This window comes from Pan paniscus, chromosome 6, assembly GCF_029289425.2.
Source record: "Pan paniscus chromosome 6, NHGRI_mPanPan1-v2.0_pri, whole genome shotgun sequence".
NCBI lineage: Eukaryota > Metazoa > Chordata > Mammalia > Primates > Hominidae > Pan > Pan paniscus.
Window position 1 is genome coordinate 44,875,639 of NC_073255.2, and position 576,716 is coordinate 45,452,354.

Sequence of the window (576,716 nt, forward strand, 5' to 3'; positions counted from 1 at the left end):
CCACCCAACTTGGGGTTCTTTGTTCTGGCAGCCCTAGCAAACTTGCACAGAGGGGCCGTGGGAACCAGCAGCCCACATCCTTCTATGGTGACTGCACACTGACCTTGGATTCCTGGCATCCAGTTGTACTCTTTCAGGTTCCATCTCTTCTGCATACCTCATGCTCCTGGCACATTTTTGAATGGTTATGCCAGGTCCAGAGCCCAGGACCCCACAGGATATTTTGTGATAAGGCGGTAGCCTTCAAGGTAAAACTCAGTGGCCTTGACATCAACTATTCTGTTCTCAGATCTCCAAGGTAAACCTGTTGGACAAAAGTGTCTAAGCCTATTCCTAGCCATAAAAGCGATATGTAATTCCTGCAGCACTGATAAAGGTTAGCCTGATCCTCCATAACTCCCTTCACTTATTCTGTTAGAGAGCCATCCTCTATAAACACATCTAAACCATGTCTGGAGTACAAGCTATGTGTGTCACTTTTCCCTTTACAGTATATAATTAATGAGCTGTCAGCACATTAATTGGAAAAGTATGGCCATAGAAATCAGGAGACCTGGCCGAGTGCGGTGTCTCAACCTGTAACCCCAGCACTTTGGGAAGCCAAGGCAGGTGGATCACTCGAGGCCAGGAGTTTGAGACCAGCCTGACCAACATGGTGAAACCCCATCTCTACTAAAAATACAAAAATTAGCTGGGCATGGTGGTGCACACCTGTAATTCCAGATACTTGGGAGGCTGAGACAGGAGAATTGCTTGAAACCGGGAAGTGGAGGCTGCAGTGAGCCGAGATCACGCCATTGCACTCTGGCCTGGGCAACAACAGTGAAACTCAGTCTCAAAATAAATAAATAAATAAAAATAAAAAAGAAATCAGGAGACCTGAAGTCCAATCTTGATTTCAGAGTAAGATTAAAGCAGAATACTATAATCTATGCCTCACTATAAATGATGATCTAGTCCAGATTTTCTCTTTATGCCTTAGATGAAAAGTGATTTTCAGTTAGAATAAATCTGAAGTCAGCCCAGCACGTGTGGAAAAATGCAATATTGGCCGGGCATGGTGGCTCATGTCTGTAATTCCAGTACTTTGGGAGGCCAAGGTGGGTGGATCACCTAAGGTCGGGAGTTCGAGACTAGCCTGACCAACATAGAGAAAACCTGTCTCTACTAAAAATACAAAATTAGCCGAGCATGGTGGCGCATGCCTGTAATCCCAGCTACTCGGGAGGCTGAGGCAGGAAAATTGCTTGAACCCGGGAGGCAGAGGTTGCAGTCAGCCAAGATTGCACCATTGCACTCCAGCCTGGCCAACAAGAGCAAAGCTCTGTCTCAAAATAATAATAATAATAATAAAAGAAAAATGCCATATCAAGATGACTCTCTGTCTCCAAATCAGTCCGTCAGGTTTTTCCTTCTCCCAGTCCTCCCCACACTTTTTTCTAATAATAGAATATTTTCTCTTTAAAGAATAAATCAGCTTCCAACCACCCAGTAAGAGCCACATGGTTTGTCTTTTAGAGGCTTGGAAGGAGATCATGCTGTTTCCATCTTGAGAGTTTGTGATACGAGCCATAGGACACAATATGTTTGCCTAGTGGTGACCCTTGTCCTGGGATGACACTGGGTGTTAGGCAGTAGCCTGAAGCTTTCATAGAAGCATCTCCATAGCTAGGAATTTATATAAACCAGTGCACAACTGGTTTACATAAAGGGCACTAAAAAAAATGCTGCCCGTGTGGTTTGTGTAGGGTTCTTACAGCCATACACAAGGAACTTGTTACAAAAGCTCTCCTCTCTATTCATGGATATGTGAGCACATATTATGCTTTTTTGGGACTTTAAAAAAATCATAGCAGCTGGTAACCTTCTGTGTTGTTTTATTGCTTACATCCAGCGAGAGAGTAAGGCAGGATACAGATTGTTATGTGTTGTCCTAGACTTCCGTTTGCAATAAGGAGCATACACAATGCCATACCAAAGTGAGTTTATTGACATTCCTTGAAGATGGTGTGATGGAAGAGAAAGCGCGGCCTGAGTATCACGTGACATTTCTCTTGCTGATGTAAGCAAAATCAGCCCAATAACGTGGACTTCTCCTGCTATTGACTAGAACAGACTTTTGAACAAAATTGTTGTAGACATTTCCTTGGATAAATTGGAAGCTGCAGGAAGTAGGCTAAAGGAACAATATTTACTCTATATACTACCTCTAGGCACCTTTTTTTCTACTAGAACAAAGGGACTACATGTCACTAACAGGAAAATAACACTTTCTCTTTTGGACCTTATGATGGCTGGAACATCCATCCCAGATTTTTATGATATAGTATTGCAGTAGTTTTAATAATGAACACTGAAGTACGTAATAATAATAATAATAAAGCACCACATTTGTTATGTAAAGTTCTAACTACTTTCATTTGGAAGTGTTTCATCTTGACTGGGAAAATATTTGTGGCAACTGAGAAATTTCCGAACCCAAATTTTGGACACATGGTTTGACACATGGACTGACAATATGATGGATGTAATATTAAAACTACCCTGGAAAACTCAGCCATTGGCTTGCCACACAAATATACTTACTGTCCAAGGACATATGGTCATGTATTAAAAGAAAATTTAGATCTTGCATGTTTAACGCCTGCTCCCCCAAATCATATGTCTCTTTTTCTTAATTTTTTCACCACTCTCTCGGCATCTTCACAACCTCCACTCATTTATATACATAGGAAATTACAAAGAGTTCAGTAGATTTAGAATACATCTCCTGACCTCACAGAGTCAATTTCCATTTTTAGGATTATCATCTTCACACTGTAGAATAAAACATTTGTGATAGCCATGAAATTATTATAACACTTTATAGAATTTTAAAAGCATTTTTCAAAGTTGTAACATAAATCTTCTCTTATTTATTGTTCTTGTTTGTCCCCTGATTAAAGGCGTTACACTCCTACTAAAATCAATTGTTTTAGGGAGATTGTGGCTTATAAATTTATAAGTGATTAATTTTGCAATTTGCCTCCACGGAGAAAACTCATGCTTAAAAAAAAATTACAGGTGGTAACAAATAGATCTGTCTTTCTGCCGAACTATATAATTTAAGGTGGTTTACACCTCCACCTAAGTGAAATTTAGTTCTATAGCTATTTCATTTCATATACATATTGAATGAAAAATTATATATAATTTAAAAATCAGCCTTATGAATAAGGTAAACATGAATTTCCATAACTTGTTTCTGTGTTCCTCTTCTCTTTGTTTTTCTTCCTTAAGGATTCTATGCAAGGTTGCAATAAATATTACAAGCTTCATCTTCTTTCAGGTGACCGTGACATCAGCATTTCACAAAATTTTGCACTTTTGTGAAAGAATGTTCCTGTTATGCTTTGTGGGATAGACCTATAGCTGTGACATCAGTAGTGCTGGTGGATAAGGAAACAGTAGTTGAAAAATCATGTATGCCAAAGTTACCTATCTATATATAATTTCTGAGATACTGCATTCCTTTTGTATATGGGTAGATTAGATATTAATTAATCTAATTAATAGATTAATTAGTAATTTATATAAATTGCAAAGCTCTCCAGGAGCTGGTCCATCTTGTAAACAGCGTTCTCCCTTTCCAATGCCTGACAAATAATGTGAGTACTAGAAAGAGAGTGCTTGAATTAATGAGTATTTACATATATATAACACCAAGTTCTAAAGATAAAAGATGCCCCTATATTAGAGATGCTGTTGCAAGAGTTAGAATAAGGTTATGGTTCAATGATTTGCATAGTCCTTATGCTCTGATTTCATAAATAAAACAATAGCTCCATTGGAATCCATTATTTTTCAGATGCTGAACGTGTACTGAATTTTACATGTCCCTCAAATTCTACATCATATAAGTTACAGATTCCATCCTGTCTCAGTAAATATTCTTTTTAGACAATAAAAGTCTAAATTTCTATAATGTATACTCCTTGATTGACAACGGACACATCGCTGCAAGGGGTGCTGGGCATTGTAGATAATTCCTACTAAAAAAATGCTTTTATTTTTATTTATTTTTTTTTAGATGGTGTCTCCCTCGATCATCCAGGCTGGAGTGCAGTGGCACAGTCTTGGCTCACTGCAACCTCTGCTTCTCAGGTTTGAGCGATTCTCCTTCCTCAGCCTCCCAAGTAGCTGGGACTACCGGCATGTGCCATCACGCCCGGCTAATTTTTTGTATTTTTAGTAGAGATGGGGTTTCACCATGTTGGCCAGGCTTGTCTTGAACTCCTGACCTCAAGCGATCTCCCCACCTCGGCCTCCCAAAGTGCTGGGATTACAGGCATGAGCCACCGCTCCTGGCCGGAATGCTTTAGAGTGTAGGAACACAAATAACACACTGTCCAGACACAAACTGGTATAATGAGCCATTGGCTTCATATGAAATTCACTTCGTCTTACATTTCTCCCTTGTTTTAATATGGAAAACAATAAAATGACATTTAAATAGTGGGGTCTCTTGAGCTCTTCTTTTTCCCAGTGAAGAAAAACACTTTCATTTATGACCTATTTCAGGCAACATGGATAACAACGTTAGAAAAATAGCAAATGACCATTATGGTTGGGTTTATTTCAAATGTAGTTGAGAGGTTAGGCTGTCTTTGGAGCCTGCAGCTGTTTTTCTGACAACATGAAGTTTTCTGAGATATGTTTTCACTGAATGCTAAAAGAAACTGGATATTTATTTTGACACAAATCAACGTGCCTTTGGGGTGTTATGTTTCTGCCCCAGGAGGATTACTATGGGTGAAGGAGAAGTACTATGTTGCCCTTGATCCCTAACAAGCACCATCACTCTCTGCAGCTTCCTAGTGTGGTCCCGATGGACAATCGAATGCAAAGGAACTTGAACTCCATGATTAAGAAAGGAAAAGGAAAAAAAAAAACGTGAAAAAAAAACAATATCAAAGTTTAAAAAAAAGGGTTTGTCTGTCAAGCAAACAAAAGTCATGGCTTTAACAAAAGTCATGGTATCATCTACACATTTTTTTTTTCCTTTGTGAAGAACTGTGGCTAGACTAAACAAAACAGAACAGTACAGAACTCAGGGATTCAAACCAAGGTAATATGTCCTTCTTCCCTTTCTCCAGTTGGCATTGCCACATTCTACATAAGACAATGGGGGCTGAAGCCTCATCCTTCATGCTACATCAATCAAGAAGCTTTCTTTCTTGGACATGTGCACAAGTTTGTCCTTCTTGTGGTGTGAGTATTCACTAGGGATGCTCCCCCTCCTAAACTTCTCTTGAGTTGAGCCCACAATCCCCACAACCATTGGGATGCATTGCATTGCATCAGCAGCAGGTGTTTTCTTGCTGTTGTTAATCGTTAGAAGTGTCATATTTGCACCGTATGTCTAGGCTAGTTCCGGCTGATGGGACAGATGCCACATGTGAATCATGAGTTGAATGTATAAAAATTTCAGCTTTGCCACTGTTGTCCTTTGGATGGATATTATGCACAGGGAAAAGTAGATGGAGAGGAAAACAAAGAGTTGATCAGCTCCTAGTTCTGGAGTTGGTTATTAGAAATTATAAAAAATGGTGGCTCTGCTCAGAAGACATGGGCATATGAAAGCCTGGAGTGCTTAATGCTCACATTTTCCCTTCAATGATAGAAATGGAAGTAAACATTTATTACCATTTGGTCAAGTGTAGCTTAACTTGCATTCATATTTCATTGTTAGTAATGGAGGTATGTGGAGATATACACAGACCTTGAGACAGCTGTTTTTTAATATTGCATACAGGCTAGCAGTTCATTGAAAACAGAGGAGAGAAGCCTGAAGGTTAGATCTTAGAAGAAGGCAGTTCTTCATGCACAGCTTTTGTCAATCCTGATTTGGTTTGAAAATAAAAATCATGGAATACCAAAATCAAAGGAGAGTTGATTAAGGGAAAGGGAAAAGGGGATTATCCCAGGAAGGGTGATGTCACTGGCCAGGAAAATGTCAGGCGAGGTTCCATGTCCTCACTCAAGTCCAAAGGTGCTGGTTTCCTCTACTGCTGTTAACAGCTTTTCATACAACATGGAGTACGAGGGATACGGTGGAAGATCCAGTCGGTTGAAGCATGTGTGTGCCCTGAATGGGGAGAAGAGATTGGTGAGAGTGTTTGTTTCAATGATACAACTGGTTCTGGATCTGTGACTGTCTGAAGTTGTGATTCAAAAAGGAATCAAAAGTGAGCAGGACCATGATTTAGGACCACCATAAAACATTGCACACTAAAGAGCCACATTCCTCTAGAATGAATAGATTGGTGGAAGGAATGGAATAACTAAAAATGGGTTGTTTGCATTTGCAAGCAAACCAACTACACTAGAATGACACTAGCAAACTGATTATAAACTCTATGGTATCAGCCTGATTTGCAAATGAGTTACAAATTTTGATGTGGTCAATGAAGGAGGCAGAAATATAATTAGTATTGAAGGACTATATTCCTAAGTCTTCTTGCCCAGCTCTGATTTCTGAGCCTCTGTGAACCACATGCATCTATTTAGAGGAACCTGAGATGGCCTGGAATTCTGAGATCCAGTTCTCCATTCAAGTCAAGTGTGCTCTGGAGACAAGTCTGACTCCTCTACCCCAGTTGAACCCACAGAACCTAATGTCGAAGTGCTGCATTTCCAAGAAAAGCTGCCCGTGTGAGCCAGTCCTCTCTGGATGCCTGGAGTGTCCTGGCGCCCGGGGTTCTAGCTTGCTTCATGTGCTTCCTCCTGCATGGCCAGTGTCTGCCTTAGACAAGGAATGTCTTCCTCACCAGAGGCTAACACCTGGACCTGGAAGACTCATGTGGGTCTCCAGCAGTGGGTACAAGAAGCCCAGCACACATAGATTCCCTGCTGTGGAGCCTTGAATCACCTGACTAGCTGCTCCCTGCCAGAAGTTCTTTGTTTTTACAGAAACTTTGGCTGATGCCGAGTCCTGTACCGTAGTAGAGAGAAAGGTGGATGGGTGCAGGTGAAAGTTCATTTCCTGTCTTTTCCTCCCTAAGAGTGGTGTGTTGAAATGGTGTTTTCAGACACCAACCAGCACAGAAAAGGGCACTCTAAAATCAAACCAAATCAAATAAAATCAAATCACAAAACAAACATACAAAGAAACAAACAAAACTAAACTCTTCATTAGAGTTTTATTTGGGATATTAAACTCTTCTTTTCATTACAAGATCCCTAGGGGACTTGTGTATTATTTACACCTTTGTTTTAAAGTATATAAATCAGAGTATCAGATCACTGCCCAGGCTGATGCAGCACTCAGGTTATGGAGGGAGATTATTTTGGGAATAAGGAAGATGGGAAGAGGAAAGAGGGAAGGCGGGGTTTCCTGCCCATCGAGAATCTAGGGAGGATGCTGGTGTTTTCATCTGCCCAGCACCCATTCCTCCTCCTGGCAGTCCTTGGGGAACTATCCCTAACCCCTACCTCCCTCCTCCCTGTCCCTTTCCCCGCTCAAGCTCCAAAGGCAGGCACAGGGCAGTAGAGTGTCTGGTCTTAGGCCTTAAAGACATAACTGGGAAGAAACATATGAATACAGATTGGCAGAATTCTTAAATTATTATCTAAGATTCAAACAGGCCTTCCTTTACTTTAAAAGAAAATAATTGAAATACTTTACCTAGATGTAAATATTTGAGTGAAAGGGAACTCAGTAAATTGAGTAGGATGGTTACAGTGATTTCTCTCTATGTTAAAAAGATTGCAATGAAAGTAGAACATACATTGGGCTATGGCTAAACAGGCGAAGTGGGGTGAAAAATCCCAAGCATGCTTTTGAAACTAGCTGAATTAGCCAGGGGCGAGATAGGAGCAGGCATCATCTTCATAGTTTTCTTCCTCTGGTCATTTTAACTGGCACTCGTGAGTGGAAATATTACAGGAAAAAAATCACCTTTACAAATTAGTTGGAACCAAATTAATTCTGTAAAAGATCATTTCTGGGAGTAAACAGAAAGCATTGATGAATAGCACCTAGTCTGAACACTCATGGTTTACTTACTAGTTGCTTTTATTGCATTTATTTAGAGCCTTGGTGAACTCCCTTAGTTTGTCATCTAGAATGAATGAACACAATCAAATCATGATCCAATTCAGCATTCCTAAGAGCTTACCACCCTCCAGGTGTGGTTCTGACAGCACCGAGTGCCTGCTTACCTCATTCCCGTGCACCAAACCAAGCATTGCCCGGTGGTGTGGGGCAGTGGACAGCAAGAAACCAGGGCTTGGAAGACCTCTATGCTGACCCCGGTCTAGTCACTTACCAGCTTTATGACACTGGAAAAGTCAATTAATCTTCCTGAGCCTCAGTTTTCTCACTTGTAAAGTGGGGATAATAATATATGCTGCATGCACCTCAAAGGGTTATGGGGAGGATCAACGCTAGAACACAAGTAAATGCGTTTTGTAACCTGTGAATCATCATTTAAACATAAGATTCTCTTAATAATGCAACCATGATTGTGATAATGATTTGGGGAACTGTGTCATACTTGTGGCAACTGAAGCCTCTGGGGTTTTGCACGTGACCTACTGGCAGGTGACTCACTCTCTTCTCACACTTGGTGCGATGGATGTTTTGGAGATCTGCACGGGTCTTTAAGTTGTGTCGAATTCCATGCCATTGGTGTCAAGCTAGGGTTCCAGCATTTTGAGATAATTTTGGATTGGGTTGTGCCAATCCCTGTATTGTTTATCCTTCTAACTGTGTCATCTACACAGTTGATCTCCCTGTCTCCTCTATTTTTCCAAGTTATAGATTGAAATGTTAACCAACACAGGGCCAAAGAAAGTCTTGCTCCTCTCTACTAGAGACCACTTTAAGGTTGTCTAGAAACACACAAAAGTGGCAGCAGTCACTCCTCTTTGCTGCCAATTGTTCAGCCGGTTATGTAAGTTGTGTCTTCCCTTCATGCCAATCTTCTTCCACTGCCTAACTACAGCCTTGTTCTCTTCAGATAGGCCTTGCTCTCTTCCCTTCTAAATTTACTCTTTTTCAAGTTTGCCAATAACCTCTTGATCCCTAAATCCAGAAGCCCATACTGCTCCACCTGCTCCAGCTCTTTAAAAGCATTTGACAGCTCTTCCTCTGGAACATCTCCCTCCTTGGCTTCTCCTTCGTTTCTCAATGGCTGCCATTTTCTCTGCTGAGCTCCCTGATGGCACCCTCAGGCCTCCTTTGTAGGTCCTCTTCTGGCCTTAGGTACTAGAGAGCAGCATTTCTCAGCTTGACACGATTCACTTTTCAAACTTGATAACTCTTTGTTGTGGGAGCTGTTTTGTGCATTGTGAGATGTTTAGCAGCATCCTTGGCTTCTACTCAATAGACACCAGTAGCACCCCTTCCCCTCAACCAAAAATGTCTCCAGACATTGTCAACTGCCTCCTGTGGGGGAAGAGGGGCAAAGTCGCCTTCCCCAGCCCCACTTTGAGAATCACTGCTACAGAGTAAACCAACTACTAACTTAACCGGGCCTCCAACTCCACCCTGGGTCTGGGCTTAGTTTACATCTGCAGTGAAACATGTTCATATTAGAATTTCATTTGCAACTTTTAGGCCAGTTAATTGCTCATGACTCATAGCTTTGATATCCCTGGTCCCTGCCCCAAAGGTAAACCCAAAGATTCTCCCCTCTCCTTTATTCTATCTCCACACTGCCCAGTGCTACTTCGACTCTGACCTAGCTTCTGCGCTTCTCTTTCCTTCCGAGCCTTTCCTCTGTCCTCCTTTGAGCTCTTGTTCAAAGTAAAGAAACTTTGCCACCTCCTTAAGCTCTTTCCAGATGCTGCCTCTGGGTCCTAGTGTCCCATCTCCAGTTCTCATGGGTGGAAATTGCTCACTGCCCCACACGCTGTGACGTGGATGGACATTCTTCACACTCCCTGCTGTCAATTCCATGTCATGACTTTTGCAATCCTTGATCAGTTTCCATTCCTTTGAATCTCATGTCATTTAGATAATTTATTTTTAAAACCATAGGTTTTGGCTGGCATTTCATTTTAATGAAATAGAATAGAGCAGAAAATAGATTTTATTGCAGATAATAAGGGTAAAGTGCTGTTTTGAGGAACTTGAGTTTCAGATATACACACACATACGTGCAAATGAGTACATGTGCATGTCCTGAGTTTTGATATAAAAGGCATTTCTTTCTGTGGACTATGGTTTAAGAAGCTTGAAAATCAGTGCTCCAGATAGATCTTTGGTTCCTTCTGACCCTCTGAACTTCTAACTTATTATGACTATTATCTGGCACTTTGCTGAAGTCTTCTTTTCCACTTCAAGTCCTCCTACCAGATTGTGTGGCAACTAAGTCCACATGGCTGACAGGGTGAACACCCAAGCCCCCAGTTCCTTGACCTCAACTCCAGTGACAGTCCTGCCTCTCATCTACTTCAACTATGAAATTATATCCCAGAAGCCTCTACCCTCAAAGTCCTTTCTCCTGGCCCTCACACATCTTTTAGCAGGCAGGGGCTTGGATTGACACAAAGGTTTTATGTAGCCTGGGCTATGACCGGGTTTTGCTGTGGCAGTGTCTGGCGCTCTCATCTGGGAAGCCAGTTGCCTTTCCTTTCTGCAGAGGAAGGACCTGAGGAAAGAGCTGAAGGCCGCCTCTCCCAGAGTGCAGGCCACATGCACTGTGGCTCACAGTACCTGGGAAGCCCATGCCACCCTGGGTCTGCTTTGCTTCCTGCCTGCTCAGGGCTGCCTGTCACCTGCCATAGTTAGGCCAGGTCTTCCCGAACGACAGTTTCTGGAATTCAGAGGTTCTTTCTTTCTATCCACACATAGATGACATTTTTTTAGGTTCTTGGATCTTCAGACATTGTCCAAAGGAGATTGGACAGGGGTCACTATTCAGGGAGTGATTTTCAGTGTCCTCTTAGAGCCATTTGCTTCTTGTCCCAAGAAGAGGTCCCTACTTCCCCAAGAAACCATCTCGGGGGCTTGTGGTGCAGCAGCCCTCTTAGGGGTGCCTTGGTTCAGATATAAAGAACGTGTTCATAAGCCCAATGTCTGCCTGCCTTAGAAGCTCTCTGTGTGGGTTAATAATATTAATGTGTATTTCAAAGCTTCCAAAGCAAATATGGAAATTACATTCAATCTGTGACCCCAGATAACAGAAGCAATGACTCTCATTTCCTAAAGAATAGAGACTCCTCAGCACGGTCTTTTCTTTTTTCTTTCTTTTTTTTTTTTTTAATTTAATTTGAGACAAGGTCTCACTCTGTTGCCCAGCCTGGAGTGTGGTGGTGCAATCACAGTTCACTGCAGCCTCGGCCTCCTGGGCTCAAGTCATCCTCCTGCCTCAGCTTCCCAAATAGCTGGGACTACCGGTGCATGCCACCATGCCCAGCTAATTTTTTAAATTTTTTGTAGAGACGAGGTCTTGTCCTGTTGCCCAGGTTGGTCTTGAACTCTTGGGCGCAAGCTATCCGCCTGCCTTAGCCTCCCACAGTGCTAGGATTACAGGCGTGAGCCACTGCGCCCAGCCAGCAGGGTCTTTTGTTTGTGGCTCACCAAACTCTTTCTCAACTGCATCCCCTGTGATGTTGCTCCGGGCATCTTACCCTCTGCACTGGCCGGCCGCACCTTCCTGAACACGTGCTGCCATTCCCTGCTCTCAGCCCTTGCTTGTGTTATTGCTTCAGCCTGGAAGCCCCCTTCTCCCTATTCCTTGCCTCCCAATCCTCCCCTAAATGCCAGTTTTTTAGTGGCATGTTCTCTAGGCAACTTGATTAGGAGGCTCTGTTTCACACTCTCGCAGCACGCTGCTCTTACCCCCTGTGCTCCTCTGATTCTACCTTGTGCTGTGATTAGTTACTATCAGGCCGTGTTCTCCCTAGATTGCAGGTTCCCACGGGCAGGTGTGTGGTTGTAGCTCAGCTCCTCCTCAAGCTGCATGCTAACATCAGTGATGACTCAAGCTGCATTTCTCTAAAATAAAAGCAAGATGTTTCCAAATAACTATATTCTTGAAATCTATCATTCAACTTAACAAATGGAAATTCTGCCTTTTTAGTCTTCTTTTCTTGCCAGACTTACATTCACTAGGTTTAGCTATTGGTAGAGCCATGCAAACAACAAAGACCCTTGGAGCTGAGGGTCTGCTGAACTGAGTGAGTGAAGCCAGGGCTGAAGCCTGCACCAGGGTGTTCAGCTGTGGTTAACCAGCTGGGCATGCCCATGAATGCTGACCGACACCAGGTGAATTGTCCTCAGGGAAAATCTGGGAAACCTAGGTGAAAGCTATAGTCCAGTAAATCCTTCTGCAATAAGGATTTAGCAAAGGTATTTGGGTGGCCATGTAGAAATAGAGCTGAGTTAAATGCAAAGCTTCTTTATAATTAGAACGTATCCTATTAGCAAAAGATAATAGGGGTCAATCTTTTCTTCTGTCTGTTGCAGCAGCGTTTCTCACTATAGTGCCTATGCACAACTGTCTCTTCAGTGCTTCCTGATCAGGAATGCACTACCCAGAGTGGCATAGAAAGGATTCAGGAAGTGCTGGGATTAAAACTCACAGTGCAGGGAATTTCTTCTGTAAAACTGCCTGGAGCCCCAGCGTCTCCTTTTCCACATTTATCCCACAATAGATGTGCTTTCTAAATAGAAGTCACCATAGAGACCCAGAGATACATGTATCCCCACATGTTCTAAAACTTGATAGGAAAAATCCGACACACCACAAATATATAATGATCCTATGAAGTATCAAGTGATACGCTGCAGAAGTACAGATAACGATGCTCAAGAGGTTACTTCCAGGTTCCAGCATTTTTATATTAATGTCCTTGCCTCTGCCCTCTCCTGTGTCAGACATTCATCTTTAAATTAAGTTGGGCTATGACAGCATCCCACAACTGACACATGGACCAAGATATTACAGCTCAAATACCATCAGTCATCAAAACCTCCCTAAGAATAATATAGTTTCAATGCAAGTCTCACAGCCACCTCACCTTCACCTTTCCCTAATAACTCCAATGACAATACTTTGGGTGACAGGAAAGAATTCCATCCCAAAGGATGGTCACTCAAAATCAAATAGCAAAGTATACTTTGCCCTCTTCAGCAGGTTTCCCCGAAGGCTGGCAGGAGCTCTGTACCTGGGGAGAGAAGTAATTTTCCCCCATTTCTCTATGCAGAAGCGCCGAAGCCCATTGCTCCCACGGAGGGCTGCGAAGCCTTCGTAGGGCACGCTGGATGTTCCCGTGACAAACTGCAGTAATCTCAGCCTCTGCTCATTATTGAAGCGCTCCACCGCAGCCCAGAACCAGCGGATCACAAGATGCCCATCGTGGTAACCTGCACGAGGCAAAGGGAGGGAGGAAGACAGGATGTGGAGAAAAGAGGAAGGGGTGAGGAGGGAGAGAGAGATCAAACACATCAGGTATGATAGGAATGGAACCGCTGCTTTTGATCTGATTTCTCTTGTGATGGCCTTTAGAGAGGTCTAAAACAATTTGTGCAACCAGGTCAAGTTTTAGAACAAGAGCAGATTTAGAAAATAGTCATTTTATAAAAGGACTTTATGTTCTGTGATGTTCTCAGAGATGTCTGCTTTCTATTTAAACAACTGAGACTCCACTTAAAATGTTCCTGCCTCATATAGGTGTAGATAAGGAGTAGAAGGGCCTGGTAGAGACCAAAGGGCCTATGAATATAATATTGCATCATATTTCCTTTGTTTTGCTGTCTTAGCTCTTGGCAACCACATACCACGGGAGAGTCTAGGACTTACCAGTCTAGGCTGGAGGCGAACAGCCAGTTTCGTGAACAGGAGATCCCAGGCTCTCCCCTTGAGCAGCTGCTCTCAGGCCAGCCCTGGATGGATACATGCTGGGCCCATGGATTAAGTACTGGGTCCCTCTCACAGTAAGCTGGGGAGACCATGCTTGGATATATCAATTAAACGATTTGCCATTGACTGCAAATGCAAGAGGCATTCAGAGAGGGGAGAAATCTATGTGTGCCAAGGTAGAAGCAAGGAAAACTTCAGAAAGGAAGTGAAGCTACGAGCAGCGTGCAAAGGGCTTGTGCAAGTGGAGGGAAGAAGGAGGACATTCCTGGCAGGAAAAATAAAGAATAACAAGAAAGAGGAGGAAATATGCAGGCAACAGTAAGCCACTAGAGTAGAGGTGTGTCTGGTGAAGGCAGGAAGGAATATTTCCAGGGGTGTTATGGGCCTTAACAGCCAGGCAGAGACTTTTTTTTTTGAGACAGAATCTCGCTCTGTTGCCCAGGCTGGAGTGCAGTGGCATGATCTTGGCTCACTGCAACCTCTGCCTCCTGAGTTCAAGGGATCCTTCTATCTCAGCCTTTTGAGTAGCTGGGACTACAGGCATGTGCCACCACACCTGGCTAATTTTTGTATTTTTTTTAGAGGCGGGGTTTCACCAGGCTGGTCTTGAACTTATGAGTTCAAGCAATCTGTCTGCCTTGGTCTTCCAAAGTGCTGGGATTACAGGCATGAGTCACCATGCCCAGCTAGGCAGACAGCGGTTTTCATTCTATACCGATTTTATACTATAAGAGGCTTTGTGGGGCTGAGTGTACTGGGGACATGAGGGAGGCTGAGGCGATGCCCCCAGCTCACTCTCTACTGTATTGATGGGATTTCTCTGTGATATTGTAAATGAAGAGTTTTGAGGCTAACAAAACCCTTCAAATCTATAAGTAATAAGGAACTTGTTTTGTGGGTAGGGAAGTGGCCTGATGAAAACAATGTTTCAGGAAGACAGGTCTGGCAGTGTGCAAGGTGAGTATTTAGGAGGGGTTAGACATTAGCTTTGGTGAGGGCCACGGTTAGAACCGTGTTGTGGCAAACCAGGATTGAGGCAGAGAGGGCTCCAATTCTGTAGTAAATGAGACACCCTTCCCTGGGGCCATGTACACTGCTCAGGAGCTGGGTCCTGGATGGAATGTTCTCTGCAAGCCTCTACATCGAGTTAGGCCAGAGACTCGACCAATATGAGGACGATGTCACCTGAAGGAAAGTTCAGGTTGGGAGTTGGAGAAAGGCATGTACAAGCTCCTGCTTTGTACTGAAGTAAGGCCAAGCTTTTTGTAGTCTTCAAAAAGTGATGAGTTATATATACATGCAATGGAATGTTATTTGGCTATAAAAAGGAATAAAATACTGAAACATGCTACATACAACATGGATGAACCTCAAAACAGTAGGCTAAGTCAAAGAAGCCAGACACGAAAGACTACATTTTGTATGATTCTATTTATATGGCATATCCAGAATAGGCAAATCCATTGAGACAGAAGGCAGATTGATGGTTGCCAGGGGTTGGGGGAAAGGGGCGTGAGAGTGAGAGCAACTGCTTCATGGGTACAGGGTTTCCTTTTGGGGTGATGAAAATATTCTGGAAGTAGCTAGAGGCAATGGTTGCACAAAACTGTGAATGTACTAAATGCCACTGACTTGTTCGCTTTAGTCAGTTTTATTTTACATCAATTTCACCTCAACAAAACAATCTTTTGGAAAGTGCTGAGTTCTATTTGTGATCATTGCATCATCACAGCTCCTGCCCACTCACCTCCCCGGTACTCGGTGTTATTCCGCCAGTCATTTAGGTCGATTTCCGCGGTGCCAGCTATCACCAGCTCCAGCTCCCTGGCATCAAACACGGACACCAGCCTCGAGTCTACAACCTGAAATGCAGGTTAGGCTTCAGCATCCAGGTCCAAACACATGGAAAAGCTATGTTCATTATTATATTTATGTGGGTTAAACTGGGAAATTGACCATCACTGGCAATACTTTTTTTGAGTCTGTAATCATTTTTAACTTGAAAATTATTGCTATGATCTGAATGTTTATATCCTTTTCCTTCCCCAAATTCATATGTTGAAATCTTCACCCCTGAGGGGATTGTATTAGGAAGTGGGGCCTTTGGGGGGTGATTAGATATGAGAGCTTCATGCTTTTATTAAACACGCCCAAGACAGACCCCATGTCCCTTCCTCCACATGAAGACACAGGGAGAAGGTACCATCTATGAACCAGAAGGTGGCCCCTTACCAGACACCAAATCTGCTAGTACCTTGATCTTGGACTTCCCAGCCTCCAAAACTGTGAGAAAAAAATGTCTGTTGCTGCAAGCCACCCATCTCACAGTATTTTGTTATAGCAGCTTGAACGATGATCATTGACTTAAATATTTTAGAACACAAGCCTTCATGAGCGGGGAACAGAAAAAAGAATCGCATGCTCCACTCCTAATGCTCCCTCTCAGAATGATTTCGTAAACAAATCTGACTCGACTTTCTTAAGTCACATTGAAGTTTTCAAATAATATTGGATTTTAAAGGCCAAGAGTCCACATCACTTTGATGGACTTATTTAATAGCTATTAGTATTACTATTTCACTTAAAATGTAACCTTTCACATGCAATTATGACTTATTTCCTAAAATTGAGCATTTGTATTAAAACGACTGTATTTTCCATCCCTTCTCAAACCATGACCCTAAGATTAAAAGCCTCATGCTCACTGGACTGAGCTAGCTGGGTGGAAATTTGTCTTTTCCTTCTCTTCTTCTCTCACTTCCTTCCTCCCTCCTTAGAGATCTGGGAAGACTTGTTTTGTTAGCGTTCTGCATTCTGACTTTGCATCTTGTGCCAAGTGTACCCAGGCACAACTGAGGTCCTGTGGTGGTACCTCCTTTAATCAAACCAGTGGTGGACAAGACCATGGCCAGTGCACTTCTCCATTCTGGCAGGGAAGGAGAGCCTTCCACGACCCAAGACCTGAGAAAACGTTTATAGCCTCTGGTTTTTAAACTGGAGTTCAAGGACATCATAGGATGTCTAGCGGCCCTCCCTGTCTTCCTCATTTACCACTCAGCATAGATTACGTGGCACAACATGATGCTATAACAAAATAAAATTCTAGTGACAGTGGACAATACCCCCCAGTGTCTTCACTTCACTTATTTTTGTTTCATTGACTGAAAGGAAACACCAGCTGCATATATTGTGACAAGAGATGCTAGATGTTTTCACATCTGGCACGCCAGGGTCACATGCCAGTTGCTTGAAAGCATTTTTCACCCATAAGAGTTGAGTTTCCCAGAGAACTCTGACCCCTCAGCCCTCCACCACAAGAAGATCCTCAGTACTCCCTGGTGAGGAGCACTCGCTGAGCCCACTGCCCACCTTGGCTCTCCCTCTCTGTTCTCACCACCTGAGCTGCTGCTCCCTCAGGGAGCCTGGAGGACGAGGCCCCGTGAAGCAGCACCCTGGCCACAGCTTGCCTTCCCCAGGCCACCGGGCCTCACCTCGTAGAAGCCGCGCACCAGCGCCTCGGTCTGCTGTACCACGCCGCGCTCCACCCGCCACTTCACCATGCGCTCGATGTACTCCTTCTTGTTCTTCTCTGTCACCTGTGTGTTGGCTCCTCCAGACTTCAACTCCCTTTCCGTGACCTTGTAGGAAAACAGAAATATTGCGATGCTTGTCAGTTCAGCTTATCTCTCAGGGAGGCACACTGATTTTAGGGGGATGACTGTATGCCAAAAATCCTCTACAGGGCATTATTCAGCATTATTATCCCTGGAGTCTTTTTTCCTTGCTAAAGGTCACTAAAAAAGCTCTGGCTGTTCTAAGCAGATTGGAGCACAGTGGTGCAATCATAGCTTATTGCAGCCCTGCATTTCTGGGGGCAAATGACCCTCCTGCCTCAGCCTCCTGAGTAGCTGGGACCCCAGACAAGCCCCACTCCGCCTGGTTAATTTTTTTTCTTTCTTCTTCTTCTTCTTTTTTTTTGGTAGAATGTGGTCTATGTTGCCCAGGCTAGTCTTGAACTCCTGGCCTTAACTGATCCTCCCAACTCCAAAGTATTGGGAGCCACTGCACCCGACCTCTAAGCAGATTGCTAAGCACCTTGGAAAGGCTACAGTTTTTGTTTTATACAGAGGAAACAAGTTTCCTATACTCAAAAGGCATAATGGAAATAAAAGGAAAATGTCCTAGGTTGTCCCTAATGGTGAAGCTGAATGTCTCAACACTACAATCACATACTTGATGCCCCCAAATCTCAATGACAGCAAATTCTTAACAGCCATCAGCTTCCACTCCCACAGCTGGCCAGAAGACAGTGGTCTTCTGGCAGAGGGTGGGGTATAATATTACACAGCCAGGGCAGCCTGACCCTGGGAAGGGAACCAGAAGCATGTAGGCACACACAGCAAATGGCGCTGCCACTTGTGTGATGATGGCTGTTTGTTAGGACATGCTTGAGTCATCAGGGAAGGCTATTATCTGTGTGTCATCTTTTCACAGGCAAGAAGGTAGATAACATGCTAGACATTTTTTAAAAAATCAAAATATGTTCATGTATGAAGGGGGTAATCTTCAGTCATCTTAAATTCACTTAAGGGCTCACTGCAATGCTCAATGCTGCAAGACAAATGAGGCATCACTGGACTTAGTTACTAGTTTAAAGAAAAAAATACATATATGTTTGGCACTTGTGGACACAGGTACCTAAACAAAGCAGTCCATAAGTAGTCTGATGGTGACTTTTTCTTTTATCACTTAGGTGATTAGTGCCAATTATAAAATATTGGCTAATGATAAAATACTTGTTACCACCCAGCATCCATATTCTTTGGAATGTCTGATTTTTAGCGGCCCAGTTAAAGACTTTATTTTCCAACCTCTCTCACAGCTAGGTGTGGCATGTAAGTAAATTCTGTCCAATGGGATGTAAGCAGAAGTGTATGGCACTGTCAGGAGGCCTCCTTGAAGGGATGGGCTGTGTGTTCCTTTGTCTGGCTGCACTGAACACAGTTGTGATGGTTGGGATGCTGTACGCATCTGGGCTAAGAGTGCAGGGGGCCTACCCTAGCGATAGCAGTGGGGAGACCTGGAAGGAGCTTGATCCCTGAGGATTTTATCAAACAGAGCTTTTTTTGTTTTTGTTTTGAGACAGGGTCTCACTCTGTCACCCAGGCTGGAGTGCAGTGGTACAATCTCAGCTCTCTGCAACCTCTCTCTCCCAGGCTCAAGCGATTCTCCCACCTCAGCCTCCCAAGTAACTGGGACTATAGGTGCATGCCACCACACCTGACTAATTTTTTTTTTATTTTTAGTACAGACAGGGTTTCGCCATGTTGGCCAGGCTGGTCTTGAGCTCCTGGCCTCAAGCGATCCACCCGCCTTGGCCTCCTGAAGTGCTAGGATTATAGGCATGGACCACCACACTCAGCCTCAACAGGGCTTTTATATGAGAAAAAAAAAGCTTCTATTAATTTCAACAGGGTCATTTTTGGCTTCTTCACTAGTAGCTGAATCTAATCCTAAAGCCTATGGTGTCTTTCACCTGCATCCCTCTGCTCTCCACTGTCTAACAACTAGACAAAAGAAGGGCTGCAATTCAATCTTCTAAAACCACTCATTGTTCTTGGTGACCTCCTTTTGAAGAGAAATGAGATAAACTTTAAACAGGTATACAGGTTGACCCTTGAGCAGCATGGGTTTGGACTGCATGGGTCCACTCGTACATGGATTTTTTTCAATAAATATATTGGAAATTTTTTTGGAGACTTACAACAATTTGAAAAAACTCGCAGATGACCTGCATACCTAGAAAATTAATAGAAGCTTTTTTAAAATGAAAAAAAAAGTTAGAAATGTAATGAGTCCATAAAATATATGTAGATACTAGTCTATTTTATCATTTACTAACGTAAAATGTACACAAATCTATTATTAAAAAGTTAAAATTTATGAAAATGTACACACACAAACACTTAGAGCCTGTACATGGTGCCACTGGCAGTTGAGACAAATACAAACATCAAAATGCGGTATTAAATCATAACTGCATAAAATTAACTGTAGTACATACTGTACTATTGTAATAATTTTGTAGTCACCTCCTGCTGTTTTTTGCGATGAGCGCAAGTGTTGGTGATGAATAGCCTCTCTCCAGTAAATTGTGTATCACAGTAAAAAGTGATCTTTCTTGTTTACTGCATATTTTCCACTGCGTTTAAGTGCAATATTGTAAACTTTGAATAACATTGTGGGACCCACACGAAGGGCCACTAATGATGCTGGAAATACTCCCAAGAAGCAGAGAAAAATCATGATATTACAAGGGAAAATTGAATTACTTGATAGGCACCATAGATTGAGGTCTGCAGATGTGGTTGCCCATCTTTTCAAAATAAATGAATCCAGCATAGGGACCATTGTAAAAAAAGAAAAGGAAATTCATGAAGCCATCACTGCAGCTATGCCAGCAGGTGTGAAAACCTGGCACTTTTTGTGGGATATCTTTTTATGTCATATTGAAAACACAGCTTTTTTTTTTTTTTCTTTGAGCCAGAGTCTCACTCTGTCGCCAGGCTGGAGTGCAGTGGCGCAATCCTGGCTTGCTGCAATCTCTGCCTCCTGAGTTCAAGCAACTCTCTTGCCTCAGCCTCCCGAGTAGCTGAGATTACAGGCACGTGCCACCACACCTGGTTAATTTTTGTATTTTTAGTAGAGATGGGGTTTCACTATGTTGGCCAGGATGGTCTCGATCTCTCGACCTTGTGATCTGCCCACCTTGGCCTCCCAAAGTGCTGGGATTACAGGCATGAGCCACCATGCCTGGCTGAAAACACAGCTTTTATGTGAGTGCAGTATTGCTAGAACAATGGATACAGACCTGTAGACTCTAATATGATTCTAGATAAAGCAAAGTCATTATATGATAACTCAAAGCAAAAGGAAGGTGAAGGATCTAAAGTTGGAAAATTTAATGCCAGCAAAGGACGGTTTGATAATTTTAGAAACAGGTTTGGCTGAAAAAAATGTCAAGATAAGAAGAGAAGCAGCTCGTACTGACCAAGAGGCAGCAGACGAATTCCCAGACACCATTAAGAAAATCACTGAGGAGAAAGGATATTGGCCTGTACAGGTTTTTAATGCAGGCGAAAGTGCCCTGTTTTGGAAAAAAAGCACCACAAAGGTCCCTTATTAGTAAGGAAGATAAGTGAGCACCAGGATTTAGGGCAGGAAGTGATAGGCTAACTCTGCTGTTTTGTGCAAACACATTTGGATTTATGATCAGGATTGCCCTTATCCATTAAAGCTTTAACCCCCGAGCCTTGAAGAGAAAAGATAACACCAGCTGCCAACAAGAAAGCCTGGATAATGAGAACCTCTTTTCTGGATTGGTTCTGTCAGTGCTTTGTTCCCGAAGTTAGGAAGTACCTTGCCAGAAAGGGACTACCTTTTAAAGTTTTTTTTTCTTTTTGATATTGGACAATGCCCTTGGCCACCCAGAACCCCCTGAGTTCAACACCAAGGCATCAAAGTGGTCTACTTGCCCCCCAAAACAACATCTCTAATTCAGCCTTTAGATCAGGAGTCATAGGAACTTTATGTCTCATTACACATGACACTCTATGGAAAGGATGTCAACACTATGGATGACTTCAATAGAGAGAACATTGTGAAATTCTGGAAAAGTTATGCCACTGAAGATGTTATAGAAAAAGCCATGAAAGTCATCAAGCCCCAAACAATAAATTTCTGCTGGAGAGAACTGTGTCCAAATGTTGTGCATAACCTCCCAGGATTTATGACAGAGCCAATCAAGGAAATCATGAAAGAGACTGTGGATATGGCAAAAAAAAAAAAAAAAAAAAAAAAAAAAAGGTTGGGGGTAAAGGGTTTCAAGATATGGATCTTGGAGAAATTCAAGAGCTGACAGACACCACGCCAGAGGAACTAACAGAAGATGACTTGATGGAGATGAGTGCTTCTGAACCAGTGCCAGATGACGAGGAAGAAGATCTAGAAGAAGCAGTGCCAGAAAACAAATCGATGTTAGACAATCTGGCAGAACGGTTCTGATTGTTTGACTGCTTTTGACTTCTTTTATGATAATGAACCTTTCTAGATATGGGCACTGAAACTAAAGCAAAGGATTGGTACTATATAGACACATTTTTAGAGAAAGGAAAAAGCAAAAACGACAGAAATTATGATGTATTTCCATAAAGTTACACCAAGTGTGCCTGCCTCTCCTGCCCCCTCTTCCACCTCCTCCACCCCTGAGACAGCAAGACCAAACCTTCCTTTCCTGCTCCTCTTCAGCCTATTCAAAGTAAAGACAACCTTTATGATGATCCACTTCCACTCAATGAATAGAAAATATATTTTCTCTTCCTTATGATGTTCTTAATAAGGTTCTCTTTACCCTAGCTTTCCTTATTGTAAGCATACAGTTTATAATACCTATAACCTACAAAATATTTGTTAATTGACCATTTTTGTTATTAAAAAGACTTCTAGTCAACAGCAGGCTACCAGTAGTTAAGTTTTTGGAAAATCAAAAGTTATGCATGAATTTTCAACTGTACAGGACTCAGCGCCCTAACCTTTGCATTTTGAAGGGTCAACTGTACATTATTATAGATCTACAACACATTCTTATTTTTAGCACTGGGAACATTTAAGCTTTTTTTCTAAGTTGTCGAATTCCTACACTTTACACTAGAGGATTGTTCTTCTGTATCTTCAACTTTATTTTTTCCTCTAATTTTATGCATTCAGTTATTTGTAGTTGACTTCATTTTCTTGAATAGATAGTATATGGCCATGGAATAAAATTCAAGTGGTGTAGAAGGCCATAAAATGAAAAGTCAGTTTTTCTCCCACCTAACCTCCCAGCCATGCAATCTCCCTTTCTGGAGACAGTCATCTCTACTTCCCTTCAAGGGAGACTCTATGCATATGCTGGGGAATGTATATATATCATCTTTAAAAATTTTTAGAGATGGGGTCTTGCTATGTTGCCCAGGCTGGTCTTGAACTCCTGGCTTCAAGAGATCCTTCCACCTCTGCCTCCCACAGTGCTGGGATTACAGGCATGAGCCACTGTGCCTGATCAACATAAACTCTTTTTCCCTGTAAACAGTAGTGTGTTTTACACACTGTTCTTCACTATCTTTTTTCTCTTAAAACTATATCTTAGACATTTTTCATGCCAATTTAGACCTGTGTTTTTCTTTCTTTATTGTTGTTAGTGTACCCTGTTTATTGCTCATGATTATATGTGAATTGAGGGGTTGGGGTGTCCTCATTCTTTTTAATAACCCCACATGATTTCACTACTTCATTTAGTAAATGTATCATTTATTTAACCAGTGCTCTACTGCTGGACATTTAGACTGTTACAGATATTTTTCAACTATCAACAAGGCTGTGATGAAGATCCTAATATATTAGTAATTTTAATTAGGTGTTAATGTATCGGTAGGACAAATTTCTAGACATGTGTGCTGAGTCAAAGGCATGTGATTTAAAATATGAACCGATATCACCAAAGTGCCTTTCATAGAGAGTGAATCACACTTCCACCTACAATGGACAAGAAGGTCTGTTTCTCTACACCATCCCAAAATACTGGTAAATTTTCTGATTCTTGACATTCTAATGAGGGAAAATGGTATCTCACTATAGTGTTAATTTATTTTAAAAAATTGTAAATGAGATTATCTCCTTGTCTTTCCTTTTCTGGGAACTATCTATTTATATTCTTTGTGACTTTTCTATTAGGTTGTTGACTGATAATTTCTTATTGATCTGTGGGATCTCTTCTGATATTGAAAGAAATGGTCTTTATGTTATGTATTAAACATTATGTTGCTTTCAGTTTGTTTATAGTATAGTTTGTCATGCAGAAATTTAAAAATAATATTTGACTATGTCAGATGACTTCTATGACTTTGAGAATTTGTGCCATATCTGTATCAGCATTCTTTAGTGCAAGATTAAAAATAAAAATTATCTCTTTTTTCCTTTTTTAAAAATTTTTACATTCAGGTTTCTGATCCAGCTGGAATTTATTTAGTGTCATGAGTTAGGTTAGGGATCTAACTTAAAACTTTTACAGATGGCTACCCAGTTGTCTTAATACAATTTGTTAAGTAATTGTGTATATTTTACAAACTTACCCTCTACAATAGGGCATATGTGAAAGATGGGCTAAAAGTAGTCCTGCACAGAGAACAGTGTATTTTGCCTGTTCAGTGAGTACATGGCAGGAAAGTTAAATGAGTAGTTTTCTTTTCTTTTCTTTTTTTTTTTTTTTTTTTTTTTTGTGAGATGGAGTTTTGCTCTTGTCGCCCAGGCTGGAGTGCAATGACGTGATCTTGGCTCACTGTAACTGCTGCCTCCTAGGTTCAAGCGATTCTCCTGTCTCAGCCTCCCGAGTAGCTGGGATTACAGGTGTCTGCCATCATCCCCAGCTAATTTTTGTATTTTTAGTAAAGACGGGGTTTCACCATGTTGGTCAGGCTGGTCTCGAACTCCTGACCTCAGGTGATCTGCCCACCTCAGCCTTCCAAAGTGCTGGGATTACAGGCGTGAGCCACTGTGCCCAGCCATGAGTAGCATATTCTTGAACATATTTAAATGTGCTCTCCAGAGTTGTAGGAAGAAATATTTTTTTCTCAAATACATAAGACAGCATTCTTCAGAGGCATGTTTTTACAGAAGAAATACAACAGAATGTTGACGTTTTCCAGGACCTAACCAAGATTCTTGACTGGGATGTGGTGCTTGGTGGCCTGCAGCATTCATTCATTCTCATGCAGCGACCCCGTGCACTGTCCACACTGATGTGAGGCACCTCTAAAGCATTCTGATTTAACTATCACAACAACCGCTGTTATGAATTACCTTATGTCACAGACTTTAGGTCTAGAAAATGAGGTTCCCCAAACCTTGTTTGTTAAATCTACTTAGGCTATGGTTATTTTCTGTTAAAATTGTAACCCATTTGATCCGAAGATTTGATGTTATATAAATGCTAGTAGAAAACAAATGGGAAACTTTATCTTATTATTTAGTGTTGAGATATATGTATTTTGGAGGAGTAGCTATCTGGATGTGATAAAAAGAATCATTTCTGTAATGGCACAGATAGCAGAAATCCCTGACATATGTATGGCGTACTTCACAAAAATGCTTTCTGATCCATTATCATATCTGATTTTCAAAAAACTCCATAAAGTAGATCCAGGTCATAACAAGAAAAAGAAGAAAGAGGACACGGGCAGATTTATTAAAGGAAGTGGTTCCCAAGGAATTGGTTTGAATGAATGAGATCCCTTATTCGCTAATTTAAAAACAAAATCCCATTACCACATGATCTAGCAATCTCACTTCTGTGTATATATCCAAAAGAATTGATCTATACAGCAGGGACTTGAACAGATATGTGTACACTCATGTTCATAGCAGCATGATTCACAATAGCCAAAAGGTGGAAAAAACCCAGGTGTTCATCAACAGACAAATGGGTGAATGGATAAACAAAATATGGCATATATGTATATATATTTGTTTATATAATATACACATAATGAAATATTTTTCAGCTTTAAAAAGGAAGGAATATTTTATATACATATAAAGGAAGAATACTATATATATTTGTATATATATGTGCGTATACATATATATCTACATAATGAAATATTATTTAGTCTTAAAAGGGAAGTAAATTCAGACACATGCTACAACATGGATGAGCCTTGAGGACATTATGCTAAGTGAAATAAGTCAGCCACAAAAAAACAAATATTGTATAATTCCACTTATATGAAGTATCTAGAGTAGTCAAATTCATAAAAACAGAAAATAGAATGGTAGTTGCCAGGAGTTGTGGGTGGGAGAAATGGAAAGTTATTGTTTAATGGGTACAGTTTCTGTTTTGCAAGATGAAAAAGTTCTGGAGATTGGATGGCCAACAATGTGGATATACTGAAGCACTGAAGTCTACACTTAAAAATGATTAAGATGATAACTTTATGTTATGTGCATTTTCCATAGTAAAAAACAAAATCCCTTTTCCAAACCCCATGTCACACAAACCTGTCCAAAAACCTCTTCATTAACAGTGAAAGTGAGGTCTAAGATGTCTGTGATGTTGTTGTCCTTCATCCACTGCAAACTCTGGTGGAATTCCTCATCCAAATATTCCAGGTCACTCAAATCACAGGGCCTGGGTGAATTCAGTGAGAAAGGCAAACAGAATTATCAAACAAATGGCTGCCCAGACCTCACTTCAAAATGTGGTTATATCATTCCTGGCTAAAACATCACTGACTTATCCTAACAATTGGATACTTTTGAATCCACTGATGAATCAGATCATTCAGTCATTTTAGTTCATTCAATGATTTTCCTTTGAAAAGGAAATGTGAAATTGTTTACAATAACAAACATGAAATAATTATTGACTCAGGGACTCTGCATGAAAATTGGAGAAAACTATCATTTTAAAACAATTATGCTATAAACAGATCAGTTCTACTTAACAGTTTAATGCAATGTTTGTAATATTATTATAATTTTATATAAAATGATTCATCTCCATGATATGAGATTTTGATAATAGAATCTTCCCTTACAACAACAACAAAATCCCCAAATACCTTTTTATTGTGCTAAAAAATGTATGTGATATCTAAGCACTCAGAACAGGAAGCCACCACAACCCTAACAGGAATGGTTAGGGCAAAATAGTGACAAAAGGGTCAGTGGCACCAGAGAGGTCGGTGTCCTTGCCCTGCAGACAGGGCTGGGTTGGAAGCATGGTCTGCAAAGCACTTACAGTCTCAGGAGTGCCTTGTAGAAGGGCCTCGTGAAGAAAGCGTCAAGAAGGTACTGATGGATCAGAGCCAGGCCCAGGATGCGACCGCTAAACCTGAACCTGGAACACAGACAAGGCAGAGAAATGGGCAAGTGGAAATTTACATTGTTAAATATTTTAGTTTGCACTTTTATTTGATGTGTTTGAGCATTCATCTTAAGCTGCTTAAGGAATCTTCTCATTGATGACACAAGGGAGGCGCCTGTTCTCGTCCTTTTGCTTTACCATGAACAATCCCTGTGTGCTTGTTAGGGACTAAAGGAAGCCTCCTCTTCCAGCCATGTAGCAGACTCGAGTCATTTTTCCAGAACCTTTTTCAGACCGTGGAGAATGAGGACCCAAGAAGAGAAAAGCACTGGGAAGGGGAATTCAGAAATCTCAGATAAAAAGCCCACACTGAACTGGAAGAGGACCCAGATCCAGTGACACAGAGGGCTTTCTGGATGTGCGTCCTTTCCCATTCAAGCATTTTATCTACATTACCTAAGGTCCATGCTGGCAGGTGGAGGGTTTGAGTATGGAGCCCATATGGCAGTTGTGCTTGCAGACAGTGGGGAAGAGTTACATAGAATCACAATATGGTAAGAGATAAGCTAAATGAGCATCACTCTTTAAAATTGCCAGCCACATAAAAGACAGAACGAGGTCACTGCTAGGAAGAACTGGCCATACAGATCTGGCCACCTCCAGATGTAAGTGCCTTTACTGATTTAAATGCTTGTCGGAGCATTGACTTCCTGAGCATTTTGCAAGTAACCTGCTTAGCAAAATGCTGAGGCTACCTGGGCTTGGTTCCATTGTTTCCTGCTCCTAAACCGGCTTCTTGCCTGCCTGGTCTAGCATCCTATGCTTTCCCCACCATGTGGGCCTTGCCTATCTCTGGCACCTACTTTCATAACTGGAGTCTTCCTGGTGTCCACTCTAAGTAGGTTTTCACCTAATCGGAGATTTAATGGTGAATTTTCTCAGATCCTCCCTGGTGGAATTTCCAACTAATCTATCTCCAATGCCTTTTATGTGGCTCTTTTTAGACTCAGAGGGTTTCCTACTCTATAGCTGCTATAAAGATGTTAAAATGAATAGATTATCTGATTCCATAGAATAAATATATTTATAAAAACACTTCAAATTGGTATGTTTGAAGTAGTTGATTCTTTTTCCATGAAATAACATGCTAGTGTTATTGACTCTGAAGAGACTAGAGTCAAACAAAACCTCAGTGAAAGTGCTATGGGGCACTATGGATAGGGGGCTTCTGGGACAATGGGTCCTTGGGCCTGGGTACCCCACCAGTGCTTCATTCCTGGGTGCCCTTTCCCGACCACCCCATAACTGACCAGTCTCCAAGACAGTAACCACAACCTGTGTATAAAAACAGTTATCTTCTACTCCAATAGAAGATTGGCTCACCTACTCTAAATAGACTCTAGGGCATTGTAACCAATGCTTCTAACATGATAGTAGGGTTGTGGCCATCTAGGTCGAGATGACCGAGATGATCCAAACCAGGAAAAGACTAAAGGTCAGCACAGAGGTGATGGGCCCGTGGCTTCCGCACTTAGAGGTGGCCCTTGAGGGTCCAGTAAAGAGAGCTGGGAATCAAAGCAGGTAGTAAATATATGCAGATATGAAATAAATGATAACATTAAATGAGATTACTATTTTCAGCTTAGTGCTAAAAAATTAAATATCTCAATGAATTACAAATTTTCTAGCAAAATAAAAATTATTCAAATTTATTCAGGAAGATGTAGAAAACTTAAATAGACCGATAACCACAGTGCCAAGTAGGAAACTTTGAGGAGAAAGGACTATCTCCAAAATTGATACTGGGACTGGATATACATATTTTTAAAGACATGTTCTTTCAAAAACTCAAGGACAGAAAACCTTTCTGCTATTTCAACAGTTCCAGAAATCAGAAAAGGGTGGAAAACTTCTTAATTCATCATTGTGAGCTACCATAAACACAAAGTGGAACCTGGAAAAGATACAACAAGAAAGAAAACTAGAGAAATTGCACTTGTACATAAATCCTAAATTAACACAAGAGAATTGAACCTACTAGTTCATTCCCAGAACAATGCAAAATGATTAAGGATGTTCAATTAGATAAGGATAGTTCAATATTAAAAATTCTATTACTAAAATCAAGTATAAGGTCAAAAGACAAAAATCATACCACTTTTTTTTGGTTACAAACTGGAAAGCTACTTGAAAATATCCGTCACCAATTTCTGGAGAAAAAAAAATCTTTGTAGTAAACCAGCAATAGAACAATGCTTCCTTAACAAAAAATAAAGCACATCTATCTCAGCAATATATTTAACAGTAAAAATACTGATGCTTGTTACTACCACTCTTCACAATATTCTGTCAGTTCTAGTCACCGCGGTTAATTATAAATGAAAAATTGGAAACAGATTAGAAGTAACTTTTATCAAATGCCTACTGGGTAAAGGCACGTTATTTACAATATCTCATTGACCCTTGCAACAATTCTATTTTATGGTTTTGGTCATCTCCATTTTGCAGATTAAGAAACCGAGGGTCAATAATTAGCCCCAGGCAAGTGGTTCAGCGAGGAAACTGACCCACATCTGCCTGACACCAGACCAGGCCTTTTCCTCTGTGTCTATTTTGAGATGTGAGCGATGGAGAGGTTGCTACTCTGGGTTCTGGGGCCAGGCTGCCTGGTGTGTGATCTTGTGCAAGCATTTAACCTCCCTCTTCTCAGTTTCTTCTTCTGGAAAACTTCACTATTTAATTGTTACCTATTTTTGCTATTAGTTTTTTATGTTGGCTACCAACATCTCTTGTGCTAATTAGATATATTTTGGTTCAGGTAATCTTCAACCAGCTTAAGCCCTCTAAGGCCACAGTGGTGTCTCAAGGAATCCAGGGTCAGGAATGCAGTTGGGCCTCAGGAACTCCAGGGACATGAGTGATATCGCCCTCCCTCATCCACTTTCTCCCTTTGGCTCCTCTAAGCTCATTTCTCCTCTCTCACTGCCAACACCTCCTGTGGTTTACATACCAGAGTTCAAGCACAAGAGAGACCAACTTGACTCCCTCTGACCTAGGTCTAAATTTTCAGCATGATTCTCTGACTGTTCTAACTCAGGTTGGATGCCCACCGGATCAATCATGAGCAACCAGGGAAGAAATCTGAGTCTCGAGTACTTTGCAGCAAGGACCACTTTGCAGCAAGGACCACTCTCAACCAGGGGGTGGGATCACTGTTGCATGCCTCTCAACCAGGGGGTGTGGCGACGGGGTTTCCTAGCCCAGGGGACTGCAGCGCAGACTGCCAACAGAGAACTGTATATTTGCTTTGAATTGGGAAGACCATAAGGTGGAATTTCCAAAGTCAGAATTACACTGGTTTCTCGGACTGACATGGGCAACAAACAAGCCATAGCTTTTTTAAAAAAAATAACTGTGCAACAAAGCTATGATAACGTGGTTTGGCTTTACATAACCACAGACGGGACGACTCTAAGCCAGTCCCATATATACCATAAAATATATTCCAGAGCCATGAACTATGATCTGGGACATATTTGTATAAAGCAAAATACAGCAACTGCACAATTCAAATCTAAAACAATAGCTGAAGGAAAATAAAACAATAGCTGATGAATTGCTGTGTGTGCAATTCCATGAATGAGAAAATACCTTCTAGTAATGGTGCACCTCCTTTATTTATCTTGTATATTTATCTCCCCTAAACTAAACAATTGCCTGTGGGGAAGTTGATTACATTAGCTGTTAACACAGGTCACAAACGAGGAGGAAGTATGAGACAGAAAGAAAATACTTTTCCTTAGTCTCTGGATCTAAGATAGTGTGTCTAGGTATGAAGAAACTATTCCAATAATTTAAGCAAAATTAAATGCTGAGGTTTCGAGCTAAGTTACTTGGCATAAATAGAGTTCAGAGGATAAAGTAAAATAAGACCCTACAGGAGTAGCGGAGCCGCTCCCCCTGCCTGTGGGTGTGAGTCTGTTACTTAAATACCGGGCCCCAGGGCCCCGTTCGAGAGCCTGTGTGTGTGAGCTTGCAGGGCTTTGCTCACTCCTTTCTCTCCATGGATCTCAGGAGTCTCGACCGATGTTGCAGGCCACCCCTGCTCCTGGGGTGTAGCACTGCTCCCCGCTTTTTCTGCGCTGACATTCTGGCGGCCATGCTTGAACGCAGCTTCTACCGTCTCAGCCTCTGCAACTCAGCACATCACAGACGTGTGGTTCATGCGCTGCCTGTGCTGGTGCCGCCGCTGCCTGCCCAGGCTGCAGCCCCGCATCTGTGCTTTTTCCTGGCCTGTGCTCAGTTTTACTTTGCCAGGAGGGAGTGGCTCCTCCGTGTTGTCCTGCTGTCTTAGAGGGGCCTCGCAGAGGAGTTGCCTGGGCCCTAAGAGTTTACAGGGACTGCTTTTGAAGTTTGCTCACCGTCCTTTAATCCCTAGGGCAGCCAGGGCCTGGTGGGTGGAGGGAACAGCTACCATGTTCACCTCTACCCCTCAGGCCGTGTTGGGCACCCTGGCTCCCTAGGCCATTCTTCTGCTTCTCATGGGGGCCATTGTATCTGAAGGGCCCCCAGGTCCCTGCTCAGAATCTGCTTTCTGCTGTTTCCCATGTGTGTCTAAGTTCCAACGATGGGTGCCCTTCAACTCCTCTTCACAAGAGAGACCTCAGCCCCCAGGTACCCAGCAGGTGCACATGCACACGTGGCTGAGGAGAGGAGGCAAGGCGGGTCAGCCCATGTAACCTCCCAGCAGCAGGTGGTGGGTCCCAGCCTTTTCCCCATTCTAGCCACACCCGGATGGGTCAGGAATGGAGCCTCCCCTGGGCAGTGGAGGGGGAAGAGTCTCTCTCTCTGGCAATGTTTTTGGTGTAATTTGAAACCTCCCAGGAGATTCTGACATGCCATCACCGTAAGACATATTCCTGACTTTTAAGAAACACATAAAGCATATTTTTCTATTTATTTATCAATTAGAGATGTGTTTCCACCCATTTAGACCTGAGACCACAGAAAGATTAGCAATATAGCAAAATACCAAGAACCCACATTTAACAACAACAACCAAATCCTTTCTATTGAGGATCAATGAAGTCCAAGTCTCCTTGGTATGGAAAGCATGCTCTGTTTTCCTTCAGATGAAGAGCACAGACAGTTCATGGTTAGATTCCTCAATCCAAACCACAACCCCGTGGTTTGTGGGAACATTCCTGGACTCTGATATAAATTATTTTCATATCCTTGGTTTTAGTATGTTGCAAGTTTTTGTTTTTGGTATCATCAACCCCTTCCCTCCTGCCAAAGAAAAATAACAGAATTGGTATTTTTTAGTGTAAAGTAAAATACAAGTGATATATAAAATATTTTTTAAAAAGTGAGTCAACTCTGTCACCCAAGGTGACATTTATGACCCTGAGATGACTCTTCCCCTGATTACCAGTTGGTGAGAGCAGGGGCATACATACGTAGATGGGACCTCTGTGCCATCATGTTCCCACCACGGTACAGTACGGACACCCTCGATACATGCAAATAGTGGTTTTCATTATCCTTTAATACACTGCAAAATATTTCTTTTTAGGAATGCTCTATGCTTGGTTCAGCCGTTTCCCCTCTGATGGAAACATATATGTTTTTCATCCTTATCCTTCTGCTCATAGATCCTGAGGGGAAGCCTGGACCCAGTGTGCACTGGGTCACTCTTGGTGCGCGCACATCAGCACCTCCCCAGATGTCTGGGAGATGAACTTGACCTACGCTGAAGAAAACTACAGCCACTCTGACCTTTCAAAAATACATGGAGGGCTCTTACGGCAGGAGATCTGAAGGGAGCTAATGTTATTGGCAAGGATTTCTCATAGTTCCGTCTGGGTTTTGCACATTTTAGTGAGAGTTCAAAAGGTAATGGAGTTTCACACATTTCCAGCCCATCTTCCCAAGTGGCTTAAAGGCCCCAAAAAGACTCAACCCTCCCCTTGAGCGCATTGCTGGTTGTTGACTTGACTCCTCTTCGGGCCATTTGCCAACAATTCAAGGAAGGCAATGTGCTGTGGAGGATGATATCACAAGGTCTGATGTTAGGCTGCCTTGGTTTGGATCTTGTGACCTGTGTGACTTTGGGACACCTGTTTAATATCAGTTAACTTGCCTGCAAAATGGGAATCATATTGGCACCTACTGTATAGGACAGCTGCTAAGATGCTAAAAGTCCTTTGTACAAGGACTAGTGGAGGTCAGTCCACCTGAGAGTCTAATGAATTCCTATCCATAGACTGGCATGTCTAGTTTCTTACACCACACTCAGAACCCTAGGCCTAAAAACCCTTTCTGAATTGAAGAGTGAAAACATGGATTGGGCTGACAGTGGCTAGCCTGAAATTTCCTGCTGCAAACTTCTGCTCCGCTTACAAACAGCATTAATTAATCATCTCAATTAAGATTTATTGAATGGAATTAAACTGAAAATTATCATCTGGTTTTATCCCAGTGGAGCGCAACTATACAAACCCACAGAAAATGTCTGAAATGTCTTATACAATTTGAACCCTGTTTGACTAGGTTAATTGCTCAAATTTCCAATAGCTGCAGTAGGTCTCTACCCAGGAAGATGGACAGAAAGCACAAACTGCAGAGGAGAATTTAGGGGCTGAGTCAATGTATGGAAAGATGTGGCAAATGTTTTACATCAAGGGGCTGAAATAGCAGGTCTCCCTCTCCCTTCTCTCCCTCTTCAGTTTCTCTAGTGAACTACTGTCAGGGAACATGTTTTAGCAGGAATTAGTATGTAATGATTTCAGTGTATTTTTCAACAGATTATTTAAACGAAAGCAGTTTTTGTAATGACAAAAAAATGCAGTTGGGAAGTCTGCAAGAGGAATCTCTTATTTACAGGCCACGATTTATGGAAGGGGAAGCAGGATAGTTCGCCAAGCCAAGAAAATAAAAGACCTAATGATACTCTGGAAGGACATTTTGGATAGTGAAAGAAAAGACTTTAAAAGCCTTCTAGTTAATCCTTTTATACGAAAGTGATATAAAAATTGAGCGAAACCCTCAGTGCAGCACCCAGGCAATATGCCAAGTCTGAAAAGGCTGTGTAGGGCATTTCTGGCAGTTTGATTTCCCGGCATTAAACTTGGGCTGCTAAGGATTGATTCAAGGGGTCTCCTGCTTTGGGTGACCTTCTTAGTCTCTTCTTCTTGATCTGTTGCCCCAACAGATCAGGCTACTCATCTCCTTCTGCTTAATTCTTGGCTTCTGCATCTTTTGATGCATCACAGCTCAGCATGAAAAATATTCCCTGATAAGCTTCAGACTTGGGAGACCCAAAGCTGGGTCTTCCTGCCTGGAGAGCTGATCACATGGTGTACTGAGCACTGTAAAGAGGCTGGGCATTTGGTGATAATGTGCTTGGCTCTTGTGCCTTTGGTGAGGAGGTGGGGGCTGAGGCAGATGCAGGAACATGTGGCAGGACACTGAGGTCTGTTAAAAACCCTGCACGCAGTCGTTAGTCTATAAAGGCCTCCTCTAACCACTATGGCATCTTCTGGAGCACAAACGTCTGTCAAAACAAGCACTGTACTGGCAAATTTTGGGGGTTCACACATTTTGTTGGGTCAGTGAATGAGGCCAGAGGGTTGCTATAACTGCATCCATGCCTGGATGCCTCCAGGACACCATTGTAATGTCCTGTTTCCCAAGCCATGACTCTGGGGACTGCATTCACCTATGCATTGCCTACCACCTGTAGGTTGACAGCCAGGTGGTTTGTGTCAGCTGAGTTCTAGAAGATTCTTTCTGTAGCAGTCATGTTTTCTATCTCTGATACTTCCTGGATCTTTCCCAGACACTGCTTCCCTGGTAATGGACCAGGACTTGCATGGGTTAAGTTCCTTTAAGGAGTCTTTTGCAGTTCTCAAAAGAATAGAGTTGGTTCCTCAGCCTCAGCACTGTTGATGTTTGCTTTCTGGTGTATTATAGGATGTTTAACAGCATCTCTGACTCCTACCTACTAGATGCCCAGTAGTACCAGCCTCCCAAGCTGGGACAACCCAAACTACCTCCTGACATTGCCAGTGTCCACTGGCGGTGGAGAGTGATGGTGCAAAATCAACCTCTCTTGAGAACCACTGGAATAGAGCACAGGGTGTGGGAAAATATATCTAAACAGGTGATGATATACTCCTTTCTAACTTGCCTTTCTTGAAAACTTGAAAAAGGCTGACTGGGCCCTCTGAGGCAATGCAGGTCTTACCCCTAAGGCTTTGTGCTCCACTCTGCACATTTGAGCAGCTTTTCATCATTCTCTGAATCTGTAAGAGTACTTCCTACCCCACCAAATATCATCTTAAACTCCCACCAATAATTTGGGCTCCAGGTTTCTTTTGGGGAAGTGATGAGGGGGGAGAATAATTCCTTCTGAATGCGCCAGGGAGCGTCAACATTGCTGAGGGGATGATGCAGGACCTGAGTAAAGAAAAAGAGTGAGCTCCTGGAGAATGAGCATCACAAGCTGGGGGACAGCTTAGGGGATCTAAGGTGGGAAGGTGTGTGGTTTGCTTGAGCAATGCAAAGAGGCCAGTGGGGGTGGACCCCAGAGAGAGAAGGGGGAAATGGCAGAACATGAGTTTGGAGAGGCACCCAGTGGATAGATCATGCCGGACTTGGCAGGCCATGGGAAGGACTTTAGATTTCATTCTAAGTATGATGGCAATCCATTGGAAGTTTCGTGTAGGGTCTTTGGAATGAACCGATGTGTTAAAATAATCCCTCTGGATGATGCATGGAGAGAGGTGAGTCTGGCAAGAGTGAAGGCAGAGGCCTGTCTGGAGGCTTCTGCATCCAGATGGGAGGTGATGGTGGCTTATACTGGGCGTGGTAGTGGAGGTGAGGAGGTCAGAGTCTGGATGTATTCTCAAGATACAGCCAAGGGAATTTACTGATGCATTTAAGGGGAGAGATGAGAAAAAGAGAGGCACCAGGAACAGTCCACGGCCTTGGGCCAGAGCAACTGGGTGCCATTTACTGAGATGGGAAACACCAGAACAGGGCTTGGAGGAGGAAATGGAGAGTTCTCTTTCAGACATATTACGTTTGTGCTGCCTATTTATATCTGAGTGGAGCTGTGGAGCAGGCAGTTGTACTGAGGAGTCAGTACCTCCGGGCACAGGGCCGCACTACAGATGTCACTGTGGGGCCGTCAGGATGCAGATGGCATTTGAAGCCAGGCATCTGGACAAGATCATGGAGGAAGTTTGTGCAGATGGAGAGGCGGACCCAGGGCTGAATGTTAATTGATGCAGCATTCAGGGATCTGGAAGATGAGAGGCAACAATAAAGTACATGAGAAACAGGTGGCGAGGCTGGAGGAACAGGGATGTGGAGCGCATGGTGCAGGAAGGAGGCAGAGGCCGACTGTGTCAAATGCCTCTGAGATCAGGTAGTAAGCAGTCTGAGAGGTCACCAGATGGTTTTGGCAATCTTCATTAAGGGTGCAGGGGAGGAAGCTGGCTGGAGAGAATGGGAGGAGAGGCAGTGGAGAAAGCCAGCACAGATAACTCTTTCTAGGAATGCACCTCTAAAGGGGAGCAGTGGAGTGGTCAGTGGAGGAGGGCATGACATGGAGGTTTGGGTTGTTGTTTTTTCAATGTGAGGGAAATTGCAGTGTGTTCATACGTTTCCAATTTCAACAAACTTATCAAGTGCCTACTATGTGCCAGGTGCATAGGAAGACCCTAAGGTACTCATTCATTTTGAGTTTACAAGCTAGGAAGGGAGATAGACACAGCAATGCAGCATCTCATCACCACGGAGCAAGTGGTGAAGAGAAGTGCACAGGGTGCTGTGAAAACTCAGGGGAGGAAGCATAGCTTGGCTCTGGCGGGGTTAAATCCAGGCAGGCCTCCTGAAGGAGGTGACAAGTGAGGTAGGCCTAAGAAATAGCCTGGAAGAATGAATAGAAATTAGTTTGCTTAAGAGGACAGGGAAAGGCTTTCCAAGAAAATAAAATCACATCGGAAAAGAGTCAGGAAAGATAATGGTATGTGTTTAGAACAGCGTGCAATTCATGATTACTAGAGCATACAGAATGAGGAAGGACAAGATGTGAGATAAGGTTGTGGAGAGAGATAGCAGGAGGTCCTGGAAGGTCTTATTTTCCACGCCAACAAGTTCACCCTTTAAACTGTAGACGATGAGAACCCACTGACAGGTTTACACAGGGGAGTGACATGCTTGTTTTGGCATTTTTAGAGAAATCACTTTGCACCCATATGAAGGATATAGATTTTAGGAGGGGGCAGATTTGGAGGTTATTACAATATGTCAAGGGCATCATGCCGAACAATTTGGAGGTAAATCAGCAGGACAGTGAGCAGCAGCAGAAGAGAAGGATGACAGGAAGAAGTGGCTTGGTGGGAGAGATTAATTATTAACTTGGAGGAGGATCAAAGTGGAGATGTCTAGTAGGTATTTTGATAATAAAGTTTGAAGCTCAACAGAAAGGTCAGAGCTGAAAATGTAAATTTAGAATTCATATGTTAGTATGGAGAGAAGTTTATAAAGCAGTAAACTTTGATTACATTGCTATATTTTATATAAAATTATATCTGTCTTTCCATCCATCCATCCATCCATCCATAAAAGATATGGAAAAACTTAGGTCAGAAGAATAATGGCATTTATTTCTGTATGGAGATATTTTCTTATGTATATTAAATTTTTTCATAATGAGCATACCTTACTGATGTGATAAAACTATGTTTATTTACTTATAATAAAGATATAATAAAAACTAGGTGACAATGGCATGTCAGAATCTAAGATGGTAGAGTTTCAAATAGGAGTTTGTATCTACTGCAGTAAAGTGTCGATTAAAGTAAAGCATGAGCCAGGCATGGTGGCTCATGCCTGTAATCCCAGTGCTTTGGAAGGCTGAGGTGGGTGGATCACCTGAGGTCAGGAGTTTGAAACCAGCCTGGCCAATGTGGTGAAACCCTATCTCTACTAACAAAAAAAAAAAAAAAAAAAAAAAAAAAAAAAATTAGCCAAGCATGGTGGCACAGGCCTGTAATCCCAGCTACTTGAGAGGCTGAGGTGGGAGAATCGCTTGAACCTGGGAGGCGGAGGTTGCAGTGAGCCGAGATTGCACCACTGCACTCCAGCATGGGTGACAGAGCGAAACTCTGTCTCAAAAAAAATAAATAAATAAAAATAAAAAAAGTAAAAAGTGGTAAGAGTTCACTGGCTCTGTTGATTAGATGGTCTCTGCTGCTCATGGAAAGGGCAGTGCTGGTGACGATTACTGAAATCAGACTTCAGTAGGTGAGGAAGTGAGTGAGGGAGAGGAGCAGAGCAGGGGGAGAGCATGAAGTGTAAAGATCCATGAGAAAGGGATGACTGCTGGAGAGGCATGGAGATGGGGAATGGTGGGCCTAGAGCCTGAGTGGGCAGGTCCAACTTGAGTGGAGGAATGGACTCCAGCGAGGGTGTTAAGGTTGGGTAGCATTTTTATTTGGGGTGAGAAATTGAAGTGGTCACCTCAGTGTTTCCATTTCAGTAGGGTCTGAAGTCATCTCACAGTGGACGTGATTTTGGTTGATGGAGGCTTTTGGGACAGTCAAATGGAAGATGTCCCTGTAACAGGACTGGTGAGCTTTGCTGTGGCACTTTCTGAGGTCAGAGAGTGTGATTTAGAATTGTACCCTTTCTTGGAATTATTTCATTTTCTCCAGGGCTAGAGCTATAGAAAACTACCCTGGCATGGAATGGGGAAGAGTGAGTTACAATACTAATCCACAGTGGCGTTTTGTCCTTCAGATGGGGTGCAAGCATGGAGCAGGGAGGGAATTGGGTGTGCAGGGAATGAAGGCACTCAGGAGGCCTGGGATGAAGGAGGCCATGCCAGACTATGAGGAGACAGAGAATCCAAGGTGAGAACGAGCTTGGCAAGGAGCGATGGTAGGGGGAGGAGGTGGGAATGCCGGCTGTAGAATGATTGACAGTGGGATTTTAGAGTTTTCAGTTTCTGACATGGCACAGTTCTGGGTGATAATGAGGTTGAGAGGGCCACTGTGGGAGCAGGTGGCTGGAGTGGAATGTAGGTCACTGCCACGGGGGTTAGGTAGGTTTGGTCTATTCTCTACACCCACCTTTATTCAGATACTGTTTTGGGGAATGTGTAAAGAATCTCCTCCCCAATGCCCCATAAAAATTGTTTAAATATTGCAGATGCAAGTCATGATTTATATTTGGTTTTCATAGCTTCCCTTTATGTGGAAATGATTTTACAAATTAGCTGAGAAAACTTGAAGTTTTCTTCATCTGCCATGAAAGAGACTCTGCCAACACAGGATAATGACAGGATATTATCTTCGGATTGCTAATTAGCAACTGAAATGAATGTCTAGCCCTGGTGCCGCCAAGTCCCCTCCATTAATATCTGCCCTGCAGTGGGGCAGAGGAGTGAGACCAGAGCTGCTTCCCCTCAATGTGGTGGGCCAAGTGTGCGGTGTGCCTCTCTTTTAGAGAAAGCACTTCTAAAAGTACCTTATGCAGACTCTTAACAAACCCTCTGACTATATAGAGATGGCAAATAACATACTTAGTATTGCTCTTCAATTCAATGAAAAACCAGTTGTGGTAAAATTGATCATTTGAAAGTGTGATATATTTTGACCCATCATTCTGGTTAGCTTGTGTTAATACTGAATGTATCAATCACATTTTCCCAGATTATAAGGATTAAATTAGGTTAATGTGGAAAGGAGTTAAGGAACAAAGATCCAGGAAAATAAACCTTCCCATAAATATAGAGAACATTACCCCACCTTTGATTTCCTCCTGTATCTAGATGTGTCCAGGTATGTTACCACTCTGGCCCTCAAAGATGCTTTCATTGACCTCTAAAGCATGATTTCTCCTTAGCTTCCAAATATTCTTTACTGGGAGAGTTGAAATATTTTGTTTTGCGATATCATGGATGCTCATGACTGAGATTATGTCTACAAGTCGCAAAAACAATGTGCATTTAGTTATCCAGGCAAGCAGCCTTTCATGGTCAAACGACTGAACAATTCACTGTACAAAATTAATCAAAGTAGTTAATTAATGGACCAAAATAGCTTAGCTCTCAGTTTAGCTATTAACATTAGCTAATAGCTCAGTTTTTAGTTATTTAACTTTCTAGCTATTTTACCGTTGTCTGAGCCTCAGTCATTAGTTCTCCAGGTTGACTTTTTTGTGAATTTGCTTTATGAGCTCAGGCAAACAGTTGAAATTTTTTTCACTGGTTTCTCTGTTTACCTTGGGAGAATACTACCAATTTCTTCTCAGAGGCTTTTGGGGGCTGTTGGAAAGATTGGTGAATTTTCTATCAAAATCTGGTGTATTCTTTAGAAACAGACACTCCAAAGGTTCAGAGTGAAACATAATACTGCATTATTAAACTTGGTGGTTTCCATGATGGGAGGTATCTGAATGGGTTGAATATTGGCTCCCACAAGATATGCCCATATCCTAAACCCTGGAACCTGTGAACGTGATGTTATTTGGAGAAGGAGTCTTTGAAGATATAATTAAGTAAAGGACCTCAAGATAAGATGATCTTGGATTATCCAGGTGGGCCCTAATCCATCGACAAGCGTTCTTATAAGAGATAGAGAGGAGAGGACACAGGAACCGATGAGAAGGCCATGTGAGACAGAGGCAGAGACTGGAGTGATGCAGCCACAAGCCAAGGAGCCGTTGAAATCCCAGAAGCTGAAAGAGGTAAAAAAAGGGTCTCCCCTGGAGCCTTCAGAGGGAATGTGGCCTTGCTGACACCTTGATTTTGGCCTTCTGGCTTCCAGAACTGAGAATGGCCAGTTTGTGGTAATTTGCTACGGCAGCCTTAGGAAAGTGAGGGAGCGCCCACCTGCAGCATAGCCCTCCTCCTTGCTTGTCTGGAACACCTTTCACTCAGCATAGGATCTTGTAATTTGTAAGTTGTTCCACTAAAGTAATATATTTAATTTCATGCAAGAAGGGAATTTATCTAGTTTTAGAATGAGATACAGTGTCTAGTTCCAAGCCCAGAATTATATAGAAAATTTGACCATAAAAGGCTGCTTGCTTGGATAACTAAAGTGCTCTGAAACCTACTATAGCCTCAACAATTTTTTTTTTTGAGACAGAGTCTCACTCTGTTGCCCAGGCTGAATGCAGTGATGCGATCTCGGCTCACTGCAGCTTTGACCTCCTGGGTTAAGTGATCCTCTCGCCTTAGTCTCCTGAGTAGCAGGGACCACAGTTGCACACCACCATGCCTGGCTAATTTATTTTTTGTAGAGACAGGTCTTGCTATGTTGCCCAGGGTAGTCTCAAACTCCTGGACTCAAGCAATCTTCCTGCCTTGGCCTCCCAAAGTGTTGGGATTACAGGCGTGAGCCACTGCACCTGGCCCTGCTATATCTTCATCTAACTGGATAATACAGGAAGGTGAAGGTTTAGAAGTCTTAATTATTTGAGCTGCACAGACCAGAGAATACAGGAATGGCAATGCCATTGGGTTCCGGGCAGAACCCAGAGTGCCTTATTGACCCTTTAAATGTTATTATCTCTTTCTTACCTGTGATGCCTTAACCAATGCACAATATTTCCATAAATCTGAGTCAGGTTAAAAAAAATCAACTTGGGCTAAACCAAACAATGTTTAGAATTTCCACTCATTCATTCATTCATTCAATCTTTCTACGAATCATAAGTTATCTATCATCTGCAAGGCACTGTGCTAACTGCTGGAATACTTAGTGAACATAATAGACAAGGCCCTCATGCTCCCATGGAGTGTACAATCTAGGGACACTACGCTTCAGGAAGATGTTAGAATTATTTAAATATGACCTAAGTCTAAACTGAGGTAGCATTCTGTAATTTTCACATGAATGGCAAAATAATAATGGCTCTGACAACATCAAGTTGCCATGCCACACAAGATCTATGTACTGATACAATCAGGATACCAGAAATACCTGAAGCGATTTAAGTAATTGGTTCTGAATTAATTGCATAGATAGAGGGAAAATATGGAATGCATAAGCCAAATAAAATACTAAATCAGTATAATATTGAGGCTTGTGACTATGTTCTATGATTCTTTATTGTTTTGAAGATTTACCTACTGATGATATTTTTCTTTAGATAATAGAATTTATTGATACTCTTTAAAATTAGACTATAAAGAGAAAGTCCCTAGAAGTCTGGATAGTAGGGACAGCCAGTGTAGGATAGTAGGGACAGCCAGTGTAGCCTCTGTTTTCTATTCATCATCTGAAAGTAGGAAGCCTCCCCTCTCCTCTGTACCCCTAAAGTTCCCAAGGCTGATCTGCTCTCAGCCTAGGCTGGAGGATCCATTTCCTGGATTACATCACACACTTCCCTAGAGGTCTATAGTGATTCCCATTTATCGTTCACAATGATATTCCTGATCATTAGTTTTATACATCTCCACCAACATCCCCCTTCTCCGATCCTGAGATCACTGAGCTACCTTGGTTCTGTTCTCAATTTGATTAGGATTGTACTTCTGTCCCTGGTCCACCTCTGCTAATGCCATTTGCAGTACTTTTTTCAGCTGTGCTATTTTTAATTGAGAATAACCGATGCTAGGTGGTTTACAATGGGCCCACCCCTCCTGTCATTCCAGTTTCTGTTGTTGTCAAACTCTTTACCCTCCACCCCGCTGAATGTATCCCTCCTCTCATGAAACTGGGCTGAACAGAAAGACGTCTTTATACTTTCATATAATTTGCTTTTTAAACCTCTCCCAACAGACAAAAAGACTTTTGAATGCAATATATTGATTCTGTCCATTCTATTTAGCATTTAAATATTCAGGAAATGAACTGATTTCATGGAAATTACATTTTCAGTAATTTAAATAATAGTTCCAATTTTGTTAATTTTCATACTTAGAGTCAAGCCTAAAAATTTCTCAGCCATGATGCTGACCACATGTTCCGACCGATTATTGGGCTTGATATTGTTACTAGAGTGCTTTACTTTCCTTTGTCCTTGAAGCAAATTTCTAAGGTAGGCAGCATCAATGTTCATTTGTGTAATCATGCCATAATACATTCATAAAAAAGAGTTTTGAATCAACAAATAAAGCATAATTTTAAATCCCTATTTTACATTAGGATGCTGAAATAAGATAATGTAAAGAGTCTGCTCAAGTTAATTAACTCTGATTCTCGTGAAAACCTCCTCAGTTTAAATCCTGATATACCAGGGAAATTTGGAGACTTGTAAATAGCATTTCATGCCCCTCTACAGGACACAGGAGCTCCTTCCACCTCCCACTAATGCTTGCTTACATAATTTTGCAGTAACTTCTTTTCCAAATATTACAAGCACACGAGAGAGCTAGAGGTGAAACAATAGCCCCAAACCTGGATCTCCACAGTCTCTAGTAGGAACTTGTGAAAAAAGAATTCTTTCAATTTTAGCTCTGCATGGGCATGTCAAAGCCTCTCCACTCCTCTCTTCCCATCTACAAATAAGGGATAATAATGTTAGTATTTGCTTACTTACCTCACAGGAGAATGAAAAGAAAGAGTAATTTAATGTTAATAGGTTCTTTGAAGATGAAAAGTACTTCATAATTGCTAAGTTCTATTACATTTTTAAAAACCCATCTCAAAGATACCCCTCTTTCCTTATCCTTCTAACTTTGTTTAATTAAAAATAATTATCCTTTCTCAACCTCATTATTTAAGTACATAAGACTTCATGACGTTCCCACACAATGTATGTTTCCATGCTTTACCCAGTGTTACTGCCTTCAGGTTTGGTCTTCTCATATTTTCTAACTTCTTATATATTAGAAAATCTAGTGAAAACCTGTTGTGTCTGCCTGGGGTAGATTTCATTTCAGAGTGTGAAAACTGCATGAACAGCCAGCTTTTTTTCTCACACTCTTTGAAAGACTCTTGACACTGCTAACATCTAAGGCAAAATTTCTCAAAGGTGGTGGTGACCCTTCCATTGGTATCTGAATCCCTGGGGTGTTTGTTAAGATCTAGGTACCTGGAGATCAGACTCTATGGGGTGGGTTATGGAAATCTGCATTTAAAATAAATTCTGCAGTTGCCGACTAAAATTTGAGAACCACCCATTCCAAGTCCCTCATCTTTTTTTTTAAGATGAAAAACATAGTCTGAAAGTCAAAAGTGAAGTTTTTTGCCTTAGGCATCACTCATTGCATTTCCTCATGGATACTGGAAGAAGGGATGGAGGACAGAGGCTTTTCTAGAAGCTGAGAGTATGAATGGCTCCACTTGGCCCCCTCTCACACCACCGCCTGCAGGCACATGCATCCTTGCCTCCTCACACCCCACTAATTGGGGGGGTCTTCTTTTTATCTAATCCCCCTCATATCACCAGGCTCTCCCTCCCTCTGGTTCTTGCTTTCGGCGCCTCTCTCATTAGTAAGTACATCTGCAATCTACACTTGCCATTTATTTCCCTCGATCTCAAGGAAAAAGGGGCTGACTCTTTTCTTTTTTTCGAGATGGCGTTTCCCTCTTGTTGCTCAGGCTGGAGTGCAATGGCGAGATCTCTGCTCACTGCAACCTCCACCTCCCGGGTTCAAGCAATTCTCCTGCTGGGACTGACTCTCTTTCAAAGCTAATGTCTTCACTTGGGCTATCTACCGTCTTTCCCTGCCTCCTCTGGGCTCTTCTTCCATCCACTTTTTGCTCTCTCTTATAATTCAAGATTTCTCTCTCTTCTGACATTGTCTCCTCAAAGGCCTTGCATCCTTCTAGCAGCCCCACAAAGCCAAGCTCCTAGAAAGAGCAGTTTTCAGGGCTGTTTGATGCTGGTATTTAAAAATACGAGCAAGGCCAGGCATGGCGGCTCATGACTATAATCCCAGCACTTTGGGAGGCCGAGGCAGGTGAATCACCTGAGGTCAGGAGTTCGAGACCCCCCCTGGCCAACATGGAGAAACCCCTTCTGTACTAAAAACACAAAAATTAGCCGGGCCAGGTGGCACACACCTGTAATCCCAGCTACTTGAGAGGCTGAGGCAGGAGAATTGCTTGAACCTGGGAGGAGGAGGTTGCAGTGAGCCAAGATCGCACCACTGCACTCTAGCCTGGGGGACAAGAGCGAAATTCCATCTCAAAACAAACAAACAAACAAGCAGAACTACCTTTGGAAAGAGAACACATAGTACAAAGAGTAGGCGGAAGTGCTAGCAATAACATCCCCACCACGGAGCTGTTTTTGGAATAAATATTAGGGAAGCGGAGTTTTGATTCTCTGCAGCTCCCTGTCCTCCTGGCACAATCAAATTTCCCTGCTCCTGGCTTTTATACCAAGGCCAGCATTGCTGTCATTCCCTGTGCTCCGTGCACATTCTTGTGGGCTGAGTGCAGGGTTTGGCCACAGGCTAGTCTCCTGTCTCCACAGCTAATAGGGGGTTTGGTGTAGGCCCTGGCATCCCCACCAGTGGTTTGCTTTGTAATTTTTCCCTCTTGGCCTGTGGGAGGACTGAGGCATGGTGTCTGGAACTCCTGCGCAGCTGCAGGCCTGCTTGGAGGGTGAGGTGGCTGTTGTGGGGCAGGTGAGAGCACGCCAGGGCCATAGCTAACCTCCAGCCTTCATGAAGAGCCCATGGCAACTCTGTGGGAATCCTTCCAGCAGCCCGCTTATGGCTGGAGACAGAGGTGTGGCTTCTATCTAAGCTTTTCCCTCTGACTCAGTCCAGGAGGCAACTGTCTTGGGAAGCAAATGGTAACAGCATCTGGGAGATTCTCTTCTGGATGGACTAGCAGGGAATCAGGACATGAACTCAGTGGACTAACTGCACCGAGACTCACCTGGTCATTACTTGAAGGTCATTACTTAAAGTAAGTTCTTCAGTTGCCAACATTTGAAAACTAAAGTGTGTGGTTCAGTTATGCTGGTCCAATAATCAGAGAGGTCTAATATATGAGTGTCTTAGTTCATTCCTGTGGCTATAACAAAATACCATGGCTTGAGTAATTTATAAATAATAGAAATTTATTTCTCACAGCTCTGAAGGCTGAGAAATCCAAGATCAAGGTGCCAAAAGATTCAGGGTCTGGTAAGGCCTTGTTCTCTGCCTCTAAGATGGACACCTTGCGGTATCCTCAAATGGCAGAATGGGAAGAGCAAAAGGGACTAGGCCACTCCCTTCAACCTCTTTTATAGGGGGACTGATCCCATTCACAAAGGTGGAGCCCTCATGACTTAATCACTTTCCCAAACGCCTCACTTCTTTTTCTGTTGTTGTTTATTTTTGAGACGGAGTTTTGCTTTTGTTGCTCAGGCTGGAGTGCAATGCAATTAGGCTCACTGCAACCTCTGCCTCCCAGGTTCAAGCGATTCTCCTGCCTTAGCCTTCCTGAGAAGCTGGAATTACAGTCATGTGCCACCACGCCTGGCTAATTTTTGTATTTTTAGTAGAGATGGGGTTTCACCATGTTGTCAGACTGGTCTTGAACTCCTGACTTCAGGTGATCCACCCGCCTTGGCCTCCCAAAGTGCTGGGATTACAGGCATGACTTTCCTTGCCCAGCCAAGGTCTGACTTCTTAATACCATCACCTTGGGGGTTAAGTTTCAACCTATGAATTTTGGAAAAACACATATATTCAACCCGCAGCCATGACGTATTCCAAGGCTGAAAATGTTTTCCTAAAACTCTAGGCCTACAGAAATACTTTTAATCCTGCAAAAATTTTGCTTAACCTTTTCTTTTTCCAGTCTTCCATCACGAAAACAGTGGTTCTCAACAGAGTGATTTTGCCTCCTAGGAGAATTGTGGCAATGTCTGGGAACATTTTTGGTTGTGACAGCTGGGGGTGGTCGTGGTGGTGCCACTGTACCTAGTGGGCAAACTCACTCTCTCAAGGCCTTTTATAAGGGCCTTACTCCCATTCATGACTCTGCCCTCATCGTTTAATCACTTCTTAAAGGCCCCACCTCTTAATATCATCACATTGGTGATTAAGTTTCAACATATGAATTCTGAGAGACGCATCCGTCAAACCACATCAGGCACTCTTATGTCCTTTTGGTGAACTAGGAGGCTGAGACTCAGATAGGTTAAGAAAGCTGCCCAGGTTCTACTGAGAGTTGGAGCAGGCATGAAACCTGGGTTTGCCTTTTGCTGTGTGGCACCTGCCTCAGGACCTGAAGGGTGCTGCCTCCATGCCAGAAACCACGCTGGCTGCAGAGGGCAAACCTGAACAATAAGATGTTGCCCTGATCCAGTTTAAAAGCTAACACAAAGTGGCCAGGGAGGGATGGAAGGAGAGACGCAGACAGTAGATTAGAGCAGTGCTTTCTCAAGCTATTTTGCACAGAAGCATAGAGATGGGGAGGAGGAAGAGCCTGAGGGGCTCAGTGGACCAGGCACCCCTCCTTGCCAGAGGCAAGGCTTCACTTTCGTCTGTTCTAGATTGGAGAACAAGGTTCCAGCTAAAAGGGTTTGGAAACCTTTGTGTTTTTTTAAAAAAAAAACTTAAAGTAGAATAATAATAATAAAAAAAAGAATTCAAGAGAAGATGAACATATTTGTCTTGAGAAGGTGCAGGAAATCATGAAGAAATCATGAAGGAACTACACAGTATTTTAAGTGGATTTTCAGGGTAGGAAATTTGCGCCCATGTAAATGAGAGAAGAAGAACAGAAGAAACAATCGTGCACATATGGGCAGCAGAGCAAAGCCTAAGGAAGCATGGGGAGGGCAGAGGAGGAGCTGCCCGGGAGAGGCAGATGGTGTCTCAAGGCAGGTGGTCTTCATGCTTTGGCTGTCCTGAGAATCCGAGGAGTCCAGACTCCATTTCGTAGACAGTAGGGAATTAGTAAAGAGGTCTGTGCTGAGTAAAGGAGGGATAAATGGCAAAAAGAGATAAAGAAGGGAAGAGACCCAGGGTAGGGTGAGCATAGTTGTACCATATACATGAGGCATTCACAATATGCCAGGAGCTCATGTGTAGAACAGTTTGTAGAACCCAGCATCAAGTCCTTAGGTGATAAGAATAGTGCATTGACGAATGCATATCTAAGACATTTGTTTACCACTAATAATTAAGCTAAGACATTTTTACCAAATGGCATCTTGGCTGTAAGAGATTTATTTATTTTTTACCCACAGATGTAATTTTTATATAGATTTTGGCTTCTCCTGGCATGGCTGGCTCCTGTTACCTCGGCTCATCTCCTGTGACACATATTGGTAATCTAAAATGTGCCCTTCCATATTTTTTATCTGAATCATATAATCACATACTAATATATTTATATTTACATATCTCTAGCTACATACACACAGGCTTGGGGTTACTATTTTTCAGTTTTTGAATTGCATTTTTCATGCTTTTCTGCTTTTCTTCTCTCAACAATATCTTGAGGAAATCTTTCTCTATCACCTGGTAAGGTTCTAATTCAGTCTTTTTTATGCCTCATATGACTGTGCAATGTGGATCTGCTGTAATACATTTAACCATTCCCCTGCTGATGGACATTTGCATTGCTTCTAGGTTTGTGTCTTTACAAACAATGCTGAAATAAACACACCTGGGTGTTTTGTGCGGCAGTCTAGCATAGCTTTTAAAAGTCTGCATTAGGCCAGGCGCGGTGGCTCACGCCTGTAATTCCAGCACTTTGGGAGGCCGAGGCGGGCCAATCATGAAGTCAGGAGTTTGAGACCAGCCTGGCCAAAATAGTGAAACCCCGTCTCTACTAAAAATACAAAAATTAGCCGGGTGTGGTAGTGGGCGCCTGTAGTCCCAGCTACTCAGGAGGCTGAGGCAGGAGAATCGCTTGAACCAGGAAGGTGGAGGTTGCAGTGAGCCAAGATCGTGCCATTGCACTCCAGCCTGGTGACAGAGCAAGACTCTGTCTAAAAAAAAAAAAGTCTGCACTCTAGAGTCAGACTGCATGTGATTGCTCCCTACCTCTGTCACTTATTAGCTCTTGTATTGGGCAAGTTTAAACCTCTATGGGTATGAGTTTCCTCATTTGTAAAATAGAGGATTATACTAGGTTATGTAATTCATGTTGAGCCTTTGCAAAAATACCTGGCCCATAATAAGGGCTCAATAAATATTACCTGTTATTATAAAAGTACTGAATATTAGTGCTTTTGTTTCTATGAGATAACTTTATGGGCTAAAGGGTATAGGGGTTTAAAAAATTTTAGTTTATATTGTGGATTGCATGCCCCCCTGAAAGGCTATAAAATTGCTTTCATGCATGTTTCTACCAACAATGCATGAAAGCATCCTTTTACTTATGTCCCCTCCAAAAATAAATAACTCTTTAATTTTTGGCAATTTGATCGTTATAAGGTGATATATCATTGTTACCTTAGTTTTCATTTCCTTCACCATTGGAAAAGTTGACATTTTTTAATGGGTTTATCAATCATTTGGATTTGTTCTTCTCTGACCAACTTTTTCATATTCTTTGCTAGTTTTCCCAGGGTTGTATCTCCTCTTTTTTTCAAGTTGCAAGAGCTCTTTGAAATTTGTATTACAGATTTTCAACCTCTGATTTTCTTGAGTTGCAAAGATTAATTTTCAAGATCAAAGCTTGTCTTTTGACCTTGTTTATGGTATTTTTGTCATGAAAGTATTTTAACTTTTATATATTCAAATACATTTTTTTTTTTGAGATGGTGTCTCACTCTGTTGCCCAGGCTGGAGGGCAGTGGTGCAATCCAGGCCCACTGCAACCTTTGCTACCCGGGTTCAAGCAATTCTCCTGCCTCAGCCTCCTGAGTAGCTGGGATTACAGGCATGTGCCACTAGGCCTGGTTAATTTTTGTATTTTTTAGTAGAGATGGGGTTTCACCATGTTGGCCAGGATGGTCTCAAACTCCTGACCTCAAGTGATCCACCCGCCTTGGCCTCCTAAAGTGTTGGGATTACAGGTGTGAGCCACTGTGCCCGGCCTTTCTTTTCTTTTATAGATTCTAGTTGTTGATTAAAAAGATTGTCTCTAAAAAGATCTCTACCACTCAAGGTTTCTTGAGTTCATTTTATGTTCTCAATAATTTTTATGTTCTAGCATATGCATAAATTCACCTAGATTTTCCTGAAGAAATTTCATTCCTTTTTTTCACGTATTTTCAAAGTAGAGAGGAATCTAACACAATTTTCTTTTGGTTGCATACCCAGTTACAGTACTGGCATCATTAACTAAATAGTTAATTCTTTTCCTACTGGAAGTTTCTCACACATGCTGAAGAAAGCTGGGTTCTAGAAATAGGACAGGCAGAATCCCAACCAATCCCGCACATTCTATGGTGACTTCTCATCTAACTTTTGCTCCACATCTTCTTTGAGAATTGATACGGAGGCTACTGAGATTCAGCCAGAGATGGGGTCAGCAAAGCTCTTGTAGGTGTTCATGAAAGAACCCAGGGGCTGTTGTTAGGGGTAGGGCTGGGGCTGGGGCTTACCTGATCTTAAACTCAGATCAAAAGTCCACACTGAGCTCTTTTGTGAGGAGGGCTCTGGGAGGTTGAAGGGCCATGAGACACCCAGTGGGATCTCATAATGTTGTGGTTTCTACCTACTAATTCACGACTCTGCAGATGTAGCAAGGGATATTTAAAATGTGTTATCCAGGACTTCTTAAGTTCCATAAAACTCTACAATTACACTTAATACCCACTTACCCACTTGGCCAAACTCTAAACATGCACAAAAGAGCTTCCCTCCTCCCCCACTTCCCCTTGCTAAAGACCTGAAAACAGAAGATTTTTACCACCCAGGTAGTATCTGCTTGGGAAGGGAGAGAGGTCAGGGCTGGGGCAGAAGGGGGCAGGGGAGTCTGTTTATTTTGCAGTTAGCAAAGGGCCTTGGGATCCTCTTGGAAATTTTGGTTTGAGAGGTGGTAAAATGTCTGATTGTGACAACTGTAAGGTTAGATTCGTCACCACCACAGACATAAATGAGCACACAGACATTTTGGTGGCTGCAGAGAAACTGATTAACAGCATCAAATCTGAAATCTGGCTCTGAAAATCCTTCTCACACTGACAATTATGTAAAGAGTGACTCATAACGTAGTCGTTTCTGAAAATGATACATGTTAGCACAAGCATAGGCCACATAACCACATTTCAGTTAATGACAGACCACATATACAACGGCGGTCTCAAAAGATTATAACGGAGCTGCCCTATACAGGTGTACCATTTCTTATCTTCTATACAATAATTTTACTGTACTTTTTCTATGTTTAGCTATGTTGAGATACACAAATACTTGCTATTGTGTTACAGTTGCCTAAGGTATTCAGTACAGTAACATGTTGTGCAGGTTTGTTGCCCAGGAGCAAGAGGCTATAGCATAGAGCATAGGTGTGAGGTAGGCTCTGCCATCTAGGTTTGTGTAATTCCACTCTATGATGTTCACGCAATGATAAAATTGCTTAGTGATGCATTTCTCAGAAGTATCCCTGTCGTTAACTGACACATGACTGTACTTAAGACAAAGAAAATGTGTCTGAGGCGCTGGTATTCTTCCTAGGAATAGAGAAGGAACTCACCTATTTCAATTGTTCAGACTTTTAGGGCATCTCAGATTTGCTCCAGGAAAAGTGACATTCAGAATGATTGGGACAAAAAGAATTTCCAGTGGTGATTTCAGAGAGAATAGTTGGTAGGAGCTTAAATGACACTCAACAATGAGTGAGAGGCTCCAAATTTATTTATTTATTTTTACTGTTTTTATTTATTTTATTTTAGTTTAAATATTCTGAACTAAAAATTGAAATGAGATAAAAATTCTCATTAACCAAGAAGTTTTACCTGAGAAGTATTCCATCCGTCCATCCATCCTTCCACTCAATCATCCGTCTATCTGTCCAGCCTGTCTTCTTCCCTCCCTCCTTTCTTTTTTTCCTTCCTTCCTTCCACACATATTTGCTGAGCGCCAAGTATGTGACTAGGAAAGCTACAGCCAAGACTCTGGTCTCACTGGGCTTACATTTTTGGGAAGAAATGACAACGAATTATAAACATATTAATACTTTATATAGTGATAAATTCAGTCAATATATTAAAGTAAGATGTTAAGTTGGAAAATTATAAATGGATGCACTATTTTAAATTGAGTGCTCAGGAAAGACCCTTAGAGAAGGGAATGTTTGAACTTAAATGTGAATCTTTCCTATATAAACATAATAGTTTGAAACTATATGCATTTGCAATATTCATGCATTGTATTAGACATAAAAATAAATTTGGACCTTTCACAATTCATTTATAGTTTTGTTTTTTATGCCTCCATTCAAAATATGTGAGCATTTTAACTTGGTAGTTTCTTATATATAATTTTGCAGCAAGTAAGTGAAGAGTTTCCAATGACACAAAGTTTTGGTAAATATTAAAAATGTTGAAATAACATATCTCACAGCATCTGGGAGTGTGCTACTATAATCTGGCTAATTCAGATTATAAAGAAGTATCATTTAAAATAGAGGGTACTACATAAAGAAGGAATGGTAGGTTGATTTTTAAAAAGGTGTCTTTGCACTGATAAGTATTTGGTAGAATTTTAGGTGCTCACCAGTGTCATTTCAAGCTATTTAGCCTGTCATATACTTAACTTCCCACCATTTATAATCTATCACCAAGTTTTGTTCATTCATTTGTTCATGCTCCTTCTGAAAAATCTTTCCATTTCTACTGCTTCTGCCCTATTTTGATTCTTTAATATCTCTTCCTACAACTATTTCACTAGCCTCTTAAATGACACCTCTATTGCCCACTCCAGTTCATCTTCCACTTGTAACCAGAGTTGACTTTCTGAGTTTAATAAAGATCTGATCAGGCTCTTCCTTTACTAATGAAATGCCTGGCTCCCTGTCATTGTCATCTTCATGACAAAACCCAAACGCCTGGGAATGCCATCAAATGCTTTTCCCTACCCGACACCAGGATGCCTTTCCAGCCTCTTTCTCTCTTCTGAGACCACACCAAACTGACATCTGCTGTGAATGCTGGGCCCTCCATCTAGAATTCCCCACTCCTATTCTCTGCCAGCCAATTATTCTCATTCATTTTTCCAAAGTTCCTTGTACCTCATTATTACAATACAATGTGATAAGCACTATAATAGAGGTATGCACAGCGTTGGTCACATTGTATTTTAATTTGACCAATTATATATCTGACTTTGCCTTTGAATGGGGGCTAGATCCTGATGATAGAGCCACGATACCTGGGTTCCTATTCCTACCTGGTCCTCGACTATCTCTGTGGCTTTGTTTATGTCTGCACCTCATTTTCCTCAACTGTAAAAGTAGGATAACTCAGTATGTGGGTTATAATGTTGTAATAATAACATTATATCTGGGTTATAATGTTGTTAGACAGTGCCTGGTATATTTAGCATGTTCTCAATGGATCCTTCATTATTTAGCTTAATTATTAAATTCTGTATCCCTAAAGATAGAAAATCAGGATACAATAAATATGAAAAGGATAAAAAAGTAGCATATGAGTGCCTCATCAATATGCAAATGACATCATCATAATCAAAGAATGAAGATATGAAATGTGGAATAGGCTGGGCACGTTGGCTCACGCCTGTAATCCCAGCACTTTGGGAGGCCAAGGAGGATGGATCACCTGAGGTCAGGAGTTTGAGACCAGCCTGTCCAACATGGTGAAACCCCGTCTCTACTAAAAATACAAAAATTAGCTGGGCGTAGTGGCATGTGCCTGTAATCCCAGCTACTTGGGAGGCTGAGGCAGGAGACTCGCTTGAACCAGGAGGTGGAGGTTGCAGTGAGCAAAGATTGCACTCAGCCTGGGGGACAAGAGCGAAATTCCATCTCAAAAAAAAAAAAAAAAAGAAAAGAAAAAAGAAATTTGGAATAGTATTCCAAGACTTCTGTCATCAAAGACACAACAGACACACACTGTTCTGTAAATTATAAGATTTCTGGTGGATGGGTTGAATGTCCTGAAATGTAGAGGCTCTTGTGGTAATTTTCCATTCCCTGCTCTTCTGTCCTCCACTAATTTCCCATCTTTTTCTGTCCTGCTCTGTGACTTAGGGACTGGCCACTGTGGGTTGCAGTATCTGGAGAGCCTCTGTCCTCTGGTTTATGGTTGGGTTTGGCCATTGGGACTGGAGGGTGGAAGAAGAGTGTTGATTGAGAGTGTTATTTCCCTGCTTTGCCCTGCTGTGGCCAGGTCTCGCAGGGGCTGTGTCCTTGAGTGACCACAGTGTCCATGGGTGGTCCCTTATAGGCTCCAGCTTTGAAAGAGCTCTTTTGACTCTATCTCCTCTCTCTCCTTGGCCTGAATATTATCACTGCTGACTTTGACATGGTCCTTTCAGTTTGGAAGTCAGTCGTACAAATAAGTAATGAAACAGCAATTGCAGAAAGTCTCTTTAGGCCAAAGGCAACAAAACAAAACAAAAATCAAAAATCCTGACCAAAAGCAAAAAACAAAAAAAACCCAAAACCCACAAACAGTTTTTTTTCCAGCTTACTTAACGTGTGTAACACAGAATTTTCACTATATTTATTCATATTCGTATGTCTCAACACTGCACGAGAAAGAAAGGAAGTGGGTGGAATCATGATGCCCTGCTAGGGCTTTTGATTAAGCTGGCTCTATTCCAATGGATACAAAGCCCACACACAGGGAGCAGGAAGCCCAGAATGTCAAGTACCCACTCTCAAAGGGGAGCTTTCAGAGGAAGGACACAGTGTCAGGGGTTTCTCCATTGATGTCTTTGGGCAGTGCCTTGCCTGGAAGTGGCTGCTGCAGGACCACGTGCAGTGTGAGAAGAAGGAGGAGGCCTTCCTTCAGTAACAAGCAGCATTCACGCGTCGTGGAGAGCAGAGTCCCAGAGTGTAAAGCTCTTAAGGGACATGTGCATTTATCACTGACTTTGCAAGGGCTTTAAAACCACAGATAATACAGAAAAGTGTGAAATTTGAGCAATTAATTGCACATGGCAGGAGGGAGCACTTTATTAATCTTAACCCTGGTAGAAGGAAGAGACTGGTATGACTTGTGGAATAATACTCATTTATGCACCCAGTGGTCGGGGAGATGTTCTGAACACCTGAAAGTGCCAGGTGTTGTGCTAGAGTGAAATAAGACAAAAGTGTCTCTGCTCCAATAGAGCTTATTTTTTAGAGGGAACTCAGAAAATGTGTAAGAGGATGGGACGCAGAAGAAGGTCAGTGAAGGATAAAGAAGCAGAATAACAACAACAAAAAAAGATAAAATTGACCACTGCAAAGATGCTGCCTCCAGCCACAGCTGAGTACCGTGTCAATCCTGAGTGATGTTTAATCCTTTGAAGCCTTATAATGGATTTTTGCTAGGCATTAAAAAAATATAATCATGTAAGAGCAGCTGTGTTGAAACATTCATATAAACTCTACTCAGTGCATTTGGTTTCTCAGTTATTCCTCCATAGCAAACCAATCGGTATTAAATGTGTGTATGTTAAGCAGTAATAATTCTTCCAGTTAAAGGAAAACTCTAGTCCTTTCACTATTTCACTAGCCTACAAGCAACTGACTTTTAAATTCATCTAATTTTTATTAATGATTATGATAACATATAAAATTATGCTCAGCAGTACAAAATATATCCATTTAGCTCATCAGCGTTTTACACATTTATAAATTTTATAAAATATGAATACCAATTTCACAGCATTTTCTGATAATGCCTCACTAGAGAATAAAATTTCTATTTTTGGAAAAAACCAACAACAACTTTTGAAGCTGACCTGGTTTGCCATGTTTATTTCGGGTCTGTGGTTATGCTTATCTCTGATTCCAGAGTGAAGGGAGGTGGGCAGGGCGTGGGTGTCCATTAAGGCACCTCTGTCCTTCCTGCAGGCCAAATCCTGCCCTGGCTTGTCCTGTGTCAAGGGACAATGTCCTGCTTTACAAAGTCAAGGCTGTGCCCATAGAAAGCCTTGTAATCTTTTGGTTTCTCCGTTTCCTTATCAGTGATGCACAGGCTCTGATGATTGTCATCCTCTTCACAGCCTCCTATGAACTCCTTCAGAAGGTGGAAGGAGCACCTGACACCGACCCGAGATCAGCAGCAGCCATGCCCACACTGTGGGCAGTTAAGAGGCAGCCAGTGGTACCAGTCATGAGCGATCAGATTTGAGGACTCAGGATTCTGGTTTCCTGAGTGTCATGGACCTGCGGGCTGCAGGAATGACAGCAACAGGTCTTCAGGCAGGTGCCACAGCACCCACACACTGCCAGCATTTTGTGCAAAATACCCAAAACCACATCACCAGATCTGAGCTCTCCTAGCTTCCCTTTGCTAAAATGCTGGCCAAAGAGCTTAACGAGCCACTCAGGGGCACAAGATAGGTGAAACCTGCATGTTTTGTTTGTTAAACTATTTGCCACATGGCACAAGAAAATAACAAAAAATAAACAAAAGGAATAACTGCAGCATCATGGTTTTGTTAAGATGTCCCAAAGCTGATCAGGGCTTCCTGTTAAAATCTAAATGAGACTCTCCTAGGTGGCTTACGTTCAGTCAGCTGTGGCTCTGTGCAAAGAAAACCAGTTTCCCTTGCTCAGAAATTTGGAGCCACTGATAATAGAAGAAAAGTGTGATTCCACATGGAGGGTCATGATACAATCTGATCTCTGACCCCGTGGAGGTGAAGGGGCTTGTTCTGCATGCCAGGCTGAGGACTCTCGGGACTGAGGCATTCGGAGTTGCAGCTTTAAATCATAAGGGTTCCCTGCCCATTTCATCACAAGTCAGCAGCATCCAAAGAGTGGCGTTGAAGAAAATCTCATCACCGTGGGCTCAGTTTAGATTGCTAGTCGGCTCAGAAAGCTACCTGCAATTGCGTTTCCAGGATGCATCACAAATACTCTCCACATGAGTGAGAACATCAGTGGATGAAACTCAGCATGCTTAGTGCGGGGCCAAGTCCTCTAACAAAGGACACAGCGGTTAACCTGCATTTCGAGGACAGGCACTGTCAAGCCCTCATCAGGGATCCATCCAGAGAACTTTGGTAATTCTTGCAAAATCCCTGTATCACACAATTTCCTTCCTTAATGTGATGAAGTGTAACGGACACATCTATAAAGCTTCTTCAGTCCTGCAATGCATAGATGAGCAGAAGGCCACAAAGCCAGGTTGGTTGCAGGGACGGGGCAGCAGGCAAGGCATGGTCACTGTGGAAAGCGACGGAGGCCACTTTTAACAGGTAGTCCAGCCAAGTGTGGGCCACAGTATCTTCTGTGCTTCCCATCAGGCCTTCACCTGTGGCCTTATTTTGTGGCTGCACTGAAACATGCTTGACACCAAGGTTTTCTTCAAACATCAGCTTCCATTCATCCCACCGTGGTACTTGTCCCTGTTGTCCTATGCCACCATCTCCTCTTTTTGAAAGATTCACAGACTCCACTCCCCACTCCCTGACCCCCTAACTTGGACAGAGTGCGATATTTTTCCCTTGTGATTGAATACAATTCTCAGGCTTATCTATGTATCTCAGGCAAACATATGCCCACATATGTATATGTGCGTATAAGTGAGCATTTAAGCTATTGTATTGTAATTGTTGGTTGGCTCATGTGTTCCTCATACTAGTCTCTTTGAGGCATGAGACCTTGCTCATTTTATGTTTGTATCCTCCCAGCACATACTATGTGCTTAATTTATAATTGTTAAATTAGCGAAGGTATTCCTGATGCTACCCAGCATAGTCTTATATGGTAAGATATTTGATGAAAATATTTCTGTGTTGATTGCTGATTCCAATTCATGATCTCTAAGACACCATCTTAAATTTCATGCTCACAAACTAAGAGCTAGTTGAGGGATTGTATTAGGTATAATCTGTGTATGTGTATATTCCTGTGTTACAGGTCATAGCACTCTCTACCATCAGAATGGAGCCTGCCTGAATGTGAGCTCAGTGAGAGGCAGATTCCATTTTCGGGCCCGTCCACGGTGACTTGTCTGCTCTGCTCCATCATCCACTTATTCACAAGTTCTGGGGCGACAAAGGGCACATTTTGTTTCATCTTGTGCCAAACCCTCGATGTGTACTCACTCACTCTACCTCATCTCAAGAACTTCAGGGCTGGGAGTGCATTTGGAGAGAAGGCATGTGCAATATCTGGAAGCCTTAGCACAGGTGGGTTATACTGATGCTCTATAGCCAAACTATAGGAACTTGGGTTCTAAGGCCAGCAGGCCCAGGTGTCACCCCAATGGCTCCCTTCAACAGCAGCATAAATAAGTCATGTCAGAAGAACTCACATTAGCCATCTCCAGGACTCATTTCCCTCTCAACAGCAGGAGCTCCTGCAGTCAGAACGGCAGTAATTTTCAAATCAGGCATGTGGTGATGCAGCAGGAAAGTGCCTGCATCCCAGGTGTCCCAGCAGCTTTCTGGAGACCTCTAATACCCACATCTGCACCACAAAACTGCACAGCATTGACTGATACCAATCTTCTTATACATATCGGTAAGTGGTAATAGAATGCCTCAACAGCAGACCACCCAGGAACCAAAAACATACTGGATTTTCAAGTCAGAAGAATGCTTAGAGATCATCTGACCCAATAGCCGTATTTTACAGTAAGATGCGGAAGCCAGTGTCCACAGTGCTAAAGCCACTGGTCCAAGGTGAAAGAATTTCAAACCCATAAATACCTCCAAGAAGCCTCCACTGGGACCCTATGATTTTAGTAAAACTATCAACATTCATGACCTATGTCTACTGATCTTAGCGTCTTCTCAGTAGGCAATTATTCTTTCTCACATCAATTTGCAGTTGCTATATTATCAGCATCCTTGGTAAATCCATCTTGTGTTCTGGGTGAAGACTAACAGATTCTTCCTTCTTGGGCTCTGTCATTCACTCTCATCCCTCATAACATCTGGCCACTGCTCTAAACACAGTGGCCTTTGAGAAATGCTGCTGAATTCTGACTAAGAAAGGGGAGAACTTTCAAATACAAGAAAGTGAACATTATAGAGCTTACCACTCAAGATGGTTTTCTACAAATGCAGACATGGGGCTGATCTGCACCGTGTAAGTATCATTTGCCGAGTACTCAAAGAGTCCATAGTAAGGGTTGAAGAGCTCCTGAGACAGAAGGAAGAAGAATTCCCGCGAGGGGCCACTGTAGTCCAGGCTGCAAAGAAAGCAGAGGTCCAGGAAGCTCATTCTGTGCCCGGAGGTGGGGGGACCTGTTCGCACCCAGATTCTAGTGTGCCCTTTCAGAGTTGGGTGCTGGGGAAAGCAGAGAGCAGCCTCTGCTCTTTGGAGTGAGTACTAATGGAAGCATCAATTTGCTGTAGAAAATGAGGATGCAGTAATTGGTTTGGAGATGTTTCTTAACCAGATGTCCATGAATAAACTCTTATGGCAGCTTTCCTTAGTGTTTTCTTTTGATCATCTAACACCTCTGAGCTAAAACACACAGCTGGCCCATTGAATACAAGGCCTTTGTTGTGGGACACATAAAAGAATTTCCTGCAACAGCGAATGTGTGCATGCATGTGTGTGTGTGTATGTGTATGTGGGTGGACTGAAAAGGCTTCCAAATTCATTTTGATACGCCTTCCTACATGGGCTTGCCCTTCATGGTTGAGGTGGTTTCCCATGAAATCACTGAAATGATATGAAAAGTTTGGCATGAAGTTGTATACATGCACTTTAAGAGAAAGAGTTTTTTAAATTAGATACTCAGAAGGGTACACCACCTAAAAAGGAAAGATTCAGTGCCCTGGGACTGTATTGTTGGCATATCCTCTTGTGCATGTCGATAATCTTAGGTTTTTGAAGATCATGGCATTTTTTAAAGCTTGGCAATACCTGAAAAGAAGGACCTCCTGGGAGAATGTGATCAGAATCGCATTGGGGTGAAGGCTGACAGCTACTCTGCTCCTTCTTGAGAAAAATCACCCCTGACCCTGAGGCTCTGGCCCACCCTTGCTTAGGTGTCTGCATAAAACTCCTGGTGCCTCACCCCTCCTCTCCAACAAAGGTGACGTAGAGCTTGTTTCGCTGGAGCTCTTTCCGCGAATAGGCCATCACCTGATTGAAGGTTCCCTCCAACAAATGATCCCGGCGAATAATGAGCCTGAGAAGGAGAAGGGGTGGTGAGCAGTGGCCCTGAAGTCAGGATGCTAGACAGGGTTCTAAGTGAGTTGTGAGTGTCTGGGTTTAGGTTCTCACTCCCCAGCCTCTCCAACGAGAGAGGAAAGAGCAGGACCCAGGTTCCGTTAGTTCATCGAGGGATTATCTGAACACACTTTTCAAAACATCAGGAGCACAAGGAAAATGTGTACACTTCTCGTGCATTCCATCATATGGAACTACTTTTAAGATAATTCATTTTGATCAACTCATAGGATATTGCTTAAGATTCCTGAGTTTGGGTTCAGCTTTTTGAGATGAAAATAATAAACCCAGAAGGGAAAATATAAACAACATTTTACTTAGACTTCAATTACAAAGTTACCAAGAATTTAAATTTGACCAATGAGTTAAATTTTTTTCCCAAGAATAAGTGAAGGGAAATATGAGATTTTTTATTTAGTTCAAGATTTCTTGTTTTCTGGAAAGGTCTACCCTGTGATTTTCGACATGCCTTTGTCTAAAATCTTCTGTTCTTTCTCATTCTCTTTCCCTCTCTTACCTTCTCTTCCTGCTTCCCTTCCAATTTCTTAATGTCCTTTCCTCTTTCCTTCCAGCTTCCCAACTTTCTTCTTCCCCCGCTTCAGACCATAACCACTACCACACCAGAGTAGCCAATCTCAAAAACAATATTACAAGGGTGTAGGGGAGAAAGGGATTGAAAAATCTACTGTCTGAATTCAGTGCCAAGCACTGGAGCACTCACTTAATTTTCCCCGGACCCTGACCAAATCCTTTGGCTTCCAGTTTTCTGTAGAAATTGCGGAGCTTGGCCTCAAAGTCTCTCCGGTAGGGGGAAGGGGCTCTTGCACTGGCTCTCTGTAAACCTGCAGAGAGAAGCACACAGAGGTCATCACTTTCTTTCTTCTTCTTCTTCTTTTTTTTCTTTTTTGAGAAGGAGTCTCGCTCTGTTGCCCAGGCTGGAGTGAAGTGGTGTGCTCTTGGGTTACCACAACTTCCACCTCCTGGGTTCAAGCGATTCTCCTACTTCAGCCTCCCGAGTAGCTGGGATCATAGGTGTGTGCCACCATACCTGGCTGATTTTTTTTTGTATTTTTAGTACAGATGGGGTTTCACCATGTTGACCAGGCTGGTCTCAAACTCCTGACTTCAGGTGATTCACCCGCCTTGGCCTCCCAAAGTGCTGGGATTACAGGCGTGCACTACCACGCCCAGATAATTTTTGTTAATTTTTGTATTTTTAGTAGAGATGAGCTTTCACTACATTGGCCAGGCTGGTCTGGAACTCCTGACCTCAAGTAATCCGCCCGCCTAGGCCTCCCAAAGTGCTGGAATTACAGGCATGAGGTCATCACTTTCTGTGGAAGAACAAATACGCAAAGTGACAGTGGAGCAAGAGCTCAACAGAGGCACATTCTGGCATCTCCATATTTTTCTTCTCCAACAAGCCCTTCATTTCCATCACTCTCTCAGTGACTTTTATAATAAATAGAAATAATATACTAAAGTATAAAAATAATATACTACATTCATTTATGAGTTCTAATGAGAATAAATATTTATGTCTTCCTCTCTAATTCTTTCAAGTTGTATTTCTCTTAAAAGGACATGGATGAGCATTTTTCTTAGCTTTAATTGTACTTGCATAATCTAAAATAATTAACATAAGCTGAACCAGACTAAACTTTTCTTGTAAGTTGCTACAAGAAGTGATTGAAACTATAATGAGGTAAGTAGGACTTTAGTACATGTGTCCATCATGTTCCCGTATTGATATTGATGCTCAAATAAACATACCTGTACACAAAGGCTCAGCGCATTTAGGAGTTTATATTAGATTAGAGTTTATATTAGATGACTTTGCATCATAAGAGTAAAGTTTACAATAATAATAATTCACTAACTCTACATAGAGGGGAACTTTTGTCTCATTTAGAGTGCTTTGTAAATACTTTACTATATATACCTTTTAATTTAAAAAAGGATGGAAAATTAACATTCTTACCCAAGTTTTAAAGGTGGTCAGAATCAAGGCTTGCCCATTCAATAACCATTTATTAGTTACTTACTATATTCCAGGTACTAAGCTTACAATTTAGAGAAGACTGATGCTGGTAAACTCTCAGAAATGAGTATATAATACAAGTTACAATGAGTGCTATCCATGAAGGAAAGAAAACCAGTTCTTTGAGATCACAGAATCTGCTGGCTAAGTCTGGGAAGGCTTCTCTGGGGACAATCTAAAGAATAAATAGGCACAAATTAGATTGCATGGGTCAAGAAAAGCTTTGCTTTAACTAAGAGAGGAGATGAGCTGGGAGAAGAAGAGCATTCCAGGTGGAAGATCAGCATGTGCAAAGGTCCTGTGGCAGAATGGAAAGCGGTACTTCAGTTTGTCTGGAGCACAGAGTCCAAGGACCAAAGTGGTACAAAAACGAGGCCTGAGAGGTGGGCAGGAGCTGCATGAAACAGGACAAGGTACATTGTTAAGCAATTTTGTTTTATGCTAAGTGTAGTAGGAAGCCCTTGCATAGTGGCTGGCATGATGTCACTTGAATCATAAAAACATTAATCTTCCTGCAGAAAAGAACAAAACCCCAGAGGACCAAGGGGGATTCAAAGAGCTCAAATGGGACTAGGCTGGCGTCAGTGGAGATGAAGTGAAGTGGGCAGACAGGAGATGTATTTAAGAGGCAATGAACTGGATACAGGTAGTGAAGGAGAGGTGGGTTTCAGATTTTGTAACTGAACACCCTGCAGTGACATTCACTGAGACGGGGAGGAGTAGAAAAAGAACACATTTGTGGGGGAAGAGCATGAACTTGGTCTTTGATGATAGTCCCTTTGTCTGGAGAGATACACAGTTTGAGTGGAGAAAAAAGCCTGGGTTTGAGACTTAAGGATGATAGAAGGGGAGGATGAGGCTGCGGGAATGGCCAGGGAAGTAGATGAGATGTCTGGAGTGGTGTCCCAGAAGGAAACTGAAGAGGGGATGTTGGGGGACAGCAGTTGGTCATGTTACACGCTGCCGGAGATTAGGAAGGCTGAGAACTGCCCGCTGGATTGGGTGGCCAGAGTTCATGGCGACCTTAGCGAGGACACCTCCTTTCGTGACCTCCAGAGATGACAGAGAAGATGTGTGCAGGTTTGCTAGCCTTGTGGGCAGGCCTTTGAAGAAGTTTCTGCTGGATGGCTTCAACTTCTCAGTGAGGTAAAACAGGACGTCATTTGCTAGGAGAGAGGAGGGGTGCTGAGGGTTGGAGGCTTTAGGGGAAATGTTTGAAATAATAGTAGAGGAGATCGAAAAAATGTGCTAGAATTTTCCTTTGGGTGTTCAAGGTTCATGTGAGATGAGAGATGACTAATTTAGAATTAATAATCTGCCTTGTGAGGTGAATTTACCCAAGAGTGCCTGATTGCAGAAGTGGGGGAAGCAGACAGGAAGGTTCATCTAGGGGTGAAACTCTGCCAGAGGGTACAAACAAAACGGAGAGGGCCAGGGGAGTTCAGGGCATTGGCAAGGGTGCTATTGAAATGATGAACCGCAGAATCTACGCTGCATCAGGGAAAGACGTTAGAAAGGAAAGGAGAAAAGTCCGTGAACCAGAGGCCTTGATGAGGCCAAAGGGTGGTAGTAGGAAGGGTAGTGGATCAAGCACATTGGAAGAGAAGAGGAGGTTTGAATTAGCGATTGTGGAGAGGATCACAAGGTCAGGAATGTGATTTTGGGAGTAAGTGGTTGAGGCAGGGGAGGAGAAAGTCTTTGCAGACAAAGTCTAGAGACTGGGAAGCCAGGGAACGGAATGAGGGTCCCTGTCGATGTTGAAGTCATCCAGGAGGACGGAAGGAGCTGCTTGGGAAGGAGAGGAAGACTACAAGGCAGGGGCCACAGGCCTTGAGAATGAGAAAAAGGTTGGTAGATGACAGTAACTGGGAGAAAGGGAGGGGAGGGATATGGCTGAGTGATAAAAGCAAGGAAGCGTTGGGGCCCCGCCTACCTGGGCCCCAAACACCTGGGCCTGAGGGAACCAATGGCCACCACTTGAAAAGAAGTGGTCTTGGTGGAATACCAGGTTTTGGGATATACACAGAACTAGAATACAGGTCTGTAAGTGCAAGTATAATTTTCTGTCCAGCACATTTCAGTATATTTTATTAATTATGATTTTCACTACCGCTGGTACTATCACCTGTCCCCATGATGACTGCTGTGCATTTTTCAAATAATTTCTGCTTTACAGAGTACTTTGGCATAAACTTCATGATTCACCATCTCTGTAGCACCTGGGTAGATTTCATACCGGTCTGAGAGAATGGGGATTGTAAAGTTTAAAATCAACGTATTTGGATTACATATTCTAGGACCCTGTGGTCAATGCTAGAGAATAAAGAAGTACTTTGACAAAATGAATTGGATGATTACTTAGATTCACGGCATCAGTCATATCTCTATCAGGAAAGTTTATTCCTTTTAGAATATCCAAATTATTCTCATATAGGAAATAACTCTTCATTTACTCTTATTTTTCTATTTGCAATATGATATCTCTCCTATATAATGATGTTAACATCATAGTCTAGTATCAAAGTCTGTAGACCAAAGCATAGGCACATTATCAGGCTGGGACAATCTCTACAACATGGCAGACCATCATGCAGTCCTACAACTTCTCCAAACTTTTCCCCCCAAACCCCTTACTTTTGTCTTCGCTCCCCAAAAGTAGGTCATCCTATGAGTGCTAAAAGTGTGTGACTGTACTGATGTCGGCTCCAGCAAAGCTCCTGGTCTTTTTAGGCAATGGGATTTAATTATGTTGTGCGTCAGAGGTAGCAAGCATTGCACATTTCCTTAACAATGCTGTTGGTACACTTGTTTGGAGGAAGTGACAACAGGGAGATACTATCTTGAAAACATATTTTAACGACGAGCACAACTACCTCTAAGAGAGACTTCTGAATGCTACAACTTGGAGGAACCAGACTAAAAGATACTCTAGTCTGGAGACCTACGGCAGTACTGAATGATACTAACTCTGAGTGCGACATCCCTTCTCAGAGACAAAGCTTATTACCAAGTTCTGTTTCTCTTGGGAATTTTACCACTGGCTTCAAAAACCACGCTCCAACCCTGGCCCTAGAGCTTCTGAGATAGGATGTTCCTACATGTTTCAAACTGATCTCTTTTACTTTAAATGAAACCTACAACAATGTGATAATGCAAGTCAAATACGAATGGAAAAATCCTCCAATATCTGGATCCAGTCTGGAGGTATGGATTTGACCTAAGCTCTTTATCTTGATGAATCCAGAAAATATCTTTTTTTTCGTTTGTTTGTTTTTTGAGACAGGGTCTTGCTCTGTTGCCTAGTGCTTGGAGTGCAGTGGCACAATCTCGGTTCACTGCAACCTCTGTCTCCTGGGTTCAAGAGATCCTGCCTTAGCCTCCTGAATAGCTGATACTAAAGGCGTGCACCACCACACCTGGCTAATTAAAAAAGTTTTTTTTTGGTAGAGATGAGGTCTCACTATATGGCCCAGGCTGGTCTCGAACTCTTGGGCTCAAGTGATCCGCCCACCTCAGCTTCCCAAAGTACTGGGATTATGCGGGTTAGCCATTGTGTCTGGCGAAAATATCTTTTATTCACTAAACAGTTCAACATATGTATTCCCTCACTTGGAATGGAAAATACCTGCAAAGAATTTTTGTACCACAAGTTCATTCTCATACATAAAGAAAACAGGAGGAATAATTTTGAAATGTGTAAGAAAATTCTTTGGAATCTTTGTGGAGATATAACAATGGTTCCTAGTAGCTGTATCACCAAAAGTGGTGTGCAATCGATTCAGAGTCACAAGGCAGAATGTTTTAGAAAGGGCTCTTTCCTTTGAAATGCTCGGAGAGTGACTTTGGAATGCAATAATTTAGAGCAGGGACAGTAACCTTTTTCTGCAAAGGACCAGAGAGTAAATATTTGAGGCTTTGCAAACCATGTGGTTTCTGTTGCTATTACTCAAGTCTGGTGTGAAAGCTAGCATAGAACAGGCATGGCTGGGGTCCAATTATACTTTATTTATGGACACTGCAATTTAAATTTCATATAGTTTTCACGTGTCATAAAATACTGTCTTAATTTTTTTCTTTTCTTTCTTTCTTTCTTTTTTTTTTTTTTTTTTAGATAGGGACTCTCTTTGTTGTATGGGCAGGAGGGCAGTGGTGAAATCATAGCTCACTGCAGCCTCAACCTGCTGGGCTCAAGGAACCCTCCTGCTTCAGCCTCCCTAGTAGCTGGGACTACAGGCACATGCTACCTCACTTGGCTTAGTTTTAATTTTTTTGTAGAGAAGGGGAGCTCACTATGTTGCCCAGGCTGGTCTTGAACTCGTGGACTCAAGTGATCCTTCTGGCTTGGCCTCCCAAAGCCCTGGGATTATAAGCATGAGCCACCTGCCCAGCAAAACATTTTTTTCCCAACCATTTCAAACTGTAAGCCCCATTCTAGCTTGGGGGGCATTACAAAAAACAGACAGCCATTTGTCAAAACCTGATAGAGTGCGTTTTCAATTAGGGAATTGGGAAGGCCAAGAGAAAGAACACACACATACAGTTGCCTTTCATTCACCTTCACTGGAGGAAACACACGTGGCCACTTAACAGGAGCTATTAGGCCAGATTCCTGTTACCTGGGGAGTTCTGAGGTGAAGAACAGGGTGAACAGCGGGGAGAGAAGCTATACCCAGGGTGGAAGGCAGCCTGCAGGGGGACGTAGGACATAATCTCTTCTTCAAAGAGACTGCATATGAAAAAAAAAAAAAAGAAGAAAGAAAAGGAAAAGTCAGTTTTACATCCCTGAGAAAGTGTTCACGAATTGGGGTAGCAGCACTTACACTTCTCACAAAGCAACAAAAGCAATTAGATTTAAATGTAGTACAGAAAGATAGGTACATGCTGCTTGCAAATTCTCAGTGTTGTTTTAAACCTTGATTAATCCTACAACAAAGTCTCCATCAAGTACTTTACGCAGCTCTTGCTAGCTCAATTGCAAATCTAAGGACTGTGATGGACACAGGTACAAGGGTGGGGTCCCACTTGTGTTGCAGTTACTAGAATCCTCTAGAACAAGCGGTGAGTTTTTCAGTCTAGGCCATTTTCAGGGTGGCCGTGATGGAGGAGAGCTGCCCAGGGAAGCTTTTCCAGAAGGATTTCAGGCCTAGCCCCTTACCTCAGCAAAATGACCAGATCCGCATCACAGGACAACTTCTCAAGCCCGTGATTACCCTCAGTCCGAATGTAATGGATTTTCTCCCTGAATCATGTGAGAAAGAAGAGGAAAATTAGACGCCAACACATAAACTCAGAAATACATTTTCTTCTGATCTCTTATTTCCTCTTCCGATACTGCTGAATAGCAATGTCCTAACGTCCTATGTATTTTGCAGAATTCTAAGTTTGTATCACAGGCTCTCAGGATGCTCTATGAGGGATGGTTTTTCTACAGACTTGCACAGGTACAGAAGCTGAGGAACACAGCAAAGTTAGGTCCTCAGGTAGCTAAGACAGTCAGGAGTGGAGCTGGGTAAGAGATTGCTCCTGAAAGACTGTTCTGGGGCGGGGCACAGTGGCTCACACTTGTAATCCCAGCACTTTGGGAGGCTGAGGCGGGCAGATCACGAGGTCAGGAGTTCAAGACCAGCCTGAGGAATATGGTGAAACCTTGTCTCTACTAACAATACAAAAATTAGCCAGGTGTGGTGTTGCCTGCCTGTAATCCCAGCTATTCAGGATGCTGAGGCAGGAGAATCGCTTGAACCGGGAGGCGGAAGTTGCAGTGAACTGAGATCGTGCCACTGCACTCCAACCTGGGCGACAGAGGAAGACTTCATCTCAAAAAAAAAAAAAAAAAAGACTGTTCTTGGCTCATGTCGTGTTGGAAGCCATGGGAGGAAAGAGTGAGTTGCGGGGTGAGTGTCTCTTGAGAAATCTTGTGCCTGATGGAAAATTTATGATGCCACATTGGGCACAGAGGGGGCCGGGCACCAAGAACCAAGAACAGTCTCCCAGGTCAGTCAAGGCACAGGCATCAATTTTGTCTCTGTCAGCTACAACTCGTCTATTCTGATCCTTTTAGACAACCTCCAACTCCAACTCGGCAAATTATTTCAAGTAAGTCTATGGATAAGTAGGATTTTTTTGGATCAAATTAACTTTTTAATTTGCTTCCCTGATGTTATTCAAATATTACAAACACCATATCCAAGAATCTTTCTATCGTATGCATGCTTCAAAGGAGTTAATATTTTTTGCCTTTTTTGAAGAGATGCAGCAGAAATAGGGAAAATTAAGGATCTGTTTTTTTTTAATCTTTAACTTTTTTCTTTTCTTGTTTAATTTTTACACTTTGAGGTAATTTTAGAGTCATGTGTAATTATAAGAAATAAACAGACAGATCCTGTATACCCCTCACTCAGTTTCTCCCAGTGGTAAAAGATGGATGATTTTCTTTTCTTTTGTTTTCTTTCTTTCTTTCTTTCTTTTTTTGAGACAGAGTCTTGCTCTGTTGCCCAGGCTGGAGGGCAGTGGTAAAATCTCAGCTCACTGCAACCTCTGCCTCCTGCGTTCAAACGATTCTTGTGCCTCAGCCTCCTGAGTAGCTGGGATTATAGGCGTGCACCACCACACTCAGCTAGGTTTTTGTATTTTCTTTAAAAAAATTTTTATTTTTTTGAGACAGGGTCTCACTCTGTTGCTCACTCTGCAGTGCAGTGACCTGATCACAGCTCACTGAAGCCCCAACCTCCCAAAGCTCCAGTGATCCTCCTGCCTCAGCCCCCCCATGTAGCTGGGACTACAAACGCACACCACCAGGCTTGGCTAATTTTTGTATTTTTAGTAGAGACAGGGTTTCACCATGTTGCGCAGGCTGGTCTTGAACTCTTGGGCTCAAGAGATTCGCCTGCCTCAGCCTCCCAAAGTGCTGGGATTACAGGCTTTAGCCACTGAGCCTGGCCCAAAAGATGAATGAAAAAAAAAATCTATTTTTCAAAATACTGCAGGTACAACTTTTTCCTCTCTTTGATTATATTAATATAAATCCAAATCTTCATCATAACTTAGAGATTTTCAGGCAAAAAATATAATCAATTTGACCTTTTGGTATGGAGATCTTTTTTTTTAAGGCAAGGGAAGATTTTGAGCCTCTACAAAGATAGACAGAATGGGATTAAACAGGGAAATGCACTCTGATCCAACTTCAGTGCGGGTGAAGCACCGTTGCAGGAAATGGCATCACCAGAACCTGGGGGGTGTTCACAGTGGCTTCTTTGACTGGGTTGAAAAAGGGAGCAGCAGTGTCCACATGTCATTTAGCAGGGAACATGTGAAAGCCCAGCAAAGAGAACAGAACATCCCCATCTCTCTCATCACCTTCTTCTCCCTCTGCCTATGTCCTTAACCCCAGCCCTGGGCTTTCTCCTCCAAATCCTGACACCACCTCACAACCCCGTTATTTGGAAGATGCTCTTGAATCTTCTCTAATTTAATGATTTTGGCCTTATGAATGACCTCAAATCTATATGCTCTCCCAATGATAATGTACCCTTGGGCAGGTTATCCTCCTGCCCCAAGGGATCAACATCTGGTTAAGCCACTGGCCTCCCTGCTGGGGGAAAAAGAAGCCCAGAGAGGGCCATCTCCACTAGGGCAGCAAAGTGCAGTCCCCAGTTTAGAAAGTGCCACCCAGCACAGTGGTTCTATCGTGGCACCACCATATGGACCACATCCAGGTGTCTGAATGCTAAGCACGATTTTCTGAGAGTTTTGGTGGCTCTCCACCAGACATTATATCCTCTGTCATGTCTGGCAACATGTCATGCATAGCCAGTGGTGTGAGGGACCTCCAGCTGCCCCTGGGACTCCATCCCAAAGTGCACTGAGAACTGAGGAAGCCATCTAAGGGCAAGAATACCAGCTGTCTCTCCTACATATCTCCCTTGACCATCGGGAGAACTCCAGAGCACACTTTCCCTAGAGTTCAGGACAGGACAGGCGACTGCCTCCTTGACATCTTGACATTTGAAGCCGCTTGTGGCTTCAAAGACCTCAAAACTCAATATCCAAAATAAAATCCTTGACATTCTTCCTCTCCTCAAGCCAGTTCCTCCTCCACTCTTTCCCATCTCAGTAAACGATGCCATTATCCATTCACCTGCACAAGCCCCACACTTGGCTGTCATTCTTAATTACTCTCTTCTCCTCACCCACCATGTTCAAGCTGTCATCAGCTCCTGTTGTTTTTGCATCCACAGTATCACCCCAAACTGCTCCCTTCTCTTCATCCATATTTTCCCATTATCCACACGACCATCATCATGGATGAATATAATAGTCTCCTGCATAGCCCCTGTTCCATCTTATGCCCCTCCCCAGCCTATCTTTTCCCCACAGAGCTGCCCAAACATTGCATCTGTGTTTTTAACGACCACAGCTGCAATCATATTTCATTGGTGGTCATGAAAAACAGATGAAATATGATTGCATCTGTGGTCACTAAAGACACAGATGCAATCATATTTCTTTCCAGCTGAAAACTTCTCAATCACTTCTCAAATAGAAGTGCAATTCAAATAAAATGTTTCCGGTTGGTGATAGGGCCTCCCTCTCCAACTTCACCATGGTAGGTCTCACCTACCCTCCCAATCTACTCCTGGGCCACACTAGCTTTCTTTCATTTTTCACCTACATCTAAGCTTTTCCTGCCTCAGGGCCATTGCATACTCTCTCCCTGATCTCTACTTTGCATCTCAAGGGACAATGCCTTCTCATCCTTCAGGTTTCAGCTTAAGCATCACCTACTTGGAAAAGCCTTCCCTGTGTTCTGTTTAGGATGTAAGTCCTCTTCCTCTGCACCAGCATATTATCCACTATTGCTGAATTCTAATCATGTTCTTCATGGCACTTAACATATTATGCAGCTGTATATGGCTTAAAAAAACAAACCCCAAGCTTGTCTATTATCTGTCTCCCTCAGTAGATTGTAAATTCATTGAGAATTTACAGGTCTGTTTTGCTTGCTACTGCATACATAGCCCTGGGACAATCCTGATTCAGATGAGTGACACAATCAAAGCACTAGTTGAAGGACCACCTCCATGCCCCTTGAAGATAACAGATGCCATTAACCTCTGGGTTTTCTGGCTCCATCCCCTTCTCTACATGTGGCTTCCTGCTTTTCACCGCAAGTCACTGCTGTCAACTGGACAGTTTTCTACATACTCAAACCCAGCAACTGGCTTTGCAGACCCAAGACAGAGACTCCATGACTCCCTGAGAATAGCAATGGCTGAACAGGGGTCACCATCTGCTCTTGGGGACCACAGAGGAAGCCATGAGTTCTTCTGGGTGGGGTCCTGAGGAGAGTGGTATTCTCTTCAACTCCTGAACCTTCAAAGTGGATCTGACTCACCCTGACATGGCACTCAGGGGCAGGTGGACGCCTCATCATGGAAAGCAGGGCCTGGCTTCCTGCATCTGTTAAGCTTGACCTCCTGAAGAACAAGTTCTTGCTCTTTGCTTTCTGCTGTTTTAGTTCTATCGTCACATAGTCCAGTTTCTGATAGTCATTGTGAGCCTTCTGTTTTTGATGAAATATTTGGGTTCTCAACCTGGGTCCACAGTTTCTTTAGGGTCCATTAACTATTTGAAATTATATTCAGAGGTTTATATTTATATGTGGAGGAGAGTCCATAAGTGCTTCCATCAGCATCTCAAAGGAGTCCATAACCTTAAAATAGGTTATTAGTTTCCATACTAGATAATTTCCAAGTTTTTTTCCAATTCCAACGTGGCCTGATTTCAAGTTCCCCCAGCTCTGCAAAATCATAATTGTACAATCCCATATTGCAACAAAACATTTAAAGTTTCTTGGATTGTTGTAATGTGATATATAATAGGGATGAAAACAGTCTACTGCCTTTTGGAAATACATTCCACTCACTTATATAGGGAATTACTTAAAAAAAAAACCGTTTCTAATGATTAAAATGAGACTTTTGTGTCTTTGGTGAGTTGAAATTCTTCCACAAAGCAAGCAGTGAACTCACTACTTAATGGTAGAATCAGTAACGTAAAGAATGTTCAAGAACAACCATGCGTCAAAAACCCTTAAGATAATACAACATCCCTGGAAATCCCTTGAAAATTCCCTTGGGTTGTTAGGTGAGTCAAAGAGCAGCCCATGAATGAATGACCCAGGTGGCTGAATATGACTCTGCCTTCTGCAGCAGTGCAGTAATGAAACCAGGGGAGAGAATTCTTAAGAGTTGAACATAAATGAAAGTGGCCATTCATCATGCTAAAGATCACTTGTTCATGCTAAAGATCTTTCATTCACTCTAAAAGTAATTGGTGTTTCCTATTTTCAAAGTAGAGGACCAGGTTGTAAGGGGCAGAGTGGGCACAAAGAAAAGGAAGAGAAAGGCCTTGCTCTAAAGAGCTTAGAGTGCTGTAGGGAGACACAAGTAAATGACAGAATACGAGAGATCTAAAAATATCTTCGAGGCACAAAAAGCATACTATCAAAGCAAGACAAAAGAAATACTAGGAAACCATCATTCTCAGCAAACTAACATAAGAACAGAAAACCAAACACTACATGTTCTCACTCATAAGTGGGAACTGAACAACGAGAACACATGGACACAGGGAGCGGAACATCACACACTGGGGCCTGTTGGGGAATGGGGGCTAGGGGAGGGATAGCATTAGGAGAAATACCTAATGTAGATGACGGGTTGATGGGTACAGCAAACCACCATGGTGCATGTATACCTGTGTAACAATCCTGCACTTTCTGCACATTTATCCCAGAACTTAGAAGTATAATAAAAAAAATTAAAAACAAACAAACAAACAAAAAAACAAATGCCATGGTAACATCAGGAAGTTCCCACCCCCTCAAAGAAAAAGAAATACTAAAGCTTGCCCAGATCACTGAATTTTTGCTTTTGATCTGAGCCTTTAAAATGGGATGAGATGTCCTTAATAGGGAAGTCATTCCCGGAAAGACAAAGGCAGGAGAGTACGCAGCCTGTGTGGTGGAGGTGGAATACCCTGGAAGGAAAAGCTTAGTGCAGGATGGAGAGTTAGGTTAGGGCCAGACTTTGAGACCATGGACATTATGCTTAGAAATCTTGACTTTAGGCTGGGTGAGGTGGCTAACACCTGTAAGCCCAGTACTTTGGGAGGCTGAGATGGGTGGATCCCTTGAGGTCAGGAGTTTGAGACCAGCCTGACCAACATGGTGAAACTCCACCTCTAATAAATGCATAAAAATTAGCAAAATTTTGCTGGGTGTGGTGGCACATGCCTGTAGTCCCAGTTACTCGTGAGGTTGAGGCTCAGGAATTGCTTGAACCTGGGAGGCAGATGTTGCAGTGAGCTGAGATTGTACCATCTCACTTCAGCCCAGGCAACAGAGCAAGACTCTGTCTCAAAAAAAAAAAAAAAAAAAAAATCTTGACTTTATTTCATATGTGATGGAAACCATGAAAGCTTTTTTGAAGGGTAGGGAGGTCATGATTTAATCTATGCTTTACGTAGGTAACTCTGGTTATGATAGGGTGATAGGGAATATTTTAGGAGAAACCCCTGTATGGTCCAGAAGAGAGATGATGAGCACCTAAACTTGAACCATGGCAGGGAGAAGAGAAAATGAGGATGGAGGAGAGAGTATGAGGAGGTGAATGTTTAGGTGTGGAGGTGGAGGAAGAGGGAGGAGAGGAGATCAGGGACGGCTGGGAGGGTAGTGGCTCTAATTTACAGAGTGAAAATACAGGGAAAAGAGGTGTCAATGAGGGGGTGTTGGAGGGGAAAGAATAGTGAATGATCCATTCTGGCGGGAGTGGCAAGGGTTGAAAAGCAGAGACTACTTGAAGCTGTCAGTGATTCCCCGAGGAAGTTGGAGTATGGTATTGCAGGTATCAGCCCCATTCACAAGACTGCACCACATGGGCAGGGAATAATGAAATGCAGCCGTTGATGGGATTCTAGCTTGCCCTGCCTTAACCTTTACACATCCTCAAGTAAGTATTGCAACCATGCCCACTTTGTGACCCCCATTTGGGAGACTAAGGGCAGAGAGTTGAATAACACGCCTCCATCAATAGTCCCTACCTGTTGGAGTGAAAATTCAAACGTCAAAGAGATGTACTCTTAACCCCCATGCCTCTCCAGCTTTTGGAACGTTGGAGAGTAAACCAAAGGAAAAAGATGTTTGAATATTTTGGTGAGAAAGCAGGATTTAAGTTCAGGGAATATTTTCTCTTTTTATCATTTCAGATCGCTATCCCTTCCACATGTGATTCAGAGTTTCAGGGGCACTTGTTCAAAAATGACCCTAATGAAGCATAAGATGTAAGTAGTTAGAACACACAAGAAACTTTTTGTTTGCTTTTTTATTTTCGAACATGGCCGCTCAATATTTGGTTTACCATTCAACAATTATATTTCAAAACTAAAAGTAATTTATACAGTGCTGTACATAAATAATTTTTTAATGGAAGCTATTTTGTTTCCTTTCTGTCCTTCCCCCCCCACATCAATGGAAATCATTTCAGTACCATATAAATGATATGTAATCTGATAATATGACCATCTCTGATTATGCCATTTCCCAGAATACAGGAACCCCGAACCCTTCATCTTGAAGATTCAAGTTCTCATTTAAATGCACAAATACAATGTATAATAAGCTTCTGCTCTGTCTCCACAGAGGTGTTTTCCCACCAGGAAAAATGGCTGGAAAGACCTAGAGTTCCAGGGAGTGAGGGGCGAGGCTTACCTGAGTGTGTGGTTTCTTGCTAAGCTTGGCTGACGCTCTTGCAGCATTTCAAAAATGTTTGGCTGGCGAAGAAATGCCACAATCTTGTCATTATATGCTGAAACAGACAAAAGCACAGAGTTGTGGTTGAGTCTGCAGCCCAGAGATAATCACTCTGATGATTGGAAAATGGCTGCTTGATACCAGGATTAATGAAGGAGTTTGAAGGGCAGGCAGCATACTCATCAAAAAAATGCAAGCTCTTGAGAGTTTTTAAAATGTGACATAATAACATTATAATTTTTTAAGGGATCAAACTAAAAGTGAACCAGATCTCTGTTAATCATCCTTAACGTTTCAGGATCTTTACTGGGTATTAATGCATCTCTGCATGAACAGGTAAAGAACAAAATAGCTCTCCCATAAGAGGAGTTCTCCTCTCTTCCTTCTAACTTTTCTTGGTCATTTTGCTGTAGTTATGGAAAAGATTCTTTATGAGTGCAAAGTAATCCATGTGTCGATTTCCCAGTAGTGATAATGGAAATACCATTTAGATGCTCTCATTTCATTTTCCTTGATACAAGTGGCATATGTTTTGGAAAGAGGTGGCTGAAGTTAGGAATGGACACTGCAAACTTTATGCCATACATACATGGAAAGAGAGGTATACATTAAAAACTGTCTAAAAACAGTAAAATTCACCTCATTTAAACCTTGCTCTTGTGCACGGGATTAACAAATCACTGAATAGAATAAGGAAGAAAGGACCTGAGAGTTTGGGAAAGAACAGAAAAGACAGGGAGGGGAACAGATAGGTGAGGAGGAAGGGAGAGGGGAAAAGGACAGAGGGGTGGATGGTAGCAGGGGTCGGGGTGTGCACTATATCCTAAAAGAGGAGAAAGGAAAGACAGAATGTTGAATAGTAAAGGGTTCATGACAAAAACCAGAAAAACAAACAAAAAAATCAAGGCTAGGTGTTGCTATTCTTTGAGCCAGGGGCTCAAACAAGCATGATACATACCCAGTGGCAATGACTCATGTTGATGTTGGCTTCGAATAGCAGCTACTAAGCTGTGTCCTGGCCTGGCCAGTAAAGAGGCTCCTCTGTTTCTAGAAACTTCTGAGGCCTAATTTTAGAATAAAAGCATAAGCATTAGAAATTTGTATCAATTTCAGATGTCTCTTGATACCAGTTTTTCAACCTAGGGGGTGAAAGATTTTGAAGTCACCTAAGTTGAAAAAGTAATAAAGTGATGGAAAAGAAAGCTTACAAAAGTGTCTAAGTAGAGTTGATGATGTGCTATAGTATGGTTAAGAAAGCCATCTGGCTCACACCTGTAATCCTAGCACTTGGGGAGGCTGAGACCTTGATAGCAAGGTCAGGAGTTTGAGACCAGCCTGGCCAACATAGTGAAACCCCATCTCCACTAAAAATACAAAACTTAGCCAGATGTGGTGGCAGGTGCCTGTCATCCCACCTACTTGGGAAGCTGAGGCAGAAGAATCACTTGAACCTGGGAGGTAGGGGTTGCTGTGAGCCAAAATCACTCTGTCCTGGGCAACAGAGGAAGGCTCTGTTTCAAAAAAAAAGAAGTGATCATGTCAAAGTCATGAATATTAATCAAATTAATACACTGAATAGCCCAAGAAACATTTCTCATCATAAATTTGTTAAAGAGAGATAAATCCTAGATAAATATCATTGGTAAGGTACGCCTATAACTTTCCAAGGTAGCATTGAACTTTAGTACCAAATGTATAATGGATTTCTTGTTTAAATAGTATTGATTACATTCATTCTTTGTTGAATGCCTGTTATTGCATTCACTGTGCTGGCTTCTGTTCACATAGCATCTTATATATCCTAACAAATTCTGCAAGGTAAGCATTATTAACCAAAATTTACAAATAGGGAATCTGAGGATCCAGGAAAAGTAAGGTTACCCCAGATTTACAACCGTAAGACAGGGGGATAACCAGGATTCTAATACTTGACTGCAAAGCACTTGTTTACTCCTTCCACACTGCCTGCCTGCTTCCAATATCTTGGTTCAGCTTAGGCATTTTGACAAAACTTCAGAGATAAATAACTTGCTTAGCCTAAAGTTGATACTTGTGATGATTAACTTTAAACTAAATTAGCTCAATTTTGCCAGTGCGGTGGCTCACACCTGTAATCCCAGCACTTTGGGAGGCTGAGGCAGGTGGATCACTTGAGGATAGGAGTTTGAGATTGGCCACCAGGGTGAAACCCCGTTTCCACTAAAAATCTAAAAATAAGCCAGGCATGGTGGCGCATGCCTGTAATCCTAGCTACTCGGAAGGCTGAGGCATGAGAATCCCTTGAACCCAGGAGGCATAGGTTGCAGTGAACCAAGATTGCACCATTGCACTCCAGCCTGGGCGACACAGCAAGACTCTATCTCAAAAACAAAACAAAACAAAACAAAAAAACTAACTTAGCTCAATTTTAAATTTTGTAAATTAAAAAAAATCACTTTTGTAAAAGGTGAAAGAAAACTTTGCTGATCAATAAACTATGCAGTTCTAGAGCATGATAATGGACATTCTCACTGTGATTCTACATACATTTTGTTTTTTAAGACCCTTGCAGAGTAAGATGTTAAAATCTATAGAGGCATTAAGATTTTCCACATTGCAGTACATTCACCAGATATATGGGATTTAATGTAGAGTGTAACTCATCCTATGATATTTGGCAAAGTATGCTAAAATAGGCTTTAAAATAGTTAAGAATTTTGAAGTGTTAAAGACTTTAGACAAAGTAAACTTACAAAGTTTAATTGATCAAAGAATGGTGTGAGAATGGGGTGGTCCTCACTCAGAACCAGAACCAGAAAGGGAGGAGAGAGCTCCATTCTGCAACCATGGGCAGGCAGCATTTATGGTTGGGGAATGGGAGCATGGTACGGGAGCAGCTCAGTGTTTGCCTTATTTGAACATGGTCTGATCAGTTAGCCACCTGCAATTGACTGAAGCTTGGCTGTTGTGATTGGCTGAGACTCAACCCTTTGTTGCCAAAGTATACTCCCAAATTAGGCTTTCAGTTAATTCATGTCCCAAGTGAGGTGGCAATCCATTACGTAATGACTCAAAAGTATGAAGGCATCCTCAAGCCAAGTTTAATTTAATGTAACAGATGATAATTTTGTAAGACACTTAGAAAGAGTTCAAACATCCAGATTTTAAAAAAAGGAAAGACATTTCTCCCTCTGAGACCAGCATAAAACTCACTCACACAGAATTCAGGAAGGTGACGAGGACCAGTGCTACAAAGTCTAGACAAGTCAGTTCCAAACGGCCACTTAAGAATAGGCCATGTGTGATATTGCAGATTGTAATGTAGGGCAAATTACTTAACGATCCCTAATAACAAACACAGGCATTGCTGATTTTCCTTTGGTTCCCACTTCCATACTCCACACCCAAGGATAACATCCTTTGTATGCAGACAGGGGCCACCAGTTCACTCTCTGTATGTGGTAGTCTTTGCTGCTTTTCTGGAAGTTGGGTAGAGATGCAGATGCATCTGTTTTCTCTCCTGGTCCTTCTTATTGCCCATGGCCTACTTGAAGGACAAGGGAATAGATTTTGTGCCACTTTGGTGGACTTCTCACTTTGATGTCATTAGATCTCAGCTCTGCTCAGCTGGCAAAGCCAGACACCAGGGTTTAGAAGCTGGTATTTCTGCAGCAGCACATTCCAGTCTCAAATGTTTACAAAGCAAAAGATGAAAGAAAAGTTTGCTGATCAATAAACTATGCAGTATTGAATCCTCATACTTCTCTTTTTTCTCCATGAATAAATAAATAAATAAATATGTAAAGGCTTTCTGGGATTGAAATTATAAGTCTCTTTTTCTTGGAGGGAATCATGTCAGTTTGCCTTAACGTGTATTTAAAATATTATTGATCTTGTAAAGACAGGATTCTCAGAGACCCACCAGCTGAAGGTTATCTAAGTGATAAATTACAGAGGGAAACTGGGGAAACAGCCAGATCTGCTGGCTGAGCTCGGGAAGGCTTGGCTGTGCACTGGACTCAGGAAACATTTGTTGTTTCGCCCTGAGTGAAAGTGTCTAACTGTCAGGGCATCACCCAGAAATGAATAAGGCTTTGAAACAGAAAGAGGCTCACTTCTATTCCTGGCCTTCACAGGAAATTCATTAGTGGTGCCTACTTCTGAGGTCACCCACTCACGGGTAAAGCTGAGCCAGATTGAAAAACTTCAGAAACCAGCTGAAGTCCAGTTAGCCCAAAGGCAGATGACTGACTGACAAACATTCTTCAGGCCTAATATGAGTGTGATAGAGGAAATAACACAGGGGGAGATACGGCTTGTTGCGTCCCTGAGCCACAGAAATGTCTGCAAAGGGTTGGTTGGTATTGGATAGCTCAAAGACCAGAGCCTGGAGAACAGGAGGATTGGATAGAAATGCCCTTCTCCAACAAGGGGCCCAGGAATGGACAGCGATGAAGACAGTTTCAGGCAGGGCTGGAGGAAATTCCGAGGGTCTGTTTGAACTAGGATTTAGTATGTGCTAGGATCCTTGAAGCCCTGTACTGGTACTAAACAATCCATCCCGAGGGACGTCTGACAGCAACTGAGTGACTGATTTGAATCTCACTGCAAACATGATGCCAACATGGCTTGCTTTTTCTTTCTTTCTTTCTTTCTTTCTTTCTTTCTTTCTTTCTTTCTTTCTTTCTTTCTTTCTTTCTTTCTTTTCTTTCTTTCTTTCCTTCCTTCCTTCCTTCTTTCTTTCTCTCTCTTTCTTTCGTTTCTTTCCTTCCTTCCTTCCTTCCTTCCTCTTTCTTTCTTTCTTTTTTGAGATGGAGTCTCGCTCTGGTGCCTAGGCTGGAGTGCAGTGGCGCGATCTTGGCTCACTGCAACCTCTGCCTCCCGGGTTCAAGAGATTCTCATGCCTTAGCCTCCCGAGTAGTTGGGATTACAGGCATGCACCACCATGCCTGGTTAATTTTTCTATTTTTAGTAGAGATGGGGTTTTGCCATGTTGGCCAGGCTGGTTTTGAACTCCTGACCTCAGGTGATCTGCCTGCCTCGGTCTCCCAAAGTGCTGGGATTATAGGCTTTAGCCACTGTGACTGCCTGCCTGGCTGGCTGGCTGGCTGGCTTTCTTTCTTTCTTTTTTCTTTCTCTCTCTCTCTCTCTCTCTTCCTTTTTTTTTGAGACAGTCTCTGTTATCCAGGCTGGAGTGTAGTGGTGCAATTATAGCTCACTACAAGCTCAAACTCCTGGGCCCAAGCAATCTTCCTGCCTCAGCCTCCTGAATAGCAGGGACTATACGCACACATCACTGTGCCCAGCTAATTTTAAAAATGTTTTTGTAGAGATGGGTTCTTGCTATGTTGCCTAGGCTGGTCTTGAACTCCTGGCTTCAAGAGATCCTCCTGCCCTGCCTCCCAAAGTGCTGGGATTACAGGTGTGAGCCACCATCCCCGGCCTGCTTTGTTTTCCTAAGGTCAGAAAATGACTACAGGACTGATTTTCCATTTAAAACCAAAATGACATGACTCTAATTTCCTGGCATTTGACCCCTTTGGTCTTATTAAGTTTCTCAGGGGTGTACGTGCGTGTGTGGGCACATGTGGTAAGGGGTGAGCGAGGGGAGAGAGAGCCCCTGGTGGCCTGCCTTTCCCCAGACATGCTGCAACAACTCTTCCATAATTGGGTAAAACCCAGTTTGTAGTAGGGACTACTTTTAGGATTTCTTTTTCTTTTGATATCGATCGCTTTCATCATAATTGTAAATGTGAAAACTTCAAACATTTAGCTCTCCAGACAAAACAAAATAGATATCCTCAGAAAATAGTTTTCAGCAACTGGTAAACAAGCTGCTCTTCAGCGTTGCAATTTGGGAATGTACACTTGTGGGTTTCCTTAAAGCTGTGATTGAAAATTGCATGTTTTAGACTGAATTTGGGTTAATAATCAGCTAACCCTCTCTCTGCAAACACTGGAGACTTGATGATAAAAAAAAATGTAGCAAGTTCACAGGAAGGGCTCAAAGGACGAATTTACATTCATCTCTAGATTCCTTCTGTGTTCTGAAAATAGATCATTAACAAAGTTGTCAGAATTATCTTAAGGAAACAAAAGAGAGATATTTGAGTTGTTCAATATTTTTATAATAAGAAGCGGGCAATAAACATCATGTTCAAGAAAGGCTTGTGTTAAATGATGGTAGATCCATGTGATTAAATATAGAAAAATGTTAATGGTGTGGAAACTATCTATGAGGCACTAGGATATAGAACCATAGACAACACAATCTAATGTCTTTATTTTTATGTGTACCTGTGTCTCCAGATGGGGAATTATGCTTTTCCATCTGTGTCTGTATTCTGCATTCATTACATATTGTTCATACAGTGATGTGCCACATAGCGATGTTTCAGTCAACAATGGATGCACAGGCAATAGTGTTCCCATAAGCTTATAATAGAGCTGAAAAAGTCCTATCACTGGTCATGTCATAGCTGTCACAATGTCAGGTGTAATTGCTTTAAAAAAATAAAATTAGGCCAGGCACGGTGGCTCACGCCTGTAATCCCAGCACTTTGGGAGGCCGAGGCAGGTGGATCATGAGGTCAGGAGTTTGAGACCAGCCTGGCCAACACGGTGAAACCCCGTCTCTACTAAAGATACAAAAAATTAGCCGGGTGTAGGGGTGCGTGCCTGTAGCCTCAGCTACTCAGGAGGCTGAGGCAGAAGAATCACTTGAACCCAGGAGGAGGAGTTTGCAGTGAGCCGAGATCGTGCCATTGCCTCTAGCCTGGGAGACAGGGTGAGACTCCATCTCAAAAAAAAAAAATCGAACCAACCCAAATGCCCATCAATGATAGACTGGATAAAGAAAATGTGGCACATATACACCATGGAATACTATGCAGCCATAATAAAGGATGAGTTCGTGTCCTTGGCAGGGACATGGATGAAATGGATGAAACTGGAAACCATCATTCTCAGCAAAGTAACACAAGCAGAGAAAATCAAACACCTCATGTTCTCACTCATAAGTGGGAGTTGAACAATGAGAACACATGGACACAGGGAGGGGAACATGACACACAGGGGCCTGTAGTGGGGTTGGGGGCTGGGGGAGGAAGAGCATTAGGAGAAATACCTAATGTAAATGATGAGTTAATGGGTGCAGCAAACCCACATGGCACATGTATGCAAATGTAACAAACCTGCGCATTGTAAACATGTACCCCAGAACTTAAAGTATAATAATAAAAAAAATTTAGTGTAGCCTAAGTGTGCAGTGTTTATATTCTACATTAGTGTACAGTAATGTCCTAGGCCTCACAGTCACTCACTCACTGACTCACCCAGAGCCACTTCCGTCCTTCAAGCTCCATTCACTGTAAGTATCCTATACAGGTGTACTATTTTTTAAATCTTTTATATTGTATTTTTACTTTACCTTTTCTATGTTTAGATATGTTTAGAGGCACAAATACCATTGTGTTACAACTGCCTACAGGATTCTGTACAGTTAATATGCTGTACAGGTTTGCAGCCTGGGAGCCATAGCCATACTGTACAGCCTAGGTGTGTGGTAGGCTATACCATCTAGGTTTGTGTAAGCACACTCTAGGATGTCCACAGTGACAAGATTGCCTAACAACAACATTTTCAGAATGTATCCCTGCTGTTAAGTGATGTATGACTGTAATTAAACAGTTTATTTTCAAAGGTGTCTGAATTTTACAAACTTCCAGCCAAACCTGTGATCAAGTGCAGGTTACATTGAGCCAAGAGGAAAATGACCAATTTTAAGAAGCAATGCAGCAATTACTCTCCCCAAAAGCAAGCTTCCTGAATGAAGATTCCTTCATGTCACCAGAGCCCATGAAATTACTTCTGCCATCAAAGAAGCTCACTGCAAAGAATGACTAAGAGTGACTTCTGCTTCTAAAGTGAGAAGCAAGCTTCTCTTCCCTGTCAGACTCTTGCCCTTTCCTGAGGCAGTCACTGTCAAGCTTTTTTTTCGGTGTGTACCTTCCAGAAATTTTCTATGACTAACGATTTTCTAACCTGACCAAGATAAGATGGCAAAAGAAATGAAAATTATGTGCTCTGCTTATCCTTCCTTATTGGTGTCAACTTATATTAGGAATTGCAGTGTAAACAAGGCAAATGTGTTACCCTTTCGTGATTTCCTTGCTAAGATGGGATCCAGTATTCATAGCACTCCACTTATCTGTGACCTATTCTGGTCACACATTCTGAGGAGAGATAAGGCCTACTTTGCTGGTGCTTGAATATATTGCAGACAGATGTGCCTCCGCCTTAAAATGCAAGTGAAAGTGTCAAATAACGATCTTTTTATGTATAAATCCTATATTCGTAATAACTGCTTTCAGGAATCTGTCTGAAAATTTTCCAGGTGAGGTAAAGGACAATCCAAAATATTTTTAACAATGTTTCTATTAATAATCTGCCATTGGGGTTTGAAGAAAAACATTTTACCATTTAGGATCCTTAATATAGAAACCCATTTTAATTCTGTCCTTACATGCAATTTATAAAAAAATCAACTGCTGAATAACACTCAAGAGAATGGCTTATGTAGGTGAACAGAAAATACCCACACTTGTAAGTTGTAGTCTAAGAAATATCTATAGTTAATTCCCTACTGCCTGTGATACGGGACACAGAAAAATAATGGATTATGGAAATAACCCATCGATGATTGCTGAGTCTCATATTTCCATCTGTTTAACTGTCATATCTAATCAGATATCCTGCTATTTTCACACACATTATCAACTTGCCTAAAGACAAACCTGCCATCCTTCCGTCCTGCCTTTCCTGCTCCTCTTAGCTCTATGTTGTTAATGGGACTCTTAGTTATGCGGTCCTGAAGACGTGGAATCAAGCCCCACAGACTCTGAGAATCACACAGCTGGAACACACGTTAGTGGTCACCCATTTGCAGAGGAAGCTGGGGTCCCTGGCAGGGGAGGAATGAACAATGATTGATACTCAGCTCCTCTGTGGACATGCCGGAGCCGAACGCCTGTCTGCAGACTGAAGTCCCAGTGACTTTTTCCTCCACACCCCCCGACTTCCTTGAGGCTTCTCCCCATGGGCTGCCCTTTGTTTTCTCTTTGTCACCTCAACTCGGCCTCATCCCCTTCCATCTGATTGTGGCAGTGGTCTCCAGCAGGCCTCTCTCGAATAGCTCTTTGCCACAGCCCTTCCTCTTCTTGGCTTTCATGGTCTTCTTTTAAAAATATAAGTTTGTGGCTGGGCGTGGTGGCTCACGTCTGTAATCCCAGCACTTTGGGAGGCCGAGGCAGGCAGATCACTTGAGGTCAAGAGTTCGAGACCAGTCTGGCCAACATGGTGAAACCCCGTCTCTACTGAAAATACAAAAATTAAACAGGTGTGGTGGTGCACGTCTGTAATCCCAACTACTTGGGAGGCTGAGGCAGGAGAATCGCTTGAACCCAGGAGGCAGAGGTTGCAGTGAGCCGAGATTGCACCACTGCACTCCAGCCTGGGTGACAGAGCGAGACTCTAGCTCAAAAAAAAAAAAAAAAAGAGTTTGCATGGATGACTGTTAGGAAACCTGAGCTGTGGTCCTGAACTCCCTATGTGAAGTGAGCTCTTGGTATTTCAGTTTACTGGACTGTAAAATAATGGTTCTTCACTGGGGTAATGCTACCATCTATGGGTGTGTGGAAATGCTGGGGTGCTGTTCTGTTTTGTTTTGTCATAATGACTTGGGGAAGTGGGGGCACTCCTGACATTTAATGGATGGGGTCAGGAAAAAAAGTCCTGCAATGTAATAGGACGATTCCACACATCAGAGAATTGTCCTGCCCCAAATGCCAAGAGTCTTTCCCCATCTCTCAAATGTGTTTTAGAGATGACTTCACCCTGAAACAATGGATGAATCAATTACTTTCCTCAAATTCATTCAGTGGTCCCTTAAAAAAGTTCCAACTCTTCCATGCAGCACTAAAGTTTTCTGAAAACCAAGGCACAGCAAGTGGGAACCTGCTGCTCGGCTCAGACTGAACTAGTCACTGTCTCTCTGTGAGCCTTTCTCAATCCGACCTCTGCACCTTTGCTTAGGCTGTGCTCTGTAAGGCTTCCCTTCCCCATCCTTTGTACCTATTCTACCAGTTTTCAAGTTCTAGTCAGGTACCTTATTTTATTTTATTATTTGTTTTGTTTTGTTGAGACAGAGTCTTGCACTGTTGCCTAGGCTGGAGTGCAGTGGTGTGAACACATTTAGCTTCAGCCTCTACCTCCCAGGCTCAAGCCATCCTCCCACTTCAGCCTCCCGAGAAGCTGGGAGCACAGGTGCACGCCACCACATCTGACTAATTTTTAAATTTTTGTAGAGAAAAGGTCCCGCCATGCTGCCCAGACTGGTTGCAAACTCCTAGGCTCAAGTGATGCTCCCATCTCAGCTTCCCAAAGTGTTTTCATTACAGGCATGAGTCACTGCGCCTGGCCAGGCACCTTATTTTAAAAGATACTTTTCCTTGGCTTCTTTTGAACTTTTGTGGCACTTATCCTAACATCTCTCTTGCCACTCAACCATATTCTGATTTCTCTCGTTACTTAACTCTGTATGTATTTTTGGCCTGCCTTCAAAAGTGGAATACAAACTTCTCTAAGGCAGGGATTGTCTCATATTTTGCATTCCACAGTGCTCATAGCAAGCCATGCATGGAATCAATTTTTGCTGAGCAAAATCACATCACAGCAAATGCAGTCAACATTTCCTACCACCCACTCCCCTCTATTTTGATACCAGAGTCCCTCTGTCTCCTTATCCCTAGGCTGAGGGCTCTTGCAGTGGGAGGAACCACATATTTATTTTCTTAGAGGCCGAGTCTTTGTTTTCTCTGGTGCACTGCCTCTGGATCAGATACCCTCTGCCTCTTGGCTTCTCTCTCTGTTGCTTTTCTTGGTGTCCTCTTCTGTCAGCCAAAAGCTACCACAAGAGAGAGGATGGGCATAGGGATGGGTGAGGTTTGGAAATGTGACGAACAGTCAGGGTGGATGCATTAGGAAGCAGACAGATGGCTGGTACACAGCAACGCCCTTTCATCATATGTGTTAGAGTCTTCCAGCTAGTTCTTTTTTTTTTTTTTTTTTTTTTTGAGATGGAGTCTCGCTGTGTCGTTCAGGCTGGAGTGCAGTGGCGCCATCTCGGCTCACTGCAAGCTCTGCCTCCCGGGTTCACGCCATTCTCCTGCCTCAGCCTCCCGAGTAGCTGGGACTACAGGCACCCGCCACCATGCCTGGCTAATTTTTTGTATTATTTTAGTAGAGATGGGGTTTCACCGTGTTAGCCAGGATGGTCTTGATCTCCTGACCTCGTGATCTGCCCGCCTCGACCTCCCAAAGTGCTGGGATTACAGGTGTGAGCCATCACACCTGGCCCCAGCTAGTTCTTAACTGATACAGATGGCACTTTGCCATACATGTTATGGCAAATGATATTAATGATTTAAATCATATTAAATTAACTCTATTTGGGCTATTCAATCACATGAAACACATGTTTTAAAACAGGTAATGCAAGTGGTGTCCGTGGTTTCAGTCTTGTTCTTTCAGTTAGAAAGGTTTTAAATATTTACATTTCAGACTAATTTCTTGTAATTGTAAGAGATCTGTATTTTAGGGACTTAATCTTGCACAACTGAAGTTTTTTCCATGAAAAAACATTCATTTTATCACACTGGCATTAAGCCATGAGTGCCACTGGTTGGAAATAGTTATGTTTCTCAGAGTATACACAGGACTCCTTCTGAAAAAGTGGTAAATAACTGGTGCCGATACATCAACAATAGGCTCTTCCCTTGAGACTTATGTTTGCTATCTGGAGGAGGTGGCTGCAGGGTGAATTGTTATCTTCCCAGTTTCTCTGGAGAGAAACTCCCTGGCTCTCCCTGGAATGACTCACTGTGGCATATGTGTGTGTGTATGTGTATATATATATATATATATATATATATATGCATATATATGTGTGTGTATATATATACAAACACACACATATGTACACACACATGCACACACACACAAACTCACTCACCTACATACACATATATTCCTTTCCTTCCTACTCCATATTTTTGATTTTTTAACCTTATTATAATCCAATTCTAAAAGCTGTTTTATGGGAAGTAGTTCTCAGAAGCCACATCTCTTGAGGTCCTGGTGGTTTCCACAAAAAGAAGGCACAGATACTTGGGAAATGTCAATTAGGACATAAAAAGAAATTTGCTCATGATATTGTCAGGAACTGATCAGGAGCAAAAAAAGAGCTATGTTTTGGGTTTTGGCTCGAGAAAGAAGGGCAGGAAGAGTATGGGATATAGATACTAATTCAGAAAGGCAATGAAGTGATCCTTAGCCTTTCGTGGTAGCCACAAAGTGCTGCCAAGGAAAGAGCACATTGTAGAGCGCGAATAGAGTGGGAAGAGAGCACCACTTCCTGTGGCCTGGTTAATTCCCCCTAGTTTCTAGTCCATGGATACATTATTGCAGTATTTTCTAGGATGTTTTGGAGAGGTAGAAGTTTAAAGTTAGTCAGACATACCATGGCAGTTCCATGTATTCACACATGACAGGCCTCAGGAGGCACAGCTCCAGCCATAAGTGTAGGGATCTCCTGACAGTGCATTTTCAGTTTCCTTTCAACTAGACAGGTTTTTAGTAGTGGTGATTGTGTGGGACAAAAGGCAAGGCAGAAAAGGTAACTGAAGACAGGTCTGGGGTGTTAAGTGGGTGTCCCGGTCATCATTCTTCTACAAAGCAGGGTGCATATGGCTTAATCTCTTCCAGCGCAGGCAACCCTAGATCCTAGCCACTGAAGAACTGTTCTGCTCCCATGGAAGAGGCAGAGACTGTGACCGGTGAACAGTAGGGCGGGGTGTAGGGAGGGTTACCTCTCCAGCGCTGTAACTTCGGAGCCTCTGGAGGTGCTGTCGGTGAGTTAGATGATTGGGAAGACGACCGTTCTGAAGAGGGATTCGGGGGTCAATGAAAGTGGTAGCTCGACTGTTGTGGTCCACGAAAAAAGACTGCGAACAGACCAGTGAAAAAAGCACCGTGTGTGAGAATAGGCCAAAATGGAGTCAGTAATATACAGGAGTGCTACAGGGCCCAGGCCTCAGGTTTATTTCTGCCCAGCCTCCCCTACCCCTACTTCCTTTTTTAATCTACTCAAAACTCATCTATCTAGTTCAGGTTAAAAACTTGGCTGCACAGCAGGAGGTGAGCCACGGGCGAGTGAGCATTACCACTTGAGCTCCACCTCCTGTCAGATCAGTGGTGCCATTGGATTCTCATAGGAGAACAAACCCCATTGTGAACTGTGCATGTGTGGGATCTGGGTTGCACACTCCTTATGAGAATCTAATGCCTGATGATCTGTCACCGTCTCTCATTACCCCCAGATGGCAGCATCTAATCACAGAAAACCAGCTCAGGGCTCCCACTGATTGTACATCACAGTGAGCTATAGGATTATTTCATTATATAATACAATGTAATAATAATACAAATAAAGTGCATAATAAATGTAATGTGCTTGTCTTCCTAAAACTATCCCCTACCCTCCCATCTGTGGAAAAATTGCCTTCCATAAAACTGGTCCCTGGTGTCAGAAAGGTTGGAGACCACTGATCTAAATGGGGAACAGGACACTGTGCCTGTTTGCTCAGTAGCTGAATGAAGCAGTATCAGTCATAGATAAAACATGGAGTTTCTAAGTAGTGACTATAATACTTTATTCAACACAGAAAGTAAGAGCAATAGAGCCTTTACTGGGTTAAGATAATACTAGTAATTAATAATTTGTAGAGTATTTTATTTATATTTAAGATAAATGCTCTTTTTTATTATAGAATGTGTATATTTTCACTGAGAAAAAACTTTAAAAAGATAAAAAAGTAGAAAGAAGATAATAAAAATCACCCCAAATCAAAAAAAATTTTGATTTTTTCCTCCTTAGTTTTTTCTTTTCTATACATTCAAATATATACATATTTTCTTCACATCAAGATCTATAATTTTATGAGGTTTTTCACTTGTTATTTTATAAGTATTTCCCTAAATTATTAAATATTCTTTTAATGGAGAATTTTAATGACTACATGATATTGTTTGATGGAAGTATAACAATTAATTTTAGTACCCTTAATTGTTAGACATTTGACTTTTTTACTGTTTTAAAATAATGCTTCAATGAACACTTTTTTTTTTGAGACGGAGTTTCACTCTCATTGCCTGTCACCCAGGCTGGAGTGCAGTGGCGCGATCTCAGCTCACTGCAACTTCTGCCTCCTGGGTTCAAGTGATTCTCCTGCCTCAGCCTCCTGAGTAGCTGGGATTACAGGTGCACACCCCCACACACAGCTAATTTTGTATTTTTAGTACAGATGGGGTTTCTCCATGTTGGTCAGGCTGATCTCGAGCTCCTGACCTCAGGTGATCTGCCCACCTCGCCCTCCCAAAGTGCTGGGGTTACAGGCGTGAGCCACCAAGCCTGGCCGAACACTCTCGAATATAAATCCTTGTGCCATGTCTGAGTACCATATATATTCCAATATGTGGCAACATTGTTCTTTAAATTTAAAATTATCTCTCATAAAAGAGAAAGTTATTACCTTTTTTTTTCAACAAAACCCTTTGTACCATAAGACAACTTTTTAATTACTCTCTTTTCAACCAACAGTAACATTTGGTGAAGTCATATCAGCTTTAAATGACCTCAATCAATGCTAGTTTTAGGTATTTTTAGGTTTACCTGACAAAAGTAGTTAAAAGAAATTTTATACAGATTTAGAAATTATTCTTGGAAGGTATGAGCTTATAATTTCAAGTATTTGATGTCACTGTAAACAAGCAGTTTAAAGAGCTTTATAAAAACTCATACAGGAAGTGGTTTCATAATTGAGATAAAAATACACCCCCCAGGAAAAAGGTAAATAACAACACTACTAATATCATGCGAATCAATATTTGTGACTTGCAGTAATATTCCCCAAGATAGCATGCCACACAGATTGAAAAAGGGCTGTATGTTCAATTGGAACTGAAGATGATATACCCTTGAAAAATTGGTAGAGGACTCAAAAAATGACGCTAGTGATGTCAAAAATACAAGGAAATGGAATGAGACTTAAATGGGAATGGGAAAAAACAAAATGCATCAACATGCTTTTTAAACACACAAGTGTAAGCTAACCTAACAAATATTAAAAATAGACTTTTCATTATTCAAATACATGCTGAGATGTTTAGAAATTAAATTAAATAGGTTCCTTATATTTGTGTATCTGTGGCAATTGTTTAGTATGCATTTCTAAAAGCTGAATTAATTACTTGGTTAAAGTTAGAAAAATATTTATGATTATTGATCCATACCAATAAACTATCTTCACAACAGTTGTCCAGATCTATCATGTTACCATTAGTTCATGAATCTTCCTCTTTATAATGCTCTCACAAATACTAGTTTTGAAAGAACTCTTAGAAATGTTAAATGGTAAATAATGATGAATTACAATTTCCCAGGGAATTTACAAAAGAAAAACATTTTCTCATGGGCTAATTAGTCATTCCTTCCTTAGTGTGTTGCCTGCGATGTCTGTTCCCTTTTTTGCTATTGTTGTCGGGATGTTAAAGTTTTCTTATTTATTATCCAAGTGCTAAGTTATACATCTGCTTTCAAATTTGCTTTTGATTTTTGTTTGCTTTATTTTCTAATACACTGAATTTTTAATATTCCTATGTATTCAAATCTCTCAAACATTCCTCTCCAGGGGTCAGTTAAGTGTTTAACTATATTTTTCTAGCTTTAGTTTAGGTGAGTTAATCATTAACACTAAATCTTTACCTTTCTGAAACTTATTTTGGTATAATATTAAGTTGTAGTTTGACAGTTTTCTCAGAGAGCTCACTTTTCCAAATCATTCATTTCCTATTGTTTTATTATAAATAAATTTCTTATAAATACTACTGTGTTTCAGGATATTTTATTTGCTCCAGTGGCCTGAGGCTTTTCACTGGTACCGCACTATTCCAATTATTAACATCTGTAGGGCAAGTTTCCTGTTTCTTTTCCAATATTTTCTTACATATTCTTGTCTGTTTTCATTTTTCCAGAGGAACTAATATTAATTTTATTAAGTTCCAAAAATAGTTCTATTGGGATTTTGTTTAGAATCACTTTGAGACTGCAAATGATTTCGGAGAGAATTCTTTCCTTAAGATAGTTGGTGTAACCATTTCCCATTTCTGAACATGTCTATTAAAGAATTTTTTTCTTAGTACAGTTTTGTAGTTGTTTTACTGAAAGACACATATTTCTGGTTAAGATAATTTATAGGTATTTAATATTATCTGTTGCTCTTCTGAGTGTATCTTTTCCTATAATGTTTTATAACCCTTTATTGCTGGTACTCAGGAAAGTTATTATTTGTGTATTTACTTTTTGTCTGCTCATCATATTAAATGCTTCCACCAAATAAATGACTCTTTTAAGTATATCCTCTTGGATTTTTAATTGCAAATCATGTTAATTTTGTCTCCTTCTTTAGGAGGGCTCTTCTATTTTTACCTCCTTTTTTGTAATATTGGTGAGTACTTCTAGAACAACATTAAATAAGAAGTGGTGGTTGAAATCTTTTCTTATTCTTGATTTTTAAGGGAAAACTACTAGACCTGATTGTACAATAAGATGTCTACTGTTTTAAAGGAGGCTTTATTAGGTCACGAAAACATATTTACATTCTTAGTTTACCAAGAGTATTTGTTTTTAAAATATAAACGTGTATTCATCACACCTGTAATCCCAGCACTTTGGGAGGCCAAAGTAGGTGGATCTCTTGAGCTTGGGAGTTTGAGACTAGCCTGGGCAACATGGCAAAAACCTGTCTCTACCAAAAAAATACAAAAATATACCAAAAAAGCTAGGCGTAGTGGTTTTGCATCTGTGGTCCCAGCTACTCAGGAGACTGAGGTGGGAAGATTGCTGGAGCACAGGAAGTCGAGGCTGCAGTGAGCTGTGATCATGCCACTGCATTTCAGCCTAGGACACAGAGCGAGACCCAGTCTCACTAAATAAATAAATATTTAATTTTTATCAAGTAATTTTTAAAAAACACTTCTTAATCAACTGAAATTCCCTAATGCTACTAAGTCTTTGAGTATATCCTTTCTATATTTTATTAAGTATTGTTCACATGTATTTTCAACAATTTCTCAATGGTTTCTAAGTCTTTATTTTATTTTAAACCCAAGAGTCATCTAGAACATTGCTTTTACTTTCCAGCTGCCAAAGATTTTGTTTTTATGATTGTGCTTAAATTTACTTACAATTCAGTTTTATTGCTATATGGCCATAGGATGTGACCTGGCTATATTCTGCTTTTTTGTTTTCTTTGCAGTGTAGACTATCACCACTTACAAAAATAATCATGAAAAGTTGTCAACTTCATTTTTGGGGCCCTTTTTCTTTTTTGTTGTTGTGGCAAAATATACGTAAAACAATAACAATTTTTAAGTGTACAGTTCAGTGGCATTAAGTATAATAAATTCTCACGGTTGTGCAACCATCGCCACTCTCCTTCCCCAGCACTTTTTCACCTTCCCAAATTGAAACACTGTATCCACAAAACAATAACTCCTCATTTTCTACTCCTTGAAGCCCCTGGGAACCTCTGATCTACTTTCTATCTCTATAAATCTATTCTAGGTTCCTCATATGAGTGGAATCATAATTCTTGTCCTTCTGTGTCTTGCTTATTTCACTTAGCACAATGTCTTCAAGGTTCATTCATGTTGTAGCATGTGTCAGAATTTCATTTCTTTGTAAGGACAAACATTTCATTGCAGGTATATACCACATTTTGTTTATCCATTCACGTAAACTCTATTTCTAATAAAAGAATTAATATGTTTCATTCACATAAAGTTATATTATTTAAATCTCAAATTATTTTGTCTATTTAATCTGTCAAACTGATGGATATAAAACACATTTTCCTACTACGACTGTATGTCTTTCATCTCCTTTCATTTCTCCTTGATTTTTCTTTATTTAATATAATGTTATTATTTGGCTCATAAGGTACATGATTATTATATCTTTATTTTGCCATTGATTAACATAAAATATTTCTTTGACCCCCATTTAAGGATTTTTATTTATTTATTTATTTATTTATTTTTTGAGACAGAGTCTCGCTCTGTCGCTCAGGCTGGAGTGCAGTGGCGCCATCTCGGCTCACTGCAAGCTCTGCCTCCCAGGTTCACGCCATTCTCCTGCCTCAGCCTCCCGAGTAGCTGGGACTACAGGCACCCGCCACCATGCCCGGCTAATTTTTTGTATTTTTAGTAGAGACGGGGTTTCACCATGTTAGCTAGGGTGGTCTCGATCTGATGACCTCGTGATCCACCCGCCTCAGCCTCCCAAAGAGCTGGGATTACAGGCGTGAGCCACCGCGCCTGGCCCATTTAAGGATTATGATTGAAACTCCCCTTTGTATTATATTAATACATCACCACTGGTTTTTCTGTTATTGTCTTCACACTATATTAATATTTATTCTTTTATTTCTAAACTTTCTAAATCACCTCTTAGGTATGTCTTTTTGTAAACTGGATCTGTTTGTTACCAAAGCTGAGAGTGTTTTCCTTTTGGTACCTAAGTTTATCATGTTTCCACCTATTGCCATAACTGTTATGCTTGGCTTTACTTTTTTACTTTACTTACTTACTTGTTATCTTACTTTTATTATTTCCATCTTCTTTGCAATTTTTTGTGTGCTTTGTCATACAAACTCTATTTTGTTTGATTTTATCTTTTGAAGGATTTTGGAAGAGAAAAATTCTATTTTAAATGGTACAAACAGTTGCCTTTTAAGCTTGTCAGATTACCATATTTAACCTTTGTTTTTTAAATGATCCCGTTTTACTCCCCTTGAGCCCAACTAGCATAACTTTCCTTCCCCTGCTCATCTTCCCTATTCTCACTTCCTTACTTTTTTTTTTTATTCCAGTCTGGTGATGTTGATCCAGACTGTTATTATACAACTATTCCATTTGTATTATACAACTTTTCCCATATTGTATTTAGACTTTTCCAATATGTTTTAAAGCATTTTAACAACAATTACTTTTATTTATACTTAGGTATTTGATTGATTTAAATACTCACCACTAGTCCTTTTTATACTATCATTTTCTCACTATTAATGTCGTGCTTTGATTAGTTAGTGATCCATCTGGAGAATGGCTTTTGGTGTTTCATCAGTGTCTTAGTGTGTTTGTGTTGCTATACAGGAATACCTGAAACCAGGAAATTTCTAAAGAAAAAAGGTTTATTTGGCTCATGATCCTGCTGATTGGAAGACTGGGTGTCTGGTGAAAGCCCCAGGCTGCTTCCTTCCACTCACGGTGGAGGGTGAAGGGGAGCATGTGCAGAGATTTCATGGTAAGAGATGAAGCCAGACAGAGTGGGGGTAGGGGGTGGGTGCCAGGCTGTTTTTAACAACCAGCTCTAGAGGGAACTAATAAGGTGAGAACTCACTCATTGCTGCAAGGGTGGCACCAGTTCTTCCTGAGGGATCTGTCCCTGTGACCCAAACACCTTCCACTAGGCCCCACCTCCAACACTGCCACAGTGGGGATTAAATTCCAGTGTGAGATTTGAAGGGGTCAAACAAATCATATCCAAACTATCAAACTGTAACAATCAGGATGGGTAAAAGAGTAGGGTAAACTCTGATTTTGCACGAGGTTGTTTTTCTGTCTGTGGATTTCTCTAGTTTCATTTTTAGGATAGGAAATTTGAAGCTTGTCTGATTTTTAATCTTTTGTAGGTAACTTTTATATTATCATGGCTGCATATTGATAAGATTTTTAAAGAATTTCTATTTAAAGACATTCCAGAACATGTGTAGATATATAATGTATTTTAACTACCTTTACTGTAATTTAGTGAGCCCAATTAATCTGCTCACCTTAATAATTTGTTTTAAATCAGCAACACTTTAATTTTAATATTTAATTAATATTTATTTAATATAATTAACATTAATACTTAATTATTCCTGCTATACCTAGTATTCTGGTTTCTTCCCTCAGGTAACTCTATAAGTCATTGGTGCAACAGAGATTTATTGAATGCCAACTATATACTAGGCACGATTCTTGGCCCTTGATGTTTTATCAATGAGCAAAACAAAGATTTCTGTTCTTAAAAAGCTTAAAATCCTGCCACAAGAAACAGACAATAAGCAATAAACCTAATAAATGTGTAAGTGACATGGGGGAGCACATGGCCTAGGGGTCAGGGAAGGTCGTGGTATTAACTTGGATGGTTAGGACAGGCATAGAGAAGATAAGTTTTTTCTTTTTTCAGTTTTTGCATTTCTTTTTTTTTACTGTCTCCTCCACTGATTGAAATCTGGTTCCTTCCTTCTGCTTTAGAGGCTGTTTCCATGTTCATACGCCATATCAGTGATGAGATTTCACATAGCATCAGTGCTGCTCTGTTTTATCCCTATGCTATTATTACCTTTTGCTTTTCCCTGCAATCTTAAAACAGCTATTTTCAGACTACTTATGTCTGTTTCCTCTCAGCTTGTTTTCTGTTTGCGGCTTTTTCCTCTTAGTTAATAACAGAAGTCATGTGCTCCTATACCATTTCATGGATGATGAATAGATGTCTTTTAAATAGTTCTATTTTCCAAAGAAAATTATACTTTCTGGGAAAAAAATATACTTTCTGAAAAAAAGACATGCTTTTTGTCAGACCAAGATTCTGTTTGCTTCTTGCAGTAGTGTCTCTTCCTAGGCCCCTTCTCATTTTATTTATTCATTCCTTAGCAGAGGCTGCCTTGGTCTCATGTCTGCCACAAGATAGGACCCATGGGGCCCATCACCCTACCTCTCTGATGGTGACTGCCTCCCTCAGCTTAGACTTGGAATGAGGTTTGAGGCACACATGCAATCTCTATAAAATTGGGCAGAAGGCTCTGTCCTCCTTTCTCAGACTCTGAAGATAGCAGATGAGTCAGATGCCAGCGTGTTCTTTGCCCCGGTCCTCCTGAAGCAGCAGAGCTCTGAGCTGCTTACCTCTGTCCCCTTTGTAGAGATGACCATGCATTCAAAGACACCAAACAGCTCTGCCCATCCCTTCTACTTCCTACCATGGTGGATAATAAAAGCAAATGTTGCCATCTTTGAATGTGTAGATAAAGCAAGAAGCAGATTGTCCAGGGTGAGGGGCAAGGACCTGCTCTGGCCAGCTATGAAGGTGGCTTTTGCCTAGTGAGCTATGGCCACCCCACTGTTTAGTGAGTTGTATTCCTAACTCTCAGCCTCCTGTGCAGCATATCCTTTCCAAGTTAGAGGGTGAAACCTGTAAGACACGGTCCAAACATATTTTTCTCAATCTATTCCCCTTATCAATGGGCTTTGGCAATGAGATATTCTTTTATTTCCCCCACTTCACAATCTTGATCTTGGATTATTTTTGGGGACATTAAGAGAAAGTGGTAGATACTACTAATCTGTCATGATATTAATAATCATTCCTTCATTAACTTATTAACTTATTTATCTGGTTGTAAAATCATGAAGGCAACATAGGCATTACTGTTGCTATCTTAAGGCTCAGAAATGTGGAGTGACTTGCACAGGGTCATGTATTTAGACTGAGATGGACTGGTCCATGTATTTTTCCCACTATCCTCCTTTGTTCCTCTCTGACCACCCTATGGACTGTGGTAATACATTGCAAGTCTAAGGCTACTTTCCCCAGCAATTCACTACATGGTATGCCTCTTAGACATTCTGTAACTATGAGTGTGTGTATGTGTGTGTGTTCAATTAATAAGAAATTGCTGACACCATTTGTGTGTGTGTGTGTGAGCATGTGTGTGTAGGCACACAGCTAGTTTGTGTCATAACTGAAAGTCTTCTCATTTCAAATTCAGATTTTTTCTTTCTCATGTATGATATCTTCTTGCTAAAGAGAATTAGGGGGAAGAGGTCTTGTCAGAAATTCCCTCATATGCATTCCCAAATGGAACAAAACTCTCACAGTGCATCTCTGTGCTTCCCTGCTGGTGTGATGACCAGGAGATGTCACATCATCTGCATCTGTGCCATGGAGAACTAGGGCTTATTGCATTGGGAAGCCTCCTTGTCATTCCACTGTGCTCCCTGTCATCCTTATCTTGGTGCAAAAGCTGCAGTCATGGAAATCCAAGGCTCGGCAAACTGTTCACATTGGTGTGTGCTGTTTGCATGATGAACATGGTGGTGTCATCTTGGCATCCTGGTTAAGCAATAAATGTAAACGTGGCTACCCGAAACCGAGCTCTGATAAGCCACTCCTTCACTTTCTGTTCTGGCTCAGGCTTCATTTTCCCACCCTAATACATATCACCAAGTCCCCACATACAAATCATTGTCACTCTCCCAACAGAGGCCACGTCCAGTCAATGAGAAGGTCCCAGGGAGCAGATCCTGGCTACAGTGGCTTTTCTACTACACATGTCCTTTCCCCTCCCCTAATTCATCCCTGGTTACAGAGGAGCTGGTCCTGGAGATTCATTTTATGAATGGACTTGTAATGAGTCCCCCATTCTTTCCCTATACACTCCAGAGAGTCCAGGTTCTGAGGCATACTAAGGGGTTTATAGGAGAGAGACTCATGGCTTCGAGGGGACATTGATGCCCCATCAGCTCCCTTTGGGGAACGTGGCTTTGCAGGCTCACGTTCACAGAGGAAAGGACACGTCACAGACATGACTGCAGGCAAAGCTTCTGGTTCCTTGGACCATAAAGAGGGAGGGATTCTCTCTGGTAAAGTTCATAGAAGGTTACACAGGTTCAGTTCTAGTACTTGGCCTGTCCTTTGAATACATCGAGATGGCTGATGAAGATTAGGAAAAATCCTTCTTGTTTTCAGACTCAGCTGGTCTTCTAAAGCATGGCCAGGAAGACCCGGTTTGGGTTAAGGTTATACAGAAGCAAAATGCAAGCCAGGAAGATCACATGGGCCTAGCACACCCCACCCTGCTTGTTAGGCTGTTTTACAGAAAACTTTAGGTGTATTAGAGAAATCACAACAAATAATCTAACAATGTCACTGCATTTAACCAATGAGTTCATCCCCTGAGAGTTAGCTGTCTAAGGAGGCAAACAACCGAAAGGTCATTGGACAGAATTGAGTTCCACATTCCAAACCTAAATTAAAAAAAAATGTAGACAGTGGTTCTTAATTACAGGGAACACATAGCAATGTCACAACAGTTGGCATCTAGCGGCGTGAGGGCTAGGAGTGCTGCTAATGTCCCGTAAGGCACAGGGTATTCCCCAGAGTAGTGCTGAGGTTGAGAAACCCAGATGTGGGTGGTTATCAGCCCCTTTACTGCTGGCGGCCGATAGCACATCTCTCAGACATAACTCCTCCCCACACTCTCCTCCTCACGTCCTTGCTAGCTTCACCCTGGGGAAGGAGCCTGTTTGATGAAAGCCCCGCACGTGGGTCACACTCACCTTTCCCTGCTGGTCCGTTTTGATCTCCCAGCCCCGGGGCAGTTCCAGCCGAGTGTCTGCGAACATGTTGATGAAATTCACCAAGTCCCGGTTGTGCTGGTAGCGTTCAAAATTGCGAGCATCCCGTCGGACTTTCAGAATCATGTGCTTTAAGCAGGTGCTACTGGTGAAGACTCGGTAGGCACTCTGAGACGGGTCAGGGCGGACGGGGTAAGGAGTGGGGAATTAGGAAAAACATAGAGCAAGCACACTGTGAGCACCCTAACACTGCTAAGTGTGATTGTGACACAGCAGTTTATTGTGAGTGTGAGGTAGAGGCCTCAGAAAATGAGCTCTTGCTCAAGAAGTAAACACCCAGGAATTCGAGACCAGCCTGGGCTACATAGCGAGACCCTGTCTCTACAAAAAATTTAAAAAATTAGCTGGGCATGGTGGCACGTGCTTGTGATCCCAGCTACTTGGGAGGCTGAGGTGGGAGGATCACCTGAGTCTGAGAATAGAGGCTGCAGTGAGCTATGATTGTGCCATTGCACTCCAGCCTGGACAACAGAGCAAGGCCTCGTCTCCAAAAAAAAAAAAAAGTGAATGTGCATTGAATCATGCCCCCTTGGCCCACATGGACTATCTGTGATATCCGTTCCACCTGAGTGCTGTGCAGCTTGGGACACGGCCCACCTCTCTGTGCGACTCCACATGGTTTTCTCGCTGTCTCAGCCATGCCTGGCTCTCCTTGGCCTCCCTCCACCTGCCTGAGCCTCACTCCTCTCTCTCCTCCATGGTCCCTTCTCTGACTATTGAGGTGTGCCTTTGGTCCTCCTACTTGTCTAAAATGGGGAGCATTAATTTAGGGCCTCTGGGGATTGAAGGCTGGACATGAGAGGTCTGTCATTCCTTTGAACCCTATGTAAAAACTTGTGTGTGTGTATGTGTAGGGGGGTTGGAGGATGGGAAGAGATGAAGAAAGAAATGACAATGTGACGGTACACAGGGTTGGTGTGTGTGTGTGTGGTGGGGGCGGGTGGTGAAAGGACAGACCACGTGTAGACGGGGGGTTGGGCCAGTGGCACCTACTGGCCCAGTGCCACCTGCACCCAGGGCTGGGGCATGGCCATGTGCCATGCGCCTTCTTCCTGTGGCCCCCACAACACCTCTGGGGAGCTGCTTGGAATTGAGCCCAGGGCATCCGACAGGCTTCTCAGAAATAACCTGCTAAAAACTGATCCCCCCCTCTGCAGCCACGCCCTCCATCACCCAGTCAAACTCCAGCTCCAGCTTAGTGCGGTCACTGCCTCACCCAGGCGCCCAAAGCAGAAACTACACTGTCTTTTTTGAGTTCTCATCTTGCACCCACTCGTGATGACGGTGGACCTAAGTGCTGCTGAGTCCACGAGAAATGTCCCTGAATGGAGCCATTCCTTGCCATGCTCCCACCCCTTCCTTAGGTCAGAGCCAGATCATCTCTCACTCAGCAGTTGAATCAGCCTGTGTCTTAACCCCCTCAGCTCAGTCTCTCCCCGACACTCTGCCAGAGAAAATGCATCATCAACCCCCCTGGTCAGGCAGCCCAAGTGCTACTCTTGGTTCCTGTGGCCTGCTGCAGTAGATCCAGGCTCCTTTGCATGAGTTACCAGGTGTTCTGCTGCCCAATCTCCAGCCCCTCCTCCCCTCTCCCTCCTGCCAGCCACCCACACTCACCACCCTGGACTTATCCCCCAGGCCTCCTCACGGGTGCATCCTTTCTACAGATGTCCCTCTGCCTGGACTTCTTCTAGTCCACTTTCGACCTTCAGGACTCAATTCAGCTGCCTCCCCAAGAATGCTCCCTGGCACCCCCAGAGCACTCTGTCCTCCCTCAGTTCGGCCTGGTCCTGTCACACTGGGCTGATGTTTTTCACGTCATTGCTCCTCAAAATGGGAACTCCTACTGTTTAGGTGTCACCTTAATCTGTCTTTGTGACTCCAGCACCTAGATCTGAGCCTAAACCGCAGAAAATGTTTGTTGAATGGAAAAATTAATGAATATAGTGATATCATGCCATTGCTTTCTTGAAAATACCAAAAAAAGCAATGAAAAAACTACATATGTAAAATCATATGAAATTTAACTTCAGCACGATATTCGAAAAGACCATATCAAAAAGAAACCTAGTTATTTACCTAGAAGAACTCTTCTTTGAAATTGTATCAGTGAAAATGATTTTATAAAATGATTAGGCTGAAGGGAATCTGGCCAATTCATAATCTTGCTCCTTTAAAATTTTAATAATAATAAAAACAGGTTTGTTTCCAAAGCACTTTCACTGACATTAACACATTTCAGCCTTAAAAAAACCCAAAGAGGCAACAGTATTTCCAAATCCAGCCTTTTTCCTTTTTGGGAGACTCACGGATAATCAAAAGAGTGGACTGAGCTGTTTTCTTTGGTTTTTCTTGCTTATGTTAAAATTCTACCCTTTTAGATCTATCAGATGATTTTACAAAGCTGTGTTTTGGGTCTTGCCGAGCCAGGCTGCCCCCTCTGCATTTTAGGGCACTCACATAATTGGCGTGCAGCACAGTGAAGAACTCGGGGTTGGTGATGAACTTGACCGCTGGGGACTGCAGCAGCAAGGTGATTTTTTGTGAGTTCACTGGAGAAAGTGACCCTTCTCTCCTTAGATCTGAAAAAAAGTGAAGCAAAGCAACAGAATGCATTGGGAAAAAGGCATTTCAACCTCTGTACTTCACTCCTGACGGCGGCAGCACACAAGCCTTCACCCACACAGCAGACTGTTGGATTTAGGCCAAGTGTCATTACTTTATGTATGTCAGTTAAGAATCATCATTTCCTTAGTAGTGTTTCGCATAACTTCACTAAGGCTCAAGTCCTCCAACATCTCTTCCCTTTTATCACAATGATTTTCTTTCTTTTCTTTTCCCTCCCTTCCTTCCTTCCTTCCTTCTTTCCTTCCTTCCTTCTTTCTCTCTCTCTTTCCCTTTCTTTTTCTTTCTTTCATCTTTCTTTCCTTCTTTCTCTTTCTTCTCTCTCCTTCCTTCCTTCCCTCCCTCCCTCCTTCCCCCTTCCTTCCTTCCCTCCCTCCCTTTCTTTCTTTCTTTCTTTCTTTCTTTCTTTCTCTTTCTTTCTTTTCTTTCTTTTCTTCCTTTCTTCTTTCTTTCCTCTCTCTCTCTCTCTCTCTTTGTCTTTCTTGAGACAGCGTCTCGCTCTGTCATCCAGGCTGGAGTGCAGCCGCGCAATCGCAGCTCACCACAGCCTTTAATTCCTGGGGTCAAGCCATCCTCCCAGATACTCAGCCTGCTGAGTAGCTGCGACTACAGGCATGCAGCACCATGCCTGGCTATTTTTTTCTTATTTCCTTCACAAGTCGCTAACCACAGCTGTGATAGATTGTTTGCAGAAAGGACCACAATTCCTCTCCTCCTTGTATCCACACCCAGTTGTATTGGGACTTCGCTGCTCTTCCCCTTGCTGAATTGGGGCTGGCCTTGTGCCTTATTTCAACCAATAGAACATGTCAGAAGTGACAACGGGTCAGTTCTGCATCAGGGTTTCAAGAGACCTGTGTGTCTCCACTCTCTGGTAACCCTGCCACTGCCATGAGAACGAGCTTGGGCAAGCCTGCTGCAAGATGAGAGGCCACAAGGCCACGGGAGCAGGAACAAGCCACCCTAGTGGCAGCCGTCTCAGGTCAGCCTGTGGCCGACTCCGCAGCTGACCCACGATGGACAGGCGAGCCCAGCAGCATCCTGAGGAGCCACCCAGCTGAGCTCAGCTCAAATTGCCAACCTGTAGAACTGTGGGGTAGATGCACGGCTGTGAGTTTCAGCCACTAATTGTGGGATTTTTTTCTATACAGTAAATGCCAACTTATTTAATATCAAACTCAGAAATAAACTTTCTGCTGCTTTTTCCCCATGTTTCTAGTTACTTGGCTATTGTACCATGTCTCTCTCAGAAGTTTGAACAAAGAAATTAATAACAGGCCAGGTGTGATGTCTCGTGCCTGTAATCCTAGCACTTCGGGAGGCTGAGGCGGGAGGATCACTTGAGGCCAGGAATTTGAGACCAGCCTGGGCAACATAGCAAGACTCTGTCTCTACAAAAAATGAAAAAATTAGCCAGGCATGGTGGTGCATGCCTGAGGTCCCAGCTACTCAGGAGGCTGTGTTGGGAGGACTGTTTGAGCCCAGGAGTTTGAGGCTGCAGTGAGCTATGATCGCACCATGCACTCCAGCCTGGGTGAAAAAGAGAGACTCTGTCTCCAATAATAATAATAATAACAGAAAAACCCAAACTAGTCAGTTTAGTTAGCATATCTGGTAAAATGAATAGAAAGGGGGAAATTAAAATTGGTGGTGGAACTGTGGATGTGCATTTTGAAAAATCACATGAAAATGTCCAATATTCTGCATTGCTGTAGACGGCTAAGACCTGGCAGGATTGGAATCCCAGTGCTGCCTGCCCAGATTGTTCTCTAAGCCTTCTTTTGGCAAATAAATCTGCCATCATTTGCCCAACTTAAAAAGAAAGTGGATTATTAGGATGTCACTGTGATAATCTTATCTCATTACAGGTTAAAAAAAAAAAAAAAGTGGAAGCCAGTCTCATGCCTTTTGATTATCCTTGTCTGAGTTCCACTTGGGCAAATTCAAAGAAATGAAAACCGTGAAAACCAGGCCCCAGGTGAATGCCTACTGTAGTGGGAAAAAAATTCCCTCCTGTGGCATGCTGGAAAACCTCTTCACTCCCAGGTTCCTCTCTTGGGGGAATTGAATTTTATTCTACAAACAAGTGATTATTCCTAGTGTTGTCACATGGCTCCTTTGCAATATACTGTGAATTTTTATTGCATGTTTTATTTATAAGTGAAAAAATCCTTAGAACGCCAACAAATACAATAAATTTACTTAACAATAACTTATAAATAAATAAAACATTTACTTAACAATAAATGATTGAGCCACTGACAAAGTTGCCTTGCTCCACAAGCACTGTAGCAAACTCAGCTCCATCCCCAGAATTCATCTGCTTTCCTGTCTCCAGATCCCCATGCCAGGGTGGTGGTGTTTCCTTTACTGTGATCACTTCTCCTAAGTTTCCTGGTGGGAAGCTCATTCTGTCTGCTTTCCCTTGCGGGCACCAGGCATGCCTCTGTCCTCCACCCTGGCCTTCCACTCTCTTCACCCTGGGGCACATTGCTCCCCATGAGGCAGGGTGGGAGGCTTGTAGCCCTCTGTCACACAGCCCCTGGAAGCCATCACAGGTTGTGGGGACCCCTCCTCCAATACCTAAGCTGGACTGGGAAGATTCGGCTTCTGAGTCACTCCCTCCACCTCCGCCTCCTCCTGCTGGGGCTTGCTCGCAGCTTTGGCTGCCAGAATCTTCTTCGGACCTCTCTGTTGCAATGGTTCGCTGAATGTTTTGATACCTTTGCATTAGAAAATGGAAAGACAGGAGTTAACTTTGGTTTGCTCCTTGGGGGCCAAAACTCTGAATCAGATAATTGGAGAAATCTGTAAAGAATTGTCTTGAATGTCAGGAAAGAAATGCTTAAAATTCCCACAAGATAGCCAGAACAATTAGCAAGACAAGTATCTCTAAGACGATTCAAGTTCTTTTTGTTTTGCAAGCTATGATGAGTTTCAAGTATGGTGACTTTTAAAAAATCAACACAAATAATAACTAATCATGCAAAACAGCCTGTGCCCTGCATTGAACAAAATCAGGCTAAGTCTAAAATAAGAGTGTGGGAAGTAAATTAAAATGCTACAACTAAGATATCAAATTACCTCAACATTATTGTAATAAGTGTACAAACTGGGCTAGCAGTTCTACTCAGTTTTATTTGTCGAGTAATTGATATAATTGGGCAGAGGTCATGGAAATATTACATCTGATAGCATGCTGGCAAATAAATAAATGTTTTCTGCTTATTCAAAGGCTCATTTTGTTTTTCTTCCCAAGTTGGGGATTTAGTCATTTGGCCTGCCAGCTGGCCACCTTGCCAAATACTAAATATTTCCTAACCCTTCCAATGTGTGCAGGCTCTGTGCTGGACTTTCAGATGGAAGAGAGGATTAGAATATGACACTGCCCTTTAGACACACACAGTCGAGATGTAACAAAAGGGAAATGGGACGGAAGCCATAACTCCAGCCAGGTGAAAGGCTGTCACAGACAGGCAAGAGGTATGTGGGACACAGATGAGGAGACTCCCAAGGTTTGTAAATTGTGAAGCTGGAGTATGAATTTGTTGGGGAGCTTGTTGGGAAAGGGCATTTCGGAAGAGAAACAACATGTACAAAAGCAGGCCACCCTTGGGGAGCTCTGAGATGCCTGGCAGCGGCATCAGGATGTGTGGGCACCTGGCAGGGCCAAGAGACCAGTGGAGAGGGAAGAGGGAGCCCCAGAGGGTGCCCTGCAGTAGGATGGGTGTTATTCTCTAGGCCACAGGTTCCCCAACCTGAGCCACGCAGAATCACCCGCAGGACTTAAAACACAGACTGTCGGCCCCACTCCCTGAGTCTCCGATTCAGTAGGTTTGGTGTAGGGCCCAAGAATGTGCATTTCTTTTTTCTTTTTTCTTTTTTTTTTTTCAGAATGTGCATTTCTGATGAGTTCCCAGGTGATCCTGATGCTGCTGGCCCAGGGATCAGTCTTGAGAATGAACCATTGCTCTTGGTGATGGGTGGCTGCTAAAAAAAAACCAGGCAGGGCCAGATGTACACGGAGATGGATCATCCAGTGTCGGAGTGGAGAATGCACTGGAGGAGAGGAGCCGGGAGCTGTGGAGAGCAGCTGGGGGTTCCTGCAACAGCCTAGGCTGGAGACTTTCCTGGAGACTTTTTGTCTCCAGGAAAGCAATGAAGGGGTGGAGGGAGGGGGTGAAGAGGAGGAGGAGGATGAGAGACAAGGTAGCAGGGAATAGCCTGTCTCCAAGTGCAGTCCCAGGTGGGAAAGCACGGGGATGCTCGCTGCACAGATGAGGCTCCACTATGGCAGGATTTCTGCAGACCAGTGCCCCGCTCTTTCCTTGACCTTACAGAGGAAAGCTTTCTTACTGTAGTCTCCAGCCATTTGCAAGAGCATCATCTGAGTGATTGTTAAAGTTACAGAAATTGAAGCAAAATAAAAATCTGCATTTCTAACGAGTTCTTTAGGAAGTATTATTTATATCTAGGTTTGAGAACTATTGGTCTAAGGGCTTTCTTTCAGTTTTATTTTATCTGGAGAGACTCCCACTCACTTCTGACACCTTTCAGAAGCCACCTTTGCCTGTAGTGGTTACTGCAAGGCATTTCCTGAGCCGGCCTCTTAGAACAAAATGTGGAAGGGGGCAATGAGCTGAGTGGTGGCGGAATTACAGAGAGAAACATTTGTTGTAATTCACCACCCCGTACATTTGTGGTGGGAGGTTAGAAGAGTGATGGATGGTGAAGGATGGCACTCTGTGATCTTCTGTCTGCTGGGGACTCAGGGAACGTAGCCATGGCAGGAAAGCAGGGGGTGCCAGCAAGAAGCTGCCCAAGTGTGTGACCTTGACCAAGGCAGGGAACGGGGCCTGCCAAAGACTAAGGCAGCTGCTACTGGGAGGATTCCCTAAATGCTTTATGGCAGACTGCATTTCTCAAAATGGTTCAACGATATTTTTAGACCCACATGCTCTTCCAGAACTGTATCTCTCCTTTTAAAAGGTAGAATCCATGTCCCCTTCAACTACCTTGACTAATAGAGTTTGTAACAGTTCGTGATGGAATTTAGCAGCCATCCTCTGAGGCGGCCCAGGCCTCATGGAAAGTCTCTGTGCAGGTGTCCTGGCTGAGAGGCCCAGCCCACAGCCAGCATCAACCTCCTAATATGTGAGTCTCCAGCCCCGGCCACCCTCTGACTGCAACCAGGAGATATTCTGGGAGAGAACTGCCTAGCTGTGCTCAGTTAAACCAGAACCATGAGAAATAATGGTAAGAAGAAATGTTTGTGGTTGTTTTATGCCACTACGTTTGGTGTAGTTTTACTCAGCAGCAGATGCCTGGAATAGGGCTTAGACAAATGCAAGTTGTAGCCTCTCCTTTCCTTCCCAATGTGCAGTAAACACAGCAGAGCATTATGAGTAAATATGATCTTATTTGATGAGGATAATGTCAGCAGTGTCACAATCTACTTCACATGTCCTCAGCTGGACCTTGGTTATTGCAGGCCTTACTGAGTCAACAGCCTCAAATCCTGCATTTGAACCTATGTCTGACCTCTGCCGAAGCACAGAGGCAGTTTGGGGAAGCAGGTCATGCAGTGGCTTGAGGAGGGTCTCTCAGTCTTTCAGGGCAGGACTCCTGAGCTTTAAACAGGAGAGGGAGGCAGCTCTCTTCTATTTCATTAGGAATTATCCATCAATATCCTCCTCCATTTTTTTGTAGCAAAAGGTTAAATATTTATAATAGATAGAGGGCTAATAAAAATTAGCTAGAAAGTCAGCTGAAATACATAATTTGTAAATGGACACACACACACACGCACACACGCACACACACGCACGCGCACACACACACGTACAAAGCCAAACAAGAAGGAAAAAAAGCCCTCCAAAACCAAGCCAAACCAATCAGCCAACTACACAACCTCCCCCCTTTAAAAAAGCCCAAGAACAGACAATTCACATGGGAGAAACTGCTCCTTATTAAAGAAAAGCTTATGGAAAACAAGTTGACCCTTGCTCCAACAAGTGAAATGTAAGTGGCATCAAAATACGAGGAGCACCTCTTATATCAACAAAAACAAATCAAAAGATAAGATGGAAGTGAAGCTGTAGCTGTTGGTAGAGTAAACCCCTAGAACCGCAATGTCTAATGTAGAAAGCTGTCAGGCATGATACCAAATGCCAAATCCACATTTATCTCCCTTGGCCTAATCTTTTGGGAATAGAACCCTAAGGAAACCCTCCACTATAAGGCAATCTTAATATTTAGCAGGCCCTTGTGACAAAAAACAGTGACAAAAGCAATAAGCAAAACATTCAACAATATGAAATTAGGTTAACTAAACTTCAGCCATTCAGTGGAATACTATACAAGCAATTACACGTTAACCTGAAGACTATGCGGCAATATTAAATGCTTACAGTGTAGTAAGTGAAAAAAGAATATGAAACTAACTACATATCACCATCATAACCATGTAAGAATTGTGCATGCATATGGAAATTGAAGATGGATACATGTTTTTAAAAAGCTGAATTGGCTGGGCCCAGTGGCTCATGTCTGTAATTCCAGCACTTTGGGAGGCCAAGACGTGGGGATGACCTGAGGCCAGGGGTTCGAGACAAGCCTGGCCAACATGGTGAGACCTTCTCTCTACTAAAAATGCAAAAATTAGCTGAGTGCAGTGGTGCATGCCTGTAGTCCCAGCTACTCGGGAGGCTGAGGCAGGAGAATCGCTTGAACCCGGGAGGCGGAGGTTGCAGTGAGCTGAGATCATGCCACTGCACTCCAGCCTGGGCGACAGAGTGAGACTCCATCTCAAAAAAAAAAAAAACTAAATCATCCTTGGGGTAGAGTGTAGATCACTTTTTTCTATTTAAAACTTCTATTTCCCTTAAATTATCATAATTTTATACAAATAATTAAAAAATAAAACTTCAGTTGATTATTTAAAATAAGAATACATATTTATATTTTCTGCTTTTCAGTAAATATTTGTGAAAGTAGAATTAATTAATTCTGGATATTCTGAAAGCATGGGAATTAACTCAGAAAACGATCTTGTACTGAGTAGTATTAAACTTCTGGTACCACACTAGGTGCTGGGAGCAGAAAAGGGTAGAAAGAAGAGTAAGGCAAAAAGGTAAGAACAGGCACAGAGGCAGGCACATTCCAGAAGCTATAGGGGAGGAAGTCACTGGCTCTGTGTGAGGGATTCTGGGACGGCTTCCTGGGGCACGTGACATTGAGTCAGGTCTGTAGGACGAGATGTGTTTCAGGTGGGAGGCAGGTGGGAGGCATTTTCCTGCAGTGGGAGCATGTGGCCAAGCCATAAAGGCCTGGAAGAGTGTGCCGCATCTGGGGAATGGCTGAGTTGGAACATGGTCACTGCGACCTACCACACAAGCTTACACATTGATTGCTATTGTGTACTCTGTACTTCCTAGTTTTATGTCTCCTTGCACAAACACATCTGATTTTCACAATCATCTGGTTCGGCTCAAGGGAATCTCCTTGCAACACTGAATAATACTTCCACATGGCTGTGAGCCAGTAATCATTGTAAATTTCTCTGGATAACTGTGGGTTATCAAAAAAACGACCTTCTGTGTGGTCGCATGTGAGATGGATAGAAGACTGGAAATGTACTTTCTTGGGCTGCCTGTTATCATGCCAAATACAAAAAATTTTAAATGCTTCAAAGCAATAGGTTAAGATAAGTATGGAAAAGTCTGGATACTTATCTGAAGGTTATCTGATCTTCCCTAGGTATGCTTTTTCACAAGAAATAAGTACCTTCTCAAAGTGCTAAATTCCTTTTCTTTTTATCTGTCCAGATGGATGTAGCAAATGCAACTTCCTATTCAGCAAGGTCCAGCTGCCTCTCCCAGCATGTTCATCTCCACTGGAGGGCACAGGAATTTGTATATCAAAGGCTATAAAACTTATTTGGAGACCTGATTCAGGATGGATTTGGCCTAATTTTTATATTATGCAAGCAGATCACCCCGATAAACTTTCATGGGTTTATGCCATAGGTCAAGGTGCTTCCTTCTGCTTCAGATTCATTGTCTTGCTTTGGTTAGTGTTCAAAACAGTACCTCTTATGAATACAGCCTGACGATACCTTCCCCTGTTTCTCTGCTAAACAATTGGAGCTTATCATTTTTGGCAAGACAGACCTAGGGGCTAACTTCTGCCTATGGAATCAACAGGGTCTCTATGTAAGATGAGCTTACTGTGTCTTCTACATTTTTAGTTACACGAATCTTGTTGCAATCACCATGAAAGGACTCTCCCATGGATTTTTGGTCCATTCATGTCTAGTAAAACTGGGTTATCAGGACTTCCTCTCTGTAACACGCTTTGTTGGGGTGAGAATGATTGTAAAGTGTGCTGCCAATGCAAGTCTTTTATGGTTTTTGTTAATGACTTAAACACTCAGCTGCTGATGGGGAAAAGTGGAAAGCAAATGTCTTCCAAACGCTCAGGCAATGAAAAAATGTTCTGGTGATTTTCACCTAAAGCATGCTCCTCTATGTACAACAGTAAACAGAAGTTCATTTTTATTTTTTTGTTTCCATGTTTTTTGTTTGTTTTTTTTTTGAGATGGAGTCTTACTCTGTCTCCTAGGCTGAAGTGCAGTAGTGTGATGTCAGCTCACTGCAACCTCTGCCTCCCGGGTTCAAGCGATTCTCCTGCCTCAGCCTCCTGAGTAGCTGAGATTACAGGACTCTGCCACCACGCTTGGCTAACTTTTTTGCATTCTTAGTAGAGACAGAGTTTTACCATGTTGGCCAGGCTGGTCTCGAACTCCTGACTTCAAATGATCCACCCGCCTCAGCCTCCCAAAGTGCTGGGATTACAGGCGTGAGCCACTGCACCCTGCCCCATGTGTTTTTAATAGGACTAAATGGTTTCTCCTCCTTTTCTTTCTGGCAGATAACAGTTAAGTCTCAAAGGCATTTGCTATCAGTAGGTGTGTTCCACAAACCCAGTTCTTCATTCTTTTTCATCTTTCTCAACTTTTCCTTCACCTTCATACTTTTCATACTTGACATGAAAGCAAGACAGCATATGGGTGCAATTTCAACTGAAGGAAGCCTCAGTTTGCATTCCTGGTAATTAAAAGTATCCTGAAGCTGCCACTCCAGTCTTAAAAAGCAAGATGTCAGAGACAATGCTTTATACTAGCTTACTGCATCATCTCTGACATGAATGGACCACTGTTTAAGCCTGATACTGTTTAAGGCTTTGTTTGCAGGTTAAAAACAAAATGACATCTTTACAATTTCAATAGAGAGGGCCTAGTTTTTCAACAAAATAATTCTCAAAAAATGCTTGTAAACATTTCTTTTTCTAAGATGCAGGCTTTTCAAGAATTATTATTGATGGGCATATATCAATTATGGAATCAGGGTAGGAATGCATACAGTGATTTATGAGACAGTTTATTCTCCAAGCAGCTTTTAGTTTTCTTATGGAACCTATCCTTGGAATGTGTTTAACTGAGGTCTGTATCCTTTTGAGAACTGTATGATGGGTGTGGACCAGTCTGCCAGAAAAATGTGTATCTATGTATAATTTGGGTACAGTGCCTGGAAAGCTCAAGGAACACTGACATCCTTGGTGAACATCCCAGGAGAGGGGCATACACTGGCCCTTGGTTAAAAACTCCTGTTTTTGAGCCTAGGCTATTAAGAAGTTTAGACGATTTCCCATCCTTAAATGACACTCAAGCTTAACTTGTCTCTCGCCTCCAAATTCTAAATCTAGCTTTCCAAATACCTACTAGGAACAGGTTTCTTAAGATACTTAATTACTTTCCAGTCTCCTCATACAGTCTGAGCAGAAAAGTGTAAGGGGAGCGTCTCTAGTTGCCATTCTCCTTTCACTGTGGTTTAGGGGAGCTCATTGCATACTGATCACCAACCGCCTGTTGAGTTGCTCCATCTGCTGGATGGACCCCGATCTCCGCATGCCATCCGGGGTGGCTGCTGCCGTCGGACGCTGCCAGGTGGTTGTGCGGTTCACGTGGTCCACATAAAAGACCCGCCCGTGGCTGTCAATTCGAGCTTCCCAGTCTAGTGTTTAATAAAAAGGCAAAAAGAAAAATCAAGGACAAACTACTGACCCATGTGAAACACATACAACTTCCAGGTCTTCTGCAGGTAGAACTCACCATTGGTTCATGGCTGCAGGCCAGACCCTGCCCACAGCACCTGCCACGACTTCTGGGGCACTGGCATGAACTCGGGAGCTCAGAAAACAATTTAATGAACTTAGACTCTCTGCTGGGCCATATTAAACAGTAATTGTGGTTCCTTGATCGACACCTATGTTAAAATTCTAATACTTTCTTTTTTTTTTCTTTTTGAGACAGAGTCTTGCTCTGTCACCCAGGCTGGAGTGCAGTGGTGCCATCTTGGCTCACTGCAACCTCCACCTCCTGGGTTCGAGCAATTCTCCTGACTCAGCCTTCCAAGTAGCTGGGATTACAGGTGCCTGCCACCAGGTCCGGCTAATTTTGGTATTTTTTAGTAGAGACAGGGTTTCACCATGTTGGCCATGGTTGGCCAGGCTGGTCTCAAACTCCTGACCTCAGGTGATCTTCCCACCTCAGCCTTCCAAAGTGCTGAGATTACAGGCACGAGTCATCACACCCGTGATGGTGTGATGGTGTGACAAATATAAAAATTCTAATAATTTATAAAGAGAAAATCTACTGTTCAATGAATTTATTTCTTTAGAAATGTCCATCACCACTGTCACTCTTGTTGGCTACTCAAACGACAGCTGTGGAAGATTGGGGTATCCTCCAGTGCGAGCTGACACTGTGATGCTGGAGAACGCTTTCTTTGCTAAGTCTAACAGAGGGCGATTAGGTTCAGTGGAGAGAAGAATGGCCCTCAGATTAAAGCCAGTTTTAACTACTGTTCTAAAATCTTGGATGTGCGAATTTAGATGACCTCTGTCTTATACTTAGCAAACTTAATAGATTGCCTTTCCTTTTGAGTGGGTGAATGGAAGGAAATGATTGTTAGGGTTTCAAAACAGCCTTTTGATAAGTTGTTAATTAACAGTGTATATTCGACACGCAGCTGTCAAATATCTCTGGCCACCAAACCAAACCAGTAACTAGGAAGTACCCTTTTGTTGATAAATAACCATCACAAACAGTAGAGGGAGCCCGAGATAAAGAAAAGTTCCCTTGCTTCCCAAATTAAAAACAGAAGAAAACAAACAAAAAAAGAAAACAAAAAGGTGGAAGCATGGATGATTCACTACATAATACAGGCAGGGGCTGAGCTGGGGTGAGGTGGGTGGAAAAGAGCTGGAAGCAATGTGTTCACATCTGAGCGAAACAGAGAAGATCAATGCCTGCTGTACAGAGATGGGCAAAGCTTTTAGAGTCCACATATCACATTGTGGAAACAGCAGCAGTGTGATAAAGTTATGCTGAAAATGCACAAGACTAAAGAAGAAGAAGGAAAAGCAAAAGTGACTGCAAAAGGAGGAAAACCATCCAGCCTTTTCAGTGAGAAAAGCCATAGCTTTCAGGAGTAGGTCAGATACTAACAGTTTCATTGAAAACTTATCATTCAGGTAATGACATAGCAACTCTCATTTTTTTAAGGGAAAAAATATATTTGGCATATTTATGGTTTTATATGTACATAGTATATCTGTTTGTGGCATGATGGCTTATGCCTGACCTGATGGATTGTCAAATAATGCCCAGTAAAAACCAAAGTATCCCCAAACACCAAACTTAATTTATGAGAGAAATTGAAGGAAAAATGTAGGCAGATTGTATAAATATGTCCTAGGAGATTTTGATTAAAATAGATCTAATGATTATCTAATGATAATCCAGCTGTCAAGTGTTAGGTGTAAATGGTAATTAGCTCATGGATGAAATTGTATATCCATATGATTACTAGGTAATTAATCTTGATCTAGAAACTTAAAAATTTTAATGGATCCCAAACCAATATTAGTAAAAGCAATAGGACAACTGTTTTTCTTGAATCCAACATGACTGTCATCCAACAAAAAATGAGCATTAGTCTTTGAAGAGCATTGTGGAATTTAATTTGACTGAACAAACTGTGTAGCACTCACTCTGAACTAGAGACTGTGCCAGGTCCTGAGGACACAGAGCTGAGTGACACATGACCCTGCCCTCCAGGAACCTACAGTAAAGAAAGGGGTCCTTCGCAGACAAAGGTTGGCTTTTATAAATTAAGGGAAAAAGCTAGAAAATGAAGCTGCAATAATGATAATTTATCACGACATGTTTCAATTCCTCATGGAAAAGTGTAGTAAGCCAAACAGCTGGGCTCTTTTGTCAATACATTAAATATCTGGAATGTATTGTGCCAACTATATACTCATACATATTCAGAAAATAATAGCTAAGTGTAATCAGAAATTATGAACATGTTTTCTGGGTTGCTTTGTAAAGAATTTACTTTCACATATTTTATAACCAAAGGAAATAAATTCGAAATGGAACTTCAGGCATCAGCATGACTTGAAGGGCTCAGCACTGTGATGCCATGGGTTTGTCTAAAGAGCCACCTGAAAACAGTACCTTCACGATTCTGGGGCAAGTTATAGCAGTGCAGGTCAGGTCAATTCATTTGTGACCAAAGGATCTATTGCACACTAAATTATATGTTCTCCACAAAGTCCAAGAACAATATAGAACCTGATAATGTATCATATTTAGTTATTATATTAACAAAAACCTATATAACTGTGTATTTTGAACAATTTTAACAAATGCAATATTATTGCATAGTCTAGACCTTTCTCTTGAACTTCAGAGTCACACATTCAATTTCCTTCTTGACATTACTACCTGGATGACATCTCAAACATAAGATGATCGAAACCAAGTGTCGGATCCTTCCCATCAAAACCTGCTCTGCCTGCAGCCTTTCCTACCCAACTCAGTTGACGACAACTCCATCTTTGTAGGTTGAAACTCTTAGGTCATTTTTGATACCTATCTTTCTCTCACATCCATATCCAATCTGTCATCAAATCTGCCTTTAAAATATATGTCCAGAATCAGACCACTCCTCACCACCTCCACTGCTCCCACCCTGGCCCAAGCTACTATTGTTTGTCACCTGGGTTCCTGCATAAAGACATAATCTTATGTTGAATCTCATGCTTCTATCCTTCCTCTTCTCAATTTATTCCCTACACAGCAACTTGGGCAAACTTTTCAAAACCTGAGGCAGACAATGTCACTTCTCTGCTGAAAACTCTACAATGTCCTCCTTTCGTTCAGAGTAAAAGCCCTTAAGTGATTTACAAAGCCCTTAAATGGTTTACAAGGCCCTGCGTGATCTGGGCCTTGCTAGTTCGCTAACCACATCACCTGCTGCCTTCTCCCTTCCTCAGTTTGCTCCAGATGAACTGGTCTCCTGTTCCTTAAACCCAGCAGGGTGTTTCCAACTGGCAGTGGCCATTCCCTGTGCCTGCAAAGCTCTTCCTGCCCAACACTTGCAGGGATAACTCTCTTAACCCTCAGGTGTTGTCTTCTCAATGAAGCCTATTCTCACCACTTGTTTTAAAATTGCAAACCAGCCACCACCACACGAACTCAGAGATCCCTCACCCTGGTCTATTTTTGCTTTTCCATAGCATCTCCTATGCTAGGCCAGTCCCTGTTTAATTATTTTATTGTTTGCTAATCTGTCTTCCAGACTAGACTGTAAGCTCCATGAGGGCAGGAATCTTTGTTTGTTTTGCTTACTCACAATAGTACCTAGCACAGGGTAAACATTCAATAAATATTTGTTGAATGAATGAATATCAGCAATAAGGTAATTCTTGTACTATTTGAGATTATTTAACAATATTCAGTTGGTAGGATTCATTACCAATTTTTCTAAGGTCTTTCACTGTCATATGGATAGAAAATTGAAAGCTGTCTGGAGAAATTTGTTCTCATTATTGAAAGTGGCTTATATAAAGCAATTATTTTACAATGGATTTATGTACAATCATTTATAATAGTTGCATGTATAACTAGTCATCTGTAGTGCACAGATTCGAAGTAGATTCATGCATTGAAAGGTTATTTGTTGTGGGGAAAGCATCCCTTTCCTGGAGATAACATGTTATACATATTTTTCAAATAAATGTTACCTAGGAAGTATTTGTAGTGATGCTAAAATGTTACTATTCATTTATAGAATGTCCATAAATCAGTGTATAAAGAAAGAAAGAAATCAGGCATCAAAAGTTCAAGGACATGATGTTTGGCTTTGCCCTTGAAAAACAAATATTGTGTTTCTTTAAATTAGTCCACATATAAAAGATGTTCTTTGATTTCTCACCAATAAATTACAGTTGAATAGGGAGAGGAGTGGTGTTCCTGTAAAGTACAGCACATTACCAAGAACAGATGAACTAAGAAATAAGCACTTCTCCTTTTGAAAACTGTAACTGCTTCATGTAAGCACAGGCAAAAGAATGTAAAGAAACACTGGTTCCTTGCATTCTGGAAAGATTTCGTAGTTGTAAAATCTATCAAATCTTAAATATTATCTTTGCTTGAAAAATAAGCAAAACCAAAACAGAGACGTTCTAGAATTCATGAACATATGTGATGCCAAGTGAATATATAATGTCTGGGGTATCAATTTCTTCCTATAAATTTATTAAATGGAGTATTATGAAGTTAAAGCTAGAATGGTATCTAGAGACTATCTAGGTCAAATCTTTCATTGAGCAGATGAAGACATTTAAACTTTATTTTTTAAATTTTACAAATGAGAAAACTAAGTCCCTGAGAGATTAAATGAATTTCCCAAGTTCAGATGACTAGTTAGATAATTATTAATTACATACTACAGTTACCAGGAGAAACTGACATTGAATTCTATCTTAAAGATGATATTTTGCCTGGCAACCCCTAAGAACTGCAGAAGAAATCTGAAGCTATTCCCTATGGATGCAAGTTATAGTAAGGAAAGTACAAGTTCATGTGCCCAGATGGGTTGAAGTTGTTTTAACATATGGAGATGCTTGTGACGTAACAGATCCAATGGAGAACAATAGGATTATTCTATCTTGAACTGCAAATTTTAAATATAAAATGTAAAATTTGGGACTTAAAGGTCATGAACAGTTTGCAAAGACTAGTCAAGTCTAACAGAGAAATGTTCTCCATTTCAGAAGTTGAGAGGCACTGAAAACACTGTGTTATCTCTTCAAGATCACATGGTGAAACTACTAGTCAAAAAAACAAACTAAAAACCCCCAAAAAACCACCAGTTTTTAGAGCAGGTGTCATATTGGTCTTTGTTAACACTGTAAGGCACGGAGTTGGGAAAGACTTTAGATGTTTACACACAAATTCATACTGACCTGCTTAGACTTGATAGGAAGAGTTAAGACACAGATTTTAAAAACTAAAGCTTACTTGGTGGAAGAGGCTCATCGATTGTTGGGTAGTGATGATGTTCAGGCCTCAGGGAAGGAAGCTGGCTTACTGGCTGGGAATTATGGAGTATAGGACATTCACCTACGGACAAGATAGTCAATACATTCAGATTCATTCACTGCCGTGGCAACATCATCAAAAAAGCATGACTGTAAAACTAAGCACTATAAGAAACAACCCCAAAGAGTGGGAAATCCATTTGTGTGTGTGTGTCAGTTTGCTACATTCACAGTCATTCGTGAGGGGGGAAATATTTTTTTAAAAAAGAAGAAAATCAAAACACTTCATAACTAATGATCTGCGCCACACAGTCCAATATGTAGGATTTGAGTCTGATTCTGTAATGACCCGAATTTCCTGAATCAGAAAGTGGCACCAGAAAGGAACACAAGAGAAAATTAGCAGAGCCTGATTTTAGCCCAGTGGAGGAAATAGGCCTGTTTGAGGGAAATGCAGCGTTTTATAAGGTTCCACAAAAGTTCCTTGGGCTTGTGCAAAATGACACCTCCTCACTTGGATAGGTTTCATCACAGGGCTGCCGAAAGGCTGTTTTTCAGATTCTTGAGGGGAATGAACTCTTAGATGGTACCAAGACAGGTCAAGGAGCCGGCGAGCCAAGAAAGTAAATTCTTGTAGTAGAAAAGCTGGAGGCTGGGGGGTTGGGGAGGGGAGCCAAGGGGCTGAGGGATCTCAGGACTGTCCAGATTATTTTGAGGAGAAATCAGACAAGCCAGGGTGCTCCGGAAAGAGGAAAGGACAAGAGACAAAGGAAGTAGATAAAAAGCAGAAAGACGGTGACAGGAAAGCTCAAAACACAGAAATGGGAAAGAAGGAGGAAGAAAGACAGACATGGAGAAAGTTTAGAAATAAACATTATATCCACAGGATGCATGCCTCAGATTATTAAAAGGAAACCTACAACAGACATAGCTTATACTGTTCTCAGTTCGGACTTATAATGAACTGAACGATGTTCTGAAGTGGTGTCCTCAGGCATGTAGAGCAGCCATGCAGAAGGCAGGCCTGCAGCACCAGCTGCTTGGGTCACATAATCAGAGGCCAGTGCTCTTGATCTTTGCAGAGTGAGAAGGGCCCAGGACAAAGGATGGCCCTTTTTCAGATGGTTCCTCCTGCCTCACACCGTGCTGGTTTTCTTGCAAAAGCCTTTAAGGGCCAGAGGGCAAAGGTCAGGCCTTTTCCTTCTTCTGTCCTCTGCTGATGCAAATAGCAAGTGTTCCATTATCCCTTGGGTCAAAAAGGAGAGAGACTGAAAAATGGTGGTCAAATGGTTGTAGGATCTCAAATGCTGAATATTTCCTAGAATATCCACACATGGAAAGGATGGTTATTTCTTCTCACTCTAGTTCTATGGAACTGATCAAAAATAAAAATAAATTAATTAGGAAGAAAGGTGGGTTTAATTTTGTGATTTAATTCCTAGAGCTCACTGGCAAACAGAAGTAGAGATATATTCAGGAACAAAGGGTCCTTTTAAATGTTAAATATAGAACATTATTTGTTGAGCAAATTCTGCTATGTTACTCAAATCCTCTGGGTCCTTGGAGATGCTAATGGAAAACAAGCAAGGTTCCCCTCATGCCGGCACCCAGTTCATTGTGGACAGACTGCTGTTCCAAAGATGGGTTCTGTGTTTAAGTGGATACCACACTCATGTTTGTTTGTATACATGTTTAGTGTCAGAAGTTAAACAAAACCATGGTATAGTTGTTATGTCATCAGCTGCTGCATTTTTAACTTAGTTTCTTTAAAATCAACAATAGACTTACCTCTTGAAATTAATGCAACCAATCAGGTTAATTACTCCTCCAAGCTAGTGGAAATACAATATTGTTGACTGCCTGGGGTTAATGCAGCTGATCCCACCTGCTTGTGAACCCCAAGCAAATGCAATGATGTGACCGACATGTCTCAGCCGACTGAATGGATGGAGGCACTGACGAAGCAAGCAGTTCTATTCTGCACAAGGACAGGGCTCCACATCATCACCCTTGCCTCAAACACAAAGCAAGTGTTGAAACCCGCCAGAACCTCCCAGAAGGAGATCTATTCCTCAGCTAAAAGCAAGCAACGTCCTTTTAAATTCCCTTCTATTTATAAATAATATAACCTAATTGTAGAGAAAGATAGGTTGCCTTGCATATTATTTGAAGCAAAGTGATTTATACCTAATAATGTGAAAATTTCCCTTGAATTATAAAGTACAGGAAATGCAAATTCAAAGGATTGTTTTAGATGCTTTATACAACATGATATAAACAGTTACCCTCACTGCTTGTCTGCCTGGAAGAACCCTCACTTGGTGGGAAGCAGAGTGCTTTTGTAGTATCATCTCATTAAATTTTCCCAACAACACTTTGAGGGAGATTCTGTAATTATACCCATTTTGCACATGAGGAAACTGAGGCACAGAACAGCTAGGTAACTTGGTGAGGAAGTGGGAGGAGTGAATATAAATCCAGGAGGCCTGACTCCAGGGCCTGAGCTCAAAACAATGACATTATGTTACTCTTTTCATTTATCTGCAGAAGGTCTTTCAAGAACTATTTTAAATTAAACTTTTAAAAAGGAGGTATTTATAGAGGGAAATAAAGCAAAAAGTATGAAAAGAATACTAGCCTGTATAGTTGTCAGTTCAGACTTAGAACAGTGTTCCTCTATAAATTGTTGCAGCCTCATCTACGTGGGCACGTGGACAACAAATCCACCTGGGTTAATCTAATGCAGTTTTTTTTTCTCTCTCTCTCTTTTTTTGAGACAGAGTTCTGCTCTTGTTGCCCAGTCGGGAGTGCAATGGCACGATCTCAGCTCACTGCAACCTCTGCCTCCTGGGTTCAAGTGATTCTCCTGCCTCAGCCTCCCAAGTAGCTGAGATTACAGGTGCCCGCCACCGTGCCCAGCTAATATTTTGTATTTTTTTTTTTTTAGTAGAGACAGGGTTTCACCCTGTTGGCCAGGCTGGTCTTGAACTCCTGACCTCAGGCAATCCACCCACCTCGGCCTCCCAAAGTGCTGGGATTACAGGCGTGAGCCCACACACCCAGCCGTCTAAAGCAGTTTCTACAGTAAAGGAATTTGCAATCTTAGAAGTCAAGGCAAAGGAGCAATAGGGATGTTTATGGAAGCAGACGTCACCCACACAATCACGTATCAGGCAGGTCATGTTAAAGCCCTGCTTTCTTGAAGCATCTGCTGTTGTGAAGCCTGGTGGCAAGTGAAGGACAGTCCCACAGTGCAGACACGGTTAGCCTGGGGACTCACTGCTGAGGTGGGGAAGGCTGGCTGGGAAGAAGTCACATGCCAGTGTGTGCATGGCCTTCAGCAGATCAAGAGACCCCTCGGGAATCTTTGTATTTCCCCTTGTGATCGCCATAGTGAAGCATGTAGGTGCTTCTTAACCTTTTCTGAGTTTACACTCTGCAGAGTTCAGGAACCTAGATATTTCTTTAGAAACTGCCAGTGCCAATTCAGAGATGTCCACTGTGACCCTGAAACACTCCCTAATCTTCCACCTGCTAGACTGTTGGCCTCTAAAGGGCAAGGATGTGACTTTTTTGTTTGTAAAACATGATCTTATATAAATTTACACTGAGCCAAGTTTCAATTGACCATGTGTAGATTATCTCTCAACATGGCGGCCAAAAAACTGTGCACTAAAACAGGGTTGTATGGCTCTGAGCTAACAAAAGTGTCAGTACACTTTTTAATACTAAAAAAAAAAAAAAAAGCTTTTTAGTGAGAACAGTTATTTAGCTTTTTACCTCTTGACCCACAAAGCCTAAAGTATTTACTATCTGGCTCTTCACAGGAAAAATCTGCAGACCTCTGTAACCCAACATCCCTGCCAGCTCCTATGTGTGCCTTTTATGTGGGAATCCCCCAGTCTCCTTTTGTTGTATTATTTTAATTATGCTGTAATTATCGGGTAATGTCCATACATCACCTGATGCCACTCCATCTTCCTGCGCCCAGCGCATTACATCTGGCCTAGAATAAAGGAAGTCCTCGAAACATCCTTGTGAAAGAAAGGCATTTCCCATTCCCTTCTCCTCACAGGAGGGATTTTCCATCCCTCTCCTTGTGGGTGCCTTTCCATGCTGTCTGTTTTACCTTTCTGCCTGTGTTTCTTTTTCTCTACCAATTTCCTTGCGTTTCTCATTATCGCATGTGCCACTTTCTCTCACTCTTTTTCTGAAATGTAGAAGCCGGCATTATTGAATACTTAAAATTATTTTTTTTAATGCTCACTTTAGCTCCTGTTAAAAAAAAATTTGTAGGCACCAGGGGTTTGTTTAGGTGCTAAGAATTCAAACATAAAGAAACACAACTCTGGCCCTTGATGAGCTTACAATCTAGAGAAAATATCCCCGCCTTTTGTTGGAGGCTAATTTCAACAGCAGAACAGCAAAATAGCAGAGGCTATGTTTTTCTCTTTTAAAACAACTGAATTATTTCATATTATTATGTGACTTTTCAATTTTTTTTTCCCAGTCATACCACTGTCACTTGACTGGAAGACAGTTTCCACTCCTGGATAAGGAAATGCAAATTAATTTCACATATAATTCCACAGGCATGACTAAGAAAGAACATCTTTGGTTAAAACACAGAATACGTTTTAAAACTAATGGTGGCAGCTTTTGGATTTGATTCTTATTGGAAACAAAGTCATTTATACACAATCATGTTATTTTTCCCTTCCACTAGCCAAAATAGCCAACAACAACAACAACAACAACAACAACAAAACAAAACCAACAGTAATAACAAGAATTGAGTGGACATAAATAATGACAAATATATGTAGGCTAGACATATCTATATGTACGTACATGGGCTAGTTGAATTCTAAAACAGAGGTAAAATCTGTTCTTCAACTAATATTAACATCTATTGCTAATCTTCCATGTGCTTTGAAAGTCAGCAGATATTTACACATTATCCATTTAATGTAGATAGATTATTTCCCATGTATATCATTTGATACTAGTCTTGGGGCTCTGGCTGCTGTCAAGACTAGGATAACATGTACACTAACCAGTTCTGGTGATTAGTTAAAACAAACATAGAAGCACACATACAAGTGCACGCTCACATCCAACCAGTCGTAATTCCTGGTGTGTATCTGAGACATTGTGGGGTGTCAGCTACTCACAGTCATCTATGCTCATACACAGATACACATGCACACATGTATATACAAGACAGGCATACATTGCCCCAGCAACCCCGTTTGACACCGATCCCCCGCCCCTCTTGTTTTTAAACTGTTGGTGACACCTTTGTCCCCCTGATGGTCCTATTCTCACTCTGATCAGGTTTGAGGTCTAACCTTCTCTCCGATTGCTTGGACCTGCCACGGGGGATTCCAGACCTTCCGGGCTTCTTTCCACGTGCCCGCTAGGGGCGGCCAGCTCGTCTTGCCACGGCCCAGCGCCGTTCGTGGACTCCGGGTCCAGCTCAGGGCTCTGCATGGAGTCGGGTACCGACTCGAACGCGCTGTTCTCCTCCTCCTCGTCGTCTTGCGAGGAGAAGACCGTGCTCTCGGAGATCTTGGCGCTGTCCACGGAGGAGAAGCGCGTGTGGCTGGCGAACCTGTTGCCGTTGTAGCAGGAGGGGCTGTAGCACGAGGCGCTGTAGCACGAGCTGCTGTAGCAGGACGTGCTGTAGCACGAGGAGCTGTAGCACGAGGGGCTGCAGCAGGACGCGTCACAGCCCTCGCAACTGTGGTCCCCGCCTTGCCTGGGGCTGGAGTCGCTCTCGCTCCCGGTGCTGGGGTGCGTGTCGCCATCCTGGGCCGCGCCATTGGCCAGGCTGGGGAAGTGGCCAGGGTGCGCCGTGCCTGGAGTAGCCCCCTCGGGCTCTTCTCTGTCCTCTTCCAGGGCAGACGGGTCAGCGGCCACCGTGTCCACCTCGCTGAGCCCATCCTTCTCCGAGGAGTCCTTGAGGGTGGACTCCTCCTCCGCGCCGTCCTCCTCCTCTGCCGCGCTGCCGCCCTGGGCGGAGGGCATGCTGTGCAGCAGGGTGTGGATGCGGATGTAGTGTGTCCGCGGGGTCTCGGGGTCCCCGCAGGCTGACGCGATCACCGTCTCCAGCTCGGACACAGGCAAGGAGCAGGGCCTGCTTTTTCTCTTCACCGAGGCCCGCAGCTGCAGCCTGCCCTCTCCCTGCTCCAGGGTAGACACATCTCCCTCCTCCTCCTGCTCCTTCTCCTCTTCTTCCCTTCCAGCCCGGCTCTGGGTCGTTGCTTCCTCCTCCAAGGGCTCCTCCTTGGTGCTGGCTGGGGCTTCACCGTCTTCCAGCAGCAGTGCTGACGCCTCCTCACCCAGGTCCAGCTGCTCGGCCAGCTCTTCTGCACTGGGGGCAGGCTGGATGTCCTTTTGCACCTGGGCCAGGAGCTCCCCAGCCCCTTCAGGTCCCACAGAGACCATGCCCTGGTCTCCTGCCTCCATGATGACTGCTGCTTCCTCAGCTGGTCTGGAAAGCTCCATGCTTTGGTTCCCTGGACCATCGGGGACACTGCCCTCACCCAGCTGCTCTGGCTTCCAGCTCTCAGAGGACTCTGGTGCCTCAGACCGAGGTTCCCCACTGCCGCTTTCCATCAGGTTGTTCATGGGGCTGTCCTGAATTTGGGCTGACTCAGGCTCGGTACTCAGGGAAATCTCCTCATCATCTGCTGGTAAGAAGAAAAATATGTCATTTCTCCCAGAAAAGAGCATTGTGGTGTTAGGATACCCCGTGGGACATGTGAGCCATCACTAAGGGATTTCTACATTAGGATATTGAATGTAGGTTGATGAGGGTTTCTCACTGGCCAGAGCTCTAGTGAAAAATTCTGTAAGAATGAGTTCTTGCTATGTTAACAACAACTTGCAGTCATGGATATATTTCCGAAATACGTTTCAAAAAGGGAATTCATCTTTTGGTTAAAATGCCCAAAGCCTAGCACTAACCCAGTTCTGGGCACATAGTAGGTGCTCAACAGTGTTTGCCACATGGAATGACTTCCAGGGATGAGGGTAGTAGTGGTGTTATTTATAGCTCCTTGATGATTATATTTAGTTAATTGCATTTGCTCAGAATGTTTCCTATGCTTAGGTCCTGCAGGGTGGCATAAGGGGTAAGCAGGATTCTCAGGCAACCAGATTCTTCAAAGGCTGGATGAAGAATAGGAACAATCACAGTCATTCAATATCTCAGGCTGGAAGGTTCCCAACATTTAGAGTTTATTCCAATTTAAAAAAAACAAGATCTTCACCTCAAGCAGCCATTCACGAGGTAGCAGCCAGCCAGTGTTTAACTCTACCTTCCTGCAGCTGTTCTACTGGATTCCTGACAGATGTGAAATTCCCCATTTCAAATGCATTAGTGCAAGTCACTAAAGAAAATCAGTCCCTCTGGTGAGCTGTAAAGCTGTCCCTATGGCTACACCAAAGGAAGAGTCAGTTGTATTCTCAGAATATAGAAATAGACTGAATTTGAAAAGACAAAATAGTCAAGGTGTTTTCTTACAATCTAAGTTGTATATTGGCATAGGAAAGTACACCTGGAGTTTAATGAGTGGGTAGTGATAAACTCCAAGCTCTAAGTTCTCAAGAGCTTCATTAGACTTAACAGCAACTTGTAAATGGTCCAGGAGGTCCTAACAGTTCTCAGTGTGATTATATTGAGATGTATGGGGGCTGCAGAAGAAGAGCAAAAATAGAATTATGAGGCATCTTATCATTCGTATTTTGAAATCTGTTTTAGCATTAAATGGAACACTGGATGATTCTGGAGTTTTCTGTCCTATTTATACTTTTCTTGTTTTTCTGTGATATTATAAAAATTCATTGTACAATTATAGTTCTTCAACATGACATTCTTCAGCAACTGGCTAGTCTATATCTAGTTACTAGGTAGAAAGATGTTTCACGTTCATTCATTCATTCATTCATTCATGTATGTGATGATTAAACACCTATGTGGGTGCTGGGGGTAGGATGATAAATAAGACAGAGCTCCCTATCCATGTCGGCCTCATTGTTAACCTTCAGTCCACTGTCTACTCTCTACCTTTGGGTCACTAGAATGAAGAGGAGCTTCTCTATCAGGGGGACAGCAACCTGGCTTCCAGAATAGATCACTGGCTTCTGGACCTCAAATGGAGAAGATAACCACAAAACCTAGGATATGTCTGGAGAGAACCATGGTTATTGTATTTTAGAAAAAGGAACCACACTTATGACACTAGCCTAGGACAAGACATGAAGTTCATGCTGAAAATACCTGGGTGGATGGAGGAAGTGATCTCAAATCGGAATTGCAGCTGTCCACTCACATGATCTGTTGGAAGCCTGCGGCCAAGTGTGTAGCTGACCACCCTATCCCTAGAAGGAAATAAGCACCATCACAGTTCTGCTCAATACCTCTCTTCCTAATGACCATGCAGTGTGCTTTCTATACCAGTGGGTAAGGCAGGCAAGCCCAGGGAAGTCCTGATGTGCTCAATAGCAATACAAAACTGTAAGGAAGTCCTTATCAAATACAGATGCCCCTTGAACTACCATGTATTATGACCCAATAAACTCATCAAAAGTTGAAAATACTGGCAATTCAAAAATGCATTTAATACATTTAGCCTACCAAACATCATAGCTTAGCCTAGCCTACCTTAAAAGTGCTTGGAACACTTACATTAGCCTACAAGTATGCAAAATCATGTAACACAAAAACAAAACTATTTTATAATAAAGTATTGGATATCTCATGTAATTTATTGAATACAGTCTACTGTAGAGTACAGTATCACTTGTTTACCCTGTGATCACATGGCTGACTGGGAGCTATGGCTTGCCGCTGCTGCCAGCTTCACGAAAGTATCATGTTGTGTATCGCTAGCCAAGGAAAAGATCAAAATTCAAAATTCAAAATTCGATGTATGGTTTCTGCTGAATTCATTGTAAAGCAAAAAATGGTTAAGTTGAACAGACTGTCTGTATTCTAAAGCAGGGGTAGGGTAGGCAAACTACAGCCTGTGGGCTAAATGTGGCCCACCACCTGTTTTTGTGTGGTTGTGAGCTTTTTACATTTTAAATTGTTGGAAAAAGAAACAAAAGAAGAGTAACATTTTGTAGCATGTGAAAATTATATGAAATTCAAATTTCAGTGTCCATAAATAAAGTTTTATTGGAGCACGGCCATGCTTGTTAGCTTACGTATTATCTGTGGCAACTTTCATGCTATAATGGTAGAGTTGAGTAATTTAGACAGGGACTGTGGGCCTTGCAAAGCCTAAAATATTTACTACCTGGCCCTGTACAAAAAAGTTTGCCAACCTGTGTTCTAAAACAGAGAGAGAGAATAAAAAAAGACACGGATGTCCTTGGCCTGCTTTTCCTGTGCAGATTGCCATTTTCCAAATATGTCCTCAACGATGGACAGTGCCAACAGATGCATATCTTGTGGTATATATGTAATGTCTAAGAAAGGATGCTGTCATGGTTACTGGAGAGTCTGTGGGCGCTACAGAATGGCACCTGCTCCAGGATGGAGCAGAGCAAGACTCGTGGGCTGAATTCTTTGGCTTGTGAGTTCCACTTAACACCAATTGCAGGGCTCCACATGTAGGGACCCCAAGTCCCCACCCTGGACTTTCATGCCATCCCCTCCACCCCCTCAAAGCAATTTCTTAATTATAAAAAGAAAACTTTCTAGAGGCAATCAACCTGAAACTTTGCTATTATATTTTCATTAACAATACAACTTCAGCAGAGTAAATTGCCCCTTACCTGGGCCTAAATAGGAAGAGTGACCACCTTTGGATATTCAGGAGTTAACAAACCCAGGGTACCCAGTAATAACAAACACATAGCCCCAAACCAGTTGTTACTCAGATGACTCTGTATTTATTCCATTTATTAGTTTGTGACATGAAAATAAAAAGATAAATCACTGGCTGATAGTGTTTTAATGTTTCTTTCTAGAAAACACTGGCATTATGAGACAACCTACATCCCAACAAGCCCCTGACTTAAAAATTGTTCTTTGATAAGCCATGATTTAGTGTTTGGAGTTCCTCAGAAGTCCATTAAGTAAAGCATTATGTGCAGAAAAAAATAGGATGAGCTTCAGTATTTTGTCTATTTAGAAAGAGCCTTTGGTCAATATTATGAAGTAGGTCTATTATGACCATAACAAAGACATCCCGAACCCAAAACTTAATTGAAATCAGGGGAGGCCTAAAGACAATCAGACAGTGGCACAAAAATTACATTTATTATGCTTTGCATTTACTTTCAGGGCTTTTCTTTTTTTTGCTTTTCACCCACTTAACAAATATTTTTTGAGCCCCTGCCATGTGAAAGGTGCTGCAGTTGATACAAAGCATGTCATACATCGCCCCTGCCTTTAAATAGCTTATGTCCAGCTGGGGGCATAAGGTAGGACCACTAAATAATGGTTCAAGACAGCCAGTGACACTTCAATGCGAAGGTGAGATGGTTAGAGTTACAGGCAGACAGCCAACAGAAGCTTGGGATTTTACAGGCCAAGGAATCGAGGGAGGATTGGAAATGAGAGTGCATGTGTGCCCAGGGGGGAAAGGTGCAAATATCTCAGGGCAGGGAGGCAGCCAGTACAGGTGGAGCCAAACGTTTCAGAAACCACGGATGCAGGGGGCTTTATGGGGAGAGCATGTGCTGAGGGCAGAGGGAAGCTGCGGTGCAAAGTGGATTCACTTTTGTTGTGGGTGCACTCTGGGGTTCTGCCATGGCTCAGGCTGCATGGCCACTGCTTCCATGGCCATCACCCCAACACTCTGCTCCTAACCACGGTGGGACACCTCCGGAGGAGGCAGCACTGCAGAAGTGGCCCCCAGGGGCTGCGGAAGCAGAAGGCTTTGGAGGAGGAGCTGCTCTGCGCCGCCACCAGGGGGCAGTCTATCATCCCATCAAAGAGGGTGGGAGGAAAAACGCCTCCATGGCTTGCTGTTGTTGCCTCTTGGAGAGATGTAAGCTCAATCATACTCGATCTGTGCTCTCCATTTCCCTGGGTGGCAAGAACACTGGGAAAATCATAGCTAACCTTCTTCTGGTCGGGGACACCCTTTTCCACCTCAGGTACTTGCTTTCAGCTGGGGATGTGCCTTTCCACAGTGGGAGGCTTGGAGAGCGGGACAGTGCTAAGAAGATAGGAGCCGGCAGCTTGGACTTAGGAGAGAACTGAGCATGGGAGGGCAGAGGGGCTCTGCGGCTGCAGCGAGCTGGAGAGAGAAGTTCTGTTCCATACGTACGAACTGGTATCTATCTAATGCATGCTGGGCGGCGGTGCACTGGGTGCTGGGGTAGAAAGAATCCCACACAGCCCCTGTTTTTGTTCTCCAGCCCACCCCTGGCAGAGGTGCTAACAGCTGTGAGAGCAGCCAGTAGGGCAGAGAAGGAGAGAAATGAAAAGCGTGGCCCACAATAAACTACAGAATCAGTCCTAGGAACCCTGAGAGAAGCCTGTTGTGCGGGGATGGCCCTCGGATTTTGCAGAGACACAGGTGTGAGTCTGAATTCCGGCCGGATCTCTGCCACCCACAAGCCTTGGGTTTACATAATTATTGATCCTTTTGAAGCCTTGTTTCCTCGTGCAGGAATGGTGATAATGCTGTCACAGAAGCATTATGAGGACTAAATGAAATAAAAAAGATCACAAGGAATACCATTTTCTTTTGTGTTCCTACTACGTGCCAGTGGCCGTGCTAGGTTCTTTATGTACAGTTTTTGTCTGTTTAATCCTCACAACCATGAATGGCAAGTGCAAACACTGCATGTGACACGTGACTGCAGCTCCATAAACTCAGCTCCCTTTGGCTGGAGAGTTAGTGGCAGGTCTCTGTGCACCCTGCTGCCTACACACCATAAGGTTCCAATTAATAATAAATGTCTTTATGATAATTATCCGTGATTCCAAAGTCCTTCTGATAATCCAAAGAACTTTAAATTAAGACACTTGGAAATCCTGCATATTTTTTCTCATTCTTTTGCTATCTTTGTAAGGGTTACATTGTATATAAGTATATGTTTATCAATAGAAAGCTTTATTTAGTGTTTTCAAATGTAGTCCCTGTTACCTAAAGAAATACATATTATACATAGGGCTGTTATCTGGTCATAGTCCACTTTAATGAGAACCATGAGTGGACATGAATGTAAAAGAGACAAAACAGAAACCCATTCTCATATACAATTGAATTCTGTGAGCATCTTAACTGCTGTCATTCCATGAGAATCATGCTTTCAAATTCTTATCCATGTTATCTAGCATCTGCAGATACTAGTGTCTTCTAAGTAAGAAACTCTACAGTAGTTACCCAGTATTTCATCTTGTTATGGAAATGTCACATATGATTAAATCTTACATACCAGACCGGCATATGAATGAAATAATATTCTTCATAGTAAAACAAACTTTAGTTTCTACCTGTACAGAAAAATGCCCCATTGAGGGCTTCTTCTAATACTGTTTAATATTTTTAATAGGATTTTTTACTTTCTTGGGTAAGTAACCAGTGTTACACATCAAGTGAAAAGGGATGGGTTTGTTTAATCTAACAAACACTTATGTTGGCTCAGGCAACATAATTAGTAGGAAAAACAAAGGAAATATAATGATAACATTTTGACTCTCTGTGAGACTATACTATTGCAGCCTACAGGCCACCTTTGGGCACGACCTGTTGGTGGGAACCTAGTGATAGTAAGATCTCAGTCACAGGTTTACCCTATGGCGTGTCTCTCCAGGAGTCTTTGAACGGGCATCGACAGCTTTCCCAAGAAGCGCTTGATGATGGGGCGGCTCTTGGCAAACTTGTCCTTCACCTCAATTTCCAGCACGTCAGTGGGCAAGGACACAAAACTGAATTGCTGCAATGAAAGAATATGTCACATCAATTAACTGAGAGGTTGAAGGGCTGGTCAATTCCCAGTCCATCTGCCTTGATGCTGTCACTGTAAAACATCCTAGCTATAATATACCTATATATAAAGGGTCTCAGAAATGTTGTGAACCTGTTTATTCAGTAAATGAGGGGCAGCGACAAGATGCTTCTGCAGGGCTTAAAAATAGGCTTATTCTTTGAGATTCAAGCAGTAAAATCAGCATGCTTTAAAGAGAAAGAATGCCACCAAAGCCTCATCATACTTGATTGAAGGTATTATCACACTTTAAGAAAGAACAAGCACAAACTCACCTGTAATTAAGAAAATGTCCTTTAAATAAACAATGCAATATAGTTTTTCATGATTATGATGGAAGAGATTTCTAGAAGTTTGGTAATACCCTGGATCCTTGAGAGGGGGAAGAGACAAGAATTCTCACACTGTTTTGGTGGGAATGCAAATTGATTTGACCTTTGGGAAAGGAACTGGCAATATTTACTGGCATTTAAACTGCAAATTCCTTCAACCTAGAATTATATTTTTAGAGATTTTCCTTCTGGATTAATTTGCGCAAATGTGCAAAAGATACATTTAACAGGGATGTTTATTGGAGCATTACTAATAGTAAAAGACTGGGGAAAAACCCAAAACTGTTTACAAAGAGGAAACTAGTTAAGTGAAGGCTGATAAATCTTTGAAACTGAGAACTCTGCCTTCGTTAAAAAGAAAGGGGTGAATCAACATGCACAGACATGAAAAGACACCCGAGAAACTAGGTGAAAAAGCAAAGCACAGAAGAATACGAAGAGTAGGATTTCATTTGTACTTTGAACTGCAGAGAAAATGTCTAGAGGGGGATGCTCCAAACTGAACTCCAGGAAGTGGGCTGGTAGGGGAGGGAGAAAGCAGGTCTTTTATATTTTACTTCATTTGATTCTAAAGTATTCATTTGTTAGCCGGTTATGGTGGCGGGCATCTGTAATCCCACCTGCTTTGGGAGACTGAGGCAGGAGAATTGCTTGAACCTGGGAGGTGGAGGTTGCAGTGAGCTGAGATTGCACTACTGGACTCCAGCCTGGGTGACAGAGTGAGACTCCATCTCAAAACAATATACACAAAAATTTTAAAAAGTACTTGTTTGTTAAATAGTGTATGGTGTGACTTTTAAAATAAAACAATACCAATTAAAGGAAGACCATGACCATCAGAAGTTGGCTTGGTCAACATGAATGTCAGGCCTCAGAGCCCAAGCTAAGCCATCATATCCCCTGTGATCTGCACGTATACATCCAGATGGCCTGAAGTAACTGAAAAATCACAAAAGAAGTGAAAATGGCCTGTTCCTGCCTTAACTGATGACATTACCTTGTGAAATTCCTTCTCCTGGCTCAGAAGCTCCCCCACTGAGCACCTTGTGACCCCCACCCCTGCCTGCCAGAGAACAACCTCCTTTGACTATAATTTTCCACTGTCTACCCAAATCCTATAAAACAGCCCCACCCATATCTCCCTTCGCTGACTCCCTTTTTGGACTCAGCCTGCCTGCGCCCAGGTGATTAAAAAGCTTTATTGCTCAGACAAAGCCTGTTTGGTGGTCTCTTCACATGAACACACGTGAAAATTAAAAGTGTAAAAAGGAGACTCGGGAAGGTAAATGTTGGCATTGCCCAGCCCAAAATACCTGGGAGGAGGAAGTCTTAATTAACATTGAATGTTACAGTCCCCTTAATCAAGGGCTGCGAAACACCTGAAATAAATACATATTTTTCTTTTATTCTGATGAATCCTAACAGCAATCCTTTTTTTTTTTTTTTTTTTTTTTTTTTGAGACAAAGTCTAGTTCTCTTGCCCAGGCTGGACTGCAGTGGCACAATCCTGGCTCACTGCAAGCTCTGCCTCCCAGGTTCACGCCATTCTCCTGCCTCAGCCTCCTGAGTAGCTGGGACTATAGGCGTCTGCCACCACGTCCAGCTAATTTTTTGTATTTTTAGTACAGACAGGGTTTCACTGTGTTAGCCAGGATGGTCTCCATCTCCTGACCTCGTGATCTGCCTGCCTCGGCCTCCCAAAGTGCTGGGATTACAGGCGTGAGCCACCACGCCCGGCCTAGCAATCTTTTAACTTTAGTTGATTTCTATTTACAGAGATTAAATATGTTGGGCATGCTAATGTGAGTATCTTCTTTGTGGCAGTCAGGATGAGCTAGGGCATGCTGCACTAACAGCCAACTTCCAAGTCTCAGGGGCTTCAAGTTGTATTTCTTGCTCACATTCTCACTGTGGGCTGATGGAGCAGCCACCCTCTCAAGCATTGCCAGTTACAGTGACAGAGGCAAAAAGAGCTCCCCCTGTAAATAAGTGTTCACTTCCAAACATAGCTCCTCAGAACTAGACACAGGCTCCAGCCACCCTCAGGGAGCAGGAAGTATAATCCCATAAGGTGCCTGGGAGATGGACCACAGAAATATTTGACAAACAGAACTAATGAGTTCCACAGTGACCATGTGGTACGTCTGATTGCTATTATAAATCAGTTTTAGTTAACTCCTATATAACTCCTAAGAACTAATCATTCCTAGTACTGAGAAAACTGAGTTATGGACATGTCAAGTTTGAGGATCCAACCCAGGAATAGGTACTACTCTAAAAAGGCCTTCCTAAGTGAGAATCCAGCCCTGCTGATTGTCTCAGGCCCTTAAAACTTCTATGTCTTTGGTCCAGTTATTCCATTCTGGAGTGTATTATAATATATCTTCTAATCTAAATACCCAACAATAGGTTAGGTATAGGTGATATGCACATATAATAGTTTAACTTTTCTAAATTATAATAATTTATATATAAATATATATAATTACATGTAACACTAAATGCTAATAAGATGGGAAATGCTTGTTTTGCAGTGTTAAGTAACACGAACAGGACAAATACAATTCATGATCACAATAATATGAATTATATGAATAGAAAAAGACTGGAAAAAATTACAACAGATTTTATAACAGTTGTTTTACCAAGTAAGAATATATTTTCCCCCATTTCTATAATGAGGGAAAATATATAAAAATATATTTTCCACACTTTCTATAATGAACACCTATTATTTTCACAAGGAAAAACGTAATCACCTTTATTAAAATGAGACTATTTCTACCTACAGTAGCCTACATGGGACACTGAAGCTAGCTTATCAAAATATATTATGAAACTTAGCGGGAGCTTCTGGGTTCTTTCCTCCCTCCACAAGAACTTTCTTCTTAAACTCTCTTCACACACCCATCCCTTCATCCCAGACATCAACCTCTCTCCCCACCAGGCCCTTGTCTCCATGCCATGCTTACTGGAGTCCATGTAGACCCCCAGCTAGGTCAGGCTCTGTTAAGAACTAGTGAGTAGTCCTGAAAATGTAAAAGTCTGTTTGTTTATGGACCAGCTACTTGCACCCATGAGCCTCAAGCCAGTACATGGATTTCACCTGGCTACCCTGACTTGGCCTTTACTTCAAGCCTCTAAAGAACCTTTGGAGTGAGATAAACTTGGCTTTATTCCTAGCTCTGCACATCCAAGTTCTGGACTCTGTTATTCACAACCTCTCCAAACCTCAGCATCTTCACCTGTAGAATGGGAAAAGAAGGCCCACGCCATGTTAGACCAAGTTTCTTCCCTCTCCATTCCTATTCTATCCAGACCCCACCTGCCTCATGATTTACTATCACCTTCTCCTTTTGACTCTCTGGTTATTGAACTTTCTTAAGTTTACTAACTCATTTCAGCTGGCCCTTAACGGCCAATAATCCTATACAGCTGTTTGTAGTAATCTGTAGGCCTATTTCAAATGCTTAGTATGCAGACAAAATCTATGATTGTCCTATTACTAAGGCACACTCTTTGTTTCCAGAGAAACGGCCACTTCTTGGTTAAAAGATAAATTTGTGAACTATATCTGCAAAAGGTTTTTTTTTTTTTTTTTTTTTTTTATTTAAAAAAAAGGATGTATTGTTGCCTAAGCCCTCTGCTGGTTTGGGAATTTTATCTCTTTGCATCTTACTTCACTGGTGAAAGAAAACCAGTGTGGAAATGACAAAGCCAATCCTGGGCATCCTTGGGGGTCTGATATCTGGCTATTTTCCATCTTTGTCCTTTACCTTTTGATCTGAGCTTTTCAGAGCAACTGTAACACATGCTTGGGCCAACCAATAAATAAATGGCTCCTCATCTTCTCACAAGCCGTGAAACTGTCCTAAACAAAAGTCTACTGGCACTCGGGTCAGAAAAGAAAGTTCCATAGGTCATTTCTTCATCAGAGCATCAGAGTCTGAATTCTCTTTCTTGGCTTCACTTTAGGACTCAACTGTCAGGCCTTTTCAACTGAGCAGCAACAGCAGGAAGACAGCTGTACAAGGCCCACCGCTGGGGCCACTATGAGCAAGAATGATGCATATAGTATTCCTACAGGGTCAAGCACCCTTCTGCCTAAAAGTAAACTTTCTTTTGTTTAAGCGCAGATGTTGGGATTCTTACTTTTGCTTTGACCAGTGGGTCTTAGCCTTGGTTCTCAGAATAATCTGGAAGCTTCCACAATAGTACCCATTACTGGGTCCCATTCTTGACTATATTAGACTCCCTTGAGAAAGCGGGGCACTGGTAGTGGTTAAAGCTTGTCAGGTGACTCCACTGTGCAACTGGGTGGAGAACCACTGTTCTCTCAGTAACAATCTATTTTAATATCAAATAATGTTACAGTTAGGAAAGTATTTCTTACACCAAATCTAAATCTTCCTCTGTGGCCTAAATATTTAGTCCAATGATCTGTAAAGCATTCTTCAAACCTGAGTTTAATAGCTTATTTTTTGTTGGCATTCTTATTAATGGCAGCAGATGGAAGTGAATCTCTACCCATTAGATGCCAGTGACACTCCCCTAGATATGGTAGCCAAAAATGTCTCCAGACATTGCCTCATGTCCTTTGGGGAGACAAAATCACCCTTGTTGAAAACCACTGATGTGCTCCTATCATCTTCAATCGTCCAGAGAGATATTAGGACTGGTGCTGCAATATAGGAGGATGTTATTTATTTTGTTTGTGTTGTTTACTCAATAGGCCATTTATAGAACTAAGATGCTTATTATATTCCATCTTGCTTCAGAAAAGATCTGAGGTAGATCGCCTCTAAACAGAACTTTTATAAATTGAACTTAATGAAATTAAAACAGGGTAACTAACTAAAGGAAATATTTAATGGGCAATTATGTAAACTGGTAGCAGTTGCATAATGAGCAATTTAGGCAGAGATTAGGAGAGTGTTGGTAAATAAAGGAGGGGAAAGTTGTATCCATTCATTCATAAACACTTTTTGGGCACTGGCTGTGAGCTGGGTGCTGGGACACAGCTACCACCCTTCTGTGCTGGAGTGCTGGGGCCACAGCCTCCAACTTTAGACCTCAGAGTCTTACACTGCAGGCAGAAAATGACAAAGCAGAAGATGCTATAGTAAGGCTTCCCAAAGGCTCAGCCTGATGGACAGGTAGAGACGATTTCCTAGAGAACATAATGCTTTAACTGAGTCTTAAAAAATAAACAACTGGCCGGGTGCAGTGGCTCATGCCTGTAATCCCAGCACTTTGGAAGGCCGAGGTGGGTGGATCACAAGGTTAAGAGTTCAAGACAAGCCTGGCCAAGATGGTGAAACCCCATCTCTACTAAAAACTACAAAAATTAGCCAGGCATGGTGGCAGGTGCCTGTAATCCCACCTACTTGGGAGGCTGAGGCAGGAAAATTGCTTGAACATTGGGTGACAGAGTGAGACTCCATCTCAAAAAAAAAAAAAAGCAAGTGTCGGTGGGATGAAGAAGGGGTGGGAGGAACATTCCAGGTAGAGGGGTGCCATGGGCAGGGGCTGAAGTTCACAGAGTACATGAGTCCCTTGGGGAACTGCAAGTGGCTTACTACCTCTGGGTCATACTGGAGAATCTTGTTGTGGATGAAACTGAATAGATATGCAGAATCCAGATCATGAACAGCCTCCTGGCCACAGCTTGGACTTATCCTGAAGGCATCTGGGAGCAACTGAAGGATCTGCACCATGCAAATGACACACTCAGATCTGCAGTGTAGAGAAGCCACTGAGGCAGTGCTGAGGGGTGGCCCATAGATGGGTCAGGCCTGGAGGAGGCAGATCAGGTAAGATAAGTGCAAAGTGGTGGGGAGACTAGCAGGCAAGGAGAAAAGGGTGGCAGAGTGTGGACTGGTTAAATGTCAGTGAGAGCTATGGAATGTGGGAGAGGAAGAGGTCACAAATTCCCGAAGCTGGATTCCCAAGATTGAGGGCATGTGGGAGGAGTGACATAGCTAGGAATGCAGAGAGGGGCTGAATGACCGAGTGTCCCAAAGCAATGAAGGAACAGAATGATGGAAATAGAGGCCTGGGTATGGAAGGATAGAAGACTGTACAGGGCTGGAGAGCTTGTGATATTTCAACAAGTTCTATGGTATAAGTGCAGGAATGGATGGCTCATGGTGAATGTAAATGAAGGTCAAAGAGATTGGAGTGGTCAAGGAAACTATGAGTCATTCATGTAGACCTTGATCATCTGGAGAAATGTTAAAGACATTGTTAAAGAAAAATAAAAATGGGGCTGGACGTGGTGGCTCATGCCTGTAATCCCAGCACTTCGGGAGGCTGAGGCAGGAGGAATGCTCAGGAGTTGGAGACCAGCCTGGCCAACATGGTAAAACCCCCTCTCTACTAAAAATACAAAAATTAGCCAGGCATAGTGGCATGCGCCTGTAATCCCAGCTACTCGGGAGGCTGAGGCAGGAGAATTGCTTGAACCCAGGAGGCAGAGGTTGCGGTGAGCCGAGATCACCCCACTGCACTCCAGCCTGGGGGACAGAGCGAGACTCCATCTCAATAATAATAATAATAATAATAATAATAATAAAGAAAAATAAAAATGGAGGCCACAGTCTAGATATACCCCAAAGCCAACTGCCCATAACCATGTAATCAAAACTTGTCATCCTAATTTCCCTGAAAGGCTCTTTCTAATTATAAACATAAAATGTAAGCTTTACCATCCTTGTCCACATGACTCAGCAAAATTAAAGCAGTCAGCTATAGACAAATCCGCTTAAACAGCTCTGTTTTGCTTGAAAAGAAAAACGATAATGTATAACAGCCAATCATGGGAAAAGTCAAAATACTTCCTCCTTTATGCTTTATAAACTGTGTTGTAACTGCTTAGTGGAGCTTTTTACCACTTGGTTTGAAGTCTCCCAGATTGTAATCTATACTTTTTGTGTGACAATAAACTTTGCAATTTTTCCTAACTTGATCTGCTTTTATTGTTGATATTATAAAAGGAAGATTGTGCCGTGGGTAGAAAGAGTTTTACTGGCTGTGGCAGAGTAAATAAGGGGACCCATTATTGCCTCAATGTAGCTAAGATGATGAGGATATGGATGTGAGGGTGATGCTACAATCAAAAAGGAGAAAACTTTGTGGGAAATTTCAGACCTGAGTGAGAAAGTATTTTCACTTACTATTTTCATTTAGGGAGAGGTATGAGAAAAAATGACTCCAGTCTGTGAGAACAGAGGTATAGTGATTCATTTATGCACACTCACAAATGTATGAAATTCAGAAAAGGTTAAGGATGGAAAACTGGTAAGGAAAGTTAATTTGATTTGGGTTGTGTTAAGTTTGAAGGGGTAGAGGATATTCAAGAGTAAGGCACGAATACCAATTAGAAGTGGAGATTAGATACCTCATGAAGTGGAGGAAGGTTAGTCTTAACTGTGTGACACAGGTCATGACATCAGTTAGACTGGCATCTAGCTTTGCCTCTCCTCTCTTGCAGCGAGATATAAAGGGGGGAAATGAAAAACAGGTTTCATTCACAAGAGCCTGCCTGGTACCATTCAGCCAATGCCATTATTTATTACTAATGGAAATTAAATGGACTGGACTTGGTGCTTTCTGTGTAAAAGTTCTACCTGGAGGAGAAAGAGCAGGCAAGAAGCAAATGGAGCATGTGAACTATAGCTACTTTTCCTTAGAACCTTGCAATGTATGTGACTTTCAGTTCAGGTGGCACTAGTCATTAGGTTTAAAAATGACATTCAAAAACAGTGCTGCCTAAAGTCAAGGACAATGATATAGACAACTCCATTAGTAGAGTAGGAATTGAATCAGGAGCATTCTTCCCCCTTCTTGCTAGCAATGTAACAGCGTTTTACATTAAGAAGTGGTGCCCTTGGAGTCTGGTCATGGGAGAAGATCTGCCCCTCCCAGTAGTGTGTGGTTTGACTCTATCCTAGGAAGGAAGTGCCGGAGACCATGCTGCTGAGACGTAAGCCTTGTAACTGCAGGGAATCTGCATATATGTATATATATATATATATGCATATAATATGTGGAAAGTTTATATTTCTTCTTGAAATATTTGCATAAGAGCAAATAAACTGGATTTTGATCAAGCCTTCACCATCTCTCTCCATATGAGAATCCTCAGCCACAAAACAGAATAATATTGATTTTATTTACACATACTGCTATGGCAAATTAGGCCAATATCAATATTTAGTTGTGGTTTGGTAGAATGGGAAGCAAGGTCTCTGTGTATGTATTTAAATATGTAATATGCATATAATTGTATATTATATGTAAAATTTGTATATTATATATTTGTATATTATATATCTGTACGTATTTGTATACATACATATACACATACATATATTACACATACATGTATTCTGTCTATATCTGTATCCATATCTATATTTATATCCATATGTATATCTCCCATCTTTTACTTCTGGAGATGATTCACTTAAACACCTATAAAGAAAGCATAGGATTGGATGAACAGACTGGAAGCTAAGAACAAAATCTGCTGTGTGATCATAAGCAATGTAACTGATCTTCTTGTGCCTACTTTAGAGTGCCCAGAACACAGAAGGAAGAAAAGAGCTATTATTCTAACTTTGCCTTCTGCACATGCTTTGTTGATAAACTGTCATCTTCAGTGATGCTCCTCATCTGTATATCTTGGTCAACCTTGGTCAAACTTCAGGAGCCCATATCCAATCAGTCAGTAAGTCTAAATTTTCTTCCTCACTCTAGAGTCCATATTTTCCTCTTTACTTCCACTGGTCTAGGTATGGCTCTTGTCATTCCTTGTCCTTGTAATTACTTCCTAACTGGTCTCCCTGTCTTCAGCTTCTCTCTTACAATTGCCAGTAATGTCTCTAAAACACAGAAAAGCTTGGTACACAGAAACCACACGTGATGTGAACTGAGCACATTGATAAATGAGAAAATGAATGAATGGCAACTTCCTGTGGTAACTGGATAATGATACTGCAAAAATGGAATACAATCCAAGGTTGTGGGTCAGCTTAAATATACTCCTTTATGCAAGCTAGACTGCACACTCAAAGCCCAACTCACACCAGTTATTGTTCTGGCAGAAAATCTAAGGATTACGTTATACTGATGGACTTCTCTGAAGAGGAAGCAAAGTGAAACTTTTCATCTGGTGTGGGGTGTGGCCACCTACACAGGTTGGCACTGAAGGATAATAAATGTGGTAGAGAGAATTCTGAGATGGTCCTCAAGATTCCTGCCCCCTGTGTACACACTCTGTATAATCCCCTTCCACTGGGTGCAGGTGGGGCCTGTGAATGTGTTGGATGCCAAGCCATGATTAGATTACCAAGCAACGGACCTTGAATTAATCAGTCGAAGGGGAGATTATTTGGGTGAGCCTGACCTAATTAGATCAGCCCTTAAAAACAAAAACACTGGGCCCTGTCTGAAGTCAGAGGGACAAAATGTGAGAAGAATTCAATGCAAGGGACATTCTCCATCAATGGCTTTGATGATGGAGAGGGTCAGGTGTCATGGACTGCTCTGGCCAATAACTAGCAAGGATCTCAATTCTGCCAACAACCTGAATGATCTTGGAAACAACGTTTTCACCAGACAAGGCCCTAGATGAGAACACAAGTGGTTTCAGCGTCTGAGATCCTGAGCCGAGAACGCAGGTTGTGCCCAGACTTCTGACCTACAGAATTGTGAGATAATAAATGGCTGCTCTTGTAAGTTGCTAAATTTGTGGCAATTTGTTATGTACTGATAGAAACCTAACGCAGTAGTCTAAATTAGGGCAAGTAACAGCATAATAGAGATATACTTTGAACAAATATGCATTTATTTGTTGACAGTTAATGTTTAAATAAGTGTGTTGTAGGATCTCTGACACTTGTTTCTATGTGATGTTGACAATTCTAAGAAAAAGAGCTCTGAAGAGAAGTACTAGGTTAAAAGGGTGAAGAAATTTTACTGTTAGATGTCTCAAAGGCTTTAATTATACAAAATTCACACATTGTGAATTTGCAAGATAGTATGCAGTGCTTCCATATTTGACTGTGGCACCTCCCTCTGTGTGTTGTGTGTGTAGTATATGGTTGACTGACATTATATTGATCATAGTTGGGGAAACTGTTATTTTGTGTCTAGTTATACATCAAAGTACTGAGGGAAAAATAACTGTCAACCTAGAGTTCTATGTCCACAAAACTCTCATTTGAGAGTGAAGTAAAAATAAAAACATTTTCAAATATACAAAGACTTAGAGAGCTTAGCAACCATAAACTTTCAGGGCCTTTTTTTCAAACTTATAATTTATAGATTATAATAATAAATCAAGGCATCAGATTAATAAAAAGAGATAGTAGAGATATAAAAAAACTATGGTTGTTCTCTCTATATATTTTGGAGATACAGCTTCCACGTTTTGCATATATTTTGGGTATATTACTATGAAAACATTCTGAAAATAAATAGAAAGCATATATAATGAATATTTTCTAGAAAATAAAAATTTTAAAATTAATTCAAGAGGAAATAGAAAACCTGAATAAATAACAAATAATTGAATTGATAATCAAACATCATGTAACCAGAACACGTTACAAGTACATTTTACCAAAATTTCTTGGATCAGATAATCCTGGTCTTTTACAAGCTAATCAAAGAAAATTTTTAAAAAGGGACAGCTACCCAAATCATTTTCTAAGGATAAGACATCTTTGATACAAACTGAACAAGCATAAGAAAGGAAATGAAAGACATTTTATTAACATAGATAATTACAGAAATCCCAAATAAAATTAGCTGCAAGTCAAAAACAGTATTTGTATGAAAAATACTAAAATATGTCTTCCAGGCCAAGTGCTATCCATATGATCCCTCCTGTGAAATCAAGAGACCCTTTCTCCTTGGTCATTTCTAATGTTATTCAGGAGGGTGTGCAAGACTTTTGACATTCACCTTTTATACTAACTTTATTTCATCTTACTTTTTACTAAGACATTTCCCTGGTTTCCTGTTTCTCAACTATATTTAAATATATTTTATCTTGCTGTATTCTATGTATTTTGTATGTTTTCAGTACTAGAAGGGATGCAAATATTTGAAAGTGTATCTATATATAAACAGATGTAAAAGGATGTTCTGTGATCTCAGATTTGGCACTTTTGTGCTCATAGGAAAACTCAGGTCATTAAGTGCCCCATGATTGGTCAATAATTGGGGCCAGATACCCTCCTCATCCCATCAGACAGCTTGTTAGCAAGAAAATTTTGACTCTGTCTCTCCCTCATCCCAGTCCCAACAATGCAGCCATAATCCTTGCAGAGAAAAGTTGAGGGGGATCTCTAATTCCCTTCCCATGACTCTGTTTTCTCTCAAAGGTGCTGGAGTAGAAAAAAGGGACAAAATAATATATGTCCTCTTCTCTGCGGTGGCTTGAATATCCTTATGAAAACTCATGTTGAAATTTAACTGCCATTTTAGCAGTATTAGAGGTGGGGCCTTTGAGAGGTGATTAGGTCATGAAGGCTATGCCCTCATAAATGGATTAATGCTATTATTGAAGGTATTAAATGGGTTCATGATAAAAAGGATGACTTTGGCCTGGTTCTCCTTTCTCTTGTCTCTTGCTTCTGCTTCTGTCTTTCTACTATGTTCTCACCAGATGCCAGTGCCATGCTACTGGACTTCCCAGCTTCCAGAACTGTGAGCTAAATAAACTTCTTTTATTTATAAATTACCCAGTCTGTCGTATTCCATTATAGCAACAGAAAATGAACCAAGACAATTTCCAAGACCCTCAAACCACAATTCCAATCTGTAGTGGATAGCGCAGGAGGCTGGGGCAAGAAACAAGAGAGGTAAGCTGAATATAAAATTAGACTTGATTGGATTACTTATAAATACAAGTGACCAGAAGGTTATGGAATATGCCCAAGACATTATTAAGATACCCTACCGAATTGAGACTGCTCAATAAAGCATCTATCTATCTATCTATCTATCTATCTATCTATCTATCTATCATCTATCTATCTATCTACCTAGCTATCCACATGTGTACATCTGCATATATGTACACGTGTGTGTGTGTGTGTGTGTGAGTGTCTTGGTAAATATATAAAATATCCACTTCTGTTCAAATGTCCTTGATTGTATTAGCTGGGCTTGAAAGCTTATTGCAACTCCATTGCTATGGCTTTATGGCTTTGCCATTCCACTGTTCCACATTACCGGCAGGCTGCATAATATCCCCCTTCTGATTACTCTATCAATCACTGGACTTGTGCTGTATTAATTCTGTTTGTATGTTTCTCTCAAAAACACACTAAGTTATACCCATACCCATTAATCCCTCCCTAATATATAATGTTCTCTTAGTCAAGGATGGATACGTTAATAATTTAAATGTTTGTCATAAGCTTTTACAAGATACATAATACCTTCTCTGCTCCCATTCTGGGCTTAAAATTTTAAAAAAATCCCAGAAAATGTGGGATTAGCTAATTAATCATGGTATCAGTATAGTGATAATTACATAATACATGAAATCAATAGCATAACCACAGTAATTCCGTTGTGACAAAATTGCAATTTAAAGTAATTTACAATATCATAAGAACTCTATTGATATTTCCTGATATTTTTAACTTTGAAAAGACTGCTGTTTTATTTTATTTATTTATTTTTTTATTTATTTATTTTTGAGACAAGGTCTTGCTCTGCCACCCTGGCTGGAGTGCAGTGGTGTGATCATGGCTCCCTGCAGCCTTGACCCCCCGGGCTCAAGCCATTTTCCCACCTCAGCTTCCCGAGTACCTGGAACTACAGGCACACAACACCAGGCTCAGCTAATTTTAAATTTTGTGTGTGTGGAGATGGGGTTCTGCTATGTTGCCTAGGCTGGTCTTGAACTCCTGGGCTCAAGCGATCCTACCACCCTGGCTTCCCAAAGTGTTGGGATTAGAGGCATGAGCCACTGCACCTGGCCTGTTCGTATTTTTTTAGTAACTTTTTTTCCAGGCTAATAACCCATTGCCCTGAAAAATGCTGAGAAAGCTACACGGAGCAAAGCCTGTCATGACTTGAGATTTGTCACTTGAGCATAGTAATTTTCTTCCAGCAAGACAAGCCTGATGGAGACAAAGATGGGGACCTGCTAAGAGGGCCCCCAAAAGGATGGAATCACAGTCAGAGATGAGCCTGGCTGAAGTGGAATTTCTGCTGTGGCCATTTTATGTAGATATGCCAAAGACAACTGCTACCATCTCTGAAATTTCTTTGGTTCTCTCCCACCTGCCTGCTCCATCATTCCTGATTCTTGTATTTCCTCATTTCTAGATACTCCTTTGGCTCTGTCTGTACCTGGTTTCTGTTTTTCTGAAGCCTTCGTGCTTAGAAATCTGCTTAGATCTGCTCTCCTCAGACTCTAGCCCCACCTTTGATTTTTGGTATCAGTCTTACAGGATGTCACTTTCAGTGTTAGTCTTCAACTTTTTCAATCAATGAACGAGGCACCAGTTCCAGCTCCAGTCTGTAGTGTTTGCCAATTTTCTTGGTGTAAATACTCCCTCCATGGCTGATTTCACTAAATGTGGAGTTGGGAAGAGGTGCACATGGTTGGTTCCTGTCAGCTCACATGAGCTGGCTCCAGCTCACCACCCACCACCATGGATGGATGTGCCAAGCTAACCCCTTGCCCAGCTCACTCTATTCCTCCATAAGACATTGGCAATGGTTTTCAAGGAGTTTCACTGCTGCACTCAAAAACTCTATCTTATGTCCTCAGAAGTTGAAAAATGATGCTAACAGACAAGTACAAGGAACACTTTGGCAAGTGAATATCAAACAGTGTGTCTCTGAGTCTCAGGTTCTGTGAATGAGCCTCAGGCATCACTGTAGAACAAGAGGCAGTACCTCCAGTCTCCCACCCCACGTAAATAGAAGAGTGTCCCCTATGTTTTCATGTTGGTGTTCCATTCATGAGTTCCTTTCATAAAATGGTTCAGCAGCTGATTTTACTAACAAAAGAACTGGTTTTTGTACTTAGATGATGGTTGTCTATGTCAGGGAACTTAAAAAATCATTTGTGAAACTGCTGTCCTGGGGAAATAATGCCATCTTTAGGGCTGCTCACACACTCACCACCAGTACCAGCTCTGCATTTCAGAGAATGATTTTCTTCCATAAATGTGATTTTTTTGTGCTAATGACACTATGTTTACTTTGTCCAGGTCAAAAGCACACTTTAATGTCTGATTAAATTATCTTGTAATTTCTAATCAGTCAGGACTGAAGTGAATGATCTATCTTAAACCAATCAGAGATTGTTTACAACGCCTTGGGGCTGGCTGATGACAGTAATCACTTAGCAATTGTGCTTAAATCCTGGAGACCACGACTCTTGGCCAGGCACTGCGATTTATCTCCAGGTGACGGGGCTTTTAGCTTAACCTGGCTGATTGTTCTGCTCCATCAAAAAGGTTTTGGCAATTTCCCTTTCTAATAAGTCTCATTCTCATTTACTCATGGTGTTGTTGAAATGATTAAATGTGGTAACTCTGGTAAACAATCTACCAGTATATATAGTTCTGGTAAAGCACTCGGCATCAGGAAGTATCCCCTAAAGGCCGGGTGCTGTGGCTCATGCTTGTAATCCCAGCACTTTGGGAGGCTGAGGCAGGTAGATAATCTGACATCAGGAGTTCAAGACCAGCCTGGCTAATGAACATAGTGAAACCCCATCTCTACTAAAAATACAAAAAAATTAACCAGGCGTAGTGATGTGTGTCTGTAATCTCAGCTACTCGGGAGGCTGAGGTAGGAGAACTGCTGGAACCCAGGAGACGGAGGTTGCAGTGAGCTGAGATCGTACCACTGCACTCCAGCCTGGGTGACAGAGTGAGACTCCTTCTCAAAAAAAAAAAAAACAAAAAAACAACCAAAAAACAACTAAAAAAAGAGAAGTATACTCTAAAAGTTCAGGCCCAACCCTGACCCCTGGTGTTTATGCCCATATTTGACTCTTTAAGTTGTCTGGCAGTGGTTTGGGTAATTGTAGGGTAATGGTTTGGTTATGTTTAAATTGTTTGGTAATGTTTTGGTTAGGTTGGTGCAAAGGTAATTGCAATTTTGGCCATTACTTTTAATGGCAAAACCACAATTACGTTTCCTCCAATCTGATATTTAACAACATCTCACAACCAGCACCAGCATTAGAAAACACCCTGAGCTCGCTGTACTGTTTGTTTGATGTTCTTCTCACACACCAGGGCCCTAGTTTAAACATACTGTAGGGAGATAAGCAAAGGGATATTAAAGAGACCAGAAGACAAAAGCAAGGGATCATGGCTAAGTATATTTACCTCCACACTTCTCTGTGTTCATGCCTCAGGCTGGTCCAGGCTTCCTCGTTTCCCACCTGGCTTCTGTAATGTCTCCTAACTGATGTCCTTGCTCCCTGCCTCCTATCAGCAGAGTTGGAGAGTCTATGTTCCACACCTCACCAGCAGCCATCATTGTTGATCTTCTTCAGTTTGGCCATACCATTGCACACTGGTGAGCGTGCAGTGGTATCACACCGTACTTTTAATTTTCATTCCTGGATGTCAAAATAAGTTAAACACCTTTTCATAGGTTTAGTGGCATTTGGACATCCCCGCTTTGTGTGGTGGCTGTTGAAGTCTTTGTTCCATTTTTCTGTTGGTTTCTGTCCTTTTCTTCTTGATTTTAGGAGGTAGTATTTATAGTCTAGATATTAGCTGTCACCTAGACATAGCTCAACATCTTTACCCACTCTGTGGCTTGCTCTTAATGTAAAGTTTTGATGAACGGTGGTTCTTAATTTTCTTGCCATTCAATTAATTATTCTTTTATTTTATGATTAATGCTTTCTATTTTCTATTTAAGATTTTTTTGGCTTCCACAAGGACATGAAAGTATTCTTACTTGTTTTCTTATGAATTAGAAGCTTTATTGTTATAATTTCATATCTAAATGTACAATTGATTTGGAATAGACTGTGTATGTTGTGAGACTGCATTCAAGGTTTCCTTCTTTTCTGTATGGACAGCAAATTGACCCAACATCAAATATTGAACAGGCTATCCTTTCCATAACATACAGCAGCAGCACTACTGTCGTAAAACGATGATGCTATGTGGTGCATCTATTTCTGGATTCTAATCTATTTAATTAGCTATTTGTCTGTTCTGTGCCAATGCCACACTATTTAATTCTTAGAGCTTCATATTTTATCTGGACATCCGGCAGTATAAAAGTCCTGCTTTTTTTTTCTTTTCTTTTTCAAGACTCTCTTACCTCTACTTGGCATTTTGTATTTCAATACAAGTGTTAGAATTAGCTTGTCAAGTTACATTAACATATCTCCCAGGATTTTGATTAGGATATCGCTGAAACCACAGATCAATTTGGGGAAGAATTGACACCTAAAGAATATTGACTTTTCTAAGCCTTGAACAATATCTCCTTTCATCTAGGCTGTTTTAAATTTCTCTCAGCAAAGTGGTAGTGCACGGTGTAACCATATTCCTCCTCTGTGGTTAGATTTATTCCTTGGTTTTTGATGCTATTGTAAATAATATCTTTTAACAATTTTTATTTTCTATTTGCATATAGAAATATGATTTATTTTACGTATCTACCTTTTATTTATTCAGTTACTTTGCTAAATTCACTAATTTGGGTAGTTTGGGTAATGTTTTGTACTGTTTACTGACACAACAATGTTATCTGAAAATACAGACAGTTTTGTGTCCTCCTTTCCAAAGCTGACATACTTTATTTGTTTATTTTTTTTACCTTGTTGCACTGGCTAGAATCTCTAGCACAATATTAAACAGAAGTGGCTAAAGTGTGCATCCTTGTCTTGTTCTTGGTTCTAAGGAAATATATTTTAATATTTTACCAGTAAGTATAGTGTTTGCTGTGGATTTTATTGTTGTTATTATTATTAATATATTAAGTCCTCTATTGGATTGAAAATGTAAAAAGTAAACTAGAGGTTCCTCTTCAAAGACTTTCCTCCCCTTCTAATTAGGAATAAATAGTAACTTCTCTTAGAAGCAAAATTTATTCAAAGACCTGTGCTAACATTCCTAAATATCTGCTAGCCGTAATAAAGAAATCAATGTACTTTATGTTCTTAGCTCCCACAATTTAGCCTAAATATTTGCCCTGGCATGCTTATATTGGTCCAAGTAAGCATTAGGTCATAGCCTGTTCCTCTTCCTTATTTGAAGGTGTTTTTACCTTTCTCAGCATTCCATAAGTTACTTCCTCCTTGCTTTGTTCTCTTCTGCCTTTGCCCCTTTTAAAAAGTTCTAAGTTGCTAGCCAATCGGGACAAATACAGAATGTGAGGTCCTGTGCCAGCCATTGGAAACTGGACACAGCAGTAGAGTGGACGTGTCAGGTTATAAACGACCTTGTCTCCTTTGTTCGGCGTACTCCCGTGGCAAAACTGCTGGTGAGTGTACCCTTTCTGCAGAAAGTAAAAACGGCCTTGCTGGGGAAATTAAATTTATATTCAAGTGCTATTTCTTTACGGCATTGGGAAACAAGCATTTCTAACAAAAAAGTTCCCTTCTATTCCTAGTTTTGTAGGAGTTGTTGAAAATCATAAATGAATATTAAATTTTATCAAAGTCTTTTTATGGATCTATGGAGATAAACATGATTTTTCTTCTTTATATTGTCAATGTGGTGGCTTAGATTAATTTATTTTTATGTTAAATTATTTTACTAGTACACTTACAAAGAATAGCACAGAAGACAACATTTAAAACCTATATTAGCTTATAGGATAACTTACAAAGTACAGTGAAGAGATGGAATCTACTGGATGATAAAAATGCTACAAAATACATTTGTTGCTTGTTTTAAAAAATCCAAATGTTGGTAATGTCCAGAAAAATGTAAAATAATTGTTTCTAATTGCTACACAGTTAATTGCTAAAACTTGTGCACTGCAACAAGAGACGGGCATGGAATGAATTCTTCACAGTGGGATCTTTGCCCTGAACGCCGCCACAGTCACTGCAATAGTGGTACAGAGCAGCTAAAATGCCAATACAAATCTCACTATCTTTTCGGCTGGATGAACCAGGCAAAGAAGCCTGGGGCAACCAGCACCACCAGAGAGTAAAGGAGGAATTCCGGAAAGAAGAGAGCCAAAGGAGAGCCCCAAATGATGTATAGAAACTCAGCCCAAGTTTATGGCTGATCCCAGAATCATACATGCACAGGGCAAATGAAATCAGTTTGCAGTTAGGGCTTAAAGAACTGAACTGAGATCTGAGGTGCCTCCCACCATATGGATGACAGTAGGAGCTGCACCAAATCAATTGTCTGCTGTAACAAAACATCATTACCCCCTGAAGCAAAATCCAGAGTCTCTTCAGTATAACATTAACAATGCTCGAGACATCATCCAGAATGACTTAATTTATAAAAAAACACAAAACATGACCCATTTTCAATATTCTCCAGATGTTGAAATTATCAGGAAAATACTTTAAAGCAGCTATTATAACTATATCCAGTGTGGTAAAGGAAAATATTAACTTATGATGAATATAGATAGGTAAGAAATATCATCAGCAAAATAAAGCACATTAAAAAAAACCAAATGGCAATCTTAAAATAAAAAATTCTGATATCTGAAAATATTCATTGCATAGAAACAATAGTAGAATGGAGTTTATAGAGAAAACATACAGTAAAATTGAAGATAGATCAATAGAAATCATGCAATTACAAGGAGAGAGAAAACAGCCTCAGGGACCCGTGGGACTCTGAAGATCTAGCATATGGATCATTTGGAGCTCAAGAAAAAGGGGAGAGAATTAAACAGAAGAATATTTGAAAAACATAAATAATGGCCAAACTTCCTTGATTTGGTGAAAACAAACTTATAGCTTCAAGAAGTTCAGTGAACCAACAATAGATTAAATTAGAGGAAAACTGTTATGAGTTGAATTGTGTCCCTCAACAGGTATGCTGAAGTCTAAGACCCTGGTGCTTTTGAATGCAAACTTATTTGGAATAGGGTCTTTACAGATGTAATCAAGTTAAGATGAAGCCATTAGGGTGGGCCCTAATCCTGTATGAGTGATGTCCCTCTAAGAAGAAGAAAATTTGGAACCAGAGACACACACGGAGAACACCACGTGAAGATGGAGGCAGAGATGGAGTCTGCAAGCCAAGAATGCCAAGAATTGCCTACATCGCTGGAGCTAGGAGAGAGGCATGGAACAGCTTTAGAGCCTTCAGAAGGAAACAACTCTGCCCACACCTTCATTTTGGACTTCTGGCCACCAGAACTATGAAACAATATATTTTTGTAGTTTTAAGCCACTCAATTTGTGGGACTTTGTTATGACAGCTCTAGGAAACTAATACAAAAACCATGCCTGGGAATGCCAAAATCCAACTTGAAAACCAAAGACAAAGAGAAAACCCTGAATCTGACAGAGAAAACTGACACCTGACAGATAGGAAAGCAACAATGATTTAAATCATTACAGATTTATTATTGGAAACTATGGAGACCATAACACAGTGGAACTGCATTTTAAACCTTTTTTTTGAGATGGGGTCTTGCTATGTTGCCCTGGCTGGCCTTGAACTCTGGGCTCAAGTATTACTCCCACTGCAGCCTCCTGAGTAGCTGGGATTGTAGGTGTGTGCCACCTCACTGGGCGGAACCATATTTTTTCAAGTGCTGAGGGGAAACATACCAGTTAACCCAGAATTCTATATCCAGTGAAAATATCCACAGAGAAAATATCTGCAGGACATTAAATAAAGACATTCAAATAAACAATAAGAGGATTAGACTCACCAGGCCCACTCTAGAAAGGCCAGGGGAAGGAGCTCATGATGAAGGGAAATGATATCAGAGGAAAACCCAGGTCTTCAGAAATAAATGAAGAGGCCAGGTGCGGTGGCTCATGCCTGTAATCTCAGCACTTTGGGAAATCGAGGCCGGTGGATCACCTGAGGTCAGGAGTTTGAGACAAGCCTGGCCAACATGGTGAAACCCCATCTCTACTAAAAACACAAAAATTAGCTGGGCGTGGTGGTGGGTGCCTGTAATCCCAGCTACTTGGGAGGCTGAGGCAGGATAATCACTTGAACCCAGGAGGTGGAGGTTGCAGTGAGCCGAGACTGCGCCATTGCACTCCAGCCTGGGTGACGAGAGTGAAACTCCGCCTCAAAAAATAAATAAATAAATAAATAAATAAATAAATAAATAAATAAATAAATGAAATGAAAAGCATTAGAAATAGGAAATGTATGGGGAGGCATTAAGGACTATATTTTTTTCCTAGTTTCTTTAAAATACACATCCACTTAAAGCAAAAATTTTTAACATCGTCATGTAGGGTTTATAATGTATATACAATGTGATATATATAATAACTATAACAAGAAAGATCACGAGTGTGGATAAATGCAGGTAATATTGTTGAAGAGTTACTGCATTTTATGTAAAGTGGTACAAAATTAACTCAATGTAGATCATGAAAATATAGGAAGGTATTTTATGGTCCCTAAAGCAACTACAAAGGAAGTAACGCAAAGCTGTGTACCTAAAAATTCAGTAGATAAATTGAAATGAAATTCTAAAATATATTCAAATAATCCAAAAACAAGTCAAGAAGGGGAAATAAGAAAACAATCCAGAGGACAAACAGAAAACAAATAATAAAATAGTAGGCCTAAATACAATTACATGAATAAATATGTTAAATGGTAATGGGCCATTCATTCCTATTAAAAGGCAGAGATTATTGTAATAAATGAAATTAAGTCTGAAGAATATGCTGTCCATAGGCAATGCACTTTATAAGTAAAAACACAAACATTTTGAAAGTAAATGGAACAAACACTAAACATAAGGGAGGCTGGAGTGGCTATATTAGTGTGATAAAACAGCCTTCAAGACAAGGAGCACTACCAAAAATAAAGAAAAATATTTTATAATTATAAACATGATGCATAGACATAACTATGCAAGTACCTAATACCAGAGCTTCAAAATACATGAAACAAAATTTGACAGAATTAGAGAAACAGACAATTCCACGAACATAGTAAAGGATTTAAACATGCTTCTTGTGGCAACTGATAGAACAGCTAGACATAGAAAGCAATAAAGACACAGAGAATCTCTACAACTCAGTCAACCACCTTGACTCAACTGATATTTATAGGACTCGATATGCCACAATAGGAGAATATATATTCTTTTCAAGTTGATATGATAAGCCTACCAAAATGCATCATATGCTGGACTGTAAAACATGGCTTGATAAATTTAAATAGATTGCAATCATATAGAGTATGTTCTCTAACCACAATAAAATAAAATTAAAAGTCAGTAACAAGAAGATATTTAGGAAAATCCCCAGGTTTGGAAATTAAACAACTTATTTCAAAATAATCCATGGGTCAAAGAAGGAATATGAAGAAATATTTTTGACGGAATGATAATAAAAGTATAAATTATATACAAATTTATAAAATGCAGTTAAAACAGAGATTAGAAGAAAACTTATTGCTTAAATAATTGTATTAGAGAATAAATGTAAGTCTAAAAGCAAGACCTAGACTTTTACCCTAAGGAGCTAAAAAAAAAAAAAAAAAATAGAAGGCAATAAAGGAGATAAATAAATGAAAATAAGGGCATATATAAAAATAAATAGAAAACAGTTAAACATAGAGAAAATGATGTCAAGAGCTAGTTCTTTCACAAAATAAACAAATTTAATAAACCCATATTTAGATTGGTTAACAAAGAGAAAAAAAGCAATTCACCAATATATAAATGAAAGAGGTATTGTCCTTAATAAGCCTACAAACATTAAAAGACAATAAAACAATACTTTGAACAACTTTATGCCAAACAACACAAAGAGATGGCAATATTTCTTGAAAGACAAATGCTTTCTCTTAGAAGAAATAGGTAATCTAAATGACTCTTTTTATTTAAAAGACTAAATTCATAATTTAAAGTCTTCTCACAGAGAAACTCCAGCCTAAGATGTTTTCACTGGTAAATTATATCAAACATTTAAGGAAGAAATAATAATTATACACAGACATTTCCAGAAAATATGAGGAGGAAAACTTCCTGTTGTGGACTGAAACCTGTTATAGACTGAATGTGTGTGTGTGTTTGTCTCCTTCCACCACCAACCCCCAAGTTCATATGTGAAACTCTAACACCCAAAGTGATGGTATTAAGAGGCGGGGCCTTTGGAGGTCATTACGTTTACAGGAGTCATGAGGATAGGGTCCTCACGATGGGATTAGTGCCCTTATAAGAGTGTGCTCTCTTTCCTTTTCTCTCTTTCTAACGTGTGGATGGAGCAAGAAGGCAGCCATCTGCATCCCCAAAGAGGCCCTCACCAGAACCCAACCGTGCCAGCATCCTGGGCTCGGACTTCCCAGCTTCAGAACTTTGAGAAATACATATCTGTTGTTTAAGCCACCCAGTCATTTTCTCCCAGGAAGAAAATGCAAAGTCCTGCAAGGAGAAGGCTTTTTTGGCCTGTTGCTTTCTTCCTGCCTGGAATTTGGACTTGAGGCTTTAACAGAGGAGGATGAGGCCATCTGCTAAGGATGGTGCAGTGGCAGGCCCGGAGAGCTGGGAGCCCTGGGGGCTCACTCAGCAGCAGCACTGCCTGGATCACCTCCCTCTGGACGTCTTGTTTGTGAGAAATATCAGAGCCAGCCAGACTTTCCCTTGCATGGAGCCAAATACATCCTTAACTGACATAATGGTAAGCAATGCCTGATCAAAGAAGGCCTTGAATGCTCTGCAGAGGAGCTATGACATTGACACTTGGACCCTGGGAACTGTAGTACAATTTAGGGGTTGAATGGACAGTTTTGCAGCAACACAAACCTTGGTTCAAATCTCCTTCAGCCAGTTACACACTGTTTAACTTGAGACATCAGTTATCCTCAGCCTGAGCCTTACCAGGGGGACATGAGATGAGGCATATTTTAGATCAATAACTCCAACTGCAGCACGTGGGATGGAAGGGAGGTGGCCCAGAGCAGAGGGCTGGGGAGAATTCGCCAGTATTCTGCCAGAACAAAATCAGTCTTAACCAAAGCTTCAGAAATCATTTCAGAACTTAGAGTGAATTCTAGTTGACGTTTTTAGCCAAAAAACATTCTGATAGTGCTGGATTTTCCAAGCATTCCCTGACACTTAAAACACCTTTATGACTAAATGTCTTAGAACAGGTTCCTCTAAAGTCCTTCAGAAGAGAGAAGCCTTTCCCCCCATACAAAATAAATTCTTGTGACATCTTTTATTATCTCTAGGAATGCATGGAAGAGTTCAGAAATAATTGATGAACACAGGCAGGACTGAAGAAACAAATTAAGATTCATTATTCCATTCTAGCAGTGCTATCAGTGTTTTAGAATCTGTTGATAACCAACGCTAGGAGGAAGTTTAAGTACAAGACTATTTCCCTCACGTCCACTTCAAAGCTCTAACGAAGCTCTTCTGGGAAGCCTGGGAGAGCGCTAATTAAGCCCAGGAAGGGGGTGGTATGATTTAATAGATAATAAAAAATCTTTGCTCTCATATGTCTAATTATGTTTTCTTGTCAAGGATGCTTGAAAGCTCTAAATCAGAGATGATCTACTCTGAAAAATAAAAGAAGAAATCCTCTCCAAAGCAAGGTCCTTTGGTGGGAGCACGTTTCCATCAATAATAGGCTGATGAGGGTAATCTAAGGCTCAGGTGGAGGATAACTGATCTCTCAAATTTATAAACTATTAACTGGCCACGCTGGGATTAGAATCCAGGTTTCTATGACTGTAAAACTGTACTTTTAACCTACATTATACCCCATCCACTCTCATGACCTAGGCCTCCCCTCCCCTCAGTCACATGGTTTGGAGGTTATAGCTTCAAGCTCAGGTCTGGCTGGCAGGGAGGCAGCCAAATGGGTGGTGATGACTTTCTTTTTTCTTTCTTTTTTAGAGACAGGGTCTCGTTCTGTCACCCAGGTTGGAGTGCAGTGGCATGATCCCAGCTCACTACAACCTCTGCCTGTCAGGCTCAAGAAGTCCTCCCACATCAGCCTCTCCAGTAGCTGGGACCACAGGCACACACCGCCAGGCTCAGCTAATTTTTTTTTTTTTTTTTTGGTAGAGATGGGGTTTTGCCATATTGCCCAGGCTGGTCTTGAACTTCTGGAGTCAAGCGATTCACCTGCCCTAGCCTCCCTAAGTGCTGGTATTATAGGTGTGAGCTACCTTGCCTGGCCAAATAAGTGGTGCCGACTTTCTACATGTCCTTTAGGAGAGAACTTTGAGGACCCTCCTAACCCCTGGCAAAGGCGACACTTTTAGGAGTGGAGAAGGGCCTTTGTAGACAACATAGACTATTCAATACTGTAGCAAGCTCCCCAGCCCCTTGCAAATCATGAAGATAGGATAAACCATTAGGCTTCATTATCTATTTAAATCAAACAATATTTAACTCAACCAGGGATATTTTAGGGCTTACTGATTCACCTATCCCAGGAACCTCCCAGTTTTAGAATCTCTGAAACTGCGCTAGAAGGCTACATTTAAGATTTGACACCCTTGCTCAAAGATCACATGCATGGGAAGAGCTGTGGAGAAACTGGAAGGCTGTGATCACAACTCTTGTCTTCCTTCTCCCACATGAAGGGCAGAGGGAAAGGCCGTCCTGCTCGCGGCATGGATTCTGAATCAGAAGAGGCTACTGCATGCAGTGCAATGAAAAGTGTGTTAGTACTGTCTGGATGGACTTGATCAAGATCCCTGAGTTGCAACCCCTGGAGAACATGGCTCCCTTCTAAGACCATGACAGCCATAGATTGAGCAGCAGAGTCCAGGGCTCCATGAATGGAGGGAAGGAGGAGGGCTGGTTCACAGTCAGCCCTTTCACTTTTACTTGGGCTTTTTTTCAGGGCCCACAGCACTCACCTCGGCCTGCCAGATGGGGTTCACGGTGTTGCCTATGATCTTGGATCTCCTCTCCTGTCCATGGTGAGGGAGGGCGGGGAAGATGCTGTGTTTCCCAGGCTGAATGGAAATCTTCAGATAAGGGTCTGGGTTGAAAAACATCCCTTTCTTCAACCCCATGGCTTGGAAATCTATAAAATAAAGGATACTTTAATTTAAATATGTTTTAGGGAGGTTAACGACTGGCATTTGGTAACTACACCTTTCATGAGAGGACCATTGGCCCTTATGAACTAGATCTCTAGTGTTACTCAGGCAGGTAAACAGGCTGGGGTGAAGGAGTGAGGGTCACCCCAGGAAACGTGGGTAGCACAGGGAGAGAAAGTCCAACTTTGGAAATTTGATGGGTCCGGGTGTAAAATTCCTCTGCAAGGTGGAGACATTATAAAAATAGGGGTTGTAGTCTCACGATATATGTGGGCCTCACTGAGTAAGGTGAGAGAATTGGCAGAAATAAAGAGAGAGGAGAGGATTAAAAGAGCACAGAGCGTGGACAATGGAGGAAAGAACAAACAAGACCTGGCCTCCATGGGGCTGAGTGCAGTCAATGAGGAGAGTTCTGAGAAACCCTGCTGCCAGGGAGGGCAGGGCTTTGAAAACCGAGCTTTTCTGTTTAATTGAAGATATCTGACCATGTACAATTTCATGCTGCACAAGGAGAGAGAGACAGAAAGAGTGTGTGTGCACAAGGTCATTTAAGGCAACAGTTTATAGTTGGATAATGTGAAATCACATTATATTTATTAGAAATATATTGATGATGTCAAGGAATATAATTTTTTTTTGAGATGGAGTCACCCAGGCTGAAGTGCAGTGGTGGGATCTTGGCTCACTGCAAACTCTGCCTCCTGGGTTCAAGCATTTCTTCCTGCCTCAGCCTCTCGAGTAGCTGGGATTACAAGTGCCTATCACCATGCCTGGAGAATTTTTGTATTTTTAGTAGAGACAGATTTTCGCCGTGTTGGCCAGGCTGGTTTTGAACTCCTGACCTCAGGTGATCTGCCCGCCTCGGCCTCCCAAAGTGTTGGGATTACAGGTGTGAGCCACTGTGCCCAGCCAAGGAATATAATTTTTAAAGCTTTTCTATTATTGAAGTATTTTTCAAACAAAATTATTTACATTTATACACAAGTGAAACAAATGGAGGTAAAGATACACAGGATCAGGGATTCCCAGTCATGGTTTAAGTTGTGAGGGGTTTCAATAATTTGTTACTGACGAAAAAGCACAGTGGTTTTCATATGCACTTATTTAAAAGTTATTTTGAGTTGATCCAAGGTTATCCCCTTAATAAAATTATTCCTACTCTCTGGCATGATAATGTATTACTGCTCTGTGAAAGGGCTGTATATTCAAAATGGCCCCCAAATGCCAAAGGAGTTGAGAAACCAAAGAAGGAGGCAGACAAATCCAGTTTGTCGGTAAAAGGAGTTTTATTAGGGAACTCACAGATAAGCATGGTCTTGGGCTGTAGGAGACTGGTAGATCTCTGCACTGTTACTCCCTAGACCCAGGGCTTATGTACCATAGGGAAGGGGTATATAAGCCCTTGCTCTGTGCAAGACAATGAAAGGCAGCCCTCCAGAACAGGCAGGAATGCTGCATGCATCACAGCCTATTGTTTCTGCCATAACATCAAGGTTGACATGTTCTTACACTAGAGACAGTGGATAAAGTAGGAAGAGGAGGCATGCGCAAGACTGGGGGGTGATCAGAAGTCAACACAGCAGATTCACATCCACAATGGAGTCACTTTTGCCCCCACAATTGCCAATGAAAGAAAAAAGGCAGGAAGTACAAGCATCACAGAAATTTGCAAAACCCAGGCCACATCTGCAGGAATGTGTGTAGACAGAAGTTAACATAGCAGCCTGAGACTACTCAACTGCTTATAAGGTTGGCTCTTGGCTAATGTCTAGAAACCTGGATTTCAGGAGGGCTCCTACCTTCCCAGAACGGGTACGAGTGGCTCACTGTGCCTAAAGTGTTTGTGTAAATGATGTGGCTTATGGTGAACACTGCTTTCCTTCTGGGAGGCTGGAAGTTTGATGTGGGCTAAGCAGAAGATGCACACATGACCAGCACCACCCCCTCTGTCCCCCAACCAGCCATCTAGTAGAAACCCAGTCTCAAGTCTCTAAGAAGCTTCCCTGGTAGACAGCATTTCCACGTGCTGTCACAGTTCACGCTGGGGGAATGAAGCATGTCTGTGTAACTCCACCGGGAGAGGCCCATTGGAAGCTTGCTCCTGGCTTCCTCCAGACTTTGCCCTAAGCACCTTTTCCCTTAGCTAATTTTGCTAAGTGTCCTTTCACTGTAATAAGTCATACCACGAGTATAACTAGATGCTGAGTCTTGTGAGTCCTCCTAGCAAATTGTTGAACCTAGGGGTGATCTTGGAGACCCTGACTTATTAGAGTGTGAAAGACGTATATATATATAACATTCATCATAAAATAGTGACTACCATTGCCTCCACCACCACCTACTATTTATTTGTTATCTACTAAATTCTGGGAACCATTCTAAGCACTTAAAATACATTTTCTGATTTAATCCTGAACACAAACTCCGCAAGGTAGAGATTATATCCTTAATACAAGAAAGAGAAAATGAAGGCTTACAGATTGTCAGGGCTGGTTGACATCAGAGATGAGATTTGAACCCGCCTCTTTGATTTCAAAGTCTGTGCTTTTGTTTTTTTGTTTGATTTTTTTGACATGGAGTTTCACTCTTGTTGCCCAGGCTGGAGTGCAATGGTGTAATCTTGGCTCACTGCAACCTCCGCCTCCCGGGTTCAAGCAATTCTCCTGTCTCAACCTACCGAGTAACTGGGATTACAGGTACTCACCACCACCCCTGGCTAATTTTTTGTATTTTTAGTAGGGATAGGGTTTCATTAGGTTGGCCAGCTGGTCTTAAACTCTTGACGTAGGGTGATCTACCTCGGCCTCCCAAAGTGCTGGGATTACAGGTGTGAGCCACTGTGCCCGGCCCAAAGTCTGTGCTTTTAACCAATCTGTTATATTGTCTTTTTATAAAAATGTCAACTTTGGCATAGGTTAAATTCTCAAATATAAATGAGTCTTTTTCGATACACTGTTCTGTTCTATCAAACAACTTGTCCATATCTGCACCAACATGTCTTCATCAAATGTTTGATAGCTGCTAAATTAAGTCACTCTTATTGTTCTTATTTTTTTAAAAAGATAACACCTTTCTTTATCACTCAGCCATTTATTGTTCCAGATGAGCCTTATTAAATTTTAACAACTCCTTTCAAAACACTTGGATTTTGATTAGAACTGCATTGAATTTATATCTTAGCTTTGGGAGAATTAGTAGCTTTAGAAAACGGACACTTCTACTCAAGAGCACATGTTTCTTCATTTGTACAGGTCTTCTTTCCTGTCCTTCAGCAAATGTTTACACTTTTCTTTATAAAGACTTACATATTTAATTTCAGTCTAAATACTCACTGAGATATATGTTTCATGGAATAAAAGTACTTGAAAACTGTTGCAATAAGAGGTATAATTTAAAAGGCACTGGACTGGTAGTCATTTGAGAACACTCATTGTTGAAATTTGTAACTTTGAGTAAACCAATTTAACTCTTTCAGGTCTTAATGTTTTCCCCTATGAGACTGTTGGGAGAAATGTCCATAAGAGCACATAGAGTTCTAGAATTTTCCAAAAGTAAATGCTACGTTAAAGGAGAATAGTTAATTTCTTCTCATTTTTGCCTGTATTTTTTGGTTCTGGTGATAGACATATGTACATTTATTATAATACTTAAAAATATAGAATGAAAAAATAGAATTTTAAAGTTATTTCAAATAACTAATTGAAATAATTATTTATTTCAAGTTAAGTACCCCCTCCCCACCAGTGGCAACCTTTGCCAAACCTTATTGCCTCCTAGTATTTTTCTTTGCGTAGTTGAGAACATACTGCATATTCATTACTGCATCCAAGATTTTTCTTTTGACTTGCATCATATGTGTAAGAGACAAGAATATATCACCCCATTATATGTGAGAGCCTGGGAAACAACATCCCAAAATCTGTGACTTTGGCATAAGGATTATTTTGAGCTGAAGACAACTGAGAAGAAGTAGATAAAAGAAAAGCTCTTTGCCCTCTCGCTATTTTCCCAAAAGCAGGGCATAAATTTACAAAGGTGTCCCTCTTCCGCTCTCTGCCAGGGGGATCAAAGGTTGATCACCAGAGATGACTTCAGACCAGTACCAACCAGGAGACAGCACCAGACGAATCTGCATAATAAACTGTACTAAACAGCATCTATCTACCATACCATAGCCTTCCCAGAACTTGCTGCCCCTGAAGACTCAAAGTCCTTTTCCTTTGCCCTGTCACTTCACTACAAATTGTACTGTTCTTTGTTGAAGACATTATGTAAGCTGAAATTCTAAGCCACTTCTTTGAGATTTACTCATTTTCCCTGGGTATCTCCTATGTATACATGAGATATACATGTTAATAACTTCTGTTTGTTTTTCTCTTGTTAATCTATCTTCTGTTACAGGGGGTCCTCAGCCAAGAACTTATGAAAACCAGAGGAAAAATTATTTCCCACGCCAACAACATCATAAGGATGTTCCCATGCCTTTTAGAACATTTTGAATACCCAATTCTTAAGAGTATATAGCACTTAATAATTTGGCTCTATGGTAATTTATTTAACCAAGCCCTAATTTTGAATGTTTAAGTTGTCTCCAATATATTTATAAATAAATCTTTGTTTGCATTTCTGATTTTTTCAGTTAGAATGCTAAAAGTGCACTTCATTGAAAATTAAAGTGATAATATTTACCTAGAAAATGTATTACCTCCAGGAAGTGGTAAAAACAGGAAGTATAAATAGACTCGACAAGTAAAGCATTTGCATGAGCAATCTTGCTTTGATATGTTCATTGTACTGTTGGAGCTTTCTAAGAAGGCAATTCCATTATCTACTTTCTGCTTATTTCCCCTTTTAAACCCTAAAAAGAAAATCAGTCTTTTTATATTGCAATGTCCCCAGTTCTCGAGTTTTCTTGGATTTTATCTCTGTATGCTGGAGTACATGCTTACATATTATTTTAAAGTGAGGTGTAAGGGTGGTAGTCTTTGAGCCCTTATAAACCTGAGGGTGTTCCTCTTGCCTTCCCACATAAATGAAAATCTGGTGGACATGGAAATCTTGGGTAAAACAATTCTCCCCTTAGAACTTGTGAAATAGGAGAGTTCCCTGACCCCCCTCACAGGACATGCAACAGGGGTGTGGCTCGTATGCTCAAACCCCTTATGGGAGAGGGAGCATGCAGACGGGCAGGTGCAGGAACCGGAGTGAGTGCTTTTGGGCTCCGGCCCCGCGGTAGCATCTAGGGGAGGGTGTCTGTGACTCCTGAAGCCCCAGTGGGTGAGTTACAGTGCTCCTTTAGCTCTGCCATCTGTGGCTGGCTTAAGTGTTAACCAACTCATTGCCTTCTTGGTATCTGGATCCTTGTCTGGCATCCAGGAAGAATCAGATCACACACCGACCTGAAGGATGGTGAATGCAGGGGTTTCAGTGATTGGCGGAGGTAGCTCTCAGCAGGATGAGTGGTGAGCTGGAAAGAGGATGGAGTGGGAAGATGATCTTCCCCTGGAGTTTGGCTGTCCCTCGGCCAATCTCCTCTTTGACCTTCCCCAACTGAACTCCTCTCAACATTCAGATGCTCCTTCTCTTCTCTCCTTCTCTGCCGTGCCACTCTTCTGTTGCTCTGCTCTTCTGCTCATCCGCTTGTGGAGCCTGGGATATGGGGCTTATATGGGTACAAGATAGAGGGGCATGGTGGGCCAAAATGCAACATTTGGGTGCGAAAACAGGAACGCCTGTTCCCATTTAGGGCCATGGGTTTCCAGGATTGAGGGTGGGGCCTTTGCTGGGTAACTGCCCTCTTCTACCCAGTATTTCCCTGTCTCCTGTCCGTATCACTTGGTAGGCTTTGCTTCATTATTTTGGCATCTCAGAAGACAAGTCTGAGATTAGCATGAGGATTGTTCTTTTGTACGTATCATGCATTTTCAGCCCAGATGTCTACTGTGGCTATATTTGGGGAAAAAAAACAAAAAAAACAAAAACCTTTTTAAATGAGATTTGTCTAGGTGTTGGTCTCTTCATATACATTTCTTTCTCTGAGCACCTGATGGTCTTCTTTAATTTAAATACTCAAAATTATCTTCAGCTCAAGGAAGTTTTCTTCTATTACTGTTTCTGTTCAGTTTGTTCTGATTTCTTCATCAAAAACACTGATTATGTGTTGGCTCTGTATGTGCCATTCATCTTTTTTTCCCTCATCCTTTTTGGGCTTTGCCCTTCATTGATGCCTTCCGGGAGATATTGTCAAGTCAATTTGTCATATCACTGATTCCCTTTCTGTAGTGGTGAGTGTGACCTGTACTGCTTTTGAAGGCTTTTAATTCTGTGATTGTACTTTTTAGAGTTTATTTTAAATCTCTTCTTGACTGCGGTAGACAGAATAATGACCTCACAAAGATGTTCACATCCTATTCCTTGGAGCCTATGAATATGTTACCTTACATGGTAAAAGGGACTCTGCAGAGTGATTAAGTTAAGGATCTTGCAGTAGAGAGATTTATCCTGGACTGTCCAGGTGAGTGCAACGTAATCACAGAGTCCTTGTCAGATGGAGGCAGGAAGAGCAAAATGAGGAGAAGGCAATGTGATGAGAGAAGCAGAGATTGAAGCAATGTAGCCATGAGCCAAAGAATGCTGGCAGCCTCTAGAAGCTGAAAGTGGCAAGGGATGGATTTGCACCAGAGCCCCCAGAAGGAACCAGCCTGGCTGACAGCTTGATTTTAGTCCCTTAACATTCATTCTGGACTTCTGACCTCCAGAACAGTAAGAGTACATTTGTGTTGTTTAAGCCACTAAGTTGGTGGCAATTTGTTATAGCAGCAAGAGAAAGCAAATACACTTGACTTTCTAAGTTTCTATTTTTGCAAGCTTTAAAAAACTCCCTTATCATCTTTTCTCATCTTTGATCTCTTATTTAATATGCTCTGCACTTCCCTCTATTTTGTTGAGGGTACAAGCAGATGAGTGATAAATATTTTACTTCTCTTTAGTAGGTATCTGTCAATAGAATAGTTTCTTTTTCTCTTGAGTATTATAGTCTTCAACTTTTTAATAGGGTAGAGTATTTTCTCCACACATTGTTCAAGTCAAAATTTCTGTTGTTTACCTACGAGCATGTCATGTAGTCCCGGCGTTTGTCCATCTTTAGTGAGTTTGGTTGTCCAGCTGGTTGTTGCTGGAATCCTTAGCTCTGCTCTTATACTCAGAGCTGACCAGCATGGAGCAAATTTTTGATATTTTGTGGGCTTTGCTGATCTTTCTGTCTTGTGTTTTTTTGAGGCATGGAATTTATTTTTATTTTATTTTAGTCTTTTGAAGCAGGGTCTTGCTCTGTTGCCCAGCCTGGAGTACAGTTGCACAGTTAGAGCTCACTGTAGCCTCTAACCCCTGGGCTCAAGTGATCCTCCTGCCCCAGCTTCCTGAGTAGCTGGGACTATAGGTACATGCCACCATGGCTGGCTAACTTCTTTTACTTTTTGTAGCAATGGGATCTTGTTATATTACCCAGGTGGTCTCAAACTCCTGGACTCAAGCAATCCTTCTGCCTTGGCCTCCCAAAGTGCTGGGATTATAGGTATGAGCCACCATGCCTGGCTGCATGGAATTTATTTTGATAGTTTCAACAGTATTTGCTTTTTGTCCTAGGCAGACATAGTGAATGCAGCATACATATACATAGCCAACTACTGAGCATTATATGTCCATGACCATTCCAAGCTTGCTCCGCTAGCTACTAACTTTATATTCCTAGTCACTTTCCTTTGCTGGGAATGGTTGTCTTGGAATAAATGTAAGAAAAATGATGTGTTTGGGGACTGCAGGAGATGAACCAACCCTGATCACCTTATAAAGTAGCTTTGTGAACCAAGTTGGGGTGGTGGTGGGGCTTCCTCCTCTGGTAGGTCTGTGAGCCCATGTCTTCATGGCAGAGGCAAAGCAGAGATAAAGGAATAGAGACTGTCCCCTCCCCAGTCCTGCCCTGCTCACCATGCATGGCATTCCTCTTGGGCTTCAGGACTTGGACTTCACTGGACCTTTGGTTAGTGACAATTCCTCTTGGTTTCTGGCACATAGTTGTGCAGTATTCCTGGTTTCTACTGTTATTGAAGGTTGGTATTAATCATTGTTATTTCTTAAGCATTTCAATAGGAGTTGCTAGCTTTTGCCTTAGAAGTACAAAATTAGTGAGTTGAAACCACCACCGCAAAATTATAACTGAGACAGTGAAAGAAATCTGACCTAACCAACTCCATCTTGCATCTAACCTATAAGCTGCCTTTGTTCATTCCTGGGAACAGGCGCAACTAACTTTGGGAGGAACTTAGTTTATGGTTTACCTTTGAAACAAAGACAACAGCAGCTCTTTCCTGAAACAAACCCCCTTCTTGCCTGGAGACTAGACTGCATTTGTAGGACTAACAAATTAGTCAAAAGATTATAAATTATGATTTAGGAGTCATACAGCTGGAGGCTGCAAGATTCTGACTACCCCCAAATTGCTCCTGGAGATAATGTCAGTATTGTAAAACCTAAGATTAGTGCTTGAGATATTTTGCAGATGCTGTACTTGATGGATCAGCTGGCACCACCCAGGTGGCTAAACTGGCTCATCTGATCTTGTGACCCCCACCCAGGAACTGACTCAGCATAGGAGGACAGCTTCAACTCCTTATGATTTCATCTTCAACCCAACCAATCAGCACTCCTGACTAACTGGCCCCTACTCACCAAACTATCCTTAAAAATTCTGATGGCCGAATTCTCGGGGAGACTGATTTGAGTGATACTAAAACTCTGGTCTCCTGCACAGCCAGTTCTGTGTGAATTACTCTTTCTCTACTGCAATTCCCCTCTCTTGATAAATCGGCTCTGTCTAGGCAGTGGGCAAGGTGAACACATTGGGTGGTTACAAGTTTTTTCTTCTTTTTTTTTTTCTTCAGCCTAGATATACACATGCTAACACTGTCAATGGATCAAAACATATTTGCTTTACTGGGCTCACTTAGACTTGAAAAGCCCAGTTAACAGTGTAGCTCCCAAGGAGGCACATGTACTTCATGCCTGTGACCTCTGGCATTCATGGCCTGCAACATCTGTTGATTTGACAAGCTAAGGTAGTAGTTTTCCAACTGTGCTCAACAGAGTCCTCAGGCTTTATGCCGCTGTGTCCCCTTAAAGACTGTTTAGGGTGGGATTGAGTGTGTGAAGCCCTGAGCTTTGTATATCATGTTAGCCAGAGCAGCTCAGTTTTTCTTTTAAACTTTTATTTATTTTATTTTATTTCATTTTTTTTGAGATGGAGTCTCACTCTGTTGCTCAGGTTGGAGTACACTGGTGCAATCTCGGCTCACTGCAACCTCCACCTCCCATGTTCAAGCCATTCTCCTGCCTCAGCCTCCCAAGTAGCTGGGACTACAGGAGCCTGCCACCATGCCTGGCTAATTTTTGTATTTTTAGCAGAGATGAGGTTTTGCCAAGTTGGGCAGGCTGGTCTCAAACTTCTGACCTCAGGTGATCTGCTCACCTTGGCCTCCCAAAGTGCTGGGATTACAGGTGTGAGCCACCACGCCCAGCCCTAAACTTTTAATTTTTATATAATTCTGGGTTTACAGAAGAGTTCCAAAGATAATACAAAGATTTCCCACATAACCTTTGCCCAGTTTGTCCCATTATTAACATATGATGTTGTCAGGCATCTGAGCCCAAGCTAAGCCATCATATGCCCTGTGACCTGCACATATACATCCAGATGACCTGAAGCAACTGAAGAACCACAAAAGATGACATTCCACCACTGTGATCTGTTCCTGCCCCACTCTAACTGATCAATTGACCTTATGACAATACACCCTCCCCACCCTTGCAATAATGTATTTTGTGATACTCCCCCACCCTTAAGAAGGTACTTTGTAATATTCTCCCCACCCTTGAAATGTACTTGGTGAGATCCACCCGCTGCCCACAAAAAATTGCTCCTAACTCCACCTCCTATCCCAAACCTATAAGAACTAATGATAATCCCACCACCCTTTGCTGACTCTCTTTTCGTACTCAGCCCACCTGCACTCAGGTGAAATAAACAGCCATGTTACTCACACAAAGCCTGTTGGTGGACTCTCTTCACACAGACATGCATGACAGATGGAACCATGGTACATTCATGAAAACTAAAACGTTAACTTACTCTTAAATATTAAACTAAAATATTATTAGTTAACAGACTTAATTGGATTCCACTGATTTTTTTTCCATGAATGAGCATTTTTGACCGGCTCAGTTATCTGTTTTGCCATTTGTGCCCCATGTGAGGTTTTGTTTAGACAAAGAGTTGAATAGCTGCTTCTCTTCCCAGGTTTTCCTTACTTCCCCTTGTATACGCTCAACTACTGCTACATGAACCTGGGGGAAAGGTAGAACTGCAGCCTCCCTTTCCATCATCTCAACATGCTTTCACATCTATTACTTCCTAAACTCTCTATTATCCTTATGTGGTCAAGGGAAATTGAACAGATTTAAAAAACATTTTTGCTTTACAGATTGAGAAATTGAGGCACAGAGAGGTTGACTGACTTGTAGGTAAGAGTGAAATGGAAGTGAGTGTCTTCACTCTTGGTTGACATTCTTAGTCTCTCCACAAAGTCTCAGGTGAGCAAAACATACCTGAGAGAGAGAAGCTGATCAGCCTCCGACTTCCTTGTCCTTGGACGGTCTCATCAGCACCAATGCTTTTAAAAATCTGTAAAAAGAAGGAAAATGGGAGACAAGCAAAACAAGCACTGAAATGGATATTCACACTTCAACACAAGCATGGTTATTCACAGTGATTTTACCAGCTACAGGCAACGAAGACAGTGATTTCACTGGGCAACTATTGATTAAAACAACTTTCTAGCAACCTAATGTTCTTCCCAGTAGTAGAGGATCTGCTAGTGGGGGTGATGGGTACTTTTCAGGAAAATGGAAATCAACAAACACAATTACTGTAATAGAAAAGACCCTTTGTAACTACTTATGCAAACAATGTCTTTTCACATTCAAATTTGCAAAAAGTATTTATTAAAGCAGGGCCTAATGCACTAGAATGATAGGTCAATAGATGTTTACTATTGTAATTATAATGTATTTCCGTTTAGCAAAGTAGAGTGTTGAACTGCTGCATCTCCACTTATTATTATTTAGGGATTTCCAGGAAACTGCTGGAGAGGAGCCTGAACAAGGCATTAAGGAGCTCTTCTGAGGTCTCTCTTAATTAATCAATTGCCTTCCTCGGAAATTTCAGAACACAATTGTTACATGGATTATCTAGAATCTAGTAGGTATTTGAAAACAATGTTGCTAAAATGTTTTGTTTTTCATCATTGCTCAATATTTAGTAATAGGTTAATCAAAATAGCTAGAGTTTTTGCTTCCATTCTCTTCTAGGAAGGTTTTATTCAGAAATGATTTTGAGTATTTGAAGGCAGAATGACTCTTCCTATTTACCTTTGCATGTGTTGTATGTTTGCAGAAAATAATTTTAAAACTCTGGGTATTAAGCAAATCCACAGTGTCCATTTTTTAGAAGGTAATCTGTACTAGGAAGAGAAAAATGAAAATATCCATAATCTCTTGTTCAGAGTCTCATTATTTGTAGATTGTGTGGGTTCAGTCTTTTTCTTTCTTCTCTTAGTATTCTTGATGCTGTATAGGTTGTGATTGGATATTCACATCAACCTGCCTGATATAAGACTGGGAGTAATGACTGGGCATCACAGGGCTCACAGCTTCAGGCAAGGGGAGTACAAAGGGATTATTATTCATCTTTTCACACTGAAGCAGGTGCCCCTGGTGAGCCTGTGAGCTTGGCAGCTGCTTGTAGACAAATCTTGGTATGACTGCCCTGAAGCCCAAATGTGATGTGCATCTCAGGGATCCTGGGCTGTTCAGCAGAGGGAGCCAACCAGTGGAGTGACATATGGAATGGGGCTCAGCACCAGGCCAGATAAGAGATTGTCAAATTCTTTGACACATGTCTGTCCCTTAGAGTCTCATTTGATAAGAATCAGAGTAAAACATGGCCAGGATTGGTGAGTCAAAACTCTCATAGGTCCTGAGGTGTTATGAAAACTTGAAACTTACATTTGTCTTAAAGCTGCCTTTGCAAAATTATGACTGAGACAGTGAAAGGGATCTAACTTAACTGACTCCATCTTGCTTCTAACCTCCAAGCTGTCCTTGTTCATTCCTGGGCATAGGCTGAACTAACTTTAGGAGAAACTTAGTTTGTAGTTTACAGTTTAAACAAAGACAGTAAAAGCCCTTTCCCAAAGCAGATCTCCTTCTTGCCTGGAGACTAGATTGTCTTTGTAGGACTAACGTTAGCTGCAAGATTAGAAATTATGGTTTAGGAGTCATGCAGCTGGAGGCTACAAGATTCTGGCCCTCCCTAAATTGCTCCTGAGATCAGTGTTTGAGATATTTCACAGACCCTGCACTTGATGGATCAGCTGGCACCACCAAGATCAATAAACTGGCTAGTCTGATTTTGTGGCCCCCACCCAGGAACTGACTCACTGCAAGAAGACAGCTCCGACTCCCTATGATTTCATCTCTGACCAATCAGCATTCCTGGCTCACTAGCTTCCACCCCCTCCAACCCACTACTCCACCCTGCCCCACCAAGTTATCCTTAAAAACTCTGTCCCCTGAATGCTCCGGGAGATGGATTTGAGTAATAATAAACTCTGGTCTCCCGCACAGCACAGCTGGCTCTGCATGAATTACTCTTTCTCTATTGCAATTCCCCTGTCTTGATGAATCGGCTCTGTCTAGACAGTGGGCAAGGTGAACCCTTTGGGCAGTTGCAGTCTCATTGGAATTCCTTCCTCAGGAAACTGACTCTCAGGTGAGGGACTGAAACTCACCAGATGCCCAGATCTAGACCATTGGATGCCAGACCCCTTATTCATCTTCCTTAGTTCCTTAGACTCCTCCTTTGTTCCTGTTTTACATTCCTTCCCTGATATATAAACCCCAATTTTAGTTGGTCAAGGAGATGGATTTGAAACTTAACTCTTATTCTCCCAGTTAACATCACCCAAATAAAAAGCCTTCTTTCCTGGCAATACTCATTGTCTCAGTGATTGGCTTTCTACGCATGGAGCAATGGGACCTAGAATAAATCCCTGGCATTTTGATAACAATTAGCCTTCTTCACATCAGAGGGCCTTCTCCCTCCTCCTTTCTGTTTGTTATTCCCATCAATGGCTGACACCAAGAAATGGAGATCAGCCATCAGTTCAGAGACCACATCCTCAGGCTAGACCATGCTTTTCTTAACTCTGAAAGTGGCCAGTCCTCATGGCATAATCAGGGCTTCCAAATTCCTTAGTGTTGTGGACTTTTCTTCTCTTGCAAGCCTGTGCCTGGACATGGCTGTGGGAGACCTCCACATGCTGACCACCCCTCCTCACGGTGCTATACGGCACCACCAGGACAATTAACAATCAATGGCTAAAGCCTCTGGCTCCTAATTCTAATTTAAAAATGTCCACCCCAAGTTTGTCTCTTTCTAAGAATAAAAGTTCTTTGGGGGAATAATAGAAACTATAATTTTAATAATTATAGCTTATAGAATCGTAAGTCTAGAGTATGTGCATTCCAATGTATATTTTTTAAAAGTATAGGATTAAACGGCATATTTCATGCTAAGCTGAAATGAGCTCAAACATGCAATGATAACAAAGGATGGTACATTTATTCCTTCCTTTTTAAAGCATACATATTTTGGTTCTTCATATTTAAATACTCCTCTGCTGGCATTCATAGTATTTACAAAGAAGCCTCTTCATCTTTATTGCATCAAAAACAGGTCTGTAGATGAAAAAAAAAAAAAAGAAGAAGAAAAAAGAGTATGTTTTCCAAAAGCTACTAAGCTCAGTGAGGAGACACATCATTTAAGTCTCCATAAAATCCCACCTAAATTCTTGGCTTTTCACTAACATCATTTACAAAGTCATCTAAGCACCACACTGATGATACAAAAATGGAGGGAATGGTAGCCATAATAAACATTTTCCAGGAAGTAAAAATGTTTGCCCAGTCTTAGGAAGGTTTGACAATCTGACTTCTCACTCGAGATGCATTGCAGAAGCATGTTTGACGTTGAGAAATATGCTATACTCACAGACAGACTCTTTACAGTTTATTGACTGTGAAAATGATGTGAAGACTCAGCCCAAATAGTTTCACCCTGGAGCAACCTGAGGCTGCAGGCCTGCCAGGGACATGGCTGGTCTTCTCAGGGCTGACAAGCTCCCTTTGCTCTGTGGCTTGTCTGATGCCTGACTACCATTCTAACTGCTTGGTGCTGGGTCCTGTTGCCCCACCCCTCTCTGTTGAAGCTCTGGCAGTTTCACTGTGTGTGTCTTGCACCCAAATGTTTCCACAACAGAGCATACTTGGCAAATGGTTTAACAGATTCCAAACTGAATCTGTTGTGGGGTGTAGAAGATTCTGCAGGGTATTGAGAAGCTCTTGGAGTTAAATTAAGAGCTTTGAGGTTAATTCAGATGTCTTTCTCTCCTACTCTCATTCTCATTTTCTCTCTACAATTGCCTTTTGAAAAGTTGTAAATATGAATTCACACCACTGTTGCATACCCCAAAACTGCAATTCAGCAAAAGAGTGTGAAGATCAGCTCTTTTCACCCTGGCAGGGGATCTTCTGTTTCAGCAGTCCGGAGACTATAGCTCAGTTGACAGGGCTCCCTCGGCCTTTAGTCTCCAGCATGTTATTCAAATTTTACCCTTTCTTTGCACAGTATCACTGCATGAAAGATGAGGTGGTTTGCTAAAAATACACAGCAGCATCTAATCACACAGTCATATATGTGTGCTGACCTATATCCCAGGTCTTCCAGCCTCCCAAGACATCAGGGCTTCTCACACAGGCCCCTTCTGTTCCCAGAGGTAAGCAGCTATGCCCAAGGGCAAGGGTGCCTGCCTGGGAACATCATTTTACCCAAAATTTTGGGTTAAATTGTCTTTATTTTAAAAACAAATATGAAGAAACCTAAAGCTGAATGCCAAATGAGCATGTATTTGGAAGGTAAAGCAGGAGATTTCGAAGAACTTTCTAAGCTGCCTCTTGGAATGGCCCAGACCTGGGTTTACTTCCTTTGGGTAAAAGCTGGAGCTGCTCCCTTTAGTGCATATGGCATTTCCAATAGGAGTGTGGCCACATTATGCTCAATTCTGATGTGATAACTCCATCTACATACCCATGATTATTCTCAAATAATTACAGAATTATTTCCCCTAAACATGCTGACAAGGTTTGTTTTAGTTATAGAACAATTAAATTGACAATGAGGCAGAGATTAAAATTCATTATGTCACTGAGTCTTATTCATCTGGCCCAGAAAACTTTGATTTGCCTATAAATGAAAAGTATAAGGCTCCATAATAATAATGGAACCTGAAAATGAGGTGCAAATATCATTACATTATCAATAATATGTAAGCTGTGGTGTATTGGCAGCTGAAAGTAGGGAATTATGAGTTCCACTTTGCATCAGAGATCTAGGGATTCCTCTAAAGTTCAGTATCTTTTACCTCCAAGACAAAGTCTACTAAATAATCAGATAGGCCTCAAAGCCACCTTAAAAGAGCAAGAAACAAAAACTAAAAAGCAAACCAACCAAAGGCCCAAGTTCCTTTTCCACCTCCAAATCTCTGAGATGTTCAAACAAGTAAATGGTAGATAAGTAAACACACCTTACCCACGTTTACAGAGCACTGCTGAGTGCATTTCCCTCATTAGACTCTCATTATATGACTGTCATTCTAACTACTTGCTGTTGGAGGCAGCACATTTCAAGTTCTCCAACAGAAAGACCTGTAAACTGAAAGGGCAAAGCCAACTTTAGGGGCCTAAACAAAAGAAACATAAGCCAACTGAATCCCAAGGAAATCTCCCCAACCTCAGGGACACTTGAGATGAAAGACTAAGAAGGCCCAACAAAGGGGGTGGGGAAAGCAACACAGGTGAGTGGCACAGAGCCAGTTCTTCCATACGCACTATTTTAACTATTTAAGAATTAGGTATCATTCACTCCCACTCCTGCTTACAAATGTGAAAGCTGAGCTAAGAACAATTCAATGACTTTGTTCCCGGACCAAACTGAGGGTCAGGCTGCTATTTCTCGTGGCCCAATAATGAGATACAGATGAACTGGGGAGGAAGAGAGTTTTTATTTCTATAACCAGCTACAGGGAGAAGATATAGAGATTATCACCAGACCAACTCAAAATTACAAAGTTTTCCAGAACTTACATACCTTCTAAGCTATATGTCTACGTGTAAGTGTGCATTCACCTAAAGATGTAAGTGATCAACTTCTTTTAATCTATAACTAAGGTCTGAGTCCTGAAGACCTTCTTCTGGAGCCTCAGTAAGTTTATTTAATTTAAATGGGTCTAGGTGCTAGGATGATTACCCTTATCTTGTCTCCTGCCAAATTCTAAAGGTTTGGGGAGTTCCTTTAGACCCCAATAAACTTATTTGTGGAGGCCTGGGGAGTTTTTTCAGACCCCCAATAAAACTTGTTTAATTCTAAAAGGGTCCTGTTAAGAATTCCTTCCTTATCTTGTCATGCTTCAAGGCGCAGGAAAAGCCTAGGCAAAACTCTTGGTGGGCTCTTTGTTACATTCCAGCCATTGTATAAGGGCACTGGCTCAATCAGCTTTTAATGTTTAACCTAGCTCCTCAGTCAGTGCTGGGACAGTTGTAACGGAGGCCTGTGTTAGTGAGACCTGGCCTGCCACAACTTCACAAAATTCACTTGAGATGAATCAATATTTGGTCTGAAAGACTTAAAACAAGAGTTTCAGAACTCACTACCCCCACTCCATAGAGTCTGTTAACCCCCCTGGGGCCATTTCCTCAGATCTAGTCTGGCTGCTTGCATCTCTTTTGCTCATATTTTGTTCATATTCTGCCTCCACAACTCTGCTGTTTTTTTTTTTTTTTTTTTTTTAAGAGTTGCTTGCTGTGCTACCCAGGCTGGATGCAGTAGCACCATCATAGCTCACTGCAGCTTTGACTTCCTAGAGTCAAGTGGTCCTCCCACCTCAGACTCCTGGGTAGCTGGGACTACAGATGTGCACCACCATGCCTGGCAAATTAAAAAAATTTTTTTGTAGGAACGGGGTCTCACTATGTTGCCCAGGCTGGTCTGGAATTTCTGGGCTCCAGTGATCCTCTTGCTTTGGTCTCCCATGTGCTGAGATTCCAGGCATGAGCCACCATGCGTGGCCTCCCTTTGCTTTCTGATGCCACCATCACCAAGCCAGCTTCCAGTCTGCACAGCTCCTGCTTTCTTTACCACCTTGAAGACAAGGCACAGGGTCCTCAATTTCAGGGCTCTTACGCTAATCACTACGAGGAAAAAGAGAGGGGTTGGAAAAATGAGGCATTTATCCTATAGCTTTCATGGTGCGAATTGGAAATAATGAGTTAATTAGGAATGATTTTCTTTACTCTGATTGCTTTTGACCACACAGGCCTGCAAGATTTTAGCACCAGGAATACATCTCCTTCAGGCAAAGATCTGCTGCTTTTAGCTTACTAAAAATAATGAGGGGGCCAGGTGGGTGGCTCACACCTGTAATCTCAGTGCTTTGGGAGGCCAAAGTGGAAGGATCACTTGAGGCCAGGAGTTCAAAATCAGCCTGAGCAACATTGTGAGAGACTTTCTCTACAAAAATTTAGTCAGGCATGGTGGTGCACACCTGTAGTCCCAGTTACTTGGGAGGCTGAGGTAGGAGGATCCTTTGAGCCCAGGAGTTCAAGGCTGCAATGAGCCATGATCACACCACTGCACTCCAGCCTGGGTGACAGAATGAGATCCTGTCTCTTTAAAACAATGACAACAACAACAACAACAACAACAACAGCAACAACAATGTGATGAGAATGTGTAAGAAGCACTGTGCAAATGAAAATGCTAGCTGAGATTAATCCAATAGTAGATTTTCCCTGACGGTTCTTAGGCTGTAAAGTGATTCTTCTCTAACATAGCTTCTTGTGTAGTGCAGACTGTTCTAAAAGTGAGGACATACATTGTACTGAGTCCTAAAAAATAATTGAGTGGCATCTGCTCTAGTGCAGAGGTTCTCCAACTTTGGCATGCATCAGAATCGCCTACAGGGCTTGATAAAACACACATTGCTGGGCCCACCCCCAGAAGGACTGATTTTGTAAGTCTGGGGAGGGCTCCAGCAGTCTGAATTGCTAACAAGTTCCCAGGTGACGCTGACGCTGGCGGTGGAGGGACCACACTTTGAGAAACACCACTCTCAAGGGTCTACATCTCTTAAATGGTAATGGAAAGATAGACATCTTAAAGTTGTCTCTAACTAAACCTCACCTACCCTCAAAACTGTCTTCCCCTGACTTGCGTGAGAATTAGATTCTGGCGACCCCTTGGCCACACAGGCTTTTGTTTTCAGGGCTTGGGCCTGCATCTTCCACTAGAAACAATGACCTGCTTCTTTGCATCCCCATCACTGGCACCTTGGTCCAGGCCCCACTCTTTTCTTGTCTGGATGATCATTACCCAGCCAGCTGTCCCCTCGGCCTGTGAAGGGGTCATCATCCCACTCTGTAGGCCGATCATTCTTACCTGGTTCAAACTCATCAAGAGGCACCCACCAGCACAGGTAAGGCTGGGCAGTGGGCTGCATGGCAAACTGTTGGGGTTTTCTTTGGCTCACAGAGTGTTTCAGCTGGGCATGGTGGCACACATCTGTAATCCCAGCTACTCGAGGGGCTGAGGCATGAGAATTGCTTGAGCCCAGGAGGCAGAGGTTTCAGTGAGCTGAGATTATGCCACTGCACTCCAGCCTGGGCTAGTCTCAAAAACAAAACAAAACAAAAAACCCAGAATATCCAGCAGCAACACCCTGGGGCTGAGAAACAGAATCCTCTTCAGAAGCATCACACGTCCCCAGGTGTCCTGTGACTGCTTCTTTCATTCCAAGCACCCACTGCTTCACGTTTGATAATCATTATGCAGTACACCACTCATAAGTCTTGTAATTAAAATTAGGAAGTTTTTCTAGCTTGGCAATATGAAAATCAATGGTTGGTCTGAAAGTCCATGGCATTTTAGATCTGATGACATGTGATACTGACCTGGCTCCCTGGAAGCTTTTGAATTTGCAGTTCTTGTCCTGAACATTTGACCTACAAATGTGATGTTGGCCATTATTGCATTGCATAATAACCAAGTCATGTTTTATTCCTTCTTTACAAAGAGATAAATAATTCAGGAATGCATGTTGAATTCCCTGGATGTGGAGTGGATGGATGGTTGGGAGCATTTACGGAGGTGGTCACAGGCAGGTGTACAATATGGTGTTAAGAGGCAGCCAGGCTGGAGCCAGCATGTCCCTTTCTCTGCCAGCTCCTCCTCTGTCTGTGTTAGGGTGAGGCAATCAATTGCTCTAATGCTCAGTTTTCTTTTGCATCAAATGGAGATCATAATAAAACGTATCTCACTGAGTTCTCCTGAGAACGGAATGGCATAATATGTATAAAAGCGTCACATAATACATGCTCTAAATCAGGCTAATGTTGTTATTTATATCGTATTTGTTTTTTAACCTCTGACTTCTATCGTTAAGAATTATGTTAGCAGATTATCTAATATCTGATTCCTTACTTTATAGATGAAAAACGTGAAGCATAAGCTAGTCAATCAAGGGGCCCACGAGGTCACATAACTGGTCACACCAGACAAATCGGGGCCAGAGCCCAGAATCCTGAACCCTCCATTCACTGTGGAGGAGAAATCTGTTGCCCTTTGTTAGATCATTTGGTCCAGCTTAGAAGAGTTATAAATATACCATAAGCTGAAAACCAACAAAAAGCATTGGTCTGTGTCTAACACCTATGAGTTATCAGTATGGTAATTTATATCCTTTAAAAAGGCTTCCTATGTAAATGTCTTGCTGCTGTTAGCATTTTCTGCATGTCTACAAGTCTGTAAAAGACCTGAAGATGGATGGTCCTGTTTCTCTAGTTGGTGATGGAATTAGATAAACATACAGGCAGAAGCAAGAAGGAAAGTTTCCTTTGTAAAAAGTATTTAAAACTTACTTTCTCCTTCAAACTTGAGGAACCTGAGTCCTTTAATCAGAAAGACACCAACACTGTAGTAGTTTTGATGAATAAAGACCACAGAGAAAGACCTGGATCCTCTAAGACTTAGAAAAAGGTAGAAGAGGAAGAGTGAAGATGAATCCGTTTCCATAACCTCGATCCATTCGAAGCCAGCCCAAGGGAAGGGGCTGGCTGGGGGCTGCGTGAGGAGGGGAGGGAGAACAATGGGATTGGTGGTGGGGAGAGATGGAAAGGGAGTGGGAGAATGAGGGCTGACGGTTTCATGACAAGAAAGAGCTGCTGTGAGGAAAAGATGGGACCAAAACGCAGTTCTGGAAGCTGCCTCAGTACCTTCTAAATGGCTGGATCATGTTTCTGCCCATCCAGACTCTATTTGAAATACACACCTCAGGAAAACAAATGCGTTGCCTGGCATGCCACACTCATCTGGATTGACTTAATATGTGGGTAGTCTTGGCCTTATGTTTCTATCCTGTTTTCTAAGGAATTCATGTCAAGCTGCTATTTTAATTATTTTGTAAACAAAACCTGTCCTTATGTGAAATAAAAAATAAAAGCACAGTGCGGTGAGCTTCTGTTAGCTTCTACACCCTTCAGCTGGCCCAGATGAGGGAACTGACGGACACATTCCTCCCTCATCTGAGCTGATTTGAGAGTCCATGGACCTGAGATGAGGGCTCACAACTTGAGATGATAGGTGACACAGCTGAAGCTGGTGGGGAAGTGGGTGGGGCAGAATTTCTGGAAGGGTTTAATTAGAAGACAGCAGAAACATGCAGGGGGGGCAGGAACATCTCCCTGATTGCTTTGGCATCACGCTGGATCTAGGGGCAAGTGTTGGCAGCTCATGTAGGGTAAGTTGTTTGAGCTGGGGCAGCACTGCTTCTTCAGGGTTCATGCACATCCCTGGGAGTGGGTTTCTGTATCATGTGGGTAGTTAGAAACTCTGGGCTGAGTCGGGATGGCTTGGCTCTTCTCTTTCCTCCTCCACCTTCAACCTCCAAATACCAGGATGACTAGGGGGACCCTTCTGAGCCTTTGCAGCAGGCAGAATTCTAAGATGGGCCCCAAGATTTCCTGCCTCTGTGGTGTATGTGCTCAGGGACTGTGAATTACTCTGGAATCAGGATAGCTGACTTTAACAAAGGGACATTATAAGGGGCTGACTTAATCACACAAACTCTTTCAATCTGGGCCTAGAGGTCAAAGAGAGAGAGGAAGTCAAAGATTCAAGGTGAGAAGGGTTTGACACACCATTGCAGGCTGGAAGATGGAGGGGACCACGTGGTAAGGAATGTGGGTGGCATGAAGGACCCAGGTTGGCCCCTGGCTGAGTCAGCAAGGAAACAGGAAACAGGCACTTCTGTCCTAACCACAAGGAACTGAATTCTGCCAACAACAAGAATGAGCTTGAAAGTAGGCTTTTCCACAGAACTTCCAGATGAGAACTCAGCCTGGCTGACATTGATTTCAGGTATTTTACCTTGCAATAGACTGAGCAGAGAATCCAGCCATGCTGTTCAGGACTTCTGACCTATAGACCCATGAGCTAACTTTGTGATAATTTGTAACACAACAAAATAGAAAATGAATACAACCTTCTTCAAGCAATTTCCTTCATGATCCAAAGCTCATTTTCAACATATTCTTTTGCCTTGGGAGAAATATCTGCCTGATTGCAGAACCAACAACAGTTGTATTTCTCCTGGGAAACTATGGCTGGTCTTCATCTTCTGGAAACCACGAACTGTGTAATTGGCCTTGCTCTTCTGTTAGCAAGGGCAACATGAACTCATGGAGATCAGCCCCTTACCCCAGCTCTCTGAGGGACGGCTCTGCCATGGTGTAGGAGCTGCCCCAGGCTTTACCAAGACCATGTGAGGCAGACTCGGGGTGGGGAGGTGGGTGGGACTTGGGCATCTGTCCTCTTTAAGGCTCCCAGGTGAGTCCAGTGTATACTCAAGGATGTGAATCACAAAATTAGAGGGCAGAAGACAGAGGCAGAGAGACTAATTTGGAGGCAGCTGCAACAGTGTCCGAGTGACACTGACACAAACCCTGTCTGTCAGTACGCAGGAGGGGAGGGCAGAGGGGAGGGGAGGGGAGAGGGGAGCGGAGGGGAGAGGGGAGACTGCCAAGTGATAAAATGGATAGAACTTGGTGACTGATTGGAAGAGGGTGTTGAGGGAAAGAGAGATGCCCCTTTGGCTGAACCCGTTTCTTTGAATTCAGGATCTTTTTCTTACAAATTATGAAACTCCTTGTAATTATTGTCCTTCCAGAACTGTGTTTTGTCCTTTATCACCAAGTCTAGTTAAGGATGCAGGAGTGACAAGAGTTAGCTCTTTTCATCTAAGCATGTGAGGTTGGAGGGAGAAACTGCTTTGATTCTACTTTTTAAAATAGCGATTAAACCAAACAACTGCAAAGCCTTTGGGTAAATGAAATCATAGGAAGTGTGTCGGTTGCTGTTCCATCTGGGTCAGACAGTCTGCTTAGTGAAGACAAGGGCTGCATTTTGCATAGAGCTCTTTCCAGCCACCCACTCCCTCTCACGGAATAGATGAGCAATTTTGAGGGATAATCCAAAGAAGAATGGACATGGCTCATTCATGTGAGTGTAATGGCAAAAACATGATAATATTTACTCCTCACTGAATGAAAAGATGCCTAGAAAATGATTTTTTTAAAAGGCAAACGTTTTCCCCCTCACTGACTTGCTTTAAAATTTCTAAGTTGTATTCCCATCTAAAAATATGTTTAAGTTTTAGGCAAAGACGTATTTTTTTCTTGCTAATGTAACATCTTTTTTCCTATGGACATGCCACATGGATACTTAGGAAAAGCTCGCTAAGGTCCAAGGGTGAGCTTGCTGCCAGCCCCAGGCACACCGCCATCTTGGGGCTCTGTCTTCCTGCAGCAGCTGCCACATTCCCTCCAGAGGTGTTCCTGGGGCTTCCCGCTACCCATGGGTTGCTGGATCATGGGATGAGTGAGTTAATCTTTCATTAAATACTGGCCAGCATCCAAGAACTTCACACCTACCTTCTTCTGCATTTCCAGGGGGTACGTGGAGAACCCCAAGACAACACTCACTTGTGCTCTAGAAGTAAGCGGTAGTAATTCTCAACAAATTACAGTTGACTCTTGAACAACATGGGTTTGAACTGTGTGAGTCTACTTACACATGAATTTTTTCAGTACATATATTTGAAAACATGTTGGAGTTTGCAACAATTTGAAAAAACTTGCAGACAAAGCACCAACTCAGAGACAGCAAGACCAACTCCTCCTCTTCCTCCTCCTCCTCCTCCTCAGTCTACTCAATGTAATGACAAGGATGAAAACCTTTATGATGATCCACTTCCACTTAATGACTAGCAAATATATTTTCTCTTCCTTATGACTTTCTTAATATTTTTTCTCTAGCTTACTTTATTGTAAGAATATGGTATATAATACAAATAACATATAAAATATGTTAATCAACTGTTTGTTACTGGCAAGGCTTCTAGTTAACAACAGGGTGTTAGTGGTTAAGTTTTGGGGGAGTCAAAAGTTATACACAAATGTTTGACTGCATGGGGGATTGGAAGCCCTAAACTCCTGTGTTGTTCAAGGGCCAACTGCATTTTCTTAGAAATATTTGCTAATATCCAGAATCTACAAGGAACTTGAACAAATTTATAAGAAAATAACCCTATCAAAAAGTGGGCAAAGGATATGAACAGACGCTTCTCAAAAGAAGGTATTTATGTGGCCAATAAACATATGAAAAAAAGCTCATCATCACTGGTCATTAGAGAAATGCAAATCAAAACCACAATGAGATACCATTTCACGCCAGTTAGAATGGCAATTATTAAAAAGTCAGGAAACAACAGATGCTGGCGAGGCTGTGGAGAAACAGGAACATTTTTACACTATTGGTGGGAGTGTAAATTAGTTCAACCATTGTGGAAGACAGTGTGGCAATTCCTCAAGGATCTAGAACCAGAAATACCATTTGACTCAGCAATCCCATTACTGGGTATATACCCAAAGGATCATAAATCATGCTACTATAAAGACACATGCACACGTATGTTTATTGTAGCACGATTTACAATAGCAAAGACTTGGAACCAACCCGAATACCCATCAATGATAGACTGGATAAAGAAAATGTGGCACACATACACCATGGAATACTATGCTGCCATAAAAAATAATGAGTTCATGTCCTTTGCAGGTACATGGATGAAGCCGGAAGCCATTGTTCTCAGTAAACTAACACAGGAACAGAAAACCAAACACCACATGTTCTCACTCATAAGTGGGAGTTTAAAAATGAGAACACATGGACACAGGGAAGGGAACATCACACACCGGGGCCTGTTGGGTGGTGGGGGACAAGGGGAGGGAGAGCATTAGGACAAACCCCTAATGCATGTGGGGCTTAAAACCTAGATGACGGGTTGATGGGTGCAGCAATCCACCATGGCACATGTATACCTATGTAACAAACCTGCATGTTTAGCACATGTATCCCAGAACTTAAAGTAACATAATAAATCCACATTTCAGTCATCATTTTGAACTATGTGCAATCCATCCACTCAGTTCACTCATTTATCCAACCCCTCCCCCCACATCCATCCTTCCATCTGGTAGAATAGATCCACTGTCTATTCATCTCACAGATACTATTCTAGGGTCAGTAAATTCCTTTAAAAGAGACATCTTGAATGAGGGATTAAGCTCCTGCTTATAGGCAGTAACTCGTTATTTTTTGCACTTTCCAGTTTTGTATATGTTGTCCAAATATGCATTTTCTCTATGATGTTGAAATCTATGTATTTTGTAACCAGAGAGCTGGAGTAGTCCCAGAGAGAAACATTATGGAAAAGCTCACAAAACAGTACTAATTAACTTTTACTGGGTAGTTACCCCATGTGGGGCAAGTGCTGAGAGCATCACAGGCATTGCTTCACCGCATCCTCAGACACACTTTCCACAGTCCTCTGAAGGGGCTTCTATTTTTTTTTTTTTTCTTTTTTGAGACGGAGTCTCGCTCTGTCGCCCAGGCTGGAGTGCAGTGGCGCGATCTCGGCTCACTGCAAGCTCCGCCTCCTGGGTTCACGCCATTCTCCTGCCTCAGCCTCCCGAGCAGCTGGGACTACAGGCCCCCACCACCATGCCCAGCTAATTTTTTGTATTTTCTAGTAGAGACGGGGTTTCACCATGTTAGCCAGGATGGTTTCGCTCTCCTGACCTCGTGATCCATCTGCCTTGGCCTCCCAAAGTGCTGGGACTACAGGCATGAGGGGCTTCTATTTTTATCATCTATCCATATCATTATAAATCCAGAATTTGAGGCTCAGCTGGGTGTGGTGACTCACACCTGTAATCATAGCACTCTGGGAGGCCAAGGCAGGAGGACTGCTTGAGGCCAGGAGTTTGAGACCAGCCTGGGCAACACAGTGAAACCCTATTTCTAAAAAAATTTTAAAAAAATTATCAGCCAGGTGTGGTGGCTCACACCTATAATCCCAGCACTTTGTGAGGCCAAGGCAGGCAGATCACCTGAGGTCAAGAGTTTGCGACCAGCCTAGCCAACATGGTGAAACTCTGTCTCTACTGAAAATACAAAAATTAGCTGGGTGTGGTGGCACATGCCTGTAATCCCAGCTACTTGGGAGGTTGAGACAGGAGAGAGAATTGGTTACTTGAGAGGTCAAGACAGGAGACAGGAGAATCACCCGGGAGGTGGAGGTTGCAGTGAGCGGATATCGCACCACTGCACTCCAGCCTAGGTGACAGAGGAAGACTCCATCTCAAAAAAAAAAAAAAAAAAAAAAAAAAATTAGCCATGCATGGTAGCATGTGCCTGTAGTCCTAGCTACTCAGGAGGCAAAGGTGGGAGAATTGCTTGAGCCCAGGAGTTCAAGGCTGCAGTGAGCTGTGATCAAGCCATTGCCCTCCAGCTTTGGTAAGAGAGCAAGACTCTTGCCTCCAAGAAGTAAATAAATAAATAAAAGTAAGAACTTTAATTCACCACAGCACCAAGATTCTAAAATGCCATCCACAGGTAGAAGATATATAACAAAGAACTATATCCAGAATATATAAAGAACTACAAATTAGCATGAAAAAAGTAAACAGCCCAATGGGAAAAGAGGACAAAAGATTTTGCAAACTCTTCACAAAAGCAGGAATCCAATGGCCAATAAACCTGGGGTCCCTAACATGAAAAAATGTTCACTTCATTAATCATCAGGAAGATACAAATAAAGCTACACTGCAATACTACTACATACCCTTTCACAACTAAAAATAAAAAGACAGTATCAAGTGTTGACAAGGATGTGGAACAACTGGAGCTCTCATACACTGCTGGTGGAAGTGTAAATTTGTAAAACCACTTTGTAAAACTTTAGCAGAATCTACTAAAAGTTATCATATGCATAAACCATGACCTAATAATTTCACCCTAATTATATACCCATCGAAAGTTACATATATTGGCCAGGCCTGGTGGCTCATGCCTGTAATCCCAGCACTTCAGGAGGCCGAGGCAGGTGGATCACCTGAGGTCAGGAGTTTGAGATCAACCTGGCCAACATGGTGAAACCCTGTCTCTACTAAAAATACAAAAAAATTACCCGAGTGTGGTGGTGGGTGCCTGTAATCCCAGCTACTTGGAGGCTGAGGCAGGAGAATCGCTTGAACCCAGGAGATGGAGGTTGCAGTGAGCCAAGATCTCACCATTGCACCCTAGCCTAGGTAACAAGAGCAAAACTTCATCTAGGGGGAAAAAATCACATACATTCACCAAAAAAATGTATAAAAATATTCATAGCAGCAACACTAAACCCAAATGTCCATCAACAGTAGAATAAATAAACTGGTACAGTCACACAAAAGAATGAAAAACTACAGCACGATATGGATTAATCCTACAAAATAATGTTGAGCAAAAGAAACTCAAAGAGGCTGGGCACAGTGGCTCACTCCTGTAATCCCAGCACTTTGGGAGGACAAGACAGGAGAATCGCTTGAGCCCAGGAGTTTGAGACCAGTGTGGGCAACAAAGCAAGACTCCATCTCTACAAAAATTTAAAAATTTTTAAAAATATTAGCCAGGTGTGGTGGCATGTGCCTGTAGTCCTAGCTACTCAGGAGGCTGAGGCAGGGGGATTGCTTGAGCACAGGAGGTCAAAGTTGCAGTGAACCTGATAACACCACTGAATTCTAGCCTGGGCTACAGAGTGAGACCTTGTCTCAACAAAAGAGAAATTGAGGCCCAAGGCCACCAAGTTATTAAGTGGCTGAGCCAGGGAATAACCCATGTTTGTTGGATACAAATGTTTTATGGGCCGTCTGCTGTGTGCCAGGTACTGCTCTGGTGGGTGATAAGGAACAGCTCTGAAGAGGACAGGCAGGTACATCTCTGCCCCTGGAGGCTGCCCTTTAGGAGGGAGGCAAACACAATTACAACACGAGCACCATGAATGAAAATAGTGATTGGAGAAAATAAAGAGCTGTGTGGAGAATAGTTTAGATAGGGTGGTGATGTAAGGCCTCTCCCAGGAGGGGACATTTGAGAAAACGATCTAAATGGGGGGAGGGAGTGAATTATTTATTTGGAGGAACTGTCCCAAGCAGAGAAACCTGAAGTGCAAGGGCCCTGAGGGAAGAACCATCTTGCTGTATTCAAGGATTAGAAAGAGGACTCTCGAGGCTGGAATTAGGTGGAAAGAAGGAGGCAGTGTCAGGCAAGGGCAGAGCAGCAGGAATGATGGTGAAAAAGCCACTGGAGAGTTCTGAGTGGAATCGTTATGTAATGGGATGGAAGTGATTGAGCGGAGAGGACAGTGGACTATGCAGGAGAAGGAGGAGCTACTTTCAGGATCAAGGCTGCTTAAAGACAAGATGGGATGGGATCCCATGTGCAAATGGAGAGGCTGGCCTGAGACAGTTGTCACTGGAAGGAGGCACAGCATGGGAGTGTGTGTGCAGGCAGGCTGGCTGTGTTCTGATTGCCTCCATTTCTCAGTGAGAGAGGGAAGGGCACTCTAGGCGTGAGGAAAATGGAAGTGTAAAGCAGCCTTCTCTCCACATCAGAGAGGTGCAGTGCTTCCGGGATTGAGCTTTAAAGGGAGCTTGAGATCTGTGGTCATAAGATTAAAAGAACACTCTTATGCTGCCTGCATGCAAGTAAAGAGTGGACAGAGAATTAAGTTTAACGAGGGTGGGGTTTTGCCAGGTGAGGATGATGGGTTTTGTTTTACTTCAGTTGTGCTCTTAACTTCCTATGCCTATTAGTCCAACACAGTGCTTGTGTGAGCAAGGGCACACCGCCCCCCCATAAGCAATAACCACCCCATGTTCTATGTCTGGAAGGTAGGTTGTCCCTATTTTCTTTCCTGTTCAAAGTGCAAAGGGTTTTTTATTTTGTTTTTTGAGACAGTTTTGTCTGTTTCACCATCATTCCTGCTGCTCTGCCCTTGCCTGACACTGCCTCCTTCTTTTGTTTTTATTTTTGTTTTTTGAGACAGTCTCACTCTGTTGCCCAGGCTGGAGTGCAGTAGCGCAATCTCAGTTCATGGCAACCTCTGCCTCCTGGGTTCAAGCTATTCTCATGCCTCAGCCTCCTGAGTAGCTGGGATTACAGGTGCGCACCACCACGCTCAGCTAATTTTTTGTATTTTTAGTAGAAATGGGGTTTCACTATGTTGGCCAGGCTGGTCTCAAACTCCCAACCTCAAGTGATCCACCCGCCTTGGCCTCCCAAAGTGCTAGAATTACAGGCGTGAGCCACCATGCCTGGCCGAAAGTGCCAAGGGTTTTAACCATGCGTATTTGGGATGTCTGACAGGACAATGCAGAATCTTTCTAAGGCAGGTTATCTGAGAGAGCTCCGCTCATAAACCACATGATTGTTCTAGATAGCTCTTTGTTACAGGCTGCTCTCTGAAAAGTTAGATTCTCCTGCTCTTGAATAATCCTATTCCTGACAAGTCCTCTCCTCTCTCCTCATCCAGTAGTCACTGTGTACACAGGAGAGCAAAATCACCTCATATTTGCTAAGTCCTTAATAAAAGGCAAACTAAAGAGACTTAGAAATTTCTAGAAATGAAGGGTCTACAAAGAAAATGATTAGATTAGAATAACTAGATTACAAAAATATAATGTTGACAATTTTAAGCAAGCAAGCTTTTTTTAAATCTGAAAGTGTAACACACATATATACATATTATATACTTGGCTAATAAAATTAAGTAGTTTCCAATTAAACTCAACTCTTTAAAACACAACTATTTATTAGTGACTATGTGTAAATGTATAAATTTGGATGTATAACTACATTGTACCCATAAACTGAGCATTAATGCTAAGGGTCTACTAACCTCCTTGGAAATGCAGTCATCTTTGTGTTCTGCCAGAGCAGCCATTTCTCATAAAAGAGAGTTGCAGTGAAGAATGCAGGCAGGGAAATTATCCATAGCTCTGGGGGAGGCATAAGAAAGTCCCCAGGATCAGACTTCCCTTTGATCCAAGGGCTGCTTGATAATTCCGACTTCCCATTGGCAGAGAGCACACAGATAAGGGCCTTTACACCCTGGCAACATGCCTGGGGACTTCATTAACTTAAGGGCTTCTGCCATCTTTGCTGTAAGTAACATAGGAAAAACTCACAAAGAGAAAAAAAATGTTATTTCTGTGCATTCATATGCAAGGATTTGATTCTAATTTTTTGGACTCTTTCAGGAAACAGCCCACCGGAGAAAACCCCTGATCTAAAAGCACCAGTCCTATCTTAATCTACAGCACCTTAAATCCAGGGACACTTTCACCTAGTTTAGATGGTTGAAAGAAGTGGGATCTAATGATCTACTAGAACCTGAGATTAATTATTGTGAGGGGGCAGGGCGAGGTCACAGTGAACCACAAACTCTTGAGTAAGCGCATTTTGAGGGCTTTGCTCCTTGGGTTAGTCTTAATGTGTGTTTTGAAGCAAAAGAAATGAGTTGATCATAGTTAATCCATTTGTTCATCGACCTGAACTTCCCTGTCCTCATAGAGCAAGAAGGGTAAAAAGCACTGATGGTAGAACATTCTGCCTTCAGAACAGGCTTGAAAAGGTAGTTGGTATGGAGGAGGAGATGGGCCTGGGCTGCCTTCCTCCCTACTCTGGGTCTCATGGTGTTGGGTGAGGCCAGGGATGGGAAGAGCACAGTCCCAGGCATCTCTGACTTGCCCGAATGCCTCTGTGCTACATTCATTCACCTGCTTACAAGTCAGACTAACTTTACTCATGTTGGCTCTGTGAGATCCTTGGGAAGTAAGAATTTATTTTTCTCAAGACTTTTACCTGAAGAAAAGTCTTTTTTTTTTTCACTAGAGTGTGACCACTAAATTGAATGCTGGAGTTGAAAGTTACAAATCTGAAATCAAGATCTATATATTTGAAATGTCTTTTTTTTTTGAGACAGAGTCCTTGCTCTGTCACCCAGGCTGGAGTGCAATGGCACGATCTCGGCTCACTGCAACCTCTGCCCCCTGGGTTCAAGCAATTCTCCCGCCTCAGCCTCCCAAGTAGCTGGGATTACAGACGCCTGCCACCACACCCAGCTAATTTTTTATATTTTTGGTGGAGATGGGTTTTCACCATGTCAGCCAGGCTGATCTCGAACTCCTGACCTCAAGTGATCCACTTGCCTAGGCCTCCCAAAGTGCTGGGATTATAGGTGTAAGCCACTGTGCCGAGCTATATTTGAAATTTTTTATCCTTCAGTGAAATGTTAATACAAAGAGCTTTTATTGAGAGGCCATTTAGGATTTAAAAACCAGGATGTAATCAGCTAGACTTTTGCCAACTCACGGGCACCTACTGAGTAAAGGGCACGGTGTCCAATGGCCTGGAGAATCCACATAGCCCAGATGCTGGCTGGCTACCCCCATCCCAGGGAGACTTGCTATACTTATTTTAATTGCTGGCTCTGCAGTCAGAGATGATCAAAAAGCCCTTCCTTTCTGCAGGTTCCTGAGGCTCGTTGGGTGGTGAGATTATTACGGTGACATTTTTCTTCTGTTTATATGGATTCCCAAGGAACATGTACTATTTTACTTTTTAAATGTTAGAGCTGGTGGCATCTTACACGCTTATTTTGGTCCTAATTTTAATTCTAAAAACCTCTAGTGTTTCATGGTTAAGTATTGTAATAGGTGAGTATATGTTTGGTTTACTGGGTTATGTGGAGATGATCAAGCTCATATAAATAAAAATAAAATAGTGTGTGTATATCTATACATATTTCATATATACATATATGATTATATATATGCACCTCAACCAGTAATTATACTGCCTTTTTCATTCAAATGTTATCTTTACCATGGCAAGTCTTGATTTTTAAAGAGCTTTTTTTCCTTTTTTTTTTTTTTTTTTGAGAAGGGTCTCATCTGTCACCCAGGCTGGAGTACAGTGGTTTGATCATGGCTCACTGCAGCCTTGACCTCCAGGGCTCAAGCAATCCTCTCACCATAGTCCCTCCAGTAGCTGGGATTACAGGCACATGCTATCATGCCTGGCTAATTTTTGTAGTTTTTGTAGAGACAGGGTTTTGCCATGTTGCCCAGGCTGGCCTTGAACTCCTGGTCTCAAGTGATCTGCCCACTTCAGCCTCCCAAACTGCTGGGATTATTGGTGAGCCACTGTGCCTGGCCTGGAGCTTTTTTAAAAACAAGTGTTACAGAATACCTCTTTATTATTTTTTATTTAGCTAATTGGTGCAATAAGCCACACAATATATATTTAAGTAATAAAATAATAATACATCCTTGCAATCATTTCAGCATATCTCTTTATAAGTAATTAGTTTCCTTATTCACTACCGGTTTCTGCCATCCACAATTTTCTCAATCCTGAAATCGTATATTTGACATGTGGGCAATTTCTCTATTTTTACGTGCTTGAGAATGTCTGTATTTGGCATAGTCACATATCACTGACAACTGGTACCGTAGAGAACTATTTTTTTTTCCCTTTAAATAGACATCTTACCAAGCACATCTTTGTGCTGTGAAGAGAACATTCAAATTTTCTTGGCTTTTGCTATTTTCCAGGCGTCCAACAGTTTCTCCTGTTTGTTTATAGCATTCTTCAGTTCAAAAATTCTTCCTCCAGGAACCCCTTGGCTCCTTTTGGAGTAAATTCAATGCAAGAAACTGAAGGAAATTTTAGGAAATTTCACAATGTTCTTAACATGATTCAAAAGAACATTTTATTTTTAAAACTTTATTAGAGCAATGAATGGTAAGAAGGACTATGTAGTTGCAGAAGCTTGCTGTGTATTGGATTATTATTGTTTTTTCTTATTTATGTGTCTACAAATTTTCTACTATGAACCTACATATATATTTTATTATATCAATTCCAGCTATCTGAAATATGAAGAATTTCAATTTTAATTACGTATGTATTTTTTTAGACCAAAAAATATTTTCATCTTTTTTTCACTGGTTATTATATTTCTCTATGTTATTTTTTAGAAACATCTGTTGTTCATAAATTAGATTTCTGGGTTTTAAAAAGTTCTATTTTCATCTTCTGTTTCCACTGGGTTGGGGATGATTTTGTTTTAGTTTGTCTTCTAATTCAATAATTCCTTTTCCCATGGTCTCTAAGTCACATACCTGTGACTGTTGGTCAAAAGGTTGGACCCATTATCTCCTTACTGTCCTTCTTACCATTCTTCGCTCTCTCAGGAAGTTTCAAAGATACAATGTTCTCTTGAATCATGTAGAGAACAGGTGTAATTTTCTAGAATTTCTTTACATTGAATTTATTTCAAAAGGAGCCAACCTCTATGAATTTTCGTAGTGTTTCTTTTTATTTGAACCCCAGAATACTTTTTATATGAAATGAGTGATAACTTATTTCAATGCAAAGAATGAAACAACAAATAATTTTCCTGACCAAATAACCAGTGGAGTTTCCTCAGAGAAATACCTATATCAAGCAACCCGTGGATCCTTCTACAGAGGAATGGATAATCAGAATAGAGCATATACATACTAGGGAATACTATTCAGCCTTAAAAAGGGAGGAAATTCTGGCACACGCGGCAACATGGTTGAACCTTGAAGATACTATGTTCACTGAAATAAGCCAGGCACAAAAGGGCAAACACTGTATGATTCCTCCTATATGAGGTGCCTAGTGTGGTCAAATTCCTAGACACAGGAAGTAGGATGGTGTCTGCCAAGGGCTCCGAGGATGGGGAGAATGAGGAGTTGGTGTTTAGTGGGGACAGAATTTCAGTTTGGGAAGATGAAAAGTCCTGGAGATAGACGGTGATGATGGTTGGACAACGTGAATGCACACAGTGTCACTGAGCTCTACATGCTGAAAAATGGTTATGATGGTAAATTTTGTTATGTATATTTTACCACAATTAAAAATTAAAAAAAAAAACAAACACGTAAATCTACTATACCAGCCATTAGAAGGGACAGTTTACTCAAATTTGTATTTGTAGGCACAGGCAAAGAAAAAAATAAGTTTAAAAAAAACAGTGAGATTCTTTTTTCAGAGCGAGACAGGGAAAAGAAAGAAAAGAAAGGAGCCGGGCATGGTGGCTCATGCCTGTAATCCCAGCACTTTGGGAAGCCAAGGCAGGAGGATCACTTGAGATCAGGAGTTTGAGACGAGCCTGGCCAACAGAGAAACCCCATCTCGACTAAAATACAAAATTCAGGTAGGAGAATCACTTGAACCCAAGAGGCAGAGGTTGCAGTGAGCCCAGATCAAGCCACTGCACTCCAGCCTGAGCAACAGAGGGAGACTCTGTCTCAAAAAGAAAAAAAAAAAAAAAGGAAGAAGGCAGAACGACACCAACGTGCATGGGCAGCACCACAGAGCTCACTGTGATGCCTGCAGTGACTCCCAGCACCGTTAGTCTGCTTTGCCTCCATCTCTTCCTGCTCCAGGTTTGGGGCATCTTAATGACATTATAATCATCAGAAATTCCTCTCCATTTCTGGCCTAAGCACTTTCTTCATCTCTGGATTTAATTAAATCATGGGTTTCAGTATTGATTGGTTTTGTCTTTTCTGTTTATCATTCCCATAGGAATGGCTGTGGGGTTGATGGGTAGACTAAACAGGCATCTACATCACTTGATGGGTGTCTGACCCCTGCTCTGGAAAAGGAGGGATTTGGCAACCGTTTTAGCACTCATATATTAGCACATGCCAACATTCTTTCCCTTTGCATCAAGGACTAAATTGTGACACTACAAGTTTGAGCATCTAGATAAAGCCAGACCAGTCATGAGAAGAGAGAAAAGGGAATATTTAAAAAAAATTTAAAAATATTTTACAAGGCTTTTTCCTTGTAAAAAAATTTATTTAAAAAAATTATAGATGTTAAAATAGTTAACAGAGAAAACACAAAAAGCCACAATCCCACTATTTTGATAATTCCTGTGATTTTTTTAAAAAAGAAATCTATTGTTAGAAAACATAAACAAGTCTAAAAAAAGGAAAACAGTGGGGAGCGGGGAGGGATAGCATTAGGAGATATACCTAATGAAAACGACGAGTTAATGGGTGCAGCACACCAACATGGCACATGTATACATATGTAACAAACCTGCACGTTGTGCACATGTACCCTAGAACTTAAAGTATAATAATAATAAAAAAAGGAAAATTACCCTTTGTTAGTAAATATAAACAGGTAAAAAAGAAAAGGCACAGAATGATAAGTGAAATCCTGCACACCCCACCCCCACATAATCCTCAAAGGTAGTCACTGTTACTCATTTCTTGTTATCCTTTCCTGGAAATAATTTTTCTAACTATTAATTAAAAACTACATCAATGGGGTAATATTAAAGGCACTGCTCTGAGCCTTGCTTTTGCACTTCATAAAACATATTGAGGCCGGGCTTGGTGGCTCACGCCTGTAATCCCGGCGCTTTGGGAGGCTGAGACGGGCAGATCTCCTGAGGTCAGGAGTTCAAGACCAGACTGGCCAACACGGTGAAACCCCATCTCTACTAAAAATACAAAAAAATTAGCTGGGCGTGGTGGTGGGCACCTGTAATCCCAGCTACTAGGGAGGTGGAGGCAGGAGAATCACTTGAACCAGGGAGGAGGAGGTTGCAGTGAGCCGAGACCGTGCCATTGCACTCTAGCCTGGGCAACAAGAACGAAACTCTGTCTCAAAACAAAACAAAATCCACCATCAACAAAAAATGTATTGAGAACCTTTCCCCATAATCACAATCTGCTCCCCTGCTGCTTTTGCCGTTAGAGTGTATCATCCAGTCTCCCTAACGAAGACACTGGCTTTCCTGTTGTTGCTGTTCCCACAATGCAGCAATGAATAATTTTGTCTATATATCCCAAATAGCTTTTGCAAATATGCCCAAGATAAATTTTGATAAATTTGATAAATTTTGCTAAACTGCCTTGAAAAAAATGGGCCCAATAGTGTACACATGCTTCTTTCACTCTCTTATCATCCCTGGGTACCATAAAACTTTTGAATTTTTGCTTTCTGATTGGAGCATTTCAAAAAATAGCCTTTCATTTATTTTACAGCAGGTTTAGGTCCACAGCAAAATTGAGCAGAAAGCACAGCATTCCCATATATCCCCTGTCCCCACACATTCACAGCCTCCCCAACTACCAACGTTCCACATAAGAGTGGCATATTTGTCACACTTGATGAGCCTACCCTGGCACATCATTATTACCCAAAGTGCATACTTCCCATCAGTGGTTACTGTTGGTGTTGTATATTCTGTGGGTTTTGACAAATGTATAATAACATGTAGCCACCATCATAGTATCACATTAAAGAATTTCACTGGCCAGGCGTGGTGGCTCACGCCTGTAATCCCAGCACTTTGGGAGGCCGAGGCAGGTGGATCACAAGGTCAGGAGATCGAGACCATCCTGGCTAACATGGTGAAACCCTGTCTCTACTAAAAATACAAAAAATTAGCCAGACGTGGTGGCGGGCGCCTGTAGTCCCAGCTACTCGGGAGGCTGAGGCAGTAGAATGGCGAGAACCCAGGAAGTGGAGCTTGCAGTGAGCCGAGATTGCGCCACTGCACTCCAGCCTGGGTGACAGAGCAAGACTCCATTTCAAAAAAAAAAAAAAAAAAAAAAAGAATTTCATTGCCCTAAAAATCCTCTGTGATCCTCCTATTCATCCTTCCCCGCTAAATCTTCACAACCACTGATCTTTTTTACTGTCTCCATATGTTTGGAAGGTCATATAGACGAATTGTGAAATTATGTAGGCTTTCAGATTGGCTTCTTTCACTTAGTAGTATGCATCTAAGATTTCCTCATGTCTTTTTATAGCTTGGCAGCTCATTTTTTTTTAGTACTGAATAATATTCCATTGTTTGGATGTAGCACAATTTATCTGCTTGCCTGCTAAAGGACATCTTGCATCCAAGATGCCTCCAAGTTTTGACAATTATGGATAGAGCTGCTGTAAACATGTGAAGATGTTTGTATGGACATAAGTTTTCAACTCCGTTGGGTGAATACCAAGGAGTGAGATTGCTGAATCATATGGTAAGGGTATGTTTAGTTTTGTAAGTAACAACCAAATTGTCTTCCAAAGTAGCTGTACCATTTTGCATTTCCACCAGCAATGAATGAGAGTTCCTGTTGCTCCATATCCTTGACAGAATTTTTTGTTGTTAGTGTTTGGATTTTGGCTATTTTAATAGGTATCTTTGGTACCTCATTGTTTTAATTTGCAGTTCTCTAATGACATATATTGTTGGGCATCTTTTCATATGCTAATTTTCCATTTGTATATTTTTGGTGAGATATCTATCCAGGTGTTTTGCCCATTTTTAAAAGTTGGCTTGATTGCTTTCTCATTGTTGACTTTCGTGAGTTCTTGGTACATTGTGAATACTAGCCCTTGATCAATTACGTATTTTGCAGATATTTTCTTCCAGTCTGTAATTTGTCTTCTCATTCTCTTGATGGAACATCTTTTGTGTGTTTATTGGCTGTTGCATTTTTCCCCCCTAAAAACTGACTTTAGGTTCTGGCCCATTTGTCAGATGGTTTGTCTTTTCTTTAATGATGTAAATTAGTTGATTTTGCTCTTAAAAGCTTAAGCTGTGTCAGATTTATCTATCCCGCCATCATTTGAAAGGCTTCACCTGTGAACTCATCCATTTCGTTTTGTTTTAGGGAAAGTGAACATTTCGTTTTGTCTATTCTGTGCTAAGCTCCTTGCCTCTAATCCCTGAGAAGTCAACATTTGGACCCTGCTGCAGAGAAAGAAGAGAAAAGCCTTTTGTTTAAGAAGTCCTCATTTAATTTTCACGTCCTCTTTTTTCTAGGTCACTGGATATATTCATGTCAAGATTCATCATATGAACATATTTATCTTGATGTGTTCATTCACAATTTCTAGGTCAGGTAGTAAATGCCTAGGTAGTAAATAAATAATTCCAGCTTTCATAGTGCTGCCAAAGATTAAGGTGTTCTCTCCCAAAAAGGCAAAGGTAGACTTTTAACAGTACCAAGACTGTCAAATTGTCTCTTTATTTTTTTATTTTTTTTGAGACGGAGTTTCGCTCACTCTTGTAGCCCAGGCTGGAGTGCAATGGCGTGATCTTGGCTCACCGTAACCTCCGCCTCCCGAGTTCAAGCGATTCTCTTGCCTCAGCCTCCCGAGTAGCTGGGATTACAGGCATGTGCCACCACACCCGGCAAATTTTGTATTTTTAGTAGAGATGGAGTTTCTCCTTGTTGGTCAGGCTGGTCTCGAACTCTTGACCTCAGGTGATCTGCCTGCCTCGGCCTCCCAAAGTGCTAGGATTACAAGCATGAGCCACTGCGCCCTGCCCTAAATTGTCTCTTTATGTCAGCAAAGAGTGACATTGATATTTCCTGTGACAGAAGTCCATTATCTTTCTGGAGCCATGAACCCTGTTTATCTGATGAGTGCCTTGGATCCATTCCTAGCAACATGTGCAAATGTGTCCATAAAACACCAGGGCTTCATAGATGTCCTGACCCCAATTTCAGAATGTGGCTCTTACAAACATAGAAAGGATTTCCACTTTCCATTAGGATTTCCATTTCCACTTTGCATAAATTTTTTCTAATGTCATTTCTACAGAAAATTCAACTTGAAGAGAAGGTTTAGAACCAACTATTGGGGATCACAGAATGCGATTTGGCGTTTTGCTTCTTAGAGTCCAGACAGAAAGGATGTAAACCACCCACCCCTACACTATGGCAGCTGAACCATAGCTGGTGGGAAAGGTGTTTCAGAAAACAGCATCTCCAGACTTGAGACCCCAGAATGCCTCGTTAGTGTGAGCTCTGGACCTCTTCCCCTCAAACTGAACAGATTCCTTAATGTTGGGCTAGGATAGAATCTAAACTTCCAAAATGCCTCTTTGAGAGGTTAGAGATTGTGAGTAGGGCCTGGGTAAATTATCTAGAGAGAGGATGCCGAATCCCTTCCCTTTCTTTCTGTTCTAGAAGGGCAAGTCCACCTGATGCCTTGCCCAAAAAGCAAATGTACAAATGTCCCCACTGCTGATCAAACCTGAAATTAGTCTGATCAAAACCTGAAGGGACTTTTGCAGGAGACACATTTATGAATAAGCTGCCACTATATTCTGGGTTAAATTTGCTTACAAGAAATAAAAGGCTTGATCAGAAATCATGGCTGTGGTGTGTGCACATTTCAGCTTACTCCTTCTGGAAAACCCTGCATCATGTTCTGGGCCTGCCCATAATTGGTCCTTACAAAGTACCCTATACTGTCCACCTCCAGAGGCATGGAATAGTGCTCTGTCATTGCCTCTTTTCTTGTCTGTCTCCCCGCTACACACTTGCCCGTATCTTAGGCAGGTGGCTTGATGAGCATGGGGATTTGTCTTGTTTGGTTTTACATGCCTAATGGTTAGCCCCAAGGAGCTTACTGACAAATATTTACTAAGTACATAAATGACATTGAAGCCACAGACTACATAAAGATGCCCAGAATAACTGTTCTGAGCAGACCTCCATGGTTGAGGGGCAGAGTGTTGCATGGACTGGAGAGGTGGAAGCAGAAGGGCTGAGGAAGTGGAAGCAGGTTCTGGGAAAAGAAGATTAGAGGCAAGAGGCTTTGAGCATCAGAAAACAATTTGCCAGATTAGCAGCGAGAAAAAATGTGATGTGGATTCTCAGCTAGAATAAATTATACATTATGTTGATATCTAACCATCAACTTCTATCACCCTTGGAAACTCCTTTTCTATTCCACCCTTGACTTTTGAGAATGGAGACAAAGTTTAAAAGTTAACAATAGTCAGAAGATCTTGTAAAATAACCCCTTAAAAAGGTCATTCTAAAACTCTCTAGTAAATGTCTGGGCAGCATCGATCCTTTGCATGTAAATAAATCATGTATGTAATTCTAGCTCAAGCACTCAAGATTACTTTTATTGTGTTTTATCTGTATCATTTAATCTATAGCTCCTACAAATCAAAATGCTTTCTTAAATTCTCCTCTAAGAAAAGGCTAGCAGACATTTATGAAGGGAATAAATAAAAATAGAATATTGTACTGTATAACTTCTTCAGACGTCTTGCTTCCCTAGCATAACTAGAATTACTTCAGTTAAAAACAGATTTTCAGAATATTAGGGACTAAGTCTCAAAATTTTGTCTCATCATAGTATTGTTAATGAGGTTTCCTTTTAGTGCTGGTTAGCTAAGTATTGGTGATATGCTGCAAAAATAAATTCTGGATGTAATAGTAAGGCAACAGGAAAACAATTCACAAAAGGCTGCTATGGCTATTATAAAATCCAAGTCAAAAAATAAATGCCATGTCACTTTCCCAAAATACCATGGGGCCAAGTTTCCAAAATCAGAACTGGAAATGAGGCAAGTTTAAGAACATGGCTATAGTGCCATGAACCTGGTGATATCATGAAAGCCAGAATTCCAACTAAATCCTTAGAAAGCCCCATTTTCTTACGAGTTGAGGAAAATGACTCTGAAATTTCCCCAAGTCCCTCTTTGTGCAGAGACAGTTCTTTACACAGCATAATGAATAGAAAACTACAATTAAGAGAAAATAGCATCTTGGGCAGTCCTGTGGTTCTGAGGTCTGTGTAAGGCTGCCTGCTCTCCCGGGATCTCAGGGGGCGGGTCCATCTCACTGGGGCAATGCAGTCCATCCCAATTAAACAGAGAACAAACTCTCCTTCTCCATTAGTTTTTGGATACTCCTTTTTGACACATTTCAAGGGTAAAATTGAGACTTCATCTGGACACACTGGATGAAGGGGATCCTTTGGCAACTTTGGGGACCTTCACCCCAATATGGAAGATACATGGTGATTGATGTTTATTGGAACCTGGTCTTGCCATTTCATCTCTGCCAAGTACAAGGGCTCAAGACCATTTATTATAAAGTTGAGGTGTCTTCCAAATTAATTGGCTTATGTCTAACAATTCTAGGTAGCTGGTCCCATCAGTCGGCAACCTGTGGATTCCTTTTGCTACTAATGCTACTAACTTGGTTGAAGTATTTTCCAGGACATTTTATAACCTATAGCAGCTGGTCCATAGTTGCTTTATTATGACTTGAAATTTTTTTTGAAATATCTACTTTTAAAATCCCCAAGAAAAATGCTACTATAGCCAAAGGTAATGACCTAGAATTTGGGGAAGGGAGGGTATTTATCAATTATTTGTCCACTGCAGGAGACTCAGACTGATGCGGAGGAGGAAAATCTTGGCCCTATTTTAGAGTGCTAATTTAGCCTATATTGGTGTGGAAATGTCCTATTGAGTTGCCTTTTCTTTAAGAGGATAGTATCAACTCTTACCTCTGCTCAGGGGGTCTGACAAAGTATATGAATCTGTAAACATGAACTAGTGAAAAGATAGTTTAAATTTGTTCTTTGTTCTTTTTTTTTTTTTTTTTTGTGAGACAGTCTTGCTCTGTTGACCAGGCTGGAGTGCAGTGGTGTGATCTCGGCTCACTGCAACCTCTGCCTCCCAGGTTCAAGTGATTCTTGTGCCTCAGCCTCCCAAGTAGCTAGGATTGCAGACATGCACCACCATGCTGGCTAATATTATTTTATTTTTTATTTTTTTATAGAGATGGGGTTTTGCCATGTTGGCCAGACTTGTCTTGAACTCCTGGCCACATGTGATACACTCACCTTGGCCTCCCAAAGTGCTAGGATTACAGGCGTGAGCCACTGCACCCAGCCGTTCTTTGTTCTTTGGCAAATAACTTTACTTTGAATGTTATGCTGTTCAGTTATTATCAAAAGCTTGGTTGCAGAGGCACTAGATTAACATGAAGGAAGAAGAAGAGGACCTTCCTATGTTTACTTCCAACTTCTCATTGAAAGAGCCAGAAGATACAGAATATGAAGTAAATAAATAAACAATAGCAATCTGAGGTAAGAATAAGAATAATCCAGTGTAACATAATCCTGATGGGTTTTCCACACATTTTAATGCTGATAAAGACAACATAAGAAATACATCTTTGACTACACATGACCCAGCCTCTAAATCTAGAGAAGTCTCTACTCCAGAGTAGATGGCCCCACACGGGGCGGGAATGTCATGTCCTCAGCCTGCCCTGCATGCTGGTGGCCTTTCCCGATTGCTTGGACTCTACCAGAGTCATTCCCCAGCTACCTATTTTCTATCTGGAGGCCGCAGTCCCAGGCCTCAGCGTGGGTGGGGAGGAGGCCCACTGCACTGCCAGGTGAACGCTCTGCAGGGAGGGTCTCATAAACCAGGTGTGGGAGCAGTATGCTCGGGACTTGAAAGACTCTCACTTACCTGGCTCACACCAACAGCTTCAGACTGCATCAGAGTCTCCGGCACTGCAGGAGAACCGGCAGGCAAAGGGAGGGCCCCCACTCCCTCCAGCAGCCCCTACAGATGATGCCGGCTGGGTGCCTGAGAGTGGGAAGAGGAGGATGTGAAAACTCACTGTCAGGTCTAGACCCAGCAGGGCAGCCTGGTTATTTTCAGTGGACTGTGTGTTGGGCTAAGGACAGTTTACCCACCTTGTCTTTGGCAAACTGTCGTGATGGGCTGATTTCTGTTTTTTGATGTATAATCAGAGAAAGAAAAACATATCATGGGGCTTATTTAAGAAGACTGTAATGGTAATGCACAAGGGGTAGTTAGCAAGGGCCAGAATATGGAGAGGAAGAGCTTGCTTTGACAGTGATTTTCTACAGAAAATAAAAGAAAGACATAAAACGTGATAGGTGCTACTAATAAGACACAAAAAGTATGAAAAACAGGAGGATATATAGGGACAATAAGTCCCATATTCTTTAAACCTAAGACAACTAGGTCTCCTTCCCTGCCAGGCCTGAGCCATTTCTCACCCCGTGCCTTTGTACAGGCCATCCCTTCTGCTGGCCTTGCCTGTCTGTCTTCAAGGCATGGCCAAGGCCCACTCATGGCGCCTGCCTCAGGCCACGCCCCCTCCTCCTGCAGCCAGCACAGCTGCTGCAGGTGCCTGGTCACGGCTTTCTCTATACATCAGCACAGCAGGCTTCACGCTCCAGTACTGGAGACTTTATATAGTATTATAATTTATAATGGAGTAACTGTGAGTTCTCAGTGACAGGGCTTATATTTCATTTATCTCTATAAGCACATCCATCATAGTTTCTGATATACAATAAATGAGAGCCCCAGAAAGACAAGAGTAGAAGACAACCTCTTTTTAAACAAGGACCTCAACAGTTGCCCATGGGACAAAGACAAAGATGAGAGGGAACAAGACAATGAGAAAAAGAATTGATGCATCGTGAGACCATACAATGCTCAGAAAATTAAAGCGCTGATTACACCAAAGGAGCATGTGACAGCTTGTTCCTCCTTTTCAAAGAATGGTAGGTTTAGCGTATTGTCACAGACCAACTCAGTGACTTTGGGGACATGATATAATGGCAATACACAGCAACTCTTCATAAGAGATGAATGCAGCAGCAGCAATCCTCAACCTAGAAGTTGACACTCCAAGTTTATCAACAAATTGATAGAGGGAAACCTCACAGCATTTCCCCTTAGAAACTGTGTGCTCAAGTCCCCAGACAAGACTGCAAAGGCTTATTTAACCTGGAAAGTTGCTAGATTATACCCAAACTGAGCTGGGTTGCAAAAAGTATAAGCGAAATGTGGTTCTGCTCCATCACCATATAGCCAAATGATCACTTAACCAGAAGGGTAGTTCCTGCCTCTCTCCACAGATGTGCTGGGCATCAACTAGAATAATGCGTGATAAACAGCTTTGAGAAGTGTGCCACGCTATCAAACAAAGGGGGCTCCTCCTAGTGGCTCCTATGAAACCTAATTGCCCGTGAAAATACAGTCCTGTGGGATAGTGTGTACTGCCTCCTGCCCTGGGACTCCAGGGACTCATTTTCACCATGACAATAGGAGCCCAGGATTTCTCTCTTTGTCCCTGGTGGCAGAGGGGCTATGCGATCGAGCTCTCACATGCTTGGGGACTAGAAGTTGTCTGCAGGATGTACATTCAAGTGTCAACCCAAGTGTCTACTGATTTGTGTGACACAATCATTAAGGAGATAAAAATCAGGGTGACAGCAATATGTCAAAATATTTCAAGATGCCAGAGTTTGAAGTATGAGCAGCAGCAGCTCATGTGGAATGACAAAGATGAGGTCAGGGCAGTAGCAATCAGGCACCTGCTGAACCTTGTGTCAACAGTGTGATGGAAGCATCTCATTTCCTCTTCTGAGGTACAAGCCTTTGTTTCTGGTGATGGCAGCCCTTGGGGAGCATATGCTTGTTGAAAATTTATCCTGCCCTAAGGAGCTGTACATCATACTTTAGAGGCCATTTTCTGGGCAGTTGGCCTCTTGCTTAATTTTAAGCCTACATTGCACAACACTGTGATGATGTGTCACATTTTGCACTGGTCTGAGCAGCAGGTGAACATCTGGAGTCTCCAGCAGGCTGAGTTCAGAGAAGTCAAATGCTCTAGGGAGCTTTATTTAAATAAGAAAAAGTGCTTCAGGTAAGAATTTGAATTCCAGGGCTGGCCAACACACCCACAGTATCATTCCAGAGCAGAAGAAGGTGAGGAACTCCTCTCCCCTACGAGCCTTGAGCCAACAGGCCAGTCCCATCAGTGGGCACAGCCCATTCCTGCTAAGGGATCCTTGTGTCTGCCTCATTCAGTGAACTGCTGTGTGTTGGCAAGAGGCCAGGCCTGCAGTGGAAGGGTTTTCCCTAATTGGCTTCACTCCACTTCCTGCCTCCTTCCTTCTCTGCCTGTTGTGTGCTCAGTGCCTTCCTGCTCTGTCTCCCTAGCTTCTGGTTCACTTTTTCTTTTCTGCCTCGATTTAGCTGTCTCTAAGCTACCTTGATTTAGTTGTCACTCCACCCTCAATGATTGGCTAACAGGTGTCAGGACATGTCTGGTTTTAAGGGGTACCCTCTTTTGAGGGATGCCCAAACAAACGGGCCTGGAAGAGAGGTTCTGGCACTCTGAGGACACTTCCCTAGATTCTCACACTTAAATTGCTGTCCGAGTCAGACAGGAATCACGTTCCAATCTGCATGGCCAGTGAGGGAAAAACAGCGAAGCCGTCAAAAGCACATGTGCCTCTCCCTCTCTTCCCACTGCGCTTCCCGCTATGAGTTCCAGGATGGGAAACCCAGTTCAGTGTCCAGTCCTGCCGAGGATGGAGGCAGCCAGGCTTTGGGCCTCGGGCCTGCTTACCTTACTGCTTACTACCAAGGCCTCAATTAGCTCGTCTTCAGGATGCTGCAGAACTGATTTGCAAAGCAGCAAAATGGAATATTTTTTGGAGTCAAAGTCCTTTCTGAATCATTCATATTTCATGTCAAATACTTTCTCTCTCTCTGTTTTTTTTTTTTTTTTTTTTGAGACGGAGTTTCACTCTTGTTGCCCAGGCTGGAGTGCAGTGGTGCGATCTCTGCTCACTGCACCTGGGTTCAAGTGATTCTTCTGCCTTAGCTTCCCAAGTAGCTGGGATTGCAGGCGCTTGCCACCATGCCTGGCTAATTTTGTATTTTTAGTAGAGACAGGGTTTCACCATGTTGGCCAGGCTGGTCTTAAACTCCTGACCTCAAGTGATCTGCCTGCCTGGGGACTCCCAAAGTGTTGGGATTACAGGCATGAGCCACTGCGCCTGGCCTTTTTTTTTTTTAATGTAAAAAAAAAAAAAAAAAAAAAGAGTCTTTTTTATTTCCACTAGCATGACAAAGTCCTCCACTGGTTTCTGTCCAGCCTCCCCAGTTGGTCATTTAAAATTTATGTGAAAAGGAAAAGGAATGCCATTTCTCAGTGCATTTCAGCCTAATCAGATGCATTAAGAACTAAGTGAGAAGCACTACAAAGATTAAAACTGGATTGTAACTTAGGAAAGATGGCATCTATTACCACAGGCCTGAGCAAAGCCACACAGCAGGGAACAAAAGAAGTGACTTAAATCCTGGATCTGCAACGAGTTCTGTGACCTGAGATAGATTATTTAGGCTCCTTGGCCACTGTCCTCATTTATACACAGAGAAGGGTGAGAGATTCTGGTCTTTCCAGGCCTATCATGTTATAATTCTATGACTAAAATCAACCTGAGGCAATAAATCCTACTCCATTAATTTATTTACAAGACTAAAAGAAATAAAAACATAAGAAAATATAAATATTTAAAACCAAACAATTAAAAAATGTGATCCAAAGAAAAGGCTTCTTCACTGTGATTGCACATGTCTCTATTAGAAACATTTGGCCATCTAAGGAAAATATAGAAGCTTGGCTCCTCCCTAACACACAAGTGTAGCATGAGCTTTAGTAAGGTCGACTATGGATCTCATTCCTCTTGATTATTTTGAGGTGTCTCTCCATTTATTCATAATCAATCTATCAGTATATCTCCATATGTGTGTATGTACACGTACACACACACACACACACACACACGCACGCACAAGAACAAAATAGGAAAGTGAAGAAAGACCAGAGTTAGGTCTAACCAAAGACGGAGAAATGAGACTTACAGGAGCTGCCGAGTTTTTGACCGTGACACTGGGGGTGGTTGCTCGCAGGGCCCCACTCACTCCATGGTAGTATTTGAAGCAGATCTTAGTTTCAGCTGAAAGACAAACAAAAAACGAGACTGAGAAGTAGGGTGTAACCCAGGGAGAGACAGCTATGGCCACAGAGGACATCTCTAAGAACTGCAACATAATTCCCCCACGAGCAAGCCAGGCCACACTCGACAATGATGCTCCTCATGTGGCCTCAAGGACAGGTCTGACTTCTTAAAACTGTGACATGAAAAACTGTTCTGGCCTTAACATTTTTGTATCCAAGTTAAGTCCATTATTTAGACTTCTCAGCATCCATCCTACCCCATTAGAGGTCATTGATTTAAAACACTTAGTTCTAAGATGTGAGGTGGGTGGATGCCTATCACCTGTCTGTTTCTTCTGTAATGTCCTATTATTTAATTCATTGTGATTAATATCTTGGTAATTTGCAGAAAGACTTTGAGAAGTTATTGAAGTACATAGGAGAGAGGCATATTTTCTAAACTCCTGTATCCATCAATGATAACCTCTTTGCATCACAATTTGTTTCCTTCAAAGTTCTATAGATGTAGCTGGCAGTGGTAGCACGCATCTGTAGTTCCCAGCTACTTGGGAGGCTGAGGCAGGAGGATCACTTGAGCTCAGGACTTTAAGGCTGCAGAGAGTTATAATCACATCAGTGCACTCCAGCCTGGGTAATAGGGTAAGACTCCATTTAAAAAAAAAAAAAAAGAAAGAAAGTTCTATAAATGGTTAAGCAGAATGTAAAGAGTTTAGGGGGATCACACTGGGTTTGAATTTCAGCTCCATTATTTACAATCTGTGAGACAATGAATAAGTCCCTGTACCCCCTGTTAAAATAGGACTTCATAAGACGTTGGTTAAGCAAATAAAAGTGCTTCGATTCAATTAAGTGCTCAGTAAATGTTAGTGATTGTGATGATGTGATGACTAAATGACAACATCAGTCCTTTTCCTTCTGGCATTTAGTTCCCTAGAGGACAAGATCTGTAGCTAACATGAGTTTAGTTCATTTGAAGGTGACTTGCTTTCCCCAATTCACTGTTTATAGGATTTGTTTTCTTAAAATTTAAAAAAATTACCAGGCTATGTCTTGGTCCCTTATATTTTGTTTGAAACAATATGAGAAATCTCCAATTTGAGATATTTTCTCTCAAATATGGAAATTTGCCTTCAATTATCATATTAAAAATAATGTCTACAATTTTCTTAGCATGCATTTGAAATGTGCTCAGAATGGAAAATATGAAAAATGAAGATAAGTATAAATGAAATAACAATCTTCTGAGATTTTTGCATAATTGAGACTATAAACTATAGAATAATACATTTTGCTTTTTTAAAAAATTGACATTATGAAATAAGCATGGCCAACTATCATTTAAAACTCCTCAAATAACATTACTTATTATACAGAACAACTGAATAGATTTACACATTGCAAATATTTCCTATATTTGGAAATTCAGGCTTTTCTCTGAAAATCAATTACTTTTTACAAATTATTTTTTAAGTTCAAATTTTCTCCCTAGGACAATGGAGGAAAAATCGCTAGATACCTACCTGACATCCATTCTACCTTTCCTCCTTAATAACAGAATCTCAGTTTTATTTTGATTGATAATGTCCAGCTAAAGTACTACATTTTGCAGCCTCCCTGGCAGAATAACACCTATGCAGTTTACCATTGTTATTTTAGGATCTCTGTTATATGTAGCTAAACATAAACCTAACTGATATGTAAAGGTTTCCTCAATGCTATAGATACGAATATTGCAGTAGTCTTCTTTAGGTTAAAAGATATGGGCCGGGCACGGTGGCTCACGCCTGTAATCCCAACACTTTGGGAGGCCGAGGTGGGTGGATCATTTGTGGTCAGGAGTTTGAGACCAGCCTGGCCAACATGGTGAAACCTCATCTCTACTAAAAATACAAAAATTAGCTGGGTGTGGTGGTGCACTCCTGCAATCCCAGCTACTTCGGAAGGCTGAAGCAGGAGAATTGCTGGAACCCGGGAGGTCGAGGTGGCAGTGAGCCAAGATTACGCCATTGCACTCCAGCCTGGGCAACAGAGCAAGACTCAGTCTCAAAAAAAAAAATATATATATATATATATTTTAAGGATCCTCCCTTCCTGGGGCCAAATTGCTTTCCAAATAACACTTTACACTTCTATCAGGAAATGTGACTCTGATCATCTCATAGAACCCTTGTTAGCACTGAGCATCATCACTTAAAAATAGGCTTAAAATAGAATCCGATTATTATTTTTGTTTCATTTATTTGATTATTAGTAGGGTTAAACTTTTTCATTAAATTTTAATCAGCTATTTAAATTTTTTTGAAGCCATTTAATTGCAGTTGCTCAAGTTTTCCATTACCTGGGTGATGCCTGGATGCTAACCAGTCCCTCTGTTAGTGGATGTGTTCTTACTTCAGATATGCCTGTACTTTGAGTTTCCTTCCTGAGTCACTTTCTCTATAGTTCTTTCACATGTCTGTTGATTGTCTTTTCAAGCTCTTGGTGGACAATCTTATAACCCAGTTCTGTACTTATTCTCCAAGACACCTCAAAGTTGTCCCCATGTTAGGTCTACACACTCAGATCCAATACTGTGTTGGCCTGAGAGGCAAGTTTCCTATAAGTCAGGGATCAGGGAAGGACTCTGAATAAAGCAGTGAGCCATCTATCTAGTTAATCACGATGAGTTAGTGTTGCCTACTGCATGAGTTACTCTGCCTGTAGGTGCCTATGGGATCAGCATGGAGGGGCCAAATGGCCTCACCTTAAGCTCAGTTGGGTGGAAAGGAATTTTAGGTACCAGGAATCCCAAACGGGCACTACTAGATTTCCATTTAAAGAAAAAATTATTTCAATGCCTTTGAGCAAAAATGTCAGGGAAATTACATACAATCTTGCATTGAACTCTATTGCTAGATGAAAAAATCAGTGCATATTTTCAGCCAAGAATTCATGGAACACTTCAAACTCTGTACTCTTCTTTGTTTCTTCCATTTTTAGTTTTTTATTGATACATAATAGATGTACATATTTTCAGGATACATGTGATGATTGAATACATTCATATAATTTGTAAAGATCAAATGAATGTAATTGGGATATACATCATCTTAATTATTTGTCTTTTTTTGCGCTAGAGACATTTGAATTATTCTCTTCCAGCCATTTGGAAACATATGATAGATTATTATAAATTACAGTCACTCTATTGATCTATCAAACACTAGATTTTATTTCTTCTATCAAACTGTATATTTGTACCCATTAATCAATCTCTATTCATCTTCTTCTTCCTTCTACCTTTCTTGGTCTCTGGTAACCACCAATCTACTCTCAATCTCCATGAGATCCACTTTGTTAGCTCCCACATACGAATGAAAACATGCAATATTTATCTTTCTGTGCTTGGCTTATTTCACTTAACATAATGACCTCCAGTTCCATCCATGTTACTGCAAATGACAGAATTCCATTCTTTTTTATGACTGAATACTATTACATACCACATTTTCTTTATCCACTCATCTATTAATGGGTACTTAGATTGATTCCATATTTTGACTGTTGTGATCAGTACTGCAATAAACATGGGAGTGCAGGTATCGCTTTGATATATTGATTTCCTTTCTTTTGGCTATATACCCTGTAATGGAATTGCTGGGTCATATGGTAGTTCTATTTTTAATTTTTTGAGGAATCTGTTAGTTTTTCATAGTGGCTGTACTAATTTACATTCCCACCAGCAGTGTACGAGGGTTCCCCTTTTTCTGTGTTCTCACCAGCATTTGTTGCTCCCTGTCCTGTTTTAATTGGGGTGAATGATAACTCACTGTGGTTTTGATTTGCATTTCCCTGATGATTACTGATGTTGAGCATTTTTTTCATGCATCTGTTAGCCATTTGTCTGTCTTCTTTTAAGAAATGTCTATTCACATCTTTTAAAAGATGCTACTTAAAAATCAGATTGTTTTTTGCCCTTGAGTTGTTTACTATACTGCATACATTTTGGTATGCTGTATTTCTATTTGATTTGTTTCAAAAAATTTTAAAACTTTTTTCGTAATTTCTCCATTAGTTGTTCAGGAGCATGTAGTTTAATTTCCATATGTTTGTGTAGTTTCTGAGGTTTCTCTTGTTAATGATTTTGTTTTATTCCTTTTGTGGTCAGAGAAGATACTTGATATGATTTCTACTTTTTTGAATTTGTTGACACTTATTTTGTGGCTTAATATATGGTCTATTCTGAAGAATGTTCCATGTGTTGATAAAAAAAATGTGTATTCTGCAGCAGTTGAGTGAAATGTTCTATAGATGTCAGTTAGGCCATGTGGTCAGTGTGTAGTTTATTTACATTTCCTTGCTGGAATGATATGGCCATTATGGAAAGTGGGGTATTGAAGTCCCCTATTATGATCATATTGTAGTGTATCTCTCATTTTAGATCTATTAATGTTTGCTTTACATATTTGGGAGCTCTGGTGTTGGGTGCATAGATATTTATAATTTTCATAGCCGCTTGCTGAATTGACCCCTTTATCATTATATAGTGACCTTCTTTATCTCTTTTTACAGTCTTTGATTTGTAGTCTATTTTATCTGATGTAAGCATAGCTACTCTTGCCCTTTATGGTTTCTAGTTGCATGGAATATCTTTTTCCACCTCAATACTTTCAGTCTATATGTGTCTTTATAACTGAAGTGGGTTTCTTATAGGCAGCATATAGTTGGGTCTTGTTTCTTTATTAACTCAGCCACTCTATCCCTTTTAATTAGAGAATTGAGCATATTTATATTTGTTATTATTATTGATAAGTAAGGACTGACTACTGCCATTTTGTTGCTTGTTTTCTGTTTTTTATTTCATTTTATTTATTTTTTTTAACAGAGTCTTGCTCTGTTGCCAGGCTAGAATGCAGTGGCGCAATCTTGGCTCACTGCAACCTCTGCCTCCTATGTTCAAGTGATTCTCCTGCCTCAGCCTCCCGAGTAGCTGGGACTACAGGTGTGCGCCACCACACCCAGCTAATTTTTGTAGTTTTAGTAGAGACAGGGTTTCACCACGTTGGCCAGGATGGTCTCGATCTCTTGACCTCATGATCTGCCTGCCTCAGCCTCCCAAAGTGCTGGGTTTCAGGCGTGAGCTACTGTGCATGGCCTCTGGTTGGTTTTTAATTGCTCTCTTCCTTTTTTCCATATTTCCTATCTTCCTTTGTGGTTAAGTTATTTTCTCTGGTAGTATGTTTTTTTGCTTTTTATTTTTAGTGAATCTATTATAGGTTTTGCATTTTGGTTGCCATGAGGCTTACAAAAAAATCTTATAGATGTAACAAGTTATTTTAAGGAGATGACAACTTATCTTAGATCACAAAGAATAGAAACAAAGAACAAATTAAAAAAAAAGCCTCTATAATTTAACTCCATCCTCCCAACATTTGGATTTTACATTGTCTCAATTTACATATTTTTATATTACTTATCTCTTAACAGGTTGCTAAAGGTACTACTGTTTTTGATCAATTTATCTTTTGGGCTTCCTACTAGAGATATGAGTAGATTGCACACCACAATTACAGTATTAGAGTATCCTGGGTTTGTCTGCGTACTTAATTTTACCAGTGGATTTTATATCTTCAAACGTTTCCTTTTTACTCATTAGTGTTTTTTGTTTTTGTTTTTCAGATTAAATAACTCTCTTTAGCATTTCTTGTATCATGGGTCTGGTGGTAGTGAATTCTTTTAGCCTTTGTTTCTCTGGGAAATAATTTATCTCTTTTCTGTATTTGAAGGATAACTTTGATGGATACAGAATTCCTGGGAGGCAGTTTTTTTTTTTTTCCTTTCAGCACTTGGAAAATGTCATCTCACTCCCTTTTGGTCTCTATGGTTTCCATTAAGAAGTCTGCTGCCTGATGAACTGGAGTTCCTTTATATGTTCTTTGCTTTTATTCTCTTGCTGCTTTTAAGATGCCATCTTTGTCCTTGACCTTTGAAAGTTTGATTATTATATGCTGTGGGATAGCCTTATTTGAGTTGAATCTGTTTGGTGTTCTCTGATCTTTCTGTATCTGGATGGATATATACCTCTTTCTCAAGTTTTGGGAAGTGTTCTGTTATTATTTCTTTGAATAAATTTTCTCCTTGCTGTTGCTCAATTCCTTTTGAACACCAATAATTCTTAGATTTGGTCTTTTGAGGTAATTTTCTATGTCTTGTAGGTGATCTTTGTTCCTTTTTATTGTTTTTTCTTTTTCTCCTCTGTGTATTTTCAAATAGCCTCTCTTTGAGCTCACTGATTCTTTTTTCTGTTTGATTCAGTCTGCTGTTGAGAACGTGTAATAAATTTTTCACTTCAGCAAATATATTTCTCAGTTCCAAGATTTGTTTTATTTTTAAAATTATTTCAATCTCTTTGTTAAATTTCCTTGATAAATTTCTGAATTGCTTTTTCCATCTTATCTTGGAGATCGCTGAGTTTGTTTAAAACTGCTATTTTTCAGTTGTTAGAGAGTACACGTATTGCTGTCTCATTGGGGTCAATCACTAGTTCCTTTCTTTGCCCACTTGAGGAGGTCATGGTTTTCTGTTTGCTGTTTTTCTTGTAGATATACAGCTATGTCTTTGCATTGAAGGATTAGTTATTTATTTCAGTCTTCTCTGTCTGGCCTTTTTTTTTTTATTATTGGATATGTTTGTGTAGAGATTCTTTGTAATTTACCTGTTGATATCTTTCTTTTTTTTCCCCTACTATAAATAATTGCCTCCTTTTTGACACTAGATGGCACATTAAACCCAGGTTTGCCTCACTTCCAGTAAACAATCAGATTGCTGCCCATCCTGAATGGAGGAGGTCCCAAAAGGGTTATCCCAGGACTATGGAAAAACTGGCTAAGGGCTCATGCCAAGGGGATCTATGGAACAAGCTTTCCACAGCATGGTGCTGCTGAACACTCACTCTGATTTAGTGTCTCCTTTGGCTGAGCTATATCTCAGAGTTTCCAGGGGTGGTGGTCTTTCCTCCTTGCTTTGTCAATGGTTGCTCTCAGGGATAGTTCTCTCTTCAGGCACTCCCAATGCTTCTCGTGGGTTGAGGCAGGGACAAGTCTCCTGCCAGGGAACCCAAAATGATGTGGAAGCTGGTTGTCTACCTCCATTTCACTTTTTCCAGTGTATAAATCATGAGTTGGGGAAAAATTTTCCATGCACTTGGTGCCAGGTAGATTGAGGGGAGGGGCATTGTGGATATGGAAGTCTGATTCTCTTACCATCTGCTCAGAGTTTTTTCACTGCTTTGTGGCCCTGAGAGCTGTCTTACCCTCATATTTGAGTTCTGGGATATTGCTGGTGATCACCTTGGTGCCATACAATTGTTTTAAATTTTAAATTGTTTTCTGTGGGGGGAAGTGAAGCCAGCCTGCCTCTACACTACCCTTTTGGAAATGGACGTCATGGTACTCTTCTGAGAAGTTGTTGGCAAAGGTTGTCTTCCTTTTTCTTAAACGAGTATTTTAATACTATGTTCCAGTGTTTAGCAACTTGATTATAAATTGATCTTCCTTTTATTTAACCTAAATATCCCTGTAATTTAAAATGATTTCCCATTCTAGCTGAAAAGGGATATTAAATCATTAAAGTTTCTTCTTATTTAGGGGTGGGCTACAAATGAAAGCCATCCATAAATATTAAAACACATGCATCAATAATATATATATATTTATATTTTCAAGTTTGGGCCGGGGTGACCATGTCATTCACGAAGTAGAGCAAAACTGAAGTTTCTACCACTATAAATATGTATATTTATACACAGATTGCAACTATAATCTTTATTTAAGGGCATGTATTCAGAGAGTACAGATTGTTTCACTTCAGTTTATTATCACTTAAAGAAAGGAGAAAATTGCTTCCCTGCCCCCCCACCTTCCTACACTGTTAAGGGATTAGTAGGCCAGCTGTAGCACTGGAGACATCAGTATGCAATGATGATAGGAGACCTGAGTAAGTAAAATGTTCAATTAAGTTTGAAAGCAATGACTTAAATTTGTCTTAACAGTTAATTAGCACTTACTCTGTACCAGGCCATTAATAATATTTTCTAATTTGATCCTCACAAGAATCCTATGACGTATAGCCAATCATTATTAGCCTTCTTAAAAAAATGTGTTTAGCACAATGCTTGGCATATAATCAGACCTCAGTAAATGTCACCTGTCATTCTTATTTTACATCTAAGGAAATTGAGGTCAAAATTAAGGCCACTTACATAAGGTCACACATATGGTTCATGGCAGACCTAGGATTTAAGCAAACATTAACTCCTTTCTTGGTGATTTGTCTCTCAAAAGTTTTTAATAACTCAAGTTTGCTGACCAGCTAGCAGAAGTAAACTTCCACTTTCAGTAATAATGTACTAGGTAATTCAGAGAACATCTAGAAAAGCTGTTAAAATGTAGAAATAATTCTGCCAAAAGTAGGGTTACCAAATCAAATACAGGACACCCAGTTAAAATTGAGTTTCAGATAAACAAAGAATGAATTTTTAGTATAAGCAGGTTTCGATTATTGCATGGAATACACATACAATAAAAATATTATTCATTGTTTATTTTAAATTCAAATTTAATTAGATGTCCTGAAAGCTTTTTCCCCTAGATCTAGAAACCCTAGCCTGAAGGCTGATGCCTAGCAAGGCAGTGGAAAATAAAATAATGAGGTCAAGATACAGAACATGAAAACTCAGAGATAAGCCCAGGATTTGGGGTTGTTTCTCTAGGGGTAAATGTGTTGATTCTAAAAGAAGCATCTGAGAGTCTGAGAAGCTGAAAAGAATATTTGACAGGTTTGCAGGGTTAAGGGGATAAAACTTAAAAATCTAAAGCCTGTCAAAAAGGAAAGCTCTGGTAATTCCCTTACGATTCAAGGTGGGACTCTGAATAATGAATGGATATGCTGTTGAGAAATATACCAGCCTTAGCCTTCTGAATCATCTCAAGCCTTGAAATTCAATTGAGGTTATTCTGGATTGCTAGACATTGGTCAGAAGAAAATGTAAAACCCCTCAGGAGGAAAGTAGCATCATTCTAAGCCTCATCTGATTTCTACAAGTTTTCATTTACATTGTACAGTTCTTAATTAAAATTGACCAAGCACACGCAAAGACAAGGCAATGTAAAAAATAAAAAATAAAAAAAGAAGAAGAAAGAAAAAAAAACAGCTGACAAAGAAAAGGCAGATACACAGAATTTCCAGATATCAGAGTCATCAGATACAGGCATATGTTCCGTAACAAGTAGATGTCACTCCTGGGAATCTCACCCCCATCCCCCACAGCAGCCACAGCAAGACCTGCCCTAAAAGAGTCTGAGCTCAGACACGTCTAGCCCTGCCCCCACCTGGTGGTCCTTCCCTACCCACCCTGGTAGTGGAAGATAAAGGGCATATAATCTTGAGAGTTCTAAGGCATCGCCCACCACTGGTCCCTCTGCATACTACTACAGCCGAAACTCTCTGGAAAGTGCCACCTCCTGGTAGGAGGCCAAACAGTACAAAAATAGAGCATTAAACAACCAAAGCCAAGGACCCCTATGGAGTCCATTGCACCCTCTGCCACCTCCACCAGAACAGGCACTGGTATTCATGGCTGAGAGACCTATAGATGGTTCACATCACAGGACTCTGTGCAGATAACCCCCAGTAACAGCCTGGAGGCAGGTAGACTCGCTGGGTGGCTAGACCCAGAAGAGAGACAACAATCACTGCAGTTTGGCTCACAGGAAGCCACACCATAGGAAAAGGGGACAGTACTAATTCAAGGGAACACCCCAGAGGCAAAAGAATCTGAACAACAGCCTTCAGCCCTAGACCTTCCCTCTGATAGAGCCTACCCAAATGAAAAGGAACCAGAAAACACCAACCCTGGTAATATGATAAAACAAGTCTTGTCAATGCCTCCCAAAAATCACACTAGTTCACCAGCAATGGATCCAAACCAAGAAGAAATCCCTGATTTACCTGAAAAAGAATTCAGGAGGTTAGTTATTCTGCTAATCAGGGAGGGACCACAGAAGGGCGAAGCCCAATGCAAGGAAATCCAAAAAATGATACAAGAAGTAAAGGGAGAAATAGTCATGGAAATAGATAGCTTAAAGAAAAAAACAATAAACAATTCAGGAAACTTTGGGCACACTTTTAGAAATGTGAAATGCTCTGGAAAGTCACAGCAATAGAACTGAACAAGTAGAAGAAAGAAGTTCAGAGCTTGAAGACAAGGTCTTTGAATTAACCCAATCCAACAAAGACAAAGGAAAAAGAGTAAGAAAACATGAACAAAGCCTCCAAGGAGTCTGGGATTATGTTAAATGACCAAACCTAAGTATAAACGATATTCCTGAGGAAGAATAGAATTCTAAAAGCCTGGAAAACATTTGGGGGAATAATTGCGGAAAACTTCCCTGGCCTTGCAAGAGACCTAGACAGCCAAATACAAGAAGCACAAAGAACACCTGGGAAATTAACCACAAAAAGATCTTCCCCTAGGCACACTGTCATCAGGTTATCTAAAGTTAAGATGAAGGAAAGAATCTTAAGGGCTGTGAGACAGAAGCACCAGGTAAACTATAAAGGAAAACGTATCAGATTAACAGCAGATTTATCAGCAGAAACCCTGCAAGCTAGAAGGGATTGGGGCTCTATCTTCAGCCTCCCCAAACAAAACAATTATCAGCCAAGAATTTTGTATCTAGCGAAACTAAGCAACATATATGAAGGAAAGATATAGTCTCTTTCAGACAAACAAATGCTGAGAGAATTTGCCATTACCAAACCACCACTACAAGAACTGCTAAAAGGAGCTCTAAATCTTGAAACAAATCCTGAAAACACGTCAAAACAGAACCTCTTTAAAGCATAAATCACACAGGACCTATAAAACAAAAATACAATTTAAAAAGCATAAAAACAAAAACAAAGTACACAGGCAACAAAGAACATGATGAAAGCAATGGTACCTCATATTTCGATGCTTACATTGAATGTAAATGGCCTAAATTCCCCACTTAAAAGATACAGAACTGCAGAATGGATAATAACTCACCAACCAACTATCTGCTGCCTTCAGGAGACTCAACTAACACATAAGGACGCACATAAAGCAAAGGGGTGAAAAAAGGCATTTCATGCAAATGGACACCAAAAGTGAGCAGGGGTAGCTATTATTATATAAGACAAAACAAACTTTAAAGCACCAGTGTTTAAAAGAGACAAAGAGGGACAGTATGTAAGGGTAAAAGACCTTGTCCAAAGGAAAATATCACAATCCTAAACATACATGCACCTAACACTGGAGCTCCCAAATTTATAAAACAATTACTAATAGACCTAAGAAATGATATAGACAGCAACATAATAATAGTGGGGGAACTTCAATACTTCACTGACAGCACTAGACAGGTCATTAAGACAGGAAGTCAACAAAGAAACAACGGACTTAAACTATACCTTGGAACAAATGTACTTAACAGATAGACATAGAACATTTCATCCAACAGGCCGGGTGCGGTGGCTCACACTTGTAATCCCAGCACTTTGGGAGGCCGAGGCAGGCGGATGACTTGAGGTCAGGAGTTCGAGACTGGCCTGATCAACATGGAGAAACCCTGTCTCTACTAAAAATACAAAATTAGCCAGGCGTGGTGGTGCATGCCTGTAATCCCAACTACTCGGTAGGCTGAGGCAGGAGAATCACTTGAACCTGGGAGGCAAAGGTTGCAGTGAGCCGAGAGTGCGCCATTGCATTCCAGCCTGGGCAACCAGAGCGAAATTCTGTCTCAAAAAACAAAACAAAACAAAACAAAAACAAAAACAAAAACGAAGAAAAAAAAGAACATTTCATTCAACAAACACAGAACACACATTCTATTCAACAGTGCATGGAACTTTCTCCAAGATAGACCATATGATAGGCCATAAAATGAGCCTCAATAAATTTAAGAAAACTGAAATTATATCAAGCACTCTCTCAGACCACAGTGTAATGAAACTGGAAATCAACTCCAAAAGGAACCTTTAAAACCATGCGAATACATGGAAATTAAATAAACTGCTCCTGAATGAGCACTGGGTCAAAAACGAAATCAAGATGGAAATTAAAATATTCTTTGAACTGAATGACAATAATGACACAAACTATCAAAACCTCTGGGATACAGCAAAGGTGGTGCTAAGAGGAAAGTTCACAGCCCTAAATGCCTACATCAAAAAGTCTGAAAGAGCACAAACAGACAGTTTAAGTCATATCTCAAGGAATTAGAGAAACAAGAACAAACCAAACCCAAACCCAGCAGAAGAAAGGAAATAACCAAGATCAGAGCAGAACTAAATAAAATTGAAACGAAAAAAAATTACAAAAGATAAATGAAACAAAAGCTGGTTCTTTGAAAAGATAAATAAAATTGACAGACCATTAGCAAGATTAACCAAGAAAAGAAGAGAGAATATTCAAATAACCTTACTAAGAAATGAAACAGGAGATATTACAACTGATACCACAGAAATACAAAAGACTATTCAAGGCTAGTATGAACACCTTTATGCACATAAACTAGAAAACTTAGAAGAAATGGATAAATTCCTGGAAAAATACAGCCCTCTTAGCTTAAATCAAGAAGAATTAGATACCCTGAGCAGACCCATAACAAGCAGTGAGATTAAAATGGTAATTTAAAAATTACGAACAAAAAAAAGTCCAGGACCAGACAGATTCACAGCAAAATTCTACCAGACATTGAAAGAAGAATTGGTACTTTTGACACTATTCCACAAGACAGAGAAAGAAGGAACCCTCTCTAATTCATTCTGTGAAGCCAGCATTACCCTAATACCAAAACCAGGAAAGGACTTAACCAAAAAAGAAAACTACATACCGATGTCCTTGATGAACATAGATGCTAAAATCTTTAACAAAATAGTAGCTAAATGAATCCAACAACATATCAAAAAGATAATCCACCATGATCAAATGGGTTTTATAAGAGGGATGTAGGGATGGTTTAACATACGCAAGTCAATAAATGTGATATACCACATAAACAGAATTGAAAACAAAATCACATGATCATCTCAATAGATGCAGAGAAAGCATTTGACAAAATCCAACATTTATGATTAAAACTTTCAGGAAAATTGGCATAGAAGGAACGTACCTTAGTGCAATAAAAGCCATCTATGACAAACCCACAGCCAACAAAATACTGAATGGGGAAAAGTTGAAAGCATGCCCTCCGAGAACTGGAATAAAACAAGGATGACCACTCTCACCACTCCTCTTCAACATGGTACTGGAAGTCCTAGCCAGAGCAATCAGACAAGAGAAAGAAATAAAGGGCATCCAAAGCAGTAAAGAGGAAGTCAAACTGTCACTGTTTGCTGATGATATGATCGTTTACCTTGAAAACCCTAAGGACTCCTCCAGAAAGCTCCTAGAACTGATAAAAGAATTCAGCAAAGTTTCTGGATACAAGATTAATGTACACAAATCAGTACCTCTTCTATACATCAACAGCAACCAAGCAGAGAATCAAATCAAGAACTCAACCCCTTTTACAATAGCTGCAAAAAAAATTAAATTAAATTAAATTAAAAAAAATTTAAAAAACCTTAGGAATATACCTAACCAAGGAGTTGAAAGACCTCTACAAGGAAAAGTGCAAAACACTACTGAAAGAAATCACAGATGACACAAACAAATGGAAACACATCCCAAGCTCATGGATGGGTAGAATCAATATTGTGAAAATGACCATACTGCCAAAAGCAATCTACAAATGCAATGCAATCCCCTTCAGAATACCACCATCATTCTTCACAGCATTAGAAGACACAATTCTAAAATTCATATGGAACTAGAAAAGAGCCCACATAGCCAATGCAAGACTAAGCAAAAAGAACAAATCTGGAGGCATCATACTACCTGATTTCAAGCTATACTACAAGGCCATAGTCACCAAAACAGCATGGTACTGGTATAAAAATAGGCACATAGACTAGTGGAACAGAATAGAGAACCCAGAAATAAACCCAAATACTTACAGCCAACTGATCTTCCACAAAGCAAACACAAACTTAAAGTGGGGAAAGGATGCCCTTTTCAACAAATGGTGCTGGGATAATTGGCTAGCCTCATGTAGGAGAATGAAACTGGATCCTCACATCTCACCTTATACAAAAATCAACTCAAGATATATTAAGGACTTACACCTAAGACCTGAAACTATAAAAATTCTAGAAGATAACATCGAAAAAACTTTCTAGATATTGGCTTAGGCAAGGATTTCATGACCAAGAACCCAAAAGCAAATGCAATAAAAACAAAGATAAATACCTGGGACCTAATTAAACTGAAGAGTTTTGCATGGCACAAGGAACAGTCAGAAGAATAAACATACAACCCACATACTGGGAGAAAATCTTCACAATCTATACATCTGACAAAGGACTAATAGCCAGAATCTACAACAAACTCAAATCAGTAAGAAAAAAACAAACAATCCCATCAAAAAGTGGGCTAAGGACGTGAATAGACAATTCTCAAAAGAAGATATACAAATTGCCAACAAACATATGAAAAAATACTCAACATCACTAATTATCAGGGAAATGCAAATCAAAACCACAATGTGATACCACCTTACTCCTGCAAGAATGGCCATAATAAAAAAAATAAAAAAACAGTAGATGTTGGCATGGATGTGGTGAACAGGGAACACTTCTACACTGCTGGTGGGAATGTAAACTAGTACAGCCACTATGGAAAACAGTGTGGCAATTCCTTAAAGAACTAAAAATAGAACTACCATTTGATCCAGCAATCCCACTACTGGGCATCTACCCAGAGGAAAAGAAGTCATTATTTGAAAAAGATACTTGCACAGGCATGTTTATAGCAGCACAATTCACAATTGCAAAATCGTGCAAGCAACTCAAATGCCCATCAATCAACAAGTGGCTGTAGTGTGTGTGTGTGTGTGTATATATATATATATATATATGATGTGTGTATATATATATATGATGTGTGTATATATATATATGATGTGTGTGTGTGTGTATATATATATATGATGGAATACTACACAACCGTAAAAACGAATGAATTAACATTTGCAGTGATCTGGATGAGGCTGGAGACTATTATTCTAAGTATAATGTAACTCAGGAAGGGAAGATTAAACATTGCATGTTCTCACTGATATGTGGGAGCTGAGCTATGAGGACGCAAAGGCATAAGAATGATACAATGGACTTTGGGGACTTGTGGGGAAGAGTGAGAGGGGAGCGAGGGATAAAAGACTACAGGTATGTTGTGGTGTATACATGGGTGATGGGTACACCAAAATCTCACAAATCACCACTAAAGAACTTACTCATGTAACCAAATACCACTTGTACCCCAATAACTTATGGAAAATAAAATAAAATAATAAAAATAAAAATAAAAAACCATAAAAGAGAATGATTTCAGTAACTTTCTTCTGATAAGAGATTGCCAACCATAGACTGGTTCTGGCTTGTTTACAGAGGCTGCACACCTGAGTGCCTCCATGTCCCTGCTTTAGCTTTTGATGTATACGACCTAATAGTAATTCATTTAAATGTTAAGTCTCTACCCTAATGTTAACTTGGGTTGTATGTTACATACATGTTTTTCAATATGCATATTTCAGGAACCCCTTTGTGAATATTCATAACTCCTGCTATAACCTGTTAAATATGTATACTTGGCCAACCTGTTCAACATAAGTTCCTCTTCTGCTCTCTCCTCCCTTAAAGTGCCTGTTTCCGGTCTTTGCTGAGCGGAGTCTATACTTCACAGCCTGTGGAATGGCCACCCTGCAGACTATAAACCCTTATACAAAATAAAGTCCCCTTTCTAAATTAAAAACAAAAAACAAGTAGATGTCACTGAACATATACTTAAAACACTCGAGCAAAAAGAAGACAAGATTGAAACTACTAGCAAAGAATGAAGTCTACAAAATGAACCAAACAGAAATTTTGAATCCGAGAAATTCTGATAAACTGTACTTTGAAATAGTGAACTCAATGAATAGGTTTAACAGTAGATTAAACAACATAGAGGAGAAATTTTAAGGAACTGGAATATAGGTCAGAAAAAAACCCAGAAAGAAGCATGCAGAGGAAAAGGATGGAAAATATGGACGAAAGAGTAAGAAACACACAGGATACTAGCAGGTAGTCTAAAATATAGGTAACTGAAATCTAAAAGGACAGCAGAGAGATGATGGTGCTACATCGAAAGACATCAAGGTATAGATTCAAAAAGCCCTATGAATCCAAAAGGAACAAAGCAATCAGACATCAGAGAAAAAAAAAAAAACACAAAAACAACATCATCATCCAATGAAGGAAAAAGCTAGCTTACCTTCAAAGGAACAAGAGTCATATTGACAGATGACTTCTTAACACAAACAGAAACAATGGAAGACAAGGGAATGAGAACTTCAAAGTGCTGAAAGGAGATATCTGTCAACATAAAAATATGCTTTAAGAATACTGTTGTCCAGAGGACTTCATGACTAAAACACCAAAAGCAATGGCAAGAAAAGTCAAAATAGGCAAATGGGATCTAATTAAACTAAAGAGCTTCTCCACAGCAAAAGAAACTACCATCAGAGTGAACAGGCAACCTACAGAATGGGAGAAAAGTTCTGCAATCTACCCATCTGACAAAGGGCTAATATCCAGAATCTACCAAGAACTTAAACAAATTTACAAGAAAAAAACCAAACAACCCCATCAAAAAGTGGGCAAAGGATATGAACAGACACTTCTCAAAAGAAGACATTTATGCAGCCAACAGACACACGAAGAAATGCTCTTCATCACTGGTCATCAGAGAAATGCAAATCAAAACCACAATGAGACACCATCTCACACCAGTTAGAATGGCGATCATTAAAAGGTCAGGAAACAACAGATGCTGGAGAGGATGTGGAGACATAGGAACGCTTTTACACTGTTGGTGGGAGTGTAAACTAATTCAACCATTGTGGAAGACAGTGTGGGATTCCTCAAGGATCTAGAACTAGAAATACCATTTGACCCCATTACTGGGTATATACCCAAAGGATTATAAATCATGCTACTATAAAGACACATGCACACGTATTTTTATTGCGGCACTATTCACAATAGCGAAGACTTGAAACCAACCCAAATGTCCATCAATGATAGAGTGGATTAAGAAAATGTGGCACATATACACCATGGAATACTATGCAGCCATGAAAAAGGATGAGTTCATGTCCTTTGCAGGGACATGGATGAAGCTGGAAAACATCATTCTCAGCAAACTACTGCAAGGACAGAAAACCAAACACTGCATGTTCTCACTCATAGGTGGGAATTGAACAATGAGAACACTTGGACACAGGGCGGGGAACATCACACCCTGGGGCCTGTCATGGGGTGGGGGGCAGGGGGAGGGATAGCATTAGGAGAAATACCTAATGTAAATGACGAGTTGATGGGTGCAGCAAACCATCATGGCACATGTATACCTATGTAACAAACCTGCACGTTGTGCACATGTACCCTAGAACTTAAAGTATAATTAAAAAAAAAAAGAATACTGTTGCCCAGACATTGCAGTTTGCCAGCACCGTGAATATCTGAACATCATGGCAAGTTTTTAGCTACTCAGGTGTTACAATATCTGCAATGCAAAAACACTCAGATCTTATGAACCAGAGTATAATCAGAGTTGATGAATTAGACAGAGATAGATCAGCACAGCCTTCCATTGTGAAGTCACTTATTTTGCAGAAAGGATCAAATTATCTACGTAGAAACATTTTTTTTTTCTTTTGAGATGGAGTCTTGCTCTGTCTCCCAGGCTGAAGTGCAGTGGTGCATCTTGGCTCACTGCCAGCTCCACCTCCCAGGTTCATGCCATTCTCCTGCCGCAGCCTCCTGAGTAGCTGGGACTACAGATGCCTGCCACTACGACCAGCTGATTTTTTTGTATCTTTAGTAGAGACAAGGTTTCCCTGTGTTAGCCAGGATGGTCTCGATCTCCTGACCTCATGATCTGCCTGCCTGCGCCTCCCAAAGTGCCAGGATTACAGGCGTGAGCCACCATGCCCGGCCTCTATGTATAAAAATTCTTAAGAATAATGAACTTAAATCTGCTAATATGTCATTTACAAAATAGATGTGAGACTATATCCTCAAACCCCAAGAAAAGCAATTTTAACCAAAAAAGCTATAATTACTCTGTAAGAGTTAGCCTCAAGAGTTATCTAGAAGGAGGAATGGAAAGTACAATGTCTTCAGATGCTCAAAAAGATTAAGTAACAGTAGAATAATGTGATATAAATTGAGTCTGAAGAGTGTTTAGTTTCAGCAAGAGGAAACAGTAAGAGCAGTACTTTTAGAGAAATAATCAACATTAATTGTATAAAACCTTGAGTCCTGCCAGTCTATCCTATATGGCAGTATATCCATTTGTATTTCTTTTTATGAATTAAATGGATTTTAAGAAATAAGCAGCTTAGAGAAAGGCTGTGACTTTTGATCAAAACAAAGGAAGGGTGAAGGGTTTCCAAATAAATGAGGATAAATGGAAATAATGTTCATTGACGAGGCATCTAACATTGATGATTCCACTCTAAGTGTAAATATTCATAGTAAACACTGGAAAATTTATGTTAATTTAAAAACTGATATTACCTGTTGAATCTCCTTAAGGTGAAATGTTAAAGCTTTTCAGGCATGAGTCTGGTTTTTAACCAACACCAGAATGAAACAGTCATCTTTTATACATACTTGTCCTGCTGCATTTAATTTTAGCAACTTGTATCTAAGAACTCATTCAAAGGGATAAAATTACATAATTTTTAAAGCCATATTAAATTGCACCAAAACAACCACAAACCCTTGCTCTACTATAAACAACCCTGAAAGTCATGATATTTTTGCTACTCAAATGATATTTTTGTAGTAAAATTATTAAAGTAATATATGGCTCTAACAGAAAAAATCTTATTGTATTACAGAATGTCATATTGAGAGTCGAAATTTTATAATTTGATACAGGTATCATCTAACTTGGATTTGTACTTCCAAAAGTCATCACGATTTAGAATGCTGTATTACGGACTGGTTATATTAACTAAAACTAAACTAAAATTAAATTAATTTTAAAATAACTGGAAAAGTCATAAATTTTTAATAAACAGTAGATGTTTGTATTTTTAAGAATTTCACATTTGCCTAACTTATACAAATTGCCACGTGATAAACTCATGCTTCTCTAATAGCTAAATTCTGAGCTGTCTGGTTATGTGAATGAAAAATGGTTAATTGCAACTTCTTTTTGAAGTAATTGTGATAGCTGATATATATTTTTTACATGAGTAACTGTATATTACTTGACTAATTTGTTATTTAGAAGAATAAATCCCATGTTAATGTCTTTAAATACGGTACCATAGCAAAAGTGACCAAAATGAACCAATATGTAAAATGACACTGTAACTATTTATTTATTTATATTTATAATACTGTAAGTTCTAAGGTACATGTGCACAATGTGCAGGTTTGTTACATAGGTATACATGTGCAATGTTAGTTTGCTGCACCCATCAACTCATCATTTACATTAGATATTTCGCCTAATGCTATCCCTCCCCCTGCCCCCCAACCCTATGACAGACCCTGGGGTGTGATATTCCCTGCCCTGTGTCCAAGTGTTCTCATTGTTCAATTCCCACCTATGAGTGAGAACATGCAGTGTTTGGTTTTCTGTCCTTGTGATAGTTTGCTCAGAATGATGGTTTCCAGCTTCATCCATGTCCCTGCAAAGGACATGAACTCATCCTTTTTCATGGCTGCATAGTATTCCATGGTGTAAATGTGCCACATTTTCTTAATCCACTCTATCATTGATGGACATTTGGGTTGGTTCCAAGTCTTTGCTATTGTGAGTATTGCCACAATAAACATACGTGTGCATGTGTCTTTATAGCAGCATGATTTATAATCCTTTGGGTATATACCCAGTAATGGGATCACTGGGTCAAATGGTATTTCTAGTTCTAGATCCTTGAGGAATCACCACACTGTCTTCCACAATGGTTGAACTAGTTTACACTCCCACCAACAGACGACACTGTAGCTTTTATTTATGGGAAATACTTACTTCACGTGTCAGGGGGCCAATTCTAAATTCAAAAACAATCAAAAAATGCATTTTGTTTTCATTTCAGTGTTGATTACTGTCACCACCCCCAGACAGAGTTTTTAATCCCTGGGGCTATTGCTTGCACAGTTCAAAGGTAATTAGAGGCCGGGCGCAGTGGCTCACACCTGTAATCCCAGCACTTTGGAAGGCTGAGGTGGGTGGATCACCTGAGGTCAGGAGTGTGAGACCAGCCTAGCCAATATGGTGAACCCCTGTCTCTACTAAAAATACAAAAATTAGCTGGGCGTGATGGCCGGTGCCTGTAATCCCAGCTACTCTGGAGGCTGAAGCAGGAGAATTGCTTGAACCCGGGAGGCAGCGGTTGCAGTGAGCTGAGACTGCTCTGCTGTACTCTAGCCTGGGCCACAGAGCGATACTCCGTCTTAGAAAAAAAAAAGGGGTTGGGGGTGGGAATTAGAGACTTCTTCTTTCTGCTAGGATAGAGTAGTTGCAGCAGATGAATGCTTCTACAGCTAACTAAATAAGCTGATTTTAAAACAAAATGTTTCCAGGCACTGCAGAGCAGTGGAGTCTCAGATAGGACTAAAACTTCTAGATGAGAGGTTTCTGGTAACCTATACCCCCTCTTTCCTGGTGGCTCACTAGATGGGGTGAGAGTTACAGCACAGGAGATCTCAAATACACAACTGGTTTCCCCTCAGACATTCACAAATACTGAAGCTTTGAGGGCAAAAGACTAAAAATCTAATCATGAAAACATTTGAAAAGTAGAGGCAAAATTTTCCATCTCTTGGTATTGAGGAGATCTGGCAGGGAGAGGGGCCCCACTGAAAGCCCTTGAGAGGGGTCCTAAGGAACATGGGATAGCCAGAGGGAGACTGTGGCTTACCAGAATTGGACTGCACCCCGCGGAGCTCCCCTCTTATTGCACAAGGCCATCAGCACCCCAACTGCCTAGCTGAGGACATGGCAAACCCTCTCTGGGAGAAGATGTCATCACCTAAAGTAACTCAAGTGTATAATATTTCATACCCAATGTATGGCAATTGACAGAAAATTACCAAGTACAGCAATAGATAGAAGCAGGGAAACAGAATCCTGATGCTGAAGTCATCTGGCAAAGACTTTAAAGAAGCAATGATGTACATAGAAAATGGATATATTAAGTACAGCCTTTGCCAGAAAATTAAAACCAATAGAAAAGAATCAAATGAGGATTTTATTAATGAAAAACAGAATAGCTGAAATTAGGAACTTCATGCATGTGTTTAGCAGGAGATCAGGTATAGCAGAAAGAGGGTTCGTAAACTGGGAGATAGGTCGACTGAAAATATCCAGATTGAAAGAAGGTAGAGGAAAAAAAGGGGAGAAAGTACATAGAGAAAAAGGAACAGAGGGACACAATGGAATGATCCACTGTATGTAATTGGAGTTCCAGAGAATGGGGTAAAGCCAACTTTTGAGAAGATAATAGCTTCTCATTAAGCTTCAGGATAAGCCGTAGGATAAAAACAAGAAGCTCTGGTAAGCACATCATAGTTAAACTGATGAAATCCAAAGACAAAGATAAAAGTCTTAGAAGCATAAGATGGGGGAAGATAGTTACCTTCAAAGGAATGACAAAAAGACTAACCATTGACTTTTCAGAAGATAAATGACATTCCTAAGTGCTAAAGAGAAAAACACCTAACTTTGAGTTCCCGCTATATATATTGTGAAATTACTCTTCAAAACTATAGGTGAAATAGTGATGTTTTCAGACAAACAAAAACTGAGACTATTTATCTCCAGTGGGATTGCACTAAAAGAAATACTAAAGGGAACTCTTTTTTTTTTTAGAGGAAAATGATCCCAGACAGAAACACAGATGTGTGAGAAGGATGAAGAGAAACAGAACAGATTAAAATGTGAGTAAAGCTCTGCTTCTTGATTTGAGCGCTGTTTACGTGAAAGAGTTCCCTTTCTGAAAAATTCATAAGCTCTGCACTTAAATTTGTGCACTTTTCTGTGTGTGTGTTGTGCTTCAGCAAGAATTTTACCAAAATAAAGCAAAATAAAAACTGCTTAGAGGAAAATTGACAGTCTTATTGCATACATTAGACAAGAATGGCTACAAACCAACGAGCTAAGCAGCAATCTCAAGAAATTAGCAAAAGAACAACAAATTAAATCCAAGGAAAGTAGAAAGAAGGAAATGATAAAGAATAAAGAGCAGAAAGTAATTAAACAGAAAACAAACATATATAGAGGATCAAGAAAATCAAAAGTTAGATCTTTGAAAAGACTAATAAAATAAAAAATCCCTGGTGAGGGATATAGAAGGCAAGAGTGAAGAATATGAGGTATGAAAACAGGGCATCACACAGCACTGACGCTGCAGTCCCCTATCCTGGATGGAACCAGCTGAGTACTTTCTAAGCCTATCCCAAGCATTCAGGCTGGAGGCAGGGTATCCCAGCAGTGTCTCCCAGGCCAACGACAAGAGCAGCAGTAATATCATCACTGAGTCTAGTGCCTTCTGTGCCACAAAAGTCCCTAATCCTAGATCACTGGAGTAGGTCTCTGTGTTTCAGTCTAAGTGGAGAGAATAATCTTGGCTGGTCAGACGGTGGAGGACTGAGTTGCCTGAAACCAGTTTTAGCTCTCTGGCACATAGGACATGGCAACTCAAAGCACATAAATATGCCAGGCCATCTGGCATGGTGCATATTCAATTGGTAGCTGCTTTTCCCAGTTGCAGTTGATTCAGATTCAGGGTGCAGGAACTGGATGTTTGTTCCTTCTAAGGGGCCCCTGACACTGCAAATGCAGCCTTCACAGCAAGTGAGTGTCTTTTATAAAAAAAAGACATTGTGCTCCATTGGTGTGGGATTTCATGAAACTATGATGTCTGTAGGTTTAGAATTTGCTGGAATTGTTGCCTCTTGGGAGACAATGATCTTGGCTATTCGGCTGAGTTGGAGAGGCCATCCAGGAAGAGCATCTGAAGACACTGAGATGCTGTGATGAAGCAGGTTAGTGTCAGACTGTTAGAAGAAAAGGTGAGAAATGAAGTACATGCACATACCATCCTGTAACACCTGGGAAATAGTGTGTGCCTTCCCACAACATGTTGTCCAGCATGCACTGGCCACTTGGCTGACCTAGAGATGTCACCTTGGGGCTCTTGGCCACTTGACTGACCTAGAGATGTCACCTTGGGGCTCTCAAATATATCTTTGTCTGGGTAGGCTCAGAGATGAGTCTATATCAGATGACTCAAACAACTCAACAAGAAAAAAACAACCACATTAAAAACTGGGTAAAGGGCATGAACAGACATTTTGCAAAATAGGAAATACAAGTGGTCAACAAACACATGCTCAACATCACTAATCATCAGAGAAATGCAAATTAAAATCACAGTGAGATATTATACTAGTCAGAATGGCTATTATTTAAAAAGTCAAAAAACAATGGATGTTGGCATGGTTGCAGAGAAAGGGGGACACTCATATACTTTTGGTGGGAGTGTAAATTAGTTCAACCTCTATGGAAAACAATATGGAGATATTCCAAATAACTAAAAATAGAACTACCATTAGATCCAGCAAACCCACTACTAGGTACCTACCCAAAGGAAAAGAAATCATTAATTAAAAAGACATCTGCACTCCTATGTTTATTGCAGCACTATTCACAATAGCAAAGTCATGGAACCAACCTAAGTGTCACCAATAGTTGATTGGATAAAGAAAATGTATATATACACCATGGAATACTACACAGCCATAAAACATAAAATCATGTCCTTCGCAGCAACGTGGATGGAGCTGGAGGCCATTATCTTAAGTGAACTAATTCAGAAACAGAAAATCAAGCATCACATGCTTTAATGTATAAGTGCGAGCTAAACAATGGGTACACATGAGCATAAAGATGGAGATAATAGACTGAGGACCCCAAAAGTGGGGAGATTGGGAGAGGGATAAAGGTTGAAAAATTACTTATTGAGTTCAATGTTCAATATTTGGGTGATGGGTAGATTAGAAGCCCAATCCTCATTATTATGCATGTAATACCCTTATAACAAACAAGCCATGTACCCCTTGAATTTAAAATGAATTAAGAGAAAATAAACAAGAAAAGAAAAAGTCATGGTCTGCACAGAGTCCTGAGAGGGAAGCTGGATTTTCTTTCAAAAGTCCAAATCTTGGCTGGGAGTGGTGGCTCACACCTGTAATCCCAGCACTTTGAGAGGCTGAGGTGAAGGACCACTAGAGGCCAGCAATTGGAGACTAGTCTGGATAACATAGTAAGACCCCATCTCTAAAAAAAAATTTTTTTAAGTAGCTGGGCATGGTGGTGTGTGAGTGTGGTCCCAGCTACTCAGGAGGCTGAGGCAGGAGGATCACTTGAGCCCTTGAGGCTGCAGTGAGGTATGATCCCACCACTGTACTCCAGCCTGGGCAATAGAGTGAAAGAAAGAAAGAGAGAGAGAGAGAGAGAGAGAGGGAGAGAGAGAGAGAGAGAGAGAGAAAGAAAGAAAGAAAGAAAGAAAGAAAGAAAGAAAGAAAGAAAGAAAGAAAGAAAGAGAAAGAAAGAAAGGGAGAGGAAGAAAGAGAGAGGAAGGAAGGAAGGAGAGAGAGAGAAAGAAAGAAAAAGAAAGAGAGAAAGAGAGAAAGGAAGGAATGAGAGAGAGAGAAAGAGAGAGAGGGAAAGGAAGGAAGGAGAGAGAAAGAAAAAGAAGAAAGGAGAGAGAAAGAAAGATAAAGACAGAAAGAGAGAAAGAAAGATGAAGGGAGAAAGAGAAAGAGAGAGATGAAGGGAGAAAGGGAGGCAAGGGAGAAGAGGAAAAATGAAGAAAAGGAAAGAGATGGAAGGAAGGAAGGAAGAAAGGAAGAAAGAAAAAAGAAAGAAAGAAAGAGAGGAAAGGAGGAAGGAAGGAAAGAGATAAAAAAGGAAGGAAAGGAAAGGAAGGAAGGAAGGAAAAAGAAAGAAAGATTCCAAATATTGTAAGAATTTGTTTTGTGAGTATCTAAGTCATTTTGGACTGCTATAAAAATATCATAGACTGAATTGCTTAAACTACAGACATTTATTCCTCACAGTTCTGAAGGCTGGAAAGTTCAATATCAAGGTGCTGGTGGATCAGGTTTCTGCTAAGGGCTCTCTTCCTGGTTTGCAGATGGCTGCCTTCTTGCTGTGTTCTCACATAGCAAAGGGAGAGAAATCATGTGTCTCTTCCTCCTTTTATAAAGGCATTAATTCCATTAGGAGGGCCCACTCACAAACATTAGTCTATAGCAGCGAGCTTGTAAGGTCACCATAACCACTTCATATGTGTCAAGCAGCTAGACTTCCATTTAACTGGTTCTGATATTTGAATATTAATTTTTTATATTGAGTTTGCCTGAAATGTATTTTTCTCTAACTTGGGAACTGCTGGTGATTAGGCTAGCAGTAAGGGTAAGGCCTGATTGTGGATTATTTTGACTACTTTTTTCTGCATGTTCCTGAACTCTTTCTGCCTTTTCCCTTCTATTATTGACTGTTTAAAAAGAATTGACATAATCAACTCTTCCCCTTCTGAAAAATATTTCATCATATTATTTTAATACTTAACCTTTTCATTGTTGAAGGGTTAGGCAGGTTTTAAGTGCTTAATTTTCACCAGAAATTTATGTTCTGTGTTATAGAAAATTCATATTGTAAAATAAGCCTCTTCTTTTCGAGGGTAAATATGAAGAAAAGAACAGAAGTTCCAAGAAAAGGCTGTGTCTGTAGGTCCAAATTTCTAGATTCTGTATAGAGATAGAGTATTTCATATGCCATTCTCTGGTAGAGGGTAGATTATTTGTAACTGTATTTTCCCCAAAGGATATGAGAAGCATAATGTCACAATTTCTCCCCTCTAAGGTTGGTTCTCTGATTTGGGATTTAAATTCATAAGCCTTGGATAACCTGGAAGAGACTGACATTCATTCTAATGACAATAAAACAAGGATGACTTTCTTCTTTTTCTTTTCTGCTTTTTGTCTGCCTACTTTCCTCAGGTAACACAGCTGGCAACAGCAATGTAAGTCTAAATATGTACCAGGTTCTGCAAACTCTGGTTTTGCTTAGAGAGAAGGAACAAGGCTTAGATTAGTAGCTGCTGCAATGGATAAGGGTTGTTTGTGTCTAAATTTTGTGGGTGTTGGTGGATTTTTCAATATTCTTGGGTACCATATTGACTCTAGAATTTTGGGAAAGTGTGATACATGAGACAGAGACATCTGCATTAACAACATTTTGGGAGAGGTTTTGTATATTTTTGTATTATTTGGACTCTGAACACTTTCCTGGTTGTTGAAAGCTGGAGCGGACAATGTAGCTGGCACCATTTGACAATGGCCTTGCAGTTGACTAGAGACCTATCTTTACTGATGTCAGAAAGTCCTGAGAGTGACCTCTGAATTGGTCCCGGGTAGATAAGGTGCACAGAAGCTGCGAAAGTACTCAGGAAGGTACACACAATGTTCAGGCAGGACTTTCTGAAGCTCCACAGATCTCTGTCCTCACCAAAACCAGCTGTGGCTATGCACAACCATTGACTTGGCTGAAACACTCAATAGGTTAAAAGAGAGAAGTATAACGTGGGAATAAAGTGGAAAAAGTGAAAATTCTCCCTTTCCACTGCTTTGCTAACATCCGTTTCCTGGTCCCAGTGGAGGGAGGAGGAGTTGCTAAACTGGTTGGTCAGATTCCCAGTGTGGATTGGGCCATGTTTGACAGAGAGCAGAGTCCTCTGTTTTCAAAGGTGGTAACTTTCTGCCACCTCTTTATTACAAGGGGAAGGTAGATAGGTCAGTTGACTCTATTATCTCCCTGTGGCTGACCCAGAGACCATCTGGCCCTTTCCCTCTGCCCGCATTTCCCTGTCTCTTCCTCTAGCAGGGAAACTCAACGTTTTGGGCTCAGGGGCATCTATAGGAAAGACAAGATGTAATGGCTGCTGTCCTTGAGCATAAGTCTCATGCTTCCTGCACTGGAATACTGAGCACCAGCTTAATTCATTCATTATATAATTGAATACATACTTATTAAGCCTTCAAAGGGGAAATGCTACTAGCAACAAAACACTCTTCTAAAATGTTATCTAGGTGTTGAAATTATAGATGATTTTTGTTTTGATCTTTTCCTCAAATTTTCTGTAGGGAATAAGTAATACTTTTATAAATGCATATACAAATGGAATCCATCCATCCATACATAACAAATGCACCAAAACAGGGGCGATTCTGGATTTACATGTGAGGAAGCGATGGAAATCCTGTGTAGCCTTTTCTTTTAACGTGACTTTCTCTATAGCTTTTTATAGGAGGCACACTGAGCTCCCCACTTGGGATCATCTGGATATGAGGAAGACTGTATACTAACCACCTTGATCTTCCTTCCAGACCTCCGTTTTGGTAGAGTGTGATAGTCTAGTGATGTCTGTATTCTCTGATGCCCCCCACATTTCCTTGCCTATCATACCAGGGAGGTAAGGCCCCCAGGAATGACTCCTACTTCAAAGTTCTATCCAGTGGATAAGCCAGTACTGCAGCTCTCCATGGGGCCAGAATTTTGCACCAATCCTCTACCTTAGTCATGGGACCCCTACTGGCCTACTTTGGTCTTATCAGGACATCACAGTGGCTAAAGAGCAGTCTCTGAAGGCAGGCTGTCTTGGTTCCCATCCCAGTCCTATCACTTGTTTGTTACCTGTGACTATTGGACCGGTTGAATTATCTTCCTCTGCCTCAGGTTTCTCATTAACAAAAAGGAAAAATAAAAATATCTGCCATCTAGGGTTCCATAAGGATTAAATGAGGCAATATATTTAAGGTGCTCAGCATGATGCCAGGTACATCGGGATGGCTCAAAGAAGTTTAGCTGCTGGTATTATTAGTGTTATTCCTCTACTCAGGACAGTAGCCTTACCCCAAACAACAGCCCAGGGGTCGGACCTTGCAGCCCATGTACTGTTCCCCAGGGATGAGCACAGGCCACACTCCTGAAGTGACCACAGCCACCTTTGCTCCCATCTGCTCTGTCTGTCTGTGTAACTGGACACCGTGGTGATCAGCTTGCCATGCCCTTCAGACACTGCCTCACCCACCTGGCTGCAGGTCCAGACACAGAATCTTAGTTAGGTCAGTGTCCCTTGTCTGCCCCATATTCTTGCCTGCCAAATTTGGCCTCTCGCCACACACACCTGCCACAGGCCTTTAGAGCAAGGCCCCATTTCAAGAATGTGGCCTGTGCGCATGCCTGGGGATCTGTATCCATCTCATGGAGATCAAAATGGGTTAACAGTCCATTCCTTGGGTTGTTGAAGTCTTTAGAGGGTCTCAGCAGCCCGGGTTGAGGTTCCAGCTCCGTGTGTCTGTGATTTTGAGCAAAAGAGATTCATTTTGTGTGTAGAGTGGCTTTGAAGAGGAAGAGGAGAAGCTTTTTATTTATTTATTTATTTTTGTAGAGTTCCAATTTCACTGTACCACATCTGTGTAGATGAAAATCACTCCTGAGTTCTTCCAATTTCTTCTTATTATTTCTCTTCTTGTTAGGAAAGCGGGCACTGTAGAATGGTCAGCAGAAACACATTTCTTCCTGTCTCTTTGTTCCCATCTTGCACCTGCCACCTGCGTCACCCACACTTCTGGTCATCCCACCCCTAGCCAGTCAAGAGCTTCTAGGAAAGTCCTGTCCCATAACTGTTCTCTGGGTACTGTTGCCTACTGACTCCTCATGGCCTTCAATCCATCACACTGCCCTTCAATGTCCCATATCTCTGACATTCCCATGGGCTCTGCCATGGTGCTGAAGCACAACAGATAATCCTGACCTCAAATCCCAGCTCCACCACCTACCACTCTGAACCTTAGGCAAGCTGCCATGATGCTCAGAGAATAAGATTTCTCACTGGATACAACGGTGATGGCGTCCACCTCATGGTAACATCCTTGCCAAGAACGTTGATACCTGTAAGCACTAAGTTAATGAGAGTCTCTATTTTTATGGCCTATTCCACTCAGTCTATAAACTCACTCTGATCTTTTTTTTTTTTTTGAGACAGAGTCTTGCTCTGTTGCCCACGCTGGAGTGCAGTGGTGCAATCTCGGCTCACTGCAAACTCCACCTCCTGGGTTCACGCCATTCTCCAGCCTCAGCCTCCCGAGTAGCTAGGACTACAGGCACCCACCACCACGCCCGGCTAATTTTTTGTATTTTTTTTAGTAGAGATGGGGTTTCACCATGTTAGCCAGGATGGTCTCGATCTCCTGACCTTGTGATCTGCCCGCCTCAGCCTCCCAAAGTGCTGGGATTACAGGTGTGAGCCACTGTACCTGGCCCCACCCCGATCTTACATGGATGAAGCTAGAAACCATCATTCTGAGCAAACTATTGCAAGGACAGAAAACCAAACACCACATGTTCTCACTCATAGGTGGGAATTGAACAATGGGAACACTTGGACACAGGGTGGGGAACATCACACACCGGGGCCTGTCGTGGGGTGGGGGGAGTGGCGAGGGATAGCATTAGGAGATATACCTAATGTAAACGACGAGTTAATGGGTGCAGCACACCAACATGGCACATGTATACATATGTAACAAACCTGCACGTTGTGCCCATGTACCCTAGAACTTAAAGTATATAAAAATAAATAAATAAATAAAAGACTTCCCTTTGATTTTATTCCTCATTTGGCTACCTTCTCAGAGCCACTGTCATTGCCAGCTATCCCACAGGACTGCGGTATTCCCCTGGCCTCTTCTTTATCAGTGCAGACTCACCAGAGGGTCACCAACCTCTCCAGCATGTTCACGCCTGAGCTTTTTCCTGGGACACAGAACTATTAGGGCCCAATCCAGGAGAGTTCCAGCAAACCAGGATGAACCAGTCACTCTACCTTTCAGCCTACAGTCTTTCTCACCAACTCCTCGAATTATTTAGACAAAGCCCATAGCCCCCACATGGCCACCCTCCACAGGTGACTTCTGTATTTTCTGTGACTCTGTGGTGCTCAGCAGGTCATATTGATGACATCCTTGATGGTTTCTCCTCCCTTGACTTCCAGGGCCTTGCTCTTGATGGTTTCTCTGGTGCTCTGGTTACTATGGCTGTATAATCATCAAACCAAAAACTTGACAGCTTCAGCAGCACCCTCTTATTATCTCTCAAAGTTCTGTGAGGTGTGGGCTCAGCATGGCAGTTCTCCTGCGGTTCTCACATACTGTTGCCATTGACAGCAGCTAGGGCTAGACGTATGATGTGGCCTCTTGCCTGGTTGAGGATGGCTGGAAGCTCTGGGCCTGCCAGCATGCTCTCGTCACACAGCCCCGAACACAGCTAGCCAGGGCTTCTCCCAGCCCAGCTGTCTCAGGGCTTTAAGAGTGAGTGTCCCAGGAGGGAGGAAGTGGAAGCTTCCAATATCTTGAGGCCTAGGCTGGAAGTTGGTACTTTAGTTTGGAAACCAGCCCAGGTCACAGCACCCACCCAGGCTCAAGGGGAGGCGACATGGACCCCGCCTCTCAATAGGAGGAGCATCAAGGAATTTATGGCCACCCTTAACCTGCCTAACTCCATGATCTCTCTTTCTATTCTTCTTCCTCTTGCTCCTCGATGGAATTCCATCCTCAACTCTCCTCTTCTCACAGTCTGTATCAGTCATCTTCACATTTACAGGCATATCAGAATAACATGGCATGCTTATTAAAAAGAAAGGCTCTTGCCTATGGAATCTGCATTTCTAATAACCACCCTGGGTAAACGACTGTCTTGCAATTTTCAGCAGGCTACACTTTGAGAAACACTACTTTACACTCCCCCTACACAAAGTCCTTCACACCCTCACTTCACACAGCAGTTGCTTGTTCCTTTCCCATCTCCGTTTCAAAGCCAGGTTCTTCTCTTTAGCACGCCGTGTCTGGGCAACTGTGTGCTGCATCTTTCCAGCCCACAGACACTTCAGCCTGAACTTGGTGTCTTCAATCCCCAAACTCGCCCCCTTTCTGACCCCTCAGTCTTGGATGATGTGCCGTATAGGCAGCTGATTCTCCTTCTGCCCCTTTCCTCTCCCCAGGCACACATCCAGTTCCTCACCAAGCCATGTTGATCTTACCTCCTAAGCCTCTTTCTGAATCAGCCCCTTCCATTTTTCTCATTCCAGGTGTTCTTTGTTTCTCACCTGTTTTTATGCCATAGTTCCTTGGTGGTCTCAAGCCTCTAATATTAGCACCTTACAGTCTTCTCGCCACACTTCTGCCAGAATGCAATTTCTAGAATGCAAGCCTAATCGGAATGCTTTTTCTACTTAAAGCATTTGCATAGCTCTGTGTGCTCTGCAGGCATATGTCCAAACTGCCTAGAACCTCTGACCCTGGGCTCCTTCCCTGGAATGTTTCTTTTCCAATTCTGTCTCACCTACCCCAGCCTCACCCCTTCCCACCCCTGTATGCCACTTGGCCCTGAGCCCAGAACTTCCTTCCCACTGGCCGAGTTCCTGTAACTTGGAGGTGATTAGGTCTTTGCCCCAAGGTCAGGCTAGGGCTCCTCCTCTTACTATTTCACACAAAGCACAAAAAGAAGTACATGCTTGTCTCCCCAGTGTAATGCCAGAACCTCGGCATGCAGGGACGGAGCCTGCATGTCTAGATCTGAGCCCCTGGAGACCAGCACAATCCCCAGCAGGCCTCCAGCACAATAGGGCTAAGAGAGACAGCTGTATCTGTTATGTTCTCACACCGACTTGGCAACTTAAGGTTAATCCAGAAAAGTCTGACTTTGGGTTAATAGGGCCTTGACCCTTTATTTATGTCGATTGAGGGTTTTCTTCTCATTGGGAAGATCTGACATGTATCTGACTGGAAGCCGGCACCATCGTTTTGTATTGCTGCGAATCTGAATGGAATGTTCTGGTTATATCTTTCTGGCTGTTTTCTGTAATAATGCTCAGTCATGCTTTGTTATTTAATCTGAGGGACTGAGACCTCCATGCACTGCACGTCAATTTTGATGTCCCCCAGATGCAATGGAATCCTTGATGTGCTGAGAAGTGACTGCACGCCTGCGTCTTGTCTTCCCACGTGGGCCAGGCCCTTCACTGCCACACGCCATTGTCTCATTGGCCGTGTTCAGTCAGATTGGCCTCTGGCAGCCCCATGCAGTTCAGACAGGGACCAGCAGCAACCGCAGCCCCTCTAGTTCGCTGCTTCTTCTGTGTCCCATGTTGCAGGCCTTGACTGGGATTGCTGAAGGTGGATATGTTGCCCTGAAGTTGCCTTGCACGAATAGTCACAAACCCTTGTTTTTTTTTTGTTTTTTAATTTGAGACAAGGTCTTGCTCCATAGCTCAGGCTAGACTGCAGACCTCCCCAGCTCAAGTGATTCTCCCATCTCAGCTTCCCAAGTAGCTGGGTCTACTGGTGCATGCCACCAAACAGAGCTAACATTTTAAAATTTTTATTTTTTGTAGAGATGGAGGTCTCACTTTGTTGCCCAGGCTGGTCTTGAGCTCCTGGGCTCTAGTGATCCTTCCGCCTCTTCCTCCCAAAATGCTACGATTATAGGTGTGAGCCACTATGCCTGGCCCCAAATCCGTTTTATCATGTCATCCTAAAACTAAAATAATAACAACAACAATAATAATAATAATAATAATAATATAAATGGTTCATAGACTACATAAAGTCTAAGCACTTATCTTTCCTGTACTTCTCAGTTCCACCCTGCCGTGCCTTTAATCTTGCTCTTTAATCACTATTATGTTCTTTCTACATCCCATTAGCACACAGGATGCATAACATCTAATATATGATATCACATGATGCATGATAACCTCAAAGGGACAAAATTATCGCTGTATGAATATTTCCAACCCTTTCACTTGGGGCTGCTAGAGAGTGCCTATGGACTTGGTAGCTTGGACTCCTTCCTCTACCCAGGGGATGCCTCTCTAGCAAGATTAATTCTTTTGGGATTTTAAAGCAAAACTGGAAGGAAATAAGGAAGCGAAGACCAACATGAGTATGAGGTATAACCAGAGGTAGGTTTATGGAGAAGTTTAGGTGGTAGGGACACCAGGGAGGGGAATTAATTGTGTGGTGAAAGGATATAGATGAAAGAAGAAAAAGAATTTCAGGAGTATCACTGTGAACTCTATATTATTTTCCTAAAATTTAAGAAACACAAGTAAGAATATAAGCAACACGAATTACTTCACGACTGTTACACAGTGCAATTTTAACCATGATTTCAATTTAGCGTAGTGCTAAAGTGGGTGGGCAGTGGTGGGGGGAGTCTCGGTTTCCACGGAGCTCTATAAAAAAATCAGATGGCACAATAATATAAATATGCCTATTATCTTGCAGATATGTATATGGAGTCATACTTTTTTCCTAACAGAAAACCTGTGAAGCAGTGCAATGATCACACCTTTACGTTGCACAGGTTGGGTTCAGTCTCCTCATGTAGACTTAACCTTCTTAAGGGCTTAGCGCCTATGGCCCAAGTATTTATTGTAGCACAGATTGAGACATCTCCTTGGAAATAACACAACAGTGATTGACAATGGCAGCCCGCGGTGCAGTCCTTAGCCACACTGGCTCTAAAGGCAGAGCAGTCCTGGTGAAAACATGCCCAAGTTGAAATAAAAGGCTCTAACAACATGTCACCTTAACCATCTGGACTGTGGCCTGATGAAGCCCCTGTGTCTAATCTCGGTGCTGGTGCCTCTGGTCCCAGCAAGCTTGTTCTGGCTCTGGCTGCTTCGCCGCAGGGAAACATTGCTCCGAATGTCAAGGAAGAGAAGGCCGCCGGCTCCCCTGGAGTCCTGCTTTTCCTCCAGTGCCCTTTGGTCTCCAGCTTTGGCTGCAGAGCAGAGGGTTTCCCCACAGAAAACTCTCAGCATAAAGCCATTCATGTCTCAATTGTCACAAAGACACCAATATGTTCATTTCCAGAGCAGAAATAAAGGTGGATGTACGATCCTGCCCTGTTTCCTCTCAGAGCGACACCTGTAATTCCTAATTCACAGCCCTCTAATTATGGCAGGGGGTCTGGTGTTGACTGAGCTCTTACTGTCCCTGACACATGGCTGGGCACTTCTCCTGAGTTTTTTCAGGTCATCTTCATGGTGCCGCCATGTGGAGGACATATATCACTTTCATTTTATAGATGAAGAAACAGAATCTCAGAGTCCAGAGGGCCTCCCTGGGCGTGGGGTTGAGCCCCAAGTCACCGTGGCCATCATGCTGCCTCCTGGCTTAGAAGCCACTGGCTGAAGCCCAGAGTGAGGAGGCAGATCCCGACAGCCCCCACCTGTGTGAGGGTCACCTCACCATGGTCAAGGGGGAGTCATTACAAACTGTCAGTAAGGTTGGCTGCTTAGATTTTCTGTTATGTATCATCAGGAGCCCCTGTGTGTTTTTAAAATATGGGATGATGATTTAAATGGGATTAAAGCCCTTGTAAGAGAGGTTGAAGGGGCACCCCAGCCCCTTTGGCCCCTCTGGCCCTATGCAGAAACAGCAAGAGGGCACTGTCTTTGAAGCTGAGCAGGCCCTCAGCAGAAGCAGAATCTGTTGGCACTGTGATCATGGACTTCCCAGCCTTTAGAATGGTGAGAAATAAATTTCTATTATTTATGAATCCCCCAGTGTAAGGTATTTTGTTATAACAGCCTCAACGGACTGAGACAGATGGTGTGATGGAAAAGGATTTTAAAATGAGGTGCTAAAAAGGTTGAGGGGCATTCTTCTGATGGGTGCAGGGAATGATGAGGCCACAGCGTGCAGCAATCTGGGTGTGCATCCAGCCAGGTTTCCACATGAGGAAACGAGGGGCAAGACAGGCCGAGCCTGAGACTGACCCGGGAGGTGAGATGGGATCCGGGATGAGTGGTGCTGACTGGCGGGGGCAGGACACTAGGGCAAGGCACGGAGGTTGAAAATGACTCCTGATTTCTCATTTATGCCTGGACAGCTGTGAGGAGGTGGTGCCCACGACAGTGACGACAACACAAGGGCGGGGGAGAAGGGCAGCCCCTTTGGCAGTGGTCTCTTTTTGCTGTAATCAGAGGTCAGTCCAGACACACTGCCCAGTTCTTCCTACTAAAATTGGATGAACAAGGAGGTACACAGAGCAGATCTCGGCCAGAGATCAGACAGGATACCTTCTTTTCAGGATCACCTCATCTCAGTGTTCTGGGGCAATCCAAGCCCTGATTTGGAAGGATTCTGACAAAATACACAATGAACAAGGACTGTGCTAGCTCCCTCTGAAGGTTTGAATGGGCCAGCGGAGCCCAAATGCATGTACTAAAAAATGATAATTGAGTTACTACAATAATACAGTATCATATGACTTTATAGGATGGGTCAACTTAAGATTTCACCAGTTCTGTCTTCTGTCGGTGTTAAAGTTCGTATCTTTAGAGTTCTCATGTTATAGCCATTGATACTATGGTCAAATAGCCAGGTGCCCACTGAAGAAAAATTATGCCAGAGAATAAGAAATGATTCAGGCTTTATTTTCTTTAGTATTTTTATCAGGTATGTTACTCCTTGGAGAGTGCAGAAAATATTTGTTTAAAATATTCCTAATTTGATGGTACTTTCAAAATCAGATTTAGTCAGACCATTAAAAATTGTATAAATCAATAGCAATTACCTACTTCTAAATTGAATCATTATCCCCAAAGAAAAGTGCTATTAGAACCCTGCAGACTCCAGGTCATCTGCAATATACACCCAATCTCATAAAAAGAAATAACAAAAGGAAAAAATAAAGGGAAAAATAAAAACCAAAATAAAAGGTACACCTCATTTTATTTTATTATGTTAATTTAATCCCCAGGTAGAAAGAATGAGCTTCTGTTGTACTTCAATGTTTAAAATCTGGCCAATTTTTAATGTTTACAAAATTATTTTTAATTTTAAGAGAGTATAATTTACCAATTAGATTAATTGTGTTTATTACTGCCGGGAGACTGCAAAGAGTCTTATTTTTAGTTCATAACAGAAGCTTCTGTAACCCTTTGGGTCATGGCTGGGATTCTGCATTTTTATTATAGCAAGAGAGCTTTGATGCTTGGATGTGTTAGGGAAGGATAGCCATATGAGAACGTTTCGTAGAGCCAATCTCTCCTTACTTGTTAATTTGGCACCTCTCAATCATACATTTTTGAAAGCACTAATTATTTCACATAACATGTAAATTTATATAGCATCTTATATACAATTTTAATGCACTCAGACCCCTAAAGCTATAATTCATTATAGCATCTTATTTTATTTATATTAATATATGTGCCTTGAGTTAATACTCTAATGATTTGCAAACTGAAGCTTTGTCTCAATAAATTTTTACTTTTTGACAAATTATACTACATTAGTTTGATATATTTGCAAAATGTAAATACCTGCCTTTCCCATTGCACTTTCATTGATATTCCCAAAACACTGGGACATTGCTAGTCCAACAGGTATATTGTGGACCAGCATCTTCTCAAGTCTGCACAAAAATATTTTACAATGTCATTATCTAAAGTGTTCAACTTTCAGTTATTTGGAATATGCCTTCTGCAAGCCTTTTTTTCTTTTTTTTGAGATAGAGTTTCACTCTTGTCGCCCAAACTGGAGTGCAATGGTGCGATCTCGGCTCACTGCAACCTCCGCCTCCCTGGTTCAAGAGATTCTCCTGCCTCAGCCTCCTGAGTAGCTGGGACTACAGGCTCATGCCACCATGCCTGGCTAATTTTTGTATTTTTAGCAGAGATGGGGTTTCACCATATTGGCCAGGGTGAAACCCTAGGTTGAACTTCTAACCTCGGGTGATCCCCCTACCTAGGCCTCCCAAAGTGCTGGGATTATAGGCATGAGTCACCGTGCACGGTCAAGCCATTTGTTTTTTATAGGATGCTGCTGCTTGACCAAGTTTGAATATGCTTTCATTCCATTATGCCAATGTTTATGTATTATAAAGAGATGATTTTATATTATAATGTATTTTTTTTGTTGTTGTTGTGTTTGTTTTATGAGACAGGGTCTCATTCTGCCGCCCAGGCTGGAGTTCAGTGGCCAGGCTAGAGTTTAGTGGCACTATCATAGCTCACTGCAGCCTCAACTTCCACGGTACAGGTGATGCTTCCACCGCAGCCTCCCAAGTAGCTGCGACTACAGGCATACATCATCATACGTGACTAATTTTCTGTAGAGATGGGGTTTTTCCACATTGCCCAGGTTGGTCTCGAACTCCTGGGCTCAAGCAATCTGCCTGCCCTGGCCTCCCAAAGCTGGGATTACAGGTGTGAGCTACCTTGCCCGGCCTATAATGTCTTTCTAATAATACTTAAAGTGTGTTTTCATACTGCCCATAAGGACAATTATATGAAGTGGTTATTTGGAATAAATATACAAGAAATGTTCTATATATGTTACAGAAATCTTTCAAAACTGCTTTGAAGAGAATGGTACTAGGGCTGGATTAATTTACAACACAAATTCCCCATTTTTTGGTGTGTTGGGCCATGCAAATGAGGAGATAGTCAGGAGATCATATAGTATCAAAGTGTAGAAGAGATGTGGCTTTATGGGATGTGGTCACTGCCCTTTGAATCTGAGTCAGGTATATTGAAATTCCCACCTAGGATTTCCTCTTCCTTAATATTTATCTTCTGGACTTAAAAAAGATAAAAACTTTCAAGTTGTGTTTGTGCCAGCACCATTGAGAACTGCTACTTTACTGTGACCTTAAAATGGGTTCTTATGTCTATTTCTCAATTAATTAGAGGCCAAAGGGAAAAAATTGGTGCATAGTGAGAGAGAAAAACCTCTCTTACCAAACTTCCATTGTAGGTTTGTGCACACATTCGAGTATTATGTCTAACAATCACTACTCATGCAAGTTTGTATCCTTTCCATTCTTCTTGAACTTTAGGAGGTTTATATCAGGTACCACTTGCTGGAGCCATCTTTACACCCCAAATAAGCCCATATTTCCTATGCTGAATGATGCTATTTGTTAGGTAATGGGAGAGGTCAGCATGACCAGGGTGAAGGGTGTCTGCTGGGGAGGATGGAGAAGTAGGGCTGTGGGCTGAGGGTGAGTTTATGTTGGGGCTTGGCAGCTGAGCAGAGAGATTGCAGCTGATGCAGTAGGAAAGAGGATCCATGGAGCTTTGGGGCAGATGGTAGCAAAATTGGGTTTAAGGGATTTTGCCTGGCATGGATTAGAGAGGAGAAAAGCCAGAGCCAGGGAGATAAGTACAGAAAAGAAATTCTGGCCAGGTGCGGTGGCTCACGCCTGTAATCCCAGCACTTTGGGAGGCCAAGGCAGGTGGATTGCCTGAGGTCAGGAGTTTGAGACCAGCCTGGCTAGCATTCTGAAACCCCATCTCTACTAAAAATACAAACAAAGGTGGCAGGTGCCTGTAATCCCAGCTACTCGGGAGGCTGAGTCAGCAGAATCGCTTGAACCCGGGAGGCGGAGGTTGCAGTGAGCCGAGATTGTGCCATTGCACTCCAGCCTGGGCAACAAGAACGAAACTCCGTCTCAAAAAAAAGAAAAGAAATTCTCTTGCTGGGAGTTTTATTATGCCTATCTCAAACACAAGAGCCAGAAACCATATCTTATAAAATCATGTTCCCTCTACACCCTGATAGCATAAAAATTTCCTCGTTGTCTATTCATTCTGCATGAGCCAACACAAGAAAGAGCTATTGGTGTCATTGCCGGGAGCGGGGATACCATAAGTTTCTTCAAAGACAGACACCAGGACTTTCATCTTCACATCTATAGTCCTTGAAATATAGTAGGTCTTACAAAAATGTTTGTCAAGGGAGTGAATGAAAATAAGAGTGAATGAAAATGAAAGCAAAATATACTTGAGGATATAGTTTTTCCTGGACCACAAGTCAAATGCCAATGGATAACTTCAGATTCCTAGCCATGCATCTTTTTCTCTGAGAACTGGATAGCCGGAATAGCAGATCACTCCATTTCCTTTCTGACATGCCACATTGAATGAACATCTGCTAACAACCAGAAAGTGCATGAAGAAGTTTGTCCATGAAATCACTCCATACCCAAGTGGAGGAGAAGGAGCTGTGGACTGAAGGTAAGCTGTGCATTCCCTCAGCTGGCAAATGTCAAGCCCATAATCTGAGCTTCGTATGTAGGAAATACCTACACACGAAGCCCACCTAGGTATTTCCTCATGCAATGAGAAATACACCAGTATGGGGACCCATGAAAAAAGCCTGCCATAACTCTGATAATGATTTATTTTCAAAGGCAGAAGAAAATTTTAGAAAACATATAAATAAGATACATGATAGAAAGTTTATACATTCAGAAATGTCAGTAGATTAAAAATCAAAGAAACAGGCTGGCAGTACCAATGTCTCACAGCCCTCCGGGGGAGCTGTGGCCAGAGCCAAAGGTCAGAGCAAAATGTGGAAAATCACTGACAGACTGGGACCATGGGCAGGAAGCCTTGAAGGATTTGGTCAAGCAAAGGCAAAACTGGAGGGCAGGATGCCTGTTGAGAAGACCTGGTCTAACTATGGCCACATTGGAGATGCCCCCGGAGGAGCCATGGAGTGAAAGTTAAGGGACCTGAGCCAAAGGGTCCCAAGTCCAGAGGCTTATGAATAGGAACCAACTCTTTCTTGGTATTAAAGGGGCAGCCCTCTGGGCTGGTTGGCTGGCTTTTATCCAACTGTCCTAGACCTCACCACTTACTACTGAACATCTTTTTAAGGATCTCTTTAAATCTACACCTCTCTTTTAGAGGGCCATTTCTTAGTGGAGGCAGTGCAACAGAACAAATAATGAAACAGTTGAATTCTACTTCATCCATGTCTGCCAAGCCACAAGAATGGTAAAGGTACTCACGTTCCACAAAGTACGAGCTGGCATCGATCTTCCAGATGATCTGGCCCCGATGAGAACCATTGACTCCACGGTTTTTATAGTCCAGAAAGTTTTCGGACAAGACCTCATCTATATTCCCAGAGGAAGAAAGCAGAGCAGAGAAACATATCAGTCAACAGCATATTTAGGGGAATAAAAGAAAAGCAAAGGATACAAATGCTGCTTCCATCTCAACAGAAGAAAAAGCACCTGGAATCAGAGAATCAGAGAGCAGGAAGCACCCCAAGACGCCATTGGGACCAAACGCTTTTTATGCCGGGATCGCCTCCCAACCCCATAGCACTGCTGGCAGGAGATCATCTAGCTGGTTCTGGAACACCTCCAAAAACAGAGAAATAATTACTGCTATCGCGGTTCACTTCACTTTTAAATAGCTCTTCTATGTGTGAAAGCTCAGTGTGAAAATCTTCCTCCTTAAGCTTCTATGAACTGATCCCTATTTGAGACTAAGGGCGAGACATAAAGAAAAAATCTCCCTTTGGGGTCTAGTTCTCACGGACTCCACTTCGAATCATCTCTCCTCCCACCTGGGCATCACCACCATCCTATACATGGTCGCACCCATGAACTTATCCATCCATCCATCATGCACTCATGCATTCATTGTTCATTCAGCAGCTGAAATCTAACCATCTGCCAGATGCTGGGGAAGGTGCAGGGGCTATGGTGTTGGGCAAAACCAGTATGGTCTCTTCTGAACCAAAGCTTACAAACAATTGAGAAGACAGACTGTAAACACTAAGCAAAGGAATAAATGTTTGATTGTAACTTGTGATAAGAGATGGAAAGGAGGCGGGGTGCAGTGGCTCACACCTGTAATCCCAGCACTTTGAGAGGCCGAGGTGGGAAGATCACCTGAGGTCAGCAGTTCGAGACCAGCATGGCCAACATGGTGAAACATCATCTCTACCAAAAAAAAAAAAAAAAAAAAAAAAAAAATTACAAAAATTAGCCAGGCGTGGTGGCAGGCACCTATAATCTCAGCTATTTGGGAGGTTGAGGCAGGAGAATTGCTTGAACCCAGGAGGTGGAGTTTGCAGTGAACCAAGATCATATCCAGCCTGTTTACATAGCGAGACTCTCACAAAAAAAAAAAAAAAAGAAAAAGAAAAGAAAGGAAAAGAACAGGGTGCTGTGATAGAGAGTGACAAGGAAGGAGGCCGGCGGGTGGGGGGCAGGTGGTCAGGAGAGCACTGAGGGAGGAGACGAGGCCTGGGAGGAGCTCTGGGTGACTGTGTGCTTTCACCTCCTGCTGTTCTCTGCTCATCACTTTGCAACCTATCGATGTTCTCTTTAAAACCAGTGCCTGGAGAGAAATGCGGCATTCTTGGGGAGGACAGATCTGAGAATACCAAGCTGCCTGTCACCTCCTTGATTCCAGACCCCACACTTTCAGTGCAGACTAAGACAGGGATGTGACTTTCACCTTGATCTTCTATGGAGCCCTTGTAGTTTCCACTTCACCAGAAATAATCTGAGCTAGGTGGATCTGAGGCTGTGGGGAAAACCACGTTTTGAGAGTCCAAATCCACCGTAGGGGCTGGAGGGACAACCTGGGCAAGGGCACCTGAGGGCAGGCCCAGAGCCCCAGCTCTGCAGAGAGCCCTTTTCATGATTGCCCTTTTCTCTCCTGATACCCTGCAGTTCACATGCTGCATCTGGCTGGACTGAGAAAACAGACAAGAGATGAAGTGCAAAAAGCACTGAGCTTGAAGCCAAAGGGCCCAGCTCTTGCCTTTTGTGCCATTTGCCAATAGTGTCACTTCTATAGTCTTTCTTCATCTGCAAAGTGGGGAGTACTTACAGGGGAGCACTAAATGAGATAACTGGTAAGCCTACTTGTAATCTGCTATGTGGATTGCACATTTTAGGCTGCCCCTTCTCTGGCAAAAAAATGACTGGGCAAATGAACACTCATTACCGATAAGAACTGTTTGTATCCTTTGGAAAATCGCTTGTTTGCAAAATTTGCCTGTCTTTTTATTCACAGTGTGTGCTCACAGCCCTGTTTGGGTTACCAAGAAGATTGCATAATACATCTTTTACAGTAATTGCCTCATTTCTGCAAAAAGGCATAATATTTTCCTAGCTCCCTGGGTCTTCAGCACAGATATAACAAGTTTCACACCCAGGTAGAAATTTGCCTCATTATAGCAGTTCTCCAAGGGATAGTATTTCCCCGAATTTCTCCACTCTGATCACTGGGATATTCCCTTTAATAGTCACGGTCAGGGATTTATAGACAATAACACCTGGAAGAAGGATGTCCATTCATGCATGAGATAATGGGTATTGGGTACTTTGTTCTGTTCCAGACATAGTGCTAAACCCTGGGGATACACTGGTGAGCAAGTCACGGTCTATGTTCTCAGGGAGTTTCTAATATATTTGGAGATTTATTCAAGAAAACAGGTAATTTCATTAGAATATAGAATGTACAAAAGGGGGTTAATTATCAAGGAACCACAGGAACATGAATGAGAAAAGGATGAAGGGGAGGTGAGAAGAATCAGCAAAGGATGATGAGGATGGCAAACACACACACACACACACACACACACACACACACACACAATAATGAGAAAAAAGTATATTTTGCTGTACACATTTAAACACAATATATTTTAAAGGACTGGCTGTTAGTCCTGATAAGCATCCCCTTCCCTCACACTAACAATAACACTTAATCACAAGTATCACACAAGAAAAATAGAGTAGTCAGTATTCTTGCCTGGGCTGAGAGGTCAAACCCTTCCCCAAAGGCATTTGTTACCAGTTGTTAGAAAAGTTACTAGTCTTTGCTTAGGAATCAAACTGCATTGACAGGGTCAGCTGCAGAAATCCAAAATCAGTCTACATACTTTATGCAGAAAGGGATTTAATGCAGGGAATTCAGGGCTGGAGAAGTGGACTCTAGGCAGGGCCTCTGGAATCAGGATAACTGCCTAACTGGCTCTCCAACGAGGCTGATGCCTTTGCCTCACTTGCAAGGGCTGCCCTGGGACCTGCTGAATATGAAAACTCAGTACAGTCACTGCAATCTGGAGGGCAGGAGGCTGCTGTCCAGGCCATGGCAGCTGTCTCTCCACCGGCGAAGACAGTGACCAGCCAGTGGCAAGTGGAGTAGGTCACTGCCTGCCCCCACCCCCACTGCCTGTTGGTGTCCAGGAAGCTAGAGAGTAGACACGGGACGCTGCTGCAGAAAAGCTCCATTTCTCAAGGCCATGCTTGTAGCAGCCACAGGCCCAAGAGCCTGGTCTAAGACCACTAGCTGTATTAGCTCAAGGAATCCTTTCAACAAGATTTTGAGGTAGGTGCTTATAGTATTTATCCCTATTTTGTAGTGAATGATTAAATAAACTGCCTAAGATCACATAGTAATGGTACATGTAAGCTTCCCCACATTTCACATATTCACCTTCCCGATCTTGCACAGGTGCAGCTAAATGAATCGAATTTGCATCCAGAACATGGCTGCACGGGAGTCTGGGAAATGTAAATTCAGAGGACCAGATTCTGCACTAGGGGAAGGCACAGGAGATGAGAGGAAAGAAGAGAGTAGAGGGGAGGAGACGGGAGGGGAGAGGAGAGGAGAGGAGGGGAGGGGAGGAGAGGAGGGGAGGGGAGGAGGGGAGAGGAGGGGAGGGGAGGAGAAAGAAGGGAAGGGGAGGGGAGGAGAGGAGAAGGAAGGGGAGGGGAGGGGAGGAGAAAGAAGGGAAGGGGAGGGGAGGAGAGGAGAAGGAAGGGGAGGGGAGGGGAGGAGAAGGAAGGGGAGGGAAGGGGAGGGGAGGGAAGGGGAAAGGAGAGGAGAGGGGGGAGGGGAGGGGAGGAGAGAAAAGGGGAGGGGAGAGGAGAACTGGAATGGATGCTGTGGGCCAAGCCACACTCTCCACCTCAGTGTGGAATGGGTGCTCTAGGCTCTCTACCAGGAGGCTGTTATTTTCTGCATTCTTGTCATGATGGAAGCCTCTTTGTGGGAGCAATATTACATCCCCTTTGAGGCAGGAAGCTTACATGTACCATTACTATGTGATCTTAGGCAGTTTATTTAATCACTCACTACAAAATGAGGATAAATACTCTAAGTACCTACCTCAAAATCTTGTTGAAAGGATTCCTTGAGCTAATACAGCTAGTGGTCTTAGACCAGTGTCCAACATCTAATAAGCAGCTATTTCTGCTTAGAATCTGGGCCAAAAATAGGGCCCTCTATTGCAAATCCCTATGACACTTACTATGTAAAACCATTAATAATAACTTGAAGCACTAGCTCACATCAGTACTGTTCAAGATTTTGTCATCGTACATTTTGTACAGAACGTGTAGAGATAAGTTCCTCAGGAAAAGATTACATTTTCTGAGTGGTATGCATTTCTTCTGGTGTGTAGAATCCTACCACCTGCTCCTCAGTTTATAATAGAGAAAGGATCTTTGTGGATTATTACAATTTTAATCAGAAAGTTCTAATGAAGCTTACAGAAACAGACATACCTAAGAAACAAGTAATATATTTTCTCTGGATTTGTCTTCAAAATAAAAATCATAGCTATGATTTCCATGCCATAATCTATAATAGAAGAGTGGACAACAAACATGCTATTGCTGTTAAGAGTGGAATGAGCAAGTGAGCCCATAAGTGATTAAAAGAGAGAATCAATATACTACCCAGGTCTCCTACACCCATCAGAAAAAAGATATGGCTTCCATTTTTCAGAGTAATTCATGCTTTCTGACAACCAAATCTTGGGAAAAAAATCTCCCAGGATTCTCCCACTGTGGCTGGACCATGACTTCACTAAATAATGGGACAGGGCCAGGCACGGTGGATCACGCCTGTAATCCCAGGAGTTTGGGAGGCCGAGGTGGGTGGATCACCTGAGGTCAGGAGTTTGAGATCAGCCTGGCCAACATGGTGAAACCCCATCTCTGCTAAAAATAGAAAAATTAGCCAGGGGTGGTGGTGCATGCCTGTAATCCCAGCTACTTGAGAGGCTGAATCAGGAGAATCGCTTGAACCCGGGAGGCGGAGGTTGCAGTGAGCTGGGATCGTGCCATTGTACTCTAGCCTGGGCAACAGAGCGAGATTCCATCTCAAAATAATAGTAATAATGGTAATAATAATAATAATAATAATAACAATAATAATGGGACGGGAGATATGGGGAGAATCTACTTGTCTTTCTTACTACTAAGCCAATGATGTAGAAGCGCCATTCTCTTGTAGAAGCAGGAACTCTAAGCATAAAGTGATAGAGGAGCTCCTAAAAATCAATGCCACTTTCTCCCCTTCTGTGTCCTTTCCTTCATATTGTTTCTTTGGACACAAGAATTCTGTTTGTGCCTTATACAGCTTCTGCTCTTCTAGATTCTAATAGGGTGCCTGATGTAAAGGAAAAACTTTAATTCTTCAAGAGTTGGGTTCCATAAATCAGCAGCCACACTTCCCCCTCCACATCCAGGTATCTTCCCCCTCTTATGGCAGAACAGTCCTATTTGCTTTGAGAGCTCTAGAAGTCCTACCATGCTGAAAGCATCACAACCCGGGCCTCTGCTGGACATTTGATGGCACACGGATGTGCCATGGCCCATACCCAACACTGCACCACAATGCTGTGCTACCCCTGTGGCAGCATGAGTCCTGAGCCAGGGGAGGCAGCTGTGTGACTGTGGGAGCCACTGATTCGACATCTCCTCATTCATGAAATGACAGATGAGATGAAATCACCATCTCTACATTTCTCAGCCTAGATCTCTGATTTGATCTCTGGCAAAGCACCGAAAATGTGGAAGATAAGCTACTAAGGACTTACACATTATTGACTTTTAAGATTCACAGACAATTTCGGATTTGGAAGTTATTTTTGAAATGCTATGCCGTTGAAAGTGTTGGCATTTTGCATTACATAACTTCACAGTTATATATGTGTAGCTACAATGAGAATAACAAACTGTCAAATTAAGGTTCTAGGATGATAAGTTGTGGTTACTTTTGTCTCAGTCAAAATGTCATGTTAACACCAGATCTTATTCATTCATGGAGTTTCGTAATACCTGATATGGCTACCCACCCCCTCCTCTACTACCCTCTTCTTTGTTCTCTCTAGTCTCCTGGTTATCCTGCCCCTTCACCACCTCCTCTTCTTCTGTTTGAGTTCCTCGTCTGCCTCTCCCCTGCCCCCCTCACTGTGACTATCTGGTGCTCTCTTTCTATACACAACACTAGAGTGAGCTTATCCACCCCCAAGGTGTCTGTTATCCCAAATCTACAACCCTAGCTCGGATCCCTGGTTGAGCTTCAGAACCATTCATTCATTCACTCACTGTGGACGCACGTCCCTCAGGTGTTCCACACTCAGTAATTCCATCTTGAGCTCATTACCTTCTCCCCAAACAGGCTTCTCTTCCAGTGGGTACCTAACTTGAGGAATAACATCAGCACTCACCAGCTGCGGGAAGATGCCCTTGAGTTGACTCAAAACTAGATCTGGGCTGGGCATGGTGGCTCATGCCTGTAATCTCAGCATTTTGGGAGGCTGAGGCTGAAGGATCACTTGAGCCCTGGAGTTTGAGCCTGGGCAATATAGTGAGACTCCATTTCAATAAAAAACCAAACCAAAAAACAAACCAAAACCAAAACCAAAACCAAACCAAATCAAACCAAAACCCTAGATTCGGAGCCTAAACCTAATTGCCTCAAGTGCTAAACAAAAGACACTCATGATGAAGGTCAGAATGGGTGGGAGGGGACTGTGGCAACACTGAAGGTTACAGGCCAGTCTAGGGAGGGTGCAGATGCTTAACGCCAGCTGATTAGAACCATGTGGTATCACAGGCTCAGGCTGCCAAATTGGAGGCTTTTGTGAAAGAAGCTAGAAAGTTGGGTTTCAACTTGAAACTTCTACATTTTAAGTGTGGATAATCAATCAAATTTAAAACAAAACAATGTAAATGAAACAAAATATGCGGCCGAGGGCAGTGGCTCACACCTGTAATCCCAGCACTATGGGAAGCCAAGGCAGGTGGATCACCTGAGGTCGGGAGTTCGAGACCAGCCTGACCAACATGGAGAAACCCCGTCTCTACTAAAAATACAAAACTAGCCAGGCGTGGTGGCACATGCCTGTAATCCCAGCTACTTGGGAGGCTGAGGCAGGAGAATCACTTGAACCCGGGAGGCAGAGGTTGCGGTGAGCTGAGATCGCACCATTGAACTCCAGCCTGTGCAACAAGAGCAAAACTCCATCTCAAAAAAAAAAAAAAATGCTCTTTGGGCTGTTATTTTGCAATCTCTGTTCTTAATCTATAGTATCTACTTTTATTCAAGAACAATTTTTTTTTTCAGAAATAAATTGAATTTTAACTTTTGGAAATCCAGTTCAGCTAGTCACAGCTATTTGTGTAAAAATTTCAACAATTTATGCACCTCCATCTTTACATTAATGTGTGTATTATAAACGCACTAACCAAGCTGATGGAAAAACCTTTAAGAGACCCAAGAATATTTCCCTGAGAACTAGTTAGTCAGATAAGATCCCTTTTATTTTATCAGAAAAACTGTGCAGGTTGTAAACTACTCATAACAATCCATTACTTTCTGTGATGTTAAATCCGGTGTTGTGTGTCTGAATGTGCAAATGTTGCAGAGCACAGACTGAAGGCAGAAGGCCTGGCCTCGGATGACCCGGTGTTGAATCTGTTGACTCTTGTGGCCTTCCAGCAATTATAACTCAACTTTTGGGTAAACACATCAATTTCCATGACAGCTGATTCTATCACATAAAATAGATGAAATACATTTTTCATTTAAATTGGTTTTCATAATTATAAGATTTTCAAAACCAATCCGTGGGAATGGTGAAACTTTCATAAAAATAATTGCCTCAGCATCCAACTTATTTGCATAATTTGTTTTGTTTGCAAAGACCTGAGAAAATTCACATAGAACAATTTCTTCTAGTAAACTTTCAACTTTGGAACTTTCAAAATTTTGAATAAATCTCCACCTAAAGTAAGGCAAGTCAACTTTCTCCAGCACCATGCCTGTATGCCTGTGAGTATAATCCCAGCTTGTCTGTTGAATACAAAGCAGTAAGAATGTTGGAAGAGCTGGCAAAGATTATGCTGGAAACTAAAGTGAAATTACCTCTACATACATTGGTTGGGCATATGGTGTTACTTTGTCTTATAAGCACATAGACTTAAAAACAGGCTTTGATATTAACTTATTCACAAGTAGAAGAGCTTCTATAGTTGAAAATGATAATGACATTTGTGTTTAACCACACCTGACTCTGCTATATCTCATGATTTTCTTCCATGGAATGGAGATGGCAAGAGAGACCTTATTGTCCATTTTGCAGAAAAACAAGGTCATGCAACAGTGGTCTTCAGTGTGTTAGAATCTGGCATATAACACAGTTGCTTGTATATTTTAATTATATTATAGAGTTTATTAAAATGTGACAGCATATGTAAAAGTGAATTATGAATAACACACTTGGCACATTCTACTCACCAATGAGGTACATGCCAATCCAGTCCCCAGCGTCCACTTCCTCCTTTATGTCCCAGTGGATGACCAGGTCCTGAGAGTGCCCGATGGAATAGTAGGAGCTGCTGACCATGAGCGTGGAGCGGCTGTCCGAGGTGACCAGGTCAGTGTCGCTGGTGGAGCGGGGAATGGTGACGCCATCGTGGGGGCCGCCCCTGAGGTCCATGTTGTGGAACTGGTCGGGGTTGTAGCTGTATCGGAGCGGCTCCTTGCACCGGCGTCGGCTCTGGGAGTTTCTAGAAGGAGACGCCATGGCGGCCAGGCCTAAAAACCTGTTCTGGTACAGATTCTGTGGGAGCAAAGAGACAGTGAGCAGGGTCAGGGCACGCCGGCAACTCAGTCACCGTCATCACACGAAAATGAAAGATGTGCTGGGAGACACGCGCTGTGAGTGAGCTGCCCTGCTGGGCAGATATGAAACATGGCATAGAGCATCTTCCTCGTGACAAAGGCTGCAGCTCTGGGTTCACACGGGGACAGCAAGAACAAAAACACAAGTGCACCAGGGTGTCCTGCGTTTCCATGTTTTATTGGAGTCTCTGCCTCTCCCGGCTCTAACCCACTTGATACCAGAAGGACTGGGATGTGCAGAATGACCCTGAAGGTGTGACTATTCCCCAACCAAATGCCATCCCTCGAGTTCTCCAACGTCAATTAGATTGGATCTGATTTTATCCTTCTTTAAGGCAAACGATGATTATCATTATTAACCTCTGAGTGATCCCTGCAGCACTCAGGTCCCTACACACAGCCCAGAATTAGGAGTGGTCCCTGCTGGGTGAGGTAGTCACTCCTCCATTTACATCTTTCACTCTACAGAATGCCTTCGGGCTGTATGAAGTTTCTATGAAGGATTTCAAACATCCTAGTACTCTTTGAATACGATGATTTTCAATAAAATCCAATCTCAGAGGACTGTATCTCCCTTGGAGCCAATGTTATTGTAGAAAACATTGTACCTGATGAGAAAAAATGCATTTTTGTATTGTTTACAACTTTGAGCGCTTAAAATGAGCCAACCTGATGCAGAGCACTAACTCGTTTTGGGCACAGATAACTTTGAAAATACAGAAGGACAGGCAGCAAATAGAACTCATGCAGAAACAAACAAGGGTGATTCTGACTTCATCAAAGTATATTAAAATTGCGTTTAAATGAACATTTTTGGGGGGTCCTGGTTATTGAAGTTCATGTTGTTCTATATGTAGTTTTCAAGAAGAGAAGATTAAGGCCTAAAAAAGTGTTGACTCATGAAGTTTAGATCCCAGGAACTGTAACTTCTTATGCACCTAATCAAATGCAAATTATTGACTTTTTGTTTACCAGCTATGATGAGCAGACCACAGCAATAGTCTACTCTTTCAGTTAGATCAATCTAGTTAGCAGTAATTTAGGCCTGCACTTTTTCCATCCTCCAAGACCAGGACGTTGTAAAAAGTCTATTAGCCTGAGAAAGCACAGTGTTGGCATTCTGAGTCTTGGTCCTCTATGGCCATGGGACAGGCAGGCCCTTTCACTCATCTGTGTCTCCTGTTTGGAATTCCTTTGGCCCTACTGGTGGTTGCTGTAGAATTATGACAGGCAGACAAGACAGACTCCAAAAAGCATCTCATCACCTTATTGGGACCATATTTCTTATTTTTTCAAAATGCTTGTCACTATAGCAGTATGAAAATAGATGGACCATGGTGTTGCCTGGAAACCATCCCTCCTCTCAGGAAGACTGGCAAAGCGCTGAAGGCCAGGGAAGCAGGAACCACCCACCTATCTCAAGGCACCATGGCTATTCTGGGCAGTTCAGGGAGGATCTCAGTAAACTGACAGCCCTCCAGGAGGCTCTGTCCAGAGACCTTTGTAAAATCCCCAAACAGAAAGGCTGCTGCAAGAGCACAAGGTTTGTTTAGTTCCCACATACTTTAAGTGGGCTAATACCATCTTACAGTATTACAGAGATTCAAAATAATTATGAATTAGACCATAATCAAAGCTGAGGCAGCATCTACCAGCTTCCCAGCTGTGGGTCTATCGCTGGACAATTTAATCTTTCTGGACCTCGGTTTCCTCCTCTGTAAATGGGCTGTTGTCAGAATTTAATGAGACAGTGCAAGTCAAGTTCTTAGTACAGTACCTGCTCAATAAATAAAAATCTCTTGCTAAGATATTACTGGTAGTGCTTTAGGAAGGAAACCTCACTGAGACATAGGGCCTGGGCACTCAGCCAGGCTCCGTCACTGAACAGGCTTCCTTTATGTCACCCCAGAGTCCTCACTCTTATGAACTTGCATTAAATTCAAGAAACCTTCAGGTTTTCTTACAAAATCAAAGTGACAAGGGTTACACAGCCTAGTGTGTTTGTAAAGGTGCTCTATATACTGGTGCTCAGGGGAGAGGCTCCTTTATTTGTAAGGTTTACGATTGAGTAGGATATATTTGCATTCATGATGAAGAGCCTAAGATAAAGATTTTTATGTACGTGGTTTCAATCAGGGCCTCAAAAGGATTGTAGGGTGTTTCTCTTTTGCTGAAGACAATTCTGCTATTGTATTTTTACCAAAATCCCCTGGAAACTAGAGAACTCTCCTGAAACTGTCAAATTACGCCAGTGATCACTGTCCACATGGTGAGAGCAAAGGTAGAGAAGGAAACATTAGTCAAAGAAGACGTTTGTCAGTGATTACTGGATTGGAACGATGACATTTGTCCGGGGTAAGCAGGGCAGCCTCAAAGCCGTCCCTTGCACCCCACCCTCTCCCACCACCCTGTCTTTGCACACATCCTCCCCATTCCTACTTGCAGGCAGGATCTGCACTTCTGCATCAGAATTATGCTCCAGCACCAACTCTGCTGTAACCGCTCCTTGCCTCCTTCCCATTCCCAAGAGTGGAACTTTCTGCTCCATGATGCACAGGAATCCCATTCCCCTGCAGGGATTCTTAGGTACTGTTGCTAGTTGATCTGTCCATGTTCACTCCTACACTGTGAAGTTTTCTCCTCTGTATATCCCCTGTACCTGGCATAATTCCTGCCACGAAAAGCCCCCAAAGCTTTAATTTATATAAATTATTTTATTCAGTGATATCCCTTCTTGTTCTAGAAAGGGTTTAAGATGGCTTATAAAAATAGATAAAATGGCTGGGAGTGGTGGTTCAGGCCTGTAATCCCAGCACTTTGGGAGGCTGAGGCAGGTGGATCACTTGAGGTCAGGAGTTCAAGACCAGCCTGGCCAACAAGGCGAAGCCCCGTCTCTACTAAAAGTACAAAAATTAGCCGGGCATGTTGGCAGGTGCCTGTAATCCCAGCTACTTGGGAGGTTGAGGCAGGAGAATTGCTGGAACCCAGGAGGCGGAGGTTGCAGTGAGCCAAGATTGTGCCACTGCACTCCTGGGCAACAAGAGTGAGACCCCGTCTCAAAAAAAAAAAAAATTACAGAAAGGCATGATAATTTAGTAGTAGATGGTACATAGAAGAAAATAAAGATATGAACACAAAGTTATGCAGGAAGGAGATGAACTTAAAATTGTATTCCATCATGTCCTAAACAGATGTTTTATTAAAGACTCACAACAGTTGCTCCTTTTTATTTTTAATTTCCCAGCTTTATTGAGGTATAATTGACAAATAAAATTGTATGACTTTTAAGGTGTACAATGTGAAGATTTTATATATATATAAATATATTATATGTTATATTATATATAAATATATCATATAATATATAAATATATCATATAATATATATAAATATATCATATAATATATAAATATATCATATAATATATATAAATATATCATATAATATATTATATATTATATATTATAATATATATTATAATATATTATATATTATATATTATATATTATATATTATAATATATAAAATATATATTATATATTATAATATATAATATATTATATATATTATATATATATATTAATATATATAATATATTAAATATATTATATATTATAATATATAAAATATATATTATAATATATTATATAAAATAATATATATAATATGTGAAATATATATTATAATATATAAAATATATTATATATAAAGATATTATAATATATAAAAATATATTATATATAATATATCAAAATATATTATATATATTATATATTATATAAAAAATATATTATATATATTATATATAAATTATATGATATATTATATATTATATATGATATATTATATATAAATATATATTATATTTATATAAATATATTATATGTTGTATTATATATAACATATATAATATATAATATATTAATATATTATATTTATATATTATATGTTGTATTATATATTATATAATATAATATATAATGTTATATATGATAAATATCATATATAATATATTATGTATTATATCATATAATATATAATATATTATATATACTGTATATTTATATATTATATATTATATGTTATATAATATATAAGATATACAGTATATATAATATATAATAATACATTTCACTATGTGTGTGTGTGTGTATATATATATATATATAGTGAAATGATTACCACAATCAAGTTAGCTAGCACATCCATCCCTCACCTATTTACCCCATTTTTATTTTATTTTGTTTTGGTTTGTGGTGAGCACATTTGAGCAAATGTCAATAGTTGCTTCTTGAACACAGCAGGTGGATAGAGCTGATTGCTCAACATGCAATTCGTTTGTGGCTATGTTTCTCCCAGACATTCACAAGTGTTTCTAGCATATACTATAGACTCATCAGTCTGGAAGAAGCAATTTAATCATTCTCTCGTCACATCTGAACTGTGGGAGATAGATGAAGCTCTGTCCTGTTTTTAAATAGCCCTGGATAAAAGGCCACTGTCTTCCTAGACAGTGATTCCAATGTCTTACAACTCCACCATTCTTCCTAACCTCTAAAGCAGATCTCCCCAACAGGAGACCTCCTTTCTCTTTCCTCTCTGCAAAGGGTGGCCCTCCCGATCTCTGTATGTATGGGAAATCAACGGATATCACTAAATTTCTCCCAGCCTTTTCTCCAACCCACTAATAACTCAAGTATCTTTTGTCTTCTTTTCCCTTTGGTGATAGACAATATGAACTGATAGGAGGACCACAAGAATATCAGCAATAGTTTCAATAACACTGTAATTTTCCAGTTATTGGTTGTAATCACGTGGCCCTAGTTATGGGCTATGTCAAGCATAGATTTTAGTTGACGCTTGAAAAAATGGGTCTGATAAGTGAGCCTCTGAGAGCAATTTAAATACACTGTACAAAGTGCCCTGCTATGGGAGTAAAAACCATCTGCTGGTTTTTTTGTTTTTGTTTTTTTTCCTATTTGTAGCAGAAGAGCCACCAATGTTTTGTTTATTTGTTTTGCTTTCCAACTTAAATGACATCGTAATTGTTGAAATGTTTTGAATTAAGTGATATGCTCTTTGTTGTTTTTCTTTTTTTCTTAATCTTGGAATAGGCCTTGTCGGTTTAATATGTTTTAAGATATTCTCATGGAGTATAGCACATTAACAAAAACAAAACCTGTAAAAAAACAGAATCTTAAAAGCAGAAAATCATCACTTCTAGGGATGGAACATGTTATTATGCATGGATTTTTTTTTTAAGAACCTGGAGACAAAAGATTCTGCTCTGTCAGTTTTTATCTAACTAAGTCATTAATAGCGTTTCTGTCTTGGAATATAAAGCCGTGAGTGAGTCCCATCTCAGAAATGAAAAGAAAGCAGACAAAGACATGTCTATAATAGAGAAAATGACTCTTAAAAATGGCCTCTACACCAAGGAATCAAAAATTGTAAGTGAAATACACAGCCCTTGAAGGAAGCTTCATTAAAGTATATAAGATGAGGTTATAGAAACTGGCATTACTTAGTTGGAAGAAAGAACGTAATACTTTTTTAGTCCATGAGCAGATTTTACTTTGATCAAGAAGATGCCTGCAGCTTTTGCTATCCTGCACTCGGCTTTGTTATGCCACCAGGTGGGTAATGGAACTTAAAAAAAAAAAAAATCAAAGCTTATCTTTTTCTACAAAGGATTTGAGAAAATTTACAAACCAAGAAATGTATAATAAAATAGGAAAATACAAAACAGACAGAAATCAGGAAGTAGCAATATGAAGGAAGACAAAAATAGTTCTGAGCATTTGCTCTATGCAGCGCACTTTTGTACATCTCATTAAAACATTATCAAGGCCAGACATGGTGGCTTATGCCTGTAATCCCAGCACTTTGGGAGGCTGAGGTGGGTGGATCACCTGAGGTCAGTAGTTCAAGACCAGCTTGGGCAACATGGCGAAACCTCGTCTCTACTACAAATACACAAAATTAGGCTGGGCGGGGTGGCTCACACCTGTAATGCTGGCACTTTGGGAGGCTGAGGTGGGCGGATCATCTGAGGTTGGGAGTTCGAGATCAGCTTGACCAACATGGAGAAACCCCGTCTCTACTGAAAATACAAAATTAGCCAGGCGTGGTGGCACATGCCTGTAATCCCAGCTACTTGGGAGGCTGAGGCAGGAGAATCACTTGAACCCAGGAGGCAGAGGTTGCAGTGAGCCGAGATCGCGCCATTGAACTCCAGCCTGGGCAACAAGAGCGAAACTCCGTCTCAAAAAAAAAAAAAAAATTAGCTGGGCGTGGTGACGGGCGCCTGTAATCGCAGCTGCTGAAGCTGAGGCAGGGAGAATCGCTTGAACCCGGGAGGTGGAGGTTGCAGTGAGCCGAGATCATGCACTGTACTCTGTGACAGAATGAGACTCCGTCCCCCCCAAACAACAAACAACAACAACAACAACAACAAAACACTATCCAGTTTCACTATTCTCAGGTTGCTAGAAAACCCAGCTCAGAATGTTAATAAAAATTCTGAGGTCATCCATCGTGTGGCAGGAAATGGGGATTTGAGCCTGTTTATGGGCGATCATAAGAGGGCACTTTTATCATTCTTAAGCATTCTCTCCAAATTATAAAACAGATGGACAGAATTGCAGTAATTGAGATTCAGATACTTCTCTGAGCTTCTCGGCAGCCAAGAAGATAAAAGGAAAGCTTAGTTCTTATGATCAGAATACAGGGATTTTTTCTTCCTCCAAGTTCTTAACAAAATGTTTCATCTTAGACTTTCTGTAGGAAACACAATGAAATGTGGTGAGTAAGATCTTAAGAGACTTTTAATCACGATTATAGTGGCAGATTCCTCGTACAAGGCTTTGACAAAAGCCAAGGTCATCGCAGGAAGATAGTTCATTAGGGACTGAGCGACTGTGCAGTGTTGCCTTCCGACCACATTCCAAAGTCTACCTGGCTCAGTCACTTCTAGGGGAAGCTTATACCCCAAAGCTTCCACTCTGAACTCAGTGACTGTTCTCAGTCCCGCAGCTTCCTCTCTGGCCTCAATGGAGATTTCGATCAGAGCCTGAATGAGATGTTCTGTCTAAAACTGCCTTACCTGTCAACTTATTTTTTGTCAGTCCCCTCTACTTAGAAGGCAGGCACCAAGACAGCAGCCCAGCCTAGCTCCTTTAGGTCTGCATTTCCAGCAAAAGTAGTGCCTGGCAAGAACATAGATGATGCTCAGTAAATACTTTGTTGAGGCTGGGTGCTGTGGCTCACGCCTGTAATCCCAACACTTTGGGAGGCCAAGGCGGGCATATCACCTGAGGTCAGGAGTTTGAGACCAGCCTGGCCAACATGGTGAAACCCCGTCTCTACTAAAAATACAAAAAAATTAGCCATGTGTGGTGGCACGTGTCTGTAATCCCAGCTATCCCAGGAGGCTGAATCAGGAGAATCGCTTGAACCAGGGAGGCGGAGGCTGCAGTGAGCTAAGATTGCGCCACTGCACTCCAGCCTGGGTGACAGAGTGAGACTCCATATCGATAAATAAATAAATAAATAAATAAATAAATAAATAAATAAATAAATAACTGTGTTGAATGAATGAATGCACTTGTGGGTAACGTGTGGGCTGGGGTGCACCTGGACATGGGGCTCTGCTCCTTGAGCTCAGGAATTCTTGTAAGCACTTATTTTGCCTTAAGCACAAGGCTTGGTGCCCAGAATTGCTCGAATTGAGTTCCTGGTTCCTGGACTGCACTGGGATGGGTCAGGTGTCCGGATGCAGGACCAGCAGAAGCACCGGGAATCCCTGAGGCAGCACAGGAGAAGTGGGGATGGCCTGGGTTGGAGGGTTCGGAGACAGGCCAGGGCAGCTTTATCCAGAGCTCTACTTGCTGCTGGGCCCTGCTGGTCCTAACAGTCTAAAAGCAGAAACCTCCTACCCAACCCAATGGCAGGCACAAGAGATCACAAAAATCACTGCAGCCCACGCATTTCCTCTGAGTCACGACTAAGGGAAACAATTCGTTAGGCTAAAAAGAAGGGCTCCACCTCTCTGGGAATTGCCTTCATCACCTGTCAAATAAGAAGAAAGTGTTGGGATGAGATTAAATACTGCCCCTGGGTCCTCCTCTCCTTCTCACATCCTGAGATTGGAGTCCTGCTTACCCATTTGTACCTCTGCTTGGGAACTGCTGTGTATGAGGGATGTTGTGGGACAGGGGCGGGTGTAGGGGCTCTCAGGTGTAAGGGAGGAGAGTGGGAGGTGGCTGCTAAACCACCATCTCTGTCTAACTCTTCAGCTCCCAGACACCTGTTCCTGAAACCTGTGCCTCAATTTGTGTTTTCAGCCTCAAAGCCATGTGCTAAAAAAGCTTTCTTTTGTGCTGGCCATTGTGTGGAAGAATATCACAGAATTACATAAACTAAATTGTGTGGGCTTCTTTTCTTTGAAAAAGAAATAAAATCCCACTCATTGCTGGCTGAAAGGGAACATTAGGGGGAGAAAATTTTAATAAGCAAATCAAGCCAAGCCAGATAATATCCACACAGGAAGTCATGATTTAAAATACAAGGAACTTGTTAAAATGACAGTCAGACACATTATTTTAGGAACACATAATGCCTTATCGCTCATAAAAAAAAATCCACCAATAAGTGTAAGGTTGAACATCCCCTCCCACTTTTGACTCTGCAGCCCTTTGATGGCAGGTGTTGGGGGGCGGGGGGTGGGGTGGTCTTTGCTCCTTGTCGCTCGCACACCATTCTCACTCACACGTAAGAGAAACCAGCTGGAGGCCAGGCTCCAGGAGGGGCATGATTGGACCATTCACTGCTTTGCTCAAGTCTAGGATTGCTTGGTGCAGCTCTGGGTTATTTGGGAGGTTTATGTTTGGAGGTGTTCAGCAGCAAAGTTGCTGAAATCTGGGTGGTTTGTATGGGCAGAGGAATGGGCAGGGGGCTGTGGGCGTGGGAGAGGGAGGAAGGTGGCAGCCAGGAGGGCCTCGTCAGGTTAGCTGGGGCAAATTCCTGTTCATAATATTTAGCACCTCCTCTGGTTTACACAGAAAGGAAAGGTGAGAACTGGTATTCCTGTGTGTGTGTGTGCGCGCATGTGTGTGTGCACGTGTGTGTGTGTGTGGTGTGTGTGTAAGACACAGAGACAGAATGAATGGGAACTTACAGATGTGAGAAAGAGACCCATTTTTCCCTTCTCAATGTTAGGAAATACTGTTTCTTCCTCAGGAAGGCACTAGCCTGATTGAAAGTGGAAAAGTTTCCTCTTTACCTACTGATACCTGCAGAGGAAAAGGATATGTGTTCACCTCCCAGAACCACAGTGCGGCTCCAGGGGCCCAAGGCGCCCAGCTCCAGGAGCCCTGCGGACCATACAGGAGAGAAAGGGAGGTGGAGCTGCTGTGAGCCAGCCACATCATCCTCCCGGGGCGGCCCCGTACCGGGCATTTGTGAGGAGCCCCCATGATGACCTCAGCCTCACTCCATCCTGAGCCCAGCAGGGCGTGTGCTGTGCTGAGTGGGGTCACTGTGTCTCTTCCCATAACCAGGGCACCACCACCTGCTTGGCTACAGTCCAGTCTCCAAAAGCCAACCCACAATACTGTGAATCACACAGGAACCCACAGTGACAGTCATGGGAGGGTTCTGGGCCAGCCCCTCCTCTTATTCACCGGGAAGCTGAAGCCTCAGAAGGGCAGCTGCCTGCCCTGACCACGCAGCAGGGGAGCAGCAGGGCCCCAAGTGGACCTTGAGACTCCCCGCGGCCAGTTAGCTGCCTCATCCATGGCCTGAGCTGCCTGGCTTGGGAGGGAGCCTCAGGCTTGTTGAGAAGCCTGAGGAGCCTCAGGCTGTCGTAAGCCAGTGTGTTTCCCTCCTCCATTCATGGTCGTGTCCTCATTTGCCTGCTATTAGGTGATGGGGCCAGACAGGGATTACAGTTCTAAGAAATACACTTAGGAGGGTTTCAGATGCAGTGCTGAGTTTGTATCCTCATTGAAATTAATACTCAAAAGCATGTTATCATTTGTCATGGAGGATCAAGGTGCTGTAAAGATGCTCTCTTTTAAATTCTTATATCCCCTGGGTGGTTTGACCCAGCATCTTTGGGTTTATTTTTAAGTAAATCCTGTCTTTGGTTTTCTTCTCCTGCTTCCTTTTTTTTTTTTTTTTTGACGGAGTTTCCACTCTTGTTGCCTAGGCTGGAAGGAAATGGTGCGATCCCAGCTCACTGTAACCTCTGCCTCCCGGGTTCAAGAGATTCTCCTGCTTCAGCCTCCCGAGTAGCTGGGATTACAGGCGCGTGCCACCGTACCTGGCTAATTTTTTTGTATTTTTAGTAGAGAAGGGGTTTCACCATGTTGGCCAGGCTGGTCTTGAACTCCTGACCTCAAGTGATCCACCTTGATCTCCCAAAGAGCTGGAATTACAGGCGTGAGCCACTGCATCTGGCTTCTTCTTCCTTCCTTTAGCCCAGTCAATCAGGAAATGTGGATGGAGTCTTTAATGTGTACCAGGCCTTGTGCTAAATGCTGAGTATGGATACAGAGAGGACTTAAACAGTGCTCATAGCCTCGGAGAGTTTGGTGCAGGAGGCAGACATTTAAGCAGTCAACTATGACACAATGGTGAGGGCAATAATAGGGTGGTGGGCATGGTCCCCCCTAGAAGGGAGAGAGATGCTGGGACCACCTTCCCAGATGGGAGGACATGGAAGCTGGACCTGGAAGGAAGGGCCAAGAGCTGAGGGAAATCCAATCTAAGCAGAAGGAACTTCTCGTGGAAAAGCGTATCTTTACTAGAAGCATGCTGAGCTTCCAGATTCAGCAGAGCTCCTCTTAGCTGTCTGCCAGACAGTGTTGGGGGTGGCTGGAAGTGTGTGAAAGGGGTCTCCCATGGCACACCAAGAAATACGACCTTCTCCATTGGAGAGTGGGGGGCCACGGAGGTTTTGTTCACCTTAGAAACTTCACACTGCAGCAATGAGGGGGAGAGCAAGGTGGACAGAGCTGCTGTGTCTTGGGGAGCCCAAGTATAGCTCTCCTGAATGCCAAGGTCTACATGCAGGGAGAAGCTTTACCGATCAAGTGGTCCCTCAAGTCTAAACAAGTGGCACCGTGGCAGAAGTTACTGACGAAGTAGCAGGGGCGGCTCCTGGGCGGGTGCAGGGACAGTGTGCAGCTCTCACATCAGTGTGGGAGGTCATCGTACCCGCTTTTCCAAATCACCCATCAAGCCAGAAGAAGGCCCCATGTTGGACTGCAGCTCCGATAAGTGTGCCAGTCATTGGGATTATGAACCATAATGCCCATCATCAGTACATAGTGGGGTTGAACCAGCAGCAGCAGCACTTTCCTTTTGTGATCAAAGTGCCCCGGATGAACATGGCCATATCTGATATAAATTCAGTGTTGATGTCTCAGAGCATTTATGAGAGCAACTTAGAGCCATGATGAAGAGTAAAGCAGGCATGGCCGTTAGCAATATAAAGTCATCTCTCTCTCCTACATTTCATACCTATATTGGCAATATAAAGGAATCTCTCGCTCCTTCCACCCTTCTTCCACCCTCTTCTATCCCTCTTCCACCCTTGAAAGGAGACAAAGCCAGTTCATATTCCAGATGGGGCCACAGGTAGCACGTTCCTTCCCAGGTTCCTTCCCTGTCATCACTCTGCCCACTCTTGTGCTCTTTCTAGCTCTAACTGTTACTCAGTTCCAATTCTGGCTGCCACACACCTTAGCCACACCAGGCTGCACCATCTCAGCACCAGGCTGTGACAGGAGGACTGGCAGAGGTGGTTTACCTCAAGAGATTCCTATTGGAAGAGGAAGGAAATAAGGAAGAACTGGCAATATATGTATAGAATAGGCCTATCTGTAGTGATTTAGGATAGAATGGGGGAATTGAAGGATAAGGAGGAGAATTAACCCACCAGCACCTCCATCAAGCTCTCAACATTGATAGAAGAAAGAAATCACCAAGGGGCAAAGACAAAGCCTTGCTTTTTAAGTGAGCCACAGCAGAATGGACACCTGTCTAACAGAGTAAGAGCTCCATGGGGAAAAGTCCAACAGCATCAAGATATCCCTGTGATCAAAACCAGCAAATCAGGTGACCTAGATGAGTGGCATATTGCTTTATTAGCAATTATTCAGGGGAATGGTAAAAGAAAGGAACAATTCTATTTTGAAAACAAAAAAATGGGATTTGATACTCAGCTCTGACAGCAAAGGAGAAATGATCACTAAGACTCTGTGATATGGGCTGGGAGTGTGGAGGAATCGCCTCAGTCCAAAGTTTCACTGGGTTCTAGAAGAACATTAAAAGGAAGGGGACACTTAGCTACTATGATTTCTTAAACGTCTCAGGCGACACTTACTGCTGAAATTCTTTAACATATTTAACAGAAAGTCTCTTCTGACATTTTCCACACAGCTAACCTTTCTGATTTTTCAGAGCTAAAAGGAAGGGACAACAATTGAGGCAGTTTGGAAACTTTTTTTTTTAAGTCTTTTTCTCAATTATGCAGGACTAAACTTGGAACCTTTGAACTCACGGACAAAAGCTATTGTCTGCTGTGGGATTTTGGACAGTATTTTCAATTTTACAGATGAGGGAATAGGCATGGTTTTCGTGCAGTCCATCTCTATTGCTTAGATGCCCGTGACCATCTCCTAAGCTTGTCTCTGATACACCAAAGATGCACCAAATATACACCAAAGATACCGGGAAGGTACCAGCCCCACGGCCTCTCCCACCAATTCCGGCCTCGTGGAATCTTTGCTCAACAGTGTAGTATAGGTTCACATTAAATTCCATGAGATAAACAGTTGAATTGGTGCTACCTCCTTGACTCTCTGTAGCAATTATCAGATGGCAAACCCATGATTATCATCTCACTAAGACATTTTTCACTTGTAAGCTGATGCTTAGACATCTCTGGCCTCGAGGATACGGTAATATATTCAAGGGCACTCACTGCCATTTCCACTGGTTACAAGACAAGCCATCTATGTCCAGACTAATAGAAACTCAGAAGTCTCAATGATCTGGATATTTTAGAATTTCCTTTTCATTTGAGGCTTGAATTAATTATTCAGATAACATCTCTAATTTTCCATTTTACCTTGTATGCGGAAAACAGCAGAGATTAAAGTGCGGTCTCGCTCCAGAGAATAAGAGCTGTGAAAGGAGCCTCGAGATGTGGGGGCGGCAGACAGAGCCTGCACCTCGTGGTAAGTGGTGGCAACGGAGACCAGCTCATTGCAGGGAGGCCCCTGACTTGCCATTCACACTGCTTCTCAGGCTTTCTACAAAGCTCCAAGAGACTAAGTATTAAAAGGAAAGTGAGACAATGAAAGTAATTTGGGTTTTTCCAAGAGGAAACATCAGTTCTGAGGAAGCTAGAGCCACAGGTACATGCTACTGAGTCTTAATGCCTCACACACTGCAAGACTTGGGCTTTGCTCTTTGCAAAGGACAGGTCTCATTGCCATCAGTCATCAGAGATAAACTCATCATGTCAGTGCCTCAATTATGATCCCCGGTCGGAGGCTGGCATATGACTACTGCTTTATTAATACTACTTGGAGGCAGTTAGAAGCACATGTCAGGGGGACTGTAAACTGCTAAGGGTGCATTTCCCAGCAGGGCTTCATTTATTTATTCAGTCAACAAATGCACATGCCAAACCCTGGAAAATGAACTGAAATAGAAATGATGGCCTCTGCCCTGGAGATTTAGGACTTATTCCTGTGAAAATTTAATAACTCCAAATATTCTATGGAGTTTTCCATACCTAATTGCCAAAATGAGGTTGTTAGAAGAAAGCACCACTGCAGGGAGAGAGTGGGGTGAATATTCCAGACAGGGCGAATGGTGCACTCTATTCCAACTAGAATATAAAGGTACCAGGGCACATACTCTAAGTCCTATCCAATCTAAATTGTTTTTTTTCCTATTTTTCCCCAGAAACAGGGTCTCACCCTGTCACCCTGGCTGGAGTTCAGTGGTGCCACTAAAGCTCACTGCAACCTCGAATTCCTGGCTCAAGCTATCCTTCTGCCTCAGCTTTTTTAGTAGTTGGGACCACAGTCATGTACTATCATGTCTGGCTAATTTAAAAAAATGTTTTTCTAGAGACAGGTCTCTCTATGCTGCCCAGATTGGTCTTCAACTCCTGGCCTCCAGTAATCCTCCTGCTTTGGCCTCTCAAAGTGCTGGGAGTATAGGCGTGAGCCACCATGCCTGACCCAATTTAGTTTTTTTTTTTAGAAAAATCACTATGTTGTTTTCTAGTGACTCCACTGTATATATGTTTAAATTGCCATCTTATAAACACACTGGAGAAGAATCCTTAGAGCCAAACCCAATGCAGCTGTATTTTTCAGTCTTAGAGTGTCCATCAAAATCTGGGCAGTAATTTTCATCTCGATTACAGGAGCAGCGGAGGCATGATGGATCCTTGCTGTGACTGGTGCCTGGACATCCCTGCCAACCACCTTGGAGAATGGCACCTTCTGAGTGTGCCTGAACCACTCTTCTCCTTGGCTACCACTCTGAGTACTATCCCTAGAGACTACTGGCCACACACATCCACAGAGTCTCAATGTCCACAGAAGACATTGTTTTGCAGCATGCAAAAACAATCTGAAAGATGATAAAAAGCAATTTTCATAATTAATAAATTTCTACCTGCTGATTAGGAAGTGTTAGAAATAAATAAACAAACAAACAAGAGTAATTGTGACATTTTGGCAAGGGTTCCAACTTAAGGACTGAAATGTGCCCTTGCTCTGACTGTATCTAATTCAGTTCAATTGAACAAACATCCATTGAATATCTATTGTTTGTAAAGCTCTGGGCTAGCTGTTGTTCAGCATATGATCTCTGTTCTCAGGTCAAAACAAATGAGGCAGAAAAAGCTGAATGCATGAGATGAAAACAAAATTAAAAATAAAACAGCCTTCTTCCTGGAGATTCTAATTCAATAGGCTGGATGGGGCCCAGGCAGCTATATTTTACCAAGCATCAGCTCAGCCTGGTTCTGACCAGCAGGCAAGCACTCAGAAGGAGGCCATCACTGTCTCTAATTGGTGGTTGTCACAAAAAGCTGCAAAGAGGAGGTATAGTCACCTTGAGATATTTCAACAACAACTGCATGTTAAGTGCCTTGAAGGCACAGGTCAGACTTGGGCAAGTGGAGGACACAGAAGGGGGATGTTTCCAGCAAGGAGCAGAGCTGTGGAGGCCACAAAGTGCACCCTGAACGGCTGGCCCTCTTGAGAGATGTCAAGAAGAACGTTGGAACGGTTCATTTCTAAATGAACTCATCAGCCTTACTTTTTTCCATTAGTTCACATTTGGCCTCATTTCTCAATCCAGAATGATGCAAAGGAGCCATAAACCTGAATTAAGACAAACAAAAGTGACATGGATAAATTTTCCTTGGACATCAGAGCACCATGGATGAGAGAGGAGAGAGGATGGCTCATGTTTCAACTTGAGGCTTCCACAGCTGCGTCCACAGCTGCGCCACCAAGTTCAGAGTTGAGCATTCATGAGTGTGTGTCTTGTCATGAACCAGGGGCCTCACTGTCACCACTAGGAGGACACACCATAGACCTTCCTGGGCAACAAGAAAAGCTGAGCCACACTCTGCAAATTCCAAAGGCCTGAGAGAAGTCCAGAGTCAGGACTTTTGAGGAAAACCAGTCCATGCTAAAAATTTGAAAAATACATAAAATTAAGAAAAAACAGCAAGGCCCCATAATTATGTAACACAGAGACTACCAGAATAATTATGCAGAAATATTTCCTGCATTTTTCCTTCATGCATTTTACAAGATAGTTGGGACCACACATTTTTGTATTCTGCTTTTTTAAATGGTTAACTATTATAGTAGAAGAATTCCTCTTATGTGATTACAAATATATCACAAAATTATTTCAATAACCATAACATTTTAACACATGAATATTTATAATAATAATTAGCAAGGTAATTCTATTTTTGTAACTTTAGGTTGCTCTAATTTTTCTCCATTATAAGTAATGCTAATTAAGCAGGCATGACCATGGGCCAATGAAAATATCTAAGTCAAAAGCAGCAATTTGTCTATAGATTTGAGTTTTTAAAAAATGATTAAAAACAATACGTCAATGTCATAGATGCCACTACTTTTGGAAAACAGTTTATTGCATCTTTCTCTGTTTATCTGGTATGAGTATAAATGGGCTTACAATGAAAAAGCTCCCTTACCAAAGTGATGTAGGAATTATTGCTTAGAGCTATGAGACTGAGAGATAGTGGGATATAAACAAAGGTCTCTTCTAAGGTCTTTAAAGGAGCTGGAAAATATGTAGGTCATGCAGATGTTCCCCTGCCGCCACCAGCCCCTCCTCCACCACTCCTCCCCTCCCCCTTGGGCCTCTTGCCTCCCTGCCCTCTGGTCTTGTCTTCATTCTAGGGAAAGTCTCCCTCCAACAGCAGGCTGATCCAGGCCCCCCCGGGGAGTGGGACCTTCTCCGTATTCGGTATTGGTGTCTGCATCAAGGATGGCATGACAGTGGAACATCCCTGAACATAAAGATTGGGAGAGTGAAAGGAAAATAAATCTCAGGGCTTTAAAAGCACTAAGCCACAGGGAAAATTCATGCTGGGAATTGTCTTGGGCCAACCTGCCTCCTATTCTATTCCTAAATAAGATAGCTACAAAGATAAAAAAGCCATATACCCCCCTCACAATTATAAGAAAGCTATATACCTCCCTTACAATTATAAAAATGATATACACCTCCCTCCCTCTCTCACAAAAGGAAATTCCTTGTGGACAAATAACAGGCAGAACTGAAAGTCGTCCCTCTGCTCACACGAGACAATGCATACCTGATTTTTTTCTTTTTTGCCCTATTGTTTCACTAAGCCAGACTAAGGCATAAGTGACTATTCCTGTAAATTGTGTATTCAGTGAAAAGCTAATCAGAAACTCTAAAGAATGTAACCGTTTTTTTCTTATCTGCCTGTGACCTGGAAGCCCCCTCCCTGCTTGGAGTTGTCCTGCTTTCCGGACTGAATCAATGTACATTTTACATATTATACGATGTACATCTTACACATATAGATTGAAGTCTCACGTCTCCCTAAAATGCATAAAACCAAGCTGTTCCCTGACCACCTTGGCTCATGTTGTGAGGACCTCCTGAGGCTGCGTCACGGGTGCATCCTTAACCTTGGCAAAATAAACTTTCTAAATTGATTGAGACCTGTCTCAGATACTTTTTGGTTTATGGGGACAAAAGCTTTTGAAGTCAGACTGACCTGGGCTTAAACTCTCTTCCACCTGCTGCACAATCCTGACCAAAGACTAGGCTCTCCCAGTGTCAGCAGGTTCAATCAAATAAGTCCTGACCCCTTGGGAAATGTTGCTACAGCCACAAAACTGGAAGCTGGGACTAGGATGGGGACCGAGGAGCCAAGTATTAGCCAGGTGAATAATCTGCTTTTTTCTGACTGCATCCAGTGAGACCAGGAGGAGCTAGTTTTACAGCAACAGTGGCAGCTGATTCCCCAGGACTTCTGGAAGGCTCCTGGGAGGCTGAGTCACTTCACCTCTCTCTGCCAAGAAAATGCTATCTTAGAAACACCCTCCCTCTCTCATCCTCCCCCCTCCCCCCATGGGAACAGCTAGTTGCAGGACTATTGCCATTGTCTTGGAGATCTTCCCTGTTGTGGTCACCTGTGTGGATGTACACGTTGCTCTTAAAGCCAGTTAGTGGACATGCCAAAGGCACCAGAGCCTCTGTGGTCCTAGGAGATGCAGCACCCTTTTTCCTTTTGGGAGTGAGCAGCTCAAAGTGTTTGGAAAACAGTGCATTTCCCTGAGAGGTTTCCACTGCAATGCACATGAGAGTTTGCCCCTGCAGCAGCGGTCCCCAAACTTTTTGGCACGAGGGATTGATTTCACGGAAGACAATTTTTCCAAGGACAGTGTGTGTGGTGGGGGGTGTTTTCAAAATGAAACTGTTCCACCTCAGATTATCAGGCATTACTTATGTTCTCATAAGGAGCATGCAACCTAGATCCCTCAGATGTGCAGTTCACAATAGGGTTCATGCTCCTACGAAAATCTAATGTCGCCGCTTATCTGATGGGAGGTGGCACTCAGGTGGTAATGCTTGCTTGCTGCTGCTCACCTCCTGCTGTTTGGCCCAGTTTTTAACAGGCCATGGGCTGGTACCAGTCTGTGCCCCAGGGGTTGAGGACCCCTGCCCTAAGGGTTTAAAGGTTATATAATGCACTAAAATTAAAGTTTCTAATTTAAAAAACAAAATCCTACCACCACACTAGAGGCTTTCTTCAGATCTGGAGCACTCCTTTAGGCATGTGATGCCGAAGGTTGAGGACTGAAGCTACAAGAAATGGCACATTATTTGATACAGGTATCTGAGGCAGCAGAATAGGGTCTGGAGACAGGGAACCTAAGGTTGTTTCATGCCGACTTCCTAGAACTTAATTGAAAGGAAAACCCTAACTTTCCATGCTTAAGTAACAAAAGGACCAGAGGCTACTCCCTTTGACCTTTTCTGCACTGCAGATGGGAATTTGGCTGTTTGTAACCAATCAGACTGATTGTGGGCTACCACTTCAGTTACAGGAGGTGTGCATTGAAGTGGCCAATGGGAAACCTCTAGAGGGTATTTGAACCCAAGAAGATTCTGTATTCGGGCCCTTGAACCGCTGCTCGGGTCCGCTCCCACACTTGGAGTGTACTTTCATTTTCTTTTTTTTCTTTTCTTTTCTTTCTTTTTCTTTTCTTTTTTTTTTTTTTTTTGAGATACAGTCTCGCTGTGTCGCCCAGGCTGGAGTGCAGTGGCACAATCTCGGCTCACTGCAACCTCCGCCTCCCAGGTTCAAGCGATTCTTCTGCCTCAGCCTCCAGAGTAGATGGGACCACAGGCGCCTGCCACCACACCCGGCTAATTGTACTTTTAGTAGAGATGGGGTTTCACCGTGTTAGCTAGGATGATCTTGATCTCCTGACCTCATGGTCCACCCGCCTTGGCCTCCCAAAGTGATGGGATTACAGGTGTGATGTACTTTCATTTTCAATAAATCCCAGCTTTCGTTCTTTTGTTGCTTCATTCTTTCTTTGCTTTTCTGGGCATTTTGTCCAATTCTTTGTTCAAAATGCCAAGAACCTGGACAACTTGCAGTCACAACCCTCTACTAGTGACATATCCAGATTTTGCCTTGTACTATCATAGGGGCTGAGCTGAAGACAAAGCCCTCACACCCTGCTAGGAAAGTTTGCCTCACATGCATAACTTCAGAGAAGAGCCCTGGGTGCTGGGTGACGTGTGCTGAATGGAAGTAGGTATGTCACCAAAGGTCACCTTCCTAGCTCTGTTCCCAGCCCTCCTCTCCTCACACCTCGCCACTTACTGCTCAGCTGTCCCCTGAGCTCCCTCTCAGGCTCTGGGCCACACTTGTGCTTAGTCCTTGGTGGGGAATTTCAGGTGACACAGCAAAAAATACAACTGGCTTCTATTCTACTCTGACTTTGTGACCCTGGGTATTAGCTGGGCTTCAGTTGTTCTTATAACTACACCTTTGCCCTGATGCCTTGTTATCAAGGCTGGTTCCCAGGGGCCTTGTGATACAGAGGAGAGAGCATGGGCTTTGGGTCTGGACAGACCTTTGCACAAGTGCTGGCCGTAAAACTTAACTAGCAATGTGTTCTTATGCAAGCTAGTTGGCCTCTCTGAGCCTCCATTTCATCAGGTGAATAACCATCCTGGCTGGTTGTGATGGGGCTTAGGACACATTATCCTAAGATATGATTGTAGGAGACCAGAATACGCCACCCCAAAATATGCCTCTTTGGCATAAGGATTATTTCGAGCTGTTTATTTTGAGAAACTGCAGATGCAGAGAAGCTCTGAAACTGTTACCCTTTTGTAAGAGAAATTTACATCTATAAAGGAAATCTCCATTTGTAAGAGTTTCTCTCTCTCAGCCCCAGGAAGAGAAGGGTGACCCTGAATCACTAGAGACTGAATTAATGGAGAAGGCAGGGACTTAAAACTGCATAAAAAGCCTTACCTTTGTTTAAAGTGCTTTTCCTGGCCACCTAATCTTAACTGGGCCTTTCCCTAGACCCTTCTCTCTTTGTATTGGAGAACGATGTTATTTAAGCCTGACTTCTAAGATAATACTTTGAAATCTACTCGAGATTTACCCATTTCTCTGAGTTTTCCCCCATGAACAGATGAGATATACATTATTAAACTTCTGTTTGTTTTTCTCTTGTTAATGTTAATCTGTCTTTTGTTAGAGGGAGTCCCAGCTAAGAATTCATAAAGAACTGTAGAAAGTAAAAAGTTTCCTCTTCAAAGTTTCCTTTGTTGTTGAAGAATAAATCGTAAGTGTTAGAAATAGTCGTTTCTTTTAAAGACTAACTTCCTTCAAGCTTCCTTGCTTTGTGCTAATAACTCTTTGTTAAGCCCTATCCTATGTAGCTGTTAAATATAAAGGAATAAGTACATTCTATGTCCTTGTACTTTAACCAAGATATTTGTGCAGGACATGCTCACAGGAACGTTCCAGCTTGCAGCCTATGTGCCTTTCCTACTTGGCATAAGCAACTTCCTCTTTTCCTTTGTTCTCCCTTGCCTTTACCTATTTAAAAAAAGTTTTAAACTGTTAGCCAATCAAATTCAGTTTAGATTGTGAAGTCTAGCTCCAGCCAATGGATGCAAGACACAGCAGTAAGGATGACCCAAATGCATAAAGGATAAATATGTCTGCTTTTCCTTTGTTCAGTGTACTCTCGTAGCAAGACTGCTAGCAGGTGTACCCTTTCTGCAGAAAGTAAAAATTGCCTTGCTGAGAGAACTAAATTTATGTTCAAGTGCTATTTCTTTGCAGTACCACGGAACAAGCATTCTGTTTCTAAATAAACATTGTACATATAACAGCTTGGAGGAGAAAACTATTTTCCCCCCCTGCAGATCTAAACAGTAAAGGGAACTGAGGTGGGGTTCTCTTAGCAATGGTTCATGTTACCACTGTGAGTATTCTCCATATGCAGTCTTCTCTTGATGGAAACTTCATCCTGGCTCCTCTGGGATGGGGTCCCTGCCTCGTCCTGCTATTCTCCCTGGACTGAAAACTGCTCCTGGAACTTCGTTCCACCATGGCTCTTAGTTCTCCACCATGACAACAGCTGGCTTGGATCCCAAGCACTGCCTCCCTGGGCCCCACCATGGGCACTCATGTGGGGGACTCCCTGTTGGCTTCAGAGACCCTCTGACTGCATGGACTATCACCTGCTACTTGTCACTGGGGCTCTGGACATTATGACATCCCTGTCAAGCTCCTAGGGACTGTAAACCAAAAATAAAATTCAGACATTGCCCAACTGACGGGATGGACCCCTCTTGGCCAGGATGACCCCAGAGAAACCTGAAAAACGGAATTCCCATCCATGACAAGAAGGGAGGCCAGACATGCCTCGTTATACCCCCTCCCTTCTGGAGTTTAGGCACAGCTAACCAGCATTGAGGTTAAAATCACAAGACCTCTATTTTATAGACAGAACAGGCTCTTTGTGGCAATAAGATACCAATACCAAATTATAAACAAAACCTAAAGCCATGCAATGCGAGTCACACCCTACAAACCATAAAATCTCATTAAACAGGCTTTTAAAATTTATCTTGGTGTCATGTGGCTTACTTTCCAAACTGACTGTGGTATAACATCACATGACAGATAGTAGACCCTGAAGAAAATAAAAATATTTTACCCCCAAATATATATCTTTGACATCTTTTGAAATGGCCCTGCAAAGCTGTCTTTTGAGGGGGAAATCTGCATCTGTAGAGAATCTACATGAATGCAGACAGGCCTTCACTTTCCAGACCTTTCTTAGATCTAGGAGAGATTAAGTAAGAGTCTGACACCTTAAGTTCTGAAAAGAGACATTTACAATCTGTCTTTCTGAAGCCTTCTACCGATAAGGCTTCATCTACATAACAAAGGCCTTGGCCTCCACAACCCGCTTTATCCTAACTCAAGCTTTCCTTTCTACTGACTTCAAGTCTTTAGACAAAGCTCAACTCTCTCAACCAATTGTCAACTAAAGAATCCCTAAAACCCATCTATGACTTGTAAGCCCCCACTTCAAGATGTCCTGCCTTTTCCTGCCTAACCAGTGTACACTTTCCATGTACTGATTTATGTCCTTTCCTGTAACTCCTGTCTCCCTAAAATGTATAAAACCAAACTGTAACCACCTGGGCCACACTTTCTCAGGACCTCTTGAGATTGTTTTCCAGGCAGTGGTCACTTATATTGGCTCAGAATAAACCTCTTCAAATATTTTACAGAGTTCTGTTCTTCTGTTAATAGGACCACCTATGGGCCAGGCCAATGGGCATATGCCTGATCTACCAATGGTGGCTGGATTACTGTCCCCAGGGTCCTCGTTCCTCCTCTTCCACACTAGCCCATGACCTCCTAAAGTCCAAGCTATCATTCAGACAAGTAAGAACATCAGGGAGGTCTCATAAAGAGTCTGGAACCCAACCCCTGTAAGGGTAGAGCTGCCACTGCATGTAGGGACAGCATTAGAAAGTGCTGGAGGCTGGGCGTGGTGGCTCATGCCTGTAATCCCAGCACTTTGGGAGGCCAAGGCAGGCAGATCACGAGGTCAGGAGATTGAGACCATCCTGGCCAACATGGTGAAACCCCGTCTCTACTAAAAATACAAAAATTAGCTGGGCGTGGTGGCACGTGCCTGTAATCCCATCTACTCGGGAGGCTGAGGCAGGAGAATCACTTGAACCAGGGAGTCGGAGGTTGCAGTGAGCTGAGATCATGCCACTGCACTCCAGCCTGGTGACAGAGTGATGGATACTCTGTCTCAAAAAAAAAAAAAAAAAAGAAAAGAGAAAGTGTTGGAGATGGCACTCCATTCTTTCACTGGATGGGAATTGGGAAATGCCTAGTACCAGCCAGGCACTGTTGTAGGCCATGGGATAAATTGGTGAGTTAAAGAGACAAAAGGCCCTGCCTGTGTGGAGCTTGTATTTGACTGCGTATAGCGCACCTGGATATCCCCGTAACTAAAATATAAGAATAAGGCAAGAGAGGTAGGCTGGGGCCAGGTCTGGGGAGCCCTGAATGTCAGCAGAAGAATTTGTCTTTGAGCTGAATTACCAACAGTGGGTGAGATGAACCACTGCACATTTGTCAGAAGAGTGGAGAATAACAGGGCAAAATGGACTTTTAGAAAAATGTCTCTGACAAGAGACGGTGGGTGAATAATGACAACAAAACCTTTGCACAGCATTTTCCAATTTATAAGAGGCTTTATCAGCTATCATGTCTCACAATCCTCCTGGGCTCTGGGAGTCAAATAAAGGCCCCATTCAGAGACAAGCCTGGGCACTGAGGGAGGGACTAGCCTGGGGCCACAGGATGAGTGAGTGGAGAGCGGGGCCTCAAAGCTCTGCCTTGTGGCGTCTCATCTTCTAGTCTGTATATTTCCCTTTCCTAGCAAAGACTGTATTTACCAAACACAGTGCACGTTTTCTCTTTAAGGAGGATGTTCAACTTAAAATTATGGAAAACTTTATTACAATGTTTGCAGAAAAATGTCAAGAGAGAGGAATACTATCAGTATTGCCTGGGGATTTTTTTCAAATACACATGGCCACCTTCCTCCCTCCCTGCTCCCAGATTTTGACAGTCTCACTTAGATGTGTCTAATTTGCAAGAGCTCCTGTGACTCTACTACCTACAGCCTTCACTGCAGCATGTCCAGCTAATTCCCCTCCTCTTCGCATTGAGAAAGTTCAGTCCTGGTGGTTTGGGCTGTGTGTTTAATTGCAAAAGCCCTAGAGAAAGAAGAGATGTTAATATAACACTCTTGATGAAACAAGACAAGGGGAATATGTTTCCCATTTGTAACACACAGAAAATCTAACAATGAGTGCTGGTGGGTTGCTTTCCTCAACTATCTCTGTCTACATGGATATCTCATATGCATCTCAAGCCCACCTCCAAAAACAAGTTCTTGATTATCTCAGCCTTAAATGTGCTCTTCCCCAACTCCGTAGATGGTAACTCTATTCTTTCAGGTACCAGACTGAACACCTAGAGGCATCCTTAATGATTCTTCACACTCCTCAGGTACAATCCAGCCAATGCTGAAATGCAAGCTGTCTAAATCCAGACAATGCTGGCTTCAAAATCTGCCCTGTCCTCTGACCACTTCTCAGTCTCCCACTGTTATCTTCCCAGCCTCAGCCACCAGTATCTCTTACCTGGTCTATCAGGTCTCCCGACTTCTATCTTACATTCTGCTCTCCACAGAGCAGCCAGAGAAACCTTTAAAAAACCTAAATCAGGGCTGCACATGGTGGCTTATGCCTGTAATCCCAGCACGTTGGGAGGCTGAGGCAGGAGGATCACTCTAGGCCAGGAGTTGGAGACCAGCCTGGGCAATATAGTGAGACCCTGTCTCCAAACAAAGAAGAAAATGAAAAGAACTCTAAATCAGATCACATCCCCTCTGCCAAACCTTCCATGACTTCCTTCTCCCACCATTGCCTCCTTTTCCCTTGGGTCCAGCAACCCTGGACTCCTGGCTCTTCCTCCTGCCTGCCCATCACAACCCTGCCTCGGGGCCTCTGCACTCCCTACTCCCACTGCCAGGAATGTGCACCCCCAGACATCTCTGGGCCTCTGGCTCTCCCTTCATCAGGCCTCCATTCCAGCATCTCCACAGTACCTGCTCATCTACTCCTCCCTAATCCCCTGTGTAACATCCTTTGCCATGCTCACTCTCTTTCCCTATTCCCTGTATTATTTCTCTTTACAGAATTTAACACCACTGAAAACAAACATACACTCCGTTAGTTTATCGTTCATTTCCTCTCACAACAAGCATTCTGACTTAACTGGCCAGTGGTGAGGTCTGAGTATCACGGTTTTTCAGAGCTCCACAGGTGAGACCCTGATCCAGTTTGTCTACATATCTAATCCCAGGAAGCTCTCACAACAACCTGTTCCATTTCCCCCTTTTGTCTTGAGCTGTATTTTACTGTGTCCATAAATATTGTCCTAGCAAGACCCAGTTAGCAGTAAGACTTGCTCTTTTTAAAAAAAAGCTGGTCCATTTTTTACCCAAAAGTTATAATAAGTTAATATAACTACACTTAATAAATTCAAATATGAGAACCTTAAAGCAAAAAAAATAAAAATCCATACGGAAAGCACATAAATGTGAATAAAGCACAAAAGGAATAAAATCAGAGCCCTTCAAAGTTTCACATTATAAGACCTGGGGCAGTACTGGCTCTGCCACTTGCCAGATCTGCAACCTTGGGTGTTTCTTAACCTTTTTCCTCCACAATTTCCTCATTAATAACATCAAATGTAAATTATATGATTTCCCATGTTTGTTGTGGAAAGAAAATGGAATAATACTTGTAAATGTACCTCATAAGGTTATTATTTTATTAAGAATAGAATAAAAATTATTTCAGGGAAGGGAAATTGGGGAGATGTTGGTCAAAGGATACATTTGACAGGATACATTAGATAGAAAGAATGAGTAAGTTCAAGTGATCTATTGTACAACAGGGTAACTGTAGATAATAACAAGGTATTGATCTTGAAAATTGACAAGGGAATAGATTCTTTCTTTCCCTTCCTTCCTTCCTTCTGTTTCTGTCTTTTTTTTTTTTTTTTTTTTTTGTAGTAATGGGTCTCACTTTGTTGCCCAGGCTGGTCTCAAACTCCTGGGCTCAAGCCATCTGCTGGTCTTGGCCTCCTAAATTGCTAGGATTATAGGCATAAGCCACTGCACTTGGCCCCAAGAGAATAGATTTTAAGTGCTCTTGCCACAAAAAAATAAGAAGTGTGTGAGATAATGCATATGTTACTTAGCTTGACTTAGGCATTCTACAATGCACACATATTTCAAAACAACATGTACATGATAAAGAAATATGATTTTCATCTGTCAATTAAAAAATGTTTAAAAAAGAAAATTATTTCAGATCTGGGAAAAACAGTCCTCCCATTTCCTATAAGATTACCTGTCACTAGGCAGCCTGCAGAGAACCAGGTGAGAAGGGTCCCCGCCCCACGGTCCTGCTTTAGAGTCACGTATCTCAAACACAGGAGAGCCCTGCTGCTGGAGACCCCATTATTAGCCCAGGCCCCTGACTCAATCCCCACATCTCTACTTCCCTTGTCCTTGAATCAAAGGGCAGACGCATCCTGGTGCTGGGAAGAGGTGTGGCTGTTCCACTCCTGACACTCAAGGCAGCCGCAGCTGGGGGAAGATTTCAGAAATGACACGCTCAGGTAGGAGAAATGACAATTTAATTAACTTGTCAACTGTTTCTCTCAGAAAACATGGAGGAAATAGATTGCTGCATTAAAAAAGCATCCTTTCCCAGCTGTGTCCAGTCTTATGTTTTTCCTCTTCCAAGTCAAGGTCCTACTTTGGGGTCCTACTTTGAGGGACGTTTTGCAATATTGAACAATATATGTTACTCTTACATCGATATATCTGTAGGTCTAAATCAGTGCTTGGTAAACGTTTTGGTTTCAGGACTGACCAACAATCTTGAATATTATTGAGGATCCTAAAGAACTTTTATTTATGTGGCTTATATCTATCAGTATTTATTATGTTAGAAATTAAGGCAAAACATGCAAACTATTTATATTGGTTCATTTGAGAACAATAAGAAACCCATAAAATGGATAACATATTTTATGCAAAATAAATACATTTTCCAAAATTAAAAAAAGTGAGAATTATGGCATCATTTAACATTTCTGCAAATGTCTTTAAGAGCTGGTTTAACAGAAGACAGCTGGATTCTCACACATACTTCTGACTTCAATGGGTTGTGATTATCACTCTTCATGGAGCTTCTGAAAAACTCTGGTGTTCACTCACGAGATAATGAGAGTGAAAAGGTCAAATAAAATCTTAATATTGCGATGAAATTAGTTTTGATTAGTTTTGACCTTACAGACCTTACTGAAGGCTCTGGGGACCTTCCAGGGGTCCCCAAACTGTACACCGAGAATTTCTTTCTTTCTTTTTTTTTTTTGGAGATAGTCTTACTCTATCACCCAGGTTGGAGTGCAGTGACAAGTGACATGATCTCGGCTCACTGCAACCTCTGCCTCCCAGGTTCAAGCAATTCTCCTGCCTCAGCCTCCCGAGTAGCTGGGATTACAGCTGCTTGCCACTGCGCTCAGCTAACTTATGTATTTTTAGTAGGGATGGGGTTTTCCCATGTTGGCCAGGCTGGCCTCGAACTCTTGACCTCAGGTGATCTGCCTGCCTTGGCCTCCCAAAGTGCTGGTATTACAGTCGTGAGCCACCGCACCCAGCCAACACTGGGAATTTCTGTTCAAGATATGCTGTGAATATTATGCTGTGAAGCATAATATTGATTCTATACATTGTCAGTTAGATGACTGTTGGATGCTAGAGAGGCAAATGGTCTTATAATAATATTTAATAAAATATAATTATTGAAAGTGTTTAAAATCAGCCTTATTAGTGACTTGCATTTAAATTTGGTATTTTATTTAACAATTTTAAAAGATATATTTAATGATATCTATTTATTATATTTTCTTGAACAGTTTGTGTCTCACTTTATAACTTCCAAATACTTAATCATATGTTCGGTCTCTCTTCTTATTCTTGCTCTGCTCTGGGCCTGGCATGTAGTGGGATTTGAGACAGCCTGTGAACACTGAACACTAGGCAAGAAACATGCCCATTGTGGCTGGAAACGACTTTACAGAAGGCAGATCTGACCCTTTTCGCCAGCTCCTGTCATCCTGATGGCACCACAGGGAAGGAAGTTCTCAGCAGATGAGTGAAGTCAGCCAAAAAAGAGTGTGATGCGGGGCCCTTGCCACAGCAGCCCTCGCCTTGTCCTGCCACCTGCCTTTCCTCCTGCTCTGTTCATTAAAGTGATGCACCAGCCACTGAACTGGGTTTGCCCATCAAGCATCCTGGCTGGAGGGACATAAGTGACCCATGCACACAGCCGTAAGAGGCACATTCAGTGATCTAAGCTGAGCAAGACATTGCTCCTGCTGTAAATACACGTCCTTCAATCTAGCAGTAGAAATTAGACCTGTAACTAAATAGCTGCACAACTAATATCTGAGGCAGAGTGCAATAAAGTCACATTGCTCTATGACAGCTGGAAAGGAAACACAGTTAAGCTGGATGAGGGACTCAAAGAAGGCTCATGGAGAGAGTGTCAGACATGTTGGGACTTAAAGGATGCAGGGCAGGACTTTGAGTTCTTGCACATGCAGGATGCCATAAGAATCCAATTCTGAGCTGAGCATGGTGGCTCACACCCATAATATTAAATCCCAGCTACTTGGGAGGCTAAGGCAGGAGGATTACTTGAGGCCAGGAATACAAGAGACTAGCCTGGGCAACATAGTTAGACCTCGTCTCTCTAAAAAAAAAAAAAAAAAAAAAAAAAAAAAAAAAAAAAAAAGAAAGAGAACATAAAAAGAAAGAGGAGGATCTAATTCTGAAGGCAGAGCTAGAAGAGGCTTAGCAAGCAGTCTGGTTGTTAGCTGCAGTGCATTTGAGGGAGAGGGGACTGAGAGAAAGAAGAGCTGAGGTTGGAGAGGAGGCTACAGACTTGAAAGAGCTTGTGTTTGAAGTCAGGTCTGGGTTTAAACTCCAGCTCTCCCCTTGCTATTGTGATATTGCACAACCTCTGAATAACAGGTTTTCTATCTGTAAATGAGGAATAATCGTATTTCCACGATAAAGTTGTTTGAAAATCAGGGCTAATTCATGTATAGAGCTTGGCACACAGCAGGTGTCCACCCAATGTCAGCTATTGTTGGACACCAGCTGTGGAGAGCCTGGTGCAACAAGTCGCAGAGAGGGGCTCAGTCTGCAGGAAACAGGAGATAGGAGATGCCGTTTTGGAGCTGAGCCTGAGACAGCGATGGCCATGACGCAAATGATTCGGGCTGGGGCTTCCTGCAGTGACAGGGCCAAAGGCTGCTGAAGGGACTCTCAGCAGTGCTCTTTGCCACTTGCTTGGGTGGGCGGTGAGGTGAGGGGTGCAGAACTGCTGTGATGAGAAGCAGCGGGTCAGAAATCACCTCACCTCCACTCCCCCAGTCAAGGAGTGCAGGATCCTAGAATCTTAAGCCATCAAAAATCTTAAATGCCAATTTTCATGGGGGAAAAACAGCCCCAAACAAAACGGGAAAAGAGAATACTGTGTCGGGAATGCATGAAAACCTCAGCATTTGGGTTACATTTCCAGTCTTCCCCTAACTGGAGACTTCCCCTCTCTTAACTGCCTTCTCCCTGTTCCTCAAACCCATTTGCTCCTAGTGAGCAAGAGCGTTATTGTCCACCTGGGGATATAGTCGGCTGGGGTTCTTTCCTTCAAGTGTCTCGAAGTGTTCTTTTCTGGCAGTGTCTTGAGGTCCTTTGTGTGTTCGTTCTCTTTCCAACAAAGTTGTAAAGGGAATGAGCCGAGATCCATTTCAGATCACAGAAACGGGGTGCTGGCTTTCTCATTGTACTGGGATTATCATGAGTATTCATCCTCCTCTCAAAAGTCTTCCAAGTGTGCTATTGTGCTCTTGCTTAAATTTGTAAAACTTTTTCTCCTTGTATTTCTGCTCACCAGGAACTACAATTCATCAAATAAAAGACAAGCTGGAAAAACTTGTCTTACGTCTCAGTGGCCTGGGATTGAGGTAACTTAGGTTCTAGTTGTCATTCTGCAGTTAACTAGCTGTGTGACTCGGCATTTTAATCACCCTTTTTTGGAGTGGATTGCTATTTCCTAGAGTAAATTTGGACCAAATCCACAAGGTCCTGCCCCTCCCTGACACTGGACGGGTAAGGTCACAGGTGTTCAGTGGTGGAATCGCCACTCCATCTTGTGACCCTGCACTCCTGCACGATACTATTTCCATGGGGATCTTGGATTAAACCTAAAGTGCAGATGGGCTCTGTCACCACTGGTGTTACCTAGAGGAGGCACTCTCTCCTTGGAGCATCTGACTCCTTTGGGAAAAGGTGATAAGAATTCCTAGTCCTGACCCAGCATCTGGGACAGAGATTTATCACAGAATCCAGGGTCCCTTCACTCACCACTCCCTTTCCATGCTGAGACCACCCCAATCCCATTCTGACCTTCTCCTCTTCAGCCTCCCCAGTGAGCTGTGAAGACCATCTGTCTTCAGCAGATGCTCTGTCTCAGAAGATGGTCTAACTCAGAAGAGTTCCCCAGTGGAGGGAGCTCTTGGTGATTCTTGACCAAGGGGTAAGGCCCACTGAGCATCCACTGTAATAGTCGCTGCACTGCTGTGGTTTAGACAAAACAAGCAATGGTCCCTGTTCTCAGGCAACTTAGAGTTTCAGGGAGACAGTCAAGGAAACAAATACACCAATAAAAATATACTTACAAATTACTATACCCCATGAAGGAAAAAAATCAGGTGCCATAAGAGAATCAAGGTGGGAGATATTTTGGAGAAGGTGGCAGAGGAGCTATCTGCAGAGGCAACACATCAGCTTCAGAACAAATGAAATGGGGACAAGGAGGGCGCACATTCTAGGCAGACGCACAGCCTGTGCAAAGGTATGAAGATGGGAATTCCCAACAGGTTCAAGGAACTAAGTGAAGACTAGTGAGGCCCCAGCATAGTAAAAAAGAAGAGCGTGGATGGTGGGGGTAGGGTCTAGATGAGGCAGAACCTTGCAGCTCACCGAGACGATTTGCAATTTGGCCTAAATGCCATGGGACACTTTAGAGGGCAACAGGATCTGATGAAAGCACAGGGCCTCTGGCTTATGAACAAATATTTTATTTAAAATGCTTCTTCTCACTCAATTGAAACTGTAAGGTAATCCCTCCCACACCCTAAAAAAAAGGACACAGAGAAGCATTTTGCTTTGTCTGCTACTTGTTCAAAATTAGTTCATAAAAATAAAACTTATTCAGTCAGTTCATTATCACAGAGTCCCCACAGCTGGAAGGGGAATGCCCTTACACAGCACAAATTGAATACCCAACCTCAAGCCCACGCCAAATGTTGAATCTGAAATAAATGGGTAGGAAATATAATCTAACCCAGCTCAAAGAAATAACACTGTCCTTGCTCTCAATCACTGAAAACTGCTGGATGTATTCATTTATATGCAACTGACTTCCTGTACGCCAGGGACTATGCTAGGCACTCCAGATACAGCAGCAAACACAGACAGAAATTTCTGTCCTCACAGAGCTTGAATCCTAATGGGGAGGAGACTACAAACAAGACAGTTAGGTAAATTATAATCTATATTAGAAAGGGATGAGGGTGTGGAGTGTGAGGCAGGGAAGGGAGTTAGGGAGCGTGGGTGGTTGCAATTGTAAATGCGGTGGTCAGGAAAGACCTCCTAGGGGTGACTTAGGAGGAGGAGGAGAAGTGACAACTTAGACCTCAAGGGAAAAAGCACTGGGAGCAGAGGGGAGACCAAGCCTGACACCCTTAAGCAGGTGCACCTGGGGAGTGGCAGGGAGGCCATGTGACTGGAGTGGAGAGAGAGGAGGGGAAGGGGAAAGAAGGCAAAAGGGGGATCAGATCACACAGAGCCTCGGAGGCCATGGTTGGGGCTCTGGGAGCCATCTGAGGCTCTGAACAGGGAAGTGACATGTTCCATGCTTTGAGAAGGCCCATGCTGGGGGCTGTGATGAGAACGGGCCGCATGTGTGGGAACAGGAGGAGCAGGTGGGAAGCCGCTGCAGTGATAGGGGAGCTGCCGCTTGCTAGAACCAGGGTGGGAGCTGCGGATGTGCCGAGAGATGACCAGATTCCAGATCTATTTTTGAGGCTAGAGGTTTGGATGTGGGGTGCAGAGAAAGGATGAGTCAAGGATGACACCACAGGTTTTGGCCGGAGAAACAGGAAGGAGGGAATCGCTGTTCACTGACATGAGGAAGGTTGAAATGGCTGATGATCAGATAAGGATGTTGGCTGGAATATTTTAAGTTTGAGATGCTTATAAGACATCCCAGTTGAAGACCTCAAGCAGGAGCTGAATATTCAGGGGAACATTCAGGGGCAGGGTCTGAAATGGGCATATACATTTGGGGGTCACCTGCCAATATATGTTATTTCAAGTCATAAGAGTAGATGCGACCACCAGGAAGGGTATGGATAGCAGGAGAGGGCCAGGTCTGAGCCCAGGGGCAGCCCACAGTTAAAGGTCTGGGGGAGTCAGGGAAAGAGCCCAAGAAGGAGCACGAATTTGGAAAAAGAAAACAGGGAATGATGACTTCCTGGAAGCACATCAAGCTGCATTTCCTGGGAGGTATGGTCAACCGTGTCCAGCACAGAAGATGAGGGCTGAAAATGGGCCAGGGGAATTTCCAAAGTGGAGATCCTTGGTGGTTCTAGCAAGAACAGCTTTACTGAGGGAGTAGGGAGGAACTTCAGGCAGTCCAGATGCTTCTTGGAAGAAGTTCTCCTGGAAGAGGGGAGAAGACAGTGTGTGGTAAATGGAGAAGGAAGTGGGAGATGAGAAGATCTGGGAGAAATTGCTGGTGGATGCCTACGGAAATGGTATAACTGAGGGAGAGAGAAGCTGCTGGAAAGACATCCTAGCAGGTGGCAAAGGGCAAGGCCTGGTGTGCAGGTGGGTCCCAGTCATGGCGGAGAATACAGTCATGAGTTCTTAGTTTCTATTTTTGGTTGGGCCAGTAAAGCCCCTTCCTCATCCCTCTTATCTGCTTATCAGTACAGACAGAAACAAAAAACCATGGCTTCAGGCTGCTAAACACCTAAAACAAAACCAAACAGAACAACAACAACAAGATAAGGTGGGTTTCACAAGCTTGGACATCCGGGCCGTTCTCCTGTCATATAAGGCAGGGAGGCAGCGTCATGGCGGCAGGTGGCAGTGGGAGTCAGTGGAAGCTCTTTTCTGATCCCTGCAATTGTCTCAACAAAGTGTGAAGTAGGGTCATCCATTGCCTGAGTAGGAGGATGGAGAGGAGATAAGGGAGGTTTGTTCATCTTCACATTTTACCTAATGAATGAACTGATTTCTCTTTCACATATATTATAAAATCTGTTCTTACATTAGATGGAGAAAGAAGAGGAGGACTAGAGAAAGGAGGAGACCAAAGAGCCCTGAGCATCCTGAAAATCCAAGAGAAAACCCAAATGAGGCTTCTGGCCAACACTGAGAAGATCCAACACATTCCTGAGTACAAATATAATCTGGCGAAGTGGGATTAGAGACGCCTGTATTTCTGCTGAACGCACTTTCTAAGCTCCGTGAGTGAAGGAGGGTTGCAGAGCATTCTGTATAGTTCAGGTGGTTGACTTCACTTTAGGAAAAGTAAAACTAAGAAAACAGAGAAGCTGGAGCATGTGCCAAATAAAGAACTTGCTCCTCAGGAGACAGGAAAGCTGAGCTAATTTTGTACGTACTATAAATCGTCAGTCAGCTTCAGTTTCAGATCTAGTTTCAAACCTGGAGTGTGCCAGTGGACAGGGAAGACTGCATTGGCCTAAAGCATTTAAACTTGCAAAAATAAATAGTATCATCAAATAAATAAGGCACATTTTATCAGGATTAGGCATAATTTATAATGACATAAAGATGATGGAATTCCACATAACACAGGAAAAGAACAGGCTATGATTTTTAAAAGTAATCGTAATGTGAATTTCTACCTGCATTTTATTTTGACTAGTATCTTATTACCTATATTTTTTTAAAATGTAGTCTCTTTTTAAATTCTACAAACCACTGTGTGAGAAACTTTTCCTTTTAAAATCAATGCCATACTGGGACCAGCATCACTGAAGGTCTCTATTTACTTGCTGGGACATAAGGGGAATTCTCAGGGGAGCCCCACACACAAAGAGCTTATGAGTCTTGACATGGAAATCAATGTCCCTGGCCTTTTAATAACTCTAAAGAACAGGCTATGCTAGGAGTCAGTCTGCTAGATTGATCCAAAATAAACTGTCCCTGGCATAGTTGTTAGGTAACATCATTTCTTACCATTTCTGATATCCTTTACACAGACAAGAAAAAAAATGAAAAGGTCACATCTTCCCACTGGGCCCCCATCAACAGGAACCAGACCTGAGCCATCTGATAAGGGGCCTTCTGCACAATTGATTCTTTAAACCTCCTTATTCCTTAAACCTCTGCCTCTGTCTTCCAGTACAAGTATTGAATGCCATACACTATAATAGATCTCAATGTATGAAACAATTTTAACCACAAAAATGTAGTAAGAAAATTCAATAAGAGCTGACACTATAAAACACCATAAATCACCAGAGGTGGCCTGTGGATCAATTAGCAAGATATTGGCAAAACTCTGTAAAGCATTTGATTGAATAAACCCACAGCCACCTATCCAGCAAATTAACAATGACTGAAATTGTTGCAGGGAGTGAGTGGGGGAGGGTGGGAGGGTAGTATGTGTGTGTGTGTGTGCGTGTGCATAAGAACAGACTACTTGGTGAGTAAATAGTGGAGGAAGATAGTGTGGATGAATTAATGACCAGGCTTCAAGGCAGCTCCGTAATTTGGGGAGGTGATTAGTGCATTTGCATCTACATTACTCTCCCTCACCCCTACTTTTCTAAAACTTAATACCATTTCTTCCATATTCACAGTTTTTATGATAAAAACAATGCTTACTAATTACAGGTAGTTTATAACAAATTTTTTAAGAAGCATTCAGAGAAAACCAAAAACCACCTCAAGCGTCATCACCCCAAGATAAGCACTATTATTATATTAGAGATTTCCTTCCATTCTATTTTCAACGCATGCATGTGTATTTTTCAGCCAACAAATACTATGCTGCATATACCATTAACATTGTGATTTACTTATGTAACATTATGTTATGAGAGATTTTTATTTTATTAAATAATCTTAGGAGAATTCTTTCATAAAGGCTACACATTATTCCATATTATGGTATTACTAAATAGGATTTCAAGTAAACTTTTTGTTGGATTTTTAAAGATATTCTTAATTTTACACTATTTTAAATATATATATAATGCTGCAAATGAACATCTGTATAGCTTATTCCTTGCACCAATTTCTGAGTACTTTGCTCTGTTATTCTCTGAGGACCCTGATAACTCAGTGATACCATGGATGCTGAGCACCAAACTGCAAAGCACACGTAGAGACCCCTGGACACTTCCCTCTGCACTGAGTGGCCGTCTCAGGACATCTTCAACAGCATTGAGTTGTACAGTTTTTAATTTTTTTAATATGATAGGCAAAATGACAGTACTTTTCATTAATTTGTGGTTTGTTTTCTAGTATGCGTAAATATCTTCTCATTGATTTCACAGTCTTTTTAAAGTTTTTACATGTCCTCACGTGTGACTCACATCTATCACATTGGCTGGTACACCATAGGTGCTCAATAAGTGTGTATCAAATAAAAACAATAAATGGAGAGATAGTTCGTGTCTATTTTTGTAATAGGATTTTACTGCGCGCTCTCTCTCGCTCTCTCTCTCTCTCTCTCCCTCCCTCCCCCGGGGCGTTCCTGAGTTTATTTGGGGCACACCCGGGGCGAGGACCCTGCACCTAAAAGAAGATGTTGGGCCTCTTGGTGGTGAAGGGTGGCCCGGCGGCACTTGTTGGCTGCGATCTCCTCCACCTTCATGATCTGGATGCAGTGGGCCTGGGTGCGGTGCCGGCCCATGGTGGTCAGGTCCCAGTATTCCCTGTATGTGTTGTGGGCGCAGCTCCGGGAGTCATAGAGCAGCCAGACGCTGAAGTTCTTTACCCGCAGGGGGACCTTCTCAAACACCTGTCCACAGTAGACAATCCAGCCTGAAGGCATCTTCATCTTCTTTAACTGAGATACGAAGTACCAGAAGCGGGACTTGGCGACGACATGATTAGGCGCAAAGATTCGCATGCAGTAGAGGGGCAGTGTGTGGCATTTGGGGGTGGGCAAAGAGAGACCACCACCTTGTACTCTTTTAGTGCACCCGAGGCCTTCATGGCGTCCTTTCCGTGCCTGCCGCCACCCGCGCTTTTCTCCAGCACTTTGGGAGGCCGAGGCGGGTGGATCAACTGAGGTCAGGAGTTCAAGACCAGCCTGGTCAACATGGCAAAACCCCGTCTCCACTAAAAATACAAAAATTAACTGCGTGTGGTGGTGCGACCTGCAATCCCAGCTATTCGGGAGGCTGAGGTAGGAGAATCGCTTGAACCCGGGAGGTGGAGATTGCAGTGAGCCGAGATTGTGCCACCGCACTCCAGCTTGGGTGACAGAGAGACTCCATCTCAAAAAAAAAAAAAAAATCATATTTTACAACTTCTGTCATATATTAAGGGAAAATGGGAAATTATCCACCGTTATTGTAAATATGACACAATTTCCCAATATTTGCTTATCTTTTTATTTTGCTTATTTTTTTAACTTACAAAACTTCAACATTTTATATTGTCAAATATCCTGATTTCTTTTCCATTGTTATCATTCTGTTATTTTAGGCTTCAAAGATTTCTGTCTCTAACTTATTTATCCATATTTTCTTTTGAGTTTTTATGATTTCATACTCTATGTTTCACTCAAATCTATCAGGGATTGAGGTATGGGTAAAAGAGGAAATATATCTTAAAGTTTTTTTCAAAGTAGTTAACTAATTGTATTAGTAATACTTATTGTTTAATATATTCTTTACTCAAATATTTTTTATTCTATCACTATTATTTACGAAATTTATATTAGGGTCAATTTCTGTTCAATTTATATAGTTCCACTAATCTGTCATTATGTTGCTGCACTCATACCATTTCAATCTATTTATTTATTTATCTTTATTTTTTTCAACTTTTATATTCAGGGGCACACGTGGAGGTTTGTTGCTTGGGTATATTGTGTGATTCTGAGGTTTGGGGTACACATGTTCCTGTCAACCAGGTACTGAGCATTGTACCCAGCAATTAGTTTTTCAACCCTTGCCCCACTCCCTCCATCCCCCTTCTAGTAGAACCCAGTTTCTACTGTTGCCATCTTTATGTCTGTGAGTACCCAATGTTTAGCTCCCACTTATAGGTAAGAACATGTAGTATTTGGTTTTCTGTTCCTGCACTAATTTGCTTAGTATTAATGGCCTCCCGCTGCATGCATGTTGCTGCAAAGGACATGATTCATTCTTTTTTATGGCTGCCTAGTATTCCACGGTGTATATGTACCACATTTTCTTTATTCAGTCCACAACTGATGGACACCTAGGTTGAATACATGTCTTTGCTATTGTGAATAGTGCAGCGATGATCATGCATTTGCCTGTGTCTTTTTGGTATAACGGTTTGTTTTCTTTTGGAAATATACAGAGCGATGGGATTGCTGGGACAAACGATAGCTCTGTTTTCAGTTCTTTTGGAAATCTCCAAACTGCTCTTCACAGTGGCTGAACTAATTTACATTCCCACCAGCAGTGTATAAATGTTCCCTTTTCTCCACAGCCTTGCCATCATCTGTTTTTTGACCCTAATAATAGCCATCCTGACTGATGTGAGATGGTATCTCATTCTGGTTTTGATTTGCATTTCTCTGATGATTAGTGACATGGAGCATTTCTTCATATGTTTGCTGGCTGCTTATATGTCTTCTTTTGAGAAGTGTCTGTTCGTGTCTTTTGCCCATTTTTTAATGGGGTTGTTTTTTGCTTGTTCAATTAAGTTTTTAGAGATTTTAGATATTAGACTTTTGTTGGATGCATAATTTGCAAATATTTTCTCCCATTCTGTAGGTTGTCTATTCACTCTGTCGATAGTTTCTTTTGCCAGGCAGAAGCTCTCTAGTTTACTAGGTTCCACTTGTCAACTTTTGTTTTTGTTGCAATTGCTTTTGAGGACTTATAAATTCTTTCCTAAGGCTGATGTCCAGAATGGTGTTTCCTAGGTTTTCTTCTAGGATTCTTATAGTTTGAGAATTTAAATCTTTAATCCATCTTGAGTTAATTTTTGCATATGGTGAGAGATAGGGATTCAGTTTCATTCTTCTGCTTGTGACTAGCCAGTTTTTCCAGTATCATTTATTAGGGTCTCCTTTCCCTATTGTTTATTTTTGTCAATTTTGTTGGAGATTACGTGACTGTAGGGGGGTGGCCTTATTTCTGTGTGCCCTACTCTGTTGCATTGGTCTGGGTCTGTTTTTGTAGCAGTACTGTGCTGTTTTGGTTACTGTAGCCTTATAACACAGTTTGAAGTCAGGTAATGTGATGCCTCCAGTGTTGTTCTTTTTGCTTAGGATTTCTTTGGCTATTCAAGCTCTTTTTGGTTCCATATGAATTTTGGCATAGTTTTTTCCAATTCTGTAAAAAATGACACTGGTAGTTTGATAAGAATAGTGTTGTATCTGTGGATTGCTTTGTGAAATATGGCCATTTTAATAATACTGATTCTTTCAATCCATGAGCATGGGATGTTTTTCTATTTGATTCCGTCATCCATGATTTATTTTATCAGTGTTTTGTAGTTCCCCTTTTACAAATCTTTCACTTCTTTGGTTAGATGTATTCCTAGATATCTCAATTTTTTAATCTATTGTAAATTGGATCGCATTCTTAATTTGGCTCTCAGTTTGAACATGTATAGAAATGCTACTGATTTTTGTCCATTGATTTTGCACCCTACAACCTTGCTAAAATCGTTTATCAGTTCTAATAGCCTTTTGACAGAGTCCTTAGGGTTTTCTAAGTATAGAATCATATAATTAGGGAAGAAAGAGTTCGACTTCTTCTTTTCCTGTTTGGATGCCCCTTTCATTTCTTTCTCTTGCCTAACTGCTTTGGCTAGCACTTCCAGTACTATGTTGAATAGGTGAGAGTTGTATCCTTGTCTTGTTCCAGTTCTCAAAGGGAATATTTCCAGTTTTTGCTCATTCCATATGATGTTGTCAATTACTTTTTAAACATACATTAATGTTCAATGTGGATGTACATACATCCACACTTCTTTCCCCAAAGTTTCTTGGTTAAGTTTTCCACTCAGTCTTCCAGATAATTTGTGGAATTGTAGAATGAAATATATATACATACAACACATGTACATCAAATTATATAAATCTATCTCCTTGACATTTTTAGATTTGCATTAAACCTGTATATTAATTTGTGGAGAAGTGAAGTTATCTAAAGCTCAGTGTTTCCATCCAGCCACATGATGTCCCTCTCAATTTCTTCCCATCTTTTAGGTCCTTCAGTGAAATTTTATGGTTTTCTTCAGAGAGTTTCCACATACTTCCTTTCAAAGTTATCTCTAGGTACTTTATAACTAAGATTTTCTTACTTTCATATTTTCCAATTTGATATCACTGGTGTAAGTGAAATCTATTGATATCTACCATACTTATTTTGTATATTGCCACATTATTTAACTCTTTTTAATTCTAATAATATTTAAGTTGAATCAGTGCAATTTTTTAGTTCAATAATTAAACATCTGCAAATGCTATATTGATTTTTTCTAATACCTTGGTTTGTTTTGGTAGAGTTTTTGCCAGCCCCTGAGATGGTCTCAATTATCCTTACCACCTGATGTTCACAGCATTATGAAGGGCCCTTCCACACTGAACCAGAGCTTGTCAGTGTGACCAGTAGAATTCAGCAGGAGTAACAATGTGTGACTTCTCAGGCTAAGTCATAAAGGCACTGCAGCTTCTACCTCAGTCTCCTGGCTCCCTTGTTTGTGGAGAGGCAGCTGCCATGCTTTGAGGATGCACATGCAGTCCTGTGGAGAGCCCGAGTTGCTAGCTGATACCTCCATCTGACAGTTTCCCTAGTTTGCCAGCCACACTAGTGAGACACATTGGAAGTGGGTCCTCCTGCCCTAGTCAACCCTTCAGATGACAGCAGCCCCAGCTGACATCTGACTTACAACCTTCTAAGAGATCCGAAGTCTAAACCCGCCAGCCAAGCTGCTGCTGAATGACTGACCGGCAGAAACCACGAGAGACTATTAAATGATTGCTGTTTTGAGTCACTAAATTTTAGGGCTGATTTGTTATGGTTTATTATTAAGCAACAGATAACACACAGAATTTCAAAAGAATGTAAGTGAAAAAAATCCAACAATTATTGAGCACTTACTATATTCTAGTAACAGGGCTTACAACAATGCTAATGTGGACATTCCTATTTCAGAGATGAAGATACAGAGGCTGAGAAATATTAAGTTAAAGCACGGCTTCTCAACCTTGTTTTACATTTTGAGCCAGATAATTCTTTGTTATGGCGGTTGTCCCGGTTGTCCCATGCATTGCAGGGTTTCTAGCTTCTACACATCAGATTTCAGTAGCAGTCACCCAATTGCAAAAACCAAAAAATGCCTCCAGACATTGCCAATTGTCTCCTCAGAGGTAACCCTACCCTCACTTCCCGCCCCCAGCTTTGTATTCTTGCATGCATTAGACTACTTGTGTGTTATCAGACAGGTTAGACTTTTGACAACAGTTAAAAAGGCTCTAGGAATGCCCCAGTTTTCTACTTCCTGGTTATTCTGTAGACTCTGTGGTGGGGTATTCCCAGATGGATGGTCTTGCCTTTCAATTTGTTTATTTCCTCCAGCACTCCAATCATCCTCTCCAGCTTCCTTCACTCCTATATTGAAACTGTCTTCCTAACCCAAATATGCTTCAAGTGTGAATTTCACATGTGTCTTTCTGGTTCCGACAATAGAGTGTTATTCTATGTTAGTGAAATGCCATGGGCGTGCATTTGAGGGGCACCCAGGCCTTGTCTCATAGAAAACCTCCCGGAGGAATCAGCTCATCCAGTGAAGTGTGTGTCAGGGAAAGGGATCGGGGGCAACTTCAAACTGCTGCAGACAAAAAGAGCAGAATATGTGAGGGTTCTGTGGCCAGTAGGAGCATGGCACATGCCAGCTGTGCTGTATTCAGTACAACTAAAACAGAGAATATTTCCAGCATGCTTGTTGTAGGAGATGGCAAGGGGTATGAATGGCAAGCAAACTGAAGAAGTAAGTAGAAGCCTGACAAAGGAAAGCAGTAGATGGTTTCCAGAGATGTCAAGAGGTAGATGGTCAGAACTTTATTAAATATTTCAGTGGTGAGGGAGAGGATGAATTAAGAATGGCACTCTGAGCTCTGACATGAGAGAGTGGGTAGAGAGTGGCACTGTTTACTTAAAAAAATGAACATAAGCCTAGGCAACATACCAAGACCCCATCTCTACAAAAAATAGAAAATAGCAAGGGTTGGTGGCGCACACTGGTAGTCCCAGTAGCTACTCAGGAGGCTGAGGTGGGAGGATCACTTGAACCCAGGAGGTTGAAGCTGCAGTGAGCCGTGATCACACTACTGCACTCCAGCTTGGGTGACAGAGCAAGATCTTGTTAAAAAAACAAACAAACAAACAACAACAACAACAACAAAACACAGGTCAGGAGAAGATGACACATTTGGAGTTTGTCATGCCTGAGGCACATGAAGTGGAAAAGCCCAGTGGACAGTTAGAAATGTGGATCTGACTCTCAGGAGCCCCCAGGGATTCATCATCCTACAGAGGAGTGTTTCTCAGTGTTGGCACTGGTAACATTTTGGGGCAGATACAGCTTTGCTGTGAGGCTGTCCAGGGCACAGTGGGATGTGCAGCTGCATCCCCGGCCTCTGCCCACTAGGTCCAGTAGCATGTCCAAGTCATGACAATGAAACATGTCTCCAGACATTGCCAAATGTCTGCGGGGGACAAAATCACCCCCGGTGAGAGCCTCTAGGTTAAAGGTTTCACAGGGAATAAGGCTGCTAGGCTGCAGATCTCTGATTCAAATCTTGGTGGCCTATCTCTAAACTACAGCCCTTCTCCACTGAGCCATATGTAAGGATCCCTGCCACACACTGTTACAGAACACTGCGAGTCTCCTTCTAGGATTTATCTCATTGGCTTATGTAACTAATTCTGTAGCTGAGTTGGAAATGTCTGTTTCCCCGAGGAGAAAGTAACCACCCTGAGGGCAGAGCCTCTGCACACACAGGATGCCTAGTAGAGTCTCTTGCACTTTAGAGAGACTCAATGAATATTTTAAAATAAATGCATAAATTATAAGTTGTTGGTTTTGATTTACTAATAATTTAAAGAGATTCTAGCACCAATATGAAGTGGCAAGTGTTCTATCTTTATTTGTCTGTGATAACTATCAGGTGAATTTTGTACTGCTTGAAAGTTTATCAGTATTCATTTGTGAAATGGTGAGGTTCTGAAAACTTCATTAAAAATTATCTGGCAAGTTTTATAGTTACGTTCATAACTTCAGTGTTTTGAAATTTTCTACTTCTTAAGTATGGTAATTTTCTAAGGAAATTAACTCATCAAGTCTTTCAAATATATTATTAAAATTCTGAACATAAAAATCTCTATTAATATTTCTCTTTGAACTATACATAATTTTATATTCCTTTTCTGATTCTAATCATGAATATTTGTTTTCTCTTAATTAGCTATGCCAGAGTGTTTGGTCCCCCAAGTAAATATTTTTAGGTTTATTTATCAATGCCACTGTTTCACTATATTTTGTTTTTAGTTCATTAATTTCTTCTTATATTTTAGTTATTTAATTTTTCTTTCGCTAGGTTTCTTTGGCTGAGGGTTTTCTAATATTTTTTTATTTGAACACAGTTATTTTCTTTTCTTTCATCTTAAATAATAAAAACATACAAAACTGTGAATTTTTCCCTGTAAATAATTTTAGTCACATCTGCTAAGTTTTAATGTATAATTATTATATTGACGTTATTTCCTAAATAGTCAAAATTATGGCTTCAATTTCCCCTTTGGCCAATAGTACTTTTCAATCTGAAAATGTTTGAAATTTTAAAAAACATTAACGTCTAATTGTATTGTGATCAGAAAATGTGCCTTCAATAATTTCTCCTTTTTGAAATTTATTGAGGATGTTCTCATGCCCCAGTAGTATATTGCTAATTGTATAGATGCTTTATAGATCCTTGCAATGATGACATAGTCTATTTCATGGCAAAATGGTCAGTACAAGTTTTAATTGTAAATATTATTTGATTTTATGTAATATTATTTATCTTTTTTATGTGCAAAATAATGAATTAAAACTCCCAACACAATTACATACATTTCTGCTAACTTCTAGCAGTTTTTGCTTTACCTATTTCGATTCTATACTATTAGGAGTGTAGAGGATCATGGTCCTTTGTCACTGTAGATTATAACTTCATCGATATAGAATAATCAACTTTGTCCCATTAAACACTTCTCCTCCTCAAATCTCACTCGATTTCATATTAAGCTGACATTTATTTATTTTACTTTTATGTCTTTACTTTTAATCATTCCTTTTACCTGTCTCTTTTAAATAGAATATAGATGAATTTTGTAGTTTGGTCCAGTTTGAGAATTTTTCTGTTGTTAGGTGATATTTATTTACATTTATTCTTGAAGGAGGTGTGCGATATAATAAAAATATATATTTTATTTGGTCTTTATTTGTTCCTAGTTCCTGGCATAGAAGTTCTTAAAACATTTCCTGAGGCCGGGCACAGTGGCTCATGCCTGTAATCCCAGCACTTTGGGAGGCCGAGGCGGGTGGATCATGAAGTCGGGAGTTCAAGACCAGCCTGGCCAAGATGGTGAAACCCCGTCTCTACTAAAAATACAAAAAATTAGCTGGGCGTGGTGGCAGATGCCTGTAAGCCCAGCTACTCAGGAGGCTGAGGCAGAGAATTGCTTGAACCCGGGAGGCGGAGGATGCAGTGAGCCAAGATCGCACCACTGCACTCCAGCCTGAGTGACAGAGTGAGACTCTGTCTCAAAAAACGAAAAAAAAACAAAACAAAACAAACAAAAAAACACTTCCTGAGTGAGAGAAGTGTCTTTTGTTACTCATAATCAGCCCCTTCACCCCTACCAGAGTTTATGGTAATGAGGTAGCTCTTGGTAGGTCCCTAGACAGCTTCAGGATGGGGGGCTGTCAACAGAGGAAACAACCATGTGACAAGAGGGTGGAAATTTTTAGCCTGCCCCTTGACCTTGGGAGAATGGGAAGGGGTAGAGACTGATCCAACAATCAATGGCCAGCGATTTAATCAATCATGCCTACATAATGCAGCCTCCATAAAAAACCCTAAATGATGTGGCCCAGGGGTGCTCCCGAGCTGGTGAATACACCTGGGTGCTGGGAGGGTGGTGCACCCCACCCTCCAGAATCCACACCCCCGCCAGTTTCCTCTTCATCTGGCTGTTCATTTGTACCCTTGATGAGAAGCTGTCATAGTAAGTATAGTTCTTCCCTGTGTTTTATAAGTCATTCTAGCAGATCATTGAACCTGAGGGTGGAGTTTTGGGAACCTTCAAATTTGTAGTTGCTTGGGCAAAAGCATGGGAATCCTGGGAACCCTGTTTTTGGCTGATGCCTGAAGTGGGAGCAGCCTTGTGAGAATGCACCTTTAACCTGCAGGATTTGGGCTAACTCCAGGAGTGAGTGCCAGAATTGATTTGAATTGTTGGATACCCAGTTGGTGTCAGGGAACTGGAGAATTAGTGTGGAAGACCAGATGTTTGGTGTCAGGAGTGGTGTCAGAAAAAAGACAACAAAAGGTGTTTTAAACTTATTAGCATGAACCTTATGAAATTGCCATTTTTGTAGGCCAAGATAGCAAAGTATGAACAATTTTATACATTTCAACATAAACTTATGTTATCTGATATTATAGCTTCTCTTTTTATGCTTCTGTAATAAAATCTGTGCTCTTCTTTAGGCTGTCTGCTCTCAGCTACCCAGCACAAGGCAGGATGACACTTCTCGGCCCCCTGTGGTTAGGAGGGCCATGGGACCAATTCTGGCCAATGAGTTGTAAGCAGAGTAGGTGTAGCTTTCATGCTGAGGTGTTTAAATGGCTGTGCAGAACCCCAGAATTCTCCTTACCTCTGAGATGGAAACTGGCAACCTCAGAGATGGTGGCTGTCACCAGGACCAAGAGCGGCTAGAATGAGCAGAGCTACCCTCCCGACCCATAGACTAGGACAATGAGCAAAACATAGTCACCTGTTTAAGCCACTAAAATATGAGGGTTGTTTGTTTCCATGATAGAAGCTAGTGCATCCTGACCTACTTTCTGTCCATTTTGTTTTCCTAATTTCTTGACTATATGAAAATATACTTTTGCATCCATATTATCAAGTTTTCACGGTAAATAAGAAAAAATGGAGGAGCAAATTTAGTATTCCAAGTCATCTAGACTAATTATCCTCAGATATTTTAGAAGGGGAAGCAGACTGCAAGAACTATTTCTTGACAATAGCAATTTTTTTTTTTTTTTTTTTTTTTTTTTTTTTTTTTTTTTTGAGACTGAGTCTCACTCTGTCGCCCGGGCTGGAGTGCAGTGGTGCGATCTCGGCTCACTGCAAGCTCCGCCTCCTGGGTTCATGCCATTCTCCTGCCTCAGCCACCCGAGTAACTGAGACTACAGGTGCCCGCCACCACACCTGGCTAATTTTTTGTATTTTTAGTAGAGACGGGGTTCACTGTGTTAGCCAGGATGGTCTTGGTCTCCTGACCTTGTGACCTGCCCGCCTTGGCCTCCCAAAGTGCTGAGATTACAGGCGTGAGCCACCGCGCCTGGCTGACAATAGTAATTATTTTTTACAAAATACAGATGCTCTATTGAAGAAAAACAAACATAAAAGCAAAATGTAGAGATTTATGGCTAAAGTCAGTGTGGTATACATAGAAAATGGAATACTATTCAATCTTTAAAAGGAGTAAAATTCTGTTATTTGCAATAACCTGGATGAACGTGGAGGATATTCAGGTTATATGTTAAGCAACATAGCCAGGCACAGAAAGACATATACTGCATGATCTCACTTATATGTGGAATCTAAAAAAGTCAAATTCACAGAAGCAGAGAGTAGAATGGTAGTCACCCGAGGCTGGGGGGAGGGGGAGGGATGGGGAGATGGTCAAAAGGTATAATGTTTCCATCAGTTAGAATAAGTTTTAGAGATCTATTGCAAAGTATGGTGACTGTAGTTAATAATAAGGTGTTGCATATTTTGAAATTGCAAAAACAGTAGATTTTAAATGTTCTCACCACAAAAAATAACTATGTGAGGATGGATACATTAAGCTTGTCTGAATCATTCCACAATATAAACATATATAAAAACATAACATTTCATCCCACAAATATTTATTTGTTGGGATAATCCCACAGTTATTATTTGTCAAGTAAAATTTTTAAAAATTAGAGATTTGTGCATTTTTATCATTACTTTGTGATTTGTGAATGGTAAATAATAAAATTAACAGGTAAGGAGTGGAGAAACATGAACTTAAATAAAAACAATAATAATACTAGAAAGAATACAACAAATCCTGCAGCCTCTTCTTCTTTCTCTTTCTTTGGCCCCCTCTCTCTCCCTCCCTCCCTTCCTTTTGTCTCCTTCCCACCTTCCTCCCTCCCTTCTTCTCTGTTCCCTAGTATTTCTCCTTATGTTTTCCTTCCTATTAACAGAGCTCAGGGCCAGGAGCAGTGGCTTATGCCTGTAATCCCAGCACTTTGGGAGGCTGAGGCGGGCGGATCACAAGGTCAGGAGTTCAAGACCAGCCTGGCCAATATGGTGAAACCCCGTCTCTACTGAAAATATAAAAATTAGCTGGCCATAGTGGCACACGCCTGTAGTCCCAGCTACTCGGGAGGCTGAGGCATGAGAATTGCTTGAACCTGGGAGGCGGAGGTTGTAGCGAGCCAAGATGGCACCACTGCACTCCAGCCTGAGTGACAGAGTGAGACTCCATCTCAAACAACAACAACAACAACAACAACAAACAGAGCTCAGATTATTTTAGCAATTCCATGGCTTGTTCTGCAGTGCTATGCTGACAAGAATATTTGTAATTTTCTTTAATTCTTTTGTGTTTAATAAGTTAATGAAAACCCCCATCTCTACGTCCTTAAGAGGGAAAAATCTTTGAAGTTTTGAAGCTTTTAGATGCTTCAATAAAATTCCTCTTTCCTCTCTGAGAAAAATAACAATTTTTCTCTCTTTAGAATGTGGAAATTGAACTGTATTCTTTTCATCGCACAGGTAAGTAATCACAGGAAATGCAGATAAGAAGAATTATGCAAAATCCTGCTAGCCATCATAACCACTCTTGTCATTTTGATATCAATTCTTTTAAATATAACTATTACATACAAATGTGTAGCCTTCTGTTTTCAACAGACATGTGATGTGACTGTTCATAAATGGGTGGAAGCGACCTCCTTGTACTCAGATCAAGCCATATATGTGTCATGTAAGAGTCTGAGGATGTGATTGAATGGCAGGAGGGCCTGGGGACTAGGAAGTGGGGAGAAGGTGGAAGTGCAAATGGACAAGGATAGTGGCCCAGGGCTGTATACTTTACTTATAGAACATCTCCAGTCTATTTTATAGTAGCTATTTAGAGGAAGCAAAGGAGGAAATGGCATTTTAAACAGTAAAGTTATTATTTTTAATAGTTTGTTTCCCCCTAGGAACGCATGTTAACCTCATTACTGCATTGAAGACTCTTTGGAGGAGAAAACTACTTTTCATAGCTTAGTTTTTGTGAGGTAACTGCTAAGTAAGTAATTATAGATTCATTTGAAGGCATCATAACACAAGGGAAAGAACATAGTTTCAAAATCATGAAGACTGGGTCTGAATCTCATCTCTGCCTCCATAGCTATAGGGTCCTGGGAAAGCCCAGGACTTATCCCTGCAGCCTCAGTTTCATCATATGTGAAATAATATCATCAATACCTTGCAAGTTGCTGTGAATGTTAAATTAGATGAAATCTATAAAGTGGCTGATATACAGATATCATTCAATGAATTACAGCCATTGTTTTCTTTTTTCTTGTAGCCTCAATATTTATTGATTTCTTTAGGTTTGTTATACACACACACACACACACGCACACATACATATATATATATTTTTTGAGACAGTGTCTCATTCTGTCACCCAGGCTGGAGTGTAGTGGCGCAATCTCAGCTCACTGCAACCTCCATCTCCTGGGTTCAAGCAATTCTCATGCCTCAGCCTCCCGAGTAGCTGGGATTACAGGTGTGTGCCACCATGCCTGGCTAATTTTTGTGTTTTTAGTAGAGATGGGGTTTCACCATACTGTTCAGGCTGGTCTTGAACTCCTGGCCTCAAGTGATTCTCCTGCCTTGGCTTCACACAGAGCTGGGATTACAGGCATAAACCACTGCACCGGACCAGGTTTGTAATTTTTTACTGACTAATTTGGTTAAGCAAGAAATAAGTAACACTGAAAAATTAAAGAAAAAAAATAAAAAACAAAACAAAGCAAAAACCTGCCAGTTACTCTTTTGTTATGAGACAGAAGCACTCATTGATGGGCCCCTTACTGTCACAATAAAGATATGATTGATATGGCCAAAATTCAGCAACCACTGAAATCTGAATTTTCGCTTTGTCAGTAGCCACTTGCTAAATAACATCACTGTCACAGAACAAAACGCTTTCCAGTTTGTCCCCTGCTGGCGTGCTTATCCCGTGTGTTTAACTGAAGGTACCATGTAATTGGGGTGGAGTCCGTGCCACATGTTCCTGGAGTTCAAAGCTGCCCGGTCCTCTACCAGGGGCAGCCAGGTCACTCTGCACCAGCTGCATTTAACCCCCAAGGGTTTAAACTGCCTTGCACTTGGGGCAGAGCTTCCAAGGGCCACTAGGGGGCAGCAAACATGTGAGAAAGAGCAAATAGAAGAGAACAAATCCGACGAGGAAGACATGTAAGTCATACTCCTCAGGAAAAAGGTTCTGCCCTCTTCAAAGAACATGCTTGGGATGCTACGCACAGCACAGCAACAGAACTGGAGCTCTAGACATAAGGCTCCTGTTTAAGGGGAAAAAAAGGCAATTTCTTTACATCAAGACAAACTACTTTTCCTATGCCAATAATTTTCAAATATTTGTCACTAGCCGTAACTTCTCTTCTCAGTTCCAGGTCCCTATGGCCACTTGAATGCCTCAGTCTCCTGCGACTCATCCTCATTATACTTCCTTGTAAGCAACCTAGTGCAGAGCTCAAGAACTTGTTCCCTGGAGCCACACTGTCTGGGTTCCAATCCTACTTCAGCATTTACCAATTAACGCTTTGGGCAAGTTAATTAATTTCTTAATTTCCTCATCTGTAAAACTGGGGCAAAAATTGTACCAACCTCTCACTCTTGTGAAAGAGGTTAATGTTTGCAAACTTTCTTAGAATAGTGCTTGGCACACAATAGGCACTATGTGAATGCTTGTTGAATAAAAATAAATAATTCTTGCTCCTTTTCACAGTTTCCTTCATCAGTAAATGGCACCTTCATCCACCCAACTAGATGAAACCTACAAGTCAGTCTTGATACCCCTGTGTCCCTCATCTCCCACATCCAAGCAATGACTAAGTCCTATGACTTCTATCTACTAAATCACTAAATCAACCTTACATCTGTCCACCTCTCTCCATCTTCACAGATACCATCAACTAGTCCAAGCCACCATCATTTCTCACCTGAGCCACTCCTATGGCCTCCTGGTATCTCCTCAGCTACTCTGGTGCCTCTCTACTTTATCCAGAATTTTTCCAACACAAATTTGCTGCTTCATGACAGCAGAAGTGATCTGCACAGCTTAAAACACTTGAAAATCTTATTTCTCTTAGAATGAAAACAATAATCCATATTGTGTCCTATAATGGCTAGTGTGGCTCATCTCTTTTCCTTGCTCCCTGTGTTGCACCTATCTTGCCACTTTTCGGTCTTTCCATGTGAAGTGTTTTCTTTTGCAATGGGGGCTTTGCATATACCAGGAACATCTTCCCTTCTCGGTGCCTACTTAACATCTCACGCTTCTGATCTTAGTTCAGATAGTTCTTTCTTCAGAAAGCCTGTCTTGATCCCTTAACCAGATTGTACCCTCTATTATCTGTCCTCAGAGCATGGTGTATACATCCTCCACAAATTCTTTCTCAACTGGGGATGCCTTTCCATTGCCTTTAGGCATTCATTGTTCTGATAAGAAGTCAGCCATAATTTTTTGTCATTATTCCTCTATATGCAACATATCATTTTTTCCTGTGGTTGCTTTTATATTTTCTTTATCTTTGGTTTTCAGAAGTTTGACTGTGATGTGCCTGGGTGTGGTTTTATTTGTGTCTCTACTACTTAGAATTCACTGAGATTCTTGAATCTATAGATTGATATTTTCTCATTGTATCCCAAATATTTCAGCTGTTATTTCTTTAAATATGTTTTCTGGCCCATTCTCTCTCTCATTATTCTAGGATTGCAACAACTCACATTTTAGGCCATTTAATAGGTCACTGATTGATGATGGGTAAAGTGTTTTTAAATATTTTTTTTCCCTGTGCTTTAGTTTGAATAATTTCTATTAACCATTCTTTAAGTTCACTAATCTTTTCTTTCAGTTTCTGTTCTGCTGTTAAGCCTATTCAATCCATTATTTACATCAGATGTTTATTTTTACTCTAGAATTTCATTTGTTTCTTTTTTATGGCTCCCATTTCTCTGTTGTAATCCCCCATCTATTTATTCATTCTGGCCATCTTTTTCTGAACATCCTTGAATATATTTACAGTAGATGTTTTAAAGTCTTTCTCTGCTAGTTCCAGTATCTGATCCATCTGTGGGCCTGCTTCTGTTGATAGTATTTTTTCTATTTATTTATCATATTATCTTGCTTCTTTCCATGTTTTATAACGCTAAAAATTATATATTGAATGGTTTTTTTTTTTTTGGAGATGGAGTCTCACTCTGTTGCCCAGGCTGGAGCGCAGCGGTGCGATCTCAGCTCACTGCAACCTCCACCTCCTGAGTTCAAGTGATTCTCCTGCCTCAGCCTCCCGAGTAGCTGGGACTACAGGCATGCACCACCACACCTGGCTAATGTTTGTATTTTTAGTAGAGACAGGGTTTCGCCATGTCGGCCAGGCTGGTCTCGAAGTCCTAACCTTAGGTGATCCCCCCTCCTCCGCCTCCCAAGGTGCTGGAATTACAGGTTGAGCTGCTGCTCCTGGCCAAAGTGGACATTTTTTGTAGAAGAATAGTGCAGACTGAAGCATACTATTGTTTGTTTTGTTTTCCTTGAGAGTGCTGACTTTTTCCTATATCTGGGGGCTAAGGTAAAAGAGATCATTCATATTTCACTAAGAGTTGAATTGGTAAAAACAACAACAAAACAAAACAAAACAAAAAAAACAAACTGGGGTGCACTTCCCACTGCTAGATGTAGGGATTTTCTATCCAAGCTTTCACCCTACAGAAGCCATTCCCTACCATCAGCAATGTAACTGTTGCCCAACTCAAGACATTTGCCTCTGTTAGCTCCAACAAATAAAAATATGTCTCTTTTTGCCAACCAAAAACGACAGGGCCAACAACTCTATAAGCACAGGCAATTTAACAAGTACGTTTTCAGTTAGTGCCATTTTTAATTCTAATTATCTTCTGTTAGGTAAAGTGGAGGATTTCTAGCTTTGCTGGGCCAATACATTAAAAAAAATTCCAAGTCTGTCCTGGTTGTCTATATTCCCATTCAAGTACACTGGCTTAATCCAGTTTTGGAGACATTCTTGACCAGGATCTACCTGTAAATGAAATATATAATTAGTTCCATAATCTGGTATCCATACGCCTCTCAGTCGCTTTATTGGCACGCTACACTAGAAAAACATGGGGCTTGGGGTTAAACTAATGTGGGTTTGAATGCTAGCTCCACTACTTTTTAATGGGTAATTCTTTTTTTTAATTTTTTTATTTTTTATTTTTTTGAGATGGAGTCTCACTCTTTTGCCCAGGCTGAAGTGCAGTGGTACAATCTCGGCTCACTGCAACCTCCGCCTCCCAGGTTCAAGCGATTCTCATGCCTTAGCCTCCCGAGTAGCTGGGACTACAGGCCATGTGCCACCACACCCGGCTAATTTTTTTGTATTTTTAGTAGAGACAGGGTTTCACCATGTTGGCCAGGCTGGTCTCAAACTCATGACCTCAGGTGATCCACCTGCCTTGGCCTCCCACAGTGCTGAGATTACAGGCGTGAGCCACCATGCCTGGCCTTTACTGTGTAATTCTAACATCGCATTAAACTTTCTGATTTTCAATTTTATTATCTATAAAATAGAGAAGACAATATCAGATTCATAGGATTGGGAAGACTAATGAGCATTTAATAATTAATGAGCACTTAATGAAAACCTGCCAAGTGCCAGGAATGTGAAGAGTGCTTCACCCATGTTATCCCACTGAATACCACTATTCTTCTTCTTATTTCTAATTGCATATGAATAAATTAAGACATAGAGAGGCAAAATAACTTGCCTCAAGTCATCTAAGTCAGCAGTGGTAAAACATGGATACAAACCTAAAAACTCTGAGCTGAGAGTCTATACTCTTTAGCCCTTGTGCTAAAATTGCTGGTACTCTGTTGAGGGTCATCTCAACACACTGCTTTTACTAGTAATAATTAATAGTGTTAACATTAACCACACAAATAAAATAAATCCCCCATCAAGTCTGCTTGGTCTAGAGGATGGTGCTTGGTTTTGGTTTTTCACCTCCTCTCCACTGGAGGTTTGCTGCTACCCCTCCATCAGAGTGGGAATCTGACCCACCCAAACCCCATGCCTCTTGCTTCGGGCCCTAATCTGCCTTACTAATATCAGCCTTCTTACCTTGAAGGCAGAACCCTGTTTTACTGCCTACGTTAGTGATTCCCAGAGTGTACCCAACTAAACATGAGTTACTAGATGATAGGTTAGAAAAATGTGATATAAATGCTGTGTTTCAAAATCCCCTTCTTGCCACATATTAGACTCAGAGAGGTCCTGCAGCAAATACATCAGATCAATTCTGTTTAACTTGGTGTTTCCCAAATTTACTTGACCACAGAACTCTTTCATGACCAACTACTAATAGCTCACTTTGGAATATTAATTAACATATACACTGTATTTGTGTGAACATCTCTTTGTGTCTTGTGCATTCAGGTGGCCCCACAGCCCTTAGTACAATAATCAGTTAAGGCTCACAGAATGAATGAATGAATGATGAAAAGGATGAGTGAGTATCTAATAACAATCATTGTGACACTAACTGTTAATTTGGGAACGGAGAGAGAGTGGGCATTTTTCTTTTTTGTTTCCTGATTTCTGTATCAATATTCTAAAATGCTTAGCTCTCAAGTTAAAATTAAGTCTTACTTGGCATAAATAGAATCGTATAAGTGATTGTCAATACATGGTTTATATACCTTACTTTCTTTCTTTTTTGTGGGGGAGGTTGTTGGGGGAGGGGAAGCCAGATGCAGAGAAGGGGGATGAAGAATAGCAGGTTCTGTTCTAGGAAATATTGCTTTTAGTGAAGTAGCTTTTACTTATCTTATCACTCCCTTGGCACACATTAAGCTAATGTACTACTTATTAATTATTCCAGTATTTCACCATGATATTATTAATCAGAAATTACTTTGATGTTCATCTTTTCTTTTCTTCTTTTTTGTTTTTGAGATGAAGTTTCCCTCTTTTTGCCCAGGCTAGAGTGCAGTGGCGCAATCTTGGCTCACTGCAACCTCTGCCTCCCAGGTTCATGCGATTCTCCTGCTTCAGCCTCCCGAGTAGCTGGGATTACAGGCGCCTGCCACCACGGCTGGCTAATTTTGTATTTTTAGTAGCGACAGGGTTTCACCATGTTGGCCAGGCTGGTCTCGAACTCCTGACCTCAGGTGATCCATCCGCCTTGGCCTCCCAAAGTGCTGGGATTACAGGTGTGAACCACCGTACCCAGCCGATGTTCATCTTTACTATGTTTTTACTTGGCTTGAACTATAATGCTCCCTTTTCACAGTGCTCCATGAGATCTTCAATGACAAACACAGTTTCAAAACCCACATACTCACTTTTCACATTTACTATTTTGGATTGTATGATAAAGCAAACAGTCAATCATTATTCTTTGCCTTAAAGAATCTCAAAACATTTACGAGGGCCTACTATGGACCTAGAGCGTGAGTTACCTATCCAATAATAGAAGATGGTGTGTGAGATGGTGAGCAGCACACTTTAAAGATTAAAAGGACAGTTTTAGCCATGACAAACTTTAGCTTGTTTTATTTTTCATACCTCTTCATATTAAATAATTAGGTCAGATTTTCTTGGAAGCAGATGACATAACTTTTTATAATAAGGAAAAGAAATCCTTCCTTCTCACCTAATTAACTACAACTCACATTTCAGTTCCTTAACTTCAGTCCAAATAAAGTCCTCCCTCCTCCCTCATGCATGCTCATAGAGCTGTCTTCTTTCCCTTCAGAATATCCACATTTCCTGTGAGTGGAATGGCTTTTCTCCTTCACTAAACTGGAGGCCTGTTAATAAGCTGGGGCTGGCTTGGCTCATCATGTCATCTCCTGCACCTGGCACAGTGCATGGCCCAGAAGAGCCACGTCACAAATATTTATGAATAAATCTGTTGAAAAATACATATTTATTGAATAAATCTTGGTTTTTTTTTGTTTTTTTTTTTTTTTTAGACAGAGTTTCACTCTTGTCACCCAGGCTGGAGTGCAGTGGTGTGATCTTGGCTCACTGCAACCTCTGCCTCCTGGGTTCAAGTGATTCTTCTGCCTCAGCCTCCTGAGTAGCTGGGATTACAGGCGTGCAACCATATCCAGCTAATTTTTGTATTTTTGGTAGAGAGGGGGTTTCACCATGTTGGCCAGGCTGGTCTCGAACTCCTGACCTTAGGTGATCCACCCACCTCAGCCTCCGAAAGTGCTGGGATTACAGGCATGAGCCACCAGGCCCGGCCTGAATAAATCTTATTTTATGCAACAGTGACTGAAGTTATCAAAATAAAGTAATGTAGTACCTGGAACAGTACTTGACTCTCTCCAGCTATTTTTATTTCAAACTCTTTTGCTTGGAAGTAGAATTCCAGATGAGGTATTAGCATAGTTGGGTTAGCTCCTTGGATCACATTGGGCACACTTGTCAAGTTTTTGATGCCCTAATTCTTAAATAACATAGAGTTTGTGTTCTAACATCTAATTGTCTTAATTCACTAGGGCATTGTGTTTCCTCTTCTAAACTTGTAATTATGGATCACTGGACTGAGTGTAAAGTAGCTATTGCACAGCCCAGCAAGGAATGACAAAGCTATCCTTAGTCAACAATAGAAAACGTGATGAGGGGAGCAAACCAAGATGGCAGCCCCTAGTGGGGGTGATTCAACATCCCTTCTTCTAGTGACATAAAAGAAGGTTAGGGTGTATAAATGACTCTAGCAAAGACAAGTTTAGATAGATACAGTTACAGTTGGTTCTGTGGTTTTCAAAAGTAGAGAGTAGCCATCTCTCTGGGCATTACGACCAGTGCTGGAAGCGAAGAGAGATGGCAATTAAACTGAGGTGCAGCTGAGGAAATTCCTGGCTCCTCATACACTTTCGTATATCATATCCAAGAAAGCTGGAAGGCTGAACTCTCTGCTGACAATGGTGGGGGAGGCAAGGGGCTTTTGTTGAGGTTCCTGCTAGTATGGTGTCAGCAGATTGTATATTGACTTAATGTTTGATTTGTGTGTTTTCCAGTACATTCTCCTGAACTCCTTGACATAACTTTCCAGTAAAAGTGCTTGTCTAGTAAGTCAGATATTTCCAGGAGGGCTGGGAAAGTGGAACCATGCCACCTGGCATTATTTCATAAAATTAATTACCTGAACGAATTCATGAAAAATTGCAAATACAAGTGCTACAATATAGAGTTACTGGGCCATGCCATATTTCTTCTCTCTAACAATTACCTGTGTTATTTTCACTTAAGTGGGGCTTCATTATTTTACTCTCAGTGGTCATTGATTCTCCACTGGAAAAAAAAGATCTTCTGTGTTTGGTCTCCTGGGATTTGAAAAGACCTGATGATAAGACTAAATTGGAGCCTGACTCAGGAAACAAAGACGCTTCCCAGGCAATTGTTCATCTAATCTGGGGATATTCATTACCAGTCAATCAAGATTTGCCTGGAAAATTTCCCTTAATATGAGCTTTAGATAGAAAGACCAGCAGTCAGCACAGACTCAGAGTCCAGAGATCTAAACCTCACTCCAGGTTGTACAGTGGGCAGCTTTAAGCAAGCCCCTCACTTCTCTAAGCCTGTTTCCTCAGTTATAAAATGAATGTATTCATGTGATATCTCTGCATATCTGTCTTTTTTTTTTTTGAGACGGAATTTCACTCTTGTTGTCCAGGCTGGAGTGCAATGGCATGATCTTGGCTCACTGCAACCTCTGCCTTCCAGGTTCAAGCGATTCTTCTGCCTCAGCTTCCCCAGTAGCTGGGATTACAGGCACCTGCCACAATGCCTGGCTAATTTTTTTGTATTTTTAGTAGAGACGGGGTTTCACCATATTGGCCAGGCTGGTCTTGAACTCCTGACCTCAGGTGATCCACCCTGCTCCTCGGCCTCCCAATGCACATCTCTTAACATTGGAGGGAATGTCAAAGTTGATGATATATTTAAAGCTCTTGGAAAACTGAAGGCACGGAACAAAACTAAGTCAGAGTTATTAAAAGGTGGAATCAAGCTTAGAACAGAGCTATCAGCAGCCATAATAAAATAATAGGGTTTATTCTGACAATCTATGTTTGTGGGCTTCTAAACAGATGTGTACATAAAGTAAGGCTTGTATTTGAGAAATAAAGGAGGCTAGATTTGAGTTTATTCAGTGAGTGTGTAAATGGAGCCTGCATCCTCGCCATCACCACCACCATGGTCATCACCGTCATCATCACTACCAACAAGTGAGCAACAACTATGTGTAGGCATGTGGCAGGACTCTTCCTTCCCTTCATGCTACCGTTCAGTTCTCTCAAAAACTCAGGAGGCTTCTCTGTTACTGTCCTCATTCAAGAAAGGAGGAATGAGAGGCTCCAAGAGGTTGCCAGTGGTTCCCGAAACGGGCTGTGCATCAAAATGACCAGGATTTTTTTTTTTTTAAAGTGCGGATGTTTGAGCCTTGACCAGCTACTGAACCAGGTAAATCCCAAGCAGCTGAAAATCCATGTCCAAGCTCCACAGATGATTTTACTGAGCAGACAGACTTGCAAATGGCTGGGCTAAATAACTTCTCCAAGGTTACGCAGCTGGAAGCAAAGTTGAACTCTAACCAAGGTTGGCCACTGGACTCCCGTGTCAGCTCTTAACCACTTTTGTCTTGTTCGATTGGTGGTTAACAGTGTATTTAACAACAACTGTCTTTTATTGACTTTAATTAGTTTTTCCACATTCTACATCTACTGTTAAACTACACTGCAAGACTACTTTCCCCCAGTAACCATTTAGGTGTTTTATAATAAATGACTTAGCTCCCAAGGATCTTTTATAGTCTGGCCAACTGCTAGTGATATTTACCTATAGATGGAGAGTGTAACTATCCATGATGAAGGTTACAAAATGCGTGGGTATGACTATGGGAACTCATAACCAATGATCAAATGACATCTGTACATTGGTGAAGGGAGTTTTTAATGAGAGGCTGGGATCAATGGGCCCAGAGGTAGCTGTGAAAGCCTCTGCATGGCTTGGGCCATGGTATAAGCCAGGGTGTTCCCAACTTAAATGTCTGCATGAATTACCTGGAAATCTTATTAAAGTGCAGATATTGATTCAGCATTTCTGGAGTGGGCTCTGGAGTTTACTTTTTGGAGCTCCCAGGTGATGCTAAAGCTGCCAGTTCTTGCGTGTAAGTACACATGGCCCTAAGACAGCTATGAAGAGATCCACTCTCAGCAGAAGAACCACAAGCCCTGGGAGTGAGCATCAGACAACTCCTCACTGACACGGATACTGACTGGGGGCAGAAACCTGGGGAGGATGCTCAGAGGTGAGCTACTGAAAGACCCACGTAGTAGGGGAAGGCATTGCCCAGAGAAAAACCTATTATCTGTCATGGAGTAAGGAAGGGTGATGAGTGTAAGTGAAACACTTATATGTTGAGTAGAGGGCTCGCAGGTGTATGGTTCTGATAGTGATGCACATTTGGAAATATTCTGTGTGTTAAGGGAGTGAATTCTAGACCAACATTGGTTGAATCAGCAGAGACAGGAGGAGGATACTGCTGGATGCTGAGATTCTTACAAGTCAAGCCAAGGACCCCGTGGAATGTACCCCCCAGAGCACTGGGTCCAGCTTGGATGAATGACACTGCCTCTTGCGATTGCTGAGTTTCTACACCTACCTGTCAGGTAATAGCATTCTACTCTGAACAGCCACATGGAAATAAATAAACAGTCACTAGAGCAAAATAACATGCGCTTCAGCTAATTCCATTTGGGGAAGAAAGAGTCTGAGAAGGACTTTGTGGGTGGAATTGTATAAGGGAGAAAAGAGGAAATAACCAGAGCATCGGCTGGGTTTTAATTAGGCAGGAGTGTAATGAACCTGTAACTCCAAAAGCATCTTAGCTATTTAGACCTGTGAGTATAATAAGTAGAAAGAAACTAGATTTTGTGGCCAGGCATGGTGGCTCACGCCTGTAATCTCAGCACTTTGGGAGGCCAAGGCGGGCGGATCACCTGAGGTCAGGAGTTCGAGACCAGCCTGGCCAACATGGTGAAACCCCATCTCTATTAAAAATACAAAAATTAGCTGGGCATGTTGGCAGGCACTGGTAATCCCAGCTACTCAGGAGGCTGAGGCTGGAGAATTGCTTGAACCTGGGAGGCGGAAGTTGCAGTGAGCCGAGGCCGTGCTATCGCACTCCAGTCTGGGTGATAGAGTGAGACTCCATCTCAAAAAAATAAAAGAAAAAAAGAAAGAAACTAGATTTTGTGCATCCACATTCAGTCCCCTGTCCCACTAGGCTAGGCAAAAGGAATCTGGGATTGCAGAAGGACAGGGCTCATTCTTCGACAGACAGCTTCTGTGACTTGGCCTGGGACTCTGATAGCTTGGCACCTTCACCACCCCTTGCAGCCCTCAAGGAGAGGCAAACCTCAATAAAATGACTGGGAGAGAAAGCCAGAGGAGGAAGCATCCACAGGGCCCATCCAGTAAGGGGGGTGGGGTCCCTGACACCGGAAGCATTGCTGCCCTGGGAGAAGTAACGAATGATTGTAGGGCCAGCAACAAAATAGGCTAAAACACAGCTGCCTTCAGAGGAGGTGAGCTAAGTAGGAGCTGTGACGATCTGAAGGTCATATGCCCTCCGGCCTAACAGGGCCCTCCTCATTCAGCTCTGTGGCTAAGCAGAGGGTGGGCCCAGGACTGTAGGAGCTTTTGATTTTTTTCAAGAGAAGCTAAGATTCTGAATTTTTACATAAAATTGCCTGTTTTTATTTAAAAAATCATTAATAAAATCAAACCTAAAAAATCAAAAAGCACCGGCAGCCAAATAAAATAAACTTGCAAGGGAGCATGAGTTGGTGACCTCTGGGCTATTTTTTTACGCAAGTTCAGAGAGACAGCATGGGTTTTTAGATTGTACTCAGAGGCGGAAGTACAAGGCAGGGCAGGTACACACAGGACGTTCCTGGCGCTCTCTTCTCCACCTTCCTTCCCCTGTCCTCTCTTCTTAGCACTTCCTAGGGCTTTACATTGTGTTCTACACTTGTGTGGGTTCTTCATTTTCTGACACTCCTTCTCACAGCTAGAATAAAACCTCCAGGAGGCCAGAGACCTGTTTGCTAACAGCTGTATCTCTCATTTTTTGACTATATCTGGTACACAGTAGGCGCTCAATAAATAGTGGCCCAGTTGAAAAGGAATGACTGGTCCATGCTCCCGTCTACAACATCCAAGCCAGGCTGAGCTGGTGTCACAGACCCCTCATTTCAGGGTCTGTCATCGAATTCAGAGTAGTTCATGAGGCTGCTGTGGACCAGAGTGACCCAGCATAATCCCTATCCAGAATTTTAAGACAAATACAATGCTACCAAATCCACTTTTATTTTGTATTTCTGTGTGTGTGTGTATGTGTGTGTGCACGTGTGTGTGTGTGTGTGTGTTTTGGTTAAAAAAAATCTGCAAGAGAGGAAGAAAAATACACATCCATCCGTGGCGTATATTCAGCTGTGATCATGAAAATACTGAGTTATTGTCCGAAATCGTGTAAAGCAAGAACCTGCATTAAGAAAGCATAGCTAAGCAAACAGGCCCGGGACCCATATCTGCTGACATACCGTGCTATCCTGAGACTGCCGCAGAACATTTGCAAAGCCGTGTTCTCTAAGAATTCTGCACAGTGCAAACAGGCATGAGGGGAAAAAATACTACTAGGGAACTTCTAGTTCTTGCTGAAAAGGAAAATTTTGAGCTCTAAATCTAGCACTACCAAGCAAGAGAGGCATCTGTGGCTGCATATAAAGCTGGTACTCCTTTGCTTGAACAAAATCCCTCAGTATACAGTACTTAAAATAAACAAAGCTCAAAACAGTCAGCTACACACGCATGTTTTTTGGCCACATGCTGCCTGAAGAAAATAGCTATGCAGTGTGCATGCCCTAGTTTAAACCAAGCCTGAATACCGCACAGTCTCATTCCTCTCCCGGTCTCCTTTTCTAGACAGAAATACATTTCCCTTTAATGTACAAGTAAGAAAAAAATATGTTTAAAAGACAGTCCAGGCCCTTGATAAAAGCACTTACTTTGAAAGAACAGGACAGACTACGTATTCAAAACAAGAGCGCCTTCTTAAAGTGCAGGCTCAGAAGTTGTTCAATGGCCAGGACCTTGATTTGTGCTGGCGGCTCTGGTCCTGCTGGGCATGGTTAAGGGCGAGGCTCGCAGCCCGCACGGCGTGGTCCTTCAGGGGTGCTGCGTCAGGCTGACGCTCCGGAACAGTTACTGGGACAGGCTGTGAGCGACTCACCAGGACAGTTTTATTTCTGTGCTGAGCTTGCTGCTTCCTGCTGGGAAAATGTTAGTGGCGGAGTCACACCCAGGTACCGGGCCGCAGCCAAGGCTCCGCAGATGACCCGAGTTCTGATGGAGGTGGGGACGGGCGGCGCCCGGCACCTAGGGGGCAGAGGGCGAGCAATCCCGGAAGAAGACTCACGCTAGGCGATTGGTCTCCTCACGGGAGCTCCTCGACCCTGCCAAGGGCATGACTCAGCTCACCCAGGGCAGTGCTGGACCACAGAAAGCCGAGTTCAGGCAATGACTGGCGAAGAGCTAGAGGGGAGGCAGGGCGGCCCCTAAGTCACTGGGGTCTAGAGGTCGTGGCCTCACATGCACACAGATTCAGCCCCTTTCTCTTTGGTAGCTGTTGCAATAGAGTGGCCTAGGACTCCGACCCTGAAAACTATGAGGAGGGGGAGGGGAAACAGGAGGAGAACGGGGAGATGGGGGAAGAGGGACAGGAGAAGGAGGAGGAAAAGAAGGAGGAGGAGGAGGAGGAGGGAGAGGAAAGCAGCCGGCCTTACAATGGAGGTTCCAAATCAATAAGTGTAGAGAATTAATGATGTCCTGATTTTCTGTTGGTGTCAGGATGACAAACTGCAGAGTTAGAAGAGAGGCTTCTCATGACTTTGTCAATTTATATCTGCACAACATTGTAACCAAAAGCAAGCCAGAGATTAGTGGAAGTTTAGGGAAGCTGGCTGTGGTTCCACACCTCTGTCTCCTGATACGTTCTAGACCCAGGATGTGTCTAGATGAAGGATGTGGTGGGGAGGGGTATGGTGTAGGGAACCTCAGGATCGTTTTCAGTTTGGAAGATTTAAGCAAGAACATAAAAGTTCTGGAGCCACAGATTTTCTTTATTGTGTAGAGTATGGGGTGAAGGAGACTGATGTAACAATGCCCATTCTGTGTCAGGAGAGGGGTGTTGCTGTCAGGAGCTCTGGGGCTCCACCTCAGCCCCGCGATCTCTGGGTGATCTCTGATGACACACAACCTCTCTGGGCTCCTCTCTCTTTCTTCTTCTTTCTCTCCTCTCCTCACCTCTCCTCCTCTCCTTTATCTTTCTCTTCCCTCCCTCTCTCCATTGTTTTCCCTCCCTCCCTTCCTTCCTCTCTCCCTCCCTCCCTTCTTGCTTTCTTCTTTCTCTCTTTCCTTCCTTCCTTCCTTCTTCCTTCCTTCTTTCCTTTCTCTTTCTTTTCTTTCCTTCCCTCCTTTTTTCTCTCTCTTTTTTCCTCTTTCCCTTCCTCCCTCCTTCCTTCCTTCCTCTCTCCCTCCCTCCCTTCTTGCTTGCTTCTCTCTTTCTTTCCTTCCTTCTTCCTTCCTTCTTTCCTTTCTCTCTTTCTTTTCTTTCCTTCCCTCCTTCTTCTTTTTTCTCTTTTTTCCTCTCTTTCCCTTCCTCCCTCCCTCCTTCCTTCCTTCCTTCTTCCCTCCCTCCCTCTCCCCTTCCTTCCTTCCTCCCTCCCTCCCTCCCTCTCCCCTTCCTTCCTCTCTCTCTCTCTCTTTCTTTCCTTCCATAGCATCTTGCTCTGTTGCCTAGGCTGGAGTGCAATGGCACAATTATAGCCCACTGCAGCCTCTAACTCCTGGGCTCAAGCAATTCTGCCTCAACCACCAGAGTAACTGTGACTGCAGGTGCACTGCCATGCCTGGCTAAAATTTTATTTTTATAAGAGACGGGGTCTCACTATGTTGCCCAGGCTTATACAGACTGGTCTCAAGCTATCCTCCTGCTATCCCCCTCCCAAAGTGCTGGATTACAGGCGTGAGCCACTGTGCCTGGTCTGGGCTTCACTTTCGACATGAGAAGTTGTTATGATCCCTCAAATTTTAGTGCCCTATTCTTCCATGTCCTGCCATCTAGCACATGCCCTAAACAGAAGGAAATCAAATGAACCAAGTTTTCCTGCGTATTTCTTCCATTGTCCTCCCTTCATTCCTCTACCTTAAGGCAGTAAATTCCACCAAAGGATCACACCTTGGCATTGTAGTCAAAACAGAGCTAAACTCTGAACAGCCCAGAGGAACTGATTTTCTAGTCTTTGGAGAGTATAGCAGACATGGAGCTGTGCTTCTCTTTTAAGAACAGATTCATTGCCTAGTTGTCAGGATGCTGTCAGCTGACAGCTTCCAGCCACCAACTCCTTCCACTCCACCTATGTATGGAGGGGTGCTCAGGCTCTCTTTAGGGTGCCTTGGCCTAACACTAAGCTAGGTGGGGATGCAGGGGTCTAGCCATTCCCACCCAACACTGGGTCTCTGAACAGGCAGTTTTTGCTCCTGAGAGTCCACTGGGCTGGCAGAGGCTCTGCCAGGCTGCAGCCCCCACACAATTCCACTTCCTCCCTTTCCCTGTCACAAACGTTAGTTCTCTGTTGCCCTCTCGGGGGACATAACAGACACAGAGATGCCAGTCATTTGCAATGCATGTTTTGTTTTTTCTCCACAGAGGGCCTTTGATAGGCTTAGAAAGCCATCTTTGGGTGACAAGATACTTGTCTTTGTAGCATAAAGATCTTCAGCACAGATTTCTTTCTCATTCTCTTATTCACAGATGTGGAAAGGCTTAGTTCCCGTCAGGTCTAGCTAGCGTTTCTCAACCAGGAGTGCATATCAGAATCACCTAGAGACCTTTTCAGTGTGCAAGTACACAGGCTTCACGTGCAGAGCTAGACTTGGTGGTTTGCGATGTACCCCTGGTTGAGAACCGGTGGTTATAGCATAAAATTCTTCCTTGTATGAGCCTGTCCCAGAGATAAGCATTCATCCTGCTAAGGATCATTCCAGAAGCTGAAAATATATTAAGTGGTCAATTAAATGATCCCTAGTTTATTTCCTTTCTTTTTTAGAGACAAGGTCTTGCTATGTCACCCAGGCTGGAATGCAGTGGTGCCATTTTAGCTCACTGTAGCCTGGAACTCCTGGGCTCAAGCGATTCTCCCTGTTCAGCCTCCTCAGTAGCTGGGATTACAGGCACACACCATCATGCCCAGCTAATTTTTTTTTTCATAGAAATGGGATCTCCCTATGGCTCGGGCTGGTCTCATACTCGTGGCGTCAAGTGATCCTCCTGCCTTAGCCTCCAGAGCTTATTTCCAGATATTTTCGTAAGTCCAGCTAGTAGTGCTGCAGACTCATTTCAGAGCATGATGAATCTTCTTATAAAATATTAGGGGAAGGTGTAGGGAACTTTGGGATTATTTTTAATTTTGAAGATTTACATGAAAGCACAGAAGTTATGGGGCCATAGATTTCCTTTACTGAGTAAGGTGCGGGGTAAGGAGCTTTGCATTTACCTTCCAGGAAACCTGGAAATAAGGTTGCTGCATCCTGTCCTTTCAGGTTCCCGCATCCTGTCCTTTCAGGTTCCCTGTGTCATTGCAGGAGGCTGTACTGATGCTCATGTTTTGTTTCACAAGCTAAGTCCTTGACAGCATCAGCTGGGATCCCAGTCTTCTCTCTCATGTTACCCAGTGAGAACTCACTCACATAAATGTCAGGGGAGAATACTTGGCCTTCTGTTTCCTGGATCACTGAATAAAATCCCCTATGATGATCTGTGTGCGTATTTGGCTTTGCTGTTTGGTTCCAGGAGTTTTATTTCAAGGCAAAGCTTGTATCTGAAGATGCCATGAGCTGAGATTGTCTAGGACTGAGAAGCCCTAACTTCCCAAGGACACTAGTCCTGGAAAGAAGAAAGAGGCGGCATTCTTCCTGAATGTAAAATGCACTCAGAAGGAACTGCTTGGTATTTAAAAACTACTTCTCATTCTATCTTTAAAGCCAAAGAGAAAACACCGAAGTCCAAGGGGAATGCAAACAGACTGAGTGCTATGGAAACTTTCTCTTAGCAAAATTAACGCCTTCCCCAAGGGATGGCTGGAGGGTGGAGTAAGCTGAGTGAACTGGGGAAATCAAGGCTTTGCTGAGCTCTGAGTTGTGAAAATGGTACAGAGGAAGTGGCTCCTGAGCGCACACCAAGCTGGGATACTCAAGGAGATAAAGGGGAATTTAAGTGACTGTGCTGAGACTGTTCCTGGATGTTTGGCAGCACAGGATTAAGTATTAATTTAATGCTTCCTTAATCCAACACATGCTATGCTCATTCTTTAAGTGCATTAGGCAGAACTTGTGAATTAAGAGAGCTGCCCTCTGCATGAGTAGGCAGCAGGGCCCTGTGGCAGAGGAGAAGCTGCCTCTGCATGTGAGCGTGGCCTCATCTTCCCGCCCGCTGACGCGTACCAAGGCACACACTGAACATCTCAGGGCGTCCCTCTCCTTCTTGCAGGGTTATTTCAAGGATTAGCTGAATATGCATGTGGATATGCTTAATAAATTTGCAAAGTGCTATGCAAATGTGGGCTTTTATTTCCTTTTTAGAGAAAAGCCTCACATCAGGATTGGCTGAGTATTACCTGAGCAGCACAGGGCCCAGTGGATGGACTCCAGCTCAGACAGGCAGACCTCAGTGGGAATCAATGCTCCTCAGTTACCTACTGGGAGACTTCAGAGCAGCCACTCAACCCTCCATGATCCAGTTCCCTCGTACATCAAATGGGGACAATGATCATACCTACCACTCAGAAGAGGAGCTCATGGGGAGCTCATTCGGCACAAACCATGATTCATGGTGCCCAGTAAATGTGAGCTGTGATGACTGTAAACCTGGGCTGTCACCAAAAGTAAAACCATGACACAGAGGAAGGAGGAGCATTGGCAGGAAGTCTTGGGGAGCTGGTGGAAAGTACTTCCAGGGAAAGCAACCCTGCTGCAAGGGCCCATCCTAATGAGCCATCAGCCTCCCAGAGGATGGCCTGGCTCTGAGTCAGGAGGAGAAGCTGTTGCTCTTGTCTCAAGGCCTATTTCTGTCTGTCCATATCAACTGTACAGCAATTACCCATAGACAGTGGAGCTCTCAGCTGTAATTCTGGAAGTAGCATCATAGAATGTTTCCAGGTACAAATTCACTTGTAACAACTGTACGTTCACATCACACAAGGAGGACTCCACATGCAAAAACATCATCTCAAAATGGAGCACAGTCGAATTCTGGGGTGGATGCAGGTGGTGGGGAGGGAGGGTGATGGATCTCAAATGTCCAGCCACACTTGAGATAATTCCTGGGCTGGGCAACCGCAATGGCCCTAGGCTGAGGCACATTCCATTATGAGTGGAGTGGGTTTATAATGGAATGACATGGATGGTTTCTTATAATCAGAAAAGCACACTGACCTTCACACTACACAGGTGCAGCAGCATAATGACCCACCACGTGTACGCGCATCAATTCCTGGGGAAAAGTCCAACGAGGTTAACTTAGCGTGTATCCCAAGCAAACAAAATCAGCAACATTACCCACACAAACAACATTGTTCCCCCCACCCCCGCCAAGATACCTGGCCTGGGCAACCGACGTGCAAAAGGAAAAATCACACAAGGACCACACTCATTTTGATAAAGTGGATAAAAAGTTGCAAGCAACATTATTCTGTGCCATAAGTAATTTGATTTGATTTTAAATTTTAATTTAAGGAATGAGACTCATGAGCCTAGAATTTTTTTTTTTCTTTTTCAAGAAACAAGGATTTGGTGTGGGTGTTTGTGGGGAAAGAGAAGTTCTGCTCTCCCAGCCGTCTGAGAAGGCCAGCTAAAAGCATCCTCACATATGATCCACTCCTGAAGCTCCCTCAACCACAAAGGAAGGGGAATCTACAGTTAAACTGCTGAAAATTCACTGCCTGTTTCAGTGCCCTTACTCCCTCAGGCATTTACTCAGATGGGAAAGACTCAAGAAGTGCCGTCCCCTTCCACTTGTTGTCCTGCGGAGTGACTGTCACCACAATAAACTTGGCATCACTGGTCTCACCATTGGCACTTTAGAGCTACCATGTCCAAAATTAGCATACAGGACTTGAGCAGAGATGCCAGGCATGGGACAGTTGCTGACGGCATCATCTATCAGGGCCCTCTTAATCCAGGTATTGTTTTGGTTCATACGTCTTTATTCTGATTTTATAACCTCATCTTCCTTGGGAGTTACAGTCACCATGAAAATAATCAATGTGGCCTGATTCCAGAAAAAAGCAGTCTATGATGTCAGCATTCCCAAACCCCGATGAAACCTGAAGCTTTGCTGACAAATGAATTCGTGTAAGAAACGAGTAGCAAGCTTGCATTCTGGGTGCAGAGATTATGTTCTCAACCCTGGTCCAAGCAGATCTGAATAGAAGACGGAGAGAATTCAACATCTACGTACTGAGATCCTGCTCTGTGTCCAACGCCCTGGTGGACGCTACTGGACTTCTCAGTGGTGACGCACACCGTGCAGCACCCTTGCTCCTTCCCACTCCCTGCCACAGCCACTGGCTTCCTGGATGGTTCTCAGGCTGCCCCAGCTCTGCCCCATCTGCAGGCTCCCCTGCACTGCCTTCCCCCTTGGAGAAGGGTCAACTAGGAAAAGACGCAAGAAGGAACACACTAGGGCCATGTCCCTGCCTCTGGTCTTAGTTACCATGTGAACATCGCCAACTCTCCAATTTCTGTGACAGGTCAGAGCACTCATCTGATGTCCAAACCCAGTCCCCATCCACTGGAGCTTTGCGCAGCCACCCAAGCACTGTGCAAGAAAAACTCAGGATCTTTATTCCTATGCCCAAGCTTCCCTTAAAAGTCTAGCCTTAGTCATGGTTCCTCTGCCGCTTGTCCCTGTCAGGAACTTGGACAGCTTTCTCTCTCCAGTCCTCTTTCTTCATCCTTTTTGTCCAACCAAGCACTGAGTTCATCTGCTCCTACCTCCTAACGGTTCTAGAATTCATCTGCCTCTCACCATTTCTGCCTCCTCCAGCATGGTCCAAACCTCCCTCTCCCACTCAACTCCCATGGAGCCTAACCGGCCTTCTCGCCTGCACCTTTGCTCTTAATACAGTCTCCACAATGGACAGAACACTTTATCGAAAAAGGAAACCTGATGTCGCCCTTCCTTGTTTTAGTGGCTTCACACTTCCTTTAGGCTAAAGCTCTAAATACCAGTTTGAGACTTACTTTATACAAACATGCAAAGTGGATCTGGTCCTCCCTCCTCCCTGACCTCACTGCTGCCTCACTCCTCCTGACCTGTGACACTCTGGCCACTTGGGAATCCTATAGTCTCCAGAGGCACTTATTTACCCCTTCCTTGGAGATGTCAGTGTGCTGTCCCTGCTGCCTGACCTGAGCTGCCGTCAGCCTTTCTTCCTCCACACCCCCCACTCCTTGGCCTCCCCTGTCCTTCCCCTTCCCCCATGACAGAGGCCTGGGAATAGTACCCTGTAGTTATTATTTTTTGACAGTTTTAAAAATAATTCTAATGAACTGTTTATGTATATATTTGTTTAATGTCTATCTTGCAAAATTGACTCAGAATTCTCTGGGAGCTGGGGCTGCCATCCTCAGCACTTAGCACAGAGCCTGGTATAGGGTGTGCTCACTGTCCTAAGCCAAATATTGATCCAATTAATTAAACACACACACACACACACACACACACACACACACACACACACACACACACACATACATTAGGAGAGTAAAAAGAAGAGGAAAAAAGACCACTCAAATGGGCTGTTTAGACATTATCTATTTAGCACTTAGTACTGGGGATACCGGTGTATTTCACTTACAGTTTACTGTAAATTATTTCTTTACAGTTTACTAATTGTTTAACTGCAAAGCTTGACTCTGGAAATAAAAAAGGAATGAGAGCAGAAGTGGAGACTTCATAAAGAAAGTGAATGGGGATCAAAAAGGTTCCAGCTCCAGCTCCTGGAAGCTTACCCCACCCCACCAAAGAGAACCTGGATGGAACCCTCTTTCATCAGGAATAAACTGGAGCCCAAGGAAATGAAGGAATCAGATGGGGACCAAGTGACCTGTCCACACAAAAGCCATCTGATGAGTGCTTCTACTCCCTGCTCGCAGCCCACCTTCAGCTACACAGATCTGCACGGCCCCTTGCTTCTGCCATATGGGATCCAGCCTGACAGCAGCGAATGAGTGCACAGATTTCAAGTAGCGGAAATCCCCAGGAAATGGCAAGGGACAGTATTAGGAATCGACAAAGTACTACTTTAAAATAACCTTAGATGATTCTTCCTTCAAAGGCACAACTGGTTTACACACAGCTATACACAGCCAGTTCCTCTGTTGGACTCAAGTGGCCATGACCCTCAGGAAAATCCTCTAGGAGTGCTCGGCACAGGGCAGCAGGAAGTCACGTGGGGAGGGTCCCTCTGCAGACCCTTGCGGCACAGCAACAGGAGAGCAGGGCGGTGTTGGAGGCCCAGCCCTGCCTGAGGCCACTTCTTCATAGGTCCTGGCTGCCGCACCCTGCTTATGCCCTGCAAACCCCTGGCACCTCTCTAAAGCCCTGTGAATCAACCATCTGACACGGCCTGTCACTACTCATCAACGCTGACTGGCAGTGACACCACCTCTGAGGCCTGATGCTCTGCCACAGCTGCTAGGTCACCTGAGTAGAGTTAGGATTATTAAAAATCAAATGAACCAAGCAGGATGTTTCTCCTGGGCAAATATTTATCTGTCCCTACCCAAATGAACTAAGATTAAAAACCAAATATTAGAAAGCACGTTACCCTTCAGACCATACTGTGATTTATCATAGGCTAAAACAAATTGTTTCATTGTTTTGCTTCCCTCCTCTTTCATTCGGTCTGTCGTCTGATAAGTGGAGGATCTTTTGAGGAAGAGGTCAAGATCATTCATGGGTGGAATACATAAAAGCTAGCAATATAAAAGATGACATTTATTTATTTATTATTACTTTATTTGAGACGGAGTCTTGCTCTGTCGCCCAGGCTGGAGTGTAGTGGCCAGACCTCGGCTCACTGCAAGCTCTGCCTCCCGGGTTCATGCCATTCTCCTGCCTCAGCCTCCCGAGTAGCTAGGACTACAAGCGCCCACCACCATGCCTGGCTTTTTGTATTTTTAGTAGAGATGGGGTTTCACCGTGTTAGCCAGGATGGTCTCGATCTCCTGACCTCATGATTCTCCCACCTTGGCCTCCCAAAGTGCTGGGATTACAGGCGTGAGCCACCGTGCCTGGCAAAAGATGACATTTAAAAAAAACTTTTTTTCCTAATTATAGAAACAAAGTACATTTGCTTTTGAAAAGCCAAGCCATACGGACGACAAACAATATGATGAAAGGTCACTCAGAACCCCACCCTAGAAGAAAGCCAGAAGTCCTGGTTCGGGTAAGGTTCTCTTTTTTATGGGGTGGTTTGAGAGAGGCCCAGCCAGTGTGCCGCCTTCTGGGAGGGACATGTCCCTACAGGTCTGGGGCTGTAAGAGCGCATCACAGCTAAGAAGCCCTGGAGTGGCTGGTCCTCAAAGGGGGCTTGTGATATTTAAAAATAATTTACACTTATTTTAAGTGGGTGTATCTGACATCCCCAGAAATCTGGTCAGCTGGGGCAAGTGCCCCTCACAAAAGACTATCATTGTGACTATCAATTATTTTAAGTTGTCCTAAGTATGGACAATTGGCATTTAGGATTTGTTGAGTTCCAGCAGGAGGTGCCAAGCTGTAGAGATATTTAAAGACATACAATTCCTATTTCAGTGACCCCAAACCCCTCAAGGAAATTTACGGCCCGCCTCTTCTATCTTTGCCCTCTAGGGCAAAGACCCTAGCACAGTGTGCGCCATCTAATAACTATTTGCCGACCAACCAACCTGGTACATGAAGGAAGGGAAAGCCCGTGTGTGCATTCCCATATATGTGGTTAATTCCTGAAATGTCACACTAGACACCCTTGCAAAGACAAAGTAAGCTCAGTTGCACATATTTTGAAGGGGATTTTTAAAACTTGCTTCTTCTTAGAGACCAGAAAATTACATTTGCTAATTTAATAAAACTATTCTTTGTTGCAAGAGCCCAAGAGGTGGGATGAAGAGTTTCACTAGATCATCTCCCTTTTGGCTGATGTCACAGCAAGTATTCATCAGCCATCAGCCAGACTGGATAGCAGGCCAAAAAAGTGGCCGTCTGGTCTCACGTTGGAAGTTCTGTTTTAAACTTTGTGACCTTGATTCCATCAGCATGAGTTGGGGTCTGACTGATTTTGTTTTGTCCCAATCTATTTTCTTTCAGTCCCTTGTTTTGATCCAACATCAATTTTCAGGAGATATACAATTTACTGTTATATAACATTATGGTGTTATTGTCACTGAATTCATTTTCCTGGGAGGAGGTCTCTTTATGATCCAATACCTAATAGCATCATTTCCTGTCAGCAATGACTTACAATGCCTTCCAAATTCTCAGGCCCCTTCTCTATGACAGAAAAACCCTCTTACATTAGAGGGAAAAAAAAGGCTTTGACAAATAGTCCAGGCTTTACTTGAAGAGCATGAACTTAGTGGTATAGCCAGTGGGCTATTCCTTTTTAAAGATATTTATTTTACTCATATATTTTTCATTTTCATTCATTCATACATTTTTTCACTTCTCTAGCATATCCATACGGCGAAACAATGACACACAGGGAGAACATAAAGATGGCTTCACTTTAAACTTCCACGTTCCCTAACTTCCCATTTGACACTTTCTTCCCAACCTGAGGGAGCCATCCTTGTTTGTAGATAGACTGGTCCAAAGATCCAGTTCGTCCCTAGAGGAACAGTTCTAACTCCATACCAGGCAACATAAATATGACCACCTGTGGGTGTGGCCACCTCCTCCCCAGGCCTTACTCCTCAGACTCCAGTTCTGAGCACCAGAGGGAAAAGTCACATGAGAAGTCAAGCTGGGTCCTGGAGCCAAGGTGGTAAGAACAGGGATGGGGACAGCTTCTGGCCAGCACCCACTCTGATGCCAGCATCATGGCCATGAGCTGGGACCCCTCCCCACCAGTGCCATCCCTCCCAATGCAGCGCTTTATTGCTGCTCAGCCCAGAGCTGTTTGCTTTCTTCCCTAACCTTCATGTTTCATCTGAGGCACATCTGTGATGGGCAAACACACGTAATAGAACTCCATCCTTGAATAACTCCACAACAGAGCTGTCTTCTAAGAATAATAGCTAATCCTAGGGTGTTTTCATTAAAAACAGATTTCAGTGACAGACTATCAAAACATTTTCCTTTTACAAAAAGCAATATGATGGGGCAGAATTATGCAAAGGATACAGGCTTCACTCTGCCCTGAGCAACCAAGGGCCCTCTCCCATCGGCTTCAGTATCTCATTTAACTTTCCTGTCATGGATATGCAAGCAGACTAAGTCCTACTCAGCGCTTTTGCAGGCTCCAAGTGGGGGTGGGGGGGGGGGGAAGACTGGTGAATTGCATTTCTGCCTCTATTTTCAAAATCTGTCACCAGTTATCCTTGAGGGGTGGTTTGCTTGTGTTCTTAGGGAGTTGGAGAGGTATTATCTAGCAAAGCAGGCTCAGAGTCACCCAACATGCATTGACTGTCTCCCACACAGCTGGCATTGTTTTGGGAGCTGCAGATACAGTGGTAAATGCTCATCTTGCTTTACACATATTAACCCATTTGATCCTCACAATAATCTAGCGAGGCAGTTCCTATAACTGTCTACACTTTACAGAGGAGGAAACTGAGGCATGGAGAGTCACTGTAATATGCCCAATGTCATGCAAGTAGTAAGGAGCAGAAAAGCAGATTCAGAGCCAGGCACCTGGCTCCAGAGTGCCAATGCTCAGTGGTCCACTCTGCAAAGATTAGTGTGGTCCCTGCCCTTCAGGAGGGGAGACACACCGAACAGATGAGCTGAACACACAACAAGATGTTACAGCATTCCATTTAAGAGCCGAGGAGGGCTCCAGGCAGGTCTTCTCCAGTGATTTACATTTTATTTTGGTCTGAAATACCTTTAAGACACTGGCAGCAATGTCCCTTTTCCCCAGAACCTCTGAAGCCCCAGCTTCCATTAGGCAAACAGTCACACTTTACCTACCTACCTACCTACCTACCTACCTACCTACCTACTTCCTTCCTTCCTTCCTTCTTTTTTTCTTTCTTCCCTCCCTCCCATCCCTGCTTCCTCCCTCCCTCCCTCCTTCTCCTCCCTAGTTTTCACTTTACCTTTATAGTCTCTTCTTTCTGAAATTAATCATTGGGTATAGTTAGTTATTTTTTTTTGTTTCATTTACTATTGTGAAAGGAAAATAAATCTCGGGACCCCAAATCACTAAGCCAAGGGAAAACTCAAGCTGGCAACTATGGCAGGCAAACCTGCTTCCCATTTTATTCCTAAATAAGGCAGCTACAAAGATTTTTAAAAAGCTACACACCTCCCTCATAATGTGCCCACAAGGAAATTTGTTGTGGGCCTCATGATCTTTACCCTAAAACAGTTCTGTTGAATTTCACCCTGGCAATGTAAACTGATAGCTAATCTTCACAGCTCACCTGAGACAAATGCATATTTGATTGCTTCCTCTGCCCTATTGTTTATGTAAAAATGCAGATTCACCGAGCCAGACTACATTGAGTATTCAGCGAAAGGCTGATCAAGGACTCAAAAGAATGCAATCTTCTGTCTCTTATCTACCTATGACCTGGAAGTTCCTGCTTCAAGTTTTCCCACCTTTTGGGACCAAACCAATGTACATCTTATACATATTGATTGATGTCTCATGTCTCCCTAAAATGTACAAAAGCAAGCTGTACCCCAACCACCTTGGGCCTCAGGACCTGACACCGTCAGGAGTGCAGCCTTAACCTTGCCAAAAGAAACTTTCTAAATTGACTGACACCTGTGTCAGACACTTTGAATTCACACTATTTCATTTGAGCTTTTCCCCCCAATGAATGGTTTTGCAAATCACTTAATAATTTTAGTAATTACTTAAATAATGATATAGATTAAGTAATCACTTAATATATCATAATATCTGAAATTTCTTATTAACTTGTGTCTATTTCAGGACTTTACTCCTATTGCTCTTTCTATTCATATGCCCACACATGAAGTTTTAGTGTTTGCATGTGTGTATATACACGGACTAGCGCATATAAACATATTTACTGTATATTTATTATATATATCACATTGGGTAGCACAGGTACCTCCTTCATTAATTTTAATTTCTCATTTCTATAAAAGAGACGGAGTCTCACTATGTCGCCCAGGCTGTTCTCAAACTCCTGGGCTCAAGTGATCCTCCCCTCTTGGCATCCCAAAGTGCTGGGATTACTGGTGTGAACCACCGTGCCCGGCACTTCATTAATTTTTGAAATAAGTTCTCTTAGCTGTGCTTGCATTTTTATCCATCTAGAATCCAGAGAGCTGGTTACTGTGGGCCCAGGGGAGTGTGCTGGGTGTGTAGGAGAATGCCACCCACACCCATGCCCACACTCAGGACTCCCCACCAAGATGCCAGTAGAGCCCAATACTGAGACCCACTGGCCATCCTCCAGAACATAAAGACTCACGTATCTTGTTAGTGGGATTAAATTAAACTAACAAATGAATATGGGAAAGTTTTGCACATTAAGTTATCCCATCCAGGAGCACCATGTCTCTGTACGGATTAAATTCCTGTTTTCATTTTTAAAATGAATCTTCATAGATTTCCTCATGTAGCTCACACAAAGTCCTGGCTGCTTGGTAGTCCATGTTTTCTTTTTCTTGAGTTCAAAATGTTTTCTGAAATTATCATAGGCTTGGGCCAAGGATGCCTCTCTTATTCCGCAGTTTTAAAGAATAATAGTCCCTTATTCCCTTCTGTTGTCTTTTATCAGTCTAGTATTTGTTCCCAAGTATTATCTTTAAACATTTTTCCTGGTCTGAAGTGCAGGCTGGGAGGACAGAGGTCCCCCATCAAGGAGGGCCAAACCTCCTCCTGCTGTGGCCACTCCTCAGAGCAGGGGGTACTCTCTGTGGATTTCACCCCAAGTAAGGTGATGGGTGTGGGGGCCGGGGAACTCCACTTCTTCCTGCAGGGTCCCCAGGGACAGAGCTCCGGGCTCCCTTGGATATGGCTCTGCCAGTTCCAGGGGAGGCTCTCCTGACCTGGCCAGCCCCAGGTGTGCTCTGGCTGGCTTCCAAGGGACTAGTGCCATCAAGACTTGGGTCTGGACCACGGGTCTGGCAGGGGATTGGCCGGATTTGCTGGTGATTCACTATTGTGAGGCAATGAGATAGGGAGGAGAGGCCTGCACAGGGACCCAGATAGTCATGAACAGCGACCTTATTCAGCATTTATTCCATTTGCTGTGCACATATTTCCTTTCAGGGCCTCATGTGGAGGGGGCTTTTCATTCATGCATTCACTCAGCAAATGTCTGTGGTGGGCCAACTTCATACCAGGCACTGTGGATCAGGCAATACGTGAGTGAGCAACACAGCCTACAGGCCCTGGCTGTGGAGCTCGTGTTGAGGGAAAGAGAGCAACCAAAAACACAATAAATAAGTAAACTGCACATGTTAGAGATCATGCAACTTCAAGAAATAACAAGTGAGAAATGAAATGTTAAGACGTGGGCAGGAGATGAAGGTTTCCCTGGGTCTCCAGGAAAAGCTTCAAAGATAAGGAGGTTTTGAATAAAGACCTGAAGGAAGAAAAGGAAGTGTCCATTCCTGCCCAAGGGAAGAATATTCCAGGCAAAAAAAAAGGCCTGAGGTGGGAGAGCATCTGCAGAGGCCAGTGTGGCCGGAACATGGGGAACAAAGGGGAGGACAGAAGGAAATAAAGCTGGGGATGTCACAAGGGGCCGGGTTGTGTTAGGCTTCTAGTTCACTGGAAGGACTCTGGTGTTCACACATTGCAAGGTGGGAAGTCACTGGTGAGCCCTGAGTGGGGAAGCGACATGATCTGGCTGGCAGCGAGCAGGGGCTCTCTGGCTGCTGCTTTAGGAACACACTGGAAGGATGAGGAGGGAGGAAGTTGGGAGACCTTGCAAGAATCTAGGCCAGACATGGTGGTGTGAACAGGGTGGGAGAGGTGTGGGTGGTGAGAATTTGACAGAATTGTAGAAGAAGAGAGCTGTTACTGGCAGGGTGGTATTGCATGTAATTTGTAAAGTCTGTGGATAACCTTTTGCTTGTTTAGCAACCCGTATATTGCATGCTGCTCTTGCAGACTGTGGAGAGAAGCTGGCTGCTCCTCACCTGCTCATCTCGCTACCTGCGATGAAGCTTATTTCTGGATGATATGAAGTATCTTATCTTTCCCGTACCAGAAGCTGCAATCTATTTCCATGCCTCTCTCTCTCTGAATCTGCCTTTTTCTATTGAGGCTATCACACCTTCTATTATGCCCATTGTGTTGCTATACCTACTTCCAGCTTTGCTGCATTTTTGGGAACTGGAGAGCTCCAATAAACACAGGAAGAGAGGAGCAAGTGGAGGCTTTGAGACTGACTGGTGCAGGCCTGGAGCTACTGAGGGCAGGTGAAATGTGCAGGTAGGCAGAGGTCTGGGCTGATCTTCAGAGTCCAGTTGCACCTTTATCCTGGAAATCAGTTGTGGAGTCAGATATACTGATCCCTATTTCTAGCTTCCACAACAGTATTATTTTGCACCATTTTGGAAGCTTTCATAAAACTATTTTTATGGAAGTTATTATTTGGGGGAAGGAGAGGCATCCAGGAAAATCTATCATCGACCTACTAAATGGACCGCACCACCACCTTTTCCAATTACATATTTTTCCACTGGATAATATTTTAAGATTCTACAGACACACGAGTGTCTAAGACATTGAAAAGCAAACAGCAGCATCTTTCAACATAAATATATTAAAGCCCATAGGCATGCACTGACTTGGATATATGCGACTGTCTGTGGTCAACTCTTGTCTTTACCATAATAGAATCTAAAAAGTCCTGGAGACTAAATAAATTATGTTAGTTGGTGATAGGATATGGAGGGCTAATAAGGCAAGAAAAATTATAATATCCAAATTGTGATTTTTTTAGTAACTGTTGTTTCTACATTGAATATATATGAAAACATTAAGAGTTTCCAGATGTGATATTGAACATAGAAATAGAGGTTCTGGGAGATAGTATCAACCAGCTAGGGAGAAGGAGAGAAGTTAGATTTTGGATCCAGTCTCTATATGTCAGTCAAAGGAGAATATGTGCCTGCTGAGAACTATGAGCCAGAGGGGCACTCATCTCCACAACTCTGAAAACTGGGTCTCTACAACTAAACACAGTAATCAGAATATTAAAAAGCATGAGTGTCATGAAACAATGTTCCATGAATATTTTTATGTTTTTGGTGTTAATGATTTCTGAGCAAAGGCACATGGGTTAAAGGACGATTATTGGCCACCCTAAAGATAGAGACTTCTGGAGAAATATAAAGTCTTCTCTCTTCTGGAGATGGTGAAAGCCTAGAGTCCTTTGCCTCCTCTCCCCAGAGAGGATTATTTTACATTCCAGAGTGGAGGTCTGGCTTTGGCCAATTAAATGTGATGTTCACTGTAAGCAAGAAGTTTTAAGAGGTATCATGAGTTTCACCATCCCTCTTGCTACTGTCCCCTTTCCCGCAAGAACATCATGTTCAGTTCTAGATTGGGCTATGCCTTCAGCCTACACTTCAGAAGCACATCTGAGCCCAAACCACAAGGGGAAGGAAAGCTGCAGCTGACCCACAGCCAAATGTGATGTGAGTGAGAAATAAGCCTTTGTTGTGGAAGCCACTGAGATTGTATGGGTATTTATTTCACAGCATAACCAGCAAAAGCAAGCTAATGCAGTTGCACAGCCAGCCTCCATTTCTACTCCTCTTCTGAATTAAATTCCACTGCTCGGGGCAAGATGTCATGTCCTGATTCTTTTATGCCACCAGCACTTGGCTTTTCCCTAAATTGACCTACTTTGAAGGAGGGTTCTTATAGTTCACCAGTGGAGGACAGGTTCTGGCACAAACAGAGACTTATAAGGTTGCATTGAAGGGTGTCTTTCTTCTTTCCTGTGGCCCATTCAAACTATCCCAATCAACCAGGTCCTCTACTTTTTATTTTTGTATTTGCTGGTTTCTTTCTTTCATTGAAATTCCAAGCTCTTTCCTTACAATCAGTTTTCTCCAATTACTGTCAACTCTGGGATCAAATTCCTCCAAGAGGTTCCTTTTTTTTTTTTTTTTTTTTTTGAGACGGAGTCTCGCTCTGTCGCCCAGGCTGGAGTGCAGTGGTGGGATCTCAGCTCACTGCAAGCTCCGCCTCCCAGGTTCACGCCATTCTCCTGCCTTAGCCTCCCGAGTAGCTGGGACTACAGGCACCCGCCACCACGCCTGGCTAATTTTTTTTTTGTATTTTTAGTAGAGACGGGGTTTCACCGTGTTAGCCAGGATGGTCTCAATCTCCTGACCTCGTGATCCGCCCACCTCGGCCTCCCAAAGTGCTGGGATTACAGGTGTGAGCCACCGCACCCGGCCCCAAGAGGTTCTTATGTCAGAATACATTTTGTGTGCCCTCCTCAATGCTGCCACCGGGACTTGGTTCCTGCTGACAACAGCTGAGGATCTATGTTACTGGTACAAGCCCACAGCTGAATTCCTATATCTTCACCCCAAGCATTGAAAACCAGGGGAAGTATGTCTCTGGCACCATCCAAGGTCTACATAGTCTCCTTGAATCTACTATCTTGGGTCCTTTTCAATCTCTTTAGCTGGCAAGCAGTGAGTCTCCATGAAGGCACTAAGTTCCCTAACTGGCATCCAATAGTTTGAGGAATTCTAAGGTGGAACATGATTTTAATGGTAGCACACTGAGCAAAGCAGATAACATGCCTTGGTGGAAATCAATTCAGTGAATCCACGTCATGTGAAAACACCAACAGGGATGCTTTCAGATTTGTAAATGCCCAGAAAAAAAGACTTACATTCAAGGGGCTGTGATGGGAGGGACATATGATTCCCAGCTGTGGAAAGGACAGAAGAGCAGAGGGAGGTAGAGAAGCCCCAGTTCAAGTCTCATTCTGCTACTTTCTGGCTGTGGGATCTTACGGAAGTTAGTTAGCCTCTCTAAATGTTAGTTTCTTACTTGTCAATGAGAATTAGAATTCTATCTACTTCATAGTGCTGTCAACAGATTTTGGAGGGAAAATAAATGCAGAGGACTAAAGAATAGCACCAGACACATAGCATCTATTCCCTACAGAACAGACAGAGGAGTCAGTGTTGAAAAAGGCATGTCAAACTCAGGAGCTGGAGGGCCCTGATGATGTGCTAATGCTTGGAAGAGCTGCAACCAACAGTCCCTTTCTGCTTTATTTTTTTTAAATCTTGGCATACTTTCAGACTTACAGAGAAGTTGTATGAATATGACAATGAATTCCCTAATATATTTCACGCAGATTCTCCAAATGTTCACATTTTGCTGTTTGTTTTTCCTTTGTCTCTCTGTATGTGAGAGACATATAATTTATATACGTATACATATTTATACATACATATGTGTCATGTTTTTCTGAACCATTCAAGAGTAATCTGTTGACAGGATGCTCCCATACTCCTAAATACTATGATGCATATTTCCTAAAAACAAGACATTCTTTTATATACCTATGGTACAATTATAAAAATCAGGATATTAATCTCAACATGGTCCTATTATCTAATCTACAGACCTTATTCAGATCTCATCAATGTTCTCAATAATGTCCTTTGTGAAAAAGAAAAATCCAAGATGCAAGATCTTGTGTTATATTCAGTTCAGTTGTCTTCTTTGTATTTAATGACACTGGTTGTTTTTATTTATTTATTTTTGAGACAGAGTCTCTCTCTGTCACCCAGGCTGGAGTACAGTGGTGCGATCTTGGCTCATTGCAACCTCTGCCTCCAGGGTTCAAGTGATTCTCTGGCCTCAGCCTCCTGAGTAGCTAGGACTATAGGTACCCGCCACCATGCCCAGCTAATTTTTTGTATTTTTAGTAGAGATGGAGTTTCACCATGTTGGCCAGGCTGGTCTCAAACTCCTGACCTCAAGCAATCCTCCCGCCTCGGTCTCCCAAAGTGCTGGGATTACAGGCGTGAGCCACTGTGCCCAGCCCACTGATGGTTTTTAAGGGTATAGGCTAGTTACTTTGTACAATACTGCCCACTTTAAATTTGCCCGATGTTTCCTTGTGATAAGAGTCAGGCTCTGACTTCAGCAGGAGCCACAGAAGCCACGATGAACCCTCAATGCCCTGTAACAGGAGGTATTAGGCTGGTGCAAAAGTTATCGTGGTTTTTCCCATCAAAAGTATGGCAAAAAAGACCCACAATTACTTTTGCACCAACCCAATACAAGCTGCACTGATGATGGCAACTCTTGGTTAAGGTGCTATCTGTCAGATTTCTCCACTGTAAAGTCACTATTTTATCCTTTGTAAATAATAAGTATCTTGTGGAGAGACACTCGGAAATTACATAAATATACTGTTACTTCTCAAAATTTCACCCATTTCCTTTACCATCCATTAATTAGTTTTGCTTGAATCAGAGGCCTCTTTATTTATTTATAGCCCATTAATTTTTTTTTTAACTTTTATTTTAGGTTCAGGTGTACCTGTGCAGATTTGTTGTACAGGCAAACTTGTGTCACAGGGGATTGTGGTACAGATTATTTCATCACCCAGGTACTAAACCTAGTACCCAACAGTTATCTTTTCTGCTCCCCTCCCTCCTCCCACTCTCCACCCTCAAGTAGACCCCAGTGTCTGTTGTTCCCTTCTTATGTGTTCATGAGTTCTCATCATTTAGCTCCCACTTATAAGTGAGAACATGCTGTCTTTGGTTTTTTTCTGTTCCTGTGTTAGTTTGCTAATGATAACGGCAGAGGTCTCTTTTTAAACAGAGTTTTGAATTCTATCGTTTAAGAAATATTTTCCATGGCAATGGATCTTATGAGACTCATCAAAGCCATTATGGTGTAAAGCATCTCTCCAAAAAAATGAACTCCTATTTGGTGTCAGCTGATTGCAAAGACTTCAACATAGGGAAGGAGGAGAGCTCAACACTGGAAATATATCTAATTTACCAGAAAGCGAATACAAATTAAATGTCTCTTGACCTTAAGGTACAGCAGCTATCTCACATCTGGTTTAAACATAGCATTAATTGTTCTTCCTTTTTATTACAAAAATAATTCATTCGTACTGTGGAAAATCTGAAACCTATAAAAAGCAGAAAACAGAAGAAAAAAAGACACTCATGACGCAGAATCTACCACTGTTAACCAATTTGGTAGATTCCTTGTTGTCATTTGTTTTTCCTTTTCTTTTGTCTTAAGACATATTGTATACGCAATTTTATATTCCAATTTTAATAACTGGAATTCATTGAAAATTCTAAGATAGTTTCATAAATTTTAATGGATGCCTTTTATAAACATACTACCATTTAGTTTTTTGATACCATTTTGGACACATAGATTGTTTATATTTTTGCTATTAAATAATCGTGGAGAAGCATCTTTGCACACACACAAAATGTGTACTGCATTTTGCTTCATTTGTGTAAGAAATATTATGGCCTGAATGAGCATAGCTGAGTGAAAGGCTATGAATACATAGCCAAGTGAACTTACAAAAGGGCCTAATTTATACCCAACTGGTGATCCATGCAAGTGTTCTTCTCCCCCAAACTCAACAACACTGAGTGTTCCCATAGTTCTTTGCATCTCCTGAATGTACATTTTCAACCTTCTCTTAGCCAATTTATATTGCCCTGTTGTGAGCTGTCTGATCTTGTTCTTTAAAGCCTTATCTACTCAAGCTTGCTATTATTTTTTACTTAAGTATATGAACTCTGTGAATTCTAAAATATCAAGCTGCTTTTTTTTTATTTTTATTTTGTAGAGATGAGGTCTCTGTATGTTGCCCAGGCTGGTCTTGAACTCCTAGACTCAAGTGATTCCCCTGCCTTGGCCTCCCAAAGTGCTGGGATTACAGGCGTGAGCCACTGTGCCTGGCCTACAAGATTTTGTCTAACATACTTGTTGCAAATATTTTCCCTGGGTGTTATTTGCTTTTTAATTTTGTGTATCTGGCTGTTAATGGAAGATTTCCAATTTTATGTGTTAAAATTATTCTTTCTGGTTCCTCCTAACACTTTAATTTTGGAAAGCCCTACTTACTCACCCTTCCCAGCCAGATAGAGGTAAACATTATTTCTACACCCATCTAGCATGTGATAGCACTATTTTGAAAACATCAGCTCTTAGATCCATTTGTAATTTATTTGGGTGCATGTGAATAACCTACTTCTTCCTTACTGGTAACCTGCTTCCCCCTTATCATGTATCAGATTTTTCTGTGTGCCAGAATTTACTCTGAGTTGTGCAGTTTCATGGATGTATTGCTTTTTCTGTAGTCAGGATCACATTTTGTTCATTATGGTAGCTTTAAAATACAGTCGTATTAATCTTATTTCATTCCTCTTCTTTGCCCTCTTGAAATGTACCTCTTCTGGACTATTCATTATTTCAGAATATTTTAAAATAATGTTAATAATTTCAAGTAAGAAAAAATGTCAATTAACAGAAAAATAGAGGATATTTTATTAATAATATCATAAACTATATATGAATTAACATAAAATGTAACTTTACAATATTCAGTGTTCTCATGAAAGAACATGGCATATTGGTAGATTAACTTAAATCTTTTATGTTTCTTAGTAAAGTTTTGTACTTTTATTACATACTTTCTGCACTTAGTGATTAAAGTATGGATAGTTTATATTTTCATTATCATTGAAAATCAGATGCTTTTTAAATGACTTAAATTTTATATTTGAATACTGTTAGCTTTGTAAACTTATAGTAATTCAAATAACTAGATATTTTCCTTACACTTTACAGGTATAAACTCACACCCCTAAAAAAAATGACCATTTGTTCTCCTTAAAATAGCCATCCCTGTAGCTTTTGCTTTACATATTATTTCAGTAGCCTGAACTTCAAGATCAATGTTAAATAATCACTAAAAACAGTGGTCAATTTCATATTGTTTCTGTCAGTGACAGGAATGCATTTAACATAAAGCAGGACACTGGGCATTAAATAATGAAATAATTAATGTTAATAATGAGACATTAATGAGAGAGGCATTGACTTCTGGATTATATTGTCTAGATGAATATATTCTTTTAATATGTCATTTTGCTAAAAATAATGGCAACCATGGTCATCCAAATATGACAGGCAGTTTTCATGACGTTGTGACAGCCGTGAAAATGTAGTGCTTAGATTTTGGATGGCTGGAGATGGCCCCTGTCCTGTGTTCCGGAGCCCCCACACGCAGGCCATCCTCTGCAGGCTGCCCTGACCAATGACTGAACACAGCAGGGATGCAGAGGGCGCCCATGTGCGGGAGACGCCAGGCTCTTCGGAGGGCAGCATTTTAGAAATGATGTTGCTGCCTGGGGGCTTCTGCTCCACCCTCCTCCCTTGCACTCTCTTTCAGGAGGGTCAGGCCCTTGCAGCTCCCTGGCCTTTTCCCCTCACAGGCTCTTTCCTCACCCATCTCCTGCATGTCCAGTCCCACCCTGACACCCGCTTCGTCAAGGATCTGGAACGACACAGACCCTAATGGTTTGGTCTGTGAATAGAAAAGCCAGGCTGCTTTACTGTCCTTTTCGACCTGTCAGTTGAGTGACAATGTTATTTTGAAATCTCTTACTTCCACGAGATGAAAAAAGTAAAGCATTTAGACAGTGAATTATTAGTAACAAGCGCTGGAGGGCACTTACATGTGGCAGAGCCCCTTTCCTGATACCATCACGTGATCCTCAACATCATCACCCCACTGGGGAGGCAGGGTAGATATTCCTGACTTCATTTTAAGACAAACCAATCAATAATAGAAGTCTCAGGTTGTTTAAAGGATATGAGCAAAATTACGGAAATAAGAAGGACAGAGTCAAGGCTAGAGTTTATATCATTTGAACTTTTATCAAAATTTTTTCCATTTTAACCCCGATGTTCCAAACCTAAATTCATATAAAGCATGATATTATTATTTGGTTTACAAAAGCACATATGGTATTTAGTGGCATTTTGAATTTTCATGTAGGCATCTAAAAATAATAAGATGCAAATCCAAATCAAAGGTCTATTCAACTGGCCAGGCATGGTGACACCTATAATCCCAGTACTTTGGGAGGCCAAAGCGGGAGGATTGCTTGAGTCCAGGAGATCGAGACCAGCCTGGGCAACATACTGTGACCTCGTATCTACTAAAAATTAAAAAAAAGTTAGCTGAGTTGGTGGCATGTGCCTGTGGTCCCAGCTACTCAGGAGGCTGAGGCAGGATGATCAGTCGAAGCTGCAGACAGCTGCGATCATACTACTGCATTCCAGCCTCGGTGACATAGTGAGACCCTGTCCCAAAAAAAAAAAAGATCTATTCAGTTAATAATCATGGCATCCTATGTAGGTTCTATATTGATCTCATAGAAAATCAGCAGCATTTTCTATCATTATTCATTGTTTTTAATAATTTTTTGGTAGCATGAATAGTTTCATAATCATAATTTTAAAAGTTCCTTACATTATAGGAATAAAATTCTTATTTGGGATACCTACCTACATTAATATAGGCATCTCGGGTTTTCTGGTTTAATCTTTCTATAATATTTCCTTGATGTATATTCCAAAATTTATTTATCTGTTCTCCTACAGATGAGCATTTAGGTTGTTTCCAGTTTTTTTATTTTGCTATTTCAAGCAAATCGCTTTCTTACCTACAACTGGTTATACATATGAGTGGTTTCCCCAGGGTATGCACAAGCCCAGGTCTCTTGGTGCAGTAAGTCAGCCCATCCTCCACTTTGCTAGGTGGGGCCTTCGTGCTCACCAAAGGGAAGGGAAGAGTTGATTCTCCCACCATCTGTGCAGTTCACCTATTTTTACACTCTTTCCAGTACTTGCTATCGCCAGCCTTCTTTGTTTTTAACTCGATGGTTGTAAAATAATTTAAGTCTCCAGTCATGGCTTCAACCATGAAAAACAGTCCAGCCACCATTTGATAGCTGGGTGAGTCCCTCGATCTGGCTCAGTCCATCTCCAGGATCTCCAGGCCCCTGACAAACCTCCAATGTGTCACCTGCCATCTTCCCCCACACCTTTGCTACAGGATTTACCTGCCACCAATCTAATCATGTCATTTCTTTGCTCAAAACACTCAATAGGCCCCCAATTGCCTGCAGGATGAATACAAACTCACCAGCACAGCAAACAGCCTGAAAAGCTGGCCTCATCCCTGCCCTTTTTCCAGGCCTCTCCCAGCCACTCCCTCCACTACACCCACGTCCCTCCTGCTGTCCAGCAATCCCAGAGACACTTCCTACGTGGGTCCTTTTTCTTTCTTTGTTTGGTTTTCATTTGAGACAAGGCCTTACTCTATCATCCAGGCAGTGGTGCAATCACGGCTCACTGCAGCCTCAACCTCCTGGGCTCAGGTGATCCTCTCACTTCAGCTTACTGAGTAGCTGGGATGACAGGCGTGTGCCACCATGGCCGGCTAACTTTTTATTTTCTGTAGAGCCAGGGTCTTGCCATGTTGCCCAGGCTGGTCTGGAACTCCTGGGCTCAAGCAATTGCCCACCTCAGCATCTCAAAGTGCTGTGATTACAGGCGTGAGCCACTGCGCTTGGCCTTACCTGTGCCCCTTTTCACATGGCACAGTCTTTGTTAAAGGTGCATTCTTTTTCTTTGCTTGGGACTCCCATTCTGCACAAGTACGAATGCCACATCCCTGAACTCAGCTAGGTTGTGAGTGTCCCCCTGGGCTCCCAGGGCATCTGATTTTGAGCTACAAGTACACGGATCATTTTGTATTGTGCTTGTTTGTACATCAGTGCCTCCACTAGGCTATGAACTTAGAGATGCAGGGATAATGTCTTACTGATATTCCCCAAGTCCTGGCATGGGCCTGGTAAGCACTGGGTGAGAAATGCATGATGTTTTACATTAAATGCAGTTCGATGTTCTTTGGAATAGCAAATACATCTATTCATTCATTTTATGTGCCTTTTCTAGATGACAGAAGACAGCAGTGACTAAAATAATCAAAGCTCTTTTTTCCACAGTCACAGAGCTTACATTCTAGAGTGAGAAGACAGGCAACGAATAAAACTAATGGAGTCCTGTAGTATAGTAGAAAGTGATGTGAACTCTGGGGACAATGATACATGAATGTGGGAGCGGGAAGAGGGGATGGGAGGCTGTTGAAAGGGTTGAATCTCAGAAGGGGCAATCAAAGGAGAGAGAAGATGGCATTTTTGCAGATTTGAAGGAGGGAAGAAGTGAGACCTGGGGATTCGCAGCCAGGGTAGGGGAGCTTTCAGGCAGAGAGAATGGCACAGGCAAAGGCCCTGAGGCAGGAGTGGCCAGAGCGGAGACCCAGCAGGAAGGGCAGAGAGGCAGAGTGAGAGGTAAGGAGACAGCACATTAGGTGGCACCTTGTAAGTCACAGCAAGGACTCTGATTCTGCTCCCAAGGAATAGGAAACCACTGATGGGATTTGAACAGAGAAGTGACACAACTTGACATATTTTTTTTTTTTTGAGACGGAGTTTTGCTCTTGTTGCCCAAGCTGGAGTGGAATGGTGCAATCTCAGCTCGCTTCAACTTCCACCTCCCAGGTTCAAGCGATTCTCCTGCCTTGGCCTCCCGAGTAGTTGGCATTACAGGTGTGCATCACCACGCCTGGCTAATTTTTTGTATTTTTAGTAGAAATGGGGTTTCACCATGTTAGCCAGGCTCGTCTGGAACTCCTGACCTCAGGTGATCTGCCCGCCTCAGCCTCCCAAAGTGTTGGGATTACAGGCGTGAGCCATGGCGCCTGGCCTTGACACATGTTTTAATGGGCTGTGGATATACTGAAGGTGACCAAGAGCAAGCACAAGAGACAGATTAGGAGCCTTTGCAATAGGTCTGGTGAGAAATAGTGGTGGTCTGAACCAGGATGGTGGTGAGAAGCTGTTGTTGGATTCTAGATATATCTTGATGATAAAAGCAAAGGATCTGCTGCTAAATTGAATGTGGAGCAGGATAGAAAGAGAAGGATGACTTCATTTTTTAACCTGAGTGAACTGGAAGAATAGATTGGCCACGAACTAAGATGAGGAAGTAGTCAGGGGAGGTTTGGAGAAGAAAAACAAGAGTTTGGTTTCGGACATTTTCTGTTTGAAATGCTTCTTAGACATCCAAGTGGTGATAGAAAAACAAGTCTGGCATTCAAGAAGGAGATGTGGGATGGAAATGAAAATTTATGTCACCAGTGCACAGGTGAAATAGGTCATAAGACGGGATGGGATGACCAGGGCAGGGAGTGGAGACAGGAGAGAAGATCACAGCCCTGAGCCCTGAGACGGCCCAATGGTAAGAGCTCAGGGAAAGGAGGAGCCTGCAAAGGAAACAGGCATCCACATGGTGGGGGAAGGTCACCTGTGACCATGGGAAGATAGACTGAATGCTACAAATCTCACACATGTCAGGTTTCCAGACTAATTGAATAATTTGAAACTCCTGTGTTAGCAAGCTTCCCCCTACTGAACTTGGCTCTCTATGGAAGAAGAACAGTATCTTTAGACTCTAATTCAGCAGTAGCAGCTGAAGAAAATATGATCAAAAGATCTCACCCCAGAAAGATGCATTGTACATTTCTTGTGCTCTTCCTCAAGGCACTTCAATCCTCTTCAGAGTCAACATTTTGAAAACATCTGATCCTAGATTAGAAAGGCCCCAAATGCAATCCCTCTTATACAAAGTACCTTCTGGACATAGAACAGTCCATAATCTTTCAAAGATTGTTTGCATAATCTTTGAAAGATGTGCAAAATACAGAGATGGAACCAGATTTTATTGGAAGGAAAGCTGACTTGGTTCATGAGTATTCGGCTTCTTATTTTCAGAGCAAAAAAACCCCAGGTTCTCTGAATGGATCCAGGCTATTTCCTTGTGATTTGCAATGCTTACCTCAGTGGTTTTCCTGGAGAGCTTTACTAAGTACCGAAGCCTGGGTTCCAACCCCAGAAATTCTGACCTAATTGCTCTGAGATTCTAATGTGCCAAGACAGTTGAGGAACGCTGGCCTAGAGGAACTTTTAAACCTTAACGTCCATATGAATGGCCTGCAGATCTTGTTAAAATGCAGATTCTGATTCAGTAGGTCTGAGACTAAGCATTTTTATTGAGCTACCAGGTGAGGACACTCTGGTCTAAGGACTACATTTTGAGTAACGAGGATCTGCATCTCATAATCGTCTCTGCAACAGTCATTTGGCATTGCCACCTATGATGATAAAATGCAATCAGCTCAACAATTAAAAACTAATCCTGCTGGGTGCAGTGGCTCACGCCTGTAATCCCAGCACTTTGGAAGGCCAAAGCAGGCAGATTGCGAGATCGACACCATCCTGGCTAATACGGTGAAACCCTGTCTCTACTAAAAATACAAAAAATTAGCCGGGCGTGGTGGTGGGCACCTGTAGTCCCAGCTACTCGGGAGGCTGAGGCAGGAGAATGACATGAACCCAGGAGGCGGAGCTTGCAGTAAGCCGAGATCGTGCCACTGCACTCCAGCCTGGGCAACAGGCTGTCCCAAAAAAAAAAAAAAAAAAAAAAAAAACCTAATCCTTCTGACATTTAGTTTAGCAAATACTTACTGAGCACTTAGTGCACAAGGCTTAGCATTAGAGGCTTTAAGAGATAAGGAGATTTAAAAATTTGTGGTTCTGACTAGGGTTAGGAAAGGTAAATAGGCTTCATTTCAATTATCTTCTCTGATTGATTGGTACATATTTCATCCTTGGCCTAAAGAGATCAAAATATAAAATGACCCTGGAAACACAGTGTCAGAAACCACAGGATCTCCCTAATCCTCTAGATGTGGTGCCAGGTACCATCACATTCTTCTAGTGTATGTGAAATGGGACCCCTGGCAACTGTTGACTCACAGCTGCCTACCTAAACTCTCTTAGCTCTAAAGCCCAGGTCATTAACCCTACTAACTGATAAGGGATCCAAGTAACAAAAGTAATATGTACTGTCCCCTTACCAAATAGTACTCAAGGTGCTTCCAGGTCACTAGAAGAAAGATTCTTTAAAACATTCATCAAGCCCACAGTGTCTTGCAGAGGTAGGCACTAAATGCTGAGCCCAAATGGTCCCTCTCCAGCAGTAGGAGTCATGATCATGAATATGCATTTCTAATGGCTTCCTTCTGTGACACCAGCCACACATGGTCTGCACAGGGAGGCCTGTGAATTTCTGGCCCAGCCCTGCCCATTTTTAGAGCCAAGGGGCACCATAATGGAAAGCTCACAAGAAACTGGTCTCCCTTCTCTCCTTTGTTCCAGGGCAGGCCATGGGGGTGGAAGGGATTGGTGGCTGCCCTAAACCTACTATCTGGTTGCCAGGCCCAGGCACCAACACGTCAACATTTTCTTTAATGTACCTGCTCAGCCAAAAATGATTAGGATTCCTGTGTCCTAGAGTTTGGCTGGACTTTGTTTCCAATTCCTGGGAGGTAGCCTCTAAATCCTTGGAATTTCTTGGATGATAGTAGTGCCTTTGTTATTCACAGCAGGCTCTAATAGTTTATGCTAGAGCTGGTGGGCTCCTAGTTAGCTTATGCCTAAGAGATGACTTAGGATGAGGGCTGTGATTACAGTGTTGTGTCTCTGAGTCACGTGACATCAGCCTGATCTCTGGAGAGGAGCTAGTGATTGAGGTCAGCCACATGGCCAATGATTCAGTCAACTATGCCTTCATATGAAACTCCAGTAACAACTCTGGACGTGAAGACTCAGGCGAGCGTCCCTACTGGCAATACTCTGTGCTGGGAGGGTAATGCATCCTGACCCCGCAGGGAGAGGACACAGGAAGCGTTGCATTCTAGGTGCTCCCAGACCTCACCCTATGCAGCTCTTCTTTTGGCAGGTTCTGATTTGTCTCCTTTTGCTATAATAAAACTGTAATAATAAGTATACCACTTTCCTGTGTTCTGAAAGTTATTCTAGTAAATTAGCAAACCTAAGGGGTACTGGGAACTCCTAAATTTGCAGCCAGCTGGTAGAAGTGTAGGTGGCCTGGGGCCCATGGCCTTGTGGCAGTGTGTGGGGGACCGTGTTGACTTGCGAAGTCTGGCCCAGCACCAGGTAGTTGGTGTCAGAACTCACTGCAGGAGCCTTCCTCAGTTTCCCCAGCAGCACCGCACTGGAGGGCTGGCCCAGCTGACTGAGACTGTGTCCATTTCCTGCCCACAAAAGAACCTTTTGTGGTAGTAAGGGAGGATACCACCCCTTGTATTGTCTTATGCCCAATTTCTGCCTCCAAAGAAAGAAGAAGTAAAAACTAAAAGGCAGAAATGAAATCCACAAGCAGACAGCCCTGTACCACACCCTGGGCTGGTAATTAAAGATCGACCCCTGACTTAATCAATTATGTTATCTACAGATTACAGACATTGTATAGAAAAGCACTGTGAAAATCCCTGTCCTGTTCTGTTCTGTTCTATTCTAATTATCGGTGCATGCAGCCCCCAGTCACATACCCACTGCTTGCTCAATAGATCATGACCCTCTCACACACACCCCCTTAGAGTTGTAAGCCCTTTAAAGGGACAGGAATTGCTCACTTGGAGAGCTCGGTTGTTGGAGACAGGAGTCTTGCCGAAGCTCCCAGCTGAATAAAGACCTTCCTTCTTTAGCTCGGTATCCGAGGGGTTTTGTCTGCTGCTTGTCCTGTTACAGTAGAAGTTATTAAGAAATTATTTTAGGCAGACAGAGAGGAAAAGGGGTCCTTGGAAAGTTTTCGTTTTTGAAGCAGCTCCAGAAACATTTCTTGTCCAGCAGGAAAGCCCTGGGTCTTAGAGCCTAGCTGGCAACCTTTGATATGCAAATGCAGGCCATTAGAAACCGGGTCCACCCAACATGGCGATTCCCACTGTTGTCCTCTTGCCCTTGCCCCTACATGTGCCTGGCAACATGGCCACTCCCACATATCCCCACATGTGTAGAACATCATGGCGCCCTGTATTTGCATACTAAAAGGCTAGAGTGGGAAGGCTAGTTTTTTTCGCAGGCTACATGAATGACACGCCTGGTCAAACCAATCCCCTGAGCCCTATGCAAATCAGACACCACCTCCTCCAGCCTGTTTATATACCTGGCTGGTGTTCCCCACAGATGAGTTCCCTCTCTTGGCTCCCCGGCACTGCTCTCTCTGTCTCTGTACAGGGGAGCTTCTTCCTTCTTTCTTCTTCTTTCTTGTCTATTAAACTCTCCGCTCCTTAAAACCACTCCACGTGTGTCCATATCATTTTATCTAAATCACGTGAGATAAGAGCCCTCATGTTCCTCCACTCATTGTATCACTTTCTCTATACACCTTCCAATCCTGGCTGGGGACTTGCTCCAAATTAACGAACCTCTTAAACCATGACATGCTCTTTTCCCTTGGGCTTTGTTCATCAAGAACTATCAATCCAGAAGATGAGGGTGGCTTTATCAGCCCATGAGTAAAACGCCCTAGGTATAAATGTTGCCCAAAGCCAGCTTTGCTGTGCTTTCCAAGACACTGTGATCTATGCTGCTGGTCACAGGCACACTGTGGCCAGGTTCATTCCCTCTGCCCTGCCATACCCCATTCCTTGCTTCCTTCCCTTCTCCACCAAAATGTGTTATCAGGACCCAGTTGCTTCTAAGACAAAGATGTGCATCCAAGATGTGATATCCTAAACCACTGCTGTGTTCAGATCCATGATATGTCTTGTCCTCTTGTTTGGAAAAAAATACCCTGAGCTCTAAGAGGTTCAGATGAGCAGGTTCTCAAGGTGACCCAGTGCTGCTGCAGGAGAAAGCAGTGAGGCCTCCTGCCTCCTCTCACCTCCCCTTGGATCATATTGCTGCTCAGGAATAACAATTCAATCCGTGATCTAAATATATCTTACACTGAATGGCCCAGCATTGTGGTATTGATTTTTTAAGTTAAAAATACAAGATGAACTATCAGTTTTCACCTACAAAATCCTGTTTCTAAAGCTTCAAAATCCTTTTTGACACAGACTTTGTTGGGCCATTTACACAGCTCTCCTCCAAAGGGGAATCTAAAACTCTTCCTAATACCTAGCTGGTGCTGTGCCCCCATTCCCTCTAGTGGACCCCACAGGCCTCCCTGGGAGGCTTTTCTTCGAGGAAATCCTGCACTCTCCAGCCCCAGAAGGATCGGGTGCTGGTGGCCAGGCTTGTGCTAGATAACACTGCTCTTGGGCCAGAGATGGACATGGCACCCAAAGGAGCTAATTAATCAGATGCTCAGTGACCAAAAATAGTTCCTTTCCTGATAATTCTGAAAGACATGAGTGGTGGGTGTTAATTCTTTGAAGTCCTCCAAACCATACGCTAAGAGCTGTGTAAGGACATGGCCAAGAAATAGGATACAGTTCAGAAAGAGAAGAGGAGTGATGCCTAAGCCCCTCATCATTTTGCAAGTAAAGCTGTCTGTTGTATAATCTTATTACACTGATCCTTTTCTCCTCTTCCCCCTTTTACGGTCATTTGAAATTAGCTCAGGTAGGTTTCACTTCCTTGCAATCAGTGATTCTGGAGGGAGTGAGACATTCCCTGCTTTTGAGGGTACCCTAATTCATCTACAAATGAAAAGCAGCAACAGTATCTCTCATTAATTTGATATAGATATTCAACTATAATCCAACACCTACCCTAGTTACCAGAACTCATGCACTTGAAGTAGAGAGAAACATGTTTCTTATTTCTTATCTGTATTCCCAGAAAGGGACTTCATTTAGCTGGAAGCCAAAGTGTATTTTACATAGCTAACTGAGACTCAATTTTAATTTACAGTAGTGGGTTCAGGGTCAGAACTCAAGCATAAAGTGCCTATGCAGCAAAATATGAAGAGATGAGAAAGGTAAGTGAGTGTTTAAATTTATTCCAGTATTAAAAAATTTTATTAGATAAAGGGCTCGCTTTTTTCATGTACTCCGTAATAAGTTGCTGTCATTAAAATGTGTGCCTAGCCTAGGGATGGGACACAAACAGGAGAGTGTGATCAGAGAAGGAGCTATTAAAATGGTATCCGAAAGCACTCTAATGCTGCCACTATGATCAGACTGTGAGCCATAGAACCCTTGACAGCTGGTCCCTCTGGTGCAAGGATGCTTTAAGATTACACTGCAGCTGGGAGTGGTGGCTCACGCCTGTAATCCCAGCACTTTAGGAGGCTGAGATGGGAGGATCACTTGAGGCCAGGGGTTCGAGGCCAGCCTGGGCAACATGGTGAAACCCTGTCTTTACTAAAAATACAAAAATTAGCCGGGCATGGTCGTGGGTGCCTGTAATCCCAACTACTTGGGAGGCTGAAGCAGGAGAATCACTTGAACCTGGAAGGCAGAGGTTGCAGTGAGCTGAGTTCACGTCACTGTACTCCAGCCTGGGGGAAAGAACAAGACTCTCAGAAAAAAAAAAAAATTACACTGCATTTGCCACACTGCTAAAGGGAAGCAGGATGTGGGCTAGTGGAGACTTTTGTCCCTGGGGCTAACATGGCATCTGGGGAGCAGTACCAGGCAACATCTTCAGCTTACCATGATCCAGGAAAGAGAAAAACTCAGTGGTGCTGATGGCTAAGGTGGATGGACTGCCTTCTGCCACAGCAGAAACCTTTAAGGCATTAAAAACCTGCTTCGGCTGGCATGCGGTGGCACACACCTGTAATCCCAGCACTTTGGGAGGCTGAGGTGGGCGGATCATGAGGTCAGGAGTTTGAGATCAGCCTGGCCAATATGGTGAAAGCTTGTCTCTCCTAAAAATACAAAACTTAGCTGGGCATGGTGGCGCACACCTGTAGTCCCAGCTACTCAGGAGGCTGAGGCTGAAAAATCACTTGAACCCAGAAGGCGAAGGTTGCAGTGAGCCCAGATTGCACCACAGCACTCCAGCCTGGGTGACAGAGCAAGACTCTGTCTCAAAAAAACAAAAACAAAAACAAACAAACAAACAAAAACCTGCTTCATCTCACCAGACTCAGCTTTCATCTTATAAAACTAAGACCATATAAAATGACAGACAGAATAGGAATTCTGTCTTCTACCTGACTCAGGGCCAGAGACTACTTCCATAAACTGTACAACATCTCTCCGTCATGGGGTCAGACAGTTTGAAGAAACTACAGTGGTCTCTGTCTGCCCCACTCCTCTGCCTGGTCTCTGAACACTGGCCCTATACGTCCTTGGAGACACAGCAGTGACCAGAACAAAGCTACAGAGGGAGGCACAGACATGGCAGAGGATGTTGACCTAACTCCTTCAGCATTTGACACATCAATTTAATAAAATATAACAGTATACAGGGACTCTGATTTAAATAATATCAGTTAAGTAGATGTCTTTCAAGATCTTTACAATCAAAGAATAGACTGTTTTCTAATATCCATGGACCATTTACCAAAAATTGATTATACAAGGGCCTCAAAGAAAACCTTGATAAATTATGAAATGCATAAAGAGTGGTGATAACATTTTCTCACTGCAAAGCAACTAGGATAGATATTGTATTAATAATACAACTTTGAAGTTTAAAAATACCTTAACCATTTGTTAACGATTTAACCTTTGGTTAAAAAGGAATTTTAAATTGCAATTACATACTGCTCAGAAATGAAAGACAATGAGAATGCCACAAAAGGAATACAAATAAAATTATGTGCAACAGTGGAATCCATAGCATTACGTAGGATTGCCGTCTAGCCAGCACTGGCTGGGTCAGCCATGCTGAACCATGTTAGGACAGGGCAACGCTTCTGTGAGGATTGGAAAACAGCACTGCTTTCAGCCTCTCTGGGGACAACCGACCCTTGCAAGGTGCAGCAGCTAAAGGGTTAATGCGGGCACAGCAAGGGCTCTCCAGGAGTCCCAAGGGCAGTGTGCATTCTGATTAGGCGGTGCCTATACAGTCACTGGTAATTAAATATTGTATAGTTTAGCTGCTATTGTTAGTAAACAAGAAGAATGTAAATCAAGAACCTGAAAATTCAATCCTTACATTTTTAAAAATCAGGATAAAAAGAACAAAGCAAACCCAAGGAGAGCAGGAAGAGTAAGTGAATAAATACCCAAAAGGTGTAGGCTACCTTGCACCTGCCTCTTCTGTCCCACTTTGCTCTTCCTGCCCTGGGTCCTGGGACGCTGACTGGGAGGAGGCATTCATGGGCCCCCTCACCCGCTGCCTCCCAGCTGGGTTCAGCCAATGTGGAACACACAGAAGACTGGAGGGAGGGAGAAGTGCAAGGTCAGAACATGCCCCCACATGGTTCCCTCACTGTGGGCTGTGAGCTGGCCCCTCTCTGGGGGTTCCTCCTTCTTCTGGGCTAGTGCCCGTGCCCACCTGCATCTGCTCATGCCTGCCCAGCCACCCTGCCGTCTCCTGTGCTCTGCCCATGCCTTGGTCAACAGTCCTTTTATGAAATGCTCCTTAAATTAGGCACCTTGAGTTTGCCATAATTTCCTGATTGGATCCTGACTGACATAGTAACGATCACCACCACCACCACCACCACAGAACAATAAAAACCAAACAAAACAGGGGCAGGGGAAAGTAGCGTTGCCATCTAAATTAAACAGCTATTTTTTTGACAAGGATATATAGATGCATATACACAGACACACACATGAAACTCTAGTTTGTCTAGTTTTTTGTACCTATTACTCAGAAAAGTTATTTGAATATATATTTGAATGTATTATTTCCTAAGTTATTTATTATGATATTTATATTACTCTAGTTCTTTAGATGGCATTCTTTTATTCTTTAAAAGCTGTTTTCCCTATCAAGGACAGTTATAATCTCCTTTCACATTTCTAATATTGTTTATTTGCTTTATTTTCTCTAATTTTACATGTATGTACATCCATGTATAAAAACAAAAAAAGTATTTGAAAAAATGAAAAATAACTATAAAAATTAGAGAGAAATATATATGAAAAACTAGAAAAACTATAGAAATACATATGTGTATTTCAATTAGAAAAGAAAAACTAGAGGGAAAAAGCAAGTAAACAATACCAGTAATATAGAAGATTACAATCACCACCAGTAGGGAAAACAGCTTTTAAAGAATTAAAATAAAGGTCTCTAAAGGTCTAATATAATAAATTCCAAAATCCTGATGAAATGCTTAATTTCCTGAAAAAATACATACTGATTTGATCACATAGAAACTTTATACCTTTTGTTTTTCTCATTGCAATCATATTCCCATTCTAAGTCCCCAACAAAATTTCTTCCTAATGCTATAGCTATTTATGATGTAAAGTCTTTTATTAATTATATCATTCTTTTCTGTGATAAAAATATGTATAAAGATTTAAATTTAATTTTTAAAAAAATTATTGGCCGGGCGCAGTGGCTCACGCCTGTAATCCCAGCACTTTTGGAGGCTGAGGCGGGTGGATCACGAGGTCAGGAGATCGAGACCATCCTAGCTAACACGGTGAAACCCCATCTCTACTAAAAATACAAAAAATTAGCTGGGCATGGTGGCGGGCGCCTGTAGTCCCAGCTACTCAGGAGGCTGAGGCAGGAGAATGGTGTGAACCCGGAAGGTGGAGCTTGCAGTGAGCCGAGATCACGCCACTACACTCCAGCCTGGGCGACAGAGCGAGACTCCGTCTCAAAAAAAAAAAAAAAATTCTTATGATCACCAGCTCTAAGTGTTAAACCATTTCTTCCAGGTTGAGTAATCAATTAGTATTGTTAGAGTTATCATCAGTAGTATACAGATGATCCAAACAAAATAAGCACATGTCATTTATGATAAAGTCTCTTATCATGAAATCATCTTTAATGATTTACAAGTCAATAACTCAATCAAGTCAGTCCTGCTTCAGTTTGATGAACGTAAAAAATTTGAAAACACCTCACTTGGGGCAAGATTTGTTACCCAGTCCCAGAGTCATGCACTTTCTGGGAAGTATATAAAAAAGACTTATCACGCCTTATCAGGTGATGGAGAATTACACCTGCTATTCTTTCACCGAGAAATACATAGATTAACTCATGAAAAGGCAAGAAAATTGACATATTACTAATTTCATTACTCTTTTACTGATATAATATTGTAATAATATGATTTAATCTTAGCTCATGCTTTAAATATACTTTTGTCATAATCTTAGAGCTACAGATTTAGTCGTTCTATTTGTGGAAAATATCTACCATATAATATAAATGGCAAAGCCAGTCCTCTTTGTCAAACCAACTAGCCAAATAAGATCTTTTTCAGAAAAATGTCTGACTTCATTTTAAAATCCAGATAAATGCGTTAATGTACATTTTAAAGAATATTAGAAATATGACTGGAAATAAAGTAAAAGATGCAATTTGTAAGTTAGAGTACTTAGACATTCCAGTAAGATTAAAATAATGAAGATCTAATATATTTATCCATTTTAAAGTAAGTTCTATAAACAAGATAATAAATCATTCTCATTACTTAATTTGCTATAGTGCAATGTAATTTGCAGCTAAAATTACCAGTTACTTAAGAAGAGTGCAGCATAATAGCCTTGGCCTCCCTTCTGTAATTGTGTGCATATGATTTGGTTTTGAGGAACAGTTAAATGAGTCTCATGTATAAATACCAGAAATAACTCCAATAGTCTTATTAAACATAATTATAACATAATTTATATATTTTAAAAAGTGAAAAGAATATTTTGCTAAAAATTATCAGTCTACCAGCTAGTATATAATTTTGTTTAGTATTAATAGCAGGAAAAAATTATTGAATGTTTTATAAGATGGCAAATGACTGTAAATAAAGAGTGTATGATCTGATTTGATAAACCAGATTTTGACTACCTTAATTAATAACACAACCCTAATCTGAGAGAGATTGGGTAAAAGTTTTATTCATGCATTTCATTTAATAGCCTTGAAAATGTTGATAGTTCAGGAAACATCACAACTGTGTTTACAAGAATCAATAGCAAAAATCTCTTTGAAGAGACTGTTCTCTTAGCTGAGGGATGAGTGCTGAGGACAGGTGTAAAGAAATGCTTACATTGAAATATGGGTAGGGGTTGTTTCCAATATTCAGTCTTTCTTACAGTGCTCTCTTTGCCTTGTTCTCCTGTAAGTCTCCCTTAAGAACTCCTTGCATAGTAGACAGGCAGAGGTAAAGTCATTAAAATGAAACTTGTCATTACTCCACATACCATACATCTGAAGAACTCCAAACATCACAAACATGCAGGACAAAGCATCCCCTTCTAACACCACCCTTTATTCTTAACTGAGGTGTATAAGGCAGAAACAGAAGGGAAGCTCAAAGGGTTTATGATGTCTTGATTTATTATTTTGAGAAAGGTTTTGCCTTTGTTCAATATCCTCAAAGTTTTATGCTATGTGGGTAATGCACAGGTAAAATTTGAGGGAGGCAAGGGGGAACGCCCCCCTTTTGTGAAGGGTTATTATGAACACAGGTTTATTCTAGCAGGTCAATTTTAGAAAAGAATAGATAGAAGTTGAGGTTTTGAGGACAGGATTCCATAGAATCTCCATGCTTGAGTCCCCCTTGGAAAGTCTTTCACCCCTGGGAATCATGCCCTCTGGTGGGTGGGAGGACACTGTCCCATGAGACTGTGAGTTCCCTGAGGACAGAGATGATCAGTCCTAACTCTCCCTGCATCCCTAGCATCCACAGGGTGCCCGCACGGAGCATTCACACTTGGATACTTACAGAACCGTTTCATTCATTCACGGAGGAGAAAGGTGATGTGTCAGATGGAACTTAAACAATGGGAACTGCCTGAATAAGCCAAAAGCAGTTTTATTTACATAAAATGGTAAAGGTTGGATTTTTCATCCCGATATTTAGCCTACCTGCCTCCATACTGAGAGACAGGACTAGCTGGATTTCCTAGACTGACTAAGAATCCCTAAACCTAGCTGGGAAGGTGACCACATCCACCTCTAAACACAGGGCTTGCAACTTAGCTCACACCCGACTAATGAGAGAGCTCACTAAAATGCTAATTAGGCAAAAATAGGAGGTAAAGAAATAGCCAATCACCTATCGCCTGAGAGCACAGCAGGAGGGACAATACAATGACCGGGATATAAACCCAGGCATTCCAGCCGGCATCGGCTACCCTCTTTGGGTCCCCTCCTTTTGTATGGGAGCTCTGTTTTCACTCTATTAAATCTTGCAAGTGCACACTCTTCTGGTCCGTGTTTGTCACGGCTGGACCTGAGCTTTCACTCGCCGTCAACCATTGATATTTACCGCCATTGCAGACCCACTACTGACTTCCACCCCTCTGGATCTGGCAGGGTGTCTGCTGTGCTCCTGATCCAGTGAGGCGCCCATTGCTGCTCTGGATTGGGCTAAAGGCTTGCCATTGTTCCTGCTTGGCTAAGTGCCCGGGTTTGTCCTAATTGAGCTGAACACTAGTCACTGGGTTCCATGGTTCTCTTCCGTGACCCAAGGCTTCTAATAGAGCTATAACACTCACTGCATGGCTCCAGATTCCATTCCTTGGAATCCATGAGGCCAAGAACCCCAGGTTAGAGAACACGAGGCTTGCAGCCATCTTGGAAGCGGCCCAACACCATCTTGGGAGCTCTGGGAGCAAGGACGCCCTGTAACAATACCACACACACACACACACACACACACACACACACACTCACACACACTCACACACACACACTCACTTCTACTTGATCCTTCTTGAGTCTTCTATCAGTGGCCCAGGCATGCAAAAATCCTGTCTCAGGATGACCTGAGCCCCTCTTAATGATGTTCTACCAGAGCCACCCAGGGCCTCATACTCTGCAAGTTTTCCTATTCTCACCTCATCACAATGCACCTTTTCAATGACCTATCTCCACAATAAGTTCTTTTTGGGCAGTGACAATAGATACATCAACTTCTATGAAACCCCTCCAGTTAAGAGAGTCCTTGGTCAGCAAGGTCTCCCCATCCAGGCAGTGGGACAAGCTGCAGGGATCCTTCTGTGGGAAGGAAGGGCCTGCACTCAGACCCCACATACAGCTGGGTCCGCTCAGGCCAGGAAACTGCCAGTCCCCGGCTGTTGACTTAAAACCATCAAGAGCAGTAGATTTTAAGTTTCTCTCAACTCTGTCCCACCTTCGCTTTGGAGAAGAGCCCAAAGTTCAGAGTGGTGGCTGTGTTCCTTTGGTTAAAGTTCCACTCTGACATATTGAGTACCTCACCTTAAGTAGAGGTGCTGTGGGACTGGGCATGGCAGATGACCTCGGGGTGAACGCCAATGCCCGGCCTGTCTTGTGATTTGCTCTATTAATGCTCCCTTCACTCTTCTGGAATGCCCGCCTCTCATTTTGCTTCAGGTCCTTCCTGCCAGCATTCAGATATGTCCACTCTTCTCCACATTCTTCTCACTCAAATAACCAATTTTCTTTTCTCCTTCCCAGCACTTGTGGAAAGACATTGATACTCCAGGCTTCGCATCTGTACGTCTCCATCAAATCTTACCCAGTTGTAGCCTGGCTGCAAAATCACTCTCCAACTGAAACTTTTTCACAGTGAAAAAAAATGGGCAAGGAGGCTCTTTCTTGCAAATTCTAATCTCTTTGAGACAGGAGAGAGAGAGAAGCTCCCTTGTAAATTTGACAGTGCTTTACAGAGGAGACAGGAGCTGCGAGATACCCCTGAGAAATAAAATAATAGTCATTGGCCTGAAAAAGACAGAGAACCGGATCCAGAGTGAGAGGCTCAGGAAGCAGAGTGATGCCTGGTGCCTGCAGAGTGTCACACACCCGCAGGCCCTGGCTGAGGACACTTGCCTGCGAGGCATCATCAGCTCTGGCTCTGATCAGCAGGAGCAACAGGGGACAGGGGAGCATGGGTCTTCAGGGGGCCAGCGTGCCGTATGTGGTCTTGCCTGGAAACCATTTACCACGATGGCGATCATGGGCAAGATTGTGAGGGGCTCAGTGGGTCTGATGCCACTGTTAACGCTGGCTTCATAAAACAATTTGGGGCCTCACACCACAGGGCAAGCTGAGCTGGCATGAAAGGCTGCCCGCCTCCCACTCCTAACCCTGCCCTACCTGCCTCAAATACATAAAAATGCTAAATAAGAGGTAATGCTTTGTGCATATAGCCAAGTTCAATATCAAAAGAGGTGCCAGGAATGAAGCAAAATCTTCTAAAAGCCAGGGTGACTTGGCTAAAATGGAAGCCAGAGGCAGGCACAGGTATTTCAGAGCCAGATCCGGGCCTCAGCCTCCAAGAGTGTGTGGCTTCTGATGCTCTTGCAGGGAGATGAATCCAGACCTCCGGTTCCATGCTGGAAGCCAGACACCTTGGAGGGCTGGCTTGTTGCTTCGGTGGAAAGAAACAGCACTGACCACCAGCCCTGGGAAACGGTGGCTCCAAAGAGGTTAAGAGGGATCAGAATTGCCTAAGAGGAGCATGTCCTAGACCTAAACCACCAATGAGAATGAAGCCAGAACTCACACTGTGTGGGTAGTAAAGAGACACACATTTGCTTCCCCAGCTGAAAACTGACACAAAAAATTACCCTAAACTGCTGAATCCTACAAGGCCCAGAAGAGATGAATGTGAGCTCTCCCCTGGAGATACTGCCAGGCCCAGACCCTGGGGACTCTCAGTGATAGAAAACTACCAGGAGAGGCAGCAGGTGAAAGACCGGGAGACTTTAACCCCAATAACTCAGGATAATAAAACAGCTGAAGAGAACACTTAAAATAAGAATGTCACCTTTCATTGTTTCGAGGTAAAGGAAGATGTGGGAGTCATAAGACAGTAACAGGACCCTGTGGGAAAAGACCAAGTTGATTTGCAAAAGAAGCAAAGGAATTCTACAATGAAACGTCTAGCCATTGAAATAGAGAAATCAATAGAAGGTTGAAAGAGCAGACTTCAGAGAATTAGTCTATTGGAAAAAAGATTTGAGAAAATCACTCAGATGTCACATGAAGAGGTAAAGATCTGGAAAATATGAGGGTTTCAATAATAGGGAAGAGAAATGAAAATGTCCATTATCTGTTAACAGGAGCTCCAGAAACAGAAAAAGAAAATGGGAGAGGAGCGATGTTTGAAGGGATGATGGTGAAGTTTCCAGATATAAAGAAAAATGGAATTTCTAATTGAGGCAACATCACAACTCCTACTCAGAATGAATTAAATAAATCTACACAAAGGTACAGCTTAGTAAATCTGCAGACCATAAAAAGACAACTACTTTAATTACCAAGAGAAGAAAGATTATCTCAAAAGTAATGGCAGTGTTCATTTCTGCAACACACCTGCCAGAATTGGAACAGTAAGAGAAGATAAGCATGGCTCCTGCACGAGATGACAAGCCCAACTGTGAAGCATTCCATGCTTTTTAAAGTACAATAAGCCAGGAATAGCAAGTTAGGCACCATATGTTCTCATTCATACCTGGAAACTAAAAATGTTGATCTCATAGAGGTTAAAAGTAGAGCAGAGGATACTAGAAGCTGACAAGGGAAGGGGGAGGGAAGGATAGGGAGAGGTATGTTAAAAGACATAAAATTTCAGCTAGACAAGAGGGATCAGTTCTAGGTTCTATAGCATGGTAAGATGACTACAATTAACAGTAATATATTATATAGTTTCAAATAGCTATTAAATAGAAGGAGGGTATTGAATGTTTCCAAGACAAAGAAATGATGAATGTTTGAGATGGCAAATATGCTAATTACCTTGATTGCATCACTATCCATCACTTTGTACACCACGAATGTACAATATTATTTGTCAATTTAAAAATAGAATTTTAGGCGGCGTGCGGTGGCTCACATCTGTAATCCCAGCACTTTGGTGGCTGAGGTGGGCAGAGCACTTGAGGTCAAGAATTCGAGACCAGCCTGGCCAACATGGTGAAACCCCGTCTTTACTTAAAATACAAAAATTAGCCAGGCATGGTGGCATGCACCTGTAATCCCAGCTAGTCTGTAGGCTGAGGCAGGATAATTGCTTGAACCCAGGAGACGGAGGTTGCAGTGAGCTGAGATCGCACCACTGGACTCCAGCCTGGGCGACAGAGCAAGACTCTGCCTCAAAAATAAAAAAATAAAAATTTAAAAGGTAATGGCAATTAGGCAAAAGCACCTTCTTACAAAGCAGCAAAGGACTTCGGAAGATAATGCAATAATATATTCAAAATGCCAAGTGAAAATACAACAGCTATCCTAGAATTATATATTTAGCAAGTCTGTCATTCAACAATAAAGGTTAACTCAGCTATAACAAAGACCGAGAGAGTTTTTCATTCTAAATAGCTTAAAGATTATTTCAGCACAAAGAATACTGAATCTAGAAGTGAACTGGATTTAAGAAACCATCTGAAGAGATGAAACTGGCAAACATTTTGATTCACTTAAATATGAACCGAGTGTAAAAATAATGATAAATGACCAGACTTGGAAGTTTACAAAAAGAAGGAAATAAAAGCAGCACCCAGCACCCAGTATGGGAGGTGGGGGAGGGAAGCTGGGCATTGTAAGGCTTTTGTGGTGTTAGAGTACAATACAGAGATTAATGAGCTTCAGTGTTCATAAAGTTAATTATGCCTCTTAAAAAATGAAAGTTAACCACTAAAGAATTGAAGTAGAACACATTACTTCCAAGCTAGTGGGGGACTGAGGGGAGGAAAGAAAGCTATAAAACAAAATATGTTTGATCCAATAGAGAGCAGAAGAGACAAAAAATAAAAGACCAGAAAAAAGCATGGTAGACCTTTTTGGCCAACCCTTACCTTCGCATTCCATTTCCCTCTCCTCTCCCCTGTCTTCCTAACCCCTTGATTTACAGAAATGACAGAGCCTCCCGGAAGATCCTCTTGACTCCATGGCAGATCAGCTGCCGCGTTCCTGGTGTCTGTTCCCAGGGCTCCCAGAACTCCACCATCAGAACCCTTAAAATGCTCCCTTGTGAGTGCACATGGTAGGAGCTCATCTGAAAGTATTAGTTCATGTGTTTCCTCTGTACATTAATTTGCTCTCCGGTTCCAAAAGATGGGTTTTCTCCCCTAGTCCAATGTAAAGAGGAGAAAGAAAGAGCCACAGCCTATAGCGCCAGACAATGTACACTTATGGAGAATTTCAGTGTCCAGGGGAGGAAGTGGCAGGGGAGAGGGGGTGTCCTGGATGAGGAGGGGTAACAAAGACCTTCTCCTTGGAGGGCTAAAGGACAGGCTGGAAGGAAGATGGGGCCCAGCTGTGCTCAGTGTAGGGGGCCCCCAGCCCCCTGCACTGTGGACCACAAATCATCCAACAGCCCTGGGCACTTATAACTCTCCCATCATCTTGCCCTGAAATGAGAGTAAGGGACCTGAAGATCTTGGGTAGGGGTAGGACAGAAGGGACCTTGTCCACTAACCATGATGAAACTGAGGAGAACCTATTAGAAATTTTTTGAACAGCTGAAGCAGCTGTGGTCATGAGACCACTGCACATGGCCAGGCATGCTGTGGAGTGTACAACCTGCGCGACATTCTTACTGCAGACACAATGAGCCTTGTTTTAACTGCCAATGTTGGGACAAAGACTCTCCTTGACCAGACTCTATTCAGAGTACTCAAGCAGGCCTTGACCTTGGCCTAGAAGAACTACGACTTGCAGCACAAGTGATTTCATCCACCCCACTACAGGAAAAGTCTTGAATAAACACTAGCATAGTTCCCATCAGTTCCAGGCTGTGTTCCTAGGATGACAATTCCAGCCCCCTTAAAATGCCTGCCTGAGAAAACTCAATGCTGCCGAAAGAATTTATTGTTTGTTTGGGAGGCCAAGGCGGGCCGATCATGACGTCAGGAGTTTGAGACCAGCCTGGCCAACATAGTGAAACACCATCTCTACTAAAAATACAAACAGTTAGCTGGGCATGGTTGTAGGTGCCTGTAATTCCAGCTACTTGGGAGGCTGAGGCAAGAGAATCTCTTGAACCCAAGAGGTGAAGGTTGCAGTGAGCCAAGATCGCACCACTGCACTCCAGCCCGGGCAACAGTGCGAGACTCCATTTCCAAAAAAAAAAAATTACTGTTTGTTTCAGACAACATCTGATGATAGGCCTCTGAGCTCACTTTCTTAGGGCATTTACTTTAGAAAGCTTGCAATTATATATTCTTTCTGTGCCCGTTTGAGATAGAAACCTTCTACCACACAGAAATGTCCCATCAAGTATGTGGGAGCCATCTCTTTGAAATGCAAACATTCAGTGAGATAGCTCTCTTGTCTCCCAGTTCCTGTGGGATGGTAAGATCCGAACTTTGCGGGGCCTTAATCCAGTTGGCAAAACTATGTCCTGTCCTAAAGATAGGAGACTTTTGTTTCTCCTCCAGGTAAGTGTCAATTAACAAACTCAGATGGCCTAAACCCAGAGACCACCCCCTTACCTTCCTTTAGTCCCTTTCCTTTAGCACATACCACCTTTGTCTCAGGGGAGCTGAGCTGAGGTTTCACTGAGGTCTCTTCCTTACTGCAGTAGTACTGACTAGAATCCGTCTTGTCTCCTTAACTAGTGTTCAGCTTTGGGTTTCTTTGACAATTCCAAGCTGGGCCAAAAGTTCCATGAGGGCATGGCCATGCCTGTCTTGTATAATTGGCCACCACCAGAGTCAAGGTGTTCAGTAGATATTTACATAATGAATAAATGAACATAAGATTTTTTTTCACTTGATTTGCACTCTGATAGTGAGTTGCATCCTTTAACTGCCATCTTGCAAAAAATACAGTGCTGGACAAACGAATGCACCAAGAAAATGACTTAGGGTTTCTAGAACAAAATCTACTGCCAACTAATCATGGAGTGATTTCACTGCCATGGGTTTATTTTGTTTATTCAACAAACTTTACATGAGTCATGCAAAATGGTCTTCAGTTTCAAGCTTTCTTTTGAAATTTCCTCAGGATAAGAATGAACTAACACAATGATGGAGCAACAAAATTAGCTGCTTTGACATCTACTGTTGAAGAAGGCAAAAATATTTATTTATTATGGTGCCGAGGTATAAGAGCTCTAACCATAATCTGCCAAGAACCTCAAGAATTATTGATGTCTTGAACTAGTCACAATCAGCATTCTTGCTAAGCAACAATTCACTTGTTATTACAAGTTCAAAATAAATTCTTTAGGTAAGACAAAGAGAGTCCATTTATAATTCAATTTGTGCTTTTTTCAGCAATATACATCTAAACATAGTGAATACAAGATATTACATAATAGCAAGAATCGTCAGCTATTAAATACATACAATTTAAGAAAGTGGGGTATACAACTGCAAAAGGATTGTAACATTAAAATACAATAATCCTTTTGATATGTTACTGATGACAATACACAATTACCCATTAAAAAGTGATGTGGCTTGGCTGGGAGCGGTGGCTACCACCAGTGACCAGCATTTTGGGAGGCTGAGGTGGGTGGATCATTTGAGGTCAGAGTTCAAGACCACCCTGGCCAATATGGCGAAACCCTGTCTCTACTAAAAATACAAAAATTAGCCGGGTATGGTGGCAGGTGCCTATAATCTGTAATCCCAGCTATTCAGGAGGCTGAGGCAGGAGAATCACTTGAACTGGGGAGGCAGAAGATGCAATAAGCAAGATTGTGCCACTGCCCTCCAGCCTGGGCGACAAGCAAGTAAAAAACAAAAATAATGTGGCTTTATTCTTACAAGAAACAAAAAATATCCTTATCCTTTGTTCAGCAATCTCACTCCAGGAATTATCTTTAAAAAATAATCGAAGAAGGAAAAGAAATAATATATGGGATGTTCGCTGCCATATTATTTGCAATATTACACAAAAAAGGAAACTAAGAGAGGACTATCTCAATAAGTTAGGGAACATCAACTTCCTGTAGCATGTTGCAGCTATCACAACTGATGATGATAAAGATAATATAGCAAAATAAAACTATTTGAAATATAATAAGTATAAAAGGCAAGGAGAGGGCTGGGCATGGTGGCTCACCCTTGTAATCCCGGCACTTTGGGAAGTCGAGGCAGGCAGATCGCCTGAGTGTCACGCGCGTCCGTGTGAAGAGACCACCAAACAGGCTTTGTGTGGGCAACAAAGCTGTTCATTTCACCTGGGGGCAGGCGGGCTGAGTCCAAAAAGAGAATCAGCGAAGGAAGATAGGGGTGGGGCTGCTTTACAGGACTTGGGTAGATAGTGGAAAATTACAGTCAAAGGGGGTTGTCCGCTGGCTAGCAGGGGTGGGGGTCACAAGGTGCTCCGTTGGGGAGCTTCTGAGCCAGGAGAAGGAATTTCACAAGGTAATGTCATCAGTCAAGGCAGGAATCAGCCATTTTCACTTCTTTCGTGATTCTTCACTTGCTTCAGGCCATCTGGATGTATACATGCAGGTCACAGGGGATATGATGGCTTAGCTTGGGCTCAGAGGCCTGACACTGAAGTCAGGAGTTCAGACCAGCCTGGCCAACATGATGAAACCCCATGTCTACTAAAAACACAAAAATTAGCTGGGCGTGGTGGCGGGTGCCTGTAATCCCAGCTCCTTAGGAGGCTGAGGCACGATAATCGCTTGAACCCGGGAGGCAGTGGTTTCAGTGAGCCGAGATTGCGCCACTGCACTCCAGCCTGGGGGATAGAGTGAGACTCTGTTTCAAAAAAAAAAAAGGCAAGGAGAAAAATTTTATGATTATAATCTTATAATAATTATGTATGCATATGAATGTAAAAAAGAATATGGAAAAGGAAAGATACTTTTCTTTTTGGTTCTGTAACTATTGTCATTATTGATGTCATGTTTTTAGTGCCCCAAAATATGCACACACAATTTTTTGATGAGAGAGAGATCCTACGGAGTACAGATCTTGACCAAAACAAATGAGAAAACTGTTGGGAGAGGACAGTGTGCATTGTGCAGACTCTAGTACAAGACTCTGTGTTCAAATTCTGGCTCTGCCACTGACTAGCTACGTATCCTTCAGCAAGTTACTCAACCTCTGTAGCCCTTAGCTTTCACATCTACTTGTATTTCATAGGGTTACTCTGAGGGTTAAATGAGTAAGTGGAGCATCATAAGTATCTGGAGCATCATGAGTAGTTCAGTGTTGGCTAAGTATTATTTTTATTATCATCAAGGAACCCCTTTACACAGAAGTCTCCTTATTATGAATTTCTCTGAAGCTCTCACAGATAAAATGGACTTTGATTCTACCCCAGAGTCGTAAGTCATACTTCTCTCACATGAACCATTATTTTAGTCAGTCCTTTATCTATACTTGGACATTTAGGCATTTTTCTTTTTGCTTTTATGTCCTAATGTTAATGAAATTTTCAAGCATATATTTTTTTTGTTTAGTTGTAAGAATTCAGCATAGGTATTTCTCTCCACACAAGACCATTCTCTGGACATAAGTCATTGCAGACAAATTATCTGACCAAGATTCCCTAGTCTAGAGTCTAGGAGAATTGCTGATTTTCTTTGGTGACTTCATGCAGGAAAAAGACTTGGAAAGTGGAATTGTGAAGAAAATGCCAGCTTTACCACTTGCGTACCTTAAGTCACAAATCTACCACGGGGAATGTAAAGATGAATGAACACTGGCTGTTCTGTTGCTGTTTTTCTTATCATAATTACCCTAAAAATATTATAGGTTTACAGAAAAGCCCCCTAGCATCCCATTGAGCGTGGATTCTCAATTTGACTTCTGGGCATCCTTCCTCCTTTTGTGTTAACACAGCATGCTTCCCCATGAACATGCAAAGAGGTAATTCTCTGTACATCCTGCCTCTACAGGCTCATGGGCTTCCGCAGCCTCAGCTCTAGAAGAAAGACTCAGAAATCTGCATTTCCAGCTTCCAAACCCCCTTCTCTGGAGCTCTGTGATTGGGACTGCCTCTTCCATTGGAGTGTCCTCTAATTCACCACGCCCAGAGAGCAGGAGGGACTTGGGCAGGCCAGTCAAGGGACATTTTGATGAAAAGGAACACCAAGGGCCAGTGTGTGATGGATTTGAGTCCAGCCTAGAGCAAGTCTGTTACTTTTTGTCCACGGTCTTCAAGCTGAATAACACACACACACCTCCCCTATCACAAATGTCCTTCTCCCACGTTTCAAAATAACAGAGGTGTATTTCTTCCCCACTGTGAATCTTACATCGACTCTGGAAATAAAAACCTTCTGGAAAATGAAGAAAGGGTTAATGAGATCATGTCCTTGTGAAGCTTCCTTCCATCGAGCCGCTTTGGTAAGGTTTCCCATCTTGCTGGCTTTGTAGCTATTTTTGTTTAGGGTAAAGCATGGAAACAGAGTCAGAGGTGAGCATGTTGGGCCACATTGCTATGTTTGATAATAAGACTTACTATCCAACAGGGAGGCAGAAGTGGTAATAAGTTTTGAAGACCCTGTTTCTTCTATTACCCAGCTGAAGCCAAATTGCTCCTGCAAGAGCTGGCCATAAGAGCAGAGCAATGAGCCCGGGACAAAACATTGGCAGCAGAAGAGCTTTATTTCATCAGACAAGAGAACATGGCAAAGCTCTGTGTCTCACCTGTGTATTTATCTTAGAAGGCAACCTCAGAAGTGGGATGGCTGTCTCAGCACACACATTAACACAAAGGGTTTGAATCTAAAAAATTGGAAGGTAGGATTACCCAACAGAGAAGAAATCTGACTTGGCTGCTGGGTTTGCTGAAGAGGACTGGCTTTGCAGATTTTGTTAAAAGGTGATCATTTTACTAATTGAGTGACATGAATGAGCCAAAATTTTCCATTCTTAAGTTTTTGACGAAAGCATTTTAAAAGAAGATTTAAAAACACTGCATCATATTACAAAGGTGTACTAACGGACAATATTTCAATCTTACTTTTTCTAACAGTATTAATCAATTATAGAAGGTACCTCTAATAAAATAAGTATAATTAATGTCATTCAGGAAAGTCTTTTTTTGGTAGATGTTCCAGAAACTGAGACAATGACTCTAATTTGGGCCAATCAAATCCGTTTGAAAGTTAACTGGTTTCTAGTACTTTTAAAAAATAGAGGAGAACCTAATCAAATTGTCAGATAATAGGACCTTAAAAGTAATTTTCTGTGATTTTTGGCATGAGCCCTAGAAGGAGTTATAAAAATTGAGCGACGCTTAGTGACTTCTTCCATTCCTATGTACTTATTCACAGATTATTACTATAACCATGCCCCTAAATACAAACAGAATTAAATCTTAAAATTGCCCTCACTACTTACAACAGTGAAATTAAAAAACAACCACAACAACAAACCAAACATGTATATATAGAATTTATGCCAAAACTGTCTCATTTTAACAGGAAATAGCACTCATTCGTGGGTACTGGAACGCGAGAGAAATAAAAGCCCCTTCCTACTCAGTAAGAGATACATTTTGGATAAAATTCTATATTTTTTCTACTAAAAATATATAACATGTGTAATCAATTGTGTATGAATCACAACTGTAAAATATATTAATCTAGATATTTCTCATATATAAAAACTCGATGCTTACAAAGAATTAAAAAAATCTAATTCCCACTATGTACTTATTTTTGTTGACAGGACATATGACACAGTGATGAGTAAGACTTCCTGCCAGAGGGTTATACTATATTAGGATAAAAGGCAGCGGGGTTGGTGAAATAGAAATGTAAGTTCCAGGGGGAAAAGAATAATGTAAATATTCAACTGTTAATGAAAAGCTTTACATGTATTTTATAAATTGATCATGGAAACTCTCAAAGTCTATAATATTCAGATTCCATAGGATATATATTCTTGAACAGATAACTTTATTGTAAAATGTCAATACTGAAGTAAATACAGATAATATACTTTGCTACTGATTAGACTTATAAAACACATTTTAAAAATGTCAACATTAAAAGTGCAAAACTCGTGAGTTGAACGGAGAGCTAAAGACAGGCAGGCAAACTGTAATCATAAGAGACCAGGCGTGCAGAAGGGAAGCACAGAGGCTATTCCCTGAGCGGGAGCTCTCAGCTTGCCTGGAGAAAACCGTGGAGAGAGAGAGTGTGCAATGAGGGTCTGGAGGGTTCTCCGTGTGGAGGCAGGATATTTGGACTCTCTTATATCGGATTTGTGGTCATACCAGGCTTTGGAACTGGGAAGGGAAATGGTTTAGCTTAGCGTTATTGAACAAATACAAGGTAGGAAGCACGCTGTGAGAGCCTTCAGAGGAACAATAGCCAGCTAGCTCTTGATGATGAGAACGCTGGAGAGGGTGCCTCCTACTTCACCAGTTCTCCTGGGAGAAGAACATGGCCAGCCCAAAGGGATCTCAGGAGGACTGCGGGTGTGCGAGGATGTGTGTGTGCACGTGAGTGTGGAGTGTGTGTGAGTGTGCAAATCTATAGTGTGTGAGTGTGGGGTGTGAGAGTGTGCAAATCTGTATTGTGTGGGGGGTGTGTGGTGTGTGTGTGAGTGTGGGGGTGTGTGTGAGATACTGTGGGGTGTGTGACTATGGTGTGTGAATGAGTGTGTATGACTGTGGGGTGTGTATGGTGTGTGTGCTATGTGAATGTGTGTAAGTGAAGGGTGTGTGTGAGAGAGTGTGGAGTGTGAGTGTGGTGTCTGTGGTGTGTGACTATGGTGTGTGAGTGTAGGAGAGAGTGTGGGGTGTGACTATGGTGGGTACGTGTTAGGGTGGGTGAGTGTGTGAATGTGAGTATGAGTGTAAGAGAGTATGGGTGTGTGACTGATGAGTGTGTGTAAGATGTGCGTGTGTGTGAGAGCGTGGGGTGTGTGACTATGAGTGTATGTAGGGTGTGTGTTTAAGTGAGAGTGTAGGGTGAGTGCGAATGTGTGTGGTGTGTGAGAGTGAGTGTGGGGTGTGTGTGAGTGTGTGAGTGCGTGTGTGAGAGACTGGGATGTGCGACTATGGTGGGTGTGTATAGGGTGAGCATGTGAATGTGTGTGCTGTGTGTGTGAATGTGGGGTGTGCGTGAGTGTGAGTGTGAGAGAGTGTGGGGTGTGTGACTATAGTGGGTATGTGTAGGGTGAGTGTGTGAATGTGAGTGTGTGGTGTGTAAGAGTGTGTGTGTGGGGGGGTGTGTGTGACTATGGTGTGTGTATGTGTAGGTTGTTGGAGTGTGTGCGTTGAGGGTCGAGATGACCTAGGGGCAATGGCAGGAAAGATGTGGGTTGTCATTGCTCAGACTGAACGGGGCAGCCACAGCTGATAGGGAATCAGGGGCCCAGTGCCGGCTCCAGGGGCCTGTGAACCAACGCCTTCACTGGGAACCCTGTGCTGGGTTTAATGCTCTGCTGTCGCCATCTTGAAATCCTTAATAATTTTTGCACAAGCTGTCCCGCATTTTCCTTTGTCACTGGGGCCACGGTTATGTTGCCAGTCCTGGAAGCCGTCTCTGTTCGTCAGAGTCCCCCACCTGCCCAGCATACTGACATCCCCCTCACCTCACCGCTCCTCTCCCAGAGGGCAGAGTCCTGCTGATCCTTGTCTTACCATGAGCCACACCTGTTCTTCATGCAGCAGTGACTGATACAGATTTAGGGGCTCAGTTTGGAGAAATCGCTCAGGGCTGGGGGAGCTGTAGAAGGTTATTTAGCAGAGGCAGTGATCGCTCTGTGCCAAGAGGTGGGTCGCACCCTCTCCTTGGGCCACTGTGCACGCGCCTGGGCATCTGTCCACCCAGGACCCATCGCTTTGCAGGCGGCTAATCAATGCCTCTCCACAGGCAGCAGGAAGGTGGTCTAGGGCAGCGGAGCCTTTCTCTGATTTGCATAAAGTCATTATCTGGAAAAGCTGTTTCTCTGTGTGAGTGTGTGGGGGTGGGATGGGGTATTCCGCTCCCTCTTCCACTTAATGAGTGAGTTCCTACCATGGTAAGACTGTGACCCCCACCCATACCCCCAAAAGAAGATATTTTCCTTTTTCTTTTTTTTTCTTCATCTTTCCTAATTTTCTTGAGTGTACACAGAACAAAAACTATTTTTTTCTATAAATCCTCCTTTGGATTACATCACCTTAGAGAAAGGTGCACTGGGACCAGGGATGGGGGCTTTTGTGTTCCAATTAATAGGTCTTTTTTCTTTTCTTTAAGAATTTAATTTATTGGATAATATGAATGCGTTTGAGAGATATGTGCCCGTCCTTTAGCTCACTGATCTCCTACAACAATCGGTGCTTTTATGAAATGAATATGATGCACACACTACCACGTATATACTTAAAAAAATGGCTCAAGGGCAGGGGGAAAATAAAACTCAATTTAAAACATAGTTTAATTTTTTCTCACTTTCAGATGCACATGAATGTAAAATATTACAAATTATTCTTCATATGAGTTTTAAAACCACCATAGATTTAAATTTAATAAATAAAGGTATGTAATGTAACTCCAAACTTACTTAAAAACTTGCCGAGCTGACTTTGTAGCTGGGCATATTGTGGAAAAAACTATCAAAACACACTCCTAGAGCCTCTCTCTGGAGCCCGGCCCATCTCCCGCTCAGGGCAGAAGTGTGCAGAGAGAGTGGCCCACTGCGCTCATCCTGAGGGCGTTAAATCAATGAGGCAAGAGATTCATGCATATGCAGTTACCCTCTGAGAGCCGGGACCTGTGGCAAACTACCCTGGACTCCAGCGCTGAATGAGATCATCACAGAGGTGCTGGCTGTTTGTCATCAAAGCATGGTTCACTTATGCAAAACGGAACAATTGAATGCAACAAACCCTAGACACTGATTGAAATAGTTGTCTTAGAAACAATAAGACCTATTTGGGTTCAGATAAAATCAAGTAAAGATAGAGGCAGTGCCTACCTTTTTATATATTAAAATAACTGCAAAATACTAAACTCTTTAGAATACCAAAATATCAAAATCCCATACTGTGTCAAAATTAAGAAACAAACACATATCTCCTAACAGTATTGGAGAGGAAGGAGAACAGTCAGTCATAGGAGGGATTTCACCCGCTATAGCACTGGAGGTAAGATAAGAATAATACAAAGTGGTTGCAGGAGATTGGAAAATTCCAGGCGGCAGTTTCACATGACTAGCAAAAAGACACCTGAAATAGCTGCAGAAGCTATGAGCTTATAAAATCCTGAAAAAACAGGGTGTGGACCAAGCTGGCTAAGACCGACTGGACCCAACGTGGTGCTGGATTTGGCCTGGGTTTCTCCTAGAACCTCATTATACGCTCATTAACATCCTCAATCACACACCCACCACCCCGTGACAGTTCTGGGAATACCTATATTTGGTGTAAAAATGGGTGGCACCACAGTTCCGAGAAATTTCTACCTTCTTCCAGGAATTTTCATGAATATTCCACCCCTTGGTTAAAGAAATCCATAAAGGTAGCAGCCCAAATCCATGGGGCAAACTCTCTCTTTAATATGCCTGCACTTCCTTTTCTTGAGTATGTAATTTTGTTTTGCAAATAGATCTCCCAACTTTCATGATTTTTGGATTCATCCTCAAGTTCCTTCTCACAATGGTGTCAAAAGTCTGGACGTCGGCTTGAGTCCAGGTCCTACTGGTATTTGGGGACCGACCCCAGCCCACCAGTATCAATGGTGCCAGCCTAAGAGATGGAAGTGATGATGCCCATGGGCTCTGCTTTCTGGGGCAGTAACATAAGAGGCGTGGCTACCAAGCAGGGAGGGCTACTGGTCGTTCAAGTTACCAGGCAGATCTGCCGCCCTGTGGCTGTGTGGGCAACTTCCTGAGGCGGCCAGCTTTGCCCAGGGCCTGGCCCCCAGGAGATGCCTTTGTGTGTGGATGGGAGTTGAGAGCTCCTTTAGGAAGCCTGACAAGGTGGCACAGGGCCTCCCAGACTGTGCGACCTCACGTACAGTGCAGTGCACAGCCTTGCAAAGTTTATATTCCCCTTTTAAGACTGAAGCCCCAGTAATGAACACCATACCATTAACACTTCTTTCTTTTTTCTTGGGAAATAAATAGAATTAGCAATATGTGACAGTTATCTATTGCTATTAAGTCATTCTTAGGATCTGGGAATTCTTCTATGTGGAAAGTAAATCATACTTGTGGCAGTAGGTAAGGGGAAGACAATGATTGCCAAAGTCTTGGGAAAAAAATCTCCCTCATTAAAAAACAGTCCTTCAGAGAAACCTTCATCGGACCTGCCTCAGATGAGGTAGCGGGCGCTCATGCCTGTAATCCCAGCACTTTGGGAGGCCAAGAAGGGCGGATTACCTGAGGTCAGGAGTTCGAGACCAGACTGACCAACGTGGTGAAACCCTGTCTCTACTAAAAATACAAAAAGTAGCCAGGCGTGGTGGCAGGCGCCTGTAATCCCAGCTATTCGGGAGGCTGAGGCAGCAGAATTGCTTGAACCCAGGAGGCGGAGGGTGCAGTGAGCCGAGATCGTGCCATTGCACTGCAGCCTGGGCGACAGAGTGAGACTTCATCTCAAAAAAAAAAAGGGTGGAGAGCATCTCCTTCCCCTTCTGTTGAAGATTTTCCTGGTTGAATCCACAGAGCTTGGCCATCTTAAAGGATTTCAGAGAAAGGACAGGGCAGGGACTAGCCAAGAAAAGAAGGTCCTTGTCTCTGATTTGAGCAAGGTTTTGCGGAAAAGAAGGGTCCAGGGAGTACACACACAGCCTTATGGTTTTTCTTTCTTTTTTGGGGTAGGGGTGGCTTTCTGGTAAAAACCGGAAAACCTGCTAGACAAATTCTAAAAGAGCTGTAACACTAGCTTTATTTTTTCATACACTGCATCTGAACTGATCAGAGAATGAACGAGCGTCCCAGATTTTTAAGGAAGAGAAAATCTCACTTTAGTTCAGCATTTTAAAAAATGCCTACTAAGATTAAGTTTTAGTGATTAAATGCTGACTAAATACAGAAATTACCATGGTCTTATAAACCAAAAAAAAATAGAATTCCAAGCCACTCAACTGACTGAACAGACCCTCCTCTTGGCCAAGAGGACCCAAAGAAACCTGAAAAACCAGTTCAGGCCATATGGGACACGCCTCATGATACCCTCCTCCCTTTGGAGTTCAGGCACAACTGACCAGCATTAACATTAAAAGAGATCCCAAGATTGACAGAACAGACTCTTTGCAACAATAAGATGCCAAATTCCAAACATGTTTGCATAGCATCACATAACACATAGCCAGTGCTGAAGCGAATCAAAGCATTTTACTCCAAAATATATTTTTTGACATATTTTGAAATGGCCCTGCAAAGCTGTCTCTTGTAGGGGGCATTCACAATCTGTAGAGAATCTCCTTCCCTTACTAGGTCTTTCTGTTAGAGTACATAGTTAGGCAGACACAAGCAGGGCAGGAGAGGCCACCCAGGAATGTCAACCTGTAGCCATCAGGCAAAGGTCAGGCAGTTGTTAACTGTCTCTCTAAAATAATAATTGGTCACAGCCAGTGCCAGGGAAAGGCAGTCTCCCACTAGATAGAAAACACATCAAGTGGCCGGGTGTGGTGGCTCATGCTTATAATCCCAGCAATTTGGGAGGCTGAGTCGGGTGGATCACTTGAGGTCAGGAGTTCAAGACCAGCCTGGCCAAGATGGTGAAACCCCGTCTCTACTAAAAATATAAAAATTTAGCTGGGAGTGGTGGTGGGCACCTTTAATCCCAGCTACTTAGGAGGCTGAGGCAGGAGAATTGTTTGAACCCCGGAGACAGAGGGTGCAGTGAGCCAAGATTGCACCATTGCACTCCAGCCTGGGCGACAGAGCAAGTTTCCATCTCAAAAAAAAAGAAAGCACGTGAAGTAAGATAGGAAGATATAATACATATAATATTTTGGAAAAAGGGCATGAGATAGGAGTTCGGCAGGACTGGTTTCTCAAGATACAGGTCACGAAGATCCTGCTGATGAAACAGGATGCAGTAAAGGAGCCGGCCAAAACCTGCCGAAACCAAGATGGCTACAAATGCAAATTCTAGTAGTCCTCACTGCTCATTATTCACTAATTATAATGCATTAGCATGCTAAAAGACAGTCTTACCAGCATCATGACAGTTTACAAATGCCATAGCAATGTCCAGAAGTTACCTTATATGGTGTGAAAGGGGGAGGGACCATAGGTTCCAGGAATTCCCATCCCCTTTCCTGGAAAGGTCATGAATAATGCAACCATTATTTAGCATATAATCAAGAAATAGCCATAAAAACAGCCAGCCAGCAGCCCTTGGGGCTGCTCTGCCTATGGAGTAGCCACCCTTTTATGACTTTACTTTCTTAAAAAACTTGCTTTCACTTTACCCTGTGAGCCGGCTTTCCAGGCTGAATCCCAATTTTGGGGTTTGCCCTGTGACAGTAAGGATATAGAAATGTATGTACAACCTTAACAGATGGGGAAAGATATCTATTAAAATAAGATCTAAAAAATAAAGTATACCAAAATGTTGACATTGATTGTCACCAGCTGGTAGCATTAAGGACAATTTTTTTCTTCATACTTTTCTATATTTTCCAATGTCTTAAAATAAGCACGCGTAAGTTATTAATATAATTAGGAGATTTAATTGAATTTATTTAAAAAGAATCTTCAATAGTGTGCCACTTTTTTCTTTTTATGAAGTTTATCTTTACGTATTTAGTCATTTTTATTGATACATATTAGATATATGTATACTCAATGTACATGTCATATTAGGTTGGTGTGAAAGTAATAATAATTTGGCACATTCATATAATCAAATCAGGGTAACTGGAATATCCATCAACTTAAATATTTATCTTTTCTTTATGCCAGGAACATTCAAGTTATTCTCTACTAGCTATTTTGAAATGTATAACCAATTAATGTTAATGAGTCACCCTACTGATCTATTAATACTAGGTCTTGCCAGGCATGGTGGCTCACGCCTGTAATCCCAGCAGTTTGGGAAGCCAAGGCGGGTGGATCACCTGAGGTCAGGAGTTTGAGACCAGCCTGGCCAATATGGTGAAACCCCATCTCTACAAAAATATAAAAATTAGCCGGGTGTGGTGGCAGATGCCTGTAATCCCAGCTACTCAGGAGGCTGAGGCAGGAGAATCGCTTGAACCCAGGAGGCGGAGGTTGCAGTGAGCCAAGATCATGCCATTGCACTCCAGTCTAGGCGACAAGAGTGAGACTCCATCTCAAAAAAAAAAAAGAAAAAAACAACAACTAGGTCTTATTTCTTCTAAATGAGTAATGTGCCACTTTTTAAAGGAGCACCAATTATTGGCTAAGCCATCAAAAACGTATTTTGCACCTTGTGTTTTCCATCAGTCCTCCTATTCTACTGCATAATATGAGTTTGCTGTATTATTTGAGATTATTCAATTCTGCTGAAGAAGACAAGAAAAGCAAATTAAGTGGATGAAATACTTAAGCAATGTAAAAGCATACATAGTGAGTTAGCAAGTGGTTTGTATGCCACAGGAGAATCTTGTAGTCTGTGTTAAGTCCCGAGAATGAGTAAGCAAATGGCTTGCAAGACATGGGCAGAATTGATCATATATGCTAAATGCTGACAGTAAATTAGAAACCTGAAAGGCTAAAAATAGAAAATGGAATATATGATGGCAAAAATGTGTTACTTAGAGCTAGAAAAGGATGGATAGACCCAAGTTATAAGCACACACATGGGTGACAGCTGGGCCACGCCTGACATTGACTATCCACTGGTGACACCTCGCATGTCCCCATTCTGGCTCTGCATGTGTTTTGTCCAAGAAGTGTAATTAGAAAGCATGGCAGTTTAGCAGCTAACTGGCAAGCTACAGCTATAGGCTGGCTACATCGCTGTAATAGAGCTAGTGTATGTCAATGGCCTCAGGTATCTTCTAGTCTGGGGGTACTCTTGCTCAAACTCAACTCTGGCCTCTTAATGACACCATCACTGGAGAAGGCTCCTATGGCAGACAGACAGGACACATGAACTTGACTAGCCCAGGATTTAGGTAGTGTGTGCCTTCCTCTTGCATATATATATAACCCAAGAGTGTTAATCTACTCCGCAGTTTTCCACTGTTTGCATTTTATATTGATTTAGTAAACTGTGGGATTCAAGCATCTTAATTTGGTCTGTGAGCCTTTTTGTTTTGTGATTTCTGGGATAGCTTGCTTGGTGGGTACTTGCACCAAGGTCCTTCCCTACACAGCTTATGGAAGGGGGAAAATATTCTTGTCTTTCACAGAATGGTATTAATACTTGAGACAGACTCCAGTTTGGGATTTGATATGAAGTCATGCAGTGACCTATTAGCAGCCAGAAACAAGACTGGGTCTAAATCAGGGAGGAATAGTTTGCACAGAATAATCCCTTATGAACTTAGAGGCCTTGAATAAGGGAGGAGATGAGTTTGGAACATGGAGGGAGAGCATTCTGGGAAGAGGGTCTGTGTGCAGATGGGTTTTTTGGAAACCTTAAGACTGCCCCATTTGGGATGGTTAGAGCATTTCTCAATCTTTCCTTTAGCAGCAAGCTCTGGTCCTTGGAGAGAGCATAGAAGGATGAGGACTGAAATTATTCCACAAATACATCACCGGACAACTGAATACATTATGAGAAATAGTTCTCAATCCATGGCTCCACTGTATCAATGTATTTCATTGTCATTTTTCCTTTGAAAATCCCTCAAGCTTATCAGGATTTAGTTGTACAATGAAGAAATACATTATCCCTCCCCTTCCCTACTGTGACTATAAAACACATTTCTGGCCAGGCGCAGGGGCTCACGCCTGTAACCCCAGCACTTTGGGAGGCCAAGGTGGGCGGATCATGAGGTCAGGAGTTCAAGACCAGCCTGACCAACATGGTAAAACCCCATCTCTACTAAAAACACAAAAATTAGCCAGGCGTGGTGGTACACGCCTGTAATCCTAGCTACTCAGGAGGCTGAGGCAGGAGAATCACTTGAACCCAGGAGGTGGAGGTTGCAGTGGGCCAAGATCATGCCACTGCACTCCAGCCTGGGCGACAGAGCATGACTCCGTCTCAAAAAACAAACAAACAAAGCAAACAAACAACAACAACAACAACAACAAAAATTTCCACAGCTGTGACCAGGGGTGTGTGAAGGAAATGTCAGAAGTAAAGCGCATTTATTTGCTTTGAAAACACTCAGTAAGTTTTTCTCTCTCCCAATATTGGCTCCTGAAATATTGAATGTTACTAACCTTCCCCTTCTTAGAAAACAAAACAATACACAAAAAGCCCGGAGATTCAAAATATGTTGCAGGTCTGCTACTGTATTCTATATACCAGGCACTTTTGGAACTGGGCAGTGAGGTGACTCTGACTGACATTTTATGAGACGTATCTACTTAAAGTTTGGTTAATTGCCAAGAGTCTTGTTATCAACTTCCATTGGTAATTATGCATTTAATACAATATGGTAGAAACTCTTCTCCAGTGCAGAAAGTTTTCTTATGTAATGAATCACTTAAAAACAATAAAATGCCTCCAGAAACTTTTACTTTTAACCCCATGTATTTATTTTTCATAATAAGGTCAAGTTTTCTCTCTTTCTTTTTTTTAATGTGTTTTACTGAATGGTATTCACATTATCTTTATGAGAAGAAGCAGCTTCATGATATCCAGATTTAGGTTTTTTAAAGTGGAGTGAGCTCTTGAATAACTTAAAGTACTAGCAAAGCGACCTGCACGCAATCTCTTTTTGTATTTTAATGATTTTCCAATAAGCTTTTGTAACAGTCTCATATTTTGCTATTCACTGTGTAATCTGTGGACCAGCAATGTCCCTATCGCCTGGGAGCTAATTAGAAACGCGAAGTCTCAGGCCCCACCCTCACCTACTGAATCAGAATCTGCCCCTTAACAAGCTCTCTGGGTGGTTTGTGTGCACATTAAAATTTGAGTAGCTATGATATGGCCTATTCAGTTCCTATTTCAGTAGCAATTTTAAAAGAGATTTGTTCTTTCTTTCTGTCCTTATATTTTATAATATTATGTACTATTTAACTAAATTATGTCATTGTAAAAGTAAGTATTACTGGCATAAACAAGCTTGGGCAAACACACAACTGCCTCTGTAAGCATTCAACTCAACCGTGAGAAAGGAAGCGAACGAGTGTAAGATTAGCCGAGTGCGCCTCACCCTGTGGGCATCACTCAGGATGTATTGCAGAGGGAAGACAGCTTCTAGGAATCCACGGATTGGCTTAAATGTAGGCTGTTTAAAAGAACCAGTCCTATAATTGTAATTGATATTCCCCGATGACTTTTCATGAATTGTTTCTAACCCCAATGACAAGATGGCAGGAGGGTGTTAGCAGAAGGCACTGTACTGTTGGCCAAGTATCCCCAGTTCTTCCCCCTCCAGCCACTTGCAGGATTGCTCTTTCTAGCCAGATATGGCATGGGGGCAGGAGTCTCATCTGGCCAATGAATTGTGAGCCAAAGTAACATGTGTCATTTCCAGTCATTACATTTAATTTTTATTGAACTCCTCAGAGCCCTCAATTTCCCTTTGGCTCAACAATCTCAGAGGTGTCAGCTATGAGCCAGCAAGGAAACACCTCCAACATTTTAGTTGCCTGTGATTCTGGGGTTTCTCACAGCAGAACCTAGTCAGTGCTGACTGAGACAGTATTCTCACTTAGAGGGTACAGCCCTAGGTTAGTGATTAAACTCAAGCACACCATCTATCAGGAGTTAGCTTTAAAATGCCTTCGTGTAGATGGTGTGCTTGAGTTTAGGTGTGCTTGAGTTTAACCACTAATCTAGTGTTGGGTAAATAACACTGAATTTCCTTGATTTAAAATCCCCACACACCAATCATACATAGGAGCAGTTATTTAGCTCCTACAGGAGTCTTCAGTTCAGAATGTGGCTTTCCTTCAAAAACCTCAATCTAAATCTGTATCAGAGAAGATTGATAGTTGATCTGTGGGATTTGGAAATAACTTTTCATTAACCAGAGTATTGTACAGGCATCTCCAACTTGGAATGAATGGGGCTGAAGAAACTGGTGAGCCAAGAAAATAATCCCTTTGAAGAGACATCCTCAGTCTGGAACCACATTCTGCCCTGTGCCCAGAGAACATCCCTCACAAGGTAAGCCGCTCCTGTCATCAGGACATTTGTTATGTTTGTGCTGGAATTAGTCCTTCCTACAAGGTATGTGCTACGGTGCCAAAAAGGCAGCAGTGGGGTCTTCACGGAGTCCACTGATGGGACATTCAGCCATTTAGTGCCTGCTTGGTAACAGATGGTTGCACATGTGAAAAAATTCAGTCTGGGACTGACTTGTGCTGTAGCATATCACTTTTTAGTGTAGTTTTGGGGTAGGAGATATAGAGCTCCCATCTACCTCTAAATGTTGGAGCTCACCTATAATTACCAAAAGAATCGGATAATTATCAGAACCTATTTGATCAAATTGGGTGAGAAGGCACACTAATAGACAAGAAAGGCAAGCTTGAAGGAGTTGGAAAGAAATGCAACTATTTAAAGATTATCACGGTTAATATAGAAAAGAAAATTATAATATAAAGGAAAAGCCCAAATTCAATCACATAAAATCAAAATTTCACACAAACAACATAAGAATATTAGTAATAGAAGTCACAAAAACGATTTTAGAATGAGTAAAAGGTAATCGTATCTAAAAGAATAAAATATAGATAATATAATGAACTATTAAAAAGTAAAATAAAAACCCTAAAATTTGAAAGCATGAATCAAAATAACAAAAATGAGTTAAGCTACCTAAAATTATGGTATGTGGTGGTTCAAAATACGTCCACAGATTCTTTGACACTACCTTCAGCAGGTGGAGCCTAATTTCCCTCCACTTGAAAGGCTGCATTTAGTGACTCACTTCTAGTGAAGAGAATAGAGTAGAAGTGATGTGCGACTTCTGGGACCAGGTCTTAAAAGACATCATGACTTCTGACTTGCTCTCTTCTGTGATCATTTGCTCTGGAAGAGGCATCTGCCATGTTGTGAGGGCAATTGAGCAGCCCTATGGAGAGGTCCACGTAGCAAGGAAAACAACCATGTGGTGAGTCCTCATAGGAGCAGACCCTGCAGACCAGTCAAGCCCTCAGACATTGTAGTTTTGACTGACGTCTTGACTGCAACCTCATGAGAGACTGAGGCAGAGCCTTCCAGATAAGCCACTCTAGACACCTGCCCTCAGAAACTGTGAGAAAATCATCAATACAGTCATGTCACTTAATATGTGCTGGGATATGTCCTGAGAAATGTATCGTTGTGTGAACATCCCAGAGTGTACTTAAACAAACCTAGATGGTTCAGCCTAAGACACACCTAGACTGTAAGATATAACCTATATAACCTATTGCTTCTAGGCTGAAAACCTGCACAGCATGTTACTGTTCTGAATACTGTAGGCAATTGTAATGCAATGGTAAGTATTTGTGCATCTAAACATATCTAAATGTACAAAAGGCACAGTCAAATTATGGTATGATAATCTTTTTTTTTTTTTTTTTTTTTTTTGAGACACAGTCTCGCTCTGTCGCCCAGTCTGGAGTGCAGTGATGCAATCCCTGCTCACTGCAAGCTCTGCCTTCCAGGTTCATGCCATTCTCCTGCCTCAGCCTCCCGAATAGCTGGGACTACAGGCGCCCGCCACCAAGCCTGGGTAATTTTTTTGTATTTTTAGTAGAGACGGGGTTTCACCGTGTTAGCCAGGATGGTCTCAATCTCCTGAACTCGTGATCCATCCGCCTCGGCCTCCCAAAGTGCTGGGATTATAGCCGTGAGCCACTGCGCCCAGCCATGGTATCATAATCTTAACGGGACCACTAGCATACACAAGGTTCATCTTTCACTGAAACATTGTTATGTGGTGTAGGTGTGTACTAGTTACTTTAAGCTACTAACTTTTAGGTAATTTATAAAGCACAAACAGATAATGAGCACAAACTGCTAGAGCTATGTTTTATAAATAAGCAAATAAATCATGTAGGGGTTAGAAATGAATCAGAGAAGGTGTGTTCTAAAGGAATCCTCCTGTTTAAGAGAGGTGACCTCTAAGCATGAAATTCCCAAAGAAGCTCTATGACGATTATCTTGCTCTTGATCTTTGAGCAAGTGAGCCCTGGAAACCACCTGTTATCCAGGACCTACTGAGTAGTATAGGCCCATCCTCTCCTGCAATACATCTAAGGGTTCTTCAACATACAACCTAACCCATATCCCATCCCAGCTTGCTGGAGCCAGCCGACACTGCCTTGTGAGAGAAGATTGTTAAATTTTCAGAAAGTTTGCATGCCAATTGTTAAATAAAACCATGAAATCATTATTACAAATTAAATTATATAACTTAAAATTAAATTATATTAAAGGAAAATGTAACAAATACTCAAAACTCATTCTATCCTAATGATTTTACTATATTATACAGTCATCTGTGCTTTTGAAGTTATTCTGTGTGTACTGAATTTATATGATGGAAATTCTACTATTAAATATAGAAAAAAACCAAGCCAAAATGCTTTCTCCTACTCTCATACAATAATCAGCAAAGAATACTTCTGTGACCCTTGGCCACCAAAATGTGTGCGGATTTTTCCCCACCAAGCAGTCTTTCAGGGGATTCTCTAGCAGACACTAGCTGGGTGTCCTCCGATTCAATTCTGACACTCTACCTGGAGATAGCATCAGATCTCACAGGTTGACGGCTCAGTCCCACAAGATTGGCCCCACTTCAGATGCCAGTTGCAAGAAGCAGGCTGTCACCTATAATTCTGAGACAGTTCCGACCATTTACCCCTCGAGTTTGATTAATTTGCTGGAGGAGCTTACAGAACTCAGTGAAACACTTTACTTACATTTACCAGTTTATTATAAAGGATATTGCAGATGATACAGGTGAACAGCTAGATGGAGGAGACACACAGAGCAAGCTCTGGGGCATGGGGAGTGGACTTTCCATGCCCTCTCTAGGTGTGCTACCCTTCAGGAATCTCCCCATGTGTTCAGCCATCAGGAAGCCAGCCCCTTCCCCCCCACCATCCCTGTCCTTTTGAGTTTTTAATGGAAACTTCACTACACGGGCATTGATAGGGTTTGCATCTGCATCCCCACACAAATTTCATGTTAAAGTGTAATCCCCAATGTTGGAGGTGGGGCCTGGCAGGGGGTGGGGGTGACTGGATCATGGGGGTGGTTCTAATGGTTCAACACCATGCTCCCTTGGTACTGTATAGTGAGTGAATTCTCCTGAGATCTCATTGTTTAAGGGTGTGTGGCACCTCCCCTCATCTGTTCCTCTTGCTCCAGCCATGTAAGACCTGCCTGCTTCCCCTTAACCTTCCGCTATCACTGTAAGTTTTCTGAGGCCTCCCCAAGCAGATGCCAGCATCGTGTTTCCTGAACAGCCTGCAGAACCATGAGCCAACTAAACCTCTTCTCTTTGTAAATTACCCAGTCTCAGATATTTCTTTACAGCAATGTGAGAACAGATGCATACAGGCATGATTGGTTAAATCATTGGCCATTGGTGATCAACTCAACCTTTAGCCCGTCTCTGCTCCCCAGAAGTTGAGGGGTAATGCTGAAAGTCCCAATCCTCTAATGTTCTTTCTTATGACCAGCCCCCATCCTGAAGCTATCTAGGGACGTCCAGCCACCAGCCATTTCTTTAGCATACAAAAAGCACTCTTATTATTCCAGAGATTCCAAGGATTTTAGAAACTCTACCTCAAGAAATTGGGATGAAGACCAAATACATATTTCATAATATCACAGCTATATAATGGTCTGCTACTGGGCATCTCTGCCCAACTCAGTGTTCGGTAGCATCACACTGATAGCTTGAAATTGGACATGGTGAGAATATAATGTAAGAATTGGCGGGGTGGTGGCTCACGCCTGTAATCCCAGCACTTTGGGAAGCCGAGGCGGGCGGATCACGAGGTCAGGAGATCGAGACCATCCTGGCTAACACAGTGAAACCCCGTCTCTACTAAAAATACAAAAAATTAGCCAGGCATGGTGGTGGGCACCTGTAGTCCCAGCTACTCAGGAGGCTGAGGCAGGAGAATGGCGTGAACTCAGGAGGTGGAGCTTGCAGTGAGCCAAGATCTAGCCACTGCACTCCAGCCTGGGCAACAGAGCGAGACTTCGTCTCAAAAAAAATAATAATAATAATAAAAAAAGAATTGGCAAGTGCTACAAATCACATCTTGATTGTTTTTTTTTAAATTGTGTAGTCTTAAAACAGTGATGAAGAAAATGTTAATAGCATAGATTAAACTTAAAAGTGTGCCTACACTTGTTATATTGTAAATAGCAAAAAACATTGATGATATATTCTTCCAGTATTCAGAAAAATTCTATTCTTAGCAAAATAGTTACTCACATTCCAGAAGAATGAGTGAAGTTCCAATATATGTCTTATTAGTTAAGATAAATGAAAGTATCAAACAACATTCAATTTGAATTATACTCGTTCATCAGTTGTAACCATAGATTGACTATGGATAGTCAGAAATTTGGCAAAAATCAAGGTAAACATTGTATGAAAATCAATTGACTTCACAGAATTTATATAAAGAAGATTTTATATTTTATTATTTTTAAACTGTGTGCTACACATCCTTTATATCAGCAATATTTTTAAATAAGTGTATGTGTATATATATTCTTCTTTTTTCAAAAATTGTCAGGTTTTAAATGTTTACCAGCATACCAATGACACTAACTCATGCTGACTATAGTAGATAAATTACTTTTCTTAATAATGAGTCTACATTGTGTATTGAGGGCGGAGGATGTTTGCATTATCTTTACCTGCAGGCAGGAGCAGGAAAACTAGGAATAAGGGAGGAAAACCAGGTATCTATTCTCCAGCCTGGCTCCACCCACCAGGTCGACAGGGAAGTGAGACTTGTGGTAGAAGTGGAAGAGCTGTTCTCACAGGGGAAAGGTTTATGAGACTGATGTTACTGTGAGTCAATTATAACCTAAGTAGTGAGGTCAAGTGCAAATAGTAGATGTGTACCTACACAAAAGACTATATCTTATATGCCTTTTTCCCCACAACTCTGTACTTACCCTCACAGAGCACTGCGCTTAGGAGATGCTCAAAAATATTTGATAAAAACTTGCATTAAAATAAAGATATAGTGATAAAAATCAACATATAAAAGTCAGTAGTACTTCTATGTGCTAATAGTGAACTATCGAAAAAGTAATCAAGAAAACAATACCATTTAAAACAGCTACCAAAAAAAATCTATTTCTAGGAAAAATTTAACCAAGGAAGTGAAAGATCTCTACATTTAAAACCATAAAACTCTGATGAAAGAAATTGAAGAGGACACAAATACATGGAAAGATATCCCATGTTCATTGACTGGAAGAATTAATATTGTGAAAAAGATCATACTACCAAAAGTGATCATACTACCAAAAGTGATCTACAGATTGAATACCCTCCCTATCAAAATACCAATGAATACCAATGTCATTTGTCACATAAATAGAAAAAAATCCTAAAATTTGTATGAAACCACAAAAGGCCTCAAATAGGCAAAGCAATCTTGAGAAAAAAGAACAAAGTTGGAGGCATCATACCACTTGGCTTCAAAATATACTGCAAAGCTATAGTAACCAAGACAGCATGGTACTGGCATAAAAACAGGCATAAAAATAGACAGCCCAGAAATAAATCCACACATCTACAGCCAACTGATTTTTCTGTGAAGGGACCAAAAACACACATTGGGGAAAGGACAATCTTTTCAGTAAATGGGGCTGGGAAAACTGGATGTCCACAGGCAGAAGAATGAAACTTAACACTTACCTCTCACCATATACCAAAATCAACTCAAAATGGATTAAAGACTTAAATATAAGACCAGAAACTATGAAACTTCTAGAAGAAAACATTGGGGAAATGTTTCATGACATTGGACTGGTTAAATGCTTTCTTAAATAAGACATTGAAAGCACAGGCAACAAATGTAAAAATAGACAAGTGGAAATATATCAAATGAAAACACTTCCACACAGCAAATGAAATAATCAACAGAGTTAAGAGAGAACTTAAAGAATATGAGAGGCCTGGCACGGTGGCTCACGCCTGTAATCCCAGCACTTTGGGAGGCCAAGGCAGGTAGATCACGAGGTCAGGAGATCGAGACCTTCCTGGCTAACTTGGTGAAACCCCATTTCTACTAAAAATACAAAAAATTAGCCGGGCGTGGTGGGCACCTGTAGTCCCAGCTACTCGGGAGGCTGAGGCAGGAGAATGGCGTGAACCCAGGAGGTGGAGCTTGCAGTGAGTGGAGATCGCACCACTGCACTCCAGCCTGGGCGACAGAGTGAGACTCTGTCTCAAAACAAAAACAAACAAACAAACAAAAAAGAATATGAGAAAATATTAGGAAAGTATACATCTGACAAAGAGTTAATATCCAGAATATATTAGGAACTCAAACAACTCAATAGCAAAGAACCCAAATAATTCAATTTTAAAATGAACAAAAGATCTGAATAGACATTTCTCAAAAGAATACAAATAGTCAACAAGTATGTAAAAAAATACTCAACATCACCAATCATCAGAGAAATGCAAATCAAAATGAGATACTGTCTCACTCCAGTTAGAATGGCTATTATCAAAAAGATAAAAGAAAACAAGTGCTGGTGGGGTGTGGAGAAAAAGAAACCCTTATGCAATGTTGGTGGAAGTGTAAATTTGTACAGCCATTATGGAAAACAGTGTTGAGGTTCCTCAAAAAATTTAAAATAGAACTACTATATGATCCAGCAATCCCACTGCTGAATATTTATCCAAAGGAAATGAAATCAATACGTCCAAGAGATCAGCACTCCCTTATTTATTGCAGCAGTATTCACAACAGCCAAGCCATGGAAACAACCTAAGTATCCATCAAGAGATGAATGGATAAAGTATGGTATATATACACAATGAAATACTATTCAGCCATAAAAAAGAATGAAATGGTGTCATTTGCCACAACATGGATGAACCTGGAGGACATTATGTTAAGTGAAATAAGCCAGGCACAGAAAGACAAATACCACATGAACTCCCTCATATGTGGAATCTTAAAAAGTTGATCTCATAGAAGAAGAGAGTAGAATAGTGGTTATCACAGGCTGAGGAGGTTAGGGGAGAGAGAGGAATGAGGAGGGGTCGGCCAATGTGTTACAAAGTTACAGTTAGATAGGAGGAATAAGTTCAGCTATTCTATTGCACAGTAGGGTGACTATGGTTAGCAATAATATATTGCATATTTCAAAATAGTTACAAGAGAGGATTCTAAATATTCTTGCTACAAAGAAATTATATATGTTTGAGGTGATGGATTTGCTAATTACCCTGATTTGTTCATTAAACAATGTGCACATGTACTGAGACATCACATTGTACTTCATAAACATGTATAATTATTATGTGTCGATTAAAAATAAAATAAAACTGGCCAGGCGCGGTGGCTCACGCCTGTAATCCCAGCACTTTGGGAGGCCAAGGCGGGTGGATCACGAGGTCAGGAGGTCGAGACCATCCTGGCTAACATGGTGAAACCCCGTCTCTACTAAAAATACAAAAAATTAGCTGGGCGTGGTGGCGGGCACCTGTAGTCCCAGCTACTCAGGAGGCTGAGGCAGGAGAATGGCGTGAACCCAGCGGGTGGAGCTTGCAGTGAGCCGAGATCGCACCACTGCACTCCAGCCTGGGCGACAGAGCAAGACTCCGTCTCAAAAAAAATAAAAATAAAAATAAAAAAATAAAATAATAAAATAAAACTTAGAAAGCAATAAAAATATAAGTCAATTTGATTACTCAAAATCCTGAAGTTTTTTGTGCACCCTCCAACCATTAAAGGGAGTGGGAGCTAGAGGACTCTACCTACACAGCTTGTCCCAGGAGCCACAGTGCAGTGAAAGTAATCCTGGGCAACCCAGGAGCCACAGTGCAGTGAAAGTAATCCTGGGCAAACATTCATTAACAGCAGGCTCATACAGTCACATAACCTCTGCTATAAGTTGGTGATGTCCCCATCTTTTGTTCTTTTAGGCTCTGCAAAGTGCATCTTGCATAAAAGTGAATGTTAGCAACTCTGCTAAGGGCAGATAACGTAAACTGGCAAGTGCAGTTGTGAAACTCCTCTACTGATTTGGGGGCCACAGGATCAGGGTGTCAGATCTAAGGTTGGTGGAGATGTCTGATTATTTTACCCTCCACAGATAAAGCAAAGGTTCCTGTATAACATCCCTGGTCAAATTGAACCTTCATTCATTTTACCTATAAAAATTACTGCGCTAGTAAATGCACCTTTCAGGGTCGATTTACATGGTGATAAATAAATCTCAATCATGTTTTCGAAAATGAACTCTCCCTTAGGCTCTTTTATATGACACTGAGGTATGGGCTACTATTGGGAAAATTTGGATGTTATCTAACTTTCCATAGGTATAAATTAAGGCAGTCATATTCTATGCTGCAGTATTTAATACAGACAATAAGCAATACTAAATATATTTAAAACACTTCTTTGTAGTCATTTGTTCTTAAAGCTAAAAAGTATAAACCTTGCATTTAGATGTATTTGCTGTCTCAGCAAAAACGACAACAACAACAACAACAACAACAAACTTAGCAAATATACAATTCTCCCAAATAACCAATGGTATTTCTTTTAATGGGTGAACATAGCCATGTTAAGACGTTCAGGTACCAGTAAAATATAAAGCCATTCAATTTTAGTACCACACCTAGCTCTTGAGCACAAAGAACTTCTACTGAAGCATGGCATAATTCAAGCAAAGGTTGCCATTTTTACCACACTTGGAACTCTCAGACTTGGGAATAAGAGGCTTCTATTAATATTACAGTCTCCTTTGCTCTCAATGCTGTAGACTTCAGCTTCACCTTGATGCCGCACAAATAATACAGCTCGATTCAAGTTGGAGCCGTTGGGTGCTGCTGTCAGCCACTCTCTCCAGCATCTTGGTTTGGCTATTTTGCATTTATTATTTTCTGTGGAAAGCAAGAACCTGTGCCTTTTGAGTGTCAACAACTTTGATGTTTTCTCACTGCGGAGGAAAGGAGATGAATTATTCTGGAGAAAATGCTTTCTTTTTCCTCGGTGTTACTTGTGAAGGGCCTGGCACTTCTAAGAAAGTAGTTGATATTCTCCAAGGCTTTTTTCTCTAGACAATATTATTTTCAGTGCTTGGTGAATATGAATCAGGTATCATGCTCCATAAAAAAGATATTTTCAGGAAGTGTTCTGAAAAGGCTGCTTTTGCAATTGAGCTTTCCATTTTAACAAGCCATCCTTAATTTAAAGAATCTACAATGAAAGGATCTTTGTAAGCCTTGAAGGTCCAAGTGGGCTGGAGTTGAGGAATGCCACAGCGGCTCTGGTAGTGAACCACAGTGATTCAAAGCCTACAGTCCCCCTTGCTGCCCAACCTCTAGCTGTGGCACCTTGGACATGTTTCTTTCCATCTTTCAGCCTCCACTTTCTCACCTTTAAATTAGGGATGTGAGAGAACGCAAGACAAGGGGCGAGTGTGAGGAGGCAGCGCTCTGCACAGTGACCAGTGCCTAATAAGCATTGAGGAGCTCAACACATGTGAGCTATCATAGAAAGCAGCAGCTTTACAGAAAGCTGTCTGGAGGCCAAGCTGGAGGATCACTTGATATTTGGCACTTTCTTTCATGTTACGAAGTGGTGGCTTATTTAATCCAGTAAATTCCTGGGTAACATGGAATACATCTTACACTAAATTCCTGTCTATCATGAATAGCATTAAAATCAAGTTCCAGTCTTGCACCTTTTATGTGCAAGAAAGCTTGTGGCTCGGTCCATGGGGATAGTTAGATAGGAACCCTGCTGGCCAGGTGCGGTGGCTCACGTCTGTAATCCCAGCACTTTGGGAGGCCAAGACGGGCAGATCATTTGAGTTCAGGAGTTTGAGACCAGCCTGGTCAACATGGTGAAACCTCGTCTCTACTAAAATACAAAAATTAGTCAGGCATGGTGGTGGGCACCTGTAGTACCAGCTACTTTGGAGGCTGAAGCAGAATTGCTTGAATCCAGGAGGCAGAGTTTGCAGTGAGTCAAGATCATGCCACTGCACTCCAGCCTGGGTGACAGAGCAAGACTCTGTCTCAAAAACCAAACCAAACCAAAAAAACCCTGCCCACAGGGGCAGGGGAGATCAAACAGATGTCTGAAAAGCTCACAAAGCCAGGATTGGTTAAGTGCTAAAGAAAGATGAAAATAATGTGTTACCAGTATTCAGAAGAGGGAGAAAGTGCCTCCTGTAGGGGAGTAAAGGGAAGAACTGAGAAGACTTCAGGAGGAGATGGATAGGTTTGGGATTTGTAGAGAAGGGGAGAAGGCATTGAGATGGGAGGAAGGGTGCCAGCCAGAGTGTTTGTGCCAGACGCTGTGCTAAGCTTCATGTTCACACAGACTCATTTAACCTTCACAAAACGGGTTGAAGTAGGTGCTATTTTTCTTATATTATTAAGGATGAAATGAAGGCTCACAGTGATTAAGTCACTTGCCTAGACTCACACAGGTGACAAGTAGCAGGGCCAGGGCTAGAGTTCAAGTTGTCTGAATCCACAGTCTTTTTTAAAACCACAATACATGGAGAATAAAAGGATGCTGGCTCAAACCCTGGCTGGAAGACAGCACGGGAAAGATGACTGTGGGGAATACACTGAAAAACTTGATGAGGGACAAACTCAGTCCAGACTGCCCTGGGATCAGGCTCAGATCCTGAGATTCTGGTCATTAGATACTGGGGAACACATGACCTTTTTGAGTGAAGGGTGACATGATCAGACCTGTGTACTGGTAGATTCACTGTGGAAGGCCCCACCACCAATGATCAGAGAGAAGAGTGCTGGGACTTGTTCCTACAAAGTTCTCATTAAGCCTCTCTGGGCATCATCCACAGAAGCTGAGCCACTTAATCCCAAATGTGTGAGAGAGCAATATTCTTCCAGGGTCCAAGCTTCTGTTTTCTAGAGTAATAGTTCCAAATATGTTGAATGCCATAGAAAAAAAAGTTTATATGCAAATCGGAAAAATGTTTGCCTACAATTTCAGGCAATTTTCAACCCTGAAACTCTAGAGGAGTAGTTCTCAAACTATAATGTCATAAAATAGTAGCCAGAGAGCTTGTTATAATGCAAATTTTCAAACTCCAGCCTCAAAAATAGTAATCTAAGGGATCTCAGAAAGAGGCCCAGGAGCCTGCAAATGAACAGGCACTGCTTCGTAATTGCAATGCAGGTGGCCTTTAGACAAACTTCTAGAAACTCAGACCTAGGGGCCCCCAGTCCCTAGAGAAAGAGCCCCTATTCTAGAACATCACATAGTGGTATGGTTTGAATGTGTCCCCAAAAGTCAATGTGTTGGAAACTTAGTCCGCCATGCAGCAGTGTTGAGAAGTGAGACCTTCGGGAGATGATTGGGTCAAGAGGACTCTGCCCTCATGCATGGGTTAACCTATTTATGATTTAGTAGATTAATGGATTAATGGGTTATTGAGGGAGGGGGTTAGTTATCACAAGAGCGGGTCTGTTATAAAGCCAGTTTGACCATCTATTGTGAGCCCCCCACTGTGTGAAGGCCCCAGCCACCTCAGGCCTCTGCAGAGTCCCCACCAGTAAGAAGGCCCTCATTAGATGAAGCCCCTCAACTTTGGGCTTCCCAACCTACAGGATTCAAATAAAGAATTTTTTTCTTTATAAATTACCCAGTCTTAGATGTTCAGTTATAGCCACAGAAAATTAACTGAGACACAGATTCATAATGAAAATGGTCCTAAAATACAAAATGAGGACTGCTTCACGACCTCTTATTGAAGTTCTGTTGTATACTCCTTCTGACTGAAGCCTCTTTCTGCTTTCTGAAAAAAATATGGCAGAGCAAAAGGAGACATTGAGAGTTTCTTTTACAGTTCAGCCACAAAGTCCTCTGCACACAGTAACAGACTCCAGAATTGAATCCAGGGGTACAAATGTCTGCCATTATTTACCAAATAAATTGCCCATATTTGCCACTTTTTATTTGCAAATGCTGTCTACTGTATCAGGAAATCCATTTTTCCTCCTCAAGTAGTACTTGCAAAATAGGTAAACATTTTGCTGAGAAAACACTACATGGCTCACTGAGAAGAATTATCCAAAAGGTTATCCAAATCTGAGCTGGCCATTAGGCACTGTGAGCATTAAGAGGAAATGTGCTCTGGTGGGTAAGGGAAATTTAAGACTTGAGATATAATTAGGTATTGAAAAGGTGGCAGAACCGAGAGGGTGTTAAAATGAGGTGTGCCTGTGAGAAGGAAAACGTGACTAGAACAACCAAAAGCCGTCATGAAGGCTGCATTTATCAAAGCGGGCAGTTTGCACAAGCCTGGAGTGAAACGTTAGCTCCGTGCGTTCATGACTTGTTCGTTACACAAAGGTTTCATGCTTTCCCCAAAACACTTCATCTTACATCCACGGACAAGGTCTAGCAAAGATTAGATTTACTCTATTTGCCTTCACATTGGTTGCATTTTTGACAGTTATTTGTGGTGCTTATAAAGAGTCTTTCATCTGGAAATTCACAACCTGCACCGTAAGGGAAACTCCTAACTCGGTCAGCACTGATGTTCATGAAATGGTCTTCAAAAATCCCCAGAGAAAGTTTAACTTTCAAAATAATGACAATGTTCACAGCAAAATTCTTTTAACCTTCCTGTATGCTGGGACATTTTCATAATAAGAGATGGAAAAGATGTTGGTCAAAGGATACAAAATGTCACTTAAGAAGAGTAGTAAGTTCAGACCTATTGTACAACATGGTGACTGTAGCTATAACAATGTATTACATACTTACAAATTGCTGAGAGTGGATTCTGAATGTTCTCATGACAAGAAAATGGTAAGTGTGTGAGGGAATGAATGTTAATCAGCTTGATTTAGCCACGTCACTGCATGTGTGTGTATGTGTATGTGTACACACACATCGTGTTGTACATCAAAAAAAAAAACACAAAATCCAACAAAAACATATAACTCAACTTAAAAAAAAGAGAAAAATTTCATAATAAAATGTTGGGAAAAGGATATCAGGAAATCAGCAGGATGGGATTGGGGAGCACATAGGTACCTTGAGCTGTTCTAATCCTTGAGTTGGGAGATGTGTTTGTTTTATTAATATGCCTCATATATACATATACCTATTCCTTTTGTTCAAATATTATATAATAAAATTTTAAATAGAACAAAACAGAGATGAGTAAGTATATTCCATCTGAGTTGCTGTTAGGGGCACAGCAAAATGTCAACTACTTTAAACCATTCTTCTTTGCTTACTATCCACACGTGGTAAAGGAAGGGACATAGTGACAATGTTTTCTAGTGTGTCAATGAGTTGGTTAAAATAAAAACTTTGTGCATCCCCCAAAAAGGAAACAAAATTCCCTGGAGCTGTTTTTGTTATTGTGAGCTGACAGCCTTTTTTCATAAGGAAAGAAAAAAAAGCTACTAAGATTGAGTGCGAAGGAGAGAAATAGTGAAGCTTTGACGTGGTGGCCAGGGAGCTCATCTGAGTTCATTCAATCCCAGGAGACAAGAACCTTGCTCAGGGGCTAGTCCAGAGAATTATTCTTGATCTGGATTGACATTGGGAGAAGATCAAGGAAGCAGAGAAGTAATTAGGGTTATCTCTGAATGACATCAATAGTAAGCAGAACAAGACACACCTTTGGATCAAGGAGTAGAATAGCTGCAGAAACTAAGAAAGAAACAGCATTTGCAAAGTTGGCTGGTTGGCTCTGAGACCCACTATGTATGACCCAGAAAACCCAGGCTGATAAGGGTCCAGCCTCCCTCATAAGGGATCTCCATGGATCCTCCAGTAGCAATGATGATGTGTCAGAAAATGGGGCTTTGTCAGGAACTGGGGGACAAACCCATTTCTTATGTAGCAGGGATATTTAGGACATCTTCCCAGTATGCTCTGAAATTCCACCTATCAAGATTCATTTAAGGCTAGGCACTGTGGCTCATGCCTGTAATCCCAGCATGTAGGAAGGCCAAGGTGGGAGGACTGCTTGAGGCCAGGAGTTCAAGATCAGCCTGGCCAAAAAAGCAAGACATTGTCTCTACAAGAAAATTTTAAAAAATTAGCCAGGTGTGATGGTGCATGCCTGTAGTCCCAGCTACTAGGGAAGCTGACGGGGAGGATCACATGAGCCAGGAGTTGTAGTCTGCAGTGAGCTTTGATCACCCCACCCCACCCCAGACTAACAGAGTGATACCCTGTCTCCAAAAAAAAAAAAAAAATCATTTAAAACAACAAGCACCTGGGTGGTGGAGGTGATACTGTGAGTCTTTCACACTCCAGAGCTGAGGTCCCCAAATCCTGGACCATAGACCAATAGTGGTCCTTGGCCTGTTTGGAACTGGGCTGCACAGCGGGAGGTGAGCGGCAGGTGAGAAAGCATTACTGCCTGAGCTCTGCCTCCTGTCAGATCAGTGGCTGCATTAGACTCTCATAGGAGGGTGAACCCCACTGTGAACTGCGCATGAGAGGGATCTAGGTTGCATGCTCCTTATGAGAATCTAACTAATGCCTGATGATCTGAGATGGAACAGTTTCATCCCCAAACCAACCCTGGACCCTGTGGAAAAATTGTCTTCCATGAGACCAGTCCCTGGTGCCCAAAATATTGGGGACTGCTGCCCTAGAGAACTTTATTTAATCAGATGGCTTTCCTAACACATGGGGAGGGGTGGACAGCCACTGGAGGCAACATATGGTCACTGGATGCTCAGGAGAAACCCAAACTTTCTATTGACTGGCCCCAAGGAAACCAAACCGTTCTTTCCAGAAACCAGATAGCAAAACCATTCTCCTCTGCTTAGCCATGCAAAGTGGCCCTTTAATTTTCCTCTGCGTCTTTTTTAGTCACCATTTGCAGGTGACTCAGATGTGACTAGAATGGTATCATACATCTGAAACCTGGGATCTGTTATCTTTGTTTTAATTTTCCCCAGAGAACCCCAGTTTCAAATTAAATTTTACATAGAACCAGAATATGTAAAATAGAGAATCAGAGGAACTTTAGCTGTAAGGAGTTGGGTGTCTGAACGCGGAGGCTTCTGTCAATGTGGTGTGAAACCACTGCTTTGGAGAGACTCAGGATTAGGAATCACAGACAGTGGGTGCTTAAAGGCACATTCAAGGGCTAGACAAAGGCAAACGAATGTGAAATGGTCTAGCTGTATGTGTTTTTCTGGCTGCTTGTTTGTTCTATCCTGAGTAAAAAAGTGTGCCTGCTCCTACACACATGAGTCCTTCATGCTGTGTCCAAGGATCGCTTACAATGCCACTCAGAAAATAAGAGTATTTCCCAATATCAGGTATTCCTGTGAGCCTCTTATAATGAGGGCAGACTTCTAATTGTCACATTTGTTCCCTTTAGGGATCTGTGCCAATTAAGAAGATTCTGAGTTCTGGGGAAGGGACATAGGGCAGAAAGGGCTGAACCCTAATTGTCTCATGTCTTTTTGTTTATTTTTCTCACATGTAAAGCATGTTTATAAAAGTGACATTAAACATTAGGTAACACATTACATTTAATGCATATAGTAATAGTTAAATTAGTAAACATGGGTAAAATTCAACCCTGCCTAGATGTATACATGGATTTTGATATATAAACATGGGCATGTGTGAAAGAATTTATCGAAAAAAAAAATCCTAGAAATCTCTAGGATTTCTAGAGATTTTTAGAAAATACTAAAAATTTTCTAAAAACAGAAAATTTTTTTCTATTTTTTCCATAGTGAAAATACTAAGAGTTGTAGTTTGTATTTTATTTATTTATCTAGAGACAGAGTCTCACCCTGTCCACCAGGCTGGAGTGCAGTGGCGCAATCTCGGCTCACTGCAAACTCCACTTCCTGGGTTCAAGTGATTCTCGTGCCTTAGCCTCCTGAGTAGCTGAGATTACACATCCCCCGACCCCCACCATTGTGCCTGGCTAATTTTTTTTTTTTTTGTATTTTTAGTAGAGACAGAGTCTTATCACGTTGGCCAGGCTGGTTTCGAACGCCAGACCTCAAGTTATCCACCCGCCTCAGCCTCCCAAAGTGCTGGGATTACAGATGTGAGCCACTGTGCCTGGATTTTTATTTTATTTTTGTACCTATAAGCAATCTACATAACACTGAGCAACTGTAAAAATCTTTTATCTGCTTGAAGATTCAGCTCATCAAAACTTAAAGCTCACATCACACAAGTAACATTAAACTAATCTCAAAAACTGTCAAAAGAAAGACCCCAAAAGCATTTTACTTTTATTATCTACAAGTGCCATCTTACTGCAAAAGAGTTCTTGCAATGTAGCCAACAACAGGGAGAAGGGATAAGGATGCCCAATCCATTGAGGAAGATTCTGTATTAAACACTTTCAAGTCTGATAGTTTATCATTCTCAGACAATTCTTCAAAATCTCAGGCTTAGATATTTTTCTAGGATATGAGCTAAATGCCCCTTTTTTCCTTTCATTGTACTGCATGCATCTGTTAAAACCTATTGTATTGAAATGGTTTTTAAGAGGCTGTTTCCCACTTGTTTGCGAACATGGAGCTCCTGAGCATTGTCCTTTCCTTGGAGCCCCTGAGGGTCGTCTTTCCTTGGAGCCTGGGCAGCACGCAGTGGCTGACCAAAAGTGTGATGCCCAAACTTTTCAACGTTCATTCAAGCTTTGAGCAAGAACTAAAGAAATAGCAGACTTATGGACTGGAAAATACAACTGTGAAAAAATGAGATTTTATAAAAGCAGCACACGAAATCTTAACCATCTGAGTGTGTGTGTGTGTATGTGCCTGTGTTTCACCAGTAACTTTGGACAGTTCAATATTTAGTGGAATCACATTTCCCAGCACTCAGAATATATGGAACTCCTTGATTGTAAAGGCACAATCTTCATTCCGCATAAGAAAGTCAAGCATTTTACTTTTTCTAAACTCACACACTTATTTTCATGTTTTCATTTTTAAGTTAAAATTTGAGAAGACTCAAATACCAAATCCATGGATTTTCATGCTTGTGCACTCCCATCTGACCAACCACAGTGTGCCCCTGTTGAGCTTTTGTAAGGAAGCGAAAATGCGACTGATCCACAACAGTGTCACTTTCTCTAGCTCAAGGACACTGGTTTCATTCATGTTTCCCCTGGCTGCCTAACCTTTTGCACAAACGTTTTTCTTTTCCTCCCTGTGTGGGCAAGGACACTCACCCTGCACATGTGCTGCTCCGCCCTACTTTCAGCTCAGCCAACTCTGATTTCCTTGGGGTCTATATACTCACTCTATCCCCACCTTTGCACGGTCAGCTGGGCCACTTTCATCCCTCACTGGATAGCTGGCATCCACTTAATAAGTCCTTCCTGAACTCACTCTCACTTCCCAACCCATCCTCCAGGCCTGGATGATCTGTGAATTTGCTTTCTGTTAATACATACCATGCACCTTTGACAAGGCCCTTTCAAAGGCAACCCCTGCTACCACTATTTTCCAGCCACCCTGACCTCTGCCAGATAGAGTGTGCTGTCCCTTCAGGGTCTGTTCACGAGCTGTAACCTTACGGTGACTAACCCCTTCTTTTGGCCTAAGCTAATTTGCATGGGTTTCTTCCATAACCAAGAGTCCCAACTCATATGTGACTGGGAGCCAAGGGTGCCCGTGAAACCAGCGGTCTCCAACCTTTTTGGGACCACGGACCTGTTTCGTGGAAAACAATTTTTCCACAGACAGGGGTGGGGGAGGATGATTTTGAGATGATTCAAGAACATTACATTTATTGTGCACTTTATTTCTACTATTATTACATTGTAATATATAATGTATATACATGTATATATTATTACATGTTAATATATACAGTAACAGATCATCAGGCATTAGATCCTCATGAGGAGCCCACAACCTAGATCCCTTGCATGTGCAGTCCACAATAAGGTTCGTGCTCCTATGAGAATCTTGTCACTACTGATCTGACAGGAGGCGGAGCTCAAGCGGTAATGCTTGCTCACCTCCTGCTGTGAGGCCCAGTTCCCAACAGGCCATGGCCCAGTACCAGCCCCATGGCCCGGGGGTTGGGGACCCCTACATTAAATGATCTGTCCAGCGGTTCTGATAAAGACGATGTTGGCAGACAAAGTAATCACTTACCCTCTATACATGTGGCTCTGTGCTACCCTAGAGGCTCAAAATCAATCAGCCTTACCAGGTAGGGGATTGTCCCCTGGGGGTGGGGAATTGGCATCATGAGGAGGAAGATAAGATGTGTTTAAGATACAAAGATCGGGAGGCTGAGGCAGGAGAATGGCGTGAACCCGGGAGGCGAAGCTTGCAGTGAGCCAAGATCATGCCACTGTACTCTAGCCTGGGCGACAGCGAGACTCCGTCTCAAAAAAAAAAAAAAAAGAAAAAAAGATACAAAGATAAGAAAAGCAATATAATGTACTTTTTGTTAAGGAGTTTATAACACTGGTCATTTTAGGCAAGAGCAAAGTACTAGCATATGATAATTAAGCCCATTACTTTTACTCTCATAGAAGTGAAATTGGGCTGAGTTGGGATGCTTAAGTTCTTTTTCTGAGCTTTCCCTGGACACCAGTGGTTCTCAATGGGGAAAAGGGTGTATCTCCCAGGGGTATCCGTCAATGTCTGGAGACATTTTTGGTTGTTACAACTTACAGTAGAAAGGGTGAGGGGTGGGTTCCTACTGGCATCTGGTGGGCAGAGGCCAGGATGCTGTGGCATACCCTGCCATGCGCAGGTCAGCCCCTATGACAATAAAGTGTCCAGCCCCTGGGAAACACAGCTCTAGGCTCTACATTTCACCTCCATACAGGTATTTCCTGAACTTCCGGATCTCATCTAACTTATCATCAAAATGTAGTGGAAAGATGACAGAATTGGGAATGCAAGGTCCTCTTTCAGCTATGGGAGTAGCAATGAATAGCATATGATCCCTTGTAATTACCCAGTAATGTAAATTGAGGGAGAGCATTTGATTTCTTTCCCTACTAATTTCAAATATACAAGTAATGCATGAACATATTCTCCTGGTAAAACAATTTAAATACTACAGGTAAAAGTAAAGTCCTCCAAGAAATCACCCCCCACCCAAGCTCTCAGAAGTCACCATTTCAGTTTATTATCAGTTTGGTGCATATCTTTCTATAGTGAACAATGAGAAATTTCCTGCCCCCCTTAAATGTTTTATTTCACCAATCTGGTTGGAGTAGAATCATATCTTGTCAGTGTTTTAACATGCATAGTGCTAATTGCAGGTGAAACTGAGTATCCTTGCGTATACTTATTGACTTTTACTTCCTCTGTGAATTGCCTGTTCACCTCCTTCACTGATTTGTGTCTGTCTATGTATGTGTCTCTTATCCCTATTGATTAATACATACTATTATTATTATTATTATTATTATTTTGGAGACAGGGTTTTGCTGTGTCACCCAGGCTGAAGTGTAGTGGTGCAATCACAGCTTACTGCAGCCTCAGAATCCTAGGCTCAAGCGATCTCTCCACCTCAGTCTCCTGAGTAGCTGGGACCTCAGGCACACACCATCATGCCTGGCTAATTTAAAAAAAAATTTTTGAGAAGATAGGGTCTCGGTATGTTGCCCAGGTTGGTCTCAAACTCCTGGCCTCAAGGGGTCCTCCCACTTCAGCTTCCCAAATTGTTGAGATTACAAGCGTGAGCCACCATGCCCAGCTGGCACATACATATGAGATGCATCCCAAGGTCTCTGTGTGTTCACCTGTATCCCTGCGCACCACATACTGTATAATAGCTGTATGTTTCCTTGTCTCTCTCTCTGTCTCTCGCACAGGCTGAACATATAATTGTGGTCTGAATTAAGATAGCATCCCAGGATTCAACACTCATAAACATGATCTTTGTGCAATGCAGGTGGAAGATATTGGGGACATCATGCAAAAGTGAAACATATCCAGTCCCTCTCCTCACGACACATATACAAATCTACTTGTAAAAATAAACTAGTTGGTAATTGAACAAATGCCGAAAGGAAGCATACACCACGGGCTATGGGGATTTAGAGATGGGAGGAATAATTTTACTTGGTGGTGTGGTGTTGGTGAGGGGTATGTGTGATGTGTGAGTATTCAGGAGTGCTGGGCTTACAGTATGGTTGTCTGGTTCAAATTCTAGCTCCAGCATTTATTTACTAGCAAGCCACCTAACCTCTCCAAGCCTCAATTTGTTTCCTCTTTAAAACAGGGTGTGTGTTAGAGTGTGAGTGATCATAATAGTACTGTTTAAGAATTAAATGAGGTGATCCTAGTAACACTTTTGTCAGCCATTACAGGAGAGAGGGTGGTACTTGAACTAGAACTTAATGCTAGAAGATACCTACATGGGTGGAAAGCAAATTTGTGAAGGTTTGGCTTTTACGCCACAATCCCTCATCCTTCTTTTTTACCCTTTCCTCCCTTATTCCTCCTGAACACACATTTCTTGAAACCTGCCCCAGCATGCCACCTATGCGTTCTCTTTCACTCCTTGTAGGTTCCTCTGTAATGTCCTCCCAGGTCCTGCTAGACCTCATCCTCCGAACCTCTTCCAACCTCCCCCCATCTGGAGTTGTTGAATAGTGGATCCCTTAAATTCATATCCACCCTTCTAGAACTTCAGAATATGACTTTATTTGGAAAGAGGCTCTTTGCAGAGGTGATTAAGCAAGGATCTTGAGATAAAATCACCCTAGATTTAGGGTGGACTCTAAGTGCAATGACTAGTATTCCTCGAATAGAAGAGAAGACACAGAGACATAGGGGAAGGAGGCCATGTGGAGATGAAGGCAAGGGTTGGAGTTATGTGGCCACAAACCGAGAAAGGTCAAGCACCACCAGGAGCTGGAAGAGGATAGGGGAGGATCCTCCTCTAGGGCCTTTGAAGGGAGCATGGCCCTTCTCATACCTAATATGAGACTTCTGGCTTCCAGAACTGAGAGAATAAATTCCTGTTGCTTTAGGCCATAAAGTTTGTGATAAGTTGTTATAGCAATGGGAAGTGAATCCACTATCATCAGAAAGGGGTCTTTTGGAAACATCCCACTCTGGTCATGCCTCTTGCCTGCCTTGCGTCATTCAGTGGCTGCCTACAGCCTGAGAGGTGAAGTCCCCTGGGGCCTGGCACACGGGGTCATCCACATGTGGCCACAGTTGCTGAGCTCTCCAGGAGCACCTGTCATCACCCATGGCCAGCCATGGCCTGTGCCTGTGCTGCCCTCCCTGGCCCCAACCTCAGTCCTGTGCTGGTAATTAATTAAGATCAATAATTCAAATGGGCCCTTTCCACCTGACCAACAGAATGGTTTGCAGCATTCACCTCAGTGTCTTAGTACTCTTTAGTGGACAAAGGTTCCTATTATACTTCCTCTCAAGTTATGAATCATCTATAATTATCAATAAAATGTAATCTGAAGGATAATGTATACTGTGCAATGTGAAATAAACAAAACATTTTTTTAGTAAAGAAAAGCTTTTACTTGTAATGTGACTAACCCCTATCTTTTCTTAAAATATCAGTAATAATAAGAGTTGGCTCAGGGGTCAGCCTTCCCTCATCCATCTCCACCCTGCAGCTGGCCTGGGTGCTTCTTCTAGATCCTAATACTATTATAGCTTGGGTAGGCATCTAGCTTATCACTCACCATTTCAAAGTCAATCTCCTTCACCAGGCCAGGCACAGTGGCTCATGCCTATAATCTTAGCACTTTGGGAGGTCAAGGCAGGTGGAACACACCTGAGGTCAGGAGTTCGTGACCAACCTGGCCAACATAGCAAAACCCCATCTCTACTAAAAATACAAAAGTAGCTGGCTGTGGTGGTGGGTGCCTGTAATCCCAGCTACTTGGGAGGCTGAGGCAAGAGAATTGCTTGAACCCAGAAGGCAGAGGTTGCAGTGAGCTGAGATAGTACCACTTCACTCCAGCCTGGGCGAAAGAGTGAAACTCTGTCTCAAAAAAAACCAAAAACACAAACAAACAAAAATCCCTTCACCAGAGAGGAAGGAAGACTTTTAACCATGTCCAATTCATCTTTGTGACCTAGCCACTCCAGCTGTGCTCGAACCACGGCAGGAGCTCATAGACACTGGTTGAATAATTGAATGAGTGAATGAGTATATTAATAGGCAAGGAGTTAGAGGGAAAGTCCTCTCTTAAATCTGCACTGGGACTCAGAATCTCAACACATGCAAATGGCTGATGGCATGGTTTTATATCTCTGGCATGACTGATTGAAATAAGAAATAGGAAGTTATTTCTGCTGGAGACACAGCATCTCAACTTTGTCTTAATATAAAGCTTATAGCATATTTTCACAACTGCTGGCATGATTGATTGTAAGGAAACTATTACTAAAAAAAAATCTAAGTGATTAGAGTGGGCTCACAACGCCTATGTATGGATAAAAAGCATCATACAACCAGAAACCAAAAACTCTGCATAGGAGAGTTGTGTCCTTTTCAAATGCACAAAAAGCAAAAATAAAATCACTCTTATGTTCTCAAATCTATCTAAACTCCACAGAGTAAGCATCTTACACCTTCACGGATAATTGATTGAATTCTTATTAATGACCTTTGATATCATTAGAGGCTGTTGTATTCAAACACACACACACACACACCTGTGTGCACACACACAAACACCCCCCCCCCAAAAGCCCAGTGTCCTTTGCATTATTTTCTAACCTCATGATATGTAACATAATTCATACACAGTGTTCTAAAGTTGGAAATTGTATGCACATGGCTGCCAATGTGTTCTGGAAATCTCCAACTCTGGACACAAAAGTGAAAACAGAGGAAAAGAAAAAGGGAAATTGACACATTTCAATAAACATTACAAACAATCAGTGCACTGTAATAATATTTGAAATAGATGCCAGGGAAAATTAAAATCCCTTTTATTTCCATTATTTTATTATTTTCATCATTTAGGGATTGAGAAGGCCTTACTATTGAAACCAAATTTCAAGCCAGACTAACTTATGGCATTTCTCCAAAAGTGGAAATGTTCTGAAACAAGGGAGCAGTTACAAATATAGACAAAGGGGCATTCCCTGACTCACAGAGAGAGGAACCTTTAGAAACCACTGATTCATCCTTCTGCTTTCAGCCATGACTCTTCACTCTTAAGACACTCGCTGATGAATGAGCTTGTGTTATGATGACCTGCAGAGTGCAGGACAAATATTCTGAATCATACACCATGGAAGCGCGGCTCCATGCTCGGCATCTCCTTTCTAATTCTGGAAGAGTCTGCACTCGCCTCACATGCACCATCAGTCCTGGAGATCTGACCCCAGGATGTGGCGCTCTCTGTCCTCGCCTCTTTCTCCATTGCTTCTCCCTCCCTCCACACCAAAAGGAAAGTCCAGTCCAGTGGCCCTGAAACACACCCACTATGCACCAAGGACTGTGCCATGGCTGCTGGCCCTGCAGGGGCCTGACCCTCAGGAGGCCTGATAAAGGAAGGAGGGAGGGGTGTGTCTTCCCATGGGGAGCACAGGAGGGGTGCACTGAGGGGAGTCTGGGCACACAGCACAGATGCCGAGCAGCCCCCTCCACTCAAGGCTCGATCCAGAGGACACCCTGGTGCCTTCTTGATTTCCCAATGTTGCTGAATCTTCCCCCAGGAGGCCCCACTGGCACCTTCAACTCAGCTTATGCAAAACACTGTTTCAATATGTGCTAACATTTTATTGGTCATGCACTTTTTATTAGCTGCTTTAATTTTTTGAAAGTAATTGAGGCATAAATAAATCATAAAAATAATAACTATTAAGTGCCAATGGCTGAGCCCTTCTTCCTCCTGCCTTCTCTGCTGCCTCCCTGTCTCCAGCCCATGCAGACCAGATGACTCGGGCCAACTCTGACTTCTCTTTGGCCATTCCTCTCCCCAGCCTGGTCCTTAGCTGCTCTTTGACTTCCCCCATGTATTGGCTCCCTTTCATTCCCACTACCTCCACCCAAGCCTGGGCCTCCAACCACTCTCTTCGCTGCCTGCCCTGGCTCTTCTCCCTGTGTGAAATCTGCCAGCCAGGGCAAGATGAACCCCTGCCCACCTCCTGTCACCCAAGGCCCAGTTTTTTCTCTTAGATTGAGATTCTAGAAATACTAAATAAATTACTTGCTCTTGCCAGAACAGGACAATGACTTCCTTCTTTACAGTTGTACTCAACTGTTCAAGTCACCTGCAATACCCTCATCTTTGCTTGTCCAAATCCTTCCATCAAATCCAAACATCTCCACCATTTCTCAGTGGTTAGACCCAAGATGTGAGGGTTCCTGGCAGCCACATGTAGCAGGCAAGGAGGGAATGAACAAGATTAGGAAGAATTAAAGCAGAGCCATTTGGGGGAGCTTAGTTGATCGAACCTGGGGCAACTCTTTCCCAGCAGTCATAACTGGTCACTGAATCTGGGTTCTGGCTGACGGCTGGGAATGGAAGACCAGGAGCATGAGGGTGACTTGTAGCAAGCTCCCTGGATAACTGGCATATGGTCTGCAACTTGGCCTGGACCTTCAAATGGAAGGGCAGGGAGCCTAGGGAGGTGGGTTGAGAAATCCAGCCAGAAGCAGAGCCTGCCTCCATCTCCCCAGTCTTCGCAGCACCTCCCCCCGGACAGAACAAGGGTGGTGTTTGGCACACAAAGAGCACTTCTGTCACTGCACACAGTGGGGGTGTGTATGTGTGTGTGCATGCACACTGATCAACATGGTGTCCTTTCCATATATGGTTCGCAATCCAACCCAAGGTGAAATGTATTTGCAATCCTCAAACTAGTAATGAATCTGATCGGATTTGCGTTCTTTTCTTCCAATAGCTTGGCAATGGGGAGAAATTGTTCAAGAAGCCTGGTGTGTGTTTGTTTGTTTATGGCGAGTGGTTTGCAAAGATGGGATATAGCAAAAGGCTTTGGGACTGTTCTCGTCTGTGCTGTGTGCTCCTGGTCAACTCCCTTGCCTTTGCCTGCACAGGTCCAAGGGTGCCGGGTTGTTTCAGTTAATGAGTTTCATAGTCACACAGGATTTGGAGTCTAACAAAGGTAAGCAACTCCTCTGCTCACTGCTCATGTGACCTTAGGCAACTTCTTTGACTTCTCTAAGACTCATGTTCTTCATCTGTAAAACAACAGTAACAATAGTTGCCTCTTTATAGAGTTGTTGAGAGATTAGCCCAGATGATGCTTGTAAAGGTAGTTAGAACAATGCCTCCCACAGAACAAGTGCTCCATAAATTACTGCTGCTATTATTACAATGTTATTATTAGAGTAGTATGGGAGCTTTGTTTATAGGGACCACTACCTCTGTATTAAAAGGCATTCCCAGGATCTCCAAGTGAGATCTTACTCAGTTTTTCTCCCTGTGGAATCTCCTGGCTTACTGCCTGTAATAAGATGAATGGTGGGCCTCCAAAAGATATGTCCACGTCCTAATGCCTGGCAACTGTGAATATGACCTTATCTGGGAAACGGGTGCATATGTAATTGAGTCAAGTATCTTGAGATAAAAAGTTCATCCTGGATTATTCAGGTGGATCCTAAATCCAATGACAAGTGTCCTTGTGAGGGACATGCAGAGGAGAGACAGAGAGAAGAGGAGGCAGACCATGGAGACGGAGGTTGGAGTGATGCAGTCATAGCCACCAAACAACTGGAGCCCCCAGAAGCTAGGAGAGGAAAGGCACTGATTGGGCTCTGGAACCTTGTGAGGGAGTACAGCCCTGCCAATGCCTGGATCTCAGACTTCTGGCCTCTAGAACTTTGAGAGAATACATTTCTATTGTTTTAAGCCACCAAGTTTGTCGTAATTTGTTACGGCAGCCCAAGGAAACTGATCCACTAACAAGTAAGTTCTAAATATCATCTTGCTTTCTTTTTCAATTCCTGACAAAACACAAGGAAACGAAAAAAAGTAGCTGAGAGTGATAAGACACACTAATGGATAGATCTTGATGTTCACTAAAGTGGATATCCAATTGTTTATGGTGTTCATTAACGTGAAATCATTTTTTTCCTTCCACCAGTTATGAGAGAAGAGTGATCACAGAGCAAGTGACAGATGCCACCATCACATCTGCATGTTCAATAGTGGGCGGTGAAAGGCGCAAGCCCATGAAAAGCTCAAGCACCACCCCAGGACATTCATGGGAAACAGGTCACATTGCAGTTATAGCACAGAGGACACAGATACACACAAGTGACACCACAATGAAGACACTTTTCAGAGAAGTGTATATGGGAATTAGGGACCGGAGAAAAAGGAAAAGGAAAAATCTAAAACATAAGCTTAATTAGCCAGGAGTAACAATCACCCAGTCTTAGTGACACAGAGACCTTGGAAGTTCACCCTCCAAAATAACGGAAACCGTCATCACCTCTCCAACCTTAGCTTGAATACTTCCAGGAATGGAGAGTTCACTATCTCACAAGGCTGCATTATCTGAAAGCGATATTTGAAATATCTTTCTCAGTCAGAGCCAGAGAAAATGTATCTCACTGTACCATGCACTACTGGTGCTGTTTCTGATTTAAGAACTGTACACAATCCTTACATTCATTTACTCAACAGATACTGCCTAGGCCTGTGCTGTGCACCAAGCACTGCAATTACACAAGGGATCTAGAGGCTTAGGAGCCCTCTGCTCTCAGGACAAGGCCACACTTCAGAGAGGTTGCTATGGGATCTCTAACTTCCCTCCACCAGCTCTTCTCATTCTCAGACTGAATCTAAAACATTACCAATAGGAATACTATTAACCAACATAATGAAAAATAATTGTACCAATAGCATTAAAAAAAACCCAAAGCAATCTCAAAAACCATGTCATAGAAACCAATGGGCAACTGCAAAAGGGAGGCCTCTTGAAAAAGTGACACTAATTCAGATTCTTTTGTCATCCTTCATTCCCAATCAGTCATGACACACAGTTCCACCTGTGTGTCACCACTCCCTGGACTCAGAGTTTTCAAAGGTCCCAGCCCCGCTTTACCCCACAGGACCCAGGGGACTCACACACCCAGGGCCAACATCCCTTCAAGAAAGCTGATGGTTTAGAAGGAGAAAAAAAAACCTGTAGAAATGGAGAGATGTTATAAAATTTAAATAAGGAAAGTAAATTGAATAAGGTAAAAATAAGTAAGTAAATAAATAAATACGACAACTGTAAAAGGCACAGCACAGCGGGCGGGAACAGTAGAAGTGCTGAAACTCATGAACAAAAGAGCTTGTCCCTGAGGTGAAATTTGATACAATTTTATTGGCCTTTGTGAAAGAAATAGGAGAAATAACATTTTATTTATTTTATTTGTAAGCCATCATAATTGCTAAAGAAATTTTGAAAAAAAGAAAATTAATGAGATGAATTAAAAGTATAGTAAATGACAATAATTAACAGTGTGGTTCTGGACCAGAACCACAGATCAATGGAACGAAAGAAACTCCAAAAACAAACACTGATATGTTGAAGACTTTGCGATGAATAAAAGTGACATTTCCAAACCAAGGGAGAATGGATGAATTACTCAACGCATGCCTCTAGGACATTTATGGAGGGAAAACATTATATCTCTCTTTTATCAAAATAAAGTCAAAGCATTGAAATGTAAAAAGAAAGAAAACCATAAAAGTATTAGAAAATCCAAGTGGAGGTGAAGGCAGCTCTCATTTTCTAACCGCAAGACTAAACCACAACAACACAAGTGAAGCATTGAGAGCTCTGACCAAAGAATGAAAAAAAGTATTTGCATAAAAACATTAACAAAAATCCAAAGGCAAACAACAAATTGGGGGGAAATATTGAAAATATGTATAAAAGGCAATTCTTTACATATAAAGGATATCTTAAATTATAAAACAAATGACAAACAGACCCATAGAAAAATGGGCAAAGATCACGAAGATGCCACCCACAAATCAGTAAGTGCAAAGGGACAAAAGTATCTGCAAAACTGTTTAATCTCACTAGTTATCAAAATAATGTGAAGTGAAACAATAGTTTAATTTGCTCATTTATCAATTGGTGAGGATTTTAATAAACAAGAAAATAGTGTATGTACTCTATTTGTAAAGATACGGCTGGGTGCGGTGGCTCACGCCTGTAATCGCAGCACTTTGAGAGGCCGAGGCGGGCAGATCACGAGGTCAGGAGATCGAGACCATCCTGGCTAACATGGTGAAAATCTGTCTTTACTGAAAATACAAAAAATTAGCCGGGCGTGGTGGTGGGCACCTGTAGTCCCAGCTACTTGGGAGGCTGAGGCAGGAGAATGGCATGAACCTGGGAGGCGGAGCTTGCAGTGAGCAGAGATCGCCACCACTGCACTCCAGCCTGGGCGACAGAGCGAGATTCCATCTCAAAAAAAAAAAAAAAAAAAGATACAAGGAAATAGGAAATGCTTTCATATATTTGTAAAGATATAAGGAAATGTTTTTTGTATGTGTTAGTAGAATTGTAAATTCATAAAAACTATCTGATGGACAATTTGGCAATCTCAGAAACTTTAAAAATGTGCATATACCTGTGCCCAAGTTCTACTTTTTAGAAATTTTTTTAAAGGAAACTAACATATCAATGTATAGAGATTTAGCTAAAAGGATATAAAAGCCAGAGTTATTTGCATAAGAGATAAATGGTTAAATAAACTGTCAGATTCCAATGAGATCACTTGGACACAGGGTGGGGAACATCACACACCGGGGCCTGTCGGGGGGTTGGGGGCTGGGGGAAGGATAGCATTAGGAGAAATACCTAAGGTAAGTGATGAGTTGATGGGTGCAGCAAACCAACATGGCACATGTATACATATATATCAAACCTGCACATTGTGCACATGTACCCTAGAACTTAAAGTATAATAATAAAAAAAAAGAAAATGAACAAAGGTCAAAAAATTGAAAAATAAAAAATTCCTCTTTAAAAAAAATAAATAAATAAATAAATAAACTGTCAGATTGATGCAATGGCGTGAATGTTTACTGCAGCAGTTCTCAGGCTGTGGTCCCTAGACCAGCAGCTCCAGCACCATCTGGGAACTTGTTAAAAACGCAAATTATCTGGCCCTTTCCCACCTACTGAATCAGAACCTCTGGAGAGTGATGCCCAGCAATCTGTATTTTAACAAACCTTCCGTGTGATTCTGATGCACAGTATAGTTTGAGAACCTCTCTCTTGGTGTGTAAGTCAGGGTCCTAGGAGGAACTAGATGAGACACTTGAATTGGTTTTTTGAAGTATTTTGAACTATTCACAAAAAAGAAAGTAAACCACGAGCATGGTGCAGTTACCATTGTCTCAAGGGGATGGTAACTGGAACCCAGGGAGAAGTAGCTGGGTGGGAATGACTGCCTGATGGAGCAGGCAAGATGGAAAGGGGGAGGGGATGGGATTGGAGGGGTAGATGGGAGATGTGCGGCACATGCCCTCATTGTAAAGGATTGTGCAGGAGAATATCCACATGAAAGGTGTTCATGAAATATCCAGTTTTTAAAAAGCGGTACCCAGCTCCTTTTTCATTCAGAAATATATATCATACATATTTTGTATGCACCCACAGATATGCATGAAAAAATGCTTGTAGGATATATGCCAAAGTATTAGCAGTAGTTATGTCCAGATCTTGAGATAATGGGTAAGTTCTTATTACTTGATCCTTTTTGCTTATCTATGTTTTCTAAAAGTTCTACAATAAACATGCAAGAAAAAAATTTAATGCATTCCCTTAAGCAAAATCATGAATATAAGAATCTCAAAGAAAATTGGAAAACTGGTGTGTTTCCCCAATATCTTAATTTTTATGGTTTATGTATAATAACCACCCATATTGGTCAACCTGTATTGCCTTTTACCTTGACAAGTTTTTGGAAGCAATGTGGTTGTAAGAAGAGAAAATGTAGTAAGTAATAGTTAGTACTATTTAGTAAACATTTCTTCAGTGACTACTCCAAATAAAACACTGCACAAAGTGCTTCCTGAATTATCTCAATCAATACTCACAAGAAGCTTAAAAGCCTTATATTATACTTCACTGTATTGATAAGGAAATTAAAGCTAAGATACATGAGTTATCTGTACTAGACTACATCTTCACTTTTCATCTTAGGGGAGCAAGGACTCAGACCAGAGCTGTCTAAGGCCAAAATCTGTGCTCTACATTTCTGTGGATGTGAGGAAATATGATTTTGAAAATAATGTATTGGCTGGGCACGGTGGCTCATGCCTATAGTCCCAGAACTTTGGGAGGCCAAGACAGGTGCACCGCTTGAGCTCAGGAGATTAAGACTGGCCTGGGCAATGCGGCAAAACCCCATCACTACAAAAAATAGAAAAATTAGCCAGGTTTGGTGGCATGTGCCTACAGTACCAGCTACTCAGTAGGCTAAGGTGGGAAGATCGCTTAAGCCTGGGAAACAGAGGTTGCAGTGAGCTGAGACTGCACCACTGCACTCCAGGTTGAGTGACATAGTGAGACCCTGTCTCAAAAAAAGAAAGAAAAGAATATATCAATTTTATCCTTATAAATGTAAACCCTGTGACAGCACAATTCACTGCATAATTTCACACAGTAATTTATTATTCTATGAGTACAGCAATGGTTTTCATGTAAGTATCTGAATATTACAGTCAAAATTATTATTTTAATAGTCTACTCAGAAATGATTTAATATATCAAGTGTAAAAACTTTTTTTTTTTACTTTGGTCTTGAATAATGCAGCCAGAGGAATGAATCTACTGATAACATTTTTTTGGGTGTTTGATAGAATCTACTGGAAAGAATTCATTTTCAACTATGAAAACTCTGGAGTTTCCTAAAGATTAATTCAAGCCATTATACCTGAAGCAACACTTCCCACAATGTTTAATGTGTCCCATAAATGTTTGATTTTGGGCTTATAGTCTGAGTGGTACTTTTTTATACGCATGCCTCTCCTATTGAATGTAAATTCCTTTGAAATAAAGATGCACATTTTATTAGTATTGACTTCCACTATGCCTAGCACAAAGCCCAGGTTTGCGAATGAACATGTGTCAGTCAGGACAGGCTAAATTATGCTGTGGTAACAAATAGCCCCTCAAATCTCATTGACTTAATCTGATAAAACTTTCTTTTCTCATTCACACTACATGTCTAATCTGGGTGGGTAGGGAAGGCCTGCGTATAAGAAACTCATGCTGATGGAAGCTTCAGCTTGACCCATGCTTTCCTGATCACTTTGGTGTGGGAAGATAATGTGGTGAATGGCCTCATAAACTTCAACCTAGAGGTAACACACATCACTTCCACTTATTCCACTGGCCAGTGCAGGTCACGTGACCACGCCTAAGGTGAACAGGGCTACCACATGCCTGGAAGATGGAGAACCAGAAATATCTGGTACAATATTAAGGACTGGCACAAAAAGGTTTTGGGAATGAATCATGAAATTATTAATTAGCACTTGTTAATTCATTTACTCACTAGTGACAGCCTACTATCTCAGGTTATCTTTTCTGACATGAATCAAGCCAAACATAGAAATAGATACACATCGTTTTGAGGTTGCAGTTGTGTTATCACTGAAATATTAATTTTATTTCATTATGTGTGGCAAAATTCATATTAATTCTACATTTATTCACTAGTTTGATCTTTCCAGAGGTACTAAGATAAGAGAAATACCATTGATTAATAATGACCATTAAGAAAAGTGAGAGAAGAAAGACTGGCTTGGGCACACCCCATAATTCATTCACTTAATTCAGTGAACATCTACTGGGGGCCTGCTCTGTCCCAGATACCTCAGAGACTCTGCAAGTATGAAGCTGACGAACACTTAATGCACACCAAAATCTTAAAGTATTGTAAATAATAAGTTTTTCTTTATATGGTAGTCTTTCATGTACAAGATATTTGTCTTGTTTTCCTTTTATAATTTTATTAAAAAGTCATTTTTAAAAAACTTCCAATTATTGATCCTTCATCACAGTTTAGAATTGGTAGAATTTATTTCCCCCAGTTAAGTGTTCTTAAGTATTTAACTGCAGTGCTAATTTTCTTCCTTTATTACTGTCACTGGACTCATTCTGGATTTACTGTTTGAAACGAACAAAGAAAGACACTAGTGAAATGTAGATTGTTGCCAGTCTAAGTGGTTCTGTCCATGAATAAAAGACCTTTGTGAGCACAGGCCTTTTGTGTTCATTCACGAATCTGCTGTTACACCTGTGAGATTGTTGTACTGGACCTGGGAAGGTGGCAGGACCTCTCTGAGCTCAGCATGCCTGTGAGCACAAGGGTTTCTCTGAAGTCAATTTCATAAAATCGTGTCCATTGTATCCCATGATAAATGTTCGCAAGCTTTTATTATCTTAGAGACAATTGCCACAGAGAAAAGTCAAAATGGTAATACTCACTGAGTAGAGACGTACACACTCAGCAAATTTATCAAATAGCCTGTTTTAAATCAACCTCCCTGTGTTTACTATACAAAGCATTTCAATAATACATATATATAAAATTCTTTTGCCAAAGTAAAATACAAATTTCTGTAAAGACTTTATAATAATTTTTAGTAAACTCAATTTCCTTATAAGATGAATTTGTTTTCCTTTGTTTACTTGTTCTTCCTATTTTCATCTTGGATTTTAACCAAAAAATGTCTTTGAAGAGTTATGAACCTTTTTTGTCCCCAAAGTCTCCTTTTTTCCCCTCCAACTTCCAGTTGCCATGTATTCTAGCCCTCTTGGTATATTCTCTGTTTATTGTTTATTTTTAAGAATTGTATTTCTTTGAGGACATTTTAGAAAGTTGTTAAATTTGATAGCAGTATATTGCGTCTTCATAAGGACATTTACATGTGTGTACAATTTCATAATTTCCAAGAACTTTCCTACATGTAGTCTCACTTGGTAGAGCAAAGCACAAAGTTTGTTATTTTGAAAGTCGTGCTACAAGTTAGCCAGCCACTTGAGGATGTTCCTCAGGAGGTGCATGAATTTACTCCATGACTTGAAAGCAAAAGGCAGGCTCCCTAAGTCACCTGAGCTGCAGCCTTGTGTTGTAGTCTGTACCCCTCACAGAAGGTTACGCTAAATACAAAGTTCAAGATTGGCGAGGAGCACCTGGGTAGATGAAGCAGTCTCAGTAATGTTCCAGTTAAGGTTACATATGTTCTCTGTACATATCAAATGTTACATAATTTTAAAAATAAAACAAAAAGATAATACCTAACCTTTCCAGAAAATTATACCTATTTCACTATGGAAGAAACACCACTCTGCAAAAATGCATCTTAGAACCTACCAGTGAAGGAAGGTTTGAGAGCAGGGAGACTTCTCCAGCAGAAACAGCGCAGTGTGGCTTAAGACATTCCTGCTTCCTGTGCTGGAATACAGGGCTTTCTTGAAATTTCCTCTTTAGGATGCTAGGGGCAAAAATGTCATTTCGAATGCATACTAATGTTTCCTAATACACACTATTTACCCCCACAAACAAATACACCTAAGGTGTAAAGAAGAACAATACCAATGCTCGTGAAAACCACTGATTACTACAACGAGAATATAATTCACTTGAGAATGGAGGAAACTTTCACTACCTAGAAATGCAAAGAGGACAAATAGAAACTAAACTGGGGAGATTTTACCATAATTTATTTTGTCTTTGACAGATAAAGCAGGTGAATGAATGAGTGAATGAATGAGTGAATGAAATTGGTCTTCTGATATTTAACCAGTAAGGAAAAATTAATAGTACATATCAAACTTGTACCTACTAAACAGGAAGTACATCTTCCTTGTAAATGGAACATGCTCAAATATATCAATATATTTGACAAACCACATCACTGGACCACAATGCAGAAATGTTAGAAATTATTAATAAAATTTTAGACACAGACATGTAAACACATGACTACTTGGAAAGATTGTTGACTATTGTAAATAAGTATTTTGCCATAGAGGAAATCAATACCACATTTATAGAACCTTAAGAAAATGGAGGCAGTCATTCATTATTTGCAAATCCAAGAAATAATTTTAAAATACTATTAGAACTGATATAGAATTTGAGTAACAAGATTAAGGCTACATCTCCAAAGAGAAATTGCTTTTCTAACAACTACCAAAAAAAAAATTACAATCTTCAAAAAGGAAACATATCATTTATCTCATCAACAAAAAGCATAAAATACACAGGCATGTACCTAGAAGTGCCTTGTTCTAATAAAATAGTAAATATTATCTCAATCCTGTATGCTTCACATGAACTCTTTCTGATTCTCACAACTCCACAAGTGGGGTTACTGTCTCCATGTTTACTATACAAAGCATTTCAACAATACATATAAAAAATTCCATTTTCCTCGGTCAGACCTCAGGAAAATGAGGTCTGGACAACTGAATAAATTGTCAGATGCCACATAGCTCTTGGAGAGGCAGGCTGGAAACCTCTGTCCTTCTTCAAAGCCTCTTCAAAGTCTTTCCACTCTCCACTGTCCCTTGATCAGCTGCACAACCAGTACAAAGAAAACAGATGCTGACAAGAGGGCTCTGAACTGAATGTAGAGACATCTATGTCCCCAGATGGGAAAACTAGACATGAGAAAGACTTTTTTCCCCTTAAAATAATGTACGGGTTGAATGTAACTCCAACCAAAATCTCTATGAGACTTCCTTTTTGTAGGGGGAGACACTTTTGTGGAAATGTTACCCCAAAGTTCACGGATATACATCGACAGGAAAGGGAATACATATGCCCATCTCCCTTCTCTTTTTCCAATGCTGACCAGACAGCAGAAGAACACTGTAAAAGCAGTAATTTCACAAGGACAAGAAAATTCAAGAAATAATGACAATGAAACAATCCATATATTTTTTAACAATGGGCTTGATGGAGATCAGTGGTTTTAAAAAAAAACAAAGACCGAAAACTAGTGCCCCAAAAAGGAAGTCAGCAGGAAACAAGCCAATTCACATCACAGAATCATAGAAAGTTCTAGAACTCGAGAGAAGCCTACATAAGAGAAGGTGTATATAGGGAAAGCTGGCTCTCACATCCTCTTACGCACCCCAGCAAGCAACAGAAAGTTTATTCTCAGAGAAATTTTTTTAAAAGAAGCTCCAGACTAAGAGGCACCAAGCACAGAAGAGGAGTGACGGACATTACTAAATTGCACCATGCTGACTTAAGCCTTCTCCACCTCCCAAACTCACAGTCAAGCTCATATCCACAGGAAGAAGTCTGGAGGCTTCTCTGAAGAAAACAACCAGCTCAGGGGAAAACGCCTACAGATATGAAGACCCGAGGGCCCCTGGAATGAAGTGAGCTCCACCAATTGATAGACTAAATCTCATTCCTAAATGTGACCACACAGCCAAGGACCACCAGATAGTTGAAGAAAGCTTCTAACAGGAAATATAGAGACCAAAACAAACAGGCAGGTAAAAAGAACTTGGAAGAAACAGAGATATTAAGGAACAGAAGAAAACTAACAAAAACAACAACAACAAAGCAATATTGTACCCTTATAAGAGAGAGCTCATCCATGAAACAGGAACATGAGTCTATAAAAAAGAATAAAGAGTAATATAATGCTCTGAAAAATTAAATACTTCTATCCAACATATTTTAAAAAACCATTTGAAACTTTAGTTCTGGATTGTTACGATTTTATTAATTTATGCCTCTTATTATTAGGACTTTTTTGTTCACAGTTGTATTCCCAAAATACTTAGTTTCAAAATACATTTTGGCTTACCTGTGAGATTACTGCTTTCAATGCTTATAACTGTCTCACGTATGTACTATCTTTCCCTTGTATTCGTTCTGTATTCTGATGGGTTTTAATGAGTGGTATAGGTCCTTGAACATTTTTTTCCCAGAAATTATGCATTAACAGAATATTTCCTAAGTATTTTCACGTCTCAAAGTATATTTCATTTGTAGCTATACAAATACTAGTTTGTCTACACAAAGGAATCCAGGTTCACAATCTCGGTGAATCTTGCTCCTTTGTCATCAGGCAATTAGTGTGGTAAATGAGCTGTTTGATGACACTTTAGGTTGATCTCTCCCATCTTTTTTTAGTTTAAAGATCTATAGAATTTATGTCTTTACCCATGAAATTAGAACATATTATTAGGATATGTATATGTATGTGTCTTTTTCAATATCTTGTATGGGTTTGGGAGAAATTTTCACCAGCAACCTCAAATCTTTCTTTAGCCTAGGTAAATTTTCTCTTATATATCTTTAAATATTATCCCTTCTCCATCTGTTCCAATTAGAGTGAAGAGAATAAACATATGTTGGATACACTAAATCTATCCTCTCAGTCACTTCTATCTTGTAATTCCTGTTTATATTTTCATTCTATGTTCTGTGAAAACCCCTCAAGTTAGTTTCTAAATCCCTAATTCAATTTTTAGCAATGTTTATTTGGTATTTGTTGCCAATATCGGTGGGGCTCCTTCAGCAATCACATTTTAAATTTCCTTTTTCAAAGCAGCCTGCTTTTTTGGCACAATATCCCCCACAACTCTCCTTGAGATTGCTAATTGAGATGTTCTTCAATTTTTATTTTAAAAATTAATTCTGTTTTATGCATTTTCCCAAACACTTCACATCTTCCCCCCACCCATCTGACCTGCTGCTTTTCTTAAAGTGTCTTCAGTTAAAATCCTTCACTGTCTGTCCATGTTTATCAAAGAAAAGTGTATATCAATCATTTTTACAAGGTTTACTAAGTACTTTCTGTGCTCCAGGCAGAATACTAAAGAATGGAAACTCTAAGTCAAGGAAACCCCAAAATAATCTTATGAGATCATGCTATCCTCCCTGAGTGTCACCTGGGGAAGAAAAGGTGTAGCCAGCTGCACCCAGTTGGGAATTTTTTCCAAATTACTGAGATCTTTTTGCCTCTTGGCTCCACTCACTTCTCCAGCCTCTGTCTTGGGACCACGGGACCATCTCTGCAGTCAGGGCTGTAGGTGCCAGGAGAAGTCAGGAAAGGGCACATGAACTGATTTTTCTGTTTCTTTTTTTCTTGTATTTGCTGTGCAAGCCCGGAGTTAGCTGGAGGCCTGTCCAGGTAGGAGCCAGCCGTGGCCCACCCCCCACTTTACTTAGCAAGTTGTCCACGCCAAGTGAAGCCTGGGGGCTAGGCCGCAGCTGCCGTCTGTGTGGGGGGGCGCTGATACAGATGCTGAAGTCCTTCATCACCCGCTCCCCGGCCCACGGACCTTCCCAGCCACAGCTATTCTGAGCCAAGAATGTGGCAGGTGTCAACTTGGGACTCCTATCTTCTCTGGATGCCCTGCTGTGCCTGTACTGGGCGGAGGATCACAAAGCACTGACTGGTTTCTTTGCCATCGTGATGCCATCTTTAAAATGCTGATCCAGGCCTGATGCAGTGGCTCATGCCTGTAATCCCAGCACTTTGGGAGGCCAAGGCAGGTGGATCACTTGAGGTCAGGAGTTCAAAACCAGCCTGGCCAGAATGGTGAAACCCCATCTTTACTGAAAATACAAAAATTAGCCAGGCATGATGGCAGGTGCCTATAATCCCAGCTACTCAGGAGGCTGAGGCATAAGAATCACTTGAACCCAGGAAGCAGAGGTTGCAGTGAGCTGACATTGCACCACTGCACTCCTGTCTGGGTGGCAGAGTGAGACTCAATCTAAAATAAAATAAAATAAAATGAAATAAATGCTGGTTCAGTGATGGTAGCCTTCCAATGTTAAAGCAAATCTATCTGAAATCAATTGGTCAGAGGAATACACAGTGTTATAGACAGCGTAGCTAAAAGCTTTCTTAGAAAGTTAAGTAACCTTGGTTCAAATCCTGGTTTCACAAATTACTATGTGAACTTCAGCAAGTTATTTTACTTCTCTATTTCCTTTTCTGTAAAATAGTGATAATAATAGGGTTATTGGGCAGAACAATGAAGTAAGACACTTAAAACAATTCAGCACAGTGCCTGATTTGCAGTAAGTACAATAAATGTTAGTTATCATCATTTTTAACCATAAGATATATTGCACTGCAAAAAGATATCATGAGATAATATTAGACAAACCCAAAATAAGGGACATTCTATGAAATAGAATTGCATTGCATTCAGCAATGCCAAAAGATATCTATGACCACTACAGTAATTCAAAATTGTTTGAGTTTTACTTTTTTTGATGAAAAAAGAAGTAAAAATAGTAGAAAATTAAAAGTAAAATCATCATTATTTGCAAATCATGCAATACATAAAGTCTAAATAAACCCTATTGTATGAGTGTGTTAATGTATAAAATATGTCTGAAAAAATTTTTGAAGAATATATCTGTAAATATTTTTATTTTAACTTTTAATTTTTGAATAATTTTAGGCTTATAGAAAAGTTGCAAAAATAGGGCAGAGTTACCATTTATCTTCCACCAAGCATCCTCTTAAGTTAATATCTAATCTTACATCATCATGATACATTTGTCAAAATTAAGTATTGGTACAGTACTATAAACTACTGACATTTGCATGTTTTACCAACATCACTTTTCTGTTCCAAGATTCAATCCAAGATCCCACATTATACTGTTATGTCTCCTTGCTCTCCTCTAATCCATGAGAATTCCTCAGCCTTTCCTTGTCTCTCAGGATGTGGACATTTCAAAAAATTCTGGACAGTTATTTTGTAGCATGACCCTTATTTTGGGTTTGTCTAATATTCTCTCATGATTAGACTGAAGTTGTGTGTTCTGGATAAGAATACACAGAAGTGATGTGTCTTTCTCAGTGCATCATATCTGGAGGTGATATCGATATGTCAACATGATGACAATATGTTTTATTACTGGTGATAATTGACTTTGATCACATGGTTAAGGGGGTCTCTGCTCTAACCTCATTATTTTTTCTTTGTAATCAATATGTATTTAAGGGGGAGATACATTGATACTATGCAAATATTGTATTTCTCCTAAAACTTTTTAGCTTCTAATTTTAGCATTCATCTGTGGATTTTATTTGCCACAATTATTACAGGGGTGTTCTAATGGTAATTTTGTATTTCCTTAATTTCTTCTATGTTTATCAATTGGAATTCTTCTGTAGGGAAGAACTGTCCCTACATTTTTGAGACTCATTGACTTTCAGGGCTGAAGAAGACTTTGGAGTCTTCTGAGATTTCAGTTTGCCAGCAGTGTAGACATCACCTGAGAGCTTCTTAGAAATGCAAAATCTCAGGCCCTATCCCAGACCTACTAGATCAGAATCTGTATTTTAGCAAGATCCTTGAGGTACTCATGTTCTTCAAAAGTCACTTTAGTTCCATGTCATCAAGGGACTTGATCAATTGAGTCTAAACTTGAAGTTAGCAGCAGAGCCAGACCACACCTCAGTCTCCTGACTCTCAATGCACTCTTCTTTTCTTATTTGATTGATCCATTCTCTAGAGAAATCCAAAGAGTACAGGCTTTGGACTCAGACCCAAATTTAAGTATCTAACACTGTTTACCTAGCAAGCTACTTAACCTCTCTGAACCTGAGTTTCTGCACATGTAAAGGGCAGGGCAAATATTAGCTAACTTTAAGGATCACAGTGAAGACAAGAGCTACTAGATGGAAAGCATCTGGCAGAATGGCTTGGGCATGAGGACACAGAGACATGCAGGCACATCCTCTTCCAGGAGGGACTGCAGCCAGGTGCTGGGAGTGCTGTCAGCGCATGCCTTCAGCTGCTAGCCTCTTCAAGCCTCACCCAAGGTCATGCCTTTTCAGTGGTGACTCACATCCAAAGACAGGGATGTGGAGGCCCAGCCATTTTGGCCAGACACAGAATGGAACAACCTTGATGACCATTTCAGCTCCAGAACTCTTTGAGGTCTGCTGGCCTTCTTTCTGCTCTGTCCTGTTTTATAGCTCACCTCTCCCTTGGCTCATTCCCCTTTCTGCCCCCTTCCTTCACAGATGTTGAATTCAAGGGCACTCCCTACACACAAATCCATCTCAGGTTTCATTTCCAGAAGAACCCAAACTGCCACATGGCACAAAACAGATTCTCAAGAATTGGGAACAACTGTTATAAATATCATTATTATGCCTTTGGGGGATGAGCTTTGCAAATTGACCACTATCACTAAATAGAAAGTGACCCAAATATGTACTAAGTTTTTATTATACACCTGGCCTAGTGCTCAGCTTAGGGATATAAAGTTTAGCAAAACAATGCTAAGTGCTGTCTAGTAGGGAAGACTGAAAATAAACTAGACGGTGCAATTAACCCAAACATCATTTTGGCAAGACTACTGTGGCCAATGGCCAGTCCCTTCGCAGCTGAAACTCTCCTGATGCTCACAACTTGAAACAACACCATCAAGGGCCATTACTGGAGAACCCTAGTTGGGAGATGGAAGATGAATCGTCACTTCTTTTTTAATTAAAAAAAGGGTACATGACCTGATTTTAAACTAAAGAAATTTATTGTTTTCTTAAAAACTCTTTGTTTACCTTTGATACAAAAAAGTCCACAAATAGATGTAAGCAAGTTCTGGACATCCAAGCCATGATGAATATGGAACTGAGTTTTATAGCTCTGCTTTCAAAAGTACCTCTTACACATTTATCTATGGTTTCATTTCAGCTGTTCTGCAATAACAAAAGAAAAACTACATTGTGCTTCAATTGCAAAGGAATGGGCACTGAAAGCTGAACAAAATCATGTTTCTTCAAGCAAAGGGCAAAATGCACTCTATGTCACTATTTCAATTGGATGAAATGGTGTAAAGCTCAATTCTCAATTATTTACTGTAATGCAAGATGCTTAGCCTGGAGTGCTGTTAAAAAAAAACAAAACTACATTCTTTCAAGATTAAATGCATATTACCATTAGAGAAATCAGAATAGGCACATTAAAATATTTGCCTGGGAACTACCTATTATTCTTTAGCTCTGGCTTTGAAAGCCTAGTAAAGGTTTCCTCGGATAATAGACAACTTTAATAGTCTTTCACAACAAAAGTTAAAAGTACAAAATTTCCATTACCCACTGCTGGCCAGAGGCAAGTTCCTCAAGGGGTATGCAAATACACTGCCACATAAAGCAGCCATAAAATAGTCTTTAGAAGCAATATGGCACCCCCAAAGTGGCAAATAACCTAGTTCCTGTATCCCAGTTTGATGATCTTCACCACCTACTCAAGTCCTCCATCTTCATTTCTTCAGGTCCACATATTCTGGGATAAGCACCATACATTAATGGGCCGTGAGCTGTCTGTGCACAGACATGGGGCTTGGCCAGTGCCCTGCTGCCACTGGCTCCTGATTAGCCTGGCACATCTTCCTTGTCTGCATGGAGTGGGCATCCCCAAAGAAGCCTTGTCCATCATACATCCTCTATTTCTCCCCTTCAGAAGCTTCTCTCTTTAAAGACATGATACTTCAGTGAAATTCCATCTAAGAACCACCAGGTGAATAGACAAGCAGTGGTTCAGAATTGTTACAGTAATGCTTGGGCAACTTATTAAGACTCGAATTTCCAGGTCCAACTGTAAATGTTCCATTCCCTTTCTCCCCTTTTCACCGGTTAAGGCTTCTTCATTTCCTTATTATTAATTCAAAATATTATATACTGCCTGATAACCAAAATATTTCAGTGATGGCATTGATACATATAATCTAGTGGTTCCCAACCAGAGGCAATTTTGCTCCCCATGGGACATTTGGAAAACTCTGGAGATATTTTTGATTGTTACAACTGGAGAGGGTAGGGTGGGTGCAGCTGCTACTAGCAAGCAGAGGCCAGAGATGCTGCCAAATATCCTACAAAGCAAAGGGCAGCCTCCAACAAAAAAGAATCATTGGACCCAGAATGTCAATAGTGCCAAGGTGGAGAAACCCTAAATCCAATACCACAGAAAATTAAGTGGAAAAGGAAATTAGGACAAAGCAAAATTGGAAGCAAGATAGTAAAATTCAGTCAAAGGCAAACATTTTGCTGTAAATGGGGATAGATTTGGCTTTGAGTTTCCTATCAGCCAAACCAAAGAGGAGACACGGGGTAGTGAAGAGAATCACATCTTCCATTGTAAGGGCCCCAAGTGATAAATCCAGGTGTGATTTAACTGTGGCTTCTTCTCACCGCATACCACTGTGCAAGGAAGGAAGGAGCAAAAACCAACGCCGTTCAGCAAGAGCAGTTCTACAAAGGACCCAAAGTGGTAGACCCAAGTCAACTTCCACTCTGTTATCATTATTTTTTTTTTTTTACCCTGGAGGTGACACACAGAAGATACAGAGGGTTGGGTAGCCTACAGATCTTTCATAAAATGATTTAGTGCTCTGTTTCTCACAACCATCCTCTGGATAACACTTGGGCAACAGAGAGTTTGAAATTATCTCTTGTGGCAATACATGAGAGCATACAGACTTTTCAATTAAGGGCAGAGACATATTCTCTAGACCTCTACAGCAGGAAGACACCTCTGCCTCCAGAAGCTGTTCATGAAGATATAAGAAAGACATGCCTGTAATCCCAGCACTTTGGGAGGCCAAAGCGGGAGGATTGCTTGAGCTCAGGAGTTCAAGAACCAATCTGGGCAACATAGCAAAACCCTGTCTCTACAAAAAAATACAAAAATTAGCCAGGCGTGGTGGCACATATCTGTGGTCCCAGCTACTCAGGAGGCTGAGGTGGGAGGATCGCCTGAATGTTGCAGTGAGGTCAGATCACACCACTGCACTCCAGCCTGGGCAAGACAGCGAGACCCTGTCTCAAATATATACGTGTATGAAAGAAGGAAAGGGCAAAGCCATGCTGATTTTACCAGGGAAACACACTCCATTAATCATCTTAAGGGGCCATGCAGACTACATTGAGTTCATACAGCTTAATCCACAATCCAATCAACCCATATCTCAAGATTCAAAAGATAAGGAAAAATACCTTAAAAAGTATAAAATGATTTCTGTTGAGAGAATTAGTAATTTATTTTGGCAATAAAGTTGTAAAACATCCACATCATGTACCAAAAGTATAGCTCATATATTTAAAGATTCAAATGTTAAAAAAAATGAAAGGACATATATGCAGATTATTTACATCTAAATTCATATAATTATCCACTGATTTGTCTTTAGAAAGAAGGAATTTTAAAAGCAAGTGAGAAAATAGAATGTAAAAGGTTGATAGATTTTGCTACATAAAATTTAATTGGGTTTTCGAACATCAAAAGTACCGTAAAACCAGCACCCACATCTTGATGTCTGATTCTATTCCCCAATAAAAGAAAATAGGGCACCTTGGAGAAATGGCTGATCTAGGACTAAAACAAGAAATATACAAGATGAGTCTGGAGTATTTTGTAGTGCCAGGAAATAAGAAAGTGCTCTAGAAAATAAAGCAACAGACAAAGAAACAAGAAAACTCCACAAAATGCAGCATATCAAAGGGACACACGAGTCAATAAAAGAGCTCCCAGACAAGTTCAACAACAAAATAATGTATTATTGGATTATAATTGAAAAAATAAAAAAATACTCCTGAGTTCATACTGACAAAAATAAGTGAGTAAACTAATCAATGGGGGAGAAGAGTCCAATCTCCCTTGGGGAAAAATTCCATAGGTAGGTAGGTGTCTGCTTTCAAGGAGGAAGAACAGACTTCCTACTCCTTCAGTGTGAGCTATGCATAGTGACTTCCTTCCAAAGAGCTCTGCATGGGAAGGGGAAAAAGAGAAATTTCATAGAGGAGAAACCCAACAAACACTACCTCAGCCAAGTGATTAAGGTCAACAGTGATGAGTCATATTGATATTGTATACCGTTAATATAATGGAATGAAATGGCACCTTACTCTTCAAACCACATAGCCCCAGTATAATTGTGAGAAAAAAAGTACCAATGAAGGAACATTCTATAAAATACCTGACCAACATTCTTCAAAACTATCAAGGTCATCAAAAACAAGGAACGTCCGAGAAACTCTTACAGCCAACAGGTGTCTAGGAAGACATGATGACTCGATGTCATTTGGCATCTGGAATGGGATCCTGGAACATGCCAGACTTGCTGACCGTGAGTGCAGCAATATCATCATCTGTGGCAAAGTGGCAAGAAGCCTGCTGGCCATTGGCTGACAAACACAGTCTTAGCAGGTCAAATCTTGACCAGGAAGGTTATGAGTTATACTCCTGAGTATGCAGAGAAAAACTACCTAGTTCCCTCTAGACTTCTGAGCTGGAAAAATTTCTAACTCAATCAATGTCTTGTGCCCACCCCAAGTGGCCATCAAATAAGGCAAATAACTCAGTCTCCCCAGTGAGTGTACATGGAATGACCACATTTTGCAGGTTGAACAAGCGGTTGGTAGCCAGGAGGATCTTCTCCAAAGTCCTTTGGGCAGTTGAAGCAGCAGCTGCATAAGGGTTCCAGGGCTAGACTCCTACAATTATGCCCACAGCTTCATCCTGGGGAGTGAGAGCTGGCATCTAAAGGAGGCATCCAGCTGGGCACCATGGCTCACACCTGTAATCCCAATACTTTGGGAGGCTCAGGTGGGAGGATTTCTTGAGCCCAGGAGTTCAAGACGAGCCTGGGTAGCATGGTGAGAGCCTGTCTCTAACAAAAAAATAAAAAAATTAGCCAGGCATGGTGGTGCATCCCTGTAGCCCTAGCTACTCAGGAGACTGAGGTGGGAAGATTGCTTGAACCCAGGAAGTTGAGGCTGCAGTTAGCTGTGATCAAGCCCCTGCACTTCAGCATCATTGACAGAGCGAGACCTTGTCTCAAAACAATATATAAAAAATAAAGGCGGCCTTGGCCGGGCACAGTGGCTCACCCCTGTAATCTCAGCACCTTGGGAGGATGAGGTGGGTGGATCATCTGAGTTCAGGAGTTCACGACCGGTCTGGCCAACATGGTAAAACCCCGTCTCTACTAAAACTACAAAAATTAGCTGGGCGTGGTGGCATGCACCTGTGATCCCAGCTACTCAGGAGGTGGAGGTTTCAGTGAGCCAAGATCATGCCACTGCACTCTGGCCTGGGCAACAGAGCAAGACTCTGTCTTAATAAAATAAAATAAAATAGGCAGCCTACCACTCTCCAGTCTGAAGTGTTACATGGCCAAGCCCAGCTTTGGCTACCACAGCACCCACCACTCTGAGCCAGCCTGGGACCTGTCGATTTTACAGATCTGGGACCTGTCGATTTTACACCCTGTGCTCCATCCCACAGATAGGAGTGGATGCAAGACAAGCCGGAAACCCCCGCTTCTGAGCATGAGGCACAGGAAGCTATCAAGTGGATGCTGAAACTGGAGTGCTAAAAGAACCAATGTGTATACATGCTAGATCCTCCAGGAACTGTTGTCAAATTTCAGAGGTAAAACAAAAAATTAGAAGCCACATAGGATTTACCACAGAGGTAAAACAAAAAATTAGAAGCCACAGAGGGGCCAGGCCTGTGGGCAAAGAGATGTGAGGATGGGAAGCCAGTCTGCTGTCACTTTGAGCTGAAACCTAGCAGGACGTTGGCTTTGTGTGGGGAGGGAGCTGAGCCAGAGCCAGGACTGGTGGGCACAGCAGCCCACCCTCGACCCTCGGAAGGGAGGAGGTAACTTCCCCCAGCTTGGTCTCCAGTGCTACCCTTCAGCATGCTAGATTCTGTGCATGAATACATTTCTAAGATTTTTCTGTTTGGGTGACAAAGCTGCCCTAGGGGCACACTGGAGTGCAAGTAAGAATTATCTCGGGAACTTGTTTAAAAGTGCTGATTTTAGGCAATATCCACAGTGTTGTCCAAGTCCCAGGGGCCCGATTCCATGGGCTCCCTCCTGGGAGTTCAGAATCTGCAGGTTTAATTAGCATCCCCAAATGATGAGGATGCAGGGTATCCAGGCCAGGCGTTCACAACAAAAACAGGCATCCCACACCTCCATCAGACCCAGACCTCAATCTAGTTTTCAAGTCCTCAGAGAATTTTCTCTATCATAGAGAATGTGGAATGCAGTAAAATAAATGGAGAAATAAATACAGAGTCCAGTGCAAGCACAGCGTGTGCAGGTTTTCGGGAGGAATAGAACTTTGAGGTCAGTTGCACCCAAACTCTCAAAGCCTAAATTAGAGCCAGTGGGAGGAATCCTGCAGTAGGACTTGAGGTGTCCGGCTCATAGACTCCAAGTCGCCAGTACACCCATGCTGTTAGGAAGGATTTGTATTTCTTTGGTTCCTTACAAACTGAGAAATTAGTTTTCTAAAATCCAAATATCTCACCGGGTGCGGTGGCTCACACCTGTAATCTCAGTACTTTGGGAGGCCGAGGCTGGCGGATCACCTGACGTCGGGAGTTCAAGACCAGCCTGACCAACATGGAGAAACCCTGTCTCTACTAAAAATACAACATTAGCCGGGGTGGTGGTGCATGCCTGTAATCCCAGCTACTCAGGAGGCTTGAGACAGGAGAACTGCTTGAACCCAGGAGGCGGAGGCACGGTGAGCCGAGATTGCGCCATTGCACTCTAGCCTGGGCAACAACAGCGAAACTCTGTTTAAAAAAAAAAAAAAATCCAAATCTCTCACAAAAATATGTTAAAACCCAAGAGAAATGTCAACACTCTTGGCTACATTCCAAGAGAAGCACATTCTAAGAAAACCACTAGCTTCAAAGGGCTCAGCCCCAGGTGCAGCAGTTCTCTGAGGTAAGCACTGTGACCCAGCAGGGGGTCAGCGTGCCTGTGTCTGGGCAATTCCTGGACAGGTGGCTTCGGTGAGATTCCAGGGCCGTGTGGGTGGGCACCCTGGTGAGGCAACTGAATAGGGTTTCCTAATGACCCCACTCAGTGGATTCAAGCAAAGAATGTTATAGCCAGAGGGAGCCAGCTTTCAGTCAGGAGTGGGTAGTGAGAAATGTCACCTCGCAGTGCTGGCAGACCAGACCATTGGTCAGCTTTCTCCATACCAAAGACGGGTGTTATGAATTGAATGTCTGTGTCTCCCCACAATTCACCTGTTGATGTCCTAACCCACCGCATGGCTGTATTAAGACACAGAGCTTCTAGGGAAGTAACTATGATTAAATGAGGTCAGAAGGGCAGGGCTCTGATCCAATAGGACCAATGTCCTAGGAAGAAGGGACCCCTGGGAGCTCCGTCTCTCTCTCTGCTTCTGTCTCTGTCTATGATGGAGAAGGCCACGTGAGCAGAGTGAGGTGGTGGCCACCGGGAAGCCAGAAAGCAAGCCCTCACCAGGAACGGACTCAGTGGGAACCTTGACCTCAGACTTCCAGCCTCCAGAACTGAGAGAAAATAAATTTCTGCTGAAGATGCCCAGTCTGTGTCATCACTTACAGCAGCCGAGGTGATACCACAAAAAGGGAGCATTTGCATTACTTTGGGTTCTCCTAATCTCGTGGGAGAATACTGAGCACGATATATTGAATCGTTGAATCACATTATAATTTAAGACTAGAGGATCTATCCGGACGCCATTTAGAAACTACCTTCAAAAAGTAACAAAAGAAGATAAATGAGGGACCATGAAGGCCAGAAACGATGGATTCGATGTGTGGTTCTTCACGGTTAATGAGTGTGATGGAACAGCATTACTTCAGCACTTAGATATACCCTTAACCAATGGGAAATAGCTCACAGTAGGATTTTTTTGGAGAACTGACAAGAAAAGAGACAGGAGACTTACGAGGGGGCACAGTCGCTCATCGGTCAAGAAGCACCTCTATGGCCTGGGACCTCCCTGCTAGTCCTGTGAGTCCACTAACTTCAGCAATCCCTTCATCCATGCTTCATGTACTGTATAAAGATGTCAGCATAAAAATAATCAAATTCAGAAGAAATGGAAAAAATTTAATGAGGAGAAATATAGATGAAACAGAGCCAAAAAAGGATGTCAGAATCCAAAATTCCAAAGCTTCAAGGTGAATGGGGAAAAAAATATGAAACAAATAATCAAAAATATTAAATAAGTATAAATTTAACAATAAAAAGATGACAAAACAACTTAAAATGTAATAATATTCACATTACAAATAACCTTTATTAGACATTTCTTATCTAGCTAGGCACTGGGCTAAGAACTTTGGATGCATTTTCTCATTTAATACTTACAACAACTTATCACCAAGTCCATTTCACAGACCAGAAAACTGAAGCTTTGAGAATGGTTAAACAACTCACCTAAGACACCCAGACAGGTAGGTACTGGTTGGGAAGGTAGTCAAAACCACATAATCTGATCCCCAAATTTGCCCCTTTTTCCAAAGATGAAAGCCTCAAAATGAATAATGAAATAAAGCAATTAAGAGAAATGAAACCAAACTTGGATTAAGAAAGTAAATTAAAAGATTAGAAGCCGAGAACAATATAAAATTGTGTTAAATTTTTGAATGAAAAGAAATAAGGGAAAACTAAAAAGCAGAAAAAATAAGAATAAAGAAGGTATTATAATAAAATGGAGGTGGAAACAAAAAGAACACCAATTAAAATGGCACGAATCATGTGAAAACGCCTTGTTAAAACAATGCTAAAATACTAAATGTTATAGAAGAGAAAATATGACATTAATTAAATAGGAAAACAGGAGTCTCTAAGTAGGAAATGGATTCACAGCACGGTCTTCCTGGCAGCACAAAGGAATAGTTGCATGTTGCGTCTTTGACTCATCCTCTATGCAGGGGGTCTTTTGAACATTTCTGAGCCAAGTCAGTAGCATTTTAGTGGCCAGACAAGCTGTATGGCAAAACTTCCATTTTACTCTGATTACAGGATTTGCAACAGCCCAGGCTGAGGTTTGCCATGGTGCTCCCCATTAAACACTAGGCCTGAAAGATATTCTTTGAAGAACAAGAGTTTCATGCCAAATGCTTCTGGGGATGCTGTGGCAGCCCCCCTAGGGTCAGGTCACTATTTCCCTCCTAGAGGCACCATTCACATCAGAGCTGCTCATTAAGAATAAAGAAGATATCATAATAAAATGGAGATGGAAACAAAAAGAACACCAATTAAAATGGCACGAAGGATGTGAAAACGCCTTGTTAAAACAATGCTAAAATACTAAATGTTATTAAAACAAACAAACAAACAAACAAACAAACAAAAAAACCAGTCTGTCTGCACAGCTGCACATGGAAACCTGGCCCTGGTGGAGCTTTACCATGCACAGCAGCCTGCCAAAGGCCTTGAGAAGTCCTGCAGTAAAGAAGCAAAGAAATCTGTTTCTCTTTGTTCAGGCCTCTTTATCTGACATTTAAAATCTCTCACCCACCCTTCCCCCTGCCCCTACCCTGGAATAAGCTCTATTTTCATCCTAAAACAGTTTTATGGAAAGCGCTTTGGAATACTCCGTCCTAAAACTGTTGCTTGAGGTTTTAGGCCACTTGGTCTAAAAGAGAGAGAGGGTTTTTACTAAGGCACAGAACACTAGCCTAATTGTCCAACTTATGTAAAAGCAAACGTTGTAGACATAGTTTGAGAAGATGATGATTCTATAGGGGTGGTAAATAGACTGTGCAGGCAAGTACATATCCAGACAGAAAAGCAAGGCGTTTTTATAACAACACTTCAGAAATGTGGAAGAAAGGACACGACAATGAACTCCCCCAAAGCGACCCTCAACTCCTACTCCCAGAAGAAAACCACCCGGTGGTTCCTAATTAACTTACTGGCAGTGCTGGAGCAATCTGTGCTTTAGGAACTAAAATGGAAAAACAGACATAAAAACAAAACAAAAAACTCATGTTTTTAATAAAGAGATATTTAATCATCAGCATAGATTAAACCATTGACTACATAAGCCGAGAAAATGTAAGTTGAAATGATATCTTCACCAGCATCCAATAGTTCCTGAACAACTGGCTTATGCCAGTCCGGGCAGCAGCAATTCCAATCACTGAGAAAACATCTTCTTTCATTACCTCTCCCAGTTGGAGGGTTATTATTCTGACTTTTACAGCTAGAGAAAAAAATTCGAGGGTTATTATTCTGACTTTTATAGCATCTATTTATTGAACATTCTTTTGAGGAATCGCACACGTAAATGAGAGAGATGCAAAAGAATTTACAAACAAAGCCACTGAAATCATTTCCAAATGTGCATGTCTCTTATTCAGTATATAATGGCCGGAATCTTAAAAAAAAAAAAAAAGTGTTGGTAAGAATAATATGACATCTGGATTTGAGCTGCATCTTTGGGAGGGAGTAAGATCCAAACGGGTGATAAAGAAAGCAGAAAGTGGCTGGGCACGGTGGCTCATGCCTGTAATCCCAACATTTTGGGAGGCCAAAGCAGGCAGATCACTTGAGCTCAGGAGTTCGAGACCAGCCTGAGCAACATGGTGAAACCCTATCTCTACTAAAAATACAAAAATTAGCTGGGTGTGGTGGCACATGCCTGTAGTTCTAGCTACTCGGGAGGCTGAGGTGGGAGGATCACCTGAGCCCAGGAGGTGTGGGTTGCAGTGAGCCATGATTGTACCACTGCACTCCAGCCTGGATGACAGAGCAAGACCCTGTCTCAAATAAATAAATAAATAAATAAATAAATAAATAAATAAATAAATAAAAGAAGGCAGAAAGCATTCCAGGCAGAAAAGATATTATTTACAAGTTCCAAGAGCTGAGGATAAATATAGAATGGAATGTGCGGAATCTACTGATGAGATGAGTATCCATTTTAGAGAGAGGCAGGAAGGAATACTGGATGGATGATGAATGTGGGCCACATCTCTGGAGGGTCTAGACCATTTAATCATGGTCTTGGAACCTGAGCTGCAGATCACAGGGAAGAGACAGCAGCTCCTCAGCTAAGGGTAGCATGACTGAGGCTCTGCTGAAAGCATCACCCTGGGATTGACATGCCTGCTGGGAGGGAGGGGAGAGGAGATGCAGAAGAGATGAGCAGGAGTGCTCCTTCGGTGATTCAGACATGAAGCGATGGAACCCACCCCACACACTTGTGACAGCAGTGAGAATGGAAAGGAGGGAAAGTGGAATTCTGGATAACCTCAAGGGTATTTGGGTGATACATCTGTGTCTCACTGCTTAACTCTAACAGGTTGACCTGGACGGTGGGTCTAGTTGCTTAACTACAAGATTTAAGGGCAAGAAGAATTAAAATGTCATTACCAGGAAAAGTCATACTTTTGGCTTTGGCATATTAAACTTGAGATAATAAAGGGTTTCTCAGCTGAAATGCCTTGAAAACAGTGGGATCAGTCTTAGGTTGGGAACATCCTGGGCTAGAGTCGGCCACCACCAGAACAAGTGAGAGTGGACGTGCATTGACTATAATGCTCCCCAAGGCACAGCACTGGGACTTGCTAATGCTGACCAATGTTTTGCAGCTCCCTGGGAAAAAGTTCTCTTATCTGCAGTTTGGATGGGTTGGATTGCAAAACTGTGATCTGTTTGAGAGGGTAATTTAGATGAAAACGGGCTGGAAATCTTCCACCTGTAGCCTACCACCCTATTTCAGATATGAGGCTGAGGCCACAGCCATACACTGCCAGAAAATGGGTTGTCATTCCTCCATTATGGAAGAAGTGCTTCCAGAAGTGACCCGTTTTTGCCAGCTCTCCTTCCTAAGCAGTCTCTTTCTACAACTTCTGGGAGATGAGAGAACCTCCCTGTAATTTCAGCCCAGCTGAGGAAGGAGTGTGCTCTCAGCCCTGGGGCTGGAATTGGCCCCCTTTGGGAATGAAGAGCTAAGGAGCTCTGCAAGTTCATCCTCTTATATTATTACCCAGGAAACAACCCTTGTTCCAGTCATGAGAGAAACACATATAACAGCTTTGGGAAGCTACTCATTCAAAATAAGCCCTAGGAGATATGCCTCAATAGATAAGTGCCAACTAAGCATTAAAATTTGGCAAGGTCTAGAGCCCTCATCCTGTCTATAGTAGTATCAGGCGCCTCTGATTCAGGCAGAACCCACATAGAGACAGGACGAGGTTCCTCTAATAATTTAGTAAACATCAGCCTGGATTGTTTTACTGTCCAAAGGTGAATAAACTGAGAAAAAAAAAAGTTGAATACAGATAGGGAGTGCAATTCTAAGGATTTGGGGAATATCACAGTTTGAAAAGGAGCTATCAGCAAATAGTAAAAAAAAAAAAAAAAGTGTAAATGGTATCTATTTTGCATCCTGAATAAAATGTCATAAAAGCATAAAAGGCCTTGTGATATCAGGTGAGAAATGATGTGAAAAATAACTTAATCTTGATTTTAGAAAAAACTTAAATTCAGAAATCAAACGAAATGAAATGCAAGTTGAAATGAAAAAAGATATAACTCAAATAGGGGATTAGAGCTATATCTTTCCAGCATGAAAATTAAAAGTAATAGAAACAAAGTCTGCTTTAGAGTGAAAATTCAAATCAGAGGTATCAAAAAGGAATAAAAAGCTCTTTAAGAATATGAAAGAATGAGTCAAAGGAAAAAGCTATGCATGAAAAGATGATAGGTGTAGATGGATAATTTACTTTATTGGCTTATCAGAGAAGTTATTTTGTTCAGACATTGACCAAACAAGCCATGAGCATTTCCTTAGTCAAGAGAAATATTTATTTTCTCTTATGTGGCAAGAAGTCCAGAGATGGACAGATCTGGGGTGGGAGGGCAGCTACATGATATTCTAAGAACCCCAGACTGTTTTTTTTAGCCCTAGCTCCATCAAATTTAGTGTGTGGCCCTCCTCCCCAGCTTCCAAGGTGGCTGCTGGCACTCTAGCCATTACAATCACATTCCAGATCTAACAGAGGAAGAGTAAGAGGTGAATGAGGCATGTCAGATGAGTCATCTCCCCTTAAAGAGCATTCTCAGGAGCTCCACCTGGCAGCTTCCAAATTTATCTCATTAGATTCAAATATGTCATATGACTACCCCCTCCCTGTAAGGAAGACTGGGAGATAAAGCTGTTAAGAAGAGACCATTCCCAAATTAAGTCGTGGCCCTGTTAGTAAGTGAAAAGAGAGAGGGAAGATATTGGTAGATAGATAACGGCCTATAACAACATCCCCGAGATAAATACAGTACCACAGGGGGAAGAATCAATACACAAAAATATAATAAGTAAAGATTTTCCTTCACAGAGTAGGCAAATCAGAATTCATGTTTCAGGTAAAGTCAACGAGAGCAAAAACCTATATACCTAGACATTTTAGCAAAATGCTCTGATACATTTTTTAAAACTCTTAAATGTACCCAAGTAGAAAAACAATCCAGATTACCTACAAAGAATTTAAATTTAGGCTGCCCTCAGACTTCTCCATGATCACCAAAGGTAGAATAATATGTCAAGAGTCTTGGGGAAAAAGTCACAACACAAAAATGATAGTCACAGACAAAACATTATTTATTAAAGTAAGAAAAAAAATCCCCCAAATATTGAAAGATTGAGGAAAATATGCCACTTAAAAACCTGCAGAAGCCCAGCATGGTGGTGCATGCCTGTAGTCCCAACTACTTAGGAGGCTGAGGCAGGAGGATTGCTTGAGCCCAGGAGTTCAAAGCTGCAGTATGCTATGATTGCACCACTGCATTCCAGCCTTGGGGACAGAGCAAGACCCTGTCTTTAAAAAAAATTAAATTTAAATTTAAACATAAAAACACTTAAACATAGACTTTCCCAAAAATCTATAGGTGGGAAGTTCATTCCATTCATATTTTAAAACACATTTATTCTTTTTTTTTTTTTTTTTTTTTTTTTTTGAGACAGAGTCTCACTCTCTTACCCACATTGGAGTGCAATGGTGCAATCTCGGCTCACTGCAACCTCTGCCTCCCGGGTTCAAGCGGTTCTTCTGCTTCAGCCTCCCAAGTAGCTGGGATTACAGGCATGCACCACCACGCCTGGCTACTTTTTGCATTTTTAGTAGAGACAGGGTTTCATCATGTTGGCCAGGCTGGTCTGGAACTCCTGACCTCAGGTGACCCGCCCACTCCCAAAGTGCTGGGATTACAGGCTTGAGCCACCATGCCCGGCCACAAATTTATTCTTAAAATTTAAGAATGAAACACTTGAGCTATAAAAAAAACATAATTTAGGTAAGTTTGAACAAGTTAGAGAGGCCTTGTGACTAATTATATTTTCCAAAGATGGACACAGCTATATATCCTAGCCTACATGTGACAATGTACAGCTCTCTGTTGAGAAGAATTCTTAAGCTAAATCTAGACTTAGCAGAAAAGAATGACTTAAAATTATTGACATGCCAAGATGGGAATCAACAAATAAAGTTTTCATCCAAAACAGCATAAAAAGAAAAGTAAAAGACACTCATGAAAACTGTATTATTAAAAAATACATATATTTGAAAACAATAGATATAAGAAAGTACAAAATAAGGAAATGAATATCAGCATTAGTTCTTGAGTTAAAAAAACAATAAAATAGACACATTTACAACTAATCTTAGTTGAAAAAGAGAGGGAGGAAGAGAGGGAGAGAGTAAGGGACAGAGTAAGGAAGGAACAGAGAAAGAAAGAGAGAAATATAAAATGTAAAAACAACAACAAAAGGAATTAAAGCTACTAATAAACAGGAAACTATAAAAGAAAAATGGTCAAAAACTTGAATTTAGAAAAATAGACAGTTTTCTAGGAAAAGATAATTTATTTGTCTCAACTAGAAATAAAAACTAAAGAGACCAATAACCGTAAGATTAATGAATTAATTTATCAGATTGATAAGGAAAAAGGCATAAAGCCCAAGGAGATTTTCCAGGGAATAATAATCACATGATATTCATTTCCCAGGAGAATTTAAAAAGTTTACCAATTCATTTTATAAATGTTAAATACATAGTATAATAAAAATGCAAACTAATCTTATTTATTCATTTATATATAAATGTGTATATATTTCATATATAAGTATATCATATATATATAAAACTAAACACATTGAGTCATCACAGAATTGAAAAAATAATAGTACTCAGGTTGGGTGTATTTGAAGGCTGTAAAGATAGTTTAATTCTAGGAAACTTATTAATGTAATTGATCATTTCATTAGGTCAAAGGAAAAAACGCACTAGTTAACTTCAGTAAATTCCCCCAAATTCAATGTTTAGACATGATTAAAACACCAACAAAACTAGAAATAGAATCATCCTTCTTTCTTATTAAAAAACTGAAACAAATAGCCCTTATTATTTAATAATGAAAAACTAAATCCAGCTTAATTAAAGACAAGAACTAAATAGAAGTCTTCTTTCACCACATTATTTATTATCGTTCTAATTTTAGCCAATGTTATAAGCACCTCCCACCTCCAACTGAAGAAGAAAAGAAGGGAGGAAGGAAGGAAGGAACAGAGGAAGGGGAAGAGACCAGGAGAGGGAAGGAAGGAAGAAAGAAGGGTCAAGAATTAAAGAAAAGTGTAAGCACTCAATTTCTTGTGTTAGAGATAATATAAAAGGCACTCAATGGGCAAAATTGGGTTAATTTGAGCACCATGAAGAATAATGATTGTATCACACTGAGTAAGTAAAAATCCTTAAGAACCCAGTGACTCTCATCCCCTAAAGGGAGGGGTGGGGGAAGGGAGAGAGAGAAAGAGAGAGAGAGAAGGAAACTCTTGTTCACAGAAGAATGACCGCTAGTGAATGTGAAGGGAATCATATGATTGTAAAGTTACCATTTTGCAACCCCCAATGTAGATTTAGGGGTGATCCATTCGATGATATGACAATTAAGTGCAAGGTTATTGGGGAATAGGAATTTGTCCCTATTAGTAAGTGTGAAGACAAATTGTACTTTTTGATGGAGACATCTGAAGATCATTATTTTAACCAATAGGTCATCACAAATAAAATTAAAAGACACATCTTAAACTGCATCAAAAATGATAGTTAACATCTATAATATATAGACTTAATTCAAATTGGCAAGAGAAACACCAAAACCTTACTTGGGGGGGGGGGGTGCTGTGAGGGGCTGTGTGGAGATGCAAAGTCCCAGTACAGAGAATTTGCAGAAAATGAGATACAAACATGATCCTTTCACTAAGAGTCAGAGAAAATAGAGTGGATAGGATTGCATTTGCCTTTGCATCTGAACCTAACAACAGAGGTTTCACTAAACTGGGTATTTTCCCCACTCGATGCCCTTGTAACCCAGGCCCCCAGGCCACCTTTCCCTCCATGTGGAGTCCTCAGCATGCAGCTTTCAATCCTCGGTCATAAGACAGCAGGAGGAGACAGAAGGACAAAGGGTGAACACTTGTGCCAACTGAAAATGTCCCTCCTGATCAGGAAAACAATATCTTTCCCAGATGCCACTCTCAGGAGTCACCTGGCTGCACCTATCTGCAAAGAGCCCACCTCCAGTATCCCTCTTCCTTTGGCAAAAGAGCAAAACTAAAAGGGTTTAAATCATAGTGCTCAGCACTGACAAGTTGGAGTCTGGCACCTTCATAGAGGGTTGGAATACAATATATGTTGTTACAACTTTCCTGAAAAGCCACATTCTTCAGTATGTTTGAGGAAACCCCAGTGTACCTTTTGATTAATCAGTTCTGCTTTTGAGAATCATTTTTATGGAAATACCAAAAAAATGCAGTCAATGATTTGTGTACACTGTATTAATCAATTCAATGTTTCTAACATCCACTCCTCTCAAAAAACAAAACAAAGGTACATTTAACTTCAGTGCCCAGTAATAAGTGAAAGGCTGAAAATGCAGGGTTGGTCATTGGAAAGCCCAGCAGTGTGAGCTGGTCAAGCCATAGAAACACTTCAGGTCTCAGTACTCCCATCTGTAGACTGAAGTTAATAATACTTTTCACACAAACTTGGAAGGATTAAATAAAAAAAAAATTTTTTTTTGAGATAGAGTCTCACTCTGTTGCCCAGGCTGGAGTGCAGTGGCAAGATCTCGGCTCACCGCAACCTCTGCTCCTGGGTTCAAGCGATTCTCCTGCCTCAGGCTCCCAAGTAGCTGGGATTACACGCATGTGCCACCACACCCATCTAATTTTTGTATTTTTAGTACAGATGGGGTTTCACCATATTGGCCAGGCTGGTCTTGAACTCCTGACCTCCAGTGATTCACCCGCCTTGGCCTCCCAAAGTGTTAGGATTACAGGTCTGAGCCACCATGCTCAGCCAAATAAAATTTTATATATAAAACATACAGTAAAGTGCCACACTAAAGAATCAATGCATAATAGATACATACATATACACAAAGTACTAAGTAGATTATTATATACCCAGTTATTAATAAAATACAGGTTGAGCATTTCTAATCCAAAAATCTGAAATCTGAAATGCTACAACGTTTGAAATGTTTTAAATGCCGACATAATGCCACAAGTGGAAAATTCCACAATGGACCTCAGGTGCCAGGTCAAAGTCAAAATTCATGTGCACCACACACAATTGATCCAGCCTGCTGATGTTTGTTGTCATTGTCTAACAGCTGATACAGGTATTCTGGTGATGCTACTGTGTTGCTTAGTTACCTGGAACACATTGTTTATCACTATATTAATGATATGCCATATTGTTTTACTGTTGAGTACTGAAGTGCGAATAAGTGTAAGAAAATGATTACTTATCATTTTCTTTGTAGCATACAAATTCTGAGTCAGGAATGATGGTGATGTCACACACCCACAGACTGTCCACATGGGTGCCTGAGATAGTGACACCCTTGCTTTCTGACGGTTCAATGTACACATACTGTATCATGTATAAAATTATCAAAAATATTGTATAATTACCTTCAGGATATGTGCATAAGGTGTACATGAAACATAAATGAATTTCACGTTTAGATTTAGGTTCCAGCCTCAAGATACCTCATTGTGTATATGCAACTATTTCAAAATTTGAAACACTCTAGGCCCAAGCATTTTGGTAAGGGGTACTCAACCTGTAATATATACATATACAATGTCAAAAAATCTCTGAGAAGAAAATGCATCTAATATATTGCTAAATGAACATAGGTGTTTTTGAGTGCTTAAAATCACACCTAGAATTATGTAAGTCAAAGCTTAAAAAAATTGTATTTATGGTGTGATTTCATATTGCAATGTATACAATCAGCCTTTCTAATCTAAAAGTTCTGCATTTGTAGATTCAACCAACTGCAGATTGAAAATATTTGAGAAAAAACTGCATCTATATGAACATGTACAGACTTTTTCTTGTCATTACTCCCTAAACAATATAACCCCTATTTACATAGCATGCACATTGTATTAGGTATTATAAGTAATCTCGAGATGATTTGAAGTATACAGGAGGATGTATGTAGCTTATGGGCAGGTACTACACCATCATATACCAGCGACTTGAGCATCTGTGGATTTTGGTATTCACAGGAGGTCCTGGAACTAATCCCCCATGGATACCAAGGGACAACTGTATACGGTTAGAGGAAATTAAGACACCAGTGGTTTGTCCAGCTAGTCATTGCATTACAGATGGTTATTTTGTCCTTTATCCGTTTTGTTTTTGTTTTTCAATTACCTATTTAATATAAGCATACCTCAGAGATATTGCAGGTTCAGTTCCAGACCACTGCAATAAAGTGACTATCTCAACAAAATGGATCATACAAATTTTTGGCTTTTCTGGTGCACATAAAAGTTATGTTTACACTATACTGTAGTCTATTAGCAGTACAATAGCATTATGTCTAGAAAAATAATACACACACCTTAATTTCAAAAATATGCTAAGAAATGCAAACAATTATCTATCTGGGCCTTCAGTAAGTCACAATCTTTTTGCTGGTGGAGTGTCTTGCCTCAGTGTTGATGGCTGCTGACTGATCAGGGTGGTGGTTACTGAAGGTTGGGTGACCGTGGTAATTTCTTAGAATAAGACAATGAAGTCTGCCCCATCGACTGAATCTTCCTTTCACAAAAGATTTCTCTGTAGCATGTGATGCTGTTTGATAGCATTTTACCCATAATAGAACTTCTTTCAAAATTGGAGTCAATCCTCTTAAACCCTGCTGCTGCTTTATCAACTATGTTTATGTAATATTCTAAATCCTTCGTTGTCATTTCAACAATGTTCACAGTATCTTCACCAGGAATAGATTTCATCTCAAGAAATCACTTTCCTTGCTCATCCATAAGAAGCAACTCCTCATCTGTTAAAGTTTTATCATGATATTGCAGCAATCAGTCACATCATCACGCTCCATTTCCAATTCTAGTTCTGTTGTTATTTCCATTCCATCTGCAGTGACTTCCTCCACTGAGGTATTGAACCCTTCAAAATCATCCATGAGGGTTGCAACCAATGTCTTCGAAAGTCCTGTTAATGTTGATATTCTGACCTCTTCTCATGAACCTCAAGTGTTCTTAATGGCATCTAAAATGGTGAATCCTTTCCAGAAGGTTTTCAATGGACTCTACCCAGATCCAGCAGAAGAATCACTGTCTACAGCAGCTATAGCATCAAGAAATGTATTTCTTAAATAATAAGACTTGAAAGTCAATATTACTCCTAGATCCATGGGCTGCAGAATGTGTTATCTTGGCAGGCATGAAAACAACATTCACCTCCTTGTATATCTTCATCAGTGCTCTTGGGTGACCAAGTGCATTGTCAATGAGCAGTAATATTTTGAACAGAATCTTTTTTCTAAGTGGGTTTAAATATTTAGTAGACCATGCTATAAACAGATGTGCTGCCATTCAAGCTTCATTGTTCCATTTATAGAGCACAGGCAAAATAGATTTAGCATAATTCTTAAGGGCCCTAGGATTTTTCATATGGTAAATGGGCATTGGCTTCAACTTAGTCACCAGCTGCATTAGCCCCTAACAAGCAAGTCAATGTATTTTTTGAAGATTTGAAGCCAGGCACTGACTTCTCTCTAGCTATGAAAATCCTACATGGCAACTTTTTCCAATAGAAGGTTGTTTTATCTGCATTGAAAATCTATTTTTGGCCAGGTGCGGTGGCTCACGCCTGCAATCCCAATAATTTGGGAGGCTGAGGTGGGAGGATTGCTTAAGCCCAGCAGTTCGAGCCCAGCCTGGGTAACATAGTGAAACCTTATCTCTACATAAAAATCAAAAAATTAGCCCAGTGTGGTGGTGCGCACCTGTTGTTCCTGCTACTCAGGAAGCTGAAGCAGGAGGATCACTTGAGCCCAGGACGCCGAGGTTGCAGTGAGCTGTGATCATGCTACTACATGCCAGCCTGAGTGACAGAGCAAGACCTTGTCTTTAAAAAAAAAAAAAAAAGGAAAATCTATTTTTAATGTAGCCACCTTCATCAATGATCTTACCTGGATCTTCTGGACAATTTGCTGCAGCTTCTCCATCAGCACTTGTTGCTTCATCTTGTACTTTTATGTTTGAAGATAGTGTCTTTCCTTAAACCTAATGAACCAACCTCTGCTAGCTTCAGACTTTTCTTCTGCAGCTTGCTCATGTCTCTCAGCCTTCACAGAATTGGAGAGAATTAGGGACTTGTTCTGGATTAAGCTCTAGCTTAAAGGAATGCTATGTGGCTGGTTTGATCCTCTATCCAAAACCATGAAAACTTTCTTTATATCAGCAAGAAGGCTGTTTGTTTTCCTTTTTTTTTTTTTGAGATGGAGTTTCACTCTTGTTGCCCAGGCTGGAGTGCAGTGGTGCAATCTCAGCTTACCGCAACTTCTGCCTCCCAGGTTCAAGCGATTTCTCCTGTTTCAGCCTCCCAAGTAGCGGGATTACAGGCATGCGCCACCACACCTGGCTAATTTTGTATTTTTAGTAGAGATGGGGTTCCTCCTTGTTGGTCAGGCTGGCCTCAAACCCCTGACCTCAGGTGATCTATCTGCCTCAGCCTCCCAAAGTGCTGGGATTACAGGCATGAGCTACCTTGCCCGGCCAGCTGTTTGTTTTCTTATCATTCAGGAGTTCATTGGAGTAGCACTTTTAATTTCCTCCAAGAACTTTTCCTTTGCATTAACAACTTGGCTAACTGTTTGGTGTAAGAGGCTTAGCTTTTGACTTGTCTCGGCTTTTGACATGCCTTCCTCACTAAGCTTGATCATGTCTAGCTTTTGATATCAAGTGAGAGACATGAGACTCTCCCTTCCACTTGAACACTTAAAGGCTGTTGTAAAGTTATTTATTGGCCTAATTTCCATATTGTTGTGTCTCAGGGAATAGGGTGGCCCGAGGCAAGAAGAAGGATGAGGGCATGGCCAATGGGTGGAAGAGTCAGAACACACACCACAGTTATTGATTGAGTTCGTCATGTTATATGTGTGTAGTTCATGATGCCCCAAAGCAATTACATTAGTAACATCAAAGATCACTGATCAGAGATCACCATAACAGATATCATAATAAAGAAGCTTAAAATATTATAAGAATTACCAAAATGTGACACACGGAAACTAAGTGAGCACATGCTGTTGGAAAAAATGGCACCGATAGACTTGCTGGACTCAGGGTTGCCCAAATCTTCAATTTGTAAGAAAAATGCAGTATCTATGGAAGTGCAATAAAGTGAAATGCAATAAAACAAGGTATACCTGTATACTTGTTTTCATATAAATCAGCAGTTAGGTCAATTTTTTCTTAAAGGGCTAGTTAGTAAACATTTAAGGTTTTGTGGGTCTAATGGTCTCTGTCTTAACTAGTCAGCTCTGCCATTATAGCGTGGCAGTAGCTTTAAGCACAATGTAAATGACTGGCATGACTGTGTTCTAATAAAACCTTATCTATGAAAACAGGAGGCCAGCCAATTCAGTTTGCAGACCCTTGCTTTAGACAATGATATATATGTGTTATATTTTAAAAATAACATTTTTAAGGTGTTGTAGCAAAAATCAAGTAAAGAGAGGAATTTTTCTAGTGGTGGGGAAGAGATATAGATGATGAAGAAGGTTTGCACAATGCTTTATGGACAAGAGAAAATAGAACAATTATAAAAGAAGGGAAGGAGCAATCCCTAAGAATCCAAGGAGACTCAAGCTGGTAGGGTTTCATTTAAATAGGAAAGTGATCCTCGTCAGTACAGTGGTGAGTAAAAACCAAAAAAAAAAAAAAAAAAAAAAAAAAAAAGTGAGAACAAACTCATATATACGCATGCCTCGCATTTACATGGATTTTGTCCCCCAAAGCTTTCTAACATAGAAATCCTCTGTTAGAGACTGAATGTTTGCACCCCTCAAATTCGCATGTTGGAATCCTAACTCCCAGTGTGATGATACTTGGAGGAGGAGCCTTTGAAGGTAATAGGTCATGAAGCTGGAGCCCTCATGAATGGCATTAGTTCCCTTATAAAAGAGGCCCCAGAACACTCCCTAGCCCTCTTTCCACCAAGCGAGGGTGCAAGGAGTCAGCAGCCTGCAACCCAGAAGGGGGCTCTTACAGAACCCGACCACACTGGGTTGGATTTCCAGCCTCCACAACTGTAAGAAATAAATTTCTGTTGTTTATAAGTCACTCAGTCTATGGTATCTGGTATAACACCCCAAACTAAGGCATCTTGAAAGCACAGTTTTCCTACAGCAGAGGTGCAAATTGGAGACTTACAGTTATACTTGGTTTGGCCCACTGAGTATTGTAAAATCATTAAGTTGAATGAGAAAAAAATCTTAAAATTATAAAATTTATCTTAAAAACACAATCTTTTGGTTTGCTTAGAAAAATGTGAAGAACTAGCAATACTGTTAATAATTGGCTTGAAGATAAGGCGCAACCAGGGTAAGCTCCTGGCTACTCCCAGTCCCCTATCCCAGCACTGACTTTGCACCTCGATCGTTGATGCCACCAGCCTGCACCCTGAGGACAGCCCCTGAAAAGAGCTAGCAAAAAGTGCTGCAGAGCATGAGGCCCCAAGCTCAGAGACAGGTTCCTCTTTCAGGTTTAACAAATATAAGTTCTGTGGTCCTGGGAGATGTGTGCTCACAACGTGTTTCACTGTGTGGAAAATGAGTGGGTTGAATGGGACCATGGCTTAGGTTCCTTATCCAGACAGCATTCTATGAATCTACAAATGGCTTAGCTAATTTTCAAATCTCACTGAGCTCATTGCCTGAAAATTGCCTGAAGTCATGAGTTCCACCTGCTAATAGCACTTTGAAAAAACAGATTTGAAAAATAAAATATCTGGATCCCTCAAAAGCTATTTGCGAATTTATACCAACATGTGCTAAATGTAAAAGCAAAGCCGTTCACTCTCTTTTGCCTCTAAAATGAAATTTCAAAGGCAGGAGTTCTAACAGTGAAGAAAAAAATATCTACCACAAAGTTTCATGTCTCTATAAAAATAGTGCGTCGATTACATCGTTTAGTAGACACAAATGAACACTTGAAAAAGGACGGAGCCAGGAGCACAGAATGAAGGTTTTCTATCTCAGAGCTTGATGCTTCCCTTCAGTTCCTACCCACCCCCAATCACTCCCACACCTGTAGATAGAATTTGGGTTTAGATTTGTTTTCTCTCTCTTGCCATAATCTCTCAACTTTCTCTATATAGCTTAAATGGTTCATTAAACACTTTCTCCAAGAAACTAAAACACATTCTAGAATAAGACAATATGTGCCGTTTAACTGAGAGCAGGACACAGACTTCTGGAGAGGAGGGCCTGGTCTTCCAGCCTCCAATCCCAGCCCACAGCCCACCCGGTTGGAAGGGCTATGGTACCACTATTCCACAGCATCAAGCAGGCAAGAGGGCTGGGGCTCATGTCCAGTGTGGTCTGGAAACATCTGCCACCCTGGCCTCATCCACCTGCTAATTATGTGCACCAAGCCAGATCATTCACTCTGCCTGGGTCCTGACCAGGCAAAAACCACAGAAACTTGACTTTCAGGCCAAATCTGAACCTCAGAATGGGCAAAGACTGCAGATGGGCAAGGACACAGCTGTTCATTAAAGTCCATATGCAATATTTAGACAGAAAGTGCTCCCTGCTCCAGAAGACTCTCTGGATCCCCTGGAAAAAGGCAACTTATGTCAAAGCTCAGGGTCACAGGGGAGCATGTTCCTACAGCAGTGGTCTCTCGGCAAGTGGACCTGGTGCCTTGGCCCTAAGGGACCCAAGGTCAACGGCAGGTACACTCAGTTTTGGTAAAATTAAGTTTAAGCCAAGAATGTCACGATGATTTCTAAGCTCCTGACAAGGGCAATGTTCTGTTTAATGACCGAACTGTGAGTAGCTCCTCCGGAAGCAATATTGTAAAATTGAGGAGCTCACTCTGTAAAGACAAGAAATGTGCTGTGGATTCATTCATCGTGGTAATGGCCCCCAGCCCAGCGTCTGGTACAAAATAGATGCTCCATGAATAGTGCAAAAAATAAAATAATCACCCTTAAAGGCTACAACTTTTTCATTTTGCCTTCTCAAATTAGATGTTTCTGCATGGGAGGGATTTAATTCTGCTTTGTCTTTGGGCATTTTCACCTTTAACCATAAGCAGATTTTTGTCTAGATGGAAAAATCTCACACACAAAAGAACCGAAATGCTTTTCACATAATAGCTCAAGAAATGTTTTCGGAATAAATAAGCAACGGAAAATGATTTGAAAATAACCAGAATTTAAAAAATTATATGCATGTGTTTATACATGTTATGTGTATGTGTATGTAGTTTTATACATATTTGTGTATAGATATATAGGACTTATTTTTAGATTTGTGATTTAGTAGTCCCTTGGTCAAATTTCTCTTTAGAATCTCGAAGCTTAACATTTATTATACATATAGTGATATTTTTTTCCTTTCCTGGGAGAAAGAAGAAAATAACAATTTGTGAATTTCCGCTATTTTTCTCAAGGATGTCACACCATGATCTGAATGTATGTTTCTAAGAAAGATAAATTTTACTTTATTGCGACAACAGGATGGAGAGTGCTTGCAAAGTTCCTATGAGAGAGGTCTCATCAAAAAGTTTGCTACTTGCTGTTAAAAGTTGTTTCTAAAGCAGAAGAGGAGCACTGCCAATAAACCCCCCTTTCTGGGTCTCTGAGTCCTTTGAAATTCTGCAATTTCTACTCTTGCTTCTTTCAGATGACCTGAAAATTAGACCTTGCCTAAAGAAGGAAGCTCCTCAGATATTGGTAAGAAAGTAACACTAGTGAGCATCACCTGGAAAGAGTTACTGGGACAATTCTCGCTCCGGTCTGATGCTATTCATGGCAGGGGTGGAGACCAGGAGAAAGACAGGATTCACGCTGCAGAAAACTGGGCTCTACTTCTGACCTCGTGAACCTGGGAAAGCTCTGCAGTCCTCGGCTTTGCTCATTTATAGAACAAGGGTATTAGAAATTTAACATGCCAGCTATGTACTTCATTCATTCTTCAAATGGTTACTGAGTGAAGAGCACTGTTCTTTGTCCTTGGAGAATCAACAAACAAATAAAAATCTGTCCTTGTGGAGTGCACCTCTTCTAACTTTCTACTTACCTTTGGGGTACGCATTTTGTGGACACAACATGGCGTATAGCATTCTAGAAGCAACGAAATGCAGACCTTCTCAACTCTTAGGTTATTCCTTGAGCTCATTTCACATTCGGAGAAAGAAGTACCTGCTGAGGCAGATACTGAGGCAAGTATTTTCAGGAATACTAAGAGAAGTGTGACAAGCCCTTAACCTAGAGGAGCTCAGCATTTAGTAGGGAGGCTGAAAGACAGGAGAGTGAAGAATAAGCAAATAATGATACTCATTCCAGGAGAATTCTGTAGGGAGATAAATCATATCCTATTAGGAAACTGAGTGATGGACTCTGCTAGGAGGTAAGGTTTAAGCTAGATCTTAAAAATGGTTACATTTACAGAGGGATGGGGAGTCTAAGAGCAGAAAATAGCATCATTCATTATACATATAGTGAGATGTAAAATATCACTATATGTATAATATAGTGATTTTACATCTCACTATATGTATAATATAGTGATTTTACATATCACTATATGTTTACACAACTACGGAAAAGCACAGAGCATGTTGGGAGAAATGGGAAAATGATTTGCTTGGCTGCCACAGAGGGTCAAAAGAGTGCATGGGAATATGAGCTGGCCAAGGCCTACAGCCCGACGATGCCAGCCTAGGGAATTGTGCGTACTTTGGCCACTCCTGAGAGCTTTGAACACAGGACTGACAGGCTCACATTTAAGATGACAAAGTCAGTGTGGCCCAGAGGAAGCAAAGAACAGTTTTTATCAAGTCCTGGCAGCAACAATAACAACAACTAAGTGATTCAACTCAACAATAATTGAGTTGCCGGGTCTACTTGCTGCATGCTGAGGAAGCAAAGACAAGCTAAAGCTAGCCACTCTCTTTAACTGTTAGAGAACACCAGCCAGGAGAAAAACACGGAAGTTCAGGACCAACAAAATGTCCAGGCAGGAAGGAAGAACCCCAGCCACCTCCTTGTAGGGGAGGGAAAAATAGTGCATGGAAAAGGGAAGATGTATGCTCAGAGGATCCTGAGACCTGAAAATGTCATCTAAACTCTAATCCAGCAGCTTTTAGGGGGGTTTTATCTGCCCAGGCGTGGTGGCTCACACCTGTAATCCCAGCACTTTGGGATTACAGATCACTCAGATTTGCAGATCACTCGAGGCCAGGAGTTCCAGACCAGCCTGGTCAACATGGTGAAAACCCATCTCTGCACAAAATACAAAAATCAGCCGGGTGTGGTGGTGTGCACCTGTAGTCCCAGCTACTCAGGAGGCTGAGGCAGAAAAATCACTTGAGCCTGGGAGGCAGAGGTTGTAGTGAGCCAAGATCATGCCACTGCACTCAAGCCTGGGTTACAGAGTGAAACCCTGTCTCAAAAAATAAAACAAATAAATAAATAAATAGAGGGGATTTATCCAATATAATGTGGACATAGAGAAAGTTCTGAGGTTGGATTTCAGTTAAGGAAAGCACCTGTTACATCATTCGGTCAGTCAGCAAACATTCAGTGTGGTGTCTAATATGTTCCAGACACTTTTCCAGGCACTGGGTAAACAAATAGGTTCCTGCTCTAATGGAGATTACAAGTTAGAAGGGGAGACAGAGAATAACACATAAGCAGAAACTATGTAACAAATTGCGCCGTGCTAAGTGGTATGAAGAAAAAGCAAGCAAACAAGCAGATGGAAGAGAGCACATTGTGTGTGGTCAGAATAAGCCTTTCTGAGGGTGTGATATCTGATAAAGGGGGTCAGGATGCAGGTGGCTGGGGGACCGTCCCTCCAGGTCAAGGGAACAGTATTTGTACCTGGCATGTTCTAGGAAGAGCAAGGACAACTGGGGACTTGGAGAGTGGCAAGGCAAGCCCTGTAGGCAAAGTAAGGAGTTTGGGTTTCATCCTGAACAGGGCTACGGGCAAAGAAGTAACACAATGTCCACTCCAGGAGGACAAGGACTTGTGACTGTTTTGCACTGTGATCCTGCTACATCCCAGCACCTAAACCAATGCCTGGCACACAGCAGATGTCTAGGCAGTATTTGTTGAATGAATGAATGAGAAGACTTCCACTTTCAAAGGCTCGTTTGGGCTGCTGTATAGGGAACAGACTGCAGATGGGCAAGGACTACAGAAAACCAGTTAGGAAAGCTTACTAGCGCTTAGACGGGGATGGCTGTGCTGGATGGAGAGGGAGAGAGAAGGGACAGAGATTTATTGAAAGCTGGATCTGGGTGAGAAAAAAGTCAGAGGGACTCACAGGTATTTGACCTGAACAACTGAAAGGACAGAGTTGTCCCTGAGAGAGATGGAGGACACCAGAAGAGAAGCACGTTTAGGGAGCAAAAATCGGGGGTTGTATTTTGCACGTGTTAATTTTAAGCTAACGTGCCATTCAAAGGGAGATGCTGGGCGGTTGCATTTTCAAGTCTGGAGTTCTGGGAATGAGTCAGGGCTGACAAAATAAACTTGGAATCATGAGCATGAAGACAGTGTTGAGAGAAGGAATTTAAGTAAGAAGGGAAGAAGTCTGAGAGCCAAGGCCTGGGGAATCCCTGTACCCGCATTTAAAGGTCAAAATTCAGTTGAGATCAATCGGGATAAAAACTCAGGGGCCATCCAAAGAGCCTGAGAGAGAAGAGCCAGAGAGGCTGCGGGAACACCAGGAGAATCTGGTGTCCTGGAAGAAGCCAGGTGCTTAAGAAAAGAATGGTCCCCCACAGCCCCATGGGAAATGCTGCTCAGATCAGCAAAGCTGTGCCCTTGTACTTCACCAGGTAGAGATCATTGGTGACCCTAATGACAACAGGGAGGGGAGTGACAGGAACGAGTGACTGATACCTGATCGAGGTGCTCTCATGACAGGCAAAAGGTGAGAGGGGGCAGAAACACAAAAGTAGCTTCAAATAAGACGGTGATCTTCTGGTCTCAGGCTGCATGGTGGGTGTGTGTCATATTTTGCTTCATATATTTCATATACGTTCAATGTGTTATTTGTCAAAATCAAATATGTCACAATAAAATATGTCTTTAGAGGCTGAGATGGAGGGAGTGAAGAAGGCCAGTGGGACAAACTTTTTGAAGCATATTCTTTAAAAAGAAACAGAAAATCAATCATGGGGGATGTGGAGTCAGGGAGCGGTTTTATAAATGTCATATATCACAGTACCATTTGTATGCCAATTATTTCCTTATCATCATCCTCTTTACATGCAGGTCCTATGCCCGGTCATGTAGAGGGGACACCAAGGACAATGCTGGGGGTAGGCAGGGGGAAATAAAGCTGGCAACAATCCTGAAAATGATTTTTTTTTTCCAATTTCAAAAAGCTCATTTCTACAAAAATAATTTGTATTCAAAATAGAGGGAAAATGTCATTAAGTAGTTTTAAGTTTTGATGGCACAAGGAATTATGAATAACGGTAAAGAAAAAAAGAAGTCCTTTTGAGGATAAAAACTTACTGACTGCGTCCTGTGGTTTCTTCAGCTCATTTGTGTGTTACAGGAAAGAGGATGAGGAATCACTTGCTGATTGATTTCATCAGCTCTGGTACTGACGGCACTGATGGCAAGGTCTTATATGTTTAATTTTATTCTCCCCATCTTTTCCCCCCTTAACCTAGATCTCTGAATTTTAACAATGTGTAGGGCTGAGATTTCTGTTTCTCAAACTGCTCTGACTTGAACCCCCAAAGCAAAAGCAAAAGCAGGGAACATCCATGCACGTTAAATGGATGTCAATTTCAGGACAAAATGATTGAATTACAATCCCTGGCCATGGATGTGAATTTTGATCTTTTTTTTTTTCTTTCACACACATGATATTTCCCTGACATCTGTGCAATACAAATATATCTAGAAAGTGTGAAATGGAAAATCTGCATCACTAAATATATAAAAGGGACCCCGAATGAAGTCTCCATGATGGCATTTGTCATCATGGGCACAGATGGCGTCCTTTCCCAGCTCTTCCCCCGCCTCCCTGGTACCGGCTTAAGTTCCATCCACCAAATTCTCCCTGCATATCACATGCATAGATGCCTGATAACACCAGGAGAGCCTGTCTGTATGCCACATCCTTATTTTTCAGGCCTCCATATGCATCAAGCTTCAGACCAATAAATCAGGAAAAGTATCAGTTCTGAACAAATAATGCAAACAGTGTATACCACTTGTTGCTATGGGAATCCAGATGACCTAGGAGCTTAGTGATCTTTGTCATATGTTGCCAGTAAGTAATTGCATTATTATCATTCTCCTTTCAGTGCCCATGTCACAGAACAGTACAACTACTTACCAATACCCACACATCCAAACACTGTGGGATGGGATACATAAAATTGGTAATATGCTGCTTTGCTTCCTAAAATATTTAAAGAGGCTTTAAGACACCTAAATGCATGGCATTGAGGTTCCAAATGGTGGTCAGAAAGTCTGTGAGAAAAAGACGTAAACGATAAACGATATCGTTAAAAGATTCGACCTGCTTCTATATCTCATTGTGTCTTAACTTGGAAAAGCAATGGTAATGAATAAACCTCAGAAAGTAGAAAAGATTGAGCTGAGTAAGGAGGTTGTGAAGCTCTGACTCCTGCCTTTGGTGGGGTGGGTGGGGGGTGGCAGTGTACTACTGGCATATGGCTTATGTATGTGGGGGATGTTATAGGAAGTTGAGTAGAGCTAAAGAAGTGGAAAAAAAGAGCAAAATGAGGAACCAGAGAGAAACTGAAAGGGGAATTTGTTGGATGAATTGCAGGGAACACTTTGACCATAAGAGTTATTCAGCTGTGAAACATACTCAGTGGTGAGAATAAAAATGCTTGGAACCTTGGCTATTAAACCCCCAAATTCTAAACATTTTGTACATTTTGGAGATTGCATACTTTTTCCACCACTGCATTCCTCACTGGGAACAAGAAATGCCACAAATCTTTCCCCTTAATATAGTAAATTTAGTTTTACAAATAAGAAAGGATTATAGAAATGTATAAAGCACAGTTTTAACAGAAGGCTCAAAGTAGTTCTCAGATAACCACAGGCTGCACCATGTAGCCTTAATTATTTCTTCTCTACATATTGCCAAGTTAAATTATTTCTAATCTTTTTCTCCTTTCAACTTGCTCAACTGAATAAACCAACAAAAATAATCACAGAATGATGATGTTAGAAGTGACCTTTGGGATTACTTGATTCAACTTTCTACTTTTAAAGAAGAAGAAACTAACCCTCAAAGAGGAAAAGTGACCTGAAGAAAACCCCACAGAGGATTTCATACTGTTTTCTCTAAAAGTCCGTGAACATCAAATGTGCCAACGGCTGTTTTACAGAGAGGACATGTGGGTATTGCAACTTCCTGGTTTCCTAATGTAGCTTGTCCTGTTTTTTAGGATGGAAAAGGAAGCAGGTAAATGGGAAAGAAGCAGGTGTCTTGATGTCTGTAAGTCACACCTGTTAGTCTAGAAACCTGCCATTGGGAGACTCAGTCAAGCTTGGCTGGCCCAGGAAGGATGGTTGTCTCTGGTCTAACTGTAGGTCATTTCAGAAGCACTTACAGTGGTTCAATGTTGCTTGAGCAAATAATGAGTAGACATTCCCTAGACGTGTCCATCATCCTAGCAAGCTCTGGTTGATAGAACCAGGACTTAGAGAGAAAGTGGGCAGAAGGGTGCTCACGTCTTCTGTTTAAGTGTGGATTAGAGGTTAGAGTGCTTGGGCCATGTTTCCTTCTAAGGCCAGAGCAAGACAGAACAGAGCAGTTATCAGATAAATTTTGTCAAAATGGATAATCCAGATCATTCAAGGAAAAAAAAAATAACCAAAACCTACAGCATTTGAACTCATTCTCTATGTGTTTTTTTGTTTACTGAGGGTGGGTGGTGGAAGGCCTGGATTTGAGTCCTGGCTCTCGGTTCCCCCTTAAGCATCTTACATAACCTCTCTGATTCCCCCAGCTGACTCACAAAGTGAAGGATTCCTACCTACCTCCTGCCGATACAATTACAGGGCATTTTTATGACCTGAAATCCACTCAATAAACATTTCTGAGAACACATGATGTACCAGGCAAACTGCTAGGTGCTGGAGAGATGAATATAAACATGTCCTTGTTCTGAAGAAGCTCATCCCATATTTAAGATAAGGAGACTGTGGCACATTTACAACTCAGATAACTGCAATATTGCAAGTGCTATCTTAGCTCTATGAACAAAAAGGCTATGGGAAAACAGGAGAAGAAGTGGTTAATTATGCCTTGCAGGGACTGTAATTTCAGGATATTATTTTGATTGTAACTTAAAACAAATGAGTGCACAACTATGGAAAATTGTGTGACTAAGCATGAATCAACAAATACCTTGACTATACCTAAATTATAAAAATTACCATAGCGCATGAAAACACTGCCTGCCTGCCTATTTAGACCAATCATTGCTTCACCCATTTTTGTGGCAAGCAACAGCGCTAGCAAGTTTTGAGAGCAACACCAAATTACATCAGAGAAAGTAAGTCTCATGCCATTGTCAATTACTGCATAGGATGAAACAGCTATCTAGAGTGTCTCATTAGAAACAAACAAAAACCAATGATTGGAAAAAGTGAATTCTCAATTATCTAAGATGGGGTTGGAATGAATAACTCCACAAAAGGAGAACACCTGTTATCCAATTAATTCAATCTTCTTCTCTTTTCCCCAACCCTCCACCAAATGTTTTAATAGTGGACAAAAAAAAAAAAGACCTGTTTGAGTTGGTGAGTAATTTCACTTATGGGGAAAATGCAGACGCTTGGGTTTTAAAAGCTGCAAGGTATAAAAATAAGCCGCAGATTCTACAGTCAATCCTTGGTTTGCTTGCATGGTTCACGTTATAATTATTTGCCTTTCCAACACTGGGTAACTTTTCTTACTCCTCTGTCAGTTACCACAGAATGCTGGAACTAGAAAGAACGATAGAAACCAGCCAGTCCAACTTCCTTTACCATGAGGAATGAGACTCAGGCTTGTCTTTCCATATCACATCTGGCCTTTTAATATTTCTTTTGTTAACAATCATATCAGATGGAAGCATAATAGAAGGTAAAGCTCAAAGTGATCTTGTAATACATCCATCTTTAAAAGCCAGAGTGTAAAAGGAATCAAGTCAAATGATGCTATATACACAAATAACAGAGCTGCAGTCCCTCTGTATTGATACATTGATGGGCTGTTCCAGCTCCGGATGTGACCTCCCTATCAAGTCAATAATGTCACAATCTAAACAAACTTAGGCAATTTGCCTTCATGAAAAAACTACTCCAAACAAAAAAGAGAACAGTCATTCCACAAAGCAGCCAACTGCACTAGACTGGGATTATAGTGTGGAATTAGTCAGAACGTGGTTTATTAAATAAAACACTAGAATGGCCAATTTGCCTGGAGGTCTAGGAATTAAAATAGTGCTTTGTTTTTCCAATGCCACATTCCAGAGGAAGCAGCAAGCGGAGGGAACAGGCAACAGGGAATTCTACCAACAGGGAATTCTACCACAATCTATCTCTCTACCAAACAGGCACACACATTCATACCAGGGTGGGCATGTGGACTCTAATCCCTTCTTAGTGGAAAACACACATTTTTAAATGAATCCCCAATCTAGAATGAATTACCGTTAATAGCCACAGCCGGAGCGAGTCTGCTGATGAGAAACGCAGATGTGGCCACCTGCTTTGAGACGCCTTGGACCACAACACTGCCGGGGTCTTTAACGGTTGGCCTTTTCGAGTAGGGCATCTGCCCTCCTAAATCGCGTTTAAATCCCAGGAAAAGAGAGAAGATGCCTCCCTCAATTTTTGAACTATGCTGCTCTTGCTGTATCCGTTTCTGCTGAACATAGCATTGATATCTTTTCAAAGAGAAGGGGGGAAAAACAAGGGGAGAATTGCACCACTGCAGATTCCAAGAGAAGTAAGCACAAAACTACAGCAACGTCAAATAATATCTTCTTCGGCAACTAGGAAAATCCCCACATGCTATCTGGTGTCAGCCCAATGCAGACTGAGGCGCGCTGTGCCCGGAACCACAGGAAGCCGGGCATCTCTGCAGCCTGTGTCCCTGCCAGCTCCCCCTACGCGCTGAAATTCGGCAGGGAAGAAGTTATGGTGCCCAGCCTGTGTGTGCAAGACAGAGACACCGCGCATCATGGCTCTGAAAATCAGCCAAGTGGCCGGGACGTCAAAGCGGCAGAGCAATCAGAATGCCCTGGAGCCGGGGATGGAGGGGCCACATTGTTTGAGCCCTCGGATTTTGCTGCATTGTCACCGCCCGGGAACGTAGGGGTAGCAGGAAGCACACCTCCAGCCAAAAATGGACCGGACGCATTTTTTTCCCCCCGGCGGCTCCCTCCCTGCCTGTCTGCAAGTCGCAATACGGTAGGCGACATGACGGACTGCTCCCGCTAAAACTCAGGTGGCAGGCCCGGCTGAGCGGCGCAGCCGGCCGGTAACAGGGAGGCGCTGGGGGAGCACCCACACAGCGCCTCCTCCCCTCCTGCACCCGTCCATGGGAGCAAGGGCCGGACCTGGGCACGCGCCCCTCGAGCGAGCACCGGCGAGCCCGTGCGGAGGCTCTGGGCGCTCTCTGGGCTAACCACGGGCATTGCATGGGACACAATTGTTCAAAAGCGAGCCCAAGGCGAAGCGCAAATCCAGAGCTTTGGTTCACAAGGGGTGGGTGTGGGCTGGGAAGGGGGATTACGTAGGTCTCTCCGCCCCCTCCCCTGACACCTCCTCGCCACTGGGAGGGCGCTGAGGGGCGGGGGAGGCGCTGCGAACCCGCTTGGGGGCTTCTTTGTTTCTCTCCGTACCCCGCAGGAGGGCCGGGTGCGCCTGCAGTACCCAAGCCGGGGTCGCCACCCGGGGATGCCGGCCCAGCCCGGGCGGCGGCGCGACCCAGGCTGACAATTGAACCTCGCGGGAGAAGCGAGAGGGTTGGGAGGAGGGTGGATCTCGGCCCCGGGAAGGGAGGGCGCTGCCGGGGCCTCGCGTGCGGCGGGGAAGCCGCCCAGAGAAGGGCGGGGGGGAGGGGGGGGGAAGGGGCGGCAGACAGTGTCCCCGCGCTACGCCCGCTTACCTTGGCAGCCCTGGCCTGGGCACAGATCATGCTCCTGTCAGCGCGCAGATTAGAGCTGGGGGGCGCACGTGCCCCGCATAGTGCACCGGGCGCCTGGGACTGGCTGGGGAGGGGACCCTGGCGACCGCCCGCTCTCGCCGCGCTCTGGCTGCCGGGTGCCCCGAGAGAGCGGAGGCCACGGCCACTGTCACGGCGGAGGGGCGCGCGCGGCTCGGCGAGTGTGTGCGAGAGGAGGGGGCCGGTTCGGTCAGAGTCGCACGGTGTTCCGGCTCCAACAACAGCGCCTGATGCGCGGTAACGCAGCACACTTCATCGCTTTATCCTCCTGCTTGCATCCCCTCCCTCCCTGCCTGCTCCTCTGTGGGTACCAGACTCCAGAACCAACCACAAGCCGGGCTTGCTCTCATTAGCGCTGCCCCGCCCTGCAGCCTCCGCGCACCCCCACCCCCGCCCCCGCGGTAAATATATATCGATTCTTGTTACCGCCGGCCCCATCCTTCCAACACCCAGCACGCGTACTGGGCATATCCAACACCAACCCTGGCTCCTCGGCCCTTTTGTGTGTGTGCAAACAGTGTAGCAGAAAGGATGCGGTACAGACACTCTAGGCGGGTACCCTGTGACAGGTGTTCTTGGCCTCTGTCTTAGACACTTTCCTCGCTTACCTTACACACAGTTAAGAACGCTCAGAGACACATTTCAGGAACCGTCCTGTATTTGCACAAGCACACAAAACATCGTAATGACAAATGCAAAGGATGAAAATCACCCCAGAATATCTATTGTTGGGCAAACCTAGCTCCCAAACCGGTTTTTCTATTACACTGCACACAGTGTCAGAATGCCAGAACGAGAAGGAGGCAAAGTCTAGACCCTTCCAGGTACAGCCAACTGAGATGCAAAGAGAAGTGAAATGCTAGTTACTATTGGTGGCTGGCTGCTCCATGTATGCACATTTTTGTGCATCTGGTCGACATTTGGTTTGTGTGTGTTCACATAAAATGCAGAGGCTTTGAGCACATAATCTCTATAGCCTGGGATTTTATGATCCAACCACATTCTCTACAATGCTGATTTATTCTTTCCCATTATTTTGCCCAGCATCCTCTACATGAGCTTTTTTTCACTTTCTGAGAAGTTATCTTCTTTCCCAGACCCCAAATTCCGCCTCCTCTAGAATAAACAAAGGCTTCACCCTGACTTCAGAACTCCTTACTGAAGACCTGAGTACGGACTTGTCAAAACCAAATCTCCTTCCCCTTCCACCCACAGTGGCTAGTTTCTCAGTGCCTCTCATTCCACTGACCTGCCTCTTGGCATTGATTTCACTCTTACAACTGGAACTTTCCAGAACTGGAAACTTTGGACGATGTGAAGGCAGCTTCACCAGCTGTGCTCTTTTCTGCAAGGAGGCACAGCCCTTCTCTTTCCGTATTCCACTTGGGGTGCCCAGTCCTTTCCTGACAGACCCTTTTCTTTGCCTGACAGCAGTCAGATCTTCTGGTCAGATGAGCTCAAAGCAGACCACTTTTCAAACCTTAGCTAAGAATCCACACAGAAAGCTGTGCACACATTTCTCCGGATTTTACACTTGGATTAGTACCAACTCCTATATGAAGAAAACTCTCCGAGAATAGACTTGAACAGGCTGTGGCAGTAAACAGCAACAGCAACCAACCATGTGATGTTTCCAACCAGAGACTTGAAAGAAAACAAAAACTTTCACATAAACCAGCATCCATGGTTTCTAAATTAGCACAATGTCACCAAACCACAATAAAGGATAATTTTTTTACCTCAACTAATTGCCAGGATGTTCACCTCATTATTTTCAGTGAATCAGCATCAACTTGTCTCAGAGATGTTTGCTCTCTGTTCTATCCATCATGGAGATGACTTGACAAGTCCACATCTCTCATAGAGGTTATTGATGTAGCGATCCTTGTGGTGTGCTTTATCCTCCCCTGAGGAGTTGCTTTTTTTATACTGAAGACAAAAGATATTAAAATAGCAGTACACAAAGTTTCACATCCTGAGTAGATAAAGAAGCCTTGTAGAGCAGCTTCTACATGCCAGGTGCAATGGCAGCATATACAGACTCCTGTGTATTGTTCCCTTTTATTTTTATTATTTTTATTTTTTGTGAGGGGTCTCACTCCAATGCCCAGGGTGGAGTATAGTGGTGCAATCTCCATTCACTGCAACCTCCGCCTCCCAGGCTCAAGCAACTCTCCCCCCTCAGCCTCCCGAGTACCTGGGAGTACAGGTGTGTGCCACCATGCCTGGCTAATTTGTTTTTTCGTATTTTTAGTGGAGATGGGGTTTTGCCAAGTTGCCCAGGCTGGTCTTGAACTCCTGAGCTCAAGCAATCCTCCTGCCTCAGCCCCCAAAGTGCTAGGGTTACAGACGTGAACCACCATGCCTGGCCTGTTTTGTTTGTTATTCCTAACAGTCCCCCTGTAGTCTGGGTAGCATGATCCTATTTTACAGAAGAAAGCAAAAAGGCTATGTTAGTTCTGTAATTTCCTTAAGGTCTTGTTTCAAGCAGAAGACCTTGAATCTGGAGTTTACAGATGTCAGCTGCCCTAACCTTAAAGAGAAGAGTATTTGGTGGAGAAAGGAAAAGACATGGCATGAATCTTAAAGCCATCCTAGTAGTCATATTTATTAAGTTTCTAATGTACTCAAAATACTGTTATAAATAATAAGTCACAGTCCCAGTGCGTCCCTCCTAATACTAACCTTATATAATGGCGTAAAGTGAATGTTGAAGGTTTTGAGATGCATATACAACCACCTGTATTATCATAATGCCCATGCAACCGAATCTTCCACCTTTTGTAACTCGAGGCCCAGGAGGACCCAGGGAGGGGGTGACATGCCTGCTCACCTGCTCATCTCAGGCCACATGCAGATAAAGATTAGCAAACAGAGCACCATTCACAAATGGTCCCTACAATGCTGAGAAAACGATTACTTGAACCAATCCAGGGCTTTATCTTTGGGGATAGGCCTTCAACATAACGTCGGAAGTGAACGCACTATAACTAGGGGAGGAAAAAGACCGAGCTGTTGAAGCTGTCTCACACAGTCTCTGCACAGGAACAAATTGTAGCCAATAATACAAGATTGTCATTTGGACTTTCCTAATGACTAATGATGGTGAGCATCTACTTTTGTGCTTCTCTTCCATCCGTCTATCATTTGTAGTAAAGTGCTCAAAATTTTTGCTCATTTTTAAGTGGGTTGTTTGCTTTTATATTGTTCATTTTTGAGAGTTCTTTCTGTATTCTAGATACAATGTCTTTGTCAGATACGTTTTCTGAATATTTCCTCCCCATGTGTGGCTTGTCTTTTCATTCTCTTAGTAGTTTCTGTCGCAGAGTAAACGTCTTTAAAGTTGATGGAGTTCAATGTATCAACTTTTTCTTTCAGAGATCATGCTTTTGGTATATCTAAGAACCCTTTTGACTAACCAAGGTTACAAAGAGTTGTGTTTTGCTGATAAGTTTCAAGATTTTACATTTTACACTTAAGTATTTGGTTCATTTTGAATTCTTATTATTTTTTAGGTGTGAGCTATGGATGGTGACTTTTTTATTTGTTGGCTTATTTGTTTTTGCACATGGGATGTCCAATTCTTCTAGCACCACTTATTGAAAAGACGATCCTTTCTTGATTGAATCGCTTTTGCAACTTTTCAATAATCGCTTGGTTAGATTTGTAGGGGTCTCTTTCTATATTCTCTGTTTTGTGCCTCTGATCTGTCTTTCTATTGTTTTACAAATACTACACTATTTTGTAGATGTATACTGCCTTAAAATCAGGTAGTGTGAACCCTCCAATTCTGTCCTTTTTAAACATTATTTTGGCTATTTTCATTTCTTTGCCTTTTTATATGAATTTAGAAATGTTTGTCAATATCTACAAAAAAAATTCCCACTGGGATTTTGATTGCAATTGTGTTAAATTTATAGATGAATATCAGAAGAACTGACATTTTAACAATCTTCCAATTTCTGAATACCTTTCAACCCACAAACTTAGCATTTCTCTGCATTTGTTTAGGTTTCCTTTGATTTATTTCATCAGTAGTTGAAGTTTTCAGCATGCAAATTCTACACAGATTCTAAGAGTTTCCATGTAGATTCTAAGAGTTACATTTTTTTGGAACTATTGTAAAAGGTATTGATTTTAATTTTGAATTTCACTTTGTATTAAAGTGTACCTGGGATTTGTTTTAATTAAGTATGCACATGCATACATACAGACATGGAAATGCTTCTCATGAAGGGAGAAGTTTATACTCACAGAACCCTAGAAACAGGAGGCATGGCATACCGCGCAGGGCCACAGGGGGAGCTCCTGGGTCAATCAGGAGGCAGAAGCCCGGGAGAGCATGGCTCAGAGCCTCTATTTTGTATGCTGTGGTAAGGAATGGCCAGGCAGGGCAGGCCAGTTTGAGCAAGTCTAGGATTTGATAGTTCCAATAATTTCAGTGGCTGTGGGCTATAGAGGTAGTCTCTAGGTGTCCTGTACTTGTCCCTGGGGAGACTTAGGGCAAGGGAAATTGGTTTGCTATGTGAGTTGGACAAAGGAGGTGGTTGTGGGCATGGACTCTGGATTGGTTGGTTTACATATGAATGGTGGGCTCTCAGACAAGTTGTTTGCCATCTCTAGGAATTAGCTAGCCCTGGGAGGGGCAGTTTCTTCCAAGCCTGCAAAGCCCCTAAGATGTCAAGGCACCACAAAATATGGAAAATAAAAAAACATAACTAAAACTCATTCACTGGTAGAATAGAAAAAAAAAATAATTAGTGTGTGTGTGTGTGTATTTTTTACGTATCCTGTGACCTTGCTGAACTCATTTATTCATTCTAGTAGCTTTTGTATAGATTTCTTGGAATTTTCAATGTAGATAATTATGTTGTCTGTGAATAGAGGATGTTTTATTCTTGCTTTCCAATCTGTATGCCTGTTGTTTCTTTTTTCTACCTTCTTTCACCAGCTATCCTTTCTATTTATTGCACGTATTTTTTTATTTTATTAATTAAAAAATGTATTACTGAGCTTTTACTTTATGATAGGCAGTGTAAATATCAATCACACTAAACTTGTGGTCAAGTTAAACATGTAAGTACAATATGATACACGTGCTGAGAGAGGGACATGTTGTCAGTGTGAGAGGAGCAACCACTCTAATATGGCTAGGGAGGCTAGAAACGCCTCTATTAATAGAGCTTTGAATGAAGAACAGAAGTTTGTTGGGTGACCAAAAGACATCCGAAGAAGAAAGAAAAGCATACATGAAAAAGCAGAAGACAGAAAGAACAGAATGTACTTGGGAATGTACTTGGTGAAGAGTTCAATTTGACTGGAGCAAAGAGAGTGGTGTCAGAGAGAAGACTGGAAGCAAAGGTTTGAGACATACGTGACAGGCCAAACATGCCCTGCTCCAGCTGTTAGAATTCATTCGGCAAGTAATGGAGAACCCTAAAGAGTTTTAAAGCCAGGAACAGAAACAACGAGATTTGTCATTTAAATATATAGAAAAAGCCATGTGTGGTGGCATGTACCTGTAGTTCTAGCTACTTGAGAGGCTGAGGCAGAAGGATCACTTGAGCCCAGGAGTTCAAGTCCAGCCTGGGCAACATCATGAGACCTTGTCTCTATTTTTTTTTAATTAAACATAAATAAATGAAAAACATATTGTGAAGCAAAATATACAGTGTATAAATTTTACAAATTATTATTTGTAATACTTTTAGATTATTAATATATGTTGATCAAAAATTAAAATTAAAAATTCAGAAAAGAGAGAGATGTTGATAACAAGTGTCAGATGAGGATGGCAGCTGGCTAATTTGCCCTCACCCACCTTTCCATCAAAATACTTATTAAAAAGCACGAGACAAAGAAAAGTGACACACAAGTATGAACTATGAATGCTTATCAACAATTTATCATATGCCAGAAAGTTTCTCACTAACCTAATCAAAGTGTGTTTAGGCATTAAAACACAGCCAGACCAAAACAAAAGAAAGAAATTAGAAACAAATGCCTTTAGAAAGGTGAAGCCTTCATTTAGGAAGAGCAATAGAGGGTGATAATAAGAGTACAGACACAAGGCAAATCACCTGGGTTTGAAACTTCGATCAATTATTTACTTCTTTGTACTCTTCTGCAATTTATTTAAATTCAATTTCCTCATCTATAAAACTACTTATGAATATTTTTACCTTAAAAATTATTGGCTGGGCGCAGTGGCTCACACCTGTAATCCCAGCACTTTGGGAGGCCGAGGCGGGCAGATCACGAGGTCAGGAGATCAAGACCATCCTGGCTAACACGGTGAAACCCCGTCTCTACTAAAAAATACAAAAAATTAGCTGGGCATGGTGGCAGGCGCCTGTAGTCCCAGCTACTGGGGAGGCTGAGGCAGGAGAATAGCGTGAACCCAGGAGGCAGAACTTGCAGTGAGCTGAGATCGTGCCACTGCACTCCGGCCTGGGCGACAGAACAAGACTCCATCTCAAAAAAAAAAATTGTTGAGAGTCTAGTGAGATAACAAATGTAAAGTTTATAACATTGTGATTAATATGTGGTAGCCTTCAGTATTCCTTAGCTCATTCCATCAGTAATGTTCTTTTCAAGTCCATTTGGAGATTTCAACAGGCTGTAATGTATATGACTAAGGTTAAAAGTGTTTTGAGGGAAGTGAGATATTGCAAATTTTTTAAAGTTTTACTCAAAAAATTTTTAAACCAAATTACACAAAAGTAAAGTGGGCAAAAGTTACTAAAAAACTTTGATGGATGATTTAAAATTTGCAATGAATGCATGAAAAATTCTTAAATAGCCCTATGACCCAATTAAGTGCAAATTAAATTGAGATACCTTTTTCCTCATTTTAGGACTTGTATTTCTCCTGGTAGGAAAGTAAATCATTCCAACATATCTGAAGTGTAATTTGCATTTATGTCAAGGATCTTTACACAGTTCCTGTGATTAAATGTAATGCATCAGTTAGTTATTGCTGCCTAACAAACCATCCCAAAACTTAGTTAACAACCATGTACTATTTCTCCTGAGTCTATAAATCCACTATAAATTGCTGATCTAGTCCAGACTAAGCTGATCTCAGCTGGGCTCCTTTGTGTGGGCAGTTGGCAGGTTTCCTAGGAGCTGGCTGATCTAGGACAACTTCATCTGGGACAACTTGGCTCTGTTCCATATGGTCACTCATCCTGTAATAGGCTATTCCAGTCTTGTTTTCATAGCAGTAGCTGGAGCAAGCGAGAGAGAGAGAAATATGCTTCTGAGGTCTGGTCTCAGAACTGGCACACTGTCAGTTCTACCATATTCTGCTGGCCAAAGCCCATTATGAGGCCAGCCCAGATTCAAGTGATAGGGAAAGACACTCCACTCACTGATGGAAGGAACTGCAAGGCCACAGGGTAAAGAGTATGAATACAGAGTGGATGGAGAATAGAAGCCAAAAAACAACAGTATTGTCAGAAATAAAAGAGATAAGAAAACCACACTGGCCAAAATCTGAGCAGGATTCTAACAATTGCACCCTTAAAATGAAGGACTGAGATTGTATTCTTGGACTGTATATCACATGATCTGACCTCCGGAATCTAGCATGGATCATACAACATCAAATGAGGTAGGATAAAACTTTGAGCCCTCCTCCCACCACATTTTCTTTGACCAACTTTGAGGCATTCACCTAAACACACCAGGGGTCATCCTTCCACTGTTTGACATTTATCTTCTGAGCTGGCTAAAAATGGTCTTGCAATTGTCCCTCTATTTTTTTTTCTATTCATCCGCTTAGATCTATATCTCACGGAATAGACATGACAGAGAACATAAGGGCCAGGAAGAGCTACACTGCTCTCTAGAATGCTTAGTCACCCATGATGAAAGCTTTATGAGCTAAAGTGGATCCAGGATGAGCTATGGAAGGAGTGAACACTGGAGCAGGAGTATAGACTTAAATGAAGTATGCTCTTCAAAAACATTGCAAACTGGGTGTCCAGTTTAAATAACCTAGCCTACCAAAGGATGTATACACCCAACCACAATCCTGTAGACCCCTGTTGCCTGCAAGGCACTGAAAGTTAAAGTTAAACTGAAGTCAGCAGTGAGGAAGCTAAGAATGTTCCTCTCACCGCACACTCCAAGAACCTGGAGAACTCTCTGGCCATTTGAGGAATCATAAAATAAACAATTTAAAAACAAAAATGGGAGCACTAGAAGTACACCTTGTTAAAGTGATAATATTGTTTTGAGAAATTTAAAAAAAGATCATATAGATGAAATAACTTTATGCCGATTTTTTTAATTTAGAAGGTATTTCCTAGATAACTTTATAAAGTTGACAAAGAAAATATAAAAATGTTAAAAAAAACTGATGGAGGTAGATATACAAAAAGGAGAGGAACAACAAAAATGTAAGAAAATTCTAAATGCAAATACAAATTAAAAATCAATATTGGAGACTGACAGGGAAGAAAAGGCACTATAGAAAATAAAGGATTGATATAAAAGATAACCCTGAGGAAACTACCAAATTCCAGAGGAAAATGACAATGAAATGGATAAGAGAATAAATGCAAGCTATATAGTACAGATAAAGGAGCCCCAACCTTAAAATTTTGTTTTTCTCAGGGGAAAGAGGGAAAACTTGAACCAAAAGTAAAATAAAACAATCAAAAACTTTATAGAAGCAAAGTTTCCTGAGTTGATGTAATCCTTGGGTCTACAAGTCTAAAGAATTCTTGGTATTCCAAAAAAATATATAAATAAATAAAAATCTTACACCTAAATATATAGTAAATTTTAGATTATTATCAACACTGAAAAAATTATACAAGTGACATTAAACATATAGAAAAAAACGAAAGAACAAAAGACTGGCTGAACTGATTTCTATTCTCCATCATCAAATGCTAACATACACTAAAACAACATTTGAGAGTGCAAAATATTTTGTCAGTAAAAATTCTATACCTTCCTAAGTTATTCAGATGTAAAAGCAATAGAAAGATTGCTCAAGATATCGAGGAGTTCATAAACATAATACTCTTGTACCTTCCTAAAAAAATCTCCTCTAAAATATACATCAAGACAGCAAGACAGAAATAAAAATGCAGAAATATAGAACTACAACTTACATATTTTGACTCTGTGTGCCCACCTAAATCTCATGTTGAATTGTAATCCCCATGTGTCATGGGAGGGACCTGTTGGGAGGGGATTGGATCTTGGGGACAGATTTCCCCCATGCTGTTCTCCTGATAGTGAGTGAGTTCTCAAGTGTGTCACTTTCCGCCTTGCTCTCTCTCTGCTGTCACCATGTAATGTATGCCTTGCTTCTCCTTTGCCTTCCTCCATGATTGTAAGTTTCCTGAGGCCTCCCCAGCCATGCAGAACTGTGAGTCAATTAAACCTCTTTTCTTGGCCAGGTGTGGTGGCTCATGCCTGTAATCCCAGTACTTTGGGAGGCCATGGCTGGAGGATCACTTGAGGTTAGGAGTTCGAAACCAGCCTGGTGAAACCCCGTCTCTACTAAAGTACAAAAATTAGCCAGTCGTGGTGGCTGGCGCCTGTAATCCCAGTACTCAGGAGGCTGAGGCAGGAGAATCGCTTGAACCCAGGATACAGAGGCTGCAGGGAGCAGAGATCACACCACTGAACTCCAGCCTGGGCAACAGAGTGAGACTCCCTCTCAAAAAAATAAATAATAAAAATAAAAATAAACCTCTTTTCTTTATAAATTATCCAGTCTTAGGTAGTTATTTATAGCAGTGGGAAAATGGACTAATATAACAACTGAACATTGAAACCAATTAAATATAAATCTCATTAGAACTTTGGTAATAGAGTAACAAAAATCAATGAAAAAAATGCTCTTTTTGAAGTAGAAGTTATATATGGAAAAATCATGATAAAGTACAACTGTAATTGTGTGTTGATAAATTGTGTGGCTAAAGACAGGAAAACTGATGGTTGGGTGGGAGGTAAGGATACACAATAGTCCTTGTTCTGATTTTGATAATTTAAAAAATATAAGTACTTAGTTGATTAAGAAAACTTTCTTGGAAAGCAGTTGTGGAGTATTTATTAAAATATGAAATATGTTATGCAAATACCCAGCAGTTTTACTTATGAGTCTATTCTTAGACAAAGCAATAGTTAAACAGGTAAGTAAAAATATTTATGTACAAGGATAGCTATTGTTTGTAATAGCTATTGTAATAGCTATTTATTGTTTGTAATGTACAAGGAGTATTGTTTGTAATACAAAACCAAGCAAAAAACTGGGAAAGACTTAAATGTCCATTAATAAGGAAATGATACATATAATCAAAGGAATTCTATGTAGCCATTATAGAAGAATGGAGGAGAGCTGTATGTGCTGGTCTGGACAGTTGTCCATGTTTTATTGGTAAGTGAGAATGAAAAATTATAATATGATCCCATTTTTGTAAATAAAACATGTTATTGCATATTAATAGCTAAACATCTCTATAGTGATTCATGCCAATATAAATATATTTTATGTCTATAAAATCATAGGGAAAATATAGGAAGGACAAAAACCAAACTGTTAACAGTGCTTTCCTTTGAGGATTAGGCATGGGAGAGCTTGAGCTCTTTTAAACCATTTAAATACTAGAATATAAAACAAGATTTCAACATCTTTTCAATCTACAAAATAGAAGCAAACAAATCATAAACCATATTCATAGAGACAGAGAAAGATAAAGTAATAATAGAATTAAGGTCAAACATACCATTTGGGTCTGATAATTGTTGCCCTATTTAAAATAAATGGCTTAAATTCCTCTTCTAAAACTCCTGAAGTTAACCAAGCATGGTGGCGCCCACCTGTGGTCCCAGCTACTCAGGAGGCTGAGGTGGGAGGATCGCTTGAACCTTAGAGGTCAAGGCTGCAGTGAGCCATGATTGCACCACTGTACTCCAGCCTGGGTGACAGAGCAAGACTCTGTCTCAAAAAAAAACACACACACACACAGAACCCTGAAGAAGGTTTTAAAACCAATATAACAAGTTAATTCACACATATACAACATATATACATATATTAAAAGTGTAAAGTAAATATAAAGAGATTTAAAAGGAAAAGTAGGTAGAATAGGCAAAATAATACATTAAAATAGCATTTGCAACTCTACTGACAAATTTAAGCCTTAAACATACCAACAAATTGCATAATGAATAATTTTATACTGATATTAATTATTTATAAAAAAAAAGTTCTTAAAATTGGCTGAAGTGGCTCACACCTGTAATCTCAGGACTTTGGGGAGGCTGAGGCGGGAGGATCACTTGAGCCCGGGAATTCAAGACCAGCCTGGATAACATAGCGAAACCCTGTCTTTACAAAAAATAAAAATAAAAAATTAGCCAGGGATTATGGGACAGGCCTGTAGTCCCAGCTACTAAGGAGGCTGAGGTGGGAGAATCACTTGATCCCAGAAGGTTGAGGCTGCTGTGAGCCATGTTCACACCACTGCACTCCAGCCTGGGTGACACAGTGAGACCCTGTCTCAAAAAAAAAAAAAAAAGAAACAAAAGAAAAGAAAAAGAAAAGAAAAAAAAGTTTGTAAAGTCAGAATGTGTAGAATAACCTTGTATCAAGATGTGAACAAGTGTTAAGCACAGAGAAACTGTTTACAAAATCTTTTTTGGGGTGACTTCAGTAAATCTGAACTAATTAATACCATATTGCACAGAGAAATTTAAATTGCATACTTAGAATAACATTATTGAAAAAAATAGTAGACACATATCACGTTTTAAAAATCAAACAGATATGTTTGATTTAATCAGCCAAGAAACATTTATAAAAATGGACTATATACCAGGCTACAAAGTAAAGCTCCTGAATATCTAAAATAAAATATTTAATACTTCATATATTATATTAATAGGTTAAAACATCTTTGTCTTCTTTCATATTTTCTTCCATAGGATAAATATTCTTTGACTCTTTCTTTCTAGTTCTTAACTGCAAAATCCTGGAACTTGCTGGTACACATTAACCAGGTCCTGCAAACCCTGCAGTGTGAAACCTATTTTCTCTATCTTGGAAAATAGACAGTAATCACCAGTTGTTATGCTGAGACCTGACCCTAATTTAACAGGATAGAGATAATGACAGGAGATCAGGGCAAATTTGACAGAGGACAAGATTCATCTTGTAAGATTCCTGCCTCACATGTGCCTCTACAAGGCCTCCAAGCAAGGAAAACTTTTCTAGCAAAGGAGAAACAGAGCTGCTTCTGCTGGACTATGGTTTTCAGGAAAATCAACCAAATGTCCCACTCTCAGGTCTTAAGTCCCATTCTTTTCCTACCAGGGACCTAACTTTGACATAGGCAACCTATCAAGGCTGTGCTGTGCATTCAGTTTCTTTTGCAGCTTTACCACTCTCTGACAGTAAGATCGTTGGCCTGATTTTCAGCAGTCTGCCCTGTCACTGAAAGATGTAAGGATTTCCCACAGTCCTGTCATAGAGACCTTCTGGCTTTTATAACATGCTGGAAGTGCATAGTTAGCTGATCTAAGCCTGTCATTTTCTCTGCTAAAGGATTCCAAAACAATTAAGAAAACCCACTCAGGATGTTACTCCCCATGCATCTACAAAGATAGGGTTATAAATTATTTTGTTCTATTGCCAATAACACACATCCAAAAAGGCATCCTTTTTCAGTGACTGGATGTTTACTCAAATAATGGTAGGTATTGAATATTTGAATAAACATCCGGTCACTGAAAAAAGATGCCTTTTTGGATGTGTGTTATTAGCAATAAAAGGTCATCAGGGACCTTTCTATACAGTGGTTCTTGATATCTTTATGATCAGCTCAAACGTTCTACTTCCACACTCTGGGGAAAGTCCTCAACGTGCTAGAGAGTTATTCGAATTCTTGGTGTGCTCATATTCTCAGTCATCTCTGACCCTGGACAACTTCTGCTTGCTATCGTAATGGACTGCATTGACACAGATGGGATGCTGTAGGATGCCCCAGTTACCCCTGTTTTCTTTCTTTGTCCTGACCAAAAATGACAGAGTACTTCGACGGTTCTGTGACCTAGCCAGCTGCATGATTTCCCCTGCAGGCTTGAACCAAAGCGGGCGCGTGGACTATTCCCAGGCACTGATAAAGTTGTCTAGGTTTTTGCTCAAAACACTGAAAGACCAACCATGTTGCTACACCTGCAGAAACTAGCCCCGACTTTGAGCCAAATTCCTTAAACCCTCAAATAAACTCCATAACCTGACCCCTACCCCAGCCCATTACTGACACATGTGGGTAGGACATCTTTTGTCTCACTGTCCCTTGGAGAATGCTGCAGCCCTTTTGATGTAAGTTACCCTAATACATTCTTTGGACTGAGCACCCTGGCGTTTAGTGCTTTTTTCTTTGGAATCTCAAAGGGTCCCATCTTGGGATGGTTTGGGGTGGTTTCTTGAGGGAAAACTTCACTGTCACTGCTTTTGGGATTAATCCGGCTGCAGGTTCAGCCAGACGGAACAGAGGCTGTTCTTCACCTACCCAAAAAGAAAAAAAAAAAAAAGACAAAAATGACACATGGAGGTATTTCTGGATATTTGGGAGTAGGTTGTAAGGGAGGGGAGGTGGCATAGCAAATGTTTACTGACTCAAAATCTAACAATCTGTTGTTCAAATTCTCTCCATCATTTTGCAACTGGAGCTTTGCCCCACCTCACGGGTTCTTCCCTTTCCTCTGGTCCTAATTTCCTCCCACCAAGATTGCCTTGGAAACCAAAATAGTTTTCCTCCTTACCTTTATGAAGAGATAAGCTTCCCTCTAACTCCTCCCCCAAACTTCCCCACACAAACCCTTCAGCCCAGCAGAAAGGTGCTGCTGTTCAACTCATGTCACTTTTGTTATCAGACATACAGATTATAAATAATAAAATTAATTATTCTCTTATACTTTCCTAATTTTGACACATTGTTATCCCCTCATAGTCTCAGAGTGCATAATACTAATGCTTTTACAAAGATACAAGAATACTCCTCTACTGTCAAGATCTATTTATCCCAAGGTAAAAATTTCTACGCACATTCTACTATGCTTTATTGCCTTATGTAGTCCTAAAGTCCAGTTCCTTCTTTTTCTAATTATTCTCAGTAGCAGTGGCTCATATATGTACAGGTGTGTTTTTCACCTTCTTTTTCTCAGTTTCCCTCATTTGAAAATGGGTACAATAATGTCTTCATAAGTTTATTATGAGGATTAAACAAATAAATACATGTAGGCACTTAGTGTCTTCTTACTACAAATAAGTTTCGGATATATGTTAATTATTCTATTTTCATTATAATTAGCACATGCTGGACCCAAGAGTCCTCTAGTTGCCAAAAAAGTACAACATAATGCAGCAGAACATCACTGACGTCAACAAGGGGCAGAACAGGAGCTGACTGGGAAACTTCACTGCCAGTTTAAAATAGCACTTATTACAAAGTACTCCCCCACCCTCCAGTCCCATGTTTTTTCTGTTTTTTTGAGGCGGAGTCTCGCTCTGTCGCCCAGGCGGGAGTGCAGTGGCACGATCTTGGCTTACTGCAACCTCTGCCTCCTGGGTTGAAGTGATTCTCCTGCCTCAGCCTCTCAAGTAGCTGGGATTATAGGCATGCACCACCATGCTGAGCTAATTTTTGTATTTTTAGTAGAGACAGAGTTTCACCATATTGGCCAGGCTGGTCTCAAACTCCTGACCTCAAGTGATTCACCTGCCTTGGCCTCCTAAAGTGCTGGGCTGCATTTTTTCACATAAGACTCTACCCCATTCTTAATGTATTACTTCTCCAGCTAAAGACTAGCAAAATAGACTGAATCTCATGTTTTTCTACAGACACACACACACACACACACACACACACGAGATCCATGTGACATATTTCCCAGCCATGCCTGCACACCATCCAGATTTCAGAGCTTCCTGTTGGACATAAAGCTCATTTGTGAAATCCCATTTCTGTACATGTTGAAGAGTGCGTTCTCTCTCCCATGAATATTGGGAGCATGTGGCTGCCAACATCCTGGTAGAGTTGTACTGGGGAGCCATTCTCCTCTTTTTCTTTTGCTCCAAGAGGAGACTTAAACTCAACATTTGCCTTATTCAAATGGGTAAGACAAGCAATGTGTCTTAAATAGCATTCTTATAATTAGAAATAAGCATGCAAAGATGAATTTTGGAATTTATGCCTTTTTTTCCCTGAAGAGAATAGTTTTCTAAAATCTGGGGGAAAATAGTTTATGTTCACACCAAGTTTTTGAAAAAGACAAAAGAAGTCTCAACAAGCCTTCTTGTTTTCTTAATTTTCGCTTTGCAACCTGAATTTTATAAGTTGAGTATAAGTACAAAATGTAAATGGTAAAAAAACTAGGCAAATTTTTTGACACCCGTATAATGGATAAATTAATAATGCTTAAAGAACAATGACAAAGCAAAAAGTAAAAGGAATAATCCATTAGAGAAAGAAATAAAAAGGACAAACTAGTTATGAAAGAATTAACCAAGAAACATTAAAAAAAAGTTATACTAGTAATCTAAGGTAAGCAAATTTAAGATGATGGGTCTTAAAAAACGTTTTAAGACTAGTGTATTAGTCTGTTCTCACATTGCTAAAAAGAACTACTTGAGACTGGGTAATTTATAAAGAAAAGAGGTTTAATTGACTAACAGTTCCACAAGCTGTACAGGAAGCACGGCTGGGGAGACCTCAGGAAACCTACAATCATGGCCAAAGTGGGAGGGGAAGGAGGCACGTTCTACATGGCTGGAGCAGAAGGAAGTGAGAGCCAAGTGGGAGGTGCTATACACTTTTAAACAACCAGATCTCATGAGAACTGTATCATGAGACAGCCCTAGGAGGATGGTGCTAAACTATTAGAAACCACCCCCATGATCCAATGACCTCCCACCAGACCCCATCACCAACATTGCGAATTACAATTCAATGTAAGATTTGGGTGGGGACACAGAGCCAAACCATATCAACTAGTCAAGTGCAGTAGTGAGAAGGGGTGAAAGAGTAGAGCAAGCAGTTTGCTCTATAACTGACTGTGAACAATCAATTGAGATAACCTGCTACCTTCAGACCAGCCAGATCTTTTTGTCTAAGAAATTTGTGGATACTAATGATAAAGTAAACAAAACTACCTGATTTTGGTGATGGTGCTGGAATACTACTACTCTCTTACAGCATAGAAAATGAGGATGAGTTGATTCAAACTTTGTAGAAGGCAAACTGGAAATGCTTTTAAAACCTTATCCTTTGACTCAAAAATTACTCTTACAGGAATTTATCTTAGAAAGTTATCTAAGAAATATTTAGATATTTATCTCTGGTGATGCTTAGGGGGTATTTTTGTAATTGAAAAAAATTACAAATTACCCACAAATCCAAAATAGTACATTTGTTCAATGTAATATGGCATTCTTCAAATGGACTCTTATACATAAATTGACAATGATACTGTAGAAAGATGATGGATGATATGGAAAAATATTTATGGCATTTTAAGATACAAAGAAGGTTAGAGAACTCTCTCTCTAGCTATGCATTCTTTTCTTAACACAATTCAAACATTCATAATCCTTCAAATTTCTTATCCAACACACTTTCTTTATTCACACGTTCTCAACTTTTACCTAAAAGGAAAAAAAAATCTTTCCTTTAAAGCAAGCTTGTCTAACCCATGGCCTGTGGGCCCCATGCAGCCCAGGATGGCTTTGAATGCAGCCCAACACAATTTTGTAAACTTTCTTAAAACATTATGAGACTTTTTTCTGACTTTTAATTTTTTTCAGCTCATCAGCTATCATTGGTGTTAGTGTATTTTATGTGTGGCCCAAGACAATGTGGCCCAGGGAAGCCAAAAAATTGGAAACCCCTGTTTTAAGGTAAAGATAGGACCTCTCTCAATTTCTATCATGACACCTACAAGGTTCTTGACTTACAGCCATGGATGCTTCATATTCTCTCTCTCTCTCTCTTTCTCTCTCTCTCTCTGTCCTTCAACAGTGAAAAGGCACTCCCTCATCTATTCCAAGCTCATTCTATCACCTGGGCTTTTGGGAGCAATCTGGCCCCCTATAATAAATGAAGGGCAGGGCAGACTTCAAATGGACACTCACATATTGTGTGTGTAAACAATTTAAAATTAGAATTCAAGCTAACTGTTATGTAAAATATGTTCAATCCTCCTGATGAACAAATATGCCTTCCTAAGACTTGGAAAACCAATTTGGAAATCAAATTCCTGGGAAATTCTGAGCTGAACAAGGTAGGGGCAGGAATGGCTGGCCCTGGCTTCACTCTCAGCCTGCCCTCCTTCTCTTCTGGCCTCGGGCTCCATCCCACACTGAAGGGACCTCTCCTGTAGGTCCAAGCTCTGTGCAACCCCCAAAACAGTCACCTTTGACCTCCACCTTAAGGGTGGCTCAGAACTATTGAGCCCACTCACAAGAGGAAGAACTCTGGGAAGAGGCCACTCGGACCCAGAGGTGGCTGTGCAGGGTCTTGTAAACAGAGAGTGAGCTTCCAATGGGCATCAGACTGGTCCCAGGTAGACACATCTCCTACAGACGGTCCCTTTCCTTCAGAGAGGGGCATCTTCTGAGGAGGGACAGAACGACCCGGGACCTGGTTTTTGTCTTCTCTCATCACAGGGAGACCACCACTGTGTGTGGGAGAGAGAAAGGTTGCTCTTCTTGGAAAAGGTAAGATTTACTTTTTGTTTTGAATAAGACTTGAATACAATGTTTAGCAATGCTGAAGAACAAATAAAAATGTAATGGTTTTACAATTTAATGAGTCTTCTTTTATATATTTTAAATAGTCCTATGTTAATTATAAGATGGGCCACCAACAGCCTCAGGAAACTTACTCCATGTAAAATTCCTCTTCCCAGTGGATTCTTTCAATTGTCATTCACCTGCTAAGTCTAAGTCTCTCGAGTATCATCTTTAAAAAAATCTTATTAGTAAACACATTGATTCCTAGACTGTTCATGTAGTATAAATATTTTCCCAGTTTATCATTAGTATTTGGATGTTTTATATATCATCATTAAAAAATTTGTATACACTTCCAGAAATCTTTTTGTTTTTCAGTGTTGTGCACTGAGGATCATATGTCAAATCACCTTCAATTTCTCGTCTTCTTCCTGCTCCCCAAGGTTGTATATTCTCCCATATTTTCTTCTTGAACTTTAAATTGTGCTATTTTTTACATTTAATTACTTAGCTTATTGGAATTTATTTTACTATATGGCATGAAATGCTATTAATATCTAACCTTTCCTCTAGAATGGAACCAGATATTATAACTTAATCTTACTATATGGTGTGAAATCGTATCTAACCTTTTCTGCTAGAACTTAACCAAATTTTATAACTTAATCGGTTGACAAATCACTTTCCTACTTTTTCATAAAAGATGCCGTTCAGTGAATTATCACCACGTGAACACATTCATAAAAACACCATCCAGCCCAAGAAGTAAAACATTGCCAGCATCTGGGATGCCCCCACCAAGTCTTTTTCTGTCACTGTATATCAGCAGTGACCAGTTTGTGCTAGAAAGGAAAAATCATAATAATTACTGTATGTTTACTAGTCCTGATAGTATCATATAGGTAGTAGTATAGGTCTATACTACTAAATATAGTGGAAAGTTTCTTTCTTCTATTTGTGATGTTTTCCATTTCCATGTAAATTAAAGAATCCTCTTCAACCCCCTCTCCCCCAAACATTTAAATATTGATTGGGATTACATTGAATCTTATATTAGTTTCAGGGCATACTGAAATTTTTGCTATACTGAATGTTCATATACCTCCTCAAAGTATTTAATTCCCCCAACAGTGCTTTAGATTCTGTGAAGAACTTTTCCTTATCTTTTGTTAGTTTTATTTTTATATATCAGATGTTTTGATATTATTTTAAATAAAATATTAAAAATTTTTTAATTTCTAATTGTTTGTTGCTGGTATATAGAAATAAAGTTGAATTTTTTAAAATCTGGTTTCCACAGACCTTGGTAACTCATGTATTAATTATAATGATTTATTGGTATTTTTTAAGGTAATTACAAATACACAATCTTACCATCTGAGAAAAATGAGGGTTTTCTTTCTACCTTTTTAATCCTTTATCTTTTATTTCTTTTTCTTGTCTAATTACACTAAGACCTCCAGCACAATATTGAATAAAAGTCAAGTAGGCAGAAATCTTTATCTGGTTCCCAGTCTCAGAAAGCTTCCAACATTTTACCATTTGACTGTTCAGAGATCTGCTATAGGTTTTTGCAGATACTCTAGGTTAAGGAGTTAATTCTCCTCTCTCCCTAATATACTGAGAGTCTTTTCCCCCTCAATAAAAGGATGATGAATTTTATTAAATGCTTTCTCTATTTCATTGAGGTTATTATATAAGGTTTTCTTTTTTGTGTGAATTTGGTAGTTTATTTTTGAATGTTAAATCAGCCTTACTTTCTAAGAATAAATCAAAAGGTTAGTATTATTTCTTTTTACATATTACTAGCATGTAGTAAGATTTTATTTTTTTATCAGATTGCATTATCAATGTTTAGCTGGCTTTACAATATGAATCAGGCAATGTTCTCTTTGTTGATAATATTTTCGTTCTGTCATTTTAATATTTGTGAGATGTCCCTTTGTTCATTCCTTATATGAATGATGTATGTTTTCTTCCTCTGGTTCTTGATCAGCTTGCCAGAAGTTTATCAATTTCAGTAGTATTTTCAAGGAACCAACTTTTGGAATCGATAATCCTTCACATTTTTCTACATGATAATGATGATGATGTCATACTTTTTACACTTACCTATTTTATTTCATTTTTTTCCTGCTTATGGGTTTAATTTGCTGTTCTTTTACTAATTTTTAGATGGATGCTTAGATTATTGTTTTTCAGTCTTTCTTCTTTTCTAATATATGCATTTAATGCTATAAATTTCATGCAAGTATGGCTGTAGTTGCATTTGACAAATTTACCATGTTACAATCTCATATGTTGGCCTAGATGGAGAAATCCTTTTTTGTGCTACATTGTAATTGCTATATTCTGTGTGCACTGGACTCTGTTTCTGAACTTTCTTTTCTGTTCTATTATTTTTCTGTTTATTCTGGTCATATTCCCACCTTGTTTTACTCTTCCTGGCTTTATAAGATGATGTGATAGCTCACAGAACAAGCCCTCTTCATTGTGTAAGATTCTCTTGGCTCTTGTTGGGCACTGATTCACAGTTATGAACTTGAAAATAGTTTTGTCAGGTTCTCTAAAAATATTTCATTCCACTCATGTTCTCACTGGAGTTTGAAATATAGATTAGTTTAGAAAGAAGTGGCATGTTTATGATATTAAATTTTACATCCATGGATATGTCTTGTTATTTATTCAATAATTCCTCAATAAATATCAACCATTATTTATATTGTTTCTCAATTTTACATTTATATATTATAGGTTTGTAGATTTTAATATAGATCTTATATATATGTATTTCCCAACAACAGTAATTGTAGGAATTATCTTCCAGGAAATATTTCTGGGTATTATTTTTCCATTCTAGCACAAACTGGTCACTGCTGATGTGTAGAAAAATTCATTGACTTGGCCAGGTGCAGTGGCTCACACCTGTGAGCACTTTGCGAGGCCGAGGTGGGCAGATCACCTGAGGTCAGGAGTATGAGACCAGCCTGGCCAACATGGTGACACCCTGTCTCTACTAAAAATACAAAAATTAGCTGGGCATGCTGGCAGGCACCTGTAATCCCAGCTACTTGGGAGGCTGAGGCAGGAGAATCATTTGAACCCGGGAGACGGAGGTTGCAGTGAGCCAAGATTGCGCCATTGCACTCCAGCCTGGGGGGACAAGAGTGAGACTTCTCTCAAAAAAAGAAGAAAGAAAAAAAAAGAAAAATTAGTTGACTTGTTACTATTTACTTTTTAACAGGTTAATGTTTTTAACTATCTGTTTGATCTTATGATTTTTTAGTTAACTCTGTTGGCTTTTCCAGATAAAATCATATCACCTGCAAATAATGATGACTTTCTTTTCTTTTTCAGTATTCCCATTATTTTCTCTTTATTTCTTATTGCATTGATTCTCTCAAACACGTTAACAACTGTAGTGACAGCAGCCATGGTCTTTGCCCTGATTTTAATAGAACTATTTTTAGTGTTTCACTACTAAGTAGAATATAGGTAGTAGGTATGTATTGCATTAAGCAAGCCACTTTTTATTTTTGGTTTTCTAAAAGCTTACTTTTATTTATTTTTAAATTTAAGAAGGCTGATTAATTTTATCATCCCCTTTCAGCCTCTATGATTCATGGATCTCAGTTCCAAGTGAAAGAACTGAATAGCAGATCTAATCAGAAAGGGAATTTGTAAACTGGAACCTGGGGGGCCCAGATCATTCCCATGGAAGATGGGGAATCAGGCTGGCAAAGTCCTCAGAAAGGGGAGACATCAATCAGGATGACAGCCACATCATCCATGAAACCAGTGAGATCACTTCCGCATACCAGATGACCCTGGATTCTTCTGGGGGCACAGCTGCGCTGCCACCCAAGAGCATGGACATGATGCTGCTGCTGGCCTGACTTCTTTGCTTACCTATTTAATTTTTATTCAAATTTGGTGTCAGTATGATTGGCCAAACCTAGGAGATGTACTCATGCCCTGGATGCAGAAGAAGCTGAAAGAACAGATAATTTCTACTTCCATCTTCTCTCTCGCACCGTACATTACTCACAAGGTATGGAATTCCCTAGACATAAGAAGAGCTTCTGATGCTGAACAGTCACCTACACACAATCACAGAGGCAGCTTCCCTACTTTAATTTAAATTATGTAATGGGTTGCCTCCTTTAACCTATTAATGTAAAAACACATGTTCTATTAGAGTCCCTGCTGCTGTATGCCTGGAAAGACAGTTGTCCTTGGCCATGGTGCATTATTCTTTTAATATGGTATCGGTTCAACTTGTTCATACTTGCCTATTTATAATCAAGGGTGGCCAAGTAGTTTCCTTTCCTGTGCTCTGTGAGGGTTTTCAAAGCTATACAAAATGTGTTGAGAGGATTTCCAATTTTATCTAGGCCCCCAGGCAATTCATGTGAACCAAAGCATCATCTGTTCTTGGAGGGATTGGTCTAAATGATCAATAAAATAGCCTAGTATATTTTGGGACAGACATTCTTTGACAATATTCCCAAACTCTTCCACAATTATTGGTCTATTCAGGTTTGTCTCTGCTGGAATCAATGTCTTAGAAAATGTCAAAGTCTGAAGTAAGTATGTTGAAGTCTGTGAGAAAGCAGCAAGAACTGGTTTCTGGTTCCTGAATACGAGTGGCAGGGATTGCAAAGAGGTCATTTCAGCTCAGTAGACTGTTAGACTGTTAAGTTATCTATGAAGGGGATATTGAGAAAGGGTCTGTTCAGAGGTTGAAAACTGGAGGTGTCTGGTTGGACATACAGAGTGAATTTCTTTTTAATGGAACTGGTTTGTTCCTGTTTGCTACAGTTCTCTAAACTCCCAGACTTTGTCACACCTCAATATCTTCCTAAGGCTTGAAGGCATTTAAGTCTATTTCCCTTTATGGTATCATTTTTAAAATTCTTTTTTACACTTTGAAAATTATAACAATAATACATGCATATTATATAATAAGTCAAACAATGCATTATAAATAGGTATAATGACCAGTGCTAATAGCACGCTGTGTGCCAGCCCTCCTATCCCTCACATATACATTTAAGCATATCTGCTTTCTCTCTATCTTTGTTTTTTCTGAAGTGGAATCATACTATATCTACAATTGATTTTCTTTTAGTGTTTCATTGTGAAAAATCTTGAACGTGTACAGGGGTAGAGAGGAAAGCATAATGAATTCCTATGCATTCACCACAGAGCTTTGGCAAGTACCCACTCATTTCAATGCTACCCTCACCTATCCACCTCCCCCACATCTTGGATTAATGTTATTTCTTTAATACGTGGCATCCCCCACCCCTGCTTAACATTTTAGTTTTTAAAATTTCAAACCTATAAAAGACGCTGGAAGGCTAGCACAATCCATTTACCCATCACTTAGCTTCATCAGTTGTTTTTCACCATTGAAAATATTTTATAGACACCCTTATATTTACGGCAGGAGTTTGGTGAGATGCTTAAAGCAAGCTGGCCAAGTTCACCCAAACAGAAGGATTGAACCAACATAGCTGCTGAAGACAAAGCAAAGAAGGAGCTTCCATGTAATGATTGTTGAGGCAGGCAAGCTCTCATGCTTACCTGGGAGACTTCCAAAAACCTCTTTTGCCAAAGCGCTTGCAGACACTTAGGATTGGGCCAAGGCAGCTGTGTATTTGAGGTAGCTGCACCCCTGGAGGAAGCCTCTGGGAGCACTGGGTCCTGGCCTTGGACTCAGCCAACTTCTTCAGTGGTCAAACCTCTAGGCAATGTTTCATTTAATAAACTGTTGGAACAGCAAGTAATTCCAAGTCCAACTATTTGTAGATCATTCCAGTTGCCTCTTGAATTGGGTGAAGTTTATACTAACGTTGTATTTTTTGTCAATTCTCCATGTATTTCTAAAAGATTGTGCTTTACATACTTTTTCAAGGCATTTTTGTTATATCAAAGCTCATGACATTGATAGCTTCATTTTAAATGTCAGTTTTTATAAGAGAAAAATGATCCATTTTCCCCCTAGCTAGTAATAAGTAGCACACCTTTACCTAGCCTTCTCTGTACTCATGTCCCTTCTTACCCTGGAGCAGCAGTAAGCAAGTCTTCTGAGAAATCTGAATGCCGGCCCATTTTCTCTGTATAAATGTTTCTATCTTGGGCTATGATGAATTATACCTAACATCTGCCCACATAGTGATGTTTAAATCTCCTCTCCAGATTCAGATATGAAGGGAAGTTTGGTATGCATCAAGACTTGAAGTCTACATCAACTAATATCAACATCACAATCCCAATAATATTTTGTCTGCATCTCCCTGCTATGCTGTTAGGCATTCTAAGAGGTTTAGCATATCATTTTGTTTGAGATTTTAACTTTTTATTCACTATCTAAAGCTACATAACAAATTACCCCAAAACGTAGTGGCTTAAGTAATATACATTTATTATTTCATGATTTCAGTGTGTCAGGAATCTAGGGATGGCTTATTGGATGGTTCTAGCTCAAGGCATCTCATGATCATGGTTATGGTTAAGATGTTACCCAGAGCTGGAGTCATCTGAAGGCTGGACTGGGGCTGAATAATCTGCTTTCAAGATGCTCCCTCACATACTTGATCAGTCAGTGCTGGTTGCTGTAAGAATGTCTCAGTCCCTTGCCATGCAGACCTCTCTGTAGGAGTGCTTAAGTGTGTCCTCATGACATGGCAGGTGACTCCTACTCAAGGGATGGATCCAAGAGAGTGAGAAAGGAGGAAACCATAATGCCTTTTATAATCTTGTTTCAAAAGTTACACATCATCACTCCTGCCACATTCTACTCATTAGAAACAAGTCATTAAGTACTCACTTAAAGGGAGGGAAATTAGGCTACCTCTTTTTTTGGTTTTTGAGACTGGATCTTGCTTTGTTACCCAGGCTGGAGTGAAGTGGCATGATCACGGCTCACCACAGCCTCAACCTCCTGGGTCAGGTGATCCTCCCACCTCAGCCTCCTGATTAGCTAGGACTACAGGTATGTGTCCCCATGCCCAGCTAATTTTTGTATTTTTTGTAAAGATGGTGTTTCGGCATGTTGTCCAGGCTGGTCTCAAACTCCTGGGCTCAAGTTACCCTCCCACCTCAGCTTCCCAAAGTCTTAAGATTACTGGTGTGAGCCACTGCACCTGACCAGGTTACATCTTTTGGGGAGGAATATTCGATAATTAATTTATTGACCTCTTTTTAAACCATGACAAAGTCTCCTAAACAACACTAGTTGGACTTTGTTTGGGGACACAATTCAAAACTCTTTTGTCATCTATTGTAATGTTTAAGCCATATACATGGACGTTCTATTCCTTCCAATTTTATGCCCTCTAACTGTTTACTTCATTTTCTTGTAGTGTAGGTCTATTGTTGATGAGTTCTTTCAGACTTTGTATGACTGAAAGAGTCTTTATTTCATCTCTGTTTTTTCTTTTTATAAATGTAGAGGATACAAGTGCAGTTTTGTTACATGGATATATTGCATAGCAGTGAAGTCTGGGCTTTTAGTGGACCCATCACCTGAATAGTGTACATTGTACCCATTAGGTAATTTCTATCCCTCACCCACCTCCCACCCTCTCACCTTTCTGAGTCTCCTACATCTATCGCTCCACTCTCTATGTTTATGTGTGCACATTATTCAGCTCCTACTTACAAGTGAGAACGTGTGATATGTGACTTTCTGTTTGTAAGTATTTTACTTAAGATAATGGCCTCCAGTTCCATCCATGTTGCTGCAAAAGACATTATTTCATTCTTTTTATGGCTGGGTAGTGTTCCATGATGTGTGTGTGTCTGTGTGTGTGCGTGTGTGTGTGTATCACTTTTTCTTTATCTAATCATCCATTGATGAACACTTAGATTGGTTCTATATCTTTGTTATTATGAATAGTGCTGCAATGAATATGCAAGTGCAATTCTCTTTTTGATATAGTGATTTCTTTTCCTTTGGTTAGATACCCAGTAGTGGGATTGCTGGATCAGATGGTAGTTCTATTTTCAGTTATTTGAGGCATCTCTAACCTCCAAAGAGATTGTATTAGTTTATATTAGTTTACATTCCCACTAAGAGTGTATAAGTGTTCCCTTTTCTCTGCATTTTCACCAACATCTGTTATTTTTTGACTTTTAAATAATAGCCATTCTGATTGGTATAAAATGGTAGGTATCTCATTGTGGTTTTAATTTGCATCTCTCTGATTATTAGTGATATTGAACATTTTTTTCATATGCTCATTGACTGTTTGTACGTTTTCTTTTGCAAAATGTCCGTTTATGTCCTTTGCCCACTTTTAAATGGACTTTTTTTTTTCTATTGAGTTGTTAGAGTTCCTTGTAGATTATGGATATTAGTCCTTTGTTGGATGAATAGTTTGCAAATATTTTCTCCCATTCCTAGGTTGTTTGTTTACTCTGTTGATTATTTCTTTTGCTGTGAAGAAGCTTTTTAGTTTAATCAAGTCTGATTTGTCTACTTTTGTTTTTATTGCATTTGCTTTTGAGGTCTTAGTCATGAATTCTTTGCCTAAGCCAATGTCCAGAAAGTTTTTTGTAGATTTTCTTCTAGAATTTTCATAGTTTCAGGTCTCCCATTTAAGTCTTTAATCCATTTTTTGTTAATTTTTGTATATGAGGAGAGATATGGGTCCGTTTCATTCTGCATATGGCTATCCAATTTTCCCAGCACAATTTATTGAATAGGGCCTCCTTTCCCCAGCATATGTTTTTTTCAACTTGTCAAAGATCAGTTGACTTTAAGTAGGTGGCTTTATTTCTGGGTTCTCTATTCTGTTCTTCCATTGATCTGTGTGTCTATTTTTATACCAGTATCATGTTGTTTTGGTTACTATGGCCTTGTAGCATAACTGAGAGTTGGGTAATGTGATACCTGAAGCTTTGTTGTTTCGCTTCAGATTACTTTCACCTCTGTTTGTGAAAGATATTTTTGCCAAGCATAAAATTCTAGGTTGATAGGTTATTTTTTTATTTGTTTTTTTTCTGTCAGTACTTTAAAGATATTGTTCCACTGTCTCCTGGCTTGCAATAGTTTGTATTATTTCAAACAAGAAGTTGGCTGTCACTCTTAATTTTATTTCTCTGTACATAGTGTGTCTTTTTTGCTCCAGCTGCTTCAAGATTTTTTCCTTTATCACTGGTTTTGAGCAATTTGATTATATGTTGTTCTTTGGTAAAGATTTTTTCATGTTTCTTGTGTTTGAGTAATTGAACTTTATGGATCTGTGGGTTTATATTTTCACCAAAGTTGGGAAAATTGAAGCCATTGTTTCTTCAAATATAAGTCCCCAGTCCTCCATGGGACTTCAGTTACATGTAAGTCGGGCAGCTGTGTACCACAGCTATGTTCCATAGGTCACCGATGTTTCATTTATTTTTCTAAACTTTTTTTCTCTTCTGTATACCTTCTAATGCTGTGTTTTCAATTGGAGACTGCAATCTTCTTCTGTAGTCTCCAAGTTTCTGTTAATCCCATCATATATATTTTTTGACTCAGACATTAATTTTTCATGTTCAGGAGCTTAATTTGGATCTTTTTCATACCCTCCGTGTCTCTCCTTAGCATGCTTGCTCTCTCCTCTGCCTACTTGGACATATTAAATATAGTTGTTTCACTCTCGATGGTAAAAATACAAACTATTCTTGATCCTATATGAGTTCCCAGGATTTTTCTGCTAATCCGCTTGGGAAGTTCTTTCACCAACCTGGGGTAGTTCCTCACACACATGCACTGATTAGTACTCAGCTGAAGGTTTGAGGGGAACCCGCTGTGGATCTCCAGGGCTCTCCCTGTGCAGCTTCCTCCTCTCTAAGCAGTTCCCTCCTCTCTGTGCTTTGTGCTGTGACTTCCAGCCTCTGTGGCCTCACTGATTCTCATCCTATCACCTCACCGCAGGGAGACTGCCAGGCTCTGTTTCTTTGGGTTTCTCTTTACTGCACTGAAGCCCAAAAAGTCTCTCTAGGAACTAAGCTGAAACAATCATGGGGCTTACTTGGTTTGTTTCTCTCCTCTCAGGGACCACTGACCTGTGTTACCTGTTGTCTGATGTTTGAAAGTCTTTGTTTCATATATTTTGTCAGGCTTTGTACATAGTTAAGGGGGGAGAATAAATCTGATCCCTGTTACTCCATCGTGATTGGCAACAGAAGACCCTCTAGAAACTGGCTTTGAAATCAATATGCTACATAACTATTTTTATCAGATATCTATTGCTGTGCAAGAAACCTCCCCAAAACTTGTGGTTTAATATTATAACCATTTGGGTTTTTTTTTGTTTGTTTTTTTCACAATCCTATGTGTTGGCAATTTGGGTTGGGCTCAACTGGATAATTCTTCTTTTCCTTATGGTATCAGCTGTGCTAACTCATGCATTTCAAGTCAATTGATAATTTGGCTGTTTGCTGGTCCAGGAAAGCCCCATTCATCTGTCTGGCTGTTGGTGTATGGTTTCTGCTGGGTTGTTCCCTCTTCATGGTCACCTACCCTTTAGTAGGCTAGACTTGTTTTACGTAATTGCAGAACATATCATTCTCTTTACTTCCTATCTTTGGCTATATGGGTTATACTTGTGTTTGTGTGTGTGTGTGTGTGTGTGTGTGTGTGTGTGATGGAGTTTTGCTCTTGTTGCCCAGGCTGGTGTGCAATAGCGCAATCTCGGCTCACCACAACCTCCGCCTCCCAGGTTCAAGTGATTCTCCTGCCTCAGCCTCCCGAGTAGCTGGGATTACAGGCATGTGTGCCAACACACCCAGCTAATTTCTGTGTTTTTGTTTTGTTTTTTAGTAGAGACGGGGTTTCTCTATGTTGGTCAGGCTGGTCTTGAACACCTGACCTCAGATGATCTGCCCACCTTGGCCTCCCAAAGTGCTGGGATTACAGGCATGAGCCACCACGCCTGGCCAGGCCATACTTTCTTTACCTTTATCCTTCCAAGTATTTTAGAAGGCAAATATGTATGTATTGATTATTGTGACAAAGACAGCCACTATTCATCTCCTTCCTGGGCTCAAAAAGTAAGCTACCTTTCCCAGCAACTGGCTCTTCCCCACTTGGCATCCAATGGTGACCTCGTGACTGCCCAATAGAACGTCAGCCCTGGTCATGAAATAGCACAATCTTCCTCATGCAGAAGATTGGTCTTCTGTTGCCAATCACGATGGAGTAACAGGAATCAGATTTATTCTCCCCGCTTAACTATGTACAAAGCCTGGCAAAATATATGAAACAAAGACTTTCAAACTTTCTTCCTCCGTATGGCTGGAAGTGAAAGTCTCCCAGATGGTGGAGCCATATGTTAGAAGAAGCAAAGTTCTTGAGAAGAATCATCCAACCAGAAGATCACACTGGACTTAAACCTCTGCTGTGCTAAGCCACTGTGATTTTGCTACCGCCACTTACTCTTTACTCAGGCTTACATTTACCTTCAAATTCAAAAGTGTTCTATCATCAGTTTCTCTATTGTGATAGTGAGAAGCGAATAGCATTACTTCAAGATGAAGAATCTATGGGCTTTCAACATTTTTTTCCTTCCCTTCCCATTTTATAATATAAATTGATTAACATATTATACAGTATAACTTATTAGTGATATGATATTATATAGATTAAATGGTTTTAGATATAAACCTAGGTTATTGCTAATATGTGAATTTTTTTTACCACATAGATTCTTTCTCAGGACTTTGGATCTGGGCATTCAGTTTTGTGCTCAGAACACAAAAACCACAGCTATGCAGGGCTAACTCAGCATTTCACTTATTTCAGTGGTATTTATCATTCGTCTTTTTAGAACATGACTTTCTCTGTATGAGTTCTGAATTCTGCTTTCTTTTTCCAGTAGCTACAGTACATCTTTTTTTTTTTTTTTTAGACAGTCTCACTCTGTTGCCCAGGCTGGAGTACAGTGGCATGATTTCGGCTCACTACAACCTCCGCCTCCTGGGTTCAAGTGTTTCTCCTGCCTCAGGCTCCCAAGTAGCTGGTATTACAAGTGCCCGCCACCATGCTCGGCTAATTTTTGTATTTTTAGTAGAGACGGGGTTTCACCATATTGGCCAGGCTGGTCTCGAACTCCTGACCTTGTGATCCGCCTGCCCTGGCCTCCCAAAGTGCTGGGATTACAGGCATGAGCCACCACACCTGGCCTACAATACATCTTAACTCCGATTTTTCAGAATCAGACATTTTTTTCTTCTGTTGCCTAGATGATTATTTTTATGATTCAGAGTTTTGGTTAGAAAGGGTCTAGATATATATCACTTTTGTTGATTGTTTTTCTTGAAACACTGTGTAGCTTTTCCTTCTGCATAATCTGATGTTTTGTCAGCTAAAGAAAGTTTTCTTAAATCATGCCTTTAATTTTTGCTGCTAAGTTCATTTGTCTGTTTCCTGCTTTAGAGAATCCATGATTCTTTGATTAGATCTCCATTCTGCGCATATCATGCATAGACTACAGTCTCTTGTAACTTTCATATTTTTGCCCTTTTGTCCTGGGAGACTTTTACACCCTGGGAGATTTAGCCAGGTTTGTTGCTCCTATCACTTACTCATTGGGGGCAAATTTTATTTGTCATTTTCTGCCATCATTTGTGTTTTAACTCTTCTGTTGTATTTTGGGTTTCCTTGTGTGACTTTCCTAATTTAGAAATCTCATTCTGCATCTTTAAAATTTTGTCAACCTGTTCTCTCCTTATGGATATTTATTCAAAGACCATGTCTGCAATTTGATTTGGGGATACAGAAGTTTAAAAAAAATTCTCCTGGTCCCACTAAAAGAGAGTTTCAGTCATCTGTTCCTCCTCTGAGACTTGGTGATCTCATTCCACTTCCCTGATTCTATCTACTTTTTCCTTAGGGCCCTGCCTCTGAGCCCATGATGTTTTGGACTCATCTTTGAGTAAGGGGCTATTTGCAAACTTGGTGTTTGTTAACCAATTCTTGCATTCTGGCCCTTTTTGCTGTCAATAGGTGTTACTGCCAGATTTTCAAATACAAATAATAAATGAAATATTTATATGGTTATACAATCTATTCTTGTGATTCACAGTAGTTAGAACAAAGTTACCCTGAACACAGAATTAGTGAAGATGGAACCATTGTTCCTAGAGAAAATACAGAGTTAGGTTCCTGCAAGCCCCTGGTGCACAACATTTTTGTCAACTGATTGATATATAACCTTGCATTATGTGTGTTTCTGTTTAAAGATACCTTATAATTGCTGATTCATTAACACTGAACTCATGGTCAACAGCACTACAACTCATGGATGAATGAAGCTTATCTAACGTGTATTTTCTTCATAAGGCACAAAACAGCCTTCTCGTGCTTAGGAACACTAGACAGCATGTCAGTACTATCCCTGAGGGGCATTTTAAACAGAAAAATTACCATCAAAAGGCTGGGCACGGTGGCTCACGCCTGTAATCCCAGCACTTTGGGAGGCCGAGGTGGGTGGATCACCTGAGGTTAGGAGTTTGAGAACAGCCTGGCCAACATAGTGAAACCCTGTCTCTACTAAAAATACAAAAAACAAACAAAAAAACTAGCTGGGTGTGGTGGTGGGCACCTGCAATCCCAGCTACTTGGGAGGCTGAGGCAGAAGAATCACTTGAACCCAGGAGGTGGAGGTTGCAGTGAGCCGAGATCACGCCATTGTAGTCCAGCCTGGGCAACAAGAGTGAAACTCAATCTCAAAAAAAAAAAAAAAAAAAACCAAGAAATTACCATCAAAATGCATAAAGCCATAAAAAAATGTGGCATTAAGTAGCCTGTGAACAGGACACTCGTTTACAGTATGAGAGCTGAAACAAGAAGGCAGAGTGTTGGCTTGCTCAGCCTTGGTGGAGAACGTGTATGTTGAGTGACTCAAATTTTTTGCTGTTCTGTGCATGCCCACAAATGGCCTCAAAATGCTGCAAGTATTGATTTGGGGGCTGCAAATAAATGTTAGCTAGAGGTAAAACTCATTTTTTTGGAATCTGCAAGTAATGAGGATTGACTATAAATGTTAAAAGATATTCTGGTCTTTCTGCTTCTACTATCTACCACATCAAGTCCCTCTGCCTGGTGAGTGATTTTGATGACGCACAGGTATAATCACATCATTTCCCTACATTTTTACCACCCATTGATGTCTACTTCCTACAGAATATACACAGCAAATATGTATTCAGTGCTGACCAAGTGTCAAACATAATGTCATAGAGTGGGATCATATGAGATACTGTACCTGAAATGTACTTTTGGATCTGTTGATGTATTGATGTGCATTGATGTCTGCCCTGATGTACAGTCAGAGGTTGAGTGATGGGCTGCACCTGTGAGGAGCTGGATTAAGATGTAATTTCCCCAGTGTCTCTTGTTCTTAAGTTTTAAATCCACAGACAAGAATCTGGTAGAATGGCTTTTTATATAAAACTGTAATATAGGTAGCATACAATACTACCAAAGGGCATTTTTAACTTGTGGATACGACAGCCACCTAGATCCAACCTGCCATCATCACCATGCTTACTCTTATTCCCTGTACTGTGTTGTTTCTGGTGGTTGTAATCTCTGAATGCATGTAGTGTTTGAGGAATAGCACATAGGTTGGAAGGGGCTAATGTGGGAAGAGTGTCTCTAAAGAGGAGAAGAATGGGAGTGAGTTCTTTCCTTACAACATGAGCTGGAGAGAGGAGGGTTGCTCAGCCCTCAGAAGGGACTAGTATTTGGGGTGCAGGGGGGACTAATCAATATACACCAATGTGCCCAGTCTGTGGGAAGATGTTTTAGTGCTGTACCATTGACAAAAGATCATAGAGCTTTGAATAATAGCATATCTCTGGTTACTGGTGTGACTTAAAGATTATAATAACTATTTTGGAGCTATTTTTAAAAATTGGTTCATAATAATTGTAGATATTTATGGGGTACATATGTTATTTTGGTGTGTGCACACAGTGGGTAGTGACCAAATCAGGGTAATTGGGATATTTATTGACTCAAACATTTATCATTTCTTTGTGTTGAGAGCATCCCAAATCTTCTCTTCTAGCTAATTTGAAATATACAATAAGTTGTTGGTAACTATGGCCACTCTATCATGCTACTGAATGCTAGAATTTATTCCTTCCATCTAACTGTGTTTGCATACTCACTCAAACCTCTCTTCATTTCTCCCTCCCTTCTTCCCTTTCCAGCCTTTGGTGTCTATCATTTTACTCTCTACCTCCATGAGATCAACTTTTGTAGCTCTGATATTAGTGCTATTTTGAATGACATGATTCTCTTGAGACTTCTGTAGGAGCCTGGGCCAGTGAGGGAGCCCAAGCAGTGTCAGAGACTGAATCCTCTGCCAGCAATTCAATTAAACTTGATTTAGAAAGAACAGATTATATTTCTTACATCCTGTGTGATGGTGTAAAATTCATAAGACTTGCTATGAAGTCTTAGCTGTTTTACTTTGCCTTTTTAATTCTCGAATTTTCTCATCTGTAACAGAAGTATAGTAATTCTTACCTTGTAGTGTGTTTTTGGAGCTTAGTGATTGTACGTGTAACGTACCTGGGAGTCAATAGCAGGTCTCAGCACACGATGCTCATACAGTAGGGCTCTCTCCTTCCATCTGCTGAGTTCTGTTTTTTCAAGGTTATCACTAGCTGTCAAGTGTTTTGTTCTGTCCTCTTTAGGTGATGGTCAGTCAGGTGCAGCCACAAGAGGGAACACAGGAGAGGCACAAGAGAACAAAGTATGTTATATTCCCAAGTTCTAGAGCAGGGGTCACAGCAAATCATCAGGGTCACAGGGGAAGTGCCAGGTTTTGGTCAACTGGCCGAGGAAAGTCAAAGCCAGTATTTTTATTCTGGATTTTGCAGAAACGGAAAGGCAAGGCAGGGGAGGCAGTGTAGGGTTGGCTAGTTTGAATCATTTCGGTGGGCTCTAAACCAAAAAGGTGGTCCCTAGTTGCCCGGAACCTGGCCTGGGGTAATAAGGCAGATAATGTTGCCTCCTCCTCGGATGGAAGAGGAGGTATGGCTCCGGCTGGTTAGTTTGCATATCAAAGGCATGCTCCTAGCTGAGTTCTCTGTTACCTCCAGGAACTGGCTAGCCCCAGGAGAGTCAGTCTGTACTCAGAAAGAGTATTTTAAGATGTCAAAACGTTGTAATACACAGAAAATGAAAAAATATGTACATGATACACATTTATATTTTCCTATGTTCATTTTTGTGAAAGTTTGCAGCCATGCATTTATGCAGGTACATCAATATTTTGATGGGGTTGTATCATCATTTTATACACCAGTCAGTCTAGGGTCCCATGGGTTGGCTGGTTTGCCATCCCATTTACTTCAACCACACCTGGGAATTTATTCCCACTCTGATCCAAGAATGAGCAGGAATCCCCTTTCCTTAGCTGAAATAATTGCCCACTTTAAATACTTTTAGTTTCTGATTTAAAAGATATATATTGATATAGGTATAGGTATATAGTGTAAACTAAAAATAAAATCCCAAGCTCCATACTGACTGAACAGACCCCCTCTTGGCCAAGAGTACCCCAGAGAAACTTTAAAAATTGAATCCCCAGACATGACAGGAAGGGAGGTGGAACACGCCTTGTTACACCCCCTCCCTTTTGGAGTTTAGGCACAACTGACTGGCATTAATGCTAAAATAGAGATCATAACATTAACAACAACAACAAAAAGAACATAACATTAACTGTTTGTGACAATAAGACACCAAATTATAAACAAAACCTAAGGCCATGCCAGACAATGGTTAAGTCACACACCCCTATACGTCACTCTGACCCATGTTAACAGAATTTCTTATCTTAAACATTCCTTTCTGCTGACTCCGAATTTTTACAGAGTATTCTTCCTTTAACCATTTGCAAATTGAAGAATCTCTGCATCTATCTATAACCTGGAAGCCCCTACTTGAAGATATCCCACCTTTTTGGGCTGAATCAGTGTATATCTTCCATGTATTTGAGACAGCCAGGGAGGATGGGGTTCCCAGAGAAACTCCAACGGGCCTGCACGCTGGGGCGGAGCCACTGAAGTCTGCACCCTTTGCAGCGGGGTGGAGTTGGCTCCTCCTCTTCCTGTGTGGAACCTGCAATTCAAGCTGCCGGCAGGAAGCTCTCTAGCAGGGACTCTGACCTTGTAGAGGATCCCTGCTTCCCCTGTTTTTTCCCTTTTCACCCAATAAAACCCTGTCTTACTCACCCTTCAAACTGTCTATGAGACTAAGTTTTCATAGCTATGGGACGGACAAGGACCCTGTCTTTAGCTGAACTAAAAAAGTCCTGTAACATTTTTGGCTCCCAATGTGGGGCTTGAGAAGCAGTGAGTGAAATGTGGACTCAAAAACTCTCACTGTTGCTTCTGAGCCTTTTCATCCTCACACTTCTGAGGATGGAGGAAACCATTTCGCTCCCTCCACCCCGCCCCGTCACTCCCGGGCCTTTTCATGGCCTTTTCTTTCCTTTTTTGGGAGGGACCCGTGAGCAGCAGCTCCCCTCCACCCGCTATTCCCTGCCTGTTCCCTGCTGGGCCTAGGACGCATGGCCCAAGGGTCCCGCACAGCTGGCTGGCTGGTTCCCAGCCACGCACTGCTGCTGCAGTCTTCCCCTTCCCTGGCCAAGGGGTTTAACTCTATTGGACAGTAATTAAGCTTAAGCTTTTTTCCCTGCTGGAGGAACCAGTTGCATAAGAATAAGAGGTTCTTCTCCAGGCATGTAAAAACTGTTTTTTGCTTCCACTTCTCTACCCCGTCAGCAGTTAACTTTTAAAGTTTTTTTTTTTTCTTTTGGAAGACTTTTTTTTACTAGGCCAGGTCCCCCAACTATCACTGTTTGTACTCTGTAAAGTTTTGCTTGTGAAAAAGGATCTTGTGAAGACTGGGTTTTCTTCTGTCTCTCTGTGTGTGTATTGTGTGTAACGTCTGTAAAAAGAGCTCTACTTAATTTGCCCTAAAGAAAAACAAGTGCTTGGATCAAGTATTTTTTTAAGGAAAGTTAAAAGCTGTGGTACCTTTCAGTTCACGTGACTTTAATCTTTGAGAAATAAAAACAGCCTTAAAGATTATTGGTTAAATGCAGGTCAGATGTGAGACGAGAAGTCTTCTTCAGATCAAAGGTTTTTCTCGATTGAAGCGTTCGTGGTCTCACGGGCTTCAAGGAATGAAGCTGTGGACCGCAGCGGCGAGTGTTACAGCTTGATTAGAGAAACGCACAGACCCAATGAGTGTGCGGCAGCAAGACTTATTAAAGCGAAAATAAAGCTTCCACGTGGTGGAAGGGGACCCGGAAAGGTTGCCGATTTTGGCTTGGGTGTCTTATGCTTATATCCTATTATGACCCCTCCTCTTTTCCTTTTTCTGTCCTATAGAATTAGCTTATGTTCTATCCACTTGTGGGTTGGCAGGCCTGATTGGTTAAAAACATCAGGCTGCAGCTAGAGCTTAAACGCCCTATATGATTGGTTGAAGTTTCAATTCCTTAGCCTGCAGCTGTGACTCATTTTGGCTTAGGGGAAAGTCCCCTTTGATTGATTGAAGTTTCAAGCCCTTAGCTTGCAGCTGTGACTTATTTTGGCTTAGGGGAAAGTCCCCTTAGGGAAGTCCCTAGGGACCCAGGAAGTCCAGCCAACTTAGCCACTTAGTCCCTCAAGATGCAAGGTTTGCTAAGTGTTTTAAGGTTGCAAACTGACTTCTGGGTTTTGAGAACTATTTGACTTTCTGGCTTCACAACTGGTAAGACCTGGGGACTTAAGGAACTAACCACGTCCTTAACTAAGAAGGCAAAGCTTAGCTGCAGTTAGCACACAATTAAAGCAACTTACCAAGTTTTACCTTAAAGTTAAAAATAGCTAGGAGTTAATTGAAACTACTAGAAATAGATTTGCATGCAAGGTGTGTAAGAACAGTAAAATGTATTTTTTAGTAAAAGGGTATAAGAAGGCATGGAAATGTAAACTTTTGCCTAAAGTTTTTAAGGATTAAAGGATTAAAGGATTTTTTGAGTTAAATTAGGGAAAAGCTGAAGGTTCAAAGAAGGGGTAGAAGAATTATGGAAATCAATCTTGCAGAAGAGGTTCTGTGTGTGAACTCATTGACTAAGTTCAAAAAAGGGTATTATATGATTTTTTTCTGTAAATTGAGCATTGAAATAAAAGCATAACAAGGTTTCCTAAGGCGCTAATCTGCTCTTTGGCAAAATTTTTAAAGGATTATAAAAGATTTTTGATTATTTAAAATTTCGGAGTCATCTTTTTGGCAAAATAAATAACTTATGGTAATCTGGAATTCTATTTCATAATATCAAGTGTTTTAAACATATTTAAAAGGCTGCCCAAAATCGACCTTAAGTTTTAAAATTGTCTTTCCTGACACCTGGCTTTTTGAATACTTCAGAGGGCCCGTGAAGTGTCCAGAAAAGAGGTAAAAGGAATTATTTAACATATTTAGGTACATGGGATTGCCAAAATGATGCTCAATCTTCTTTAGGTTATATTTTGGTGAATAATGCTAATATATGTTCCAAAATTGTATGGGATTTCTAAAATTCTAATGTGCAAGTATATGCTATCCATCGTAATTAGGGTTGTTATGTTAGGTTATTGTAAACCGTGGAAATAACCAAACTTCTTTGTCAATCGTGTTTCTAACTGTAACTATCCTGGACATTTTGCTATTCACAGACAATTGTTGTCTTGTTTTAATCCTTTTGAAAAATGGTTTATAATGAGCTATAGAACTTTAACAGGTGCTCTCAAATGCAGGCTTCTGATAACTTTAGAGGTTGTAACACTGGAATAAAGGAAAATGTATAGGACTCATAAAGAGCTGAAATGTTCATGAATATCAAGCAAAACAAGAATTAACTAACTGGACTGAACTCAGGAAGCTGAAGCAAATCTTTTTGACCTTTGCTTGGAATATTTCTGATCCTTGTTTTATTTTTTCAGAGTCAAGGAAACTTATTTTGAACTATTTACAGCCTTTAATAAGTAAGTTATACACTCCTGTGATAAAAATTTGGAGCACGTTTGTTTCTCTCTGCCTGAATCCTCTAGAATTTGGAAACTATTTGTGAATATTCTTATGGCAATATAGTTGTTTGCATCAGTGCAATAAGAATCCATTTTTCTTTTGCAACAGAACACAATTGGAGAAAGTCGTTATTTTACCAAGGATTTGACTGGAAGGGTATGCTTCCCTTTAAGGAGTCAATTTTGACTTGCAGAGCCAATAAAAGCCCAGTGAGGAAACTGGTCTCATACCCTTGTCTATGCAGTCCGTGTACAGGGTTCTTGACCTGTGGTCAGTAAAGAATGTCACTTTCTAACAGGTCCAGGAGCTCCAAGTTTATTATGGGACCTTAAGAGGAAAGGATCACCCAACTCACAGGGTTTTGAGGATACAAACCCATGGTTGGGCTCAGTTTTAAAAGGTCTTATCTGAGATTCCTTGTGGAACAAACTTCCATCAAAGCCAATCTAAAAGGCCTAATTAGAAAGAATTATTCTTGCTGCACTTTATGCAAATAATCAGGCCAAGTATAAGACTAAAATTTATTTTGTAAACCATTCAGTCCTATGATGATTTTTTTTTTTAACAAAAATGAGGACTGGAGAGAGAAATCATGTTTCAAAACTTATACATTTGTCATTAAATTCTTTTTTTATTATACTTTAAGTTCTGGGGTACATGTGCAGAACATGCAGGTTTGTTACATAGGTATACATGTGCCATGGTGATTTTCTGCACCCATCAACCTGTCACCTACATTAGGTATTTCTCCTAACGCTATCCCTCCCCTAGCCCCCACCCCCTGACAGTCCCCGGTGTGTGATATTCCCCTCCCGGTGTCCATGTGTTCTCATTGTTCAGTTCCCACCTTTGAGTGAGAACATGCGGTGTTTGGTTTTCTTCCCTTGTGTTAGTTTGCTGAGAATGATGGTTTCCAGCTTCATCCATGTCCCTGCAAAGGACATGAACTTATCCTTTTTTATGGCTGCATAGTATTCCATGGTGTATATGTGCCACATTTTCTTTATCCAGTCTATTGTTGATGGACATTTAGGTTGGTTCCAAGTCTTTGCTATTGTGAATAGTGCTGCAATAAACATACATGTGCATGTATCTTTATAGTAAAATGATTCATAATCCTTGGGGTATTTACCTAGTAATGGGATTGCTGGGTCAACATTTGTCATTGAATTCTAAACTCATTCGTTGTTTTTAAGTTTTTGCCTACATTTTAGACTAACCCTGCTTGCTCCTATGAACCAACCAGCAATCCCTGGCTGCAGCTCAGAAAGAACAAAGGGGATAGGTAATGTAGAAATTCAGATCAATATTCTAGTTCTGAGCAATTATCCTACAAATCCTGCCAGGTAATGGAATAAATAGGATGCCCATCACTCGGAGGTTTCCTTTTGGGAAAGTAAGACCAAGGGAGCTAACAAAAGCCAAGCACCATGCACCCAAATTCTGTCAAGCATAAATATAGCTACCAGTTATCTGGGTGTGTCACAAGACATCCTTTTCTCTGTTGTTGGAGGAGGACTCAGTTCCACAGCTTCACTTTTGCATTCGGCTTATGATAAGAAGTCCATGCAACCCCCGCTGAGACACATTTTTGCCCCAAACTCAATTCCAAGCATCGGGTCAAAGCCCTAGGAAAGAAAACTGGATCTGAGGGATCCAGAGGCAGACAATAACAGAAATTAAAAGGCACAACACAGGTAAGCGTGGCTGATTCCTGCCGATTAAGCCAACCCCAGGCTTCCTGTTTCATGGATAAAGACCACATTAATATCCGTGGCATAAATGAGGTCTAGGGAATCCAAGGCTGCTGGCAGCAGGGGAGATAGGGCATATGTGGATAAGAGCGGATGATTCTCACCCACTAGGCCCCCGGCTTCATGGGAGCAAGCCGCTCTTCCACCCAAGGTGGCATCTGCCAAGGTTGCTGGGACTCGGGGATGCAAAGATGGAAGAGGAAAGAGGATGCTTTTCCCTCTCTCCCTCATGTACCTCTGAAGAAGGATTTTATGAATTTTACAAGTATAATCAAAGACAACCAAAAATGCTTACTTTTTCCTTCCAAAGCTAAGTGTAGTGTAGCCCCACCCCGTAGTCTAAGTTAGAGAAAAATACTAACTGCCTGTTTTTCCTTTTGTGCTCAGTGAGCCTTATCTGTACTTGCTAGTTTCACATTCCTTGAGGCTCAGCGAGTTCCTGCTTCACCTCCCTAGCACAGCTGCAAAGTTACAAGGTTGACACAGAAATGGTTTATACAGTTAATGGTTTCCCAAAGATGTGAAACATGTAATATAAATAAATGTAAAAGACTGATCAACTGCCTTTGTTCTCACTTCTGTAAGTACACTTCCTGCATCACATAGTTCCCGCCCACTGGCTGCTTAAAAAGCGGCTGTTTTCTTTGTCCGGGGCTCAGACTTTCCTGGACGCTAGTCCTACTGAGCCAGGTGATCACCTTTTAATAAAGACCTTTCCTGGACTCACTCCGTTCGGTCTCTCCCATCTTTGATTGTCCCACAATACCTCGGGTATCTTCTAGGAAGAGAAGGGAACCAGGGATGCCTGCCCCCCTCTTTCTAGATGGGTAGCCATTCGCCTTCAGTCTGTACCCTTTTTGAATGCATCCTGAACCTCTAGGACTCCTTTTAAAAAAAAAAAAAAAAACACCTTCTTTTTTTCCTTTCTCCTCCTCTGTCCTCTTCACTGATAGGTAATTGTGTCTTCATACTATGGGACACTCCCCTCAGAAACATCCTCCAAACCGGAAAGAATTAATTTCCCAAACCTTAACCTGGCTGGCTTAGGAATGGGCTCAGGGGAAGGGAACCCAGAAGACTGACATGCTGGCAAAAGCGTAAAGTTTTTTCTTAACTAGTTGGGCTTTTGGCCTCCCTCTCCCTGTGCAAACTGGTAAAAGGCCTTGGAATTTTTGAGCTGTTCTTACCCCTCTCCTTGTTTTGTTTTGATACATGTTTTCTAATAAGCTGGTTTGTCTATTCTTGCCTTCAGGCCATCAAACTACAGTCAGTCATGCAACAGGAGCCTCTGATGACGACCCTTTCTGCTGGGAACCCTTAAATAGGCCTCTGAGGGAGCTCTGACTGCGGCTTCCCCCAAAACAGCGCCCCCTGTCAGCAGGAGGCAGTTAAGATCGCTCTTCTTCCTTATCCTTATTCTAATGGCAGTTAGATGTACCTCTCTAGAGCGGGGAATGAGACAGCCAGGTGGGAGGGGGTCCCCAGAGAAACTCCAGCTGGCCTGCACACTGGGATGGAGCCACAATAGTTCACATCCTTTGCAGCAGGGAGGAGCCAGCTCCTCCTCTTCTGTGTGGAACCTGGAATTCAAGCCGCTGGCGGCAAGCACTCTAGCAGGGACTCTGACTTGTTGAGGATCCCTGTTTCCCCCTTTTTCTCCCCACTTTTCACCGAATAAAACTTTGTCTTACCCACCCTTCAAACCGTCTTTGAGCCTAAATTTTCATGGCTGGGGGACGGACAAGGACCCTGTCTTTAGCTGAACAGACCTGCAAAATATCGATGTCTTTGCCTGTAACTCTTGCCTCCCCGAAAGGTATAATACTCAACTGCAACCCAGCTGCCTCAATATTTTAAATCTTTATTGTAAAAACATCTTATTTTAAGAAATGGGATGTGCAAGGGAAACGGTAATTATGTTCCCAAAGCATCAATAATTTCAAAAAGAGAATGCAGGGGAAGATTGCTTTCCATAGTTTTAGCAGAGAGAGTTTAATACTCTATCAAAAACAAGGCACCTTCTCCCTGTAGCCCTCTGCAGCTTTCAGAGCACACTGTGATACAATTTCAAAAGGAAGCCACTTTTATAAATTCATACCCACCCTGGTGTGCAACTGAAAAAAGTGAAAAAGTAAAACCCACTTTCTCAGGACCTCTTGAGACTGTGTTCCCCCGCCATGGTCACTCATACTGGCTCAGAATAAACCTCTTTAAAATATTTTACAGAGCTGGTTTTTCTGTTAACAATGCCTATTTTATCAGTTATTTTATTCATTTACACCTGAAATCTTAAAACAGACTTAAGGAAATTCACAAATACCAATAGATAAGATAAAGCTACGTTAAGAATAAGTAAGGAAGGAAATATGGGCAAAAGAAAAATAAAGCAGAGAGCTGGGATGCCAGATGGCTTGAAAGTCAAACATATATAAATAAAAAGCATTAATAATCATCTTAATTATATTCTATGTTATATTTTATTTCAGATAATGGAGCTATTTTTTTCTTTCATTGTCCAAGTGGAAGATGTTAAAAAAGAAACCCTCAATGGTAATGCAGTTTATACCAACTTCACACAATCTGTTACGCTCATTGATCTGTGGAATAATCATGACACTCAAATGAATTTGTATGCTGGTATTTACTATGGGAATGTAAAAAGAATATTACACTAGGTTTTGACAGATTTGGGCTAACAGGTAAATCTTTATTGTAAAAGATTTTATTTTAAGAAATGGGATGTGCAAGGGAAATGGTAATTATGTTCCCAAAGCATCAATAATTTCAAAAAGAGAATGTAGAAGAAGATTGTTTTCCATAGTTTTAACACAGAAAATTTAATACTCTATCAAAAAGAAGGCATCTTCTCCCTGTAGCCTCTGAAGCTTTCAGAGCACACTGTAATACAATTTCAAAAGGAAGCCACTTCTATAAATTCATACCCACCCTGGTGTGCAACTGACAGCTTCAGAGGTAACATTAGTGACTGCTTACACAAGAAGATCTTCATGCAATGCAAATTTAAATTTCCAAGCATTTAATATTTTTTCAAGATATTGTAGAACCAAAAATTAGTAAATATTTTTTAAAGTCCAGCACCCTTTTGAAAAAGAATAAATCTTCTTATTTATGGTCTTGCTTTTATCATATAATAGTTGAATCTGTGTAATATTTTCTTAAGTGATAAGCATAATAACAAAATGAATACCTGTGAATCTAGCACTCAAATTGTGAACTCAGATCTTCCTAGTCTCACTGGAGTTACCTGAGTCTTACAACCCCACGACCTGCCGCACCAGAGGTAGCCATAGCACAGAAATCCATAGCTTTTCATGTATGCGTAGATCTTTAAACATTATGTTGTTCCCCTTTACTTGTGCTTGAGTCTTAGAAAAAGGCACAATACTTTATTTACCATTTTAAACTGAATAATTACTTCTAAGATTCATCCATTTTGTTCCATTTAGCTACAATTTATTATACACTAGTGAAATGAGTATTTTGCATACTAAATAAATATTCTACATTAAATAATAATTCATTCTCTTATCAATCAATATCAGGTTTTTTCCAATATTTTGAAATATCAAATAATGCTACTATGAGTGTATTTGTATATATGACTTCTGGAACACATTCATGAAAATATACTTGAGAATGAAATTTCTGGATCACAGGAAACTCAAGTATTTAACTTTTTCAAGTAATGCCAAGTTGACGCTCCCATAGACAGCGTGCATTTTCTTCTTTTGCATTCTGACACTTGGTATTGTTAGAGTTCTTATGTATTTACCCATTTAACAAAATTATGTTCTTGTTTTGAATTTCCATGACTGCTAAGCATCCACTAAGCATACTTCCCTATCACTCTATCTATCTATCTATCCATTCAACTATCTACCTATCATCTACCAGTCATTTTTGTTTTCTTTTCTATAGAATGCCTGTTCATGTTTTACTCCTTTTCCCAGTGGATTGTCTTTTATGATTAAATCATAGGAATTTTAATATTTCTGGATATTAGTCTTTGTTGTAAGTTCTCTCAGATGATGGCTTATCTTTTTGTTTTCACTATGGTGTCTTTTGGAGAACAGTAAGTCTTAATTTTAGTTTCTTAACTTTTATGTTGGTGGCTTTTGGGTCTTATTTAAGAAAAAATTTCTTAAAGTCAGAAAGACAGTGTCCTATATTTTCCACCAAGTGTTTAAGTATGACTTTTATATACCTTTTAAGTCACTAATCCATTAAATTTTCTGTATGGTATGAGAGAGAAATTCAATTGCATTTTTTTCCATGTGGATAAGCCAATTACCCCTGCACCATTTATCGACAAATCTACCCTCCTCCCACTGATGGGCAATTGCACCACTGTCACATATCAAGTCTCCTTCTATGTATTTGTTTGTTTCTGGGTTCATTATTTTGTTGCCTTGGTCAGTATGTTTAATTCTGCATTAAAAACATATTTTAAAACTTACCATTTTCAAAAACTTAAAACTGTAGAGACAGAAGGAAGATCAGAGATTGCTGGGGACAGGAGTGGGGAAAGGGATTGGCCACAAGAAGACACGAGGATATTTGAGGGAGGAGGTCACAGAAATAATTTATAACTTGATTGTGGGGAGGATTATATGGCTGCATACATTTGTCAACACTCAGAGCTGAACAAATTTTACTGTAACTTAGAAACATTTGCAAAACAGTAATTTTATATTTTGTTATTTTTCCTCATAAATGACTTCACTCTTCTTGGGGTTTTGCTTCTCTGTATAAATTTTAAAATCCTATTTTGACAAGTTTCACCAAAAATAAACCTGTGGGAATTTTGATTGAAACTGTGTTGAATATAGATAAATTTTTGGAATGTGGCATCTTATCCATGAAAACAGTATATTTCTCCTGTTAAGACTTTTTAAATGTCATTTAATAATTAAATATTAAAAATATTTTAGAGCCAGGTGTGGTGGCACATGCCTGTAGTCCCACCTATTCGGGAGGCTGAGGCAGGAGGATGGGTTAAGCCCAGGAGTTGGAATCTAGCCTGGCCAACAAAGTGAGACCCATCTCTAAAAAAAAAAAAAAAAATCTAAATATTAAATATTAAAATATTCTATATACATATGGCTGGATTATTAAACTGTTGTCTCTTGTTTCAAGCCCACCCTTCTATACCCTGCCATGGATACTGGACTAAGTCTCTGCAAACTGTATTTCTGCCAAATGGCTTCCTTTTAGGTTCCATAATGACGGATGCTGGGGAAGAATGGAAGGCAGGAAGGGAGAAGAGCCTTGTGTTCACTCAAGCAATGGATTTTTACCGTGGCAGGCACATTTGGTTCTGGAATAATTGGTTCCAGTTTCCAGCTCTTTTTTTCCATTCTCAGACCCGATTTAATCGACTTAATCATATCACCTTAAAGGCATAATCATTACCTTGGTAATTTCTGTTTCTCAGAAACCTAAGCCCTATTCTCTGGGTCCCCTCTTCAAAGATTGTGAAGCACCAACAGATGTCAAGCAGTCCTTTCTGACTGGTGTACAAAAGTGCAGTTGACGCTGGGAGTGGTGTCCAATGCCTGTAATCCCAGCACTTTGGGAGACCTAGGCTGGTGGATCGCTTGAGCCCAGGAGTTCAAAATCAGCCTCGTCTACGTGGTGAAACCTCATTTCTACAAAAATTGCAAAACTTAGCCTGGCATGGTGGTGTGTGACTGTAGTCCCAGCTACTCAGGATGCTGAGGCAGGAGGATCACCTGAGCCTGGGAGGTCGAGGCTGCAGTGAGCCCTGATCACACCACTGCATTCCAGTCTTGGTGACAAGAACGAGATCCTGTCTCTTAAAAAAATAGCAATTGACTTAAATCTAATAAGCTTACGTCTGGATACCTTGCTATACTCTCACATTTATCATGATTTGCATGCAGATTCTTTGAGATTTTCTGTATAGACAGTCATATTATATACAAATAATGACAGTTTTGTTTATTCTTTTCTATTCCTTATGCCTTTGTCTCTCTTTTCTTTCTTCTTTCTTTCCTCTTACTCTGCTGAATAAGATCTCCAGTATAATGAGGGATACAGGATATCTATTATGGCCACAGTACATATCCTAGTTTTATTACTGGCTTTAAAGGGAAGACTTCTAATGTTAAATCATTAATAATATTTATTGTTTCCTGTAAGTTTTTTTGTGGACATCATTTAACATGTTAAGGAAATACCAGCTTGGTCAACATGGCAAAAACCCGTCTCTACTAAAGATGCAAAAATTAGCTAGGTGTGGTGGTATGTGCCTATAATCCCAGCTACTCGGGAGGCTAAGGCAGGAGAATTGCTTGAACACAGGGGGTGGAGGTTGCAGTGAGCCGAGATTGCACAACTGCACTCCAGCCTGGGCAAAACAGCGAGACTGTCTCAAAAAAAAAAAAGAAAAAGAAAAAAGAAATAATACACTTATATTCATGATTTGCCAAATTTTTTATCAGGTACAAGTGCTGAATTTTTCAAAAGCTTTTTAAAAATGTATTGAAATGATTACATTTTCTGAAATTTTGTTCTTCTTGAGGAGAACTATATTCATAGATTGCTTTAATGTTTATCCATCTTTGCATTTCTGGGGTTTGTTTATCTCTCTTGGCTGTGTTGTATTATCTATTCTTGTACATGACTAGATCATATTTACTATTATGTTGTTTAGGATTTTTAAATCTCATTTATGGATAATTAATTTTTTCCTTTCTCACAGTACCATTTTCTGATATTGGTATTAAAATAGAAAGTGTTCTCTCTTTTACATTTCCTGAAAAATGTTTGCATAATATTGGAAAGATCTGTTCTTTGAAAATTTCCTAGAACTTGACTGTAAAACCATCTGAGCTTGATGTTTTTGTGGGAACGCTATAGGTTTCTCTAATGGTTAGAGAAGCAGTCAAGCTATTTCACCCTGAGTTAGGTTTTTTATAAGCTATATTATTCTCAAATTTTATTTTTATTTTTTTTATTTTTGAGACAGCATCTTACTCTGTCACCCAGGCTGGAGTGCAGTGGTACTCTGCATTGAGTGAGTGCAGTGGCTCACTGCGGCCTTGACCTTCTGGCCTCAGCCTATCCTCCTGCCTCAGCCTCTCGAGTAGCTGGGACCACGGGCATTCACCACCATGGTTGACCAATTATTTTTATTTGTAGAGATACGGTCTCCCTGTGTTGCCAAGGCTACTCTTGAACTCCTGGGCTCAAGTGATCTGCCCACCTTGGCCTCCCTAAGTGCTGGGATTACAGGTACGAGCCACTGTGCCCTGCCTAGGATTTTATTTTGTACACATTTTAAATTGTGTTGGCATTAAGTTGTTCATGGTATTTTCACCTCTTATCTTTCATTCCTAATTTATTTATTTGTGCATCTCTCTCCCTCTCTTCCTTTTTTTTCTCTTTTCTTTATTCATCTTGGCAGAAATTTGTCATTTTGTAGGGATGTTCTGAAATTCAGCTTCCACCTCCATATTTGGCCAAAATATAACAGTAAATTTCTGCTTCAATCAAATTTTTAGAAATCCAAATAGCCAAATGGCTATTTCAATATCGTCTGTACAGCCCTGAATGGTGTGCCATCGGTGATTATTTAATGGCATGGATTAATTACCATAAGAATAATATAGCAAACATTTATAAAGTTTTCATTCTTTTATCACATCTTAAAAGACAGACATAATGAACCTAGGTCATCTTAGATCAGTAGAAGCCCAAAATGTACCAACTTCCAACAAACAAGACCGTTTATATTATTGTATTATCTCACTCCTGAGGCATGGGAGTCTAAAAGAACTGACATTTCAGAAAAATCCCCAGACCTCAGTCCATTTAGCAAGCAAATTTGACTTTCTAAAGCTTCTTGCTTCTACTTCTCTCATAGGTGGTTTGTTTTTACTTTTGGTTTTGGACATAGTAGCCAGATCTTCCTTTTCCCTAATCTGCATGTTGGATGCTTATATTCTGAAGCCTTCCCTCCCTCCCTCCTTCCCTCCTTCCTTCCCTCCTTCCCTCTCTCTCTTTCTTATCTTTTCTTTTCTTTCTTTCTTCTTTCTTTTTTCTTTTTCTTTCTTTCTTTTTTTATTTTTTTATTTTTATTTTTATTTTTTATTATACTTTAAGTTTTAGGGTACATGTGCACATTGTGCAGGTTAGTTACATATGTATACATGTGACATGCTGGTGTGCTGCACCCACTAACTCGTCATCTAGCATTAGGTATATCGCCCAATGCTATCCCTCCCCCCTCCCCCTACCCCACAACAGTCCCTAGAGTGTGATATTCCCCTTCCTGTGTCCATGTGATCTCATTGTTCAATTCCCACCTATGAGTGAGAATATGCGGTGTTTGGTTTTTTGTTCTTGCGATAGTTTACTGAGAATGATGATTTCCAATTTCATCCATGTCCCTACAAGGGACATGAACTCATCATTTTTTATGGCTGCATAGTATTCCATGGTGTATATGTGCCACATTTTCTTAATCCAGTCTATCATTGTTGGGCATTTGAGTTGGTTCCAAGTCTTTGCTATTGTGAATAATGCCACAATAAACATACATGTGCATGTGTCTTTATAGCAGCATGATTCATAGTCCTTTGGGTATATACCCAGTAATGGGATGGCTGGGTCAAATGGTATTTCCAGTTCTAGATCCCTGAGGAATCGCCACACTGACTTCCACAATGGTTGAACTAGTTTACAGTCCCACCAACAGTGTAAAAGTGTTCCTATTTCTCCACATCCTCTCCAGCACCTGTTGTTTCCTGACTTTTTAATGATTGCCATTCTAACTGGTGTGAGGTGGTATCTCATTATGGTTTTGATTTGCATTTCTCTGATGGCCAGTGATGATGAGCATTTTTTTCATGTGTTTTTTGGCTGCATAAATGTCTTCTTTTGAGAAGTGTCTGTTCATGTCCTTCGCCCACTTTTTGATGGGGTTGTTTGTTTTTTTCTTATAAATTTGTTTGAGTTCATTGTAGATTCTGGATATTAGCCCTTTGCCAGATGAGTAGGTTGCGAAAATTTTCTCCCATTTTGTAGGTTGCCTGTTCACTCTAATGGTAGTTTCTTTTGCTGTGCAGAAGCTCTTGAGTTTAATTAGATCCCATTTGTCAATTTTGTCTTTTGTTGCCATTGCTTTTGGTGTTTTAGACATGAAGTCCTTGCCCGTGCCTATGTCCTGAATGGTAATGCCTAGGTTCTCTTCTAGGATTTTTATGGTTTTAGGTCTAACGTTTAAGTCTTTAATCCATCTTGAATTGATTTTTGTATAAGGTGTAAGGAAGGGATCCAGTTTCAGCTTTCTACATATGGCTAGCCAGTTTTCCCAGCACCATTTATTAAATAGGGAATCCTTTCCCCATTGCTTGTTTTTCTCAGGTTTGTCAAAGATCAGATAGTTGTAGATATGCGGCGTTATTTCTGAGGGCTCTGTTCTGTTCCATTGATCTATATCTCTGTTTTGGTACCAGTACCATGCTGTTTTGGTTACTGTAGCCTTGTAGTATAGTTTGAAGTCAGGTAGTGTGATGCCTCCAGCTTTGTTCTTTTGGCTTAGGATTGACTTGGCGATGAGGGCTCTTTTTTGGTTCCATATGAACTTTAAAGTAGTTTTTTCCAATTCAGTGAAGAAAGTCATTGGTAGCTTGATGGGGATGGCATTGAATCTGTAAATTACCTTGGGCAGTATGGCCATTTTCACGATATTGATTCTTCCTACCCATGAGCATGGAATGTTCTTCCATTTGTTTGTATCCTCTTTTATTTCCTTGAGCAGTGGTTTGTAGTTCTCCTTGAAGAGGTCCTTCACATCCCTTGTAAGTTGGATTCCTAGGTATTTTATTCTCTTTGAAGCAATTGTGAATGGGAGTTCACTCATGATTTGGCTCTCTGTTTGTCTGTTGTTGGTGTATAAGAATGCTTGTGATTTTTGTACATTGATTTTGTATCCTGAGACTTTGCTGAAGTTGCTTATCAGCTTAAGGAGATTTTGGGCTGAGACGATGGGGTTTTCTAGATATACAATCATGTCGTCTGCAAACAGGGACAATTTAACTTCCTCTTTTCCTAATTGAATACCCTTTATTTCCTTCTCCTGCCTAATTGTCCTGGCCAGAACTTCCAACACTATGTTGAATAGGAGTGGTGAGAGAGGGCATCCCTGTCTTGTGCCTGTTTTCAAAGGGAATGCTTCCACTTTTTGCCCATCCAGTATGATATTGGCTGTGGGTTTGTCATAGATAGCTCTTATTATTTTGAAATACGTCCCATCAATACCTAATTTATTGAGAGTTTTTAGCATGAAGGGTTGTTGAATTTTGTCAAAGGCTTTTTCTGCATCTATTGAGATAATCATGTGGTTTTTGTCTTTGGGTCTGTTTATATGCTGGATTACATTTATTGATTTGTGTATATTGAACCAGCCTTGCATCCCAGGGATGAAGCCCACTTGATCATGGTGGATAAGCTTTTTGATGTGCTGCTGGATTCGTTTTGCCAGTATTTTATTGAGGATTTTTGCATCAATGTTCATCAAGGATATTGGTCTAAAATTCTCTTTTTTTGTTGTGTCTCTGCCTGGCTTTGGTATCAGAATGATGCTGGCCTCATAAAAAGAGTTAGGGAGGATTCCCTCTTTTTCTATTGATTGGAATAATTTCAGAAGGAATGGTACCAGTTCCTCTTTGTACCTCTGGTAGAATTTGGCTGTGAATCCATCTGGTCCTGGACTCTTTTTGGTTGGTAAGCTATTAATTATTGCCACAATTTCAGGTCCTGTTATTGGTCTATTCAGAGATTCAACTTCTTCCTGGTTTAATCTTGGGAGAGTGTATGTGTCCAGGAATTTATCCATTTCTTCTAGATTTTCTAATTTATTTGTGTAGAGGTGTTTATAGTATTCTCTGATGGTAGTTTGTATTTCTGTGGGATCGGTGGTGATATCCCCTTTATCATTTTTTATTGCGTCTATTTGATTCTTCTCTCTTTTTTTCTTTATCAGTCTTGCTAGCAGTCTATCAATTTTGTTGATCCTTTCAAAAAACCAGCTCCTGGATTCATTAATTTTTTGAAGGATTTTTTGTGTCTCTATTTCCTTCAGTTCTGCTCTGATTTTAGTTATTTCTTGCCTTCTGCTAGGTTTTGAATGTGTTTGCTCTTGCTTTTCTAGTTCTTTTAATTGTGATGTTAGGGTGTCAATTTTGGATCTTTCCTGCTTTCTCTTGTGGGCATTTAGTACTATAAATTTCACTCTACACACTGCTTTGAATGCGTCCCAGAGATTCTGGTATGTTGTGTCTTTGTTCTCGTTGGTTTCAAAGAACATCTTTATTTCTGCCTTCATTTCATTATGTACCCAGTAGTCATTCAGGAGCAGGTTGTTCAGTTTCCATGTAGTTGAGTGGTTTTGAGTGAGATTCTTAATCCTGAGTTCTAGTTTGATTGCACTGTGGTCTGAGAGAGAGTTTGTTATAATTTCTGTTCTTTTACATTTGCTGAGGAGAGCTTTACTTCCAAGTATGTGGTCAATTTTGGAATAGGTGTGGTGTGGTGCTGAAAAAAATGTATATTCTGTTGATTTGGGGTGGAGAGTTCTGTAGATGTCTATTAGGTCCACTTGGTGCAGAGCTGAGTTCAATTCCTGGGTATCCTTGTTGACTTTCTGTCTCGTTGATCTGTCTAATGTTGACAGTGGGGTGTTAAAGTCTCCCATTATTAATGTGTGGGAGTCTAAGTCTCTTTGTAGGTCACTCAGGACTTGCTTTATGAATCTTGGTGCTCCTGTATTGGGTGCATATATATTTAGGATAGTAAGTTCTTCTTATTGAATTGATCCCTTTACCATTATGTAATGGCCTTCTTTGTCTCTTTTGATCTTTGTTGGTTTAAAGTCTGTTTTATCCGAGACTAGGATTGCAACCCCTGCCTTTTTTTGTTTTCCATTTGCTTGGTAGATCTTCCTCCATTCTTTTATTTTGAGCCTATGTGTGTCTCTGCACGTGAGATGGGTTTCCTGAATACAGCACACTGATGGGTCTTGACTCTTTATCCAATTTGCCAGTCTGTGTCTTTTAATTGGAGCATTTAGTCCATTGACATTTAAAGTTAATATTGTTATGTGTGAATTTGATCCTGTCATTATGATGTTAGCTGGTTATTTTGCTCGTTAGTTGATGCAGTTTCTTCCTAGTCTGGATGGTCTTTACATTTTGGCATGATTTTGCAGCGGCTGGTACCGGTTGTTCCTTTCCGTGTTTAGCGCTTCCTTCAGGAGCTCTTTTAGGGCAGGCCTGGTGGTGACAAAATCTCTCAGCATTTGCTTGTCTGTAAAGTATTTTATTTCTCCTTCACTTATGAAGCTTAGTTTGGCTGGATATGAAAATCTGGGTTGAAAATTCTTTTCTTTAAGAATGTTGAATATTGGCCCCCACTCTCTTCTGGCTTGTAGGGTTTCTGCCGAGAGATCCGCTGTTAGTCTGATGGGCTTCCCTTTGAGGGTAACCCGACCTTTCTCTCTGGCTGCCCTTAACATTTTTTCCTTCATTTCAACTTTGGTGAATCTGACAATTATGTGTCTTGGAGTTGCTCTTCTCGAGGAGTATCTTTGTGGTGTTCTCTGTATTTCCTGAATCTGAACATTGGCCTGCCTTGCTAGATTGGGGAAGTTCTCCTGGATAATATCCTGCAGAGTGTTTTCCAACTTGGTTCCATTCTCCCCATTACTTTCAGGTACACCAATCAGACGTAGATTTGGTCTTTTCACATAGTCCCATATTTTTTGGAGGCTTTGCTCATTTCTTTTTATTCTTTTTTCTCTAAACTTCCCTTCTCGCTTCATTTCATTCATTTCATCTTCCATCGCTGATACCCTTTCTTCCAGTTGATTGCATCGGCTCCTGAGGCTTCTGCATTCTTCACGTAGTTCTCAAGCCTTGGTTTTCAGCTCCATCAGCTCCTTTAAGCACTTCTCTGTATTGGTTATTCTAATTATACATTCTTCTAAATTTTTTTCAAAGTTTTCAACTTCTTTGCCTTTGGTTTGAATGTCCTCCCGTAGCTCAGAGTAATTTGATCATCTGAAGCCTTCTTCTCTCAGCTCGTCAAAGTCATTCTCCATCCAGCTTTGTTCCGTTGCTGGTGAGGAACTGCATTCCTTTGGAGGAGGAGAGGCGCTCTGCTTTTTAGAGTTTCCAGTTTTTCTGTTCTGTTTTTTCCCCATCTTTGTGGTTTTAATCTACTTTTGGTCTTTGATGATGGTGATGTACAGATGGGTTTTTGGTGTGGATGTCCTTTCTGTTTGTTAGTTTTCCTTCTAACAGACAGGACCCTCAGCTGCAGGTCTGTTGGAATACCCTGCCGTGTGAGGTGTCAGTGTGCCCCTGCTGGGTGGTGCCTCCCAGTTAGGCTGTTCGGGGGTCAGGGGTCAGGGACCCACTTGAGGAGGGAGTCTGCCCGTTCTCAGATCTCCAGCTGCATGCTGGGAGAACCACTGCTCTCTTCAAAGCTGTCAGACAGGGACATTTCAGTCTGCAGAGGTTACTGCTGTCTTTTTGTTTGTCTGTGCCCTGCCCCCAGAGGTGGAGCCTACAGAGGCAGGCAGGCCTCCTTGAGCTGTGGTGGGCTCCACCCAGTTCGAGCTTCCGGGCTGCTTTGTTTACCTCAGCAAGCCTGGGCAATGGCGGGCGCCCCTCCCCCAGCCTCGCTGCCGCCTTGCAGTTTGATCTCAGACTGCTGTGCTAGCAATCAGCGAGATTCCGTGGGCGTAGGACCCTCCGAGCCAGGTGCGGGATTTAATCTCGTGGTGCGCCGTTTTTTAAGCCGGTCGGAAAAGTGCAGTATTCGGGTGGGAGTGATCCGATTTTCCAGGTGCGTCCGTCACCCCTTTCTTTGACTCGGAAAGGGAACTCCCTGACCCCTTGCGCTTCCCAAGTGAGGCAATGCCTTGCCCTGCTTCGGCTCGCGCACGGTGCAGGCACCCACTGACCTGCGCCCACTGTCTGGCATTCCCTAGTGAGGTGAACCCGGTACCTCAGATGGAAATGCAGAAATCACCCGTCTTCTGCGTCGCTCACGCTGGGAGCTGTAGACCGGAGCTGTTCCTATTCGGCCATCTTGGCTCCTCCGGGTAAATCATTTTATTGTTATAAAAATATATAAGGTAGTTGTCATTATTATTCCAGTTTTTAGATTAGTAAACAGAGGCACAAAAAAAGTAAAATAACTGACTCAAAGGTGATATGGTGAATAAGTAGTGGAGTTGGCACTTGAACCCAGGCAGCCTTCTTCTGGAGTCCTTGTTCTTAACAGTGTTCCTTGATTTTTGTCACCTGGTACCTCTGACCCAGGCACTTGTGGCACCTGAGGCCAATGTGCTCAAAAAGGGTTGAGAATTGCTTGCAGTGATCACATGTTCATAAACCATATTCTTGGGCAAACGTGTGTATACTCTCAGTCAGAAATGGATTTTCACTGTTTCCAGGAGTCTGTGTTGGAGAAAGGGAAGGGCGGATTACTCTGCTGTATGTTCAATACATCTGTAAATGGCCCATCTGCAGATGAGCTCAAGGTGAATGGGGGTTTCAGAGGACCATTTGCATCAAAGAATGTAAGACAGAAGTGAAACTCTACTGAGAGCTCAACTCTTGAAATCTCCCTGTAGAACAGACTAAGGAGTGGTAAGGAATGCCCACACACTGAGTCCCAAAAGAACCCCACGTGTCACTAAAATGCTGGCTACTCCAATGGAGCCAATAACCTTCCAGGGTTCTTCAGGGGCACAGCAGTCTGCATAGGAGCCTGAAGGTCAACATGGGTGGGCTGCCAAGTTTCCTTCCCACAGCCAGCTATAAGGTAGGCGGATTAACCATGAGACGAGGTCTATGACTTCATGAGGTGCTAGAAGGGGTTGGATGTCTTGTAATTCTTATCTGAAATGTTTCGGGAGGGGCAGAGGGAGGAGACAGATGAGATGTCGGGAAAGTGTAAGGATAACACCCAGTTGTTAAGGTTCTAGTCTTTTAGGAACTCTGGGACCATTCATATACAGACCTTCTTGAGAAACAACTTTTTCCTAGTCTCACATGTCCTCTCCCTTTAAATATGGAGAGAAATAGCTGGGATAGCTGGTCTGGCCTAAACAGACTCCTATCTACAAGAATGTGGAGATGTGTGCACACACACATGCACATGCACACACTTACTGCTTTCCTTACTTTTAGCCAGGGAGGAGTCACTGAGGGCACTCCATTGACACTCCTTCCTTCTATTAAACACCTAAGTCTTAGGCCAGGTGTGGTGGCTCACACCTGTAAGCCCAGCACTTTGGGAGGCTGAGGCGGGTGGATAACCTGAGGTCAGGAGTTCAAGACCAGCCTGGCCAACAATGGTGAAACCTCATCTCTACTAAAAATACAAAAATTAGCCGGGCGTGGTGGCATGTGCCTATAATCCCAGCTATTTGGGCGGCTGAGGCAGGAGAATTGCTTGAACCCAAGAGGTGGAGGTTGCAGTGAGCCAAGATCGAGCCACTGCACTCCAGCCTGGGCAACAAGAGCGAGACTCTGTCTCAAAACAAAACACAAAAACAAAAAAGTAAGTCTTCGGGTTGAGATTTTTATATAAGTAGGATAGGTGAGGTAGCATGGCTCATGCCTGTTACCACAGAGCTTTGGGAAGTCGAAGTGGGAGGATCACTTGAGGCAGGAATTCAGGACCATCCTGCACAACATAATGAGACCCCCATCTGTACCAAAAAAAAAAATTTATCTGGGTGAAGTTTGTGTGTGCTTGTAGTTCCAGCTACTCGGGAGGCCAAGGTGGTAGGATTGCTTGAGCTCAGTAGGTCAAGGCTGCAGTGAGCCAAGATTGCACCACTGCACTCCAGCCTGGGTGACAGAGTGAGGCCCTGTGCCAAGACAACAACAAAAAAGACAAATAGAAAGCAGGGAAAAGTGGTATTGCAGAAGCCAAGGAAATACAGAACTTTAGAATTTATAAGAGGCTGTCCGAAATTCAATGTAGCCAAGTTTCTGCTGGATGGGACCTGAAAACGAGGTGCTGATTTGGGGGGAGAACATTGCTGGTAACTTCTGACCCAGGGATACTAACAGCAAAACCAAATGGTAATGGATTGAAGAGCAAAACCAATGGATCTACTGAATGTAGATTTTGTTTAGTTCGGTCAAAACCTTGAGTAAGATTTTAATAGGAAACCAATAAGAAAGAAGGGAATTCCGGCACATGAACAAAGACAGGCATAAAGGCATAGGAAGGGCTTTTTCATCTTTTCATTTTTTAAAGTGAAGTTTTATGTCATGTACTCAATGTGAATGTAATATTCTTTCTCTTTTGAAAATAATTGTTTTTTAAACTTTGTCTTTAATTGTGGAATGAAGGGTAATAGTACAGGAAAAGAATTAGAGCCCCTGAAGTTAATCCTTCATTGCCAGTCACTTATTTGGCTAACCCTGACCTCAGGGGGCACAGTTATGAATTATTTTAGCATGGCATAGAGAAACAACATTTTGCAGTAAAGAAATGCTTGAATCATTAACATTTAATATAAATAAGTGCACATTCTACATAGTCCTTTTTGCTTTCGAGAGCATTTGGGGTTAGGCTGCACTCGTGAGCTATAGTCCATCTTTGTCCAAATAGCAATAAAGAGGGTAAAAAAGAAAAATGGGAGGAAGCATTAACTCCCTTCCCCTGGCCACCTGTTCTAAACCCTTCTGGAAGCAGCAAAGGACAGAAGGAGTTATCAAAGTATCAGGCTTTGTAAATTGCTAGCAAAGACAGTTCACAACATCATCTCACCAGAAGAGCTCCAGCATCTTCCCATCCTAGGTTTTCTGCAGTGAAGCAGCAACCACCAGGGAAAGCATCTGGAGCATGGCTGTGGGGTACACAGCAGGTCTGCGTTTTTCAAGGCTTGCTCCACTGTTTTTATTTATTTATTTATTTTAGACAGGGTCTCACTCTGTCACCCAGGCTGGAGTGCAGTGGCATGTTCTGGGCTCACTGCAACCTCCACCTCCCAGGATCAAGTGATTCTCATGCCTCAGCCTCCTGAGTAGCTGGGAACACAGGCTTGCACCACCATGCCCAGCTTATGTTTGTATTTTTATTAGGTTGGTGCAAAAGCAATTGCGTTTTTTTGCCATTACTTTAATGGCAAAAAAAACGCAATTGCTTTTGCACCAACCTAATAGTGGAGACAGGGTTTTGCCATGTTGGCCAGGCTGGTCTTGAACTCCTGGCCTCAAGCGATCCGCCCACCCCGGCCTCCCAAAGTGCTGGGATTACAGGCATGAGCCACCGCGCCCAGCCCATTGTTTTTATTTATAACCCTAAGACTATCCCTCAAACCTTTCCCAAGCTCTGCCACTATCCTATTATAGAATCTCTTTATTTCTGTGTGGCTTTCTTAATGAGGCTAGAATCTGTAACGAAGACATTTGTGAGGGAAACAGGCAGAGCTTAAATATTATGGAGACTTTCCATCATTTGAATGCATTCTAGCCATATCTTTAATTACTTGTAAATATAATTGGGAGTTATTTTTTTCCCCTGATTCTGTCAGTCAGCCATATAGCTCCTATTTATCTTGTTAACCAAGATGCTTAAAACTTTTCGGGTATGGCTGGGCGCAGTGGCTCACGCCTGTAATCCCAGCACTTTGGGAGGCCAAGGTGGGTGGATCACCTGAGTTCAGGAGTTCGTGACCAGCCTGGCAAACATGGTGAAACCCTGTCTCTACTGAAAATACAAAAATTAGCCGGGTGTGGTGGCATGCGCCTGTAGTCCCAGCTACTTGGGAGGCTGAGGCAGGAGAATCACTTGAACCCGGGAGGTGGAGGTTGCAGTGAGCCGAGATTGCGCCATTGCACTCCAGCCTGGTGACAGAGCAAGACTCCATCTCAAACAACAATAACAAAAAGAAAACCAACCAACCAAAAAAAAAAAAAAGCGTTTTGAGTATGTATGGCATAGACCTTCTTCCTGTTTTTAAAGCTTCTTAATACATACAGGGGTAGCTTTCATGAGTATATATACCTTTCGCTACAAATGACTATTGGTTTTATTCTAACACAATAGATTGCCTTTTAAAAGACGCCTACCTTTTCATTTCCTTACAATCTTTCCTCATTTTTCAGACCCAGAATCTCCGCAAAATGCCTTACTCTACTATTCAGTGGGAAAGTAGTAATGTTTAACCCTTATGAAACATCTCTCAGTCAGGTTTCAGTCCCAGTGATACCAGAACCAGGGAGCGAAGGTGGTTACAACTGAATAATTCCCTAGAGACATGGGTTTCCTTTGTCTCAAGCCTGGCAGCCTAATTAATATGCTGAAAACACCTTAACTCTAACTGGGCTTGAGACATTTGCAGAAGATGACTTTCAGCTGCCTGCAGGAGTGGCCAAAGGAGCCTGGGCCTTGCTTTTTACCAATCTTAACGTCATCTCTCAGTCTGCAGACCAGCTTTCCATTTTACCACATTGTTGACATCTTCCTTCAAGAGCTTCACTTCACAAAAAAATGTGGTGCTCTCTTTTGTCTTCTTAGTCTCATGAAGCATTGGGATAAAAGCCTGAAAGCTTTGCATCTAAAGAGTTAAAATAATTTGCATGGCAGAATCTCAAATCTCGCTGCTTCTCCCTGCCAAACAGGGAGAAAAAAAGAAAGCAATAAGGAGGAAGGGAAAGCGGGAACATCACTATTAGAAAATCAATCAGTTCCTGGAAAATAATCCTCTTAAATCCTTTCCTAAAGGTGGGGAGAGCCCTCTTATCAGGGTTTTCAGTGAAATCTACAGCAAGGTCTGGCAACTCTGTCATGGTTGATAGTCTGCATTTAGTCCTATTTATCTGGATTTCAGGATCATCCTATGGAAATGATCCACGAGTACAATTATAGGAGTACTTAGTAATTTTATCCTTTTACTCATTAATATTAATTAGTGCTTGGAGGGGAAAGAGGACAGGGAACAGCTTCTCATATCCAAACTAATTAACTTTGTCTAGCTTGTATGAAAGTGAGAAAGCACTTTATTAAAAACCATAAGGTAAGCTCTCAAGGGACTTTTATTTTCTGCTTAGGCTAAACTATGATAACATTTGGCTCTTAGTGAGCTCCCTAAAATTGCCAGAAAGAATAAAAAAAATTGTGACCAGGAGATTAAAGACTCCTGCATGGTTTCCAAGACACCCACTGTATTGGTGGTAACGTACATTTGATGTTTTTATGCTATTCTGGAAAATGAAGGGTAGTTTCCAAGCCACCTATTTAGGACATAATAACGCTAGAAATGAAAAGGAAGATTAAGGCAATGGTAGTCATTGTTACTTCTTTTTAGTAATATAATAACGCTAGAAATGAAAAGGAAGATTAAGGCAATGGTAGTCATTGTTACTTCTTTTTAGTAATATATGTTGATACGTCATCTATTGACACTGAAGCAGTGAGTTAAAATCCTTTTTAATCTAATGCCTAAAAAATGTATTCGTCTCCCAGTTAGAATTGGGAACATTTTAAATTATTTATTTATTTTTTGAGACTGAGTCTCACTCTGTCACCCAGGCTGGAGTGCAGTGGTGCAATCTCAGCTCACTGCAACTTCTGCCTCCCAGGTTCGAGCGATTCTCCTGCCTCAGCCTCCCTAGTAGCTGGGATTACAGTTGCGGGCTACCATGCCCGGCTAATTTTGTATTTTTAGTAGAGACGGAGTTGCACCATGTTGGCCAGGCTGGTCTCAAACTCCTGACCTCAGGTGATCCACCCACCTCGGCCTCCCAAAGTGCTGAGATTACAGGCATGAGCCACCACACCTGGCTGGAACATTTTTTTAAACCAAAGATTTCATTAGACATATATTCCCCCTGCTGAATCCCACATTCTTTGACTTTTTTCCAATTCTTCTTTTTTTTTTTGTTTGAGACAGGGCCTCATTCTGTCACCCAGGCTGAAGTGCAGTGGTGCAATCATGGGCTCACTGCAGCCTCGACTTCCCAGGCTCCAGTGATTCTCCCACCTCAGCCTCCCAAGTATCTGGGACCACAGGCATGCACCACCATTAGCCTGGCTAATTTTTTTTTTTTTTTTTTAAGATGGAGTTTCCCTCTTGTTGCCCAGGCTGGAATGCAATGGTGCAATCTTGGCTCACTGCAACCTCTGCCTCCTGAGTTCAAGCGATGCTCCTGCCTCAGCCTCCTGAGTAGCTGGGATTACAGGCATGTGCCATCATGCCTGGCTAATTTTTTGTATTTTTAGTAGAGATGGGGTTTCACCATGTTGGCCAGGCTGGTTGCAAACTCCTGACCTCAGGTGATCCACCCACCTTGGCCTCCCAAAGTGCTGGGATTACAGGTGTGAGCCACCACACCCGGCCATGCCTGGCTAATTTTTGCATTTTGGGTAGAGATGGGGTTTCACCATGTATCCCAGGCTGGTCTCGAACTCCTGAGCTCAAGTGATACACCTGCCTTGGCCTTCCAAAGTGCTGGGATTACAGGCATGAACCACCGTGTCTGCCCAATTTTTAATTTTTGTGCGTACATAGTAGGTGTATATATTTATGGGGTATGTGTTAGGCCTTTCTTGCATTGCTATAAAGGAATACCTGAGACTGGCTAATTTATAAAGAAAAAATATTCAATTGGCTCATGGTTCTGCAGGCTAACAGGAAGCATAGCACCAACATCTGCTTCTGGTAGGGCCTCAGGTAGCTTACAGTCATGGTGGAAGGCCAAGGGGAAACAAGTATTTCACATGGCAGGAGTGGGAACGAGAGAGAGTTGTGGAGATAGGACACACTTTAAACAACCAAATCTCCTGAGAACTCACTCACTCAGTACTTTGAGGACAGCACCAAGCCATCAGGGATCCACCCTCATGACCCAGACACATCCCACCAGGGACCACCTCCAACACTGGGGATTATATTCCAACATGAGATTTGGGCAGGGACATATATCCAAACTATATCGGGGTACATGAGATATTTTGATACAGGTGTACAATGCATAATAATCACATCAGGGTAAATGGTGTATTTATCTACCTCAAGCATTTATCCTTTCTTTGTATTACAAACAATGCAATTATACTCTTTCAGTTATTTTTAAATGTATAATAAATTATTGTAGACTATAGTCACTCTGTTGTACTATCAAATACTATATCTTATTCATCTATTTATATTTTTGTGCCCATTAACCATCCTCCCTTCACCCCACTACACTCTCCAGCCTTTGATAACCATCTTTCTACTCTCTATCTCCATGAGTTCAATTGTTTTAATTTTTAGCTCCTACAAATGAGTAAGGACATATGAAGTTTGTCTTTCTGTACCTGGCTTATTTTACTTAACATAATGACCTTCAGTTCCATCCATGTTATTGCAAATGACAAGTTCTCATTGTTTTCTATGGCTGAATAGTGCTCCATTGTGTGTATGTAACACATTTTCGTTATCCACTCATCTGTTGATGGACACTTAGGTTGCTTCCAAATCTTGGCTATTGTGCATAGTGCTGCAATAAACATGAAAGTGCAAATATCTCTTTGATATACTGATCTCCTTTCTTTTGGGTATATACCTAGCAATGGGATTGCTGGATAGCTGGTAGCTCTATTTTTAGGTTTTTGAGGAACCTCCAAACTGGTCTCCTAGGGTTGTACTAATTTATATTCCCACCAACAGTGTATGAGGGTTCCTTTTTCTCCATATCCTCAGCAGTGTTTGTTATTGCCTGTCTTTTGGATAAAAACCATTTTAACTGGGATGTGATAATATCTCATTGTAGTTTTTATTTGTATTTCTCTGATGATCAGTGATGTTATGCACCTTTTCATATGTCTGTTTGCTATTTGTATGTCTTCTTTTGAGAAATGTCTATTCAGATCTTTTGCCCATTTTTAAATCAGATTATTAGATTTTTTTCCTGTGGAGTTGTTTGAGCTCCTTATATATTCTGTTCATTAATCCCTTGTCAGATGAATAGTTTGCAAATATTTTCTTCCATTCTGTGGGTTGTCTCTTCACTTTGCTGTGCAGAAGGTGTTTAATTTGATGTAATCCTATTTATCCATTTTTCCTTTGGTTTCCCGTGCTTATGGGGTATTATTCAAGAAATCTTTGCCTTATCCAATGTCCTGGAGAGTTTCCCTGATGTTTTCATAGTTTGAATTTAGTAGTTTCATAGTTTATAGTCCTAGATTTAAGTCTTTAATCCATTTTGATTTGATCTTTGTATATGGTGAGAGACAGACGTCTAGTTTCATTCTCTTGCCTGTGGATGTCTAATTTTCCCAGCACCATTTATTGAAGAAAGAGTCCTTTCCCTATTGTATGCTCTTGGCGCCTTTGTTGAAAATGAATTCACTGTAGATGTATGGATTTATTTTGGTGTTCTCTTTTCTGTTCTGTTGGTCTATGTGTCTGTTTTTATGCCAGTACCAGGCTGTTTTGCTTATGATAGCTCTGTAGTATAATTTGAAGTCAGGCAATGTGATTCCTCCCGTTTTTTTTTTTTTTCCCTCAATATAGCTTTGATTATTCTGGGTCTTTGGTGTCTCCATATAAATTTTAGGATTGTTTTTTATATTTCTGTGAAGAATGTCATTTTTTTGATAGGGGTTGCATTGAATCTATAGATTGCTTTGGACATTTTAACAATCTTTCAAACCATGAAAATGGAATACCTTTCAAATTTTTTGTGTGTCCTTTTTAATTTCTTTCATCAATGTTTTATAGTTTTCATTGTAGAGCTCTTTCACTTCTTTGGTTAATTTCTAGGTATTTAATTTTATTTGTAGCTATTGTAAATGGAATTACTTTTTAAGTTTCTTTTTCAGATTGTTTGCTGTTAACATACAGAAATGCTACAGATTTTTCTTTGTTAATTGTGTATCCTGCAAATTTACTTAATTTATCAGTTCTAATAGTTTTTTGGTGGATCCTTTAAGTTTTTCCAAATATAAGATCATCTCATCAGCAAACAAGGATAATTTGACTTTTTCCTTTCCAAGTGAGATAAATGCCCTTTATCTCCTTCTCTTGTCTGATTGCTCTAGCTAGGACTTTCAGTACCATGTTAAATAACAGTGATGAAAGTGGGCATCCTTGTAATGGTCCAGACCTTAGGGGAAAGACTTGTTTTTCCCCACTCAGTATGATACTAACTGTGGGTCTGTTGCAAATGGCTTTTTTTATGTTGAGGTATATTCCTCCTATAACCAGTTTTTTGAGGGCTTTTATCATGAAGCATTACTGAATTTTAATCAAACACTTCTTTGCATCAATTGAAATGATCATATGGTTTTTGTCATTCATTCTGTTGATATGATGTGATCATTGATTGATCTGTATATGTTGAACCATCCTTGCATCCCACAAATAAATCCCAGTTGCCCATGATGAATGATCTTTCTAATGTGTTGTTAAATTTGGTTTGCTAGTATTTTGTTGAGGATTTTTGCATTAGCCCTCATCAGGGTTATTGGCCTGTAGTATTTTGTTTTTTGTTTTTGTTTTTTTGATGTGTCTTTAGTTTTGATATCAGGGTAAAACTGGCCTCATAGAATGAGTTTGGAAGTATTCCCTCTTCCTCTATTTTTCAGAACAGTTTGAGTAGGATTGGTATTAGTTCTTCCTTAAATGTTTGGTAAAATTCAGCAGTGAAGCTATCAGGTCCTAGGCTTTTCTTTGCTGGGAATCTTTATTGTGGCTTCCATGTCATTTCTTGTTATTGGTCTGTTCAGGTTTTGGATTTCTTCATGGTTTAATCTTGGTAGGTTGCATATATCTAGGAACTTATCCATTTCTTCTAGTTTTCCAATTTATTAGCATATAGTTGCTTGTAGTAACCTCTAATGATCCTTTGAATTTCTGCAGCATTGGTTGTAATGTCTCCTTTTTCATATCTGATTTTATTTGGGTGTTCTCTATTTTTTTCCTTAGTCTGACTAAATATTTGTCAATTGTGTTTATCTTTTCAAAAACCAACTTTTCACTTTATTGATCTTTTGAATTGTTTTCTTTGTTTCAATTTCATGTATTTCTGCTCTAATCATTATTATTTCTTTTCTTTTATTAATTTTGGCCCATTTGGTCTATAGTGCAGATTAAGTCCAAAGTTTCTTTGTTGATTTTCTGTCTGGATGATCTGTCCAATGCTGAAAGTAGGGTGTTGAAGTCTTTAGCTATTATTGTATTGGGGTCTAGAGCTCTCTTCAGCTCTAATAATATTTGCTTAATATGTCTGGGTCCTCCAGTGTTGAGTGCATATATACTTATAATTGTTATATTCTCTTCCTGAATTGACCTCTTTACTATTATAAAGAGACCTCCTTGTCTCTTTTTATGGTTTTTGTCTTGAGATCTATTTTGTCTGATGTAAGTATAACTACTACTGTTCTTTTTTGGTTTCTATTTGCATGGAATATGTTTTTCCATCCCTTTATTTTCAGTCTATGTGTGTCTTTATAGGTGAAGTATGTTTCTTGTAGGCAACAGATCATTGGGGGGTTTTTTTTTTTTAATCCATTCAGAAACTGTGTCTTTTGAATGGAGAGTTTAGTCCATTTACATACAATGTTATTATTAATAAGTAAGAATTTACTCCTGCCATTGTGTTGTTTTCTAGTTGTTTTGTGGTCTTCTCTTACTTCTTTCCTCCCTTCCTGTCTTCCTTTTAATGAAAGTAATTTTCTCTGGTGATGTATTTTAATTTCTTTTTTTTTAGTTTTTGTGTATTCATTGTATGTTTTTTTAAATTTGAGGTTACTATGAGGCTTGCAAATAATATCTTATAACCCATTATTTTAAACTGATGACAATTTAACTGTGTATTTTCAAATAGCCTATCTTCAAGCTCACTAATTCTTTCTTCTGCTTGATCAGTTCTCTGATGCATTCTTCAGTATATCAACTGCATTTTTCAACCCCAGAATTTTTGCTTGATTCTTTTAAATTATTTCAATCTCTTTATTAAATTTATCAATAGGATTTTGAATTCCTTCTCTGTGTTATCTTAAATTTCATTGAGTTTCCTTAAAACAGCTATTTCGAATTCTCTGTCTAAAAGGTCACATATCACTGTCTCTCCAGGATTGGTTTCTGGTGCCTTATTTAGTTTATTTGGTGAGATTTTGTTTTCCTAGGTGGTTTTGATGCTTGTGGATATTTATCAGTGTCTGAGTCCTGAAGAGTTAGGTATTGTAGTCTTCACAGTCTGAGTTTGTTTGTACCTGTCCTTCTTGGAAAGGCTCTCCAGGTATTTGAAGGTACTTGGGTGTTGTGATCTATGTTTTTGGTCACTGCAGTCATATCTGCATTAAGGGGCACCCCAAGCCCAGTAATGCTGTGGCTCTTTTAGACTCATAGGAGTACTGCCTTAGTGGTCTTGGATAAGATCCAGAGGAATTCTCTAGATGCCCAGGCAAAGACTCTCATTCTCTTCCCTTACTTTGTCTCAAATAGATGGGGTCTCTCTTTCTGTGCTGAGCTGCCTGGAGCTAGGGGAATGGTGACACAAGCACCCCTGTGGCCCCCACTGCTGGAACTGCATTGGTTTGGACCTGAAACAAGCATAGCACTGGGTCTCACACAAGGCCCACTGTAACCACTACCTCACTCCTGCCTATGTTTGCTCAAGGCCCTAGGGCTCTACAGTCAGCTTCAGGTAAAGCCAGCCAGGCTTGCATCCTTTCCTTTGGGGTGGTGAGTTCCTCCTAGTCCTGGGCAGTTTTAGAGATGCCATCTGGGAACAAGGGCCTGGAGTCGGAAACCTTAGGAATCTACCTGATGCTTTATTTTACTGTGGCTGAACTGGCACCAAAACCACAAGACAAAGTCCTTCCCACTCTTCCCTTCCCTTGCGACAAGCAGAGGAGTATCTTCCCATGGCCACCACCACCACACACCCATGAGGAGTCCTGCTAGGCTACTACCAGTGTTCACTCAAGGCCCAAGGGCTCTTCAGTCAGCTTGTGGTGAATGCTTCCAGGCCTGGGACTCACCTTTCAGAATAGTGGACTCCCTTTTGGCCCAGGGCAGTCCAAAAATGCCACCCAAGAGCCAAGGACTAGAATCAATGATTCCAAGAGCCTGCTTAGTACTCTACCTTACTGTGACCAAACTGGTACCTAAACTGCAAGAAAAAGTCCCCTTTACTCTTCCCTCTTCTTTTCTCTATAAGAAGGAGTATTTCTCCATAGCCATCACAACTAGGAATGTACTGGGTCACATCTGAAGCCAGCATGTCTCAGAGTCTCTCTCAAGGCCCATGGTGTGTACTATCTCATTATTGCTGCTGATTATTTAGGGTCCAAGGGCTCTTCAGTCAGCAGGTTATGAGTTCTGTCAGTACTGGGTTCTTTCCTTCAAGGCAGAAGGTTCCCTTCTGGCCTGGGGAATGTCTAGAAATGTATCTGGGAGCTAGGGCCTGGAATGAGTGCCTCAGGTCCCTGTCCAGTGCCAGATCCTACTGTGGCTGAGCTGGAATCCAAGTTGCAAGACAAAGCCCTCTTTACTCTTCCTTCTCATTAAGCAGAAGGAAGGAGTGTCTTTTGAAGCTGCAAGCTGTGCTACCTGGGGTTGGGGGTGGGGAGGCACAAGCACTCCCTTGGCCACCCCGGCTTGGTGTCTCACTAGGTCGCATGCCCCACAAGTTCACTGGGTCTGAGCCCAGCACAGCACTAGGACCTGCCTAGGAGTTGCAGTCCTCGTGGCCTAGACTGCCTTTCAAATTTATTTATGTCCCCACAGCACTTTAGCCTGTGGTGGCGAGGCTCACTGAAACTCAAGTTCAGACTGTCGGGATGTACTATTCCCCTTTGGTTGGGGCTGGTCTAAATGCTACCTCCGAGAGTGTTGGCTGAGTTCTGCCTGGTGTTGTTTTCTGCTGTGACTGGGCAGCACTGAGTTCCAAAGCAAAGTCCCACAATCACTGTGCTGTCACTTCCCCAAGCACACAGATTCTGTTTCTGTACCATGCAGCCACTGCTGGGGGATGGGGAGGGGTAGTGCCAGTGATTCAAGACTGTCTTTCCTACCCTCTTCAATGCCTCTTTCTGTGATATGAAATTAAAACCAGGTACTGTGATCACTCACCTGATTTTTGGTTCTTATGAAGGTACTTTTTTTGTGTGTGAATAGTTGATCAATTTGGTGTTCCTGTGGGGGGAATGACTAGCGAAGGCTTCTATTCAGCCATCTCCAATCCTAGAGGTATATCTTATCCTCTATGAATAAAATGTCATAAAAAAGGAAGATCACAAATATGTAAAATTTGGTGTGTGATTGGAAGCTACATATTTCACACATTTTTTACTATGATATTCATTGATAAAATGAATATCCTTTTTTTACCAATTCGATTAAGTACTATGTAAAAGGTACTAAATTAAGCTCTAAAACTTCAGAAATAAATACAAAATTCAAGAAAATAAGTTATCACAGTTTTTACTTTTGTTTGATGTGAATGTATGTCTTTTGAGAAGCAGACACCAAAAAAGGATTAAACATGCAAGGATTTTATTGAGTTATAAAATAGGAAGTGGAGAGAGAGCTGGGAAAAGCTGAAAGAGCTGTCAGACTGCATTGCAATCCTGGCCCTGAATGAAGGAGAGAGAGAAGAATGACTGGATGGGAGACATCCTAGACCCCATGTGGCAATAATGAAGGTTCAGCAAGACTCAAGGGGTCCTTGAGGCACAGTTGGCTGTCAAAGAGTGTTATGTCTCCCCAGAATGGGGCTGTCCCTGCTGTACTCAGCTGCTGGCTGGGAACAGCCCATGGGAAGGGTTGCTTTGGGTCAAACATGGCAATGAATTTAAAAATGAGTGGCTGGGCTCTTGCTCAAATGTGTTCCATGTACTTAGAGGCTGCAAAATGAATTTTCATGGCTGCCATACACTTTGTTCACTTTTTAATTGAAACATTACCCAGTTTAATTCATCCTCCTTACTAATAATAAAAATTAAACCTTATTTATGCCCAAATCATAAGATAACATGTTGATTTTCTGTTTTATAAAATTAGATTCGGGGAATGTGACTGTGAAATCCCTGAAATATCAAATTCTTCAGTCCAATGTCTAAACATATCTGTGGTTTGTATATTTGGTGCTTGATTCCAACCTGAAGGCAATAAAATGTGTTTGTAAAACAAGAGCAAAGCTTTAAAATCATTCACAGGAAAATAACCTGCAAAATACAGGCTACAGAGCAAAACTTTGGTGATATCCTATTACCTTTATTTCTTTTACATTCTGAGTTGGTATCTTTGAATTGGTAACAAAGTTGGTGTCTTTCCATTGTTGAAATCAAGGTTATTGTGAATGCAAAGCATTTTCAAGCGTCTTTAGTATCTTTTACTTCGTGTATCAGTCTAGTTTGAGGCCATTGAGTTTTATTGACTTCTTGACAGTTTGGTGCTCAATTTTTTGGTTGTTGTTCTTTGCTTGCAAGAATTCTCAAGTCTCAGATGCCTTTGCTAGCTTAAGTATTTGTTTATGTTTTAAATACTTTTGAAATAGAAGTTTTGAAGGCTGTGTCATTTGGTGGAAAGACCACGGTCTTTGAGGTCAAACAGATTGTATTGGGTTCTCATTTCAACAACTTATTTTTTTTCTTTTTAAAGATCAGATTTATTTGGAGAAGACAAAAAACCCACAACCCAAAGGATGGGATTTTACATCTCAAGACATCTCCCAGGTAATAAGTCTACAGATTACAAATCATTTTCATAGAAGATATTTTTGTACAAATTTTACATGTATTCAGGAGTAGGATATTAATCCCAATTTCTATTTTAACAGGAGGGCAAGGTAGGGGAGAGGGAAAAACAGTTTTGGATATAACTATTTGGAAGGCAAGTAGACATGAAGAGGGCAAACCCTAGCTTTTCATTATCTACAATCAATGTTTTTTTCTTTCTTAAAAAAAAAAATTTTCAATCTTTCGTATCTCTTTAAAAGCCCACTTCTTAGCTACTAGTCAATCCACACCAATTATTTAAATTCACTTGGTACACACCTTTGTCTACTGGGTAAATTATATTCATTATGCCCACTGCTGCAGCATGCATAAACCAACACCCCTGCATGGCCTAACCTAGGACTGATGGGAGAAGTGCTTGCAAACCAAGATCAAGGTGTCATTTCTCTGCTAATACTGTCTAACAAGCTGACCCTTACAAAAACGCACATAAAATCAGGCAGGTTTAGCTACTGTGTTGCAAGAGAAACCAGGACCTTTCTAAATAGTTCTCTCCATTACCATTTATTCTCTCAAGGGAAACTTAAAAAAAAAAGAAGAAGAAAAAGAAAAAAACAACACATTAGTCTGGCCACCTCATAAATCGAACAAGCATTGCTGTGGCATTTCAGTGGAAAAGGAAACTTGAGGGGGAAAAAAAACCATCAACGTTGTAAGAAAGGCTTCCAATTTAACCGTCCCTGTCCCTATTTATCCACCTTAACTCACCACCCAAGACCATCCATTATTCTAGAGCACCCTGATCTATAAAAGGGGTCAAAGCATCAGGAACAGGCAAGGAGTGAGAACCAAAAGACATCAAGAAACCGATTTGCTTGAGAAAAGCAGTGATTCTTCCTTTTACAGCCTCCATGGCTGAGAGAGAAAATGCCCAAGAGATTATCCATGTGACTTGGAGACTGCTTATTTATTGCATTACTTTAGACAAGCTGACAAATCTTTCTGAACTTGCTTGCTTCATCCTCTGTAATTTAGGGACAGCAATTCCTATCTTGTAGGTTGCTGTGGGACAGAGGCGAGGCAGCATACACAAGTTAATCCTGAGGCTCCCCATCTGGACTGTTGTGTTACCCAGTGTTTTTGCCTTCCTCTCACTTGGGGTCACTGGAAATATGCAGGTTCCAAGCTTGGCCAGAAGAATTGCCCAAGCGCCAAGCACAGCCCCTTAGCAGCTTGCCGCACAATGCCTGAGCTGAGAGGGCCATAGCCCGTTGGCCTCCTGGGGTCTTGCTGTGCTCTTGTAATCCCTCCTTCAGCCCATGTGTCAAATGCTACCCAATGCTCTCATTTCCACCATGATCCAATAATTATAGTGGTGGGAGGGAATATTGTCCAGAAAGGACCAGGAGGGTGGGAAGCAAGGTCCTCAATGGCCGCATTCACCTAGACCTTTGGCAGTCAGTGGTCTACTGTCAGTGGGTTCCAGCCATCAGGTGTCTACCACAAGGCATGCCCCTCTTCTTGTCTTACTGCCAATCCAATTCATCTCCTCCTATAAGTGCTCCCTCAGTCAAGGCTCTCATATCCATCAAATTCTGCTCTTACAATCTTGCCCACTCAACTCTATTAACCATGCATTCTGAAATTTCCACTTCCCCCATTCCCTCAATTACATACCCTCAGAGGCAGAGGGTCCTGACAGTGCTGGACACATGCAGCTCAGAAGCTGAGTAAATGCCCCTTCTCCTGTCCCCTTGTGTCCCAGAAGCTAGGTGGTCTGCGTGGCTGGAGCTCCATGTCAGCTCTGTGGTGTTCATCACACTGCCCTGTGTGAGATTCTCCTGCAAGTTGGTCTCTGAGAGACTAGCTGAGTTGGATATTCCTTCAAGACTCTAAAAAATAGGACATTTACTGAAATCATTTTTTAATCCTTTTTACTGAATATGTAGAGGTGCAGTATTTGTTTGTGTGCTTAGTCCTCAATCTGTTTGCATTTTCATGAATAAAGTCGTCGAAAGAAATACATAGCTGAGCCATGCAATGCTTCCAGGTTGTGGGAATTATGCATTCTTTAGACCATGGGGAATCTGAGGGGAGAGGCATTTGTTACTTGTCTGCTGCTGGTTTGGCTCCCTCAGTGTCTGTGTCTAACAGGACACAGTTTTAGTTGCAACAAGGGGCCCTGGTGGGTAGAGGGGCTCTCAAAGGGCTGTTAACATATCCAAGTACATGATGATCTGAAGAACCCAAAGGTTATTTCTGATGTAAGTGTCCAGGGATGGAGATTGTGTGTTGAGAGCTAGGGCCAGGACGATGGTGAGGTGAGTAGGCACCTGGCTTGGGTGCAAAATTTGTAAATAATATTTTAATGCAATATTTTTAAAAAACTCAAATAAAAAAACTCATGTTGGACAAAATATAAAAATTCTAAATAAAGAGAGGATCAGTAATGGTGCTGTGTTGAGCCATATTTGAGCTTGTAGTAAAAGGAAAAATCAGTTATACCTATCCAGTTTTCATTTAAAATTTTTATATTTAATTCATCATGAATTTTTTGCATTCATTTGATTTTCCAGGTCAGATTAAAATATTATTCTTCTTGAAAATAAAAAAATTAAATTAAAATTAAAAAACCAAAAAAAAGCAAATAAAAAAAGGAAAATATATAATAATAATATTAAATTATTAGTTCTGACCCCGCTGAGAGCCATTGGATTTAAAAAGCATTCCTTTTGCTTCCTTTAAATCTTTTCTTTAGAAAAGATTTTCTTTAGAAAAGATTTAAGACTAAAGAAAGACTAAAGAAAATTTGGTTTCTTTAGTCTCCTGATGACTGGTAAAAGGCGATTATGGCCCAAGGGCCACAAAACTTCTATATATCAGAAACCATACTGACAATATTTAATATTAATTTGCATGTGATTTATTTTTGGTTTTGTAAATCAATCTTTTTCTGTACCAGAAATCCTTCAGGGGAAATTCGAATACTACAAGAGTAGATTAATAATGAAAACAATAAATGATTTTTAAAAATAGAATTTTAAGTACTATAAACCTTCAGGGTATTTTTAAATAATGGCCTTATTTTTCACTTCAACACATTTTCCTCAACACATTTTCCAAGTGGAGTGGTACTCACCTTGTCTATGAGATTATTGCCTGGCATATTTCAAACTCCTACCATTGGAAGCCATCATGAGTCTGTTACCTATGGGGGTGTGGCAGCTGTTAGGAAGAGCTATCTTCACCCCACGCCTCGTATCTTAAGGAGGGGGTGATATGTTGGGAAGTGCACAGGATTCATGAGCAGAAGACATCAATTCCTCCCTCATTTTTAACTCATTACCTGGCTGGGCTTCAACTTCTCTAAGCTTGATTAGCCACATCCTTGCAATGGGAATAATAATAGATTTTTTTTCCAGGGTTGTTGGAAGGGAAAAAAAAGGAATCATAGGAGAAAGAGCTTTGCAAACTGCCAAAGGCTCTCCAAATTAAGCAAGCTCTTTCTTGATCAATGCCCACCCACAGGGATGGCTCCTCTTGGCTGGAAACTAAAGTTGACTTCTCTGCTAAAGAGATTATCTGTCATCTAGGTTGCATTATCAGCTGTGGTATGTAATTCTAAAACACACTAAACATATAAAGGAAAGAAAAGGAAATCCTGAGAGGTCTTCATGGAAAAGTTCTTGCTTATAAAGTGCAAAGTAATCATAGAGTGTGGCCTCCAACAAAGCTTCCTGAGAAAGGTAAAATGACTTCAAATGAACTCTAGTTAATTCCACAAAACTTTCCTTGATCAGCAGTGTGAAAAAATGAACAAAGAAGTGGATTATGCCCCATGAAGAAGATAATTGCTTCTTCAGGAAATGCAAAAGTTGTACCAATTCCTGGAACTAAGCCAATGCATCTTCAACTAATTGGACTTGCAGTTGGTCATCTCAACTTTAAGTGTCCTAGCTTTTGGAGACTGAAAAAATCCTTTAATATATCTAACTGAAGCACAAAAAAAGGTAAAATTATCCTTTAAGATTTTCATCTGTCATAGTCTGGACATGATGGCTCACTCCTATAATCCCAATACTTTGGGAGGCCGAGGCAGAAAGATCGCTTGAGGCCAGGAGTTTGAGACCAGCCTGGGCAATATAGAGAGACACTGTCTCTACATAAATCATTTATTTTTTTAAAAAAGATTTTTATCTGTCATACATATAGACATCATTTTTGAAGAGTGATTATTTTTCAAAACAAACAAAAACAGCTGAATTCAGAGACCGCCAGTTTCATTGATTTCACAGCCCTTACCTTGTCAGTGAGCAGGTGGTATAAGAAGATCTGGTCTTTGGTTAAGCTGATGGCAATGCCATGTGGCAAGGGAAAAATATTCATTCTTCACTGACTGCACTATAGGATGTACTATGTTTGAATCTGAAGCTAGAGGTGGATCAACTCCTATCTGACAATGCTGTGGATTGGCATTAGTTTGATCTTTGGAAAACCTTGAAGCCTTTGAGGAACTCTCTAAGGAATATACCTCTACCACTAACGAGAAAATAGCCAAGGGGCTTATTTCCACTATACACTTAACCCAGATCCCAAAAATGCAGTTCCCTGAAGTGAAGGATTTACTTGGTCTTACATAGTATGGTAATCAGGTCTCCTAAAATACTTGCTGATAGTAAACTAAAATATCTTGGTGGGATGTGGCTATTTTTCAGTAAACACCAATGGCATTTGGCATCCCACCAAATGCCATTGCTTATCCAACAACATTTAAAAACTTGAGTTTTGTGTAGAACTTATTAAAGGAAAGTAACAAACATCTGTTACTGATTTAAATGATTTTTATTACACTGTTATTTAAAATACGTCAAACACGGTGATACACCAAGTAGAATCATCATGCTTGCATGCTGTGTTGCCTGGGCAATGAGCAAACAGGGACCAGGGATCCCCCTTTCCCTTGGGACCAGCAACTTCCTTCCTTTGATGGCAGGGCCTGAACTATCCTTTCCAGACCACTCCTGCAAATAGCTGGCATCCATATCCCAGCTGCTGGCACCCTGCTGGGGTTATCTCCCCATTGACAAGACAATATTTGCATACTTCCTCTGTAAGGAGGAACTTCTGCATGGGAAAGGGCACCTGCACTGGGACACAAGCCCCATCGTGTATCCATCACGCTCTGGCTGGCCCTGGGCTTCCTCTCTATGGAGTGATGGGAACATGGGTATCTCATTGCCTTTTCTTGTCTTAATCCAACCTTGTTACTTTTTTTTTCTTCTCAGTAATGCCTATTCCTTATGACTTTCCTTGTGGAATTTGTCCCAAATTCTGGTAAATAACAGATAGAGACCTGTTAGGACTCAGTTTTTATGACAAACATGAAACTAGGTATAAATGCTCTTATAAGCATGGCTCTTAACCACAAAACTAAAACAAAACTTAAATATAAGTATAAAAAAATCACATTAATGACCATAATGTAATATAATAATTGATGTTATATTGGTGAAACTAAATCATTCAATTTGGGCTTAATGAAATAAATGAGATAGCCTTAGTTCAACTCTTTATTTAATCCGTTTCTATATTTTAACTTGAACGAAATTTTTAGAGAATGCCTGTTTGGATAAGTTTGATGGGCAAAGTGATATGAATAACTACAAGGCTTTCTCAGTTCAGGATAAACAGACTTCATATTTAACCCAAATTCTGCTGGCAAGCAATCATTGAATGCCTGTTTTGAAGAGGCGTCATATAGTAACTTGTAATGACTAGTTCATCTGAAAATAAGATCGGCATTGTGATATTATTGAATCTATAATAAATGGGTATTTAATCCAATTATTTCTGGAATTGAAAACAAAAAGAAATCTTCATTGTAATTCCAATAGTTGCTGCTTTTGAATTTTTGCAAGTGACTACGGAGCAGGAGGGGCTGGCTGGACAGGGTGCCATGTGCCTGCCTGAAATGGAAACCTGGCTCAATTGTTGTCTGGTGCAGACCTTTGAGTTTTATAAACCTTGGCTCCATGTACTGTGTGAGAACTCACATGGCTCACAACTGTTATCCATTTAAAGCATGATGAAAGTTTCCTTTAAGCAGAAAGCTAGGCATGATTCATTCTATTCTGCATTCTATTCAGTCGCTCACTCACTTGCACACTCATTCAAACATGTGCCATGTGCCAGACAGGCTCTAGGCAATTGCATACACTGGTGGACAAAATGAAAAACCTCATCTTCATGAAACTCCTATTCCAGCAGGAAGAGACAGAAAACAAGTTACTTTAATAAGTAAATTTTATAGTGTGTTTAAAAACAATTTTTTTAAAAAGGAAAAAAGTAGGACAGGGCTTTAGGGACTGCTGGGGCTGGAGTGGGGCAGGTTGCAATTTGAAATAGGGTTCAGGGTAGGCTTCACTGGAAAAGTGTGATGAGAGAAAACATTTGTGAAAGGTGAGGGTGTGAGCCAAGGGGCTGTTGAGGAGAAGTGAGCAGTTCAGGCTGAAGGACCGGGTAGGGCAGATTCTTGAGGTGGGGATATACCTGATGTGTTCGGGAAAGAGCTGAGAAGTCAATGTGGCTGTACATCAGTGAGCTGGGAGTGGAGGAGTAAGAGAGGAGGTTGAAGAAGTAAAGCTTATCTTAGTCTGTTTTCTGTTGCTTATAACAGAATACCTAAAACTAGGTAATTTATAAAGGAAAGAAAGTTATTTCTTATAGTTCTGGAGGCTGGGACCGGCTCCAAGGTCGAGGCAGCATCTGGTGCGGGCCTTCTTGCTGTTGGCGACTCTCTGCAGAGTCCCAGGGTTGCTCTAGGCAACACATGGTGAGGGAGCTGAGCGTGCTAGCTCAGGTCTCTCTTTGTCTTCTTATAAAGCCACCAGCCCCACTCTTGTGATAACCCATTAATCCATTAATCCATGAAAGCTCTCATGACCCAATCCCTTCTTAAAGGCCCCACCTCCCAATACTGCCACATTGGAGATAAGTTTCTACATGATTTTCAGAAGGGACAAAACATTCAAAGCATAGCAGCAGGGAAGAATGTGAAAACTCCAGGAAATCACGGTAAGCACTTTGGCTTTTTCTTTGAGTGAAATGGGGAGCTATTTCAGTGCTTTGAGCAGAGTTATGGTATGATCTCACTCACAGTTTAGAAGTGTCACTCAGGTGGCTGGGCTCAGTGGCTCACCCCTGTAATCCTTTGGGAAGCTGAGTCAGGTGGATCACCTGAGGTCAGGAGTTGGAGACCAGCCTGGCCAACATGGCGAAACCCCGTCTCTACTAAAAATACGAAAATTAGCCAGGCGTGGTGGAGGATGCCTATAATCCCAGCTACTCAGGAGGCTGAGGCAGGATAATTGCTTGAACCTGGGGGGTGGAGGTTGCAGTGAGCCGAGATCGCACCACTTCACTCCAGCCTGGGTGAAAGAGTGAAACTCCGTCTCAAAAAAAAAAAAGGAAATGTCACTCAGGAAGGATGGAGTTGCCTTCACCAGAGTTGGGGAAGCTGCAGGTAGAGCAGGTTCCAAAGTGGAAAGAAATAACAAGCTCAGTTCTGACTCGATTAACTTTGGCACATCTGTAGGCATCCAAGTGGGGTATAAGTTGGGTTCTAGCATCTGAAGTTTGGGAGAGAGGTCTGAGCTGGAGATTTATAGTTAAAAGTCAGGGAGTAGATGGATGGCATTGAAGCCAAGGCACTGAATGAAAGATGCAAGGGAGTAAATGTGGCTGAAGAAACAAAGAGGACCAAGGATTCAGGCCTGGGGCCCCCATAACACAGAGGACACCAAAATCCTACAGGAGGTCTCGAGATAGTTTTCATCTGGATGCTCCAGTCTACACTATAGTTACATTGTTTCCAAGTTATCATTACAGTGAAAGCATCACTTATAGGTTATGTGGAGAACTCACAGACCTTGGTGACGCATCTGGAACCCTCCTTTGAGAAATCCTGCTTCACAGGCCTCAATCATAGGCAAGATAGTTCTTCAACTTGAGACAGAATGATATGATTCTAAAATCATGTTCATCACTGTCTTGTTCCACAGGGGAGATTTTCACATTTACACCCTTGTTCTACTTTATCAATGTATTAGAAATTATACCCAAAATATTCTTCACCACAGAAAAGGTAGAAAATTTAGAAGTGAGTGTTTAAAAAGTAAAGTTTTAATGGTTTCATTTCACCCCACACTGGGATATACCCCACTTGCCCTTAGAGACTATTTTCCTTGAGCAGTGATGTACATTGAAGTTCACTTCCCTGGGCTTGGACAAAGGCTTCCTAGGGCAATTGGTTTTCAGGCCCTTAAGGTTCATATGTACTCTTTTCTCACACGGAACCACATGGGAACTCATCTGCCACATTAATGCTTTCTCAAATTTCCTACCAGGACTTCCTTTCATGTACCTTACAAAAGATTCACCCAACTGAAATCCAACTCTGGTGCAGTGACTCAAGTTGCAAAAGTGTCTGGTGCTCTAAGCAGAAGAACAATTGTCAATAACACTCAGGAAAGTCACCTTCAGCAAAGACCTCATAGAATTCCTCCCCTAGTCTATTTTAGTAACAGCTTCATTTCCAGTAAAATTTTCTTTTTATGGTTAAAAATAATTTATCAAAATTTATTATATGTTTAAGGTGTTTTGATTTATAATAATTAAACTAAAATGAAAATTTTAAGTTTAGAGAGTTTTAATCAGAAAAAAATAAAAAATAAATTTTAATTTATGGACATGTTTTCCTTTCAAAGAAATTTGACAGCATAAAGAATAAAAGTTGCACTAAGACAACTGGATGGAGGAAGTGTGATGGAAATGAGATTTAAGTCAGAAGTGAATGATGTAAATTTTCTCCCTGTTAAATAAGAAATGTTCATATATTTAAAAAATGGATGTTGCCTATCAAATTGCAATAGTGTTTATATTCCATTTTCAGAACACATTTTATAATTATCAGAGCAATGTAACTGTTTCATTTGAAAATGTTAACATTTACAATATGCCAGAAATCACATATTTTGCCTCTATTTTAGAGAAAAAAGTTTTAGATATCATCTTTAAAATATAGAAGGGAATACCTCATTTTCCAAACTCCATTCAATGAGCAACATAGGTTTCAAATTCCACAATGACTTAAACTACACCAAAGACAATCTCAGCAAGATCTGTATCAAAAGATCTCAACAGCAATGGAAAACTTCACTTTTCCGAAGCAGACCAATCAATTTTGAGCCATCAATTTCTTTCTTTTGTAAGATTCATTCCTACTGCACTGACCCCAAAACCTTATCTTATTTCTTGACCATGGATTATGCCAGTACCTATTGATCATGTTAAACTGTTAACACCCACAATGATATGCCCCAGACACATTTCTTACAATGAGCAGAGGGTTATGTGTATTGGATATAGGTCAATCACTGAAGATAGCAGTAACTCAGTGGCTCTCTGCACTTTACCTTCTTAAGGCCACCACACTCACGTACTAGGTGTTGTCCCAGTGGAGGACAGTTGGATACAAAGTCTCTTCCATCTTGACATCTTGGTACTGCAGTGGCCTCCTGTTCCATTTCTCACTTCTCCCACCCTTAGTTTTCTAGCTTTGGGGAACGTGGCTGCCTCAGCAACCATCTTATCTGCTCCCTCTACCCCACCATTTTGCAAGGAGGAACGGGCATTTGTTTCTTTCTCACACTGTCACTACATCCTCCCCTTTCCTTTACCATTTTTTCATTTGCTCTTCACTTCCAGTATCCCTTGCGATCTTCTTCCTTTCTTTCTGGCCAGCCTCTGACTTCTGCAGAGTGGTTCCCTCCACCCAGACAAAACCCTGGACTGATGCCAGGCACAGGGTATGTGACCTATGCTTCCATCTCCTCTTCCGTCCCTGGGACTGTGGCCATAGACATTCACCTCCATCAGGTTCCACTGATAAAGGAGAAGGAGAGGACACAGTTCATAGAAAAGGAAGCTCTGGCCAAACTGGAAGCCACCAAACCCAGGGTGTGGCTCCTAGAGTATTGCCGTCTCTCAGGAGCCTCCCAAGGCTTATCCTGTAACACCTTCCACTCTTCTTAGCATCTCTCTTCTTACTCTTTATTATTTTTTATGTGAAAAAATATACATAACCATAAAATTTACTATTTTAATCATTTTTAAGTGTACAGTTCAGTGGCATGAATTACATTTATATGTTGTACAAACATTACCACTATCAATTTCCAGAACTTTCTCATCATCCCAAACAGAAATTCTTTACCCATTAAACATTATTTCCTTTTCCTTTCTCACTCCAGCCCTTGGCAACTGCCATTCTACTTTCTGTCTCTATGAACTTGACAATTCTAGGTACCTCATATAAATACAAATAAAAATACAGCATTTGTCCTTTTGTGACTGGTTTATTTCATTTGACATAATGTCTTCAGGGTCCATCCATGTTGTGGCATGTGACAAAATTGCCTTCCTTTTTAAGGCTGAATGATATTCCATTGTGTATATATCCATGTTTTGTGTATATATTTATCCCTGCGTGAGCACATGGGTTTCTTCCTACTCTCAGCTATTGTGAATAATGCTGCTAGGAACATGAGTTTATAAATATATGTTCAAGTCCCTTCTTTTACTTCTTTTCAGTATAAACCCAGAAGTGAAATTGCTGTATCATATAGTAATTCTATATTTAATTTTTTGAGGAACCACCATACTGTTTTTTATAGTGGCCACACCATTTTACATTTCTACCAGGAATGCACAAGAGTTCCAATTTCTTTACATTCTCACTGATGTAGTTTGAATACATGAGCCCGCCAAATCTCATGTGGAATTGTAATCCTCAATGTTAGAGGTAGGGCCTGGTGGGAGGTGATTGGGCCATGGGGGCAGATCCCTCATGGCTTGGTGCTGTCATCAAGATACTGAGTGAGTTCTCACAAGATCTGGTTGTTTAAGTTCATGGCACTTCCCCTCTACTCTCTCTCTCTTGCTCTCCCTCCCACCATGTGAGATGTCTGCTCCCCTTTGCCTTCTTTCATGATTGTAAGCTCCTCGAGGCTTCCTAGAGGCAGAAGAGCAGGTATGCTTCCTCTACAGCCTGCAGAAGCACAAGCCAATTAAACCTCTTTTCTTTATAAATTACCCAGCCTCAGGTGTTTCTTTATAGCAATGCAAGGATGGACTACCACACTCACCAACACTTGTTATTTGTTTATTTATTGATTTTCATAGTAGCCATCCTAATGGGTGAGAAGGGATATCTTCTTGTGGTTTTGCTTTGCATTTTGCTAGTGACTAGTGACACTAAACACACTTTCATGTGTTTATTGGCCATTTGTGTATCTTCTTCAGAGAAATACCTATTTGAGTCATTTGGTCATTTTAAATTGGGTTGTTGGTTTTGTCGTTGTTGTTATTGAGTTTATTTTTATTAATTGTAATTATTTTTTCTCTTAACAAAAATTGTAATGCTTATTTTAGAAAATTAAGAATTGAAAAAACATTGAGACAAAAATGATTCATATTACAAATAAAGAATATATTTTCTCAATTTATTTTAAGTGTTTATAAATTTTATTTAGGCCACATTCTTTGAGTGCAATATGAAGAAGCTAGGATTCATTACTTAGGAATTAAAAGTAGACATTACTAAATAAGTCTTGGGTAAAAGAGAAAATTTAAATTTAAAGCAGGTCACAGATTATAAGACTAGTAGGTAACACACTACTACCCAAACTAATGAAATATGTTCAGAGCCATACTTAAAAGAGAATTCCTGACTTTAAATATTCTTATTACAAATCCAAAAGAATTTTAGTTAAGCATTCAATAAAATATAAATTCTTGAAAATACAAATGCATAAAAGAGGCTATAATAGCTGGTAAAGAATTATTTCTGGATGTGTCTGTCACGGTGGTCTGGAAGAGATTAGCGTTTGAATCTGTAGACTGAGAGAAAATCACCACCTCCGGTGTAAGTAGGCATTATCCATTCTCTCAAGGGTTCTGAATAGGGCAAAAAAGCAAAGGAAGGGGGAATTTGCTCCCTCTGAACTAGTGTATCTGTCTTCTTCTTCTTCTTCTTCTTTTTTTTTTTTTTTTTTTTTTTTTTAAGACAAAGTCTTGCTCTGTCGCCCAGGCTGCAGCGCAGTGGCGCGATCTCAGTGCACTGCAACCTTTGCCTCCCAGGTTTAAGCAATTCCCGTCTCAGCCTCCCCAGTAGCTGGGACTACAGGCACAAACCACCACACCCAGCTAATTTTTGTATTTTTAGTAGAGACAGGGTTTCACCATATTGGTCAGGCTGGTCTCAAACTCCTGAGCTCGGGTGATCCACCTGCCTCAGCCTCCCAAAGTGCTGGGATTACAGGCATGAAGCCACCACACCCGGCCCACATCTGTCTTCTGATGTTAGACGTGGGCACTCCTGGTTCTCAGGCCATTGGACTGAATCATACCACAGGCTTTTCATGGTTCACCAGCTTGCAGACAGATCATGCCACTTAGCCTCCATGAGCCAATTTCTATAATACATCAATCTCTTTCTCTAAGTATATGTAAATGTAGAGAAAGCGATATATATGTTCTATATGTATACTGTTTCTGCGAAGAACCCTAATACAAACATTAATAAATTGTTTTAAAACTCACAAAATAATATAATTAAAGAGCAGGTAACCCCCAACTGTGTTTTCAGTTTGCATATTCTAAGATAATTACTAAGAACATTGGTTTCATATCTCTGGATGCTGTGCTTCTGTTAGTCCCGTGATTATTCATGACCATTATATCTTCACTTTGGATTATGTATTTTATTTATAAAGTCTCCATTGTTCAAGTGATTTTTCCTTAATTCTATTTGGTCTAGTATTAATATTCTTATTTGTTTTCTATTTGCATTCATCTGGTGTGTCTTTGTCCACCTCTTCAAAAAATATTTCTGCTTCAATTTGTTTTACGTGTTTTTTTGAAAATAATGTTTAGCTAGATTTTGTTTTGCTGACCCAATTTAAAAATTATCTTTTAAAGATGAAATTTGATCAACTTACATTTATCTTAGTTGATGCAGTTGTGTTTCATGCTTTTCTATTGCTTTGTTCTTTACTTTTGCTGGTTTTTTGTTTGTTTATTTTAGTATATTGTATTTTATATTTGTACTGATTTGGAAAATATACATTCTACTCATAGTCTGTTAGAGAACATCTTTCATTAAAAGCATGTAAGCCTTTATTTCTCTGTTATAACAATAAAACCTCAATGCCTCAAATAAGATGAGGAATTCAGCTTGCTTTTAAAAGTTTCCTCTTTTTTCTCTATCTCCCAGATTACATTAGAATTATCTCAGATTTTAAAACCAGAATATTACAAGTAGGTTTTTTACTCTGCAATTTCTCTTTAAAAACCATTTGGACATTTTAAGTGTATCTCATAACCACAGAAACAGCAATTATTCACTGGGATACTTTGTTTCATTGGTATCACTATTGTTTACCTCTTTCACTTTCTTCCTGGATATTTTTACTGTAACATGGATAATTTGCTCTTGGAATACTTGCCTATCTCAGACTACGTTTGTCATTTTCTGATGCTATGATGATAAATTGTCCTGGTTTACAAGTCATGAGCCACATCCTTTTCCCTCTAAACTCTGTGGATCTTATTCCATGATCTTTGGCATGATTATATTGCAGAGAAGCCTGGAGACAAATCCTATAGTTAACCTGGTTTTACTGTCTATGTCCTTTGGGAATTTTCCTTTATCTTTGAAAATCTGAAATTTCACTGGGATAAATATAGGTGTGTCTTCTCATTTTCTAAGGTAAAAAGACAAAACAAAACACAACTTGATACACTGAGAGCATCTTCAACCTGAAGTGTCAAGCATTTCTGTGATGTATTTAATTTTGTGTTTGTTCCTCCACTTGCTCTTTTTCTTCACTCTTAATCTTCATCTTCCATGACCTCAACCTTACTCTTCATGGGTATTCTAGTTTCCATCAAAATCTCTTTTTCCAGCACATTGGAGAAGATAAAAAGGCTGGGAAGGAAGTGAGGAGAATGGTGCGTGCCATTAGCTGCCTTGCAAATTATCTCTTCCCTGGGGCTGGTGTGGCTTCTTGGCCCTGCAGGGTGCTAAGATGGTGCTCAGTGGCTCCAGTGGAATCTGTCTTCATCACTGGCACACGCGTGCCGCCTGCAGACTCCCCAGACAGATTTCTCTGTGGCACCTGAGCTCCTGTCTCATGGATAAGATCTCCTTTGTGACTGAGATTAAGCTGCTGAAATTTGCCTGCTGGAAACAGTCCTCTCATCACAGCCAAGACTTTTTCTTTCTGCAGCCCATGAAGAAGTCTATTCCGACTTTCTTTCCATCCAGGTTCCAGGGACTTCTCCTGCCTGCATGTTCCTTCTCCACCAATGGCTTCTGCCATTCTAGCTTTCACTTTCTCTTGGAGGTGTCAGCCAGAACATTTCACTTGGAAGCTTTTGGTATGGACATTTCCCTCCCTACTTCCCACTAAACATCCCAGTGAAATATTAATATTTGCAGTTTCTTGACCAGAGATTCCAACGGGTGATAGGAAAATTGGCAGAGGTCATGTTGTTGATTTTAGGTTTGTTGTTGTTGTTTATTTTAATCATTTAGCTAAGAACTCCAGAAATGGCCTTTGGATATAGCCTCCAAAATACTCCAAATAGCTTCAAGAAACATGAATGGTACCCGCACGCATAGCCTGTGATCAGAAATAGTCCCAGCAGGAAAGAAAATGAGTTACAGAATGAGTTTGCATTCCCTTTGGCTGGGAACCTCAGCACCGGCCCTGGGCTCCTTCATGAAGCAAGGGCCTTTCCCAGGTCCAGGAGTCCTTGATTCTTGTGGTTCTCTGTTCTTCTTCTTCTTCTTCTTTTTTTTTTTTTTTTTTTTTTTGAGAGGGAGTCTAGCTCTGTAGCCAAGCTGGAGTACAGTGGTGCGATCTCAGCTCACTGCAACCTCCGCCTCCCGGGTTCAAGTGATTCTCCTGCCTCAGCCTCCTAAGTAGCTGGGAACACAGGCACGCACCACCACACCCAGCTAAGTTTTGTATTTTTAGTAGAGACAGGATTTCACCATGTTGGTCAGGATGGTCTTGATCTCTTGACTTCCCGATCCACCCATCTCAGCCTTCGAAAGTGCTGGGATTACAGGTGTGAGCCACCGCACCCGGCCAGTTGTCTGTTCTTTTAGACACCTCTGGGATCACACTGTGAGAAGCAAAATCTTAAGAGACTATCATGCATTCATTAATTTACATGGGGATGAAAGGGCTGGTGCCCAAGCTCCAGCTCTCAAATCCCGCTTTTGATTCCCCCACCTCATTCTCCACCTCAGCCACACTTTCTCTGAAGGATTTGACAAGTTTGGCCCCCAATCCATGTAGTGAAGTGCCTCTCTTCTGCCCATCTACTGAGCTTTCTGCTGTTGATGGATAATTTCTCTGGAATGTCTTGATTGAGCCCCTTCTCCTTTTTGCCTGTGTTTTACACATGGGTTTCCAACCATTGCCCCAAGAGATGAAGATTCACCTGGGATGACTAAATTCCACTGTAGAATCTAGAGACCCTCTCACAGCTCCTGGCCTTCCAACAGGTGTTACAGTTTACAGCTGTGTCCTACCTCCTAGACTTGCAAAACTGGTGTCTGGTGTTTTTTTTTTTTTTTTTTTTGGAGATGGAGTCTTGCTCTGTTGCCAGGCTGGAGTGCAGTGGCACCATCTTGGCTCACTGCAACCTCCACCTCCCAGGTTTAAGTGATTCCCCTGCCTCAGCCTCCTGAGTAGCTAAGACTGCAGGTACACGCCACCATGCCCAGATAATTTTTTGTGTTTTGGTAGAGTTGGGGTTTCACTATGTTGGCCAGGATTGTCTCGATCTCCTGACCTCATGATCCCTGGACACCCATCCCGGCCTCCCAAAGTGCTGGGATTACAGGCATGAGCCACCGCACCCGGCCTGGTGTCTGGTTTATATGAACGAAAGATCTGGCTGGAATAGCAAATGTCTGCAAGGGAGGCTGGGCTAGATATCACCAGGGCCTGGAACACTTCTCACATTCTTTCCTCCACTAACCTCCAGTTATCTAAGAGGATTATGACTCTTCTTTCTCTCTTGTCCTCAGAATGTCTCTCTGGCTTCCTCTCCCTCTCAGAGACCCAATTTGGAACTGAAACCCTGAGGTGAGATAACTGAGGTGAGTTAATTGCAATAATGGAATAATTCTTTACCAAGTCCCTGCGGTAACTCAGTAACTCCCCCTTTTGTGTTGATGCTACACAAGGCTAAGTTCTGAATCTACAGCTATTCATGATGCTATTTCTTTAAAAACCTAGATATCAACAAACAAAACTACATTAATCCAATGTGGCAATCAGGCGCCATGAACTAATCCTAGTACTTTAATTCTAAAAGCTGAACCCTCTTGGCAAAAGAAAATGATAGTCAGAATTTCTCTTCCCAAGACATTTCATTTAGCCACCTCTATTTGTCTTCTATTTTCTTCCAAGATTTCCCACTACCAAGCATAGTAGTTTTTCTTCAAACTACTCTCAATAGCCTAAGGTAGTCTAATTAAAGCAATGGATCATTCACTCTGCTTTTCAGTAATCCTACAGTGACTTAATGAACAGAGTGCAGCAATTCAACACATGGATTCTTACTCATTGCATCCTAATTGTATATAAGTACCACACAATTCTATTGAGACTCACAGACATTTCTTTCTTCTCCTCTTCAATGAAAAAGCAAACATTAATTGAACCATACCACGATTTGGGAAATAAACATTTCATGTAAATTGAAAAAAATACTTCTCTACTTGTAACATGCACCATTCTTGTTTATCTGAGTTTTCTTAATTTTCTACAATGAGCATGTACTAGTTTTGTTAAGGGAAAAAAATAAGTTTTTTTTTATCTTTAAGTCAGGAGTCTGCCTATTGAAAATAGCAGTGTGGTACCTTTATCTTTAGAAATAAGTGTCTTTACTTTTGATAGAAAAGATTAGAAGTGTTTCAACAAAAGAAATAGTACATTACGGTTTCAAACCTCAAAGCATGGAGACAACCTGGGATGTTAATGAAGGAAACCTGAATTCCGAGATCCATCTGCAAAAGGGAGGCTGGAAGTCTTGGAAGAAGATTCTGATTGTGTAATCAAGTTATTAATATCAGAAATGCTTTTCCATAGGCCTTTACTTTGAATTCATTTTTTGAATGAGATAGCTGGTCTTTAAAAACAACTTACTTTTTACTGTTACAGCACTACACATGTATGGTAAAAATAATTCAAATGGTAAAAAGAAAGAGGTGCTGTGAAAAAGATGAAAAACTCCTGACATCCCAACTCTGCAGTCCTCAGAGATAATGATCATTTCTTGTGCCCCTTTTTAGAAATTTTCTCTGGGCATACACTCCCTCTATGCATCTATTCCTTTAAATCTATATTCTATTGCTTTATATCTCCATATCTATGTATTAATATGTAGATATTACAGTTGCTATATACTTATATCATTAAAACAGTTATTTGACTCTTTGTATTTCACATTCTGGGGCTTCCAGCTGGCACCATGACTCCAAGCACCCCTCTGCTAGGACATGAGAGAGAAGGCATCAGTCAGGATGATAGAGCTTGACTGATGCAGGTGCCCGAGCCACACTAGTGATCTTTGAGTGCAGGCTGGAATCCAGGTAATCTGGCCGGGCCTCCTCATTCATGGCAATCTCTGGGCAGAGATCTTAGGAAATTCTCCTCCCCTCTCAAGACTCAGCCATCTCATTGGTAGGATGAAGGGCTGGGAATACCCGAGATACAGTCTAATGTTCTATGTCTCTTGTCTGTGATGTCATAACTGTGGCACCTAGGGACACTTCCAAATGACCAATATTCCGCAAAGATCCACATCACGTTCTTTAAGACCCGCGCCTGTCAGAGCTGTCAGACACTGGCCAGGGCCCTGCAGACGTGCACATTTTCTCATAGCCTCGCCTGGTGCTTTGAGTTCCTGCCACACTCAGTGGGTAGCTGTAGCTCACTGATGTGCATTTAACTGGCAGGAAGTGGGAGAGAGAAACAGAGGAGTGGGAGAGTGGAGTTCTTAAGGTTCAGACAGAAGCTTCATTTTCCGCCTCACTCCTGGCCTAAGTGCTACCCTGTCCTCATACCACTTTGTCCTCTACTCTCCAGGGGACTGATATCACCACAGAATATCTATATTTCCTGACTTGGCCTTGTGAGAATCAAATGATATACTAAATACTGTCTATACTCCTGCAATTTGCCACACAAATGCAGGGTGAAAATCTGAGGATAGCAAGATGAGTCCTTAAACCGTGTGCTGAAAGAGGTCTAAGTTCAGGTGGGGAAACAGAAATGTACATAGATAAACTGGAACGCAGCACTGACAATGTCAGATGAAAACGGGGAAGCTCTGCAGAGAAGAGGGACCTTGGGCAAAGAAATGGAGGCCAAAGTGGGGTCTGCCACGTTCAGGAGGTAGAAAGCACTCCAGGAAGTAGCGAAGTGGAGTAGCAAGGCACAGAGACACATATGAGAGTGGCATGTTCAGGGGATGACAAGCTATTCTGGATGCCTTGTGTGTAGGGTGCACATGGGGAAGGACCAGGTGAATGAGCCTAGAAAAGTAGGCCTCTGCCTGACCATACAGGGTTTGGATAATGAGCTAAAAAGTTTAGAATTTGTTCTGAATAGCAGCAGCTCCCAACCCTACCACATCCAATGGCCCTTTTTATAACAAGTATTTTGTAATGTCGTCTATATGTCCTGAAATGAAATTCATATTGCTATATATCCTACCTACATATACAGTGAAAAATTAAATGAAAAATGAAAATCACTATAATGGCTTGACGTGAAGAACACCAAAGGAAAATATGTATTTCATGTAAATGCTTGAATCTGACTAAAAAAAAAAAACAGAAAACATACTGTAGTGGTTGGTTGTTTATGACTATACACAGAAGCACCAAGATGTGACAGCTACAAATACAAACAATACAGGGGCATGGAACTAGCGAGTCATGGACCTTGTCATTTGATGTGATTTTCTGAAATGTTAACTTTGGAGAAATGCTGAACACAAAAAAGTACAATCATCTCTTGATTCACTTAGTATTTTCACTTGTAGATCATTGAATATATTAAAATGATGTAAAAATACTTTGTGTGTCTATGCAAATTGGAATTCATTCTAGGTTTATACAATTATAAAAAGCATTTTCAATTATTGGCATGTTTAATAAAACATTCAGAGTCACATTAAAAGTGGGACCGTTTCTCCTTTGAAAGGATAGTTTTGTGTGTGTCTGGATGACCTAGACATATATGTTTGGTTGCAAAGGTCAGGGACGTGGAAGTGGCTGTGAAGATGAGGCACTGCCACACGGCCATGGGAGTTGCAGCTGCAGGTGCCCAACAAGGGAATTCCTGAGAAGCCCATAGAAGTGCCCTAGAGAAAGAGTCAGTCTGAAGCCACTGCTGTGGTCAGAGGAAACCAACAACAGATTATGTCAATTGTATCTTGTATCAGAACCAGCCACGTAAGGGTTCTCTTGACTCTTAACTCTCACTTAAGGCCCTGCTTCAACTCTGGGAAGCCAGCAGCAACACAGTGAGTAGGGAAAAAGAAATAGAAATTTTAGTTGAAGTGTTAGAAAAATTCATTGTTCACTCGGGGAAAAAAACCTAAACTGTTAGATCACTTCATAACACTGTACATAAAATTAACTACAAGAGGATTAACCATCTAACAATAAAAAATAAAATTGTAAAGAACCAATAGAATATATTGTTAAACATCTTTAGAATCATGAGTTAGGTAAGACCCTCTTAGATGGAGAAAATCAATTTCTTAGAAAAATCTGAAAAAATGAATGGGCAATCCCCAGAGAAGAAATACAAGCAGTCCAAAATCATGAACAGATACTCGACTCAACTTCACCAGTAACTGGGGAAATGCAAATCACACCAAGTATCTATTACCAGAGTGGCAGCATACCAAATTGATAATATTCAGTGTTGTCAAGGAATATGGTAGTATCTATCAACATTTTAAAGTGTGTACCATAAATCTGGCTAGTCTATGCATAGAGATCTATCCTTGGGAATAAGTATACACAAAGTGTGTGCAAAAATTTTCACTATGGCATTGTTTTAATTGTGAAAACATGAAACATTACATATGTTTATCAATAGGGGTATGCTTGAATGGATTATGGTGCCTCTATACTGTAGGATAATCTGTACAAGTTAAAGAAAAAAGACATGAATTTATACATATTGACATGAAGAAAAACCACTCCATGACACATTCTTAAGTATAGAAAGAAATTTTGCGCACTATGAACAAATGATCCCATTTATATAAAGAGTAAAAATTATGCACACACAAATCTATCTATCTATCTATCTATCTATATATACACAAAAATACATGAATATGTATGCATCCCCCCATACACACAAACAAACACATGCACATAAAATTGAGGAGATTGACTGGAAGATATATACAATGAATAGTTAAAAAAGGTTTACTTCTATGCTAGAAAATAAGATTGGGCCATGATGAGGACCTTTACTTTGTGCTCTTTCTGTATGTTTATTTTTTAAGTGTTATGTGAGAACATACTGATGTATTTCTGATGCAGACTTTTACCAAATGTTTAAAACTTGGCAATCACAGATTTTATGTGGAAGCTATACTGATTTCAGGAACACCACACTCTTGGTTTTGCTGTCCTCATTGGCTGCCTCTTCTTTGGGTTGTACAGTGTCCTCCTCATCTCGCTGACCTCTAAATATTAGAGTGCCCCAGGGCCCAGTCTTGCAAGCTATGCTTTCTCAGCCAACAATTATTTCCTACACATTGACAACCAATTCCATGACTTTTTGGCAGGTTAAATTTTAGCTCCAACCTCCAGCTTTGCCGCTTTGCCCTGACTTGCGGAGTCTTATAAACAACTGTGTACTCAATATCTGCAATGGGATATCTGAGAATATCTACACCTTAACTTGTCAAAAACAAAACTGCTTGTTTAACTTTTTTTCTTCAAACCTGCTCCTCCCACAGTCTTCCCCACTCAGGAAGTGGCATCTCCATTCAAGTTGCTTGGACAAAAATCCTTAGGGCCATTTTTTACCTTATGACTAGACCCAAATAGAGCTGCTTCTCACTGCTCCAATCGCTTTGACTCTAGTCCAAGCCACATCATCTCTCACCTTGACTATTAGAATAGCTTCCAAAAACCCATCTTTGTGCTTCCATCCCTGCCCAGTCTGCAGTCCATTTTTCACTCTGCAGTCAAGGGATCCTTCTAAAATCTGAATTTCAGCCTGGCACATGCCTGTAATCCCAGTGCTTTGGGAGCTGGAGGTGGGAGCATGGCTTGAGGCCAGGAGTTTAAGGCCAGCCCGGACAACATAGTGAGACCACATCTCTAAAAAAAATTAAAAATAAATAAATAAAAGCTGAATTAGGGCCCCGGCACAGTGGCTCATGCCTGTAATCCCAGCACTTTGGGAGGCTGAGGCGGGCAGATCACAAGGTCAGGAGATCGAAATCATCCTGGCTAACATGGTGAAACCCCATCTCTACTAAAAATACAAAAAATTAGCCAGGCGTGGTGGCACATGCCTGTAATCCCAGCTACTTGGGAGGCTGGGGCAGGAGAATCACTTGAACTGGGGAGGCAGAGGTTGCAGTGAGCTGAGATGGTGCTACTGCACTCCAGCCTGTGCGACAGAGCAAGACTCCATCTCAAAAAAAAAAAAAAGCTGAACCAGGTCATGTATTATGCCACTTTTCTACTCAAAACCCTGCAATTACTTTACATCACAATAACAATTTCACATCACACTAACAATTTCAAATCTCTTATCACAGCTGATCACATCTACCAAGGTCCATTCCCCCCAAGGGGCCTCCCCCATTGACCTCAGCTTCCACCACTCTCCTCTTACTTATTACCTGTGAATCCACCTGCACTGGCAAGCTAGCTGGTCCTCATGTACCCTAGACAGTACGCTGTCTTAGCACACCTGTTCTGCTCTTGGCCTGACGCTCTTCCCCCAGATATTTGCATGCATCCTTTTCTTGCTTCATTCAAGAGTTTGCTCTAAACTCAACTCCTCAGAGTGCATTTTAACACCCTCCTAACTACGAAACTATCCCCCATCCTTCTGTTTGCCTGTCCTCCACATAAGGGGCTTTCCTCATATGTATGGCCATTCTTGATGGCATGGTCAAGATAAAGAGTGGGAGGAAAGAAAGCCACGTGGAAATTCTAAACCCATGCTGGTGTGGTGGGGCTTGTCAACTCTGAGCTTCACTTTAAGATATTTTGTGTGGGCCACTGGTTGGGCTGCCTTGAGGTCAGTATTTTCAGATCTGTTCGTTTGGTCTGGGCACATTCCCCAGAGAGGCATCTTGCCTGTTAGGTTAAGGTCTGACTGCTGGTTTTCCGAGAGCAAAGAAAAGGCGTGAGGCTGGGAGGAGGTGTCTTGGGAGTCAGCATTCTGTATGCCGGCAGTCTACTTAATTCCCCGGATGTTGATAAGATCCAAAGGCTCTCAACTGTACTCCCAGTCCAGAGAACCTGTTTTTACAGTCTCTAGGGGAAAAAAACCTTCAGAAATCTAGGAGAGAGGATGAGGGAGCAGCAGTGAGGAGCAGCTGCCTCATGTATGGAGTAAGGAGTCGGGAGATGTAGGTGCTTCCCAAACAACTTATGTGATTCTCCTTAATTTAGCAGGCTTCTATGCCCCATGAGCCAGAGATTTAGAGATTTAGTGCTGACAGTTCTCAAGCATTTTGAGGATTCTGAGTGTATACTGGGTTGAACTCTCAGGAGAGCCCCGACTGAGATATATGGGTATGTGGATAAGAATGCTCTTCTAGACAAAGGCAGTTGCTGAGCCCACGATGGCTTTGAATGAATTAGCAAAGGCACCCCTTCTTCAGGGCAGACATAGCCCCATGTCAGGGTGCATGCTTGGCTGGAGAAATGTGTGGCCAGGATTTCAGCTCCAACTCAGCCTCCAGAGTGGGAGCCTTTTTACCATGACCAAGCCACACACAGCTGCGGGCTCTCAGCTTCCTCCATGACTGGCCTGTTTACACCTTGTCTGTTTCCTTGCATCCATTTTCAAGAAATGTGTTGCTGTTGTCTTCTCCCATGTTCTCAATGTTCTTGTGGATTTATGTGCTCTTTGTAAATGTCTTTTTTTATGGGATTTTAGCAGGGTTTTGGGAAATAATAAAATTAAATGAATGAATTTAATCTATTAACTCAGAATGGTGCTCCCTCTTCTGAACTCCTGCCTTTTCCCATGTCGTCCTATTTCCTGTTTGTTCATCATTATGTGGAAGACATTTGTGTTTGTTCCATACACAATTTGTATGAATTTTGTTTGTTCCATATACAATTTGACAGAATGGTCAAAAAATGGTCTCATCTTGGTCCCTTACTTCAAGCCAAGATGAAGGAATAGGTGGAAATTTATGCTTCTGGCTATTAAGAGGAATGCTCCAATGACCATCTTTGAAGCTGTCTATTTTAGTCCACTTTAGCCTTCACCTAATCTTTTAATAAGAGAATTAAGTATGTTTATACTTTTTTGGTGTAAATTGCACATCCAACTTAATGTTGTTACCTTAGATTTGCTTTCCCTTTTTTTATTCCCTTCCCCCCTTTTTATTGTGTTATATATTCTGTATACTTTAATTTCCCTAAAGACTTTTTACTTAGAATGATTTTTGATATGTGCACTAGTTTTAAATTCTACTTTTAGGTGTTAACGTTAACCTGCAATTTATTTATATGATAATTTTCTTTTTCTTTTTATTAATTAACTGGAAATGCTTTTGATACATTTTATAGAAAGACTGTATATGAGGTTTATTTTGGAATTATTTAATATGGAATAGTATTTCTTTTGCATTTATGATAATGTATCGTTTAATATTGTGAAGGTGAGATCTGAAGTCTGATCTTTTTTTCTTTAGAATTAACTTAGGTGAAATTTTTCCTATGGTTGAGACAGAACAGGGAGCCCTCTTAGCAACCTGTGACCAACCCCCAACCCCTGGCAAGCATGAAAATAAAGAAAAATCTCAAGTTCTGTCAAAGGAAATTCCAGGCACCTAGGTAGGCCTGAGAAGTAAATAAGCAACTTGATAAATAAGAAGGTAATAGCAACCTAAAACAATAGCCAAGGAAGAATCATTCCCTATAGAAACTAAAGATAACATCTTAACAGATGTTTCATATCTTAAGATATACATACGTTCTTCAGAAACCCAGACCCCCACCAAACGAATCTGCTGGCACAGACCTCAAATGAGGGGGGAGCTGAGGACTGAACCTTGACTGCCATGTTTTGTTCTAAATTTCTTCCTGGGGGCCTAGAGGAGGTCACGTTCATGAGCCAGAGCTAGCATTCTTTTCTGATAACCCAAAATTTTTAGACAAAGCTTCTCCTCCTTAACCAATCACAAATCAGAAAAGCTTTGAATCCACCTATGACTCATGGCCCCTGCTTTGAGATGTCCTACCTTTTAAAGTCAAACCAATGTAGAGCCTCCATTACTGATTTATGACTTTGCCTGCAGCTTCCGCCTTCCCACCTTTAAAAACCCTTACCTGTAAGCCATTGGAGAAGTCAGGGCTGAAGCAAGAGCTGCCCAAGTCTCCATGTTTGGTGCCCTGCAAATAAACACCCTCGTTTCTCCTGCTGCAAATCTCAGTGTGGTTGTTTGCCTTATTGCACCAGCCAGTGGACCCCAATTTGGTTTGATAACATGGTGAAGTAGACTTTGTATTCTATTTATATGTAAGATGAGTGTGTGTGTGTGCGTGTGTGTGTCTGTGTGTATGCCTTGCTGAATTCTTTAACTTTGAAAATCTAAATTTTACTATGATAGGTTGAAGTCTCTTTTCATCTATGTATGGAATGGAAATACTGATGACCAACAAAATAAAAAAGATGCACAGACACAGAAGTAATCAGGGAAACTCAAAGTATCTGTAACAAGATACTTTATTTGAATTGTCAAGCATTTTTTATTGAAGTCTAGTATGTATACAGAGAAAAACACATATCATAATTGTATAGCTTGATGAATTTCCACAAACTGAACCCCTGTAACCAGCAGCCAGACCAAGAGCAGAACTGTGCCAGCTCCCAGGAATCCTCCGCTGGGCTTTTGTCCAGCTATTGCCTACCCCCAGAGCAACCGTGATCCTGACTTCTAAAAGCCTAGTTTAATTTCGAGTTTGGCAAACGATTTAAAGTTTTGATGATATGCAAGTCATGACCAGATTGAGGGAAGAGTATATAAATACTCTTTATATTTATATATAAATTATATATAAATTTTTGCAGGTGTTTGGAGAACAGCTAGGCAATGCCCATATTCTTAATTTTTTTTTTTAAGATGGAGTCTCACTCTGTTGCCCAGGCTGAAGTGCAGTGGCATGGTTTTGGCCCACGGCAACCTCTGCCTCCCAGGTTCAAGCGATTCTCGTGCCTCAGCCTCCTGAGTGGCAGGGATTACAGGCATGTGCTACCACGCCCGGCTAATTTTTGTATTTTTAGTAGAGACCAGGTTTCGCCATGTTAGCCAGGCTGGTCTCAAACTCTTGACCTCAGGTGATCCACCCACCTCGACCTCCCAAAGTGCTCGGATTACAGGCGTGAGCCACCGTGCCCACTCATATTCTTAATTTCTCAGTTTTCCTTTCAGTTCATTCATTGCTTACTCTCCTTGTCCTCTTTAATACAGGTTTAATTGTTTCCTCTTACCTAATTATGATTCATCCAACCAACATTTGCCATTGTACTTCCTCAGAAAACAGCCTTGCTCTTAGAGATGACTAAGAATGTTTTGGCCTATGGTGTCTCTCAGACTCCTCAATTCCATGCCGCCTGCCAAATGTACCTTGGCTTAAAATATCTCTTTCAATGCCACCTTGTCCTTCCAGTCATCCTCAATTCCTTTTATTATTTCCCTAATGAAAATTGAAATTTCTGCCAATTGCAAATATAATTAAAGCTTCTCATACATGAAATAAAATGGAAATAATGTCTATGAAGCATCTACTACAGCAACTAACACGTAGTATGTTGTTTGAAATGTTAGTTTCCTTCCTTTTCTTCCTTGTCCTTTTTTAGAAAGCCTCATTTACCCTCAAAACAGCTGTATACAGCATGAAAACCACTCTGAAGCACTTGCACCGTGTATAAAGAATCCTTTTCTCTTTCAGAGAAATGTTCATTCATGCGCCAAGTTTTTTAAAATAATATTTTTGCTTATTCTTTTAACAGTGATAAATGCCATCTGTAAACTTGGAGTTTCCTACAGACCAATTATATTGGGGTGTTTTCCAATTAGTAAAATCCTCATGGTGTTTTATACTCTGGGACAAGAATAGTATAGATGAGAAATGAACCTGTAGGGACTGGAAGCAGGCAACATGAAGCATTTAGACACAGGACACAGCGTACAGCACTCACGTGCATGGAGCACACAATTATATACATAGAAGTCAGAACAGGCTTCCCGTGCAGAGTCTTCTGGGCTACACCCAGCATTTAAATGTAGTGGCATTTAGCCTCATTCTTCCCATTTCCGTATTCCTCTGATATGGCTTCCCTGCGGGATGCTGTGACTTAATTTGTCTGACAACCAAAATTTTGCCACGGTGCCCCCAAAAATATTTACTCTGTTAGTGGCCTAATTTTCTGGGATCTAGAGAAGTAGGCAAGAAGACTAAAAAACTGACATAATTCTTCAAAACTGAGCTGCAAAAGGATTTAAAGAAATAGTTGTGGATTCCAGGAAGATCATTAGTAGCTTAGACACCAAAATAAAATACCATCTTGCACTCAGAGCAGGCTCTTCACTCTCTGTAGTTTAAGGAGACATGCTGAATATCCAGGCACAGACATACACGTTGAGGTGTCTTCTTATTTTCTTATTGAAATGGATTTATACTAAACTCCTTCATCTACCTCTCGCTGTAGTATTCCACATGACTTTTAATTTGTGTATTTGTTTATTTATTTATTACCTAAAGCTTGGAAAATAATCTACAAATAAATATCCCTTCCGAGATCAATTCCCTAACTAGGGTTTCATTAGTACCTCTGCCCCCCATTTTCTTCGCAGGAATGCAAGGCTTTATATGATAAAATTAGTAACTGACAAGCTCTTGGTCTTCCAGTTTCAACAGCCTTTATTTGTTTTACCATCATCACTAATGTCAATTGAACGCCTTCTTGGCTCTTGATCTTCTGAGCCTCTCAGACACTTTGTGACTTTAGAGATAGTAGTAGTACTCTATGACTATTTAGAAGGTAAGGGAAATTAGAAGCTCAGCTTGGAAACAACTATTTTTGTTTTTCCAACTTCTCTCCTGTGTTTTCCTTTCTTTCCAATTACCTAACCACAGTCCTGATCTGCCGCTCTATTCCAGGGCATCTGTTTGTCTATCACTACACTTGGCTGCTCAGGAACCTTGTTCATTTCCTCGTTTTGTTTGATCACTCTATCCTGATATAGTACATACACACTTGTGATCTCCAAACTTCTATTTTCAGCTGTTTCTGGGATATTACCATTCAGATGTTCCCACTCTCTCACTTCAAAATAAGCACACCTGGAACTCAACTGCTTATCTCCTCCTGTCTCCTAAAACCAGCTTCTTGTTCCCATTTCCAGCATTATTCTGGTTAAATTTCCCAAAAGACTGGTGATCTGACCTGGAATCAGAAAAGGACTGAGTATTAATTTTCTTTTTCATTGGTTAGAACAACAGATTATTAGTTTCTTGAAGGTGGGGATTACTTTTTATGATGTGTATCCCTACAGTGCCTTGTAAAGTATCTCAGTGAATACCTGTTAAGCGGGTGATACATTAAAATGCTGTGCTAAGTGAGGCAAAATATAATGCTCCCCGATTGCAATCACCTGTTAGCTAACAATCCATAAGATAATGTGAATATATGAAGACCTACCCATGCCAGGTGCGGTGCCTCATACCTGTAATCCCAGCACTTTGGGAGGCTGAGGCGGGCAGATCATGAGATCAGGAGATTGAGACCATCCTGGCCAAGATGGTGAAATCTCATCTCTACTAAAAGTACAAAAATTAGCTGGGCATGGTGGCGCACCCCTGTAATCCCAGCTACGCAGGAGGCTAACACAGGATAATCGATTGAACCAGGGAGTCAGAGGTTACAGTGAGCCAAGATAGAGCCACTGCACTCCAGCCTGGTGACAGAGTGAGACTCTGTCTCAAAAAAAAAAAAAAAAAAAAGACGTACCCATTTCTGCTACTACCAAAATAATTCCATGTACCCGCCTTACTAATGGTGGGTGGGTAGCAGAATTCCTGGTTTCTAATTACTAGCTTTGGTCCTATTTAACCAAACTTGTTGGGTGGACAGAGATGGAAATAAATTAGGCTTTACTAACCTAATTGTAACTGGCTTTTTGGGAGTAAAAAATTAAAAAATTAACCCTAAGACTATCTTCAATCATGGGATGAACATAATAGTACCGGAAGCTACCAAGAACAAAATAAAACAAAGCAAAACAAAAACCAACAGCCCTCATTTCAAAAGTGTTCAAACTTCCTTATAAATATAATGATTCTGTGTGCATAATTACTTTGTGCAATACACCATTAATGGGACTATGTATCACCTAAATTCTTCAAAGGCATTTTTTTCTGAGATGGAATAGATCTTCAGAGACTGTACCCTATAATGATACATGAACTTTTTACTTTGATGCAAGAAAAACATCAGCAGAGGCTTGCTGAGGGGTGCCTGGGAATTAACACTCTCTCCTTTAAGAATTACCCTGGAGTCCTAAATAATTAGTCAACTATGCATGTTTTTCTCTAGCCTTACAAACTAACTATATTGCATATAAGATTAGAAGGTAGGCGGGCAGGATTAAGGGCTTTGCTATTAGATGACAATGGCTTGAATACCTCCGGTGCCTTTGTTAGAAAGATACCATGGTTCCCTTGTGTGAAGTCCTTAATGGAGGTGATCAAATGGGAACTGCTTGGGAAAATGACTGCCTTTTCAAATGATTGTTGTAAAACGTATGGCGATATTCCCGTTTACTGTATCTTCTTCTTCTAAGCCCAGAATTAACAATTAAATGTGTTTTACTGGCTATCATCTAACATTTTTTTCATTAAAAGAAGTTCTGTCTCTAACAATAATAAAAAATCTGTAAATGAATCTACTTTATGAAAACAGCTTGGTGTTAAGGCTATTTTTACCTGATAGTACTCCTGATAGTACTCCTGTGTGGATCTATATCATTCATTCATTTAATTAACCATTTGTTGCCATAATTGTTATTATTCAGCAATTATCACCCACAGAACAAAGAACAATGCTTGTGCTAAGTTGCGGGGGTGGGGGGGGGGCGGTAAAACAATAAATAAGAAAGTATAAAAGGAGTTCAGAATGTAATAGCACAGCAATTTAGTACATGTAGCTAGTCACCAAAATAAAAGCAGAGTATTAGAAATCTCACTCCCGCCCCCACCCACACACCTTACAGCAGTTTACTCCATCCACATTGGCCACAGCCAGACCATACATGAGGGAAGTTTTTCACTTCCCCAGACTACCTGGCACCTGCATCTGGGCCTCATTTTTAGCCTTGAAGAGCGCTGTTCAAAGTCTTTGTCTCTAAGTGCACATGCCCTCATTCTTCTCTTTCATACTCTTCACCCATGGATAGATCTTACAGATGGGTCTTTCTAATAAAGCACCTTTATTGCCGCACATCTGACAGGCTTTATTTATAATGGGTCCACCTACCCTTCCATTGCACAGAATGGGGTTTAACAACTCATTGTACTCTTTACCCACAGCACCATTTCATAGCAACTATGACCCCTCCCACTGCTTTTAACATTCCTGATCACCACCATGACACCCTCTGGCATGCCAAGTATAGCAAAACACAAATGCAAACAGGCAAAGAATTGAGGGAGACAATCTGAATTGAACAGCTGGCTGGTTTTCCTCCTGACAACTGAGCCTAACCCACTCTTTCTTTCGGAAATCAGGAAAACTACTACTAGGGAAAATATAACTTCATGGAAAGCATAAAAGATATCAAATTTGCAGCATTCTACCTTCGGCTGTCAGCACCATGGGATTCTGTCCTTTTTTCTACAGCTTTCTTCAGGGCTCCTCCACAAAGAGCCCAATGTGAAACCCCAACACCCCATTCCAACTTCCCACACCAACCATGTGAAAGGAAGAAATAATTGGGCATGTGGGAGAGAAAGATGGGACTTTGGCCAGCACTGCACTCAGTTCTACTGCCAGTGGTGATTGAAAGGATATGGGGTGGAAAACTGTTAATGAATCTTCTTGCCACCTTAAGAGTGGCTTAAAGTGCATGAAAGCAACCCACTGGGATATCCCAACACTGGGCAGAATGTGAGGGGATCTGGGTAGAGGTGATTTCTGCTCCATCAAGGACGTTTAATGTGAACTTAACAAAGTAATCAGGATTCACTTTCCCACCCTATACCATTCCCAGATCAGCCAGGTTTATTTCTCCTACCCTTAGTAGTTTTGAGCCCTAGGTCCTAAATTCTTGGCTCCTTGCTTCATGTATGATCTGGACCTTTACAAGTTCGTTGCTGTTTCTGTCTTTCCTCCAGCTTTTGTAGTCAGTGTTGTTTCTACTGTTTCTGAGTCTTCTGGCACTACGGTCTTTGAACTCATGCTGTCTCAGGGGTGGACTCTCAGCCCTGGCTCCTTCTTCCCCAGATCCTCTTGCCCCTTCTCCCCCTTGGGGTTAGGAGATTCAGACAGGCAGCAGGTAATGAGGTCCTTGTCATTTAAAAGTATGAGATTAGAATTGTCAAATCAAGGCAATGCTAGGCCAAGATGAACTAAGATGCTTTAGTTTTTGCAACAGTGAGAAACAGCTCCAAGAAATCTGGATGGCTTACAACAAGAACAGTATTTCTTGCTAAAGATACATGAGGGTTGTAGATGTCTGGCACCCAGATTGAACAAAAAGTTTCTATAGGAGAACTGCTATTCTCATGGCAGAGGGCAGGAATGCAGAAGACCCTGGGCTATCTTTACATCACATTTACCATATGATGTAAAGCTTCTGGTAAAATAAAGCTGATGTTATGGACATTTATAACCCATTGGCTAAAGCACAGTGGGCTAAGTTCATCAATGAGGTGATCTCATGTGCTCCTTCCCTAGGATGTGGACAGATCACAACACAGGGTGGGGATGTATAATCCCACCATAGAGAAAGAGCAAATATTTGGAAACAATATTATGGCAAATGGATTAAGGGAGGGCAAGAGGAATAAACAACCCCAGTTACTAGATTAAGGTACCAGCTGGGTTTTGTCCACACAGAATAAGCAGTAACTTGATTATTGACTTTCTGTTAATATTTTTTTTTATTACAAGCAATAGGCAGTAACTCAAATTAGCTTCAGTGAAGAAGGAGCTAATGGGTTCACATAACTAAAAGTCCAAACAGAGTTCAAGCATGAAAGATCTATGCTCGAAAATGCTGTCCCTAGGAATTGCTTTCTCTCTGTTTCAGGCAGCCTCTTTCATATAGTTTCAAAATGGCCTCGGGAAGCTCCTGGCTTAGCAACCCCAGTGGAAAGAAAAATGCCTATTCACCAGTAGCTCTAGAACTATCCTCAGGTTGATGCTCATTGCTTCTGATCATCTGGCTTGATTCATGTGCCCAGCACTGGTTCATCTGTCAAGAGGGATGTGATAGTTGCATAGGCCAGAGCCACGTGTTCACACTTAGAAATGAGAGCAAAGTCAGTAATGCCTGGAAACATGTGCATCGAGACTATGGATGAGTTCTCCCAAGAGAATTCGAGGTGCTTTTACCAGAAGGAAATGCCAAAAGTCCCACAAGCCCATTAGGGATAATTGGTTGGTTAAATTAAATTTATTCTTGCTGGGCAAGGGAAAACACTCACAAATGCAGTCTCATCAACAAGGAAAGTATGGCAGGATTTTTACAGGACTAGTGCTGAGAAGGTCAGGTAGAACTCCAATGATATCAGAGTGGGATTTTGGAAGTGGAGAATGAGTGAGCAGGTGGAAGGAGCTTTCAAAAGGTTGATAGTGAAAGACAGTGTAGGGATTGCTCAAATACCTAAAGAGAGAAATACCATTCGACCCAGCAATCCCAATACTGGGTATATACTAAAAGGAATACGAATTGCACTATTATGAAGACACATGCACATGTTTGTTCATTGCAACACTATTCACAATAGTGAAGACATGGAATCAGCCTAAATGCCCATCAGTGATAGGCTGGATAACAAAAATGTGGTACATATACACCATGGAATACTATACAGCCATAAAAAAGAATAAAATCATGTCCTTTGCCAGGGACATGGACGGAGCTGGAGGTCATTATCCTTAGCAAACTAACATGGGAACAGAAACCAAATAATGCATGTTCTCACTTATAAGTGGGAGCTAAATGTTGAGAACACATGGACACAGGGAGGGAAGCAAAACACACTGGGGCCTCTTGGAGGGTGGACGGTGGGAGGAGGGAGAGGATCAGGAAAAATAATGAATGGGTACTAGGCTTCATACCTGGGTGATGAAATAATCTATCCAACAATCGCCCATAAATTTACTATGTAACAAACCTGCACTTGTACCCCTGAACTTAAAATAAAAGTTAAAAAAAAAGGTTGGAAAACATGAAGTGGAACTTGTGCAGTACATCTTCAGTGAAACATCTCAGTCCTCCCCAGAGACTAATTTTCGCAAATCAACAGTAGCAGTTTCCCCTAGTTCGGCACTTGCTTGTTGCAAGTGACAGTCTTAGTAAATATCTATTTCTTAGTAGGGAATAGATGTCTGGCTGATAAAAAGGGCAGATGTCCACCGCAGCTATCAAGTGACCTGTTTGACTAAACCCTTAATACCCTTTATACCTGAGGATGGCTTAGCTTAGGAACTGGGTCATTACTGGGGGAGTTGACAGGCAGCCTCTGAGTGGGTTATTTCTCAGAGCTGCTCCATTGGTCACTGCAATCTCCTCACAAGCTTCCAATTTCATATTTTTTCTCTGGACACTGTAGACAGGCATAGACAGAATTGCATTTCAGAGGGACCAGGAAGAAGGTTCAGAATGTTAGAGAATCAGACAGACAATGGATGGTGGTAGACAGGAAATATAAGACGAGAATGTGATTAAGGAGCGAGCCAAATATTTCCTTTTAAAATAACCTGGGTTGGGCATGGTGGCTCATGCCTGTAATCCCAGCATTTTGGGAGGCCGAGGCGGGCAGATCACTGGAGCCCAGGAATTTGAAACCAGCCTGGTCAACATGGTGAAACCCCGTCTTTAATAAAAATACAAAAACGAGCCAAGCGTGGTGGCAAGTGCCTGTAATCCCAGCTACTTGGGAGGCTGAGGCAGAATAATCGCTTGAACCGGGGAGGCAGATGTTGCAGTGAACTGAGATTGCGCCACTGCACTCCAGCCTGGGTGACAAAGCAAGACGCCATCTCAAAACAAACAAACAAAAAAACAAAAAAAACCCTGAGACTACTATATGAAGAAGGCTAGGAGCCAGCAGGTTTGAATGATAAAACAAACAAACAAACAAAACAAATAAAATACCACACCCATTGCTTCCAGTGAGCATCACATAATTTCTTCCTTTTTTGCTTATGTTAATGACTCTTTTCCCTTAAGCAGACTCACAAATTTTGAGAAACTTGAAAAGGTCTCATTAATTACTGTGAGCTCAGAAAAATTCTCCATTTTAATGTTCAGTGTTGCTGCCCCAAATAATTTTTGCATGATGGAAAAAAATTATTTTTATTTCTTCTCTGACTAGCATAAAATCTTACCAAACAGTGCTAAGAAATAGGACTCAGGCCACTCCTGTGAGGTAGGTAAGACTGGGGACCTTGACAGCCAGCAAATGATGTGAGCAACCTCTAAAGGGTGCCCTTTCCTGTCTGCGGGGTCTTGCACCTCACTTCCAAACCCCTCTGTTTCTTAAATCATTCCTTTCTTTCCCATGCTTTTGGAAAACAATCAACACAATTAAACTAAGGGGCTATTGGCAGAAGAAAGGAGAGTCTTTTCTCCATTTTTCCAATGTCTCTCTGGAAGAGGCCCCATGTGGGCCATTGCATGCCTTGACTGTTGACAGTTATGATTTGGTGAATTCCACCAGCAAGGCCAATCCAGATTGAAAGCATTCTTCTAAAGACAGACGAATTCTTAGTGTTTTTTTCTGGTGTTTAATGATAGGGTTATGTATGTTTGAATAAATGAAGTTCAAATGTGCAAAACTAAAAGAAAAATATATATATATATATGTAGCACATACCGCTTCACAGTCCTCCTCATGCTCTGGGTCTAGGAGTCTTTATAATGGTCCTGCTCTCACTTTGCCTCCATCAGCACAATAGCCTGAGCCAGCAACTTGCGTTCAGTGTATTCTGCTAATGCGTACACAGTGTGGCACCTTCTCACTTTCTAATAAGGGCACAGTGAGAAGCCTAACAGCTCCCCTGAGCACTGTGTGCAGTATATCTTGCTTGGTGAGACAGAGTTTGGGCGCTACTGCCCTTTTCCACATCTACGATTGACCAGAGAAATAATATTCCCATTCCACTGCGGGCATCAATGACACTGACTGACTGTTTTTTAAAGCTGAAAGGTGAATAGACATCTGTTGAAAGAATTAGCAAGATTCCTGATTTTATTTTTCAAATAAAAATAGAGACATAGATGTTGAAGACACATATTTGGTTTGGAGTGTTATTAGGCTGGGCTTTTTGTCTTGTGACCTCTCAACCGATACCTATTGCACAGCCAACCTTCCAATTCTGCATGTGTCTCTTCTGCCATTTTGAGGATGCATTGGAGCACAAATTGCCTAGACTCTGCTGGACAAAGGAAATAGGAAAAAATAGAGGGAAAAATCAGTGAAAATAATAGAATTACCACCTACCAGGTACATTTTATATATGATAGATACTTCTCATAATAAGTCCACTTATTATTACTGTTGGAAACTACTTTTATTAACTATGGGTGAAATTAGAGGAAGGTTTGCAAGACTGAATTGGAAGATCTTGAAGTTGACAAGGAGTCTGCAGCCCTAGAAGGGAGCCATGATGCTTCTGTCCTCCCACATCAGGCAGAGAGGAAAAAATGCCCTAAGGTGGTGGTTGTGGAAAAGAGTCAGGACCACCCTGCAATTAACTCATTGTCAGAACATGGACAAGTCTTTTTCTTTAAGCCTGGGTCTCTTCCTCTGTTGAATGAGCAGGTTCTCCTGTGTGATCTCTAAAAGCTCCTCTAGTTCTAAAATTTGATTTTTATTTTATCTAGAGACTTGCCCTCTAAAATAACTCATGAAATTTATTATTTTTAAATACCCCATGAGAAATCAGGGACAATTATTTTTAACCCCACACCCCAAGGATGATTAATAAAGGAGAAGAAATTAATTTTGTACTTTACACATAATAACATAACATTAATGAAACAACCAGAAATATCTGGGAGAATTTGCTTTTTTGAAAAAAAGAAAGATCCAGAAATAGAATAGAATACAAATTCACAGATGACCTGACTTCCAGTCACTTCAGTATCCGACTTCAGCAAAGTGCATGTTGTAAAAACGAGAGTAGACTGGAGTCTGGCAAATAGGAATCCAAATTCCACTTCCACATCCATGTGGCTCCAACTTACTTTCCTCCTTGTTTGGGAAATGGGTGACCCCACACAACCCCGGGAGTTGTTGCAGGATGAAAGTGATTAAGCTATATAATTACTGTAGCTTGATGCTTGATATGAAGTAGGCCTTCAACAAATCTTTGTTTCTCTCATACCCACCCTCTCTTCTTTCTATTTCCATTTCATTCACTTTTCTAGGGGCCTTCCCAGTAAAACTTCTGAACAAATGTAGGGTAATAGCCCCTGCCCATTACTATGCTCTGATTATGTGCCTGACACCATGCTAAACCCTTTACCTGCATTTCCTCTTTTTATTATTTATTTATTTATTATTTATGAGACAGAGTCTTGCTCTGTCACCCAGGCTGGAGTGCAGTGGCTCAATTTCAGCTCACTGCAACCTCCACCTCCTGGGTTCAAGTGATTCTCGTACCTCAGCCTTCTGAGTAGCTGAGTAGCATGAGGGCGCCTGCCATCATGCCTGGCTGATTTTCGTATTTTTAGTAGAGATGGGGTTTCACCATGATGGCCAGGCTGGTCTCAAAATCCTGATCTCAAGTGATCCACCCACCTTGGCTTCCCAAAGTGCTGGGATTACAGGCGTTAGACACTACACTAACCTCTATTTCCTCTTTTAATATTTACAAAAACTCCATGAAGTAGACACTGTTCTTATCGTCCTCATTTTCCAAGGAACCTCTGTGTTTAGAGATGCAGACTTCCTCAAGGTCATGCAACTAGTAGGCCCCAGATTTGAACAAAGCTCAGTCAAGTCCTAAAGTCCATGCAATCAGCCACCACTGTATAATTTCTTCTTTGCTATCTTAAGAGGCATAGCATAAGAAATGATCAGTCTTTTTCTTAGTGTAAAAAGTAATCAAATTAATATTCAATCAACTGTACTGCCAGACATGTAACCTAAAACCAAGAAGATATAGTTTTGACTGTGAGTCTACATGGATGACAAATGTTCAGATAATTCTCTGGTATTTGACTTTTAGGTGATATTTCCAGGGGCTTCTGCCAAAGCACATGAATTCTAAGGGTTATGTATCACTACTGTGCTTTCTCAGATGACCTTTACTAAAAGAAATGTACATCAAAGAAAGAGAGAGAGAAAGAGATTGCAGTGTAATTAGTTATTTTGTAAGCTGTAGACTCTTTGAAAACTGCATGCATACTGCATTTAATAAACATATATACTTTCTATTATTGCTATTATTAATATTTTGATTGCTAAATTCTTACATGGCACAGTGAATGTGTGCAACACAAGAGTTGAAAGATTACTTCCTGAGATGTGCATAATTACTTAAGAACTTTGAAGTAAGTTTCCTTCTTTACTAGAAAAAAAATTAAAATGTTTTTATTTTGCCTAGGACTTCTCTACATTAAATTAATAGATTTTTTTTAAGCATAAGCTTTGTTTAGCTACAGCAGAAGGCATAACATGAGAGTGAGCATATGATGGTATAGCATGAGAGCACATGCTCCAGCATCAGACAGATTTGTGCTCCAAACCCAGCCTCTCCACCTCCTAACTGAGTGACCATGACACTTTATCTTTAAAATTAGCACAAGTAGCCGGGTGTGATGGCTCATGCCTGTAATCCCAGCATTTTGGGAGGCCGAAGCGGGAGGATCACCTGAGGTCAGGAGTTTGAAACTACCCTGGCCAAGATGGTGAAACCCTGCCTGTACTAAAAATACAAAAATTAACCAGTCATGGTGGTGGGCGTCTGTAACCCCAGCTACCTGGGAAGCTGAGGCACAAGAATCACTTGAACCTGGAGGCTGTGGTTGCAGTAAGCCAAGATCCTGCCACTGTACTCCAGCTTGGGTGACAGAGCAAGACTCCGTCTCAAAAAAATAAAAATAAATAAATAAATAAATAAAATTAGCACAAGTATTCTTAGTGTTGTTGAGAGAATTGTGAGAGGAAATTAAATTTTGGGACCCCAAACTCAGTTAGCCAAAGGGAAAAGTCAAGCTGGAAACTGGGTCATGCACACCTGCCTCCACCTTTTGGTTCCTAAATGAAATGGCTACAAGATGAAAAGCTACCCAACTTCCCCTTCCTTTGCCAACAAGGAAATACCTGGTGCTGTTAAAACTTCACCATGGCAATGCTAATTGATAGCTTTACAGGCAGTCACCCCGGCCTGCCAGACACAAATGCATATCCGATTGTTCCTCTACCCCATTTTGTCTGTGTTATCTTATGTAAAATGCAGATTCCCCACATTTTTCTTTGCCCTTTTGTTTAAGTGAAAACTGTGTGCTTCTCAATATCCCGCCCTTTCCCCTTTAAATTTGGAGCCCCCAAAATCATGCTGGGGAAAAGGCATAGACCTGTCTCCTGGGCAGGTCTTAACTTTGTCCTTAACTTTGGCAAATAAATCTCCAAAAATGATTGAGATTTGTCTCATCATTTTCTTGATTGACAGAATTAAATAGGCTTCCGGTAGACCTGGGGGCTTAAACATGTATTATCACCACTCCCTCCTGCAACCCCATCAAAGTGGCAGCATTGAGATAAAAGCATATATAATCTTCAGGGAAAACAGAATAGGAAAGAAAAGGACAGCTGATGGCAGATATCAGCACATGTTTTGGAATATGAAAGGTGAAATAAAAGTGGAAACTGACCTAGCAGAGAAAGTAAAATCTCATGTGTTCAAAGAAAGGACTGTGTCACAGAATTCCAGAAAGGCCCAGGAGCTGGAGGCATGGCTGGGGAGCACACTAAGTACAGGAAGCTCTGAGAAGAGCCTTTATAAGGAATGCCTAGGTCTGTAAATCTCCTTCTATGCCCACGCAGCCAAGTGACTAGCCTTCTCCTACCCCAGCAAGAAAAGGGAAATGTATTATTTGTGGGAACTGAGCACACATAGCACAGAACTCAGGGCAGCAGGTGTGGCAGAGGGGACATGCTGAGGCAAAAGAGTAAGTGAAAGTCTACTAGCTGAAGGGTGATGCCTCTGTGATTGATATGAAGATGGACAGAATGGAAGAAAATATTGGCAAATCACGTATCTATAAGAAATTAATATCCAGAATATATAAAGAGCTCCTGACACTCAACAACAAAAACCCAAACAACCCAATTCAAAAATGGACAAAGGATTTGAATAGACATTTCTCCAAAGAAGATACACGAATGGCCAATAAGCACATGAGAATGTACTCAACATCTCTAACCATTAGGGAAATGCAAATAAAAACCATAACGAGATACCACCTCATACTCATTAGGATGGTTATTATTAAAACAAAGATCCCAGACAAATGGAGCCCTTGTGCATTGCTGATGGGAATGCAAAATAGTGCAGATGCTGTGGAAAATAATATGGTGGGTTCCTCAAAAAATTAACACAAAAGTACCATATGTTCCAGCAATTCTACTTCTGAGTACATACCTAAAAGAATTGAAAGAAAGGACTTCAGGGCCAGGCATGGCAGCTCATACCTGTAATCCCAGCACTTTAGGAGGCTGAGGTGGGTGGATCAGGAGATCAGGAGTTCAAGACCACCCTGGCCAAGATGGTGAAACCCCATATCTACTAAAAATACAAAAAAAAGTAGCTGGGCGTGGTGGTGGGCGCCTGTAATTCCAGCTACTCAGGAGGATGAGGCAGAGAATTGCTTGAACCTGGGAGGCACAGGTTGCAGTGAGCTGAGATCACGCCACTGCACTCCAGCGTGGGCAACAGAGTGAGACTCTGTCTCAACAACAACAACAACAACAAAAAGAAAGGATTCAGCAGATATTTGTACACCCATGTTCATAGCAGCATTACTCACAATAGCCAAAAGGTGGAAGAAACGCATGCGTTTATCCAGGGATGAATAGGTAAACAAAATATGGTATTTGTGTGTGTATATATATGTGTGTGTGTGTGTTTGTATATGTGTGTGTGTATATATGTGTATATATGTATATATAAATATATATGTGCATATATATATAAATATATATGTGTATATATGTATATATAAATATATATGTGTATATATGTATATATAAATATATATGTGTATATATGTATATATAAATATATGTGTATATATGTATATATAAATATATATGTGTATATATGTATATATAAATATATATGTGTATATATGTATATATAAATCTATGTGTATATATGTATATATAAATATATGTGTGTATATATGTATACATAAATATATATGTGTGTGTGTATATATATATGTATATATAATTCAGCCTTAAAAGGAAGAGAATTCTGACACATGTTATAATATGGATGGACCTTAAAGACACTATGCTAAGTGAAATAAGTCAGACACACAAGGACAAATATAGAATGATTCCAATTACATGAGCCACATACCTAGAATAGTCAGATTCATGAAGACAGGAAGTAGAATAGTGGTTATCAGAGAGTGAAGGGGAGGAGAAGCTGGGGGAGGGGGATGGGAAGTGCTTGTCTAATGGGTACAGAGTTTCAGTTTGAGATGGTGAAAAAGTTATGCAGATGGATAGTGGTGATGGTTATATAACAATGTGAATGTACTTAATGCCACTGAGCTGTACAGTTAAAAATGGTCATAATAGTACATTTTATGCTATGTATACTACTACAACTAAATAAATCTGCTTTGGTGGCTAGGAGGTAAAAATTACTAAGACAAAGCTGAGAGAAGGGAACAACAACAACAACAACAACAAAACAAGGCAAAACAAAAAGCAAAACCAAAAAAATGGAAAGAGAAGCCTAACATTTGAGACATCTTTCTGTCCAGGAACAGTTGCCAACCCAAAAGAGGTGGCTGAGAGAAATTGGCATTTGTCAGAGTGTGGAGTCCTGGAGAAGAGAGGAAGAGCTCAAGAGCACCAAGGGTAAGGTCCCTGGAAAACCCCGTGTGCTCCAGGTGTGGTTCTAAAGGATGGTGCCTTAGGAGTGGAGGAGAATTGGAAGTAAGCTAGTGCTCATTCCCACTGAATCCCAGCTTACCATCACCAGAGCAGCCCTGGAAATGGCAAAAGCTGAAAAGGAATCAACATGAGCCCGGATGTCTCAGACCCCACAGGGATGTGGCAAGAGGAGATGAAAAGCATCTTTGGAGGAGAATGTCACAATTCTAGGCTTCGAGTTACATCTATAATTTTCATTTACATTTATAAATTTCATTTCATTTACTAAATGTGTTTATGACATAAACACATTTTCAAATACAATTCCTGGAAGCTGATACAAAATAAATCAGTCAGAATAGAAGTCAATACTACACGGAAGAGAACCAGCAGAAAGATTACATGGCTCCAGACATTGGAATTATTAGACCTAAACTTTAAAATAACTCCTTTTATTATGGTCAAGTAGCTAAAAACACAGGATTGAATATTTCCCCATAGAGTACAAAACATAAAAAATAATATGTGTTGAAAAAGAACAACATTCAAAGAATGGAAATAAAAATACAGTGAAATTAAGAACTCAACGATCAGGGTTTATGGCAGATTAGAGAAATTTGAAGAGAAAATTAGTGAATTTCATAAAAAAAAGTTCAGAAGAAAAACATTCAAAAGATCAAAAAATATTTAAGATAAAGGAAGAGGAAACACAGAAGAGGGTAGGAGATACAGTTAAAAATCCTAACATAAATCATGGCTTTGAACTCTCTAAGACTAATGAAAAACATCAATTACAACAGATACAAGAATTTAAAAACAAAAAACCCAAGCCAGAAAAATAGAAATGCACATTTAAAAACATCAGAGTAAACCTGTGGTGGTGGAGGAGGGGAAACTAAAAAGAAAATCATAAGAGCATAAAGAAAGATTACTTCCAAAAGAATAACAAGGCAAACTAGGCACTATGGCTCATGCCTGCAATCCCAGCACTTTGGGAGGCCAAAGCGAACAGATCATTTGTGCCTAGGAGTTCGAGACCAGCCTGGCCAACATGGCGAGACTTTATCTCTACAAAAAATGAAAAATAATTAGTTGTGCATGGTGGCGTGTGCCTGTAGTCCCAGGTACCAGGGAGGCTGAGGCAGGAGGATTGCTTGAGCTCAGGAAGTTGATGCTGCAGTGAGCTGTGATTGCACCACTGCATTCCAGCTGGGCAATAGAGTGACATTGTCTCAAAAAAAAAAGCCAAAAATCAATGGCATAATATCTTCAGTGTTCTGACTTCTAGTTCCCAGCAAATATATTCTAGAAAAAAATGGTGAATTAAATATATTTTCCAGCAAACAAAACCTGAAGTAATTCACTAGCAGACCTGATCGTCAAGGAAAACTATAGGATATATTTCAAGCAGAAGAGACCTTATCCCAGATAAAAAGTTTGATAAACAGGAAAGAATAAAAATGAAATATAGATTAATCAAAATGAATATTGACTGTATATTATTTTTATAAGGTTTATGTTGTTGTTAGAACTAAAATTATGTAACAGGAAGTGATTAAACTTAATTAAAATGTTCCAATATCCTTGCATTGCCCAGGAAGAAAGTAGAAGTGCAAAGTAACGTCAAACTCTGGTGAGTCAGATGCATGCTGTGATCTCAGGAATAAACTGCTGAAAAATATTAAAGAGTACATATCTTCTAAACTGCCAAAAAAAGAATAATTTTTTTAATTCAAAAAAGTTAAGAAAAGAGAGTATAGAATAAAAAATTAGAAATTATGTAGTAAAATTATAACTTCATATTAAAATATACACATATAGTATTCAATAGAATTACAAAACAGAAGAATTATAACTCAAAATAAAAAACTTATAAGACTGATAAAAACCTATATGCAATTTAAGAAAGACTTATCTTAAACAAAGATACAGAGAGATTGAAAACAAAAGGATTGACACTTTGGGAAGCCAAGGCAGGAGGATTGCTTGAGTGAAGGAGTTCAAGACCAACCTGGGCAAGATTGGGAGAAAAAAATTAAAAATTAGCTGGGCATGGTGGTGCATGCCTGTAGTCTCAGCCACTGGGAAGGCTGAGGCAGGAGGATCGCTTGAGCCTGAGAGATTGAGGCTGCAGTGAGCCTTGATTGTGCCACTGCACTCCAGCTTGGGCAACAGAGTGAGACCCTGTCTCAATTAATTAATTAAATAATAGCAGAATCTAAAAAATGTATCATACAAACACCAAAAAAAAAAAAAAGCTGAAATAGCAATATTAATATTAAAGTGGATTTTAAGGCAACAAAAATTACTAAGTAAGGGAAGAGACACATCAAAATTGTAAAATATTTCATTACCACAGATGATACAATAATTCTAAATGTGTATACATTTAATAGCATAGTCTTACATAAAATAAAAAATTTGACAAATATAAGGATAAATACATAATTAGTAGCAAATAATAAAACAAATAGGCAAAATATCAGTAAGGATTTAGGTTTCAGTAACATAATTACAAATTAGACCTAAAAGACATATACAGAATGCTGCATCCAACAGCTGCAGAATGAGCATTATTTTCAAAAGTAAATGGACCACTTATAAATATTGATCATATACTGAATCATTAAGCAAGTCTCTACCAATTACAAAAGATTAAAAGCATACAAGATCTTCTCTGACCACAATGCAATAAAGAGAGAAATATAGTTCATAAAACATCTTATGTTTTAAAGTTAAGAAAATGTTTATAAGTCATCTAAAGGTGAAAAGAAAAGCAGTAAGAAATTAAAGTTAAACCAAAATTAAAATTAAATTGAAATGAAAAAGAAAAATGGAAATTAGAAAATATTTCAAGCTAAATGATAATGAAATATTCCATATCAAAACTTGTGAGATATACCTAAAGCTGTGTATAAAAAGAAGTATTTTAGCTTTCAATGCTAAAAAGCATAAATATCCATCTCAATAAATCAGAAAAATAACAATAAAATACCAAAGTAGAAGAAAGTGAATAATAAAGACAAAAACAAAAATAAATGAAATAGAAAGGAAACATACAAATAGAATTGACAACCCAACAGTTGTCTTTCAATTTGATTTTTACTGAAGTGTATCATACGTACTAAAAAGGTCACACATCACTTAGCATATAGCTCAACAAATTTTCACAAAGTGAACATTTTTGTAAGCAACATCCAGATCAAGAAAAAGAGCACCCCAAGCATTCCTGGTGCCCCACCCTCATCCCTGCCTGATACTATGACTCTCACAATGAAACTACTAGCCTGACTTCTAATTCCATAGACTGATTTGTCTTATTTTTATTTTTATTAATGAACAAAAATTCATTTTTAAAAGATGAATGAAATTGATAAACTCCTGGTGGGAGTTTCTTATCAAATTGAAAAAGAGAGCAAGCACAGGCATGCTTCACTTTATTGCACTATGCAGATATTGCCTTTTTTTACCAAATGAAGGTTTGTGGCAACCCTGTGTTCAGCAAGTCTATTGGTGCCATTTTTCCAACAGTGTGAGCTCACTTTGTGTCTCTGTGTCACATTTTGGTAATGCTCAAAATATTCAAATTTTTCATTATTATTATATCTGTTATGATGATCTGTAGTCAGTGATCTTTGATGTTACTATGGTAATTGTTTTGGAATGGAAAGCCATGAACCACACCCATATAAGATGAAAAACTTATTCAATAAATGTGTGTGTTTGACTCCTCCACAGGTTGGCAATTCCTCCATCTCTCTCCCTCTTCTTGGGCCTCCCTATTTCCTGAGACACAACAATATGGAAATCAGTCCTATTAATAACCCTACAGGACCTCTAAATATTCAAGTGAAAGGAGGTATCACACATCTCTCACTTGAGATCAAAAGCTAGAAATGGTTAAGCTTAGAAAGGAAGGCATGTCAAAAGCCAAGCTAGGCTTCCTGTGCCTAACAGTTAGCCAAGCTGTGAATGCAAAGTTCTTAAAGGAAATTAGAAGTGCTACTCCAGTGACCACATGGATGATAAGAAAGCAAGAGAGCCTGATTGTTGATATGAAGAAAGTTTTAGTTGTCTGGATACAAGATCAAAGCTGCCAAAACACTCCCTTAAAGCCCAATCCAGAGCAAGCCCCTAACACTCTTTAATTCCATGAAAGCTGAGAGAGGTGAGGAAGAAGGGCTGGAAGCTAGCAGAGGTTGGTGTGTGAGGCTTAAGGAAAGAAGCCAGCTCCAAAACATAATGGCGCAAGGTGAAGCGGCAAGTGGTGAAGTAGAAGCTACAGTAAGTTTTCTAGAAGAACTAGCTAAGATCATTAATGAAGGTGGCTACACTAAACAACAGATTTTCAGTGCAGACAAAACAGCCTTCTACTGGAAGAAGGTACTATCTAGGACTTTCATAGCTAAAGAGAAGAAGTCAATGACTGGCTTCAAAGCTTCAGAGGACAGGATGACTCTTTTGTAAGGGGCTAATGCAGCTGATGACTTTCAGATGAAGCCAAGGCTCATTTACCATTCTGAAAATCCTAGCCCCTTAAGAATTATGCTAAATCTACTCTGTCTGTGCTCCATAAATGGAACAATAAAGCCTGGATGACAGCACATCTGTTTATAGCATGAGTTACTAAATATTTTAAGCCCACTGTTTAGATCTACTGCTCAGAACAAAGATTACCTTCAAAATTATTGCTGCTCATTAGCAATACACCTAGTCACCAAGAGCTCTGATGGAGATGTACAAGAAGAGGAATTGTCACTTTTATGCCTGCTAACACAACATCCATTCTGTAGCCCATGGATCAAGGAGTAATTTTGACTTTCAAGTCTTACTATTTAAGGAGTACATTTCCTAAGGCTATAGCTGCCATCAATAGTGATCCCTCTGATGGATCTGAGCAGAGTACATGAAAACCTTCTGGAAAGGAGTCACCATTCTAGATGCCATTAAGGACATTCATGATTCATAGGAAGAGGTCACGATATCAACATTAATAGAAGCTTGGAAGAAGTTGATTTCACCCTCATGGATGACTTTGATGAGTTTAAGACTTTAATGGAGGAAATTACTGTAGATGTGGTGGAAATAGCAAGAGAACTGGAGTTAGAAGTGGACCCTGGAGATATGACTGACTTGCTGCAATCTCAATATCAAACTTGAATGGATGAGGAGTTGCTTCTTATGGATGAGCAAAGAAGTGGTTTCTTGAGGTGGGATCTACTCCTGGTAAAGATGCCGTGAGCATTATTGAAATAACAGGGTTTAAAATACTACATAATTTTAGTTGATAAAGCAGTGGCAGGTTTTGCGAAGATTGACTCAAATTTTGAAAGAAGTTCTACTGTGGGTACAATGCTATCAAAGAGCATTGCATGCTACAGGGGAATCTTTCACAAAAGAAAGAGTCAATCAGTGCAGCAAGTGATGCTTGTTATTGTTATTTTAAGAAATTTCCAAAGCCACCCCTATGTTCAGAACCACCACCCTGATCAGTCAGCAACCATTGACATTAAGGAAGACTCTCCAACCAGCAAAAATATTGCAACTCACTGAAGCCTCAGATGATTAATAGCATTTTATTTTTTTTAGCAAAAAGTGTTAATTAAAGTTTGTACATTGTTTAGAATGCTATTGCACACTTAGACTACAGTATAGTGTAAATAGAACTTTTTAATGCACTGGGAAACTGAAAATCTGTGATTTGATTTATTGCAATACTCACTTTATTGTGGTGATCTGGAACCAAACCTGCAATACCCCTGAGGTATGCCTGTATATAGATTTAATGCAAACCCAATAAAAACTCCCAGATATTGCGCTTTTTTTTTTTTTTTTTTTTTTTTTTTTTTCAGAGACAGGTTCTTACTCTGTTTCCCAGGCCGGAATGTAGTGGCAAAATCATAGCTCACTGCAGCCTCGAACTCCTGGGCTCAGGCAATTCTCACACTTCAGCCTCCCAAGTAGCTGGGACTGCAGGTACACACAACGATACCCAGCTAAATTTAAATTTTTTTATGTAGAAAAGGGGTCTCACTATGTTGCCCAGGCTGGCAAACTCCTGGACTCAAGTGATCCTTGTGCCTTGCCCTCCCAAAGTGTTGGGATTACAAGCATGAGCCACCAAGCATGCCTGGCCCTACTTTTGTGTGTACATATGAGTGGGTGAAACTTGACAAGCTGATTTCAAAATTGATATAAAATTGCAAGAAGAATTTAGGAATACTTGCTCTACTGAATTTCTTTTTTTCTTTTCTTTTTTTTTTTTTTTCTCTCTTTTTTCTTTTTTCTTTTTTTTTTGAGACGGAGTGTCGCTCTGTTGCCCAGGCTAGAGTTCAGTGGCGCGATCTCGGCTCACTGCAAGCTCCGCCTCCCGGGTTCACGACATTCTCCCGCCTCAGCCTCCTGAGTAGCTGGGACTACAGGCTCTCGCCACCACGTCTGGCTAATTTTGTTTTTGTATTTTTAGTAGAGACGGGGTTTCACCATGTTAGCCAGGATGGTCTCAGTCTCCTGACCTCGTGATCCGCCCGCCTCGGCCTCCCAAAGTGCTGGGATTACAGGCGTGAGCCACCGCACCCGGCCTACTGAATTTCATAACAAAATAAATGTATGGTAATTAAGAGAGTGTGAAATTGGTGGATAGAAAAACAAATAGACCAATGTAACAGGATGAAAATCCCAGAAACGGAAGCACGTGTGCATGAACACTTGATTTATAGTGAAAGCAGCAACACAAAGCAGAAAACCATAGATTTCATTGAATTGTGCTGGGACAATCTATATGAACCATATCAATTCTTGGTGGATTTTAAGTCTAAATAAATAAAAATAAATAAATAAGCATCTTTGTTCATCAGGAAAGTGAACATTAAAAGCACACTAAGTCACCATTTCACACTCCTAGAATGGCTAAAATTAAAGAAGACAAGACTAGGGGTTGGTGAAGAGCAACTGGTGTTCACACACACTGCTGGTTGGAGCGTAGACGGGTGGACCTTATTGGCAAATATTTTCACATTTTCTACTGAAGTTACGATATGCCTACCTTGTGACCCAGAAAGCCCACTTCTATGTAAATGTTTTACATAAATCTCTATCAAAAGTAAAAAGGATTAACACATTGTAACATGTGTGTAATAGACTGCCGTAAAGAATAAACATGAATGTACAAAATTATGTGCGACGTGGATGAATTTCTCAAACCTGAAGTTCAGCAAAAGACTAAACATAATGTATACAGTATAATTTCAGTTATATGTTTTTAGAAAAGGCAAAACTAAGGTTTTTCAAAAAGTTATTATTTTTTGAGACACAGTCTCATTCTGTCACCTAGGCTGGAGAACAGTGGTGTAATCAAAGCTCACTGCAGCCTTGACCTGTGGGCTCAAGCGATCCTTCCACCTCAGTCTCCTGAGTAGCTGGGACCACAGGTGCCACCATGCCCAGATAATGTTTATTTTTATTTTTATTTTTTGTGGACTTGGGGGTCTTGCCATGTTACCTATGCTGGTCTTGAACTCCTGGGCTCAAGCATTCCTCCTGCCTCGGCTTCCCAAAATGCTGGGATTATAGGTATGAACCACCACGCCTGGCCTATGTATCAAGTGTTTACGAATGCATGATTAGATGATATAAGTTCTGTAATGAAAGCAAGCATATGGGCTGCTATAAAACTTCGAATAGTAGCTCCATCTTGGGGCTATCACAAGACTGTTTGGAGAGGACCCTGTATGAGGCGGCTTTGGGGTGGTTGGCAATCTTCTGTTTCTGCTGAGACTGGTGGTTACAGGGGGTTCATTTTATAGTCATTCATTAAGGTGTACATTTGTTACATATAACTTATTCTCATTTGCTGTTTTACAATTTTTAAAAAAGGAAAAATCATAGAATAAAAACATTTCTTAAGAAATAAAAATGTGATTTTCAGAATTAAAAAAATTCAAGAAGAAAAACTCTAGGATATTGTCTGTAAAGACAAAGAAATAGAAAACCGCAACTAAATGAGATAGATGATCAGCCTTGAAGGTGTTATTATACTCATTGGTTAGTAGATTCAATAATGAAAAAGGGAAGATGGATGGGAGCATATTGTCAAAGAAACAAAATAATGTTTTCCAGAACGAGATAACCCCGTTTTTAAGGGCCCCCACAAAATAGCACCACACCAAGTGAACCTTGCACTTTAGAACAAGAGAGGTGAAGAGAGGATCCTAAGGTTTCCTGAAAACAAACAAACAACAAATTCAAACAAACAAACAAAATGTGCTTATATAAAAGATCAGGGATCAGAATCACATTGTGCTTAGCAACAGTCTTACTGGAAACCTTGGAATTTCCTAAAAATTATTATCGACTTCTAATTCTGCAACAGCCAAATTATCAGTCAAGTGTGAAGGTAGAATCAAGAAACCCATGATGTCTCCATTTGCTTCCTTTGCTTTCTTTCTCAGAAAGAAACTTACCTGTGGTCCTCAAATGAGCTGCTAAGAAAGCTAGTCATCTGACACAGTGCTGGGATGACAGACACCAGCCATCACATCCAGCCTTATGAATTTCATAATTCCATAATCAGCTGTTTAAGAATCATCATGGCAAGAGAAGGTTCAACTTAGCACAGCAAAAGAAATTTCAGGAAAAGAGTGAAGAGACGTGCCTGGCCATTTGTTGTGCAGTGAGAGAGCAAAGACCAGAGGAACAGGAGGTGATTGAAAGGCCCCAGGGATTGTGCCTAAAAAAAAATAAGAAGGAGGAAGCGGTCGATTTCCTGACTTGTGATTGGTGAATGTGTTGAAGAAATTTAGAGTTCTTTAGGTGAACTTGGGCAGGATTTAACAATAGCATATAGAAAACTAAGCAAATGAGGCAGGGCGTGGTGGCTCATGCCTGTAAGCCTAGCTCTTTGGGAGGCCGAGGTGGGCAGATCATGAGGTCAGGAGTTCGAGACCAGCCTGGCCAACATGGTGAAACCCCATCTCTACCAAAAATACAAAAATTCGCTGGATATGCTCGCTTGTATCCAGGAGGCAGAGGTTGCAGTGAGCTGAGTTTGTGCCACTGAACTCCAGCCTGGGTGACAGAGCAAGACTCTGTCAAAAAAAAAAAAAAGAAAAAAAGAAAAGAAAATTAAGCAAATGAGACTGTCTCAAAAAAAGAAAAGAAAAAAAAATTCAGCAAATGAAAAAACAAGGTAGTTATTAGCTCCAGAAAAAGCAAACATATACATAAAAAGAAGTGTAAGCATGGGCCGGCCGCATTGGATCATGCCTGTAATTCCAGCACTTTGGGAGGCTGAGGAAGGAGAATTGCTTGAAACCAGGAGGCAGAAGTTGCAGTGACCTGAGATCGCACCACTGCACTCCAGCCTGGGTGACAGAGCAAGACTCCATCTTGGGGGAAAAAAAAAAAAAAAGTGTAAGCATGGTGCGTGGCTCAACTCTGAAAGGAAAATAATTAATACAGATTGAACCAGATATAGTATGATGCTATATTAAGAGATGGAGGGAGGGAAGTGAATGTGGGGATAGTAGGGAGGGTCAGAGGACTAGAGATCTAAAATTCGATATTAGGAAGTCAGTCAATAATGACTCAACTTGTAAAGTTAAGAAGCATGTTATTTAAACACAAGAGCTATAGAACTTCTAAAAGAAAACACAAGAGGACATCTTGGCAATTTTGGGATAAGCAAAGATTTCTCAGCTAGGACATAAAAAGTACAAACTGTAACAGAAAAAAATTGATAAGTTGGACTTCAGTAAAATTGCCAAATTCACAGTGTCTTCATTACTGCAGCTTTAGAACAATTCATGACATCAGGTAGTGTCAGTCCTCCAATTTTGTTCTTCTTAAAGATTTCTTTGGCTATTCTAGCTTCTTTGGCTTTCCATAGTCATTCTAACAGCTTATTAATTTCTACAAAATAAGCCTGTTGAGGTTTTGACAATCAATTCATTTGACTAAAAATATTAATATATCAAAGTTTGTGATCATTAGTCATAAAACCTGGGTCCCATGTGTGAATTCTGCTTGTAACAATGCAAGTAATGTATTTTTGAATCAGAGGTGTAGCTTATTGGTCAGGATTGTGCATACTACAGCAAGCTGGCCTGGGTCTAAATCCTGGTTCTGCCACTTACTAGATGTGTGCACAAGGTTTTTGACTCTCTATCCCTCATCTATACAAGTAGGGGTCATAACAGCCTGCAGTTCATGAGGTGGTTGAAATGTAGATGAGTTACTATACAGAAAATTCTTAGGTTGATATCTGGCCTGTATCAAGTACTCTTGCTCTTATAATTTTATTGATTTTTTTTTTTTGCCTTATCTCCAAATCTATTTAAGGTGGCTTACAAGGGCTCACAAAGTATATCAGTGTAGATTAAATTAAAAGTCAAAACAAAAGCAAAGAAAAAATAATTCTAGAACTTCTACCTACAGATTTTGTATTTTCAGTATTTTCCAAAAACTCTCGTTAAAAAGGTTTTTCTCTCTTATCAGGAATTTTACATGTCTAGTTAGACACACAGATAAAAGAAAAAATAAACCAGAAAGAAAGTCCAAACTAAGTCCACAAGGAGGCCTGCTGGAGGAACAAAACCAGCAGAACAGCAAGCTCAAAGGTGCCCTGGGAGTGATGGAAGGGGACTGGGAGCACCCTGCGGGTCACTTGTTAAACAGCCTGAAAGCCACTCTGAAGAATTCCATCCAGGCGTAAGAGAGAGACAGTAAAGGCTTTAGAGAAAGGAGATTGCGTCTCTCAAGCGATGCCTCAGAAGAGTGATCGCTCTTTGGCCTGTATTAATTTCATAATCAGGTGTTTAAGAGTTATCATGGCAAGATCTAAGAAACCCATTTTAGTTTAAGGAAACACTCAACTAAACTAAAACGAAGGTAAGAAAATAGAGTTCTTTTTTATTAGGATCGGCCATCCACAGCAGACTGGCTATCACTCATTTTTGGAAATCTAGGTCTGAAATAAATATGTCCGTTGGGTAACTCATGCTGAGAATCAAAGAGCAATATTTTAGGGCCCCAAAACTCCAGACTTTCTTTAGTTTTTCAAGTGATCTCCCGTGGTACAAATACATTTAATGGAAAGACAGAGAGCCAGTGTTCCTTAAAAATTGCTTTTCTTTTTTATCCTTTTTTGCAATCAAGGTTGAAGTAACCTGGGAAATGTTAAACTTGTGGGTTCTCTTGGTCTGGAGTTCTCTCATTAGCCCGGGCAGCTAGATCTGTTTGCAACTTTGCTATAATATGTACCCTGTACTGGAACAGTAAACCTCTGGAGACAAGGAAGCATTTATCACCCTAAGGATTGATTTGCACTTTCTCTAGTTTTCTAGGGGTAACAAAGAGGTGATGGCAGTTTAACCCGCAGCGTAGAGCAGTCATGCTCTCGTGGCTGGGCATTGCAGTCCCCTGGGAAACAGTGCAGATGCCTGAGCTGTATTTCAGGCTCCCTGAGCCAGAATCTCTACAGGTGAAGGGAAAGCATCTGTAAGCATGGGCAAAGCCCACAAGGAGGCCTGCTGGAGACTCAAAGCCGGCAGAACCAGCACAAATGTGCTCCAGGAGTAGCAGAAGGGGACAGGGAGGGCACGGTGGGATCACTTCTTAAACATCTCATTCACTTCACACGTGATTTTCATAAGTAGCCACCCTTGGTAAGCATGAGCACCGAGGGACCTGGCACCTGAAGAAGATTCCCTGGGGGAGTTCATGCAGTGCCGTCCCGCCCCGCCCTGGGTGGCTCTCCCCTGCTGTTCCTGCTGCCCAGCGGCAGACACGGTAGGGGCACAGTAGCAGGTGGTAGGAAGGGGGCTCCGTGGTTCTCTGTCCTAGAGATAATAGAGCATACAGTTAAATTTGTTTTGTGTTAAGGGGGTCCTTTTTGTTGCATTATCTCAGGGTCAGCTGAGAACAACCTAATGATCGTATTTAATTTTCAGGCTCTAAAAGCCTGTTCTGTTTTTAGCCAATACTTTGTTCACCTCTTCTCCCTAAGTTATAAAAGGAATCAGATTTTCTCTCTCAAATTTCATCTGAATGTTATTCAAAAGCAAATAAACTCTGAGGTACTAGAGAAGGTCGAACATAAGAAATTTCAGGAAATGTGTTTTATAAGGTTAGTTAATGTTAAATGCAAAGTAAGATCTAGGGGGAGAATAAAAAACGTGTCCTGTCCAGTGAAAGCATTGTAAATAGAAGTTTCAACCCAGATCATTATAAATTCATGTTGCATCTTTTGGTAATATGTTAAAAAAAAAAGTAGTAAAGAAATAAAGAAAAGAGAAACCGTGTTTGTCATCTATATTGATTCAGCCTTCAAAGTGGTGGGACATTGAGGGAAAATGGCTCAAGTAGCAAATGCATTGAGGTTGGAAACCTATTACTAATTCAGGAGCAAATGCATTAGGAGGTGCAGTCCAGTCAGAGTCTATTAAAGAGCAGCACATGGAGACAGCCTCTTCATAATTCATGGGGCAATTTCCCTTGCTTTTGGGGGAGAAGCATTCTTATCAATACAAATCTGTCCTTGTAAGTGAATTGTTAAGACTGTCAATTATGTGTTTGACTATTTAATTCCACAGATACTCTTAGTTAAGTTGTGAAAGTGTGTAGCTGATCAGAAGCTGATTTCATCATCTTTTTACAGTGTTGTTTTTTTAACTGTTCCAGTCTTGTAATATGTTGGTTGATTAAAAGCAAAGTTTATTAAGAATTTGTTCTTTGGTGTTTAAATAGTTCTAAGGCCAAACCCACCTTCGACAAAAAACAAAAAGCAAAAACAAACACAAGCATAAACACACAAAAAAACCACTTCTAACTTTGATGTAAGGAAAGTAATATATTTTTATTCAGGGTTTAATCTTCTCTTCTATTGGCTTACAAATTTTAAAAAATCCAGTTAACTTTATGGATGAAAACAAATGGCTTCGTTTATACTCAGTTCCAACATATTTAACTTTTTTTTTTTTAGATAGGGTCTCACTCTGTCACCTGGGCTGGAGTGGAGTGGTGCAATCTTGGCTCACTGCAACCTTCACCTCCTGGGGTCAAGCGATCTTCCCACCCCAGCCTCCCTGGTAGCTGGGACTACAGAAACATGCCACCACTCCTAGCTATTTTTCTTTTTTATCTTTTGTGGAGATGAGTTTTCATCACATTGTCCAGGCTGGTCTTGAACTCCTAAGCTCAAGCTGTCCTCCCGCTTTGGCATCCCAAAGTGCTAGGATTACAGGTGTGGGCCACTGCATCTGGCCAATTCCTATGTATTTAAAGATGTTAAACAAAAACAAAAACAAAAACAAAAGAAGAAGTTGGGGTTTGGATTGGGATTTCTTTTCCATAAGTATATTTTAATGGCTCTGTTAAAAAAAAAAAACATTATTTCCCATTTACTACTAAGAATTACTGATTTTTAAGTGTATATTTGCTAAAATTCCGCCAAGAATTTGCAGCATCTCAGTACATATTTTCATGTAACATTAGTTAAGTTCACAACCAGATAGGACAAAAAAGTAAAATTTTTAAATGGAAAACAATAAAAATTATACTTAATGTCTGAGATTAGAGAAACATAAATATTTGGTTTTGTCCCAATAACCAGTTATTACTCTCAATGTAAAAATAATCCTAGGAAAACAAAAGTAACCTCAACAGAGAGATACTTAGAGAAAAATACTTGTTCATCCTAAAATGTCTATTTGGGAATATTTCACTGAAACATGTCTGATACCCTTACCTTTATGTTTCCAAGGATGTGTATTTTGAAATTGTTTTTGAAATAGACATGAAAATTAATGAATACAATATAAAGCCCTTGGAAAGTTGAGCTTTCCAGGATTCATATATAGTCTGAGAATTGAAAAGTAGGCATGTCATGGGGAGTTTGGGCCATGGCTTTTCCTTGGAGGCCACCAGTGGTGTGACTTAGAAATGGCCACAGCAAAGGATCTGTGGATATAGGAAAGAATCCCCCAAGTAGACTAAGACTGGCTCCTCTTACCAACAGTGTGAAAGGAGTCAAAATTCTGGTGTTATGCAAAAGGGCAGATGTCAGCATCCAGGAAGAAACAGAGTGGTTTTAGTTAGATATTCCCAACTGTAAACAGTGAATTTGGTGTGCCATCCAAGCACAAAAAGCAATTGTAAAAGTTGAACTGGAGTTCAGGAGAGTGTCTGATCTGAAGATGGAGATCTGCAAAGATCTGGTTGCTGAAACCACAGTAGTAGACTAGAACCCTAGGTGGGTTGCTTTGATGATAGGACTGGAGATTCAAAACAGATTTGGGATATATTCAGATTTAGTGTATAGGAGGCGAGAAAGAAACCAGTGTTGGAAGCTTCTCTATGGCTCTTAACTCAACACACATTTAATTTTCAGTATACAGATTTATTTATAAAGTTGAATTATTTTCTTGATATTGGATAGGAAGAGTCCCTAATGGCTTATATTAATCACTGCTTCTCTACGTTTTATTAAAAAAAAACATTTCACACATACTCCCACCACCTGTGCACTGTATCATAAGTAATTTAACCAGTCTTTCAGCCAGGCAGTATTTTTTCCCTCCGCTTATTACCACATTCCATGTTGAGCCACAGTTTCTTAACAAGGCAAGATTTCTCCCTATTTCTTTATCTTCCCCACAGATCTTGAGAATAGAATTTTTAAAAATTTAAACAGTTGAGAAAGCTTGCAGATCTAATGCAGTTTTGCATGTTTGAGTTATGATGATATTGGCTCCTCCAAAAGACATTTTCTGTTTCTGGTGTAGAATTAGCTCATTACCTCAGCTAATGCTACCACATTCCAATTAGAATCCTTTTGAAAATCTAAAGCACTCAATACACAATAAGCATTTCAAATCACTTCTTTAAGTCTTGGTTATGGAAATGGAAGCATTCAAATCCCTGATATGATGATTACACTTGAGGCCTTATACCTATACAGCCAAGGCAGACTATATAAAAGCAAATCATGATTTCAAATTGAAGCCTATCTTTTGCTCTATTGTACCTAAGACTTTGAATCTCCTACTTTTAATCACTGGAATGGGTTGCTCCCTCTGAAGGGAGTGTGGTAGCTGGATAAATGGCCAAAGTGAGGTTGGGTTTCTCAGGCTGGGGCTGGGAGAAGGACACTGCTACCTCAGAAAAAGGGTGAAATCAGAGAGTGAAGCTGTGGGATAATCCAGAGCCCATAAAGGAAGTTTGAGGATCAAATGTTTGGAGGAATAAAGATGGAATGAGATTAAAGATTAAAACTGAAGTTTGAGCTTAGGTTTGATTTTGGGAGGCAAGAGAATGTGAATGGAAAGATCAGACAGGGGCCCTGAGCTACTTTCTGGAAACTTGCTGTGTTTGAAGCTCACCTTTTAGAATGTTACATGATTTACTGTGCCTGTTTTAAAGGACTAGGAGTGGAGCAGATCAAACTCTACTCAAGCAAAAAAATCTCCCAGTTAGGCTTATTGACATTTGACCTGAGCCCCATCTTGGGCAATCTTAGGTGGGAGGTAAGAGATGGAGGTGAAGAAATCAAGATTTTAACCTTGCCCTCCTTTCAAGTCCAGTATTGAGCACGGACCACAATGCTGACAGGAATCCTGTACTTCATGTGTTTACCCTGTTCTTGTGTTGTTATAAAGAAATAACAGGTTAGGTAATTTATAAAGAAAAGAGCTTTATTTGGCTCACAATTAATTAAAGGCTGTACAAGAAGCATGGTGCTGGCACCTACTGGCTTCTGGTGAGTGCTTAGGAAGCTTTTGCTAATGGCAGAAGGTGAAGTGGGAGCAGCAACTCACGTGGCAGAATGGGAGCAAGAGAGTGGGGGTAGAGGAGGTGCCACAATCTTTTAAACAACCAGACTGCCATGAACTCACTCATTACCACAAGTATGGCACCAAGCCATTCATGAGGGATCCACCCCCGTGATCCAAACACCTCCCTGCAGACCCTGCCTCCAACATTGGAGATTACATTTCAAAATGAGATTTGGAGGGGAAAAACATCCAAACCATATCACTTCATTACAGACTGCTTATCACAGCTGATGAAGCAGGCAGCTTCCAGGTGGGTGTTCCATAACACAGAGGTTGAACCTGGGCTGAATTCTTGTAGACAGCGGTGCATGAAAATATAGAATTCATTGTTTCTATGACCTTAAATGATTTTTAAATAAAAATTTTCTAGTTTTCCAGAAGGAATCATGGGCCAAAATTGGTCTTCCATCTTGATAATGTGACTTCTGCATGATGTTTCTTTATTCTTTTTCTAATCTTTGACTCACCGAAGGGTGTCCTCCCCAACTTTACATTCATGTATAATCCAGAGAAGAGCTAATGAGCCTCTGGACCATCCTACAACTAGTATCAAAACAATGGGTTTAATTAGGTGAGAAACTCAGTCTCCTGTTGAGCCTTGACTCCCTCATATCCCATATTCAATGAAAAACAAAATCGAGCCCATTTAAAACATTTTTTCTTCAGCTTTGTTTTTGTATCTTAGATGCAGAGAGTTGGGCAAACCATTTTCTTCCTTCCTGACACGTGGATATCAGTGGTTCATTCAAGGCTGCTTTTGTTTTAGTTATTTATTTTTATTCCCCCTTATCCCCTACCACACTCCTATTTATCTCTCTAATGATATATGTCCTACTTCTATAACATCTCTTCTTTTCCACTTTAAGCCTTTGGCATTGATCAGACAGACCATTAGAATAGTATATTAGCTGGTTTACCTCATTTCACCCTAAACTTCTCAACTCATTCTTCGCCCTTCTGACATCCTGAAAATATGGTTATAATCATCCAGTGTCCCACCTTTGGTCCTACAAGATAAAGCTCAAACTTTTTGACACAAGGTGAAATACTCCCCAATGTCATGCTCTCTGTACTCTCACCAGTCTTATCTTTTTTTCCACAGCCACACCTAACCCCCTACACCTTTCCTCTTTCTTCCTATCCTGCACCTCTAGGTCTGTTTGGTAAACCCATATTTATGCTCCAAGGCTCTGATGATGGTTCCTCTATGAAGACTTCTTAATTGCCTGTCCATCATACAGAACTGACTATATATATTTTTTCTACCATATCCTGTTCTTATTTCTATAAAATAACTCCAGCACTCCATTGCATTTATAGTTTACAGATTTGAGTCCTCTGGAGGGAGTGACCATGTCTGTGAGTCCTGGTGTCATTTTGAAAGTGCTTGGCAGGGACAAAGTCTTCATTAGATGTTTTTAAGTTGAATGAACAATGAAATCTCGTGATTAAGCAAAATCGTCCCAACAATTACGTCAAACTTGTGCTGCGTATCTATGGCTGATTATTATTCAGGAAGGAGGAAAATGTGTGTGGAGAGGGGGTGGGGTGGGGAGTGTCAGCCTGACTTAGAGCATTGTTCTGATCACATCACTTTCTCTGGTCAAACATGTCAACGGCTTTATTAAAAATATGGCAGCCAAGCCCAACTTTTAAGCCTGATGTGCAAGTCCCTTCATGGTCTGACTTAGACTTACCTTTGCAGGCTTATCTCCCATGACTCTCTTTTATGTATTTTATGTTCCATCCAAAATGGGTCACCCATGATTATCCAATCCTGCCTATACCTGCCCATCTCTGCCCCTTCTGTTTGCTGTCCTTTTTCCCTGTTAAGTCCAACCCCACCTCTCTTGGCTTTGGCTCCTGATATTCCATCAGTCCTTCAAGGTACCAATTGAATGCAACCTGTTCTAGGAAGATTTCCTTGATTCCTCTAGCAAATATCTCCTTTTAAAAATCTTCCTTGCAGGCCGGGCATGGTGGCTCATGCCTGTAATCCCAGCACTTTGGGAGGCTGAGGCCAGCGGATCACCTGAGGTCAAGAGTTCAAGATCAGCCTGGTCAACATGGTGAAATCCTGTCCCTACTAAAAATACAAAAATTAGCAGGGTGTGGTGGCACGGGCCTGTAATCCCAGCTACTCGGGAGCCTGAGGTAGGAGATTCGCTTGAACCCAGAAATGTGGAGGTTGCAGTGCACTGAGATCATGCCACTGCACTCCAGCCTGGGAGACAGAGTGAGACTCCATATATCTCTCTCTCTCTCTCTCTCTGTGTGTGTATATATATATACATACATACACATGTATATATGTTTGTTTATGAGGTTTAAGGAATATATATATACATATATATATAGAGAGAGATTTATATATATAATCTTCCTTTTAGTGTCTCTTTATGGCACAAATACTAGCATGCTTTGTTATTTGGGGGTGTATTTATTTCACCAAATCCACCGGGAAGAGATTAAAACACAACTCATTTTATCGTACTTCACTTTATTGCACTTCACAAATATTACACTTTTTACAAATTGAATGTTTGTGGTAACTCTGAGTCCAGCAAATCTTTCAGGGCCATTTTTCCAACAGCATGTGCTCACCTCATCTCTGTGTCACATTTTGGTACTTCTTCCCATATTTCAAACTTATTCATTATTATTATATGTTAGGGTGATCTTTGATGTTACTATTGCAATTTTTTGGGGTGCCACAAAGTGCCTTCATGTAAGGCAGTGAACTTAATAAATGTGTGTTCTGACTGTTCTACTGACCAGCCAATCCTCCATTTATCTCCCTCTCCTCAGGCCTCCCTATTCTCTGAGACACTAAATGAAAATTAGGTCAATTAATATCCCTACAATGGCCTGTAAGTGTTCAAATGAAAGAAGGAGTCGCATGTCTCTCACTTTAAATCAAATGCTAGAAATGATGAAGTTTAGTGAGAAAGGCATATTAAAAGCTGAGCTAGGCCAAAAGCCAGGGCTCTTATGCCAAACAGTTAAGTAAGTAGTGAAAGCAAAGGAAAAGTTATTGAAGGAAATTAGAGATGCTATTCCAGTGAGCACATGAGTGATAAGAAAGTGAAAGGGCCTGGTTATTGACATGGAGAAAGTTTGAATGGTCTGGATAGAAGATCGAACCAGAAACAACGTTACCTTAAACCAAAGCCCAATCCAGAGCGAGGCCCTAACTCTCTTTAATTCTATGAAGGCCAAGAGAAGTGACAAAGCTGCAGAAGAAAAGTTGGAAGCTAGCATAGGTTTGTTCATGAGGTTTAAGGAAAGAAGCCATCTCCATAACATAAAAGCACAAGGTGGAGCAGCAAGTGCTGATGTAGAAGCTGCAGTGAGTTTTCTAGAAGATCTAGCTAAGATCATTGATAAAGGTGGCTACACTAAACAATAAATTTTCAGTGTAGACAAGACAGCCTTCTATTGGAAGAAGATGCCATCTAGGACTTTCCTAGCTAGAGAGGAGAAGTCCATGCTTGGCTTCAAAGCTTCAAAAAACAGGCATACTCTTGTTATGAGCTAATACAGCTGGTAACTTTAAGTTTAAGCTAATGCTCCTTTACCATTTAAAAAAATCCTAAGCCCTTAAGAATTATACTGAATCTATTCTGCCTATGCTCTATAAATAGAACTACAAAGGCTAGATGATAACACATCTATTTACAGAGTGGTTTACTGAATATTTTAAGCCCACTGTTGAGACCTACTGCTCAAAAAGAATCCTTTCAAATTATTACTGCTCATTGACAATGCACGTGGTCACCCAAGAGCTCTGATGGAGATGTACAAGGAGAGAAATGTCATTTTCATGCCTGCTAACATAACATCCATTCAGCTGCCCACAGATTAGGGAGTAATTTTGGCTTTTAAATTATATTATTTAAGAAATACATTGCATAAGGCTATAGCCACCAAAATGATTCTTCTGAAAGTTCTGAGCAGAGTACATTGAAAACATTCTGGAAAAGATTCACCATTCTAGATGCCATGAAGAGCATTCATGATTCATGGGAGGAGGTCAAAATATAGACATTAACAGGTTTTGGAAGAAGTTGATTACATCTTCATGGATGACTCTGAAGATTTTAAGACTCCAGTGGAGGAAGTCACTGCTGATGTGGTGAAAATAGTAAGAGAGCTAGAATTAGAAGTAGAGCTTGGAGATGTGACTGAATTGCTGTAATCTCAGGATCAAACTTGAGTGGATGAGGAGTTGCTTCTTACAGATGATCAAAGTGATTTCCTGGAATGAAATCTACTCCTGGTGAAGGTGCTATGCACATTGTTAAAAATGACAACAAAAGATTTAGAATATCACACAAAGTTAGCGGCAGGATTTGAGACAATTGACTCCAATTTTTTAAAAAGTTGTGCTGTGAGTCAAATGCTATCAAAAAGCATTGCATACTACAGAGAAATCTTCCATGAAAAAAGGAGTTTGTTGATGCAGCAAGCTTCATTGTTGTGTTATTTTAAGAAATCTCCACAGCCACCCCAGCCTTCAGAACCACCACCCTGATCAGTCAGCAAGACCCTCCGCCAACAAAAAGATTACAACTTGCTGAGGGCTCAGATGATCGTTAGCATTTTTTACCAAAAATGTATTTTTTAATTAAGGCATGTAGATTGTTTTCTAGATATAATGCTATTGCACAGTTAATATACTGCAATATAGTGTAAACATAACTTTTGTATGCACTGAGAAACCACAAAATTTGTATGGCTCATTTTATAGTGATATTCATTTTATTGCAGCAGTCTAGAACCAAATCCACAAT

The 576,716-nt window shown here is 41.4% G+C and overlaps 1 protein-coding gene, 1 long non-coding RNA gene, 2 other non-coding genes and 1 pseudogene across 12 annotated transcripts; 1 reads left to right on the forward strand and 4 right to left on the reverse strand.

The window, feature by feature from the left end:
• Window positions 1-1,967: 1,967 nt before the first annotated feature.
• HECW1 (HECT, C2 and WW domain containing E3 ubiquitin protein ligase 1) lies at window positions 1,968-447,349 on the reverse strand. Of its 9 annotated transcripts, none has more exons than XM_057302857.2 (29): window positions 445,511-445,649; window positions 316,665-316,722; window positions 249,989-250,313; window positions 241,435-241,542; window positions 201,233-201,327; window positions 165,645-165,720; window positions 154,800-154,969; window positions 129,255-129,397; window positions 124,776-124,876; window positions 121,840-123,180; window positions 116,469-116,570; window positions 110,955-111,105; window positions 103,616-103,755; window positions 100,868-100,989; window positions 98,330-98,515; window positions 87,697-87,831; window positions 75,750-75,855; window positions 74,750-74,846; window positions 67,136-67,219; window positions 66,597-66,706; window positions 60,661-60,781; window positions 59,785-59,898; window positions 58,795-58,947; window positions 26,689-26,787; window positions 25,947-26,076; window positions 17,345-17,491; window positions 15,601-15,715; window positions 13,159-13,357; window positions 1,968-6,127 (listed from the first exon to the last, which is right to left on the reverse strand). In XM_057302857.2, exons 2-29 carry the CDS (start codon window positions 316,689-316,691, stop codon window positions 6,016-6,018), a joined length of 4,809 nt encoding a protein of 1,602 aa, XP_057158840.1. In that variant the 5' UTR covers window positions 316,692-316,722; window positions 445,511-445,649; the 3' UTR covers window positions 1,968-6,015. The 9 variants fall into 9 exon arrangements, with proteins under 9 accessions (XP_057158840.1, XP_008958994.1, XP_008958995.1 ...); XM_008960746.4 differs by lacking the exon at window positions 445,511-445,649 and adding an exon at window positions 446,973-447,349 and having other exon boundaries at window positions 5,759-6,127; window positions 121,840-123,183; XM_008960747.5 differs by having other exon boundaries at window positions 5,759-6,127; window positions 121,840-123,183.
• Window positions 285,013-310,400, reverse strand: LOC129398416 (large ribosomal subunit protein eL20-like; annotated as a pseudogene).
• On the forward strand, window positions 352,717-352,821 carry LOC112440538 (U6 spliceosomal RNA). Its single transcript, XR_003028576.1, has one exon. It is a non-coding gene; the product is annotated as a U6 spliceosomal RNA (small nuclear RNA).
• Window positions 366,097-366,158, reverse strand: LOC112440553 (U7 small nuclear RNA). Its single transcript, XR_003028586.1, has one exon. It is a non-coding gene; the product is annotated as a U7 small nuclear RNA (small nuclear RNA).
• On the reverse strand, window positions 397,382-442,083 carry LOC130541697 (uncharacterized). The gene is made up of 7 exons (XR_008955789.1): window positions 441,332-442,083; window positions 440,711-440,959; window positions 437,877-438,093; window positions 412,999-413,136; window positions 411,754-411,940; window positions 398,859-398,964; window positions 397,382-397,643 (listed from the first exon to the last, which is right to left on the reverse strand). It is a non-coding gene; the product is annotated as an uncharacterized LOC130541697 (long non-coding RNA).
• Window positions 447,350-576,716: the final 129,367 nt, after the last annotated feature.

What these genes read in the sequence shown, in the direction of transcription:
- HECW1 (XM_008960744.4), bottom strand. Translation starts at nt 447,002, where the DNA reads ATGATCTGTGCCCAGGCCAGGGCTGCCAAG. An exon ending in CGATGAGCCTCTTCCACCAA is followed by an intron (nt 111,106 to 116,468) that starts GTAAGCTTTAGT and finishes ATTAAACACTAG; the next exon opens with ACTGGGAAGCTCGAATTGAC. An exon ending in GATCTGGTCATTTTGCTGAG is followed by an intron (nt 66,707 to 67,135) that starts GTAAGGGGCTAG and finishes TTTCATATGCAG; the next exon opens with TCTCTTTGAAGAAGAGATTA.